The sequence below is a fragment of the Xenopus tropicalis genome, chromosome 3 (genome assembly GCF_000004195.4).
Source record: "Xenopus tropicalis strain Nigerian chromosome 3, UCB_Xtro_10.0, whole genome shotgun sequence".
NCBI lineage: Eukaryota > Metazoa > Chordata > Amphibia > Anura > Pipidae > Xenopus > Xenopus tropicalis.
In genome coordinates, this window is record NC_030679.2 from 91055419 (window position 1) to 91604131 (window position 548713).

General features: G+C 39.7%; 13 protein-coding genes and 2 long non-coding RNA genes across 42 annotated transcripts; 7 read left to right on the top strand and 8 right to left on the bottom strand.

Annotated features, from left to right (window-relative positions):
* Positions 1-12512: 12512 nt before the first annotated feature.
* On the bottom strand, positions 12513-35078 carry idh3a (isocitrate dehydrogenase (NAD(+)) 3 alpha). Its single transcript, NM_204021.1, is given in 11 exon segments — positions 12513-13460; positions 13693-13845; positions 15763-15847; positions 16168-16232; positions 18454-18556; positions 22389-22522; positions 23171-23358; positions 24444-24558; positions 31411-31494; positions 32598-32660; positions 35048-35078. Coding segments are annotated over 11 exon segments (1101 nt in total). The 5' UTR covers positions 35075-35078; the 3' UTR covers positions 12513-13376.
* On the bottom strand, positions 28973-31192 carry LOC116409757 (lamina-associated polypeptide 2-like). The gene has a single exon (XM_031899118.1). The coding sequence runs from the start codon at positions 30574-30576 to the stop codon at positions 29116-29118; it is 1461 nt and encodes a 486-aa protein (XP_031754978.1). The 5' UTR covers positions 30577-31192; the 3' UTR covers positions 28973-29115.
* Positions 35068-57095, top strand: cib2 (calcium and integrin binding family member 2). Of its 2 annotated transcripts, none has more exons than XM_012966762.2 (6): positions 35068-35160; positions 44751-44785; positions 49066-49177; positions 52417-52564; positions 52897-53092; positions 54355-57095. In XM_012966762.2, the coding sequence occupies exons 3-6, from the start codon at positions 49109-49111 to the stop codon at positions 54374-54376; spliced, it is 435 nt and encodes a 144-aa protein (XP_012822216.1). In that variant the 5' UTR covers positions 35068-35160; positions 44751-44785; positions 49066-49108; the 3' UTR covers positions 54377-57095.
* A 37374-nt stretch (positions 57096-94469) lies between these two features.
* On the top strand, positions 94470-131018 carry tbc1d2b (TBC1 domain family member 2B). Of its 2 annotated transcripts, none has more exons than XM_012966713.3 (13): positions 94470-95161; positions 97274-97427; positions 100983-101145; positions 104822-104991; positions 106865-107076; positions 110156-110536; positions 114566-114676; positions 115333-115526; positions 123003-123500; positions 123965-124082; positions 125913-126098; positions 129141-129262; positions 130581-131018. In XM_012966713.3, the coding sequence occupies exons 1-13, from the start codon at positions 94832-94834 to the stop codon at positions 130774-130776; spliced, it is 2835 nt and encodes a 944-aa protein (XP_012822167.2). In that variant the 5' UTR covers positions 94470-94831; the 3' UTR covers positions 130777-131018. The 2 variants fall into 2 exon arrangements, with proteins under 2 accessions (XP_012822167.2, NP_001039198.1); NM_001045733.1 differs by having other exon boundaries at positions 94673-95161; positions 106868-107076; positions 130581-130943.
* A 13879-nt stretch (positions 131019-144897) lies between these two features.
* dapk2 (death-associated protein kinase 2) lies at positions 144898-196091 on the top strand. 3 transcript variants are annotated; one of them, XM_012966054.3, is made up of 13 exons: positions 144903-145286; positions 159902-160002; positions 166750-166971; positions 169864-170002; positions 170850-170979; positions 172557-172605; positions 172754-172780; positions 173242-173394; positions 179020-179065; positions 188681-188770; positions 193076-193159; positions 193895-193931; positions 195462-196091. In XM_012966054.3, exons 2-13 carry the CDS (start codon positions 159926-159928, stop codon positions 195470-195472), a joined length of 1065 nt encoding a protein of 354 aa, XP_012821508.1. In that variant the 5' UTR covers positions 144903-145286; positions 159902-159925; the 3' UTR covers positions 195473-196091.
* A 2553-nt stretch (positions 196092-198644) lies between these two features.
* On the bottom strand, positions 198645-211382 carry LOC108646170. The gene is made up of 2 exons (XR_001924225.2): positions 211184-211382; positions 198645-198841 (listed from the first exon to the last, which is right to left on the bottom strand). It is a non-coding gene; the product is annotated as an uncharacterized LOC108646170 (long non-coding RNA).
* Positions 211383-211433: 51 nt separating this feature from the next.
* Positions 211434-350259, top strand: herc1 (HECT and RLD domain containing E3 ubiquitin protein ligase family member 1). Of its 7 annotated transcripts, none has more exons than XM_018092387.2 (79): positions 211434-211667; positions 231378-232332; positions 241058-241153; positions 247364-247558; positions 248649-248960; positions 249046-249142; positions 250085-250228; positions 252384-252511; positions 253942-254086; positions 255236-255407; positions 256085-256219; positions 256600-256765; positions 258565-258690; positions 260691-260900; positions 262153-262305; positions 265874-266006; positions 268973-269164; positions 270146-270367; positions 271010-271183; positions 271488-271602; positions 272448-272568; positions 273812-273983; positions 277484-277808; positions 277914-278034; positions 280391-280439; positions 282431-282693; positions 283056-283274; positions 283801-283921; positions 284233-284470; positions 284829-285007; positions 285136-285291; positions 286053-286159; positions 287723-287833; positions 287938-288114; positions 288320-288559; positions 289680-289763; positions 290545-291056; positions 292381-293138; positions 293705-293903; positions 294677-294837; positions 296246-296362; positions 297052-297262; positions 297501-297625; positions 297732-297785; positions 298432-298652; positions 299816-300084; positions 301910-301962; positions 302127-302327; positions 303250-303424; positions 303686-303959; positions 304071-304284; positions 306650-306855; positions 307792-307919; positions 308758-308870; positions 313698-313898; positions 314925-315055; positions 315601-315800; positions 317101-317212; positions 318122-318268; positions 318486-318587; positions 320092-320265; positions 321464-321757; positions 321993-322058; positions 324322-324447; positions 324729-324867; positions 333234-333415; positions 333544-333699; positions 335385-335507; positions 338437-338539; positions 339197-339366; positions 339611-339749; positions 339959-340128; positions 340505-340674; positions 341646-341811; positions 344183-344259; positions 344795-345047; positions 346065-346217; positions 348081-348386; positions 349679-350259. In XM_018092387.2, the coding sequence occupies exons 2-79, from the start codon at positions 231403-231405 to the stop codon at positions 349862-349864; spliced, it is 14565 nt and encodes a 4854-aa protein (XP_017947876.1). In that variant the 5' UTR covers positions 211434-211667; positions 231378-231402; the 3' UTR covers positions 349865-350259. The 7 variants fall into 7 exon arrangements, with proteins under 7 accessions (XP_017947876.1, XP_017947877.1, XP_017947878.1 ...); XM_018092388.2 differs by having other exon boundaries at positions 298432-298631; XM_018092389.2 differs by having other exon boundaries at positions 292405-293138.
* Positions 350260-350728: 469 nt separating this feature from the next.
* fbxl22 (F-box and leucine-rich repeat protein 22) lies at positions 350729-360201 on the bottom strand. 2 transcript variants are annotated; one of them, XM_002934552.5, is made up of 3 exons: positions 358834-360201; positions 356444-356836; positions 350729-352572 (listed from the first exon to the last, which is right to left on the bottom strand). In XM_002934552.5, the coding sequence occupies exons 2-3, from the start codon at positions 356776-356778 to the stop codon at positions 352227-352229; spliced, it is 681 nt and encodes a 226-aa protein (XP_002934598.1). In that variant the 5' UTR covers positions 356779-356836; positions 358834-360201; the 3' UTR covers positions 350729-352226. The 2 variants fall into 2 exon arrangements, with proteins under 2 accessions (XP_002934598.1, XP_004916025.1); XM_004915968.4 differs by having other exon boundaries at positions 356444-356841.
* Positions 360202-360436: 235 nt separating this feature from the next.
* Positions 360437-385345, bottom strand: usp3 (ubiquitin specific peptidase 3). 3 transcript variants are annotated; one of them, NM_001006782.1, is given in 16 exon segments: positions 362201-362557; positions 364462-364529; positions 366681-366794; positions 367112-367230; positions 368015-368095; positions 370446-370552; positions 371129-371275; positions 372561-372674; positions 375164-375277; positions 376768-376850; positions 377867-377948; positions 379469-379552; positions 379666-379779; positions 379782-379803; positions 380826-380886; positions 384380-384489. In NM_001006782.1, coding segments are annotated over 14 exon segments (1401 nt in total). In that variant the 5' UTR covers positions 379790-379803; positions 380826-380886; positions 384380-384489; the 3' UTR covers positions 362201-362391.
* A 22514-nt stretch (positions 385346-407859) lies between these two features.
* ca12 (carbonic anhydrase XII) lies at positions 407860-423705 on the top strand. Its single transcript, NM_001016431.2, is given in 10 exon segments — positions 407860-408042; positions 408359-408379; positions 414740-414919; positions 415006-415148; positions 417171-417266; positions 419710-419773; positions 420533-420690; positions 421438-421558; positions 421662-421749; positions 422979-423705. Coding segments are annotated over 10 exon segments (1008 nt in total). The 5' UTR covers positions 407860-407984; the 3' UTR covers positions 423058-423705.
* A 5138-nt stretch (positions 423706-428843) lies between these two features.
* Positions 428844-443002, bottom strand: rab8b (RAB8B, member RAS oncogene family; the record flags this gene model as incomplete). Its single annotated transcript, NM_001097208.1, is given in 9 exon segments — positions 428844-431322; positions 431323-433436; positions 433697-433747; positions 435209-435274; positions 435387-435476; positions 435958-436035; positions 436761-436821; positions 436950-437010; positions 442804-443002. Coding segments are annotated over 8 exon segments (624 nt in total).
* Positions 443003-454743: 11741 nt separating this feature from the next.
* rps27l (ribosomal protein S27-like) lies at positions 454744-463824 on the top strand. 3 transcript variants are annotated; one of them, NM_001171652.1, is made up of 4 exons: positions 454744-454766; positions 458369-458477; positions 461701-461811; positions 463573-463824. In NM_001171652.1, exons 1-4 carry the CDS (start codon positions 454761-454763, stop codon positions 463599-463601), a joined length of 255 nt encoding a protein of 84 aa, NP_001165123.1. In that variant the 5' UTR covers positions 454744-454760; the 3' UTR covers positions 463602-463824. The 3 variants fall into 3 exon arrangements, with proteins under 3 accessions (NP_001165123.1, XP_012821389.1, XP_031753439.1); XM_012965935.1 differs by lacking the exon at positions 454744-454766 and adding an exon at positions 454773-454863; XM_031897579.1 differs by lacking the exon at positions 454744-454766 and adding an exon at positions 455354-455372.
* Positions 463825-468014: 4190 nt separating this feature from the next.
* lactb (lactamase beta) lies at positions 468015-487029 on the bottom strand. The gene is made up of 6 exons (XM_002934551.5): positions 486743-487029; positions 485214-485280; positions 482000-482190; positions 480106-480433; positions 479710-479875; positions 468015-469441 (listed from the first exon to the last, which is right to left on the bottom strand). Exons 1-6 carry the CDS (start codon positions 486914-486916, stop codon positions 468919-468921), a joined length of 1449 nt encoding a protein of 482 aa, XP_002934597.1. The 5' UTR covers positions 486917-487029; the 3' UTR covers positions 468015-468918.
* A 7108-nt stretch (positions 487030-494137) lies between these two features.
* Positions 494138-524237, bottom strand: tpm1 (tropomyosin 1). Of its 13 annotated transcripts, none has more exons than XM_031897841.1 (10): positions 523906-524152; positions 522878-523003; positions 522558-522683; positions 511306-511439; positions 510893-511010; positions 510512-510582; positions 508920-508995; positions 507991-508053; positions 507825-507894; positions 494138-495455 (listed from the first exon to the last, which is right to left on the bottom strand). In XM_031897841.1, exons 1-10 carry the CDS (start codon positions 524017-524019, stop codon positions 495373-495375), a joined length of 981 nt encoding a protein of 326 aa, XP_031753701.1. In that variant the 5' UTR covers positions 524020-524152; the 3' UTR covers positions 494138-495372.
* On the top strand, positions 511379-517723 carry LOC116409758. The gene is made up of 3 exons (XR_004222019.1): positions 511379-511466; positions 514999-515111; positions 517077-517723. It is a non-coding gene; the product is annotated as an uncharacterized LOC116409758 (long non-coding RNA).
* Positions 524238-548713: the final 24476 nt, after the last annotated feature.

The window sequence follows — 548713 nt, forward strand, 5'->3', positions numbered from 1 at the left end:
AGAGTGGTGGTAAATGGAACATTTTCTAATTGGGCCAGTGTTAGTGGAGTACCGCAGTACTGATGTTGTAACCCTGCCTTTTTACCTCTCTTTCCCTTGTACCGTCGGCCCCCAACATTTCATGTCACCATGTGGCCCCCAAGCACTGGGCACTGACATACCAAGAATACTATATACAGTAAGAGACAGCGATTATTGGCCCCTCAAGCACACTGTACACAGTGAAGGGCAGTGCATACCCTGGGGTAGAAGTATGAATGCAGTGTCCACTTTGTGTTTAATGTCCCAAAACACATAGCAGTGTTATCAGGGAATCATTGTTGGGGGTGGGCTGGACAGCTTACTCCTCTGGTGCGGGGCCCTAAGGCCGGTCCTGCTGGTAAGGTCTCACCTTGAGTATGCGGTGCAGTTTTGGGCTCCAGTCCTTAAGAAGGATATTAATGAGCTGGAGAGAGTGCAGAGACGTGCAACTAAACTGGACGGGTGGAACTAAAGAGGATGGAATATTTAAACTATGAGGTTAGACTGTGACGGGTTGTTTTCTTTAGAAAAAAAGTCACTTGCGAGGGGACATGATTGCTCTGTACAAATACATTAGACGGGATTATAGACAGATAGGGAATGTTCTTTTTTCTTAAAAAATGATCAGCGCACCAGAGGGAACTCTTTAGATTAAAGCAATGGAAATTTCATTTAAAGGACAAGTCAACCCCCCAACCAAAAATTTTAGCAGTGAAAAGCCTCACAGCATTCTTTAAAACCTGCCACTCCGGTCCCTCAAAAGCAAACAGTGAAGCTGCAGCGATCCCTTGATGTTTCTTCCACTGTACAGCTCTGTAACTCCCTCTCCCCCCTCCCTTCAGAATTCTACTTGTCTCCTGGCGTGGTGCACGCGCACACTTCTTAGCAGTTTTTAATGAGCATGCGCACATGTGTCTATTTTGCGTATTTTAATAAACCTTGTTTTAAAAAAAGTGCTTCAAGAGGTCAGGCAGGAGGGGCTATGCGCGCATGTGCATATGGAACACACACAGGTGCTCAATGATGTCACCCTGGCAAAATGGCCACCTGGTGAAACGCCAGATGAAGAAAAAAAGAATGCGGTGGGACAGGCTGTAGGAGAAGAGTGAGGGAGCTGAACTTATGTGGTTGAGGTGGGGGTAAGGCGCCCTTTCCATTACACCTAAAATTAATTTTAGCCTTGACATCTCCTTTAAAGGAGAAGGATTCGCCACATTAGTGCCACATAGAACGCTATATTTATTCAGCAGAAAGCTTTGCTATAACTAAGTAAAGAGCCCTAGAATCTCCCTCCGATAGCAGCATTTACATAGACCTTTCTGATAAAGCTTCGGGCTTTTTTCAAACCAATTTAACTTTGTAAGAGTTTTTTAAAAAGGAAATTCTGCTCTGCTAGTGCAGGGAGCACTATTGCGCCCCTCCAAGGCGGGGGGGGGGGGCATCATCACAGGAGCTGGCTGAGGCGGCTCAGGGGCCTGAAATGCCGAGTTTCAGTATGTCTGTCAGAAACTGAATGGGGTTGGAGACTGGAGGGTAACAAAAATTAAACACCATGTTAGTGAAATCCTGCAATTATCATGTGATTCTTCTATTGTCACAAAATCCCATAGTTTAACATCAGGTTTAATGGCTGCATTGTGCAATACAGACAGCAAATGTGTTTTGCTTTTTGGAGAAGCATTCGGTTTCACAAATGCATAACTGGCTTCTGTGAACAGAATTGTTGTTTTTGTTCTTTCTTAACACAGAGAGAAATTGGAGCAAGAGTTGTGTTGTTTCAGTAAATGTATTAAAGCTACATATTTCTCTACTGTGAATTTCCCTTTTTGTAGTTGGGTATGATAATTGTTATCAGGAATGCTTAAAAAGCGGGGTTTTCCGGATCTTTCTGTAATTTGGATCACTATACAGGTACTAGTCTTTAAAAAAATAATTGAATTAAATAAACCCAACAGGATTGTATTTAGGCAGACTGCACAAACCACCGAGACTGAGGAGGAACTGCAGAAATATAGGGCATCAGTACGTAATATTTTCCAACATGCCCGATCTCAGAGACAAAGGATATACAGATATACATAGTACATAAATACCCTCTGGATCTGGCAAGCAACCAAACGTAGTACTGGTTTTTAGTTTAGAAACGTATTACATTACAACTATTTATTTACTAGTACAGGTATGTGATCCATCATCTGGAAACCTGTTATCCAGAAAGTTCTGAATTACAGAAAGTCCATCTCTCATAGACTCCATTGTACTTGATCCCAACTAAGATATAATGAATCTTTCCCAGAGGCAAAACAATCCTATTGGGTTTAGTTAATGTTTAAATTATTTTTTAATAGTAATTTGGTATGGAGATCCAAATTACAGAGAGATTGCTTATCCGGAAAACCCCAGGTCCTGAGCATTCTGGATAACAGGTTCTATACCTGTACTGCTATGCCCAAGTTATTTAAACACCAGGAGTGCAAATTCCTTTTAAGTCCCTTTAAGATATTGTGATTATTTCAATGTCTGTTGCTTCCAAAATTTTATTTTGAGCACCATCTAGTGGCATCTACTGTGTATTTATATACAAGAGCTGCATGGCAGATTTATATATTTCACAAACACTATTAAATCAAAAACCAGACTGAGATGCTTTGAATGTGAATTTAATTTGGCTACTGGATGCACATCTACTTGAATGTATGCTGAACACATCTAAATGCATGTATTCTATGTTTATAAGGATTTTTGTGAGTTCAAAATACATTTTTAAATTTACAAGTTTTTGTCAAATGCATAAAAATGTGGCATTTTGAAAAATACAGAACTAAATAAGCTTGGGTGCAACCAGGCAGATTAACATGGAATAAATGAGCTTGTGTGTCTTAAAGTCAAGTCAAACATATCAAAAAGCCCAGGCGTAAGGTGTTGGGAGGATTAGCTTGACACAGCCCTAGGCAAATTACAGGATTTATGTGCAGAAAACAGAGAGCGATACCAAAATGCTGCAGAACAGGACTTTACCATTGTTTTATTTAGCTGCAGTCTCAAAGGTCACAGTAACCGAATTGAAGTGAGCTGAACTGAATAAGGCTAGACATGCCACACCTTCTCTTTTTGCCATTTCTGTCAACCCAAGGCAGCTACAGCCCTGTATCAGGGAAGGTCTGTGCCTTGGATTACCTGAATTTAGGGACCGACTTAAATTATACTGAATATTTACAATACATTATAACATTTATGATACATAGTTGATCAGAAAAAGATTTACATTACGTGGCACAATAGGGAATCAACATTGATTTTTTTTCTTCTGTTTACCTGTTCATTTGCAATGACCACTTAGATATATAAGGAGATTATAAATCACTGAGGAGTTGCATAAGGCCGATGGCGGAGTGCTTTTATTCAGGTCATGGGACTCCCAGGTAACTTTTAATCTCCTCATATTTTACAACAAGGGGTGCAGTATTTATTTGAATACAAGTGCCAGTGAGTGAGTTTCATGTGACTAAAATGACATCACTAAGCACTGTTTATAAGCATCACCTTTTAGAGGATCATTAATGCATTTTAAAAATATAAACTGTTTTTACATATTCTGGAATATTGTTATGTTTGACTAAAAATTACAAAAGTTAACCATATCTGTTTTTATTTTGTGAGTGACAGGGTTCCTTGGTGGACACACTGAGGGAAGTGCAACCTACATCCCATATGGGTGTCCCAAGGGTGTGGGAAAAAATCATGGAGCATATCAAAGATGTGTCAGCACAATCAGGAACTGTCAGAAAGATGGTTCTGTCCTGGGCAATGTCCCTCAGCTTAGAGAAGAACCTAAGCCCTGCCAGGTAAAGTATAAATTGCCTCTCAAGTCACAACGTAAACCATGGATCTCATAGGTGAGGGACATTCATGATCTGCTGCACACAATGGCACCAAGTTAACATGGATAACAAATAAGGACATTACATGGGGTTCCTTGGTAAATAAAGGATTTTATCAGGGGCCACCATAGGCAGGATCCAAGCGGAATGTTTCATCATTGACTTTACAATATAAAATTTTAACATGCTACTGCTGTTTCTACTGTTGGGTCTTGCAAACTGAGAAACATTTGAGCACATATGTTGCAATATAAGTCCTGCTTATAAACAGGCCAGGAGTCAGACAGTTTACTCCTGACCTGGATCCCTGAGCAGACAGTTACAACAGAGAGACTGACTTGTGTCACAATTTGCAAAAGCAGAATAACATCACTAAATATTACTATTAGGGTTATGGCAGATGGGAATTTTTGCTGGGCTACAAAAACCATAAAACATTGACTATGAGAGCCTGTACAATAAGGGTTGTGCAGCCAGGTATTATTCCCACATATTGATTTACTGAGAGCAGCACCTCTTCTGCATACCAGCCTTAGTTCATCATATCTACCACTGATTGTTTTGGTATTGGTACATTTATAAATAGAAATCACATTTTTTAGTTAAAATCCAATTTATTCTTTTTTTCTTATAAACATGCCACATTCAAAGAATTATTTATTAAGGTCTTGGCAGGCAAGACGTTTTGTCACCCATGCTTGGGGGTATATTTATCATGCTGTGTAGAAAGTGGAGTAAAACATCACCGGTGATGTTGCTCATAGCACCCCAATCAGATGCTTTACTTTGATTTTCTAACAGCATGATAAATATACCCTAATCTCATAGTTACCTATACACCGACATTAGGGAAGGGAAGGAATTGTGCGCTGCCTAAACTAATCAATTTCTCTCTCTGCTCCTCTGGTTTAGCAGTGGGCTTAAGACATTTCTTCCATCACTGGTGGATTACTTGGTCCTGGCAAAGATACGTAAACTCCTAGGATTTTCTTGTTGTCAAAAACATTTCTCAGGAGCTGCACCAATTTCCCTGGAAACCCTAGAATTTTTCCTTGGCCTCAATATCACATTGTATGAAGCATATGGCATGAGTGAGACAACAGGACCCCACTGTATGTCTGGTCCACAAACACATCAATTGCAATGGTAAGACTGGTATTTGCTCACTATAATCATTACAGACATCGGTAACTAGAGTTGCCAACTTTGACCTTGGCAAAAACAGACAAGAGGGTGAGATGATGACACATGGGGACATGTTTGTTAGCTTTCGGGGCATTGACGTAAGATCAAAGGTTGTTACTGGCCATATATGTTCGGGTTTCATAAGGCTGAAAACTGAACAGGCAGCTGAGACCCAACAGCCATAAGAAAAACTGAACTGTTCATGTCAAAATTGAACATTTGGCCAGTGTCGGACTGGCCCACCAGAATACCCAGGAAACTCTCAGTGGGCCCAGGTGTCAATGGGCCCTTTTACTTCTAACTATTTGCTGGAGTTGGACTGGTCCATCGGGATACCAGGAAAACTCCCAGTGACCTGCTTCATGGTCATTCCTTATTTCTGTATGAGAACAAAGAGGAACTAAGAGACTAGGATAATAAAGAGATTAAATAAGCAAAGGAGGAATAATAGTTTATAGAGTGGGCCCATGGTCCAGGGTTTTCTGGTGGGCCCCTGGCATCAGACTCCGACACTGCAGGTGGTAACGCTGTCAGTAAAACTGATTTACTAGCCAGGGAAGCTGATTAAACTGTCTAAATCTATCCCTGTGATATCAAGCTGTTCATGGCAGTGATTTGGATTTGGTACCCAGTTTAACCAAGCACACTTATTGCAGCTGCGGTAAAGTCGTCCCTGGATGTCAAGTGAAACTGGTAAACAAAGATGCAGAGGGAAATGGAGAGATCTGTTTTTGGGGCAGGACTGTATTCATGGGCTATCTGAACATGGACAGCAAAACAAAGGAAGCATTCGATGAAGAGGGATGGCTGCACTCAGGAGATATTGGGAAGATGGATGCTGAAGGCTTCCTGCAAGTAACTGGGAGGATCAAAGGTTAAAACCTTTATAAATCCAAAGTAACTATTTTCTGTTTATTAGCATTACAAGATAAAGTGCAGCTTCCTTCAATTTATGATTAACTTTATTTTCCTTTTTAAACAATGACATTGGCCTTTATATTATATACAGGTCCTTTTCAAAAAATTAGCATATTGTGATAAAGTTCATTATTTTCTGTAATGTACTGATAAACATTAGACTTTCATATATTTTAGATTCATTACACACAACTGAAGTAGTTCAAGCCTTTTCTTGTTTTAATATTGATGATTGTGGCATACAGCTCATGAAAACCCAAAATTCCTATCTCAAAAAATTAGCATATTTCATCCGCCCAATAAAAGAAAAGTGTTTTTAATACAAAAAAAGTCAACCTTCAAATAATTATGTTCAGTTATGCACTCAATACTTGGTCGGGAATCCTTTTGCAGAAATGACTGCTTCAATGTGGCGTGGCATGGAGGCAATCAGCCTGTGGCACTGCTCAGGTGTTATGGAGGCCCAGGATGCTTCAATAGCGGCCTTAAGCTCATCCAGAGTGTTGGGTCTTGTGTCTCTCAACTTTCTCTTCACAATATCCCACAGATTCTCTATGGGGTTCAGGTCAGGAGAGTTGGCAGGCCAATTGAGCACAGTAATACCATGGTCAGTAAACCATTTACCAGTGGTTTTGGCACTGTGAGCAGGTGCCAGGTCATGCTGAAAAATGAAATCTTCATCTCCATAAAGCTTTTCAGCAGATGGAAGCATGAAGTGCTCCAAAATCTCCTGATAGCTAGCTGCATTGACCCTGCCCTTGATAAAACACAGTGGACCAACACCAGCAGCTGACATGGCACCCCAGACCATCACTGACTGTGGGTACTTGACACTGGACTTCAGGCATTTTGGCATTTCCCTCTCCCCAGTCTTCCTCCAGACTCTGGCACCTTGATTTCCGAATGACATACTTTGGACCACTGAGCAACAGTCCAGTGCTGCTTCTCTGTAGCCCAGGTCAGGCGCTTCTGTCGCTGTTTCTGGTTCAAAAGTGGCTTGACCTGGGGAATGCAGCACCTGTAGCCCATTTCCTGCACGCGCCTGTACATGGTGGCTCTGGATGTTTCTACTCCAGACTCAGTCCACTGCTTCCGCAGGTCCCCCAAGGTCAGGAATCGGTCCTTCTCCACAATCTTCCTCAGGGCCCAGTCACCTCTTCTCGTTGTGCAGCGTTTTCTGCCACACTTTTTCCTTCCCACAGACTTCCCACTGAGGTGCCTTGATACAGCACTCTGGGAACAGCCTATTTGTTCAGAAATTTCTTTTTGTGTCTTACCCTCTTGCTTGAGGGTGTCAATGATGGCCTTCTGGACAGCAGTCAGGTCGGCAGTCTTACCCATGATTGCGGTTTTGAGTAATGAACCAGGCTGGGAGTTTTTAAAAGCCTCAGGAATCTTTTGCAGGTTTTTAGAGTTAATTTGTTGATTCAGATGATTAGGTTAATAGCTCGTTTAGAGAACCTTTTCATGATATGCTAATTTTTTGAGATAGGAATTTTGGGTTTTCATGAGCTGTATGCCACAATCATCAATATTAAAACAAGAAAAGGCTTGAACTACTTCAGTTGTGTGTAATGAATCTAAAATATATGAAAGTCTAATGTTTATCAGTACATTACAGAAAATAATGAACTTTATCACAATATGCTAATTTTTTGAAAAGGACCTGTATATATATATATATACATACATAAATATATAACACAGACATCTGCATAAGGCTGCACTGTGGGGAGGATATGGAAACTAAAAACAAACTTAAACATTCATAACAAATTTCATCAATAATAAGAGTAAGGCTATGATGCCAGATACACAGAATAACCGTAGTTGCATGAGATATCTGTTAAAGGATTGCAGTGCTGGGGTCAGTACAAGTATGGGATTGGTTATCCACTAACCCATTATCCAGACAGCTCCAAATTATGGGATGGCCATCTCCCACAGACTCCATTTAAATAAATCATTTAATCTTTAAAAAATATTTTTCTTTCTGATAATAAAACAGTACCTTGTACTTGATCCCAACTGTGATATAATTAATCCTTATTGAGGCAAAACAATCCAAATTACGGAAAGACTCCTTATCTAGAAAATGCCAGGTCCAAAGCATTCTGGATAACAGGTCCCATGCCTGTATTACTATGACACAAGCTTTCGGGGGTGACCCCTTCTTCAGGTGCAATACACAAAAGTGAACAATTTACTCACTAAATACCTTAACAGACCATGTGACACTACCATGTGACCCATTAACCGCATCTCGGCTGCAATGCCAATTTACTCCCAGAACTCATTTATCCAGCCACTAACCAGAAAACAGCACTAGTTGCTGCAAAACCAGGCATTTACTCTGGTGCTACGTGTATCCCACCTTGAAAATGGACCTGTCACCCAGACATGAGACCCTGTATAATAAAAGTCCTTTTCAAATTAAACATGAAACCAAAATTCATTTTTATATTAACACATTCAAACCCATTATAAATGCATTTCAAAATCCTAGCTGTCAATTATATACTGCCTGCCCCACCTCTATGCCTTATAGAGGCGGGGCAAGCAATTACTTAAACTTTCCATTCAGCACTCACACTCCCCCTACCTTCTCACCATCTAATTGTGTAGCCAGTGCATGAGCAAGGGCATCAGGTCCCCCATTCTGGCACATACACAAGATTTTGGGATGATACAAAGCTTGCCTTAATAACAGTGCCCACAAAATGGCAGCCGCCTGCTAGCTGTGATTGTATATTCCCAAGGCTGAAGGAAACAAGATTTATATAGTATGTGAAGTTAATTTTGCTTAACAAACACAATGGAAAAGAAATTGGAATTATTTCTTTGGGTGACAGGTCCCTGGTGGAAAATACACCAAACAGTAATCTTATTTACTGTGTCTCTCACAATATTCATTTATAAATAGCCATTATTACCATGATTTTTGCTTTTTACTCTCCAGCAAGTTTGTATTTGCACTCACACTCACACTATTAATATTTTGTTTTTCTGAAAAGAGTTAATCATTACTGCTGGAGGGGAAAATGTTCCTCCCATACTTATTGAAGATGCAGTAAAGAGACATTTGCCAATCGTTAGTAATGCTGTACTCATCGGTGACAAAAGAAAATTCTTATCAATGCTTCTTACTCTTAAGGTACAGTACAATTCTGTAAAGACACTATGGAACTAAACAGCAAGTAATTACAGATAGTACGGTTTTATCTCCCAGAGCACTGTGAATTCAGATTCCTTAGAGGCAACGGACAATCTAACCCAGGAAGCAATACGGTTTTGCCAGGATGTTGGAAGTAAAGCTACAAAAGTGTCAGAAATTGTTGGAAGGAAAGACCAAGCTGTGTACAAAGCTATTGAAGAGGGAATAAACACAGCGAATAGGGAAGCAGTATCCAATGCCCAGCGCATACAGAAGTGGACAATTCTGCCCAAGGATTTTTCAATATCTGGTGGAGAAATGGGTGAGAAGACTATATTTATAAATAGTATACCAAATGCAACATGATAGTATATGATTGAGTAAAAGCACTATCACATGTCTACTTGATGATATTTGACTTAAACATGGGATTCCCATTGTGTTGGTGCTGCTGCTGAATTGTGTATATCACAGGGGTACTTCACCACAACAAACAACCATTTTCAGACAAGGCAAAATATAACAAAACATAGTTTTATTAGTATTCTCTGGTGCCTTTTACATTTTCATTCCCATTTTTCATGACTTGCTGCCTAAATTGCCATTTGAAGTTTCATTAAAGTTCAACCTTGTCTCCCTAGTCTTTGTAACTGAGGCTCAAGTTCTTTTATGGCTGTAATCTTTTTAACGTAGATTTTCTGTTGGGAGTTGTATGACTGGCACACTCATGTTTCAGTTTCTTCTTTCTAAGCCACACCAGTTTTCCTGCTTTCGTTACCCTGTTAAAAAGGGGGCATTTTCAGCCCAATTTTCAATGTTTAATTACAATATGCCTTCCTCCATTATTAGCTTTAAATTTGCAGTAGTGTATTCTTTATAAGGAGCGACAAAAAACAGCTCCTGGTAACTTCAAGAGCCGAAATTCTGATTTTTAAATTGGAATTTCAGTTCTAGTGCCGATAGCACTATTATGTGCTCTGCAATAGCGATGCTGCCCCCCAGGCATCCCATAGGCCACTTTAGTGTGGCACTGTGGGCCTAAGTGGGGTGAGCTGGTCCCAGCAAGCTTACAGACTATCATGGTTTCCTCCCAACCTGTGGGATCAGGCTAGGCTGACTTTTTTACTTTTTACTGCCATCTTGGTTTTACCTCCATTCTAAACTTTCTCACCCCTTTTCCGGATTCATCTTTATGGTCTTACTTACGGCATCCTTAACCCCAACAGAAATAACTAGGTCTTTACTGCTATTAAATACATTATATGCAAGAGTAAGTTCTAAATTCAGTGCTGGGACATGGGAAAGTGTATATCTTTGGCTTTTCTTTTATGTATGTCATTTTTTCAGGGCCAACAATGAAGCTGAAACGGCATACAATCCTTGAAAAGTACACAGAGCACGTGGAAGCTTTTTATAATGTTTAAAACATATCCCACAACTTGGTGAGTTATTTTAGTTCATGAAACACATAGGGGCACATTTACTTATCCACGAATGCTCCGAGCGTTTGTTCAATCGGTCCAATCGTATGTTCCGCGACTTTTTCGTACCTTGCTCGACTTCTTCATATTTTTAGCGCGAAAAAATCGGATCGGCTTTGCCGCTGTTTACAATCGTTCGGTATGAAAATATCTTGACTTTCGGATCACCAATACGATATTATCGTGACTATTTTCTTAAGCATTTTCGTGATATTTGCAATCTGAAGAAATTCGAACTCGTGTTTTGATAAATCTGCCCCATTGACTGATTTTCTTACATACTGTGGGTTCTAAATTGCAATTACTTTTACCAACCAATCAGCATTGGATTTGTTCAAACAAATATGTTAGAAAATTATAGCAAAATACTTATAGGTGGGTAGTTTTGTTCACCGCTGCAACTTAGAAAATAACATGTTAGGGGTAACTGCATTGGTGCAATGTAATTCAACTCCCCAGGGTATGGCAACACTCAGCCTATTACCCACACCTTCCTCATCTATTATTGACATGATGCTCCCTTAGTGGACCACTTAATCTCTTCCCTTTAGTGGCATGACAGGTTCTAAAGGCGAAGACACACAGGGCAATTAGCACAATTTTAAAACCTCTGTCACGGCGACTAATTGCGATTTAGCTGCCATAGGTTAATATACAAGTCACCGCAAACAACTGTGCACCGTTTATGGCGTGCCATAAAGTCATGGTGACTAATCCCCCAGTGTGTCTTCGCCCTAAGAATGGCTGCATTCTATTGCATGTCTCATTATAGTCCAAATTGCATGTAGCAACAAAAGGAAAAGTGGAGTTCAGGGGTCAGTCATTAAGTTGCAGGTTGACAAATTCTTCCCAGTGTTATTCACTGCACAAATCTTGGCCTTTGTGTCATTTAGGAGTCTTCTGTGAGCGCACAAGTTTGTTTGTTAGGTCTAGGGTAGTGACTTAAAATATTCATTTGCCCAACACCCTTAAGTGCCAATCATCATCACTTATTATGCCCACTGGCAATGTTCCCTCTAAGATGTGCGCTTGTACATGCTCACACAAGTTTTGAGGCAGAAACAAAGGATCAGTGCTGCTCAACTGCTCTGGACTGAAGGAAAGCAGGGGTTGTTCCACACTGAGGTTAGACTAAGGGGCTGATTTACTAAGACACGATTTCGAATCCGAATTGGAAAAATTCCGATTGGAAACGAACATTTTGCGACTTTTTCGTATTTTTTGCGATTTTTTCGGCGTCTTTACGATTTTTGCGTAAAACCGCGAGTTTTTCGGCGTCTTTACGAAAGTTGAGCAAAGTCGCGATTTTTTCGTAGCGTTAACACTTGCGCGCAAAGTCGCGCCTTTTTCGTAGCGTTAAAACTTAAAAGGCGCAACGTTTCGCGCAAGTTTTAACGCTACGAAAAAATCGCGACTTTGCGCAACTTTCGTAAAGACGCCGAAAAACTTGCGTTTTTACGCAAAAATCGTAAAGACGCCGAAAAACTCGCGTTTTTACGCAAAAATCGTAAAGACGCCGAAAAAATCGCAAAATTACCGATCATTACGAAAAAAATGCAATCGGACGCATTCGGCCCGTTCGTGGGTTAGTAAATGTGCCCCTTAGTGTAAAGGGTTGCTTTATGTATTTGTTTCTCCCTGCTTCCTTCAGTCAAGAACTGAAGAACTCTGGAAATATATTGTAGATAGCTTTGTTTTTGAGGGGCGAACCGGATATTAGCTTTTGTATTTTGAATTTACAACCACTTTAATGTTGTAAAGGGTTGGAAAAATAGACGTGTCCACCAAATTCATACATTTGTCTAAACGTCTATTAACTGCTAGCCTCCTCCCTTGGTTTTTTTTTTCCCCATCAGATTCAGTAGACACAGGTAACGGGTTTAAAAATAAAAGCTTTATGAGCTGTCACCAATTAACTATTTCTCCTATAACAAAACATACTTATCTGCATCAGGTTTTTGACATTCAAATGTCTCTTTGACTTTGCACATTTAATGAAAATGCAAAACACAAAGTGCATAATAGCAAGAAAAAAAAAAACACAGGAAAAATGGAGTGAAATTATAAATAAATATAAATTCTAAATTACAATGTTTAAGGCTTGAACATGACATTTATAACAGTTATTTCAGGATTCTGGCATGTTGTTTAGCTCCTTGACAACAAGCATCCTCTGCTGGGCACCAGTTAATGAGCAACCACTGAAAGACCTCATGTATAGCCAATATTTTTACTGCAGCAGTTCTAACTGCAGCAGTAATACAAACCATATCTTGTTACAGTAGTAATGTTATATAAGGATAGAACAAGTTTGGTTATGCAAATGAACATCCATGGATATATATTCCATGTTTAAATACAACAAATTCAGTGTGCGCTGAAAAAGGGAATGCTTGCCATAAGGATAAATCACAAAACTGGCCTTGGTAAAAGCTGCGTAATTGACAAAAATACGACTGTCAGTATATGTATAAACTTTGATTCTAATCAGCATTGCTGCATTGATTCTAATTGATGATCACTGCATTATGAATCTGAGATTCCACTCGTGTTTACCCACTGGAATCTTGCACTGCCAGAGAAGCCTATACACACTGGGTAGCATGCCATGCATAGCAGGGCTTTTGGTTTGCTGGGATGAAGATGAAGCACTGATGCATATCAAAGACAGCAGGAAATTATGTGCTTGTCAATTCAGCTGACCATTTGGACAGAAGTAAATCAATAGATGCAAAGCTAATCACTGTCCTGTATTCTGCGACAGATTTCATTGGTAAATTCAGAGCACTTGGAGTTACCACCCAAGTCTTTAGTCAGAGCCTAGAAAACAAAAGAAATATGTTAACAAAAGAACAGAAGAGGTAAGACAAAAACAAAACAAAGGTGCAAGGAACCAGAGTTCCACTTGAGGTGATGCTCAAAGATATAGGGTGCAAGCAGCTAATTCAAGACTTTGGTTCAGAACATGCAATCTCAAACCAAGATAAAAAATATATATATACAATTCTCTGCTACAACATAAAAACCAACACTTATCCTCTCTCTTTCTCACCTTCCCAGATTTGATTGTCTCAAAGCAAGCATTTTCTATTTTGCGTGCATGTTCGTGGAGACCCATGTGCCGCAACATCATGACTGCGCTTAGAAGAAGAGCAGTGGGATTAGCCAAGTCTTTTCCAGCAATATCTGGAGCTGTGCCATGAACCTGTATAGAAAATAACCAACACAGCATTGTAACTGCACAGAGTCAATATACTGGATACAGTGGAGGAAATAATTATTTGACCCCTCACTGATTTTGTAAGTTTGTCCAATGACAAAGAAATGAAAAGTCTCAGAACAGTATCATTTCAATGGTAGGTTTATTTTAACAGTGGCAGATAGCACATCAAAAGGAAAATCAAAAAAAATAACTTTAAATAAAAGATAGCAACTGATTTGCATTTCATTGAGTGAAATAAGTTTTTGAACCCCTACCAACCATTAAGAGTTCTGGCTCCCACAGAGTGGTTAGACACTTCTACTCAATTAGTCAACCTCATTAAGGACACCTGTCTTAACTAGTCACCTGTATAAAAGACACCTGTCCACAGAATCAATCAATCAAGCAGACTCCAAACTCTCCAACATGGGAAAGACCAAAGAGCTGTCCAAGGATGTCAGAGACAAAATTGTAGACCTGCACAAGGCTGGAATGGGCTACAAAACCATTAGCAAGAAGCTGGGAGAGAAGGTGACAACTGTTGGTGCGATTGTTCGAAAATGGAAGGAGCACAAAATGACCATCAATCGACCTCGCTCTGGGGCTCCACGCAAGATCTCACCTCGTGGGGTGTCAATGATTCTGAGAAAGGTGAAAAAGCATCCTAGAACTACACGGGAGGAGTTAGTTAATGACCTCAAATTAGCAGGGACCACAGTCACCAAGAAAACCATTGGAAACACATTACACCGCAATGGATTAAAATCCTGCAGGGCTCGCAAGGTCCCCCTGCTCAAGAAGGCACATGTGCAGGCCCGTCTGAAGTTTGCCAATGAACACCTGAATGATTCTGTGAGTGACTGGGAGAAGGTGCTGTGGTCTGATGAGACCAAAATAGAGCTCTTTGGCATTAACTCAACTCGCTGTGTTTGGAGGAAGAAAAATGCTGCCTATGACCGCCAAAACACCGTCCCCACCGTCAAGCATGGGGGTGGAAACATTTTGCTTTGGGGGTGTTTTTCTGCTAAGGGCACAGGACAACTTATTCGCATTAACGGGAAAATGGACGGAGCCATGTATCGTGAAATCCTGAACGACAACCTCCTTCCCTCTGCCAGGAAACTGAAAATGGGTCGTGGATGGGTGTTCCAGCACAACAATGACCCAAAACATACAGCAAAGGCAACAAAGGAGTGGCTCAAGAAGAAGCACATTAAGGTCATGGAGTGGCCTAGTCAGTCTCCGGACCTTAATCCAATTCCTCCTAAAACTTGGTCATCAATTACAAGAAACGTTTGACCTCTGTGCTTGCAAACAAGGGTTTTTCCACTAAGTATTAAGTCTTTTTTTGTTAGAGGGTTCAAAAACTTATTTCACTCAATGAAATGCAAATCAGTTGCTATCTTTTATTTAAAGTTATTTTTTCGATTTTCCTTTTGATGTGCTATCTGCCACTGTTAAAATAAATAAAATAAAGTTTGTCATTGGACAAACTTACAAAATCAGTGAGGGGTCAAATAATTATTTCCTCCACTGTATGTGTGTGTAGATACACACATTTATTAAAACATATATACATAGAAATACACAAAGAATGCTCAAGAAATGAGCTAAGCAATGCACTAAAAGTAACATTTTTTTGCAACAAGGTAAAAGTGCTGATCCCGAATTTATGTATGTATCAGTTTTCATGTAAACAGTATAGAATCTCATTCTCTCATTTAGGTATGCACACATACCTAAAATGAAACGTAAACCAAGTCACCATGGTTGGCTAAAAGTGATCACATAATTAAGTACAAAGTTAAACCTGGGTTATCTGAATAAAGACACTTGTGTACAAAAATTACGAGATGAAATTGCCAAAATGTTCTCCAACAGTTTGTGTAACATAAAACTACTCAAAGACAAAATATTTACCGATTCAAAGATTGCTACCCCATTAGCACCAATATTTCCACTTGGCGTCACTCCCAGGCCTCCAATTAAACCTGCACAAAGGTCACTAAAAAAAAAAAACAAAGGTACATTAGAAGTAAGACAACAGATAATGGGCCTGCATGCACATAAAATGACAACCTTAAGCTTTATTATTGCAGAGTACTCTAAACTAGTAATGAGAAACAACAAATAGTTCAGAAGAAATGTTACTCAACATATGCAAAATTACTGGAAAAACAGATCTTGTCAATTAATTGGTATTTACTGTGATTACATAACACTGTGATACTGCTTTGTCAGGATGCAAGGGTTTGCAATAAATGCATTTACCTGTTGCTGCTAATAATATTTCATTAAAGGCAATATGCATCTGCAAATGTTTACCTCAAGATGTCACCATAAAGGTTTGGCATGACTAACACATCAAACTGGGTAGGATCCTGGACCATCTGAAGAAGAAAACACAAAGGGGTGACTCCAAATTATGTTACATGGGTATGGTATTTGGTTTTCATTTTTACAAGCTCCTTAGTAGAGTTCTGGTAATTTTATCACCACATTGGAGGTCTAGATTCCATACTTATATTCACAGAATCTTCTATTACTTTGCCTCAGCATTGCCTCCTTATCTATTTTACTCTTTTTTGGATTAGCCACAAACAATCCAAGCAGCTGTATCATAAATATTAATAAGCCTAAAACTGTACTTTTGAACACTGATCCTACAAGTTTATACTGTGACTCACATCATGATACAGATAAATGATGCTGACACATTGCTGGAAAATACATTGCACTGATTGGGGTTAAAAAAACAAGACTGTGACGTTGGATTATACTTCTCCAAATATATAAGGAATGTATTTAGAAAAGATGTGATTAGTGCTATTTTTTTGAAAATGGTCCCACAAAACATACTAGCACTGTCCATCTGTTTCACTTCCTGCTGGCTGTTTCCCCAGGCTCAACAGGAGTCAGCAGTTTTCAGCACTTTTGACTGTATGATGGCAGGCAATCAGCAGCTAGGGAGACCAGACAGGGAACTACAGCGTTCCTTTGCCCGGGTAAATAGAGGACTGAAATTGGCTTCTCACCAGCTACTGTGCTTCCAGCAAGGAGCATTAGGACACGCCCACCACCACAGGCTCCACTAAAGGATACATTTTTAAAGATGATCATTTTTAGCCCAGTTTGAAATTGGCACCATATATTATTCATTATTGCCAACATAATTTGGGGGATATTTTTAGTTATGCTGCATGTCGCCTGTATAATATAGTACAGATTTGGGATCAGTTATCCAGAAACTTGTTATCCAGAAAGCTTTGAATAATAGAAAGGCCATCTTCTATAGAGTCCATTTATATCAAATAATTAAAATTCTCAAACATGACACTTTTCTCTAATAATAAAACAGTACCTTGTACTTGATCCAATTAAGATATAATGATCCTATTGGGTTTAATTAAAAGGGGTTGTTCACCTAGTTCAACTTTAGTATGATGTAGACATTGATATTCTGAGACAATTTGCAATTGGTTTTCATTTTTTATTTTTTTTGTAGTTTTTTCAGTTATTTAGCTTTTAGTTTAGCAGCTCTCCAGTTTGGAATTTCAGCAGCTATCTGGTTGCTAGGGTCTTTTTTTTTTACCTTAGCAACCAGGCAGTGGTGTAAATGAGAGACTGGAATATGAATAGAGGAGGGACTAAATAAAAAAAATAAGATAAAAGAATAAAAAGTAATAAAAATAAAATGATAACCCTAAAGAGAAAAAAGTTCTTTGGCTAGTGGGGTCGGTTATGCCCATGTGAAAGCTGGAGAGATGTAGACAAAGAAAGCAAATAATTCAAAAAATTAATATAAAAAAAATAAATGATGAAGACAAATTGCAAAGTTGCTAAGAATAGTACATTCTATAACATACTAAAGGTTATCATAAAAGTGAACCACCCCTTTAAATGTTTAAATGATTTTTAGTAGACTTAAGATATAGAGATCCAAATTACAAAAATACCTGTTATCCAGAAAACCCTAGGACTTGAGCATTCTGGATAACAGGTCCCACACCTTTATAGGCACATGGAGCAAACATGAAGAGTAAGGTGGCTGGCCATACACAGAAAGTGTGTCACCAGCTGTACGGTTTATTCTACGATACAGTGGATCACAAAAAATGTATAGATTTCACTGTTAGATTTCATATTTTCTATATAAAAGCCACACCCCTTTTTTCTGTACAAATCTGTGTGCTGGGTTTTACAATAAAGTGTTAGAAATGCATGAATTTCTAATCAGTTTTTTTTATAAGCAGGTCGATAGGTGCATTATGGTATTCTGTCACAATGCCCAGTAAGAGATTGCTAACAGATATAAATTCTAACAAGCCTTCAAAGTTCTACATGGCATTTCCAATTTACAAAGACCAATTGTAAAACCTACAGTCATTTGTCTACCATTACATTTAAGATAGAAGAAAACTTATATGGGTTCATCCTGAAATCTTATTTTGTATGGAATTCTTTAGTGGTATTTAAAAGAGGTAGCCCTCAGAGAATTATGTAGAATTCAGAAAAAAAAGAGATATTTGGAGGGGAAAAAGATTTAAAAGAATAGATCGATAAAAAAAAGAAGTTAACAGTGACAGACTATGGGAGGAGACTATTTCTTACATTAAGACACACGGTATCCAGATACATTTCATTAAATTTAATGTCTTTAAAGTTTTCTGCAACTTCTCGACATTTTTTTAGGAACAGCCCATCAGACATCCTCCTGGGAAAAAAAACAAAAAAAAACACATCACCTATCAAATAAAACCATCACGTAAAGACCCTCACATGTTATGTCAATATACAAGCTGCCTTATTTCATTGCACAGAATATGTATACACTTAAAAGTTGTACACAGTTATTCCTTGAACTTTCCCAATGCAGGTGGTGCTAAATCTAATTTCAGAATGCTGTCATACCCTACAGCACAGTTCTAAAGGTGGCCATACAAGGGCAGAATTAGGGCCTCCAGACCAAACTGGCAGCTTTTCTGCATGTATATGGGACCCTACGACAGGCCTACCCTACTGATATCTGGCTGAAAATCAGGCAGATCATGGCTCCGATTGCCTGAGAGCAGATACCACCACTATGGAGGTCCATTTGTTATGTAATCCACCTCATTTTATACAGTGCTCCCACAGAAACATGCAGTAAGTTTTATACTTTATAGAGCCAAATTACATTTTTAATTGCCAAACGCTTAACTCTTTTACTGCCAACGACGTATGGCATACGTTGTGGCAGTAAAAGGACTTAAATGCCAACGACGTGTCCCATACGTCGTTGGCATTTAAGGGCTGCTCTCTGCAGCGGCGGCATGTGCCGCCGCTGCAGAGAGCTTCTAACGATGACAGCCCCCCTGGGCAATGTGCGATCGTGTCGCAGGACCCTCCAGGAAGCAGCAGACGCGACCGCATCGCGTCTGCTGCTTCCTTCTTCCCCCCCCAGCGCCGGCCCACTGAGAAGGAGGCAATTGGGTCCTTCAGGACAGGTAAGGACTTTTTTTTGCATTTACACACTTACACACACATTTACATACATTTATACACACTTACAGCACACATTTTAGCAGTTTTTTTTTGTTTGTTTTTTTTCATTTTTCACAGTTTTATACACGTATTTACACTCATATACACACACACACACACACACACTATAACACAACTTTTACACATGTACACACATGTATACACAAACACTTTGGGTTTTTTTTTGTTTTGTTTTGGTTTTTTTTTTTTAATTTTACCACTTTGTTTTTAGTTTCTTTTACCTAAAAACTGTTTATTTTGACAGGGTGACTATTGGATCAGATATTCTGACCACTAATTACACTGTCATGTGACTTATTTTGTTGTTTCACTGATTTGCACAATTTTTGTGGTTTTATCGCATTTTATCCCTGTATAAGTGTTCCTAATCTGTTTTTAGCGTAGCTTTGCCAGGTGTAACTTTGGTGTAGAAAAATAACTTTGCCTATTTTGAATTCATCAGAATGTGTACTTTCCACAAATATATGGTTTTCTGGGGGTCTCTGTATAGTTAGGGGGGTTACTGCACATAATACGCTGTCAGGGGGCAAAAAGCTGAGTTGGCAGGCGAGAAATCCTTATGCGCTATTTTCATTTTGGGGTCAGTACATACCGCAGACTTTGGTATATCTATGCATATTGGGCATCAAACTATTCAGTAGACCTCTGGTGTTCCTATTTGGGGTGACTTGCCTTTGTATGCAAGAAATTGTGTGAGATAAATGCGGCAAATTGCAACATTTTTAGGCGATTTTCTGAAATGTCATAAAAACCAATAAATTTAGGAAAGCTTTGCAGATTGGTACTTTGGTGTAGAAAGGACTCTTTACCCTTGTTGGATTTGTCAGAATGTGTACTTTCCAAAAATATATGGTTTTGTGGGGGTCTCTGTATAGTTAGGGGAAGTTTCGGCACATAATACACTGACAGGGGGCTCTGTGTGCAAAAGCTGAGCTGGCAGGCGAGAAATCCATATGCGCTATTTTCATTTTGGGGTCAGTACATACCGCAGACTTTGGTATATCTATGCATATTGGGCATCAAACTGTTCAGTAAACCATAGGTGTTCCTATTTGGGGTGATTTACCTTTATCTGATCTTTATCAAGAAATTGTGAGAGATAAATGTGGCAAATTGCAACATTTTTATGCGATTTTCTAAATGTCATATAAATCTGCAAACTTAGGAAAGCTTTACAGCTTGGTACTTTGGAGCAAAAAGAAATGTTTACCCATTATAGATTCGGGGGGATGTGTACTTTCCAAAAATATATGGCTTTCTGGGGTGAGTGTACTTTTTTTGTAGCATTATCCCACATAAAGGATGTAAATGTGTTGATTTTGCAGGAGCTGAAATGATAGATCATATGGGGGTATGTTCCCATTGGGGCCCCTACATGCCACATACTTAGGTAAACCTATACATATTGGGCATCAAACTGTTCAGTGGACCCCTGGCGTTCAAATTCGGTGTTTTATCATGGTACCTAATGCTATGTGAGAGATAAAATGCTGCAAACTGGAAGCTTTGAGGGGATTTTTGGAAATGTCATCAAAATTGCTAACTTTAGAAAAGCTGTGCGGCTTGGTTCTTTGGAGTAGAAAGACATGGGTACCCATTTTAGATTCGGGGGAATGTGTAATTTCCAAAAATATATGACTTTCTGGGGTGAGCGTACTTTTTACTAGATTTATCCCACATATAATGATGTAAATGTGTTGATTTTGCAGGAGCTGAAATGACAGAAATGATAGATCATATGGGGGTATGTTCACATTGGGGCCCCTACATGCCACATACTTAGCTAAACCTATACATATTGGGCATCAAACTGTTCAGTGGACCCCTGGCGTTCATATTTAGGGTGTTTTATTTAGTTACTTTATGACCTGTAGGAGATAAGATACTATAGACTGGAAGCTTTGAAGCAATTTTTTTTAAAAAAATCACACATTTTGATAAAAACCAATAACTTTAGGAAAGCATTGCGACTTGATAGTTTGGAGTAGACAGACAGTTCTACCTATTCTGTATTCCCCAGAATCTGTTCTTTCCAAAAATGTACAATTTTCTGGGATAAACCTTCTGTTAGTGGAAATTTTGTTTCCACTAAAGTATGCAGCTTTCTGGAGCAGTGCTTTGGAAATTTGGTAGTGTATTGCTGGGAGTTTTTGACCTATACAAGTGACAAATCTCCATAAAACTATATATATTTGGTATTGGCACGTTCAGGAGACATGGGACTTTCCAAATCAGTTGTATATTCGTGCATAAAATAATTTTTGTTTCTAGTATGTGTGTTTATATTATGGAAAATTTGATTTTTTTTGCATTTTTAGACATTTAGAAGCCTATATCTTGTTACAGAATTGGAATTACACAAAAATTCTACCATATTTTGAAATCTTAGGTTGTTCTGAAAAAAACAATATATTGTTTTCCTGGGTAAACTAAAAGTCCCCCCGAGGAAAGGCCCCTAAAGTGAAACAGTGCAAAATGTTCAAAAACTGTCTGGCAATACAAGTTCCGCTTTGACCAAAACAGCTGGCAGTAAAAGGGTTAAACCACTTATTGAGGTTACACTATTATGAATCAGTCAAATCAAAACGCATTCCAACCAGCCTTTTGATTTGCCAGGAAAGCCCCCATAGCTGTCTTCCCTTTTAAAGGCTAAAGAATCATTCCCATGAATGGACTGTGGACCGCCTTTCTCAGTGTGGAAAGCAGGATCCATCAAAAGTACTTATAGCTATCTTCAAGAAAGTGCTGTGCCCTGGCAGATCCTGGTAACTTCTAAACCTCTTTTTATTAATAATAGAGGTCTAAATCCATTCCTTCAGGAATTGATGCTTGCCTACCCAGGGTCCCTTTGCTGCAGAAACTTAAAAAAAAAAATGTAATTTAATTTTGTTAATCTGGTCTTTAAAGCAGCTGCTGTAAAAGTAAAAGGTGCTAATTCTCAATCAAAAGCCCAGCAAATTAGGTGAAATCTTTAAATAAACACAGCATCCATTTACACTTACATAATATTAGCTTTGTGCACTGCAGTCACTGTGCTTCTCTGGTTGTTCCTTGCATACTCAAAGGCAAACTGTGCAATGCGATGGCTGGCTTCCTCCGTAATCAGCTTAATGCTTTGCACCACACCATCTACAATCTGCAAATAATAGTCATCAGCGCTCTGTAAGTAACTTAGCATGAGGATATAAACTATGGTTAACAAAACAGCAAAAGCAGTCAGTGTTCTGTATTTTAAAATAATTTTTTGCCTATTAAAAGATAACATAATTCTAAGCAACTCTCCCATATCAATTTATTAAAAATTATTAGTGCTTTAAATTTGTAAATGTAATTGCTAGAGAAAGCAGCATTTGCTGAACTCATTGTTGTTACTTTTTAAACAATGTTGCAAGTGCCAGGCTCCCCCAGCAAGTCAGGTCTGTAAAATCTGCTGCCCTGTGTTACATTGTTTCAAACACCAGAGCCCCCAGGGCAGAGAATAGACAGACACTGCTTTTAATAGAAGTAAGTTTTCTCTTATTAGGCAAAAAATTATTTTTGGGGTTGACATGTCCTTTAATGCGGGGGAAAAAAAACTGGTGTCTTTCTTGCTCATTTTACAATACTGCATATGGATGCATGCCTTTATCAGTAACACTGTACAACATAAGAAGAAACAGGGCCTGGTGAGATGGGCTAGATGCAGAGAATACCAGGATTCACATAAAAATTTAAAATATTTCAAAAAAGGTTTAAAAGGGAAAATAATCAAGTTGAAAAAAAACAAAACATCTGCTGCACATACCACATGCTCGATACCACTATATTCTCCCTCTGTGTTCTCACGAATTGTGACCAGGTCTACATCTGTGTATGGGGTCCTGTAGCCCTCAATAGAAACACAGGGTCGCACATTTGCATAGAGATCAAATGTCTTGCGGAGCAGCAAGTTCATGGACGGATGCCCAGCAGCAATGGGTGTCTTTAAAGGTCCTAGAAGAACATAGCAAATTACACATATAGAACATCAAGATTTTCCATTAAATACCACATTTATTTATAGGGTTTGCTATAACTATTTAGTAAAATATATGTGCACCCTGTGTCAACAGGCGCAGCACACCCACACCTAAAAACACAGAAGTCACTTGTATGTCAAATACCAGAGATGACAGCAGTGAACACCAGAAAGGATGGCAGACAGACTCAAAAAATATTTGATGCAACTTGGCTGGATTTCCATGCACACGATGCACATGCACAGATGAGTCCATTTTGGAGAATTGTACACAACTGCAGAAGGGAGAGTGCGACTGTCAAGAGATTCTCCCATCTGCATCTTCAATGATGCCAGAATTCTGGGTAAAAATAGTGCATTGTAGGGGAAAATCATGGTGATTGCACTCAAAGTTGCTCTTTGGGTCTAGGTAAATAAACGTACCCTCGTACTTGCACTTAGGGTTTATATGAGTGAGAGCAACCATGACTGGCCTGAAAAAGGTAAACAGAAACACTACTAGAGTTTATATAAACAAAGCTGCTGTGTAGCCAAGGGGGCAGCCATTCAAAAGGAGAAAAGCCACAAGTTATAGAGCAGTTAACAGATAAAGTCTGTAGAATACAATGGTGTCTTATCTGTTATCCGCTATGTAACCTGTGCCTGTTCTCCTTTTTCCCAGCTTGAATGGCTGCCCCCATGGCTACACAGCAACTTATTTATATAAACTATAGTATTGTTCCTGAAGCAAACTCACCTGTGCAGGGCAACAGTAAATTATATTTTAATTACTTTAAAACACTTCGTTTTTTTTGGTGTTACTGTTCTTTCAAGCCCTGATACTTTGGGAATCACAAATTAAGGGAATTGGAACATACAGTACTTTGTTGCACCCAAGAAATCATTAGTAACAGAACCACTTTATTTTCCAATTTTGGACAAATGTGGGATTCACATGTTTTACTATCTGCAATTTTGCAGTTCCCATTGGCAAAATATATATATAGGTACGTTTGAGGGAAAACTTGATTTTCTGCGGGAAAACGAAGCATCCTTTGTAACATCTGTGTATATGCTTTACCTTTTAAGCCCATCTTGTTCTTATCCATGGATTCTTTGGCTTCAGGAGGAATCATCCACTTTCCACCAGGGCCTTTAATTGCTGTGACATTTCTCTCTTCCCACTGTACAGGTGCCTATATTAACAGTGTTTAAACAGAGCTGGATTTCTTTTGTTTACTTATCATATCCTACACTTTTGAAATCCACTCAACCCTCACTGAACATGTATACAGCCCAGGACCGCAGCAAAGATCCCAAGGTAAAAAGACTTTGGAAATAGTAACCCAGGCTGTCTCAGGGTCTGAGGTAAGCGATTGTAATCAAAAGGAGGTGCCTAAAGGTGGCCATACATGGGCCTATTGTAGCTTCCGATATCGGTCCCTTGGACCGATTCGGCAGCTTATCGGCCCATGTAGGGGAAACAACAACTGGCCTGAATTCGGCCAGATATGGATCGGGCAGGTTAAAAAATTGTCGAATCGGGGACCGCATCGGCTCGTTGATGCGGTCCCCGAACCGACTGCATCTATTCCGGCCGTTATAATTCAATCATTTGGCCCCGATTAGCCTAAATTCCCCCGATATCACCTATGGTGGGTGGGGATATCGGGAGAAGATCCGCCCGCTTGGTGACCTCGCCAGGCGAGCGGATCTTTACGTGTATGGCCACCTTCAGGCTTATGGCACACTACTAGATTAGTTGCCAGCAATAAATCTTCTGAAAATGCTTTTGGCAATGACATAAATCGCAGATGGGAAAACATACACAATGTTTTGTTTTGAGTGTGCCAAATTGTTTGGCCGAAACAATTTGTAATCTCCCCCAAGGCACTTACATTTGCCCATTTGTGTCTGTTAGTTACCCCTCTCATATAGATTGTAAGCTCTACGGGGCAGGGACCTCCTTCATCTTGTGTTTCTGACTCTTATTACAACTGCACCTTGTATTTATTGTTGTACTTTGTATTTATCCATTATCTTTAACCCCCTGTCTGTATTAATGAATTCTACTGTACAGCGCTGCGTACATAAGTAGCGCTTTATAAATAAAGATATACATACATACAAGGCAATTACAAAAAAAGAAACCGCCTTTTCTTATCTGCAAATACATATTGAACATACAGTTAGTTGTATAGATATGTTTATCTGTAAATGCAAGCCAATACAAGTAGCCAGCATAGCAAAACTTTAGACATGCCTACAAAGCAAGATATTGTTTGCTTAGAAAAGCCGAGATTTGTCATTATGCTGTGAAATATAGCAGCTACTGTAAGCATTATGTGGTCACACCACTTTCACTGCAATCTTTAAACCTTTATTTCTAATAAAAATTTGTGTAACTCAACTGCTGCATTAAAATGAAGGCCTGTAAAAGGAAGATTTATGTACTTACCGTTAAATCCTTTTCTCTTTAGTCGTCAGGGGGACACAGGAACAGTGGGTAAAGGGTCCCTCCTACAAGGAGGCAGGACACTGCAGTGATGTCAGAACTGTTGCTCCTTCCTCTCTCCTTTTACCCCCCTGCTTAGCCAACAGAGCTCAGTTATTTCCAAAGATTCTCAAACAGGAACGTATAACTTGTCTCAAACTTAACTCATATAACTTACACGCATGGTTGAATGCAACTCAGACAAAGTTCCGGGAGGGAAGTCCTGTGTCCCCCTGACGACTAAAGAGAAAAGGATTTAACGGTAAGTACATAAATCTTCCTTTCTCTTACGTCTAAGGGGGACACAGGAACAGTGGGACATACCAAAGATGCCCAGCGAAATAAGGGAGGGAGGAACTTAGGTAGATACTGCCGCTTGGAGGATCTTTCGGCCAAGGGCCGCCTCCGCGGACAGGTAAGTGTTGAATTGGTAAAATTTGGTAAAGGTGTGTAAGGAGGCCCAAGTAGCTGCCTTGCAAACCTGATCGGCAGATGCCATGTGTCTGTGAGCCCAGGAGGCTCCTAATGCTCGGGTAGAGTGGGCCCGCAACCGCAAGGGAGGCGTCCTCCGTCTTGCCAGGTAAGATCGTCTGATTGCTTCCTTAATCCAGCGGGCTAGCGTGGTCTTGGTAGCGGGAAGACCCTTTCTGGGGCCCGAAGGGAGCACGAACAGGGTATCTGACTTTCTGAAGGATTTGGTGCGCGAGACGTAGGTCCTTAGTGCTCTGACTACGTCTAGGCGATGCAATTTGGCCTCCTTCTCGTTGCTTGGTTTATTGCAAAATGAGGGGAGGCTAATCTCCGTGTTAATGTGGAAGGGGGAGACTACCTTGGGGAGAAACCCCGGGGCGGTACGCAGTACCGCGCGGTCCTCCTGAAATATGAGGAATGGTGGAGAGCACGACAGGGCGCTCAGCTCCGAGACGCGTCGTATGGAGGATATGGCTATGAGAAAGACTGTCTTCCAGGTTAAGACACAGAGATCCGCAGAGTCGAGAGGTTCGAATGGAGGCTCGGTGAGGGCATTGAGAACAAGGTTCAGGTCCCACGGGGGAACCGGGTGTCGGAAGGGGGGCTTGATCCTGGACACCCCCTGTAAAAAGGTGCGTATATCGTTATGGAGGGCTATGCGCTCCTGGAACAGGATGGAGAGGGCGGAGATTTGAGATTTCAGGGAGCCAAGGCGGAGCCCCTTGTGAAGACCTGACTGGAGAAAGTCCAGTACTGTCGGAATGTTGCACTCTCGGAAGTTAAGATCGCGCTGGTCACACCAAGCCCAGTAGCAGTCCCATGTTCTATGGTAAATCCTGGAGGTTGAAGGTTTTCGAGCCCTGAGCATCGTCTGAATGACGGTTTCCGAAAGTCCTTTGTCCCTTAGGATAGAGGCCTCAAGAGCCAACCCATTAAGGTGAAGAGTTGTGGGTTGTGGTGCCGGATCGGGCCCTGGCTGAGAAGGTCGTCTCGCGGTGGTAATGGAACTGGAGGTTCCAGGGAGAGCGCTAGCAGATCTGAGTACCAAGATCTCCTGGGCCAGCACGGGGCGACTAGGATGACTGTGGCTGTTTCTCTGCTTATCTTCTTTAGTACCCGTGGGAGCATGGGGAGGGGAGGGAAGATGTAGGCTAGCCGGAAGTGCCACGGAATGGTCATTGCATCTATGCCGGCCGCAAGGGGGTCCTGGTACCTTGCGAGGAAGGTGGGGACCTTTCTGTTGTGCCTTGTGGCCATGAGGTCGATCTGTGGCATGCCCCACTGGTCCACTAGGAGACGGAATACGTCTGGGTGGAGTTCCCACTCCCCGGGGTCTACTCGGTGTCTGCTTAGGAAGTCTGCTTCCAGGTTTGACACTCCTGGGATGTGTATGGCGGACAAGTGAGGTATGTTGTGTTCTGCCCAGGTCAGAATGGGAGTTACTTCCCTGTTGGCCGCTGTGCTTCGCGTGCCCCCCTGCCGATTGATGTAGGCGACGGCGGTGGCGTTGTCCGTCTGGATGCGCACTGGCTTTAGCCTGAGAAGGTCCTGCCACGACTGGAGTGCCAGACGTATGGCCCTGATCTCCAGAAGGTTGATCGGCAGTTGGGATTCCTCCGGGGACCAGAGACCCTGAGCTGATCTCCCCTGAAAGGTCGCTCCCCATCCCTGGAGGCTGGCATCTGTCGTGACTACTTGCCAAGTCGGTTCTGTGAATGTCCGCCCCTGAGATAGCTGGTGGGGGAAGAGCCACCAGGAAAGAGATCTCCTTGTGTTTGGTGGTAAGGAGATCCGTTGGTGAAGGGATAGTCTGTGCCACTTCCTGAGAATTAGTGACTGGAGTGGGCGAAGGTGAAACTGGGCAAATGGGACTGCCTCGATGAGTCCCAGGACTCTCATGCAAGAGTGTACTGTCGGCCTTGTCGTTGCCCTGAGGCGGCGGATAGAAGCTTGAAGCTTGAGCTGTTTCTCCTCTGGTAAGTAGACCCGTTGTTGTAGAGTGTCGAAGTGGAGACCCAGGAAGGTCATCCGTTGGCTGGGTGATAGGGAGGACTTCTGAAAGTTTATGGTCCACCCGAATTCTTGAAGGGTCTGGATGGTGAGCCGAACGTGGTGTTCGGCTAGTTCCTTGGAACGACCCTTGATAAGGAGGTCGTCCAAGTACGGAATGATAGATACACCGCGGACACGGAGGAGAGCCGCTATCACAGACATGACCTTCGTGAAAACCCTCGGGGCCGATGAGAGGCCGAAGGGTAGGGCGACAAACTGGTAGTGTTGGTTCTGGAACGCAAACCTCAGGAACTGGTGGTGGTGAGGATGAATAGGAACATGCAGGTAGGCATCCCTGATGTCCAGGGATGCCAAGAATTCTGCCGGTTCCATGGCGCGAATGACTGAGCGAAGTGATTCCATTTTGAACCTGTGGTATGAAATCCACCTGTTTAGTTTCTTGAGGTCTAAGATTGGCCGGAAGGATCCGTCCTTCTTGGGTACAATAAAGAGGTTCGAATAGAACCCTTGAAAACGCTGTGTAGGAGGCACGGGGACTATCACGCCCGAATCGGCCAGGGAGTGAATGATTGACAGGAAGGCGTCCCTCTTGGGAGGTTGTACGGGGAGCCTTGACATATAGAAGTGTCTTGGGGGAGGACTCTTGAACTCGAGTCGATACCCGGACGCAATGATGTCGAGGATCCAAGGGTCGGTGGAGTGAGCGGCCCAGGTATCCGCGAAAAAACGAAGCCTGCCCCCTAGGTTTACTGACCCCTGTGTAATTGTAACATAGTCAGGAAGAGGCGGCCTTGTCCCCCGTAGGCTTGGCTTGGGGTTTTCGGGGCTGCCAGGTAGATCTGCCCTTGTTGGGAAACCGCTGTTTAAAGGCGGTAGATGAGCGTGATGGGGGACTCCCCTTGTAGTTGCGGGAGCTCTGGGAGCGAAAGGAGTTACCCTTTCGGGGGTTGAAAGCTGACTTGGGTCTGTTTTGTGGGAGAAGCGTGCTCTTACCCCCTGTGGCCTGGGATATGATTTTTTCTAACTCTTCCCCGAAGAGTCTGGATCCCTTAAAGGGAATGGAAATTAAGGACTTTTTGGAGCTGAGGTCGGCTGACCACATCTTTAGCCAGAGGGCTCTGCGAGCCGCGACCGAAAGAGCTGAGGAACGTGCCATGAGTCTGGCCGCGTCCAGTGCCGCTTCGCTGACAAAGGCATTAGCCTCTAAAATGTAGGAAATTAACTGCGAAGCCTGTGGATTGGAGGCGTCTTGTGTACATTCTAGTAGGGAACTAGCCCACGCCTCAATAGCCCGACTAACCCAGGCGGATGCGAGGATAGGCAGAAGGGCTGAGCCTGAGGCTGAAAAGGCGGCCTTCAGGAACCCCTCAAGTTTTTTGTCAGTAGGGTCCTTGAATGCCGAAGCATCAGGGACTGGAAGGGTAGTGGCCTTGGATAGCCTGGACACTGGGGCGTCGACTACGGGTGGTACGCTCCATTTGTCAATGAATTCCTTAGGGAAGGGGTACTGTCTGGTAAAGCGTCTAGTGACCTGAAACCTCTTTTCAGGTGACTGCCACTCCTCCTGAATCAATGCTTGTAGCTGATCATGGGCTGGAAAGAAGGCCGAGGCCTTGTGGTGCTTTTTGAAGAGACTCTTAGTCTTACCTGGGGTAGAGTCTGCGTCTTCAATTTGTAATACTTCCAGAACCGCCCGAATTAGGTGGTCGACATTAGAGGAAGTATCAGGGGTGCTCTCTGCCCCATCGGAGTCAGAGTGTGCTGAAGAGAACACCTCTCCCTCGCTAGCCTCATCCTCAGATAGAGGTGGGCTAGAAGTAAAGACCCTCAGAGTCGGGTCTGGTCTACCAGTATCACGCTTGCGCTTAGCTAAGGGTGCTGGAATGTCGGACAATCTTTCCAACATTTTGTCAATTGTGGAAGCCAATTGAGGTATACACTGTAGACCTGCTAGGGAATTGGATAATGAGACGGCCCATGCTGGCACATCAGAGGAGGCCTGTGCGATTGGGGCCCCTGCAGAGGAAGGGCCTGCTATGGGCTGCTCAATGGGGCCCTGTGAGACACTCTCATGGGAGGCTGAAGCCTGATTGAGGTGCGAGCTGCAGTCAGGGCAAAGTGGGCTAGATTGGCCCTCCTTAAACTTATTAAGGCACTTAGTGCAGGCAAAAAATGACACCATAGGTGAATTTTTCCTGCCTCCCTTAGAAAATAGGTCCCCCCTGCCTTCAGCCATGTGTGTAGGTATATAAGTATACTTGCCACCTGGTATGTTAATGCACACAGTGTAGGAGAGAAGGAGAATCAGCAGTGCTGTATCAGAGCAGAACTCGCCTCTGGTTATGTGGAGCGCGCCAAGGAGAGTGACCGCAACCCCAGTGACGCGCGATAGTAATGGCGCGAAGAGCAGTTACTCCCCCTCCGACGCGAGTGCGCACCGGTTAGGCGCGTGCTCGTGACGTCATCATTATGCACGTGCGCGATACTCGCGTCGCGCGTAGTGGCTGAAGGCAGGGAGCTAGGGAGAAGCCTGTTACCTGGTAGAGGAGAGCTAGGCAAGGCGCTTGTCTCCAGCTGTCCGGGGGGCCCAACTCTGTTCCAGGGAAGCGCCTGAATCAGCGTTCAGTCAAACACTTAGGTTAGTGTTGTGCAGAGTGGGAAGTCCCGCGGGGGGGGCTGACACTTAGAGCGCAGAAGTGTTACTGACTCTGGTCTCACCCCTGTTGTCAGCGCTAATCGCTGACCGATGTTGTCCTTGTGCAGGGCCTGTCTATAGGCCAGTCCTAACCTCCTGTGGCGAGGACACTTGAAAAACTGAGCTCTGTTGGCTAAGCAGGGGGGTAAAAGGAGAGAGGGAGGAGCAACAGTTCTGACATCACTGCAGTGTCCTGCCTCCTTGTAGGAGGGACCCTTTACCCACTGTTCCTGTGTCCCCCTTAGACGTAAGAGAAATAGAATAAGGAGAAGTTGAGCCAGTATATAAAAATAATTTATAAGAAACCTATATAAACTGCACTGGTCATCTATAAGTTTGACAAAAGTGATTGTTTTAAACCTACACAATACTCACTTTGGCAGTCTCAAAAATTTTCATGACAGCTGTTGAAATCTCTGGGCCAATTCCATCCCCTGGTATAAGAGTGACAGTCTGCACCTGTATAGATATATGCCAGCTTTAGTGTTTTTGTTCAAGGTCTTTCTGTTTATAATTATACAACCCACAGATGGAAGAACTTGTGCTACAAATTCTGGAAAACTGCTGGCTGAATATATGAGGACAAGTTAATAAGATCAGGAGACACAATAAGGTTACAAAATACATGAGATACATATGCAATATCAAAAGTGGTGTACTCAAGGTACTAATTTTATATGCCTATGTGCTGTCATAATAGTGATATAGTTGATATGGTCCAAATTAGTTATACACTTAGAAACTTAAAAAGAAAGAAATTTTAATAGAATTTTTTTTTAATTAAAGGAAAAGGACAGGTTAAATCACAGGGGGTGCCAAAAGTTCCCCCCAGTGATTGTAATTGCTTACCTGGCACCCCAGGCCAGTGCTTCTGTTAGCAGAAAACTGCCCTGGCCCAGGGTATTTCTGCAGAAGTTCTTCAGTGCGATCCATCTTCCTCTTGTTTTTGCCAGGGCACAGGTATGCCCATGCACATTAGAGTGAAAAGATCGGCTTTTTGTTTCTATGTTAGTTTTTTACTCTTCTGTGCATGCGTGGACCAAAATGAGAAGGAGACGGAAGAATTCAAAGAAGATGGTGCCAAAATTCTGCAGAAATACCCCGTGCCAGTGCAGATTTTAGTGAGCAGGACCACTGGGTCAGGGTATCAGGTAAGCAATTTTAATATTCCACTACATAACCACAATCTTGGACACTCAGAATTTAAAGCACTGACATTAAGTAACTACAGATTGGCAATTTCCTTCTTTCCATTAAGACATATGAGAGTTATGAAAAGTTTACCATGATAAAATAAAAACCTCAATAGAAAGAAAATAATGGAATGCACTGTGGTTATCATTGATACATTGCAGTGCTGGGGTCCTAGGATCTATAGCAGCCAGGGCACATTTGCAAGGAGTCTGCATATTCTCCCCATGCTTGCAGGGGTTTCCTTTGCATACTGTGATTTTTGCTCACATTCCAAAACCATACAGGCAAGTTAATTGCCTCCTGATAAAACTGACCCTAGTAAATGCGATAGGGCCTTAGATTGTAAAGTATAAAAACCAAATACTTACATGGTTAGAAAGCTGCCTGGCTCCATATTCTGGTGCAGTGAGTGCCCCCGCCACACGAGAGATCTAAAAAAAATATTCTTACATTACTACCAAAGAAATAGAACTTGCATATAAATAGTCACTTTCACTGCTGTTTCTGTTTGCAGGGCAGGAATGGTTTCTGATGGTTATATGGCTGATATCTATGCCATTCCAGCTAAGACAAAGCACTGTGGTACCACCTCTAGTCAGTAACAAAAACTGGCAGCTCAGTTTTTCCCCAGTTACAAACATGTGTCCCTGGTGACACTTGCTCATCAGGCAGATACAAAACATGGTGGTACTTCCGGTCATCAACTCTTGCAAGTACATGGCAGTTTAAACTGACATTACAAATATAAGTGAACTGGCTGTCCTAAAGTATAATATATTTGTATTTAATAGCTATTTATGTATAAACATCAGCAGGACTGCACAGTCTTACTATTGGAGGAAGGGTGATGGGCCCTCCTGTATGACCTTCCCAGTACATACCTGGCAGAAAATCAACTAGGTATCTATCAGAGAAGTTTGAAAATCCTGTTGGGTGGGGACCACATTGGCACTTGATGTGGTGCTCTCTTATTGGGCCAACATAGGTGCCAATTATGATCTGATAGTTGGCCAAGGGCTCAGAATGTAGCCAAATCGGGCAAAGGTTTTCCCCTTTGATGACCTCATTAAAGGGTATTTTAATGTACAAGGTCAGCTTTATAGTCTACTTTATAGTATTCCATAATCTGTTTAACAGACTACTTTCATTGCCTAATCCCACCCTCATATAATATTATATATATATATATATATTCAGCAAGGTTTTTTCCCTGAGGAAGAGCACAGTTAGTGCTCGAAACGTTGGATCTCTTTGCTTAAACTTATTATATTTTTGCCAAGTCCTGGTGAGTGCAGCTCTTTTTTCTTGCTTTATATATATATTCATACATTTCTCTGCCTCAGCTAAGGCTTTTTATCTCTTCTACTCTCAATACAAAAGGTATAATCTCTCAAGTCAAAATGTATGTCCAACATAAGCCCTATTCCTTGAACTCAGCCTGAACAAGGGGGTATGCTGCTTCTTTTAAATCAACCATTGCAGGCTGAGGAGTGTAGTACATAAACATGAGCCATTCAGAGAATGTGCATAGGCACATGGGGAGAATTTGAGAGTTTTGGGGCATGGGCATTTTGTAATGTATTTATAATAAACAAAATTTGCTCTTTCCTAAAAAGTGTCTCAGATTTGTATCTATGCTTGATAAAAATGCAACTAGATTAATAGTGCATGGTCTCACACTAGCTAGATTGTGCTGACCGCACTGTTGGCCAGATATATGAACCTGAAGCAGTTTGCTGGCACCCACTTGCTGGATATTAAAACCCATGGAATTTGGCCAAGTTGACCTTCCCATGATCAGACATAAGAGGAGAGCTTGTTGCTTAAAATGGCCACTAAAACGTCAAAAATTCTAAGATTCAAAGTCACAATCCCAGAAGACTGTATGAGCAACTGTGAACTATAAACAAAAAACAAATGTGTTGCCACTACATTGTTCACAGAACAGACACGTACATACTCTTGGCACCAAACCTAGAATTTCTTTAGGAATACCAAAGCGGAGTGATTCATTTATGACCATGTTTACATAAATGAACAATTAAATATAGTATAATCCATAAAAATGAAATGTAGAAACCCTATATGCCAATTGCAGCCTGCACCTAGAGCTAGGCCACTGTTGCATAGAAAATGTGTGACTGTTACAAGCCTGTGACATTCTAGAAAATAACCTGCATTTCCCAGGATACAAATGTCACACAGTAATTCATGACAGAACACTAAGCTTTATTTATGATATACAGATCATAGTATGTGTACATGCAATCCTACAAAGGACGACTGAACATGTATGGGGGTAACATGGCAAAGCTGGCTGTTCATGCTGTAACTCCCAATAGCCAGTGTGGCTGATGAATGGAATTTTACTAAGGAAGGGACTGGTAAATGTACAGAGGATTATAATGACTTTAATAACTAAGGCTCCATATTACTGTAGAGTAAATGATGGGAAACCCCGGCAGCGTTTTACCTACAGAGACAAGTAAATGACACGTGGGGGCGGGCACAAGAGAAGCCTTTTGGCAGGGGAACTACACGTGAGGGCGGGCAGCCTACATGCCTAAGGGAAAGCAATACATATGCCCCAGTTAGCCTCCCCGGTCTAGCTTGCACCAACAACATAAATACGAAGACGTTGAGAATTATAGTTCTCCAACAACACTACGCCAAAGCTTGCCTATCCCTATACTGAGAATAACAGCTACGCACTATCCATGGCAAAGCCGTATAGGCCATGGCATAATTCAGTAGCAATTGCAGAAACCCACAACTTCCCACCAGTGCCTTGTTTCCCCAGAGTGGTACAGCGTCTCACCAGTGACCTCCAGGCGCTGCCAGCCATGTTCATGAAGAATCTGAAGAGAGGCGGGGAATCTTGTTGACGTATATGCCCCTCCCACCGAACTCCCGGAAGTGCGGTCCTAGCTGGTAAGGGGAGCCTGTAAAGTCACAAAGTATTTAAAGGTTGCAACACCACAAAGTCATTTTTTACATTTAAAGCTTGCAGCTGCCTCATCAGCAACCGCATATAAACTATTTCTTGACAGCAAATAGAAGGGTTTCTTATATTGTGGGAATTCACAAATTCACTCCTGTTTATCTTTCTAGTAAAACCATTGAATTGTGAGCATGCTAGTTATCCGCTATGTAAGGGTGAAGACACATGGGGCTACTTAGCAGCTACTTGTCACAGCTACTATACACCAGAAAATAACCTGCCATAGACAATACTGGGAATTGCTAAAACAGAGACAGGTATCAGTAAATGATCAGCATTGTGTATTGCTGTAGCCATGGCAAGTAGCTGCTACGGTACTAGTAGTCCTATGTGTCTTCACCCTAAAGGTGGGCCCTAAATCCTTAGAGATGCCCCCCCCCCATGGTTACACGTTACCTTTATTATATAAACTATATTAAAGTAATCACACAATAGGGGACATTTGCAACCCCAGGAGAAGTATAAACAAGCTGCCCATTAGTGCTCATTTAGCAGCACTCGTGCCCCCCAGGGTTGTAGTTCTTTGCACGAAGATATATGTCATAGGTGGGCCTGTCAGAGCTGTCAACTGTCCTGAAATTTTCCGGAGTCTCATGAATTTTCAGCCCACCCCCTGGTCTCGGACGCTATTAATAATCCCCCAGTTGCCTCTCTGCGCATGCGCAGTAAACGATAGTGACATAATACAGAACAATTGTGCGCAGGCCTGGGCCTAGGGCGGCAGAAACCTGGGGGTGGCATGCCGCACCAAAATCTAAAAAGTTTTGTACCCATACGGGGACTTCTCCCCACTGCTCCGTATGCAAGTTTGGCCCACCCGCTGTTCGCGCGGAATCCCCTCTCCCCCGGTCGCGGTCTGGGGGGGGGGGGGGCGTGGGACTTGGGGCAGCCAATTTGGAAATCCGGCCCTGATTGTGCGTGCACATGACATCACTTCTGCCGATGCACCCATGTGCAAATGGCACCTCCACTCAACGGTGCAACAGTCCCCGGGAAACAATCTTCTGGGATTGACAGCTCTGGCCTGTTTTTTTAAGGGGAATCAGGCAGCGGAGAAGGAAAGAGGGGGATTTATAGGGTATTCCATATTTACAGGTACATTGCCAGTTAATTTGTAATACTGGTCCCAGTTCTAGCTTGTGTTTCACAGTTAGAGCGTTAAAAAGCAGTTCAGTGTGGAAGGGGAGGACTCCTACATACCTCCCCTCAGCCCTTTTTCAAATTAGAGCAGTCTAATGCAAGATTTTACCAGTCTGCAGATTTCCTACCAGATTGTAGGGTTGCCACCCTACCAGTGTGATGATTCAGTGAGGATCTCATACCACAGGGATGGAGCGACAAAAATGTCTCATGAAGAAATAATAATATTTGGGCTTTTAGTCATACTAATTAGCAGTTAGCCATTTATACATGTATATATTGATGTGTACTCTTTTATTGTACAGCACTTTTGCCACTTTAAAAATACTTAATAATAATGATAATAATACTAATAATGTGCCATGTGCGCATGGGTGCATCAGCAGAGCTGTCAACGTGACAAGTTTGCCACCTGGGGGAAATGCCGCGCAAAAATCTTCCCAGATACCTGGAAGAGACACATTAGCAAAATCGCCACTGAAGCTGAAAAATTCTACCCACGCATGTGCAATTCATCAAATTACGTTGCTGATTGCTTACTGCACATGCGTGCTCGAAATTCACCGCAGGACTTTGTGAGACTTCAGAAAAATTTGGAGAATCCTGCTGGGGGACGGGAGAACAGGGAAGAGCCCTCAAAATGGCCTAACTCCCAAAGAAATAGGGAGTTTGACAGCTCTGATATAACCAGTATGTCACTAGGACATGGGGCTACATAAATTGGGCTTAGCACAGATGTAACTAACACAGGAGGGTCACACATGTTGCTTTTAACCCTATAATAGCTTTGATAATAATATGCATCTTATTGTGCAACTACTGTCACCATTCAAAATGAAGAACAGTTCCCTTATAAAGCATACTGATGCCCACAGCCACTCAGCACTTGGGTTGAATTTTCACAAGTCGCAGAGCCCCTGACCTATTTCAGACAAATTAGCTGTTCTGTGTATCTAGCTTTTACAGTGACACATGCTCTTTAATTGTGTTTACATCTTTTGACCATTCTTTTCAGGAACTTTAACATAAGTGTCTAGGTTTTAAGCGCAGGAAGAAATACATCTGTGGGATCAGATCTGCAATTTCATTAAAGTGTATGAATTATTCAACTGCCCTGTTTCCATCCCCCAGAGTTCAAGTGATATAAGAGATTGTCTCACATATGATATAGTAGAATTGAGTTACAACGTCAGACCTAATGCCACTCTCCTGCTGTAATGGAAGTTCTAAAATTCAAGCACTTTAGAATCTTAGCTTCCCTATCCAAGGCCAGTGGTAATAAGCCAATCTAGTACCCTTTAGTACCATGGATTTTATTTGTCTCCAAAGAGGGGGCAAGAAGGAGTACACCAAATTTTCTTTCTAGTAACATTTTTGTTTTAAGGGAGGTCAATTACTTAATACGCCAACTAGAAGTAGTAGAAAGGAAACGTGAAACCTTATTAAATAAACATTATGTAGTGGTGGGTAGGTGAGTTTCACTCCCATTTATGGTAAACAAAAACGGACACAACCTGTAAATGACTGGTGTATAGGAACAAGGATTAGCTCCTAACTGAATTCCTGGCTTTACATAACCTACTAGACCAGGAGAATGTATGTTGGGGGGCAAAGTTGACATTTAAATCAACATGTCATGTTAGAAAAAAGGGCAATTGCAAATATTTTCCCTTATGAGTATTACACCTATAAATTCAACTGTCTCTACTAATGTAAACATTTACTCTGGCTATTGACAGGACTGTATTAATAAAGTTACTTGAATAGGCTGCAGCCCCTGGTGCCGTAACCATGCCGCTTAACAAGATAACCCCAATGAGGTTCAAGGGGGACCAATTGCTCTCTCTGCAGTATATTTTTCATTAAAAGAGACTGAAATTCAGCTATAAAACCTACCAGGAGTGGCTTTTTGCTGCCCATGGAAAACTGTCACATGTGGCATGGTTTTAAGCTTGCCTCATACAAAAAATGGCACTGGCAGTGTTCTATTAGCACAGCAAGTCAAACAGAATAGATTTTGTGTTTTTAGATTTGTCTTTCAGGTACTGCACCTAATCTGTCATAAAATGCCACATGGGTTGAATCAAATACTTGATTTATTGGATGTAACTTAGGTCATGGTGAATTCTGGTTGCCTGGACACATTAAACCCTTGGGATCTGGTGTGAGTTATTCTACTCCCACTCCATTACATCTGTTATAAGCCTGAAACTGTTCAATAATCAGATACTGTGAAGGTAAAGATGTATAATCCTGTATATCAGACTTATATAACAAGTGTAATAATAATTTACATTCTGCAAATTCTCTAAAATAATAAATAGTAAAGTACTGTGCAAATGTACTGGTGCTACATACTGTAAATAAAGATAACTGTAAATAAAGAATAAATTAAATATATTTTTGTTGTTGAAAGAGATTATAAAAAAAGAGTAAAAGTAAACATTGCTCTATATACCGGCTTGGATAGTGTATTAAATGGTATGTTTTAGCAATAGAATATCCTAATGGTAATGCAACATGGAGCAGTAACCCTTAAGATCACATTCATAGTTTAGGTATGTATGTTTTGCCACAGGCATGAACCTCCTCATTCAATTAATCAATTCCATCACCTGCCCAAATGAGCCTAAAACATAGGTTCTGCTCATTTGCAAATCATTATACTGTAATGCATTGTATGATATAATCAAATCTGTTGACAAGACAAAACATACCAAGATATGAGATGAGGAGCAGCTCATATGAACTGCTTCTCCTACTCTGTGCAGTGGCAGCACTGTGTGGGTCCAATAGCAATGTACATCCTTGACAGCATGTGATTGATGCAGGCCAGGAGAATCACATATTTATGGTGTAGCCTGTAATTTGTTTCCTTTGAGACTTTCTTCATATCTTAATACAATGTGCAAAGATAATTCCAGCAGAACTAAGTTCCTTGTCATTGCATTCATTCCAAAATATATTATACTGATTTTACTTGACAGAAACGCAGGGCATAAAATTATTGTGCTAAATAAATAAAAATACTGTAGGCACCAAATGGTCTACTTCATTAAATAGAAAAATGTATATGCCCTAGAGTAAATGAAATGCTGAATCTGACAGTTGTTAAAGGAAAATGAACATTTCTGGATTCCTTTTTCTGGAGCCTTTTACAGCTATTAGTAGATGTTTTGTTTCTGCTAATAGCTGTACAAGAATTCTATACATTTTCATTTTATTTTAACAGCTGCTAGAATAAATAGTCAGCATCTTTCAGTGGTAGTTGCTTATATGCCATAATTACCACATTTCTACAACCTAAAATATGAGAAATTAGGATGCTGTCACCACATGTTTCATTGCTCTTAATACTGAATACTGAAGTTTTCATTTACATTATCTTAATTTAGAAAATATAGTGAAAATGCTGTAGTCAAGCTGTGAATATCTTCAGTAGCAGTATGTGCTAGCTGTTTGGGCAGGTTATGCAACCATGTTGGCCTGTGCAGCATCTAGTGGCAATGTGTGGAACAGTTGGGATCTGACATTATAGAGGGAGTGTCTTGTCCCTACTGATGCATTGACAGGACAAGTAGAACATGAGCAGACATCCTGGAGACTGCAGGCTGCTCACACTGGAATTTGCATCAGTAAGGATTAGCCGCAGCCTTTACTGCTCCAGGCTGAGATCAGGGACCAGCTGTGGCCTTCTCCCTCGGAGATGCTTCATCATTCCTGACACTACTCTGCACTGCACTGTCCAACCCAGGACTGAATCAGTCAGATCCTAATGCAGCCTGGGTTCCTTCTTGCTTCTGCTGCCTGCGTGTAAATGCCAATGCATAAACTAGAAAGCGCTCCTGCCCCTCCCTGTGTGATGCATTTCAGGAGAACCAGGATCCCTCATCTATCATGGGCAATAAGCAAACAATATTTACTGATGAACAGCTAGATGCATACCAGGTAAGGAAGCCTGCAAATGTGTTCCAGATACATAGCTCTTCTTCCCTGTGGGTTTGGTAGTAAATGTCACTGCATGCCTATGAAAGTGTCTACATAAACAAACGTATATGGGAACAAATAAGTATTTACATAGAGGGGCTTCATGTGGTTGTTTGTGTGTGTCTGTGTGTACATGTAGATAGGGTCATTTAATATGTGTATATGTTATTATGCATGTATAAATATGTGTGTGTTCGTGATACGGTTACTTCTAAAGTGAACTGTTTCAACCTTAGCGTCTTTTAGCTTTATTTTGCATGATACACAAAAACTAGTGTATACTGTACTAATGGATATGGTCTTTGAGGCTGAGCTCAGGGCCTTGTGATTATTAACAAGAAAACAAGGTAGAAAGCGAATTATGCAGCACTAATGGCATTTCTGACAGCCTTGGCACATAACTACCTTTATAACAGAATGTATCTAATACTATAGTACATACCGTCATTCTTGTGCGGTAGTGAAGGACATAATAAGGTATTTGTTACACTGTACTAACAACCAGAACTTGGTTGGGCCTGCGCAGGACTCTCTGAGCCTTGGTACCCCTGGTTGGACCTGAGCAGGACTCTCTGCTCCTATGCCATATGTGCAACCCAAAACATCCCCAGTAATACCCATGCACCTGGCCTCTAATTCTCAAGGCTTGTGTTTAGGCAAAGAATGTTTCTGAGAAGCTGAGAAGGATATAAAAACCTTTATATGTACAAAACTGAAGAAAAAGAGATTTATCTTGTATATTATATACATATATATATATACACACACAAATATATATATATATATATATATATATATACAAGAATGGGACCTGTTTCCTGGATAATGGGTCCTTCTGTAATTTGGTTCACCATACTTTCAGTCAACTAAAAATAATTTAAGTATTACATAAACCCAACAGGATTGTTTTACTTCCAGTAAGGATTAGTTATGTCTTAGTTGGGATAATGTACAAGGTATTATTATAGAGAAAAAATTTGAATAATTTGATTAAAATAGAGTCTATGGGAGATGGACTTCTGGAAAATGAGTTTCTGTATAACTGATCTCATACCTGTATATATTTTTATATATATATATATATATATATATATATATATATATATATATATATATAAATGCAGTCACTGATAGCACTCACGGCATCAAATCTGTATATATCACTAGCCAGTTTATTCAGTACCCATATCAACGCGTTTCAGTCCCCACAGGATCGTCATCAGGATATTTAAATAAATATATACAGAATTGGCAGTTCACAGCATACATTTGTAAATGTGTTTTGCACTCTGGTAACTGCCTAGTAATTTACAAGAGAATTGCATTCTGTTTGGCCACATTGTTTGTTCTGCTTGTTTGACTTAGTGGGCTGAACTGTTAGATCTCAAAGAAAGTATAATGGATCAACTGATGAAATCCCAAATATGACTATTGCAAGCAGTGCATAACTTTCTTTTTTGTATGGACAGGCCAGCTTGAATCCAAATCTATCAAACTGCCTAAAGAATTGACTGACTGTAGGATGATTTCAGTATTATTGCCTGAATTACCACATTACCACATTACCACAGTATGCAGTACTTGTATAAATAATGTAAACATGAAGATAAACATACGCTTATACACATATACACTGTAAATGCTGAACTAGATTAAGTTCATAAATGTGCTAGGATGCACTGATATTGCATTGGCAGGAAATGAGAGCTTGCTGTATTGTGACTCACACTTATACTTGACGACCCATCTTTACTTACTTTCAATGGGAAAACATTTGGAATTCCCTCCCTGATGTCCTCCGGAGAGAATCCTCCCTCAGTCTTTTTAAAATTAAACTTAAAGACTACCTTATGGAGCACTCGCCCAGCACCTGATCTGGAAACTGGCACTTATACTGTAATGTCACACACTGTGACCTATAGCACTTATATTTGCCTATTTGTGTCTGTTAGTTACCCTCCCATATAGATTGTAAGCTCTACGGGGCAGGGACCTCCTTCATCTTGTGTTTCTGACTCTTATTGCAACTGTACCTTGTATTTGTATTTATTGTTGTACTTTGTATTTATCCATTATCTTTAACCCCCCTGTCTGTATTAATGAATTCTACTGTACAGCGCTGCGTACATAAGTAACCCTAAATCTATTTAATTCTGTGCTTATGCATTTAGCATCTAGACAAAGGTGACAAAACAATGAAATATATATATGTAATATATGTAATAGCACAGTGCCCAGGGTTTCCTAAATTTTGGCAGATAATATTTCATCAGCCATTAAATTATATGCATATAAGTTAGAACAGGGTGCTCTCTGAAGGTTGATGCCACTCTCTTGCTCTTCCTGGTTATGCTTTTGTAGTGAATTTATCTCTTATATAAGGACTGTCCAACTGGAGGTCCACACTGAATATCGTACGAAACCTTGTTTCGTACAATAATATCGGTGCATGTATTGGCATTTTTGGAAAGGCACACCCATGCATTATTGGTCTTAAGGTGGTCATACATGGTAAGATCCACTCGTTTGGCAATCTATTGGGCTAATTCACTCATTTAGCCCTGGGGCCAACAAGCCGATGCAGTCCCCGATCCAACAGAAAAATCAAACCTGCCTGAGCGGGATCTGGCCAATTTCAGGCCAGATATTTCAGTCAGCCAGGCCCATCGTTCATGCCCATACACAGGCAGATAAGCTGCCGAATCTGTCTAAAGGACTGATATCAGCACCTAGAATTGGGCCGTGTATGGTCACCTTTAGTGACTATATAGTGGTGACCTCAGAGGGCCTTCTACATACTATGGTCCCCTAGCAGCCCCTGGATCTGTTGCCCTTATTGTTATGCCTCTTTGTCCATCAAACAAAACATAGAGTACTATGTCTATATTTTAAATTGCTGAGGGAAAAATGAAGCACAAAATAATTTGGGACATTATCAGCTGCATGATTCTGATGAAAGTTGAATGCAGAGATTTTACCTCAACCAGTCTTGATTTAGAGAGATAACATTGGTGTATATAGCACCCAGCAAGGCATATTTTAGTCTTCTAGCTGTACCCTTGTGCTCATGTGAATACAGTTTTTACAGTGCCCCAGTCATTAGTGGTATTAAAGATTTACCCTCTTTGTTAGAGCTTGTTGACAGGCTTAACCTTCCTTGCTTGACATGTTTGCCTTTTTCAAACCCTTGAAGCAACATTGCCCTTCTAGGGTCACAGCTGTCTGTCTTTATTAATACTGTTAAATAGTTATAGCCCTCCTCACATAATGCTAGTTGCTTTAAGCTTGGAAACTACTATGTCTGATGAACAAACAGTGCTAGACTATGGGCAGACCTGTATATCAAATTTATAAATATTGGAAGCCCTGAAATGTTTTAAGTGCATACAGTTGCGTTGGGCCAGCTAATGTCAGCAATAGCATTGTGGGGGGTTTCTCTTGGTCAACCCCTAGCAAAGTGAACAAGCGGTGATAAATAAAACTCCTAACCAAAGTTTGCTATAAAGGGACACCATTCAGAGGTAGATCTGCCATCCTTAGCCTTGTGAGTGTCTGCCTCTTTAAATTCCCTGCATCAGGACTAATTCATGTCCCACTGCAATAGCTGGTTGTCTGCAAATACTGGGAATTTAGGCTATATGGGAGCGAGAGGAAGGAAAGATCTACTTAACAAAGAGGGAGGAGCTTTCAAAAAGCTGAGGGTTTGCTGAACTGTTTGCAGACAGCTGTGGTTAAGCAGTTCAGGAATGGGGGAACAAAGATGTGACAGAACTGTTTAAGAAGAAAGGGAGAAGGTTGGTTGTTCCTTCTTCTAGCACTTTTCAAAGAGCAGAGAAAAGCTCCTGCTTGATAACAAATCTCACCCTCAGTTTTCCAGTCTGTAAGCAGCCTATATTGCATTTTTCCTGAATAAATGTTAACCTACAACTACTATTGTCAATCATATCCAAAACCCTGTGTGAATAAATGCTGAGAGTACTAGTAAAACCAAAGCAAAGTAACACATAGATCAGGATGGATATTTGTAGTCACCCAGGGTTCCAGGGTCTTATCTACCATCCTCTGCCGTCCGTATGCCACCGCCATACTGCCTGCTGTCCCGTTACCTGTTTTTTTCTGCCTGCCAACCTGTGCTCTGTGTCTCAACTCCAATCTGTAGATTATGCATGTACCCTAATCATTGGTAAATGCACGATTTCATAAGGCATATTCCGGGATAATCCATTCTCCTTTCTGAAAGACCACATCACATATTTAAAATGCAGAGCTAGCAAAGCCATTCATGAGAGCTATTTCGACCCCCTTGTGAATAATTGCTACATTAAAGAGATTAATTGTTTGGTATTTAATGATCTGTGCTTTCCCATTCAATAAAATTTCTTCTTCTCTTTAGGACTGCACCTTCTTTACACGAAAAGAAATTCTCCGGTGAGTATTTTGTAGTATGCACTACATGGCTAAATAGTCTGTTAAGCAAAAATAATCAGGAGAACACTTTTAGTATATTAACTTTACTAATATCTCCAATTACAGTGTATGTGTGATGAGGCCATTATTTCGAGAATAATAATGACATACACAAAAAAATAGTGTCATAAATATGAATCATCAATGTAATGTTGAAAACATTGTTGTCAGCTCCATATTTATTAATGAGTAAAAAAAATGCCCTGCTATGCTGTGTTAAACTATGTATTTAACTATCTAGTTATTTTATGCAGATGTGAAGCCAAGTTTTACATTCTGGCAAAAGGTGTCAGTTTAAAAAAACAAACCATAAAAGTTACATAACTGGAGTAAAGTGTCATTTTACACAGCATTTTACATCACATATTAGGCATTAGTCTTGTACAGTGGTTATCAAACTTTTGTCAGTTCCAGTCCCACTTAAAAGTCTGACACTTGGCCAGGCTTCCCAGTGAAGTTTCAGCATTTAGTCAGGGACACCTTTATCTTATGAAATGGCTGCAAATGTATAGAAAAATATTGGCAGCACTCTTCAGGAAGACTGCTGACCTGGTGGCCCCAGGGCTAGGGTTGTCACCTGGCTAGTATTTCATTGGTCTAGCCAATAAAACACTAGGCAAGGATAGATATTAAAGTTGTAAATCACTATTATTCTGCACTGGCCACCCCAGCTACACCTCCAGAATTACACCAAACTCCACTCTCAGTTTACCCATAATCTTTTATATCTCAGCCCTACTCGTCCTATCTTTGTCCAATCTGCCTCCTTACGTTATCATCCATACTCTTTGCAGGCCTTTCACTTCTGTCAATACCCCCATTACGTTTTTTTCAGAAGGTGGAAACTAGCCAGAACGACCATAAGAATGTACTTTGAGCATTGCATTACAATAAGACCAAAACAACCTGCCACAGGCCCAGTTAAAAGGGTCTATGGCAGCTTGCTTGTAGCTTCTCTGGCATTTGTTAGAATATCCAGATTGTTAGTTTGGGTCTGCTGATTCATATAATTACCCATATATGCAAGTATAGACATGGATATTTAAAATATTTTTTGCTTTTTGGTCTATATGAATGCAGAACTAACCATTACTTTATTGAACCACCACGATACCAATCAGCGAACCTTACCACCCAACCTAAGGGATTCCCATCCCCTACTGCTTTAGGATCATTAAGCAGATAATTACTGACACAAAAATTTGGACATCATTAATCCATTTAAGAAGGCATTAGGAAGGGGACATTAAACAAATGGCTATAAATTAACTGTGTACCTTTGTAGGAGACAAAAAAAAAATAACAAGCCATGCACACTATAGATTAAAGCTTAACCTTTATGTACCACAGAGTGGGACAAACAAAATAATGTTTGAAGGTAAAGATCTCCCACTCATGAACTTGCTTCCATTTAAGTATGTGTATTGTGATTCTATAATTTTTGCTGACAAGAGTCATATTACCTAAATATGCAGTTAAAACCCCAGTTAAAGGGATACTGTCATGATTTTTATGGTGTACTTTATGTTGTATTTCTACATTACACTGTTTACATTGCAAATAATTCACTATACCATTTAAAATTTTATTCTTGAACCAACAAATGTATTTTTTTAATTGGAATATTGGTGTGTAGGCGCCATCTCAGTGCATTGTGCCTGAGTCTGAGCTTTCAGAAAGAGCCAACACAACACATTAGAACTGATAACCTATTGTTTCCCCTACTCCCATGTAACTGGAGGAGTCCCAAGCCAGACTTGGATTTCTTACTATTGAGTGTTATTCTGATAGTGGGAGCTGCTATCTTGCTACCTTCCCTTTGTTCTGCTGATCGGTTGCTGGGAGCAGTGCAACTTGCAGTGCAGTAGTAAAGTGTGACTGAAGTTTTTCAGAGCACAGGTCACATGGTTGTGGCACCCTGGGAAATAAAGAATATGGCTAGCCCCATGTGAAATTTCAAAATTAAATATTAAAAAATCTGTGTTTTTAAAAAACATATTTCAATGCAGGATTCTGCTAGAGACGCTCTATTAAATTATGCATTTTGAAAAAAACATATTTTCCCATGACAGTATTCCTTTAAAGTATTCAGTCAAAGCCCAGAAGAGTAAATCGCAGGTCACCCATAAACTTTCCCATCACAGGCTCCCTCGCCAGGTTCCCCCTGGCCCCCAAACACATAAATGCAGGTCTCTCCCTTCTATAATTACTCTAATTGTAAAGTCATTTGCTGTAGCCATATTATGCTGTATTTTACTATGATCTGACCAACATAGCATACATAGGATCCCCTTAATATGGACATTTATCAGCTTGGCAAGATAATGTATCACTCCAAAGTCCTATCACTTGCATGTGAAATAACAGATGAAAGCATTAAAAAAGAATAATGATGGCTGCTACAGATGGGGGCTGACTAAGCATTCCCCAGTCATTTTATTGTGCTTGACCGGTCATGTCCAACACTTCTAATTAATAAATGGTTTGTATGGTGTATTTGTAACCACAAATAAATGGCCATACAACAACAAGCCTGTTGCCTCACTATAAACTATAGTTATAAACTATAAAAATGCAGTTTGTTTTACAACACCCTTGTAGCATTTCTATCTATCTGGACAAAATGACCCATGTGTCATTAGCCTTATTATTAACCTATCTCCCATAGATGGCATTTTATGCAAATAATTCAGTTTTTTAAAATGTGTTTGCTTTTTTTTCTAATAATAAAACAGTATCTTGAACTTGATCCCAACTAAGATATTATTAATCCTTATTGGAGGCAAAACAACCTTATTGGGTTTAATCAGTGTTTAAATGATTTTTTAGTAGACATGACGTATGGATATCCAAATTACTGAAAGACCCCTTATCTGGAAAACCCCGAGCATTCTGCATAACAGGTCCCACGCCTGTACTGTTTTTATGTTAGATATAGCTGGGTATCTGGCAAGATTTTGTAGGTTAGAAAGGATTAATTGATATTGCCTTACAGATCCGGAGGGCTCATTAAGAACACAAGTGCAAAATTGCAAGTATTTAAATGCTATTCACAAAGGTACTTGCAACTTACATACTAATTATAATTTGCACCTACATCCAATTTTCTCACGTTTCTTTGATGAGTTGCATCAATGTTTACAGCACAAGGCATACAGACATGGGGAAATTTTCAAAATCTGCTATGAAGCTGGAATTCTGGGGAAAACCCCTGCATTTTGAGTAAAAAAAAAACCATTGCAATTCTCATGCATGTATGACCTTTTGCCTTTGTACTATTTTTGCAAATATAGATGGCATTATGTTTCTTGATTTATTTTAAATCAAAGTCACTATTGTTTTAATAATGCAGATAAAACCAAATGTGTCCTGAAGGCATTCCTTAAATTGAACGATGTTTAACGATTTATAGAATGCCTACAGCAAATTGTGCCCCTGATAATAACCAGCCCCATACCGGAAGTTCAGACCTATTCAATACAATTCCCTGCTAATGTATTTGCCCCATGCACAGTTCTGTCTGGCCCAACAAGACTCAATGAAGTTATTGTGTTGGTATTGTATATATATTTTATTAGTATTGTATGTATAAGGCAATGGTGTGACAATAACTTCATAATTACTGTATATACTCGAGTATAAGCCTAGTTTTTCAGCACCCAAAATGTGCTGAAAAAGTCACCCTCAGCTTATACTCGAGTCGGGTGCCATGGGTCCCTCTAGACTAGCACCCTCTCTCCTTTGTGTGCAAATTAGGCCACCTGCAACCAGACCCTCCAGTGCCCTGGCCTAGGCTCCCACTAGCAATACTTATTTCCCCTTACATCTCCTCCGGGACTGGGTCTGCTGCCAGTTTGCCAATGTGCAATGAGCGTGGGGTAGTACTCATATTGTTTTTGTTGACCCTCTTCTCCACTTACAGAGCTAGTTTACTGTTTTTCTTTGAAATAAATATTGAGAAACATATACCCCACTGATGCCTCAATTAATGTAATTTTATTGGTATTTATTTTGATTATTAAAACTTAGCAGTAGCTGCTGCATTTCCCACCCTAGGCTTATACTCGAGTCAATAAGTTTTTCCAGTTTTCTTAGGTAAAATTAGGTACCTCGGCTTATACTCAAGTATATACGGTAAATAGAAATGTAGAACCATATTAACCATTATATGTAATTTTAACATTCCTATATTTTCATTATAATCTGTTAAAGGTAGTCTTTACTTTTTGTGATATTTGTAGGTTACACGGGAGATTCTATGAGCTGGCACCTAACATTGTGCCAATGGATTATACAGATGACCCAGATGTCAAACTGCCAATGCAGCTAATAATTAACATGCCAGAGCTTGTGGTAAGCACAACATACCTTGGTACTGTAGTTATGCAGACAGGGCCGGATTTCTCTGTGAGGCGCCCCGAGGCCGCCCCTGTGGCTGTCCCCCTCTGCGCATGCACGAACGCGGCCCCCAGTGCGCATGCGCGAATGCCACCCCGTGCACATGCGCGAATGCCACCCCGTGTGCATGCGCAAACGCGCCCGCTCCCCCAGTGCGCATGCGCAAACCCTCCTTTAAACTCCCATACGGAGCAGTGGGGAGAGGTCCCAACTGCTCTGTATGGGAGCCAAATTTAAAAATTTTCTTGCGGCAGAGCGGCATGCCGCCCCTAAACTTCTGCCGCCCTAGGCCCGGGCCTTTGTGGCCTTTCCACAAATCCGGGCCTGTATGCAGACTTTGTAAATGGCAGACTTCCAAAGAACGAGTTACAATAATTCACTTGAAAGAGTGCAAAGGGTAATTCATTAACCTTCTCTGTAGGGTCAGATCATTGGTGTGGGTTTTGATGCCAATAAACTAATTGCACAAATTTGATGGCACAAAAAGGATGTCTTTTTGCTTCTACACTAATATGATTTTTAACATGGATCATGGTGTGACAGATTTAAACTAATATGTTTTAACATGAATCAAGGTGTTATGGATTTATGCTTTTCATTTTTTATATTTATTCGCAATAAAACAGGATTACAAACTAACATAGGTGCGTTAGAGACCTAAGCAAATTTGTTTTTTTAAATTGTCTATGGCTAATGTCACATAGTGGTCAGCAGTGTCACAATCAGTTATAATGGGGCTCATACTACTAAGTTATCAGGGCTCTCCCAAACAAACCGCACTCACAGGACTTGTATGAAACAAAAAAATGGTGTTTAATTCAATGTTTCGGCTTAAACTCAAGCCGTCTTCAGGACATACCTGAAGCCGTCCTGAAGACGGCTTGAGTCTAAGGAGGTGTGTCCTGAAGACGGCTTGAGTCTAAGCCAAAACGCTGAATTAAACACCATTCTTTTGCTTCATACAAGTCCTGTGAGTGCGGTTTGTTTGGGCTTACTAATTATGTTATGTTAACCATGCACCATTCCTGGGCTTTTAATATATATTTCTACTTAGGCCATGATCACATCAACATTTTGGACATATTACTGATTCAAGCTGGCAAACAAAAATGGGGCCCCAGCAGAGGAAAATTTCCATTGTGTGCAAAGTCAAACCCTAATCTACCCTGGCCATACCCAAATGATGACAAAACCCCTGCCACAAATTGTGGCTGCTCTCCATTCATTTCCCTTCTGCCATGGGTCACTTTAAGAAAGTGTTAGCTTCGGTAAAAAAAATTAACAGGAGTATGAAAAGGGGAGTAAACATGTCATAGTATCCTTTTGAGAAAGACTGGACTGTATTAGTTGCAGCTAGTCTAGTACAAGATTGTGAAGAGGAGGGTGGGCACTTATCAAAATTAAGTTACAGATGTTTATTTTCTATTCTTTATAGAATATAAAGTATAGTATTAAAATAAAGAGAGTGTATTTATGGTTTCTTTGTGTGACAATAATGAGCACCCTCCCTGCAGTGCACTGTGAAGGTAAGTAAGATAGCTATTAGCATCTGGTAGAATTAAGTCCAGCTGTTTTAGACTTAATTCTTCCAGATACTATATATCATGACCTGGATGAATGAGAATCTTCATAGACATAGCCAATGGCACTAACTGCAGTCCACTGTTTCCCTAGGGATGACAATTAGCATCGCTATGCAACATTTAGCTTTCTGACAGTTTACGTAATTATGGAGACCAGCTGGAAAATCTGCCTGTTTAATCAAGCGGAAAATTAACACTCAGGAGAGAAAACAAGGTTTCTGTGGATATATGTATTAACTAAGCTGCAGTTTACTTGTTGGCTATGTTTGCTGGTAAAAATGGTAAGAAAGGTGACAGAGATTAATGCCAGGAAAGCTTTTATTTTTCATTAAAAAAGATTGCAGCTCTTTTGTTGACCCAAATAAGAGTCAGGGAGATAATCTGGTTCCAGGCCCAAATTTGTGGGAAGACCACAAAGGCCCAGACCTAGGGTAGCAGGACTTTAGGGACAGAATGCTATCCAGACAAAGCAAAATTTGATCATGAGTGTTGAAGACATGCAAGAGATTTCATAGCTCTTTAAATCTCCCATGCGCCAAATTTCCTGTGCTCCATACCCAATGACTGGAGTGTGTGATTTGATATTCCATTATTTCCATCTAATTTCCTTAAATGCTTACAATTCCAAGAATGGATCATTATTTCCCTAATGCCATTGACTTCTCCAAGGGTTGTATGATGTGCATATAGGGTGCCACCTTTTCTGGAAAAAAAAATACCAGCCTTCCTATATTTTTAGATTTTTTTAACTATTATTAACATTGGCCCTAAATGCATTGTATGGGTCCGTCTGTGGAATAAGGTATGTCTGTGTAAAAACGTCAATTCATCCATCAAAGTGGACTTGTCACCCTACAAAATAATTCAAAATTAGTTTCTATTGTGTTTGTCAAGAAAAATAAACTTAATCTTGTTTCCTTCAGTCTTGGAATTACACAATCACAGCCAGCCGGCAGGTGCCATTTTGTGGGCACTGTTATTAAGGCCCACTATAAGAGGGAGGGGGAAAGAAAGTGCTTAATGGAAAAAGTAACTGTCTGCCCTGCCTGTAAGGCATAGAGGCAGGGAAGGCAATAGATGATTGACATCTGGGATTTTTAAATGCCTTTATAATGGGTATGGATGTATTAATAAAAAAAAAAAGAATATGGGTTTCATTTTAAATTTAAAAACAACTTTTATTATACAGTTTTTATGTCTGGGTGACAGGTTCTCTTTAATTTACGGAAGTTCAGAAAGTGTTTATGCAACTGCAACTTTCTATTGAACTGTATAAGCTCAGGTCAAACTGGGGGGGGGGGATAGTTTTGTGTGGAAGGAAACTTGAGTACATACCTGAAAGAAACTCATCCAGACACAGAGAGAACCTACAGACTTATTACATATGCCCTGGCTGGCATTTTAGGACCCCTAATGCTGCTAGTCAACAATGCTAACCACACTGTCACTGTGTTTGGCTATAATGTCCATAACAATAATCATATATAAGTAGGAAATCTGATTAGCTAGAGCAATAAATTAGAAGGTCTTGTATGAAAGGCCCCATTGGTACTAGAGTAGTAATATTGTTTCAGTGATGCTAAGTTTAAAAAAAACATTCTCTTTTTTCAGGAAAATCCTTTTAAGGAGAGAATTGTGCAGTCTTTCTCTGAAGATGGAGAAGGAAACCTCAGTTTCAATGACTTTGTGGATATGTTCTCTGTGATGAGTGAAATGGCTCCCCGGGAGCTTAAGGCTATCTACGCATTTAAAATTTATGGTAATGACACAGAGCTAAGTAATAATTAGGCACTTATCTGCACAGTCTGAAACATTATGTGCAGGTTTTATGATTGTTACTGATTCTGATATTAAATAACATCAATTAGATGTGCCACTTTTACATGCTTCAATATATATATTAATGTTCTATACTGCTATGTATAGGACACTGTATGCTTGTTCATATTATTATATCAATTTAGCTTTGTTAAGGAATGGCAGCATATTTGTATTCTCAATTTTCTTGTACCTGTATATCAATACATTATAAATGTCAGACAATATGTATAACTATTCAGTGTGGTGTTGTTGTTTTTTTTTTTCCTCCAGATTTCAACACTGACAACTTCATTTGTAAATCAGATCTGGAGAAAACCCTGAACAAACTGACAAGAGAAGAGCTCGAGGAAGAGGAGGTGAATCTGGTCTGTGAGAAGGTTATTGAAGAAGCTGATATGGATGGGGACGGCAAACTGGCATTTGCAGATTTTGAGAACATGATTTCCAAAGCTCCAGATTTTCTCAGGTAAATCCATATTTAAAAAAATGTGCAGACTATCTTTTGGAAAACCAACCCCAAACAAAAGAACAGCAAAAGGTAGCAGAGAAAGTTCTGACTTTTTGTTCCCTATTTGTTGCGTTGCGCTGTGCATATAAACAAGTTATGAAAGCAGTGAATACAAAATTGGGGATACACTGATCATTTTATGCAAATTTAGGGGCGGCATGACCCCCTGTCGCAACAAAATTGCGACATTTCGCTCCCATACAGAGCAATGGGAACTTCTCCCCACTGCTCTGTATGGGAGTTTAAATGCCCGCGCATGCGCGATTGCGTCGGCGCGGCACGGGGGGAGGTGGGTTTGTTTGCATATGCGCGGGGGGCGGGGCACGAATGGGGGGCGGCCTAGGGGCGCCCAAATTTGAAATCCAGCCCTGGTCGCATGCAGTTTGGGCTCAGCCTGCTTCAAGAACTAATGTGCTCCAGTGAATAAATATATATATGATCAAGGAGGCACAAGGCAGGTGCATCAGTGCTTGAAGCAGGCTGTGCCCAAACTCACTTAGGAGGACTGATCCCCTGCATCAGAAAGATCTTATTGGCTTATTGCGGTCCTTGTGAGTTAATTTCTTCTAAACTATTTATTTTTGGTAATGTATATATATTGAAAAAATGCTTGTTTAATGGAGAAAGATTACAGATACAGATTTTATTATGAAGGTTAACTGCTACTTTAAAATAGTTCATGCTTTTTCATCATATACATATATATATAGTTATAATTATACAATAACATAATTACGGTAGCTATGCCGAGTGTTGAATTGGCCCACCAGGATACCAGGGAAAACTCCCGGTGGGCCCAGGTGTCAGTGGGCCCTCCTACTTCTAACCATTTGGCCTATTTCATATTCAGTCTCTGTTTCTGTATGGGAACAAAGAGGCTGAATAGATAGAATAATAATTATATAGTATGTAAAGAAAGGACTAGGAGAATAAAGAGATTGAGTATGGTGAAAAAAGGTTTGGAGAGTGGGCCCATGGTCTAAGGTTTTCTGGTGGGCCCCTAGCATCCCAGTCCAATACTGGCTATGCCAGTTAGGTTCTGACTGGGGAATCTGCTGTCAAAGAAAAGATTTATGTCTTGAAAGATCGTGCTAGGAACTTATCTCAGTATAGCATAGGACAAGGTTGAGCAGTGTAAACTTATTATTATTAACTGCCCTAATGACCTGCAGTTCTGTTTAATGATATAACACTAAAAATGTTCTCTTCTTCTATTGCAGTACTTTTCATATACGAATATGAAGATTTAGCAATTGGAAGGTTTTGCTGGTTCATAACTGCTGAATCTCAGGCATCTCCAGGCCCTGGCCTCTCTTACTGTGCAAATACATAAACAAAAGAGCTCCATCTGCTGAGATGAAGCTGACCTTGCATCAGGAATCTTTTTCCGAAATTTGAGGATGCGTTTTCTTGCTGTCTTTTTTATTCCTTCAATTTTTATTAATTATATTGATGCAAAAAAAGAAGAACAGAAGATCTAGAATTTGAACAGAAGGGGATTATAGGCCTTATTTGCTGAATGGATAAAGAAGTGGAAAATAGGAAATGACAATATGAACACATCTAAGTGCAGTCTTGCTGCAGAAGAAAACATGCAGCCGTGTGACATCACATTTAATGCAATCTTCATTTAACAGGATTCCTTTTTTTCCTGGTAAGTATAATTAGCACCAGTGATTTGGAACAAGTATTTTTTCCAAAGGGCTTTTTCTTGACGAAGTATAGCATGTCCTGCAAGAATTCAGATTTAAAATCCATTTTAGGAAAGCACAGGAAGCCATATTTTGTCAATTGAGATTAATGTTCTCTCTCTATATATATATATGTACCTATACCACAAAAAACATGAGAATATGTGGTGCTTTGTGCTATCTTCTCTTTTCTATAATACTTCGGAGCCCTTGTCTTTCATCACTGACAATTTTACAGACAAGCTGGAACGTATGAAAACATTAAGAAATAGGTATGCAAATGACTTGATAGCTGTTATGAACTCCAACTCCACTCCAATATTTTAGTGGCTTTTGAGCACAGTGTGTGCATTTTTCAGCAAGGCAATACAAATCTGTTCACAGTTTAATGGAATTAAGTGGAAGTTTAATATGTACAAGAAAGGTTATAAGGGCTAGAATGGGCGACAGAAGCTCACTCCAAACTAGGGGCACAATGAGGATAAAAAGCACTGGAACGTGATACATAAGTGGACTTTTTAATGACTGTGCTTTTGTAGCTTTGTAGCTTCTCACATAAAAACTACTATGGTGCCTTTCATATCAAAGCTGCATTTATGTATATCTCCACTAGAACTTCCCTTTGATCCATTGGTCCATTTATGGAGCAATTAAAGAGGAAAAAAAATGCTGTTATCACACTTTTCTACAATGTTTCATTAAGTTCTTAAGTTCTAACCAATGTGACAGAAGGTAGAGGGTTTCCAGAGTATTTCTGTGGCAGCTGTCACAGTGTGTATTTTATTTGAAATGTTTTTCATTTGAAACAGGGGTGGGCCATGCCCTAGGCAACCTGGTCGGCCACCTCGCCCCTGCACCTCCCCTCCTTGTGCTTGTGCTGTGCCCCCACCTTGTAATGACAACCAGTGGGGGCAAGAGAAGGAAGAGCGTCTAGGGGTAGGCAGGAGAGGTTTCTGCCTGGCGCCCCCCAATCACAGCGCCCTAGGCAGGTGCCTCTTCTGCCTACCGCTAGTTCCAGCCCTGATTTGAAAATTATTCTGTGACTTGCTGCAGTCCCATGTAGCATCCACCTGTTCATTACCTGCTATCCTCTTTGCTTAGTATTGCATCCAGTAGTAAAACTTGTGCATTGGTTGGAAAGGAAAATTAAATACAACATCACTATTGGATATATAACTGCCTTAAAGTAATATTTACAAGGGGCTTCTGCAGAGGGAATACAGATGGTGTCAATCCAGGGAAGAAAGAACTGCTGCCTAGCAGTGACCTCCTTGTGTGGTATTATCTTTTGTCCCCTTGTGAAATGAGATTGATAAAAAAGCCTTGATTTTTTTTTGGAAAAAAAGCTTTGCTTCCCCCCAAAATTTTTTATTTTGATACAGTGCAATTAAATGATCATGGACAGAAATGTTCTGTCACCACACCACAATAATGTTGGATTTCTTCATTGAGTGGTCCTCAAGGCTGACAGTAGCATACATTGCTAAACGTACACAAAAGAAAATATGTTTTGATGCAACTTCTAATTTTAATTTAGGAAATGTAATTGAATATAAAAATCTCTTCCTACAAGGACACCAAAGACAAATTAAAAGCAAGAAAAATACATGTATATTCTGTGTGATTCCCCCCTTTCTTCTGTAGAAATGTCTTTAAAATGATGTATAGGTTAATAAAAAAAAATATTTTTAATATATTGCATAATGCTGTGCTGTACAGCTTTACATGTAGTGGGCTACTTATTTCCCATATCTTGTGCTCGAATATAATAAAAATATATAATATACAGAATTCTGTTAAACCCTTGAGAAGACTGGGGAGCCATAAAAATCACTTGGCCACTGGGCTGCCAGTAGGACAGCCTTTGCATGAGCATTTCTTAGCTGAGGTCCTCCCATTACAGCTACTTGGGCTGTAGGCAGTGTATTTCTCATAGTTAGGGTCGATTGTGGTGATTTGACCAATGCTGTTTTTTGACATATTCCACTGTTGCTAAGCACAGCATGTAACGTTTCTGCCAGCATTTGTATATATAAAGGGGCCCACCAGCTGTCACTTAAGAGAAGCAGGAGTTACCCACCAGTATTGGTGTTCAAAGGCTTTTTGGAGACCTGGGCTTTCTGCAGTGGCACCTCCACTTGACTTTGGGTATTCACACTAGAACCAGTAGTAGAACAAATCCAGGGCAACATTTTGGGCCCAATCTGGGCCCTTTATAAGGCTTGATATGTGTATATGGGCTAAATAAACACCCCTTTTTAACTTTGCAATTTTTTGGTGTGCTACTGGATGTGTTTTACTGTTTTATTGACCATTCTGCAGGAGAGTGATCTTCTGGAAAAGCACCCAACACTTCCACAAGTGCACAAGCTCAAGGGTTGAGCTCTCCCCCACTGTTTAAGTAGAACCAGTAGTAGGCTGACAACTGCAAGAAACCAAATGGTACAGACAGAGGTTGTCAGGAACTGCAAGCAACAAATTAAAGGGATCAGGTAGAGATGTACTGAAAGTCCAGAGCAAGAGGCAACCCCATATGCCATAGCCATATAGAGACATAGGGAAATAGCGTGCTATAAAGGGATGTTAGACTGAATAACAAAACAGAATGTTTCTGAGTAAATGTAAAGTAACCCTTGAAGAATACCTGTTCAGAGTTTATATTTTTAGTTGAAGAAATGCCTTAATTAATCTGTCAGGTGCTGCAGAAATACACATTTTACCCCTTCCAGCACAAGCAGTGTTATATTTTTCAAATGTTTTATGAGCATAGTCTTCCAGTCTTCGTAACTGAGCACAGTCTTACCCTGGTGAAAGCACCTCTCTATTGTAAGTATAATCCCACTGAAAAATGTTTTTTTTAGTACTGTATGACAGTGTGGATTAATTTTATATCAACTTATTCTTATGTATTTATTTGTATTCAAATTACCAACTAGAGAAGCAATTTTACATTCCCATTGCTTATACAAAAGTGGTAATGGAAAATCAAAAATGTGCTTTGAATGACAAATGACTGTTTGAGAGTTAACTTATTTGCCTTACAGAAAATGATTTACGCTTATATGCATGCCTGTTCATTCCTTCCGACACAGACAATTCACTATACATAGCTGCACTAAACTTTCTGCTGCCCCTACTCCATCATTTTTAGTTTATAGAAAAAACAAACACCTAATGAGAGGCCATAGAGATTTTGACAAAGCCTAAAAAGTACATGTCCCATGAGTGAGTTAATTTAAAGGGAGATGTTTGGAGGAAGAATTAATGTTTCTTTCTTAGTCGTTGTAATATTCGACAAATCTCTTTTTAAGGAATGTTTTAAACAAAATCATTATAACTGTGAATATGTGAGATAAAAATTAATGCTAAATGTAGTAGCTTATCTAGAAATGTATTTACATATAAAACCCATAATACAGATAGAGTTCTTATTTCTTTTGATATAACACAACTTGGAACAACATCTCAGCAATTATTTCAAGGCAAAAAATTATGATAAAATTAGGGATGTTTCTGGGGCAGCTGCTACCCTTCAGATATTGCCTACGCTCGCCTCATTTGGGACAAGGGGAGCCATGTAACTATTTTGCTTCTTTCACTTGGTTGAAGCAGAGGAGAGGAGTGGTCGGGTGCAGGGGGCATTTGCTTTGGGTTCCCCCAACCCTAGGCCCAGCACAGTTTGGAGCTTCATTTTTAGTGAAAACAAATGCAGTTTTGCCTTCTGCGCCAAAAGAGACAAATTTACAGTTATCATAAGGGGAAAGCAGCTCTTAAATTAGAGAGGCATCTAATTGCTGCCTCTGACAAATTACTACCAGAGGCAGCAATGTTACTAATTTAATTTGAAAGCCTAAATACAGTTTGCGCCATCTATATGTAAAATGGTCAATGCCAACATAGAAGTGGGGTGTCTCATATTTGAGTGTTGCTCCTTGTTAATAAAGTAAGCTGAACATAGACAACACCTTTCTTCTTCATATAAACACGCGGAGTCCTGACACCACACACATTAATCTCAGGTTCATTGTATGTTTTATTTCTTCTTGTCTGCAAAAAAGAATCTTTTCTGTTTTTCATTCTGCAAAATAAAGAGTAAGGAATGTATAAGAAATCTTGTTTTACCAATACATTGAATATGATATTATACTGTAAACTTTCTCATAGTTGATTTCAGCTTTATATATATATATATATATGCATATATATATGTATAAACCCTTCAATTTGGCTATTGTGATTGCTTAGAGGTTCCCAATATTTTTTACCTGAGAACCACATTCAAATGTATAGAGTTAGGGAGCAATACAAGCATAAAAAACATTTCTGGATTTCTGGGGGTACCAAATTTGATTGGAATTGTAATTTGGTAGCCCTTATGTTGACTGACAGCCTAAAGGAGGCAGTACACATGGTTTTTATGCAACCAAAACTTATGCAACCTCTAAGCCAAGGAATTAAAAAAAAAACACCTATACTGTACATAGCAACATATACAGTAGGTTGGGGATCACTGGCTTAGAAGATGGTGTTCATATATACAAAAACTAATTTGGGGGAAGTTGAAAGCATGGTCTATTACAAAGGGACTGTACTATAAATTTCTGGATATAATTATGTTTATGTTAATTTATATACCTCAGGTTTTCAGGTTTTTTGTGAATGGTTTACTATAAGGTAACAATAACCGAATAAACGCATCAACAGAAGAAATAAACCAAAAACTTAGTAGTAGAATATGTTTGACGTTACAGCATTTTTACAAATTTGACTTTTTAGAAAACTTTAGTAAATTTGTCCTCTAGGGTCAAAAAAATACCTGAGCCTGATACTGAGAAGGAAATCATGCATTTCAACTGCCATTGAGCTGACATTAAGTCCACTCTAGTGCCTATTTCTAGTACAACTACTGCTTGCCCACCCATAATGACTCATTTGGGGCTCATTTATAAACACGGTGCAGATTTGCACCTAGGCAGTAACCCAGGGCAACCAATCAGTGATTAGTTTTTTTTCAGCCACCTGAAAGCAATCATCTTATTGCTTTTCTGATGATACAGGCCAGCCAAATGCTTATAGATGATCCCTTTCCTTTCAGGATTAGGAGATAATGTGTACATGTAATGGCATAGACCCAACCCTGAGACACATAAAACATTGCTTAGCTCATCTTACAGTAAGTTTATCTTACAGTGCCTGGCAGTGAACTACAATGTACAGTAGGTAAGGATGGGAAGGCCTTAGGGCCTGTTACCTGGACTTACCTTCTGTGCTGCAGTCTGCTTTTTTACAGCCAGTTTTGAAACGCCTCTCTCAACCACCTCATACACATTACCCTGTGATGATGTGGGTATGCGTGCTTTCTCATAAGGATTTTCAGTGACCGTGTCTTTGAGTGTTCGACTTGACCCTTGATCACAGCTGGAAGTTTTGCAATTCTCTGAGAAACTGGAGATCTCGTCATGCCTCCTATTTTGGGTTTTGAGTCCAGTTAAAGGAAGCTGTTCATATGTGTTCTCAAGGTCAGGTTTATAACCTGTGCAATATGAATATATGCTTTCTACCCTTTCAGGTAGCATCGGGCCACCCATAATTTCCCTGTTAAGCATTTGAATCCTGTCACTGCACTGAATGGATGATGCAAAGTTCAGCTCCACCACTTCATATTCCCCATTTAAGGACTTGGTATCTAATGTCATTTTTACTGTTTCTTGACTGGTAGATGTTGAATGAGAGAAACTCTGAAGATGTCCCAGTGCAGTAGGAACATGCTTGCTTAATTTAACCTCAGAATATATAACTTCTGGTACCCCAGTTTTCCCCATTTTTTTTTGGTTAACATGTGTCTCTTTGACTAATGAACGAAAGGCAGCTCCTTTGGAAATCTGGGAATATATGTTTTCACTGGCTTCTTTGTGCTGTTGCACAGTTGCATCTGCAGTTCCACTAGACATGCAAAACCCAGCGTTGCTTAAGCGTCTAATGACTTCTTGATCCCCAACATCTTGCTGCAAATTATCAGCCAAAGAGATGTTTCTTTCTGGCAAAGGCGGCGCTGTGTCCTACAGAAGAATGTTAACCTTCAAATTACTTGTACTGTTATATATATTTATGTGCAATAATGCTTGGCTGCTTGTGAAAGAGGACTGTTTGTTGCCTTTAAAGTGATACTGATACAAAAAATGACTTTTTAAAATATGAATCTACATAAAAAGTTGCCTATAGGTCATGCTGATCATTTTTCACTGACAGGGCTGCTTTTGTATGTAATTGTTACTTGAAATTCCTAAACCTGACTGTTTTGCCAGCCTGACTGTCCCTTTTCAACGTATCAGTTACAGCTTCTAATTCTAATGAACCACTGCTGCACAAATATGGCAGCCCCCTCATAGAGGAACATGGGGGATCAGACAGGTGATGTCAAAGCATCGGACAAATACTTTTATGGCAAAATTATAAACAGCATGCAAAGACATTTTTATGATAGATATAAAAAAGGTTTCATTTTTGGTGTCAGTATCTCTTTAAAACTTTTATAGATGTATGAAATGAAATGTTTTAACTTTTTTAGCCGTTAATAAACATTTATCTAGGTAAGAGACATGAAAACTCATATAGGTTCTGGAAATATAAGGGGTGGCAAAACTGCAGAAGGAGCAGGGGCAAGGTGCCTGGAGAGCAATACACAATGTGCTTTTTATTGTACTTTGCACCTTGTGTCCAATTTATAAATTATCTCTCAGGTCTATAGTGTTAGAAGTCTTATTATCAGTGACGGCTACATGATACTCCACATCCAAACTGCCTTAGCCTTATCACTTGCCACTAGTGTGGCAGTTTGGCACTACACATTGATCTTGGCCTTGCTAAGGGGTCAACATCTTGGGGAAAGACATAATGACAGTAACATACCTCTATACAAGCCATAGTTATTTTTTCTTGATTGCTTCTTGTCCTACTCCTGGATTGCGACACTGAAGACAGGGCATCATCCTGATTTGAGTTAATCTGTCCCTTTTTATTCTGTCCCTTTTTATGCTGGGACCCTGGCTCAATTTCATCATACTTGTTAAAATCTGAAAACTGTAAAGGAAACAGTGTTAACTGCTAGACTTCTATTTTGCTTACTTTCTTAATAGACGTTGAGCTTTTTTTCTGCCTTTCTGAAGAAATTATTTGGTAGAAAATAATTATTTTTTTCTACTGATTCCCTGCACATATTGCGTTCACTCTATTCTCTGTTATGTCCAGCAATATAATTACTGGAGTAAGAAGGCACAACCAAAGAGAGTGGGGATATTTGAACATAAGAGTGAAAGCTGTCAATAAAGCAAATTATTTTATAAACTTATTTTTGTTACTTTCAGTATTTGCTACTTTCAGTGTTATATCTTCCATTTGTTAGTAGAGACATTGGGAGATATGGAAACTGGAGGACAACACACTATGAAAAAAATGAATAGGAGGGCATGGCATGCAACATATTAATCCTGTAAAAAAATAAGATGATCCAGAATTTACAATATATGAGATACATGTAAAATATTATACCTTGATGTAAGACTTTGTTAGTTTCTCTCCATATGGATAGATGGGTGAAGTTTGGTAATGATTTATAAGTGCAGACAGACTGTCATGTGACTTTGAGTCACCTGATACCACCAATTCTCCATTCAACAATTGATTAATGATAAAATGACGGCACCTTTCTTTACCTCTGCAATAATAATGTGGTAAAAAAGAAACTATGAAACAAGGACTGGAAAACAGAGCAAACATAAAATATCTCCTTAAAGGACAAGGAAAGTCAAAATCTATTAAGCACACTATTAAATAGTACTACTATTGCTGTGTAAAAACGCTATATTCCTGGCTTGCCTAATGAAAGATTTACAGAGATACACTAACTACAAACTACATACCGGTACTTGTTTTAGTGAACAGCGCCGCCATCTTTAACAATGGATGCCCACTCCCTTTCCCTCACCATCTCCACTGCGCATGCTCACAACTCCGGCTCACACACCATCTCCCAGCCCCCCCCCCCGCGCTCTGCTCACCACACCAAACCACCCCCCCGTGCGATCCCCGCTCCGCTCTGCACTCACCGCACAACTGCGCCCACAAGTGACAACCCCCCCCCCCTTTGGTTTTGCTCACAACTCCGGCACCCCCTGTGCGATCCCCGCTCCCCTCTGCACTCACCGCACAACTTCGCCCACAAGTGACAGCCCCCCCCTTTGGTTTTGCTCACAACTCCGGCACCCCCCCGCGATCCCCGCTCCCCTCTGCATGCACCGCACAACTTCGCCCACAAGTGACAGCCCCCCCTTTGGTTTTGCTCACAACTCCGGCACCCCCCCCCCGCGTGATCCCCGCTCCCCTCTGCATGCACCGCACAACTTCGCCCACAAGTGACAGCCCCCCCTTTGGTTTTGCTCACAACTCCGGCACCCCCCCTGTGATCCCCAATCCCCTCTGCATTCACCGCAGAACTGCGCCCAAGTGACAGCGCCCCCCACCCCCCACCGCTCCTGCCGGCTGTGTCCTATACTGCATCGCCATGGCAACTGGACGCTAGGGGGAGCGCTCCTCATGTGTGCGCATGTGCTAACTGAAGATCTGGTCACAAGGTCTATGCAGGAGCGTTGCATTATGGGAATCTTCTATACACAGCTCAGCGTTTTTTCTTTCTGTTTGGCTTCTGATCTTCTGAACAGGTGAAATATGGGGAGACTTAAGGGCACTATTGCGACAACTGAAGGTATGCCTGCATTTTAAGATTAACTCTTTACTAGCCTTTCCTTCTCCTTTAAGGATGATTAAGTCATATGTGACCAAAACAGGATGGGGAGCAGCCTATTTGTTAGGACCCCAATTAATGAATGCTGAAAGTAGAAAAATGTGTTAGGATTACAGTATTATCCTGTGATCTGTAAATAGTAATAGGATGGTACTGTACTTATGCTCTGATCCATTTGATTGCTAGTATATAACCAAAGTTTTCATGGACCAACACATTTTATTTTCACATAGTTATGTATAGAGCGCATATCATTCTTGGACAGCATCCCACTGCTGCTTATCTACAACAACCAGTAGAGGCCTGTTTGGGTCCAACCCTAGACCCATACCTGCCTGGTAGCCTACATGTTTTATTGCTTGTATGAACAACCCACACCTGCAGCTTATTTATTTTATCCAACTTTCCACCAGACAATGAAGAAGTGATGCCACTGGAGAACATGAACAAGGGATCAGCAGCTAGATGAAGGGTAATAAACCTACACTCTAGGCAGAAAATGTACAGATTTCGTATACCATGACCTACATTGAAACCCAGGGGGCGGCCCTTAGTACTTAAAATGTCAATTTTCTATTTAGGATTACCCAATGGCACATACTACTATTTTTTTTTTTAAATGGTTTATTTAAATGAAGCAGGGTTTTACACATGAACTGTTTTAAGAGATCTACATTATTTGGTAACATAGTTTTCCTTTAAGGAGCTCTCTGCCATCCTCATACAGTACACAGAATAAATCAACCTAAGGAATATTTTTTCTTTTATTTAATTCACTACCTATATTTAAAAAATTAAGAAATGCCTCTTAACTTTTTGCTTTATTGTACCTTTTCCAATCTACTCCAACTCCCAGCTCTTGCATTATTTCAGAGTTCCAGCTGGGTGTTGACATTCTAATTCTGTTAGGTTAATGTAAGTGTTCCCCATGTGACAGATAATGTAATTCTGTGGGCCATTAGAAAGGCATATTAAAATTGTGTTAACACCATATTGAAGAAAGGAGATATCTATAGAGGGGTCAGTGAGAACGTCTTAGTGCAAATATCATTAAACTGAAACATGAAATCTAATAGGTTTATATTGGGAGCACTTAGCACAATGCACACTACTGCAGTCCTAGTCCAAGTGACCTTGACAATGCACCAGTAAGAGTTACAAAGTTAACAGCTCAATTGTCTGAATTTAACTGAATCTATAGATACCCTGAATTTATAGAGATACACTATGGTATGGATTTATCCTAGCTCAGGAGAGGAGAAGGTACTGTATTACTGTTACAGAGAAAAAACAAATTAATCAAACATTTGTTTGTTTAAAAGGGGTTATATATTGAAGCTCTCTGGATAACAGGTTTCTGGTTTTAAAAAATATAATACCTTTGACTTTTTAGCTTTACCGTAAAACTTCTTACTTAGACTAATGCCACACAGGGCTGATTATTGGCCTGTGGAAAAACAAAGGCCAAGAATTAGCCCCTCCGCTGGCATCAGCTTCCTACATTGCCTGCATCTGGAACTGGCGCACCTGGGCCGACACAATGCAAACATAATACAAGAGACTGTCATCACAGGGAAAAGCAAGTTCCTTTGGGGTTCTACTGGGCAAAGAGAAAAACAGTTTCAAGGGGCAGCCAGGCAATGATGAAAATTATTTGGGATCTTCTTTTATTCTAGTAGTTCCCCTTAGCTGTCTGCAAGTTTCTCATAGTACCACAGAACACACAACACTGACTAAAATAAAAGCAGTTTATCTTTTACTGAAGAATTGTGTCCATAATAGCAATCCCTTCTATCCAGTATATACTTTCATTAAAAATGTCATATTGAATGCTTTGCTAAACTCTAAATTTATATAATAATGAAAATACATTATTACTGTAAACCTGTGTATTTTATTTGCCCCCTAAAGCCTACCAAAATTCTAGGGTGGGAGACAATTGGCCTATAGAAAGAGTTAACACTGTAATAATGAAAAGCAAAAAGGTATGATTTATTTGTTTTCATGATAAGCACACTGTTTGCAATCTGTAAGTACTGATAAAGGAACAATTCAATATAAATATGGAATATATTGTTTTTAGAGACTAATCAGCTTTATGTTTATTTTTTGCCTTTGAAAATCTCTCCATAGTGTTATCACTGAAAATTAAGACTTGCATGACCAGCATTGTTTCTACCAGGTATATCACAACAACCAACAATACAGTTGGAATAAACTTACTTGTAAGACAACACGTAGCCAAATGTTCTTTGACTTAATCTGATGAGGAAACGTCCTGTCTCCTGGCCTTTTAGAAGTTCTTCTGTTTCCCTTGTAAAATACAGAAGGAAAGTTTAACCCATAAACATTGCTACTCTAGGGAACATGAAGATATATGTGCAAGCAGGAATGGGGATTTTGACTGGAGGTTTACCCCCAGGTGCATTATGCACAAAGCATTTTTTCACATAAAATGAAAAAGAAATCCAAAGCGAAGTGAGCAACACAGTACTGTACTGCAAAATGATTGGCAAAGTTCCAGAATAGCAATGCTGTTGTAGACATTGCTATTCTCGCATCAATTCTGTGTTACATTACTTTTTTATGTTGGTTTTAAATGATTTAACTTGACTGGAAGTTAACTAAACTGCTATAGATTGTAAATTCTATGGTATCAGCTATCAGAGAAAGGGGTAAACTGTTGTCTGGTTACAAGAATTACTAACTAATGACAGACTGAACTATGAGTGGGAAAAGATCTGGACTAACAGATAACTAATGCAAAGATAATAATAGAAGGCAATCATTCTGCTTTCTGGTTGCTTAGGTAACTTTCACATGCAACCAGACAGGTTAAGGACAAAAAGAACAAAAATATAAAAAGTAAGGGCCAATTAAAAAATTGCTTACATTTCTACTGTCTATAAGATACAACATGTTAAATTTAACTCAAACTTTATTCCTTGCATAAAGTCAGTGAAAAAAACAATATTTGTGCACAAAGGTACCCATGCCTACCTATCTACATATCCTGCATCTCAGTTCAGTCCTTATGGGCCCTCTGTACCTTGGCATCACAGAAATATACAATATTTATTCTAGTACTGTGACAACTTTGAATCTCTCCTAGGATTGCTTTTCACGTACTAGAAATTCTGTAAGTACACACCAAAATACCCTTATTTTGGTGAAATGAACAAATTGCCAAATGGAATTACATCAAGAGAGGGCAATTCAGTCTGTTGTTTGCCACCATATAAAGGCCAATAACCTATCGAGTGGAGGTAATGAATCAGTTGGGTTTTTACCCAAAATCTATTTTTGCACAGTGAAAGAACATGTCATTTTATGCAACTTTCCAATATAATTTAGTTCTAAATTTGTATGTGTTTTTTATGTGTGTTTTTATGTGTATGTTATTTTTATGTGTAATTGCTGTTAAAAGCTGTATCTGGCTGGCTGTTTATACTCTCTGTACGCCTGGCTCTGGCAATGTTGCAAGTCAGCTGACTAAAGTTATATAAAATAGGGAGACCAGAGAACAAACTCATTAACGTATATTTGAAAGATGCACACAATTACATTCATTTTTTATTTTTTTCAAACTGTTTTTCGAATGAAAATGAAAACCCAGTTAAATTACAAAATTAAAACAAAGGTACTACTCACCTTCTTTCATGATCTTGTTTAACTAGTATTAGGGTCATGGGTAAGTACACCAGAATTACCAAGTCTCTTATTAACCACTCAAAAGGCTGAAAAGGAATATTTTGACCTACCTGCTTGAAATGAGACCATGAAACCACTCAGGTAGACAATCATCTTTACCTTGTTCTTCCAACATATACTTTGGTGTAGAAAGCATCATTCCTTTCCTTTCTATCTATAGACATGCCCTGGTATATATAACCCAGCTATCTATTACCTATATATTATCTACCTATGTAATATCTATATTTTGCCTAGCTATGTATTGCAATCATCTGTATCTTGCTCTTCCAACATACACTTTGGTGTAGAAGGCATCATCCTTTTCCTTTCACCTGTCCTGCTATATATCATCTAACTATGTATAACTTCTGCTCTGTCTGTCTGCTAGTTGTTTGCATTGATTATATAAAGGGAAGGTACATAATTTGTTTATTTTCCCATTGCTTCCTTAACAAAGAAACCACTGAATGCAGTCATTGTTAGAAAATGAATAAAGGGAGAACAAGCCTCACTTATTGCACTTAAACCTAAGTGTAATTATTTTTGGTCTATCATAGAATTATTATTTACAAAAAAAAAAAGAAACAGCAAAACCTAACATAACGTTGGATTCTTTCTTGTATTATAATAAAATATAACAGGGTTTGTTCGTCTGTTTCATTACTACTGCCAATAACATCTGTTACTAATTTTGCTAATTTCCCTTATGACAGCAAATGTGTGTACTAAAGAATCAATTGGCACTTGACAGATATCACACAGGCCTATATAATTAATATATAAATCACTAAATTATCCTGCATTGGTATGGGTTAGGACATGTTTTAGGAGGGTTAATATATACTGCCACAAGTTTCACGAAAGGAAGGGCCATGCAAATTGATTAAGGAAGAAATATATATATATATATATATATATATATAAAGCCCACTTTATTCATTTGCAGGAAGGAAAATAAGGAAGATGGGTCACATATAGACAGTGTTAAACTGGGCCCTAGTGGGCCCCAGCAGCCCAGACCTGGACCCACCAGGGCGCTCCTGCAATCCGCCAGTCTCCCTCCCCCGATGCGCCGCAGCTGAGTTTCATTTAGGCGCTCTCGGGGGAGGGGGTCGGAGGGTGTTGGAGGCTCCTGGGGGGGGGGGGTGAGTGTGACAGGGGCCATGGGGAGTGCAGGGGCCCCTTAGACAGAAGCCCCAGTGGGCCCTGCACCCCCCAAGGAACTTGCATCAAAATGCGCTCTTTGCACTTCTGTATATTTACACTTGGCACTGCGTAGTTGCACCTATTAACGCAGAGAAACCCTGGAACTACTGTCACCTCTGGACCAGGCGGTAGCTCTAGGGTTCCTTAAACATTGCAGAGTGTCACTCTTGCATCCTATATTTAAAAAGGGAGTAAGATCTCAGCCTGGCAATTATAGGCCTGTAAGATTGACATCCGTGGTGGGCAAGTTATTTGAAGGCTTGTTAAGGGATCACATACAAAATTATGTAGTGGAGAATGGCGTTATGAGCAGTAATCAGCATGGCTTTATGAAGGACAGGTCATATCAGACCAATTTAATAGCTTTTTATGATGAGGTAAGTAAGAAGCTGGACAGTGGGGATGCAGTAGATATAATCTATTTGAATTTTGCCAAAGCATTTCATACCATTCCCCACAAACGACTGCTTTCTAAACTAAGGTCTTGTCATGATACAGGCCTGTAAGGGTTAATCAAGCAGGCCAAGGTATCACAAAAATCTTCCCCCATGGGACAGATTCAGATGTATAACAGGCCTCTGGTCACTAGGGTCTGGAACCAGCCATGTGTAAAGGCCTCACATCCTGGAATGCCCAAACTCTAATCCCTGGCTGATAAGGGCCATGCCATGTGGGGGAGTGAAAGCCCACATGGGGTAAATTAGAGTTCACATCAAAACCCATCATAGGTGATGTGGAGGTCACACCATAACCCAACCTCACGAACATTTATTGTCCCAGAACCCATACTATTTATACTAGAGGTACCAAAACCTGAGTATATGTTTCATTTACGATTGCCTTTCTTACGGGTCCAAACATCGCTGGATTTGGGTTCTCGGTTTGGCAGATAGGAGTATCTGGGCAGGGGCAGGTCACACAGTAGTGGGGTTTAGTCTGTATGGGACCGGTGGGATCATTTAGAATTGATGAATCTAATTTCATCTTTCTATTATGTTCCCACAAGGAGTTATGGTCATCTTCATCATAGGTCCAGTCCCATACACTCAGGGGGTCATAAAACTCACACTGTGTCCTGCTAATGGTGACACCCCTTGCATTCCTGAGGGAGGGGGGAGTGTCCAGTTACCTGATCCCCTGCAAGCTGGGATAAATAGTCAGCTCTTCTGACTATACGCTGATATACTTGGAGGACCAATTTCTATTGGAAGTTTATCCTGTGGTTTCCCCTTGCCTCCAGGACTAGAAGGACTTTGCTTGGTACAGTATAGGACTTCTATGTTTTTCCCTTTTATTTTAAACTGTTTGTACTTATTTTATCGTATGTCCTTTTTTGTAACATCCTGTTTTAACTTGCACTGTTATACTTTTTATAATATTAAATATAAAATTTAATAAGTTTGTCCTTGATGCTCTAAAACGTACCTACCCTCCGAGTGTGTAACTGAGTTGTGTGCCTTAGCCCTCTGTATGCTGATTAACCCTGTGACTGCTGGTAAGGAGAGTGTGTGTCAGTCCCTTACATTAACCCTTTCCCTACCAGTGTGCTTGGCATCTCTCATCGCCAGTGTAAGAAGTATGAGAGTGGTGGCAGCAAGTTGTGTTTGAGTTTAAGAGCGTTGGTTGGTCTTTGGGGTGCTGTGCCGCTAGTCTGACCGGGGTGTCAGGTGTGTGAGACTGAGCAGGGGACCCTCTAGACAACCACGCCTAAAGTCACGTGCGTCTGAAGTGCCGTAATCGTGACAGGTCTATTGGTCTTAGTGAAGTCGTTTGCACATGGATAGAAAACTGGCTACAGGATCGGGTACAGAGGGTGGTTGTTAATGGTACATTCTCAATTCTAGTCAATTCTATCCAGGATGTGGCATCCTTGCAGCAGGATCTTGACTAACTGGCAGCTAATTGGCAGATGAGATTTAATGTGGATAAATGTATGGTCATGCACCTGGGATGTAAAAATATGCAAGCCCCGTATACCCTTAATGGGACTGCACTAGGCAAATCTATAATGGAGAAGGACCTTGGAGTCCTTGTAGATAATAAACTTGGCTGTAGCAAGCAATGCCAGGCAGCAGCTGCAAGGACAAACAAGGTTTTGAGCTGTATTAAAAGGGGTATAGATTCACGGGAGGAGGGGGTTATTCTTCCCCTTTACAGAGCGCTGGTAAGGCCCCATCTAGAATGTGCTGTTTAGTTTTGGTTTCCAGTGCTCAAACAGGACATTATTGAATTAGAGAGGGTCCAGAGAAGGGCAACTAAGCTGGTAAAGGGTATGGAAAGTCTCAGTTATGAAGAAAGACTGGCCAAGTCGGGTCTGTTTACACTGGAGAAGAGGCACTTAAGAGGTGACATGATAACTATGTACTGTATATATAAGGGGATCATATAATAACCTCTCTAATGCCTTATTTACCAGTAGGTCCTTCCAACGGACACGAGGGCACCCACACGTTTAGAAGAAGGGAGGTTCCTTTAAATATTCGAAAAGGATTTTTTACTGAGAGAGCTGTGAAGTTGTGGAATTCCCTCCCCGAATATGTTGTGCTGGCTGATATATTATATAGCTTTAAGGGCTCTGGCACACGGGGAGATTAGTCGCTCGCGACAAATCTCCCTTGTCATGGGCACCTAATCTCCCCGAACTACCATCCCACCGGCGAACATGTAAGTCGCCGGTGGGATGGCACACGCTGCGCAGGCGATTTCGGCAAATCGCCGAAGTTGCCTCGTGAGGCATTTTCGGCGATTTGCCGCAATCGCGCCACCGCGTGTGCCATCCCACCGGTGACTTACATGTTCGCCGGTGGGATGGCAATTGATGGCAACTCGGGGGGATTAGTCGTTCGCGAACAGGGAGATTTGTTGTGGGTGACTAATCTCCCCGTATGCCAGAGCCCTTAGAAGGGGCTGGATGGCTTCTTAGCAAGTGAGGGAATACAGAGTTATGGGAGATAGCTCTTAGATCCAGGGACTGGTCCGATTACCATCTTGGAGTCAGGAAGGAATTTTTTTCTCCTCTGCGGCAAATTTGAGAGGCTTCAGATGGGTTTTTTTTGCCTTCCTCTGGATCAACTAGAAGTTAGACATTATGGTTGAACGTGATGGACGTACGTCTTTTTTCAACCTAACTTACTATGTTACTATGTAAATGGTGCCAACCGGTCTTGGAGAATTTCAGTGCATTTGCGCCCAATTGTACAATTGTACATTTTGAGCTCTCTCTGCAGCAAATTGCTTCTGAAAAGGCTTATATCATTGCTCTGTTGAATGGGAAAGCTCTAGCATAGACCTCAACCTTGTTAGAGAGAGATGATCCCCAACCTTTTTTTCTTGTGAGCCACATTCAGATGAAAAAAGTGTTGGTGAGCCACACAAGCATGAAAAAAGTTCTTTGTGGGTGCCAAATAGGGACTGTGATTGGCTATCTGGTAGCTCCATGTGGACTGCAAGCCTGCAGGAGGCTCTGCTTAGACTAAAACTGTGTCTGTGTGCTTCCAAAACTTGCTTTCAAGCCAGAAATTTAAAAATGGGCACCTATTTGAGGCCACTGGGAGCAACATCAAAGAGGGTGGTGAGCAACATGATGGCCTGGTAGCAAGAGATGTTTAAATGCAGACCTGAAGGATGTGCTTACTCTAAGGTTTCTTTAAGTACATTATCTCTTCATCGAGCTTTGTGTCGGATCCTGCTATTGTCTCTGCTGTCCTGGACTGGCCTACCCCTGTAAGATTAAAGAATTTTACTCATGCTGTAGCTCCTACCCCAGCCCTCAACCTTAGGAAGGATGCCTTTCAGCATGCCAATTTACACCTTTGTGCCTGCTTTTCTTACAAACGTTCGCCTGCTGAAAAGAATTTTGATTTTAGTAACTGAGAATTGTTGGGTGTAAAACTGGCTCTGCAGGAATGATGTCATGTTCTAGAGGAGTCTGTCAAACCTGGGCCCATACAGTACATATATATGCAAAGCTTATTGGTGCTACTATCATTTAGATTACATCATAGTTTCCATGTTTAAGACACATCTATGTTTTATAAAAAATGTTTCCTTTTACATCACTTGCAAAGTTTATGGAAATAAGGATATTTGCAAGTCAAATACGGTCACAGATATAGAACATTACGGTTTAATTGGCTAACATTATTTTAGTGCTTCTGGGAACAGCTTAAGCTAAAGGTAACTAAAGATAACTAATATTCTGCCTTACATACTTGACCTGGCTATGTGCTCATTTAGGAGCCAAAGACCACTGTGACTGGCCAGATTTATAGGCCCAAGTGTACTGTGATCACTGACCTTAAGTAAATTATAAATTATAATAATAATTGTGTCACAATCAGTCTGCATTCTAAATGTTGAAGGCAATTGGCAGTTGTGCTCCTGTCAAGAGAAAGGCACTGTATATGTCCATGATTTTCCTATATTTTTTAGCTTGTGTTTTTAAATTTCAAATTGAATCAGCCTCCTGGTATTAGCTCCAAAAATAAAAATTAAATTAAAGGTTTAAATGACAGAAGCTTTACAAAACACAGTCACAAACAAATAGAAAACACAGACATTCCCTAACTCTTTCACTTATAGAACCAATTAATTGTTACTTTGGCACCAATACCCTTATTCATAGGAACTAGCAATTGTAAATCAACACTCAGAAATATTTCAAGAATAACTTTTACAACCATATATTGGCTGGAGTCTATTGGTATTTTTACTGCCGAGTAAAATAATCAGTAAACATTGTTTAACCATGAGAAACCTCTACTGCACATTATACTAGATCTGGCACTGTATCTGTGAATTCCAACAGCTGATGCAGGTCAACTGTATTCACTGTCCAATCAGAGGAGCTCAAGAGAAAAAGCAGGTGACTGGGGACTTGCCAGTGGGAGTCTTCAGTTAGGGAGTGTTTCTGAGATAAGATAAAGGAGTTATTTCTCTTTCAATCCAAGTGGCTGGTGAGCAGTCTTTAATTAGATCACAGTACCTCCCGTGACAGAAAGTTATGGCCAAGCGGTGGGATCATTTTCCATGCAGAGACTGTTTCCAGAACGGCATACAATGGAACATGAATTGTCTGAACTTCATCTCCCCATTCTCAAGGGTCTGTATAAGAATCAGGGAATCAAAACTACTGGACTAACTAAAGCACAGATGGCAGCTTATTGCCCAACACACAAAGGCTACTTAGCCAGGGCTGACAGATATGGCAAGTTCTCAGCCTGAAAACTATAGGCCTGTTAGTCTGACATCTGTAGTAGCAAAGCTTTTGCAAGGGTAATAAGGGATAGGGTACTTAAATACATTGCAAATCACAATACTATAAGTTTATGCCAGCATGGTTTTAATGCGTAAGAGATCTTGCCAGAATAATTTAGTCGACTTTTATGAGGAGGTGAGCAAGAACCTCAATGCTGGAATGGCAATGGATGTCATCTACTTAGACTTTGCTAAAGCGTTTGATACAGTACCTCACAGGTTAATGATAAAATTGGCCTAGAACATAATATTTGTAATTGGATTTAGAACTGGCTGGGGTCAGTCCTTGGTCCTTTGCTTTTTTTTTTTTAACAAATATCTTTATTGAACAACAAGATAATCAAGTACAACATTGGCATAGGGTGTGCATTGGTAACAATGGAAAAGATCCAAGAGAAGTCCAAGACCTAGGAGTCCTACAACAAGTATGGGCTATGGAGGGTTTGGGGGGGGGGTTATTATCTATGGAGGTTCCCGTAGGGGAAAGGGGACTGGGGTACCGAGGCAGTCTGTCCAGTGACGCCAAATTTGCATATAGGTGAGCAGTTTCCCTCTTTTGTCCAGTATAGTCCGCTCTAAAGCAGCAGTATCATCCATGGCTTTTTTCCACTCTTGCGATTTAGGGGGTGTCTGGTCCTTCCAGTGCAAGGTGAGTATTCTCCTGGCATGGAACATGGCTTTTAATATAAACAATTTTGTATGATTGTCCAGAGTATCGTTTAGGTCTACTGTTAATAAGCAGTTTCTAGCAGTACCCTCTGCCCAGCCCGGGATTGCAGCGGTAAGCCACCCAGTTATCTCACCCCAATACTTTTTTAGGCTTGGGCAACTCCATAGGGTGTGTACTAGTGTAGCGGTCTCGGAGCCACATCTTGGGCACAGAGGTGAGGACAGAACTTTCATAGCATACAATCTTTGTACTGTATAGTATGCTCTATGGATAAGATACAGTTGTAGCAGGCTGTGTCTATTAGCAAATGAGACCAGTTTTGGGGTGGAGAGTATCCATTCCCACTGAACATCAAAGATTGCCCCCAACTCTCCCTCCCAAGCATCGCGTGCTCGCACTTCGGGGTCTACATGCTGTGGTTTATACAGTTGTTTGTACAAGCTCGAGATTTTGCCCTTGTGGGCTGGTAGTAATAAAGTGTCTATTATTGAAGACTTGGCTACCGAAATATTGGAGCGGGCAGATTGGGAGGTAAGGGCCCTTGCCAGTTTGTGGTACGTTAACCATTGCGTGGAGGGGAGATGCCTGGTATCGCATAGCTGTTGCAGGGATATGACTTGGTTGTCAACCCAGACATCCCCAATTGTGGTGAGACCAAGGGTGTACCAGACTTTGGGAGGATTATGCGGTACCAGTTGTGGGAAGTCAGGGTTGTGCCAGAGGGGAGTCTGAGGTGGATATTGGGTTAGTTTAGTTAACTTGTGGCCAGCCTGGAGAATTTTATTCTGGAGTACCAGTATGGATGAGGCGTGTCTAGGTAATTTTTTGGACAGTAACAAGGGCCAGGGTATTCCTTGGGCACCGGTGACCTGAGCCCACAGCTGATATAGTGGGGGGGATATGTCCGAGTGGACCATTGGGGAAATATGTGTTAATTGGGCTGCAACATAGTAGATATAGATATCTGGAAGTGCGAGTCCCCCCCCGTCCCTTGGCCTCATAAGAGTAGTTAAGCGTAGCCGGGGTCTGGATGTGCCCCAGATGAATTTGCTGAGTAATGAGTTCAGTTGGGCAAATACCTTTTTGGGGATGTAAATTGGGGAGTGCCATAGCGCATACAGGACTTTTGGTAGCAGAAACATTTTGATCAGTTGGATTCTCCCAGCTGGTCCCACTGGCAAGGTCGCCCAGGCTTTAAATTTATTTTGTGCCCACTGAAAGAGACTCTCTATATTAAGGTTATGATATTGTGATATCGGTAGCGCAATCTGTATACCCAGGTAGGTGAATTTATTAGAAACTTGCAGTGGGCATGTATCAAGGGGTTCATTAGGTTGTTGTTTATCCACCAGAAAGAGTACTGATTTGGCCATGCTGGTTTGTAGCCCTGAGATCCTGCCAAACTTCTGCGTGAGGTCAGTCAGTGCAGTCAGGGAGGGGCCTCTATCCCCGAGATAGACTAAAGTGTCGTCCGCGTATAGCTGCACTTTTTCATTAAAGCCAGGGTATTCGAATCCTGTGATCTGGGGGTGCGCCCGCACTGCCTGGGCAAAGGGTTCTATGGCTATGGCAAAAAGGAGGGGAGATAGCGGGCACCCCTGTCTTGTGCCCCTGGATAGTGCAAAAGCTGGGGTGGTAAGGGAATTGATGCGGATACTGGCCACGGGGTATTTATAGAGAAGCTGTACCATTTGTATGTATTTTTTACCAAATCCAAATTGGGTAAGTACTTGCCAGAGATAAGGCCACTCTACTGTATCGAATGCCTTTGTAATGTCAAGGGCTGCTATAGCTTTAGCCCCCTGGCCAGCAGAGGCATGTGCTAGGTTTAGATACAGCCGTCTGGTATTTAGGGCCGCAGTTTTTGCGGGAATAAATCCTATCTGATCTGGGTGTATTATTTTAGTGATTACCCTGCTCAGCCTACGGGCCAGTACTTTGGCAAAAATTTTCACATCTGCTGTGAGGAGGGAGATTGGCCTAAACGACTCGCACAGATGTGGATCTTTGCCCTGTTTAGGGAGGAGAACGATTGCTGCTTCGTAAAGAGATTCAGGGAATTGGCCAAGTTGTACAGCTTCTTTAAAGAGCTTAAGCAGCATTGGGGTTAGTAATTTAGAGTGCCTCTTGTATATTTCTATAGGGAGACCGTCAGCCCCTGCAGCTTTACCTAAGGGGAAGGCATTCACCGCTTCTTGTATTTCCACTGCTGTGAGCTCAGAGTCTAAGTGATTACTATATTCTCGGGGCAGCGTAGGGAGAGCTAGTGAAGCTAGAAAATAATTAATTTCTGGTTCAGTGGCTGTAAGTTTGGTCTTGTACAGGTCCGTATAGAATGTGACCAACATTTCTTGGACCACTTGAGGATCGGTGTGTAGTCTACCTAGGGAGTCTCTCAATGCGGGGACTGGAGGAGGAGTAGTGTGGGCTTTGGCCAGGTGTGCTAGCATTCTGCCCGCCCTCTCACCCTGCTCATATATATTTGTTTTGGTAAAGTAAAGCTTATTTAGTGCTTTTAATTTAGTGGCTTGGGCATAGTTATTTTGTGCTTCGTTAAGTAGTTTTAAGTTATCTGGAGAGGGGGAGGCAGCTGCGGCTGCATCTAAGTGAGAAACTTGTGACTCAAGTGCCTGTATCGCTTTTTGAGCCTGTTTCTTGTATACCGTTATTTCGGCGGATATTGAATTTCTTATATAGATTTTCAGAGAGTCCCAAAAGGGAAGTATATTGTCAACTGATTGGTTTAAAACTGTAAAGTCGTTTATAGCGTCATCTATTGCTTTGGAGTTGTCCAGGATGTTTAACCATACTGGATTTATGGAGGGACGTGGGCTCTTAATTTTGTGTGGGAGCTCTAATTTAAGCTGAAGTGGGGCATGGTCCGATATGCCTCGCGGGAGGTAAGCGGTGTCTGTTACATATGGGATCGCGGCTGTATTGATAAAGGCCATGTCTATTCTGGATAAGGCTGAGCGGGCAGCGGTAAAGCATGAATACTGGGGCACTCCAGGGTGCGTTTCTCTCCATGGGTCTATTAGTGCCAGGGAGGTCATTAGCCTAGAGAGCTGGGTGCTCTTAGGGGGGGCTCTAAGGGGATGTTTGCCCAACCTATCTAGTTCTGGGAGTAGTACTTCGTTGAAGTCGCCTGCTACCAGCACCAGTGCTCTCGGGTATATAGCTAGGTAATCGGCTAGAGTGTACAAAACCTCTCCCTCGAATGGAGGGGGGATGTAAATATTGACTAAAAGCATTTCACATGAATAGAAATAGCAATGGAGAAAAATAAATCTGCCCTTTGGGTCAGTCTTCAGATTGCTAAACCTAAAGGGAACAGATTTTCCTATAAGGATCGATACCCCTGAGGAGTGCGTGGAATAGGTGGAATGATAGGCCCATCCTATCCACGGGTGTTTAAGCGCTAGGATTTTAGAGCCTGTCAGGTGTGTTTCTTGGAGAAAGGCAATAGAGGTAGAGTGTCTTTTGAGGAAGTCTAACACTAGTCTGCGCTTGATTGGGCAATTGAGGCCCCTCACATTCCAACTTGTTAACTTAATCGCCATGATTTGGGGTTGGGTGAGTATTTAAAGGTATACCGGTGCAAAACTCCCTCCCAATGCATACATACATAATACCATACACTTTGTTGTACATAGAAATTATACCAACATTTGTGCTGAGAAGAAGCAATTAAAAGGGGTTTCCCCGAACTTTTCCCCCCCTCCCCTTCCACCCGATTCCCAACTTTGGGTAGAACTTGTCCCATAACATAAACCATAACTCTGATCAGTGCTGGGGTGGGTCACTCCACTCCGTTAAGCTTCAGTTGTAAATTACTGGGGTAAGGTACAAAACTGTAACACGAGTAAATACAATCACCATTGCGTTGAGCCCGCAATGATCCAGGGCTATAGCAGGGTAGATAACCCGCACCTCGTGGAGGCCTGGTCCGGCCAAAGGATAAGTGGTGATCTGTGGCGGGTATTAATTACCCAGGGCAGGCCGATCTGGAGCCTTTAGGGGCGAACTCCTCTGTTATCCAACCACAAGTTGAGCTCCTGTGGTGCTGTGAAGAAAATAAAACGGCCATCCGCTTGCACCCGGAGCCTCGCTGGGTAGAGCATCGCATAAGGAAGACCAGCTTCGCGCAGCCTGGCCTTACAGCTTTGGAAGCCCGCGCGCTGTCTCTGTACCTCCATGGAGTAGTCGGCAAAGATGGATATGGCAGACGCTTGGAAGCGCAGGGTTCTGGCTTGTGTTCTGGCCAGTGTAAGTATCTTGTCTCGGTCCCGGGCATTTAGTAGTTTGGCGATTAGAGGTCTAGGGGGTGCCCCTGGAGGAGATTGCCTAGTTGGAACTCTGTGTGCCCGCTCAATTGCGAACATGGTAGAGAGCTGTGCGGCCCCGAAAATTTCTTTGAGCCAGGATTCTAGAAATGATTCTGGGGTGTTGCCTTCTGCCCGCTCAGGGAATCCTACAAATCGCAGGTTACTGCGCCGCAGTCGGTTCTCTAGGTCGTCGTTTTTGCTCAGACAGTCTACAAGTTGCTTTTGTAGATTACGGTATTGATTGGGCAGATCTCTGCACGAGTCTTCCAAGTTGCTGACTCGGGCTTCGACTGCTGTAGTGCGGTCACGCAGCTTTTGCAGGTCTGCCTTTATAATGGAGAGGTCAATCTTGATCTCCTCAGTTTTGGTATTTATAAGTGATGTGCAAGAGCTATTGGCTGCTCTAAGCTCTGCCATAACATCATGTAGAGTTGGTTCTATACAGCGTGGGGTTGTCCCCGGTGTGGTGCTTGATTGTGCCTGCGCAGCATTATCAGCGGTACTCACTGTTTGGTCGGGGCTGCTTGCGGTTTGTTCTGAGTCGGCGCCATTTTGGTTCGTTTCCCGGGCATATTTTTCAAGCCGGGCGGCTGCCTCTGAAGCTCGCTTATGTGCCTTATGTTGCCCCATCTGCTCTCTCTGGGGTAGGGGCCTCCTCGTGTGAGGTTCTGGCTCCGTTGCGAAAGGTTTATAGCGGGTTATTCAGGATAATTGCAGGATCAGTTGCGGAGCTCTACCAGGTACGTGCGCTCACATCGGTGGTCAGGCCACGCCCGGTCCTTTGCTTTTTAACTTGTTTATTAATGACCTGGAGGTGGGCATAGGAAGTACTGTTTCTATTTTTGCTGACGATTCTAAATTGTGCAAAACTATAAGTTCAATGCTGGATGCTGCCACTTTGCAGAGCAATTTGACAAATTTGGGAAACTGGGCAGTAAACAGGAAAATGAGGTTCATTGTGGACGAGTGCAAAGTTATGCACTTTGGTAGAAATAATATAAACACGAGTTACCTACTAAATGGTAGTGTGTTGGGGGGATCCTTAATGGAGAAGGAATTGGGTTTTTTTGTAGATAATAAGTTGTCTAATTCCAGGCAGTGTCATTCTGTGGTTACTAAAGCAAATAAAGTGCTGTCTTGTATAAAAAAGGACATTTACTCAAGGTATGATAACATAATTTTGCCTCTTTATATGTCCCTGGTAAGGCCTCACCTTGAGTATGCGGTGCAGTTTTGGGCGCCAGTCCTTAAGAAGGATATTAATGAGCTGGAGAGAGATGTGCAACTAAACTGGTAAAGGGGATGGAAGATTTAAACTATGAGGTTGGACTGCCAATGTTGGGGTTGTTTTCTCTGGAAAAAAGGCGCTTGCGAGGGGACATGATTACTTTGTACAAGTACATTAGAGGGGATTATAGGCAGATAGGGGATATACCTTTTTCCTGTACAAACGATCAGCAAACCAGAGGTCACCCCTTTAGATTAGAGGAACAGAACTTTCATTTGAAGCAGCGTAGGTGGTTTTTCACGGTGAGGGCGGTGAGGTTGGGGAATGCCCTTCCTAGTGATGTTGTAATGGCAGATTCTGTTAATGCCTTTAAGAGGGGCCTGGATGAGTTCTTGAACAAGCATAGTATCCAAGGCTATTTTCATTCTAAAATCTACAGTTAGTATTGATGTTGGTATATATAGTTTATGTATGTGAGTGTATAGATAGAGCAGTATACTTGGAAGGGTTGAACTTGGACTCATGACTCAGATGACACATGCAAGTGAAATAGATACTGAGACTAAGCTGCCAACACACGGGGCAGCAGTGTGTCTGTTGGAGGATGACTCCACTACGGTGAAGTATCAGTCAAGGCTTACAGCTCTGGGATCAGACCTCACTGGTTTAGAACGTCTTAAAGGAGAAGGAAAGTTAAAACTAATCAAGCTTTATCAGAAAGGTCTATGTAAATACAGCCATAAGCACTTACAGAATTGCTTCTCTGAGTCCTCAGGATTTCTTGTCTCTTTTTTTGTAAACATGATGTTCCAGTGTCTGACTTCCTCTTTCAGAAACAGCCTTAATTCCCGGGGCTAGAGTCTGTGCAGTTGTCTTCTCTCTTCACTCTCTTGCTCCCTCCTCCCCTCTCCTGCTCCCCACTCCCACCAGAATGCTAAGAACTCCCTCCCCCTCCCTTAGGAATGTGTGATCTCAGTTATAATGGCTAGAGACTGCAGGAAGGAAGCTGCTTAAAATGGCAGCTACTATCTTAAGCAAATGGAGAAAACTTCTAAAGCTGTTTACTCAGGTATGTTAATGGTTTCTGCAGAATAAATATATTTTTCTGAGTGGCACTAATGGGGCAAATCTATTGGCAGTAAAATGCCAAAATGACTTTCCTTCTCCTTTAAACTGCTGGAACTGACTATTTAGAAGGAAGAGATGAGGAGAGTTCCACTTTCCACTATGAGCACAGAACAACTGCAGCACCCCAATACCGAGCATTCCAAACCCGTAGTCAAGCTGACCCATGCAGCCTTTCCCTCTTTTGATAACTACCGGGAAGGAATCGTCACATACCTGCACATCTTTGAGATTATGTGTAAGGATTACACTTTATCTAAGGCAGAATGGACCAAGATACTTACTGGGATACTGGGGGGAAAAGCAAGTGATATCTATAGAGAGATCCATATCCCCAGCGTGCTGATTATGAGGAAGTAAAACGCGTACTGCTGAATCATTATGCTATCTCTCCAGAAACATATCGGCAGTCTTTCTGCACTCTAAGGGGCACATTTACAAAAGCACGAACGCTCGAGCGTTCATGCGAACGCTCCGAGCGTATTTTTGCTGATTTTTTCGAGCGTCCGCACGACTTTTTCGTACGGCGCACGACTTTTTCGGACGTTTGCACAATTGTTCGGTACGAAAATTTCGGGACTTTCGGGATCCCCAATACGATATTATCGTGACTAATACGATTTTTTCGTAAGCATTTTCGTGATAGATGCGATCTTCCGAAATTTTAGTTTCCAATGCGATTTTTTCCCATTCGTGATTCGGATTCGTGGATTAGTAAATGTGCCCCTAAGTAAACTAGCTTCTGATACGTACTGGGATTTTGGGAATTGATTGCAGAGAGCCTTTCACCAATGACACAATAACACTTGGGTGGAACATATTCACCACTTAGAGGGGATTATAGGCAGTTGGGGGATGTTCTTTTTTCCCATAAAAACAATCAACGCACCAGAGGTCACCCCTTTAGATTAGAGGAAAGGAGCTTCCATTTGAAGCAGCGTAGGTGGTTTTTCACGGTGAGGGCAGTGAGGTTATGGAATGCCCTTCCTAGTGATGTGGTAATGGCAGATTCTGTTAATGCCTTTAAGAGGGGCCTGGATGAGTTCTTGATCAATCAGAATATCCAAGGCTATTGTGATACTAATATCTACAGTTAGTACTAGTGGTTGTATTTATAGTTTATGTATGTGAGTGTATAGATTGGTAGATGTGGGTTAGGTGTGCTGGGTTTACTTGGATGGGTTGAACTTGATGGACACTGGTCTTTTTTCAACCCTATGTAACTATGTAACTATGTAACTATGTAACTTACAGCAAGTTTTAGAAAGGATTCAAAAGGCTAGTCTTACGCTAAGCCCAGGCAAGTTCCAGTTTGCCATGGCAAAGGTGCCTTATCTAGGACATTGTGTGGAAGAAGGGCAACTACACCCAGATCTTGCTAAGGTATCCCAGAAGCATTCTTTGAGACTGCAAACTACTATAGGAAATTCATACCTAACTATAGCTCCATTGTTAAACCCGTCATAGATCTAACCAGTCAGGAAAGAGGGACGCCAGTACAATGGACTCCCCAATGTGAGGAAAAGATGAACACCCTGAAGTCTGCCTTATCAAACACCCCAGTCCTGGCCACTCCTGATTTTACAAAACGTTTTATCGTTCAGACCAAAGCGTCCACTTATGGCATAGGAGCTGTGTTACAAGTGGATAACAAAGGAGAGGAACACAATTTTATCTACTTGAGCTGGAAGTTATTGCCGCGGGAAATAGCCTGCGCTATGGTGAAGAAGGAATGCATTGCTGTAGTCTGGGCCCTGTATCTGTATGGCAGTGACCTTACAGTGATGATCAATCATAATCCCCTCAGCTGGATGCAGTGAGTCTTGGGGGATAATGGGAAGCTACTTTGCTGAGTTTGATACTACAGCAGTATTTCTTCTCCATCCAGCACAGAGAAGAACAAAAGATCCTACCCGCACACCCTAGCTCTCCAAAAATTTTTTTGCTCGGTGCACACTGCTTGGAGGGATCGGCACCCTCCCAATTCCAATAGCCACAAAAAAGCACTGGCACTCAAAGCTGCAAAAAAGGGACAAGCCCTATAAAAATCTTTAATGCGGAGGTGCAACGTTTCGGGGCACAACAACCCCTTTATCACCAGCACCACAGTGGCAAACAACACGGTAATGCTGATGGCTTGTCTAAACAGGAAGATTGAGTTATACCCAATTCTGGGGTTCCAGGGTTTCACCCAATAATGGAGAAGCCTGGTAACAGCAATTCCGAAGGAGGGGGAGTGATGTGGCGGGTGCTCCTGTGCCAGTAGCCAGGGACTGAATATTTATGTATATAGTTTTACTTTGGTTGCAGTCGGCACAAGGTATTTATAAATAAATGTAACATTGAATCACAGTGCCTATCCTTACAATGAAGGAGTCTGTGAAGTCCAACAGCCGACTGTATAAAGTGGCCAATCAGAGACGCTCAAGAGAAGAAGCCGGTGACTGGGGACTTGCCAGTTGGATATTTAGTTAGAAGTTTTTCTGAGATAAAATAAAGGATTTTTTTTTTGCTGGTGAGCAGTCATTAATTAGATCAGCACCTGCAGTTAGTCATCACTTGTAATTTCAGCTTAGAGGTTACTATTCACCCACATGTGGTCCCCAGGGGCAAAAGGATGGTTGTACCTGGCAATATCATCTTCTCTGGTTTCTTAATGTTTCATCCTAAGTATTGAAGGGATTAACCAGGACAGGGCCTATATAAAACTTTAGTACAATGGCACGTGGGGCTATTTTAGGTGCTTTCAACACTGCATTCTTAGTAGCCCAAAATCAGTCTGGGGATCCAAGTTTTCACTAACAATAACACTAAAAATGAAAATATTTTAAAGTTTTTAAAATAAAATGAACTGTTGCCTGCACTGGTAAAAGTTTTATTTTTTCTTTAAAAATACTATAGTTAATATATATAAGCTGCTGAGTAGCCATGGGGCAGCCAATCAAGCTGGAAAAAATGAGATAAGGCACAGGTTGCAAAAGCTGATAGAATACAAGGGGAATCTATGCAGCTGACATGTTATCTGCTATGTAAACTGTGCCTTTCCTCCTTGTGATGGTCTGTGTGCTCCCTCAGAGACCACCTAATATAAGTTAATAACGCAGCTCTAACTGTAACAGGAAGTAGTGTGGGACTAAGTGTGAACTTTGATCATTAACTGGCTCGTGTGACATCTAACATGTATGTGTGCCCTTGATTTGTTCGTGTGCACTGTGAATCATATGATCCCAGGAGGCAGCCCTTAGTACTTAAAATGGCAGTTTTCTGTTTAGGATTGCCCAATGGCACATACTAATAAAAAAACTATTATTTTCTGAAAATGGTTTATTTGGATGAAGCAAGGTTTTACAAATGAGCTGTTTTATGCAATATATTTTTATAAAGACCTACATTTTTGGGAGGTATAAGACTCACTTCAGTTTCATTCAACTCACAACTGCCCAGGCGTACCTCAGCTAACTCAAAAACACACTCAAAAAGTTGTTTACATTGTCAGTCAAATGGTGTACAAGTGTAAACAGTTCTCCAGCCCATAAGAGGACCGTACCACCCCCATTTAGCATGACTGACAGATTGGTTTCTTGATGTATCCCACTCACTGAGATAATACTAGTTGGGGGGGGTATAAAAAAACCTTACATTATGTGGGTTTTTTGGTCCATGAGGCTGGTTGTCCTGTATCCTGATTTTAGGGTAAAATGAGCATTTTGTATTTGTATATTTGTTATATGGTAAAATACTTTAGTAATGCAAGCTATTCTATAGCTTGCAATATGTTTCAACTTACAATATAGTTACCTCTTTGCAGGATATAAGATGAAAACATATCCAATACCATTTTGTTAGGAATAACAGTTGCATACAACTTTGGCCTTATATAAAGTGATTAACCCAAAAAAGGAGGTCAAACCAGGAACACTATCAATTCCAGAATAAATTCAGCACTGGGTACAAATAAGCAGAAACAATGTCTCAGAGTCACATAGGCTATGATAACTGTGAGGCTTCAGTCACACCTGAGTCAGTCATGACCTAGAGCCTATAGTTAAGTGCCGGGTAAGCATGAAACGCGTGAGGCTTTGTATATGGGGTTTGAGTTGTTTTTAATGGACTGAAATAAATTTAAATTTTTTTAACTTTACTATCTTTGCAAAAATATATATTTAATGATTATGTTTTACTTTTTTGGTCACTAGATGATATACTTGCACAGCTCTAAACAAAATACAGTGGATATAAAAAGTCTACAATCTAAAAAGTCTGATAAAATGTCAGGTTCCTGTGCTGTACAAAAATGAGACAAAGATAAATCATTTCAGAACTTTTTCCACCTTTCCAATGTGACTTATAAACTGTACCACTCAATTGAAAAACAAACTGAAATCTTTTAGGTGGAGGGAAGAAAACCAAAAAAACTAAAATAATGTGGTTGCATAAGTGTGCACACCCTTAAACTAATACTTTGTTGAAGCACCTTTTGATTTTATTGCAGCACTCAGTCTTTTTGAGTCTATCAGCATGGCACATTTTGACTTTGCAAGATTTGCCTACTCTTCTTTCCAGAAACACTTCAAATCTGTCAGATTGCAAGAGCATCTCCTGTGCACAGCCCTCTTCAGATCACCCCACAGGTTTTCAATCGGATTCAGGTCTGGGCTCTGGCTAGGCCATTCCAAAACTTTAATCTTCTTCCGGTGAAGCCATTCCTTCGTTGATTTGGATGTATGCTTTGGGTCGTTGTCATGCTGAAAGATGAAGTTCCTCCTCATGTTCAGCTTTCTAGCAGAAGAGTGAAGGTTTTGTGCCAATATTGACTGGTATTTGGAACTGTTCATAATTCCCTCTATCTTAACTAAGGCCCCAGTTCCAGCTGAAGAAAAACAGCCCCAAAGCATGATGCTGCAGGTGGAAAAAGTTCTGAAAGATTTATCTTTGTCTCATTTTTGTACAGCACAGGAACCTGACATTTTACCACGGGTGTGTAGACTTTTTATATCCACTGTATATGCTTCATGATCTCCTTGCTATTGGCTTTATTTGTTATTCCAGTTAATAGATCCCATACACCTATGGGATCTTTTAACCGGAATAACAAATAAAGCTAATAGCAAGGAGATCATGAAGCATATACAGTGGATATAAAAAGTCTACACACCCGTAGACATTTAGAATCACACCCGTAGACATTTAGAATCATAATATTTATGCTATTTTGAAACATTTTGTGACAAGTTACAGTTTGGATTCTGATAAAATACATTTAACCCTTTAAGTGCCACCGGACGTAGAATCTACGTCCTGTGTATCAAAGTACCTATGTGCCACAGGAAGTAGATTCTACGTCCTGCTGCACTTCCGGGTTTGGGAGCAGAGGAGCGGCTTTTCAAGCCGCTCCTTTGCTCCCCATTCGTTCCCCAGCCCCTAGGCAACGAGCACAGGCGGGGAACGAGTGGCCCCTGGGGCGCAATCGCCCAGGGGCCCCATAGCACATACCTGCCATCCACGTGGCTTTCCCTGCAGTGCCTCTGCCTTCTCCAGCTTCCCCCTCTGGCCCCCCCTCCTTTCTGCACCGCCCCCTCACATGGACTGCAGCTGCTGTGCCTGCTCATGTCTCTTCTGCAGATCCTCAGCTTCTAGACCCCAGGTAAGTGCCAAATACACACACACACACACTTATTACACTAATACACACTTATACTTACACTTACACACACACATACATTTTTGGGGGGGTGGGGGGTTTCACACATTCACAGCACTTACAGCACTCACACATACTTGCGCACACACACACATGCACACAAAACACATTTTACCTAGTGTACACACTCACTTACACACTTATGTAATTTTGTAATTTTTTTTTTTCGCATCGTTTTTATTCTTGCCAGAAAATTTTTTTTTATTGCCATTGCCGATAGCAATACCTTGTGTATTATTTTGGAGTTTCTACTACATTTTCTGTGATTTTTAGGTATTTTATTGCATTTTTAGCCATTTTATTGCATTTTCATTTATGCAAAGTTGTTGTTCGCTTGACTTTGTCTGTAAAACTTATTTGCCCAAGCCAAAATACTCAAACTGTTATTCTGACTGCAGATAATATTAGGCAAAAAAAAAATAAAAATTTTAGTGATTTTTATTTTTATCAATTTTATTGCATTTCACATTGTTCTTTATTACTTGTCTTTGCACATGGACATTTTGTCTGCTGTATTTCAATTTGGCATCCTCTGTACCCCACATAGTTTGGTAAATCTATGCATATTGGGCATCAAACTGTTCAGTAGACCCCTGGCGTTCATATTTAGAATGTTTTATGTTGATACGGTACAAAATGTGGGGGTACATAATGTGGTAAAATGCAAGCTTTGTGACAATTTTCAGAAATGCCATAAAAACCGTTCTCTTTAGCATAGCTTTGTAGTTTGGTTGTTTGCAGTAGAAAGTTGTATTTACCCATTTTTGTTTTGTCAGAATGTGTACTTTTGGAAAATGTATAGTTTTCTTATGGCACATAATGCACATGCCGGTAGCTTATATTTCAGCGTATACACTTTGTATGCACTAACTTCCTTTTGGGGTCTCTAAATGCCAGATACATTGGTGATCCTATGCACAATGGGCATCAAACTGTTCAGTGGACCCTCGGCTTTCATATTTAGGATGTGTTTTCTTGGTACCTAATGTTATGTGGGAGATAAGGTGCTTGAAAGTGGAAGATTTGATGTGATTTTCAGGTATTTCATCAAAACCGACAATTTTTGGAAAGCATTGTGACTCTAGTTTGGAGTAGAAAGACATGGGTACCAATTTTGAATTTGCCTGAATGTGTACTTTCCAAAAATATATGGTTTTGGGGGGTCAATGTATTTTTTTGTGTTTTTACCCCACAGAAAATGCAGTAAACGTGTTGAATTTTCAGTAGCTAAAGAGACCTCTGGGGCAATTTCTATGCACTAACTTGCTTATGGGGTCTCTAAATGCCAGATACATTGGTGATCCTATGCACAATGGGTATCAAACTGTTCAGTGGACCCTTGGCTTTCATATTGAGGATGTATTTTCTTGGTTTAATATTATGTGGGAGATATGATGCTTGAAAGTGGAAGATTTGAGGCGATTTTTTAGAATTTTCTTAATTTTTCATAGAAAATGCTAAATTCAGTAAAGCATTGCCGTTTGGTACTTAGGAGTTGGAAGACAAACTTACCCATTTCGGATTTCTCAGAATGTGTACTTTTCAAAAAAATATGGTTTCCTGGGGTAAACCTAATGTTCCAGGATTTTTGGCTTTGGAATCTAAAGTATGCCGTATTCTGCTGTAATGCTTCGAAAATGTAGTAATTTACTGCTGGGAGTTTTTGATCTATAGAAGTCAGAAATCTCAAAAAAACTATACATATCAGGTATTGGCACGTTCGGGAGACATGAGGCTTTCCAAATCAGTTGAATTTTTGTCCATAAAATAAAATATCTTTCTGGTATAAATCCCTACATCATGAAAAATAGCATTTTTTCTTTTTTTTTTGTATTTCAAGCTCTAAATCTTGTTCCAGAAGTGGAAATACACAAAAACTCAGGATTTGGAAAGCTCAGGTTCTCCTGAAAAAATCAATATATAATTTGCCTACCTAAACCTAACCCTTCCCCCAGTAAAAACCCCTAAATTGAGAGAGCACAGAATGTTTACAAAACGTCTGGCACTGAGGGGAACCAAAATGTCAAATTCTGCTGGCACTTAAAGGGTTAAAAGATAAAAGTTATGTTGAAGCTATTTGCTTAGAAGATAGCGCAACCATTATTTTATGATTATTATTTTTTTTATTTATTTATTTATTTTTTATTAGTTTTATTTTCTGTGAATAAAATTATCTTGTGTAGGCAACATGCACACTGCACATGCATACTGCTGTTGTTGGACCTTGTAACCCATACCAGGGTATATCTGTTAAAGTATTTATATGGCTCAAGCTGTCTCCATTTTAGGGAGCACAGAGGTGCAAAGACCAATTGAGCTTCTTGGGGTACATTTTGGCCTTACATTGCAGATTGCAGGATGTAATCATGTGCACAGTACAAAGTTGTGTACACATAAAATTCAATATCTTGTTGACACAAGTAGACTCTAGATGAAAATCAGCATAAAAACATCTTCACTTATTAACTAGAATACACGGTCTGTGTTCCCTCATCAGTATATCCCTTGGCAAACAGTCAGAAATAAAGAGTTGGTTTTTTAAACCTGGTTGGCCCTTTTACTTGGAGTACTATGAGTTTTAATTCCGTCATTTTTTCCAGGATTTAAATTCTGAGTACATACATCAGTGCGTAAAACAATTGTACCTGTCAGCTAGTGCTAGGAAAATGTTGCACCTTTATTTGGTATGTGTAACATATATGTTTGGCTACGCATTGTTATAAATAGCACTGTAAATGTCAGCAGTGTAATTATTTATACATCTTAATTTCCCCACATCCAGCAGTCATGCACATGTATAAAATTTTAATTATTTATTTTTTGTCCTAAATTATTTGCAATAAGCACAGAGGTTCTATCCCAACATCTCTTAGCCAAACTGAAACAATAAAGCACCTTGTATCACTTTGCTTACAACTTAAACCCTCTGGGGATCTTAAATGCAGATTTTAAATTAAATTTAAGATATTTGAGTGATTGTGAGAATGCATCAGCTACACTCATACACAAAATGACAACATATTTATCTTTTTGGGTGCTCATATGGGATATATATATAAGAGGTCAATGAATGAAACTAGCAGATGAAGAAAAAAAGATCTTGTAAATGTAACTGTAATACCTTGGAATGCTCTATAAAAATAAAAAAAATGATCATCCTCCAATACTACTCTGCTTTCAATAAACAATAAAAACAATGATAACATTATAACTGCCATGCAAATTAAAGAAATATTTCTTGACCTTTAGCATTATATAAGCTTTTGAGATCAAAATTGCTAGGCACAAATGCTAGGCACCAAAATTGGTGAACGTAAAGTATCTAAGTTTGCAGTGTACAGAAAACTTGTACCTAACATCTGCCTCAACAATGCAGTATGTACTAGTACTGTAAATTTTGTATTTGCAGATAAGGGGCACAGAAATATTTAAAATAAAGTGAAGCATGGGTCTATTAAAAAATAGTTACTGGGAGCTAAAAAAGAAAATGTGCTTAATGAACAGAACTAGGGGGTTAAAGTGGACCTGTCACCCAGGCATAAAAAGCTGTATAATAAAAGTCCTTTTCAAATTTAACATGAAACCCTAACTCATTTTTTATTAAAACAACCATACCCATTATAAAAGCATTTAAAAATCCCAGCTATCAGTCATATATTGCCTAAGGCATAGAGGCGGGGCATACAGTTACTTTCACTTTGAATTCAGAACTTCTTAGATGTTGCTGCACTCCTCGCATTCCCCCTCCCTCCTCACCATCTAATTTTGTAACCAGTGCATAGGCATGAGCATCAGGTCCCCCCGTATGGCACATAAACAAGATTTTGGCAAGATATAAATCTTGCCTTAATAACAGTGTCCACAAAATGGCAACTGTCTTCTTGCTGCAATTGTGAATTCCAAGGCTAAAGAAAAGAAGATTCAAATAATTTTTATAGTGTATGTGAAGTTTATTTTACTTGACAAACACAATAGAAAACAATTTGGAATCATTTCTTAGGGTGACAGGTCCTCTTTAAGGTTTTTGTTGCCTATCATTTTCCCTTAATATACACAAAAGAGTAACTTGTGTGACAGGACTCACACTAAAGAAGAACCAGGGCCAGATTTAACTTTTCGGCGCCCCAAGGCCGCCCCCGCCCCCCCCCCCCCACGAGTGCGCATGCGCAATCGCACATTCAAACTCCCATACGGAGCAGTGGGGAGAGGTCCCGACTGCACCGTATGGGAGCCAAATTTAAAAAATCTGTTGCGGCGGGGCGGCATGCCGCCCCTAAACTTGTGCCGCCCTAGGCCCGGGCCTTTGTGGCCTTTCCACAAATCCGGGCCTGAGAAGAACAGAACAAATTTGCCTTCCTGCCAGTCATGTCTGATGCATATGAATTAGTGCAAGCATAATGGTGTAGCTTGTGTACATGATGAGTCTTAAAATGCCCACCTATTGATGTCTATGCAAGCTTCTTGGTAGCCGTACTCTTTAATAACACCAGAAACAACCACTTGACATACAGTTGACTGTATTCTCCGTAACTACCTGACCTTTTAGATCCCCAAACCTGTGCTTCCTGCCTTAACTTTGCCCAACCCTGTTTAAGAGAGGCTATTATTTTTAATTTTTCTAATTTACTTCATCTTATCATGGACTGGATGAAAAGCCAATCTTTCATCTTCAAATTAAGCTAAAGGCCTATTTAAAAGGATTATATTTTTAAGAAAACACTGTAGAATGGCCGTGTTCTGGCACCAAATTTAGAATATATTGCCCTGTCTTGCTGCCAGCAAGGGAGGTAAGCCCTTGAAGTAATTTCTGTTCCGGTGGGCCCCAAGTACCTTAAGTCTGACATTATGTACAGGACTGCCATATGCCCACAGAAACTTTATGCACTAGCGATGCTGCCCCCCTTGCCCCCTGCCTCGATTTAGCAGATTTAATAGGTGGCAAAACTATCTATAACAGTGGCGTGTTCCCTAAAGGATTCATTTGGCAATTTACTACAAAAGATATTATGTTACAGGCCAAGCTGCCACTTGGTATCGATATTTTTGTATTTATTTGTCTTCTCACCCCATAATTGTTTACTCTCACTGGCCCTTATGCTATGTATACTGTCCCCTTGTGTATTTTGTTCTCGTTTTTTGTCTCTTTACTTCCTAATCCTCCTGCTGTATTTAGTTTCTTTGTCTTTCTCAAGCCAACATTTCATCTGTACTTCTTAGTCTCACTTTACCCTGTCTGCATAGCTTCCTCAGCAGCAGCACAGCCATGAGGGATTTACAAGAGGTCCTGCTCTGTAAAGTTCTGTCTGAGGATCCACTATACACATACGTTCAAAATGTTTTTAGGCCCGAATTTAATGAAAAGACACATAGGTTTAAGCCTAGGACAACAGACTGAACCAGCTCATTAAACAATTAGCCCGGTTAAACTTCTATAACTATTTAAGAATTAGGGGCAGATTTATCAAAATGTGAGTTTAGAGCTTAATATATAAAGAATCACCCACATTCTATTCATTGCTATGGGGTTGTTAGAAGCATATTTATCAGTAGGTAAAAGTTAGAACTCACCATTTGATAAACAAGCTTCTAAAAAAACCATAGGAATAAATAGAATGTGGGTGAATTTTTATGTAGTAAGCTCTAAATCTGCCCCTTAGTCTGAGAAAACTGCAGTCTGTGGAAGTTAAACATTTGTAACTATTTATTTCATACATATCATAGCTAGAGTTTGTGGCACTATTAATGGGTGTTACACAACACACTGGCCAAGGCCAGCTCAAATCTATCCCTAAATATATTTTGCCTGTTGTTTTCATTTGCTAAAAATCAATAACCTTCTTTAAAAATTCTACAAAGAACTAAAAGGTCATTATTTTGTTCTTACTTATTAAATCCCTCTGGCTGAAATCAGAAAAATAGGGGCAAGGTGCTCTAAACAAGCTCTTCCCTTTCTCTGAATCACTGCCTGTATTTCAGGCTTTTAAATAAGACATAGTTGAACAGGGGTCTGATCTTGACAACAGCAGCTACAGACATTTCAACTCATGGATTTTTCAGGCATCACTTGCGGCAACAACCCAGTCACCTGCTGCATGTAATTTGCACTTGAGCTACAGTAACCATCACCCACCACCACTGAAAATGCATTCAAACTACCCCAGAAAAAATACAGCAAAAGTGGAAGCAAATATGAGCACAAAAAGTTGTGTTTTTCATGCAACAGCTTCTGTCCACCAGCAGAGAAAACACAGGTGGAGAGTTGAGGCACAGCTTAACATGCCTTTAGCTTTATGCTATACCCGCTGCTAACTAGATCTTTCACCTGCCCTTGAGTTTTGTCTCATTTTAGCTTTTCCCCCCCACAATTTTTTTTCAAGTTCTTTTGATTTTCATCCTGCATCCACCTTTTGATTGTTTTGTAATTTCACCCCACCCTTTACAGTAACTTTGCCTGGCAGACAGGAACAGTTGTGAAGAAGAGGCAGCCGCTTTGAGGATTCATACCACTTCAACATCACTTGCTGGATATGATGTATCTCCAGAGACATGAGCTGCATGGCGAACTAATCAAAGGGATCCAATCAAATTGCAGTGCACTTCTTTAAAAAGAAAAGCACATCCAGCAGAATTCCAATTCTGTAACAAGATAAAGGCTTCTACAAATCTTGTTACCATCATTCCTATAAGGAAGATGTTTTACTTTCATGGCCAGAGTATATGGATATGTTTTATTTAAGTTATAACCACTAGCAGGGACGGACTGGGCCGCCGGGACACCGGGAAAAATCATGGTGGGCCCCGGCTGTGGTGGCCCTTGCCCGCGCCCCCCCTGCCCGACCGCTACTGCCCCGATGAGTTAAATTTACGCGCTCGGGGGAGGACGTTGGGTGGGGGGCCCTGCGAGGGGGGTTGGGGTGCCCTCCGGGGGGGGCACGGGCACCTGCAGTGCCCCTGGGGTCACCCCCCAGTCCGACCCTGACCACTAGCACCTAAATCCAGGGCCAACTCTCCATTTTTATGCCCAAATGGGCCTTTCTACCTCAGATTCTTTCATTTCCCCTGGCCCTAGTTTGCACAAGAAAGTTTTCCTTTTTGGTCAAGTTGGTGAAGAGGCTCTGATAGTGCCAGGTACTGTCAACCACAAAATGTCTGAAAACCTCCCATGTCATCATAAAAAAAAAAAGAAAAACCCAAAAACTAAAGATTAATTATGGTATCAATAGATTTTCCTTAATTAGCCCATACATATTCCCTAAATTGTGAAAAATTGTGTTCACATAAAACACTGGCCTGGAACTCGAAGTAATCTTAAGTCTGTTTATGGGTAATTGACAGCTGGTGTGGTGTAATGCTTCTGTGAAATAGAAAGACCCCTGCCAACACCAGTTCTTTTTGGTTAAATTTGAAAAAAAGGCTCTAATGCTGGAAGGGTATTGTTGGCAACCAGGAAAAGTGTTTTTAGTCCGCCAGCACATTGCAAGCTGAGGTGGCGGAGTGCATGGCGTGCAAGCAACATAAAAAAAATCATTTTCCTCATTTTTTTTGTAGGCAACTACAGCAATTGGCGAGAACCAGATTATTACTGGCGGTACTGCTTCACATTAGCGCTTAGATTTAGTCGTGACTCCAGTCTCGCGTGATGAGACTTGTGGCGTCGGGGTTTTCTGTAAAACTGGGGTAGGAGGAGGAACTTGCTTTGTGGGCGGTGTAAGTAGCGATCCGGGGCTGCGGGCAGTTTTAGGAGAAGTTGGACTGTTGGGGTATGCATTTGCTTGGATTAGGGAGTAAACCTTCAACTCCACCCCCAGCCTACCAATCCTTATATACTCTACTGGGACGAAAACGGTGGTGAAACACAGAAAGGCGTGTAGCGGAAAGAAGATGCAGGCACCTGAGCTCCCGCCCTCCCTTCCTAAATCTGCAGCTCACTGACAGCAGGGGGGCGGTAAGTTGCCATGCAAATATACAGGCAGCAGGATAGTGGCAAGGCCTGAGCAAAGAGATGCCTGGGGTGGAGGATCCGTGTGACAGTCAAGGCACACCCCCTGAAGAGCCCAGTACCAGTGTGGCCCCTGGAGAAGCTGCCAAGGAGCAGTCTCCTAGACTCTGTGGCTACCTAGCCAAACTGTCAGGCAAGGGTCCTCTGAGAAGCTTCAAGAATCGCTGGTTTGTGCTAGACCCTCGCAAGTGCCAATTTTATTACTTCAAACACCACCAGGATGCCCAGCCACTTGGGCAAATTGATATTGGAGATGCCTCTTTCAGTTACGACTTAGAAGCAGAAGAGGGGCAGTTTGAAATCCACAGCGCTGGAAGGGTGTCCATTCTCCGGGTATGTGTGTTTGAAAATCCACTGGCTAGGAACAAACGTCAGAAAAATAGAATTCTGTATCAAAGTGAATGCTGAGTTAAAGCTTCTGAAAACATTTGTACTAATGCATGCATAAATGCGAGATATGTTATATGTGCTTTACATTCTAACTCAGAATATGACATTTAATGAAAACAGCATTATAGAATAAGATAATGCTCCTATTGTGCCTCCCAATGCAAAATATGTTTACAGGAGGATCCTCATTACCTATGTGTATTGATCATTAAGACATGTACATGCTTGCACAAACTATATTCATATGCTGCTGTATATACATAGAGATACTGTAGTGTGGGTCAACAATAGCTGGAGAATCAAATCCATGATTCCCGACACCCCTGTGCCCTTCCTTTGCTTGGCAGGCCTGCATGCCTATAACTGTCTTTATTGATGAATGGATTCTTCTGGTTTGTGTATGTGCACTGTGATCCCACACCAACCCACAATGTAATGAGCATGCACAGAGCCTCAGATACTGGAGAAAGGGCTTCACTATTAGCCATTACATTTGCAATAACTTTGGAAAAAAATATTCTGAGGGCTGCCCATGAGCCTACAGCACCTGCAGGCCAGGTAAATTGGGGGTCTATTAATAATAATATATATAATATTAATAATAACAATAGCAACAAGAGTACAGATTCTGGAAGAATGTAAAGGAGGTAATGGAATATTTAGCAAACAGTCCTATTATATAGAATTTTTGGGGGGCTGCAGTGGTTCTTGCTGGGGCCCACCTATGGGATCTTTACCCTGGGTTAGCTAGTGCTTTCAAGTGGTCCAGCTTCTCATAGGGATTCTGTACCTTCAGTATGTACAGATCAGCTGTAAATTGGGTCAGGGAAGTGACCCAAAATTTTGAGCTTTAAGGTACTTACAGATGAGTATTTCTTCATACAGTACCTTGCGGTTGATTTTTCATATGTTACACGCAAGAAATGCAGAAATTAACATAGGCTGTTCTTTTCAATGAGTACTTACTCTACCGCAAGAAAGCGCTGAACGCAGGCAGAACACAACTTTATGCGTTCTCCTTTTGTTTGGGGCTTCCCTGTGGCAGAGTGAGTGCAAACTCATTGAAAAGAAAAGGCTGCGTTCCCCTGCGTTTGGTGGAATGCATAAAAAATCCATTACAAGAAAACGCAAGAAAAACGCTTGACTGTAAGCGCCCTTAAATTCTTCTACTTTTTTCTGTCAGGGTTTGTTTTTACACTGTTAATATTGAACCAGTTAGTAACTTAACCTCCAACTAGTGACTCACTTTGGCATTCTTCCACCTTTGTCCATATGTAGATGCAAATAAGTATTCCTAGTGTGGACTGTGTATGCAGGAAAAATATATTTCAGTGAATCATTTCTTCTTAATAATTCTGTAGAGAATCTGTTTGTTAGATAAATGGCAGCATTGTGTAAAACTGTCAGAACATAGTCCTTGCACCCTGGAATTCAGCATGTGGTATAACACAGCTCTTAAAAGAGAAGGAAAGGCAAAGTCACTTGGGGGTGCCAACATTTTAGGCATCCCCAAGTGACTTAAATCATCTACCTTTTACCCCGGGCTGGTGCCCCTTTTCAGAGAGAACAGCACCAGCCCGGGGTAGCTGCATCGCTTCCTGCTTTGCGTGCGCATATGCGCAGTAGAGTGAAAAAGCCGAACTTTAACAGAGAAGTTGGCTTTTCACTCTACTGCGCATGCGCCGGTCGTGGGGTCCCGGCAAAACAAAGCAGGAAGGAGGAAGCGCTCACTACAGGTACCCCAGGCTGGTGCTGTTTTCTCCTAACAGGGGCACCAGCCCAGGCTAAAAGGTAAGCGATTAAATTCACTTGGGGGTGCCTAACATTTTGGCTCCCCAAGTGACTTAGCCTTTCCTTGTCCTTTAACAACAAGATATGTGTTTTTCATTCAGTTTTCAGTAATATATTGAGAGGATATTAGGCAAGAAGTTCTTGGATAGGAGTACATCATCATAGGAGGGTGGTAGTCATATGATTCATAGACTGATTTATAGTAAGGCTTAATTTTCATACATGTTCCCTACAGTCTTTCACTTTCTTTGTGCTTTTTCTAAGGCTCCCAGCCGACATGCCATGACTTATTGGCTTCAGGAGTTACAGCAGAAACGCTGGGAATACTGCAACAGTTTTGGAGCATTAAAGAGAGAAAGCGTAATAAACCCTGCATCTACGAAGGTTCCCATTGGGCTTGTGGCCAGAGAAAGTCCAGGTAAGATTTCTGACATTTATTTTTTTACTTAAAACCTGAGTGCAGCTTTCATTTAATAAGGTTAAAAGGTTTTTGAAGTGATATTTTTTTTTAGGGAAAAGTTAACCTAAAATTAAAATTGAGCATTTTCCAGTGCAGAACTAAGAAAAAGCTCTGCAGTCCCTTTCTTTTAAAGGGTTTGTGACATGTAGAATAATCCTTATAAAGATAGCTGAACAATTCATAATTAATGACTGTGCATTATATAAAATTAAGCAGTGGGCATCCTTGCCAAAGGCTAAACGTGCAAGTGGGGCTTGAATTGAGAAAGTTTAACAACCAACAGTGATACTGACATATTCCTCTATTGTAAGAAACGTGCTAGTGCAGGTATATCATCTGTTATCTGGAATGCTTGCGATCTGGGGTCCCAGATAAGGGATCTTCCTGTGATTTGGATCACCATACTTTAATGGGCTAATTTAGCAATTTTCGAGATTGTGAATTTGCATTTGTTTTTATAAATCAAATAAACTCTCATATCAAATCCTCGCTTATTTATTAATAAGGAAAAGTCATTTGAATTGAAAACTTGAATACTTCGAATTTTTTGAGAGTAAAAACTTTGAAAATATGGCTTGACTTTGTCAAGGACAATTCCCATTGACTTCTGTAGAAACTCGCAAGCTTTTAGATGGCAAATTTTTACACTCAAGTTTTCTGCACTTAATAAATTTATTAAAATTACCTTCAGTTAGTTACCTTCAGGTACAAGGTACTATTTTATTATTGCAGAGAAAAATGAAATCATTAAAAAAATACAATGATTTGCCTAAAATGGAGCTTTCTGGGTAATGGGTTTTATAGCATCTCCTCACTTAGCTTCTCCTGACACTCTGACCAGGTTTTAGTTGACTAAGTGCTGCTGGGTTGGAGGCAACAGGGGCCATTTTGGTACAAAGGAACTGTGCAGTGCTGCATGATTTATAATACTGACACGCTGTTTGAAGTTATAGGAACGTGCCAGAATTGGTTCAGTGAAGTATTAAACTGCCTTTTTTCTGTGAGCTTAGGTTAATAAATTAATAAATAGTTGCTGTATAATTTTCTATACCTGCTTCAGTTTGGGACAATCAAGCATTGGTTATTCAGTTAAAATCTCATTAGGCTTTCTGCTCTCTGGTTTGACACCTAGTTCGTTAGAGGCTGCACAACAAGCTTTTCATGCATTTATAAGTGTTGCAAATAAAAGTGTTAAGAAGGCATTTAAAAAAAGAGGTGGTATACAGCAGTAAGTGACTGGTTTCAGAATGAGTGTTAGTAGGTTTTTTGATGCCACAGAAGGTGAAAATAAGTTACATTTCAGGGAACTAGCCTCCCTTCATCAGAATGCTGCCAGACCTACACCCATCAAAAACCCACAGCTGGCTTAAAAGACGTCCTCCACTCAAAAACAAATTTTTTGATAGTTAAAGAAAATGTTACTCAAAGCAGCACAGCGGTGCAGTGGTTAGCCTTGCTCCTTGGATAGGTGTGTTCCACTGTTCCTTTCCAGCCAGGGCACTATCTGCAAGGAATTTGTTTGTTCTCCCTGTGTCTGCTCCCACAATCCAAAAGCATACAGACAGGCGAATTAGCTCCTGATAAAACTCACCATATTATGTGTGTCAATGTAATAGGATTGGGGTAGGGACTGATGCATAATCTCTGTAAAGTGCTTCAGAATAAGTTGGATATACATCACTTAAGGGCTGTGACACATGGGGAGATTAGTCGCTGCACGACAAATCTTCCTTGTCACGGGCGACTAAACTGCTAGAATTTAAATCGCCGGTGGTATAGCATATGTGGCGGCGCGATTTGCCCAAATTGCCTTGATAGGAAACTTTGGCGACTTTGGCAAATCGCGCCGCCCCATATGCCATCCCACTGATGACTTACATTCTAGCCGGTGGGATGGCATTTCGGAGAGATTAGTCGTCCGCAACAAGGAAGATTTGTTGTACGGCAACTAATTTCCCCGTGTGTCACAGCCCCAAGAATGGTTTCAACATTATTTGTAATGTAATTGCTGTTAAAAGCAGTATCTACCCATCTGTCAACTGCACACTTGGGTTTGACACCTGAAACTATTTTACAAGAGGCCTAGTCCTGAGGAGTTAGCCCTAGTCCTAAGGAGTTCAGCCATTGTTTCTCCTGAACAGAGGAGGGAGCCTGCAACATTGCTTGTCAGCAACTTACAATGCCGCTTCGACATCCTTTCCCTGGCAGTTTCGCAATAATTCACACTTCCAGTTATGTACATTGAAAGGTTAACACCTGCCTCAAGGAATCATGTGCTACCTGCACCTGTATTTAACTACTCACTATCTGCATTTTATTGCCTTTGCTTTGAAAAATAGATGTTATCTTAAATAAACCAGTAATAAGAAGTGTCCCCTCTTGCATGTCAGATGCACTGCTCCTTGACATATAAGCAGTTGTTCACTGCCCTATATGCCTTCCACTTTCCTTTGTTTCCATTTTTTGCATTATGTATTACTCTGATATCTGTTTCATAGTAGGATACCATGATGTATTTGTATTTATAATGTAATGTAGGGACCCATAGGGTTAAGTTCCCTATGGCTTTACCCCTACCTCTTCACAAGCTTTACTGTTATTGGGCAGAGCCCTTATACTCAGGTTTCAGTTATGTAACTGTATCCCTTATAGGTTTATACAGGTTGACCACTCCCCTTTCAGACTGATATAGTGTCTTGCAAGAAGGAGTGTCTCCCTTTTTGGCTGCAGGCTGCTCTCCAAGTAACAGCTCCATTGAGCCTGGAGGCAGACCCTAGCATTGTATCAGACCCAAAGCATTGTATCATAGGGGATACTATATCTCTAGTGAAAGCCGGGGACAGGGCCCCCGAGAATGAGAACAAGCAAGCACAGTAGATCTATTTAATAGCACTCTCTAGGAGAGGTGAGCACAGTCAGTCTATCTAGAAAGGGCAACCATTAGCCCCAACAAAGGAGATACTAAGAGTTTAGCCTACCCCAGGCTCTGTATGCCTTGCTGTAGGGAACACAGTTAAGACAAAGGATTCAGACTAGTACTTACCCCTGAACCAACGTTGACTGTAGGTATCCGTTCCAGTAAAGGGCATCCATCTTGGGCTATCAGCTAATACCATCTTCATATCTCCATCGTGGGCCATACCACTTACCACTGTGACATTCTATATCAACTGCTTATGAGTATATGACAACCCTGCATAACATCTGTGTCTTGGACAATAAATCTGTATTATAGTTTACCATAAGAATCCTCTGGCATCCATTTATACCAATTGCACCACACAATATCAGCTAGTTGTAGTTTTTGACTGACGCACTTTCTGTGTATAAGCGAATAAAACTGTTACATAGTATTTTTTTCTGTCACTTTTTGAATTTTATGGCAAACCCAAACTATCCCAAGAACATTTATATCTTTTTATATTACAGATACATGTAATATCTTTCCCAATAGATAAATAAGATTATGTTCGTATTGCTAGTTTTCATTCTGTGTATTTTCTTCTGTTTCAGATTATATGGGTATCCCTAACATAAATGATGCAGAACGGGCTCGCAACCAGTTTGCAGTTGAGACATGCCCAAGCGTTTTGGGTGATCAAACCTCTGCTGAGCAAGCTTCTAATAACCCAGCAGCAGTGCAAGTTTTGTTAAGGCAATGGAGTAATGATATAAGGTATGTACTAAAACAAAATCGTTAGCAAGTACAGTGCCAGATACAAAGTGCAACCATGTTTATAAAGCAACACAGCCAGGAAAGAGGAAATGCAACTATGTTATTGCAAGGCCACACTATTCTGCAATCTCATCAGAAGTTAGTCAAACACAAGCAGAAGCTGATTGTGTCACATTGGGTGCAACAGGCTGTACAGTTTACTAACTGTATTAACACATCTTGAATCTCTAGCCTTCTGTTTATACAGGAAGGAAGTCCAGCTATATGATGGTAAAGGGCCATTTATTTATTTTACAGCACGTCTGTACTCATCATTTAAATTCTTAGATGCAAAGGAACAAAAAAAAGTAGCTTTTGCCACCTCTTTTAGGGCAATGGACCCCAAGGAGATTAGTTGCCCATGGTTAATCTTTGCTACCGTGGGCACATGGGGTGTGCTCCCCTGTGGTCAGCAAAATGCCCTGTGATCCATTGCCCTGAAACCAGTAGTTTGTGTGTGGTTTCTTATATTATTTCCTTTGTAGTTGCAATATTTCTTTATATATGCATATTAGGGATGCACCGAATCCACATTTTAGGATTAAGCCGAACCCCTGAATCCTTCTAAAAGCTGCCAACTTGGCCCTTTCAGAACAGATTGCAGTTAATTGGCCCATGTATAGGGCCCTCTGAAGTCCAGTCCACTAATACCTAGAAAATCACTAGATATCCATTGGGTATGTTTGAAAACCCAAGGGGTCTCCATAGCCCTGTTGTATGATTTGGTTGTTAGTTCAGCATGTGGACAATTATTTGCAGACTTCACCAGACAAGTGGATCTCTTTTGTGTATGACTACCTTTAGAAAACATTATTTTCATGTCCATGGGGTATATGTTGTATATCATTTTGAATTATGGGAGCCTGGGTTTTTTCTTTTTTCAGCCAACCTTGGTATGCATTGCCAAAATTATTTTATTTCCTATTGCCAGTGCACCAAATATCTGACTGTTGGCTGGATTGAGTCTGGTTTGTGAGCTGTTTTAGAGCAGAGGTACCTGTGGTAACCCCATGAATACAGCACTGCCTGTGTTTGGCAGCATGTGTTTTTAAGGGACGATGTGGGGGCAGATAGGTGTCCTCCTGTGCCCTGTCTTGCATGTCATCCAGATATGTAAGTTAGGAAGTTGAAGAAGCTTCACTCTGCAACTCGCCCTTGGCTCTCTGCACTAAGGGTTTGCTCTTGCACTTCCTGCTTAAGATTATGGTAAATGACCACTAGTGAGTTTTTCCATGTGCCATTTCCAAAGAATTAGTCAAAAAGTCAACACAGTTGCAGAATTTCTGTTGTATGTTTGGAAAAGATTTTGTTTGTTAACAGTTGTGAAAATTCTAAGGTTTGGTATTTCTAATGCTTTTTCATGTCCTTCTATATTTCTGTTTTTAGATGTGGGTGGATGTGGTTTTGTAGGTTTGTGAAAGTTATAGTGTTAGATTAATTGCTTTCCTTTTTTCCCCATCAATTTTAGTCTTGTTAAAAATGTTTATAGCTTTTTGCCAGAGAGACTTTTCACAGCAACCTATTCATTTGTATAGGATTTTAGGGGAATATTTATGAATATATATAAATATGTCCCTCTATGGCCACTTTAAAGTCAAACTGCTCACACACCCTAAGAAGGAGGGATAAAAAGTAAATTAACATTAAAGTATTTTTCAATATTTTCCCACCTAATATTTAGTCTCATACTGAATCCTTTTTTAGCACAATAACAAGAAAGAGAAGATTTTAAAAAAAAAAGTGTATGCACATCTCCTAAAACAAACCCCCTTTATTTTGCACCACCTAGGCACAACAGAGTTAAAAAGTATCTCTGATACAAGCTGCTGCTTTGTCTTGAAGGGGACCAGGCACATGCCAAGGTCAATTTGTGATAAACTCAGCATGTGACTAAGTTTATACAAACTCCTAGTATCCCTTCCACTCTCAAGAACTTATAAGGCAGAGGAACTTCAGAACATATTATAGGTTTAATAAAGTTTGTGGAGAATAGGTAGCATCAGTCTAAGCAAGAACTTGGGTGGGGTGGGGGAAGGTCAAGTGTGAAGTGGAGAAATGCAGGTAGTCATAGGTAAAGGGAAAGATCTCTACACCAATAGTAAACTGCATGGCACAAGCCTGTTTGTATCATTCCTTTTGGTGCATGGAGGAGTAAGTAATTTCACTGAAAAAAAAACAAACAAAACCAATAACAGGGTCATCATGAAATATATGTTATATATTGTAAACTCAAATCATATAACTGTGCAGGAATATCCTTTTACTGACCAAAAAAAAAAGAAAATAACCATTCAATATATATTCTTGCACAAATAAAATTTTAAAACAATTGTTTATTATTATCAAGCTAAAACACAAAACTTAAATTTGTATCACCTGCTTTAAATTGGTAACAAGATACTTTTTACATATAAAAATTGTAAAAAAAAAAAAAGGCCATTTTTAAACCTAAAAGAAAAAAAAAAAAAAATTCAGTAATATATTTTAAACTTAAGCCACCATTAATGAATATACTCCATAATCTTTATCCATCTAACTAAAAGGCATTGTGGTTTAAGTGCTGGAATCTGAAATAATCTAAACACAGGTAAGCCATTTTGTTGATATTAACATGTGTTTTCTAGTTATATTGTTTCTGTTTTTCCATAATACCATTTGAAAATGTTTTGTTTTGGTTTTTTTTATACTAAACTGAGGTTGTGTATTTCCCTTCTGTTCAGTTGTTTTGTTAGCATAAACCTCAGAGTAAATGGTGTGTATTGGAAATCTGAATGTGTAATACTGATCCATTTAAAGGAGAAGGAAAGTCATTTTGGCAATTTACTGCCAATAGATTTGCCACATTAGTGCCACCTAGAATGCTATATTTATTCTGCAGAAAGCATTACCATACCTTAGTAAAGAGCCATAGAAGCTTTCTCTGTTTAAGATTTCAGCTGCCATTTTAGCTTGGTCTTTGTAGCTTCCTGCTATAGCTCTAGCCGTTATAGCTCAGATTACACATTCCTAAGGGTGGGGGGAGTGAATTATGAATTCTGATGGTAGGGGGGAGCAGGAGAGAGGAGAGAGCTGTGCTGACTCTGGCCCCAGGAATTATGGATTTTTCTGAGAGAGGAAGTCTGATACCTGAACATGTTTACAAAAAAGGAGACAAGATATTGTGTGTTTCTATTGAAACTCACTCTGTGATGCTTATGGCTGTATTCACATTCACCTTTAAAGCTTACTTAGTTTTTACCTTTCCTTCTCTTTAAGTATCACTGTGTAGACAAGTAGCTAGTACTCACTTGACTGCGGTTTGTTTGCCTCTATGTGCATAGTACCCACATACCACTTTCTTTGTGTCTGAATGAAGGCAGACACGCTGCAAATTAGATGGTCGTTTAACAAATTACTGCTTAAAGGACAGTATACTCCTATATTCTTCCTATATTAATGAGCCATTACTGATAGGTGTTGCTGCCTGTTTAACTAGTCTAAACTATAATTAATGCTTGGTTTTTCATAGGTCTGTTACACAATTTTCTTCTGTAGAAGTAGAGCTGAAACATTTAAATGTTCCCATTCGTTATATTTATTTCCCAATTGGCTTTTGCACAACCTTTTGTTTTTGAAATCCTTGTCCTTCTTATTTTAGAAGCTCTATGCAACACCTTCGCCCAGGCAAAAGCAGTGACTGCAGGAAGAGTACATTCTACACAAATGAGGAGTGGGAACTGCTGAACCCAACTCCCAAGGAGCTAGAAGAATCCCTTCTACATGTGGAAAAAAGGAAACCTCCCACAGAAGGCATTAAAGGAAGCACAGGTAAGAACCAGGAATGTACATTTCTTTAGATTCCACCAAGAAATGGTACTAGAACCTAAAGCAGGATGTTGCAATTCATTTCAAATCAAATCAGAATCAAATTTAGTGTATTAACCTCTATGAAATTACAAATAAATGTAAAAAGTAAATTATTAGTATGATGTTGTTGCTTATTAAACTGTTTCAATATATATCACACAATAGAAAACAGGATGGTTATTCCTTCCCATTAGAATTTTTAGAGATTGTATGACTAATAATTATTCATGTTGAATTGTGTGCTGTTAGGTCAAGAAAAATCACCTGGGACAATATGATATAAAATGAACAGTAGCATGGGTATTATTTATGTTTAGCAAAAAAGACTGCTGGCCGCATGATACGGCAGGCATCCTCAAATTATTATATTCATCTTTTTGTAACAAGGAATTTCACTTTATGAAAGGTGTTATGAAATTCCACCCAAAACAGCTTGTACAGATAGGTACAGAATCAGTGCACTAGTAGTTAACACTTGCTCATCCAGGCACTGCAGTGGCAAGTTTTTAGGTGTTTGATGGACATTGAAGGCTTCTTGCTACAGCTACTTAGAGGTGTTTTCTGCCATGGACTTCCTGCAGGAGGAGAAACTATTAGAGCTCTCGGTTTGGTGGCCATGTCTAGTGGTGCCCATGCGCATAATGAGAGCTTCTCCTGGTGTGACTGTTATGTGCAGTTGTATGACATCACACACATGCACATAATAGGTGAAAGCTCTGGCACTTTTCTCAGTGCCACACCATGGCCGCCCCATACCAGGCTCTTCCTCCTGGTGCGGGTGGCTTGGTGCTTGGGGAAGGGGGTTGTTATTTATTTATTTATTTATTTTTTTTAAACTGCTATTTCCCCTAACCAAGCTGTATGCCCTATTAGCCCTCACCTCTGGTGGGGAAATCAATTTTGGGGTAAAATGTGCCCTATAAAAGCCCTAACCAGTATGGTATTAACCAGTATAAAAAAAATTGTTATTTCTGACATTTTATGTATTTTACTATGTAACGTGTGGTCACAACCTTATTACACTTCCACTTTTTCTATAAAAATGTTTGTAGTAAGATGTCAAGGATTTAAAGGGGAAGTTCACGTTTTTTTTTAAAAGAAGAAAAGCTACTCAGGCATAGTAGCCCTAGAAGCTCCCTCTGTTTCAGATAGCAGCAGCCATTTAAGCTTCACTTACAGTCAGCAGCATTCAGGCAGGGAACAGCTCTGGGCTCAGATTACAGCAGAGGAAGGGGGGGAGCAGAAAGAAGGAGGATAGAGGACTAAACTAAGCAGGCTCTTGCTGTGCCCTGGGGGATTTTTCGGAGAGCCAGAAGTCTGACACACAAGCTCATGTATACAGAATAGAAGGAAAGAAATGTGGTGTTTCTTTTCATTGAGGACTCAGAGCAGCAGTTCTGTAAGTGCTTATGGCTGTATTAACATAGATCTATAGATAGACCTATATTAAAGGACACCTATTCACTCTAAAATTGCTTCTCCCACAAGAGGTGTAGGCTAGTAGAGCCGGCGGAGTGCGGGCTCTATTAGCCCACACCACAGGTGGGGGAAGCAAATTTAAGGTGCCCTTTAAACAATTTTCCAACTGGTCTTTATTTTTTTTTATGGTTTTTCAAATTAGCCTTCCCATTTTACCACTTCCTCTCTCCACTTTATTTATACATTGTAGGTTGTGTAGCATTTTTCTATAACAATTGCTGTTACCTTGTACCATTTCTTTATTGTGACTGTGTAAATGATTAAGAAATATTTGCAGTATAGAGCACAACTTCCTGTTTTTTTGTTTCAACAAATAATGTGTGAGTGCTGACATGTCACTTCTGATGTGTTTAAGCAGGAATGAGTTTCCCATTTGATTTTGGACGCATTCCCCAGAGGGCAAGGAGGCCATTGCGAGAGATAATGGGTGTCAACAAGAACCGTACAGAGTGCTTAGCAGATTCCCTGCCTGTGTCTGACTCCAGGATGGAAAGTGATGTTCTACTGAAGCTTCAGAGCCAAGAGGAAGAGTTAGAGAGATTGAAGAAGGATTTATTAAGTCAGAAGGTCAGCATCCTTATCCTGGTGTGGGCATGAAATCATTGCAGCACTGCATCTTGGAGAAACCATGAATCAGCTGTAATTACTTACCAAGCTAGTCTGGCACACAATTCTTGCTTTTTTTATATTTTCAGATGCCACCTCTAAAGGGGAAGTAAAGCACTTACTGAATATTTAAATTTTGTAGGTTGTACAAACTTTAAAGGACAAGGAAAGGCAAAGTCACTTGGGGGTGCCAAAATATTAGGCACCCCCAAGTGACTTCAATCACCTACCTTTTACCCCAGGCTGGTGCCCCTGTTAGGAGAAAACAGCACCAGCCTGGGGTACCTGTAGCGCAGCGCTTCCTCCTTCCTGCTTCGTTTTCTAAGGACTAAACGACACGCACATGCGCAGTAGAGTGAAAAGCCGTCTTCTCTGTTAAAGTTCGGCTTTTTCACTCTACTGCGCATGCATGTACACCCGAACCAGGAAGAAGGAAGCGCTGCAGCTACCCTGGGCTGGTGCTGTTCTCTCCGTACAGGGGCACCAGCCTGGGGTAAAAGGTAGGTGATTGAAGTAACTTGGGGGTGCCTAATATTTTGGCACCTCCAAGTGACTTTGCCTTTCCTTCTCCTTTAAAGGTACCCTATGCCCTTGGCCTGTAATAATATTATTCTGTCCTTAAGAGTTCAGTTTCCATGTATTTGCTGCTTTTGCAGTAGCCTGCACATGGCATTAGGTCTGTGTTCTTTGTATCAGTACCCTCTGTCACCAGTCTTCTTTTTCCCAGACTCCACCTGTGCAGTGCTTTTGTTTATATGGCATTGATAAACAAATAAAATGGGGTGCCATACCACATTAAAGAGAAAATTATTAGCAAGGTCGGAATTCTTGTTTGATGGCAAGAATTTACTTTTTTTTAACTATTTACTCAAACATAAAATAGAGAATTTTGACTAAGGGATTTAGTAGCCAGACATATAATTACCCCTACAATTACAATAGTGTTTAGGTTTTTTGAAAGTGTAAATTGCAAAAATGCTGTTAAAAAACCACTGCCTAGGGATACATACATTTTTGGGGGGTGTAAATCCCCTTTAGCTGCTGCTAGGCATGTGCCAAGCCAAAAGGTTAGTAGTGTAGGTGGTAGGTGGTACCAGACTGAAAAGACAGCAGTTCTGATAGGAGGTCAGCTGGTGGCTGCTGTGTCTTTATTAAAAATACAATCTGAATCTTATTCCATACTCCTAAATGAAATCCTGCTGTGACATGCAATATCCAGAGTTCACAAGAGGTAGAAATTTCACAGTTCAGCTCTACAACCCCCCTATGTAACATCAGCAGAGAAATCTTGGCAGGACAGATGTGCTTGCTTTTGTAATATAGGAAATATGAGCTGGAGCTATGTCTTGTGATCTCGGTCAGATCCAGTGGAAATATCTGGTGGTTAATCACACAGTTTTTTGGGATTTGCCAGAGATGTATCTCTGTTCTCAGCTGGATTTAACAGCTTCCTTCTGGATTCTATAAATAGTTAGGGACATCATGTGAGCATTGTCTCCTGTTTTTTTAGGAGTAGCATAAAGTTTAGAATCATCTACAGTACCCAGTATTGTCAGCCAGTTGAGGGTGTTTCTCACAGGAGCTTAAAGGCCAACATTTTGACTTACTTAACATAAATATATTAAAGGGGCTGACCCCGTTAGCCTGATTGCAGCAATGAGTTGTTCCATGTAAAACAATTTTGTATGCAGAACAGATAATAGTGTGAAAATGTTATTTTGTATACTATGGAAACGATTTGCTAAAAACAAACGAGGGGGTACAACAAAGTACCAATACTAGCCAAAAAACATGAAGTATAAATGTTTTGTTACATGTCTTTATAAGAGACAAACCTTTTTATAGAAAGGAAAGCTATACCCCCAAACAATGGAAGTCTCTATAAAAATATATCACATAAACAAGCTCATATGTAAAACTGTACTTTATCTAAATAAACCATTTTCATATAAATATACTTTTTTTTAGTAGTATGTGCCATTGGGTAATTGTAAATAGAAAATTGCAATTTAAAGAATTAGGGGCTGCCTCACGGGATCATAGGATTCACAGGATTCACAATTAATTTTGAGGGTATAGTTTTCCTTTAACAAATCCTACAGTGGGCAGCTTTGGTTCAGTTTTGTATGGAGTTTGAATGTTCTTACAATGTTTGTGTGAGTTTACTGCCATAAAGCAAAAAACAGTGAGTTAGAAAACTGATTTAAAGGAGAAGGAAAGGGTAATAAAGAGTTAATCTCAAGCTGCAGGCATAGCTTTAGTTGTCTCATCAGTGCCCTTAAGTCTCCCCATATTTCTCCCGTTCAGAAGCCAAACAGGAAGAAAAAATGCTGAGCTGTGTAAAGAAAGTTCCCATAATGCCTTGCTCCTGCACCAAGAGCAGGACTGGTGTACATGCTCAGTTAGACTATGGAAGCTTCCTGCTTATTGGCTCAGATCCACACTCCTAAGGGGGGTAGTGAGTTCTTAGCATTCTTGAGGGAGGGGGGAGCAGGAGAGAGCAGAGAGCTGCATGTCTCTGGCTGAGGAAAACCGACACAACAAATCTTTTGACAGAGAACTCAGTGCAGCATTTCTGTGAGTGCTTATGGCTGTATTTACATAGACCTTTCTGATAAGGCTTACTTAGTTTTTACCTTTCTTTCTCCTTTAACTGATAAGGCCAGTGGCTGGGAAGTTAGCTGGGGTAAAGATAAAATTGACCAAAAAGCATCACCAGTATAATAATACCTAGAATGCTTTACTATAAACCAATGGTATTGGCTCATAATTAGGATTACAGGCAACATGCCTATATTGGTTATTTAGCATAGTTATCTTGGACTGCACAGGTTTTCAACTCAGATGTTCACGTTTAACTAGGAGAGCAAAATAGGGTTCTTTACACATCCCATCCTAACTAGCCTTCAGGCTGAGCCACCCCACCCCCAACCATTTTCCCAGTCCTTAATAGGGTGGTTGTTGCAAATTTTGGGAGATATCAATGTGTTTTCATAAATTGTTTCAGCATAGTATTTCTATTTTTATTTACTTTCTTCAGGAACTTGTCAGGCTGTTACAGCAGTCCTTAAGGTCATCCCAATATGATAAATATTTTGCCAGCCCGTTCTGTGATGGACTGTCTAAAGAACACCTGCATTTACTACAGCAGAAAGACACTCAGATCCAGGAGCTGAATCATTTGCTGGAGAGGCAGACCTTGGAAAAAGACCACCTGCACCAGGAGGTGGAAGAACTCAAGTGCAGTGTTAAAGAATTAAAGGACCAACTTAATATGATGATGGAGACAATTCAGGCTAAAGATGAGGTTATCATGAGATTATCAAGGCAACTAAGTAAATATGAGCAACACACCCCTTCATCCACTGTAGCCGCAGAGATTCCTGTAGCACCTCAGCTGGAAGAACTAAACCGCCTCCAAGTGAGTTTTACAAAACACTGAGATTTTTCTTGAAGGGAATATTTATAGTAACCAATTTATGTTATTTACAGTAAATATTAACATTAATAAGCCAGTGCTCCTTTAAGGGAAAAATGCATCAACCTGGGGAAAAATATATTAATAAACACTGCTATCCTGCATACCTTTTTCAGGCATCCCTCTTGTCCACCACTAAACAGCTAAACTTAAATCTTTAGGAGGAGGTGAAATGAGACTGGGGCCTAAAATTCATGCAGACAAAAAGACAAGTGATCCTCTACAATCATTTATTATCCATATATTAAAGACATTTTGTGCCTTAAGCTACCAAAAAAATGCCCTCCCCTTTGAAGAAAACAGGGATAGTTTATTCATATATTGCAAAATGGCTGACAAACCACGTCAAAGTCATCCCTTTGTAAAAGGGAAGGACATTTTTAGTAATATTTTCATTCACTATATTGTGTACATTATTTTTTAGGCTGGCATAAAATGTTTTATTTTGTTGATGGCATTTTTTTGGTACACTTCACTTGTGCAGGTGTGAGTACATTTAGACCTGAATGGGAATACCTCTGATGGGAATTCTGGGTTGAAAAAAACACTTTTGTCTCCTCTTCTTGGAGTAAGTGACTAGGAGCTGAATAGAAGATGATCATGGGCATATTCAAGCCAGCTAATTGTTTGTGGGCTTTTTTGTGCAAAATAATTTTCTGTATGATTTTTAAAAATTCTGTTTGGATCGTTGCATCTGTTTTGCTTCTGTTTGGATAGACCTGCAAAATCACATAATCAGGATTATCTACAACTGTCTTTTGTTAATATGTTAGGACAGCTGTTTTGCGTAAATATAAATGGGAAATGTATTGGTGCTGTCCGTTTGTAATTTATTGAAAATGCTAAGTGAGCAAAATTAGTACACACTAATATTTTGCTCTGGTTCAAGCAACCTGATACTCCATTATTAAATAATGCTTTGGCTGTGTTGCAATGTCGGATTTGTTCAATAGGCGCTCAGAGGCTGCCCCCCTGTCAGCCATCCCCTCCCCAGGATCACACAGAAGCACATCCATTTGTCTCACACACAGCACTCTGGGGATAGGACATGCAGGAATCCCCCTGTGGCGGACTGGCTGCAGACACACATAACGGATTTTAGAGCTGAAATCCATACTCTCATAACTAGCTGTGAATTCCGCTCCATGTGCCTGCACCCGGGTAAGCTGATTGAAGTGCAGAGGTTGAATCCCATCTTGCGTTTACCCATAGGCCGAAATGGAGCCATGTGTGGCTGTAGCCTTCCTGTTTGAAAAGTTAGTTTAGTTAGTGACTTGATTGGATCCTGTTTTTCTAGCTTCTCCTTTCCTAAACATTGTTTCTCTGCACAGGTTCAGTTTGTATGAAATCAATATGTCCTAATGGAGAAGATCATGCAGTTCTCTCCCCCTTTTCTTTTAATCCAGTACTGTTTTCTTTGTGACAAGATGACATGAACACGTTACAGTTCCTTTATAGGATAAAGTTATTTGGCAGTAATTAAAATGTATTTAGTATGTAGTGTATTATAATCCAATTTCCCTTTTGTTACATTAAAGGAAAACTACACCTTCAGAATGAATACTTAACCAACAGATAATATATATTATAATAAGTGATCCACGCTCAGACTGAATCATGATGCGGGTGCACAGTCAATTTGCTTGTAGTATAGATGAAGTATGGACAGGTGCTACTATATAATCTAAATAACATCTTATATTTCACTGTGATTCCAACGTTTCGGTTCCACCTGGGGACCTTTATTAAGGACAACACACAAGTGAGTACGAAGTGCTTATATAATTGCATATGTATGTCACAAAGTATTCAATTACTATAACTGTGATGTAAAAGATACATAATCAACATTATAATAAGTATAATAAAAACAGCATAATTACACCTCATGTGCTTTTAAAATCTTGACCTTCAGGTGTCAGTAATATTGCTTCTAAATTCCAAAATAGTGCTCCATTGTGAATAAGTTACAAAGTGACAAAGTAAGGGATCTTGTAGATAAAATTCACCCTTTAGGATACAAAATATAAATATTCATTATGTAACTTGTAATTACAATAAAACAATCTCTCTATTCTAAAAAAAACTATAGCTTCAGTAATACAACTAACAGTACATGATATTTTTGTGTTAGAAAGTTATTATTTGGATTTTATAGGAGTGCCAGTCCATACTTCGTATATAGAGTAGAACCCCCATTTTAAATTTTTCAGGGGACCAGGAAAAATTATGTAAAATCCAGGAGAATGTAAAATCAGGAAAATGTGTTAAAGCAACTTTTCCTTCAAGTACTCAAAGGATCTAAGCACAGGAGTCTGTTTTTACAACATAAAGGGTTTGATTTAAGAATGCTTTAGCCTTGGGGCTCAAGAATTCAGATACTAAAACCATGCAAGAGTTCCCAAACTCATGTGGTTTGGGAACTCCTGCATGGTTTTAATATCTGAATGCTTGAGCCTTCGGGCCAATTCTTTGCGTTTCTTATGACAGTAGGTTTGAAATTGTGAATTTGCACAGTGTATGTAATAAAACTTCTTAACTTTTCTCCTGTTAAGAGTTACGCCATCCTCAAGCAGGTCTTAAAACATTAATATAATAAATGTTTAGGGAACAGTATTACAGTGCTAAACATTTGCAAAAACACCATTTTTACACACCTCGGGATTGTCCATATATTGCAATTTGTTCAAGCTGACCACCTAAGTCATCCCCAGTCTGGCCAGTCCTACACTCACTTTCTGATTCATTAAGAATCCTACTGCTTCATTATACATTTTACACAGGGACACAGATTTTTACCTGCAACTTTCTTGCTTTCAAGGTTAAAACTCCCAAATGGTTGCCTTTTTATTGGCCACCACTGGGATCACCTGACTGTAGTTGATGGTCTGTTTGCCCCCTCTGAGATCACCTGACCAGGAAATGCAGGATGCAGCTCTAACTCTAACAGGAAGAAATGTAGGACAGAGCTCTGTCTACTCATTGGCTGATATAAGCAAACATATATGTGTGTCCTTGGTTTGTTTGTACACAAAGGGGTATATTTATCATGCTGTGTAAAAAGTGAAGTGAAGCATTACTGGTGATGTTGCCCAGGGCAACTAGATTTCAACAGTTAGAAAACCAAAGCAAAGCATCTGATTAGCTGCTATGAGCAACATCACAGGTAATGTTTTACTCCACTTTTTACACAGCATGATAAATATACCCCAAAGTAAATCGTACGAGCCAGGAAGCAGCTCTTAGTACTTAAAATGTCAGTACATAATTTTTTTATTTTTTTTTTTTAAAATATGGGCTGGTTTATGGAATATTTTTATAGAAACCTGCAATGTTCAGGGGTATAGTTTCCCTTCATTTCAGTTGCAGTAATAAAGTTATGATGTAGCCAACCAAAAATCACATTTGTTGTTTTTTTCTTTAGGCCTTGTTATTAAAATTCGTTTATAGGGTTCATGGATGAGTAAGAAAAAGGTGAGTTTTAAGAGATAAAAGCTGATTAATGTTGATACAGTTTCACCAGTTTACTGAAGCATGTGGTGTAGTGTTGTGTGAGTGGCCACTAATCATCTGTGGATTTTAGGGTTACACCGAATAAAAACTTTGGTATGCCGAATTGCAGCACATACTGCCGGATAAATCCAAATACTTAATGTTCAGCCAACTGAATCTAAATCCTTAAAGTCACTGAAGTGTAAGGCACTGGGCATCTGAAAGCAACATATTTTTATTCAGATGATAGAATTTTTTTTCAATTTTACACAGATTTCATTATGCAAACAAAGGTTGGGATTCAGGCCTTTGGCTGAATATAAAAATAATGGGTTCGGTGCATCCCTAGTGGTGGTAATATATTAAGGCATGCAGTAAACTTTAATGAGATTCCTAGAGAAGATTTTCCTATGATTAATTGCAAAACAAATAGCAGGCTAAATTAATGGCAGCATATGAATCTCCTTTATTTCACCACAGGACAGTCTGCAAGGTTACAAAGCACAAAATACTTTTCTCAACAAGGAAATTCTGGAACTTTCTGCTTTGCGAAGAAACGCTGAAAGACGTGAAAGGGAAATGGAAGCAAGGGTGAGCTTTTGTGCCCAAAACACCAACTGTCATGTTTTAGTAAGATGGAATAATTATAGTGATAGCATACCATAGGGCAGTGCTGCCTGACATTTTCCACATAGTGTGCCAGTATTCTAACATACTGTTTTTTGTTTTTTTTTTTTTACTTAAAATTATGACATAGCACCAAAAAATATACTAATCTAAGTAATACACACTTTAGAACTGTATAAAGACTTTAAAAACTTTATGCTTACTTTGCTGCACCCAAATTGATCAGCATAAACCAATAGAAATAAGGATTCCAGCAGAATAACTGCAGTCAATTTGATTCTGAGTAGGGTGTAACCACTACCCAGATAAATTCATTGCAGTTAATCTGCTGGAGTCCTTCTTCTTTCTATTAGATTATGCTAATTCCTTAGGCGTCAAGGTGCATGAAAATCCTTTAGTGTGCGATATCAAGAGTGGCATAGCTTGATTATAATAATATACTTTTTAAAATAAAAAGTGCATTGAATCTACATTGTAAAGCCGAGCTGGTCTTATACCACAATTGCTTAAACACTTGTATCGTAGCTAGTCGTAAAGACAGAACACTGTATTATTCAGGTTAACCAGTATTATTCACCATTAACCAGGTTCGATGCAAAATCAATGCCTTTTCCCCTCAGTATTCCAACCTAGAGGCTAAAATGTGCCAGATTGAGAGCAAGTATCTTGTCCTCCTTCAAGAAATGAAGACACCAGTGTGTTCAGATGACCAAGGAACAGCTCGAGAATTTGTGAATCAGTTACTAGAGGATGCACTCAAGGTGGAGAATGCTGAGCAACCTGAGCATACATTTGTGAAACCTCACACAGTTAGGTATGGAATTTACACACTTGTAAATTAACACATAAACTCTTGTTTGCAATTATGACCATCATATAGATTGAACCACCATATGGGGTTTACTTTGATGTTATGTTATGTTTCACTACTTTATGGTCTTAAACTTGGGATGTAAAAGAACACATAACTAGTGATGAGCGAATCTGTCCTGTTTTGCTGCACTAGAAAATTTGTGTAATAACAGGAAAACTCGCGAAACAGCGAAAAATCCATGAAATGCGTTAGGCATGTGACTTTTTTTTGTCACGCACAGTTTTTTATATGACCGTAACCAATTTGACAAAATTGCAACTTTTTTTGACATGGCCGCAACTTTTTGACATGCAAATGTTCGCTGAAGATTTACAAAACAATTTGCCAATGGTGAAATGCGGAAGTTCGCTGCAAACCAATGCCTGGTGAAAAATAGAAAAGATGGAAAGTACAAAGGAAGGTATTTTTCCCTGCCTACCAAAGAACATTGTAATCACTTACACATTAATATTTTGTGGAATTTATACATACATATAGCTACAACAGACTACAATTTTTAGCTTTAGAGCCTCCTAATGGTTTTTTTTTTTTTTTTTTTTTTTTATATCTGGAAGGAACACAGTTTTCATGTAAAGTTGCATGCAAGTTAAAACAGTGTTAGAAAAGAGAAGCAAAATTCCTCTGCTGAGAAGCAAAATGTTATGAAATGCTTGCAAGTTGAGACATTATCTCATTCCTCAAAAGGAAGAGGAGGTTTAACAAACACCTAAAAAGAATAACTTAAAGCTGAGTAGGAAAGAGTTTTCAGTTCACAGCACAGAGATATGGCATTGTACTATACACCAGTTCTGTTTGTCACGGAATCCTTGCTTAAAGGGGATGTTCACTTTTAGACAGTAGTCTAAAATTGAAGAGCCCCTGTCAGAAAAAAAAATGTATCTAAATGATCTTTATTGGGGGGGCATGGTCTGACACTGATGTGAGCAGACGCATCATCTGGAGCTCCGCTGAGAAACCCGGCAAAAATCCTGATTTACCTGCTCACACCCCAAAAGTAGGAGCCTGTCGAAACCCGTTGGGATCCCCTACCACAGAGGGAACTAATGGGGCAACATAAAGCGCAAAAAAGAGCATCAGACGCCGCGGCAAGATTGGAAAAGTTTGCCCGCGAAACCAACCAAAATGGTGGCGCGGGAGAGAGGCCCACATCTTTCGGATCCCCTGCCAAAACTAACGGGAAACAGACAACCGGACCGGCAAACCAGCAGCAAGACGAAGCCCAAAACACCAGCAAACTCACTCTACGTGACGTGCTTGCAGAGATACGCTCGTCAAACGATTCCTGCACAACGCTGATAAACAACAAAAAAGAGGAAATCAAAATTGACTTATCAATTATTAAGTCTGACCCACTGTACAAAAACTAAGGGAAAGAACAACAGCGGTCAAATCCAGAGTGAGTAACCTTGAGGACTCCTGCAGAAATCTCCCTGAGCAGTACCAAACAGTACAAAAGCTAGTAATGGAATGCCAATGAAAATCTGACGACCTGGAGAATCGTCCTCGCCGAAGCAACTTAAGATTTGTGGTCTTTCCGGAGCAGACAGAGGGGAATGCCCCTGAGGCCTTCCTTGAAGCGTGGCTGAGGGAAACCTTTGGAGCAGAGCAACTATCCAGCATAACTCCCCCGGGGGCGCCACCAAGGCCGCTGATCACCAAGTTACTCAACGCAAGGGCCAGGGACAGAATCCTAGCACTCGCCAGGACACAAGGCCCGCTGAAACATCAAACCGCAAATATATCGATATACGCAGACTATTCGGCAAAGGTACTAAGACAACGGCAGGCTTCCAGAATGGGAAAAGTCGCCTATGCACTGCTGGCTTAACCTACACCATAGTAACATTGTAGGTTGAAAAAAGACATACGTCCATCACGTTCAACCATAATGCCTATATAACCTGCCTAACTTCTAGTTGATCCAGAGGAAGGCAAAAAAACCCATCTGAAGCCTCTCTAATTTGCCGCAGAGGAGAAAAAATTCCTTCCTGACTCCAGAATGGCAATCAGACCAGTCCCTGGATCAACTTGTACTAAGAGCTATCTCCCATAACCCTTTTTTCCCTCACTTGCTAAGAATCCATCCAGCCCCTTCTTAAAGTTATATAATGTATCAGCCAGCATGACTGGGAAGGGGATTCCACAACTTCACAGCTCTCACAGTAAAAAATCCTTTCCGAATATTTAAATGGAACCTCCCTTCTTCTTAATGGAGTGGGTACCCTCGTGTCCGTTGGAAGGACCTACTGGTAAAATAAACACTAGAAAGGTTATTATATGATCCCCTTATATATTTATACATAGTTATCATGTCACCTCTTAAGCGCCTCTTCTCCAGTGTAAACAGACCCAACTTGGCCAGTCTTTCTTCATAACTGAGACTTTCCATACCCTTTACCAGCTTAGTTGCCCTTCTCTGGGCCCTCTCTAACTCAGTCATGTCCCGTTTGAGCATTGGAGACCAAAACTGAACAACATATTCCCAGCCCGCCTAAGAGTACAAGCAGATGGCAAATCTTATTTTTTCACCCTGCCTCAGGACTTACAAGCCTGGATGGTTGCTAGAGGCATACCCGCATAACCCATGCCGAACTACCACCAAAGGGCTGGACGCAGTTGTACAGCAGTTGTACAAGTCCGTAAGTACAGGCTACCCATGGCCCACACACTTCACTTCAGCGACACTCTGATATTCTACCATTTCAAGCCATAGTGGAGCCCGAGGGGGCACAACCACAACACTCTGCAGTCCCTTAACTTACCGACACCCAAAGTGCCTCTGGGTTAGCCCCAGCCCGGGTGTAATCTCAGCGGCTCCAGATCTCCCCCCAGAGAGCTTTAAAGCAATCTACTTCCCAACACATTGGGAATATAACGTGCCTAACAGAGCGACACGACTCACCCCCAAAGAAGTTACTAAAAGTTCTAATTATGGGTCAAATTTTTCCCCAAGTTATGGAGCAGGTGGAAGGGGAGGGACATAAAGGTTGGGGTCTTTTGTATACTTGCACTCTGTTAACGTGCAATTTTGCTGTTTTGATGATCATGTTAAAGTTTTATGCTCAATGGTACTTTAAATCATTGCAAGGGAAACGGTCAGTAACAGGCATGGGACACTACCCAACCCAGCGGAAAAATGGCTATTCAATTAACTAGCTGGAATGTCAGGGGACTTAACTGCCCCATTAAAAGCAGGCTGGTCCTGGATTTTCTGAAAAAGCAAAATACCTCTATTGCATTCCTGCAAGAAACGCACTTAACCGGCTCCAAAATACTAGCCCTCAAAAGGCACTGGGTTGGGTGGTCATACCATGCTACCTACTCCACGAACTCATCTGGCGTTGCTATTCTCATAGGGAAAAAAGTCCCATTTAGGTTCGGGTCTCTGAAATCAGACCCAAAGGGCAGATACCTATTTCTACACTCTCCCCTGTATGCATGTGAACTCCTTCTGGCAAACATTTATATCCCACCACCCTATGACCCAGAGATCCTATTGGTACTTTCAGATGAATATATAATGTCCCAGCTTCCGCATGCTTTAGTTATAATTGCAGGGGACTTCAACGAAGTCCTTATCCCCAGCATAGATAGAACTTGGAAGCAAGACACCCCCCAAAACTACCCAACTGGCACGGATGGTAACCTCACTCCTAGACCCCTGGAGAATTGCCAATCCTAATACACGCCAATACTCCTGCTTCTCAACATCCTACCTATCCCTCTCCAGAATTGACCTAGTATTAGTTAATGCAGCAATGATCCCCTACATAAGTAAAGTTCACTACCTACCAAGAGGGATATCAGACCATGCTCTGGTACAAATACAGTGGCAACTCGCCTATAGACTCAAGAGCTCTAGACCAGCTATAAACCCAACTTGGCTAAACATATTAGACAACTACACAACTGTAGAAGCCAGCATTAAAGAATTCACAACACTAAATCAAAGCTCTAGCCTCATACTCCCCTTTTGGGATGCATTGAAATCCTACCTCCACAACACTTCATCAGCAGAAATAACAGCCTACAAGCAGCAAGCCAAGGCTGCACATAAACAGTTAGAAGATCAGATATCCCACCTAGATAAACAATCAGCTGACCTCCAAACCCCTGAAATCTTAACCGCACTACGGGAGGCATGGGAGAAAAAGCCCTCCACAAAAACTACTTCTCCAAAATTAATATATACGAGCACGGGGAACGTTCACGCCTCACTAAGGCACACTCCACTCCCCCCCCACCCCCCCATCCCAGCACTAAAGGACAGTAAAGGCACACTACACACAAACCCTGATGAGATCCAAAGCCTACTAGTATCATTCTACAGAGATCTCTACTCGACTAAACTGCAGGCCCCTATCGAAGACAGTTTTTGGAACTGTTAAACCTATCAGCCCTACCCCAAGAGTACATGGAATACCTTGAATCTAATATCACTGATATAGAAACTCAAGACAGCTGATGTCAAAATATATGCCAAAATATCAGCACGCAGACTGGCTAGAGTTATCTCAAAAATAATCAACCCAGACCAAATAGGCTTTATACCCACCAAAACCACTGTACTCAACACCAGAAGGGTCTACCTAAATCTAACACTCGCACCTAACAATATAGGAACCAGGGCAATTGCAGCCTTGGACATAGCTAAGGCTTTTGACACAGTGGAGTGGACATACCTGTGGTGTGTGATGAAGCAGTTTGCCTTTGGCCCCAAATTCACGCATATGGTCCAATTACTGAATAAATCCCCAAAGGCTTCCCTCCGCATTAACTCACTCTGTACTGATAGCTTTTCTCTCTCTCGGGGTACAAGACAAGGGTGCCCACTATCCCCCTTACTCCTTGCCCTGGCCATTGAGCCATTTGCCCAAGCAGTACGCAAGCACCCACTAATTCAAGGCTATGAGCAAAGAGCAACAAATGAAAAAATACAGCTGTGCGCTGATGATACTCTGGTATATCTAGGGGGCAGTCAGTCCTTAACAACCCTAATAGAACTCACAAATGTATTTGGTTTAATTTCAGACTTAAAAACCAATACATCCAAATCCACATTATTTCTAGTGGACGGGCAAAATAAAAACGATTCCCGAGGGACTTGCCCTCTCCAGGTCACTAACAAGTTTACCTACCTTGGCATCCAGGTGGCCTTTTCCCATCACAAAATACACTAAGCATAACCTAATCCCACTACTTACCTGGCTCCAGGAAAAATTTAAGAACCGGGAAACGCTACAGTTAGGGCCAGCAGGGAAAATACATGTGATAAAAATGTTCATCCTACCCAAACTACTATACATACTATGACACTCGCCAACCCCAATCCCCCAAAAAATATTTACTAAAATACATTCCCAATTTACTAAGTTTATTTGGGGAACCTCAAGAGCAAGGCTTCGCCTCAATACTTTAATGAGACCAAGAGACAAGGGGGGAATGGCCCTGCCAGACATCTATATGTACTACCTGGCATCACAACTTACCCATATCTCTCCCATGATACATCAAGAGCTCTCCCCACCACTCTTTCAGCTATGGGTACAATCAACCGGCTTCCTGGAAGCACCCTGGCACCTCTCCTGGTTAAGCAGAAATTAAGTGAGCGCTCCCCACTTATTGCGCTACAGTGCGTGGTCCTGACTGGCCACACGTGCTACCCCCCACAAACTCCAATATGGCACAATGCCCTCTTCCCACAACTGGGACAGGGTAACCCCCCAATCATATGGCGATCCCTGGAACTCAATACCCTTGGAGATGTGTGGGAAAATGGCCAGATTATCCCACTCCTAAGCCTGCATAAGGCTAGACACCTGCCACTGTACCAATGGCTTACCTACCACAAAATCAAAAAAGCCTTGACTATGAATCTGTCCTCCAGCAATCCCATGGTAAACAACTATCTTGTAATAGAATGCCTCCTAAACCCTAAGCAAAAAAGCAAGCTCTCTATATAAACTCCTGTGCAAACCAACCTACTGTGATACCGAGGTACGCTCAAGGGCACGATGGGAAGAGAAGCTAGGTACAATCACAGACGATCAATGGGAGTGGGTACTAAATACCCCACTGATGGTATCATTCTCCCAAAGACATAAACTACTACAGTTACACTATGGGGCTGCTCACACTTGAAAGCTTATTGGGAAGGGGTATGTGGGTGGATAGGGAATAAGATTCCTGATTGGGGCCCCAGTGACACCAGGAAATGTCTTTTGATGTTGGACCTCAACACATCTCTGGACGTACACAATAAAATCTTCATCACCAAGGTTCTGTTCCAGGCCAAAAGAATTTTGACCCTCCATTGGAAAGACCTTGAACCCCCAATCACGCATGAATGGAAAAAAGCAATGGATGACCTTGCATCACTCGAAAGAACTATTCTGGATAAAAAGGGACAGATGCTTAAATTCCTACAAATCTGGCGTCACTGGGTAGACACCTTATAACAATTGACTTTAGCCCCCTACACAACCCACCATGAGTAACCAAGCCCAAAATAGTTCAATATCATTATAGAAAGGTAAGCCCTGCCCAGTGGGCAAGAACCTCCCCTATGGGGAAAATGTATGTATGTAAACCCTACGACTCCGCATGCCTATATACCTCTGATGTACAATTTCTTTTACTGTATGTACCTTGCAAAATGTTCAATAAAAACAACACATTGAGCAAAATGATCTTTATTATTTAAAATGTTTAGTTTTGAAGCTACAGACCAGGATCAGCACTGCTAAAACACTTTTCCTCTGCTTTCTCTTTGGAAGGGATCACCATGACCAAGTTGTATTCTGCCCAAACAGGAAGTTGACACTAAACTGGTTACTGTGCATGCTCTCCTGCTTAAATTGCATTTCATTGATCCGATTGGCTGAATTTTGCCAGCCAATGGTATCAAAGATATGCAAATAAATATGCACTTTAATGATGATGGTACAGCTGCTTTAGGGGAGAGAATGGCTAGAGGGTTTGAGGATATTTTTAACTGGGGGGGGAGGTGCAGTGGGTAATTATGTGGAAGATAGGTTTAATGGGGTAGGGGGCATAGTAAGGGAAAATGGGGGTAGAGACTTGGTTAGGGGTATTGATAATGGGGGGGCACAAGTTGTATATACAAAGCTGGTATGTACAAGCTGGTATCACTAATAAATGTATGTGTGAGAAGCCTGACTGGTAAAATAGGAGAGGTTTAACTTAATTCACTTGTCTTTTTTCAACCTAACTTACTATGTTACTATGTATTAAGCATAGGGTAAATATTTGCCGTTATTGTGAGAATCACATTGTGCTACTTGTAGCTCTTGTGTAGGAGATTCAAATGGCATTTCAGTGTAAATAATTACCTTGCCATTTGGGAAAAACAGTTGAAAACTGCCAAGTACAATGTATATTATTTAATTTCCACAGTAAATATGACATCCATGGGTTCCTGATTGTTCCAGAGGATGATGAAGAGGAGGAGAAACTAGTTGCCAAAGTAAGAGCTCTGGACCTGAAGACATTATCACTCACTGAAAATCAGGAGATTTCTAATGTGGTCAAGTGGGACAATTATTTTGCTAGCACAGTGAACCGTGAGATGGCATGCTCGCCAGAACTGAAAGCCCTTGTCCGTAATGGAATTCCACATGAACATCGCTCAAGAATGTGGAAGTGGTTTACTAACCTGCACATAAAGAAACTGAAGGATGAGGCAGCTCCTGGATATTTCCAGAGTCTCCTCCAGAATGCACTAGAGAAGCAGAACCCAGCATCCAAACAAATTGAACTTGATCTCATGAGGACGCTACCCAACAATAAGCACTACACCTCACCAACTTCAGAAGGCATCCAGAAGCTTCGTAATGTTCTGCTGGCCTATTCCTGGAGAAATCCAGATATTGGCTATTGCCAGGGAATCAATCGGTAAGTTTTGTTTCTCTTCCTGTCCTTTTAACTGATTTATGGTAATATGCCTTTTCTTTTGTGATTCTAATGTAACTTGATATGATTATATTTCATCTGTATGCTCTGTGGCTGTACATTTGTTTTAGTTTTTTTTTTTTTTTTTTCAATATAAGTGGAAACTATGCTGATTGCAAACCTAATTCAGAGACCCTGACTGTGTCAAATGCTAGCAAATCATCATGAACAAAGTGTAGAATGCCAGCTTGTCTTTACTAAGCATTATGATTTACATTAAAGCATATCTCTCCTTATATGCATAAAGACTTTACACTGTTAGAAGTATAGCCCTCATATACAGTTGTGCAAATGTGCCATAATTGTTATTTACTGTGCTTGTAGCCTGTACTATATCTGTGTTTAATCTGACTCTTGCCTAGAATATGTGTTCAGTCTTTGTAACCTGATCATCTCTGTACCTTAAGGCTGGCAGCTATCGCTCTTCTGTACCTTGACCAGGAAGATGCCTTTTGGTGTCTGGTTACAATTGTAGAGGCGTTCATGCCACGGGATTATTATACTAAAACCCTTCTAGGCTCACAGGTAACTATCTCTTCTTTTGCCACTTCTATACATTTGTTCATATTTAATGCCCTATAAAGAATGAAATATGTACACCCCTTCTCTAAATTAACATTTCATCTACATTATATATTTAATTGTTTATGTTGGGAAAACAAAAAAAGGAAATTGCAATCCTGGAAATTTTTCAAGTTACTTTAACACTGTCTGTCTAGTATGTTTATTACAGCGTGTGAATTCACTTTGTCGATATTTTGAATAGACACTGGATTAGATAAATAAAAGTCATAGTAAGCGAAATATCTTGGTCAACAAATGGTCAGTTTTGCTAGTTAGATAGATATTACTATTTGCTACTATACACCAAAAGGATAAGTGGACACCAGACCATGGGTGATTGTCAAAATGGTAGGAAGCATAGGGGAGGTTAATATTTATTAAAGAGGAACAGTAATTGAAATTAATCCAAATTGTCAAGGGAGGTTTTACATATTGTCTTAATTTTTCCATGAATTTTTATTTATCATTCTTCAGCCTTAAGCTGGCCATACACGTGGTGATTTCCGATCTTTCGTGCGACCATCGGTCGCACGAAAGATCGTACAATCAACCACTAAACGTTCAGGGCTGAAACGGCAGATAAGGAGGTAGAAACAATAGGATTTCTACCTCCTTCTGCTGATTCAGCCCTAAAGGCAGATTTTGATCAAGTGCCTTCTATGGCGCCCGATTAAAATCTTTTAACCTGGCCGATCGGCGAGCCTCCTGCGATATCAGTCGACTCGCCTACTTGCCATACACGCACCGAATATCGTACAAAACGGGGTTTCGTACGATATTATCGGTGCATGTATGGCCAGCTTTACATGCATTGCTGGTGCAAATAAAGCACACATGCTGTAGGCAAATACTGATAACAAGAGCAGACGGTTGTACAAGGTGGGTGTGAGGGAAAGGAGCATTACATGGTGCTATAGGAACAGTACCCTCTTCTTCAGAAAGTGCACCAACCTGGGATACTGATCACTTAGCCCAGGGTAACAGGTAAGCAGCTAGAATCACTGAGGTGTACCTAATGACTTGGCACCCTCCAGTGATTTTACCTTTCCTTTAACATTCACTATAGTGGGGGAGTTGGCCTAGAGGTTAAGTGATCAGGCTTTGATGTGGGATTTTATGCTAGAGACTGGTTTGATTCACCTTGGCAACACATTGTGTCCCTAGACAGGTCACTTAATCTCCTTGTGTCCCATCATATTTAGTGTGCCTAAAATGGCTCCCTTGCTTGCTGTAAAGTGCAAGTCCCACGGGAGACTCAAAGCACTATAATATATTAATAATGCCCTTACCTTAGTTTAAGAGGTTTTTTTTTTTTTTACAGTTGTGGTAGTTCTAGTTTCAGTACAGTTTCAGAAACAGGAAGTGAAATTTACTAATTTGGATCAATTTGTAAAAATAGCATCATTGTCTTAGAATTATGGAAGATGAGGAGATTTGTTGCTCGTGGTAAATCAGCAATACTGTGGCAACTCCTGAAAGTACCATCCCCTTGTCTAACAGTTGAATCAATGCAAATCACATTACTCGGGTGATTCAGCTTAATCATAGGGAAATGCCTTCTTTCCATTTTCCCATGCTGAAGCTGCTGAGTTATGTGATTTACTTGCTGCAATTCAAATGTTATAGAAGGGGATGGTATTCTGGAGGTTTGTCATCTGTGGTAGCGCAGATTTACCATGAGGTGACAAATCTCCTTGTCTGCCATCACCCTTACATGTGATTTTCTGGTTGTGCAGACATAAAAAATTTGGCAGTAGTTAAGGTACCAATGTTTTTTCCTCTTGCATATAGGTTGATCAGCGTGTGTTCAAGGACTTGATGAATGAGAAGTTGCCTCGTCTCTGTGCTCACTTTGAGCAGTATAAAGTGGATTACACTTTGATTACATTTAATTGGTTCCTTGTGGTGTTTGTGGACAGTGTGGTCAGTGACATCTTGTTCAGGATATGGGACTCCTTACTGTATGAGGGTTCAAAGGTAAGGATTAAATCTGGTCTAAACTGTCCCCTAAATTCTTGCTCAAAAATGTTATAATGTTCTCTGCCTACGTGGCGTTTTGATTACTGGGGTGTTATTTCTGAGAATAGTGGTGATGAAAATGCTGTATACTGTTGGCAGCTGCCGTCACTTTTGCCAAATGGGAAGCTGTTTAATGACAAACCATAGTCTAATTAAAAGTTAATGCTGACTTCTGTATTTTTAAGTGATTCTTGGTTAAAGGATAAAGTAAGCCTTATATTTAAAATCCCCTAAAATTATTCTAAACAGCCCCCATAATAACATACCTTTCTCCCTGCATGCAGATTTATTTTGTTTCTCTATTGTAGTTTTTAGTTACTTCTTTGTGTAGTATGAAGCTCCAACCCTTTTGCAATCAGTCAGGCATGCCCAGTAGGCACCTCTTTGAGGTCATCATAGTTGGAGAGTGAAGGGAGTGCTCAGAAGGTGAAAGGGGTCAAAAAGGCAGTAATAAAAAGCAAAAAAAATAAGGCTGGAGAAAGGTATTTTGTTCTAGGGGCTGTACAGAGTAACTTTAGAGATTAAAAAAAGGTTTGCTTCTTTAATACAGTGTTTATATAGGGTGTTATATATAGTGGATAACATACAGGCACAAATAGAAGGGTAGGGGCATTGGCCCTTAAAGGGGACATATGTAAAAAACAAGAATGTGCCATTGCATTATACAGATATAGAAGGGATGTTATACAAAGAAAAGAGGGGTGTGCTTTGTGCTGCTATACTATATATAATGGTACTAAATACTAGTACTATAACTACTGCTATACTAATTTCCCCCAAAACTGTACTAGCACCACCCATCTGTTCCTCTTCCCACTGGCTGCTTTCCCAGAGTGTGCAGAAGAGCCAGCAGCGCTTTGCACTTTAGGATGCCAGCCAATCAGCAGCTAGGCAGACCTGATGGTTTACTTGCAGTCTGCTTGTGTGAATACAGATCTAACCTTGCACCATATAGTATTCATTATTGCCTTTGAGATTAGGGGTATTTTAATTTAAACTATGGGGCCCATTTACTATCGTTCATATTTTTATGAATTATGGATTTTTAAAATGCTTTTGAAAAATTTTACGTTTATGTGTTCTTTTCATTTTCGTTCTGCATTTTAATTCTTTTGTGTTTTTTATATTTGGATCTTTTAATAAATGACTAAACATTCATGGTTTTGATAAATGGGCTAAGGGCTCTGGCACACGGGGAGATTAGTCGTCCGCGACAAATCTCCCTGTTCGCGGGCGACTAATCTCCCCAAAATACCATCCCACTGACGAAAATGTAAATCGCCGGTGGGATGGCATACGCGGCGGCGCGGTTTCAGTGAAAGTTGCCTTGAGAGGACGACTAATCTCCCCATGTGCCAGAGCCCTAAGACTGAACCAGATAATGTTGTAGTGCTCCAAAAGGTAGGATCTGAGTTTGAGATTAAAATTTAGAGATGGCATTCCATAGGTTAGGAGCAGTGAGATAGAACCGTTAAAGACAAAGGATGGCAGTTGGTGTGAGTGGTGTAAAAGAACTGTGGTTCAGAGAGTAACAGGTGAAGAAATGCAGGGAGAAGCAAAAGGCTTTGAATGTCAGCAGAAAGATTTTGTATGCTGTATTTTGCTCAACAGGCAGCCCCTCAGGGGCTGTAAGGAGAGAGCAGAAGGATTCTAGCAGCAAAGTTTTAGATCGATTGCATTGTGGTGGGAGACCAGGTAGTACAGGAATGAAATCCATTATCCGGTAAGCTCAGAATTACAGGAAGGGTATTTCCCACAGACCCAATTTTAATCAAATAATTAAATTATTTAAAAATTATTTTCTTTTTTTTAATTTTGTAAAACAACCTTGTACTGATTCTGAGATATAAGTAATTTAGAGGCAAAAGAATCCTGTTCCATTTATTTAATGTTAAAGTGATTTTTTTTTTTTTAGTAGACTTAAGGTATGCAGATCCAGAATATATAAATATCCCTTATCTGTAAAGCCCCAGGCATTCTCAAGCATTCTGGATAACATGTTCCATACATGTAGTACAGGTATGGGATCCCTTATCTGGAAACCTGTTATCCAGAAAGTTCCGAAAAGTCTGTCTCCCATAGACTCCATTATAAGCAAATCATTCAAATTTTTAAAAATGATTTCCCTGTAATAATAAAACAGTACCTTGTACTTGATCACAACTAAGATATAATTAATCCTTATTGGAGGCAAAACAATCCTATTGGGTTTATTCAATATTTAAATGATTTTTAGCAGACTTAAGTTATGGAGATCCTTATCTGGAAGAACCCAGGTCCTGAGCATTCTGGATAATAGGTCCCATACCTGTACTTTGCAATAGTATACTAAATAAATCAGTCATTATTGTACCACTGCAATAGACTAATTAAACTTCTGATGTTGTTCATGGCACGATTGTGACTTAATAAGTAAATAAGCTAAGCAGTGTTCAGTGGAGTAATGTATGCAAGTGGCTGCCTATGAGAGTAACATGGTTTTTTTATGTAGTTTGCCACCGAGACCTACATTGTATTTGACTGTGTAAGATGCCCTTTTGTTTATGGATGTCACTGTTTCTTTAACATTGCTAGACCGCATTATACATTTCAAACTACATTTTTTGTCTTCTAAGGCTATAATGACCTTGATGATACCTCAGATTTCCCATGTATCCTGTGTAAAAGTAACCACACATTGACTTTCTGTTCTGCTTTCTGAAATGAGTCCAGTTGTATTTTCAGCTTTGTATTGAGCAGAGGTGGCTATTAGCCTGTGTTAACTCTGCCATAAAGCAAGATAGGGCTTATGCTGTTTGCCATAAAGGAAATAGAAATAGTGACGAGTAACAAAATTGATTCCTCCATACAAACATAAAAAGTAAAATGAATCTGTTCAGAAATAATCAAAAACATTTTCTTTAAATCTACATTATTTGACACAATATTTCACATTTTTTCAAAAGTAAACACTTTTAATTGTCTCAACAGTATTCCTTTTTACCTCTCCTCTAAACCTAGGTGATTTTCCGCTTTGCTTTGGGATTATTTAAGTACAAAGAAGAGGAGATACTAAAGCTACAAGATTCAATGTCCATTTTTAAGTACTTGCGCTATTTTAGCCGGACAATCCTTGATGCACGGTAAGTATCTAAACTAGTTACTGCCATCTCTAGTGAAACTTGTCCTGTTATTTAAAGTCAACCAAGTAGTAGAGGTGCACACCCGCTCAGCCCCATCTTCTTGGTCCCCCCACCTTGGTCCGCATTGCTATTACTGCAGTGGAATGCAATGATTAAAGTGTACCTTTTTTGCCAATGTCTGTTTATAAGGGGTTCTTCTCTGGATAAAATGGTTATTTACAAACGTGTTTTTGCATCTGTTGGCAATATAAACTGTTCCTAGTGCAAAACAGTGTAATGTAATGTCAGACTTCCATGGAGTACCTAGGTGGCACTCCTGGCATATACTGTTGAAAACTGATTCTGCTGTACCATTCTACAGTGCAAGACATGAATCTGATCATAGAGTAACGAATTCTACACAGTGTGATGTTTCTAAATGACCCCAGTGAGTTTTCAGATACAACTTGATTTATCTGCGCACCTAGATTTTCCATGCCTTTTATAACAGACATATATTTATTATTGGTATAATTGGTAGCATTTATTTTCATATACAACATACAGTACTGCTGTCTCAATAATGATAGGTCATAAACATTCATATTGTACATATAGTTCACATGGAGTGTGATTTGCCTTTGATGACATGCTGCACTAGGTGCAGAGCAGAGGGAAGGTGGCTCTGCCTGAACATCATTGAGATTAACATTTAGAGTGAATAAATTGCCTTTTGTTTGTATTCAGGGTAACTGCATAGTCTGTATTTTGTATACCTATAACCTTGTAATATGCTAAGGTAGACTAAAGAAATGTTGGGCTGCAAGTGAAGACTTACCCATCAGCTGTAGACCCCAAATTACAACAGAGCTTTGAAAATGATGCCTGAAAATGTTATTGCATTCTGTATCCAAATGAATGATGGCTAGAATCTTCGCATAACTGTGCCACAAAAAATGGATTATTCCCAGGATTTTAATATGAGAAAAATAAAGGCTTACTGCATAGCAAGCGAGAGCTGATTAATATAAATGGATCTACAAACACAGCCAGTATGGTCAGCGCTATTTTTAAGATGACTTATTTAAATCATATTGGACTATGCTAATTCAATAAAATCAATGGTAGTTAGTAGAGTTGCATACATTGCCTACATTCCTTGTGCAATTGTACTAGTTTAGAATTTCACTGGATTTCACACAGCATACAAATGAGTAAAAACACAACACAGGACATAGTATTTCTGTACTTGAATACATCCGTAGGACTTTTACGTTGGTCATCTTACTTAATCTACTCTGTATAGCTGAGATACTTGAATTGTTTGCTTATATTTCAGAAAGCTCTGTAATATTGCATTTGTCGACATGAATCCATTCCCTCTGCGCCAGATCCGCAACAGACGCACTTACCATTTGGAAAAAGTTCGCCTAGAGCTGTCAGAGCTGGAAGCAATTCGTGCAGACTTTATACGCGAGCGGGAGACCAACCCTGAGAGGCGCGACCTTATAAGCGACGATGAAGAGGACAGTTAAGCAATTAGTGCATGAATGAGATTTCTCTCCCTATCTGTGTATTCCTGACAAGGATTTGGTAATAACTGAGCATATTTCCAAGAGACATGCTACTGCTCCCAGAGGGCTTCTTGACAAGTAAATCTGATGCTTCACACAAGTGTTAAAAACACATTTAAAAAAAAAAACTGGAAAATGCTACGTGATTTTTTTTCTCTTCAAAATCAGTATTCAACATGTCATTAGAAAGCAGCCTAAATTGACTCTGGACTCAATTCTTTGTTTTGAATGTACTCTTAATTATGGGATATCCAGAACACAGCACATATACAGGTATCGGACCCCTTATCCGGAAACCCGTTATCCAGAAAGCTCCGAATTACGGAATGTCCGTCTCCCATAGACTCCATTTTAATCAAATAATTCAGAATTTTAAAACTGATTTCCTTTTTCTATGTAGAAATAAAACAGAACCTTGTAATTGATTCCAACTAAGATATAATTAATCCTTATTGGATGCAAAACAATCCTATTGGGTTTAATTAATGTTTTATTGATTTTTTAGTAGACTTAAGGTATGGAGATCCAAATTACGGAAAGACCCCTTATCCGGAATACCCTTGGTCCCGAGCATTCTGGATAATGGGTCCTATACCTGTACCATGAAAATAATGTTTATGTTTCCAGTCTGAGCAAGTTCAAAATATTCTGTTAGCACCTTTGTCACCTGCATATACACACATAGGGGCACATTTACTAATCCTCGAATCCAAATCCCGAATGGGAAAAAAACGGATTGGAAACGAAAATTTTGCGATTTTTTTTTTTCCGTCGCCGCCGCGATTGTTTTGTATTTGTCGCGACTTTTTTGGCGCTGTTGCGACTTTATCGTATTTTGCGCGATTATTTCGTCACCGTCGCAATTTTTTCGTATTGTGCTATAGTAAATGGCGGAAAAACCAATCCGAATTTTTTGCGACGGCGACGAAAAAGTCGTAACGGCGACGAAAAAGTCGCAAAAATACTAGTCATTATGAAAAAACCGCATTCGGACGCTTTCGGACGGTCGTGGATTAGTAAATGTGCCCCATAGTCTTCAGAAACACAGCGCTTTTAAATAATAATACATTTTAATCACTTGTGCAATCAAGGAATTTAGTAAGTAATGGGATTTTTGTTACTGTCATATATTAACCCTCTTTTCTTTTAAAACGTTCAAAATGTTACCTTTATATACATCATTCTTTTTGCATGCCCTGGTTAAACAGTATGTATATGAACTTTTTTTCTTAAATTCTTATAAGTCCAGGTCAGTTAAGCAGTGAGTATTTAAGCAGTATTATATAAACATATTTTTTATGTGCCCAAGCTGAAGATTTTACATGAAATCCCGTCATTAAAACCTGATTATTCTGACCGCCTGAACAACAGTAAGCTGGCACAAGGGAGTATTTAGTTATTTTATTACGACAGTGCATGTGAAAGGGAGAATTATTGTATATTGGTACTTAAAATGACATGAAACCATGTCAGTCACTTTTGCTCCACTTTGAAATCTGTGAAATGCAGAAGGAGAACACAGAGAAAAGGGAGCATGTTTTTTTGTTTTTCACATGGTTAGGTGTTGCATTCACATTGGACCAAAAGGCTAGTGAGAATAAAGATATTAATGGCTTACAGTATTGATAAGAATGTTTGCACCTATGGATGACATTGTTTGTTAAAATGAAAGAGTCCAGTAATCGCCTCTTTTTATTGACTCTCTACATAAACTTTATGTAAATTAACCACTGTTCCAAGTGCCTTTGAACACTTTGAAGATTGATCCATTGTGGGTCATATGTTCTGACACCACTGAAGATTAATTCATATATTTTTCACAAAATGCTGGATAATTATCCCTTTTTATATTACTTTTTGGCTTTAATTTTTCCACTTCTTAAGTATTGTGGTATGAATGATCTTTTTGTTTGTGAAAGAGTTGCTATGAACATTTTTGCTGCCAGAATAGCTGAGAGTGTGAATTTGGACGACAGCTACACATGGAGTGTGTACATGGGTTAACTGTTTTGAATATAAACATATCAGTACATATAAACACAGATATGGTCACTGTACTCATGTGTTTTTTATGCATTTCCCAGCTCAATTATTAACTAGAATGTAATGTCTAATGCTGGAAAATTGTGCCTTCTTCATTTAGGAAAATGCTTAAATAATACATTGGATTAACAAGTTTGAATAAATGCTTGTGAGTATTTCTCAACTTATTTTACTTCATATTGCACAATTTTTTATACATATAGAGTGAGTTGAAGTGCATGATCCTTGCATCTATGTGTAAAGGTGGACATACAAGGGCCGATAAAAGCTGCAGTTGTTTCCATTTTTTTTTAAGTTTGCCTCACACTTAATTGTTTTTGCTGCTGGGGTTGGGGTTAATCTTATGTCTTGGCTCCTACACAGGGATAGTGCTTGCATTTTATCAGCTAGGGGCCTTACAGTTTATACAGGCATTGGGCGATGAAGGTAAACTGCACTACCTGTGGGTGACAAATCTCCTAAACATTTGCTTAGATTTGAATTGCCAAAAGTAAAACTGTACTTTTTTGTACTTTACTTTCAGAAGAAGGCATTTTTCATCAATAACATGTTTGCATCAAGTAAAGTGTTTTATTCAGTAGATCAGCAAGGAGTCACCCACAGTAGTGCAGATTTACCACACAGGACAAATCTCCTTGTCTGCCAGGGCCCTAAGAAGTTTTTACTGTCAGGGCCATTAATTTATAGTGTTCCTCTCATTGCCACCCACAAGCAACATATCAAATAGCCTTTTGCTCTACTTCGCCTCACAGAATAGAGAGTAGACAGAACTGCAGGCAGGTCTGAAAACCTCTAAACTGTCTGGGTTTTTTTTTTTTCAACAGCCCCAAATCATGATGAGTGGCTAAGAATTTGGAATGGCACTCTGTATAACCAGGCAACCAGGGGCTGCTGTAAGATGCCATAAAACTATGCATAAAACTAGGCATGGCTGGGACAACTTACAAGGTTTTAGGACCTGGAGTTGATAGTGGGTGTGGTGTATTGTAATGAGATGTCGATTGGTGCTGTAAACGGAAAAGCCCCAGTTTTATCCGGTATGTTGCGATACCATTGTTGTCATTGGTTATGAGCTTTTACAGTAATGTAGCCTCATTTGTGCTGAAGTTAAAAATAATTGGGATCAGGCTAATATTTTGTCTGTTTTCTTGTTACTTGGCTTTATAATAAACAATTTAATAAAAAATGTGCGGATATTCCATTATTGCCTCATTAAATTTGACAGTGTTGCTGGGCTGTGAATGTAATAATATGGGTATTTGGTTTGCATTTTCTTATATATTGGTTTAATGAAAAAAGCTAAACCCCACTCAATTTCCCAACCCCTTGGTGCCATGGCATAATAAGCATTACAAATAGAACACATACAGCTTTTTATTGAAAGACATGGGAAGTATCCTCATTTTGCACACAGGTTCTTCTGTGTCACACTTTCTGCTCTCAGAAAAAGCCTTCAGGGCACAGCATGAGTCTGCTCAGTTTACTCCCTTTTCCTCCTCCCCCCTCCCACAAGAATTCATTCCCCCTCCCAACTGTGTAATCTGAGCTACCAGCAGCCAGATCTGCAGCACAGAAGCTACCAGAGACCAAGCTAAAATGGCAGCTATTATCTTAAACAAACAGATGGAGCTTCAATGGCCGTTTACTCAGGTATGGTAAAGCTTTCTACAGAATAAATATAGTGTTCTTTATCTCTTATTTTACGTACGTTCCAGTGGAAAAAAAAATGCATTAAAAATTTAGGCTACTTTTACACCATTTTTTACACAGTGAAGCCAGGTGATGTGTGGCAAATTTTATCACCATTTTTTACACAGCATAATAAATCTGCCTCTTTGTGTAGAGTCTTTTTTCACTGCTTGGGTATTGTAGGGATGAGTCTGAGCACAGCCTTTTTTGGTGATCCCTGGGCGTCTTGGAGTGGCCTGGCAGTCCAGTCTGTTTCTTGCTGGAGCGCTGCCTATTCAGCTCTTCCCTCAACGTGTAGACGAGTCCTGTAAGATAGTCCTGTGAGTTCCGTCTGAACAAATTCTGCTTCCGCTTGACTATCTCCGCTTCCAACTCGCGCAAAATTTGCGCATGATCTTTCAGGATCATCCGCTTCTGACTTCTGTAGTTTAAATGTATGTTTCTATTTCTTCAGACAGTTTGGTTGGTAATGTTGTGATCATAAATTTAAACTGCTGGCACTGATAAAAAGCCAAAGGTCCTCCAATGCAAAGCAAAACTTCTGGTTTAGTGCATACAGGAATTTAAGCACCCGTCACCCTGCAGTTTGTAACAAAAGACAAGGGGGAAAAAGCTAGGCCTATTATTAGAGATGTTTTGCAGTAAATAAGGTATTAAAATAATTTTGTGTTACAGTTCCTTTAACACTACATATTACTGTCCAGATACTTAGCATTAACCTTTAAATATCATTAAATGCAGAACACATTACTGTCTGTCTGTCACTTCTGTTACCATAAAATTGTATTTCCCTTTTTCTTTTCCGCTCCTAGAATAGCTGTAACAGTGTAAGAAGATTATTTAAATTAGTTTTGGTGACAGTTGTTTCTGTATTTAGAGCCTCTAAATTTGCAGTTATAAACTTTTTCACAGGATCCCAAATTCATTTGCTTAATCAGTTTGCATTCCCCCTCCCGCACACACACATAGCCTACCCCAACATTGTTACTGTAAACAACACTCTTATTCATTCTACTACACAGATTTGCTATCTTGGAGTCATATTTGTTTCTGCACTTTCCATCATTCCTCACATCGTATACTTTGTAAAATCTTGCATTCTACAACTTAAAAATTTTGCAAAAATATATAACTTTCTCGGTCAGGAAACAACAAAATACTAGTCCAATACAATATTCATCTGCCATTTTGACTATTGCAACCTGCTCCTTTTTGGCCTATCACTTGCTTATTCACTCTACAAACCATCGAGAATACAGCTGCAAGACTCCTCCACCTGTAAAACTACCCCTGCTGTACCTCATTGCAAATTCCTGTACTGGCTAACAATACATTCTTACATCAAAATTAAACTCCTCACACTTAAGCTGGCCATACACGCACCGATAATATCTTACGAAACCTCATTTCGTACGATATTCGGTGCGTGTATGGCGAGTCGACCAGTATCGCAGGAGGCTGCTGATATTGGTCGACTCGCCGATCGGCCAGGTCAAAAGATTTTGATGGGGCGCCATAGAAGGCGCCTGAGCAAAATCTGCTGTCAGGGCTGAATCGGCAGAAGGAGGTAGAAATCCTATTGTTTCTACCTCCTTATCTGCTGTTTCAGCCCTGAAGGTTAGTGGCGGGTATGACGATTTTTCGTGCGACCATCGTGTGTGGCCACCTTTACATACAAAGCTCTCAGTAATTATGCCCCATCAAACCAATAATTCCCCTTCTCTAATTATTGTATACACTTATGTACAGTGATGCAAATATGCTGGTGCTTTATACATACATAAAATCAATTTAACTTTGGATATTCTGCTTGTCCAATAAGTCATCCAAGCCCCTCTTAAAGGCATTAACAGAATCTGTCTTTTCTCATAGCAGTTTAGTTCCACATCTCTGCATTCTCACCAGCTCATTAAAGGAGAACTATACGCCCGGGCGCAAAAACCACCCATAACTATCATTGCCTAGCCCCCCCTCATGTCTCCCTTATCGCATAGTTTTTAAGTATACACTCTGTCCCTATCCCTAACCGCTACCTAAAAATGCAGAGAAGCACAGCCACGTACTTCGCCGACATCTTCTTACCGACTGAAGACACTTCTGGTCTCACCACTGACCCATAATCTGCTTGCGAATGCACAGTTGAAACGGATTTCCTGCTGCCACCAACTGTGCATGCGCAAGCAGGTCGGCGGAGAGACCCGAAGTGTCTTCAGTTGGTAAGAAGATGTCTGCAAGGTACGAGGCTGCGCTTCTCTGCACACTACAATTTTGTGTATAACTCACATTTATGGTATTTTTGATCAAATGCATAAACTTGCATTTATCAACAGTGAAACTCATTTACCAATTTGCTGCTTAGTATTACAAAATGTTTCTACAATGTGACTTACTGTTTTGCATGATTTAAAGACTGGTCTTATTGGATGTGTGTAAATATATAATATTTCAGTCTGGCACTGGGCGGTGATCATTCAGTGTGAAGCAGAACTACAATCTTATTTTGAGGAGGATTACGCACGCACGCACGCACGCACGTACGTACGTACGTACGTACGTACGTGTTGCTGGAAAGCTGCACACCATAAGAACAAGATAATACCTGGGTGCTCGTGCAGGAGGTATAGATACTCAGGGTAGGGTTGACAGCACACGCAGGGTTTTCATATGAAAAATCCCAAAGGTGTAGATGAATAAATGTGAGGCTTTATTCAGTCCGACGTTTCAGTTCCTATCTGGAACTTTCATCAGGGACAGCAACATCTCAGTGTAGTACAAACGTTTTTAAGCACAAAAGGGCGCCAAGCTTGTTGCTAGGCAACCACTAACACATACATAAAGTGACAAAATCAAATGGAAAACACAAAAAGACATAAAAAAAAACATAAAAAACGATTACAAAAAGTGTTTATAGGTATAGACATATAAGGACAATGTGTCCAGGGCCAAAGGGTACATAAATGAAAGGATCTCAGTATATGGCAATAGCTGGTCGTTTTGTAGCAATATAAGGTTGCAAAACATGAAAAGCCCCAACCACTCTCTGCTCCCATAGCGCTGGGCAGGAACCGCTAGTACAATAGACCAACACCAAGGTACGGAACTTAAAGCACATTAGCATACTGCTAGCGTCGCCGTTGCTAGGCAACCAACCCCACAGAAGTGAATGGGCATCGTGGGCCACATTGTATTCAGCTGTCTAGAGAGGGGGATCATATATAAGGAGCCAACGGCAGACGCACAGGTCACCATAATAATGAACCCGGTGTCGCCGCATACGCTCACTGGTTAGTCAGGAGTGTGCCAGATTCATACAACTCCCAGGAGGCACATATAAGCAACAGACATCTGGGTCACCGTAAAGGTGAACCCAGTGTCTCTGCAATAGCCCCCAAATTAGTGAGAAGCATGCCAAAATCGGGGTGCGCAAAATATTGGGTCCGAGGACCATGTAGAGCCAACATTAGGGCTCACACTTGGAGGTATAGATAGCAGTGTAATTGGTGCCCTCCGCAGGGCATATATTCATACCGGGTGCCAAAGCCCTCCGCAGGGCTTATACTCGTACCTGGGGTAAGGGGGAAACGCCTACCCCCCGGGTGTACAGCGGACCTACCCAGACTTAAGGAGGAAGAGAAGCCCCCGCGGGGCGATACACACTAATGCAGAGAAGGGGCATGGGTACGCCAGCTACCCACATGTAGCACCTATACAGAAGGAATCGCAATAACCAGAGTAGCCACCAGAGGTCATGTGCATAGTATACGTAGTACCTAAACCCAGCAGAAAGAATTGCAACAATGTTGCTAACGAAAGAATACATAGTAACAAAATGTATCTAGATAAATTGAAGCCATGAATAAAATGGTAGCAAGTAATCATAGTGTGGAAAAGAATGCCAAAGGGCTAGCAAACGGATGCAGATCAGAGTTCATTCACAGAAAGAGGAAAAATATAAAACTTTAGATAAAGCAGCCTAAGGGCAAAGTATCATTCTGACCACATGGAGCGACACAGTCCAATTTGTGTATCCAACGAGATTCTTTTCTGAGTAAAGCCAGCTCCCTATTGCCACCTCTTGCTAGGGGAGGCTGGTGGTCGATGGCCATACATTTAAATGTAGGCAAGGGGTGTCGCATATTTGCAAAGTGTCTCGCGACCGGCTGGATGGACTCACCCTCTTTCAGTGCTCTGCTGATGGCGGAGCGGTGGTTTCCGATACGTTCTCTCAAAGTGGTAATTGTTTTGCCCACGTAGTACAAGCCACACGGACAGGTAATAATGTACACTACATAGGTAGAAAGACAGCCAAGTCTATAAGGAATTTTATGCCTTTTGCCCGTATGTGGATGTGGGAAATCTGGGCCGCACAGTAGGCACCTGCAGGTAGCACAATCCGGGCATTTATAGCACCCGAGTTTTTTGGTATGTGGAAAGCCAGTTTTTTTGTTTACCTTCATAATTTTTAAAGTCAGTTTTGACTAGCAAGTCTCTTAAACTGCTGCCTCTTTTATAACCTATGACAGGCTTGTTGGCATGATAAAGAGATAATGATTCGTCCTCATTAACCATCTGCCAATTTCTAGTGATACTCTCTGAGAGTGCATGGGAGGTGGATGAGAAGGTGGTGGTAAAGATAAGTGGTGTCGGTTGTTCATCCCGTATGCAGTCTTTATTAAGCAAAGAATCTTGAGTGTGAGTGAGAGCCCTTTCAAGTTGTGTAAGTAGAAGATGTTCCTTATAGCCTCTTTCCAGAAACCTATCAAACATCTCTTGGAGTTGCATTTTAGCCGTTTCAGGTGAGCTATTGTTCCTGATGACCCTAAGAAATTGGGAATACGGGATGCCCTTGATAGTAGCAGGAGGGTGGTGACTAGAGGCATGTAGGATCGAGTTACGGTCCGTTGGTTTGCGAAAAAGTCTGGTCCCCACTTTACCATCTGTTTTGAAGATATTAAGGTCCAAAAAGTCGATGTTATCTTTATGGTGATTTAGAGTCAATTTGATGGGACAATCGAGATCATTGAGGTGCTGGTGGAAAGACAGCAGGGATTCTTCGCTTTCGGTCCAGATCAGGAACAGGTCATCGATATACCGGAAATATACTGAGATGGATTTATGCAGTAAAGGTAGCAAATGTGTTAGTTCAAAATCGGCCATAAATAGGTTGGCATACAATGGTGCCAGGGCACTGCCCATTGCGGTGCCAGACAGTTGCAGGAAAAAATCTTTCTCGAAACGAAAAAAGTTCCTAGTCAGTGTAAGTTCCAATAAATGTAGAAGGAACTCGGTGGGTGCACTCTTGTCTTTGCTCATAGTTAATGCCCTCCTTACTGAGGAGATGCCCTGATCATGTGGAATTATTGTGTACAAACTAGTTACATCCATAGTGACTAAAATATGACTGTCCGGGATGTCGCCAAGTGCCTTTAACTTTCTTATTACATGAGTAGAATCTTGGGTATATGAAGCCATAGTTTTGACTAAAGGTTGAAGGTAAGAGTCAATATATGTAGAGATAGGCTGGTAGAGAGAACCAACCGCAGAAATAATCGGCCTGCCAGGAGGTGTTGATAAGGATTTGTGGATTTTTGCTAAGGTATATATGATGGGTGTGCGGGGATATTCAGTTAGTAAAAAGTTGTATGTGTCCTGGGTAATCCAACCCGCATTGAGAGCTTGGATAAGATAGTGATCCAGCTCATTTTTAAATTTAAAAGTTGGATCGCCAGATAGTGCTTTGTATGTATTAGAGTCGGAAAGTTGTTTCAGAAGTTCCTCCCTGTAGTATGTATAATCTAATAGTACTATGGATCCCCCCTTATCAGCAGGTCTGATGACCAAATTCTGGTCATTCTGGAGAGAACGAATTGCTTGTCGTTCAGCGGGGGATAGGTTAGGGTGCATTTTACTAATTTTACCCAGCTGTTTCGCTTCCAGAGAAAGTACTTTGCCAAAAGTCTGTACTGTGGGTGGTGTATTGGGGGGTTCAAAGTGGCTCTTACCCTTGAATGGGGGTTGCACTGTCTGGGCGGAGTTTCTGAAATGTTCTTTGAGTTTCAGTTTCCTCTGAAATTTGTATATGTCAACTAATGTGTTGAAAGTGTCGGGATGGGAACTGGGTACAAAGGAAAGCCCTCTAGACAGCAAGGAAAGCTCACCCTCAGTCATAATGTGTTGACTTAGGTTGAAGATAATATTTTCTTTGCTTTTGGGGGTTTGCTTTTTATGTTTGCACCCCCCTCGTCTGGTGTGGCGTCGCTTTCTTTGTCCCTTCTGGACCGGGTCGTCACCCCTAAAAAAGGTTTGGTAGCAGGGTTGCTGTCAGAATCAGTGGACTGGTCTGAGCTGTCCAGAGTCAAAAGAGATTTAGGTAGCCTTTTCTTTCTCAGGGGTTTGAAACTACGGTTATCAGACTTAATACCAAGTAACCACCCGTAGACCCGTTTATTTTTATAATCGTCAGACACCTTCCTGAGCTTGTTTTGTTTGAAATTAGTCAAGTCACGTTTGTACTTGTCGATACTGGTTTGTAGTTTACTAAGCCAATCCGAAGTACTGTCAGTTTTAAGTGTGTCAAAATATTGTGTTTCAAGTGATCTCAGGTCAGCCCTGACTGTAATGAGTTCCTTCCCCACCTGTTCCACTACAAGTAAAAGTAAGTCAAACGAGCAATGATTTAGAATGCCGCACCACTTGGTGTTGGTCTATTGTACTTGCGGTTCCTGCCCAGCGCTATGGGAGCAGAGAGTGGTTGGGGCTTTTCATGTTTTGCAACCTTATATTGCTACAAAACGACCAGCTATTGCCATATACTGAGATCCTTTCATTTATGTACCCTTTGGCCCTGGACACATTGTCCTTATATGTCTATACCTATAAACACTTTTTGTAATCGTTTTTTATGTTTTTTTATGTCTTTTTGTGTTTTCCATTTGATTTTGTCACTTTATGTATGTGTTAGTGGTTGCCTAGCAACAAGCTTGGCGCCCTTTTGTGCTTAAAAACGTTTGTACTACACTGAGATGTTGCTGTCCCTGATGAAAGTTCCAGATAGGAACTGAAACGTCGGACTGAATAAAGCCTCACATTTATTCATCTACACCTTTGTGATTTTTCATATGAAAACCCTGCGTGTGCTGTCAACCCTACCCTGAGCATATATATATATATATAATATAATATATAAAGCTGTGTGTCCGCACTCTAAACCAGTTTAACAGACGGGTGCTGAAGTCAAAATATGTAAATACCCCACTGTAGCGAAATGGCCAATAAAGGAAGCACCTGCGTAACAGTGAGAGAAACCTCCATCAAAATCTTCCACAGACAGTGTCGGACTGGCCCACCAGGATACCAGGAAAACTCCCGGTGGGCCCAGGGGTCAGTGGGCCCTCCTGCTTCTAACCATTTGGCCTAATTCATGGTAATTCCCTATTTCTGAATGGGAACAAAAGGGAGAAATACAGTAGGTGGAAGAATACATGCTAGCATGTAAATAAAAGAGACTAGGAGAATAAAGTGGTTGAGTGAGGAAAGGAGGAAAATATTTTGGAGAGTGGGTCCATGGCCTTAGATTTTCTGGTGGGCCCCTGAGGTCCCAGTCCAACACTGTCCACAGAACCTATCTGGTCCCATACAGACTGGATAAACTCTACCCAACCAGCAACCCACATTGTCTCGACTTTTTGGGACTCAGTTACCTACTTACTATCAAGGATCTTACACTCAGAGTTCCCTAAAGACCCCCTCACACTACTACTGGGAAAGAAACCGCCCAGGTATACAAATTCAGCTCACAGGCTGAGCCAACACATATTTATGGCTGCCAGAATGATTATTGCCAGCAACTGGAAAAAAATAGAATTACCATTAAACTCTATAATAATAAATAATATGCATAGCCACTAATGAAAAGCTCTCATATATGCTACGAAACGATATGGAAGCCCATAAAAAAATCTGGCTACCCTGGCTACTCCATGAAAACGACTCCCAACTATTCATGGCAATACAAGCTTAACCACAGAATTACACCCCTAACCACAGAAATTGGCAAATAACAAAAGAGAAATATACCCCCATTCTACCAAAATAACAGGTCCCAGCCGCTACAATACTGTTTTTCACTGTTTCAAGTTACTGTATTTTACTATCCTTATTTACCCATCCCCTTTTTTTTTTCTTTTCTCCCTACAATTTTCTTTCATTTTCATAACTGTACTGCTATTCATGATGCCACCTAATGACAATCCCCATAACGCAGACTACTGCAATGAGCATTCTACCATTGTTGTAATTCACCATGACTAACAAAACCAATAAAAATTGGCAGTTAAATAAAAAAAAAAAATATGTAAATACCTATAAATAGGACCAGCACACCATTTCACAGCAATTCTTCTATTTATTCGTTCACTGTGCGTTCCAACGTTTCGGTCCCTCCTGGGACCTTTATCAAGGACATTGTGCAAGTGAAAAATACAAACTTAAAGGACATGTCAACCCCCCAACCAAAAAAAAATTCCAGTGACATCATAATTGATTGTCCAATGCTTTTCCATATTTATTTTATTTCTTCTCTGTTAATTATATTGGCTTTAACATTGGATGGATGGAAATATACCAGCCATATGGCAAGCCTAGATGGAAAGGACTAGCCATGATAGCAACACTGCTAGATAGTCAGTGCCAGAATAAGGTGTCAGGTGCCCCAAGTTTTGTGGCTTAGGGTAGATATGACGATCATATCCCATGTGTAAGGTGGAAAATTATTTTAGACCTATTGTAATAGGGGACTAGGGAAAAAATAGTGTGAAATACAGAAAATGTAAAATCAGGGAAATGTATTAAAGGAACTTATTCTTCAAATCCAGAAAGGATATAAGCTTAGTAGACAGTTGTACATTGAAATACAAGATTTACTGTATTAATAATAAGGGTTAAGCAGTGCAGCATTAATGTTACATTATGGGGGGCATGTGCAAGGCCTCTCTGACAGTCAGATGCACAACCTAAAGCAGTAAGTGATTTATGCATGACTGGATGAGGTGCAGACTAGGCTAGAGAGAATGGGCAGAGTGTTCTGCCTGTATCAATAAACAAGTTCATCTGGTTCACCATTTTAACCGGTGTCTTGGCTGTTCATATACTGAGGATCCTCAACTGCCTGGTAAGCAGGGAGTCCAGGTTCAAGGAGGACCCCACTGAGATTTCCAAGGGAGGAGAAATATAGTTCTACCTATACCTGCCCTGGGTGGAGGCACGCCATTCATTTATATCATACCTGTCCCCCCTTAATAAGCGGGGGCTCAGGGCTCCTGTAGCGCCACACGCAGGGAGTTGCGTGTTAAAAGTACAACCAGTAGCCAAAATAAGCATGTCCCTGCATTTTCAAGTGATTGTTTCACCCTACAATAATAACATTCCCAGAGGACAAACAGCAATTTTTGGGAACATTAGGACAAACCTTTTATGCAAAATTCAGGATAACATGTATGTATGTATATGTATGTATATCTTTATTTATAAAGCGCTACTTATGTACGCAGCACTGTACAGTAGAATTCATTAATACAGACAGGGGGTTAAAGATAATGGATAAATACAAAATGGATAAATACAAAGTACAGGGTCGGACTGGGGGGTGCAGGGCCCACCGGGGCTCCCGCCCCAGGGGCCCTGCAGGTGCCCCAGCCGCGTCCCCTAACCCCCCCAAGGGCCCCCCTAACCCCCCCGAAGGGCCCCCGCCTGACGTCCTCCCCGAGCGCGTATAAATTGAACGCGTCGGGGAGGAACAGTCAGTAGCGGGGTCGCGGCAAAGGTAGGACTGGGCCGCTGGGGCCCACCGGGATTTTTCCCGGTGTCCCGGCGGCCCAGTCCGACCCTGACAAAGTACAACAATAAATACAATAAATACAAGGTGCAGTTGTAATAAGAGTCAGAAACACAAGATGAAGGAGGTCCCTGCCCGGTAGAGCTTACAATCTAAAATAAGGGAAAAGAGCCCATTGAAATTCTTAACAAATGGGTGGGACTGCAAAGAAAATCCGGGTATATAAAACTGAGGTTTCAACAAGGAAACCTTAGCGCTACCTTGTGCAGCAGGGAAACAATTCAAGGTATTAGCGCCTGGGAAGCAGACTTTACATTACATTACATTAACATTTATTTATAAAGTGCCAACATATTCCGCAGCGCTGTACAATAAGTGGGTTACATACAATGGACATACAGAGTAACATATAAAGCAATCAATAACCGATACAAGAGGTGAAGAGGGCCCTGCCCAAAAGAGCTTACAATCTACAAGAATTCATTTTCACGGTCTGACTTAGCTACATGCTCCCTTTTCCTACACAGTGATTTCAGTAAAAGCACAAAGTTCCATAGTTTACGCAACAATACTACTTATCCTGCGTATGTTTGGAGCTGCCAAGCGCCAGTACTTGTCGGGGACTGGGGAATGCGATTCCAAGCTGCATTGGCACTGGCGCAACAGTCCTGCCTTTCGTCTCTTCACTAACGCCGGTGCGTCCCAGCTGCAGTTCGCGTGTGTGCCTCAAGGTGGCGCCAGCCCTCCGCTTATATCCCTTGTACGCGCTTATAAAGGTTTTTACGGTGAGCGAACTCTGCTACGGAACTTAAGTTGCTGTTCTGACAGAAGATTTGTGGCGACAGCAGAATGGGGACAGACTGAGAACTCTACAAACTCGTACCGAACGCAAAGACTGCACCGGCAGGTGAGAGAGACTCCCGGGTTTAGGGTACCTTTTGCTAAATGAGCCGGGGCTCACCCTGGGTAGAGGCTGGGCTCAGTTTAAAGGTTACAGAAAGTTACAGGCAGCAGCAGCCTATGGCCAGGAGTGGGGACAGTATGGCACCGAGGCACCGTATCTCTCTGGTATTGCTGCTTATATATGTGCTTGCCTTATGGGGGTTAATACACCAGCTGCGACCTGATCCCCAGGCACTATAGTGAGTGTGGCTTGTCACGGCAAGCTCGGCTAAGAACCAATACAGAGTCAGACTGCGCCAGCCATAGTGGAGCCATGGGGGACTAATCTTCCTTCTTCTCTTCTGCTGGGCATTGCCAATGGGCACCCAAAACATCTACAGACTTTGCTCTGGGGATTAGATTGTACCAGCCTGCACTCTCAGGTAGTGCTTGGCATTTAGACCATTTTTTTTTGGGGGGGGGGGTACATGGGAACAATGGGTTAATGGTATCTGGGAATGGCACATGGACAAGACAACTTTAATTTAATTAATAGAATTGTTTATGTGTGATGTTTGTAGCAAGTAGCAAGTCTACTTACTGTATTGTGTCATAGGCATGTAAAGGCATAATTGCAGAATGTACCACAGTAAACATAGGAACAGATCCAAGATGTTTGCACAGATTCATACACCTTTGTAAGGTAATTGATATGCCACTTTAGAATGTAAAAGCAAAATGATAAACCATGGTATAGTCGCACCATAACTATTAAAAAGTTTAAATTTTTGGGTGGCATGGTGGCTTAGCGGTTAGCAATTCTGAACTAAAGAACTCAGAGCCTGTACTTCATTCTGGCCTGGGGACTAACTACATAGAGTTTGTGTTCCCTACATTGATGGGCAGGGGAAGTTTGGATTCCTGCACCCTCATATCCAATACCCAATGTGATTTAGTGCTGCTGGGTAGGAAGTGCAATGTAAAAGCTACACAAGGATCGATGCATAAGCTGCATGCAGAGGTAATGTAGCATTTACGTGCCTGTCCCCATGTCACACAGTGCTTCAGCACTCACTTAATATTTGAACCCTCCATTAACAGAATTCTGAGGAAGGAAGTGAGACTGAAAAATAAACAGAAGAGGAAATTAATCGGGCAGAGCATTGGGGAGACATGGGAAGGATAGAGGATTGAAGAGTAATAGATAGTAAACAATAGTAGGCTGGAGAGTTCGGAGAGCAGAAGAGGAAAGGGAAGGTGGAATATATATAATTTTTAAACAATGATCATACAACAAATTGAAATTAGAAACAATAGGGGAAGTGTCACAAAGATAGAAATGTAAAACACACAGAAAGGTGGGAGAAAAAGAGGGCTGTAGACAGTAGAAGTTCCAAAGGGAAAAGAAGTGGCAGAGATGGGGAAAGCAAAAACTCTTAGCAGTACAATAGAGAATAGCTTAAATCGGCAGTATCCCCCCCCATAACATGAGTTCAGTGAATATGGCTTGTGCTATACATTAATTTTGCCTATTGTTTTTAAAAACAAATACTTTTTTGTAATTTTTTCAGCTAAATTGGGGTAACTGAAACCACCTCATGATTCCAGCTTCTTGTTTTTGCTAGATGGTTAATCAGATTTTCTCTTTCCACTTTTTGCTTGTCTGTAAGCCAAACCACAACAAATGGGTGAAAGGAGGGGGGTTATTAATACAGAGCTCATTATCTCTAATTAAACTAATTAAGCTAATTACAAGGGTGGTAATAAGTGTGAGAAAGCAATGCAATCCTCCTTTTATTCTTAATAAAAAATAAAGTATTTTTTTAATAATAGAATAGGCCGAATGTTAAACAAGTTGTACATAAAAGCACAGAGCAGAATGTAAAGGAGTATGTATGTCTTATATGTTTAGGAAAATCCTGTGTGACTTCTTTTAAACTACAGCAGGGGGGAATTTTCCCTTATATTAATAATATATCTTTTAGTATCTGTGTTTCATGTTCAAGTTCTTTATTGTAAATGCACTTTGTGATTCAGCTGCACATTGTAAAACTCTTCTCTGAGGTCCGCTTAGTAAATGTGCAGTTTCCTCCCTATAGGATCACTGACCTATGTACTGACCTACTAATTCAAGTTACTATAATAGATTGTGTATCAAAAAGGTGCAGCCTTTACCAGACCATAGTTCAGGGACTCTACTATTACACACACTCATGGTGTAGAAGGTTTATTTTTGTCTTAATGTGTATTTTAGCAGAGGCAAACCTCAGTATTGTCTATGGCAGGGTATTTTCCGGTATTTTAGCAGCTGTGACATATAGCTGTTACTAAGTAGCTCTGTGTTTCTTCATCCTTAACTGTAAGGCTAATACCACACATGTACGCTCCATACTCTCAAAAATGCCCCTACCTGCGCTTGCACATGTAGCCAATATCCGCCGAAAATATGAAGTCTTGTGTTTTTTGGCGGATATCAGTTACATGTGCCTGCACCCGAGCGTATTCCATTCATTCGGGTGCAGGCACAGGTAGGAGTGTACAGCGCATATTTTCGGCAAGGGTTTTTCGGCTTGCCGAAAATATACGCCATATGGATAGTGTGGCATTAGCCTAAAAAGAACTAATGCCATCGCTTAACAAAGAACAAAAACATTCCCAAGTGTATAGCCTACATCACTGACTCTTACAAGTAGCATCAATCTAGACCCTTATGAAAAGGCTTGGCTAGTGATGAGCGAATTTTTTCGGCAGGCATGGATTTGGCGAATTTCCGCATTTCGCCATTGGCAAAACATTTTGCGAAACTTCAGTGAAAATTTGCCGTGGAAAAATTTGTTGCGCGGAATTTTTTTTTTGGCGCGCGTCAAATTGGGCAAGATCACAGCAAAATAGTCACGGGACAGATTCGCTCATCACTAGGCTTGGCTGCTTCATTCGTTGCAGGCACAGGTAGGAGCGTACAGTGCATATTTTCGGCAAGGGTTTTTCAGCTTGCTAAAAATATATGCCATACGGATGGTGTGGCATTAGCCTAAAAAGAACTAATGCCATCACTAAACAAAGCAACAAAAACATCCCCAAGTGTATAGCCAACAGCCAACACTCAGTTACACCACTGACTCTTACAAGTAGCATCAATCTAGACTCTTATGAAAAGGCTTGGCTGCTTCCCACTGACTTGTTGTAATGGGAAGTAACTTAAGCATCCCTGGACCTGCTCTTATCTCCATGTGCTCCATCATCTTTCTGAGGGATATTTGCAGACACTGGGCTTAAATAATGCTAAAGCAACTCATGCTAAGTAACCAGAGTTCTCATTGCTGCTATTTCTCAAGTCCCTTTGGCCAATTGCCTAATTTTTACTACAGTGATGCTGGCAGCAGCAGAAATTGCATAGACGTTTGACTCATTAGGTACACGTCACTTGTGTTTGCAGGGACAACCCTGCAAAAGGAGCCACTAAAGTGAAACCTGTTAAATACGGGAGTTACTTCCAGAGCTCCCTACCATCTGCGTGCCATTTATTTTTACATTTTATTTTATTCTGCACAGTGGATGTAACCAGTATTTGAAGGACATGTAAACCTTTTTTTGCTTTAGGAAAATGTGATGGTGCTAGCAAACGGAGGGGATATATGCAGTACAAATGATGCCATTTGGGTGGGGGAGACGTGCCAAACTGATATACATTGTAGGCAAATGTAGGCTTTACATGTCCTTTAAGGTACAGAGGGGTGGAGTGCGGTACACCTTGTTTTCCTAAGTGTACCCATGTTACATTCATACAGTTATTAAGAAGCAAAAAGTACAGCTTTACTGAGATCTAAAAGATTCTATACCTTGTTCTATGTTTCTACATGAATCAAATGGCAATAACTGAAAAGCAGAAGTGAGCATCTTTGGTTAGTATGGGGACTTTATTTTTGTCTGCTTGCACATTATTAGTGCTCACTAAGCTGTGTTGTATTGCTGCTGAAACATTCTGTGAAAGCTTATGGTGACTTCATACTTGGTACTTATTTTTTTCCATCTCATATAAAGTGCCTGCTGGAGAATGACCTTTGTATCATGCTAGGTGTGGTACATGTAAAACTGTGTTCTCTTTCACCTGACAAATATTAACAACTGAACATAAATTGCAACATATCAGATGTGATACAGATAAACTATAAATTTGGTTGCCACTTGGCTGGTATTATACTGGCCTAGCCAGTAAATATGATGCTTGCTGCCAATGTTATTAATAGGGAAGAATGGTAAAAATATAGGAAGGCCAGTCCTTTTTTTCAAGGATAGGTGGCAACCCTAATCATAAACACTGTTTGGAAATGCAAAATGTGTGTAATAAAACAAACTGGGCATTTACTAAATATATCCAGTTTATAAAGACGTTCAAAACTTTGTCATGTGTTGCAGTCATATTCTCGCTCTTTTGTTCATTAAAGGACAAAGAAAATCAAATTAGTATTATTTTTTATTGATATAGCTCTGACATATTTTACTAAGTTTTTTACAGAGATTATACATTCACATCAGTCTCTTCCCCGGATGAGTTTACAAGCCACAGTCCCTATTACATTTCTACACACTAGGGTCAGATTTATTAGGAGCCAGGAAACCTGTCTGTATGTTTGATGAGTGAGGGAAGAAAGAGGAGTACCTGGAAGAACCCATTATAAGGCACTATAAGGGTTTATGCACTGCAACCAAACCATAGAGCCAATTATAATGAACAGGGATGGGGGCGAGAACTAATGAGTGGCCCTAAATTGATACTCCTCTTTACATACTACAGAGAGCCCGCCAAACCTTTTTATGCATTATCCAAAGCATGATGGAATGTTAATTGTTTAACTGTTTAATTAACTTGGGCGCCACACCTGAATTTGCTTTTTGTTGGCAGTTGCTTGTTTAATAAATGCTATTAGTACCAGGCTGGAGTAATTGTTGGAACAGGCATTGTATGTTGATACACCGAAACAATCACAATGTAAAAACAGTAGTACATTAAATAAAACCCCATTTTTCTACTGCTCTGCTCCTGAATTTCACAGGTTACAACAGATGTCATAACTTTATAAAAACAAAGTTACAAAAAGAAACCATTGACAGTGATTTACAAAATTGCTGGTGGAAAAACATACAGTGGATATTAATAGTCTACAGACCCCTGGTAAAATGTCAGGTTCCTGTGCTGTACAAAAATGAGACAAAGATAACTAATTTCAGAACTTTTTCCACCTTTAATGTGACCTGTAAACTGTACCACTCATAGTTACATAGTTACATAGTTACATAGGGTTGAAAAAAGACCAGTGTCCATCAAGTTCAACCCATCCAAGTAAACCCAGCACACCTAACCCACACCTACCAATCTATACACACATACATACACTATATATACAACCACTAGTACTAACTGTAGATATTAGTATCACAATAGCCTTGGATATTCTGATTGATCAAGAACTCATCCAGGCCCCTCTTAAAGGCATTAACAGAATCTGCCATTACCACATCACTAGGAAGGGCATTCCATAACCTCACTGCCCTCACCGTGAAAAACCACCTACGCTGCTTCAAATGGAAGCTCCTTTCCTCTAATCTAAAGGGGTGACCTCTGGTGCGCTGATTGTTTTTATGGGAAAAAAGAACATCCCCCAACTGCCTATAATCCCCTCTAATGTACTTGTACAGAGTAATCATGTCCCCTCGCAAGCGCCTCTTTTCCAGAGAAAACAACCCCAACCTTGACAGTCTCACCTCATAGTTAAAATCTTCCATCCCCTTAACCAGTTTAGTTGCACGTCTCTGCACTCTCTCCAGCTCATTAATATCCTTCTTAAGGACTGGAGCCCAAAACTGCACTGCATACTCAAGGTGAGGCCTTACCAGGGACCTATAAAGGGCAAAATTATGTTCTCATCCCTTGAGTCAATGCCCTTTTTTATACAAGACAGCACTTTATTTGCTTTAGTAGCCACAGAATGACACTGCCTGGCATTAGACAACTTGTTATCAACAAAAACCCCTAGATCCTTCTCCATTAAGGAAACCCCCAACACACTACCATTCAGTAGATAGTTTGCGTTTATATTATTTCTACCAAAGTGCATAACTTTGCACTTATCAACATTGAACCTCATTTTCCAGTTTGCTGCCCAGTTATCTAATTTTGTCAAATCGCTCTGCAAAGCGGCAGCATCCTGCATGGAACTTATAGTTTTGCACAATTTAGTGTCATCAGCAAAAATAGAAACAGTACTGTCTATGCCCACCTCCAGGTCATTAATAAACAAGTTAAAAAGCAAAGGCCCAAGGACTGACCCCTGCGGTACTCCACTAACCACACTGGTCCAATTAGAAAATGTTCCATTTACAACCACTCTTTGTAATCTATCCTTCAGCCAGTTCTCTATCCAATTACAAATATTATGTTCTAGGCCAATATTCCTTAATTTGATCATTAACCTTCTGTGAGGTACTGTATCAAACGCTTTAGCAAAGTCCAAGTAGATGACATCAACTGCCATTCCAGCATCGAGGTTCCTGCTCACCTCCTCATAAAAGGCGACTAAATTAGTCTGGCAAGATCTGTTACGCATAAAACCATGCTGGCACAAACTAATAGTATTGTGAACTGCAATATATTCAAGTACCCTATCCCTTATTACCCCTTCCAAAAGTTTTCCTACTACTGATGTCAGACTAACAGGCCTATAGTTTTCAGGCTGAGAACGGGATCCCTTTTTAAATAACGGCACCACATTAGCAATCCGCCAGTCTCTTGGCACCATGCCAGACCTCAATGAATCCTGAAAAATTAAGTGAAGAGGTTTGGCAATCACAGCGCTCAGCTCATTTAATACCCTGGGATGAATCCCATCCGGCCCTGGACCTTTGTTTACCTTTACATGTTCAAGTCTCTTTTGAATTTCCTCCCGAGTGACCCATGCGCCAGTAGCTAAATTACTAGAACTGGGTATATTACAAGGGAAGCCTTCATTATCTGGCTCCTCAGATGTATAGACAGATGAAAAATAAGAGTTCAAAATTTCAGCTTTTTCCCCGTTCTCATCAACCAACTTACCCCCCCCGTGATAATAAAGTTCCCACCCCTTCTTGCTTCATTTTTTTACTATTCACATAATTAAAAAATAATTTAGGATTCTTTTTACTCCTAGCTGCAATATCCCTTTCCATTTCTATTTTAGCTTGCTTGATAGCTTTTTTGCATGCTTTATTTGCTTCCTTGTACCTGATGAAAGTTTCTGCTGTCCCAGCTAACTTGAATGCCCTAAAAGCACATTTTTTCTTACCAACCTCGACAATAACACTTTTATTCAGCCATAAAGGTTTTGCTTTGCGATGCCTCTCCTTGCTTACAAGGGGGATATACTGTTGTGTATACCTACAAAGCAATGTTTTAAAGATGTTCCATTTTCCTTCTGTGTCTAACCCCATGAAAAGCCTTTCCCAGTTGAACTCAATTGAAAAACAAACTGAAATCTTTTAGGTGGAGGGAAGAAAACCAAAAAAATGAAAATAATGTGGTTGCATAAGTGTGCACACCCTCTTCTAACTGGGGATGTAGCTTTGTTCAGAATTAAGCAATCACATTCACAATCATGTTAAATAGGAGTCAGCATACACCTGTCATCATTTTAAAGTGCCTCTGATTAACCCCAAATAAAGTTCAGCTGCTCTAGTTGGTCTTTCCTGACATTTTTTTAGTCGTATCCCACAGCAAAAGCCATGGTCCACATAGAGCTTCCAAAGCATCAGAGGGATCTCATTGTTAAAAGATATCAGTCAGGAGAAGGGTACAAAAGAATTTCCAAGACATTAGATATACCATGGAACACAGTGAAGACAGTCATCATCAAGTGGAGAAAATATGGCACAACAGGGACATTACCGTCCCTCCAAAATTGATGAAAAGATGAGAAGAAAACTGGTCAGGGAGGCTACCAAGAGGCCTACAGCAACATTAAAGGAGCAGCAGGAATATCTGGCAAGTACTGGCTGTGTGGTACATGTGACAACAATCTCCCGTATTCTTCATATGTCTGGGCTATGGGGTAGAGTGGCAACACGAAAGCCTTTTCTTACAAAGAAAAACATCCAAGCCAGGCTGCATTTTGCAAAAACACATCTGAAGTCTCCCAAAAGCATGTGGGAAAAGGTGTTTTGTTCTGATGAAACCAAGGTTGAACTTTTTGGCCATAATTCCAAAAAATATGTTTGGCGCAAAAACAATACTGCACATCACCAAAAGAACACCATACCCACAGTGAAGCATGGTGGTGGCAGCATCATGCTTTGGGGCTGTTTTTCTTCAGCTGGAACTGGGGCCTTAGTTAAGATAGAGGGAATTATGAACAGTTCCAAATACCAGTCAATATTGGCACAAAACCTTCAGGCTTCTGCTAGAAAGCTGAACACGAGGAGGAACTTCATCTTTCAGCATGACAACGACCCAAAGCATACATCCAAATCAACAAAGGAATGGCTTCACCGGAAGAAGATTAAAGTTTTGGAATGGCCCAGCCAGAGCCCAGACCTGAATCCGATTGAAAATCTGTGGGGTGATCTGAAGAGGGCTGTGCCCAGGAGATGCCCTCGCAATCTGACAGATTTGGAGTGTTTCTGCAAAGAAGAGTAGGCAAATCTTGCAAAGTCAAAATGTGCCATGCTGATAGACTCATACCCAAAAAGACTGAGTGCTGTAATAAAATCAAAAGGTGCTTCAACAAAGTATTAGTTTAAGGGTGTGCACACTTATGCAACCACATTATTTTAATTTTTTTGATTTTCTTCCCCCCACCTAAAAGATTTCAGTTTGTTTTTCAATTGAGTGGTACAGTTTATAGGTCACATTAAAGGTGGAAAAAGTTCTGAAATTATTTATCTTTGTCTCATTTTTGTACAGCACAGGAACCTGACATTTTACCAGGGGTGTGTAGACTTTTTATATCCACTGTATGTATTGCCTACGCTTCCTGTAGCAGGCTGAAGTGAGGCAACTTCCGGCCTGCGTTAATACAGGTGGAGTGAAAAAGTGAAAAGTTTTGGGAAAAAAAAAAATGCAACCATTGGTAAATATGCCCCTTAGTGTGGCTGACAAAAATCTTTGTGCCTGTGCCTAAAACTTTGTTTCTGCAGAGTTGTCAACCTAGAGGGAACTGTGACATGCACAGCATGCCTCTGAAACTTTTTTGTGAAGCCGGTGAGGACACAAGAAGTGGCGTCATTGTGTCTGCCCACTGTCATAAGTGACAATGTTATTCACACACTCTCCTGAAGCTGCTGATTGGTTGCCCGTGCATGTGCAGACGCGCCAATGATGTCACTGAATGCTACACATGCTCACACTGAAATTTGCTGAAAAACTGGAAAATCCTGGGAGAGTGACTTAAAGTGACTGGAGGCTGGGAGGAGGTGGTCCAATTTGATGAAGTAGGGGGAGTGGACAGTTATGTTCCTGTATTCATAGGGCAGGGGTCTGCAACCTTTAAGACATAAAGAAAAAAAAACTTGGAGCCGCAAAACCATTATAAAACAAATCTAACACTGCATATATTGTTTCTTACCTTAATGCTATATACAGGATAATGTGCCAGAGTCCAGGCCCCCGTATAATGTGCCAGAGTCCAGGCCCCCCTATAATGTGCCAGAGTCCAGGCCCCCGTATAATGTGCCAGAGTCCAATAGCCCCCCTATAATGTGCCAGAGTCCAGGCCCCCCTATAATGTGCCAGAGTCCAATAGCCCCCCTATAATGTGCCAGAGTCCAGGCCCCCCTAAAAGTGTGACTTACCTCCTGAGAGCGAATCACGCGCCTTCCTTCAGCCCGGTCCTCCTTACTGCAGTCTGGCTTCAGCTCGGTCCTCCTCTTCAGCGCAGCGGCGGCGCGATGACGTCATCGCCGGCCAGCGGCAGCACACACATCATCCTCCGCGGACAGCAGCGCCTGAAAAGCCACTGAAAGACTAGTCACTAGTCTTTCAGTGGCTTTTCAGGCGCTGCTCGCCGCGGAGTATGATAGTCACCAGTCGAGCCGCACCTAAGGCCAAAACGAGCCGCATGCGGCTCTGGAGCCGCGGGTTGCCGACCCAACATAGGGGATCACAGTCAAGGAAGAGAACAGAAAGCTGCAGAAAGGATTGCATGTATCTCAAAGCAGGTACACTAACTTTTTAGCAGACATTACAAAGTTGCTATATTTAGGGCAAGGAACATCTATATGCATGTTTAAAAATTGGTTTTAGATCCCCTTTAATAAACTGTCTTGATACAACCAGGACAATTTATTAAAGGGATTTCTCCATGCAACCAAAAACAGGCAACATTGTTGGGAATGCTAGTATTGCAGGCAGCTGATAAAAATACTGATTGAAAAGAGATTGTTTGATAAAATTTCAGCAAGCAATTGAAAATGTATTTCGATTAAATTCTTCAACAAGAATCAAAGCCTAAACTTGTGGGTGGTGAGCATACTCATAAGAACATCTTCACATGCCTAGCATATCTTTCTCCTATGTACAATTCTGCTACAACTTGCCATGAATACATTGATGGAGGAATTGTGGGGAATATCCAGAAGATTGCACACTTTCTACTGTGCCCAGGCATGCCTTTTTTTGCCTGTTGTTTCAAACAGGATCATTATACAGTATAAGGGGAAACCGTGGGAAAAAGCATAGCCTGGTGAGGGGCTAGATCATCTATGTCCATGAGAGACTGCAAGGGCACCCTATTGTTCCCCCCCCTATTGTTTTTAGGGCCTCTGTGAATGACAAGTGTGCTTGCTACTGATGGGCAGCATTGTCAGTAGTCCTCAGTGAAAAAGGAATTGTCCTAAACAATTGTGACTAGTCTTTTCCTGAGCAGTACAGGGTGCCGAGAGGCTTTCATTTAACATTGCATTTCAGACAAAGGGCTAGATTCAAGTCAATAAGCAATGTGTATCACTTAAAAGATGAAACACTAAAAACAAACATGGGCATAAATTACATATTTTGTATCCTGAACTCACTGCAACACCCTAAAGTTTAAGAATCTCAGTAACTGTAATGATCCATGCCTTTAAATTGAGCACAGTAGGTCATCATCTTGGATTTTGTTAGCAGTGTCATTGACACTTACATGCTCTAGTGTGCTCTGGGCAGCTGCTGAGAAGCTACATTTTGTTGCAAATGAAATTTGGTTGTGGTAGAAGCTGATGCTACAGGGCTGATTATTACATTCTGGTGTTAATTGCACTGGTTACTGAGCTGACACATTTTTTTTGTATTTGATTAATGATAATTATTCTAATAATAATAAAATAAAGTTGAGCTGATCAACTAAAAAGTTATTCAAACTAGGTTACATTACCTATAATGTCTTCTTGCTGGAGTATAATTTTGTTTACTTGCCCAAGCACCTTGCAAATCCAATAGCTTTAAAGCATCCTGCTGAAATAGCATATCCCTAATATTAATCAGCTGTACGAGCTTGGGGAAACTGTCATAAGTTGTGATACAACTCCTTTAAGATTGGCAGATGTCCAGGTGCTTTTGACCATATAGTAAATATAATATGCTGACTTTCAGCAAGAGTTCAGTCAGTAGGGCTTGTGCTTAACATTCTTTTTGCCTGTTGTTTTAATGAACAAAATTTATGTTTTTTTGGTAATTGTTGAGTTAGACAAGGCAAACATGAAAACTGAAACAACTTCATGTTTTCCATATGTTTTTCTATCAATGTTCTTTGTTATTTATTGTTATTTGTTAAACAGTGAGATTAAAGTTACTCCATGTTTGATCCTTGTAAGATAGGAATTCCTGCTAACACAACAGTCAGAACAGAGGGGAAAGAAGGGTTTTGTTTCTTGGTAATGTAATTATTTTGCTTAAAAATAGAGAACATTATAGAGTGGCATACATTTTCTTGTCAACTCAAGAAATAAAAAAAAAACATAGAATTTTTTTGCGATAAAAAAGTAGGCAAAAAGTATGTTCAGCACAAGCCCTATTAACTGAACTTATACCTCCCAGATGTTCCGATTTTTTGCAGGACAGTTCTGATTTCAACAGCCCACAGTCTGGGATTCTTATTGAAAATTCCCTCATTTCACTTTGATATCCTGCACTGAATGCAAAAAAAGAAACAAAATTTCCCAACCTTAATTAGATAAGTAGGCCTTTGGCAGAGAGCCCAGAATACTCAACACCTGCCCTTAAGGTCCCCATACACTGGCAGATCCGCAGATTTTCTAACCTGCCAGATCGAGATCTGGCCGAGATCTGGCCGATTTCAGGCCCGATATCGGTTGGGCAGGCCCGTCAGAAGTGCCCATACACGAGTCAATTAACTGCCGAATCGATCCAAGGGACCGATATCGGCAGCTACTATCGGCCTGTTTATGGGGACCTTTAGATACAACTGTAACTAAGATGAACAGGTCTCTTGGGGGAACTGAGACTTTCATCTTTCACCATTAGCAAAATTGTTAAAAGAAGACCCCAAAACTCCCAGAAATGTGTTCAAACTTTACATAACCTGCCAAATTTTGTAAAATGTAAGTGGTATTTATGGGGTGTGGTCACAAAAGTAAGCATAGTCAAAAAAAAGGATTTTTGTCCCTTTTTGAATTTTTCAAATGTTGGGAGGTATGTGAACTGGTTTTTAGTGTTCATGTTCCATCCATGCTGTAGATGATTGTACATAATATTATACATAAAGTACTGCATGCCAAAACATGACTGTTCATAAAATATCTCAAATATGTGTGCAGAGGCTGGTATGTACTGTAGTGTACTACTACAGTGAGATCCAGGTCTGGGCTGTAAAACCATTTATAGATTATAAGAGCTTTATATATAGATATTTATATCATTTTTTCATTTTGGAAATCAATTTTGTTACAAATGTATAAAGACTTTAGTAAAAGTTATTTATTGGCCTAGTGAAAATTAACAGAATGTGTAGCCCATATTGAATCTCACTCCAAGGCCAGAAAGTCCTTCCCAATACTCCATGGATTTTATAACCGGCAATATACAGTCTTTCTCATTAATATTCATCTGTACAGGTTATAGAACCAAATTTTTTTACTCTATGGTTTTTTTGGGTCTGATGACCCCATCCTAATGTCTTATCTCTGGTGAGCTAGATAAAAGGAGAACTGTAAATTGTGAATATATTATGAAATATGTTTGACATATTCTGTGTTTAAATTCTTGTAAGTGACCACTTGTTATTATAACACTTATTTATAAAGTGGCAACATATTCTGCAGCACTGCACTATAAATGAGGTATACAGCTATACAAATTACATTAAAAAGTGACCAATACAGAAAGTAATGAGAGCCCTGCTCAATACAATCTAAGACACCTTTCAAAGAATCTTATCAAAATGGCATGCTATATCAATAATTATTGCCATTTTTACATATTATACCTTGAACCACCATTTTGCATACCTCCCAGAGGTGTTGTTTTCTGCTGAACAGTCCCATATTTCTGGGTTTCACTTTTAGAAATTGGGAGCGTTAAAGGGGTTGTCACTTATAAATTAACTTTTAGTATAATGTAGAAAGTGATATTTTGTGACAGCTTGCAACTGGTCTTTTTAATTATTTGTAGTTTATTAATTATTTAGCTTTCTGGTCAGCAGATATTCAGTTTGGAGTTTCAGTAGCTATCTGGTTACTAAGGCCTAATATACCCTAGCAACTAGCCAGTGGTTTGAATAAGAGACTGGGCGATGAATAGGAGAGGGCCTGTATATAAAAAAAGGCATAAAAAAAAAACAATAACAATTCAATTGTAGCATCACAGAACAATAGTGTTTTTTGGCTGCTGGAGTCAATAACCCCCATTTGAAATCTGTAAAGAGTCAGAAGAAGGCGGCAAATAATTAAAAAACTATAAAAATTAAGGGGATTGACTAGAAAAGTTGCTAGGAATAGCCACTTTATAACAAACTAAAAGTGAATTTAAAAGTGAATTGTAGGCATGTCCTAAATTGCCCTTTATGGTGACCAAAAGTTGGGATGTCACCCCCCACCCTTGACCCCCAGCGCTTACCTTTACAGTGCCAGAGGGGGCGCATTGATAGTGCAGAAAGCGCAATCGCTCTTTCTACACTACCAAAGCCAAACTGGCAGTTTAAATGCTTCGGCTTATAAAGTTACCAGGGACGGCTTTTTGCCTCCCCTGGTTACTTTGGGGGCACACTGCCTGAGTTTCTCAACTCCCCTTATGGCAGCAGCACCCCTGGTTGGGCAATATGATTTTGTAATGTTCTGTATTATCAGTCACTGAACACCTAACAGGAAATAAAGCAGGTTTTATTTGCAACTAGAAATAGTGTGGGGCTGAAAGATGCAGTACTGTCTGTTTATTGGCTACTGTAACCTAGCAAGTATTTATACTTTTGGTTTGTACTTACAAAGTAAAATGGCACTAATTCAGCATGGGACTATCCAATGGCACATACTAGTAGAAAAATAGATGTTTCTTGAAAGGGTTTTATTTTTATATATGAACAGTAATGTAAATTTGGACTGTGTTATGTAATATATTTTTATAGAAACCTACAGGGGTAGTTTTCATTTAAAGCTCATGGTTTGACCTCCTTTTTCTTCCAGCATTTTGGTTTGTAGTGCCCTTTAATGTGGAAACCCAAAATGGTCGAATTTAAGCAGCAGAAGGTAGAAGATTTTTACGACATTGCAGACGAACTGGGGAGGTAATTTTTTTTTACTTTTTAATTATTTGTAATCAGTAGCCAGTGAAACAAAATCAAGATCAAAACAATTGAAAATAAGCATAACCAATTAGAAATAAACCCCTATTTTTGATTGCAGGTGTCATTATGCATACTGAAAGCCATCATTATCTTATATATATTGCAATGCAGAGCCACCCCAGCTCTACTCCCTCCCTTTGCCACAAATAGAAGGAGGTGCGACATAAGCACATACGTGTATGCTTGTGCTGGGGGGGGGGGGTGTTGCGATGTACTTGCGCACATGCTTGCGTAAGTGTTGGCCGCAAGTGTAGGAACAATTATGAGCAACTGGGTGCACGACTGGGGTGGTGGCCCTTGGGGTGGCAGCCCCGGTGGGCCCTAGACACCCCAATCTGACCCTATTGCAATGCAATGTCTGTAGCAATGAGCAAAGTGCATGTCATTTGCTCCTAGTACAGAGCATCTCTGTTCTGCACCTATCTAGGTATTAAGTTAGTGCTCTGGAGTTCATTGCACCCCCGTCACTCTTTCTTTGAGCTTCATGAATGGATGCATCAAGGGACAATCACATCTTCCCCATGTTCCACCCCTCTTGTATGCAGCACTGCATACACTGACCTCTTCATGCAGCCCTAGGATAGGGGGACCTTGTGTGTTCCCTGAGAATAATTAAAATTAGTGAGGACATATCAGCCCTGAATTCCTTTTTGAGCCAAATATCCAAGCAAGCGACCTTTACACTGCCTGTGTTACTGTTCACTAGCAGTTAACGACAGAAAACCAAAGATCTTTGGAAAAGAAACTTTCCTTTTAAGAAAAGCCCACCTGCATAATTTTTCACCTGCTTTAAGCATTGAGGCCTCTAAGCTCTGAGACAGTCAGACTCTGCTGTTCACCAGTTGTTATGCTACCCTGCTAGTCTTCCATTTTGGAAGTTGTGCTAGACCCTGCAAATAGATACCACTGAGTTTGCAGTGTGCTGCTTCCAGTTCTCCATATAAATCTCAGCCAGGGTTGGAAGCAATGAAATTAAGAATATTGTTGAGAATTGTTGCTGGAGGAAGACAGACCTAGAAAATTAAGTTACTCGTGTTGCCTTTTGTAGCCATGTTTTTTATAAATCAAAAATATGGCTACAAAAGTCATTTTAACATTTTTTTAAAAAAAAATTGATTGTGTATACTAAATACTAAAATACTTAAAATGTTGTTTCCTGTACTCCTGTAATGTCAGAAATATCCATAAAATATATAAAATTAATATTTCCATTGTTAATGAGCCTCAAAATACAAAACCATTTTTTGAACGTTATATAAGTAGTATAATTAAAGGGGCTTTCCACCAGCAACTCCTAGGGGCACATTTACTAATCCACGAACGTCCGAAAAGCGTCCGAATGCGGTTTTTTCGTAATGATCGGTACTTTGCGACTTTTTCGCGAATTGTCGCGACTTTTTCGAGCTCTCAATACGAAAGTTGCGATAATTCGCGAAAGTCGTAATGGCTACGAAAAAGTCGCGACAATTCTCCAAAGGCATAATGGCAATGAAAAAGTTGCGACAATTCACGAAATTTGTTATGGCTATGAAAAAGTTGCGACAATTCGCGCAAGTCGTACCGGTTACGAAAAAGTTGCGACAATTTACGGGAAAGTCGTAACGGCGACGAAAAAAACGCAAAAAATACGAAAAAGTCGCAAAATGTTCGTTTTCCAATCCGAATTTTTCTCATTCGGATTCGTGGATTAGTAAATCAGCCCCCTAGTATTGGAGTATATATCGCTGGTTGTCACCTGCGATAGCAGAGATCTATAATGGGCAACTCAACTGCTCCGTGGGTTCTTACCCTTAAACACTCAAACTACTTTGTCATACATAAAATAATAGTTGTCTTAGGTCATTTAAAACTTGTCTCTAGGCAATGCCCCTTAGTGATTGAAAGTAAAATAATTATAATTTAGTTGAGAAGAAAGGTGTATGATACAGAAAGGTTTTGTTTTTGATATATGAGAATTGATTTGCACAATGCAATGTAAGAAAACAGCTTTATAATATGTAGATCATAATTGTTTATGATCTGCTGCTCACTGGCAGAGGTTTGTAGTCAGACTTTTTAGGTTTGAGCACCCACTTCTGCCTAACATTTGGTCAGGGTCTTTCTTAACTTATCTATAGATCTGCAGATCTGTAAAACTTGCTAGAACAACAATGCTGATATAGTTTCAGAAGTATCCTGGGAAGCACAGTAATCACTTGCCCAGGCACTCACTTTGGGAATCGTTGACTTAGCATCACCCACCAGCTTTAGATGATGCTCTGGTAGTTGTTGTTCAATGTTGTTCCATGTTATGCATTTAATAATAATAAAACCATTAACAGTGTGACTTCAAACTTTTAGTCTTAAAGAAACTTTTTTAATGCATATTTTCAGTTAATATATATGGGATCACATATAAGTATGTTATGCTATGTTATGCTATGATATGGAATGCTTTTCTACAGCATTAAGAAAAGGACCCATGTGGCCTTTGTAGTAAATCATGCTGTGTGCAGGGGATGAGAAACAAGAAAAACAAATGCCCTGGTTACTGACAGAAGATGGGCAGGAATGTACCAGAGGAATGCTAATTATAGCCTGGGAAAGTGTATATGTGTGTGTATGTGTCTGTGTATCCCACACCACAAGGAAAAACTGCCACAAATTAAATTAATATATTATGTGATAACATGTATTGAAGGGTCTAATGCAAGTGTGCATAGCAAGCAGTGGCCAGACACTTCTAAAGTGATACATAAAGTGCTAAAGAACTGATTTCATGATGTAACATTTATTTTCAGAAGGATAAGCTTGTTCTCAGGAATCAGTTTTCATTAGCACAGAGTGTTAGGCCAGATGGGATGGTATTGGCTTTTATAGCCAGTCCTGTGCTTGTATGAGGGGAATTACTGCAGACACATGATAGCCCTGCTAGAATCAGGATCAAATGCCTCTCATAACATAGCATCTATATTGAGAAACTAACTCAGTCATTCCTGGGTTTAGGAAGTTATTACTAGGAAAAGTGGTACAAAAATCAGAGTCAATATTTTTCCTTTATGCTTGGCAGAATCCTTATAGCTCTTGTTTTTTGCTTTTCTGCCCTGCTGCAGCTGCTTCCCATTCATTTAAATCGGCTGCAGGATGGCAAAAGCATTTCCACTGCCATGGTTCTTCCTGAGATGACCTCAGCAGTATTTGTGCCATGCACAGTCATTTTTAATTTGAACCCAGAAATTTGGCACAGGATAAGACAGGCAGCTGTATATTTACAGACAAAGGAACACATTCTGAAGCAGAAGGGGTGGGGGATTAAAGAGGAAGCTTCCATTATTTAAGAACTGAAATTCATTCTATATTTGGGCTCATACACATGGGTGCAAGTTTCACTTATTAAACATGCCTTTTAACAGCTTTATGAATGCATTCTAAACACATACAAAATTTGCAATGCAAAATATGTATTTCATTTCCAGAATATTAATTATGATAACTTCTATTTAAAGTAATAATAACTTAATAAGGTTCTCTAACCAGTGTTTATATGTTTTTACTGAACTTTACAGGGGTTGTTCATCTTAAAATTAAATTTTAGTATGATGTAGAGCTTGATATTTTAAGACAACTTGCAATTGTTATACCTTTTTGTTCAGTTGTTCTCCAGTTTGAAAGGTCAGCAGTTATCTGCATGCTAGGGTTTAAATTATCCTAGCAACCAGTCAGTGGTTCGAGTGAGAAACTGGAATATGAATAGAAGTGGGTCTGAATAGAAACATAAGTAATAAAAAGTAGCAATAACAATAAAATTGTAGAATCACAGAGCAAGTGATTTTGGCTTCTGGGGTCAGTGTCCCTCTTTTGAAAGTTGGAAAGAGTCAGTAGAAAAGGAAAATATTTAAAAAGTAATAAAACAATTAAGACCATTTGAAAAGTTGCTAAGAATTGGCCATTTTATAACATACTAAGAGTAAACTTAAAGGTGAACCACCCCTTTAAAATGTTGTTGGTCTAACAGGCAAAAGAAGACACAAATGTGTTACATATATACTAGGCAACAATATCACAGTGGAAACTCAGTGGAGGTCTGACTTTTTCCTTTGTCAATTCCTTGAAGTTTTAGCCCAATATCATGTTTTGGATTTGCTTAGGAGTTTTCCAAATACAGAAGCCATATGCACTTGTGACATAGCACTTGTATTACAAACCCTTTAAGAACAATTTGTGAATACAGTGCACATTCTAAAGCCTTACTTGCACGTTCAAACTGGGTGATATGTGTCAAAATTACAGTCTATCTGAGCAGTCACTTTTTGCCTTCAGTTGTCCATTCCATTAAACCCATATGACAGGAACAATCTGGATTCAGTTTGCAGAATAATTTGTCTTTGCTGTAAATTTGATAGCAAGGATAGTAAATTATGGATGCATTTGATTCCAGATTCTTTGTGGAATACAGATATAAAAACAAAATGTTATCTGTGGTAGAGCTAAGCAGATTGAAAAAACAAGACCCCAACCGTAACCCACTTTTTTGCAATTACTAGCAGTATGGATCTATTTTTTTTACACTTACACAAAAAGGGTAACAATAAAGGGCAAAAGTTTTGTTTCAGGGGTGCTTCTGTCATAAGTTTAGTTGAGAAACTCCCCTCAGGTGGTAGTTCCCCTGAAGTTACAGGGGAGGCAAAAATCCGCTACTGGTAACTTTAAAAGCTGAAATTCTGATTTTTTAAATCAGAATTTTGGCTCCTCTAGTACAGAGAGCGCAATAGGGTGGCCGCTGTTCCTTGTTTGTATTCTAATGTCAGCCTTTGGATTCTTTACAGGAACATAACCATTTTAAACCATATAGCATGTCCTTATATTCTTTTTGCACATAGTGAGCTAATAAATGATTGTGCTAAAGTAACAATAACAAGCTGAATGAAAATACTCACAAGTAAGCATGTCATTGAATCTATAAGCCACTGTAGTCTATACAAACCTGTTAAAACCCAGACACAGCTGAATGAAACCCAAGAACCAGGCAACTTAAAGGCACACATATCATTTTGATTATAGTTACTTGACTTCATATACTTAAATGAAATGAAAATGAAATGAGGTAAATAGATAGGCTGTGAAAAAAAAGTATTTCTAATATACTTAGTTAGACAAACATGTAATCTATAATGGCTGTAGTGAGTGGATGTGTAACATAATAGCCAGAACACTACTTCCTCCTTTCAGCTCTCTAACCTCTCTAACATGTAATCTTTAAAAGCTGGAGTGAACCGACGTCTAAGATAATAGCCAGAACACTACTTCCTCCTTTGCAGCTATTTATACTGGGACAAAACTGTTCACTTAGTTTGCTCTTGTTCCTTAGCATGCTGGTCAGATTCAAAAGGTAACAGTTATGTCCCATATGGCTCATTGGTTCACTCCAGCTTTTAAAGATTACATGTTTAGCTAACTATCTATATTGAAAACATTTTTTAATTTTGCACTCTGTCTATTTTACCAAGTTTCATTTTTACACTGAACTGTTCCTTTAAGATGGAGTTTCTTGTGGGGATGCCTGTTAGGCCTCTGTCTTAGCTCTGTGAAATCTTATTTTTCTCTCAAACAGTTTTTGGTAACTCAGGGATTATACTGACTATGATCATTTCACACAACTTGGTACTAGGCTTTGCAATTAGGCCTGGATTGAAGTTCCTGGCTTAAAAAACAGTTGTTGAAACAGAAAACCTACCTATAGTAACCTACTGTTAGAATGAAAATTGTGAAGTTCCAGCAACTTAGAACACCTTTAAGACTGTTGCTATTTGCCAAAGAAGCCTTCTCAAAGGGCAAGAGTCCAAAGCAATAAGTTCAATAGTGAGGTGCAAGGTGAACTTACTGATTACCTTATGATCTACACTCTAATAGAACCAGACTAGTGAATCATCAAGCCTTTCAAATTTACTGCAGGAGCATGTAAAAGTTTTTGTAAAGGCTTGTGGTGTCTGTGGACACTGATGAAGCATTTCATTCAAGAGAGTTGCCCTTCTTGTGGGGAAACAACCTTAGAATGGTAAACAGTGAACCTTCCAGGATGCCCCGTCTATAATTTTGTGGAGATACATATTTCATCTTGTTAACTAATGGTTAACTAGCAGTTATGATTTTATTTAATTTGTTTCCCCTAGGGCAAAAAAAGAAAGAATCTCAAAGCTAGAGTCTGTCAAGTCACAGTAGACTTATCTGAATGACAGAAACGTGCATCTATGGCACTATGGAATGCAGTGGTGGACTGCTTGTGGCAGCCAAATACAGTGTTCCTTTGGGCCATCTGTAACTAATACACCCAGTTGTTACTAAAGCAAACCTGAGATAAAAACAGTGGATATCAGGAGCTTCTTAGGGTAATGTACAATAAACAGTCTAAAGTTTGTCCACATCTAGTAACTCAAAGCAACCAATCAGAGGTGTTCTTTCAAACACCTAACCAGTAAATGCCACAGGTTTATTAGTTACTGTGAGCTACTAGGCAAATAGCAAACGCTAGACTATTTATTACATTACCTCAATACAGCTTTCATAAACACATGCCACCACTGTATATTGTCTTGCCAAAAGCTTTCGCTTACATATACAATTGATAATTACCACACAGATATCCTCTGTATACCAGTATTACTTACTTTTTAATTAATTACTTACTCTTGCCTACAACTTCTTATTCAGTGGACAGTTTGCCATAGTTAAAAGATGCAGAGAGAGGAAAACAGGAGTAGAATATGCAGCCAAGTTCATCAAGAAACGCCAAAGCCCTGCCAGCCGCAGAGGAGTGATTCGGGGGGAGATTGAACGCGAAGTAGACATCCTGAAGGATATCCAGCACCAAAACATTATCACTCTGCAGGATGTCTATGAGAACAAGACTGATGTGGTCCTCATCCTGGAGCTGTGAGTTTAAAATCTTGACTCATGAGCTTAGATTTTTGAGTGTATTGTGATAAAGTGCTTGGTTCAGCAATGGATTCTGCATTAAATGTTAAGAAATACTATCATCTTAGACTGTGCTCCTTTAAATATCTCGATCTATGCATAGAATATCTTATTGTCTCACACATTCATATATGCACTGGGCCAGTAATAGAGACAGAGGTTCTTCAAACTTTCTGAAATTATCAAGATATTCTTAAAACTATTATTATGGACCTTAAAGTGGACCTTGGTCAAAGATAGTACTATTAAAAAAAAAAAAAAAAAAAAATGATTTCAGCCATTCATAGGGTCACAATCAGGGATACCAGATTAGAGACTGGGGTTGGAAGAGGCAAGTTACAAATAGAAGTTGGCATCTCTTTTTAAGACCCATAATGAGGTTATATTTTCTAGTTAAGGAAAATATTTTGAACCATACCACACATAAGTAATGATATTTCTTTATACTATAACATATCTTCATATATAGTACATGTTAATGAAAAAATAAAAATAAAAATGTAAATAAAAACAGAGATTATTCAATATGGCATTTTCACAGATATGCTAAATAGTACATCAATAAAACAAGTTATTTATGAGTATCATTATTTCATTATTATCATTATTTCTATTATTATAATAGTTGTATTATTTCCTGTCAACATATAGTGCTATATTTTTTTGATGAGTAAAGCATAACATTCTTTCTCAGCTGCATAAGTGAAAAAGACATGAGCTTGTCTGTGTTGAAGACCAGAATTAGAGTGGTAATCTTGTATGTGGTTTACAAGAAGGATATTGCATGTCACTTACTTCCTCTAGATTTTAGTATACTGTTTAGTGGAAAAAAGAACAATTTATTTTACACTGGTTATATGAAAATATATTCAATAATTAATGGGTCAGCTCCCTGTTTTTCAAATTGAAATATAATAGATTGGCTAAGTGTTCAGGTTTGCAAAAATACTTACAATGATACCATCAGTATCACTTTAAAGGAGAACAAAACTGTAAAAATAATAACTAAAAATACCATATTTTATATACTGAACTTACCACTCCAGCCTAAATAAGTATCTCTACAGTAGTAATGATCCAGGCTTCACAGTTGTCACGGGAGCTTCTCATTTTGGATTTTATTAGAATTTGGACTGGATTCCTAACAGGGCACGTGAGTAAGCGGAATACACTCACATAGGTGACCAACTGGATTTCCTCCTAATATTATGGGCAGGGCCATTGGATGCATTGGTTGTAAACTTCAATCAGCAGAACCAGCCTGCTTAGAAACTGTTAGTGTATGTATTTGCTGAAGCACCGATTTTTTTGGGTCGGGGTTTTGTCTCCGAAAACCCCATTTTTTGTCAGAAAAAAACATAGCTTTTCCAATATTTATTATGCAACAAAACCACAACCTTTGCTAATCCGAAAATACGCCGGCTAATAATTTAAACCAATGTGTATGACTAGTTAATGAAAGTGTGTCACCACTGTCTAAGATGTGCGCTTGTACGCATACACACAAATTATGAGACCAGCTCACACAAGAAATTGTGGTGCGCACAAGAAATTTTGCATAAAAATACATATCATTTTGTACTGTGCTCACCAGTTTTTCAAATGTGTGCACATGGTTTTCAAGATCGTGCACAAAACAAATGTTTGGCACACAGAGCCAAGAAGAAATTAGAGAGAACATTGACTCACTGAAATATATCTTACTGAAATCATAATCATTGTGAATATGCCCAAACCATAATGGTTGTATCAAATAACCCACTCAAGTGACATATTCTTCTTGTATCCATTTGACCAATGCTGTAACATATGATGATTAACCAATGCAGTGAGAGGCTTTTGTTTAAACCAGAAAGCACACAAATGTTGCAATTATAGTTTTCTTTCTAACAGGAGCCTATAAAAATCTCCCCCCAATTCCTAGTTTCAACTAGGGTTGCCACCTCACTGGTATTTCATTTCGGTGGGGGGGGGGGGGCACAAGGCATGTACCTCTTTTACCTACCCCTAGTAAGCCTGCAAGCTTGGGGGGATGGTCAGGCTGACCAGTCAGCCAAGTTGCCTAGGGCACCAGGTCAGTTTAGCTTGGAGCTGGGGCCTATATATATGGTGGCAGCCTTGGGTTGTACAGTCCTATATATAGGATTGCTGAATTTACCCCCCCCCTAGCCTTTCTTGATTGGCTCATGAACCAACTCTACTGCTTACCCTATAAATTGCTAAGGCTGCTTCAATGTTAGAATGTGCCTTAAAGAGCAAGGAAAGGCTACTACTGTAGCCCTTAACATAGTGTAGAGCCCCCCTTGCTTAGCTGTATCTGCAGCCTCTCACGGCCGCCATCTTGGATTCCCCCGCTCGATCAGACAGACCCCCCCCCGCTCGCTCCCCGTCGCTTGCTTGCCTGCTTGCTTCGGCTGTCTGCACGTCTCATCTCATGAACCAGGGGAGCCAGCAGGAGCCAGGCGCCTGCTTGTCACACTGAAAATGAGCAGGGCGCATGCGCCGCCTTCAGTGTCCCGGTCACACAGTCAATGTAGGAGTGAGGCATTATGGGAATCCTCTTTACCCAGCTCAGCGTTTTTTCTTCTTGTTTGGCTTCAGATCTTCTGAACAGGTGAAATATGGGGAGACTTAAGGGCACTATTGAGACAACTGAAGGTATGCCTGCAGCTTGAGATTAACTCTTTATTAGACTTTCCTTCTCCTTTAACCAACTTCAGTCAGTCCTGTGTTAATAATATAATGTATAAAGGGAAAAGCCATAAGCAAGGTTATAGAATTTCTGTTTAGAAATTGTATAGATGATAACTAAGATTTACATTAAAAAAGTTCTGGCTCCTCTCTTTTTAGTGTTTCTGGTGGAGAGCTCTTTGATTTTCTGGCTCAAAAGGAATCACTTAGCGAGGAAGAAGCTACAAGATTCATCAAGCAGATACTAGAAGGAGTTAATTACCTGCATACCCGCAAAATTGCACATTTTGACTTAAAGGTGAGATTAAAGGGCAGAGGTACAATGTATTAAGAAAAAGTAGTGAAAATAAGGCTAAAAGTAAAGCCAGGCCAACATTTGTGAGTGAGTATTTAGCAACTGGGAGTTTAAGGGACACGTGCCAGAAAACAAGCGCCTTTGAGGTGACTGCCAATGTTAGCTATGGATGAAAGTGATCAGATGAGTATTGCTGATACTGTGTTGTTGCCAAAATATTAAATATATCCATAAGTTTAATCACCATATTTTTTTTTTTTAAGGCACTATTCTTTCTCAGAATTTCCGCCAAATTTTGCATGATGCATATCTTTGTACTCCATGATGGAAACAAAGATTTGTACCTGATCGTAAACAGCACATATCAGAGTGTAAATTGTATGTGCCACATACTGGAAGGGGGCTGGAACAGTGGCATAGACTTGTACACCCCTAAGCTGGAGTTTTGCACTTAACATCTCCTCAAGACAGGTGTTAAATACAGGACTGTTTTGTACCAGAGTCCACCACTCTACATCTGATGCACCAAAATAGTTGCAACCAGTGCAGCATGCACATACCGGGTAGTCGAGGAATACACTGTTAAATGTCATATCTATATTAAGAGAACACTCCAACACCTGTTGTGTTTAAAGGTTTTCTTTCTTCACATGAATATTTTTGATCTGCACACCCACTTTAACAATTAAATACTACAATTTTACGTACACCTTATAGTGGAACTCCAATATACTGTGATCCACACATCTCTAACCTGGTGAAAAGGTCACTTGGTTCTCATGGTGGCATGTTCTTTTTAAAAGCAATGCAATAGATACTTAGTTAAAAATGTTTATTTCTCTATTTTCAGCCAGAAAACATTATGCTTTTAGATAAAACAATCCCAATGCCACATATCAAACTGATAGATTTTGGCCTGGCACATACAATAGAGGATGGGGTGGAATTCAAGAATATTTTTGGGACTCCTGAGTTTGTAGGTGAGTATTAGCTTTCATTTAAGCTCTATAATTATTATCTTTGGTACAAGTAATAGTATGTATTGCTGTAACGCAGTACTTTTCAGGGACAATGACTTTCTGCACTGTAGGGCATTCAATTTGAGTCTAGTGCAATAACGAGATGTAAAGGGTTTATCACTAGGGGTGGTGCCAGATTTTGGCCCGCACTGGCCCTGCATGCTTTTCAGTGAGCACCATGGAGCAATCCTCTTCTTCCTTCTTCTTTTTTATTTCTTTAGTGCCCCCAGCCAGACACATGAGGAAGATGAAAAGCTGTTTTTTGGGGGGGCAGGGTTTTTGTTAAAGGTTGGCTTTTCACATACTGCGTATGTAAACCCACACCAAGAAAAAAGAAGCAGGAAGAGGATTGCTCTGTGATGCTCACTAAAAAGTACCCCAGGTTGGTGCAGTTTCCTGCTAACCAAAGCACCGGACGGGGTATTAGGTAAATGATTACAATATATTCCGTAAGTAACAGCCTAGCTGAGTCTGAGTCCTGTGATTTACCCACTGCCTTAACTTCTCCCATATGACAGAAGTCTGTGTTGTTTTAAGCTTTAAATATTATGGTCTTGAAGTACATATTTTTTACTGTATGTATGCAGTGTAAAATGTTTTCTATAATGTAAAAATACATGGTGAAATAGTGCTAAATGAGCTTTTTTTAATTATTGCTTAAAATAAATTCTATGGGAGATTGTCTTCCCATAATTTTGAGCTTTCTGGGTAACAAGTTTCTAGATAAGGGATCCTATACATGGACTAGTTATTAAAAAATGTAAAACATATACTGTAACATTCTTGAATTGAGATAATATAAAAGCAAAACTTAGATATTCAACTGCTCAGCCTTACTGCTTCCAGGTTTGATGCATTAATCCCCAACGGCTCCCGCTTGCCTCTTAATACATTGTAAATGAAGAGGAGAGCACTGTCCTGCAGTGCAGTGGTCTAAATAATAGTTTTTCAAAGCAGTGAATCTGCAGGATAGTGCTCTCCTCTTAATTTACAATAATATAAAAGCAACGTGGTACAAAAAATAGGTTTACAGTAAAATCCAGTTTACATTATTTTAAGGGAAAAAATGGTCACTTTCTATAGATAAGCACAGGAAACACTCTGCCTGTGGCAGACACTGATAGGCAGATGTCCATCAGAAATGAGTAGTGATTACCAATCATTAGCCATAGGCTGTATTACATTTATACAAACACTATACTTTACTATAATTTACATGAAATACGCCATGTTTTTGTACCTGCTATGTAGCTTTATCCAGCATAATTTAATAAATCACACACAAGTTGAATTCACATTTTGTAAACTGCAACTCCGAGCATCCCTCAATGACATCTTAATGACTTCTTGGTCATTTCTTTTTTTTCTGTACATATTACATTTTCAGTCTCTATACTATAGTCAGTGCAGCATTTGAAGTAGTGATTTGCAAGTTACTAATTTTGTCTCTGTGTGGAACAGTTAAACAATGAAAACATGTAGAAAGAGTAAATGAACTACATATTACTGATATTGTCTATTTCCTTTCCTGACTGCAGCTCCTGAAATAGTCAATTATGAGCCGCTTGGCCTGGCTGCAGATATGTGGTAAGTTTATTCTCTTTTCATGTGTCTGTGGTGGGCCTATTGGGAGTGGAGGAGGGGTTTTGGCTATCTCTCAAAATTGCCCTCTGTTGGTGTGTCTGTCAGGGAAGGCAGTTTACATACAAAGCACTTACTGATCTCTCTGTTACAGGAGCATTGGAGTAATTACCTACATACTGTAAGTATTATAGTATAATAGTAGTGTATATGTTTTTGTGTATTTTCATTTGAGTTTCCAGCATAATATTTTATTCAATATTCATACCAAAAGATTAATATTTTATAGTTCAAAAAGCACAGATTTCCAAACATGTGGAGCTTGCCCCATAGCAGCTCACAAAGTGATAGTTGGGAGGTCCAGCTTGAATTGCCAGTTAAGGGAAGATGTGGTTACAGGATTACTACAATTATTTTGAAAAGATTGTGCTGAAGGGGAAATTAAAAAAATAAAACAAAATCCTCAACGTTTGAAAAATTACCTAAGGTAAAATAAAGATGCTAAAAATATAGATGTTCACCATGGGATTTGTTATGGTTTGTTATTATGCATCATGTTTATGCTAATTGCTCATTCATACATATGTACTACTGTTGAAGAATTATGTAATTACATGTCAATGCTTTTTTAACTATTTTCAGGCTCAGTGGGGCATCTCCGTTTCTGGGAGAAAACAAACAAGAGACGCTGTCCAACATTACTGCTGTAAACTATGAGTTTGATGAGGAATTTTTCAGCCACACAAGTGAACTTGCTAAAGACTTCATCAGGAAGCTTCTAGTAAAGGACACAAGGTTAGAGGTCACACCAACAGCTCTGCAGCTCTATCTTTAGCAGCACTGCTACTTTGTCCATGTGTAGAAAAGGTGGATTTACTGGGGGTTGCCAGTATTTTAAGCATCCCTCTGTGAATACAATCTAGTCAAAGTTTTTTCTGGGGCAAGTGCTTCTTTCAGGAAAAATGGAATACAGAGAACACTGTTTCACAGTATTACCTTATGCCCAGGCACCCTGGCCTAGGAATGCACCATAGAGTAACAGTTCCAATTCTAATCTACAGCACATGCACAAATGTCATTCAGTGCTATGGACACCTGGTAAAGGTAAGTTAAATGGCTTAGCACTCACTGGGCCAGTGCAGTTTTTCCCTTGAAGGACCAGGTAAAAACTTAGCAGTTTGATTCACTGGTGGGTCCCTAACATATTTGCCCCCAACAGTTAACTCACTTTTTCTGTAAGACCTTGGCTGTCATACATCAGATAAGCCCAAAATATGCCCTATTTATGAACAGTGGTGATTTTTTTGTTAGATGCATAGTAAAGCAAGGGCTATAACTTCTTTTCTGCATTGTTCCTTTTATAGTAGTAGCCTCCACATACTTGCTTTTCAGTGAACTATTTACTATTGCAAATTCTTAACCCCAAAGCAAGGAATGCGATGGCCCCTACTCATATAGAGGTATATTTATCAAAGAGTGACGTTAGAGCTCTTCAAGGCCCAATAGAGTGAAATTCCTCCACTCTCCATTTATTAATTTGAAACTTTTAAATGTTAAATGAAAGTTTATCAACAGGTGAAATTGAAAATTTGCTTTCAAATTTGATAAATATGGTTTACAAAATGCCTTATAAATGAACAGAAAGTGGCAGAATTTCACTCTGATGGATTGTGGTGAGCTCTGACTGACACTCTTTGATAAATATAACCCATAATTAGAAAGAAGAGCTGCAGTATCAAAAAACTTGTTAATTTATTTAGGGGTACTGAAGATTTGACAGAAGAGATAACTATACAGCAGCAATAAACACATAAATGCACATATTCAGTGTCAAAGATGTAAAAAAAAAACAAAAAACTTTGGAATACATTTTACATATTTATGAAGCCATGTTGTGATTTTATGCCCATTTTAGCTGTATGAGAGTATGACATTCTGGTAAAAGAGTAGGGTGAAACCTGTTGACATATAACACTTGTGCAAAGTGCCACCAAAAATGTTTTGCCCCTAATTTGTCCTATTAACTTCGTTAAGCCAGTGTATTAAGCCAGGTCTAAAATGTTTTAAAATTAGTGAAATTTTAGGCATTAATCTTCCATATAAATTACACAGCTTTATAACCATCCTTTATTTATAGAACGCTGACAGATTCTGCAGCACTGTACAGAGATTGTACATCATTCACAGCATTCCTTGCCCAAGTGGAGCATAGAATCCCTATCTTATTTACACACAGTAGTCAGTTTTATCCGGAGCCAGTTATCCTTTCTGTATGTTTTCAAGTGTGGGAGGAAACCAGAGTACTTGCAGGAAATCCAAGCATGCATGGGCAGAACAAGCAGAGCTTTGTAGATAGAACCCATGGCTGGAATCATGCCTAGGCAACAATGCTAACTACTGTGCCATCATGTCTTTTTTAATTATTATGTTGGGTTGAAAACCCCAACATACTGTTCTTCGACTTTAGCTTATTCTTCCGCTTCTTCTTCTTCTTAGCGCCCCCCATTTTCTAAATGCTACTCCTCCTACAGTTTTAGGGGTACAATAACCAAACTCCCCACACATCTTCGTCCTATAGCGGAGCAGGTTGCTGGTGCTTTTCTAAGCGATCCGGCCACCCGTCTTTTTGTGGCGCCGCTCCAAACCCTCCAATTTTCCCATTGACTTTGACAGGGAAGATTTTCAAACTGCTGCCACACTTACAGCTTTGAAGCTGTACTCAAGGTTAGAAAAAGTGGGCAGGGCCGCCAATCACAACATTCTCACATGTTTAATGTCAGGGTCCCCAAACTTTGCACAGTTTGTCACTAGGTGACTATGTTCCAAGTTTAGAAAAGTGGGTGGGGCCAACAACAACCAATTAGATTTCACCTATAGACTTCATATGTTTAAATTTAAACTGCGGCCATTCTTTAAATATTAATACTAAGGTCTCCAAACTTTGCAGAGGTAGTCACCTGGTAACTGCAGTTCAGAGTTAGAAAAAGTGGGTGGAGCCAACAACAGCCAATCCGATTTTACCTATTGATTTTCAATGGGAAATTCAACCTGCTGCCATTCTCATAGTATTAACACCAGGGTCACTAGGGAACTGCATTTTTAGGTTTTAAAAAGTGGGTGGAGCCACCAACAGCCAATCAGACTTCACCTATTGAATTTTTTTGGTTTATATTTAAAATGTTGCTTTGTGAATAAACAGCAAAAATTTCAATGGAATAAAAACCACAACATTTATTGGCTCAAATAAATACAACAGAAACTGTTGCTTTGCTCACACTATTTATGTCAGGGTTCCCAAACAAGTGGGAGGAGCAACCAACAGCCAATCAATTTCCACCCATTAGATTTCATTGGTTTATATTTAAACTGATGCCATTATTTAACTATTAATTCCAGGGTTGTTAAAGTTTCCAGAGTTAGTCAATGGGTATTTGCCATTCAAAGTTAGAAAAAAGTGGGCGGAGCCACCAACAGCCAATAACATTTCACCTATTTACTTTCAATGGTGAAGTGTAAAATGCTGTCAGCCTCACAATGAATGCCTGAGTCCCCAAAATTTGCAAAGCTGGTCACTGGGGGACTGCAGTTCAAAAATAGGAAAAGTAGGTTGGGCCACTAAGAGCCAATCAGATTTCATCCATTGAATTTTATTAGTTTAAATTTAAAATGCTGCCATTCCCAAACTATTTATGCCAGGGTGCCCACTGTTTGTCACTGGGTGACTTCGACTCAAGGTTAGAAAAAGTGGGCGGAACCACCAATCACAATTCACCTATTGACTTTTATTGGTTTAAATTTTAATTGCTGCCGTTCTTTAACTATTAATCCTAGGGTCCCTAAACTTTGCAGAGTTAGTCACTGGGTAACTGCAGTTCCAGGTTAGAAAAAGGTGGTGGAGCCACCAACCGCCAATCAGATGTCGTTGACTTTCAGTGGGGAAATTTAAGTTGCTGCCATGCAGACACTATTAAAACCAGGGTCCCCAAACTTTGCACAGTGGTTTTTACTGTATAACCGTGGTTCAAGGTTAGAGAAAGTGGGCGGAGCCCATTCAGTGACTTCATGTTTTTCAACCCAACATGAAGTTTGTTCTCAAACTTCCCTTTCTAGTTATAAAGTGTTATTCTTTTTAACATGTTAAACATGATAAGCAATTTTACTCTGTAACAAATTCATACTCACTATCACATTGTAGCACATATCATTGACTTAGTGGATATAATTACAGTCCATAAATAAGTTGACAGAGAAATATTGACAACACAGAAAATAAATAAAAAAAGAAGAAAGAAACTTAAAGATTATGGTTACATGCTGACTATTGGTTGGCTGGTATTTGATTCTAATTGCCATGTTAAAAACGTAAGGTCTACAACCATGCTTCTTTATATCTCTCTTCATCATTGCAATGCATTTAATTCACACATGCAGACAACAACAAAACATCATAAATACCTCAAAGTTTTAAGAACTTTGTTCTGTTTTTTTTGTAGTACAGGTATCGGAACCCTTATCCGGAAACCCATTATCCAGAAATTTCCAGAATTACGGAAAGGTCATGTCCCATAGACTCTATTTTAATCAAATAATTCACATTTTTCAAAATTATTTCCTTTTTCTCTGTAATAATAAAACAGTACCTTGTACTTGATCCAACTAAGATATAATTAATCCTTATTGGAGTCAAAACAATCCTATTGGGTCTAATTACTGTTTAAATATTTTTTTCAGTAGACTTAAGGTAGGAGATCTGAATTACAGAAAGACCCCTTATCCGGAAAACCCCAGGTCCCGAGTATTCTGGATAACAGGTCCCATACCTGCACATTCATATTTGCTTTTATTTTTTTGGCTGCATTAATTGACAAGCAATGCATTTTAGTTAAGAAAAATGCAGTTAGACTGAACTGCCACAATGCAGTGAGCGGCCAGAGTATTTGGAAAATTTGGTGAACTATTCTGGCTTCTTTGCTAAAAGTGATGGGTGGGGGGGGCATTCTCATGTTTTTATAACATGTAAATTGACAAACACAAAAGAAAAAAAGGCCCCCAGAATATTACAAAGGGTGTTTGGGACTCCGAAGCTATTTAATATCACAAAGGGTGTTTGGGACTCCGATGCCATCAGGTGAAAAACAGTAGTAGTCATACACACCCTTTCCTCCTGTAACAGCTGCCTATAGTGATTTGTGAGATACACAGCCTTTAGCACAGGTAGTGATGACAGGAATATATCTTCTCTGAAATGTTCAAGCCAGCATTTTTAAGTGGAGTTCTAGCTGTCAACTCTACATGTGCTTCAGGAACCACATTTCCTACGGATGCCTTACACACATAGATTTAAGATGCTTATTCAGCCCTTCCCGAGTCAGCAGCTTATCTTCCCATTTATGGGCCCTGCCCAACTTCCTTCCTGGCAGCTATCTGGTCGACCTATTGGGCACAATTGGAAATCCTGACACAACAGGCCTGCATTAGCCCTAGTTATAATCAGATTATTAGCCTGGGGCCCAAATGATCGGATCAGCTCAATTTGGACACCTATATGTTAGGCCAATTCTGGCTGACCCTGAGGGTGGAGGTAATACCAGGGTTTCAATTGTAGGCTGCATCAATAGGAGCAGCAGACTTGTACCAAAAGGATTGCTCCATAAATATGGGTCATTTATGTGCAGTGGGCAACTTGTACTTTTTCCTGCTATTCAGAATACCTTATAGTTGCCTTCCTGCCTTCCGTTCTAAATCTGGTGCTGCTGTGCTAATTGATGCAGGGAAACCCTGGAGCTACTGCCATGTCCTGACCAGGCAGTTGGTCCAGGGTTTCTTTTGATGCCCTGCATCAATAGGTGCAGCAGACTTGCGCCTCAAGAATCTGGTGCAGATGTAATTTGCACATGGAACTCTGGAAAAAATGACAGCAGAAATGACACCAGGCAGACTTCAAGAATATTTGCCATAACTGAGCCCAGCTGTGGTAATCACACCAGCAATTCATGAAAACAAAAGTTGCATTATGGGAAAAAACGTGGTGATTGTGCTTCGAATTAGGTAAGGGAAAGTGCCCTATTTTAACACTAGCTGCAAAATAACACAATCTCCAATTCTAAATGCAGTTGTTTATTGTTCATTGGCTGTGGTTACGCCAAACTCAAATCCACGCATGGACAGAATTATGTTGAAATGGAGCAAAGCTGGCAAAATGCACTTTTCACACTGCTTCTGTGTTTGTGTTTCTAGTGGGTCCTGCTGAAAGTTCTTAAAAGCAGTTGCATATTAGAGGAGCTACAGTGTTATATCTTTCCCCTTATGCCTTTAAAAATCAACATTTCTGATTGAGTGAGCATTGTACCTTCTAATGCTACACATACTGTGGTCTTTACACTATCTGCATTAATTTCCACTGTCCTTGTTTTTATTTAGGAAACGTCTTTCTATTCAGGAAGCACTGCGCCACCCTTGGATCACAGTAAGTTTAACAAATGCCTTGCTTGCATGTGAGTGACAGATAACATTCATAGGCATATTTTTACCTCTAATTTAAAAAGAACCGATTTAAGATGTTTTGTTTCTTGTCACACCATCTAAAAAAACAGTTTGGAACACTAAAAGTCTTACAAAGCTTGTGAGAAAAATGTGTAAAGGGCCAATATACCTCCAGAATAAACAGTGAATTTTTTACAGTATAGTTTTGGGGCGCAATTTGCAGCACAGCAAAACCTTTCACAAATGCATCCAATGCATCCTGTTTTCCTGGGAGAAGTTATGGTCTGTTGCTTTGGAAAAATATTTTCACATGGCAAATCCACTGCAAAAATAAACAAATTAAGCTATAGCGTTCTGAGGGACTTATTATTATTATTATTAACAACACATATTTATAAAGCTCCAACATATTCCACTGTGCTGTAAAATAGATGGGTATATACATCAAATATCAGAGTAACTGTATATTCAAAATACTATTTTTAGTCAATGTGTACAGGATAGACTAGATCATGTAGCATTTAATGGCATGCACCACCACACTACCAAAATGAGTTTAAATGCTTTTGTATTAACCAATGAAGAAATAATTATATTAGCAGAGAGCTGATGGTGAACCAAAGTTTTAATATGGGGCTTTGCAATCTTTTCTCACAGAAACCTGTGTGATATTTGAATTATGCATATTAATATTATGAGTCTTTACCTGCAGAATCAATAAACTGGTTTGTAATAGTGGAAAATTGCTTCCAGTGCCAGTTTAGAATTAGAGTCAGGGGCAGGCCCAGACTGGCAATCTGTGGATTCTGTGAAATGCCAGAGGGGCTATTCTAAAATGCCATAGACACTCACTACTTGTTGGGCTGGTGGGGGGCTGTTTTGCTGTTTTGGCCTCTTTCTGCTTAAAATGCCAGGGCCTATATAAAATCCCAGCTCTGGTTGGTGGACAACTATGAGAAATTAGCCACGCAGAAACTGACAGACTTTGTTTACTAAAAACTCATTTGCATTCATAGGTAACACTGTGTTTGCTAAACACTGTGATGTAAGCATGTACCCAATTTATAATGTTTGCAACAATGTGTGATCTTTTTCCTCTTGATGATGCACAGCATGTTGTTGTACAATGCATATTATTACTATGGCAAATATTACATAATGGTTGGTGTGTTCTTGGCATGAGATGATGCACTTTAATTTTAAGTCATCATTGGTGTTGTTTTTGGACTCTAATATCCTACTTTCCTGCCCGAAGACACTCCAGTCGAAAGAGGAAACGAAAATACATGGCACAAAAAGAACAGCTGTTCGCCAGCTAAAGACTAAGAGGCTAAAGGAATACACTATGAAATCCCACTCCAGTATGCCACCTAACAACACCTATGTCAACTTTGAGAGGTTTGCACAGGTTGTACAAGATCTATCCAGTGCAGAGAATGAATTCAGCACATTAGCCATGAACTATGACTCTTTACAAGAAGATGTAGAGGCTCTTATTTCAATTTACAATGAGAAGGAGACTTGGTATAAGGAGGAGAATGAGAATGTTAGACATGAACTCTCTCAATTACGTTACGAATACCGAAAGGTGGAATCCATGAAAAGGAGTCTTCATTATGACATATCCTCAGTGCAATCTGGTCTTGGTAGCCTTTCTGGAAGATACGCAGACCTGCAGTCACGGTATGACAGTATGAGACAGGAACTGTCTGAAGATCTACAGCTGATCCAGGATTTAGTGGATGGATTCCATGGGGAAGATGCTGGATACTGTGGTGGAAATTTTGCATCTGTGTTCACCAGGGACTTGAATGAATCTTTCATGGACCTGCTTAATGGCTCTTGCAGTCAGGATCTTTTAGAGGGTCTAAAGATTCAAATAACTGACTCTCAGATGTAACTAAAATTTGTAAGATCACCTAAAGCACTAACACAAGTATACAACCAACAAAATCCTCTAAAATACCACTGCTTGGATGTTTTTCTGTACGGCTGCAAACTACTATGTTATTTGATCACTTAGTATCCAGTAGCTGGTGGGAAGCTATAGGGGGTATTAGAATTAATAAAAAGTGCAGTTGCAGTATAAGCTTGGATACTGCTGCTAGACATAGAAATGTTTTTATCTGCATCCTTCTCCATATGGTACAGCTTTTATTATAATGTTTTGCCCCATTCTACCACACCAACCTGCAAAAGCCTTAAAAACTGTATGCTGATTTTACAAATATTAGCACATCGAGAAGTACCATTGTGGAAAGATCCTAAAGACTATTCTGCCTCAGGATTCTGAAGAAGGAAATATTAATACAGCATTGTATATAATGACTTGTTGGTAAAGGCAGCATAAACAGGAAATAGACTATGTTTCTATATTATTAGCAAGTAATGTAAAAAAGGTTCTGATTGTTTTATATCCTGCTAAATAGTCTTTGCTTCTAAAACACAATGAACATGCTAGAATAATGGAAGTACATTTTAATTCATGGGACGTATTTTGTTCCATACGTTTTTGGCCAATAAAGAAGAGCCTAAATTTGAAGAAGCACCTGTAATAGAAATCACCTGTCACTAGAGGTTACGGGTAGATTTTGATGTACAAAACAATAGGCAAACAATAGGTTCAGCAAAGGCACTATTCACTGAGCTTGTGTTGAAAAAGGGGTAGACTTTAATGGGGTTATGTAATATAAGGCACCTAGTTTGCCCAGGCGCATTAACCTATATCAATCAATCAGATGATAGCATTTACTGGTCACATGTTCAAAAGGTTGCTATGGTTTACTGCTCCTGGGCAAATGTAGTGCCTTTTATTACATATGTGGATAAGTGTTTAAACACAGGACATTATCACAGGTTCACACACATTTAACATACTGTTGCCAGCACTGACTCAGCACTTCACCTCCTTCTGGGATACAATGATGCTCATTATCCATTATCCATTAGCTCACAAATGCCACACCCATTGTGATAATATACACACTTGCATGGCAGAGTATTTTCATACCTTTTATATGCTTAAAAAGATAGAAAAATAGATCTGTTCACACTATGTTATAAAACTTGATCTTAAGGGTAGGATGTTGTAGGGGTTTTGCAAACTGGATTTCTCCCTACTCCTAAATATTACGTGTATTATGAGCGTCTGTTCAAACAAGGATTCGCCTAGCATAGTCCTATTTATGGGTTGGGGAGCCTGCCTATGTGTAACCTAATATATAATTTTGTATTTATTTGCATTTGGTCTCTTATGCCCCCAAAATTAAAATTTTAGACCTCATTTATTATTGTGGTACATAGTTCAAGGTGCAAAAAAACAGGCATGAAGTACAGAACACAGCCTGCACAGACTACTGGTCCAGCACAAGTGCTCTATGCATGGGGCAGTGGTTAATGAGGCCCTTCACCTGCAGGTCTGTAACTGCATAGGTTGGGACCACATCCAGGCCCTGGATCATAAGGGGGCCCTATGGACACTAGTAATTTGACATTTCATCAAAGGACAAACTCATATTCCTATATTGTAGGGATGTAGGTGGATAGAACGGTAGGATTAAGAAAATAGTTGTAATTAATGATAATGAGGGGATCTACCATCAAATTTTGCAAAGTTTATGGGTCTCTGAATGGGCACCTGCCTGCTTTAATCTTTTTCTCTGTGGTTTAGTTTTTTTTGGTGGCCAGGGTTAGGTGTCAAATAAATATCCAATATTGAAAAATTTAACTTAACTTTAAGTTTTCCTCTCATGCCCCTTTTTGCTGTAATGGTCAGGGCAAGTGATTTTCTGACAGCTTAGTGCAGCCCAGTGGATCAATGGAGTTGCAACATGCTGCAGCTGCACTGTGCATCCATTCTCTGGGCTAACTCATTGTACAGCGCTGGGGAATATGTTGGCGCTTTATAAATAAATGTTAATAATAATAATAATAACTCTGGTTTGCCAGTTATATTTTACCAACATAAACAAATATATATTTGTAAATGTTAAAAATGGTAGGGTTTCCATCAGTTCATGTTTTAGGACTCTGGTCTCTTTGGAGAAGTGTCCCTGTACATGGTCCCTGTCTGCAGCTATTGACTCAAGAATGTTTCTATTTTGGCTCACCGTCCTACTCATATGCTGTAGATATCATACTAAGATATTTATTTCCAGATTTTTTTCATTAAAAGGAACTTTGTGGCTGTGACTTTGAGTAGAGAGTTACTGGATCTATATAGGTGTCCATGGATTGCACTTTGAAAATCTGGTAACCTTACTCTATGACCTTTACTTGCTACCTTCAACTGCCCTGTGAGTTATAGAACCCAAAAGCTTTATCCAAGAAGTTAGCAAACACAAATGGGGGAATGTAGTATAGGTGATGAGAATTAATATTCACATTGCAAAAATTTAGCTTTTCAACGAATGTAATATACCTTTTAAAATTACTTTGTCTTTCATGCGACATGAAAATAAGGCTTCTTAATGAAAAGTTATTTTTGTGCTAACAATTACACTGTCTTCAAGCATGTCTTAAACATTCGAAATGCACAATTAAAATTTTCCAATGCAATAACAGTCTTTTAATTCTTATAAATGTTTTCCATTAGTAAATTTTATTATATTCCCTAAAAGAATTTTATTATATTCCCTAAAAACACGCTTTACAATACATAACGTTAGCCCATAACAGCAAATATATATTTGACTGTCATAACAGTTATAGCTGTAATAGTTCTAGAGTTCGAGGAATATGTTAAACAGCAAATCTTTAAGCAACATAAACCTTACCCTAAAGCTAGACCTGCCTTTACAGCTGTGAGCTGCATTAGTTGCTACAAATCTATATACAAACCTGTAACTTTTTACTAGAGCTGAACATTTACCTAGTCAAAGTTGTATTATTTAGATACATTGCAGACAAAGGGGTTGTTATGGGATGATTTTCTTGAATCTAAATGGTTGTTAAAAAAAAGTTTGTTAGGCTACGAATTTTATACCTTCTATTTTGATCTTCTTTGCTGTTACAGTAAGTTCATTACATAACATGCAAATTTGTGACCATATTTTTTTCAATTCCTTTTTCTCTTTTATGCGAAAAGCAAAAGTGTTTTTCCACAGATATAGGTTAAGAATTGTTGGAGGCTTTGTGTAAGCTACGTGTTTTTATTTTCTTAAAGAAGAAGGAAAGGTAAAAACTAAGTAAGCTTTATCAAAAAGGTCTATTTAAATACAGCCATAATTAGAAGCACTGAGTCCTCTATCAAAAGAAACATGGGATTTCTTGTCTCCTTTTTCCTTCGGTATCAGACTTCCTCTCTTTTAGGGCTCGTTCTGGTTTGGGGCTTGAGTCTGCTCAGTTCTCTTTTCTCTTCCTTTTCCCCTCCCTTCTCCTGCACCCCCTTCCCATAAGAACTCACTTCATCCACCATTAGGAATGTGTGATCTGAGCTTCCAGCGGCTAAAACTGCAGCAGGAAGCTACCAAGACCAAAGCTAAAATGGCAGCTGCTATCAGAAGGAGCTACTAGGGCTCTTTACTCAGGTATAGTACATTTTTTTGCTGAATAAATATAGTCTTCTAGGTGGCACTAATGTTGCAAATCTATTGGCAGTAAAATGTCAAAATGACTTGCCTTCTCCTTTAAGATATCCAGGTTGAACAGCTGAAATAGTAAACAGGACATAAAGGACAAAATTGCATAGGTGTAAATTGTCTAGGTAAAACCTGGCGTTTGGGGTTATGGGTCATTTTAGGGGTTGGGGGTTTAAGCTTCCCACTAAACCAATATTAGAATCCTCTGGATTCAGTAACATATTGATGCACTAAGCATACTAAGGGGCAAATTTATTAAAAGTTGTTTTTTTCAGATTTGAGACTATATTCAAGTTCAGATCGGGGGCGTTGCTACCATGAGACAACTTGAGTCAGCACCCCCAAAGTTACCAGGGGCAACAAATTGCCAAACTGCCAAAAAGAGCCAAATTTCCATTTTTTAAACCGGAAATTTGGCTCTGCTAGTGCAGAGAGTGCAATTGCTCTCTCTACACTAGCGATGCGGCCCTCGGGACAGAAGAGCCGCCTTGGGCAGCTCAGGGGCTAAAAATGCCCCTGGTTTAGGTATAAAAAGAAAATAAACTTTTGAATGAAAAACCTTGCCACTGGTAAGCTGGTGAGTGGCTTTACAAGTCATGACTTTAGAAGACAAATTTATTTCTTTTTTTATTTCTTTTTTTAAAGTTTGTTCAAATATTTTACAGCTAGACTGAAAATTAATGGAAAAATGTGATTTAATTTCATTGCGATTGACGTTTTTCTGACTAAATGCAATTATTTCATTTGAGTCTTATCTTAAATATCAAGAATAAAAAAAAAAGTATTTGCACAACAGTTGTTTACAAAAAATGAGGTATTAGTACCAAACCAAACATCAAGGCCCCTTATTGTACATGAGTCCTACACTGCTTATTAACATTATAAGTCTGTGATGCAATTAAAAAAAAGTCCCCCAGCAAACAATGTGACTGAGTAGTAAGACCCTGTTGCACCTACCCTTAGCTCAGAAGCTCTAGTGAGAAAGCAGGGAGCTTTTAAGCCCCAGCTCATTAACATACACCTAAAAGTAGTTCTTTATTTTAAAGGCTACATAGAGGCTAGAAGCAATATTTGGCTACAATTTGTAAACGAGACCCAGAAAAAAATTGGCAGCACTCGGTCTAAACCACATTCTGGAGTTCACAGTGTGGGTTAGACCAAGTGGTGGCGATTTTTTATTGTGTTTCGTGTACAAATTGTAGCCAATTATTACTTCTAGCTGCTATGTAGCCTTTAAAATAAGGAACTACTTTCAGGTTATGTTAATGCTGGGCGTTGGCAATCTTTCTCTTTCTTTTTGTGTACAAATAATGGCTTTTTATTGTTTGTAGCAGCGTCAAAATAAAGAAAACCTGTTAATAACCTGTTATATAAACCTGTTAACAAACTATAAGAAAAGCATGTGCTTTAATTACATTCTGGGGTGGCACAGTTGCACAATAGTATCACAAATATTGTTACCACTGCTAAAAGATAAAGAGAATTACTGGCTTATCAGATTTTGGCACAGATATGCCATCACCTAGGAGAAAATGCAAATGGAAGCACTCTTCAAGGACCTCTCCTATACTATGGTTAGGTTGTAGTGTACTGCATTCAATCCTGCTGTGGTCTTACTGTACACAGGATATGAATGACTACTATTTAATGTTAATTATATCCGTTAAAACTGAATGTCTGAACTCCTAGAGAATCAATTGAGACTATTTTATCTTCAATATCAATTTAACAAAATAATTTCTTCTGAAAGAATGGTGTTTCCAAATACTAAAATTGTGCCAAGGCTTTCTGAAACAGTTTTGGTGGCTTGTGTTGTTCCAGATATGTTGGTATTTCATTTATTTTAGCAGTTAAGTGTATGAGCAGCCAGTAATGCTCATCTATTAGTTAAAGACAAGAGAATAGATAGGTCACCATTAGTGAAACTGTTGCCCCTCCATTTATAAACTGTATGCCAAATACAGGTAGAAGTTTTTCTTGTGTGCAAGTATTTATGTAGGTGATTATGTATGTAGCACCACAATTACCACACAATAATTTATAGACCTTAAGAATAGAGAACTCATTTTTGGTAGTTAGAAAATCAACATTAATAAAAATGATAATGTTCTGCAGTGATTGTTCATATTTATATCTTTCCTCTTGCCATTTCTGCTTCTTTTACTTAATTATATTAGGAAATGCACAATGATTTTAAATTGAAGAAACCTATGGCTACATAGACTATAAGGTCTGTGGGCCAGGGACTCCTACTGGAATTTTTTTGTGTACAGTACTGCATAAATTTAGCAGTGCTATATACAAATAAATATAACAAAATAACTGTGCTACATTGGATTTGTAAATGTAAGGTAAAGTGTTATAAATGAGAAACCATTAATATATGTTATCATTTCATTATTGGCACTTCTGCAGCTTATTATAAGAGCAATGTACCATCACTGAAGTCTGTGTAACAAATGTATGTCCTAGGCAGTTATATACATCACCAATATATATATCACCAAAGCCCTATGTTTTCGTTTTCCTCGTTATAGGGGAATGTTGCTACATAATCCTTGTGAAATGCCTCTGAAAAGCCCCTTTAATTTACACATGTATGCATTACAAGCGGAATACTCTGGTCCATATACACAGTACTCTGTGATTAGGGGTGTCCTGTGGATATTGTTGAAAGAATTGGGTTGCCTGCATGGGAATGTAATTTCTCTGCAGATGTCAGAGCATTCAGAATTCATTAGTTATGGAACAAATCCAACTGCTATTCTCAAGGCCAGGCTATGAGAACAGGAAGCCAAGAATAGATTGTAGAATGTTAGTATATCCGTTACAGGACTACATATAAGCTTTTAAAGCAATGGTGCTTATATTTATTCAGATACTGAACAGACTAACAACCTAAACTTTTATTGTCAAAGGGACATTGATATTATTTTAAACACAATATTCCTTTTCAAGCCACATGCTTTTAAATAATAGCCACCACAAAATGGCCCCCTCTCCAACCACATCCGTGTCTGAATCGTAACATTCACTGGCTACTAGTTCTGGTACTGTGCTACTTTAAAGTTCTATAGCTGGTGTGAGGGGGTCAAGGTTGTGATGTGTGGTTTGACTTTTTGTCTACCCCGATCTCACCCTAATTCCCCACCTCTGGGTTGGGGCAGGCATAAGAAGAGCACTGGCTTCGGGCAGATTTAGCAGGTTTCAACTGGCCCTCACATCACTAGAACAGGAAACCTTAAAGGAGAAGGAAAGGCAAAGTCACTTGGGGGGTGACTTTAATCGCTTACCTTGTACCCCGGGCTGGTGCCCCTGTTAGGAGAAAACAGCACCAGCCCGGGGTACCTGTAGTAAGCGCTTCCTCCTTCCTACTCGCGCTGCTGCTGTTTGTCTGGGACAGGCGCATGCGCAGTAGAGTGAAAAGCTGACTTCTCTGTTAAAGTTCGGCTTTTCACTCTACTGCGCATGCGCGCGCAGCGCTACAGGAAGGAGGAAGCGAACGCTGCTACCCCGGGCTGGTGCTGTTCTCTTCCAACAGGGGCACCAGCCCGGGGTAAAAGGTAGGCTATTGAAGTCACTTGGGGGTGCCTAACATTTTGCCGCTGGCAGCCTACAGGAAGGGGAGAGAGATTTCAGTGTCACTGTAGTCTTCACACTGCTGTAGGCTGCCAGCACCATATCTCAGAGAAGCAAGCAGGGATCTGGGAATTTAGATATGCAGTAAGTACTTTAAAAGAATGCCTTTAGACTTACTTTTAATTTACTTTTAAAATAAAAAGAATTCCATTATTAAAGGTGTTATGGTGTGCCGCCCTCCACAAATAAGGGAAATTAAATTTACAATATTTGTATGTGCTTAGCTATTTTCTATTGAAGGAATACACCAAACAAGCTCTTTTTTTTACTTTAGATCCAGCTATTATGCATACAGGTATCTCTAGCAGATATTTCTACTTCCTTTTCCTTGCACTTTCAAGAAGTGTTAATTTATTAATATGGTACTCTCTTACTTGCAGCCAAGAGACAAGAATCAGATTATGGTGAGAAAGAGGTCTCTGATAAATTTGGAGAACTTCAGGAAGCAGTATGCCCGGAGGCGCTGGAAGGTAATGTCATCTGGAATTAAGTCCTTTAGATAACAGAAAAAATGCAAACAAGGGATCACTTACAGTAGCAAGTGTTGTTTGATCATCAGTTCATGTAATTGTATAATGTCAGTAACAGAAACCATGTAATTAGGTACACACCTTTTTATTTCTGTGGTACAGCATGTTGCTCTGAAATCATTTATATTGCAGAATTTTATTTAAATGTTAGGTTCCTCTGCCACTGACAATAAGTGGGCAATTTATTTTTTATGTGGTTATTGGCTGGGGAGATTGCAAGCTCTACAGGGCAGTGACCTCCTTCCTGTTTCCTATCATTTTGGGACAGTGGAGACTGTCTGGTGAAATGCCAGGGCATTTGACTTATTGTTGCTTTGTTTTTTTTTAGCTTTAGCTTTGTTTTTGACAGATTCATCTATGTATCAAGCCATATTTGCCCTGAGGTCTCCAACCACTTTATATTCTACTCTCCAGCTCTGTTTGAAGACACTCTTGACCATACATGTTCAATTTCAGCACAATCAGAGCAGGAATAGTTGGATGATCCTGACTAATATTCATGTACTTGGGATGTTGGTCGGTTTGTTGATTGAGCATGTTTGAAAATCTTATCTGCCAATGCTAATGCCCATATATGCCAATCTATACTACATGAGCAAATAAGGAAGTACAGTGCCACTTCTCTTCCTGCTGTTCTGGTCATTTGGGCTGTCAGCCCAAATTAGCATAGTAGTAGAAAAGGCAGCCATGCCATGTATGACCTCTCTAAAGGGGCATTGATTTGCAGGAGGAGGGGGTTATTCTTCAAATTTACAGAGCACTGGTAAGGCCCCATCTAGAATATGACATGCGGTTTTGGTCTTCAGTGCTTAACCAGGATATTATTAAGTTAGAGAGGTTCCAGAGAAGGGCAACTAAGCTAGTAAAGGGTATGGAAAGTCCCAGTCATAGGGAAAGACAAACCAAGTTGGGTCTGTTTACACTGGAGAAGAGGCGTTTAAGGGGTGATATGATAACTATATATAAATATATAAGGGGATTATAATAATCTCTCTAATTTTTTTGCAGACATGAGGGCACCCATTCTGAAAGGAGGTTTTATCTAAATATATGGAAAGGTTTTTTTTACTGTGTGAAATTTTGGAATTCTCTTACTGAATCAGTCGTATTGTCTGATACATTAGTTAGCTTCAAAAAGGGTTTGAATGGCTTTTTAGCAAGTGAGGGAATACAGGGTTATGGGAGATAGCTCTCAGTACAAGTGAGGGAATACAGGGTTATGGGAGATAGCTCTTAGTACAAGTTGATCCAGGGACTGCTCCGATTGCCATGTTGGAGTCAGGAAGGAATTTTGTCCCTCTCTGTGCCAAATTAGAGAGGCTCCAGAAGGGTTTTTTTGCCCTCCTCTAGATCAACTAGCAGTTAGGCAGGTTATATATAGGCATTATGGCTGAACTTGATGCACATGTGTCTCCTGACAAGTCACATCTGCCTGCTAGTTTAGTATTATCTTTAAATGTCTCCTTTTCCCTTCTCGTAACCTCACTAGGCAGGGCAGGATTTGTCCATTCTTTTTAAACTAAATAGATACCAGCTCCCATCTGGTGCTTTATTTTCAGTCAAATAACTTTAAAGACATAAGGTCTTTACTTCTTTTTCTACTCATTTAATTGATTAGATGTTTTTCTGTACAGTCAGTAGGGAAGTCATAATGTTCTTGCATTTAGACAAAGCAGTCTTTCTGTCCAAATCTTATGCTTGAATCTGGCCCGGATTTGTGGCGAAGCCACAAATGCCCGGGCCTAGGGTGGCTTAAATTTATGGGCGGCATGCTCTTCAGCCACATGTAAATTTTGCTCCCATACAGAGTACAAGGAATGGGATGTGCAGAAAACTTCAACTCTTGAGTTATATTGTTCGTCAGCATGACAGTGACCCCAAAGGAGTTTATGTCAATTTTAATTTAATTTCCAGCTATAAGAGAATGAGGAGCTAGCATAGAGGTTTAGGTTCTTAATAGCTACTTCATGAAACTAAAGATGGACATTCATATCCAGATTTGGGTATATATGGCAAGTTAGGGAGCCATTTTTAACAGCAAATCTTGTGATCCTGTTTCATAGAGGATTTTATGTATTAAGTAAAAGTTTCATCAGTCGGCCAAAAGAAAGTGAGGATGAGCAACAGCTCTCTAAATAGAACAACAGAAAATCTTACATCACTCATATTATATATCTATACATTTGCCCCACAGGTCAACCATATTGTACAGGTCTGTGTATGGCCACATTAACTCTGCTTACAAGTTGTGTAAATAAAATTTCACTTTATGTACTTGTACAAATAACACACCTGTCGGTATGTTTATTTTTGTTTTAGTTACCAGGTTCAGCTGGGCTCATTTATCAAAACTGGGCAGATTTGTATATAGGTAGTACCCCATAGCAAACCAATTTTTCAGGCAGCTGCATCTAGAACAGTGAAAGCAAAAATGCGATTACTTGCCATGGGTTACTCCCCAGTTGCAAAGTTGCCCAGTGTTAATAAAATGTCCCAGCAACCAGGCAGCATCTTCAGCTGCAGGCCAGATAGTCCCCAGAATAGAAAAGCAAACTAGAAAGGGAAGTTTGAGAACAAACTTCATGTTGGGTTGAAAAATGTAAAGTCACTAAATGAAATCTGATCTGTTGATGGCTCTGCCCACATTTTCTAACCTTGAACGACAGTTATATAGTAAAAACCACTCAGAGTTTGAGGACCCTGGTTTTAATAGTGTCTGAATGGCAGCAATTTAAATTTCCCCACTGAAAGTCAACAAGTAACATCTGATTGGCGGTTGGTGGCTCCACTCACTTTTCTAACCTGGAACTGCAGTTACCCAGTAACTAACTCTGCAAAATTTAGAGACCCTAGAATTAATAGTTAAAGACTGGCAGCAGTTGATTTTAGAAACCAATAAAAGTCAATAGGTAAATTGTGATTGGTGGGTGTTGGTGGGTGACAAACAGTGGGCAACCTAGCATAAATATTGTGAAAATGACAGCACTTAAAATTTAAACCAATAAAATTCAATGGATGAAATCTGATTGGCTGTTGGTGGCTCCGCCCACTTTTTCTAACCTTGAACTGCAGTTACCTGGTGCCTAACTCTGCAAACTTTGGGGACCCTGGTGTTATTACTGTGAGAATGGCAGCAGGTTAAATTTCAACCAAGTCAATAGGTAAAATCTGATTGACTGCTCACAGCTCTGTCCACTTTTGGGCATCCAACCAGTGTGGGACTGGGATGCCAGGGGCCCACCAGAAAACCATAGGCCATGGGCCCACTCTCCAAACTATTTTTCATCCACTTTTCACTCAACCTCAACATATTTTCCTAGTTTTTTTACCTTTACATACTATGATCTATTCTTCTTTATATTGAATTGATTTGTTCCCATAGAGAAATAGAAATGACCATGAATTAGGCCAAATAGTTAGAAGCAGGAGGGCCCACTGACACCTGGGCCCACCGGGAGTTTTCCTGGTATCCCTGTAGGCCAGTCCGACACTGCATCCAACAATCATATTTTCATTCAGGCTGACCCCATGACTATGTGATTCAAGTTTGGGGAGTGTGGCCTCAAAGCTGTAGGCAGCAGTTTCAATTTCCCCATAAAAGTCAATGGGTGAAATTTGATTGGCTGGTGTTGGCCCCTCCCACTTTGGGGTCATCCAGTAAATGTTGCTGTTTCATTTGGGGTGACCCCATTATTATTTTATACAAGTTTGGGGGGTGTAACTTTAAAGCTGTGTGTAAAGAGTGGGAGCAGTTTGTAAATCTTCCCTGTCAAAAATTAATGGAAAACTCGGAGTGTTCGGAGCAGCGCCACAAAACGACGGGGGGGTGGGATTGCTTAGAAAAGCACAAGCAACCTGCTCCATTATAGGGCGAAGAAGTGTGGAGAGTTTGGGTGTTGTACCCCTTAAACTGTAGGAGGAGTAGCATTTAGAAAATGGGGGGTTGCTAAGAAGAAGAAGAAGAAAAAGCTGAAGAATAAGCTGAAGTCGAAGAACAGTATGTTGGGTTTTTCAATTCTTAAATTATGAACAATAAGAAACTGAAGACCACTCAAAAAATTGCTTACCATTGCGCCATATATAACATACTCTGTGGTAAAAGATGGCAACTGAAATTAATTTTTCTCATTGCATCAATTTGGCGCCATTATTTATGGATCTATATTTCTAATTAACATTGTACCACCCATTGCCTGCTGCTGATGTCATGTATTTTAAGTAAATGTTTCATTTTTTTTATAACAGCTTACATATAGTGTTGTGTCTCTCTGCAATCATCTGAGTCGTTCTTTGAAAAAGAAAATCTACAGTACCCAAGATGATTTTAAGGTAATACTTAATTATAAGCCTTTAGATGATGTAAAGATGATCATGTAGGATATGTGTGATTTACCAGATGTGCTTATCATTCTAGTAGGGTAATGGAAAAAATGTTTCTTTGCCCACATCTACTTACCCATAGCAACCAATGATTGGTTGCTGTTGGTTATTAGACCTGTGCCAAAGCAATTGACCAATGTGTGACTATATTTAGGACAATAATGCAGGCTGTACAGATATTTTTGTTTTGAATTAGGTTTACTATGTGGCATTGCAATTCAGATCTTGGGCAGACTTGGTGATCCAGTTCATACTTGAATAATTTGCGTTCAGAGTATAAAAGCAGTGTGCTTGTTATTTTAATAACCTAATTGAAAGCCTTTGCAGAAGAAATAACAAGCACAAATTCTGTACTAATTAACTTATATGGAGTTACAACACCCACAAAGCATCTGTTCTCTCACTGTTTGGTTTTGTCCAATTAGACATGAAACTTATTTCTTAATTATTGTGGCACAACAGTTTTGAATACGAACAAAATTCTAAGTTAAGAAGGTAAATTATATATATAAGATGTTCTGACTGTGAAGGGGGGTTTGGGATTTTATCCTTACCATACTGCTGTTAAATGGCAGTAAACCCTCTTGTTCAACATGATGTCAATAAACAGAGCTTGTGCTGAACATAATTTTTATATATTGTATTGCTATCTCAAAAATATTTTTTGTTATTTCTAAATAACAGGGCAAATATGGAAGCTGCTCTGTTTGGTCCATACGAGGTAAGTAATTAAATTACCAAAGCACAGATAAACAGAAGTCTATTATGCAGGGAGAGTGTTTATGTACTGGTAATTTAATTATCTACTTTGCAAGAACCAAACATGAAGTAGCTTGCATTTTGCAGTTTGAAATATTTAGACAACAAACAAAAAATATGTTCAGAATTCACAGGGCTGGACAGCCCTTCTCTAGTGTAGGGTAAAGCCACATTTAGGCCTCTTGGGACTCTATCAATGGAAACATGTAAATAATTCTATGAGTGTGAGGCAAAGAACATCTCTTTAATGAAGAAGAGAGAGGACCCTAAGTTGAAAGGTACACATCAGTAATCGTACAGATAGGACCCACTGGATGAGGACTGGCTGCTACAGAATGCTCATTCTAGAGTTCAGAGATAGGTTTAGGGTAAATATTAAAGCAAAGTTGATGTAGTGATAACTTTGGGTCACTCTAGGGTTAACAGCCACTAATCCCCTCAGGTCCCTTGGGGGACAAATCACTAAATAAACATGCAGCTGAAAAAAAACCCACACTAAATTTCTGATCTAAATAAATTACAATTTCTAAAAAAAAAAACTAGCCGGCCAGATCTAAAATACAGAGCACATAAAATTCATTAGGATCAAACAGCAATTCCTTTAGACCATTACATCAATTCTTAAACTTCATCTCAAAAATTTCAGATGATTCCCCTATAGATTAAATTCATATATATATACTGTATATACACTCAAAGGGATTGTAAAACGCAATAATGCTTTCTCATTTCTACTCTCTCTGTCAACTTAAATATCCCAAAAATATTGTTGTTGAAAAGTGATAAAATTGAGGAATGCTTTAGACGAAACAGATATCTGTGTCACATAAGTAAAATGTATGGCAAATAGTTATTTGATAGTGCCAATACTTTCACATAGTGCAAATACTAGAGATGTAATCAACAGTCACTTAAGAGAGCTAAAACACTCTAGTCATGCAGAGTGTCTGTGGACCATACTTTATTAGGTGGGCATACAATATGGGGCACCCGCCTAGTAATGATGCTTATAAATTAGAAAAACTTCACCAAGATGTCCTTATTGAGTGCTGTGCCCCAAATTTTAAATAGGTTCACACTGCCTCTGGTTATCTCTCTGGTTATCTCTCACAACTAGAGCCCGTGTGAGCTTATTGAAGCTAAATTTGGGACACAGCACTCAAAAAGGACATCTTGGTGATATCTTTATTTATAATAAGTAATAGGCATCGTTACTAGGATAGTTGAGGGATGTCCCATACTGTATACCCACCTAATAAAGTACGGGCCCAGGAGGCTCTGCCTGAATAACTAAAGCAAATCTTTTCCAACAGGCAGATTAAATATAAAATATATCTGTATTTGTTAATTGTTAATATAGCAATATTTATATGTCTACAAATCTGATCTGAGGTTATTTCTGGTTAGATTAAATATTTTAGGAAAATGATTTATCAAATAAAGATAAGAGTGTTTGTTGCTGGTCTATGAATGTATGTCTGTTATGTTTTAGAGAAATTGTGAAAGTGATGTAGAAGAGGATCCAATAAGAAGGAAAGTGATTCGCCCCAGGAAAAGGAGCAGCACCTCCTGAATGATTGGAGGAACAACTTATCTCAAGGTCATGGCATCTTTTATGAAGGTCACAGTGTATCCTCTAAAGACTGAAGAGTATATTTCAGGCAACTGGCAACCCAGATGTTGCTGAACTACAGTTACCCCACATCTCTTTATCTGCTAAGCTAGTTGAGAAATTCTGGAAGCTTTAATTTTTGCAAGTTGTGTTTTTTCAACTTAGAAGACAACTGAATTATTTAAAATGATCACTGGCATTGTTTTGACAGGAGCCACATCCTATTTGTCTTCTGTAAAATCAGCATGGCTTCATAATATCCACCGCCAAATCTTAATATTGTTTGTTTCATTGTGACCATACACAGACAAATATTCTTATCTCTTGTTATTTATGTTTACATTTAAATATGTTGTTGCTCACTTTTGGAATTAATTTTATGTTGCTGTTTTATTTTTTGCTGTTCTTGCAGTCTGGGTGTGCACTGAAGCACTGACCCACAGTCAGGCAAAAAAAACCATTTTAATTTTATTGTAATATAAATAAATAACACACTGATGGTGTTGGCCAGGAAATTTGATGCTGCATCTTTAAAATAATATAGTCATTTTTTTGAAGAGTGCTCTGCAATGCAAAACCATTGCCGCAGCTGCTGAGAAGTTCTCCAGTGTTATTTAATAACGTAATATAATTGGCCAGTAGCTAGCATTGGCTGCCAAACTTAGAAGATTTGTAGGATAAGAGATTTCATTATTTTATGACTGCATCACACCACTATATCAACTAACTATAGTTGGTCTAACACCTGTAAATAAAGGTGGTGTAATGATAAAACTCTTTACAACTAAATACCTTGACACAGAGACACAATTTAGCAAAATTAATGATTTATCAAAATTTAATTCATGATCTTCTGCATATACAGTTCAACACGATTAGCCTGATCCTGTGCTGATATTTTAAAAGGACAACCAAAAACAAGTAACTCCTCTGCTGTTAGATCTCCTCCATAGGCGGAGGGTGACTTTCTTGTTTGGGGAGGCTAAAGATGGACCATAGATAGACTGGTTTAAAGCTAATGTGAGACTTAATAATAATAATAATAATAATATAGGATTGGAGCAAGGGTGATAGGGATATTATAGAGGCCAGCCTTTAGAACATATATATTATAGTACCTGTGGGAAGAATTCTGCAGCAAAAGTTGGTGAGTTGGTGAGGTTCTTAGGTAAAGTTTACAGCCTGCACATCCTTCTTCATTTCTGCACTGTCTACATCTGTGCCTTGATTGGTCAGCTTTACTATATTTATTATCTAAGATTACATAGGTGTAAATTCTCACAAAAAAAGAGATCAGTCAGTATCCTAGATTTCATTAGAGTGAGAGAAGAGAAAGATTATAGAGCAGTAAATGACACCCCCACAAATTTCAAGTGAGTTAGAGGAGGCAAAAGAATCCTAAGTGATTTAGGGGATGCTGCAGCCTTACTGTTAAGCTTTTAACAATCGGAATGGCAGGTAGTTAAATATTTCAAAAAGGGCTTTTTAGCATGTGAGGAAATACAGGGTTATGGGAGATATAGCTCTTAGTACAGGTTGATTCAGGGACTGGTCCAATTGCCATCTGTTGCAAATTAGAGAGGCTTCAGAAGGGGTTTTTACCTTCCTCTGGATCAACTAGCAGTTAGGCAGGTTATATATAGGCATTATAGAACCGTGCACAGTAAAGTGCTCTCTTTCTAAATATCCAGTTCAAAGCAGAAGTTCATTTATGTGTCCATGACCCTATATTGAGCAGCTTCAGTGTGTCAAAAATTAAAGGGACTGTATTACCTTTTTTAAACACTTTATGTTTTGAACCCTGGTGGAAAATACAGATGGACAAAATGCAAATACCTGTTACTGTGCTCACAGATTTTGGCCTGAATATATAGCCATGAGCATTTTCTGGTCAACATTAACGTCAAAGGCTTCCTGCATGTGCGGTTCAGAGCACACAAGGTTTTCTCTTTAAAGTGATTTTATGCACACAAAGGAAATTTCATAGAAAATGTCCATTATAGGCATTAGCGCTGAATTTATTTGTCAGTGGGCACGTTCCACTATGTTTGAATGCACCACAGCCAAACTCCAGTCTGTGCATGCACTTATGAGAAATCAGTAGGCAAAACAAACAGGGTTGTACATTGTCTCATAACCTGTGTTAGTAGAGCATTTGTTGTGCAGAGGGAATTTCTAGCTGTTAACACGTCAGCACGTTTCTACAAAGATATCATGCTTATCGCATATTAAAATGCTTTATCATTAATATCCATGCCATGCTTGTAAACTTAAATGATTACTTTTATATAATTATACTGTATCAGTAAGGATTAAGTAGAAAACCTAATTGTGTAGTTAGGGCTTAATAGGTTAGCTGGTCGCAGGAAGGGGGCAGAAAAGCATTATTTTCTATGTGCCCAGTTTGTAACTATTCTACAAGGATGTGGGAGATCAGTAGTCTGCCGAGCATGACCCAGCTGCTGCGGTACATATTGTCCTAATGACAAAATTAATGGTAGATGGAGGACTTTAAAAAGTGTGTTCAGGGATCTAGGATCTAAAATTAAGGAAAGGTCTTCCAATGTAATTTTTTCTGAAATGTTACCTGAGCCACTTGGAACTTTAGGTTGGTAGGAGCCAATGTGTGGCTAACAATTTGGTGTAAAAAAGAAGGTTTCGGTTACTAGAAAGAATTTTTAAGAGGCTAGAGGGGTGTTTAAACTAGGCAGGGAAGGGGGAGCATTATGGGAAAGATAGCATAGTTAGGGATATGTAAGTATACAGATAGGTCATAAGTACTGTATATACAGTATGTGAACTGGGGGTCATTTGGAGGGGTTTGAAACTGATGGTCTTTTGTCTTTTTTTCTACCCAAATACTATGTAACTATGCCACTGAATAGACAATCACAAACATTTTTGATAATAGTCCTCTTTAATATTTCAGGGTTCTTGATAGGTATCAGCACACGTGACTGAAGTCTGAATAGAAGAAATCTATTATATTTAAAGGAGGAAAAAACGGATACCATGCAGAGGCTAGGATACCTAAGAGCTAAAATATAAACAAAGCATACAATGTAAAAATAAAATGTTTATTATTTATTGATAAACAAATACTCAGAAGAGTTAGGTTCCACACAACTAAGGTATATAAGAAGTAGAAGAATCTGCCTTCCACTGGGGTCTCCTGGGTTCCACAGGCCTCTGTATCTGCAGTCTCTAGCATCCCCAAACTTGCAGTGTTTAGGCACATATGCTGATGCCATGCTATATGCCTGTCCGGAAAGAAGGAGTGTCTGATTTTAGTGAGTTCCTGGTTCCAACAAAGTTATTCTAGCTTGAGAATTTTTTTTGGAATGCATACTGTATATACCAGACAGCATAAATGGTTTATTTGCAGTAAAAAGAAATGTTAGGAAGAAGTAGCATGCCAATAAACCTTATTACCAATTATTGCATGTCCTGCATTGTAAAGGGTTCTTTGGCTTCTTTTAGCCCTCCCCACCATAACCATGATTGTTATTTTGCTACAAAAACATAATAACGCCTATTTAGCTCTTAGAGGTGGGAATCTATTTTGAACAGAGGCTGTTTTGTATTTAAAGAGTTCAGGTAAGTCCCAAGGAGAGTCAGCCTGCGTACAAAAAGCACAAGAAATAGGGGACACCAGGGAAAAAACCTAGTGGGTCCCATCCACTCCGACCCAATCCCTGCCGTCCTCTCTCCACCAGTTGCAACAAAAGTAAGTATAAGGTGCACATGGTTGGTGTGGGGCTGGCGTTGGGTGAGCAGGTGGGCCGCAGGAGCCCCAGAGAGGGTGCTGGGGCCCCTGAGGTAGCAGCCCTGGTGGGCCTCGCACACCCTTGTCCAACCCTGTTTGGGAATTCAGTAAGGATGAGAATTTTAGCAAAACTGAGCTGGGGTATTTGCTGAAGGCAAATAAGTGGACACCAGCAGATAGAGTGAAGTTATTGCTGATCCAGAGAATCTTTTTCATTTACACTTCTACTTTCCAGCTAGACTTTATAGAGTCATTGTGAGAGGAGCTCAAATTATTATTCCAAAGCCAAGCACAATAATGAGTTTTGTTTAATTAATTTATTGACTGCTCCCTGACACTGTGCCGCCTATGTTCCCAGAGTAAATAAATAAGGATGTTTTGTCATATATAGACAATTATCCTTCTCTTTTCCCAGAGTTCATTTAGTTCTACAGAGTCCAAAGGTGGGCAGTTAGTGTAAATTAGTGTTTACAGGGCTCATTCACGACCCACAACTACAGTTGTGCTAATATTGTCACAGTCAACTGATGATATTTATTAAAAGGTACTGGTCCAAAGCCCCTCCTTGCGCTTGCACATTGTGGAGGCAATGGCCACCTCTGCAGTCTATCTATCCATATGAATCATGTGCAGTGTGTGACTCCAGGAACACTGGAGTTCAAGGCAAAGATGATGAAATTATAGGAAATTGCACTTTGCACACTGTGTCGGGTGCACTATAAAATATAACAAATAGGAAGTTTAATTTTAAACTGAAACAATAAGGACATTTCCAGTACAAAACCCTGTTTATTGGTCAGATTTCTTCATTTTAGAGTAAAGTATAGTGTTATTGCCCTCTTACTTTTTATCTATAATTAAGGCGTAAGAAAGAATTGTGAGGGAAATTTGGTCCCTCTGGCACATTACAGTTTGCTCTATGTAGCAATGTATTCATGTACTGGAAGCGCCCCCTTCTGTTACTTTTTTGTTATTTCTGGAATGCATCATTAAAACAGCTACTAAGTAAAAGATTTAAATTTAATTTTATTTAGACTAATGATTTAATTTTTAAACAAATAAAACTCAATTTTTACCTGTATTCAACTGCATTTTGCCACAACACAATGAATGGGTACTGTCATAGTTCTCTCATTAATGTAGGCAAACAAAATTTGATTCTATAACGCTGAAGCTAAGGACTTGAACACACCAAAAACAAACAAAAGTATATAATATAAAGTATAGTATTAGTGTATTAGGTAAAATTATACCATCCAAAGTGAAAAGTGCATTCACAGGAGAGGAGAACTTGTGATTGGTCACTTTCAACATGCAAATCCTATAAAACCATAACACTGCTCTGTATGTGTTAGAAAACCTGTTTTTCTTTACAAAAAGCAAAAGGTGCATTGTAAAGAGTTTTATACCTTATAAGTCAATTCTTCACCTGTCTCTGATCAGCTTTCTGAAAGGATGGGAGTGGCCTATTTTTAATCTGACACACCGAGAACTTCCTATATGCTTACATCATCACATCCAGGTTTTGCCCTTACTTGTTTCCTATTGGACATTGATACATTCCTACCTTGGTAATCCATTGGCTGCTTGTGCACTTAAACTGCATAAATTCAATGGTCATTGCTTGATTTCTACCTTTCATTGGATGCTGTGTCCACTCCTCAGTGAGCAAGAGATATTTTTACAGCCCCAAAACTTGGTTCTGGTGCTTGTAAAAGTCTCACAGCCTGCTTACTTTGATCCCTGATTGCTTAACTGATTAATTAGTCAATTAGTTTTTGGCCTTCCCCAATCAGCTGCATATAAATTCAGATGCAGCCTTGGGGATGGCACTAGTGTCAGGGGCAGGCACTGGTGCTACCATTTCCTAAGTGCCAACATTTCACAAGTGCTAGGAAGAAGGGAATGGCAGTTAAACAAGGCATTGACAAGGCTACAAACTATCTCCTATCAATACTGAACAACGTGGAATCGCAAGAAAACAACTTTGCTTATTCATGGTAGTTTGTTATTTCCTATCCCAAAATGTTTTATCCTGCCCTCCTCCTCTTTGCACTTTCATGTTTCCTAAAACAGTGTTTTTCAACCTTTTTTGGGCCAAGGCACACTTGTTTCATGAAAAAAATCACGAGGCACACCACCATTAGAAAATGTTAAAAAATTTTAACAGAGTTAAAAAACTCTGTGCCCAGCAGCAGTGCCCCCCTAGTACATTGGTGCCCAGCAGCAGTGCCCCCCTAGTACATTGGTGCCAAGAGCAGTGCCCCCCTAGTACATTGGTGCCCAGCAGCAGTGCCCCCCTAGTACATTGGTGCCAAGAGCAGTGCCCCCCTAGTACATTGGTGCCCAGCAGCAGTGCCCCCCAGTACATTGGTGCCAAGAGCCAGCCCCCCTAGTACATTGGTGCCCAGCAGCAGTGCCCCCATAAGTCAGTGTGCCCCGTGGCCCCCCCTAATACATTGGTGCCCAGCAGCATTTTACTTCTGCTCTTCGGCGGCTTCTCCGGTGGCTTCAGCAGCATCTTCGTATCCCTCAGGCGCGCCGCCTCTTCACTTCTGCCTACACGCGACCGCACACAGGCCCTTTTATAACGTTGCGCCCCGTGCGTACTGACGTCACCCGTACACACGGGGCGCAACCAATGACAGGGCCCGGATTTTATTAAAGGGGGCCCGAGCTACTAAGAAAAACTGTAGCATCGCCGGGCCCCCTTTGAAAGTAAAAATTGCGGCCCTGCCTACGGCACACCAGTCAGCATCTCGCGGCACACTACAGTGGTTGAAAAACGCTGTCCTAAAACATCTCCAGCCACACCCTCCATCCAGTCAGAAAGGTATAGCAATCACTGCCTCTCTCCTCTCCTTCCCTCTCAGCACATGAAGTTTTTAAATTGCTCTGCTCCGTAACCCCAGTTAACTCTTTCTCCTCATATAAAACAAAAATGTACAAATCCCGCTCTCACCTGGCATTCCTCTCCTTCCTGTTACTCGCTGCCGGTGACATTTCCCCCAACCCTGGCCCTTACCCCATCCCTGTTCTGTTAGGGACACGTTCCCCAAACCCACCCTGTACCCCTCTGAAGTACAGGACCATTACCCCTATACCCAAAGCCTCTATTAAAATTTCCTGTGCCCTCTGGAATTCCCGCTCTGTCTGCAACAAACTCACCTCCATCCATGACCTTTTCATCGCTAAATCGCTTAACTTGTTTGCAATAACTGAGACCTGGCTTTCCCCTACTGACACTGCCTCACCTGCTGCTCTGTCCTTTGGGGGGGCTACACCTTATTCACACTCCCAGGCCTGGAAACATTTTCCTCATTTGAGGTTCACTCTATTAAGCTCTTCGCCCCTGTTTCGCTTCGCATTGCGGTCATATACCGACCTCCTGGACCGACCTCACAATTCTTTGACAACTTTTCTGCCTGGCTTCCTTACTTCCTTTCCTCTGACTCCCCATTCATTGTACTAGGTGACTTTAACATACCTGTTAACAATCCTAATGACCCTGCTACCTCTAAACTCCTTTCACTAACATCCTCCTTTGGGTTATCTCTGTGTTCTGACTCCCCCGCTCACTCTAATGGAAACTCCCTGGATCTTATATTTACAAAATGTTGTTCTACCTCCAACTTCACTAACTCCCCTTTCCCCCTCTCTGATCACAATCTGCTCACATTTCACCTCTCGCTAACTCCCTCTACACCCTCTGCTGCCCCCCAAACATACACATACCGAGACCTGCAATCCCTAAACACGTCACATCTCTCTTCTACCTTTGACTCTCTTCATTCTAACATCCAAATGGTCTCTGGTCCTAATCAGGCTACCTCTGTCTACTATAGCACACTCACCACTGCCCTCAATGTGCTTGCTCCTGCCAAGACTAAACGCATGAGGCCCAAACCGCTCCAACCCTGGCACACTGCTCATACCAAATCCCTCCAAAAACATCACGTACACTTGAGCGCCGCTGGCGCAAATCAAGGTCAGATTTCTGCAGCTACAAATCTGCTCTGCTCTCCTACAACACCACCCTCTGCCTAGCTAAACAAACCTACTTCACTGCACTTATTAACTCCCTCTCTAAAAAACCTGCACAACTCTTCTCTACCTTTAACTCTCTGCTGTCCCCTCCTCCGCCCCCTCCGTGTGCTTCAGTCACTGCTCAAGCTATTGCTGAGCACTTTAAAAATAAAATTGACACCATCCGAAGTGACATTGCACAACTAAATCCCCATAACCATTCCCCTCCCTCCCTACATGCTCCCCAGTCTCTTCTTGGCTCCTTCTCCCCTGTGACTGAAGAGGAAGTCTCAAAACTGCTGTCTTCCTCCCACCTTACTACCTGCCCGCTTGATCCCATTCCTACCAAACTTCTACGTAATGCCAACCCCTGTCTTATCAAAGCCTTAACTCATCTATTCAATCTCTCGCTCTATACTGGAATCTTTCCCTCCCAACTGAAACATGCACTGGTAACCCCTATTCTGAAAAAACCCTCCCTAGATCCTTCCAATCCTACTAACCTCCGACCTATCTCTCTGCTCCCATTTATTTCCAAACTGGTTGAGCGCCTAGTATACAACCGACTGGCGCTATTCCTCTCTGACAATAACCTCCTGGATCCCCTACAATCTGGTTTTAGACAACAATATTCCACCGAAACTGCTCTAACCCGACTAACAAATGACCTCCTTTCGGCTAAAGCCAAAAAACACTACTCGCTACTAATACTTCTCGATCTCTCTGCTGCTTTTGACACTGTGGATCACCCTCTTCTCCTCCAGACTCTCCGCTCTCTTGGCCTTTGTGACACTGCCCGGTGCCTTGGGGTTATCCTTGATTCTGCCCTGTCCTTCACCCCTCATATCCAATCACTTATCAAATCATGTCACTTTCACCTAAGAAATATCTCCAAAATCCGATCATTTATCACCCAAGATGCTGCCAAAATTCTTATTCACTCTCTTATAATATCTCGCCTGGACTACTGTAACTCCCTATTAATTGGCCTTCCCCTCCAAAGACTGTCCCCTCTCCAGTCCATAATGAATACTGCTGCCAGGCTCATACAACTCTCCAACCGCTCCTCCTCTGCCATGCCGCTCTGCCAATCCCTGCACTGGCTTCCCCTACCATCCAGGATAAAATTCAAGCTATTGACCCTCACATTTAAAGCAGTCGATAACTCTGCCCCACCCTACATCTCTGAACTCATCTCTAGGTACCATCCAACCCACTTGTTACGCTCCTCTACTGACCTGCTCCTCAACTCCTCTCTCATTCCCTCCTCACACGCTCGCATTCAAGACTTTGCAAGGGCTGCCCCCCTTCTCTGGAATTCGCTCCCACAAACTGTCAGACTTTCTCCCAATCTCTCTGCCTTCAAGAAATCTCTAAAAACACACTTATTTAGAGAGGCTTACCCTAATCTAGTTTAGCAATACCCTGTGCCCCACCTCTCACAACTCTGGTCATGCCCATTCCCACACCTTGTGTCTCAACCCTTTCTCCTTGTAGATTGTAAGCTCTTTTGGGCAGGGCCCTCTTCACCTCTTGTATCGGTTATTGATTGCTTTATATGTTACTCTGTATGTCCAATGTATGTAACCCACTTATTGTACAGCGCTGCGGAATATGTTGGCGCTTTATAAATAAATGTTAATGTTAAATGCTGTCTTGTGTGCATTACTGTTTAACACATAGATTTGTGATATTCTAAATCTATTTACCTATCTTTTTACTTTGCCTTTCCTTTTGAAACTTTCTTTATGTATACAAACATGCAGCTCTTTATGCATACATGACCCCATGACAAGCCAGGAACCCCCACCCCCCTCACACCCTGCCCAATAGTGACTGGCTTTTCCTTCTGAATAACACCATATACCTTCACCCCACATGCCAAATAATTACAGTTCTCTTCTCACAAACCCCCCATTACACAGCCATCCTCCCAGACAAAAGATAGACTTCTCCCCACAAATAACAGACCTCCTTCAACTCAGCTCTAACCTCATCCTCCTCACATACAGGCACTCCGCATGCCGCCCTGCCACAATAAAATTGTGACATTTTGCTCCCATACGGAGCAAAGGGGACTTCTCCCCACTGCTCCGTATGGGAGTTTAAATGCCAGCGCATGCGCAATTGCGTCGGCGCGGCACAGGGGGAGGTGGGTTTGTTTGCGCATGCGGCGGGGCACGAATGGGGGGGGCGGCCTAGGGGCGCCCGGGTTTGAAATCCGGCGCTGGGCACAAGCCCCTCCACCCACACCCTTGCCCACGTGAAAATGACAGGGTGCTCTCTCTTCATAAACCATCCCATATACACAGCAGTGCTCTCTCTTCATAAACCATCCCATATACACAGCAACACACACACAAAAAAGTAATAAACTTTTCTTTCCACCTCCAAGTCACATAAACCTTTACAGATAACAGACTTCTTTAAAGCATACTGGCACACCGGGTCCCGAAATGCGACAGATCTTTCTCTCCTCACATGCTGGCCCATATACCCCCTCCTGAAAGCTGAAAGAGTATGAAAATTAACCACCTCACAGAACACACTGAAGCAGATGATGGATCAGAGGCAGATGACAGGAGATTATTATTATTAACATTTATTTATGAAGCGTTTTAACATATTCCGCAGCGCTGTACAAGAAGTGGGTTTCATACAGTGGACCTACAGAGTAACATATAAAGCAATCAATAACCGATACAAGAGGTGAAGAGAGCCCTGCCCAAAAGAGCTTACAATCTACAATGTAAACTATGGAAATAACTGCACATGTGCACATGATCTTAAAGCCATTTCTGCCAACACTGTGTGTGACATCATACAAGGAAGTAGAGTGGTGACTATAGGGTTCTTGGGGGTCTGCATCCCCCCCACCATGATGAAGGGAAGGTTCAGCAAAGGGATCCAATCTGAGGTGAATATCACATAAACTGTATATCTTCTGTTAACCATTTATATGAAAAAGAAGTTTTTTTATGACCTGTTACATATCTCCACAGTTTTACAAAGGCGAACAACCACTTTAATAACTCCAAAAAGGTTAAATTCACAGCAAAGAAGTGTGCAGGGCAGCCCTAAAATGATTCCTCTATAAGATCCACCAAAATTAGTGTGACTGGGTACTCACAAACACTTACATACAATGCTTGCATACAATGCAACACATATCAATCAACCAGTAGTCTCAATACAGAGTGTCAGCCTTGCATGTAGAATCTAAACTGGAGCAGGAACAGTATGCTATACAATCTACAATAGTGTAGAATCATTTTTTAATAAGAAAATTAAAAATATTGCACTTACAAATAGCTAAATGCCCTCCCTGAATTCCTTTGGAGAGAATCCTCCCTCAGTCTCTTTAAAACTAAACTCAAAGACTACCTCTTGGAGCACTCACACCACACCTGATCTGGGAACTGGCACTTACATCGTAGTGTCACCTAATGTAACCTGCAGTACTATTATCCATTTGTGTCTGTAATTTACCCTCCCATTTAGATTGTAAGCTGTATGGGGCAGGGGCCTCTATCCTCTTGAATCTGATTCTCAACTTATTGCACCATACCTTGTATTTATTATCATGCTTTGTATTTCTATTGTTTTAATAACCCTGTTTGTTGTATTCATTTATTGTTCTACTGTACAGCACTGCGTATATAAGTAGCATTTTATCTTTGTAAATAAAGATATACATACATACAAGGTCCTCTATTATGATTAGAAGAAATTTTAATATTCAGAATATTCTAGTGTCCAAATATTATGAGAATATCCACTGGACTGTAGATATAATTTGATGTTGGTCCTAGTGTTCTGCTTCTGACCCATTCAGGATAGCCTATATCATATAAATTCTAAAAACTAAACAAAGTCTTTGATAAACTATTTGAACTGTGTTGAGTTACTGCATATTCAGGATCTTTGCTCTGAACTTGTAAGCTCTTTTAACTGCCTTTTAACAGGTGCTAGGGACTTAAATATAAAGTCTTTAGACTTTGGGTGTGGCCTGGGGGATTATAGGGCGAGAGGGGGTTTCTGGGTGACCCACAACATACCTGGAATGGTGGGTATATTGTGAATTGGCATGTGATGGGTCAACAACTAATATATGGGGGAGGGACCTTACGCTCCTGGCAGTTAGTTGCTGATCTTCTCTGAGACAATGTAACATTGGACATATACAGTCAGCTTCCCAAACCAAGCAGATGTTGGCCCAAGTTGCTGATTTACATGCTAGGTCAAATTGAGCTTATACCAGAGGCCAAGGATCTCATCATACAGCAGGGCCGATTAAGACCCACTGGATGAGTACTGCATCAACCCAACAAGGTACTTAACTGATGTAATTTTCTAACTTGGCCAATTGATATCAGGCTGATTGTTGACAGATATGCGTCGAACAGGTCAGACGGCAGGCCCTATACATAGACCAATAAGCTACCAGCTTAGTCCGGACTCACTTATTGATATAAAGTAAAACCTCCTGTCACAGCAAGTACAAACAGATGTTGTCCTTAAAGGAGAAGGAAAGGTAAAAATCACTGGGGGGTGCCAAATGTTAGGCACCTCACAGTGGTTGTAGGAAGATGAAGGAAGAGGATCACTGGCTCTCCTTTAAAACATGCATTAGAATATCTGAATAACCACCAATCTGAATAATTAGCAGTGTTAGGCAGTTTTCACTAGGGCTGTGAGACAGCATTTTGTCCCCAGTGGTCAGCAGCAGCTTAAATGCCCTGATACTGCTTTTGATAATATTAAATAAAAAGCACATTTAAATAGAATATTTGATACTCTAACTGGGAAAACTGAAATTATGTCTACAGAAATGTCTTTCTTTTACGCATTCACTGCTTTCTGGGAAAAATTCCTAGTTCAATAGATTTGAATATTTTAAGAAATGAGAAACTGGTTAAAGATATCCAGAGACCTATGGTGTTCCCAATAAAACCAGCATACAGTCACAAAGAAGGCAATAAGATTCTTCTTCTGTAAAAACAAATTTAACAGCGGGGCAGTGGCCTTAGTGTAATTTGCTTTTATAACCAATACAATTATAAAAAGCACTGCACTTACATACACAGATGTCAGAGCACTTTTAAAAGTTACTTCTAGTGACGTGGTTAAATGAGTAGTGCAGAGGAAAGTAATGGCGTTGGCTGGGGTTTCCTTCTCTGCTGTGTTCAACCTTGTCTTCCACCTGCTCGTGACCAGTCGGGACACATCTGATTGTGAGCACAGGGAACATTCCACTGCACCACACATTAAACTGTGTCGGTAGAAGCATTGAGACATCTGTGTATGTAAGTGCAATACTTTTTTTATAATTTTATTGGCAACAAAAGCAAATTACACTATGGGTGCTGCCCCTGCTGTCTAAATTGTTTTTATAGAAGTAAAATCTTATTGCCCTGTATCTGGATTTAATAGTTCCTTGTCAATTGCTTTCTATTTTTTTTTTTAACTTTAATTTTACTCTTTCTCTCTGTTTAAGTCTGGCAGCTCAGTAATCTCGATGCAGACTCTTAACAGTTACAATCTGCTAAATCAGTTGATACAATAGTTGCTAATATTTCACTGCTAAGAAATGTATCGCATATAGCAGCTGCCTTTAATGAAACCCAGGGATTCTGCTCAGCAGGCCCAAACATAAGAAATATACTGTATTAACTAATCTACCAACAGAGAGCTACTTCAGGGCGAAGTGAGAGAAAGTGAAAAGGAAACTTGAAGCTTCACTATTAGAAAAGCAGTCCAAAATAAAAAGGCAATTGAAAAAAACTGTTATTTTTAGGTTAACTATTGAAAAAAATGTAGCACAGCACTCTAATGAAATCCCTGGTCTAAATCACTATAGACTTTGTGACTGATCAGTGATTAACCACCTTACAACCCACACCTGTAAGGGGTCAACACAAACCCCAGCCATGGGGGTCAGGAATGAGGGGTCACAGGCTGTGCACTGGGTGAGGGTGTCACGGTTTTCTACCAGGCCCCCTTGTGCCTGTAGTGTCTGCTGCCCCTATAGACCTTCCCTTTCTTAATATATCTATTACGAAAATGTTTTGTCTTGACAGCTTACTTACAGACATTGTTACAAAACAGTAGAGTTTGGTGAGAAAGGTGTAACCTTTGCCAGGTAAAGTCTTACTTTTAAAAAAAGTTTGATGTCACCCCCTGGCTGGCCAATTTTGAGGGCCCAGGGCTCAAATTCTACAACCAGTGCCAATATATGTGACGGCCAATAGTCCAGAATACAGAGACATTTATCAAAGATAGAGGACACTTTCTAATTAAGCTAAGAGAATAATTATAAGAGAAAAAAGCTTCCCTTTACCTCCAAAAACACTACTGGCCCCAATAGATGTAACCCCACTTTATACAGTTATTCCAACTAACCACACACCACTTTATCCTTACTATACAAGGTCTGACACTTTAGTTCTTCTTGAACTTTAGAAATTATATCTAACCTTGAACTACTTCAAATCTAAACTCTCTTGTTATCTGGGATCCAATAATGCTCCAGCTTTTGCAAACATATGTTAAAAAAAACTGTCCCTTTTCATTAGTACCAAAATATCTCTCCACAAACCTGGCTACCTTCTGCTAAAATAGCCTCTCATCACTGTACAAGTATAAAATAAATCTGCTAGTACAGTCACTTCAGGGATAAATTTCCATACATAGGCAGGTTTAAGCTGTCAATTCAAGTTCTTTAGACTGATTTGGCAGCTTATCTGCCTATGTATGGGGACCCCCGATGGGCCTACTCGGACGATATCTGCCTGAAAATTGGCCAGGTGTTGATCGGGCAGGTTTTCCCATTGGATTGGGGATGTCATTGGTTCATTGATGTGGTCCTTGGTCCAACAGCTCCTATACCCATTGTTGTAATTCGATTGTTTGCCCCCCTAGGGCCAAACTATCTAATCAGCCTGATATTGCCCACCTAAAGCTGGCCATACACGTGGCGATCTGACGATGTTTCGTGCGACCATCGGTCGCACGAAACATCGTCAGATCCGCCACACACCATTCAGGGCTGAATCGGCAGGTAAGGAGGTAGAAACAATAGGATTTCTACCTCCTTCTGCCGATTCAGCGCTGAAGGGAGATTTTGGTCAGGCGCCTTCTATGGTGCCCGATCAAAATTTTCAAACTGGTCCGATCGGCGAGTCGGCCGATATCAGCAGCTTCCTGCGATATCGGTCGACTCGCCGACATACCATACACGCACCGAATATCGTACGATATTATCGGTGCGTGTATGGCCACCTTAAGAATGTACACTCATTTGGAGACCTCACCAAACAAGTGGATCCGTAATGTGTTAGGATACAAATAACATAGCCAGGCAATGGTTTATATGACACAGGTGAGTCTCTAAATACAGGTATCGAATATCTTATCTGTAACGCTTATGGCCTGGGGTGTTAACACTACTAAATGTATTGAAATACCATTTTAAGTAGCATAAAGCAAGAGAAGCATCCCATCATAACAGGGAAAATGAAAGTCTAAAAATAATTGAGGAATTGATCGGTTAAATAGGACTGTACTGGACTTTCCCAAGCAATGTTGTAATTTAGAGCTTTCAGATCACAGATCCTAAACCTGTAACCGGAACAGCCAGGTACCAAATCCAAATACTTCTGGTTACCTAGCCAAGTAACTCTGATAGAGGTTCCAAACTAATGGGCTGATCTCTAGAGGCCCACGTCAGTGCATTATGGACCCAATACGGACGCCAACTGGGGGCGAAATTTGAGACAAGAGCAAATGCGCAACCTGAGACATTACTAACACTATCCAGACGGATTACTGGCAGAACGATTTACATCCATGTAACCTCGGTATGAGTTGTAGTAGCAGCCTGGCCAGTTCGCGGCCCCCAAAGGCGTCCATCCATCTGAGAGCGTCTCATTCCCCACTCCCTATTACCGCTAGTTACAGCAGAGAGCGCTTCTGCGGGTTTGTTGTTATAGAACGCACCTCCCCTTCCTGGGTGCGGCCTTCTGTTCCCTCCCTTTCCTTTCTTCTGACAACTGAAGTCGTTTGTGGCTCAGACTGTCGGAGGCCTGACGCAGCTCGTATGTAGAGCGACATATTAGTGCTTTACCTGCACCGTCACTGTGTGTTATTAAGATGTACAGTGCGGGGTTCAGTGCTACACAAACAAGGTAACGCGTCCCAGACAGCCACGCCCACCGATTGGCTCTCACTGGCAGGCCTGACATTGCTGCTTCCAGCCCGGTAGCGGTCCCAGCGGGAAGGAGCCAGCGCCTCAGGTACCACACGGTGCATTTCCATGTATTGCTATCTGTCCCTGCTTCGTCTGTGACACGGACGTGTCTTGTAAAGGGGAAGAAAAACAACGCTGGAGAACTGTCACCAGCTGTGCTGCGACACTGATCCTTGTGTTACACTGTTGTGATACTTCGTGTGTGAGGCAGCGTAGATTGTGCAGCTGGCAGTTATTGTGCATGACATGTGGACGCTGGGTTTACAGCTGCAGGGTTGCCCTCTGAACCTTTTAGTGCTTGACAAATATGCAGGGGTAATCACCAGTTATTGTTAGCCTGTATTTGTATAGGGACAGCAAGTCATTTAGGCACTGGTGAGAATGTTTATTAGCCACACGACTTTCTCAAATGGAAATTACAATCTAATTTATCCTACTACACACTAGCATCAGCTGCATCAAAAATAATAACCTACTTGTGTGTATGAGAAACCAAAGCACCTGATGGAAGGCCCACACAAATATAGGCTTGGTCACTATTATATATGGGTTAAGTGTTTATCGCTCTCATCAAGCATGGGCAAATAGCCTTCCTCCAGATGATGTCAAACTCCTTTATTGAGTTTCCCACCAGTAACAGAAGATTGTCAGGGGCATGGGTCCTGAAAATTATAGTGCAACAACAATTGAAATGCTGAAAATTGAACAACAGGGAATTACAGCGCTGTCATATAAAATGTTGCTCTTTGCTGTGGCCTGTTACAGGCTTGTCTGTATTAGCCGCTTTGTCACCACTGACGTTGCCAGCAATGGTTTGGGCAACCCAGATCTCATTGGGGGATCATTTTCCCATAGAAAAGATAAATGAACCAGAGGCCACCCCTTTAGATTACTGGAATGGAACTTACATTTGAAGCAGCGTGTTTTTTCACGGTGAGGGCAGTGAGGTTGGGGAATGCCCTTCCTAGTGACGTTGTGATAGATTCTGTTAACACTTTTGAGAGTGTCTTTGATGAACAAGCATAATATCCAATACTATAGTTATCTCAACATCTTCAGTTAGTTTAGTATAGATATTGGTATATTTAGTTTTATATACATGAGTGTATAGATGTGCACTGGGGTTTGATTGTAGTGGTTGAACTTGATCGACTTGATCGACCTATCATCATATATGTCAATTTCAATTGGCTGGATGTGCTTACACTATGAAATCCAAGTCTGTTTTTGCATCTTGCATGCTGCAGGTTTAGTTGTGTAAAGTGGGCCATACACGTTAAGATCCGCTCGCTTTGCGGGGTCACCAAGTGAGCAGATCTTCTCCCCATATACCCACCTATGGGCGGGCAAATTTAGGCTAATTCGAATGACGGTAATAGGCACAGTCATTTCGGGGACCGCATCCCCGATCCGACTTAATTATTTAACCTGTCCGATCGATATCTGCCCGATTCCAGGCCAGATGTTGGTCGGCCAGCTGCCGAATCGGTCTAAGGGACCGTTATCGGGAGCTAGAATTGGCCACCATTAGTCAGGCCAGTTAATCACATTCCCTTACATCAGTGTGGAGCTGTACATAAGTTCCCATGCTGTGCATCAGGGATCCCCAACCAGTGGCTCATGAGCAAAAGATTGCTCCCAGTGGCCTCAAAGCAGGCCCTTATTTGGCATACTCATGAACATTTTTCATGCTTGTGTTGCTCCCCAACTCTTTTTGTCATTTGAGTGTGGCTCACAGGTAAAAAATGTTGGGGATTCCTGCATTATTTTCCATGTTTACCTTTATTGTTTTGGTTTTTTTTTTGTAAATATATATAACATGAATCTCCTTGTTTTTCAGTGGTTTAAAAACAATTTGATTTATATAAATTCATGCAAAACTACTGACAACACTATGAGGTGCACTCTTTTTCTTTTTACAGTTAAGTTAACTTTTTGTACACTAACATTTTCTGCCATTGCTATCTAATTTTTTCCAGGGGTCTGATTTGCTTGTATCGCATTCATAGCTTCCTTTTGGAATTTTAATTACTGGATGAAAGTTGCATATGCTGCAATTAGTTTTGGCTCTGTGTTAGTGCTTAAGGGCTAAAGTACACTGAAGATTTTATCTGACGCACAAAATCTTGTCATTCAACAGTACGCAACAACACAAAGTTTCATAAGATCCTACAAAATCTGATCCCCGCAGCTGTAATGCAAGTTGCTATAGATAAAGTTGGATGGTGTCTTTTGTTTATGCGTCTACATCCAACAGTCAGTGTGTTTCAATGATAGAAAAATGTCTGTTGGGCACCATCAATTTTTGTCTTGTAGGATGCAGATGCAGCATTCCCTCCTGTCAGGTGTGTCGGATTGCAAATCTATCAATTCTATATTTTTTTTAACTATATCCTACTTGTAGGGTGCGTTCTTTTGATCCAACATCATTGTACAAAATGGCCTTTGTAGTTTAGCCCTTAATGTGATCATGTAGTGTACATTTAGTAATACAGTTCCTATTGATACAATACTGTGTTCTGATTAGTGTGAGTGGCACGTGATTAGCTATGCAGATTTGACTCTCATCTGGCTCACGTGTGGTAAAGTCTGCATGAATATGGTTTTACTATGTGACTTGTTCTGTGTCACACCTTATAAGGGCTGCAAGCTGAATAGAGCACTGCCATAGTTTATAATTACATTTACAGCAGAATTGTTCTCGGTGTTATATGCTTGGAATTACTAAAAATCTCCTTAGGGCATTCTTAGATTTAAAAATAGTGGCAGACAGTATAACAGATCCTCTGCACTTATCTGCAGTATATTAGATAGGGACATTAACACATTTTGCATAAAAGCCATTAAGAAAATGCCTACCGTTTAACCAAAAGAGGCATTTGTAGTCCATAAGACATCCCTGGTCTGGCCATTTGAAGCCTCACAAAGCTGGGCTCACATGGTGTGATACTTTTTTCCTCTGCCACCCTTGACTTGGCCAAATCCTGTTGAACTGATTGTTGGCCTTATAGCAGGCTTATGGAGACCTGTTGCCCAAGGACTGATTTTAACACGCTAGTGTAACCCTGTGCAACAAGGTTTTCAAACCTACTGATAGATATTTCCCTGATATTTGACCAGACATTGGACACAGGCCAACAAGTTTATCTTTTTTAATGGACACCACAGGAATCACCTGAACTAAGGTTCATATTAATATGAATACATTTGTGGAACATCCCTGATGGTACAAAGTAATGACAAAAGTAAAAGACTGGAGTGTGGTTTGTGTGAGCATTACTTTATACAGTAATTGTTAATTATTGAGGCGAGCCTCGCTTGTGAGGCATTCTTGCAGGGCTAGTAAGGCCCATATGTACTCCTTGCTGATTCTACATGGTGATTGCAAATAGAACTCTAATATTAGATCAATCCTAAATTCCACAACAAATGCCAACCTCTGTAGACTGATTAGGAGTGTGACCATGTAAATTGAAAGACTCGGCACATGTTCGGTCCTAATTAACCTTTTAATTGTTTGTGCATATCAGAGTGTATAAGTAGCCATTGGTGTATAAGTGTAGGAGGTGGCAAAAGACGCTCATTGGGAAAGGCAGAGGTAAAAGAAAACACTATATATATATATATATATATACAAACCGGATTCCAAAAAAGTTGGGACACTAAACAAATTGTGAATAAAAACTGAACACAATGATGTGGAGGTGCCAACTTCTAATATTTTATTCAGAATAGAACATAAATCACGGAACAAAAGTTTAAACTGAGAAAATGTACCATTTTAAGGGAAAAATATGTTGATTCAGAATTTCATGGTGTCAACAAATCCCAAAAAAGTTGGGACAAGTAGCAATAAGAGGCTGGAAAAAGTAAATTTGAGCATAACGAAGAGCTGGAAGACCAAATAACACTAATTAGGTCAATTGGCAACATGATTGGGTATAAAAAGAGCTTCTCAGAGTGGCAGTGTCTCTCAGAAGCCAAGATGGGTAGAGGATCACCAATTCCCACAATGTTGCGCAGAAAGATAGTGGAGCAATATCAGAAAGGTGTTACCCAGCGAAAAATTGCAAAGATTTTGCATCTATCATCATCAACTGTGCATAACATCATCCGAAGATTCAGAGAATCTGGAACAATCTCTGTGCGTAAGGGTCAAGGCCGTAAAACCATACTGGATGCCCGTGATCTCCGGGCCCTTAAACGACACTGCACCACAAACAGGAATGCTACTGTAAAGGAAATCACAGAATGGGCTCAGGAATACTTCCAGAAACCATTGTCAGTGAACACAATCCACCGTGCCATCCGCCGTTGCCAGCTGAAACTCTACAGTGCAAAGAAGAAGCCATTTCTAATCAAGTTCCACAAGCTCAGGCGTTTTCACTGGGCCAGGGATCATTTAAAATGGAGTGTGGCAAAATGAAAGACTGTTCTGTGGTCAGGATTCGAAGTTCTTTTTGGAAATCTGGGACGCCATGTCATCCGGACCAAAGAGGACAAGGACAACCCAAGTTGTTATCAACGCTCAGTTCAGAAGCCTGCATCTCTAATGGTATGGGGTTGCATGAGTGCATGTGGCATGGGCAGCTTGCATGCCTGGAAAGGCAGCATCAATGCAGAAAAATATATTCAGGTTCTAGAACAACATATGCTCCCATCCAGACGTCATCTCTTTCAGGGAAGACCCTGCATTTTTCAAGATAATGCCAGACCACATTCTGCATCAATCACAACATCATGGCTGCATAGGAGAAGGATCCGGGTACTGAAATGGCCAGTCTGCAGTCCAGATCTTTCACCTATAGAGAACATTTGGCGCATCATAAAGAGGAAGGTGCGACAAAGAAGGCCCAAGACGATTGAACAGTTAGAGGTCTGTATTAGACAAGAATGGGAGAGCATTCCTATTCCTAAACTTGAGAAACTGGTCTCCTCGGTCCCCAGATGTCTGTTGAGTGTTGTAAGAAGAAGGGGAGATGCCACACAGTGGTGAAAATGGCCTTGTCCCAACTTTTTTGGGATTTGTTGACACCATGAAATTCTGAATCAACATATTTTTACCTTTAAAATGGTACATTTTCTCAGTTTAAACTTTTGTTCCGTGATTTATGTTCTATTCTGAATAAAATATTTAGTTGGCACCTCCACATCATTGCATTCAGTTTTTATTCACAATTTGTTTAGTGTCCCAACTTTTTTGGAATCCGGGTTGTATATAAATATATCGACTATACATACAGTGGCGTGCAAAAGTATTCGGCCCCCTTGAACTTTTCCACATTTTGTCACATTACAGCCACAAACATGAATCAGTTTTATTGGAATTCCACGTGAAAGACCAATACAAAGTGGTGTACACGTGAGAAGTGGTACGAAAATCATACATGATTCCAAACATTTTTTACAAATAAATAACTGCAAAGTGGGGTGTGCGTAATTATTCAGCCCCCTGAGTCAATACTTTGTAGAACCACCTTATGCTGCAATTACAGCTGCCATTCTTCTTTGCAAAACAGCTCCAGCTCAGTCAGATTAGATGGACAGCGTTTGTGAACAGCAGTTTTCAGATCTTGCCACAGATTCTCGATTGGATTTAGATCTGGACTTTGACTGGGCCATTCTAACACATGGATATGTTTTGTTTTAAACCATTCCATTGTTGCCCTGGCTTTATGTTTAGGGTTGTTGTCCTGCTGGAAGGTGAACCTCCGCCCCAGTCTCAAGTCTTTTGCAGACTCCAAGAGGTTTTCTTCCAAGATTGCCCTGTATTGGTTCCATCCATCTTCCCATCAACTCTGACCAGCTTCCCTGTCCCTGCTGAAGAGAAGCACCCCCAGAGCATGATGCTGCCACCACCATATTTGACAGTGGGAATGGTGTGTTCAGAGTGATGTGCAGGGTTAGTTTTCTGCCACACATTGCATTTTGGCCAATGTTTAGGGGGACGGCCTTGTCTTGGTAGGTTTACAGTTGTGCCATACTCCTTCCATTTCTGAATGATCGCTTGAACAGTGCTCCGTGGGATGTTCAAGGCTTTGGAAATCTTTTTGTAGCCTAAGCCTGCTTTAAATTTCTCAATAACTTTATCCCTGACCTGTCTGGTGTGTTCTTTGGACTTCATGGTGTTGTTGCTCCCAATATTCTCATAGACAACCTCTGAGGCCGTCACAGTGCAGCTGTATTTGTACTGACATTAGATTACACACAGGTGCACTCTGTTTAGTCATTAGCACTCATCAGGCAATGTCTATGGGCAACTGACTGCACTCAGACCAAAGGGGGCTGAATAATTATGCACACCCCACTTTGCAGTTATTTATTTGTAAAAAATGTTTGGCATCATGTATGATTTTCGTTCCACTTCTCACGTGTACATCACTTTGTATTGGTCTTTCACGTGGAATTCCAATAAAATTGATTCATGTATGTGGCTGTAATGTGACAAAATATGGAAAAGTTCAAGGGGGCCCGAATACTTTTGCAAGCCACTGTATATCCACTACGTATATCCACTACACTATACACATCCAAAGCACTGTACAAATTGATTCGATTGAAGTCAATCAAACCACTAGCAGGTTGGTCGCAGTTCATCCTCCTGCGCTGTGCATCTGGATGGACAGAATATCTTCATGAACCTAAAATATTATCTTAAGCTGCCCTCCAGACATATTCAACAGTTTATTGGGAGGTCCTCCCTGACTGAAAGCTGGGCAAAAATTGGGCAGATATTCAGACAGGTTTTAAAATCCAGTTGGGTGAGTACCACATAGCGTGTTGATGTGGTCCTTTTCCAAGGCGTCTCTGTAGGCCCCATTATGATCCAATCAAATAATCCAAATGATCAGATCATCCTAATTTGGCGCACTGTGTTGGTGGGTATATTTGGTAAAGATCTTTTTACTGGTGACCTTTGCAAACAATCTTACCATGTATGGCCAGCTTTACTCCATTGATCAATAGCTATTGAATATAAAGGTGCACTGCATGTGCTGCTGGTTATATCTCCTTTTCTGCATTAGATGTATTTTTATTTTGACATTGTCTATGTATAGATGTACATTTGATCATATCCCCCGTATAAGAAGCCTATTTTTTTTTTTTGGTCCACTTCTTCTAGGGGGAGATTTATTAAGACACGAATGCTCGGAGCGTTCATTCGCCGATTTTTTGCGTGCTTGCGTGAATTCTTCGTACGCCCGCGCAACTTTTTTGTATGCTTGTGCAGAAAATTCGGAAAGGTTCTGCCGCTATTTAAAATTGTTCAGTATGAAAATTTTGTGACTTTCGGAGCGCCAATACGATATTATCGTGACTAATACGATTTTTTCGTAAGCATTTTCGTGATATTTGCGATCTTTAGAAATTATCGTATCCAATCCGAATTTTTCCCATTCGGCATTCGAACTTGTGTTTTAATGAATTGGCCCCTATGACTTTGGTTGCCTATCTACAAAAACTGAACCCCATATTCCGGATGCTGCCATTGAAAAAACTAGTACGTGTTAACTTGCATGAATGTTTTATCAATGCATGGCAACCTGGAGATGTGTACTTGTACTCTACAGCAATAGACAGTTTAGTAATCTGAGTGCTTGAAGACTTTATAAAACGTGAAAACCCCAAGAAGTATCTACTTTTTGCCTATTATTTTAATGACAAAATGTTTTTTGTTATTTTTTTAAGCTTAAAAGGGCAGACAGGAGTAATGAAGCTACTGCATGGCCCGCAAATACCTTTTTGTCAGTGAGGAGTAGCTTAGAGCTGATGCCAGAGGAAAGGGTTTCTTGGCCTGCAAATAAACACAGGCTGAGAATCCACCACTGCACTTGAAAAGCTGATTTGATGTACCTGCTCCTGGAGCCATTTCATTGGCCCTGGTGAAGGCACACTGAGCCGAACTCTTTGCGCAACTGCATATGGAAACAGTATCAAGCTAAATTCCGCTTTGGGTGTCTACACACAGGCCAACGTAGTAGCTCTGGGTGAAGCCACATTAGTAAGATTCTGCAGGCCGAGAATCCTCCCCATGGGGCATTGGCCTAAGGCTGTATTGTTTTGCCTATTTCCTGCACAAAGGATCATCCAAATTGCTTTGCAGTTTACGTTGGGGCACCAATGTCCCTCCAGAGGACCTGATACTAGGAAGCCACAAAGCAGAGGCAAGCCTTTAAAGGGACAGTAGCACCAAAAATGAAAGTGTATAAAAGTAATTACTATGTAATGTAATGCTGCCCTGCACTGGTACAACTGGTGTGTTTTCCTTAGAAAGACTACTATAGTTCATATAATAAAGCTTCTGTGTAGCCACGGGGGCAGCCATTTACAGGAGAAAAGGCCCAGGTTACTTAGCAGATAACAGATAAAACCCCATTATATTCTACAAAGCATATCTGTTATCTGCTATGTGCCTGTGCCTTTTCTCCTTTTTCTCAGCTTCAATGGCTGCCCCCGTGTTGACATAGCAGCTCATTTATATAAACTATAGTTGCGTTTCTGTTGCAAACTTACCAGTTTTACCAGCGCAGGGCAACTGTACATTTTATTTTAATTACTTTTAAACACTTTCATTTTTTGGTGTTACTGTTCCTTTAAACATCCTCTGTGAAGTGTTGAGAAAAACAGTGGTATCTCCATGTTTGAGAGATTCATTGTTCAAACTTTACTGATTAATATACAGTGGTGTGAAAAACTATTTGCCCCCTTCCTGATTTCTTATTCTTTTGCATGTTTGTCACACTTAAATGTTTCTGCTCATCAAAAACCGTTAACTATTAGTCAAAGATAACATAATTGAACACAAAATGCAGTTTTTAAATGAAGGTTTACGTTATTAAGGGAGAAAAAAAACTCCAAATCTACATGGCCCTGTGTGAAAAAGTGATTGCCCCCCTTGTTAAAAAATAACTTAACTGTGGTTTATCACACCTGAGTTCAATTTCTGTAGTCACCCCCAATTTCTGTAGTCACCCCCACCCCCACTGATTACTGCCACACCTGTTTCAATCAAGAAATCACTTAAATAGGAGCTACCTGACACAGAGAAGTAGACCAAAAGCACCTCAAAAGCTAGACATCATGCCAAGATCCAAAGAAATTCAGGAACAAATGAGAACAAAAGTAATTGAGATCTATCAGTCTGGTAAAGGTTATAAAGCCATTTCTAAAGCTTTGGGACTCCAGCGAACCACAGTGAGAGCCATTATCCACAAATGGCAAAAACATGGAACAGTGGTGAACCTTCCCAGGAGTGGCCGGCTGACCAAAATTACCCCAAGAGCGCAGAGACAACTCATCCGAGAGGCCACAAAAGACCCCAGGACAACATCTAAAGAACTGCAGGCCTCACTTGCCTCAGTTAAGGTCAGTGTTCACGACTCCACCATAAGAAAGAGACTGGGCAAAAATGGCCTGCATGGCAGATTTCCAAGACGCAAACCACTTTTAAGCAAAAAGAACATTAAGGCTCGTCTCAATTTTGCTAAAAAACATCTCAATGATTGCCAAGACTTTTGGGAAAATACCTTGTGGACCGACGAGACAAAAGTTGAACTTTTTGAAGGTGCATGTCCCGTTACATCTGGCGTAAAAGTAACACAGCATTTCAGAAAAAGAACATCATACCAACAGTAAAATATGGTGGTGGTAGTGTGATGGTCTGGGGTTGTTTTGCTGCTTCAGGACCTGGAAGGCTTGCTGTGATGGAACCATGAATTCTACTGTCTACCAAAAAATCCTGAAGGAGAATGTCCGGCCATCTGTTTGTCAACTCAAGCTGAAGCGATCTTTGGTGCTGCGGCAGGACAATGACCCAAAACACACCAGCAAATCCACCTCTGAATGGCTGAAGAAAAACAAAATGAAGACTTTGGAGTGGCCTAGTCAAAATCCTGACCTGAGTCCTATTGAGATGTTGTGGCATGACCTTAAAAAGGCGGTTCATGCTAGAAAACCCTCAAATAAAGCTGAATTACAACAATTCTGCAAAGATGAGTGGGCCAAAATTCCTCCAGAGCGCTGTAAAAGACTCATTGCAAGTTATCGCAAACGCTTGATTGCAGTTATTGCTGCTAAGGGTGGCCCAACCAGTTATTAGGTTCAGGGGGCAATTACTTTTTCACACAGGGTCATGTAGGTTTGGATTTTTTGTTCTCCCTAAATAATAAAAACCCTCATTTAAAAACTGCATTTTGTGTTTACTTGTGTTATCTTTGACTAATAGTTAAATGTGTTTGATGATCAGAAACATTTTGTGTGACAAACATGCAAAAGAATAAGAAATCAGAAAGGGGGCAAATTGTTTTTCACACCACTGTAGCTATGTAAGCAAAACGATTTGGCAGCTAGAGGATACCAGTTCAGAGAAGTTTATGGGAAATTTCCTATCTTCCACATATGGTTCACCCACATTGTATTGAACATTTTTTTTTGTTTAAAGAAACAGTGTAAGATTCAAAGAGGTTATAGTACTCACTGAGAATTTCTTTCATTTTGGGGAAAAAACTAGTCTCACCGTAATGTTAGGCACATTTTAATTAATAGGCCACCACATAAAAAAAAAACTGCATACCTGCAACATCTTTAATTTCTTGTCCCCCATTGTTATATTTGTTTGTTTAACTTAATATTCCACTAAAAGGCGTATTAAAAGAAAACTATATCCCTAGACAATATATGTATGGGATCAGTTATCCAGAAAGTTCTGAATTAGGAGAAGGCCATCCCCCATAGACTCCAGTTTAAGCAAATCATTCTAATTTTAATGATAAAACAGTACCTTGTACTTGATCCCAACCAAGATATAATTAATCCTTATTGGAGGCAAAACAATCCTGTTGAGTTAAATGGTTAAATGATTTTTTAGTAGACTTTTTTAGGTATGGAGATCCAAAACACAGAAATATCCCTTTTCTGGAAAACCAAGTTCCCAACGTTCTGATAACGGGTCCCATACCTGTATAAACATATACTTTATAGTAGCATGTGCTGTTGGGTACTATGGGCCACCCCCTGGGACCATATGATTCATAGTGCACATAAACAAACCAAAAGCAAACATACATCTTTACTTCCACGCATCTTCCTGTTTATAGTTAGAGCTGCATTATTTCTTGTCAGGTGTTCTCTGAGGGAGCTCATATACCATTACAAAATGGCAGCGCAAGGTAAAATAGATGTAAAAGGGCAATATTTACAGATATATGTATCAGTTTGGTAAAATTCTTTTTTTAATAGGCCAATTAATATGATATAAACTATCTACTGGTTAAGTACCAGCACCAAACATAACCACTTTAACACCATGTTAAAATGTGTAAAATCAATGCAATTAATTTATAGCTATGTGTAAAATTCTGGTTCAGAAAGATGTGTTTACTAGAAAAAAATGGTGGCAAAATACTTTGTATCGGTCTTTACACAACTTTTAATTGAAGAACTTCTTCCTGAACTTGTCCCTTTGTCTTTAAGGGCAGGGACACCTGGACCAAATCATCTGCTTTCTTTTTCCTCTTTGCCCTTTTGTGTAGCCCTATTAACAGGCCTGGCACCGGCCTAAGTGAAGCTACACTGAGCGAATTTCGACTCAAAAATGCAAACTTTCTCATTTCTGTGATATCCACTTAGGGGCACATTTACAAAAGCACGAACGGGCGAGCGTTCATGCGAATGCTCCGAGCGTATTTTCGCCGATTTTTTTGGGCGTCCGCACAACTTTTTCATACAGCGCACAACTTTTTCGTACGGCGCACGACTTTTTCGGACGTTTGCACGAAAAAAACGGAAAGGTTTTACCGCTGTTTACAATTGTTCGGTACGAAAATTTTGTGACTTTCGGATCGCCAATACGATATTATCGTGACTAATATGATTTTTTCGTAAGCATTTTCGTGATATTTGCGAACTTACGAAATTTTCGTTTCCAATACGATTTTTTCCCATTCGTGATTCGGATTCGTGGATTAGTAAATGTGCCCCTTAGTGTAACTCCACACAGGCCAATGCCATGGCTGTCAATGGGGCAGATCTGCTTCGGTTTCCTCCAGCTGCGTACATAACGCCGGAGTCCATATAATTTGACTGTTTCCACAGTTATTCTTTGGGGATACTCCTTACCTTTTGTTTTCCATGTGGCCTTTTGTAATTCTCTCCATTTCTTCAATAAGCCAAATTTTGTTTGCCCTTCAGGACTGTAGATAACAATTTTATGTTTATACAACTGGCATTAATATATCTGGCTTATAATACAGATGCTTCATTTCTCTTATGCTAATGGCACATGGGTAGATTTGTCACCCTTTGTTAAATCTTGGCTACCACGGACAACATTTCCCCCCCCAAAATGCTTTCCCATTGGCAATAAAGTAAATCACCGGTGGGGAAAGTCTATGTGGTGCTTTGTTTTCAGGAGGAAACTTCAGGCGACAGGAAAAAGAAGCACTGCTTGTGCTTTCCGATCGGTGATTTACCTTTTCCACCATGGCAAAGCATTTTGGGGAGATTTGTTGCAGCTGTAGCTTAGATTTAGGGCAGTGGCAAACAGGGAAATTAATCGCCCCGCAACAAATCTTCTTTGTTGCGGGCGTCTAATCTCCCTGCATATGCCATCCCACCAGCGATTTACATTCTAGCCGGTGGGATGGCATACGCTAGTGATGTCACAAAGTCGCCTGAAGTTTCAAGGCAACTTTGGGACATCGCAGCGATGCAAATGCCCTCCCACCGGCGATTTACATTCTTTCCAGTGGGATGGCGTTGCGGGGAGATTAGTCGCCCGCAACAACGAAGATTTGTCGCAGGGATTTTAAACACCTGATTTTAACACTAAGCCTATGGCAGAAAAGCTTCCCAGGAAAACTAGCAGTCTTTGGGCTCATACTCATGAGTGGTTGGCTCTGCGTTACGTTCCTCTGTGTTTCACAACAGGGAAGCGCAGAAATAGACGCATCCTGTTCTTCCTAATGTGCTTCTCCTCATACAAGCACTGAACACAGGTGGAACGCAGCAGGTTATTTTTTTTTGTTTTTTTTTTTGGACAGTGCTGGCTAATTTAGGGATGGCTCTTTTAAGGCAACTAAATGCAGCAGATACTATTATCCACATGTCATACAAACCCTATTTGGAAGCAGTCAAGCCAAAACAAAGCTTGAAGTACCACCAACTTGCAACTCCTCAGCGTTTATTGAACTTTAACATTATTATCAACATTATGAATAGCTGAGAAGTGCGATGATCTCTAGGCTATCGCAGTGCAGGGCCAAAATCAGAAATCATGGAGACATAGTTTCCTGGTGCAGTGTTTTCTCCGCAGTCAACAACCAGCTTATTGACAGGGGAGCGCAGGTTCTAAACCTTGTGCCAAACTGTTCCCTGCCCTGCATTCTCTTGCAGTGGAGTTCTCATGCATTACACCCAGGGGAGTTTCTGACTCCTCCGATGCCTCCACCCTGCACTTACCTTTACAGGGCCAGAGGGAGTCCAGGGGGGGAAGGGGGGGGGCGCATCTCTAGTGTAGAGAGCTCAATTGCACTCTCTGCACTAGCAGAGCCACATTTCCATTTTAAAAATCGGAAATTCTGCCTTATGGCAGCAGCGTCCCTGATTACACCACAAGTGGAACGCAGGATGAAATGCAGCCCATTCGTTCTTACCAGCCTGTACTGACACAGGCTGTGTAAGAACTGAACGCAAGTTGAACGCATCCAGTTTGTTCCACCTTTATTTGGTGTTTCATGCACTTGTGTCGGTACAGACCAGTAAAAAAGAATGCAGTTGAATGCATCAAAAGAATTCCACCGCGGGGGAATGCACCAACATGTGCGAGCCCTTAGGTACTGCAGACAATCTTTTAGTGCTATTTAAAAGATAATATATAAGCTCTGTTATAACAGTTGCAATGCTGTTTACCAAGGACCTTATTTCATGAAATCCGATTGGATACATTTTGCAAAATAAAATGATTTTTTTTTTTTTGTCTATTCAAGGTTTTATTTAGGTAAAATAGTCATAGAAAAGCACCTTTTGTACAGCGATTGTTCATCCTATACATATATTTCTTATTAATACCTGTAAACCATATTTTACATCATTATAAATAAACCTTGCAGTTTTTATACATATCAACAGTAACTTATAGATTCTGTAGTTGTGTATTAGCTCTTTAGTTTGATCTTCTTTGTGCAAAATAAATTTTTATATTGGTTATTGGGACATGAATGTAAACTTTTTTTAATATTGGATCCTTAGATCTCACAGAACTACAACTCCGGGAATGCATTACATAGATTTAATGTTAAGGAATGCTGTTGTAAACTAGCAACATATATATATCCAGGCCTTATCGACGTGTCCATAACCGCAGCTGATTTGTGCCAGGTGACTTAGAGTATAAATCTGTTATGAAAGTGACACCAATTTGCACACAAATTTAGTAAGAAAAAAAAAACAGGTGCTCTGTACAGTTTGACAGAACATAGCTGGTACCTCTATTATACTGGAATTCTGGGAAAAATGCATCTGAATTTTGTGCGTTGCATTGAGTGCATTTGTCCATCCTTTGTTGCTGATGTATGCTTTGTACTTAGTTTAGCAAGCAGTTCAGGCCTTTCTCATGCAATTTAGACTGGAAAGTTCATTTTGGTTTTAAAACAAATTTGAGCAGATCAGCAGTATTCTCTAGCAAGGCTCTATTTAGTCCACATTTATAAATAATCAAGGAAGTTAAAATAACTGTTGAGCCCAGAAAAAATAATGTATTATTCAGCCCATACCAACTGCAACACTACTTGTTTGACCTAAGCCTTTTGTAATAAAAAAAAAAAAGCCTCTGTATTTATTATCAAACGCTTTTTTTTTCGGTTTCCCATTATCTTACCATTAGATTAGTAACTTAATTAACATAATTGTATGTGTTATATATAATGCTTTTAAGAATTTTCCTGATTTTCAAAAAAAGGTGGATAAGCAAGAATAAAAATACTTGGATCGCAAACCAGTAGTATTGTTTAAGACTTGGTACATGTATTGGACTTAAGGCTCATAAAAGGAGGACAAAGGTTGGGGTGCTCCTAAATCTGGCAAAATACTGTATTTGTGGTTTCTGTAGTAAAAAGTCAAATCAGCTGTACTTGCTGTATTTTTCTTAAAGACATTTTGCCAGTCATCCAACTGGCTTTCTCAATTCAGAATTGCATTCTACCTAATTTGCATATTTATATTTGAACAAATTAAAAATAGAAATACTGAATAAATCTGTTTTTGGTTGTCATTAGCTTAAAGGAATACATAGTAACATAGTAAGTTGGGTTGAAAAAAGACATACGTCCATCACGCAAAAAACCCCATCTGAAGCCTCTCTAATTTGCCGCAGAGGGGAAAAAATTCCTTCCTCACTCCAAGATGGCAATCGGACCAGTCCCTGAATCAACTTGTACTAAGAGCTATCTCCCATAACCCTGTATTCCCTCACTTGTACTGAGAGCTATCTCCCATAACCCTGTATTCCCTCACTTGTACTGAGAGCTATCTCCCATACCCCTGTATTCCCTCACTTGTACTAAGCTATCTCCCATAACCCTGTATTCCCTCACTTGTACTGAGAGCTATCTCCCATAACCCTGTATTCCCTCACTTGTACTGAGAGCTATCTCCCATAACCCTGTAATCCATCCAGCCCCTTCTTAAAGCTATATAATGTATCAGCCAGCACAACTGATTCGGGGAGGGAATTCCAGAACTTCACAGCTCTCACTGTAAAAAATCCTTTCCGAATATTTAAATGGAACCTCCCTTCTTCTAAACGGAGTGGGTGCCCTCATGTCCGTTGGAAGGACCTAGTGGTAAATAAAACATTAGAAAGGTTATTATATGATCCCTTTATATATTTATACATAGTTATCATGTCACCTCTTAAGCGCCTCTTCTCCAGTGTAAACAGACCCAACTTGGCCAGTCTTTCTTCATAACTAAGACTTTCCATACCCTTTACCAGCTTAGTTGCCCTTCTCTGGACCCTCTTTAACTCAATAATGTCCCGTTTGAGCACTGGAGACCAAAACTGAACAGCATATTTTAGATGGGGCCTTACCAGCGCTCTGTAAAGGGGAAGAATAACCCCCTCCTCCCGTGAATCTATACCCCTTTTAATACAGCTCAAAACCTTGTTTGCCCTTGCAGCTGCTGCCTGGCATTGCTTGCTACAGCCAAGTTTATTATCTACAAGGACTCCAAGGTCCTTCTCCATTATGGATTTCCTAGTGCAGTCCCATTAAGGGTATACGGGGCTTGCATATTTTTACATCCCAGGTGCATGACCTTACATTTATCCACATTAAATCTCATCTGCCACTTAGCTGCCCAGATTGCCAGTTGGTCAAGATCCTGCTGCAGGGATGTCACATCCTGGATAGAATTGACTGGTCTGCAGAGTTTTTTGTCATCTGCAAACACTGATACATTACTCATAATACCCTCCCCCAAGTCATTTATGAACAAGTTAAACAAAATGGACCCAGTACAGAACCCTGAGGGACCCCACTGAGAACCTTATTCCAAGTAGAGAATGTACCATTAACAACCACCCTCTGTACCCGATCCTGAAGCCAGTTTTCAATCCATGTGTAAACGACTTCACTAAGACCAATAGACCTTAGCTTAGAAAGCAGTCGTTTGTGGGGAACGGTATCAAATGCTTTGGCAAAATCCAAATAGATTATATCTACTGCATCCCCACTGTCCAGCTTCTTACTTACCTCATCATAAAAAGCAATTAAATTGGTCTGACATGACCTGTCCTTCATATAGCCATGCTGATTACTGCTCATAATGCCATTCTCCAGTACATAATTTTGTATGTGATCCCTTAACAAGCTTTCAAATAACTTGCCCACCACGGATGTCAAACTTACAGGCCTATAATTGCCAGGCTGAGATCTTACTCCCTTTTTAAATATAGGAATGACATTTGCCTTCTTCCAATCCCTAGGTACCATACCTGATGAAAGAGAGTCTGAGAATATCAGAAACAAGGGCCACTGTAATTCTGCCCCTAGCTCTCTCAGTACCCGAGGGTGTATTCCATCTGGCCCAGGTGCCTTGTTTACATTTATCGTGTGTAACCCTTTAAGCACCATATCCTGTGCCAACCACTGTGTAGTTGGAGCTGAGGCAACAGTGCAGCTCTTAGGTGGGACTTAAAAACTTTTTGAGGGTTAGTCTTGGCCTCGGCCGCGATGCGCTCCTCATTTTCTATCTTTGCCTTCCGGATTGCTGTTTTACAAAACTTGTTACAGTGTTTATATTCATTAAACGCAGCTACTGTCCCCTCTGACTTATATTTCTTAAAAGCTTTCCTTTTTCTCCCTATTAACTTCTTTAGCTCAGAGTTAAGCCACATAGGGTGATTCCTGTTCCTGTTACAGGAAAACATGTTTTCTTAAAAATGCATCAGTTAATAGTGTTGCTCCAGCAGAATTCTGTACTGAAATACCTTGGTTAAAGGAGAAGGAAAAGCCAATAGAGTTAATCTCAAGATGCAGGCATACCTTCAGTTGTCTCACTAGTGCCCTTAAGTCTCCCTATATTTCTGAAGGTGAGATGATCAGAAGCCAGACAGGAAGAAAAAACGCTGAGCTGTGTTAAGAAAGTTCCCATAGTGCCTCACTCCTGCACAGACACCCAGACCAAGTGAACATGCTCAGTTAGTTAGTCAGCTTCCTGCTGATTGGCTCAGATCCACATTCATAAGGGGGGGGGAGTGAGTTCTTAGCATTCTTGAGGGAGGGGGAAGCGGGAAAGAGCAGAGAACAGAAAGCTACGTGTCTCTGGCACAGGAATTACAGACACAATAAATCTTTTTTCAGAGAAGTCAGTGCAGCGTTTCTGTGAGTGCTTATGGCTGTATTTACAAAGACCTTTCTGATAAAGCTTAGTTTTTACCTTTCTTTCTCCTTTAAACGACCAAACAGATTTTTTTATATATTTTATGTTGAAATGTGTCTTGGGTTGCCTTACTTTACCAGGTGCCCACAGCTATGTGACTTTAAACTGTGAAAAACTTCAGTCACTCTTTACTGCTGTGCTGCAAGTTGTAGTGATGCCGCCCCCTCCCTTTCCCTGCTGCCTTACTATTAGGCTCTTAGCACCAAGAGTGGCAGGTATTTAAATGTTTTAAAGAGGCTGTATACTAATTCAGTTTTTTGTGGGGGGTTTGCATGTCTTTTAATTACGGATGCACTGAATTTGGCCAAGAATTGGCCTTTTTCAGTAGGATTCGAGTCCAGCCAGAAGTCGAAATTTTTTTGTCAATTCTCTTTAACCCTTCCTTGCATTTGCAGATTTGGTTCGGTATTTAAAAATAGTGGATTTGTTGCATCCCTAGCTTTAATAGACAGAAAAACAGCAGGATAACAAAATTCTTTCTAAATTTTTGTTTATAAAACAGATAAAAATAATTTCCTTTTTATCTGTTATCTGTAACTTTGGTATAGATATAGTATCTGTTACCCAGAATGTTTGGGAAATGAGGTTTTCCAGATAAGAGAACTATCTGTGATTTAGATCACCATACCTAAAGTCTGCTAAAAATCATTTAAACATTAAATAAATTCAGTAGTATTGCTTTGCCACCAACAAGGATTCATGCAGCAAGTACAAGTTACTGTTTTATTATTACAGAGAAAAAGGAAATGATTTTTAAAAATTAGAATTATTTGCTTATAATGGACTCGCTGGGAGATGGCCTTCCTATAATTCAAAGATTTTTGGAAAACAGATCCCATACCTGTACCTAAATTACTTCTTAACAAATGTACCTGAACTGTGCCATATACTGTAGGGTTTGGAGCTGTCTATTCAGCACACTGTATGTCAAAGCACAGTTAAGAATTTACTAAATGTATCGTCTATACCCTTTGTATGATCCTAAAGCCGCAGTACAGGTATGGGATCTCTTAACTTGGAACCTGATGCCCAGAAAGGTCTGCATTTTTTTTTTCATTAAGGTGGGCATACATGTTCAGATTTAAGTCTTCTTCTGGCAAATGTTTGGATATCAAATTTATGTTTAAATGCAACAATCTAAAATGAAACTATGCTCCACTCTGCTGTGTGTGCCTGTGCTGAGGCAGACGGCGAAAAATCAGCAAAATGCGTTTGTCGCGCAGCTTTTTTATCACGTCTTTTTTTTTTTTTTTTTAGTCATGTGCGACTTTTTTGTTGTGTGCATCTTTTTTCCCATGTCAAAGTTTTGCAAAACAATTCGCCAATGGCAAAATATGAAAATTCGCTGCGAATCCATGCCTGGCGAAAATATTTGCTACTCGCTATTGGTCAGCCTCACTGACTCATGTAAAATGCTAGTGCAAATGCATATCAGTTGATTGTCACCAACCATGCTACCCCGCTTCAGTAAGACTATTGCTTGAAAGTGTTTTCATGTGTACTTCTAAGCAATTGTCATAGCAAGTAATTAACCGTAGCATATGGCTACTGAGCTGTGCTGAAGTACAGTGTATAACAAAAGTCACTGTATTGTGGAAGATATTATCCAAATTACTTTGTATCATAAATAATTGTATTGGCTTAAAGTTTTTATTAAAACACCTTCCAAGCATGAGAATTCAAGCCAAATAGCGATTGCAGACTTTTTTTTTTAGCTTTATAGAGGTCCTTAAAGTAGCTTTTGTAGAGTACTAGAAACACAAGCACATATTAGTTTTGTCAGTTTCTGAATTTGATCTTATTTGTTATTTTGCAGTGAAACACATGGAAATACAGTAGAGATGGCTGGTATGATGCCCCCTGTGAAGCTAAAGTGGCTGGAGCATTTGAACAGCTCCTGGATTACAGAGGACAGCGAATCCATTGCCACCCGGGAAGGAGTGTCACTTCTGTATGCCAAGTTGATAAGCAACAAAGAAGTTGTCCCATTGCCTCAGCAGGTCCTGTGCCTAAAGGGACCACAGTTGCCAGACTTTGAAAGGGAATCTCTATCATGTGATGAACAAGATCACTACCTGGATGCTCTACTCAGCAGCCAGCTGGCCCTGGCTAAAGTGGTGTGTTCAGACTCGCCTTTTGCTGGTGCTCTAAGAAAGAGACTCCTGGTTCTCCAAAGGGTCTTTTATGCACTTTCCAACAAATATCATGACAAGGGTAAAGTTAAGCAGCAACAGCATTCACCAGAGAACAGCTCAGGCTCAGCGGATACTTTATTGATTAGTGAGCGTCCCCGTTCAAGTACTGATGCCCTCATAGAGATGGGTGTGAGGACTGGCTTAAGCTTGCTCTTTGCATTATTAAGGCAAAGCTGGATGATGCCAGCTGCTGGACCTGGTTTGAGCCTTTGCAATGATGTTATCCAAACAGCTATAGATGTAGTAAACTCGCTCCCCCCTCTCTCCCTTGCCAATGAAAGCAAAATACCCCCAATGGGGCTCGATTGCCTTTCACAGGTTACCTCCTTTCTTAAAGGGGTGACTGTTCTGAATTCTGGAGCTGACATTCTGGGTCGCCGACTGGCCTCTGAACTTCTTTTGGGCTTGGCCTCTCAGCGTGGCTCCCTCCGCTACCTCCTAGAATGGATTGAGATGGCACTAGCAGCCTCAGCCCTTGTTGGTGAAACTGATAAGAACAAGATGTTGACAGCTCAAGAGGGTATGATAAGCTGCGACTGCTTCATGAGCATTCTCCAGCAGATGAGGAGGTCTCTGGTAAGATCAGCTGTACCTGTCTTACATTTTTAGCACCTTTGAAGGGGACCTATATCCTCTAAATAACAATGTAAAAGTAATTTTTCTGATCACTTTTGAAATTTATGTAATTTTTTTTCTTTTACCTGTCATAATGTTTCATAAAATTCTTTGCTAACATTGGGTGCCCTTTGTAGTGTAAAACTGATAATATCATGAAAACTAAAAGGGAAAAAGTGCACTGTGACGTCGAGGGGCAGATTTGTCAAAATGTGAATTTGAGTTTTTGCTGCAATTTAAAATTTTGCCGCAAAAAATACTCATTCGAGTTACAAAAACTCAAATTTTCAAGATTTATTAAGTGCAAAAACCTTAAACTTGAATAAAAATGTGTCATCTAAAAGCTGGTGAGTTTGTGTGGAAGTTAATGGGAGCTGTATTTTCAAGTTTTTAAGAATAGTTTACATTTTTACAGCCTCTTTGAAAATGAAGGGTAGAATGTGATTTCACTGTGTTCAAAGGTAAATCGGTGGTGGGATGGCATACGCGGCACCGCGATTTGCCGAAGTTTCCTCTCAAGGCAACTTTGGCGACTTCAGCAAATCGCGACTGATCTCCCCGTGTGTCATGGCCCTAAGCCTACCCCTGTATTCTGCTCATCTGGCTGGCACATGTGATGTCAATAAGGAAGGGAACATCACAGTGCAATGCATTGGGTTTATGTAGTTCCTACATGCTGTTGGGAAGTTTTTACAATTTGTAACATGAATGTATCAGTCCCTTCTCCACTGCCAGGATTTCAAATTATGCAGAAAGAGCTAAATTTTAGATAAAAATGATCTTTATTCATACTTCTTGACCTGAAGAGATTGCAGTGATCGGTATTAGATGTTTTTGTGTTGCGTGGGACTCTTTAATGGTAAATGGAGGACCCTAAAGAGTGAGTTCAGGGATTTAGGCTTTAAGATTAAAGGACATGTAAAGGACATGCAAAGTTCTTTGCCTAGGTTGGTGCTTCTTTTAGGAGAAAACTGCCCTGGCCTGTGGAAAAAACTGTCTCAGTGCTGCACCAGCATTTTGCTTATTTTCCTACCAGTGTCCCTGGTAAAAATACCTGTTTGTGCATGCATAGTGAAGTAAAACTGTCGAGATCTACTCTACTGCACATGTGTTTAAATGACAGAGGAACAAAGATCTAAGGCAAGGAGATGCCTGCGCAGAACTTAGGTAGTTCTACCTTGGGACAGTGCAGTTTTCTCCTAACAGGGGCAACAGCCAAAGGAAAAACTTAGCAATATGCTAAATGACAACTTTTTATTTTAGGTAGTTCAGGAACCTACTAGGAAAAACTCTTTACTCATTTAGGGAATAGTGATCATAACCTTTTAGTACTCCCCCCCACCCCAGTGAAACAAACTTTGTATGTCCTTTAAGGAATGGTCTTCCGGTGTAATTTTTTGGGAAATTAACCTGAGCTACATGCAACTGTAGGAAGACTAAAGTATTGGCGTAGGCAAGAAGGGTTTGGATTCCTAGAGCACTGGGCTCATTTTTCCTTGGGGTACAATCTAAATAGCCATGATGGATTGCAATGTAAGGGGGTGTGTTGTGCTAGGGGAAAGAATAGAATAGCTAAAAAGCTAAAGTAGTTTTTGGGCATTGGGGAGGAGGGTGAGCTAGAGTATTATGGACAAGCTAGTGTAGAGGAGTGGGATTAGTAAGGGGTTATGGGGGTGTTTAAGTAGATCCCACCATTACAAAGAAAACTGTTTAACCCTATAGTCTCCCGTAATGTAAATATCAGAGGGAAAAATAACTCCTATTGTCTGCTGGCAAATGTGTTGAGCTTAAGTTGACGTTGATTGCATGTACTGTAAAATTATCACTAGGCTTGGTGGAATGAAACAAGTTACTGGGCTTTGAATTTAGATGATTATACTCTTTTTAGGAGGGACATTGGTATTTATGTAAAGCCAGAATTAAAGTCATGCACTAAATAAATTAACAGGTATAGCACTGGGGTTTTGTGGATTGCCTTTGGAAGAGATATTGGCTGGTCAAAAGATTATAAAGAAAATGATTATTGGTGTATGCTACAGACTGCCCAGTATAAAGGGGCCATACATGTTGAGATCTGCTCGTTTAGAGAAGCCTTCTCCCATTATGCTCACCTTAGGTGGATGATATTCGGCTAATACAATTGTTTGGCCCTTCTGTAATCGACTTACAATGACATGTATAGGAGCCGTCAGACCAAGGACCACATCAGTTAGAATACAATGGCAGGCATAGGCGCTGTCGGACCAAGGACCACAGGGCCAAACAATCAAATTACAATTGCAGGCATAGACGCCATTGGACCAAGGACCAATGAGGTGGTCCCCGCTCTGATGGGAAAATGAAACCTGTCTGATCGACACCTGGCTGATTTTCGGCTAGATATCGATCATGGAGGCCTGGATAAGCTGCCAAATTTGTCTAAAGGACTTTTATTGGCCTGCCTGTGAATGGCCACCTTTAGGGAGGAGACTGAAGACCAGTTACTATAACAAAAAAAAAAAAGAAGCTTTGCAACTAGGTCAGGTTGTCCTAAGTGACTTCAGTTATCTAAACATTTACTGGAGTAATGTGGTTACCCATTGCAGGTTTGAAATATGCAAAATGACAACTTTTTATTTTAGGTAGTTTAGGAACCTTCTAGAAAAGACTTAACTCATTTAGGGAATAGTGATTATAACATGGTCTCCTTTGAGTTTATTTTGCAAAGACAACTCTATAATGTAGTAACTACAGTAAAACACTACATTTTAGATGCGTAAACTTTGGCAGTATAAGGACATTTCTACAATAAATTACCTGGGAAAGAATTTTCTCAGGGTTAAAGGAAAACGAAAGGCAAAATCACTTGGGGGTGCCAAAATGTTAGGCACCCCCAAGTGACTTTAACCGCTTACCTCGTACCCCGGGCTGGTACCCCTGTTAGGAGAAAACAGCACCAGCCCGGGGTACCTGGAGCGGATCGCTTCCTTCTTCCTGCTTCAGTTGCTGAAATGCCAGCGGTGGGCGCATGCGCAGTAGAGTGAAAAGCCGACTTTAATGTTTAAGTTCGGCTCTTCACTCTACTGCGCATGCGCGCGCAGCGAATCAGGAAGAAGGAAGCGCCGGTAGCTACCTCGGGCTGGTGCTGTTCCCTCCTCACAGGGGCACCAGCCCGGAGTAAAAGGTAGGTGGTCAAAGTCACTTGGGGGTGCCTAACGTTTTGGCACCCCCAAGTGACTTTGACTTTCTTTTTCCTTTAGAAACAGAATATCTATAACAGAATATCTATAAATGCTGCTTAATAAATATACATGTCAGTATATTCGCACTGTAAAAAAAAAAATGAATGTCAAAAAGTAAAACCATAATTCGATAGTTAGTGTTAGAAAAAAACATGCTTTTAAGGCATACAAGTTAGCTGGAACAGCTAAAACTTTAATCAGATAGGAGGTGGACAATAAAGGTAGACAATGAAGTATGCATAAAAGCTATTGGACAAACTTAAATAGAATTTTTTTTCAACTATGTAAGTAGTAAAAAAATATTTCGGCAAGAAGAGGTGTGACCCTTAGTATCAGAGGAAGGTCAGTTGGTTGATGAGAGTGCAGAAGAAGCAGGGATTCTATAATGTTATTTTTCATCTGTCTACACAACTGAGGAACCAGCTAAGGGTTTCTGGGTTACTAAGGTGGAAATTCAGGAGAGAATAGAACATGTAAAGATAACCAAAGTTCCAGGACTAGATAGCTAGTTAGATAGATCTGTGGTTGCCAAACCTCCTTATTTAATTTTTCAGGATTCCTTGAAGTCTGGCATTATGCCGAGAGATTGGCGAATTGCTATTGTTATGCAACTATTTAAATAAAGAGATTCCATTCTCAGCTTGAAAACTATAGGCCAGTTTGTTTGACATCAGTGGTAGGAAATCTTTTTAAGGCATATGCTAATTGAAAACATTGAAAATCACAATACCGTGAGTTTTTGCTAGCATGGTTTTATGCGTAATAGATCTTGCTAGATTAATTTAATTACCTTCTATATGGAGGTGAGCAGGAACTTAGACTCTGGGATGGCAGAGGATGTGATTTACTTAGACTTTGCTAAAGCTTTTGATACAGTACCATGCAGAAGGTTACTAGTTAAACTAGTTAATAATGACCTGGAACATAATATTTATAGTTTTTGTAGAGAACTGTCTGAAGCATTACATGTGGTGGTAAATGGAGCATTTTCTAATTGGACCAGCATTAGTAGAGTGATGCAGGGGTCTGTCCTGGCCCTTTGCTTTTTAACTTACTTATGAATGACCTTGAGGTGAGCATTGAAGGTGCTGTCTTTGTTGATAATACTAAATTGTGAAATCACCCAGGTTGATTGGAATACTGGGCAGCAAACTGGCAGCAAACTGGCAAACTGGCAAATAAGGTTCAGTGTTTATAAGTGCAAGGTGATGCACCTTAGTAGAAATAACAGAAATGTGATATACACTAAATGGTAGTGTGTTGAGGGTATCTTTTAATTGAGAAGGATCAGGTGATTTTTGTGGATAACAAAAGTGCTATTCAGTGGTTACTAAAGCAAATGAAATGTTATCTACAAAATTTTGTCATAAATAGATATTACAGAAGCAGACAAATGGAATTTAAAAAATCCCAAAGGGGGAATTCACAAAAGTGGTGATATTAAGCCAAAATAAATCTGAAGGTAGATTTGTTGGATTTTCAAACATATTCACAAGTTATCTGTACTTTTGTCTTTTGAAAAAAACAGATTTTTTTTTTCATACAACATTTTAAATGGCCTTTTTCTGAGTTTGTCTTTGGCTGTTCCTAAACATGTCAGTTCGTCTTCAAGTTATTCTCAAATATACATGTAACTTGTAATGTGCCTTTTGAGAGATTCCCTGTCTCTTAAAGGACGATATGGCTTTACGCATGCTTTATTAACAAAAATTTGATTTCGATCTCTTAGGGCCGTGGCAGACGGGGAGATTAGTCGGCCGCGACAAATCTCCATTGTTGCGGCGACTAATCTCCCCGATATGCCATCCCACCGGCTTGAATGTAAATCGCCAGTGGGATGGCATATGTGGCACCGTGATTTCCCGAAATCACGGAAGTTGCCTTGAGGAAACTTCCGCAATTTTGGGAAATCGCAGTGCCGCGTATGCCATCCCACCGGCGATTTACATTCAAGCCGATGGGATGGCATATCCGGGAGATTTGTCGCGGGCGAGTAATCTCCCCGTCTGCCACGGCCCTAAAATCATCATTGCAGTTTCACACTAGTTGTTGCCGTTAGGAATTTACTACTGTTAAAAAGGAAGAAAAAACTCCTGGCAAAGTTTTAGTTGTAGCAGCAGGAAGGTGGCATGGGAACTGGTGCGAAACCTAAAATTTGTTGTGAAAGGTTTACTTACCCTTATCATGTAAGATATTTTTTACTTGAAACCTGTTTATTATTACACTGTGAGCCTAAGGGGAATGGGGGAGTGGCTCCTACAAGCAAACAGACTGTCATTTCCTTTCAACCTGTGAAATCAGGTATGAAAATATGTATTTATATTTGGAAGTTTAGAAACCTTTTATGCACAAAAATATGTTCAAATGAATGAAGTCAAAAAGGTATGGTATATTTTCCTCTTTAATCAGATACTATTAAACTACTGAAATGTGAGCTATAAACATCACCTATTTTAAGTTGACAATCAGCTACTTATTATATATACCTATTTTTATTCTGGACTTTAGACTTAGAGTTTTGACTGAAACTGAGGCTTACACTGTGAGTGTGAGATTTGCAAGGGTCTAAACAAGCAGATCTTGGCCTAATTTGACAACCACCACAATGGGCCCCAAGCCAATTATAAGACCATACACCAGGGCCTAGTAAGACCTGTTGGACCAGGACCATATCAATGCGCTTATGCTGTTCTCATCTGACTGGATCTGACTGATATATGTGGCAGATTTTCTGCCAGATATCAGTCAGAAGTTTAGCAGAACACAAGTGACATGTATGTATGTATGTATGTATAACTTTATTTATAAAGCGCCACAAGGGTACGCAGCGCTGTACAATCTTACAGAATACAAAATTACACACAGGGAGGACAAGTGATATAATAAATAAATACAATAAATATATATATATATATATATATATATATATATATATATATATATATATATATATGTGTATATATATATATATGTATATGTATATATAAGTGCCATGTGGTATGAGACAAAGTAGGAAGGAGGTCCCTGCCCCATATAGCTTACAATCTAAGTGGTTGGGTAACATACAGGCACAAACTGGAAGGTAAGAGTGCATCAGGTATGGGCATTTGCCCTTAAGCGCAGGACTGGGCAAAATATTTTTTTAGTGCTCCAGAAGGTAACAGCTGAGCTTTTTCTTAAAGAGAGTGGGTGAGTGTTCCCTACGGAGGGATTCAGGGATAGAGTTCCAGAGGTAAGGAGCAACGAGATAGAAAGGTTTAAGATGAGAGAGCGCAGTGGGTGTGGATGGTGTAAAAAGACGGAGGCTCAGAGAGGAGCGGAGGAGACGACCAGGAACGTGCAGGGAGACCAGGGAAGAAATGTAGTGAGGAGCAGAGGAGTGAAGGGCTTTGAATGTTAGCAGAAGGATTTTGTAAGCTATCCGTTGCTTAACAGGTAACCATGCAAGTGAGCTTAAAGTGATACTGACACGAAAAAACAACTTTTTAAAATATGAATCTACATAAAAAGTTGCCTATAGGTCGTGTTGATCATTTTTTGCTGATAGGTTTGCTTTTGTAAGTAATTGTTACTTGAAATCCCAAAACCTGACTGTTTTGCCAGCCTGACTGTCCCTTCTCAGCCTGACAGTTACAGCTCCTAATGCTAACGGCCCCCTGCTGGACAAATATGGCAGCCCCCTCATAGAGGAACATGGGGGATCAGATAGGGAATGTAAAAGCTTGGACAAATACTTTTATGGCAAAACTATAAATAGCATGCAAAGGCAATGTTATGACAATGTTATAAAAAAGGTTTGATTTCTGGTGTCAGGGCTGAACAGGTTCCCTCTTTGGAGAGAGCAGGAGGATCCTGGCAGCAGAGTTTAAAATTGATTGCAGGGGAGAGAGGTGGGAGTCCAGGAGGCCGGTTAGTAGGAGATTGCAGTAATCTAAGCGGGAAAGGATAAGGGCATGGATTAGTGTTTTAGCTGTTACTTGTGAAAGAAAGGGCGTATCTTGGCAATATTGCGGAGGAACAAAACGGCAGGGTTTGGCAGTTTTATTAATATGGTTAGTGAAGGAGAGTGACTGGTCAAAGATAACCCCAAGGCAGCGTGCTGAATTTACAGGGTTGATGGTCATGCCATCAATAGTAATGGCATGACCATCAACATGCGACATGGCTGTGGCACCCTGGGAAATGAAAAACATGTCTAGCCCCATGTGAAATTTCAAAATTAAATATTAAAAAATATGTTTGCACTTTTAAAAAAAGGCTTACAATGCAGGATTCTGCTGTAGAAGCTCTATTAACTGATGCATTTTGAAAAAAACATCTTTTCCCATGTCAGTATTCCTTTAACATCCAACAATAGGCAGCTAATAACTGTTGAAAGCTAAAAATGTACACCATTTTGAAATAATCTGCAAGCTTAGAAAAATTTATTCTTTGTCTCTTAGAAGACATATTCACAAAAGTATCAGCAAACTGTCTTGTGGTATTTGTTTGTGAATAAGGAGAATTAATTTACATCTGTTTTGATGACTTTATTACTCAGAAAAATGTTTTCTCCACTTTTGTGAATCCCTGTGTTTGCACTGACTCTGAAATGTATGTTCATAAAGGAAGTGAGAACGGAGACGTTAATCTAAAAATAAAGTACTATATGCTGTTTATGCATAGCATAACTCTGCAATATGCAAAGTATCAATGTCCTGATCATGTAATAAATACATAGTCACCACCAGCCTAGAGAAACCTGATGTTAGTAGATGTTTATAGTGTAACATAAAGTATAATGGATCATGATAAAAATCAATTATACAGGGGTACTGTATAGAATTCAGCCTGGAATTAAATAAATCAAACATACATGAAAATACAACTGAAAGCAAAAGTTTGTGCACTCATGGCCACAATTGTTATGGAGAAATTGTGGAACAAAACTGAGGAATTTCTATAATACAGCTAACTCTTTTTCAAAATATATCATATAAGCCTTGTTTTCCGGTTCTGTGGTGGTTTGTTGTTTCTTATCACAGCAGCCATCAGTTGTGATGTGGGGGTCTCTTTCTTTTTGGCTACATCCTGCCCCCTCCCCCCCAAACATGCAGCAGTGACATTAGAAAATGTACAGGCCACTGGTTTGTGACCAAAATGTTGGACCACTGACTTTTGCACTATAAATCTTTTTTGAACTTGACCTGTTGACTGCATATTTGTTTATTAGTTGAAACATAGACATATATGCAAAAGGTGTTTTTGATTTTAATCTCTTTAATCACTTTTTGCAATTTATGAAGTTGGAAACCAGGTGTCATAAACCTTTCGCTGTTAACATTTATACATTTTTGTAAGTTATTTAATGTTATATTTTAAGCTTTGTTTACTTATTTAATATAGGAGTTTATGGAAATGTATTTTGTGCTGTATTTCTTGGTATATATTTAAAATTCTGCCCCCTTCCCCCCTTTTTTGTGTAGGGGTCTTCAGCTGATCGTAGTCAGTGGAGGGAACCAACCAGGACATCCGATGGCTTGTGTTCACTCTATGAAGCTGCTTTGTGCCTGTTTGAAGAGGTAAAATCCTAATCACATCATATATAGATCTCTTATTTTAAATCTTTTTATTTTTTTGCTTTTCTAGTATATTTGATCATTCAAAGAGTGGTTTAGTTGGTGTTAAAAGCCAAGTAAAGCTTCTTAATTTATACATGAAACATCTGATGTTCTTGCTGAGGTATCGCAGCATTAAACTGTTCACCGCTTATTCATTATCACTGTGGCTAGGGCTTCTTAAAAGTGTTGGTGCCCCTGGTCATGCTAACTGATCAACTCTCATCACATAACTGAAGTGTTGGACTAATTATTCTTAGAAAGTTCTACAGAATTAATTGAATTATGCATGTCTGATGATTCCAATAAGTTCAAAACTCCCTGTTATATAATCTCTGCAGTATTTACAATATAGAAGTCAGAAGAGTCTCTTAGGAAGTGCAGAATAGATCACTTACCAAAGGCTCTGTTTTGTCCCTTTTAAGTTGGGGCATCTTTTGTTCTAAGTAACAAGTACCTACATTTTCTTCACTGGTTATTGATGCTCTACAATATGCACTGGGATTTTAGCACAACATGAATTTTATTTAGAGAGTTATAGTAAGTGTAATAAACTATAGTACAGGTATGGGGTCCCTGATCCGCAAACCCATTATCCAGAAAGTTCCAAATTACGGAAATGCCATCTCCCTTAGACTCCATTATATGAAAATTATTCAAATTTTTAAAAGTGATTTCCTTTTTCTCTGTAATAATAATCACTTGTACCTTGTACTGGATCTCAACTAAGATATAATTATTGGAGGCAAAACAAGCCTATTGGGTTTATTAAATATTTAAATGATTTATTAGCAGACTTAAGTTATGGAGATCCAAATTACGGAAAGATCCCTTATCCGGAAAACCCCAGGTCCTGAGTATTCTGGATAACAGGCCCAATACCTGTATTGTATTCTATGCCTCCCTGCAGATATGTCTGGTTATTTTATAGTGATTCTGAAGGTTATAATTAACTTTATAGTGTTTGGTAAGTGGCTTTATGACCTTTCATGCCACTACTATTTTGAGTCATACTTTACACAGCAGCTGTGTCCTTGTAAATTTTGTAATTTTAACTGTGTTCTGAGATTGTGCTTTTATAAAGACAATCTCTTCAAATACCAATATTTACTTTAAATCTGGCAGGTATATGCTCCAAAGCAAATATTTTTTTCCAAAAGTGAAGGCCCAGTCATTTCGTTTAAGCATTGATTTGCACTTCTAAGCCACTTTTCTTTATTTCTGCTTTTAAATTATAATGTTAATGGCTACTCATAAAACCATAGAATTTTTAATTGAACACATACCAGTTTCATAGCAGAGGGGGTCCTTTTGCAACGCTGCTTAACCCTTTTTACAGGAATAAGGTTGTGGGTGGGCACAAAGATTGGCACCCTTGTACTTATTTAAATAAATCACCAGTTCTGCCAGAAAAGAGTTGACTGCAACAATTCTGTGTTTTCGCATGTATTTTTTATTTGCAGTGAAATAACACAAAAAAGCTGATTTACTAAATTGGACTAGACTAAATTAGTGGCACTTTAAGCAGGTGATTCTTTTTTAATATGTAAGTTAACTCACCTCTGATGAGTTGCAGGTGAATTAAGAAAACTTATTTCTTTATTCTGCTGTATTGTGTGAAAATGTAGAAAATACATAAAAGGAAAGAAAAGTCTGAGGAGATGACAGAGAAATTTGGAAAAAAAAAAGCATGGGGAATCTCAGGGTTGCAAAACCATCACAAGACCTCAAGAGATTGTGGACTTAAGTGAAAAAATGTATCAAAGATTGCAGAGAAGCTTTATCAGCTGCAAGACATATTCAAGCTTCAAGCACAAGTTGCAAGAGTTGCTCTATCTGCCTCTAATTGAATGAAAATTGGCTCTTTGTTGGGAGACCAGAAAGACTCCACTGCTGACACTGAGTTTGCAAAAATGCACCTTAAGAAGCTGAAATCCTTGGCTTTAGGTGCATTTTAGGAGAATGTCCTGTGGACAAATGAAACACAATTATTGCTGTTGTAACAAAGCATAACATCTCTATCTACCAGGAAATAAATTAAGCCTTCAAAGAAAAGAATACAATTCCTACAGTCAAACAAGGAGGTGGTCTGTTAAAGTACTTTGCTGCTTCTGTAAATGGGAGCATCACGAAATGGACATAACCAAGAAATCTTGAAACCCAGTTTTGAATCAAAGTATAAAAAAAGATGGGTTTGCATAGCAAACTATGCGTTTTCCAGCTGGACAGTAACCTGAAGCACAGAATTTTCTTTACCCATTCCTGGTGCTATTTGAAGGTCAAATGTAAGGAATATGTTGTCTCACATGTTGCTATGGTTTAAGTGTTCATAGAAGATTTATTGAATGATAACAGACAGAAGCAGAGCATGTTTGGCACTCAAATTGATCATTACACCGATTTGTAAATTAATCGGTGTGCTTCCGTGATTCCAGAATTTTATATGCTTTTTGAAATGGCCAGCGTCAAGTTCAGTCCTTCATTCTATTGAACAATTATGGAAAGATTTGAAATCTGCAGTTGGAAGAAGGCATCCTTTAAATCTGGAAGAACTGAAACAGAGAGTAATCTAAACTGTCAGTGGAGAGAGACAGAAAGTACTTGTTTTCCAAAGGGTATGCTAATATTGCCAAATATTGATGGGGCGGTTCACCTTTACCACTAACTTTGCATAATCATTAAGCAATTTGGCTAACAAGCAGTATAAATTCTTTTTTCCTCTCAATAAACCTTTAATTTTGCTGAATTTTTCTGAAATAGCTTTGTATTTTTTGTGTACAAATGGGGATACATTTCCCCTACAAAACTGGTCACCTGCAATCATCATCGCATCATTGCCTGGTCTCTTGCCCTTACTTGCTGCCAATTGGCTGTTAGTTTGCTTTAAAATGTTATAATTTTCTTTAAAATGTATGATTCATTGCACATACTGCTGTGCTACAAAAAATAAATAATAAACGAGATTGGATAATACAGCAGTCCAGTGAATGAGGACTTGCGGAGACATGCACAAAGCAGCCGTATGAAGCACTGAGCTGCAGTCGGAGGAGTAGCTAAAGGTGTTGGAGATCCCCTCTAGCTGGATGAATGCGAATAGCTCTCACTGTGGTTCACTAAGATTTTGCATCAATTAATTTTTGCTAATGCATATAGATAAAAAATTGGTATGTGCCCATAAACCATTGTACAGATATGGGATCCCTTATCTGGAAACCCGTTATCCAGAAAGTTCCGGATTACGGAAAAGCGATCTCCCATAGACTCCATTATAAGCAAGTAATTCTAATTTTTTTTTAAATGATTTCCTTTTCCTCTGTAATTATAAAACAGAACCTTGTACTTGATCCCAACTAAGATGTAATTAATCCTTATTGGAGGCAAAACAAGCCTATTGGGTTTATTTAATATTTAAATTATTTTTAGCAGAGTTAAGTTATGGAGATCCAAATTACAGAAAGGACCCTTATCCGGAATACCCCGGGTCCCGAGCATTGTGGATAACAGGTCCCATACCTGTACTGTTGTTCGTACATTATTTGAGATAAATGCAAAGCCTATATTTGTGCGCTCAGCGGTAGATGTTAATGCTAGTTCTGAGTTCTGTAACATTTGCTTTAAATTGGCACACCGTTGGAAGAAAGCCAACGTCCTCTGTTGCTGCCAGGGGGCACTTTTTTTGGAACTGAAAAGAACAGGTTGACCTGGTTTGTGTAAAAATGTCATTTGACAGAAATTTTGTTAGGTGTCTTTTCATGTAAAATGATTTTGCCTTATAGTGAACGTACAAGATCCAGATAAATTAAGTATTGCACTTAAAGTAGGCTTATGCTGAAATTTTTTTTTAACTTTTTTTTAACTTAGAGCATTCTTGGGAATATTTAGAATTGAACTGTAATTAAACTTTAAACCACCAAAAATGAAGACCAACTTCAAATTGCTTGAGTATTACTGTTCACTGCATACTAAGGGGGAGATTTATCAGTCCACGAATGCTCCGAATGCGTTTTTTTTCGTAATGATCGTTATTTTTGTGTTAATTTAGTCGAATTTTTCATATCTTGCGCAAATTTTTCAACGCCATTGCGACATTCGTATTGTCGTGCAGAGTGCCATTGAGTCCTATGGGAGGCTTCCAAAGTCATGCACAGAAGGATCAAAGTCGGAAAGGTTTTCCTGACGTTTACAATCGTTCAATACGAAAGTCGCGATCTTCAGAAATGATCGTATCCAATCCGAATTTTTCCCATTCGGGATTCAAATTCTTGTTTTAATAAATCGGCCCCTAAGAGTTCTTTTAAAGCTCTTTTTCAGTTGCTTTTTTTCTGCTTCGTTGACTTGTGTTTTATAATAATAAGCTTAATGCAGACTAAGATGCAACTGAGTTTGAGTGATGTGTGCAACATAAGAATTGCATATTTTCGATTTATAAACAAAATGGAGCAATCATTGAACAGTTGTGGAACCTGTTATCCATAATGCACAGGATAAGAGGTCTTTATGTCATTTGGATCTCTATAGCTGCTAAAAATAATCATTTAAACATTAAATAAACCCAATAGGATTGTTTTGCCTCTAAGAAGGATTAATTATATCCAAACTATACAAGGTTCTGTTTTATTATTACAGAGGAAAAAGGAACACATTTTGTAACATTTGAATTTATTGATTAAAATTGAGTTAATGGAAAATTGCCTTTCCTTTAATTTAGAGCTTTCTGGATAAAGGATCCCATACCTGTACTGCTCTTATCTATCTAGTTGTATGTATGTTATTGCATGAGGATACAGTATTTGAACCAACTTTGAGAGGTCTAGCTATTAGCTATGCTTCACATGTTCATCAATCAATAATGTGACATACCTCCTGACATTTTAAAAATTGACACAAGTTTGGCCTGTGCCCCGTGCAACCAGACTTTTCCATGATCAACCCTGTTGAGTTTTTAACAAACCCAATCCCATTTTGGTTTTACAGTTCAGGACTGCCCTACCTAAGTAGGAACAGTTAGGGGGTGCACGGTCAGTACTATAACCAGAGATGAGTACTACTTGTTTGGCCCAGCAGTCAGATCAGAATTACATTAATGTTTCCAGTGCACAACTGTCCAATAAAGTTAGCAGCAGCATTTGTTTAAATATTTGTCTATATATACTTTATAAATAAAGTATAAAATTACAGTTTTATGAACAGTAATCTCCACTTTTCTTATGTGGGGGAGTACCAGTAGATACATGAGTCATACTACAAGGAACCACTATCTATAAATAAGCAGTCATGATATCCGCCAGTCACTGGGCACACAGGATAGATTTGTTTTGATAGATGTATTTCTAAACTACTTAGAGATACCAGATAGTCAAGTGCTATATTGGAGTTTTTTTTTCGGACTGCCTTTTACATTGATGGATTTTTTTATATCTCATTGCAGTAGAAAAAGCAGTATGTTATTGACTCCGTTATCCCCAATCAGTGGCTTGTGAGCATGTTGCTCACCAACCCATTGGATGTTGCCCTCAGTGGCACTAAAGCAGGTGCTTATTTTTAAATTCCTAGCTTAGAAGCAAGATTTAGTTGAGTAAAAAAAAGGTGTACTGCCAGACAGTGCCTTTTGTAGGCTGCCAGTCCACATAACCTACCTAGGGGCTACCAAATAACCAATCAGCGCCCTTATTTGACACACCCAGGCACATTTTTGTGCTTGTGTTGCTCCCCAACTCTTTTTTTACATTTGAATTTAGCTCATGGGTAAAAATAATTGTGCATATAGTCTGTTATAGTCAGAGAAATGTAATACAGAGGCTGCCAATACACTTTAAGATCTGCTTGTTTAGTGAGGTCAAACCTATATGCTGGGCCACATTAGAGTGATCCGCTTATTTGGCCCCAGGCCAAAGATCTGATCATAATAGGAATATGTGTCTGCCTTATCGATTTGCCAATGCAGTCCTTGCCTGATGGGATTTTCCAACCTGATATATCTGGCCTGTATTTAGATATATGTTAGGGAGGGCCCATAAACAACAGATAAGCTGCCGACTTGGGCTGATTTTTTTGCTTAAATCTGCTAATGTATGGACAGGCTAAATCTGCTTTTTTTATGGATCTGCTGTGGATTAGGGTCCATTTATTCCCTATCAAAGTGCTTTGTCTTATTTAATCCAAAATTACTTTCAGGTCTGCCAGATGGCCTCTGACTATTCAAGAACATGTGCCAGTCCGGACAGCATCCAGAGTGGGGAAAACCCAGTAGTATCAGAGACTTGTGAAGTATATGTGTGGGGGAGTAACAGCAGCCACCAACTAGTGGAAGGAACTCAAGAAAAAATCTTACAGCCAAAACTGGCCCCTTGCTTCTCTGATGCACAGACAGTGAGTATCCTCCAGTGCTATTATTTTACAGTGGAACTGTGCCTTCAAAAACTGTGTTTTAACTAGGACCCTTGACTTTTTGGGTCGCTAACATTAGATCATTGAAATCTGGTAAGTACTGAACACTTTTACTTTAATTAATGCATTGTAGCCTCATCAAAAAAATTATATCTTTTCTTTAGAAATACATTTATTATTTAAGATGTTCAAAAGCTTTAGGTCCACTAAATGCACAAACTTTTCCCACTTTTTTAAACAAATAAAAAATTATTGTAAGCCCTGTCTTTTTATTAATTAAAAATGAATGTGAAACTTTCTTACTGAGGTAAGGTGATGAAATCCACACCCCCACAAAAATAAAAATTTCACAACACAACCCTTAGCATGGCATTTCCATTCACTGTGTCCAGATCATGGTCAAGCAAGACACAGGGAAAAATTCTGGGGGGATTAATTTATCAGCAACAGAGTGGTAGCAGCAACAGGAGTAACATGGTGGGGAGATTGCAACGAGGGAGGGGGCCTCCAAGGCTGGTGTGCTGTTCCCTTGATACCCCAGATTAATACTAGTATAGGTCAAGTTAATGAAACTTGCAGGTGGTTGTTCACTGGTGTTGCTCAATGTTGCTCCCAGTGTTGCATGGCAGTGGGCATGTCCACATACACTATATACAAGGTTATTGTCATCCAACATATCGTAGTCAAATGTATCTGTGATGTTTAACCAGCTTCTCATTCAGTTCCTGCAACTCGGTTTTCAAGAACTTCTTACCATTGTCTGTATTTGAGAACAACCCATGTTGTATAGTAGCATGTAGTAGCATGGGTTTATTCCATTTCAAGTGTGCTAATCCACTGTGCATATATTCTATATCTATTTCGAACAGGTATTAGCCTCTAGGGTAGAGTGTAGCTGATATTGTGATGTGAATTTTAGCCCATAGCATACAATTTTATTGAATTTCTGCATTGTTACTTTTTATTGGGCTGCATTCCCATGTGGATGCTTACTAAATTATCAATTCTTGTTTTGCTCTAGATGATGATTGTTTAGTACATTTGTAGTAAGTTTTAGTTCTTTCACTTTCAGATCGAAGCTGGACAGTACTGCACTTTTGTTATATCGACTGATGGCTCAGTTAGAGCCTGTGGTAAAGGGAGCTATGGAAGATTGGGCCTCGGAGATTCCAACAACCAGTCTACTCTGAAAAAGCTAACCTTTGAGCCTCATCGTTCAATCAAGAAAGTTTCCTCTTCAAAGGGTTCAGATGGACACACACTAGCCTTTACCACAGAAGGAGAAGTCTTTAGTTGGGGGGATGGTGACTATGGCAAGCTGGGTCATGGAAACAGTTCCACACAAAAATATCCAAAGCTTATCCAAGGGACTTTACAAGGAAAAGTAAGTGACCAAAAGAGAAAAAAAAAACTTTCTTTTTATAACTTTTTCACTTCCCTGCTATGCAACCGTCCTTTTACTTTTGCAGGTTGTGGTGTGTGTTTCAGCTGGCTACAGGCACAGTGCTGCAGTTACAGAAGATGGAGAGCTTTATACATGGGGAGAAGGAGATTTTGGTAGACTAGGTAAGTATTTCCTAAATATATTTTTTGTTAATGTGATATATAGTAATTTTCCTAAAGTTTAAAATTATTTTATTTACACCAAATGTGAACAGAGAGATGTTGGTATAAAATAAAAATAATGCTTTTCTGCCAATTGTGTTACTGTTCTTTTTCTTTTTGTTCCTAGTATGTATTTTTTGCATTATATACATTGGAGCTGGTTAATCTGTTTAAAGGAGAAGGAAAGGCTAGTAAAGAGTTAATCTCAAACTGCAGGCATACCTTCAGTTGTCTCAATAGTGCCCTTAAGTCTCCCCATATTTAACCTGTTCAGAAGATCTGAAACCAAACAGGAAGAAAAACATGCTGAGCTGTGTAAAGAAAGTTCCCATAATGCCACAGACCTGCAGACCAAACTGAACATGCTCAGTTAGTTAGACTATGAATCAGCTTCCTGCTGATTGGCTCAGATCCACATTCCTAAGGGGGGGGAGTGAGTTCTTAGCATTCTTGAGGGAGGGGGGTGCAGGAGAGAGCAGAGACCAGAAAGCTGCGTGTCTGTGGCACAGGAATTACAGACATAACTAATCTTTTTTTCAGAGAAGTCAGTGCAGCATTTCTGTGAGTGCTTATGGCCTTTAGACCTTTCTGATAAAGCTTACTTAGTTTTTACCTTTCTTTCTCCTTTAAAGCTTGTTTAAAGGGAATCTACTCACTCTCCAAGTCTTGTGCTTTTATCAAGCAGAAAAGCAAGGGTAAAGAAACTTGGTTTGTTACAATGTCAGAAAATTATTGGCATTTCTGGTCATATGGGCTAGGAACTGCACCTTTAAAACTAAAGCTAAACCGTTAAATATGCAATTTTGTTTCCTTTAGTTTATACATTTAGAATATTTTAAGAGTGTCTGTACCTAATTGGATTGTAGCCCTTTTTTAATTTGCATAATCACTTTTTCTTTCTAGGTCATGGAGATAGTAACAGCCGGAACATCCCAACTCTAGTAAAAGATATTAGTAATGTGGGTGAGGTGTCCTGTGGTAGCTCACATACAATTGCCTTGTCTAAAGATGGGAGAACTGTTTGGTCATTTGGAGGAGGAGATAATGGTATGTATAACCCAAAACTATTGTACACCTACATGTGGAGCAAAATTGGGCTAATCCAATTGTTAGGCCAACGATCATATCAGAGGCATGTGCAGGTCCATCAGGAAAGACTATATTGATGTGCTGATGTAGTTCTCACCCAACAGAGAGAAGCTGCCAACTTAGTCTTGGGATTTTAAATCTGGCCATGTATAGCCAACATAAGCCTCATAACACATATTTTCCCTGCCAGCAGCTTTTTCGCTTGAGTTAAGATTTCTGAGGAAACACTGGAGGGAAATCTTCCTGAAACTTATGATTCAGGCAGATTTTGGCCTGAAAACGATCAAATACACATTTTTAGTCTGATAAAATCACTTTCTAGAGGGAGCACTTTGATAGTCTTTCTCTACAGCAACACAGCCATGACCTTTGTACTGTTTCCCCTTCCCATTTTGTTTCTGGGACAGGGACCTCATCCGAACTGTGTATTGAAACTTCTAGAATTGAAGTATTTATTTTCACTGCTTAATTTATAACAACCTCATTTGTGTAAATCACTGTGTAAATTTCTGGTGCAATATAAATAAATAAAATACAATTATATTTGCCTGTACCAGCCTGTCATTATAATTAATGCATGGCGGTTAAAGTAGGGAAAAAAGAAACCTGTGTTTGTCATGAGCCTAGATATGTTTCTCAGAGTATATAAAAACCACAGATGACGTTGACTAGGATGTCCTAATTTATTTTATCACAATTATGTTCCTGCTGAAAGGGTCTGTCTGGACAATGTATGCATGTCATTACCATATTAAAAATAATATTGTAGACCCTAGTGTACCTTTTAGGATTATTACATGCAATTCTAGGTATTATGATAATGATAGTTTGCATGAAGCAGTGTCATAAGATTCTAGGTATTAAATCATGACACAAATTAGTATCTAAAAATTGTATGATCATCACTTTGGACTAGTCAGTGTTAAAGTTTGCTATACATGCACAGATAAAATTGTGCAAAAGATAGCCTTTGTGTGTGCATGTATACTGGCCTGGCAATATATGCTTATATGCATGTACAGGTATTGAACCTATTATCCAGAATGCTCGGGACCTGAGGTTTTCCAGATTTGGATCTCTGTATTTTGGATCTCCATACCTTAAGGCTACTAAAATATGATTTATACATTAAATAAACCCAGTAGGATTGTTTTCCCTCCAATAAGGATTAATTATATCAGTGCTGTCCAACTGGTGGCCTGCGACCCCCCCCCTCTATGTGGCCCCCGACCTGTCTGGCTGTTTTGATGGCTTATCTTTATGTAAGCTTTAAATGGTATCAGAACTATGATTAACTGGCCCCCTGCATGGTATGACACCTCAGATTCAGGCTGTAAACCCCCTGTATTGTTTAAAAATGTAATCCCCTGTGTTGTTCACACCTTTTAATCTCTAAATTGTTCACCCACTGCATTGTTCACACCTCAGGATCAGACTGTAAGCCCCACATTGTTCATCTGTTCACACCTCAGACTGTAGGAGCAGTAGAAGCCCACAAATATATAATTTAATATATAGTATTGTAGGAGCAATGCCAGCATTGTGTCACTGTATGCTGTCTGTGTGTGCCATACTCTGCCTGCCCTATGCTGCCTGTGTGTGCCATACACACAGGCAGCATAGGGCAGGCAGAATATGGCACACACAAGTAGGGTAGGGCAGGCAGAGTATGACACACACAGGCAGCATAGCACTGGTAAAGTATGGCACACACAGGCAGGGTAGGGCAGGCAGAGTATGGAAGGTTATTGCTGTACTACCACCATTAATATGGGTATGGTCATGTGATAATACAGGTGTAGTTTAAAAAGGGGTGTGGGCAAAACTGACTTACATCCATCATGTAGGCCTGAAAAATTCCAGCCCTCGGTACCACAGAAGTTGGACAGCACTAAAATATATACTAGGTGGGATCAATTACAAACTTCTCTTTTATTACAGATTAATTAATTTTAATGCTTATAATGGAGTCTGTGGGAGATGGCCTTTCTGTAATTCAGAGCTTTTGGATAACCGGTTTCCAGATAACGGATCCAATACCTGTACTATATAAAAAAAAAAAAACAAAATCCTTTCTGTTCCAGCTGGCCCCTACTAGCAATTTATTTTGCAGGTAAGCTGGGACATGGAGACACTAACAGAGTATACAAGCCCAAAGTGGTGGAAGCTTTGCAAGGAATGTTCACTCGGAAAGTATGTGCAGGGAGTCAGTCCTCACTAGCCTTAACCTCTACTGGACAGGTAAGCTAAAAAATGTAAAATACCTTAAAAACAATTGTATAAGTGTAACAATGTATAGCCTTGCCATACATTTCCTTTCTAACATCCCCGCCCTGTCTTCTGTGCTTCTTCTTCACTGTGACTTCTCTGTGATCCCAACTTCTGTCTAAGCAAAGCCTTTAACCCATATATATAATCTTTCCCTCCCAACCAAAACTTGCACTTTTGGCCCTTTTCTGAAAAAAACTCCTTTCTACCATACCTGAAACAGGGACCTAAGCCAGGGGTGATATTATTTCATCTTGCAGCACACTAATAAAGTGTTATCAGAGCACAAGTCAGATAACTGTGGCACCCTGAGAAGTAATGAATTTGTCTAGCTCCATGCAAAATTTTAAAATTACATATAAAAAATGTCTGCCTGAGCTTTAAAAAAAACAAACCCCCCCCCCCCAAAAAAAACAAACCCCCCCCCAAAAAAAACTATTTCAATGCAGGGTTCTGCTGGAGAAGCTTTATTAACGGATGCGTTTTGAAAACATTCAGTCCCTCATTCAAGCAGCTGCCTGGTTGTTAGCATAAATCAAATCCTAGCAGCTAGATTGCTGCTGAAATTCTGAACTTTATTATTTTTTTCAAAAGTTGCTTAAGGAATATATTTCTTTTAAGCTTCCCTCCAGATACAGGATCCAGGATAAAGACAAATTGCATGTAAACAGTGGTTCTTATTTAATCTAATAAAAGTTGGTGGGCAGATTAGAAAAATGTAAGGCTGATGGCGACGGAGCAAGTTAATTGCCCCTGGTAGCAGAGATCTGTTGTGGGCAACTTACTCACTCCATGGGCCATCAGCCTAAAGGGGTACTACATAGATTTGTGTTTGTGGTTTTTTTTTTTTATTGTTTTAGCTCCTTCCTTTATAATAGAAAATAATTTTGATTATTTATGAATAATTGTTAAACCTGTCACCTAGAAATAATTCCAAATTCTTTTCTATTGTGTTTGTCAAGCAAGATAAACTTGTGCTATGTAAATGATATATATCATATATAGGAGACCTGATACTCATACCCATGCACTGGCGTTGCAGGCAATAAATCATTGACAGCTGAGATTGGTTTTCATGTTTAATTTGAAAAAGGCTTTTATTATACAACTTTTATGTCTGGGTGACATGTCCCCTTTAATTCTTTTTGGTAGCACCGGGTAGTGGCTTTTTTGAGAAGTGCACTTGCTACAAGTATTATCTATCTATCTATCTATCTATCTATCTATCTATCTATCTATCTATCTATCTATCTATCTATCTATCTATCTAATCTATCATCTATCTATCATCTATCCTGGTTTTATTTTAGAGTTTCAAGGAGTGAATACTGTTTCATTTTAACTACCTGTGTTAACCTTAAATGACAGTCTGCTCTTCTAACACCTGCGATTGTTGTGTTTAGGTGTACGCATGGGGCTGCGGAGCCTGCTTAGGCTGTGGATCTTCAGAAGCTACTGCCCTGAGGCCCAAACTTATTGAAGAGCTAGCTGCCACCAGGATAGTGGATATTTCAATTGGAGACAGCCATTGTCTAGCTTTATCTCATGGTATAATACTTATTTACAATGTTTGCTTTAAAGGAACAGTAACACCAAAAAATGAAAGTGTTTTAAAGTAATTGAAATATAATATACTGTGGCCCTGCACTGGTAAAACTGGGGTGTTTGCTTCAGGAACACTACTATAGTTTATATAAATAAGCTGCTGTGTAGCCATGGGGGCAGCCATTCAAGCTGGAAAAAAGGAGAAAAGGCACAGGTTACATAGCAGATAACAGATAAGACACCATTGTATTCTACAGGGTTTATCTGTTAGCTGCTATATAACCTGTGCCTTTTCTTCTTTAGAATGGCTGCCCCCATGGCTAAACACCAGGGTTTATATAAACTCTAATCTTTCTGAAGCAAACACAAAACTTTTACCAGTGCAGGGCAGCAGTACGTTATAGTTAGATTTGTTTGAAATATATACATTTTTTGGTGTTACGGTTCCTTTAAATTGAATTTAAACTAGCACCAGCACAAGCTGTACTTGACTAGGCATTGTACCTGCTAATATCATGTATTTACATAACCGCTTTAAACAGCTATGCTGGCTGGCTGTGGGCCTGGCCGCCACTGCTAAATGACTGAAGCAGTCATTGTTTCTTAAAGTTGCTCTGCACCGATCTGTCTCTCTCTCTTGTTTGAAGGAACTTTCAGATGCTTCTCTGCACAGTTTCCTCTCTTTTTCTTGTTACCTTTGTAAAACTGACTAACATGAAAAGGTGACAACAGAGCATCGTAGCCATCACACATGATAAATATTAAGATAAGGAGTCTCATTTTAATTTGAGCTAAGATAAGTGTTACCTGATTACACCTCTCTGTGTTATAAATGAGTGATTTTATTATATCCTTTCCAGAAGCACAGTAGAATGTGAGTAGCCAACTTTGCCAGCTCTGCCAAGCTGCTATCTCCACATACAATAATTGTCCTGATGTTAGCATGGAATTTGAGGACGTCTTTGAAGCATTACAAAAGACTTCTGTATTTTGAGGTGTATAATGCAGTGGGAAATAATTGTTCTTAGCTCTATATGTCCTCTTTTAATTTTGTAGGGGATTTAAATCCTCTTGAAATTAATCTTAAATACATTTTAGAGAATCAAATCACAGTGGCTTGGAAAATGGTTAATGTATTTTTTTCTCCCTTAGATAATGAAGTGTATGCTTGGGGCAACAATTCAATGGGTCAGTGTGGCCAGGGCAATTCAACTGGCCCTATTACAAAACCCAAGAAGGTGAGCGGATTAGATGGAGTAGCCATTCAGCAGATCTCAGCAGGCACGTCACACAGCCTGGCATGGACTGCCTTGCCAAGAGACAGGTAAAATATGACCAGATAATTTTCCATTGTATTGATAATTTTATATACCTTGCTTGGGCAAAAAAATGCTATTCCTATAAACCTTACTGTGCAGAGTTTTGATGGATTACAGGCCTAGTGAAAGGTATTAAAGGGGAGCTATATCTAAATAAAAATTCATGCAATGCAATTTTTAACTCTTCGTTAGCTATTTTTTGTTTTTTTCAAAGATATTAGCTGTTGGAAATAGCTGTTGAATAATAACAAATGGAAATAAGAATCTAAAAACAAACTAGAAAATGAATGTATATTTTTAGACTCTTATTTACATTTGTTCATAATGTTCATAGATATAGTCTTCACAAGGCAAAGTTGCGGCGACTTCGGCAAACCAAAACGACATACTTTTTTTTTTTTTTTTCCACCGGAGGTTTATATTATTGCTGGTGGGAAAACATTTGCAGGAAATTACTCACCCCTGGTAGAGGAGATTTATCATGAGCATCTCCTAGTGTGCCACCAGCTTAAGAGTTCAAATTTTGGTTGACTGAAGGCTAAAGATTAAGACAAATCCTGAACCAAAATCTGTATTTAGTGCTCTCCACATTCCTCACAATAAATAATTCTCCTTGACTGGTATTATGAATGTAGCCCTTTCTGTGCTATTCTGGTTTATGTTGTTTTGTGTCCTATTTTAGACAAGTGGTGGCCTGGCACCGTCCATACTGTGTTGATCTGGAAGAAAGTACCTTCTTTCACTTGCGTTCCTTTCTGGAAAGATACTGTGAAAAAATAAATAGTGAAATTCCACCTCCTCCTTTCCCTTCTTCCAGGTATGGCTTTGGTTTTATAAATGTGATATTTACCTTGTAATTTGTATGCTACCAGTATTGACTTTTAAAAAAATTGAAAGTGTTTGCAATTCATAAGAGATGTAGAGAGGTGTTCTTGCTTGCAAGTGTATGATCTCTTCAGACAAAGAGAGATAATCAGAACTGTAATTACATTTTTTTTCTTATAGCAGAAAGCAAATGACAACGTTTAATATCATTAGAGTTTATGTTTAGTATTGTTTTTGAATCACATGACAAAATCATACAAAATAATTACAGGTCATCATGGTCCTATCATAAGTCCTATGGTATTAGTAATCCAACTTTTTAACAACTTATCTTTAATCGAATAGTCTCTTACTGGAACTTGTTTCTTTCAGAGATCACCATGGATTTTTAAAACTTTGCTTGAAAATGCTGTCCAACCATCTGGCCCTGGCATTAGCTGGCGGTGTTGCTACTAGCATCCTAGGACGACAGGCTGGACCACTTCGAAATCTTCTTTTTCGTCTTATGGATGCCAGCGTCCCAGATGAGATCCAAGAGGTGAAATTTCTCTTCTGAGTCAGTATAACATATATATCTATATACATAACATAAAATAACACAGTTATTGCCACAGCTCTTCATTAAAAACATACTGTGTAGTCAGAAAAATATTGAGCTACTGCATACCATTTGAAGGTTTGCACTGCACTCCTCACTTTGTGGTTGACTTGTATTATATGTTATTCAGAAAGTACACATGCATTTGTGTAAACCATAAATGTATAGGAACATCGGATCTAATATCATAGTGACAGTAATTTAGATTGAAAAAGGCACATGTCCATAGACTTCAACCTTTTTCCTTTTTTTTTTTGTCTAAATGAAACCTGCCTAACAGCAGTTGATGTGGAACCCCCATCTGAAGCCCCTCCAATTGGCCTCAGAGGGCCAAAATAATCCTTCCTGACTTAAACTGACAAATAGTCCAGTCCCTGGATCAACTTTGTACTAAGAGCTAATTTCAGTAGCAAAAAATGGCAAAAAAAAAAAAAAAAAGATTAAAAAGATTGTTACTTTGACTGAATGTCCTTGCAAATGTTAGGCACCCCCACGACTTTATTTGCTTACTTGAAACCCCGGCTAGTGCCCCTTTTAGGAGAAAACTGCACCGACCCTGTGTATATGTGGGCAAGCGTTCCTTCTTTGATGTTTGCACATGCGCAGTAGAGTGAGAAGCCAGCTTGAACAAAAAAGACGATGCAGGAGCATCGGCCAGGGGTTTCAGGTAGGCGATTACAATCACAGGGGGGTGCCTAACATCTAGTGATTAAGCCTTTGACTTAAAAATTAGTAAATAAGCCTCTAGATCAACTTGATTTTCCATTTTATACAGTACAGGTATGGGATCCCTTATCCGGAAACCCATTATCCAGAAAGCTCCGAATTACGGAAAGCCTGTCTCCCATGCCTGACTCTTATTTTGATCAAATAATTCAGAATTTTAAAACGGATTTCCTTTTTCTCTGTAGAAATAAAACAGTACCTTGTAATTGATCCCAACTAAGATATAAATAATCCTTATTGGATGCAAAACAATCCTATTGGGTTAAATTAATGGTTTATTGATTTTTTTAGTAGACTTAAGGTATGGAGATCCAAATTACACAAAGACCCCTTATCTGTAATACCCTTGGTCCCGAGCATTCTGCATAACGGGCCCTATACCTGTACCATACAAACAGTAACTGATTATATTAAGCACTATTGGCATTGAATATTAATATTTGTACTTTGCTTGATAATAGTCTGTAAGATACATTACAAAAAGTGATGATCAATGGAACATTTGCTTGGATCAGTGTTATTAGTGGAGTAGATCAGGGATCTGTCCTAGGTGCTTTGCTTTTCGATTTGTTCATAAATGGCATGGTTGACATTGTATGTGTTATGTGCTGTCTTTATGTTTGCTTATGATAATAGATTATGCATAACTAATAAATATGAATATATACTATATATCGATATATGTAATATTGAAATATGTGCATGTCTATTTGTGCATGCTGAGAATCATTTGGAGTGGTTGAATTTCATGGACATTTGTCTTTTTTTCAAAATTTGTAATTATGCAAAGAAATATGGGTTTATGTATTCTGCATAAGTGGGATGACCCAATTACATACCTCACTGCTCTAAACAAGAAAGGCAATGCAGCAAGTACTTTTAAAAGAAGAGTGTCAAATATTTTGAACACTTGCCTGTATACTATACATAGTTTTACATTTTAAATGTATTAATTGTTTTCCTGCTTGTGATAGTGGTAATGTTATTACTTGTGGCCATATTTTTTGTCTCAGGTTGTCATTGAAACTCTTTCTGTTGGAGCCACTATGTTACTGCCCCCTCTTCGAGAGAGGATGGAGTTATTGCATTCTCTGTTACCACAGGGACCTGATCGATGGGAAAGCCTTTCAAAAGGCCAGGTAAACCTGACATACAGTCTTGTTTGGGTCAGCATTTGTTTGTCCTTAGTGGTAGCTATATGTTTTTTTTTTAACATACTGCTCGGTAAATACAGTTCTCTATGATATCGGTTAGAAATAGAGGTAGAAATGGCATGACTGCTATTGTAGCCAGAATGCAAAAACCTCATATTTCCGACTCGGCTATTTCCTTATCTTGCAGTGATTTGGCATTGTATAAAAACAAAACACGTTGGGTGCCAAAATAATTGTCACTAGAAATGCACATGTAAGCAGTCAGGCATTTGCCTTTTATCACTTAATTCCCTTAAAAAGTAATGGGAGGGGATTTCTCTCTGCTGGAATGTTAGATAGCTAATTTTGACATGATAAAAAAAAGTAATCATTTTTTTAATTACTAAATTTCAATATTAGTTTTTATGTTTAAAAAAAGCAAATCATTTTATATATTTTGTTTTATTGGCGTTTAATCCCTGCACTTAAAGGAGAAGGAAAAGCTAATAAAGAGTTAAGCTGCAGGCATACCTTCAGTTGTCTCAATAGGGCCCTTAAGTCTCCCCATATTTCTCCTGTTCAGAAGATCTGAAGCCAAACAGGGAGAAAAAACGCTAAGCTGTTTAAAAAAAAAAGTTCCCATAATGCCTCACTCCTGCACCAAGACCCAGACCAAGTGTACATGCTCAGTTAGTAAGACTATGGGGCACATTTACTAATCCACGAACGTTTTTTTTCGTCGCCGTCGCAATGTTTTCGTATTTTGCGCAACTTTTTCGTCGCCATCGCGAAAAATTCGGATTGGTTTTTCCGCCGTTTACAATTGCTCAATACGAAAAAATCGCGACGGCGATGGAAAAGTCGCGCAAAATACGAAACAATCGCGACGGCAACGAAAAAGATTTTTTTCCATTCGGGATTCGGATTCGAGGATTAGTAAATGTGCCCCTTGGAGTCAGCTTCCTGCTGATTCGCTCAGATACACATTCCTAAGGGGTGTGTGTGAGTTCTTAACATTCTTGAAGAAGGTGGGAGCAGGAGAGGGGAGAAAGCAGAGAGCTGCGTGTCTCTGGCACATGAATGACAGACACAACAAATCTTTTGACAGAGAAGTCAGTGCAGCATTTCTGTGAGTGCTTATGGCTGTTTTTACATAGACCTTTCAGATAAAACTTACTTAGTTTTTACCTTTCTTGCTCCTTTAAAAGTCTTTTGTAAAGCCTCTTTTTGCAGCTAGAGCAATATCTAATGTGTGCACATGTAGACCTGTAAAGATTTGAGAGAATTGTAAGAGTTTTACTGCTTCTTTATGCTTTTTGTTTTTATTAAATGAAGAGCTTTAAGGGTAATCAGACACATATAAATCATAACATTCAAAATTGTAAGAACAATTACCCAGTTTCCCTTTAACTATTTATTGTGAGTAACAAGCTTGTTTTTTTTTTTTTTTAAAGAGCCATAAATACTAAAACCATTTTTAATAGTATATTTGTTATCTGTTCATCTCTGGAACATGAATGGTACCATATGATATATTATTTTTTTTTTTTTTTATATCTTAAACACAGTTTTACACAAATTGCTGAAAGCAGTTTAATATTATTACTGAAGTTTATATGAAACCCTATGACTTTTGGTTTTACTGGCTCTTTTAATTTATTGGTACAGGTTTCATTTAATGAAGATTTTGTATAGCTAGCCTTTAGGGCAATGCCCTAATTCCCCTCCATAGCTTTTAACTGTAATTGCCCTGACCTTCCAATTGCAGTTGAGAGTCGAGCAATTAGTTTCCAAAAATGCAGTAGTATGTATTACTAAGTGATAAACTCTTGACTCACAATTGCACTTGAGGGGGCAGGGTGATTAAAATTAAAGTCTATGGAGGGATAATTTTAGTTTTGCTGTCCACCAGACTGGAAGTAGCATGGCCAGCAAAATTCTCACCGTAATCAGTGTGACCTTAGGCACTAATAAATTCTTGTTTTCATTTCTGGCGTTTGCTACAGAGGATGCAGCTAGATATCATCCTGACCAGTTTGCAGGATCACACACATGTGGCATCTTTACTGGGTTACAGTACACCATCTGATTCTTCTGATGTCACCTCCTTACCTATGACTTCTGATCCCAGTTACAGTTCACAGGGAAGTCACCCAGATACTCACCTAGCTGAAATTTTAATGAAGACCCTCCTGAGGAACTTGGGTTTCTATACGGTAAGAATACAACTAACGTAAACTAGAAACAAATGGACCTTAATACTGATGTTCATACTTTAAATACTTTACCTAATGCATATGTGTGCACATGCATTTATGATTAGTAAAATATGCCAGTTCTTTTGCTGGTTTTTCTGTTTTAGTTTTAATTGAGGCTGATGCTAGAATAATAGTAAATATGAATTGGGAATTGAAATAATAGTAAATATGTGATATTATTAGCCATATTTATTTGCATGTGTGTGTGCGCGCGCACACACATGCCTCTCAGCTATTTCTAGGAGATGATAACTCATCTAGGTCAGAGCTATTCAGCGTTTTTTTGTTCAAGCTTTCAAGTTTGGTCTGGGCCCCTTTATGTCATTACAAGGTTACAGATACTGTATATGATAATACTGAATTAAGAAATATTTTTTCTGTACAGTATTTTAATAAATGTGCGAAATTATATCTGGCTTTTTCTGTATAAGCATTCATTGTGTTGTTTTAATGTAATTTATAGTCACGTGACCGCTATTTTGTAATCTATATCTCTGAAAAAGACAAACTTGAGAAAACCTGACTGTACAAAAACTTGTCCCATATCAGAGTAAGTCCATCGCTTTCAATGGACTGTTTGCTGGGACCTGTTATCCAGAATTCGTGGGACCTGAGGTTTTCTGGATAAGGGATCTTTCGATAATTTGGATCTCCATAACATGTCTACTAAAAATCTTTTCAGTATCGAATAAACCTAATAGGATTGTTTTGCCTTCAATAAGGATTAATTATATCTTAGTTGGAATCAAGTACAAGTTACTGTTTTATTATTATTACAGAGAAAAAGGAAGTTATTTTTAAAAAATTTGAATTATTTACTTATAATGGAGTCTATAGGAGATGGCCTTTCCGTAATTCGGAACTTTCTGGATAATGGGTTTCCGGATAAGGGATCCCATACCTGTACACAGTTGCTATTGTGTTCGTGACTCCAGCTTGGCTTTTGCATTCTCAACAGGCTTTTGTCCATGATGTAACTTGGCCTTTCTTCTTCAGAACAAGTCAAATATGCAATTCCAACACCGCCTTTTGACTTCAGTTTCATCTGAAGGATAATTTTTGGATTTTTGTTCTTTGTTAAATTTTTAGGTAAAACCTAAAGGAACCATACCCTAATGTAAAGATAAGAATTTTAGCATTTCTAGCGTTCCTGTTTTTTGTTGCGTATATATAAGATTCCTTTATAAAAAATTAAACATTCTTATCACAGGATCAGGCTTTTGGCGAGCTGGAAAAAAATAGTGACAAGTTCATTGTTGGTGCTTCCTCATCTGAAAACAGCCAGCCAGCTCACCTTCATGAATTACTCTGCTCTCTACAGAAGCAATTGCTGGCTTACTGTCATACTAATCATATAAGTGAGGTAAGTACCTACCAAGTTATTATTTGGGCCACTTTAATGCACTGCATTTACAAATAACTTTACATCAGAATGAATGTATTATAACCTAGATTTTTAATATGTTTTTTTTATTTTTAAAGCATCAATACTTCAGGCACCCATCAGAGACACAGAAATTTACCCCGTTACCAGTTTTAAAAAAAATAATAGATAATTAACCCTTTAAGTGTAAGCAGAATTTGACATTTTGGTTCCCAGACGTTTTGTAAACATTCTGTGCTCTCTCAATTTAGGGGCTTTTACTGGGTGAAGGGTTAAGTTTGGGTAGGCAAAATATATATTGTTTTTTTTTCAGGAGAACCTGAGCTTTCCAAATCTGACATTTCTGAAAATCTGAGTTTTTGTGTATTTCCACTTCTGGAACAAGATTTAGAGCTTGAAATACAAAAATAAATAAATAAATAAATGCTATTTTTCATTATATCAGAAACATATTTTATTTTATAGACAAAAATACAACTGATTTGGAAAGCCTCATGTCTTCCGAACGTGCCAATACCTGATATTTATAGTTTTATGGATATTTCTGACTTCTATAGATCAAATACTGAATCCGAAATGAGTAACCATGCCTTTCAACTCCCAAGTACCCAACGGCAATGCTTTACTGAATTTTTTTCTATAAAAAAAATTATGAAAATTCTAAAAAATCGCTTCAAATCTTCCACTTTCAAGGATCATATCTCCCACATAACATTAGGTACCAAGAAAATACATCCTAAATCTGAAAGCCAAAGGTCCACTGAACAGTTTGATGCCCATTGTGCATAGGATCCCCAGTGTATCTGGCATTTAGAGACCCCAAAAGGATGTTAGTACATACAAATTGCCCTGGAGATCTTTTTAGCTACTGAAAATTCAACATGTTTACTGCATTTTCTGTGGGGTAAAAACACAAAAAAATACACTGACCCCCCCCCAAAACCATATATTTTTGGAAAGTACACATTTGGGCGAATTCAAAATTGGTCTTTCTACTCCAAACTACAGAGTCGCAATGCTTTCCCAAAATTGCCGGTTTTGATGAAATACCTGAAAATCACATCAACTCTTCCATTTTCAAGCACCCTATCTCCCACATAACATTAGGTACCAAGAAAACACACCCTAAATCAGAAAGCCAAGGGTCCACTGAACAGTTTGATGCCCATTGTGCATAGGATCACCAATGTATCTGGCATTTAGAGACCCCAAAAGGACGTTAGAGCATACAAAGTGTATACACTGCAATATAAGCTAATGGCATGTGCATTATGTGCCATAAGATTCCCTAACAGTATGGAGACCCTAGAAAACTATACATTTTTCAAAAGTACGCATTCTGACAAAACAAAAATGGGTAAATACAACTTTCTACTGCAAACTACCAAACTACAAAGTTATGCTAAACAGAACGGTTTTTATGACATTTCTGAAAATCGTCACAAAGCTTGCATTTTACCTCATTATGTATCCCCACATTTTGTAACTTATCAACATAAAACTTTCTAAATATGAATGCCAGGGCTCTACTGAATAGTTTAGCATATATTGGCCAAACTACGTGCCGTACAGGGGCACACAAATAAAAATAGTGCATATGAATTTTCACATAAGATACTCCGGCTCATGCAAATTTGGCACCCATTATGTGCATTATGTGCCATAAGACCCCCTAACGGCACAGAGACCCTAGAAAACCATATATTTTCCGAAAGTACACATTCTGACAAAACAAAAATGGGTAAATACATCTTTCTACTGCAAACCAGGCACCCAAATAAAAATAGTGCACATGAATTTTCTAATAAGAGGCTTCGGCTTGTGCAGTTTTTGCACCCGGTATGTGTATTATGTGTCATAAAACTCACTAACAGTACGGAGACCCTAGAAAACCATATATTTTCCGAAGGTACACATTCTGACAGAACAAAAATGGGTAAATACAACTTTCTACTGCCAAACTACCAAACTATGAAGCTATGCTAAACAGAACGGTTTTTGTGACATTTCTGAAAATTGTCACAAAGCTTGCATGTTGCCCCATTATGTACCCCACATTTAGTAACGTACCAACATAAAACACTCTAAGTATGAACGCCAGGGGTCTACTGAACAGTTTGATGCCCGATATGAATAGATTTATCAAACTATGTGGGGTGCAGAGGATGCCAAATTGAAATACAGCAGACAAAATATCCATGTGCAAAGTAACAAAGTAACAAAGAACAATGTGAAATGCAATAAAATTGCTAAAAAAAAATAAAAATCAGTAAGATCAATGTTTTTTTTTTTTTGCCTAGTAATATCTGCAGTCAGAATAACAGTTGAGTATTTTGGCATGGACAAATAAGTTTTACAGACAAAGTCAAGCGAACAGCAACTATGAATAACTGAAAATGCAATAAAATACCTAAAAATGCAATAAAATCACAGAAAATGTAGTAAAAACACCAAAATAATACACAATAGGTATTGCGCAGAGCGGTTTGCGAATACGCTATCCGAAATGGCAATAAAACATTTTTTCAGGCAAGAATAAAAATGATGCGAAAAGTGTGTGTGTACACTGGGTAAAATGTGTTTTTTGTGCATGTGTGTGTGTGCAAGTAAGTGTGAGTGCTGTGAATGTGTGAAACCCCCAACCCCCCCAAAAATATATGTGTGTGTGTGTAAGTATAAGTGTGTATTAGTGTAATAATTGTGTGATGGTGTGTTTGTATGTTTATTTGGCACTAACCTGCAGGAAGGGGGGGAGCAGAGGGGGGAGCTGGGGAAGGGAGATCTCGCCCCAGGAGCCACTTGTTCCCCCCCCTTGTGCTTGTTGCCTAGGGGCTGGGGAGCAGAGGAGCGGCTTGAAAAGCCGCTTCTCCGCTCCCAAACCCAGTAGTGCAGCAGGACGTAGAATCTACCTCCTGTGGCACTTAGGTACTTTTATACACAGGACATAGATTCTACGTCCTGTGGCACTTAAAGGGTTAATAAGGGTTAATAATAAAAATAATTATAAAAATAGACTAGAAAAAGCGGAAAAAATCCCCAATTCGAACAGCTTTGTATTGACATCTTTATTTGAGTCAAACTGGAGTGGCTTCAGTTTTTTTTTGTTTTGATTTTGTTGCTTATCTCTGGAAAATTTTATATTAGTGATGCACCGAACCCACTTTTTTGGGTTCGGTCAAACCCACCCAGAAGGATTCGGCTGAATCCCGAACCGAATTCGAATCCTAATTAACATATGCTGATTAGGATTGGAAGGGGTTAAAAATTGGCGCGTGCGGCTAAATTTTTTTTCCACTGACCATTTAACCCTTTCCAAATTATAATTAGCATATGCCAATTTATGCTAATTTGAATTCAGTTTGACTGAAGCCGAATCCTTCAAAAAAAAAAAAAACAGCCTGGATTTGGGCTTACACTCCTACAGGCAATTATATACTATTATTTTGTTCTATTTACTGAATGTTTGTCTCTGGATCAGCTGAAAAATTAAAACTGCATTTAAAAGAAATTAGTGGAGAATGGGTAACTAAACATTTCTTTTCCTCAGAATTCCAGTAGTGTTGCCCTGCTCCACAAACACCTTCAGCTACTACTGCCACATGCCACAGATATTTATTCTCGATCTGCTACACTTCTTGAAGAAAGCCCTTGGAATGGAAGCGTAGGAGAGAAATTGCGTGGTAAGTTTAAGGAAGGCCACCATATGCAATTAGCTGCTGTATAATCAACCAGAACTACCTATGTTGTCCCTGTAACTGTGAGTATAACACTGGATTCAGTGTTTATTCTTAATTTTGTATATGTTATATATGTCAATAGCCATGTAGTAATTAATGCATTGCTTATCTGTGCATTCCATTTTTATAATGTGTTAAAATGATGCTGACACATTCTTGGATTGGATTTTTGACAAAATCCTTTGGCTTTACATTGGTTCTTAGCTGACCTGACTGTTTTCCCTGCAGAAGTAGGTTGTGTCTTTTATCCCTAAAGATGGCCATTCGCTGGTCAACCCTCCACAGCCTCTGACCAGCCATAAGAATGGCTGGCTGCATTCTGTGTTTCCTTAACTGCAGGAAGTTAAGAGGAGCTGCAGCACTGTAGGCATAGTGCATTGACAGACAAAGTTTTCAGTTTGGTCAGTTAATCTATAATCTAACATATAATCAGGATATTGTTTAGAAGCTGAACCCTTAGCCAATACATTTGCCCAGATGGTTGTACAGTATGGCCAAAATTGGCCAAGGTGCCTTTAAAATAATAGTTTAGGACCATTTTTAGTCAGTTGCCAGTTTGAAATGAGCCCTGATTGCGGATCTTCGGGTTTCGGGCCACCCTATGCAACAGTATTATAGAGTAAATACCTTTGACCAGTCTTTGGTGGAATCATACAAATATGCTAAGTTGCATCCCCTTTACCAGTTTAGTTGCACGTCTCTGCACTCTCTCCAGCTCATTAATATCCTTTTTAAGGACTGGAGCCCAAAGCTGCACTGTATACCCAAGGTGAGGCCATACCAGAATCCTATAAAGAGGCAAAATTATGTTTTCATCCCTTGAGTCAATGCCCTTTTTTATACAAGGCAGCACTATATTTGCTTTAGTAGCTGCCGAATGACATTGCCAGTAATTAGACAACTTATTATCTACAAAAAACCCATAACTTCACTTGTACACATTGAATAACTTCACTTGTACACATTGAACCTCATTTTCCAGTTTGCTGCCCAGTTTTCCAGTTTTGTCAAATCGCTCTGTAAAGCGGCAGCATCCTGCATGGAACTTATAGTTTAGCACAATTTAGTGTCGTTGGCAAAAATAGAAACAGTACTTTCTATGCCCTCCTCCAGGTCATTAATAAATAAGTTAAAAAGCAAAAGACCAAGGACTGACCCCTGCGGTACTCCACTAACCACACTGGTTCAATTAGAAAATGTTCCATTTACCACCACACTTTGTGATCTATCCATCAGCCAGTTTTCTATCCAATTACAAATATTATGTTCTAGGCCAATATTACTCAATTTGATCAGACTAATTTAGTCGCCTTTTATGAGGAAGTGAGCAGGAACCTCGATGCTGGAATGGCAGTTAATGTTATCTACTTGGACTTTGCTAAAGCATTTGATACTGTACCTCACAGAAGGTTAATACCAAGATCTGTTATGCATAAAACCATGCTGGCACAAACTTATAGTATTGTGAACTGCAATGTATTCAAGTACCCTATTGTTAAATATTGGGTATTGGAAAATAAGTTGTATCCAGGCCTGAATGGGTTAACATATTTCAAATGTGCAAACTGACTTGCCACTCTATACCTCTATACATACACTATCCCTCACATATACCATTGTTCCCTAAGTCTGGAATATGATTGATTGGAAACATATGGTCTTAGGGGTAATACAGTGGGGGATGGTTTTCCAACAGGATATACACTCACCTAAAGGTTTATTAGGAACACCTGTTCAATTTCTCATTAATGCAATTATCTAATCAACCAATCACATGGCAGTTGCTTCAATGCATTTAGGGGTGTGGTCCTGGTCAAGACAATCTCCTGAACTCCAAACTGAATGTCAGAATGGGAAAGAAAGGGGATTTAAGCAATTGTGACCGTGGCATGGTTGTTGGTGCCAGACGGGCCGGTCTGAGTATTTCACAATCTGCTCAGTTACTCGGATTTTCACGCACAACCATTTCTAGGGTTTACAAAGAATGGTGTGAAAAGGGAAAAACATCCAGTATGCAGCAGTCCTGTGGGCGAAAATGCCTTGTTGATGCTAGAGGTCAGAGAAGGGTATTAGTATGGTGTTCCTAATAATCCTTTAGGTGAGTGTATATCAGCAACAAAATATTGTTTTTGCCTGGCTTAATCATTGGTAATTTGTATGTAACTTTTGTAACTCTTTTCCACACATTAAATATACTTTAAATATCACCTTGGTGAGTGGTGTTTGTTGATCATAGTACTTACACAAATATATTAGAGAAAGGATAATTATAACACCTATCCCTTATTACCCATTCCAAAAGCTTTCCTACTACTGATGTCAGACTAACAGGCCTATAGTTTTCAGACAGAGAACGGGATCCCTTTTTAAATATTTTTAAATTCCATATTTAAATCTAGACTGAAGTGGTGGTGAAATACCTTAAATGCAAGCAAATGCCGTTCCATTTTAAGTAGTGATGCCTAGCCTGGCATTTAGGGAGTGGAAGCACCACTAAAAATGCTGAAATGCAAAGTACAGATGATTTCCAAAGTCTTTTTTTTTTTTTTTTTGCCTGCTCCTTTTTTTAAAATTCTGCTCCTTGCCACAAAGTGCACTACTCTCACAACTAACATACTATATAAGCTAGGGTACTACAGACAAAATGGTCTGTGGTAAATATTTTGTTTTATATACTAAGAATACAACTTCAGGGAAATTTTATATCAGAACTTTGAAGGTGTTGATATGACAGTAAAATAAATATTTTGAAATAAATTCCAAAATGTTCTTTTAGTTAGCATGCAGTAGACTTAAAATGTGATTTCATTGACCACTAAAATCTCACCCAAAACTACTTTCAGTCTAAAAGTCGAAATTTCCTGTATAATGCAAATGGTTATCTCCATATTTTTGTCTCCTTTCTGTAGATGTCATCTATGTGTCGGCAGCTGGCAGTATGCTGTGTCAGCTTGTAAATGCATTGCTACTGTTGCCTGCATCAGTGGCCAGGCCTCTTCTTAGTTACTTGCTGGATCTACTGCCCCCTCTAGATCGCCTGAACAGACTGTTACCTGCTGCTGCTTTGTTAGAAGACCAAGAATTACAGTGGCCACTTCATGGTGAGCAATTTCTTAGTGTATGCTTCTTTATTAATATTGTATTCAGTGATAGGTAACATCCCGTTCTGCAGATTTTGCACGTTCACCTTCTGCTGAGCTATGTGCAGATTTTCTGAATTCTTACCTCTGTGGTAATATTTATGTTTTCATGCTTAAAGCTACTATATACATCTGCTGTACTAGCAGAAAAAATAATTAGGCCTAGATTTACATTTCTGGTATCTTCCTCCGTTAAAAATATGCCTGCTACCAGGTCCCCATTGTCATCTTCCTGGTATTTTCTCCTGTGTCACTTCTTGGTTTTGGTTGTTGTGCAGAGAGGTAGCCAGCTGTAACTGTATCCAGTTAACCCTAGTAGGCCTATAATAACAGTACCATGGATCAGGGAATGTATCTTTAAATGTGCATGTGTATGTAATCACTATGCAGTGCGCAACGATTTATGCATGCTCATTACCTTTTTGTTTATGTGCTTCAGGAATAATTACTCTTAAATGCCAAGATTATCCCAGGGTAAATATGGATTCTTATTAGACTTAGTAGATGGGACTGCCATGCCAATTTCCATGGTCTAGCCCATGCCACTTTAATTAGACCTCCCTATGCAAACATAACTCCCTGTTCTGCTGTCACAGTTGTACTTCTGCTAGTTACAACTTTATACCACTTTATAACTTTGAATTGTTGATATGATTCAAACTTGTCTATGTACACAAGCAAAAGTACTGACCAACCAATGTTTTTTTTTTTTTTAACTTAAGAAAGTCTATTCTCGATATTTATTTATCCCTAAATGGAGAATAGTATTTGTGTCAAAGTATACAACTGTGGTAAATGCAATTTTCATCTGTACCCGCAAGAAAAAGTGTAGTGTCTAAAGCTGTGGTACTACATAGATGAAAATACATTTTCTGTAAAACTGATACATGTATGTGAAAATGTTAAAATTTTGGTATTATTTTTGTTTATTTGTACTTTTAGGTGGACCAGAACACATTGATCCTGGTGGAGTATCATTGCCTGCACCTGCTCAGTCATGGGTCTGGCTTGTGGATTTGGAAAGGACAGTTGCACTGCTTATTGGAAGATGCTTAGGTGGAATGTTACAAGGTTCTCCAGCATCTCCCGAGGAGCAAGATACAAACTATTGGTTAAAAACTCCTTTGTTTGGAAATGGAATAGACATGGAAGTGCCTCAGTTAGGTTAGTGAACTTGCTAACTTTAGCTTTGCTGCCCAATGCAAACAACACCACATCTGCTTTAAAGGAGAAGTAAAGCTATCAGGCATTTTATTCCCAATAGATTAGTCACGATAGTGCAAGATATAATGCTATATTTTGCAGAATGCTTTACCAAACCTAAGTTAACAGCCCTAGAAGCTGGCAAGGAACAGCTCAGCTCAGATTAAAGCTGGGATGGGGGGAGGAGCAAACTAAGCTTGTGCCGCGCCCTGAAGGATTTTTCTGAGAGCAGGAAGTCTGACACAGAAGCTCATGTATACAGAATAGAAGGAAAGAAATGTGGTGTTTCTTTTCACTGGGGACTGAGAGCATCAGTTTACGTGTTTGTGGATGTATTTACATAGACTATTCTGATAAAGCTTACATAGTTTTTCCTTCTCCTTCAAGTACTCTATATCGCACAATAAATGAGATATAGCAATGGGCAAGTATGGTAGTGTTTTGAGCACAGCTGTTTCTCTCCTTCTTACAGTGGCATTTAAAATTCTCTGTGCCAATAGGCCTCAAATGATAAATCAGAAACTTGAAAAAATCATAGTAAAGGTAATGCATTTATTTTGTGTATTTCTGTATGAAGCCTAATTCAACTAATGTTCTTTTCAGACAAATGTATGAGTGCTCTGCTTGAAGTGTCACTTTCTGGTAATGAGGAACAGAAAACATTCGATTACAAGTTGAGACCTGAGGTTTCTCTTCTGGTGGATTTGGCAGTTGGGTCCACCAAGGAGCCAGCACAAAATTTGTGGATCAGTATGCAGGATTATGCCATTAGCAAAGGTATGTGGACGAAGAGAACATTTTAACCCTTTGCTTGACTAAGGGGACTTCCGAGTCTGATCGCGTCAGTCCCCTAAGGGAGAAGTGCAGTATTCAAAATGGCAGCTACTTTTCATTTACATACTGCCATAAGTCATCAAGTGAATGAAAAGCAGCAGCTTGTAGGAAGGGCATTCCGATTGTTGCTTGGTGTGTTGTACTTTTAAAGTTGAAAGGTGAGGTTTGCATATATATATATATATATATAATATTGGCCAGTATAACTGCTAAATGTGTTCTTTAACCATATCATGTCCTTTTACAGATTGGGACAGCGCCACTGTTAGTAATGAATCTCTTTTGGACACAGTGTCTCGCTTTGTCCTTGCAGCACTGTTGAAGCACACTGGGTTACTTTCCCAGGCCACTGTTGACAGCCGGTAAGAAGTCTTGAACAATTCTACTTTTACTTTCATTGTGAGTGGCTAGTAAGTATCAAAACTGTACTAGGCACTGAAGATGTCAGTGGTTTAATACAGGAAAAATTCACTTTTTGATACCTAATGCCTGCTAATGATAGCGATTTACATTACAAAATTTCACCTCCTCTGCCTTCCCTCTCACCCTTTTGTGCAGATTGGGCCATGTTGGTAATGCAAATTAAATCAGCTGCAGCTTATAAGTACCTGTGTTTGCACATTGCTTTAGTCACATGTACCACAAAGTTTCACTGGTTTTATTGTAAAACACCCTAAAACTTTCTGCACACGAGTGCCAGTGTCCCTTCTTTGTTCTGCTGATGCATTGCATAAATGTTTTGAAGCAGCCTCTTAAAAAGGAATTAATTGCTAAAAGGACTGAACTTTCACGTCAGCCTTGGTTTCATGTTTGAAGGTGTTCATTTTTAGGCCTGCTTCTAGTTTAAGGAGAAGGAAAGGCACAATTACTGGGGGATGCCAAAATGTTAGGCACTCCCCAATGTTGTAATAGCTTACCTGGTACCCTGGGACGGTGCTCCTGTTTGCAGAAAACTGCACCGGCCAAGGGTACCTGCGAGTGAGCAATCCTCTTCCTTCTGTCTTCTTTCTTAGTGATCCTAGGGCCAACACACACGCAGTAGAGTGAAAAAGACCCCCCCCTTTTCCCCCAGTGATTGTACCTTTCCTTCTCTTTTAAGCTGGCCCTACTCCAGACCAAGTTGGCAGTTTGTTGGTCCATATATAGGGCCTTTCTGATAGGTTACACAACTGATATTTGGCTGAAAATGTCATTAATTGTTTCCTAGATATCAGCCTGAGAAGTCCCTGGCTGAGGTTTACCGCAATGTATACAAGGTACGGAGTCGTCTTCTGGCCTGCAAAAACATGGAGCTGATACAGACGTGTTCCTCATCTAGAGAAAGATGGGTATGTTCTTTAATATATGGCCAATAGTGTTTTTTTTTGGAGGGCAGTTGGGAGGGGGGTTATTTCTCGTTTAAGTTCTGTAATTCCTTACATTTTTTTTTTTACTAAGTTAAACCAATAACATAAATTGATAGAATATAACCTTTTTCTGTGAAGTTGATGGCGTACAATAATATAGCATCATGTTTTAAACAACTCAAAATTGTTCTGGGTACAAACTTTTAATATTGAAGCCAGTTTGAGTTATGCACCATGCCACTTGTATGTCTGGATATTCTGCTGTTTCTGCTGTGGCATATTTCCTTTAGCGGTTGCTTTGGTTTTACCAAGAGAAGCTTCCTCTAAACTGGATTGCTTTAGCCTAATACCACAAGGTTGTTTCTCTGCAGGCATAAAAAAGTAGGAGGAAAAACAACTCATCCCATTCTCTCTAGGGGTGATGGGATAATGCAAATAAAACCCAAGACTGCATGTTAAAATCATCACTTAAAAAGACAAATAGCCCCTCTGACTTAGACCTGATCCGAGGCATTGTTGCTCCCGAGGCATGCATACCCCAGTCCAACACTGTAAATAGATGCAACTAAATTTAAAATTTCACCTTTAAAAGGGTGTGGTTTGTTTAACTGTTTTTGTGCTTAACAAATTTTCATCTCCTGGGTGATTTTAAAGGAGAAGGAAAGGCTAATAAAGAGTTAATCTCAAGCTGCAGGCATACCTTCAGTTCTCTCAATAGTGCCCTTAAGTCTCCCCATATTTCTCCCGGTCAGATGATCAGAAGCCTCATAGGAAAAAAGACGCTGAGCTGTGTAAAGAAAGTTCCCATAATGCCTCACTCCTGCACCAAGAGCAAGACCGGTGTACATGATAAAGCTTACTTAGTTTTTACCTTTCCTTTTCCTTTAACTCCTTATTTAATTTTTGACTGATGTATTTTTTCTTCTGTGATGATAATTAATCAAGCATAAATCCACATTGATGGCTAAACAATCCTATTATTTATGTTTAATTGTTTTAGTAGCCTTTGTGTTTCAAATTACTGAAACATTACTTATGTGCAAAGCATGAGGTCCTAAGCATTCCAGATAATAGATCCCTGAAGGCCATGTCAAACCAGGTGTTTTCTCCTCTAGTGTATCTACGCCAAGAAAGAAAACACTGATCCTTTTCCTTCTGCCTTGACATAAGTGTGCACATGACCCATAAATGTACAGAATATATACAGTTAGCACTTACCTAACAGGTATCGGAGAATCAGGAGTCTGGAGATCTTGGCTCTCAAGAAAACTCATTCACCAGAACTATTGATGAGGAAGCTGAGATGGAAGAGCAGGCAGATCGGGATAGAGAAGAGGGCCACACTGAGCAGGAAGAAGAAGATGAAGAAAGAGAGCATGAAATCCTTACTGCAGGCAGTAAGTATAGGGTTTAATGTAAGCTATTCTCTACTACACAGTAATATGGATTTGAGAATTTCATCACTTCTGCTTCTGCTTCTTTCTATTGCATTGATTATTAATGCTTTGGTCAAGCCCTCATGGCCCTATTCTGCTCCCATGCCCATTGGTCAGGCCATGTCCTTTTCTCACACCGTAGGAGCCATTGGGAAGATTGTGGCCAGCTTTCTGTCAGACAATAGCTGGTTACATAGAGTATAGATATATAGATATAGATATATATAGATATATGGATATATATATATATATATATATATATATATATATATATATATAGATCAAACTCAACAGTAGAAAGCACTCACAGCTACAGCATCAATCAGGTCAGTGATTTATTTCAGCATACCATCTACGCGTTTCGATCACCACAGGATCGTCATCAGGATCCTGTGGTGATCGAAACGCGTAGATGGTATGCTGAAATAAATCACTGACCTGATTGATGCTGTAGCTGTGAGTGCTTTCTACTGTTGAGTTTGATGTATTATTTTTGTCAGCACCCAGCCTGTGCCCGATACTGGTGAGTGCCGATTCTTTGCAAGACTATATATAGATATAGATATAGATATAGATATATAGATATATATATGGGATTAATAAAGATTTTTTGTTCTTTTTTTAAAGTCCAGGGTGCAGTTGATTGTTTGTAGAGAGTGCTCCTTTTGTTTCTTTTTTTTTTTTTTTTTAAGATATATATATATATATATATATATATATATATATATATATATATATATATATATATAAATAATTTTATAAATTAAGTGCAGTGAAAATTTTCATTTACAGTGAGGACAGAGAGGTTTTGATGTTAATTTGAATTTGATGTGACTTGAATGACTTTTTAGACTCTCATAATACCTAAAACTACAGTAATATTAAGACCTGCAGTTAGTTTAGTATAGTTTTGTGTATTTACACCCCCCTTTTAAAATAAATAAATAAATAAATAAAAATTGGCACAGTGCGTGAAATATAAATAAAAACAGATTGCAATGATTTGCTTATCATTAAAAATAGTACAAAGACAACTTATAATAATGAAACTGAGAAATGTTATGTTTCTCTGAAAAATATATGCTCATTTTATATATCATTAAGCATTAATGGTTCCTCCCAAGATGTGCAAGGTACCCATGCCGTTTTCACTAATGCACCCTATACGATCACGAGAGCAGTGTCAGAAGATGTAGCCAAGCCCTCCCTGATGTTGGGCTGCCTGTTTGCGGATTTTCCTTTCAGTTTATGTGCTTCCTTCATCCTTGCAAATGAGGCCTGTTGGCTTTTCATCTGTGCACTGATAACAAGCTGCTTGTCCTTCTCCTTTTTTGCCCAGAGGAAGTGGCATCCATGATTTACAAAAAAGAATTTCAAATTTTGTTTTGTCAGACCAAAGCACACAATTCCATTTTCACTTCAGTCCAATTGGCTTTTTCTTTGCATGGTATAGCTTTGAATTGTATTTGTGGATGCAGCAACAAACTGTGTTCCCAGACAATGGTTTTCTGAAGTATTCTGCTCATGCAGGGATATCCGCTACAGAATTGTCTGTTGTTAAAGTGGTTCCTTCACCTTTAAGTTAACTGTTAGTATGTTATAGAATGTCCAAGTTCTACCAACTATGCAACTTTATTTATTTGAATAGTTTTTGAATTATTTGCCTTCCTCTTCTTTCTAGCTTTCAAATAGGGATCACTGACCCTGGCAGAGAATAATGATTGCTCTGTGAGGCTATAATTTTATTGTTATTGTTACCTTTTATTCCTTATCTCTCTATTCTGTCCCCCTCCTATTTCTATTCCAGTCTCTCATTCAAACCACTGGCTGGTTGTTAGCTTAAATAGGAACCTAGATACAGCTAAAATTTCAAACTTGAAGGCTGCTGAACAAAAAGCAAAATAACTGAAATACAATAAAGAATTAAGGGCAATGGCAAGATGTCTCAGAATATCAATGCCTATGTCATACTAAATGTTAAATTAAAGGTGAACTGCTCCTTTAATGCAGTGCTGCCAAGGACCTAAAGCTCATGGCTGTCCAATATTTTCTTTCTTTACACAACTTTTCCAGTCTTTTGTTGTCATCATTATGAAAATGAGAATGTATTTTTCAGAAAACCATACAGTTTCTCATTATATCTGCAATTCAATGTAGGTTTTAAATGGTTTGCAAATCATACCAGTCTTTATTTACATTTTACAGACTGTCCCATCTTTTTTGAAAACAGGGTTCTGTATTTTAAGTATACTGCTAGGTGTGTATAGTTTGGTATGTGTATGTATATTTACCTGTACAGACCTATCCGTACACTTGCATTTATAAGGGCCGTGACACACAGGGAGATTAGTCGCACCACAACAAATCTCCATTGTCGCGGCTGGCTAGAATGTAAATCGCCGGTGGGATGGCATATGCGGCGCTGCGATTTGCCGAGATTTCCTCTCAAGGCAACTTCTGCGACTTCTGCAAATCGCATCGCCGCATATGCCATCCCACCGGCGATTTACAGTTTAGCCAGTGGGATGGCATTCAGGGAGATTAGTCGCATGCAACAACAGAGATTTGTTGGAGCGCAACTAATCTCCCATGTGTCACGGCCCTAAAATGTGACTTATTGGTGACTTCATTTCTTTCATGTATTCAAAGAGTTAGTAGTCAGTGATTTTCTAAGTTAGTTTTATTCTTTACTCTTTCTTTACACTATATAAAATGTTCACACTGCATTATTTTCCATAAAGGCATCTACAGTTTGTGCTTATCTGCCTGCTGGGTAGGCCATGCCATCTGCTCTCAGCCTGGCTTTTGTAGGTTGTGTTCTGCTGCCACGGAAATATGAACAATTGCCCCCTTTTCTTCCCTTAAAGAAAACAGTGCTATTACTTTTACACTTGCACCCACAACTAACTTATTAGGGTAAACAAAAGGCAGTGACTAGCTGAACAGCACATTTGAAAGAGAAACACCTCTGCAGAATACTGTTTTTTTTCTTAATCTAAGAAGCTAACAAACTATTTTATAAGCAGTTTATGCCCACTTAATAAACTCTTTATTACCCATGTGAGAGGCTAATTAATAACACTTTATCACAAGATTGATTGATTTAAAATGACTAGCAATAAGCAAATCTGTTTCGAGATAATTAGCAAAATGTGGTAAAGTCAATGGGTGCAAAATACATTGCTGTCTATGGCAGTTTTTTTGCAGCAAAAATTTTTGTGCCAAAATGTTTATATTCGCCAATTGTGAAATGCATAATTTCACCATAAATCCAAAAAAAGCCCAAAATTTTGCTCATCACTAAAATTGACAGTATACTATTTAGTTCATATCATGGTAAACCAATGATATAGATATTATATTCCACTTAAGAAAATGATCTGTCCTTGTCTCACACTCTTGGATGCTTCTGCGCTGCAGGCCTAAGCTCCTCTCCTGTTCTCTTGTGTTGCACGTTACAGAAATATTTCAATGTTTCCTATCAGCCCGTGATGTGGCACGCAACCGAGAGAGAGACAGAATGAGCACGAGTTCAGCTGCTGATTCTGGGCCTGGGTTGCGGGCAGATGAACAACCCCAGCAACTGATCCAAGGAAGGAGGGACAGCAGACACCTGGCAGAAGGGCAGGACTTGTATACTGGAGCCTGTAACTCGGTGATCCACCGCTGTGCCCTCCTCCTTTTGGGGGTCAGTCCTGTTATTTATCATCTAGAAAATACAAGCGAGGATAGTCATGAACAGACAGTACCAGGATGTTCACAAGAAGGCACTGCAGCAATGACAAGGTATAACATTAAGTGTTTATAATTGCTGTGATGGGGGGGGAATCTAATGCCTTAAGCATTTTTAGAAATGAATGTAATTTTCTTTTAATAATGTTCTATTTTAAGGAGCGAGAGTCTTACAGCAGAGAGAAGATCAGTTCATGTGCACCCTAGCTACAGACTTATTAAATCCAGAAGTGAGTCTGATCTGTCCCAGCCTGAATCTGATGAGGAAGGATATTTACTAGTGAGTTACTCAAATTTTTTTTTTTTTTTTTTTTTTTTAATAGATATAATTGCTAAAGTTTATAATAGATTGCTAGAGTTAGACTGTTGCAGGTAGCCTAAACTGCTTCAAAAAGCTTCAGGTAAATAAACATGCAGGTTACTGTAAAATCAACTCTTTCTATGAAGAGAGCAGTGATGTTCTGAAAGAATTAGGAATTACTTTTCATTTTTGGGGGGTGGGGTTTAGGTTTTTAGTTTCGACAGAAAGTAAAATTATACTGTATTAAATTCAGGCTATCCTCTATTAATCCTTGTTTCTTTCATTGTTTGGGTATAGTGGAACACTAGAAACAAAGTTACAGTTTAACTTCCAAACTAGCATGCTGCCCAGGAAAAAGTTGATAATTCTAAAGAATTCAAGATTAAATTGCTAACTGCCTTACAGTACCACTATCTGCATAATACCAAAAGTTTATTTCTAGGTGAACTATGCATTTTAAGCAGAGATGTGGAAGGAAAACAGCATTCCACAAGTTTAACACAACCCTAACAGTGCATATAGACAGGAAATATAGTAATATATGGAGAGAAATACACATTTGGTGTATTTTTCAGTGTACAAAACCTACCATTTCTGTGAAAAGTTATTTGGTTTCTCAGTTGTTTTGTCCATAAATGTATATAATTCTTGCTTTAGTCTGTATAGTGAAGAATGCAGGTTCTGTCCATTCTCCTTAGACCCTTACACCTTAAAGATACAACATTGTACTGCATATTGGCATAAGCAAGTTTTAAGGCAATATATAGATTATTTAAGTCAGTGCTGTCCAACTTCTGTTGTACCGAGGGCCGGAATTTTTCCGACCTACGTGGTGGAGGGCCGATAATGGAAGCCAGTTTTGACCACTCCCCTTTTTGAAACCGCACCCAATTGAAACCACACCCATGTTATCACATGACCATACCCATATTAATGGTTGTAGTACAGCAAAAACCTGCCATACTCTGCCTGCCCTACCCTGCCTTTGTGTGTGCCATACTCTGCCTTCCCTACCCTGCCTGTGTGTGCCCTACTCTGCCTTCCCTACCCTGCCTGTGTGTGTCATACTCTGCCTGCCCTACCCTGCCTGCGTGCCATACTTTCACTGTGTGTGCCATTCTTGGCTGGTTTGTGCCATACTTGGCCTGTGTGTGCCATACTCTGCCTGCCCTACCCTGCCTGTGTGTGCCATACTCTGCCTTCCCTACCCTGCCTGTGTGTGCCATACTCTGCCTGCCCTACCCTGCCTGTGTGTGCCATACTCTGCCTTCCCTACCCTGCCTGTGTGTGCCATACTCTGTCTGCCCTACCCTGCCTGTGTGTGCCATACTCTGCCTTCCCTACCCTGCCTGTGTGTGCCATACTCTGCCTTCCCTACCCTGCCTGCGTGTGCCATACTTTCACTGTGTATGCCATTCTTGGCTGATTTGTGCCAAACTTGGCCTGTGTTTGCCATACTCTGCCTGCCGTACTCTGCCTGTGTGTGCCATACTCTGCCTTCCCTACCCTGCCTGTGTGTGCCATACTCTGCTTGCCCTATGCTGTATGGCACACACAGGCAGCCTACAGTGACACAATGCTGGCACTGCTCCTACAATCTGCACAATAACTATATGTTAAAAAAAACTTTTTAATTGCAGTATCACCTCAGTATATGTTCTTTTTGTAGTGTGCAGGGATTATTTGTGGGTTTCTACTGCTCCTGAGGTGTGAACAGGGGAACAATGTGAATGATTACAGCCTGAGCCTGAGGTGTGAACACTGCAGGGGGTGAACAATGCAGGGATTAAAAGGTGTGAACAACACAGGGGATTACATATTTAAACAATACAGAGGGATTACAGCCTGAATCTGAGGTGAGAACCATGCAGGGGGGGCAGTTAATCTCAGTACTGATACCATTTAAAGCTTACTCAAGAGTAAGCCATCAAAGCAGCCAGACAGGTGGGGGGCCACACAGAGGGGGGTCGAGGGCCGCATGCGGCCCGCGGGCCGCCAGTTGGACAGCACTGATTTAAGTAAAAGATACTTATGCACTGGATGGGGAACAGACCAGGGTTATCATGGAATAGTAAATGGAACCATCACCACCAAATCTGTTGCATGTGGTAAGAGGTGAAATTGGGTGGCAAATATGATTTTGACATTGTGATATATTTTCTCTATTTATCTTTGTTGTAAAAAAAAAAAAAAATGTTATGATGTTCTGTACTAATTACTGTAAACATAACCAACTTCTACTGGCTGATAAAAGACTAAAGCGTATATATAATGTCATTTTTTCTATATTTCACCCCCCTCCCCCCCATGGCACCCTATTTGTTTATCCGTTCAGAGCGCGAGGCAGAATACAGATTTTGATCTGACATCTCACAGAAAAAGAGGTAAAAACTATATATATTGTGTCTGTATTGTCTGAATAATGTAACTAAACCAGTCTTTTTGTCCAATGCTATGATTACCTATGTTGATTTCTTTGCTTTCACTGGGGCAATATTAGCATATTTTTATAAATCACAAAATAATGCAAGATGGAATCTTATATTTGATAATTGTATGCTTTTACAGGGATGTAGAAGAAACATACATTTCTCAGAGTGCCCTAGAGGTAGAGAATGTAACTTGGCTAGTTTAGACTTGAGCAGACAACGAAAGAGATGTATCTCTTTGTTCTGTAACAAGGATACCTCTTGCTGAATGGTGCACCCGTATGAATAGTAGGGATTAGGGAAAGGGGCAAAGGCAAAATACCGAATTCTAACATTAAAAAGAAGCAAAAAGAAGACAATTAAATATAAAACTACTTGGCAGAAGTACTTAAAATAGAATTTTCCATAAAATGAAAATTCCGGGTGTTGCACCCCCTTCTACAGCATCTTTATCTTACAAGATAAACCATAAATTTAAAGTAATAGTTTACCTTTAAGATTAGGTTTAGTACATTATAGAACCTTCTGTTTTAAGCAAATTTTCTATTGGTCTTCATTTTTTTATTTGTGTGAATCATTTGCCTTCCTCTAAACTGGTAGTCTACTGAACATAAAGGGAAATAGTTCAAAACACGAAATATGAACATATTTTGCTCAAAATATTTCCATATACTAAGGGGCCCATTTATCAAAGTCTGAATTTTGGACATTTAAAAGTAAAAAAAGAAAAAAAAAATTGGATTAAATCTGATAATTTCTGATGTGCATTAAAAACACGAAAATTTGGCATCGTGGTTGTACGAAAATATCATGGTACGATCCGAAAGTTCCGAAATTTTCTTATCTGAACGATCGTAGATGGTGCAACAAACTTTCGGACTCTGATCTTTCAGTGCATGATTTTGGAAGCCTCCCATAGGACTCAATGGCACTCTGCAGCTCTGACTTGGCCAAAGGAAAGTCACAATGCGGAAGGTTGAATGAATTCCTAAACTTTCATACTCGTTGCGGCAAATACAAATTTTTTGCAGAAATTGTTGCAAATTACAAAAAGACGCAGAAATTAACGCATAGTTCTAAAACTTTGACAAAATATGAATTTTTAGCATTCGGACTCAATCGTACTTTAATGAATAGGCCCCTTAAAGTAAATGCTGGTGCTGTTATTGGGTTAAAAAAAAAAACTTATCTTACTATACTTATCCTGGTTTAACATTTACTTACCAAATGCCATAATGATATTGTGTCGTAATGATAGAGCCTTAAGAGAGCACATTGCATAAAATATCCTTCCCTTCCCTGTCCTACTTTGCTTCTGTCAAATCTTTTGTTTTTCTCTTCTGGATTCTGGCATATAGTCTATTTGCCCCCAAAGGGCCTGCTGAGCCCCAGGAAAAAGAAGATCACCAAGCAAGTACTTAATGGCATGTTCCCCTTTTCTCATTGTCTCTATGCAGCTTCCTACCAGCTAGCTCTTGATTTCATCTTCATTCATTGTATGAGCTAACTGTGCTTTGGACTGCAAAAATGGGCATATTTTTCCATTCCCTCCATATGCACTTGAAACCTTTTGGTGCTTAACTGTTAAGCTTTCATTTTGATTTAGGAGAACATGAATGATTTCCTTCTGGAAAATAAATGGGGAGAACTATATATAATCATTAAAATTTTGCTGTGTTCTTTGCTTTTGCTAGCATGCATACAGCTTCTGACCATTTTCTTTCCAGAGGGATTTTTCTTTTTTGCCTGACATGCTGTACTGGCATTTTGCTCAGGTGAAATGGGCAGATCTGGCAAGAATTGCTGTAATTTTAAAATGTATTTTATCAAATGTAGTTTTGTCTTATATAGAGTGGGTTATAATTAAAAAAGAAAAAAATACCTGGATACATTCAACAGTTGTGAATCATAAAAGTTTGTTTCATTTGCATGCCATTTTCTTACAGGCTCACCAACAGATCCGCCTACTAGTGACTCATGGAGCCGTCTGAAGCATGCCAGGGAATGGCCCTCCAGTTCAGCATCTGTCTTTGATTCAGATGTGGAGTATGGCAAGAGCCTGAGTGTTCATACATTAGTTGATAATGTACTTAGCTTTGTAAGTGGAGATATAGGCAGCTCACCTGGCTTTAAAGAACCAGAAGAAGGAATGTCCAGTTCTCCTCAGGCCTGCATTGTTGCCATGGAACAACAGCAGCTCCGTGCAGAGGTATCCATAAGTAAAATAATACAATTAGAAAATTACTAGAGAAGCCTTCAGGTTATTTACATACTGTAGTTTTGTTGTAGAAGAAAAGTACTTATGAAATATAAAAAATTTGTGTTTGTCATAAAGGATGGAGAAAGCAGAATATTATTGAGCTTGGGTTTATAAAAAAGGAAGAACAACTTTAAATACAGGGCAATCCTAAATTTTAGAAGTCTACTGAAGAGTTAAAGACCAGTATAATACAGAATGAAGGAAATTTAAATGTGCCAGAGTGTCTAAGACTAGCTGTTCCAATGTGTTTGCTTACTGTATATGTGCTTTTTATCTGTAATAGAACTGAAATATCCGTTGTGTTCTGATAGTTACGACTTGAAGCTCTGCACCAGATTTTGGTGCTGTTGTCTGGGATGGAGGAGAAGGAGAACATGCAGTCTCTGGGCAATCGTCAGGCTCCTGCTCCTTTCCAGTCTTCGTCTCTGCTCACTTCTGTCAGGCTGCAGTTTTTAGCTGGCTGCTTTGGACTTGGTACTGTGGGTCACGTAGGTACCAAAGGAGACAGTGTTCACTTACATCACTATCAGGTAACTGATAGACAGTTCTGTTAGCACACTCTTTCTTTCTCTATTCTCTCTTTGAAAACTTTTTTTGTATTATATATTATCTGATGTTTGCCAGATTTCTCTCAAACTCTCAAGGTATAAATATCATTGTAAGGCATATATTCTTCAGCTTTTGGGAGATTTTTCTTGCTTGTTGTGTTTAAACAATAGAGGACCTAAGTCAAAAACAACTATTAACGAAGATGTTCATGCTTAAGGCTTGCTTTTCTTCAGCTGTGAGGTTGGGTTAAGGCTGTCTTTGAAAGTTCTTAGTAGTTTATTGCTGTTATATGGGCCATATATCTCTATCTTCTACTTAATTATAAATCAACTACTAAAATATGAAAATATTTGCTAAGGAGTAAAAAGACATTACACACCATTACATACCATTACATTTGTAAATGAAAATTGTTCTCTCTAATAATAACTTGAAATAAAAATAAATGTGGTTTTCGTCCTTATTGGGGCTTATTTGTAAAGATACTTCATCCTGGTTTTCTGGCAGGATGGAATCCGTGCATCAAAAAACAGTATCCAGAAGGAGATCCAGAAGGCAGTGCATAAAATCTATCAGCAACTTTCTGCCACTTTAGACAGAGCATTGCAGGCTAACAAACACCATGTGGGTAAGTAGCAGACCTGCCTTCCTGTGACTTTCTCCTCAAAGCATAGCTCAATTTCCATCTAAAATCAGTTTTGCACAATGTTTTTGTTTTTGTCTGTGTTTTGCTTCTTAAAATTAAGTATAGGACTCTAGCTTTTTTAATAGCAGTAAATGTGTCTGTAACCTTGTCATGTGCTAAGGGAATGCCTAACCAAAGTTTTGGCTTCCAAGGGGGGCTTCCATTGAAAATGTTCAACAACCACTACTGTAGACAAATAACTGTTCAATATGTACATGTATACTTTAACTAATACTGGTTCTAATCTTTTTCAGAAGCCCAACAACGCCTGCTGTTGGTTACAGTGTTTGCTCTCAGTGTCCGGTACCAGCCAGTGGATGTTTCACTTGCTATTTCTACTGGCCTTTTGAGTGTTCTATCCCAGCTTTGTGGCACAGATACTATGCTAGGGCAACCTCTACAACTGCTTCCCAAATCTGGAGTTTCTCAGCTTAGCACTGCACTTAAAGTAGCTAGTACCAGATTGCTCCAAATTCTCGCAATAACGACCGGGTGAGTGTTTGTAAATAAAGTCTTAACACAGTAAGGTGGAACTGCCGGACTACATAGTTACATAATTACATAGGGTTAAAAAATGACTAGGGTCCATCAAGTTCAACCCAGCACACACAAACCTATACTGACCTATCCCTACATTCATATACATAAACCTTATATACCAACATCAATACTAAAAATTGCAAAACTACATTTACTAGATGCCAAAAGCCATTGTAATAGTATGTGTAAAATGTTGTCCTTTTTTATTGTTCTCCACAACTCCACACTTTTAAAATATGTTAATGGCCAGCCTAATGAACTTATGAATACCCAGTTAATTAAATAATATCAATGTTTTTTTTTTGTGTAGGACATATGCAGATAAGCTGAGCCCAAAGGTGGTGCAGTCGCTACTGGATCTTCTTTGTAGCCAATTGAAGAACCTGCTTGCTCAAGCTGGGGTCACACTCATGTCCTCATGTAATGCTGAAGAGGAGGGAGACAGGAAAGCAGATTTAACAGGGGAAATTGATAGAAAAGATTTCAGAGGTATGTTTCATTCATTCATTTGCATTTGTAAATGCTAAGTAGGGTTCATGTATGGCCCAATTTTCTCTGGAGAATTCAGACAAATCCAGAAAGTACTCTTGAAGTTTTATTCCTTAATTTTTTTCCAGCTTCACTTAGAAAACAGCGCACTGCTGAACTTCATCTAGGAGACTTCTTAGTCTTTCTGCGCAGAGTCGTGTCATCTAAAGCCATCCAGTCAAAAATGGCATCTCCCAAGTGGACAGAGGTGCTACTGAACATCGCATCTCAGAAATGCAGTTCAGGTAATGGCTGTATTTTTTGACATCTGAATAGGATTAATGGTTATATTTACACAAATATAAGTGGTTCCACAGATTGCAGGTGAACTATGATTGGATTGTCTGCACTCACAAGACAATCCCCCCTCCCTCTCCTTGTTTCATTGTGAAATAATAGATGCTGGAACTTGAAGTTCTTCTGGTTTCCATAGTGAGTGGTGCATAGATTCCCTGGAAAGGAAATTTACAAGTCCCAGACTTCATCTCACAAGGTGAAGGGAGGGTTGCATTACACTGAACTCAAAGGGGATGTGGAACTGGTGTATGCAAGTGCAGACAAGACTATAAAATGTTTGTAAAACTGTGGAAGCAGGTTAAACAAACATTTATATTTTTTCTAGAAGTTCAGACAGTGTTTATGTATCAACATTAGCCCAACTGAATTACCTCATGTCAAAAACAGGGTGATATTGTCTCTTTAACCTTATTATATGTTTTTAGCTGCAATTACATGTACAAATAACTCTAAAACAATTACAGTATTTGATTACAGTATTAACTTTTGCTATCCAAACTTTCAACAACATTCCTAATCAGGGGATAATGCATGCTGATAGCTGTAGTTCTGGGCGCCCAAATTTAAGAAACAATGAATTTGTTTAAATGATTGGATCTTCATGTTGCAGGCTACACACCAGCAGATATTATTAGTCTTTAGGTTTCTGCATTTAAAATACTCTTATGAACCAAGTCTTAGGGTTGATATAGATTTTGCTTTGTTACAGGACTTCCTTTAGTGGGCAACTTGAGAACTAGACTCCTGGCACTGCATGTATTGGAGGCTGTGCTGCCTGCCTGTGAAGCTAATGTGGAGGATGATCAAATGGCCCAGGTACAGTGCAGTGTTGTTAATGCCAATGTCTCTGTACAGTGTCATTATTTCAATATCTAATGTATCAGAATATCAGATTTTTCTTTCTTTCCAAATTGTATGCAGTTGTTATCCCTTGTTTGTACTTTTTTATATTGTAAAATTGTACAGCACTGCATTTTCTAGTATGTCTTAATAAATAAATATATACATACATTTAGTCAGTGTTCGCACATTTACCAACAAACTGTCTGGCTAGGAAAAATGAATTCACTGGGGGTGCAAATATGTTTGACACCCCCCCTCTAAATCAGTGCTATGTTTATTCTCTGTGGAAAAATGCACCATGGGATTTTCCAAAGCACCGTGTCACCATCTTACCTTAACAGTTTCCAGATTTATGGGGTGGCCTATTCCTAGCAATTTTGCAACTGGTATTCATTATTTATACTCTATAGTTTTTGGGTTATTTGCCTTATCCTTCTTCTTCTACCCCTTTCCAGCAAGTTTTAAAAGAGGGGTCACTGACCCCAGCAGGCAAAAACTTTTGCTCTACAAGGCTACAATTTTATTGTTATTTTTACTTATTATTACTATTCAGTCCCTCTGTAATACTTATTCCAGTCCCCTATTCAAACTACTGCCTGGTTGCTATGGGAAATTAGACCCTAGCAACCAGATTGCTGGAAAAACCATTCTCAAAAGCTGCTGAACAAAAAGCTAAATAACTGAAAATCAATTAAAAATAAAAAAAAATAAGACCAATTGCAAATTGTCTCAATATCTACATCATACTAAAAGTTAATGTAAAGGTAAACTACCCCTTTAATCATACTGTGCATGTGCAAGACTAGTGCTTGTGCTGCTGCTGCTGCTCTAGAAATTCCCTGGACCAGTGCATTTTTTTTCTATATAAGGGGGCCAGCCTGGGAAATAAACTTAGCAACTGAATTTACTAGGGGTTTTACAACATTTTAGAAAAATCAATAAGATTTGGTAGTCAGCCAAATACAGATTGTTTGGAGCCCTAAATTATTATAATTGCAAATGGCCTGTCCAATAAAAATTTTTACCTCATAATTTATTTAATTAGATTCTATTTTGCATACACACTAATCGCCTCAGTAGACATTTTAAGGTTCCTCCTGCCACACTAGGCAGATATTTAGCCTGCAGATAAACGCAACCCCTACCTGCTTCAAAAATATCACTTATGTGCCTGCACCTGGAGCCATTGCCTCAGCCCAGTACAGACTCACACAGTGGATTTCAGGCCAAAACTGCTTGACTATGCAGTTATGCACTGAAATTTGCTCCATGTGCATGCTCTGGGCTTATGCTATGGCTCCGGGTGCATATACAGTAATATGTGTTTGAGCATAAGGGCAGATTCCCGGCCTGCATTTATCCACTGCCCGAGAATCCACCCCGTGTGACAGTAGCCTTAAGGCAAAGAGTACTATACATTACAGTATCTTGTTTTTCTATTGGCAAATTATATCTTACGGAAGAGTATAGTGAAAATACCTATTTTTCTTTGGTTTAATCCTAACACAAAACCATTATTTATTAATGTTTTTTCAGGTGGTGGAACGTTTATTTTCTCTTCTGTCAGACTGCATGTGGGATGCTCCCATTGCTCAAGCTAAGCACAGCATTCAGATAAGGGAGAAGGAGCAAGAGACCAAGCTAAATGTAAACCGCTCTTTTTCTTTTTTGCATGTGCAGGGAATTATCTAAAAGGAGCTCTGTCTGTTATTGTAGAAAATATGTATTACAATTTATTGTTATATTTGCAGAAAACTGGGGAAGTGGAAGAAGAGGAAGAGGATCTACCTATACAGGAAGTTTCCTTTGATCCTGAAAAAGTCCAGTGCTGTGTTGTGGAGAATGGACAGATCCTGACCCATGGGAGTGGTGGTAAAGGGTATGGATTGGCATCTACAGGGGTGACCTCAGGATGCTATCAGTGGAAGGTATTTTGAAACATACAATCGCATTGGGTTTTCAAAAGCTTTTTTTTAATAAATTGTTGTGTTATTATGTTTTCTTTATTAACAGTTCACCTGGATTTATATTAGCTGAAAATATGTTGTTTTAAACGTCTCACTAATTAGATACCTTTTATTTAAATTAGCTTTGTTGGAAAATGAGTTTTTTTTTTCTTTTGTAAATTTGCAGTTTTATATTGTGAAAGAAAATCGTGGTAATGAGGGAACATGTGTGGGTGTCTCTCGCTGGCCAGTACATGATTTTAACCATCGTACTACATCAGACATGTGGCTTTATAGAGCTTACAGTGGGAACCTTTATCACAATGGAGAACAGACACTGACACTTCCCAGCTTTACACAGGGAGATTTTATTACTTGTGTCTTAGACATGGAGGCACGGACAGTGTCCTTTGGCAAGAATGGAGAGGTAAGGCAAAATAATCACCACTCTGAAGATACCAGACAACCATTGGGTTTTAACCTACAGATAGTTTATATTATGTTAAGTGACCTATTAAAGAATCTCACCAAACTGGAATATATATCAGTAAATATTGCACATCCTTTCCCTCAAGCCACCATTTTATAATGGTCTGTGTACTCCCTTAGAGATCACACAACCAGAAATAATGCAGCTCTAACTGTAACAGGAAGAAGTGTGGGAGCAAAAGGCAGACCTCTGTACATTAATTGGCTGATGTGGCCTAGCATGTATGTGTGCCTTGGCTTGTTTGTGTGCACTGGGAATCCTATGATCCCAGGAGGCTGCCCTTAATTCTTAAAATGGCAATTTTCTATTGAGTACCCAATAGCACATACTATTAAAGTATATTTCTATGAAAGTGGTTTATTTGGATGAAGCAGGGTTTTACATATGAGCTTGTTTATACAATATATTTTTATACAGACCTACATTGTTTGGGGGGGTATAATTTTCCTTTAATATCTGAGCTACAGTGCCTTTTTGGGTACTCCTGAAATTGGAGGGGGTGTGTTTTTCTGTGGACAGTAGAAGAAAGTTGAATGTGTCTCTCAGCCAGCGCCAAAGAAACTTATCTGGATCTTCTGACTTTTGGGCAGCTACTAAAAAAAACACGTATAAACAAAACAACAACATGGTTTGCCATGAACATGAATAAGGGTACTGTATAATTATTACAAATGAAAAGCGAATCAGTAATAATTAAGAATTTTTCATTCATATAGAATTATTATTATTATTAACATTTATTTATAAAGCGCCAACATATTCCACAGTGCTGTGCACATGGCAGTTATGTAATTCAGGGCTTTATTGGATAATAGATGCCATACCTGTACTTGTTTTTGCTACATATTTTGGTCTCAGAGTCATTTTACTACCAGTAAAACTGAAGAGCTGCAAAAACACAGTAATGTGTAAAAATATACACACTTATGTGGAGTGTGAATGGAGGATTGGAGTGTGATTGTCATCTTTCAGCAATTTTGAGAATAAAAGGAGTTAAAGAGCCACATGGCAATGCATCTATGTCTTCTAAATGCATTATTTTACATCTCTGTTGCAGGAACCCAAACTGGCTTTTGAAGATGTGGATGCAGGTGAATTGTACCCATGTGTTATGTTTTACAGCAGCAATCCTGGAGAGAAGGTATTGTTGCAAGAGGCATAGGAATCCATAAACCGTTTAATCTCTGTTTACAGATGTCATTGAGGAATAAATATATAGTATGCTAAAATATGTCCTAAGAATATTTGCACATATACCAGGTTAGGCAGGCATAGGGGGGCGCATTGTGCATTATGGCAACCCTGTGTGCAGTTGCAGTAGGCAGAGTTTGTTATAATTTATCCATCTAAATTACATGTGGCCACCTTCCGAATGAGTTGACAACTTATCGGCCTGTGGATGGAGGCCGGCAGGACCTTCTGTCTGACTGTCCAATATGTGGCTGAAAATTGGTAGCAGATATCTATCAGGCAGGTTTGAAAATTCCATCGACCACATAAGCACATTGGCCTATTTAAAATACCTGCTCGATACTGGCAACCCATGTGTGAATTGCATTTAAGTCTGATCTTTTGCCTAGCAGTTTTTGAGCCTTTATTTGCTGCCCTGACCACTGGTCTTTCCTAGAAATGGTTTCTCTCTGATTGCACTTATTGTAAGTCAAGCTTTTTTTTTTTATTTGTTGCAGTGACTTTTTTTTTCTCCACCTTATTATAGATTATAGAAAGCAATTTCTACCCAAATTCCAGCCTCCGATAAGGCTATCTGGTGTTTTCTATATCATTGCATCCTAAATAGCATTAGGAAATTTAAATCATGCATTTCTGTGTTTTACTGATTGTTTGACAGTCTGCAAGTGCATTGTGTCTGCATGTTTGTTCAGCAATAAACAAAATATATTTTTTTTAATATTCTCTTCTAGGTAAAAATCTGTGACATGCAGATGAGAGGAACTCCCAGAGATTTGCTCCCTGGTGACCCTATCTGTAGCCCTGTTGCCACCGTCCTTGCAGAGTCAAGTGTGCAGCTACTGCGGATCCTTCACCGCACTGAGCGATGGACTTACTGCATTAACAAAAAAATGATAGAACGGCTTCAGAAGATCAAAGGTTGCTTGCGGGAAGCAGGGAGCAAACTAAAAAAGAGTCGTTCTGTACAGAGCCGTGAAGAGAATGAAACACGAGATGACAGAGAAGAGGATAAAGGGAAGCATGGAAGGCATGGACTTGCTGATCTGGGAGAACCACAGCTAAGGACTTTATGCGTGGAGGTGTGGCCAGTTCTGGCTGTTATTGGAGGGGTGGATACAGGGTTAAGGGTGGGTGGACGATGTGTACACAAACAAACTGGTCGACATGCTACATTACTTGGTGTAGTGAAGGAAGGCAGCACATCTGCTAAAGTGCAATGGGATGAAGCAGAGATCACCATCAGGTAAGAACTTTTACAATTTAAAATAATTATTTCAAATAATCTTAATTTAGGTTTATTAATGGGTAATATTACAGTCTAAACATGGTAACTGTAGGTTATTAAAAACAAAAATTGCCATTACTCAAACTTATATTGTATACCAGCATCACTTGACTGAGTTGGCAGGCTACTGGCCTGTGTAACATAAGTAACATTTGAAAGTAATACCAACAGCTTCCTGTAAAAATCTGAAACATGTCCGTTAATGTTCCCTCTAAGCAATGCTTTTGCACACACCAATTGGGAAGCCAGCACACAACAAAATTGGTATGTTGAGAGAATGTTGTGCATAAACTCATAATTAAACTTATCCAGAACCAGGCATCCCTCTGTGCACACAGCTCTCTTAAAAAGAGGCGTGCTCTTTGCTGTTGCAGTGCATTTCCTTGTTCATTTTGTCTTGTCTACAAATGAAATTATACCCTTCTGTATAAAAAGTGTGCAGTTGCTCTTTTTGCTTTTCTGTTGTAATAACCCAGGGGTATAAGTATTTTTAACGTTTGGGTATGTAGTGGTTTTTATAACCTGTACAGTTAGCATAGAAATAATACTTATTAAAAAAAATGTTGTCTTATATTAATCTTATCCTGATTGGTGTCCCAAACATTCTTTCACTCCTTTACACCTAGGATTGTAGTGGAGGAAATACACCGGGGTGCTTTAGGTCATCATTACTGCAAGAGAAAAGAAATCCAGTTATTGGTACACTTAATTTCTGCTGTCCAGTTCCGCTTACACAAACATGATGATGGCTACCCCTCCAAATTCAAACTTAACTTTTACATCATTATTTAAAATTTCTATACTGAAATTCTTGCGGGAAAATTTATAGTTCATTAGTGATCCATCTATTTCCAACAGGTGAAATGGTATTGATGTGTTTTAAGGTCTCATGCTCCGTCTTTATTGATATCTGTGGACACAATAAGTGCCTAGTTTGATTCTTTTCTAATGCGTTCCTTTGTACATTGTGGTTTGCCTCAGTTTACATTTTCCATCTATTGCCTTATATTTACTGCCTATGTATCTTCCAAACCATCATTTTCTATACTGCTTCTGCTTTTCTGCATTTTTGCTCACTTCCATTCTTCTGTGTGTCTTCTTTATTGCACTTTACGGCTATGCAGTTTTTTGATTATTTATTTTCATCAATATTTGCATGTAATCTCCTTGCTTTTTGGTTATTGGTACCTATACATTTATCTTCATTACTTCCTGTACTCTCCTCTTGTCTGTCCCTCACTTTCCTCTCCCTGTGTTGTTCTGATTTTTCTCTCAACCAAAGCTTCCCAACTTTTTGGTCGCCTAGTGACACACCTCTCTACAACCTGGAGCCCTGTGACCCACCACCATTTGATGTGACTCGTTTCCGTGGACTTACAGCATCTGCATTACTTGACCTCACATATCTTACTGGCATCCATGAAGAACCTGGGAAGGTGGGTGCCAAGAGACATGAGAAGAAACATCGTCATGAGTCAGAGGAGAAAGGTGACATAGAACCGAGAGGAGATGCTGACATTGCCACAGAGGTACAAATAACAGAAGACGCCAAATCCAACAATATAGTTCCTAAATTAGAAAATGAGTCCGGGCCACCTTTGGGAGAAACGGCACAGGTTGATATTCAGCATCATTCTACTGATGGAAAAAGGAAGAGTCATGATCACATCCCACGAAGCCATGATGTTGCCCAGTCTGAGATTAGGGCAGTTCAGCTGTCCTATATTAACCTGGGAGCCATGAAGTCTTTGGGAACTCTACTGAGTTGCAGCAAGTATGCAGAACTTCTGCTTATCCCAAAAGTGCTGGCTGATAATGGGCATAATTCAGATTGTGCCAGTTCTCCTGTGGTGCATGAGGATGTGGAAATGAGGGCTGCACTGCAGTTCCTTATGCGCCATATGGTGAAGAGAGCTGTCATGCGCTCACCAATAAAGAGGGCTCTTGGACTTGCTGATTTGGAGAGGGCACAAGCTATGATTTACAAGCTAGTTGTCCATGGGCTACTTGAGGAGCAGTTTGGCAGCCGACTCAGACAAGGTATGTTGCTTTAAAAAAACGTATTTCTATATTTAGAGAAGCATGAATTAAATATGGGTTGTATGACTAAGTAATACATTTAAGAATATCTTTCATAACAAAGAAACTGCTTGGAGTTCTTAATATTTTGAGCTAGTTTTAGTCATACAAAATGATATGTTGTTTAAGTAGAAGGAAAGATAAATCACTGGGGGATGCCTCCTAGTGATTAAGATCACTTACCTGATACAGTTGAAAGCGTTATTTTATGTACCTTTCTGCACTGCTGATTCTGTCCTTACAACAGTATAGCAAAAATCATCCTTGCACGATTCTTACTTTTATGTTACTGAACCACCAGAGCAGAAACTAGAAAGGGACAGACAGGTACTGCTTACAGCAGCAATATCTGTGTCAATTTCAGCACATAATATCAACTAAGTTCCATGCAAATTACTTTTCTACACCCAAATGTTTTAGATGTAGCATGTATTTGTATTATTTGAATGCATCGTTTTCTGCCTGTTAATTCAGCCTCTCAAATTAGACTTTTTTTTATTTTCTTTTTTTATAATTAAATTTCATAGAATTAGAGCAGCAGGCAGAAGAAACTGATCAGGCTCAGCAGGCTCAGACCCCAGTTACCACCAGCCCCTCAGCCTCTAGCACTACTTCATTTATGAGCAGTTCCCTGGAGGACACCACTACAGCTACAACTCCAGTCACAGATACTGAAACGGTCCCAGCCTCTGAGTCTCCTGGAGTAATGCCTTTAAGCTTGCTGAGGTACAGGCATGGATGTGAGATGCTAAATAATTGAAGCATTTTATATGAATAACCCTTTTTTTTGGTGTCGGTAAAAAGTTCAATAGAACCTGTATATTTTATAGATGGCTGTTATTTTCTACAGTTTTACATGGGGCTGCCACCTGTCCAGTTTTGAAAGTCAACAATCGCCATGTCATATTCCTGCCCCCTTTGAAGTCACTGCCTTGCACTGTGACATCACCTTCTTCCCCCCTGCCTGGATATCTGAACAGGGAATGGTGGCAACCCTAGTTTTATACAAGTAGAAAGTCTTTCCATTTTATTTCTAACTCTTCTTGTCTAGTGTGTCTCTTTCTGTGTATACTGGTAGGTCTTTCTAAAGTAAACACGCACCTTTTACCAGTGTTGAGCAAGGGTACTTAATATTTGAATTATTTTGATATGGTTTTATTTTCAAGTGTTACTTTTCCTTTAACATTATCAATATTATGAATTCTAATATTGGTCAAAAGATTTAAGAGCCCTGTTCTTTATTCATTCATTTGGGGCATCAGGCATTCCTCTAAAAGACATAATTTTGTTTTCTTCTGTGTTTCCATGTCCTTTAAATTCTTTTTCTATACAGTGTTCATTTGTCATGAGTTTCCTTTATTTATTTTGTGACTGTTTTGTTTGTATATTGCATTGAAAGTGGAGATACCACAGGTTTAGTAGTCTTGTTTTTACTCTTTGTATTTACAGACTGATGAGGATTTTTTTTAAGGTATTCTTAATATTCTTTATTTCTTCAGGCAAATGTTCTCAAGTTACCCTACAACCACTATATTACCAACTCGTCGAGCCCAGACCCCTCCCATAACATCACTTCCAACATCCCCCACTGATGAGGTCGGTAGAAGACAGAGTCTGACATCACCTGACTCCCAACCAACAAGACACACAAACCGTGCAGGTAAAGTGCCAAAGATAAATGTATATATTTGGGATTGGGGAAAAAGTTGATTGGATATATTATTAAATGCAAAAAGATAATTATGAATAAAATCATCCTTCAAAATCATGAATAGAGGCCTCATTGCATAGGTCACACATTTTAACATTTAAGGGTTGATTATGATTAAGGGTTCAAAACAGCAAAAAAAATTCAACACACTAACTGTACATACTAAACAGTTTATGTATTTACAAATTCACATATGCAATAGGTGACAGAACCCAAGCTAGCAAAAGTCTTCCAGATTAGTAACATTAACCCCTTGATTAAGAGGCTTATGAAGTAAATCTGTCTTCCTGCAACATGTCTGCATTAATTGCAGATTCTGCACCCTACTTGTTTCTTGTTAGTCAGCCAGCCAGTTACTGACTCATAATTTGGCTGACTCATAATTTATTAAGTTCTTCCCAGAGCAAACAACGGATTAGAATGTCACACTAGATTGTAGAAAGTGCCTTTGTGACTTTCTAAATTGGACTTTCTAGATTGGTAAGTATAGGTTGTGTGTGTTGGTTTTACTTGGAAGGGTTTAACTTGATGGACTCTGGTCCTTTTTTAACCCTATGTAACTATGTAACTTCTCTAGTTTGTAAAATACCCTGCTGTGTAGCCATGGGAGCAGCCGTTCAAGCTGGAAAAAAGGAGAAAAGGCACAGGTTACATAGCAGATAACAGATAAAGTACAATTGTGGTCTGCAGAGCTTATCTGCTATGTATCCTGTGCCTTTTCTCCTTTTTTCCAGCTTGGATGGCTGCCCCATGTGGCTTATACAGCAGGGTATTTATATAAATTATACTAGTCTTTCTGAAGAAAATACCTGTGCCAGGCAACAGTACATTATATTTTAATTACTTTTGATACATTTTCATTTTTTGGTGTTACTGTTCCTTTAAGCGTTTAGTGTCATTTTTCCACCAGGTCCTGGCAAAGTAAAAGAGACTAACAGCAGAGGTCAGGATGTATTGGGATAGCAGAAATTTCATGAATTAGATTTGCCAGATTTACATTGATCCTGGGCAACTATTGCATGGGGATAATAACCCATGGCTATTGGAACCAATCAATTTTTTTTCTTATTGTTCTACCTGCAGGTGACTGCATTAGTTTCTTAAGCAGCACAAATAATTTATAAGTGCTCTTAAACCATTGTTTTGAAACGTATTCATAGAATGTAAAATGTTTCAGAATGTACATTTTTATTCAAACCCTTTATTTAACCAAGACATCTAATGCCTTATATAGAAGTATATATATTTGTCATCTCTGCCTTGCAAAAGTTGGTTGCCATTTCTAATTATCCTTTTACTGCCTCTTATATTTCCAAATTACTGTCAAAAGTCCAAACATATTTTGTTGTTCCATCAGCTCTCTCCGATCCCAGTAGTCGTCTTTCTACCTCTCCTCCTCCTCCAGCTGTGGTGGTACCGCTTCTAGAAATGGGTTTCTCCATCAGACAGATCAAAAAGGCCATGGAAGCCACAGGTAACCATGCATCTATTAAACATATTTACACTTATCTGTACATGTTAAAGTGAAACCATATCCTTTAGTGGTAAGGTAGTGGTGAAAGCTAAAAATGGTTTACATTGTACTTTTCTGTAATTTCCCACTTGCACTTTTTTCCCCCCACAAAATTATTTTCACATGTTTTTTGAACATTTCTGTTAGGAAATGTTAAAGGTCTCTTGCACACCACTACATCTGGTATCTGAACTTCCTGGTTGTCCCTCACCAACATCACAACATATCTCAACGATTGAGATAAGCACACACAATTTGTGGACAAAAGCCATACAGAATTTACTTTATTTATTACTGCCCTGGGCTAGTGACGATTGGGGTAGATCTATAAAATCTATTCAATATCATTCTTTTGTGTAAACAACCTTTACAAGGTTGTCATGATTTATAATTGTGAAATCAGCAAACTATGAAGCACTTTAAATTGCACAATTCTTGTAACTTTGGCAGAATAAACCAGTTTACATATTAATGGTCTGCAAAACAACAGAATCATAACTTTTTTTTTGGAGAGAATATCTTTATTTCTATATTGGTCTAACTGAATATTTTCCAACATAGCCATTATCTTATATGTATTGAAATAGTAAATTACCATAGCACCTTGCATGCACAGAATTTGTAATCTTGTGTCTGTGTACTATTTATAGGTGCTAGAGAGGCTGACCCTCAGAACATTACTGTATTGGCTATGTGGATGATAGAGCATCCTGATGATGAAGAGAGATTCTCTGGTCGGACAACTGAGCAATGCCAGGGAGCTGTCAGCACAGCGCATGGTGGCAAATCTAGTGATACAGCTTACACTGGAGATATTTCCTCTTCAGATCCCGCCGAGATGGAAGAATGCTTTTGTGGGAGGTACAGTATTGGTTACTTTGCTAGCAATGCATTTTGCAACGAACAGATGTTTTTCCCATCACAAATTTCCTAAAACTTAAACCTGAAATACTGCTTAAACCTAATTCCTTTCTTCAGGCCCCGATGGCTCTGTCTTTAAATATTGCTTATTTGAAGTTTCAAGTTTGCAGTTTCTTTGATTTCCATAAGCAGGATAACAGTACATGAAACTGATGTTTTACACTTTTGTGTACTGTAGCCCAGACAGCCTTGAGCACACAGAAAATGCAGGAGCAAGTAGTGGGCAACAAAGCAGAGGCAGGTCTACTGTCACCAGAAGGCAGAAGTTTGATCTGGCAGCAAGAACACTGCTTGCAAGAGCTGGTATGAGCTTGTTATATAATAATGTGAGATTCTTACATTGCCAACACCACTTTGTGATTCTTTGTCAATGTTTTGTTTTCTTTTCTGATGAAACTCCTCCTACAAGAAATTGTACTCAAGTGGATGTCCCAGTTGGGACCTAACAATTTAACTGTAAATGGTCAGTAATGATTTTAGTTAATTTATTTAGTTAAATAAGTACATGTTTAAATACAGAAGTTGTTTATAGGTTTTCTTATTTTTGTTTGTTTGGTAAAGCCAGACTTTTTTTTTTTATATATTGGTCATTATATGCATCATATTACTCTATTACTTCCTCACTAACAACCAACATATGCTTCCTAGAGAGCCACAAAATGTTGTTAACTATCCCCACCCCATAGGTTGTAAGCCCTTGTGGACAAAGCCCTAATTACTTATTATGTGTCAATTTGTTAGTAAATTATAGACCCTTGTGTACACCGCTGTAGCAGTAATAAAACCTTATTAGAGTTTAGAGGTGATAAATGATTTTTGCGTTAGCAGAGTCAGCCATCACCCATTAGAACAATTATGTGTTTTAACTAGTTAACTAGTTAACTAATTGAGCACTAAAAATGTGCAGTCCATAACACTAGTAATTGGTCAAAACAGGCAGTCAGTACTATGTAGTGCAGTCAGTCCATTTAGTTTTTTTATTACTTGATAGACTTTTTAATAGAATGACAAGAAGGTCTATTTACAGTTCTTTCTTTCTCTTTTGCTTTCCATTCAGTAGCAATTTACTTTTTTTGATTCTAGCTATTAATTTTCTTTTCTTTGAATAGCTGGTTTGTACCGTACAGTCCAAGCACACCGAAATCAAGGCAGGAGAGAAGGTGTATCCCTGCAGCAGGATCCTGGAGCCTTATATGATCTTAATCTAGATGAGGAGTTGGAGATCGACCTTGATGAAGAGGCTATGGAAGCGATGTTTGGACAGGACTTGGCCAGTGATAATGATATTCTGGGAATTTGGATCCCAGAGGTACTGGACTGGCCAACTTGGGTGTGTGTGACAGCAGTTGAGGCTGCTCTCATGTTCTAATCCCTGTGCCAAGTATTGCATGAAATGAGCTGCATCATTGCATGCAAACTGTTTTTAGCATTTGTAATCATCTGCTAAACATCTCATCAAGCATTTGTCTTGTCTGGGTCTTGTCCTAATGTTCAATTAGAGTCTCCCGTTGTCTAATGTAGTACTGACTGGCATATGTCTAATTTTTGCTTTATAAAATATTTTTAAGTAGTTAGTTTCCATGCATATTGTATTCTGTAAACTGTCACAGCTTTAATACAATTCTAGAATAACAAATTATTGTAGGTAAAGAAAGGTAAATATCATCCCATTTCCTTTAGAAATACTGTATCTTTCTTAAGGCAAACAAATTCTAGAGTGGCCTAGTTTTTTGTTCTTGTTTCATTAGGTTCTGTTCGACCATCCAAGGTCCAATTTTCTAAAAGAGCGACGCTGATTTTCTAAAAGAGTGACGCTGGTTTCTGTCACACAGGTGGCATACTGTCTGCTTATCTCCACCTGCATTTTGTAGGCAGAAGCAGATCTGCTCTCCTTCACAACTCCATGCAGCTGCACTGACAGGCACAGCATCAGCCTGAGCACAGCTACAAGGAGCAAAGATCTGTCCAAAAATGCATGTTTTCATGTTTTTAGGGGCATTCCCCCTGTGCCTGTCTGCAGTTCCACGGAGCAATGAATGAGAGCGCATCCGCTTCTCTCTGTCAGCATCTTCATGGCATCTTAATGTTGATGGAGCTTCCAATGTAGATATTATTAACCTAATGCCATGTAAGTGATGGCACATAATTACCGCTGATTACTCACACTTCAAGTAATAGATTACGTTAATTCATTTAAAGTACCAGGGACCTTCCAAAAATATCATCATATTTTGGCAGGATAGGGGGTTTTGTTCAGGTATTATTATATGCCCTTTTCTGTTCTTAGAAGTTTACCCTGTGTATTTTCCCACTACCTTCTGTTGCCTATGCTACTATATCATAAAACTGCTTAGTGTGTACCAAAAAGTGCAATATCTTTTTGCTTTTCATAAAAATAGTGCACTATTAGTTATGCATGCTGAATTGGTTAATTTGCTTGATGTGAAAGAAATACCAGCTTCTCAACCTAAAACTAAACTTGTTCTTCCTTAGCATGTATGTGAGACAGATGATCGGGAGGAGGTTGTTATCTGTGAACTATGTGAAGCCAGTGTTCTCAGCTTTAACCAACACATGAAGAGATATCATCCAGGATGCGGGCACAGTGCCAACCGTCAGGGATATCGTAGCAATGGCTCGTATGTGGATGGCTGGTTTGGAGGGGAATGTGGAAGTGGAAATCCATACTACCTGCTTTGTAGCAGCTGCAGGGAGAAATATCTGAGTCTAAGGAGCAAACGTAAAGCAACTGCTTCAGAAAAGTGAGCCCACTGAAAATATTAGTCTTCACATAATCAACATATCCTTTGTTTTCATTATTTGCCCCTTTTTTATCTAATATATTTTACACAGTCTTGTTTATATTACATCAGCATTACCTCAAGTTATTTAAACAGTACGTCTTTTTTGCAAGATGATAAAAAATCTTAAAATCTAGTTACAATATTTTAATTGGATTAAGGTCAGACCTGGCCATTCCAGAACATTCACTTTTGTCTTCCTATCTTGTGTGTTTAGGATTGTTGTCTTTCTGCATGATCTGCTGTCTCTTGAGATTCAGTTCAGACAGATGTCTTGACATTTTCCCGGTATAGTTCAGAATTCGTTGTTCCATCAATGATGGCAAGCCATCCAATCTAAGATGCAGCAAAACAGGCCCAAACCAGAACACTCTCACCACTATGTTTTGCAGATGGGATAAGGTTCTTATGCTGGAATGCAGTATTTTTCTTTCTCCAAATGCAACGCTCCTTATTTAGGTCAGAAAGTTCTGTTTTGGCTTCATGCGCCCAGAAAACTTTTTTCCAGTATCCTTCTGGTTTGTCCACATGATCTTTAACAAACTGTAGACAGTCGGCAATATTTTTTGGGGAGAGCAGTGGCTTTCTCCTTGCTATGCTGCCACACACACCATTGTTGCTCAGTGTTCACCTGATGGTGGACTCATGAACATCAACATTCGCCAATGTGAGACAGGCCTTCAGTTGTTTAGAAGTTACCCTGGGTTCCTTTATAACCTCTCGAACTATTAGATGCCTTGCAGTTAAAGTTATCTTTGATGGTCGACCAATTCTGGGTAGAGTAACAACAGTCTTACGTTTCCTCCATTTGTACACAATCTGTCTGTTGATTAGTTGAGTCCAAACTCTAACCTTTTCCAGCTTGATGGGCATCAACAAATCTTTTTCTGAGGTCCTCAGACTCCTCCCTTGTTTGGGACATCTACAAATGGTGTGATCAGGCTTTGCTGGATCCCTGTTCTTTAAATAAAACAGGGTCTCACTCAAACCTTATCAGTCCCATTGACTAAAACCACAGACTCTGATTTCACATTAAAATTATATGATATGCCTAAGGATTTACTTTCTTTTGCCACACACATGTCATTTTTTTATTTTTTTTTTCTTCAATGAATACTTGGCAAATATAATAATTGTTGTTTCTTTTGTTTAACTAGGTTTTCTTTTTTCTTTCTACTTTTAGGACTTATTTGAAAATCAGATGATGTTTTAGTTCATATTTATATAAAAATATAGAAGATTTTTAAGGGCTCACAAACTTTCGAGAACCACTGTAAATAAAAAATCAGAATTGCAGCACCTAAATCCTTCTGCAATACCATAGAATGCTGTGGGCATTCAAGCAAGTCAATAGGAAGTTATTTCTTGGCTTGCTTGAATAATAATGGAAAAATGAAATTTTCGTGCTGCAACATATTGTAATTGTGATTAACCTACTTGTGACTTTTCATAAATATGCACTGTTATACACAACCTTTCCCCACAATTGACCAAATTTTGATAAATCAGCTCCTAAACATTGTAATTTTAAAGCTATAGACAACAGTTTTTTGTTTGCAATTGATACATTTTTTCTCAAATTTGAATATGAAAAGTAGCTTTGAGTTTGGTATTTGGACAAATATTTTGTGAAGGATTCAGATGTATAGATCCATACCTAATCAAAAATCAGAAAGCTGTTTATTGAAATGTTAGTTAGAATTACATGTTCTTCCATTTTAAAAATTCATTATTTGAGTGGATATCCCAATTAAAGTGCTAAACAGAATACATTCCTGTATTTTAGGTACAAAGGACACGCTCCAGATCTCATTGGCAAACAAGACAGTGTATATGAAGGTAACAGGTTTTGGTGTGGAATTACATTCTTACGAGGGATGTGGGGGAATACATGCAGTTAGATGCTTTTTGATAAGAAAAAAAAGACTGTTTTGATAAAGTAAAAGTAAAAGTCTTAACTATGACTGTAAATATCATGCATATAATGTTTGGTCGTTATGCAGAAGACTGGGATATGATGGATGTTGATGAGGATGAAAAGCTTACTGGGGAGGAAGAGTTTGAGCTGCTGGCTGGGCCACTTGGGCTTAATGAGCGAAGGATGGTGCCTGAGCCAGTCCAGTTTCCTGACAGTGATCCTCTTGGTGCTTCTGTTGCCATGGTGACAGCTACCAATAGCATGGAGGAAACCCTCATGCAAATCGGTAATTTTAAGTGATTTTCTTCCTCTATTCACTGGTCAGTAAACCTAATTTTCTAGTATTAAAGTCATTAAATAGAGAAAATTGTGGTTTGACACAGTGTTTTCATAAATAAAGTTTGAAACGTAAATGTCTACTTTTTACAGTTTTATTGGCTCTAAATTAAGTAACAATTGTATCACTCCTCCAAAAGATCACTATGATTTAATTAAACAGACCTGTCATCAAAATTGAGTGCATTTGTGTTTGCATGAAAACAATGTACATAATTGAATGAATTAATGAAAATTTACATTCTAAAAAACTATAGCTACTGCTTGGATATATTTATGCAGCAACTTAACTATAGAGGAAGCTTTTGGGATTTTCTGCTTTCTCCAGTCATATGACAACCTCATTCTCACCCAAGGAAAGAGTTTTTAGTCTTAAATCCTTTTATTTATCTTAGACCAATACAATCCACAAGTGCCAGCTATAGTTAAAAAAAAATGCATTGAGCAATAATAAGCCCTGATCATTACTTGTCATGATGCTGGACTTCCAGCAATATTTAGGCAAATATGCGCCCCCCCCCAAGCTAATTTGTGAGTCATGTTTTATGTAAAAATAAAGTATTAAATGTTTGTCTATTTATCATTTTAGACACTAATATAAACTAGCCAACTGAATTGTTATGATAAATAGTTTTGGTTCAGAAAAACACAAAATACTTTGACAGAAAACTAAAAGTAAAACAATATGGAGTCCGTAAAGCTAAACCATACCTGCTTACTCAAAATTATACCTACATATTTATCGGCCTTTCCTCGTTCCTTATGTTTCTTCTGCTTCCTGTTATGATATGGGAGTGTTATGAGTTATTTATTATTTGCCATAGTTTTTTGGTCATTTTTATGATTATATTCCCATGTGGTTTTCTTACTAGGTTGCCAAGGGACTTTGGAAAAGAGTTCATCGGGAAGGATAACATTGGGGGAGCAGGCTGCTGCTTTAGTAAATCCACACGATCGGGTTATGGCTTTGCGTAGGGTAATTGCAGCTGCCCAGGTTCTTCTGGCACGCACAATGGTGATGCGTGCACTTTCTCTGCTGTCTGTCAGGTAGGTGTTTTTCCCCCTAAAATTTCTGTTTTATTGTATGGCTTTTGTCTGTGGTTAAAGTTACAATGTTCACCAATTGCTCAAGGACTAAGAGTCTCTGACAAAATATAGTTCATAAAAAAAACCAATATCATACAACCATTCCTTTTATTATAATATTTAGCTTACCCTTCAGATGTATATTGAGGTGGCAAAAAAAACGCCCTGCATTGTTTTATAGGTATTTGCCAATGTTTTACTTCTGTGTATGTTTGTCTTCAGCGGGTCCAGCTGCAGCCTTGCTGCAGGCCTCGAGTCTCTAGGTCTGACAGACATCCGTACTTTAGTTCGTCTCATGTGCTTGGCTGCTGCAGGCAGAGCTGGCCTTTCCACAAGCCCCTCAACCACCCTTCCAAGTTCATCTGAGCGCTCTCGGGGTCTGCACAGCAAAACCAGCAAACCCATCTCCTGCCTTGCATACCTGAGCACAGCTGTAGGATGTCTAGCGTCCAGCACCCCAAGTGCTGCCAGGCTTCTTGTTCAACTCTGTACCCAGGTAGGAGGTATTTACAAATACTGTCCCTTCAAGGACTTGATTTTTAAATGTTCATTTGTACAGACTCTACAGATGTTAATTGCTTGCATAATATTTCCTTATTTTCTGCAGAATTTGATTTCAGCAGCTACAGGTGTCAATTTGACCACTGTTGATGACCCGGTGCAGAGGAAATTTCTACCTAGTTTTCTACGTGGAATTGCTGAAGAAAACAAACTTGTTACATCCCCTAACTTTGTGGTAACTCAAGCTCTGGTGGCTTTGCTTGCAGACAAGGGTGCAAAGCTTCGCCCCAACTATGACAAAGCGGAAATGGAGAAAAGAGGTACATTGCTAAAAAGAATAATGTTCTGTTCTTTGTCGTTGTTTTAATATGAGAACTCTAGCAAACCAATCAAATTCAAACTATATCCCTAGATGTAGTGGAATAGTATAGCTCCTTAGGCAGTGGATTGGTATCTGTGTGCATCTAGTGTGTGAGTGTAATTGTGCCATAGAATTATGCTGTTTCATTAGGCATGTTGTATCCTACTAACACAATAAAGCTGCTGTGCAGTCTCTGGTAGTACCCCTAAATACAATGGACCACAACACTTTTTTAATAATATTATAGTAATATTATGCATGAGACTGCATAAAACTTGCTAGAAGTGGAATTGATGCAATTGTGCATTCCAGTGAGCAAGAACAGGCACTGGCAATCTCTAAGGCTGAGGGCACATGGAGAATATGATTCGCTTCTCTCAGCCCTGCATTTTTCCTTCAGGCTGAGAAAAGCAGATCTGCTCCTCTATGCTCATTTGTGTGCCTGCACTGAAAACTACAGTATCCTTAGGCGCACAGAGTGTGGAGTGGAGCTCAGGTCGGCCTGAAAAATGCAAAAGCAGGCGTTTTTTTAAGACTGACCACACTGCTACGTGTGACTGCAATCAGGCAGATACTGTAGTTTTCAGTAGAGGCACACCGCACCGTAAGGAAGTGAATCCGCTTCTCTCAGCCTGAAGAAAAAAGGCAGGCTGAGAGAAGCCTGGATTTTGCATTGCTCTAGCAAATCCTCAATGAAATTTGATATTCTGGGGGTACATTATTGTCAGGGAAACGCCACTCACAGACGCGCCTGACACCGGGACAGGGAACAAGGGGTTACACGCAGTCACCTTTCACACAGGTTAGACTAACATCAAGTACCCCCAAACAAACCACCGCCCCAAATACAACTATTCGCTGCCACCATCTATCATTAACAGGCGATAGAAACCTAGTTACCCAAATATATCAAACACAAACGTTCCTACTGCAGTGAGGGATAGTTCTACTACTTCCACACACCAGCAGCCACGGTTAATTTATATACACACTGTCCTGCTGACAGTCCACTAGCTAATTAGTATACACACAGCCAAGCAGTTAATACACCTCTAGGCCTGAGCAGTCATACAAGGTACGTGGGAATCGATATAGAGCCAAAGGACAGAACTTATTACATTTTATATTTAATATTACAAGGGTAAACAGTGCATTAAAAATATGTTACAAAAGAGACATGTACAAACAGTAAATAAAATAAAAGGGAATAAAAACACAGAGAAAATCCTAAGTACATTACCGAGTGATCTGTTGTGTCCTCTGAGGCAAGAGTTTGAAGTCCTGAGCCCATCCCCCAACATAAGTTGCGGCCTCCAGAATGAGCTATCAGTACCTGGGTGTGTACCCTTTTTATCCTTCCTGCTGGGCCCCTCCCTCATTACCTTATTCATGAGGAGGGAGTGCCCAGGGGCTTGTCACATGACCTCCCCCTGTAGAGAGCTGCACGTTTCATGCCAGTTTCTTTTCATATGATATTGGTACTTGCCAGTACCCAATATTAATATGAAAGTACGGGATTGTTTTAACCCATATGGGGGCGATCAAAATGCCAAACATGGGGGGGTGTCTCCATGTCCCAGTCCCCCAGAACCCATCCCTCCTCACTGACGGGTATAGGCAGTCCCTGTTTGGTATCATTGGGAAGCCTGGGGCCTCCTCATAAATCCTATGTGATTTATGAGGATGTGGACCTTAAAGCAGCGGAGATATGGATCCATTTCTATAATCCATATTTTCTGATAGCTGCACCCCCCTGCAGTTCTAGGTCCACACTTTGTCTCTCTTTGATCAACAGATCTAAGAAACCAACTTCCTGCCTCCACGGGCTGGCCCTGCATTGTCTGATGAAGTCGTTGAAGTTGTCACCTTCCCGCAGCCCTGGGTGTGTCTTTAGGGGATATTTGTGAATTACCCCCTACTGGGAAGGGTTTCCCTCAAATGTGGATTTCAACAAGACTTTTCTAAATTGAACATTTCAAATCTATGTGGAGCCTTACTGCTCCAACATGACAACATTATTATTGTTGTTCTTGAATAAAACAATTTTTTGTGAATTCTTTCTGAATTAACATAAGGCTAAAGTCACACGGACATGGTGTCCGTGTCTGCTTTTTACATAAATAATAGGGCTCTGTGTGTCTTAAGTGTCATGATTTTAACAGGATTTGCAGTATTTAAGACAAGCTCTGATTTTTGTTGTTGCTATGACAAAATGCTGGGAACATAATATTTTAGATAAAATTCTACATGGATTTTGGCTGACCCTTTTCCATGGCTTCCCTAGTTCTCACACCTTTATTTTTCTCACTAATGTTTTATCTTAGGTCCCTTGGAGCTAGCTAATGCCTTGGCTGCCTGTTGTCTGTCTTCACGCCTCTCCTCTCAACACCGACAGTGGGCTGCCCAGCAGCTTGTCCGAACTTTGGCAGCTCATGACCGTGACAACCAGACAGCTCCACAGACTCTTGCAGACATGGCAGGAGACCTTAGAAAGTGCTCTTTCACCAAACTGGAAGCACACCAGAATAGGGTGAGATTTTTGCATTTTAATCAACTGTGCCGTTATACATTGTTGCAGATTGCCAAATAGCAGGCTACATGTTAAGCTGGCCATAAATTGGCCTATAAAAGCTGCTGATTATGTCAACAGTTAACTGGCCTGTGATATCTATTACAGTGGTTCTCAACCTTCCTAATGTCGCAACCCTTTAATACAGTTCTTCATGTTGTGGTGACCCCCAACCATAAAATTATTTCTAAGACCATTGGAAATATGTGTTTTCCAATGGTCTTAGGCGACCCCCCAGGTTGAGAACCGCTGATATATTAGCAGTTTTAATATTTGAGTAAGGAACGATTTGGCATGTTGAAGCAGGCTTGTTTACACACAGCTAGCTTTCTTGATTTTAGGGGATAGGAGTGGACAGTATTAGTTGTAAGCATAATGAAAAAGATAAAATATGTATTATTGTTACTACATAAACAGCAAAACACATTTACAACAAAAGGATATTCTATTTCTAGGGAAACATGGGCTAAAGGGAATATTCACCTTTAAACTTTAGTCCAAATTTGAACAGTCCCTGTCAGAAAAAAAATGGAAATCACCTTTATTTAAATGTTTTGTTTTGAAGCTACAGATCATATAAGCTGTGGATCAGCTCTTCAACTCTCTGTGCTCTGCTCTCTCTTTGGAATGGATTGTCAACACTAACTTGCAAGCTTCCCTATAGGAAGTTAATCAGAACTAATCCACAGCATATATGATTTGTAGCTTCAAAACAATTAAAATAATAAAGATGATTTACAAAAATGTTTTTCTTCTGACTATTGTGTGAAGGTGAAAATCCCCTTTAATATTCAAATTGTAACATATAATCCAGAAGTGAAAAATTATCTTCAGTATTTACATATGCACAAATATACTTTGCATTTTTTATTGTTGTTTCGATTTTGTTTGTTTCAGGTAACGGCATCTGTGTGGTGTTCTAAGAAGGACCTTTTAGCCACAAGTGGGAGTGATGGGACTGTTAGAGTTTGGAATGTATCCAGAACCCAATACTCACTACAGCAGACATGTGTCTTCCACAAAATGTGCGTACATCCAATTACTTTTTGATACTGCCTGCTTTCAATTTTATACGGTTAATTGTATATTATAATAAAAGTCCTTGTGTTCATATTCCTCTTACAGGTCAGTCCCTATTTCTCAAAACATAGCATAACAGTAAGAAAATATCAGAGAAGTTGTCAATTATAGCATATTCAATGATTGCTTAACAAGTCCACTTGCTTTAGATTTATTTATACTAGATATACTATGACCTGGATGAATGAAAATCTTCATAGTCATATTGTCTTTCAGATTATTGTTCATTTTCCCATAAAATTATTTGCGTGATGCTTTTACATTTGTGCAGTGGTAGTCCATTAGCATTAGAAGCTATAACTTCTTAATAATTACTAAGAATGAACGATCATCATAACCTATAGGTAACTTTCCATTTACAGTAATATTTTAAAGAGTAGTTTTTTAGTGTCAGTATCACTTTAAAAGAACAATCCATTTTAGGAGGAAAGTATGTCATTATGTGTCTCTTCATACAGAGTATTATCAAGGCTCTACCTTGGGATCACAGAATGGGACCACAGGAAAACAAAATATATATTTTGAATTTTGCAATCATGCATCAGGCAGTGGCTCATTTTTCTGGAAAAACAGAATTAATTATATTAAGGATAATTATATTAAGGATTGCTTATTCATTACATTTAGAAACACTGTTGGAGAGCACAGAAAGCTCTGCATGTCTACACAAAATAAAATAATTAAGCATACATGGGGGTTTTGCATTTTTTTTCTTTTTCGTGTAAAATAAAATGTAATTAGTTCTTTTATAGTTCTGCAGTCATGCTAACCATTGTGTTTCAGGGAGGGATCAACTGAAGAGACTGACCCTAGCTTATCGCTCATTTGCTGGAGTGTCAGTGGAAGGTATCTGGCTGGTGCCCTGGAGAAGACCATAAACATCTGGCAGGTCAATGGTATGAATGTCTTCATGTGCTAAAATTGTTTGCATTTGATTTTTTTTTTTTTTTGTATATTCTTTATTTTCAGTTTTGTATTTATACAGTACATATCAGAACTAAACCGCTTTTTACTATAGGCGTAATAGACACTTCATATATTGAGATGAGACAAATATACTTAAATTATTTGCAATCATGCGTGATATTATACCAGTTTTCATAATATTCTGCTTTAACAAGATTATTTACAATAGCTTTTTAGTATTTATTATACTTAGTTAAGCTGTGACAGTGTTGTCTCCTGTTGCTGTCAATATTACCCTGTTGTTGTCTGATATGGTACTGAAGGAAAAAAGAATGGTAAAGAGGGGGAGGGAAATAACTTTTTCCAAAAACCAGAGAATGAAAGGGGAGAGAGAATATCCATAATAAGGGGAACAGAACTTGGAAGTGCTCAGTCGCTCAGCCGCTCCGTTATTAACCTCATATCGTTTCCAGCAGTTAACGTTTGACCTTTTCATATAAATCTGCTTTTTAGTAGTGCTCCTAGTCCGGTATCATTCATTTATCTTTATAAGATTCTAGGAACATAACCCATGGGGACCATGTCAAGACAAATTTGTCTGGTGTCCCCTGGACATTACTAAGTAGTTCTTCCATCCGCATTACATTTCCCATCTCTTTAACCCATTCAATTATAGTTGGGGGGATAGTGGCGTGGTATCACTGTCCTGGCAGCCCCCAAGCAGAAGCCTAAGAGGGACCTTTTATATTTGGTAACTGAACCTGGGAGGATTGAGAGGATGCCTATCAAAGGGTCGGGTTTCAGGTCTAGGCCTGTGCAGGAGTTAATAACCTTGAATATTTGTTCCCAGAATGGGATCAGTACTAAACATTTCCACCATATGTGCAAAGGGGTCCCTATGTCTATTCCGCATCTCCAGCACTGATTCGTAACCGTGGGGTAAATCTTATGTAAAATTTCGGGGCATTTGTACCACCTTGAGATTATTTTATAATTTGTCTCTTGAGCTTTGCAAGCTATAGAGAATTTATGCGTAAGATAAAAGCAATTTCCCCATTGGTCTCCTGTGAGATGGTTTGCATTTGATTTTAATAAAAATAGACACACTACTGGGAAGCTCCTGTTCCTTTAGCCCAGTACACCTCTGATATATTATATAACTTCAATCAACAGTATGTTTGTGTATATATTTGTAACATATTACATATTTATTTATTTTATGTCCAAGCCATCAGGAGTCATGTTTAGCACTTAAGTAAAAGAATGGCATTGTATGCCAAGTATTACAGCCAGTTTGACAGACACAGTAACACTAGTTAAGTGCTAGTTAAGTGATTTTTCCCTGGTGTTGAACCACTGGTAGAAGAACAGAACCGTAGAAATATTTTCATCAGGTCTACTATGCGTAAAATATGAACAGAAGTAAAAGGACTGCCTGCAGAAATGGTTAATTGTTTCTTGAGCAGGAACTAGACATAAAAGGCTTACTGCACCGCAGGAAACAATGAAGCAATTTCTAGCCAGATACATTTAGTCCAGTCACACACTTGTCTTGGCACTCCCTTACTCTTGCTCTGTTCTGGTTTGTCCTGAAAGTATAAAAATGTACTGGTGTATTTACCCCGCAGTTACAAAGACTGCATGTATAGCTTTGGGCTTTACATATACTACATAACAAATACTCCAGCTAAAGTGGGCCTACTAGAATCTGCTAATATTTAATGTGTCAAACGTGTCAAAACTTTAAAGTTAATGAGACAAAAAGATACTACCTGTTTCCCCAAAAATAGGACATCCTCCGAAAGTAAGGCACCCCCCTGATTTTCCACCCCCCTCGGAAAATAAGGCACCCCCTGAAAATAAGACACCCACCTAGGGCTGGGCGATAAATCTGTACTGTATTCTTCTTCATGTAAAAATAAGACATCCCCTGAAAATAAGACCTAGTGCATATTTTGGAGCTTAAAAAAATATAAGACAGTGTCTTATTTTCGGGGAAACAGGGTAATAACTGGGAAATCACAATATAAAGGGAATGTTATTTAGCAAAATACATGAACAAGTCAGCCTGAGAAAGATGGAAAAGATGTAGTATCTAGAAATGCCAGTCACCACAATTAAATTTTCCTGTCAGTATAACCAGTAAAGGGCCAACCATGGTCATCTTACTTCAGCCAATTTCAGTTATTCAGTGCTTTTCTTAAGGTTTCTAATTATCGATTTATCCTGTTTGCTTTTTTGTAGAAATAGGGCCATTGACATTTGTTTTTATGATTTGTGTCTGGTCAATCTCTAGTAAGTGATGTTGACGCATATCAAGTGATGTTGACACATATCAAGTGATGTTGATGCAACAGAGATTCTCTGTTGTACCAAGATGTGTTCTGAAAATTTTAAAATGTCATTCATTTGGTGTATGGGGAAAGAGTGTATATCTATATTTAAGGCTGATGCCACACAGGGCCGATTCTCTGTCTGCGGAAATACGGAGGCCAAGAATCCACCTTCTACCGTGCCTGTGCCTAGAACCATTATGTTAGCCTGGGTGCAGGAACATGCTGCACATATCGGTTCTGAAATGCAAACTCTTTTATTTCAGCCACGATGGCCATCGCCTGCACCTGGGCCATAACAATGGTTCCAGGTACAGGCAAGATAGGAGGCTGATTCTTGGCCTTTCCTGCAGGCTACAAATCAGCCCTGTGTGGCATCACCCTAATATATATATATTTCTGTGTTAGTTGTAGTTTTTCGGCAATCTGTGTGAAAACATAGTTTTTGTTAAACTGATTGTTATGATTTTTTTCTAGTAAGGGTAGTTACATAGTTACATAGGGTTGAAAAAAGACCATTGTCCATCAAGTTCAACCCATCCGAGTAAACCCAGCACACAACCTATACTAACCAATCTATACACTCACATACATAAACTATATATATACAACCAGTAATACTAACTGTAGATATTAGTATCACAATAGCCTTGGATATTCTGCTTGTTCAAAAACTCATCCAGGCCCCTCTTAAAGGCATTAACAGAGTCTGCCATTACCACATCACTAGGAAGGGCATTCCACAGCCTCACTGCCCTCACCGTGAAAAAGCACCTACACTGCTTCAAATGGAAGCTCTGTTCCTCTAATCTATAGGGGTGACCTCTGGTGCGCTGATTGTTTTTATGGGAAAAAAGAGCATCCCCCAACTGCCTATAATCCCCTCTAATGTACTTGTACAGAGTAATCATGTCCCCTCGCAAGCGCCTCTTTTCCAGAGAAAACAACCCCAACCTCGACAGTCTAACCTCATAGCTTAAATCTTCCATCCCCTTTACCAGTTTAGTTGCACGTCTCTGCACTCTCTCCAGCTCATTAATATCCTTCTTAAGGACTGGAGCCCAAAACTGCACCGCATACTCAAGGTGAGGCCTTACCAGGGACCTATAAAGCGGCAAAAATATGTCCTCATCCCTTGAGTCAATGCCCTTTTTTATACAAGACAGCACTTTATTTGCTGTAGTAGCCACAGAATGACACTGCCTGGAATTAGACAACTTGTGATCTACAAAAACCCCTAGATCCTTCTCCATTAAGGATGCCCCAACACACTACCATTCAGTAGATAGTTCGCGTTTATATTATTCCTACCAAAGTGCATAACTTTGCACTTGTCAACATTGAACCTCATTTTCCAGTTTGCTGCCCAGTTTTCCAATTTTGTCAAATCGCTCTGCAAAGTGGCAGCATCCTGCATGGAACTTATAGTTTTGCACAATTTAGTGTCATCAGCAAAAATAGGTAGGAAGGATAGGCAGCTGCCTTTGGTGCAACTGGAGGGGGGCATGATTCCTGGGGGGGTGAATTACTGTTTTGTTAGCAGGAGTCTGTCATGCAGGGGGTTTTGTGCCAGCTAATCAAACTATTTAAGTTGCATGGAGTTTCTTAAAATTTCCCTGTCTTGCCCTGTTTAGCTTAAAAATAAATACATTAAAAAACTAGATTTAAGGCAATAGGCAAGATGTATACTTGAATTTATGTTAAACAAGGGGGTATACTACTTCTTTAAACATTTGTTGGAGGGAATGAGACCAATTTTATCTCTCCAGTCTGGGCTTGAGAAAGATCTATGAAGTAGTTGAAAGGTTATTTCATGGTATTGACTAGAGCAGTGATCCCCAACCAGTGGCTCAGGAGCAACATGTTGCTCCCAGTGGCCCCAAAGTAGGTGCTTTTTAAATTTTTGGCTTGGAGGCAAGTTTTGGTTGCATGAAAACCATGTGTACTGCCTGCCAGTCAACAAAGGAGCTACCTAATACCAAAGCACTAATCATGGCTCTTATTTGGCACCCTTAGAACTTTTTCCATGCTTGTATTGCTCCTAACATTTTTTCTATTTGAATGTAGCTCATATGTATACAAGGTTGGGGACCCCTGGGCTAAAGGGTAGATTGCTCCGTTATGTCAGTCTTTTGTTTTGAAAATCTCAGTTTTAGTAGAATTGAGATTGTCCTGTGTCAGTATTTCCTGTGCCAAAGGGGATGGTATCATTTTATATATGTTGGTGGTTGTTGGTAGATTTTTTTTTTATTGGTATATATGGTAGCATGTAACCAAATGTATGTCCATCTGCCAGATTTTTGCCCATGTTAAGAAGAGTGTTTGTTGCATACAGACCATCTCCTACAAAGTAAAGTAGACTGGGTTAATATTATTCTTTAACCTTGTTACTGAGAGTAATGAATGCTTGTGGGTTAGAGTACAGATTCCCAAATAGGTTCAACGTCTAACCTTGTCCTTAATATGCATAATTCTGTATCGTAGGAGGAAAAGGTCTAGTGGATGCACAGCCTCACTGGGTTTCAGCCCTCACATGGCCAGAGGAAAATTCTGGGGCTGCATGGACCAGTGATGCTCCTGAATCATTGTTGGTGGGACGAATGGATGGCTCTCTGGGGCTCATTGAGGTTACAGATGCATCAAGTATGCAACGAATGGAACTGGAGCACTGCTACAGAAAAGAAGGTATGTGGGAAGTTAATATGCACAACAGTGACTGATCAGTCACTGTTGTAGTCATTTTAATATTAGCATTTCTTCTCTTGATACTGTGGTAGAATTACTCTTTTGGTAGTAGTGGCAGCAATTTTTGCACAGATAAGAGACAGGTACACAGGGTTACAAACAGAACCTTGTTTGTGTTTTTATTGCACACACAAGTTTAGACAGAAGAAATGAAAGTTCATAAATCTGATTCCTCAGTAAAGCAATTGGCAGCCTTTCTGACAAAGAATCTGGCCCTTTTAGAGGATCAGCAGCCACAATTAGATAACACAATCCAATTAAAAATTACACTTACAGTTCCCTATGCAGCTTTCCCCTCACTCCCGAATCTTTAGGGTAGGGTAGCAGATAGTAGCCAGTCCTTGCTACCAGGGAATCCTGTTTGATTATGGCCAAATTCACCAATAAATAAGAAACAATTGCTTGTCCAACAAAACAGAACTTTTTTCCCCAAACAACTCGGTTCCACAGAGCAACTATAGTTTCTTACCATTCTCTCAGAGCTGAGAACCTACTCATACAGACTGTACAAAAAATTCTGGCCACTGTGACCATAGAGTCTCTTCTTTTTGCAGATGCAATCTTTAACTGGCCTCTTCTGTGATGCATTCAGCCATTTAACATATTTTTGAACATGGGCATTTGTATATTATTTTGGTTTTAGGATACTCGTTTGCAGTCGAACATTTATTCAGGACCCCTAATAAAGATGTTCATGTTAACATTAAGGTGGCAATACATGTTCAGATTTTAATCTTCTTCCGATGAACGTTCAGATATTTATCGTATATTTAGCTGCAACCATCTAAAACTAACATTTGGACTGAAGTTGTAGGATAAAGGATTTTTTTTTTTAGTGTTTGAATGTGTTAACTGCTTGTGATGAAGGTATCCTAATGCAATGAAGGTCATTTAGGTGAATAATCTGATTCTTTCTTTCTTCTGTAGTGTTTGTGATTGTTTTATCTATTTAATTTTGCTTTACAGTTGCAGTTACCTGCATCGCTTGGTATAGTGAGGATCGTTCATTTGCAGTTGGGTATTCTGATGGGAAGTTACTAATTGGAAATCGAGACATAGCTGAAAAAGCAGGAATTGTTATTATTGATGCACACAAGGTAAGAACTTCTGTGGAGGTATTGCTCTCTGCACAACGTGAAACACCTTATTAAATTATCTGTCATGGTCAGATATTTTACCAGAAATATAGTACTAGGCTTTTAGTGTCTGGAGGGTATGTATTTTTAAAAATAAAATTTTAATAACAAAAATCCAAGCTCCCTGCACTGTCTCTAGAGGATAAGCCTTTCCCAGAGGAATGGAGGCTGTAAAAGTGGCAAAAGGAGGAGAAGTATCATTTCAAAACCTTTAGTTTTGAAATGATGCATTGGACTGGCCAGCATCATTTTAGTTTTGAAATGATGCATTGGACTGGCCAGTACCTGGATACTTTAGGACGTGCAGTATACGGTTTTTAAATTTGACAGCTCCATCTATAGTTTGCTTTTAGGTAAAAGTAAAATAAAGTATACTTAATACAACATGCTGACATAACTCAATAAAAATATTAGTAAATATGGAGCACCATGTTAAAGCACAGGGTGTTAAATTAGAAGTAATATTCTTAATATTACATATCCTTAGATTTTTCTTTTTCATTTAGGACATGATTGTAAGCATGAAATGGGATCCAACAGGCCAGATGCTTTTGACCTGTGCAAAAGAGGAAACTGTGAAACTTTGGGGGAAATCTGGACTTAGCTGGAAAACCCTCTACTGCCTCTCTCACCCATCCCTTGTTAACACTGCTGCCTGGTGTAGTCTAGTCGGAAATGGGGAAAGGCCACAACTCATGCTGGGAACGTAAGGATTTTATGTACTTTGGAAACCATTATACAGGATATATGTTCTTTTTTTTTTTTTTTTTTTTTTAGATATAGTTTAGTATAAAAAAAACTACTACCTAATAGGTAAGTCAAACATTAATGCCAGATGAATGATTGATAGAGTTGTATCTGATTACTTTTTTTTTTTCTTCTTACTATTTGCTTTGAACTTCTTTGATGCTGCCTGAGGCCATTTCTGGGTCACTAAAGGAAAACTATACTCCAAAAATGAATACTTAACCAACAGATAGTTTATATTATGTTAAGAATCTTGCCAAACTGGAATATATATCAGAAAATATTGCCCTTTTACATCTTTTCCCTTAAGCCTCTATTTAGTGATGGGCTGTGTGCTCCCTTAGAGATCACATGACCAGAAATAATGCAGCTCTAACTGTTACAGGAAGTAGTGTGGAAGCAAAAGGCAGAACTGTCCATTAATTGGCTGATGTGGCCTAGCATGTATGTGTGCCTCGGCTTGTTTGTGTGCACTGTGAATCCTATGATCCCAGGGGGCGGCCCTAAATACTTAAAATGGAAATTTTCTATTTAGGAGTACCCAGTAGCACATACTACTAAAAAAGTACATTTTTATGAAAATGGTTTATTTAAATGAAGCAGGGTTTTACATATGAGCTTGTTTATACAATATGTTTTTTTAGAGACCTACATTGTTTGGGGGTATAGTTTTCCTTTAATACCAGGAAATTAACATTTCAAAGGCTGATGGCACATGAAACTATTTAAGGCCAAAAACCACTAGAACCAGCACTTCCTCATGTTTCTCTTTTAAATGAACGGGAGGCAATGGTATTTTTTTTGGGTACTTCCATGGGTGTGAAGGCTGGCCGACCCTGATGATACTTTTCTACAAAAAAAGTAAAAATAAAATTGCCTTGCATGTTCTCAGCTGTGCGTGGTGGGAGACTTTTCTAGTCATTGGGTAGCGATGCCTTCTTCCTATCAGAGCTACAAGCCTCCCACTGACAGCGTGCAGACAGGGACAAGATTTCGATTGCTTATCGATATGCTCATCGGAGCATTTTGGCAGAGAATATTTATAAACAAAAATATGTAGAAAGTAAATTTAGGTTTTAAATGTTGTAAATTTTACAGACCACAGTGGTCAAAATTAAGGCTGTTGTTGTTTGTTAGAGAGTATAGTAATTAATTTGATTCTGTGTAATACAATTTAATGACACAAAAGCATACATTTATTGTGTGGATCCAACTGTTCTTATTCTGTCCTAATCTTATAGTTATACATGCCATTTCAGGGGTTGTCAAAGTGGCTTAGTGTGTGTGTGGATAATTCCCCAAATTCCACAGGAAGGAGTTCAGCCCAAATCATCTGCATCTGATGACTGGAAAGAGCAGGCCATCAGTAAGGTCCGTGAGTAAAACATTGTTATAAATGATCTTTACTAACATATGAGGAACGTCCTTGGATCAGTAACAGATGATTTTTGTGCAATGCATTCTATTTTATTTTTCTATTGATTTATTGTGGGAAATGTAGTTTCAATGGGATTTGCATTTGTGTCACTCCTGTGGCTTCAGGGATTCCTATTTATTCAAGTTAAGTCACTCTGTTAAAGTAAGGTGATGGTCACTGACCATTAAAGTTTGAGTAATTTAAAGTTACTAGAAATAATAGCAAACCTAGCATTGTTCCTTGTGTGTCTTGCAAATATGCAGTGGCTGTAGGGATAGCTGGCTATACACAATCTGATTTAACTGCTAACTTGGTCAATCTAGATGGTTCCTTATATAACCATGTATGGGAAGAGGGGGCACCATTGACAGAAATTTGGTCTCTGGGTGTGAGATTTTGTGGCAGGTTTAGAAACCTCCCAGCAAGGCTGTATTGGCCCCTATAATGATGCATTATTTGGCCCAGGGGCAAAATGACCACTTGGGTGACCAAATTGAGAGAGGATCTGTTGATATGGTGACCTCGCCCAACAACCATATCTTTTTGTGTTTAACTTCCTTTACTATGTTTGCCCAGACAGCGATTTAATTTATAGCTTTCTAGCACGCAGAGCTGACTGTTCCACGAGACAACATATGACAGGCATGTTGAAATACTTTGGAGTCCATGTGATTTTTCAGTTCTTGCTTGTCTTTAGGACTGAAATATTTATGAATTTGAGAAATAATAATATAGATGAAACTACAGTAGATTCCTCAGGGTGACTAACTTCTTACTCTTAAACCAGTTAGCTGTGTATATTACTTTAGGTTCCATTTCTGTTTGTGTCTGTTATAGTTTTTAATAGCCAGATTCCTTTTCAGGAGATGTTCAGAAAAGTCGAATATGTGCGATGCGTTTTTAAGTTGAGAGGTCACATCACACCTGTGCGTACAGTGGCATTCAGTCATGATGGTCTTGCTCTGGTCTCTGGAGGGCTTGGAGGACTTATGAACATTTGGTCCTTAAAGGTGAGCTCCTCTATACATTTGTTTGTAAGCCATACTATTGGAATCATTTGAGCATTTGGAAGTATAAATCCACCTTTAATAACTGGTGAGAGGCAGTTCGATATCGCTTATGATAAAAGCTGATACATTACATTAAGCTCTCCAGTACTTGTGGGCACAACCAGAATACCATAGGCTTATAATGGCACGCCATCTAACCACCCTTTTCTTTTTCTAGGATGGTTCAGTCTTACAATCAGTTGTTACTGGTTCAGGAGCTGTAACAACTACAGTTTGGATACCTGATGTTGGTGTTGCTGCCTGTTCCAACCGATCTAAGGTATGTCATTTGTTTTAACAGGAGTTTTAAAAATGAACCGTCTTTCAAACTAAATAATACTGAGGAATTACACTATTTTGAAAGTAAGTTATTAGCTTATTATTTCAAAGGACTTGAAAACCCTACATTTTCCTACCATGTTTAAAGGTTAGGAACATCTCCCCCACCCAAACTGCATCATTTGTGCTGCATATATCTCCATTGTTTGCCAGCCCCATCACATTTTTATAAACCAAATAGCAGCTATTCAAGCTGGAAAAAAGGAGAAAAGGCAAATGTTACTTAGCAGATAATGGACCTTTGTATTCTACAGAGTTCATCTGTTCTCTTCCATGTAACCTGTGCCTTTTCTCCTTTTTTCAGTTTGAATGGCTTCACCCATGGCTACATGTCAGGGTTTATATATAAACTATAGAAGTCTTTGTGAAGCAAACACACAGCTTTTACTAGTGCAGGGCAGCAGAATATTATAGTTTAATAACTTTGATACATTTTTGTTTTTTGGTGTTACTGTTCCTTTAAGGGCATGCTGCGACCTTACTATTAACCTTTAAACACCTAGGGGCCCATTTACTTACTCACGAACGGGCCGAATGTGTCAGATTGCGGTTTTTTCGTAATGATCGGTATTTTGCGATTTTTTCGGAAAATTATCGCGACTTTTTCGTTACCAATACGATTTTTGCGGAAAAACGCGAGTTTTTCGTAGCCATTCCGAAAGTTGCGATTTTTCGTAGCGTTAAAACTTGCGCAAAAAGTTGCGATTTTTTCGTAGTGTTAAAACTTGCGCAAAACGTTGCGCCTTTTAAGTTTTAACGCTACGAAAAAAGCGCAACTTTTCGCGCAAGTTTTAACGCTACGAAAAAATCGCAACTTTCGGAATGGCTACGAAAAACTCACGTTTTTTCGCGCAAATCGTATTGGTAACGAAAAAGTCGCGATAATTTCCGAAAAGTCGTAAAGGCGCCGAAAAAAATCGCAAAAAATACGAAAAAGTCGCAAAATGTTCGTTTTCCAATCGGAATTTTTCCAATTCGGATTCGAATTCGTGGGTTAGTAAATCAGCCCCCTAGAGTGGCAGGTATTTAAAGATTTCAAAGAGGATGTTCACTGATGACATTTTTTGTGTGGGGTTTACATGTCCTTTAAAACGACAGTTTATACAGCAGAATGGGTTTCATCTTTGCCATATAAATAGTTAACAAAAATGTGCAGCTAAAGAGATATTCACCTCTTTAGCGCTGCACATTTGTTGGGGGGGGGGGGGGGGGGGTTGTGGAGGCAGGGTTGAAACTAGGGGTAGGCAGCTGCTGAGGATGCAACATGCTATTGGAATCTGGGGATTTCACATGTCTGAGTATGTTTTTAGGTGAATGGATCTCATCTGTATAAACAATATAATAAGCAAGGTTTTAATGTCACAAACATGGGCCACATGTCATACTATTCATAAAAAGGTATATTTAATGATGCCTGTTTAGTTACCCTTTCTTTTAATTTCCAGGATGTTTTGGTGGTGAATTTCACACCAGAGTGGTTGTCCTCTAATCATGTTTTAGCAACATGCAGAACAGCACTGAAACAGCAAGGAATAGTGGGACTGAATATGGCCCCCTGCATGCAAACATTCCTGGAGCGCCTACCTGTCATGCTTCAGGAGCAGTATGCATACGAGAAGGTAACTCTCTCAAATCTTTTCACCCACCACACAGTTTGCCTGGCTCCCATTATTTTTTTTTCTTTTTACCTCAAAATTTGCTGCCTGTATCTACATGACAATTAAGATGGAATAGAAATTCCACTTTTTCACCTATGAAATCTGTGTGTATGCACAAAGAATTTAATTTTAACTATTGTTTGTGATCTTATGGCAGTCAGACTGAACGTCACTAATGTTCATGTTCTGTGTACCATGGCAACATACTGCATCAAAAATATGAGCTTTGTACCAATCCTCACAATCTGATTTGGATTATAGTAGTCATAGGGAGCACAACTGCAGTTGGATCATAAATACTTTAGAGCTTATAACAAATACGAGGGTCAGTGATATCATTGATTCATCTAACCAACAATATATTTGGCAAATTTTAATTCTGTGTATTCTTTATCTTTTGTACGAGTAATATTGTATTGGCGATCTGAAAGTCACAACATTTTCGTATCTGAACGATCGTAAATGGCGGGAAAACCTTTCCGACTTTGATCCTTCTGTACATGATTTTAGAAGAATCAATGGCACTCTGCAGCTCCAACCTGGCCCAAGGAAAGTCACGATACCGAAGCTTGAATGAATCCGAAACTTTCGTACTCTGCACGACAATATGATTTTGTCGCAAAGTACGAAAAAGTCGCAAACAATATGCACAGTATGAACAAATACAATTTTTTTGTATTTCGAACCTGTCGTGCTTAATAAATCAGCCCCTAAATGTCTCTTTTACCTGTTCCTGACAAATAAGCACACACATCATATTTATTTCTATGTGATTATGTTTTCATTGCTGTACAATAATTGTATATATTGTAACTATATATGTGTAGTAGGACATGAGTCAGATTGTTTACTCAAATTGGAATTTCATCTGTGCTTTGGTTGCTAAGGCATAATTACCTTAGCAACCAGGCAGTTGGATGTAAATCGGAATGGAAGACAGAAGGGTTTGAATAGAAAGCAGTAGGGATAACAATTAAATGACTGCCATGTAGTCAGACTTTTCAAGTGCTGATTGAAAATAAGCAAAATAAAAAGCTAAAAAAAATATGTAATGATGACCAGTTGAAGCAATAATTAGGATTGGTTGCTCTATCTATAACATACCAAATGACTATAAATGTAAGCTTCTTTCTCTTACCTTGTTTTTTTTCTGTTACAGCCCCATGTAGTGTGTGGGGATCAGCTGGTTCACAGCCCTTACATGCAGTGCCTAGCATCTCTAGCTGTAGGGCTAAACCTCGACCGGCTCCTCTGCAACCCACCTGTACCTCCTCACCATTACCCATCACCCCCAGACCCTGCCTCCTGGAATCCCACAGAGTGGGTCTGGCTAGAGTGCTTCTCTACAACCATTAAGGCTGCTGAGGCACTTGCTAGAGGATCCCAGTTTCCAGAATGCTTTACTGTTCCTGACCTAGAGCCAGTACCTGAAGAAGAACTAAAACTTGTAATGGTATGTAATGAGCTAACCTAATTTTAACCTTTCATGGCTGCAGTCTCACATTAGTACTGACCTATAAGAAGGTACCCTTCTCGTTTGAATTATTTGGTGACCTTTTAAGATCTGTTTTATTGTTACTCAGTGGGCAGTTTGGACAAATTTGATGGCCTATTTTTAATAACACATTACATTGGAAAACAGGTTTTAAAAAAGTATTTAAATTAATTACTTTACTCTCTCTTTGCAGGATAATAGCAAATGGAACAATGGGACAGATGAACAGATAATGTCCTGGGCTACTTCAAAACCAGAGGTGGGTGTTCCTTTTCATTGTATTATTTTGCAGTCTTTCGTACCTCCCAACTGTCCCGTTTTTCGCCAGACAGTCCCTCTTTTAACAGCTCAACCTGCAGTCCTGTATTCTTACTGAAAAGTCCCTCATTTCCCTTTGATCTCCTGCACTGAACCCTAAAAAAGATACAAACTTAATTAAAAAGTAGCTTTTGGCGGAGAGTCCAGAAATCTTAACAAGCTTCACCTGCACTTAGATACATTGTTTCTCAGACTTAATTAAATAAGTGGGCTTTTGACAGAGCACCCAGAAAGTTAACAAGTCACACTTACACTGAGATACAATTGTAACTAATAAGCTAAACAGGTCTCTTGGGGGAACTGAGACTTGCAGCTTAAAGGCCAATTTCACCTTTTTTGACAAAACTGTAATAACACATAAAAAATCTCAGAAATGTGTTCAAAGTTCTATAATAATATTATATTATTTAATAACCTGTCAAATCTTGTAAAATGGGAGTGGGGGTTGTGGTTGCAAAAATGGCAGCATTTCTTTTTGTCCCTATTTCCATTTTCCAGATGTTGGGAGGTATGGTCTTTGATATGTCATATATAACAATGTGGTGCTTGGTTATTTCTAAAGTGGGCAAAATGCAAATCCAGTTAGTCATACTGGGATGCACAATTAGTAATGCACACAGGATGTTTTTGTTACCTGCGGTAGGTGCTGCTGTGGGCGATGAAAATTGCTGGTGGGTAGACTTACACATTGCTTCCTGTTTCTGTAAAAGCTTGAAGTGCCTTGTGTGGAATCTTTGGGCTGCTTTGCTCTAGGGATACACCAAATCCAGGATTAGGTTCGGGATTCGGCCTTTTTCGGCAGGATTCAGACAAATCCATGCCTCTGGCCGGACCGAACCCAGATCCTTAAAATCATGTGACTTTTTGTCATGAATTTGAAAGTTTTTCGCTGCATGCTATGCACACGGTTCTTTTTACCCCGTCCTTACCCTAATTTGTATATGCAGATTCTCGGTTCGGTATTCGCCCAAATCTTTCACAAAGGATTCAGTTTTGGCTGATCCTAAAATAGTGGATTCGGTGCATCCCTACTTTGCTCAACATAAGTCTTCCCATTAGCGATTTACATTACTGCGAGTAAGACAGAAACTGGGCACATTTTCTCACCCACGGTAATGCATGTCCCATGTGCCAGGGCCCTTAGAAGTGCACCTGTGTGCGAGTCCTAAAATCAAGTGGGTCAGCTTATGAGGGTTATTTTTGTTCTGTGAACCATATAAGTAGCACTATATATCTATTTTTCCAAAACCCATTATCCAGAAAGCTCTAAAATGTGGAAATGGCATTTCATAGAGTCTATTTTATAAAAATTATAAAACAATACTTGATGGTAATTGAACTAGGATAAAACCATGTAGGTGGCAAAACTCCATCTATGCATCTACAGTGTTACTATGTGTTGAATATCTATGATTGCAACTTTTTAGAATACAAATTGTGGTACAGTTTAATTGCAGCCAAAATATATTTTATATATTTAATGATCCACCAGACCTATCCAAAGATAAGAAAGGTCTCCATATCGCTCCTAATTATTTATAAGGATGCGGCTGAACCCCAATTCCTTTGCAAAAGGTTTGGCCAAATACAGAACCAAATCTGAATCCTAATTTGTATATGCGAAAAAATGTCAACTTCCGTGTTTATGTGACAAAAGGTCAAGTGATTTTAAGGATTCGTATTTGGTGTGACCAGGCATGTGGATTTGCCTGGATATGTATCCTGCCGGAAAAGGCCAAATCTTGGTTGAATCCCAATCCGAATGTTGGCTTTGGTGCAGCTCTAATTATTTAAGGGGAACTAACCCTAGTATGAATTTGTAACAGTTACCCACTGTGCACAGTTCCCTACTTCCATCACTTTGCCCCCACTGAAGCATTTGCACTGAAAGCTGACCTATTGTTTAGGCCCAGTGTGTTAACTACTGTCCTCAATCATCACCATAAAGGAAGAGAAGTGAAGTGGCCAACAAACCCACTCCATAACACCTTGTGACCAGTGCAGATATTAAAGTGGAGGACAGGGCAGGGGGAGGGGGGTGTCAGCCAGGAGTGACAATAAAAAATGTAATGAGGGTAAATAGTTCATAGTAAAGAGTCCATGTTATTGCTCACAAGTTCTATCCACAGCAGTGAATCAGTTTACTTTGATCTTGTCAGTGTACATTATTTGTAAATGTATTTTTTCAATCTATTTCAATGTAGGATTGGCACCTTGGAGGTAAATGTGATGTATTCTTGTGGGGTGCAGGAAGACATGGACAACTGGCAGAAGCTGGCAGAAATGTAATGATTCCATCAGGCGCAGGCTCATTTTCCCAGGCTCAGCAGGTAAGTTTTTAATCTTAATATTATTTTTTAGATTTTTTAATGTTTTATAGAAATCTGCTGGCACTCTTGTTCTTGCATCAAACTGCTACAGTGGATGTAGTGTAGAGCAAGTGTGCTTTATTTGTAAAGCCATGGATATAAGCACTCTGGCAGCACATCAATATGGGCATAGATTTCTGTACTCCAAGTTATGTCTGTAACTTTTGATTAATGTTTGGGATGTAGATAGTGGATATTTTTCATCTTTTGAGTTTCCGCACCATAACATTTGTTTGTTTTAGGTTATTTGTGGACAGAATTGCACTTTTGTGATTCAGGCCAATGGCACTGTTTTGGCATGTGGAGAAGGTAGTTATGGCCGGCTTGGACAGGGCAACTCTGATGATCTCCATGTATTGACTGTTATCTCAGCCTTGCAAGGTAAATGAGTGCAACTGCCATTTTTATATAGTGGGCTTGTACAAATTACATAATTGTATTCTATTTGTGAAGAAGTACAGCAACCTTTAGACTCACAAGGTATTGACCTCCATTCTCCATATGTCAGCAAGTCTAAGCATTATCTGGCCCATTCTAAAATTACAGGAATTAAATTTGAAATGCTAAGTAGCACAAAGTGGTTACATTTGAGGTTTATATGGTGGGTATTTCAGGTGTGCCTTTAGACACATACATGTATCATATGCCATGATATTCATGAAGCTGCATTCTATACTTGCACCAAATCCTTGTTAACCTTATTTGCAAAGAGCAAATGGGAAATAAATTATTAAGTTAACATTAGAATACCCTGCAAGACTAGCTCCACTTCATCCCCTTTGTAAACAGTCATTTTTAAAATAAATGGTTATAAAGTTTTTTGGGGGGGTTTTCTCGTATCTTGGCACCATATCTTTGTTAACCCTATTTGCAACTGAAGATCAAATGGGAGGAAAAGGAGCTCTGATTCACATCCACTTAATAAACATTCATTTTTAAAATACATAGATTTGGTTTTTTGTATCTTGGCGCCAAATCCTGTGCTGTAGCTTACAATATACAGAATATAAGGTTGACATATTTATGTCTAAATGCTATTAAAGATCAAGGAAAGCCCGCAAACATGCACTTTGTCTAATAATAGTCCACCCCTGCCTCATGCTAATCGCTCCCTTATTACTCCTGAAATCTTCTTACTTTTAAAATGTAAGAGCCCAAGAAAATCCTCCTTGCTCTCAGATTGCAGGCGACATCTTGATTCTGTTCACATTACCCTCCAGACCTTAAATTCCTTTGGTGCATGCGCCACCTAGTGATGAACCTGCAGATCTTGTTGGTTGTAGTGTGTTCTTGTGTGCTGAAAGACCGAAACTGGATGTTCTGCGCAGGCACCACAGTCTTGGTCTTAGTCCCAATTGCACTACTCCCTGTATGCAACACCCTTCTGTGCTGTGCCCAGTTCCTTTGAGAGCTTCAGGGAATATTGTGCAGAATTTAGATGCTGGGTAAGTGTATGCTTTTCTCTTGCAGGAGTCTGTGGGACACAGGGACCATGGGGTATAGTAGGTACCAGCAGGAGGCAGGACACTAGAATAGGAAGAAGAGTAAGAGGCCCCTCCTTCCTGCTATACCCCCCGTCACTTCCTGAGTGAGCCAGTTTTTTTCTAGTGTCCTCAGGAGACAGGTTCTCTCTATCATCCTCCATTGAATTTATTCGTCCAGATTGAATCTGGCACCAGGGGTTGACCTACAGGGGCCTCACCAAGGGCTTCCTACACAGGCTCCCCCCTACGCGGGACTAAGCACACTGGGGCCAGTAAGCCTCCCTTGGAGCGGGCCAGTCAGGAATACCTGCCTCCACAGGTGAGCGCAGAAGCTGTCCAGTGCTGCGTGTGCCAGACCTCAGGACATCCAGGTCAGCCTATGCCTAGCCTGCCAAATCTGCCCAGCCTACCTCGCCTGCCAGCCTGCCTCGCTCCCCGTGTTCCACTCTCCCTCTTCGCCTCCCATGCATTCCATTTGCGTTCCACAGGGCTTTTCTTCGTGCCCATGACATCAGCGCGCGACCTGAACATGCTTCTCCTTCGCGCCATTTGGAACCGCTTGCCATCCTAAATGGGCCGCATGGCGCAGCTCTGCCCTGCTCGGGACCGAGATCCTACCCTGGGGAAGACTCTGCATTCCTGTCTAGCGCAGCCACTGCCCGCACCATCCAAGGACCACCGGTGCACACGCAGGCCATACCAGGAGGGACAGTACCTGAGCGCGCGGCGTGGGGGGGTTGGGGTGCGAGCAGAGGCAGAGCAGGCCCAGACCTTAGGCAGTCCTTGGGCATTATTCCCTAGGAATTAGCAGCATCCCGACCATCTGCTCATATAGAGCTGTGGTAAAGAGACTGCACAGCAGCCTGCAGGTTACAGGTTCCTACCTGCACATTGGCACCGTATATGCTGCTGCACATTGGCACCGTATATGCTACTGCACGTTGACACTGTCTATGCTACTGCACGCTGGCACTGTATATCTTACTGCACATTTGAACTGTATATGCTACTGCACATTGGCACTGTATATGGTTTGGCATGGTACTCTACGCTGATACAGCCTCAGTAGCCCGGAGAGTACGGTCTCTGTACTTGGCACTGTACTTGGCACTCGCATAATGCCATGCTCTGCACTGTACTGGCACTGTACTTACACAGCTTTGCCACGCGGCACGGTATGGGTACGGTACTTGGCACTGTAATTAACAGAAATTCCATGTTTGACCCTGCACCTAACGCTGCAATGGGCACTGCGACACACAGCTTCGCTGTGCCTTGCACTTATTGGCACTGTACCTTCACAGCCCTGCCATGCCCGGCACTGTACTGGTACTATTCTTGACGCTGTGATACATAGCCTTGCCAAGCTTGGCATCTTACTTGCCACTGTACTTACACAGCCTAGCCATGTTTGGCACTGTACTGGTACTGTACTTGGCTCCGTAATCCCACAGCCCTGCCAGGCCTGACACCCTACCTGACACCGCAATGACACTGACACACAGTCTTGCCATGCTTGGCACCGTACTTGGCACAGTAACACACAACCTGGTCATGCTTGACACCGTACTTGGCACTGTACCTACACAGCCTTCCTTGGGCACTGTCCTGGGCACTGTCCTGGGCATTGTACTGGATCTGTACTGACTCTGTACCAGGCACCGCAATTACACAACCTTGCCAGGCTTGACTCTGTTCTCACAAAGCCTGGACTTCTTGTCACTGTACTTGACACCATACCGGCACTGTACCTTCACAGTACTGGCATACTGGCACGGTACTTGGCACTGTACTTGACACTCCCCTGCCACAGTACAACACAGTACTTAATACGGTACTTTACACGGTACTCACTGCCCTGGCACTGTCTCGGCTCTACACTCGGCTCCAGAATCGCTTTGCGCTGCCACTGCCCTTGCACCGGACCGGCACTACGCTGGCTCCGCACCAAATCCAATTGCAGCATCACCTTCCAGGCTCCTTACTACTCCTGTACCAGGCATTATACCGCATTGTGCCCACAATTTCAAGGGAACCCCTACCTCCTCAGAGACAAGGGCGGCTCCTGATCCGGTAGTGATGTAAGATTCTCTTACACAGGTTCACCCTCGGTACTAACCCCTCCCATGGGCTGTCCAGCTTCCACTGGCATTCCAAGTTTGGCCGCCCGCCTGGAGAAAAGAACGGACAGGCGGGACCGATCAGGTTCTGATTCGGGTTCTTCTCAGCATCAAGTGTCACATCCCCAGGAGGAGATTAGGGACACAAGTCCCTACATGCTCCGGCCTCCATGGGGATCATTCATCTCCTTATGGCCACGGAATCTTGGGGGGGCGAGACAAAGCCCAAGATCCTTCCCATCTTCTCTTCAAGCACTAGAAGAAGATACTTCGACATTCCATCCCATGAACAACTGGTCTAGTTGTCGATCCTGGTCAGTCTGACCGGGATCAGCAGATCATGGCTTCAGGCCAGCCGACGTTCCAACGCTGTTACTCCTTCCCAAAGCTTGGTCGAGAAGGGACGTCCTGGTACTCCCAGCTCCTGACTCCTGGTCCTCCAAGGATTCCATGAACATGAGAACGGAGGGATTCCTTAGATCCTATTTCTGGGTTCCCAATTTTATCATGCAAGTATCCCTTGAGTACGCACAAGTGCTTAGCCGCCCACGGCTCTCTTGGTAGCGGCCTGCCATTACGCAGCTCCAACCATGGTCATTCTTCATCCCCAGGGCTCACAGGTTCCCTCACAGATTTCCCTGGCTAGGCTCCGGTTCCAACTGCTCCTAGTTCTACCGGCAGGAAAACTACCAACCACACCAACAGGCCCTCCCCAGCATGACCATCCACCTGGAATGCACGCTCCTTAGGAGTCAGCCTCTATTCTTCCAAGATGCGCAAGATAGTATCCCTGCAACATGGTCTCGAACCCTTGTCCAGTCTGCCATCTAGGTCCTTCATGTTCCAAACATCTTGAGATTACCACTAACGACAGCACTCCTCGCCATCACCATGACTCATTGGACCGAGGGTGATAGCACCAGGGCCCCCGGAACCAGGGGTCCTACAGTCAAGAATCTCCGGACTACTGCCTTCCCCTTGGACTCAATCGACGCTCTGCATGAATCTCCCACATGCCGTTTTTTTTGCACCTCACCCATGCGACCACTGGGTTCAGAGGCAGCACTACTCCCACAGTTCCATCCACTCAGTCTCTTCTACGTCACCGGCAGTGGAACATCCCAGATCTGCAGAATTACTAAAGTCTGTTGCAAGGATCACCATCCTACACCAGATGTGAGTTCCCTCTGTGCAGGCCTCAACACACCTCATTAGCCAAGGGTCGGGCCCTTCTGGAGCCACAATTACGGCTCCTGCCTCGGACTCCACCCCGAGGGGTGGAGCGTAGCCCCGGACCAGACCTGGCTCAGGGACCCGGTCGGCCTTGGAAACACAGCACCCGATCCACATTCAGGAGATCTGAACACTCCGCCTGGCTACACATCACCCCCAAGGAGACTAGGCCTCCGAGCTGGTTCAGACAATGTCTTACGACAACCAGCGCATTCGACAAGTCCTCCAAGAAGTCCACCAAACTCTCAGTTGGTCATATCCACAGACCAAGAGCCATGCAGCCGATTCCTAAGTCAGCACCAACTGGATCCAGGAGATGGCCCCAAGTTTCAAAGCGTCAAAACATGGTGGACCCATGGGGTCTACCAGAAGTGGACTGCATGGCCCCTCATCGGAACCTTAAGTTCGACAATCCTGATCTGGTATCGTGACCCCCTAGTCCTAAGGGCAGCTGCCCGAATGTCCAAGGGGGCCTCAAAACGCATGCCTGCTCCTCCCTTCCTCTTCTGCCAGAGTCACCGGGAAAAGCAGGCGGAGACACACAGTCATCCTAGTGGCCGCCTCATGGCCTGGAGGGCCGGGCTCACCGACGATGCCTCCCAGCAATCAGATCCTGGCACCTTCTCCAGAATCCCCACTCTTCCTCCATGTACGAATCATCGCCCTGATCCAGCTTCCCAAGCTTGACAGCTAGGCTGTTACATTCTTACCACCAAAGTCTAGAGAAATTTCACCACACGTCATCCATACGAAGGGAGCGGCCCGCAAGCTGGTACCCTGGAAACCTACCACCACGTTTGGAAATTCTTAAGGAATGGCGCAACTCTGGTCATCAGTCTGGGGTTTCTCCCGTTCTCCTGGGGTACGTCCTTCCCACTGCCCAGACTTGGATCCTCCCAGGGTTCCTCTAAGTCCCAAACCTCTCCTCTGTTGCCCTCTTCCACCACAACCGGCTACTGCACGACACAGCCACCCTTCGACAGGGGGGTCCCGTGGCTATTCCTCCCTTCCGCGATTCCGTACCCCCCTGGGACCTGCCACACAGAATGAGCGGCACCAAGAATTCTTCCCAACTTGTCCCCATGGTGGTTCCTCCTTCATTCCGACCAAGGATATCCCCATTCCTCCTTGTCCCCTACTATCTCATGCCACCGAAGCGACCCTGCATTCCCTTGACCGGCTCGGCCACAAAACCTCTAGTTATTCCGAACCTAGCTCATACATCAATCGGCAGCCCTCTCACTCGCCGTCTGGGCTCCAGAAGGGTTCTCAAGCCATCAATATCTCGCCGGATTAGGGATGTCGTCCGCAGAGCATGCATCACCAGAGGGAAGTCACTGCCTCTCAGCATAAAACTCATTCCACTTTTGGCAACCTGTGGATCTTCAGGAACAGGACTTAAGCCGTACAAGCCCACACGGCCGCCACACGGTCCTCTATCCATTACTTACCCAAACTCGCGGATATGAGTTAGGCAGCATATCCCACTCTTTCGGGAGTATGACACGGCACGTCTCAGTTGCCTAACACCGCTTCTCCCACCCTTCTCTAAACGGGACAGCTTTGGTATGTCCCCATGGTCCCTGTGTCCCACAGACTCCTGCAAGAGAAAAGGGGATTTTGTGATACTCACCGTTAAATCCTTTTCTCTTAGGACGTCTGTGGGACACAGGGCCTCCCCCCGGAAGCGGTTCCCTTTTGGAAAGTTCTCTGCCTATCTGTATAGCTTGGTTCTACTGTCTCTTATCTTGTTGACAAAACTGGCTCACTCAGGAAGTGACGGGGGGTATAGTAGCAGGAAGGAGGGGCCTCTTACTCTTCTTCCTATTCTAGTGTCCTGCCTCCTGCTGGTACCTACTATACCCCATGGTCCCTGTGTCCCACAGACGTCGTAAGAGAAAAGGATTTAACGGTGAGTATCACAAAATCCCCTTTTTATGCATTCTGTCAGATGGGCAACATTTATGGTGAGGCTTTCCTTGTCCTGTGCTAAAAGCAACTCATAAGGGTTTATTTATCAGTTTGTGAATTTGAGTTTGTTTTTCTAAACTGAATAAACTTGCATATCAAATGGTTGCTTATTTATTAATAAGGAAAACTCATTTGAATAAAAAACTCTAATATCTCGATTTTTTTGAGTTTACAAGCTTGAACTCGAAAAATTTGAGATTGAGAATATGGCCTATGACAACTCCCATTGACTTTTATAGACACCCGTACATGGTGAATTTGGACATTCGAGTTTTTAGGTTTTTTTGCACTTAATACCAGACATTCAAGTTTTCAAACCATAACTCAAGTTTGCAAACACAAAAATACTCAAATTGAAGAAAAAAATCAAACTCATCCATTGATAAATTACCCCTATAATCACTATTTGCAGAAAATATTGATGCGCAGCAATGGAATGTGTAGGGGCATTTAGGGTGAAGACACACAGAACTACTAGTAGCAGCTACTGGTTGTGGCTACTAAAATAGACAATGCTAATCATTTACTGATCCACTAACGTGTGTTTTAGCAGAGGGAATTCTCAGTATTGTCTATGACAGGGTATTTTCTGGAGTTTAGTAGCCGTGACATGTAGCTGCTACTAAGTAACTCCCATGTGTCTTCACCCTTAGTTGTATAGATTTGACCTAGAAACTAAAGCTTCTTGATATAGATAGGAGGTTTTTAAATTGGCTGAAGTGGTGGCTTTTCAAAAAGCTTTTAAAAGTTTACATCATGTTATGTGGAGAATTACACCAGAGGGAGCCATTTGTTCATTGTTTTTGTATAGTTAATACAATGGCATTCCTCTTATTCATGCAGTCATCCACTCCTGGCATTATAAGTTAGGAACTGTAAACTGAATGGAAATTTGGCTTGCGGTAGAACCAGTTTAATAGTTGGCGTATTGAAAATGATGTTGTACCTTTACATTTGCACATGTCACATACCCTCCACGTGTAGATGAAAGTTTTGTTAGAAGAAATTACAGTAGTCAAGGTGGGAAATTATGAGAAATGTGCATGAGATTGTTAACTTTTTCTGTGGTATGAAGTAAGCTGATACAGACTTTGCAAACATTTTCTTCATATGTAGAGAGCCTTATGGTGAAGACACCATAAAGCAGGAGTAGGGTTATCTTTGCATCGCTTCACTAAAGGCTGCAGATTCTGTGTAGTTCTTTTAACAAACAAGACAGATGTATATGCATGGTCTACCCAATAATGAGCCATCCTTGGTTGTTTTATTACCTTTATACAATGTGCACACACTGACTAAAGGAGTAAGGGCTGTTTTTGACAACCTTTACAAATGCTAGTACAGGTATGGGATCCGTTATCCAGAAAGCTCCGAATTACGGAAAGCCTGTCTCCCATAGACTCCATTTTAATCAAATAATTCAGATTTTTTATATCAATTTCCTTTTTCTCTGTAATAATAAAACAGTACCTTGTACTTGATCCCAACTAAGATATAATTAATCCTGATTGGATGCAAAACAATCCTATTGGGTTTATTAATGTTTTACTGATTTTATAGCAGACTTAAGGTACGGAGATCCAAAATGAACATTCTGGATAATGGGTCCCATACCTGTACTTTTTTCCAAAGCCAAAAATATTGTCACATATGTTTGTATGTATAACTTTATAAAAAGCTACAGGGATATGCAACACTATGCAGTCTTACAATGTAGAAAAGTACACACAGGGATACATTAGTATAAACATACCGTAATTATGTTTATTTAATATGCCCCGCACAGCTTACAACCCAAATGACTGCTGACAGGACTACTGCTATGTTCTGCACTGCTCCACATATTGTGCAATACTGTGTATATCCCCTCAGTAGTACTATGTTTTGCAGTGTCTTGTTTAAATTTAGCTTTATTTAAAAAAAAAAATTTTTAATACAGGATTTGTGGTGACACAACTAGTGACATCTTGTGGCTCAGATGGACACTCCATGGCACTAACCGAGAGTGGAGAAGTGTTCAGCTGGGGAGATGGAGATTATGGCAAACTGGGACATGGAAACAGTGACCGTCAAAGAAGGCCAAGGCAGATTGAAGCTTTACAGGGGGAAGAGGTGGTTCAGGTACAGAAATCTATATCAACATCTAAGCAAGGATGGCAGTGTCATAAGCTGCCTTAACAAACCAAAATGTATACTCTACACAATTATTGTGCAACTGGTCAATTACTGCTGTTTTATGGCATCTTTAGATGTCCTGTGGCTTCAAGCATTCAGCTGTCGTGACTGCCGATGGAAAGTTGTTTACATTTGGCAATGGAGACTATGGCAGGCTGGGTTTGGGAAATACATCAAATAAAAAGTTGCCAGAACGCGTAACAGCTTTGGAAGGACTTCATATCGGACAGGTAATTTTAGATTTTACACTAATTCTTGTGTCACTGTGTAAAGACTGTAATTCTTCCCATGGTTAAGGCCTGTCTCTTGTGACTGCTCCCTCATTGTGTCCCTCCATTAATAATTTTAAGGAATATGCTAACAAGATACAGAAAAATGTATGTAAAAAGGCATAAAATTATTTTACAGTTAAAATAAAGTAAGTCTGTCATTGTCTGGTTTTTTTTTTTGTTTTTTTTTATGTTTTAACTTTTTTTTATTGAGAATGACATGTTACATAACAATTTTACCAATGGTACATAAAGTTATATATAATTACATCCCCATTATTTGGGGATGGGAAGAATAGGTAAGGGAGGGTGGCAAAGGGTAATTCTCAGTGTACCGACTTACCGGGAAGTAAGAGACAAAAAAGGGAAATAATGGTATTGTAACTAATCAAACCAAACAAAGCAGGGCGGGGTGCCTCTGTCAACTTTTTCTCCGGGATCCGGGTTCTACCTGCAAGGTTACTTTTTGGTTTCAGTTCTGCCACCATCCAAGTGCCCCTTTGGACTTTCGGTAAAATTTTTCCCCAGTTTCCCTTTCCCCTTTTCTTTTAGTTTTTCATTAACAAAGATTCAATTGATCTTGTTTTTTAATTGCAGTATGGGTAAGAATGGATTTCCACGATCTGGCAATTGTTAGTTTAGCTGAGGTAAAGATTTGGTTTATTAAATTGGGGATTTTTTTCCCCAGTAATGCATAATCTGGAGATTTAGACAGGTTTCTACCTGTGACTGAGAATATCATTTCATAAACCCTAGTCCAGAATCTTTGTACCCTGGGACATTGCCACCAAATGTGATAGACCGTGCCTTCCCCTCCACAATTTCTAAAGCATAGTGGGTTGTACTGATTATTTATTTTGTGAAGTCTACCTGGGACCAAGTACCAACGTAGTAAAACTTTGTATCCTGCTTCAAGCAGGGAGTTGTTAATTGAACTAAGTGCTGCTTGGTCCTATATTTTAAACCATTCATTTTCCTCTAATGATTGATCAAGGTCTTTTTCCCAGGCTTTTACGTAAGGTAAGGTTGGTGGGAGGCTAGTCTCGGATAGGATATGATATAGTCTTCATAGCACTTCTTTTGAAATATGGATTCTAAATACGTGGAAGGTGGTACGTTTGTATCTTTAAATCTAGATCTCAAGTATTGTTGCACCTGAATAGTTTCCAGAGGGAGGAGAGTAAAGTTGTTGAAATCTTTCCCACTTTAAGGCTGATGCCAGACGAGGTGTAGGGCTGATATTTTCGGCAAGCGAAAAAACGCTTGGTGAAAATACAGCCCTACTCTTGCTACTTGTGCCTGCACCCGAATGAATGAAATACGCTTGGGTGCAGGCACATGTAGCTGATATACGCAAAAAAACGTGAGAGAATGCAAAGTCTTGCGTTTTCATGCCAAAGTTTAGAGCTTCTAATTGTCTGTTTTACAAAGAACCTGAAAGCCCAAAAATATCCAGTCCAGAACTGAGTACTGGACTAGATATTTTTTGGCTTTCACTATCAGAACTCCTGAGTATAAAACATTTACCTGCAAATGTGTTTCATAATATGTAGGACAGAATGTGTTTTACAGACATTAATAGGGCAATTGAATAAGTCTATTCTGTGTTGGTTACCTTTGTAATGAATCTTATTGCCTGCTTATAGGTCGCTTGTGGACTGAACCACACATTAGCTGTGTCTGCCGATGGTTCCCTTGTCTGGGCTTTTGGAGATGGAGATTATGGAAAGCTGGGTTTAGGGAACTCCACAGCTAAATCTTCACCACAGGTGAGTAATAAGTGGGTGGGGATCTTGCTGTTCCCATACTTTACTTTCAGTTACTACTTTTGTTACCTCCATGTCTTTAATAGCTTTGAAGTCCACACAATAAGTCTATATTCTCCCTTTTCCTAGATAACTTTGCAGCTTGGCTTTCATACTTTCCATCCTCAGATCCACCCTCTATTATTGTAGGAGCCCTTTATATCCCTATTGAAAACCCCAGCTATTCAGCAGCATTTCATATGGGGCCTGGTATTCACTCGGCACTGCAATATTTCTGATTTCTCAATCCCTCACAACTTATCTACTTGCTACCATTTACCCACTCCCTTCCCACCACCTTCTGTCTACTTACTCAATACTTGACCCTCTTCAATCTTGATTTCCACCTACTAAATTCTGCTGAGATATTGCAAGCATATGCCCCTTTCTCAGTTACGGAACCCCAAATACTAGTTTGCTCATTAATTATCTTCTGTTAAGAATATTGCAACCCCCCTATTAGTGGCCTATCCTCTCTACATCTCATACATCCCTTAGATAGCACTAAGCAAGGTCTTCTGTCTACTAAATCCAAAGAACAATATTCTATTCCCCAACTGCTCTGTTGCTTTTGATACAGGGGATCACCAACTCCTCTGACATTCTCTCACTTAGCAAACTGGGTACAGTACTCTCCCCCTGGATCTGCTTATACCTCTTTAATGACTCCTTCTCTGTTTCTTCCTTGTATTAAACTTCCATAATACTTCAACTCTGATTCAGAGTCCCGCAGGGCTCTGTTCTTTGACCACTACTCTTCTCACTATACGGTGTATCTCACACACATGCCTACAGCAAAATTGTCTGTTACAATAAACAGTGGTATCATTCACTCAAGTATGAAGATTAGCTGTCTTGGAGTCATACTTAATTCTGCACTCACATTTATTCCTTATATCCAATCCCTTGCATAATCTTGCCAATAACATCCTAAAAATATTGCAAGCATATGCCCCTTTCTCAGTTACGGAACCACGGAAATACTAGTTTGCTCATTAATTATCTTCTGTTAAGAATATTGCAACCCCCCTATTAGTGGCATATCCTCTCTACATCCCATCCAAAATACAGCTGCAAGTGGTACAGTGGTATGTCTTTCATTTCCCAAGAACATCTGGGAGTGTTTTCTGAACAAAGATTTTTAGTAAAGCAGTATTTAGTTGTATGCAATTGAATCAAATGTGAAAAACTGGCTGTGCAAAAATTTGGGTACCCTTGTAATTTTGCTAATTTGAATGCATGTAACTGCTCAATACTGATTACTGGCAACACCAAATTGGTAGAAATAGCTTGTTAAGCCTTGAACTTCATAGGCAGGTGTGTCCAATCATGAGAAGAGTTATTTAAGGTGGCCAATTTCAAGTTGTGCAACTGTAAAGTTGGCCATACACGCATGATAATATAGTACAAAACATCGTTACGTGCGATATTCGGTGCGTGTATGGCAAGTCGGCGAGTAGACCGATATCGCAGGAGGCTGCTGATATCGGTTGACTCGCTGATCGGCCAGGTTTAAAGATTTTGATCGGGCGCCATAGGAGGAGCCTGAGTAAAATCTGCCGTCAGGGCTGAATCGGCAGAAGGAGGTAGAAATCCTATTGTTTCTACCTCCTTATCTGCCGTTTCAGCCCTGAACGGTTAGTGGCTGATTGAACGATCTTTCGTGCGACCATCGGAAAGATCCCAAATCACCACGTGTGTGTCCACCTTAAGGAATGTAATCAGGAAGTGGAAGGCCAATGGCACAGTTGCTGTAAAACCTAGGTCTGGCAGGCCAAGAAAGCTACAGGAGCGGCATATGTGGAGGATTATGAGAATGGTTACAGACGACCCAAAGATCACCTTCAAAGACCTGCAAGAACATCTTGCTGCAGATGGTGTTTCTGTACATCGTTCTACAATTCAGCGCAATTTGCACATCTATATGGCAGGGTGATGAGAAAGAAACCCTTTCTGCACTCACGCCACAAACAGAGTCGCTTGTTGTATGCAAAAGCTCATTTAGACAAGCAAAATCATTTTGGAACAAAGTGCTTTGGACTGAGGAGACAAAAATTGAGTTATTTGGTCATAACAAAAAGCGCTTTGCATGGCGGAAGAACGACACCGCATTCCAAAGAAAACACCTTCTGCCAAATTTGGTGGAAGGTCCATCATGCTGTGGGGCTGTGTAGCTAGTTCAGGGACTGGGGCCCTTGTTAAATTTGATGGTTGGATGAATTCAACCCAATATCAACAAATTCTTCAGGATAATGTTCAAGCATCAGTCACAAAGTTGAAGTTTCGCAGGGGTTGGATATTCCAACAAGACAATGACCCTAAACATAGTTGGAAATCTACAAAGGCATTTATGCAGAGAGAGAAGTACAATATTCTGGAATTGCCGTCACAGTCCCCCGACTTGAATATCATGGAAAATCTATGGGATGATTTGAAGCAGGCTGTTCGTGCTCGGCAGCCATCAAATTTAGTTGAACTGGAGAGATTTTGTATGGACAAATGGTAAAAATACCGCCATCCAGACACTCATCAAAGGCTATAGGAAGCGTCTAGAGGCCGTTACATTTGCAAAAAGGAGGATCAACAAAGTATTGATGTAATCTCTCTGTTGGTGTGCCCAAATTTATGCACCTTGTTATGATGCATATTGCATATTTTCTGTTAGTCCAATAAACTTTATCACTGCTGAAATACTACTGTTTCCATAAGGCATGTTATATACTAAAAGGAAGTTGCTCCAAAGAATTAAGAGGGGTTCCAAAACTTTTTCATATGACTATGTGTGTAGATATATATAATATGGTACATGAATAATACAATAATACAGGAATAAAATATATTAAATGTAAAATTTACAACCAACTAATTGTTAGATCTCATTATCTTACTTTAGAAAGTGGATGTTCTTTGTGGTATTGGGATTAAGAAGGTAGCCTGTGGGACACAGTTTTCAGTGGCACTCACTAAAGATGGTCATGTCTACACCTTTGGACAAGGTGAGTACCTTACTAGTAAGAATCTTATGATGCATCTTGCTGTTTTAAAGGCCTTTTGAATTTGCAAACAAAGTTTGAGTGCACCAGCCACATATGCCGTGATTTGCAGTTCAATGCTAGCTGTGTGCCAGGTAGTTAAATAAGTAATATACAAACAAAATCAAAGAAAAACCCCTACTGGCACCGCCCCACTTAGTACTCACTAAATAATTATTGAGGAAGCAGAGTTTAATACTATAAAACTTAACTTTTAATTAAGTTTTTAAAAGGATTAAATTTTTTTTTAAAATTAAGACTTAGTCACATGATTTTAAGGGTTCATTTTCAGTTTGTATGGGCACTTAAATTTGGCCAAATCCTGCTTGGATTCATTCAAATCCCAAACTGGATCCAGGATTCTGTGCATCTATAATATATTTCTAACCTTGGCCAGGGCCCTCTTCACCTCTTGTATCAGTTATTGGTTGCTTTGTATGTAATTCTGTATATCTAGTGTATAAATCCATTTATTGTCCAGCGCTGCAGAATATGTTGGTGCTATATAGACACGTCATAATAATAATATTAACACATCTGATTTACATTTATGCAAATTCCAGATTATATCAACCTTAATCTTTTCATCCTACTACAATCCCAAACCAATAACTTTTTCAGATCGTTTGATTGGATTGCCTGAAGGCCGAGCTCGGAATCACAACCGTCCTCAGCTAGTGCCAGTTCTCCTTGGCATATTTATAGATGACATTGCAGTGGGTGCGGAACATACTCTGGCTTTGTCAGCAAGTGGAGAAGTGTATGCTTGGGGAAGCAATTCAGAGGGACAGGTTAGTAGCCTGATATCAGTAATCTATAGGCATTTCTTATTAAGAAGTCATCTGTAGGGTGATGGCTAGAGTGGGCCTGTGGCTGTAACGTAACTTGTATTGTACTATATATTTATGTATGTCTTTTTTTTTAAAATATGTTAAGGGAGTTGCTACCAAAACAAATGGAATAATTACACAAACCTTAGTGGGACACAATAATTATGGGTCTCACTATTCTTTACTCTGAATTACCCCTCATCAGCTTGGCCTGGGTCACACCAACCATGTTCGTGAGCCAACTCTGGTTACAGCACTACAAGGGAAGAATATTCGTCAGATCTCTGCAGGAAGATGTCACAGTGCAGCTTGGACTGCTGCTCCTGTACCACCCAGAGCTCCAGGTAGATAAACTGTATACATTTGGCAAGGTACCCTATATAAACTGTATACATTTGGCAAGGTACCCTATATAAACTGTATACATTTGGCCAGGTGCCCCTGGAAGTAACACATGCACAGGACATGATTATATTCTGTAAAATCGCACTGTGATGCAGTTCATATAAATGAGTAAGTATCCAAATGTCATCTGGTGATTTTGTTTTTCTAGGGGTGGCAGTGCCATTACAGTTGGGTTTACCAGATGTGATCCCACCCCAGTACAGTTGTCTGAAAGATATCTGTCTACACACTGTCAGAGCAAGATTACGACTCCTTTACCACTTTTCAGATCTCATGTATTCATCTTGGAGGCTGCTGAACCTCAGTCCAAATAATCAGGTACTTGTCGGTTTACACCAAAAAGCCCCAGCTGCCAAGTTCTAAGCCTGAGCATATGTATTGGTAGAAAGGCTCAGCATTATATATTGGGCTATCATAAATGATAACAGATCTAGGGATTTTATGCCTAGAAACCATTATTTGAGTAGAGATTCAACAAATCTCTTCAGTCATGTTTTAGACGATTTCTTCAGGATAGTTTGTTATTTGAGAAGTCTTTTTACTCTCGAAACCCATATAGAATGCCCTTCTCTAAAAGATAAGGTCTTGCAGATCAGGTTTTGCTAAAATTCTACTGTTAAATGTCGGCTTTTTTTTAAATGTTACTCAGCAATATCAATGTGTAACAAATCTGGGTTTTGTTTGGTTTTTGCAGAGCAGTGCTTCCCATTATAATGCTGGAACTTGGGGTATTGTACAGGGCCAGCTTAGGCCCTTGCTGGCTCCAAGAGTTTACACACTTCCTATGGTCCGATCTATTGGCAAAACCATGGTACAGGGCAAGAATTATGGACCTCAGATTACAGTCAAGAGGATTTCAACCAGGTATATAATACTTCACATTTTATATTCTTATTCTGCTAGGTACTGTAACAGTAGAAGAACCTTAAACCAGTGAACAAAGATAACAGCTAAAAGGCTGAAGGGGGAAAAAAATGACAAAGCCCATGTAAAAATGTTTTCTATTAATTTGTGGGGGGTTTTCCTCATTCGCTACCTTAAGGAAATAAAAATGCTACAGATATTTGTGCACATATTCCTTCATAGAAAAAAAACTTGCACACAAGTAAGAATCAAATTGTTAAATTCGAAGGATTTGTATGACCCCCAGTCTGCTCAAATGCTCCATAGACTTAATCCGACCCTCAAATATGCTATTAAAGATACACTTGGCCTGTTACATGGGATAAGTTGGAGAGCACTATGTTGAATCAACTTATTCTGCAAGTACTCAAAGTCTGTTTTACTTTGAAATACAAGATTTACTGTATTAATAATAAGGGTTAAGCAGTGCAGCATTAATGTTACACTATGGGGGCATGTGCAAGGCCTCTCAGATGCACAGTCAGATGCACAACCTAAAGCAGTAAGTGATTTATGCATGACTGGATGAGGTGCAGACTAATTGGACAGACAAAACCACGGCCAAGTTTTCATCTGGTTTGTATTTAAACCTCTTTATTTCCCTAATAATAACATAGGAGGGCAGAGACATTTTGGGGAACATTAGGTTAAGATTTATATGTAAATATATTTTACAACATTTTTTTTCGTCAATTGAGAAAAACACATAGCTCTGCCAATTCATTATGTTTTTGTTGCTTTTAGTTAGAAAAGGCAGTCACAGCATAATGTGTTTGTATATAATTATGAGTTAATTCATAGTACTACATGGCATACAGCCAAATAGGCTTTTTGGTAACACTCCATTATAGGCACCTTCCTTCTGTTATTAATCTCATTATTACTACCGTTTTTTCAGCCATGATTCACTCCCTTTCTGTATATTTTCATAGGGGAAGGAAGTGTAAACCAATATTTGTGCAAATCGCAAGGCAGGTGGTGAAGCTCAATGCCTCTGATCTGCGTCTTCCATCCCGTGCCTGGAAAGTGAAACTGGTTGGAGAGGGTGCAGATGATGCCGGAGGGGTATTTGATGACACAATTACAGAAATGTGTCAGGTAGGATACAGTCATTCTGCTTTCTACATGTCACCTCTTACCATTGATTTATTTTGTGGGATTTATGTAGCGCCAATATATCCTACAGACCCCAGAGCTGCAAAGCAACTGGGCTACCAATGTAATGCTGCATCAGTTCCAGCATTTGGTTTGGGATTTAGCATTAGAATTATTCATTTCTTTTAATTTTTGGAATTTTAGGAACTGAAAGCAGAAAAGCTTTGTTCAAATTAATACAATTTTTACAATTTTCCTCAAATGTAAATGTGCAAATGAGGGTTCAGATTTGCTATTCAGCTAAGTATTGTCATGCAAGTCTGTAATTACATGTAATACCATTTGAAGAATTAATACACCTCATTAACATCTATCAAATTCTTTGGTCAGTGTAGGTAGATTACTACTTCAAATAGGAATGGAATGTGCTAGCATTTTTTTAAATGCTAAACATTTATAGGTCAATTTGCTTAGTTTCTGTTAAGAGGAAATGTACTTAAAGGAGAAGGAAAGGTAAAAACTAAGTAAGCTTTATTAGAAAGGTCTATGTAAATACAGCCATAAGCACTCACAGAAACGCTGCACTGAGTTCTCTGTCAACTCACTCCCCCCCCCCTTGCAAATGTGGATCTGAGCCAATCAGCAGGAAGCTTCCTCATAGTCTTACTAACTGAGCATGTTCACTGGTCTGGGTCTCAGTGCAGGAGTGAGGCATTATGGGAACTTTCTTTACACAGCTCATCGTTTTTTCTCCCTGTTTGGCTTCTGATCATCTGAACAGGTGAAATATGGGGAAACTTAAGGGCACTATTGAGAGAACTGAAGGTATGCCTGCAGCTTGAGATTAACTCTTTATTAGCCTTTCCTTCTCCTTTAAACAGATAAAGCAGATTTTCGGGAGAAGGAGCGTTGGAGGAACTAAATTAAAGGCAGCTACAGGGACATTCATTCAATAAATAACTCCAAAGTGCCCTCTTCTGCTTTAGACTTAGCGATGAGGTCTTATGAGGAAAAGAAGAAAAATAAAAAATATATAGTGTAATACTGTTATTACTTCACAATGTGCACTCTCATGTGCTTTTTAACACCAGTGATGACTTTTACTTATATCACCCTTTTGTGCCCAGTTGTGATATCCCTTTCCGATTGCCAATCTACTTACAGACCCCCTTGGGTTTATATGGCATCCAATTGGTTCGCTTGTAGCTCACGACTCTCTGCTTTCCCACCTCTCAATTTCAGGCAGTATTAGGAACCACTTCACATAGGTAAATTTCCAACTTTAGCAACTTTAGGTTAATTCCACGACCTTTCTGTTTCCCTTCGCCTTCTGTGCACTTACTGTGGGATAAATGCATACGCCATATGTGTAAAAACTTAAATACTTTAATATAAATAAAACTTCCCAATACACTCACAAAAGGATGCGCATGTCAGGAGTCACTGGTATGGATCAGGTGGCTGCTCCTTTTTCTTTCCCTGTTCCCGACCTGCAGTGTCGTTTCTGGGTTCAGCAGTCCTGCCCTGTATAGTGCTCCTCCTCTGCGTCCTCTCTCACCGCTGACGCGTTTCGCATCGCTCAGGAGGAAGCCGGAAGTGGCAAAACGCGTCAGCGGTGAGAGAGGACGCAGAGGAGGAGCACTATACAGGGCAGGACTGCTGAACCCAGAAAGGGAAACAGAAAGGTCGTGGAATTAACCTAAAGTTGCTAAAGTTGGAAATTTACCTATGTGAAGTGGTTCCTAATACTGCCTGAAATTAAGAGGTGGGAAAGCAGAGAGTCGTGAGCTACAAGCGAACCAATTGGATGCCATATAAACCCAAGGGGGTCTGTAAGTAGATTGGCAATCGGAAAGGGATATCACAACTGGGCACAAAAGGGTTATATAAGTAAAAGTCATCACTGGTGTTAAAAAGCACATGAGAGTGCACATTGTGAAGTAATAACAGTATTACACAATTTTTTTTTTTTTTTTTTTTCCCTCTTCTTCTTTTCCTCATAAGACCTCATCGCTAAGTCTAAAGCAGAAGAGGGCACTTTGGAGTTATTTATTGAATTTTATTTGACCTGGGACACGAGGTATCTGAAGTGAGGAGCATACACTGAGAATTGCACTTATTTATATTTGTAAAGGGACATTCATTGTAACTGAAGGAGCCTGGCTCCAACACTAAACACATCATATCACTTGATGTTAACTTCAAAATGTCACATGGCAGTAATTGTTTTCCCTCACACTATGATGTCGTTATTGCTACTAACAAACTTACTTGGCTTCATGCTTCTCTGCCGTTTTTTTTTTACCATGTAGCTGGAGGAGCAGGGCACCTTGAATGATATGATTTGCAACAAATATGTGTACTTTTTCAACAGGAACTGGAAACTGGAGTAGTTGATCTTCTTATTCCATCACCCAATGCAACTGCTGAAGTGGGATATAACCGAGACAGGTATGTAGAACAGAGAATTGCATACTAGTAAGGGGGTGCTCTCTACTAATGATGAGTTCACAGGTGCATATAAAGGATAGGGTAACCCTACTGAAGGTTATACTGTAAGTATAACAGAGGCTACCAAGGAGTTTTCTGCCCATTTTTCAATTTATGATGGAAAAAGTGCCTTTTTATGGGTTATAGATCACCAAAACATTTACTGGTACTCAATGGGCGCGGCTTTAAATATCTATGGATCTACTCCATGTTTGGCCCTTGCGCGATAGATAATTGTATTACCAGTTAAGAAATAATCGCCCTGCATAATGGATTCTGCTAACAATATTGTAAGATATCTATCTCTGTTTTGCTCAGGAAGTAAAAACTAAAGATTTTTTTTTTTTTTTGATACAAACAATAGGCAAAAAGTATGTTCAGCACAAGCGCTATTTATTGAATGCATGTTGAACAAGGGGGTTATAGTACCTTTAAATGAAAAGGGTCATTCTGATGTAAATAATTATCAGTACTTTTTTAAAAAAATCTCTTGTAGGTTCTTACTTAATCCCTCATCTGGGCTGGATGAGCACCTTATGCAGTTCAAATTTCTGGGAATTCTAATGGGAGTGGCAATCCGCACCAAAAAACCCCTGGACCTACACTTAGCCCCACTAGTCTGGAAACAGCTGTGCTGTATACCCCTTACTCTGGAGGATTTGGAGGAGGTGGATCTGCTGTATGTGCAGACACTTAATAGCATTCTTCACATTGAAGACAGTGGTATAACTGAGGAGAATTTCCATGAGGTAAGTGCCTGCACAATGTAGCTGCCATGAAGCAAGAGCTTTTAGTGTTATGTCTAAAAGAATTTAGTAGTGAAGCAGGAGTGACACCCAAAAAGTTACTATTCTGCACCAGGCCCTTTCAAGGATTGTTTTTGCAGGGGGGCCCAGCTCAGAGTAGCAAACCCACCCCCTTCCCACCTCACTCCTCTCCCTGCCCTGACACGTTCCCTAGACCTGTTCTCATTTAAATCTCCACTCCCGCTCACTCTCCTACCTGAGAGCTTCCTCTGTTGTTACACCACTGAGATAAGGTGTGTGCTTTTTCCTTAGTTGTGAAGAAGGGGCCACACAAACAGGCTGTTTTGATGCCATATAAAGAAGCAACCCACCCTGGAACATAAAGTAGCCTATTGTCCTATCTTGTCACTTTTTGTGAATAATCCCTGTGACAAAGAATAATGTTCCACTGGTGTGTCGGTCTGGCAGCTCAGTAATCCAATTGATATATTTAGTTATCACCAAAAAAAACAAAGAAAATGTTTTCAAGTAATTAAAATATAATGTCCTGTTGCCCTGCACTGATCAAACTGGTGTGTTTGCTACAGTAACACTACTATAGTTATATAAACAAGTCATTGTGCAGCCATTCACGATGAAATAAGACTAAACGGCACAGGTTACAGTGCAGATAAACATTGTAGAATACAATGGGTTTAGGTTCCTGTGTAGGGACTAAACCTCTTATATTGAACAGTGTATATCTGCTGTGTAACCTGTGCCATTTGTCCTTTTTTCAGTTTCAATGCTGTCCCTATTTAATATCACAGAATTTGAAACTACACTAAATACTATTCCTGGCTTTTCCCCAGCACCCATGTGGCTTTTACATGGACCCTATTTAGTCATTTTTGAGGATGGCATTATGTTTAAAAAATAAAAAGTGCAATTATTAATCAACCTGATCAAGATTTTTCAGGCATTAAACACCAACAATATTTCCTAAAGGCAAAAGAATGTGTTTTATTTCTTGCTTTATAGATGATTCCCCTTGATTCCTTTGTGGGTCAGAGTGCTGATGGAAAGATGGTGCCAATAATCCCCGGTGGGAATAGCATCCCACTGACGTTCTCCAACCGCAAGGAGTACGTGGATCGAGCAATAGATTACAGGTTGCATGAGATGGACCGACAGGTGAGGGACAATCTGTAATGTTTTCATTACTGACAGAGTTATTGGGGGGAAGCTAGCTGTTTGTACAAGATGGCCAGGCATACTTGAGCAGTTTTGGGCTGAGATACGCTGTGTGTGCCTGCACTCGAGCCAAAGCTTGAAGCTCAGATTTTTAAAGCATATACAGTGGTGTGAAAAACTATTTGCCCCCTTCCCGATTTCTTATTCTTTTTCATGTTTGTCACACTTAAATGTTTCTGCTCATCAAAAACCGTTAACTATTAGTCAAAGATAACATAATTGAACACAAAATGCAGTTTTTAAATGAAGGTTTACGTTATTAAGGGAGAAAAAAAACTCCAAATCTACATGGCCCTGTGTGAAAAAGTGATTGCCCCCCCTTGTTAAAAAATAACTTAACTGTGGTTTATCACACCTGAGTTCAATTTCTGTAGTCACCCCCAGGCCTGATTACTGCCACACCTGTTGCAATCAAGAAATCACTTAAATAGGAGCTACCTGACACAGAGAAGTAGACCAAAAGCACCTCAAAAGCTAGACATCATGCCAAGATCCAAAGAAATTCAGGAACAAATGAGAACAAAAGTAATTGAGATCTATCAGTCTGGTAAAGGTTATAAAGCCATTTCTAAAGCTTTGGGACTCCAGCGAACCACAGTGAGAGCCATTATCCACAAATGGCAAAAACATGGAACAGTGGTGAACCTTCCCAGGAGTGGCCGGCCGACCAAAATTACCCCAAGAGCGCAGAGACAACTCATCCGAGAGGCCACAAAAGACCCCAGGACAACATCTAAAGAACCGCAGGCCTCACTTGCCTCAATTAAGGTCAGTGTTCACGACTCCACCATAAGAAAGAGACTGGGCAAAAACGGCCTGCATGGCAGATTTCCAAGGCGCAAACCACTTTTAAGCAAAAAGAACATTATGGCTCGTCTCAATTTTGCTAAAAAACATCTCAATGATTGCCAAGACTTTTGGGAAAATACCTTGTGGACTGACGAGACAAAAGTTGAACTTTTTGGAAGGTGCGTGTCCCGTTACATCTGGCGTAAAAGTACCACAGCATTTCAGAAAAAGAACATCATACCAACAGTAAAATATGGTGGCGGTAGTGTGATGGTCTGGGGTTGTTTTGCTGCTTCAGGACCTGGAAGGCTTGCTGTGATAGGTGGAACCATGAATTCTACTGTCTACCAAAAAAATCCTGAAGGAGAATGTCCAGCCATCTGTTTGTCAACTCAAGCTCAAGCGATCTTGGGTGCTGCAGCAGGACAATGACCCAAAACACACCAGCAAATCCACCTCTGAATGGCTGAAGAAAAACAAAATGAAGACTTTGGAGTGGCCTAGTCAAAGTCCTGACCTGAATCCTATTGAGATGTTGTGGCATGACCTTAAAAAGGCGGTTCATGCTAGAAAACCCTCAAATAAAGCTGAATTACAACAATTCTGCAAAGATGAGTGGGCCAAAATTCCTCCAGAGCACTGTAAAAGACTCGTTGCAAGTTATCGCAAACGCTTGATTGCAGTTATTGCTGCTAAGGGTGGCCCAACCAGTTATTAGGTTCAGGGGGCAATTACCTTTTCACACAGGGCCATGTAGGTTTGGATTTTTTTTCTCCCTAAATAATAAAAACCCTCATTTAAAAACTGCATTTTGTGTTTACTTGTGTTATCTTTGACTAATAGTTTAAATGTGTTTGATGATCAGAAACATTTTGTGTGACAAACATGCAAAAGAATAAGAAATCAGGAAGGGGGCAAATAGTTTTTCACACCACTGTATAGGAATAGGTGCCAGTATTGCTACACCATATGCACAGATCCTCGCCATGATCAATCGGTTTTTGTGCTTTTTAGGTTGCAGCAGTGCGAGAGGGTATGTCATGGATCATTCCAGTCCCGCTTCTCTCCCTTCTTACTGCCCGGCAACTGGAGCAAATGGTCTGCGGAATGCCTGAAATATCTGTGGATGTATTGAAAAAGGTAGTGCGGTACCGTGAGGTGGATGAACAACACCAGCTGGTACAGTGGTTCTGGCAGACACTCGAGGAGTTCTCCAATGAGGAGAGGGTTCTGTTTATGAGATTTGTCTCTGGCAGGTCTCGTCTCCCAGCCAACACTGCAGACATCTCGCAACGCTTTCAGATTATGAAGGTTGATAGGGTAAGAAGCTATTGTATCTGGTTGTCATCATCTCCCAAATGCAGTAATCCCCAACCAGTGGCTCGTGAGCAACATCTTGCCCCCCAACCCCTTGGATGTTGCTCTCAGTGACCCCAAACCAGGTAATTATTTTTGAATTCCTGACTTGGAGGCAAGTTTTGGTTGAATAAAAACCAAGATTTACTACCAAATAAAGCTGATAGTGTGCATAGAGGCTGCCTAATAGCCAATCTTAGCCCTTATTTGGCACCTCCATTAACTTTTGTTTCTTTTTTTTTTTTTTTTTTTACATTTAACTGTGGCTCACAAGTAAAAAAGGTTGGGGATCCCTGACCAAATGGAACAATCTGCTGCTATACAGGAACCATTCAGTGTTTTTTGTTTAGTCCAATAGGAATATAGGCAAGTCTGTTGACACTGGTAGCAGAAAGCGAGATGCTCTCTATAGTTTGTGAGAGATACAGACTTTATAATGTAAGTGCATCCCATGGCAATTCTTAATGTTTCACCGGATAGATAATGTTTGCATGTGGAAGTAAGTACAACCCTACATTTGTTACTAACGCAAATACCTAAAATAAGAATCTGGTATAGCTGATCAGAAGCAAAACATTAGAGGGAGGATTTGGTTTCGTTGAAATGTGTGGTATGTCCACACCTTTACATGGGGTGCACTTCCTTTTGTACAATTATATCTGTATCAGGTCTCTTGTACAACATGCTCCCCCCCCAGCAGTGTAAATGTATATACCATTCTTTTCTGTAAATCTTGTGGGACTGAGCCTCGACTATCCCCTTGCTGCCCTCCTGTTTATGCATTCACATTACAGTATAACAGGCAGCCAGGGCTAATGTGCATGCACTGCCTATTAGGCTTTAGCACTGTCATACTTGGCTTAATTATGCTGTGTAAAAACACCAGTATACATTTTGGTGTGAAAACACATTCATTCTAATGTTGGGGGCAGAAGGGAGTGAATTGGTGTGAATTTACCAGCAGAAAAACACCACCTACGTGACATGGCCCTGTAGGCAGTCAGAACACTAGCGGGGCTGCCATGGTGCCGTGGCACTGCTTGGAGAGAGGATGCTCCCCATCCATGCAGATTTATACAGAAGTAAAGAACCAGTGTGCAGAGAAAGGTTAGAACCTGGGTTCACTGGGGGCACCTCACAAATTGTTGTAGTACAAATAGAGCTTTTGTTGTTTAATTGGTTGATGCAAATCTCTTGCTATTCTTTAAGGAGCCGACTTGTTCTCCAACTTACTCTTTTTCTGCATTGTTCCCCAGCCTCACGATAGTCTGCCTACCTCACAGACCTGTTTTTTCCAACTGCGCCTCCCTCCATATTCCAGCCAGCCAGTGATGGCTGAACGTCTGCGCTATGCAATCAACAACTGCCGTTCCATCGATATGGACAATTACATGTTGTCCCGCAATGTGGACAATGCTGAAGGATCTGACACAGACTACTGAATCAATTTCTTTAAGCTACACGCCAGCTTTCTGGCTTTAATCGGGTTTGGACAATTTCAGGCATTTTACAACCATGAAAAATTAGTTCCTTTTATCAACTCAAGAAATGTTTTATTTTGTTTTCACCTGTGAATGTAAAATAAAAGGCTGTGTGCTCATCTCACCCGCGCCCAAGCTGTTTATCAGGAGGTGCTTGGGCAGGGTCAGGGGAGGCTTGGTGGGTTCATACACACCCAGCATTGCTGCATACTTGAAACATTGTACATTGGTGCACTTATTGTTAATCCCAAGAGGAACGTTTTACATAAATATTCCTATTTATTTTCTTTTAATTTGGAAATTGCCTGTGCAGGATAAGCAATGCAGAAGATGAATAAATTGAAGCTGAAAGAGAATGTGATTTATGTTTAAAGTTTTTCGCCATTTATTTATTTCACCATGAATGCTATAACCAGTGCCAGTTACCCTGAGAAATAACTTGGACATTCAGTCACCTGTAAAGGCACCAGGCCCAGAACCTTGACAGTCAAGTTACCCTTTTAAAAGTCAGGAGAACCTTGAGCCACATTGACCCCTTAGTGTCCACTGACTACCAGTTCCTTAATCATTTGCAATTGGCTACCCATACTCTCCTGCATGTTTCACTGTGCTTTGTGCCCTTACGCTGAACAATTTTTTAGGGTGAATAAATCCACTTGCGCTGCTCAAGAATCTCCTCTGGTTTGAGGCCCGGAGCAGTCAGTACTTCTGACTTCTCTTAAAAAATGAGAAAATCTTGAATATAAACCTGTGGCTATCACCCTACAGTTAGCAATGGCCCAGAAGGCTCTCTCATCTAAAATATCCATTGCCACATAAAAAATGTTAAATATTATATTAGCTTCAGCATTTAATTCTCAGCATGGAAGTGTCAGGCCAGTGATAACATGTGGGTTACAGTTCCTTCCTACAAAACTGCGGCACATCAGGTCTCCTAATGGCAGGAGGTTGGTGCATGAGAAACACACAATCACAGATTTAAAAAATTTTATAAGTAGAAAATCTCATACAAAATTTGGACAAATATAATAAAATAAGCACAGCTGGAAGCCTGTAGTTGGGGTTGCTATTTTGGGAAATATACCGGCTTTCCTATACTTAACGTTCCTCCCTAATAATAACATTTGCATCAAACATCATTTGTAGTAGTCAGGCCAGGAGAATACCAGCCAGGTGGCAACCCTAGTTGCAGTATGGGAATTGCTTGGATAAACATAGGATTCCATTCCACTGGAAGAACGATTGGCCACATAGCATGTATTACATTGTGGCTGTATTTGGAGTTTATTATGCACAGCAGCAGCATACCAGTGGGACATATACACACTGTACAGAAATAACTTCATACATCTGGCACATCGGTGCCTTGCCCATCAATGGCTCAGAGCAACCCTGGGAGAAACATTTAGCCAGCCACAAAAATAATTGTGGAATCTCATGCTGGAGAAGGCTAAAGTATTGGTGCTCTGATGTTGCTGAACTACAAGTTCCATTATACAACCCAGTGGCTGCAGCACAGCAGTGTGGAAATAATTTTTATTTTTCCACTACGGTTTAGCTGCAAAGCAGACAGTTTGTGCAAAATAATGGGTTGGGTAGGAGTTAACTAGTATGAATAATCAATATCATACTACAGTGTAGTGCTGCAGTGGTATGGCTGCCCAAGCACTTGCAACAAAAAAAACTGCTGAAGACTTGGATTTTAGATGTACAGAAGGATATAAACAAAATGAAATATTTGGTGTGTAGTGGCCAGATTGTATTGCTCTAAATCCAGGACTGACAGATCAGCACTTGTCAGGACCTGACACATAGCAGCACTGCACTTGTAATGGGAAGGGATATCTGGATTCTTGTCCTCCCACAGAGGAAAAATGCTAGAAATCACTCAGTGCAATTACCCTTAAAATAAACAGTGCAAGAGAGGACATTAACTTCCCTTCCATTGATTTAGCCCTTCTTCTTTACCCAAGAAATCATTGAGGACAGTAATATAATCTGATAGGCTGGAGTCCCTTGTGTAAACAATATCTTAAGTCCGTCAGTGTCTTAGTTCAACGCCCCCATAGATGGCATGGCATAGATGGTGTGGAACTACACTGGTACCGTTCCTAGAACAATGCCAATGTTCTAGTAATTAAGTAACAGCCTTGATAAATGCACAATTGTTGACCTCCCGTTTCCTAGGTCTCCAGCAAAAAGTCTGGTTGCTTATCACACTTCTATAAGTAAGGTTATTACAAGGTTACTGTGCCACACTTACTAGCAGGCTCCCACTATGCACTGTTTGCCAACCTGTTCCCAAGAGGGACATTACGCTGTCTCAACTGAGTACCAGCTTCCTGACTGTCTTCTGAAACAAAATCCTGTCCTCAGGAATCCTGTCGGCGACCATACCTGCACTTCTGTCTGCCTGCAGCATCAGCCCCGGGCAAAACTGCTGCAAAAAATAAAGGCCCTTGTGGGTTATATTCCGGCAGAAATTGACATGGAGAGTCTTCAGATTGCATGCAACCACAGGTATCACCATCAGCATCTTGTCTGTCACCCCAGAGCAATTCTCTAACTTCAGACTGCGAAGGTTGGAACAGCAGGTTAGTATCTCAATGATAATGTCGTCATGTACATGGGCACAGCCATACAGTGTCAGGGATTGCAGATTTAGGCACCTAAAATAGAGAGAAGCCAAAATGTGTGGTTAGTGCTCAAATGGACCCTGTAAATGTGCTAAATGAAAGGAATGTGTAACATTCACAAAACACAGAGTATGTTTCTCCCAAAGATCACATCCAAAGACCTGCAAGAACATATTGCTGCAGATGGTGTTTCTGTACATCGTTCTACAATTCAGCACAATTTGCACAAAGAACATCTATATGGCAGGGTGATGAGAAAGAAGCCCTTTCTGCACTCACGCCACAAACAGAGTCACTTGTTGTATGCAAAAGCTCATTTAGACAAGCCAAAGTCATTTTGGAACAAAGTGCTTTGGACTGAGGAGACAAAAATTGAGTTATTTGGTCATAACAAAAAGTGCTTTTCATGGCGGAAGAAGAACACCACATTCCAAGGAAAACACCTGCTACCTACTGTCAAATTTGGTGGAGGTTCCATCATGCTGTGGGGCTGAGTAGCTAGTTCAGGGACTGGGGCCCTTGTTTAAGTCGAGGGTTGAATGAATTCTACCCAATATCAACAAATTCTTCAGGATAATGTTCAAGCATCAGTCACAAAGTTGAAGTTTCGCAGGGGTTGGATATTCCAACAAGACAATGACCCTAAACATAGTTGGAAATCTACAAAGGCATTTATGCAGAGAGAGAAGTACAATATTCTGGAATGGCCGTCACAGTCCCCCGACTTGAATATCATGGAAAATCTATGGGATGATTTGAAGCTGACTGTGGGGTTCCCAGATTTTTTTCATATGACTGTATATGTTCTACTATACTGTGTATTTATCAATTTATTAAGCTTTCATTTCTATATGAATTAGTGCTGATTTCGCAAAACAGTAGAAATAACCTGCAACTGCAATGTACATTGTTTAAAGGGGTGGTTCACCTTCAAGTCAATTTTAGTATGTTATAGAATGGCAGATTCTTAGTAACTTTTCTGTTGGTCTTTATTTTCTATTTCTTTGCCTTTTTCTTCTGACTACTTCTCTGTGAGGCTACATTTTTACTATTATTATTACTTTTTATTCCTTATCTTTATATCCAGCCACTCTTTATTTATATTCCAGTTTCCCATTCAAACCACTGCCTGGTGCTAGGGTTCAAAAGCTGAAATTCCAAACTGGAGAGCTGCTAAACAAAAAAGATAAATAATTCGGAAACCACAGAAAGTGAAGAACAATTGCAAATTGTTTTTAGAATATCAAGCTCTACATTGCACTGTTAATTTTAAGGTAAACACCCCCTTTAAAGATGTATATGTCCATGGAATGTGAGGCACGACGCTGCCACTGATACACCTGGGATGGATCTACTGGAAGGTACATTAAAGCTAAAACTCTGCATCATGAATCAATATGGGAAGTCACCTTGTATCCTATACACCGTAAGGCAGGCCTGGCACCCTAGCAGCACCTCCTTGGACATGACATAAGTTACCTATACCTGCTAAGCCAGTTCTAAGATTCCCTCAAAACAAATTTATATTAAATAAATACTGTCATGAGAAAACATGTTTTTTTTTCAACACACATCAGTTAATTCTCCAGCAGAATCCTGCATTGAAAGCTGTTTTTCAAAAACACAAACTTTTTTTTTTTATATTTGGTTTTGAAATGTCACACAAGGCTAGCCATTTTAATTTCCCAGGGTGCTACAACCATGTGACTTGTGCTCTAATAAACTTCAGTCAACTGCTATTGTTCAGCAGAACAATGGGAAGGGAGCAAGATAGCAGCTCCTCGTAGATAACAGAATAGCACTCAATAGTAAGAAATCCAAGTCCGGCTTGGGACTCCTCCAGTTACATGGGAGTAGGAGAAACAATAGGTTACCTGAAAGCAGTTCTAATGTGTAGCGCTGGCTCCTTCTGAAAGCTCAGACTCAGGCACAATGCACTGAGATGGCGCCTACACACCAATATTATAGCTACAAAAAATACATTTGTTGGTTCAAGAACGCAGTGTTAAATGGTAGAGTGAATTATTTGCTATGAAAATAATGTGCACAGTGTAATTTAGAAGTATATAGAAGTATACAATGCAAATCATGACAGAATCCCTTTCAAATTGCTCAGTGTGCTCCTCTTACCAATTTACAGTTTTTTAATGCAAATATAATAAATTTGTTACAACAGCACCACCTGCTGGTCACTGTGGCTGGCTGCAGTCACTAAAAATAAATATGAGGGGAAAAAAGGTCAAAATCTCTGGAAAATCATTCCAAAAAAGCCAGTTGGTAGCAACGTTTCAGAATAATTATATTATATGTTGAAAACATCCATTATCTTATCCCTATCCCTGCACCTCTGTATGTGTTTTTGCCAGAACAGTTCTTCTTCTGCATTTTATAGATAGACTTACTTAGCAAAACCCTGGGTGTCTTTTTTGCCAACTACAGGTACCTGGTTGTTATGAATTTTTGTCCTGCACCTATCAGCAATTACTTAGAGCAGTGCTGTCCAACTGGCAGCCCATGCCCCCCCCCCCCCCCACCCTCTGTGTGGCCCCCCACCTTCTGTGTGGCCCCCCACCTGTTTGGCTGTTTTAATGGCTTACCTTTGTGCAAGCTTTGGTAAATGGTATCAGTACTGAGATTAACTGGACCCCTGCATGGTTCACACCTCAGATTCAGGCTTTAATGCTCAGTATTTTTTACAATTTAGCACCAGCATTGTGTCAGACAGCATTGTGTCATCTTGGAATGGTCATGACCAGTTACATGTGTAATCTTGATAGGCTTCCCTGTCTCCTTCCCTACTCTTCTTCCCCTGCCCTATGCTGCCTGTGTGTGCCATACTCTGCTTGCCCTGTGCTGCATGTGTGTGTGCCATACTCTGGTTGCCCTGTGCTGCATGTGTGTGTGCCATACTCTACCTGCCCTATCCTGCCTGTGTGTGCCATACTCTACCTGCCCTATCCTGCCTGTGTGTGCCAGACTCTGCCTGCCCTATACTGCCTGTGTGTTCCATACTCTGCCTGCCCTATGCTGCCTGTGTGTACCATACTCTACCTGCCCTACCCTGCCTGTGTGTGCCATACTCTGCCTGTGTGTGCCATACTCTGCTTGCCCTGTGCTGCATGTGTGTGTGCCATACTCTGGTTGCCCTGTGCTGCATGTGTGTGTGCCATACTCTACCTGCCCTATCCTGCCTGTGTGTGCCAGACTCTACCTGCCCTATCCTGCCTGTGTGTGCCAGACTCTGCCTGCCCTATACTGCCTGTGTGTTCCATACTCTGCCTGCCCTATGCTGCCTGTGTGTACCATACTCTACCTGCCCTACCCTGCCTGTGTGTGCCATACTCTGCCTGTGTGTGCCATACTCTGCCTGCCCTATGCTGCCTGTGTGTGCCATACTCTGCCTGACCTATGCTGCCTGCCATACTCTCCCTGCCATATGCTGCCTTTATGTGCTATACTCTGCCTGCCCTACGCTGTCTGTGTGTGCCATACTCTCCCTGTGTGTGTCATACTCTCCCTGCCCTATGCTGCCTGTGTGTGCCATACTCTGCCTGCCCTATGCTGCCTGTGTGTGCCATACCTTGCCTGCCCTATGCTGCCTGTGTGCCATACTCTCCCTATGTTGCCTGTGTGTCCCATGCTCTGTCTGCCCTATGCTGCCTGTGTGCCATACTCTCCCTATGCTGCCTTTTGGAGTTGAACCTGACGGGTTTGTTAATTTGAAATAGTTGTTAGGGGTCCCTAAGGTGTGTAATTATTATGTACTGGGGGGGGGGGGGTCGCAGTGTTTCCCACAGGGGAGGAGAAGCCATATGGATAAGGATGTGACTAATATGACTTAAAAAACTCCTTTCACATATGAGTGATATTCCCCTGGCTGTACCCTGTAAAGACTGGCACTCACCTTTCACTGACTGTCAGCAGGAAGTCACTCACAATGTTCTGATGCTGGCTGCACATTGATTTCTGCAGCGGAGTTTTCCACCAGTCCTCAATGTTACAGATTTTCACCCGACTGGAATACCAGCAAATAGACAAGGATCTCAAAGCTGTCCCCAGGATAAAATTCTTCTTGTTTAGCTCCCCAGGGCAACTGAAATTCAAAATTGGCCACAAAACTGGATCCTGGTAGACGTCCATAAGGCTATGGCAGGTCTGGGACAGACATCTCCGGCTGGTTTTGTCCAGGAAGGAGAAGAGGTGCAGGAGGCACTCGCGGTTCAGCTCGGTGATGTGCATGGCTCCACTCTGCTCACACCAGGATACCCATAGGCTCCCCTGTGGCCTCTCTGCAGTTCTACACTGGAAAGAACACAAAGCGCAGTCTTCTTAATAAAAAGCTCAAATACTCGCATGTTGGATAATGGGGGGTCAGGAAAAACAACTTTGCATTAAAAAAAAAATTCTGCAAGTTACCCATAGACCTAGAAACTGGTTTGTGAAACAATATGTGTTCATTATATGTCTGTGCTTTATTCCCTATACGGAGCATTTAAGGATTGCCAGATACAGCCCAGTGCTTTATGGTCTATGTGGAATGTAAACAGGTTCTGCTGACACACTGAGCAGGACCATGGAGTCCAATACAGGGCATTACTGGGCCACTCTGTGCAACACAACCATGGCTGGGCAGAATCCTGAACACTGGGATGGGGAGAAGCAACTAATAAATTATTAGAATTAAAATATTTTCTTTTTGCTTTTAAAAAAAAAAGGGGCTGGTATGGGGGAGGGGGGGGGATCAATTGTAACAAGAAACTTAACCAGTGACTACAAAATATTTTCTCCTGAAACCAAAATGGCAGAAATATATACAATCTGGATAGACAAATGGGGTTCAGAGACTACGAGAAGTTTGCTTAGTGTCCTGGGCTCCATAACCAACCAAAGTGCTGCAGAAATATTTACCACATTGCTGTAGGGCAAGATCCTCAGTGCTGCAAAGCCAATTCCCAAGGGCTACAAGATATTTATGACATTCTTACAATATTCTGGTATTCTGTCGCTTTCCAGCTATGACCAGAAGCCCCAGTTCAAGCAAGTGCACTGGATTAAAGGGCAAATATACCCACCCCCTTTTTTTTTTACATAAACATGTAACACAGACATTCCTTTCAAACTGCAATCAGGCAATCACAACAATCTGTGCTGCAGGGTCAGTTCCCCAACCCCATAGGCTCACAGTGTGACCCAACACCTCCAAGATTTCTGCCATTGTGAAGCAATGGATTGTGGGATTTGAACGCCATCTTCTTTGCAGATTTCCACCCTTTAAATAATCCATGAGCCAGACAAGCAGTGACAGCCACTTGCTCCCACTGGGCTCTTGCAGTCATTGAGGAGGTCTCTGGGCAGGGTGGGTTGGTACATGATTGGTATCAGTAGCAGATACATGGTGGCATGAATGGGACAAGTTTTTGCGCCCAAGGGTAAAATTCCCCCTTACTCTCACTCCCCAGGGCAATTCTCTCTGATAGAAAGACAAAGGCAGAAAGTAGAAATCAAGCAGCCAATGCATTATGTGCCCGTAACAGGAGCCAATCTAGGATTCTCACAGTAAGTGATACTATAATACATGGAATAAAACAGTTCAGAGTGAATCTGCTGACAGGCACGGCTTGTGACATATTTTGCTAAACGCTGATTTCATATTACTAAACATTCAGTCTCACAATCCTTTCTGACCTGCATCCATGCCACCATGCCAGGGCTGGCATTAAAGGGAGAGGCAGAGGTGGGGGTAAGTAGAAGGAAATGATATTAAGCAATATGTTAGATATTGTGTATAGATACAGGGTTTCTGAGCTGTAGCCCTCCAGCTGACCATAGGGACACGGTGGTAGCATATTGGCTGTAGGGTCACAGACAAAACGGTCATTGGTTTTGCGCTCATAAAGGGGCCCCAGATTTTCTGCATTGCCAGGGAACCTGCTATTCTGACTGATGGGGTACAATAAATATTTGGCAAGTTTTCACTATAACAGAAAAGTTGACTACAACCCAAACCTTACAGAACAGTCACCATAGGATCATTTCTGATTTACAGCAGGGAACAGTATTCCCCATTAGCAATCTATGCATTAAGCAATGGTTTCCACAGCATAGCTCTCTAACCAGCCTAATACTAATCCCAGCCAGTGCTCTGCAAAGCTTACATACAAATCTACTAACCAGTGTATACTTGCCACTCACTCAATGCTGCTCATTAGAAATCATGCCTAGCAGCCTGTGCCCCAAGCCCTGCCCCGAGCAATCAGTTTGCCCATGTGCCTATGGAAGGAAGAGCAGACCTACCAGTTGGAAGGGAATGCACAGCGCCTGTGGCCGGGGAGAGTGCAAGTGTGGCTAGTGAAGCTCCTGTAGGAAGCTCATGGACATATAAGGCAGGCAGGGTGCTGGGCTCAGACAGCAGCTGCTGGGCTAGTTATTTATAGACACAATTATCAGATGCTCAGAACCACAACACTTGGCATTAAGAAAGCCACTTGTTTAATGCTATTAAGCACTGTTGTCATTTACTGGGAAGTTGGGCAACTGCATTTGGCCTAACAGCTTTTAATTCCTTCAGCCTTAACAAAGGAAGATCCTTATATATTTTGCTGTACAGTGCTGCGTACATAAGTAGCACTATATAAATACAAAGATACATACAGCTCAGTTTGCAGCATCAGTGGGCTGTCTGAGTGGCCCGTGGTTCTGTAGCTAAACAGTGACAGCTGCAGGAACAAATGGCGGTCAGGCACCTGTCACACAGCCAGCACAACTGGCATCACTGGGGGGGGGAATCAACTAATTCACTGGTTCTTTCTGCATCTTATGCTATTGCAGCTCAGGCAACTACAACTCCCATCAAGCATAGTCAGCTTGTTTGTGGCAAAGCAAGCAGCAAAGAATGGAGGCTTCTATGTGACAACTGCAGAGTAACACATGGAGTGGTTGTTAAATATACATTCATAATAGGCAAATACAAATAGTATTAAACTAAATAAAATAATAGTATAGTGTTTTAAAGGAGCTTTGCCCAGTTCATTTGTATCACTACCCAGGACAGCAGTTCTATCCAAGAGATGTGGGGCACCAGCCTTCTGGGTACCAAACTATATGGTGGCTTTGTAGTATTAGGAGTGGCCCCAGAAGTGAAAGTGTACCCCAGGATCCAGCAGCACATCCCCCAGTACAAAAGGGAAAGGACAGATATAATGGAAGATACCACTGTGGAGCTTTAATTGCAATGGACTTTTGAGCATAAGGAAAGGTACAGGAGCCCTGACTCAGTACTGGACCTTTAGTGCCACTTACCAGCAACTCCAAATGGATTTTAATTTCTTATTTTTTACTTATTTAGGAACGGCTGCCCAACTGGAGATACAATGCCTGCCTCTGCCACAACATTTTCCATAGAAATCAATTCGTTCATGGCATAACAATAAGCCCGTTTAGAGCTATATATCAGGCAGGTATGCTGCATCCTCTTACATAGCAGTATCAGGCCACCAGGTTAAACAGTCTTGTCTGAATGTAACCTGCCAGCTGAAAGCCTAACTGCCTCACGGAGGGACACCAATTCCTTTGTGGGGCCAACCAGGCAGTTCCTTACTTTGCAGTTTCATTACATGTAACATTTCTCAATTTCTATAGGATTTTTGAGGGAAATATGTCAAAGGAAAACTCTCACATTCCCCTATAGATACATAGGAACCTAAAAATCCCATATTTACTAAATATGCCTGCGTGCCAGTCAGAAGCCATAATGCTGATAACCAGGCATCACATGATATATTTGCTACTTTATCACAACCATCAGATTATAAAATGTACAGAATTGAGATTTATGCCAAGTGAATAATCAGATTTTCAGTACAATGATATACAAATGCAATGCTTTAGAAATCGAAGGTACACCAAATTGGAAATGAATTTATACAACTCACGTGGAACAATAAAACCCAAACCACGCATCAAAGTCTCTTAACAACTGCACAAATTATTAGGCAATAGCGAGCAGAATTTTTTTTTTTCTTTTTCTTTTGGCAGAGGGTGGAGGCGTAATGATCCTAGAATTAACATTTATGTTTATTTGTAGCTTCTTTTATTCCCGCAGACTTCCCCCTTATCAAGATGTGGTAACCTGCAGTCCTTTGGAGCTTGTGGGGTAACAATCTCAGCAACACTCACTGTCAGTGGGATACTGGTGGTTCATTATTTGGTTAAAAATTGCCAGGCAGGCATTCAACAGGCTGTCAAACCATGTAAGTGGCAGCAGCCATGAACACGTGTTTATCTGCCTAAAATAAGGTGCCTACCTATTGGTCAGTTTTCTGAATGCCATAATCTGATGGCTTGTATCTCATACATTTGATTGGCAGCATAAGCTAAGTTCTGTTAAATTCTTGTTATCAGACACATTTGCTTGAGTAACTGAAAGGTTAATAGGATATACAAGCAGCACAGCAACAAGAACATCTAAGACAAAAGGGCAAGTGAATGAAGCCGGTGCTAAAAGAATGAGGATTTCCAGCATGACAAGCTTTGCATCTGCTGAGGTTTGTCTGACTGAGTAGGTCCAACCTGTTGAGCACGGCATGTACAGCTGAACATTGGGACTGCAAGTGGAAAGCTTAGAATAAACTGAAGAGTTTAGGCACAGAACAGGTACCTTCAGTGCACTATACCTATCACTTCCTGAGTCTGTCATTCACACACAAAGAAGGTTGCAGATTTTTAGATAAAGCATTGGAAAGTCTGTTGTGCAATACACTGCTTCTTTAAATACCCAGCAGAAAAAAATGCCTGTAAAAACAAATGGCAGAACCCTTGATGCCTGGAATGAACATGTCGGATGTGCTGCCCTCAAGCGAGAGCAAGTCTCTCCAAGTCTGTTTAGGATCCGCAGTCCATGATCTGCATTTTCAGGTTTACTATATGGCTATACTGACAATGGGGAAGAAATAGCCCTGTTGGTTTATTTATTGACCAGTAGTGAAATGGAATGTCAGGCAATATTCCCGATGGTCCATATGTCTTGAAATGCGTGATTCTTTACAAACTGAATAAAAGTCTGTATGTGATTCTCCATTTATAGCAGCAATGTAGATAGAGTCCCGATGATGACACTCCATTTCTAAACCACACTGGGGGAGACCCCAAAACTCAAATTACAGCATTAAAAAAGTCATATTCCTTTTGAAGAGGTAATGATGTTTAAAAATACTTCCAATGCAAGAATGACAGAATTTACAACACAGAATATATTTGAGAGCAGCTGTGATGTACTTATGTTATTATGTGGGAATGCAATCACTAGGGAGACAGATATATATGTACCCTTATCATACACCTTTAGGTTAAGGTCACAGCCGGCAGAATTATCACTGGTGCAGTAATGAGTGTAATTGCAACGTACTATCACAGGTGGCTAAAAATTCAGCTGTACCAGGGGTGATTGGCAGTTAGCATTAAACTCAAAGACAGGAATAGCAGGTGGCTTTAAAAACTTCTCACCAGTGAAAATGCTCCTGTGGAGAAAGTGACATGTGACATTAGCCTTAGGCGGTCGTTGGATCCCGAGGGCCACAAGTTCCACACCTGTTATATTTCATTTGCGTGCTCACTTGAGTATATGTAGGAAAGCTACATGTACACAAACTGTACTATACTTCACTTGGTGAGGAAAATGACTCCCTTTATTCACTGTCAGGCAGTAGGTTACTTTACTATCATTCAGAATAGGATTATATCTGATGGGATGTGAAAAAGTGCACAAAAACAAATTCTAATCAAGTATTAGCCAAGAGGTTGGAGAGCACCCTGGGGGGCAGAGAGGAAGAAGTCTACTATCATGGCAAGAGGTATTTATAGTTTCTCAGTTGTGGCAGGAACCTGGCGCTCCACATAAAAAAGAATATAGGCTTTTGCTTTTGCCACAGTCTCCTCTTCTGTGAGTGTCACTGTGCTGTCATTGAAATGGAACCAGCGCCCTTTATGGGTAGCATAGGCAGTGTAGTGACCAGATCCAACGCTAAAAGGAAACAGAATGAAACACTGAATGAGAAAATGCATTGAGCAAAATAGCCAGAGACAAGAATAGAATTAAAAAGCAACAAAACCAGCCTGGGGTACCTGGAGCAATGCGCTTCCTCCTTCCGCCTGCGTTTCGCTAAGACTAACACAATAGGCGCATGCGCATTAGAGTGAAAAGCCGACTTCTCTGTTAAAGTTCAGCTTTTCACTCTACTGCGCATGCGCGTGCAGCGATACAGGAAGGAGGAAGCGCTGCAGCTACCCCGGGCTGGTGCTGTTCTCTCCTAACAGGGGCACCAGCCCGGGGTAAAAGGTAGGCGATTCAAGTCACTTGGGGGTGCCTAACATTTTGGCATCCCCAAGTGACGTTGCCTTTCCTTCTCCTTTAATGAATGTGTACTAGAAAGTTGGTTTGAATTTCATTTTCTTTCATTATACAAAGAAATGGTTTTGGGTGGCAATCACCCCTTAAAAATATCTAGAACAAGGAACAAAAACAGAATTGTTACTATAATGTAAGCAAACAACCGATTTCTCCTGGGCCTAGGTGCCACACAGCACAGCTTTTTTATTTATAATCAGTTTGTCTTTAAAGGAGAAAGAAAAGTAAAAACTAAGTAAGCTTTATCAGAAAGGTCTATGCCATAAGCACTCACAGAAACGCTGCACTGACTTCTCTGTCAAAAGATTTCTTGTGTCTGTTTTCCTCTGCTAGAGACATGCAGCTCTCTCCCCTCTCCTGCTTCCCTAAAGAATGCTAAGAACTCACTCCCCCCCCCCTCTTAGGAATGTGGATCTGAGCCAAGTAGCAGGAAGCTGACTCATAGGGGCTGATTTACTAAGACACGAATTCGAATTGGAAAAATTCCGATTGGAAAACGAACATTTTGCGACTTTTTCGTATTTTTTGCGTTTTTTTCGGCGCCTTTACGACTTTTCGGAAATTGTCGCAACTTTTTCGTTACCAATACGATTTTCGCGAAAAAACATGAGTTTTTCGTAGCCATTACGATTCGCTCGTATCTTGTCGCGACTTTTTCGTATTGAGCGCTTGTAAGTGGCGGGCGAAACTTTCAGACTTAGCATGATTTTGGAAGCCTCATATAGGACTCAATTGCACTCTGCAGCTCCAACCTGGCCCAAGAAAAGTCACCATACTGAAGCTTGAATGAATCCGAACGCTACGAAAAAAATCGCAACATTTTGCGCAACTTTCGGAACGGCTACAAAAAAGTCGTGACAATTTTCCGAAAAATCGCAAAATACCGATCATTACAAAAAAACGCAATCGGACGCATTCGGCCCGTTCGTGAGTAAGTAAATGTGCCCCATAGTCTTACACACTGAGCATGTATACGGGTCTTGCTCTCGGTGCAGGAGCGAGGCATTATGGGAACTTTCTTTACACAGCTCAGCGTTTTTTCTTCCTGTTTGGCATCTGATCATCTGAACGGGAGAAATATGGGGAGACTTAAGGGCACTATTGAGACAACTGAAGGTATGCCTGCAGCTTGAGATTAACTCTTTATTAGCCTTTCCTTCTCCTTTAATTGCAGTCTACCTTAAAAATTGTCCACCAAAGTACAGAAGAGAGCAGGGGGAATATTTACACTAAAAGGGCCATACTTGCCAATGTTATTATAAGACCCTTCCACACCTACTTTATGAGCTTTTGGATCAATTTTCAGAGACTTTTTATAAAGAAGTGTACCCTTTTGCTAAACATGTCCATATATGCAAGATTATGGCATGAGGTTTATTTGTGAAGAACGAAACATTAAAGCTACAGTAGTTCAGCAAATTTCTACAAGGAATCAAAATCGCAGTGTACAATTTTCATCTCAGTCAAACAGCCACACAAATTTATTCAAAGCATCAGTATCCCAGGCTGCACTGACTTACCCCGAGCCATGATGAACGACTACAGCTGCAAGATCATACAGACAGCTTTCTGGCCCAATATTTTCTGGCTGTGTTTGGGAGGGTGGAGCAAATATGTTATTTTATTAGTATAAACACATTTATATTTTGCTGCACTGTGATAGAATATAGATATATTACACACACATAAAACACAAAAATGATTACACTTAAGATTTATAACTTGTAAACTGGAGCATATGAATATTAAAAAGACATACAGCATTTGCGCTAATGTTACTATGCATATTCATTTAAACCCTAATAATTGATTATGTCTCAATCCCGGGTATTGTGAACCATGAGTGAAATGGTTTAGTTTACAGCTCAACAGAACTTACTGGCTCTTGTGCGGGGGGGCCCTAGAGTCACTTCTAACTATGTCACTAACTGCAAGAATCTTGTATATTCTTCCTGATACATATATTGTTATCATCATCACTGTTGTTTTTATTTATTAATTTTACTTTATAATTTTTTTAGAATTGTTTTAATAATTGTGTTTTAATAATTTATAATTGTATTTTTTATAATTATATTTTATAATTATTATTTACAATGTAGTCATTTATTGCTATTTTTTTTTTTTACTATTAGTATTATTTTTCAGAAAGCTCTATGTAAATACAGCAATAAACACTAACAGTAATGCCGAGTCCTCTATCAAAAGAAACACAGGATCCCTTGTCTCTTTTTGTAAACATGATGTCTGACTTCCTCTCTCAGAAACAGCCTTAATTCCCGGGGCCAGAGTCTGCGCAGTTCTCTACTCTCTCTCCTCTCCTGCTCCCCCCTCCCACCAGAATGCCAAGAACTCCCTCCCCCTTCCCTTAGGAATGTGTGATCTCAGCTTTAACAGCCAGTGACTGCAGGAAGGAAGCTGCTTAAAATGGCAGCTGCTATCATAAGCAAACACAGAAAGCTTCTAAAGCGGTTTACTCAGGTATGTTAATGGTTTTCGCAGAATAAATATATTGTTCTAGGGGGCACTAATGTGGCAAATCAATTGGCAGTAAAATGCCAAAATGACTTTCCTTCTCCTTTAAGCTAGCAAAGGAAGGAAAATCAAAAGAAGATAACATTTTAGAGTATATAAGCTAAATGGGTATGCAGTTATGTATATTGCAAAGCACAGCATAGGGACCTTGGGGTTGCAGCAAGGGGCTTTACACTTTGGCTTCTACTAATGAGTTCGCTGGCACCTCATGCTTCCTATGTCTGTGCAACTCGTTGCCTCTCTCCTTAGCTTAGGGATTGCCAACTTTTTTTTACTAGTGAGCCACTTTCAGATGAGAAGTGTTGGTGAGCCGGTAGTCCAACGTGGACTGCTAGTCTGAAGGAGGCTCTGCTTGGAGTAAAACTGCATCTCTGTGGTACATTTTACACACAGCGACTTGTGTATCATTGCTGCAATTAGTCCCCGCTATTGCAGGTTAAAAAAAAAAAAGGCAAAGGGTTCAGCACAAGCCCTTTTCATTAAACTCATAATGCCCACACTGCCCCTTTAGTAACTGATTCAAATGTTAGTTAAATTCATGTAAGAGAAACAAATACAATACACAAGGGGCACATTCATTAAAGTTAGAATCTGAATCACGAAATCCAATAATTTCTGATGATTGCAAAAGTCACGAAAATTCCATTCGTTTGAATACAAAGATTCTTTACTTTTGATCCAAAATTTTCGTACTGAAACGATCGTTTACGATTGGCAATCCAAAAGTCACAAAATTATCGTATGCAAAAGATTGTAAACGGCAGGAAAACCTTTCTGACTTTGATCCTTCTGTGCATGATTTTGGAAGCCTCCCATAGGACTCAATGGCACTCTGCAGCTCCAACCTGGCCCAAGGAAAGTCACCATACTGAAGCTTGAATGAATCCGAAACTTTTGTACACATTGCGACAAATATGATTTTGTTGCACAAAATTGTCGCAAAGTACGAAAAAGTTGCACAAACTAACGAAAATATTGTAGAAAATACGCAAATGTTGTAAGTTTTAGAAAAAATAAGATTTTTTTGTAATCGGGCCTGTCGTACTTTAATGACTGTGCCCCTAAGACTGCAGAAAGACTGAAAAAATTATTAACAATGCGTTGAAAAAAAAAAATTCAGTGTGAAAGAGAAGACATAACATGAATAATATGAATAATGTAGACAAGCACAAGGGCACAGAAAAACATATGTAAGGCATTTTACCTCTAACAAAAAGGACTTCATATCCAATCCTCGTAGAGGAAAATCTACATATGTGTCCACCTTGTTCCTCAAGTAAGCTGTCCAATGGAACCTCTTCAAGTGTAGGCATAGCACCTGATTGTTGGGAATATCAAAAACATAATAGGTAATCGCAATAAAAAAAAAAAAAAGTTATATGTAGGTAGGAGCAAAATGCATTCCACATGCTAAAATAATTCCCAGCTGTGGGTCCAAAGTATGCCCCCCTGCTTTTAGCCTTGCTAAAAAGCCAAATTATAAAGGCACCCATGGGCCTAGGCCTAGGGTGGCAGTAGGGCTATAGCTAATTTTAAGTGTACTGTCTTCTAAAAGCCCTAAATATTTGCTACTTGCCTCTCACTCTCCTGCAATTAAAGAATAAAAGATAAAATACCAAGAGACTACATACTAACCTTTGGTAGTTTCTGGATCCAGAACTTTTTGGTGGACTTCTGTTTCTTTTTGCATTTTAGACATGTGTAGAGTTCTGTCTCATCTAGTTCCTCCAAGTCTGTAAAGCTGCGAAGACAGTCTTAAAGAGAGACAAAATAGCAAAACAATTTGCTCGTTTTATAAATATATAGAAAAACTATACATGATTAACATTATTACACTAGGGATGCACTGAACCCAGATTTTCGGATTCGGCCGAACCCCTGAATCGGCGGAATACTGAACCAAATCTGAATCCTAATTAGCATACGCTAATTAGGGCTTGGAAGGGTTAAATGTTAAATTTTACACTTCCGTGTTTATGCGGCAACATTAACCCTTCCAAATCCTAATTAGCATATGCTAATCAGGATTCTGTTTCTGTTCAGCCAGAACCGGCCGAATCCGAACCCTGCCGAAAAAGGCAAAATCCTTTCTTTTCTTATAAATATAAACAGAGACAGGCCAAACAATTATCTATTTACGCATCTAATATTATAAATTGTCCCATGTGCGTGTGCTTCAGAAAGTGCCACTAGATGTGTTCATGTGAGATAGGCTAAACTGCCACGACACAGCTCTCCTTTCAACTGCAGACTGTGCCTGTAGCCCTGCTAGACAGCTAAGCATTAGAGAAATTGCAAGTTCTTTTATATGTTTATATAAGAAATGTAAACTAAAGAATGGTGGGTATAATAATATTGCTTGCTAATGCGCTGAGTAGATAATATAAAGTTGTCATATATATTACTTTTAAATCTTTGTCGGTGTGCCTTATTTACTTAGTACCTGTTATTGGATTATGTATCTTTCAAAAAATCTTTGCACCAGGCGCCACCAAATCATAAATGTGATTAGGACAGGTATATTATATTTGTTCATACCTCGCAGGGTACAGGTTGGTCCATTTTCTTGGTTCTTACAACGTTTGTTTCGGAATTGGCTTGGAATATCTAAAGAGAGGTCTAAAAAGAAAGCAGTGTTCAGGTGAAGGTCTGTAATTATGCCCATTTAGCTTCCATTATTACTAGTGAATACAATTTTTTTTTTTACAGATATTTGCTAATAAAAATTGGATTTAAAATAATACAGTTTAACACAAATACTGCTGTCCGGCTTCAAATACCAAATTGGTTAATACCTTAATCTGAAAATCCAGGCCAATAAAATGGTGATATAAACCCAAAATACATCTTTGCCTAACAAAAGAAATACCAAATTGGTTAATACCTTAATCTGAAAATCCAGGCCAATAAAATGGTGATATAAACCCAAAATACATCTTTGCCTAACAAAAGAAATTGTAATTCTAAGCATTCCCAATAAACAGGCTTTTTAATGGTTTTAAAGCTATTTGTAAATGTAAAAAGTTGTGGTTAAAAAAAAAAAAGTATTTGTCTCTCTTGAAACTATGTTGCAAAAGCCAGTTTTGTCTGCTTCTTCCCAGGTCTGTTAATCAGTTGGCTTTTGCTACACTGTTTAAAAGTCAGAACCATCGGGGCAGAGAATAGAAAGGAACAAACACTGCATCTAGAAGTAGAAATATTTACAAAAGATGCCAAAACAAATGAAAATGCTTAGAACTGCTATTTATTTAATTAAGCAAAACTTTATTTTGGGGTTTCCATTAATAACTTTGTTCTATATGCATATTCTATACGCATTAAAAGAGATTATAGAGCACCACTTAATTTTTTTTCCTAAATGGCTGCTGGCCGCTGTGGCAATTCTGGAGCTACTGCCATCTTTAAAGGATAAGTAAACCTTTTTTTTTTCTATGAGTAAAATTACTCTAAACAGCCCCCAGAATTACCTACCTTTGTCCCAGCATTCGCTCTGACCTGGTTCCTCAGTCAGAAGGTATTCTTTATCGTTGCTTCCTTGTGCAGAGTGAAGCCCTGCCCCCACTTCCTGTTCAGGTCTCTCATCAAAAAAAAAAAAAAAAAAAAAACGGCTAATGCACAGACTGGCTCCTGCTGCCTCCAGGCATGCGCAGAAGGCTCTCTACTCCGACAACCTTGTCGAATTGAAGCGAGAACTGAACAGGAAGTTGGGGTGGGGCTTCACTCTGCACAAGGAAGCAACCAAAAAGAATACCTTCTGACTGAGGAAACAGGTAAGAGAGAATGCTGGGACAAAGGTAAGTAATTCTGGAGGCTGTTTAGAGTAATTTTACTCAGAAAAAAAAAAAAAGGTTTACTTATTCTTTAAGGCACTTGCGTGTTATGGAACAAACTAGCAGGCAGTAAAGGAGCAAAAACAAGTGCATAGAAAAGCTTCGGACAAAAGTACCTTTAAGTCACACTACAACTGTGTCAATTTTTTTGTGGTCATAAATAAGTCCTACAGTCTATTTATATGAAAGATACATCTATACATCTCCTTTAAATGGACAGAAAAGTATGATGGGTAGAAAACAGCTTCAGCAATAAATTCCTTTTATCGGTTTCACAATTGAATGAAATACTAGGACAGAAGAATACTGCCCTGCTAACAGCATGCATTACCCGCAGGGTTGCCATCTGTCATGGGCCCGGTCTAATTTTGACCCTAGGTGGTCAGGAAGCACAAACTTACGTTACCTATTTATCTGAAACTTCTGTGACTTCGGAAACTTACGCATCAAGTACTTAAAAGGCTCTAGAGCAGTGCGACGGTGCAGGCAGGTGTTAAGGGTATAAACTCAGGGAAAACTTATCCACTGAAAACCAATGAACTGACTGACTTATCAGCACATCAACAGAACTATTTATGTGAATTATTATTATTTATTCTATTTACACTGTAACCAAATTTACCGAATTATGAGTTACCGTCTATATAAACTTTCCAGCAGTGGAATGACTGGTTACTGGGCCCCTAAACTTTGGGAACAGGACATTTTTCCATAAACATATATTGCAGCTGCTTATCAGTCAGTTCCACTAGGCCCTCAGCAGTTGCAATGTCTGTTTTCTTTGCTTTTCACCTAAATGATTTGTAAGTCTATACTATAGTATTTGTCCTAGCAAAACCACAAACTTGTATAAAAAATTTCTGGCGATGATCCAAAGCAAAAAGGGAGCAGCTAAAAACATGAAAAGATGATGGATAGACAACAGTATTGCACAGAGTTGTCAGCTAACCATTATACTCCACAACTACTAACGGTCATAAAAAAGCCTATGAACATGGTGTTAAAACCAAAGTAGTTAGTTCTGTAACAGCTCTGTTAGGAGGCCATTGTACAAAGTAGGAAAAGCAATATATTTAAATCACTTAACTATATATACAGTTCTGTAGAAAATACAAATAAGAGAGCATTTTATCTTATACCTAGGAATGGATCAAATTTTCTTGATTCTGTCCCACAAATTAGGCAGTTAACTTCATTCTGCAGAACTCCCCCAAAAACCGAGGTTACCACTGTGGATGCACCATTTCTACATAAAAGGATAAAGAGGGAAGATTTATGATAACAATTTGTCACTAAAGGAACTGAACAAGGAAACTTTCAGATATAGCAACGCCGATAATGCACATGCCAACACTTAGGGCATATTTATTATAGTGTATAAGCGAACACATCACCAGTGATGTTGCACAGAGCAACCAAACACCAGTTAGATTTGAACGGTCACTTACAAATTAAAAAACAAAACGCAAAGATCTGATTGATTTCTATGGGCAACATCACCGTTGATGTTGGCTTACACACAATAAATATGCCCCTGAATATTGATAGCGACCATAAAACAATAAAAGCCACATGTGAAAAGTAAACATTACCCTGTACGTTATCCCTCATTGTTTTAACTTGTAATACAAGTCTGTGGGATAAAACACTTGCTTCATTTCTTAATCACACAGATTTCATTGCCGTTTCTTTATCCATAGCAGACCAACAGTTGATCCCCTTGTTTTCTTGGGTTGTTAAGTACTAACTAAGCGGACCAAGCATCAGATGAAAAACCATTCAAATGAGCCTTTACTATAAATATGGTGCTGCAGGTACTCACATACAACATTTGTTACTGGCAGACCGGCTGCAGTTAGCCTGTGATAAGACAGAATGAGAAGAGCCATCAAATTCGCCTTGTAGTTCCAGATGGAGGTGATCTAAGAGATAACGCATAAACTCATGGGCATCTTGCTGCTGATATCCCCTGAAAAAGTAGGAGTATTTGAGTGAGGCTACATGTTTAAGAATAATGGAACATTTTAAAAAATGTATAACTAAAAAACACATACCATAGGAAAGCTGTAAAAGTGTCTTCAATTAAAATAGAGAGTAATATCCTATTAATCATACATGATCTATTTATAAATATGCAACCCATTATCCAGAAACCAGTTATAAAGAAAGTTTCAAATTACGGAAAGGCCATGTCCCATAGACTCCATTTTAATTAAATAATTCACATTTTTTTTAAATTAATACCCTTTTCTCTATTATAAGACAGTAGCTTGTACTTGATCCCAATAAAGATATAATTAATCCTTAACTGGAGTCAAAACAATCCTATTGGGTTTAATTACTGTTCAAATAAATTTCTTAGTAGAAGGTTTAGAAGGTAAAGAGATCCAAATTATAGAAATATCCCCTTATCCAGAAAACCCCAGATCCCGAGAATTCTGGATAACAGGTCCCATACCTGTACAATAAAGACAGCTGAACAGTCTATTACAAAATTACAGCACAGCTAATTTATGGGGGCAGAATGCCTACACGAGTCAAAAAAAACTACTTTTGTAACATTCACATAAATGCAGTAGATATAGATCTAAGCATTTCAGACAGGCTTTTTCAGGGGCTGTAAAACCCAATTGTCGCATTTCAATAACATAAGCTAATTAAACAATTTTATAATATATAAAAAAGTGACTTTTAAAGTTATTTTTAAATTGTAAGCGCTTTTAGACAGGGCCCTTTCTACCTCTTGCATCAGCTACTGGTTGTTATGTGAATATCAATTTAGTATACAGCACTGCAGAATATGCTGGCACTTTCTAAATATGTATATATTATACTAATAATAACTAATAAAATTGCTACTAAAAACTGTATCGGTTTGTCAATTTCTATTTTCAATTTGCTGGTTCTTACTACTGTATCAAAATGATGTTGCAACAGCCATCTCTCCTGTAGCCAAGAAAAAATTCCCACAATGCCTTATATGTATTAACAGACATGTACAAAAGGAGTATCAAAGAAGTGTACAACAGAATCTTTGCCAGAGTAGAGCTGACAGTTCTTTCAACAGCCATTAAGGGGAAAAAAACAAACTTTAAATTTATTGAGCATTTCTACATATCTTGGAAAGTTGCTTAGAGTGTTTTATTTGGTTTACAGCCAGTTTAACTTTAGGTTTAGTATTGTTCAGTAAGTGACATCATGCTGCAGTTATATTGATCCTGTATCACTTACACATGACCAAAGAAGTAAATTACCTGAAATTTGGCATTATTTTCCACACCACATAGAACAACGACTCAGGACTAAAGGCAGTCTGGTTACCCTGCCATAACGCACACAAGGTCTTTCTAAATTCCTCAACGAGTGACCTGCAATAAATACAAACTATATTCAGTTATTTAACCCATTTTTTTGTAGAATATTTTGCTGTTGTCGAAAAGGTGCTCCTAAATGTCTGAACTTGCATATATTAGCAATGCACCAAATCCACTATTTTGGAATTTAGCTGAATCCCAAATTTTTCACGAAGCATTCAGAATCCCAAACTGAATTTGAACCCTAATTAACATATGCAAATAAGAGCAAGGAAGGGTTAAAATTATCGATCTCCTTGTTAGTGGGACTGAAAGTCACATGGATTTAAGGGTTCAGATTTGGTTCGGTTAGGCACTTGGATCCACCCAAATCAATGGTTGCTACATGGTCTAATTGGAATAGCCTTTGAGAGCAAACCCACACACAAGGCAATTAGTCGGTGCAACTTTTTAAAAAGTTGCAGCGACTAATTGGCGCACCGCAAATGATGCATGCTTAGTTGTGGCAATTTGAAAAAAGGCGAACCTAAATACAGCAAAGTAAATTTGGAACAAACTGCTTTCATTTGGGCCACCCACCAGCTAAAACATATCACCTCTTCCTAAAGAACAAGAACATTTTGGTTCCTCTGAATGGAGTCATTTAATGCCCACTCTGTTAGGGCGAAGACACACATGGTGATTAGAAGCTTTTAAAAGTCGCAGTGATTAGTCTTCGCCCTTAGGGTGAAGACACACTGAGCTACTTAGTAGCAGCTATTTGTCACAGCTACTAAATTCAAAAATATACGCAGCCATAGACAATACTAAGAATCTTCTAAAACACATGTAGAGACAATTATCAGTTACTGATCAGCATTGTCTATTTCTATAGCTGTAACAAGTAGCTGCTACTAGTGTGTCTTTGCCCTGTAATAGAAGCTGATGAATTCAGATGCTATTTGTACTGGTTTGGGAGCTGCCATGTGATGAGAATTTAAAATAATTACTAATCAGCCTTATACCATGACATTTATATTCTATATATACACACAATATATTGTGAGTGGGTCCCTAAGCTCACTAAGTGACAGCAGCACAGAACACGTGCAGTGAATCAGCAGAAAAGAAGATTGGGAGCTACTGGGGGCACAGATCTTCCCTCCTTAAGGGCTGTGGTTGCCTTGGGCTGGTACAGATCCCCCAAAAAACATAATGTACAACATTTCTACCCTATGCCCTTGTTAAGCTTTAATTCTCCTTTAACTTGATAGCCTGTAAAGGCAATGACAAAACATTAGGCCAAAGTCACATATATAAATATACCGGCACAGAAAACTGATCCGCTGGCTTCTGTCCCAACTTCAGTATTGGCTGACAGGCATGGCATCCACCTGGCCAGCTTTAGTCTGTGTCAGCTTTGTAACCCAAGAATTGTTGTGTACCACAGGACATTTCACTGCATGAAAAGGTCTCTGCAGGTAATATGGGTAGCAAAAATTTATTCGATTAATAACTGGAAAGGGGGTGCTGTGAGTCATGTAAAAGTATTACACGCAAGTTTGCTCAGTTGCAAAAGTTTGACGGTAGAGGATACTTCTTACCCTACATAACAGCTAGCTCCTCTATGCAATATATCCATCTATCTATCTATCTTATGGACAACCCCCCCCCCCACCCCATCCCATCCACTTAATTGTGCCCACTCTAACTAGTATACTCTGACTGTTCTGAAAGTACAAAACAAGTTCACTCCTAGTTTAGGGTGTGGGTAAGCAAAACCAGAGCAGCACAAAGGAAAGAAATTCATACTTGGGTGCTGCTGCATCTCAAGAAACTCTGAGCAGGTATAACGAAAAAATACATGACATTTATAATAACCTTTAGCTTCAGTTACACAATAGTGTTCATATTTTTATAATCTAAGTCACATGTGTCAAACACAAGGCCCGTGTTCCAAATCAGGCCCGCCTGGCTGCTTTATGTGGCCCCTGGAGACTGTGCCTGACTGTGCAGGGTGACTGCGTTGCTCCAGACGGCTGCTCATACGTTCTGCCCTGTAGGGTGTGTGGTGTTGAACGACGTAACACTGGCGAGAATGTAAATCGCCGGTGGGATGGTATACGCGTCACTATGATTTCCATAAGTTGCCTTGAGAGGCAACTTCGGGCGACTTCCAGAAATTGTATGCCATCCCACCAACATTTACATTCTTGCCAGTGGTGACTAATCTCCCTGTCTTTCACTGCCCTAAGGTTAAGTATCTTAATAAAAAAATTTGGCCCGCAACTTAGCCTGTTTTAGATTTCGGCCCCCTTATGTGATTGAGATAGAGGTAATAGAATTCTACAACAGAAAGATACACTTTTTTCAATTCAAGCCATATATGCCACACATAAAAATAGAAAATATATGTGTTCAGGACCCCAGCAATGCTTCTGAATGACAGCATAACAAAGAAACATGTTTATTATACAGATGGGCAATACATTAAAAAAAAAAAAACCAATGCAAAATACAGAAAGCTTCCTCTAAAAGTGAGGTTTCTCTTTTCCATTACTTACACATTAACATCCCCCTGGCTTCGTGTATGGTAGGTCCGTCGACCAGCCGTTTTACCATTCCGAAGTTCCACGGCAGGCAGTTCCTTGAAGTAACAGCAAAACTGCTGAATGTTGCTGTAGATGAACAAGTTGACAAAATAAAGTAAAACATTTTAAACGGATACATGAACTACATAAGATATACATTTATAAAAAGAACTTAATATATGATGAATTAAAATAAAAGGGCTAAAAAACAAATGACAATGTAAATTACTGCTAAAATCACATAGAATTGACGCTTTATTTATCTTTCCATTTTACTTTATGTACTTTATCAGTGACAGTGAGAAGATATCAGATTGATCAGTACTTATAATATAAATATAATATATGTGCCATTCCTATCTGCTTGCCCCTTAAAGGACATGTAAAGCCTACATTTGCCTACAATGTATATCAGTTTGGCACATCTCCCCCACCCAAATGGCATCATTTGTACTGCATATATCCCCTCCGCTTGCCAGCACCATCACATTTTCCTAAAGCAAATAGCAGCTTTCACCCGGTGGCCATTTTTCCTCTGATACATAATCGGTTACATTTAAATCTGAAAACAGCATACACACACACAGACCCTTATTCAGCATACATTTCATCAAGAATACAGGCTCACACAGGCACAACTGTCTCTGATAAAAGTTCTGCTTTGTTTGAGCACTGTAATGGTAAAGCTGAGCTCAGGAGAAACAATTTGAAGCAGACAGCTAGAGCTGAGTTTCTATGGCAACCAGCAATGCCATCTCTCCACTGGCTGCTAGACTGGGGCCCGATTAGTAATCTGAGCTTAGAACAACTGAGCATGCCCACAAGCCAACAGCCAAAGCAAATTCCTGAGGGAGGGGGCTGAGTGGGTAACAGGAGAAGGAAATCTAAGTGATTAAGGGGATGCTGCAGCCTTACTATTAACCTCTGGACAACCAGTGTGACAGGTATTGAAAGATTTCAAAGATGCTGTTCACTGATTACATTTGTGTGTGTGGGGTTTACATGTCCTTTAAAAGGAACAGTAACACCAAAAAATGAAAGTGTATAAAAGTAACTAAAATATAATGTGCTGCTGCCCTGCACTGGTAAAAGTTGTGTGTTTACTTCAGAAAGTCTACTATAATTTATATAAATAAGCTGCTATGTAGCCATGGAGGCAGCCATTCAAAGGAGAAAAGGCACAGGCACATAGCAGATAACAGATAAAACACTATTGTATTCTACAGAGCTTATCTGTTATCTGCTGTGTAACCTGTGCCTTTTCTCCTTTTTTCCAGCTTGAATGGCTGCCCCCGGGGCTACACAGCAGCTTATCATATAAATTATAGTAATTTTACTGTAGCAAACACACCGGTTTTACCAGTGCAGGGCAACAGTGCATTATATTTTTATTACTTTCATTTTTTTGGTGTTACTGTTCCTTTAAGAACCAAGTAGGTCCCAAGCTATCTTGAAGCAGGTTGCAGGGTGGATACAGTCATTTCACACCACCGGAACATGGGGCAACACAGACTATTATTTGTTTTTAAATATATGCCAGCAATTCCAAGACATCAGACAAGATATTCCCTGCCTACCTGAGCGATTGAAGAATTGCATTCATAAAGCAGGTATTTCCAAGATTCCGAAGGCCAGTAGCACATAGAGCAGTTGTGCTTCCCTGGAAAATTAAAAAAAAAAAATAATAATTTACTGTTATTTATATATCGCTGACATTTCCATGGGGCTTTACAAAGATTATTCATCATACACATCATTCCCTGCCCCAGAGAAGCTTACAATCTAAGGACCCCATCACATTCACACAAACTATGGCCAATTTACCTGCCTGTATGTTTTTGGAGTGTGGGAGGAAACCGGAGTACCAGCAGGAAACCCATGCAGACATGGGAAGAAAATACAAATCCCTTGCAGACAGCACGCTGGCCGGGATTGAACTCAGGACCCCAGTGCTGCAAGGCAGAAGTGAATCTGCTTTTTCTTGTCCTTTAAAAGGGACACTGTTATAGGGGAATCTATATTTACACTAGCAGTCATTTTTGCCTGTGCCAAACTCATAATCCAGTACAGCTGGAACGTCAGCATCACAATTAAATACACATTGCAGACTCAGTTCTCCTCTTTCCAGTCTTCTCCATGCAGAAAGCCGACTAGCCTCACTGATGGCTGCCCAGGCAAACTAGTTTCAAACTAATCTGCACGCAAATAAGAATACACAAGAACGATGTATATCCTGTAAATTATATGCTTATAAACAGTGCTTGGTGATGTAATTTCTCATGACTCACTGAAACTTATAATAAGGTACCCCCTGTATGAGTTTATATGAAGTCACCTCCATGTTCCATGACCTGTATACAGTCCTTACATTATATAACAGGGGGCACATTATTGGCTACATATTTACAATACGGAGTGCATTATTCACTACAGTTTCCTTTTCACATTCTGGCTTCTAATATATTATCTCTGCTTTAACAATTACACAGGCCAATGGCAAACTATCTAGCCCAAATACCAACAGCTCTTGTGCAGTTGGAGGAAAATAGAATGTTTCCTTCCTTCAAGCCCTACACAGGCTCAGTGTGTTTGCAGGGATCCAAACCCTTGCCTTTACATGGCATATTGTGGTACAGTAATGGTGCCCCAGATTCTTAAAAAAAAACTAATACTTACATTTACTTTCAACAATTTCTTGCTTAGCGAGGCACTCTCCAGGAATTTTCTTTTCCTATGTCGTTCAGCAGTAAAAGCAGAGCTGCAAAGGAAAATCGAGCATTTCTACATTACATTACATCTATTTATTTTAGGGATGCGCCAAATCCAGGATTCCTTTTTTTTGTGCAGGATTCATCCAAATCCACGGTTTTGGAGTGAATTACAGTGGCTGATATCACTTTTAATTATTTCCCTTTTAAGTTTCTGTGACGGATAATTTATTGTTCATGCTGCTCTCATCCTGCAACTCCCACATCAGGTTTTGGGGAAAAGGCTAACAGAAATATTAAAGGAGTTGTCCACATTAAAATTTACCTTTAGCAGGTACACTGGAGATATTCTGCAACAAACTGCTTTTTGAACACCTTAGTTGTAAATCTCTGTAACTAAAAAAAATTCTGCTTGCATGCAGAGGGCAGCACTTTATCACTCAATACCCTAGCAAAAAAATTGTTTGTAAAATAACTAGATATTTCTGGGCCCAACATCAAAATTAGAACATATCCCCACAAACATGTATTGAAATAAACACCAACGTTCTAGGCATGCCCTCAGATCTTTTGTTTGCAGCTCCAACTATTAGGACAATGGCACAAGTAAAGATTTGTCCCCTGCAGTAAATCACTGGTCCCAAAGGACACAAATAGCCATTTGGATCCATTAAAGGACATGTAAAGCCTACATTTGCCTACAATGTGTATCAGTTGGGCACATCCCCCCCCACCCAAATGGCATCATTTGTACTGCATATATCCCCTCCGTTTGCTAGCACCATTTTCCTAAAGCAAATAGTAGCTTTCACCTGGTGGCCATTTTCCCTCTGATACATAATCAGTTACATTTAAATCTGCAAACAGCATACACACACACAGACCCTTATTCAACATACATTTCATCAAGAATGCAGGCTCACACAGGCACAACTGTCTCTGATAAAAGTTCTGCTTTGTTTGAGCACTGTAATGGTAAAGCTGAGCTCAGGAGAGAAAGGAGAAAAAAACTGAAGCAAACAGCAGAGTTTCTATGGGAACCAGCAATGCCATCTCTCCACTGGCTGCTAGACTGGGGGGCGTGTTTAGTAATCTGAGCTTAGAACAACTGAGCATGCCCCCAAGCCAACAGCCAAAGCTAATTCCCGAGGGACGGGGCCGAGTGGGTAACAGGAGGAGAAGCAAATCTAAGTGATTACGGGGATGTTGCAGCCTTACTATTAACCTCTGTACAACCAGAGTGGCAGGTATTGAAAAATTTCAAAGAGGCTATTCACTGATTACATTTTTGCTTGTGGGGTTTACATGTCCTTTAAAACTACCATATGTAAAACACTTTAGCTAATCACAAGAAAATGTGCAAGAAGGCATTTACAGTGTTTTACAGTGATGATCTCGAGATTTGTAACTACCAGATAGTGAAGATTTCCTCTGGGTGACAAATTTCCTTACGTGCCATCACCCTTACTCCATTTCTCCTTTTTATAGCCCATGAGTCAAATGGTGACAGGAAACACCAAAAAAATATCTCCGAAAGAGAAATGGATGTACATAATTTTATAATACTCACTTTTCCAAATTCTGCAAATGCTCCCGGACCTTCTGTACTAAACACAATTTTGTATCGTTTACCACAAAATCATCACATCGGTAACTGTAGGGAAAAATAATTAAAAAAAAAAAAAAAAGTGAACAAAGAGCAAAAGTTTTTAAACCACATGAAATTTCAGCAACCACTGGGTGCACAAGTATTCTGTAATGACTTACCAATATGTACTGTAACTGCTGCAGTCCATGCACACTGTATGCTGCATTCGGTCTTTGTCTGTCTTTTCCTGCCGTTTGTGGCAATTAAGCGGAGCCTGGGCATCCTCATAATGCTTTTTTGCATGACCATTTACATATCTTTCAATGACAAGACGGGACAGAGATTCTAACTCAGACAGGTTAAACTATTCATTAGTTAAGCATTTCATTTTTTTTTTTTTATTGTTGTACAACTCAACTAAGAAACCACATTTAGCCTGTTGCCTACCTAGTGTGTAGCATCTTTAGGCTGTCCTTTGGATTTGTGCTTCCATCTTTTTCAACTAAACCCCCCGGTAAAGCAGAAATTAAGGGGTCCCTCCTGTCCTGCATCAAAACTGGTGGAGAGGGGGGCCGCCTGTTCCTATATTGTATGGGGGCAACCCACAACTACAAGGCCTTGTTTTTTGATGGTTTTTAAACCCTCTTTTGTTTGCCTGCATGTTTGTAAGGGTCCCTTAATAAGAGTGTGAAAAGAAAGCTATAAAAACGGATTTGCCACCTCAAAATCTCTAAAGCTGTTTTTAAAATAACCATAAAAAAAAGGCTAATAATTCAAGTCGGGCATTTCAACAAATAAAGTTCCTGGCTGCCCCCTACATTTGGAATGCCCTCCCTGATTTCCTCCGGAGAGAATCCTCCCCCAGTCTTTTTAAAACTAAGGTTAAAGACTACCTTTTGGAGCACTCGCCCAGCACCTGATCTGGGAACTGGCACTTATATTGTAGTGTCACCCACTGTGACCTACAGCACTTATATTTGCCTATTTGTGTCTGTTAGTTACCCTCCCATATAGATTGTAAGCTCTACGGGGCAGGGACCTCCTTCCTCTTGTGTCCTCGACTCTTAACTTATTGCTGCTGTATTTATCTGTATTTATTATTATACTTTGTATTTATCCATTATCTTAACCCCCTGTTTGTATTAATGTATTCTACTGTACAGCGCTGCGTACATAAGTGGTGCTTTATAAATAAAGATATACATACATACATACATACAGATATACATACATACATTAAGAAATGTCACCTTCTAGTCAAAAAAATGTTAGTCACAAGGTCCCATGTAACATTAGCCTTGAAAGCTTAAATGCATAATCAACTGTAGTAGTCACTCACCTTCCACAGTGGACACTGGAACAAGTCAAGCAGACCCAGGGGCTCTTGTTTGAGCGACAAACTGTAGAAAACAAAAAAAAAAACATTTAACCACATTAATGGTTTAAATGCTGGTCTGTAATGTTGGGATTTAAAGCAGGAAATCCTAATTTGATTCCCACGTGAAACTTGTGTAGCTCTGGATGCTTAATTTAGTGCCCTATACCTGAAAGTTGCCACATATTATGCAGACACTGCTGGATTTATTTGTATAACTAGGGGCTAAACAGTTAGTCCTTGTGTAATCTGGTAATGAGAATGGCAGAAGTGCATACATCTGATCACAAAATGGGTGGGTTCACCTTCCATGTTAAAGAAACAGTGTACTGTCCTTTTTCAACAATATTACTGTGTATTTAGGTCTTGTGCTGACATACATTTTACTTATAGTTTTAATTATGAAATTATGGTTATTTCTTGTACTAAAGAGGGCAAAATTTAAAATTGAATCTTAAGTAACATTCTACTTCCTGATCCCTGAATTGTTTTGATGTGCTTGTACAGACAGGAAGTAGAATGACTTGCACAACAGACACATATCCAAGTTCTAACAACTGGGAGAAAATATGTCTAGCACAAGCCCTATACTATGGCATCATATACTGTCCCTTTAACTACTAAACTCACAAGTGAATAATTCTGTTTAATTGTATTTGAGTTCAGTTCAAAACAAATTAAACAGCCATTTTAGTGCACCTCCTTCCTCCAACAACCAGACAGCATCTTAAAGTGCATTTTGAAAAGAGAACTGGTACGGATTTTGAATTATTTGCATTCCTAACGACGACTAATTTACAAGTGTCTACGACTTAATCTTTAACATAATTGTACTACACTATAATGGCGAATTTTCCCTTTAAGAACAGACACAAGACCCTTGCAACATCTGAGCACATATGGGTATCTTTTATCATTTCAGACCATCCTCAGAGATTTGGCACAGTTGCAATACTAACATAAGACAGTGCTGCTGAGTAATAAAAATTTCACTCTGCTTTAAAATTTAAAAAAAAAATAATTCATATTTTTAAGTGTTTTGTGTGATAAATTATGATGTGATGGTTTATTTAGTAAATAAAGCCTGCATTCCATCCACCGAAGCAATGGTATTTTGTAAAGAAACACCCCCTCTACTTGCGAGTGCTATGCTGTCTGCACTGGGCGAGAGCTCCTGCATTCCTCCTAACTCCCATCTGTGTAGATGTCAAATATCCAGACATAGGGAAAACATTCAGTAGTACTGACGTCCAACTACTTATGATCTAGGCCCAACAGTTTCACTACTAGAAAATATGGACCAAAATTCTTTCACCAAAGTTATTGGCCATATACGTACTGCTACTTGGAAATATAATCCAACACCATGGACTTTGCCTTTAAAACATACAATAGGGATCCAGTATCAATAGGTGTTTAGCTGATCTGCAAGTATGAATAAACCTTAACTGGCTGAAAATAACAAGATGTAGGGGAGCACAGCTAGGAGATTTGAAACACGGGGGCTTAAGCCAGACCAAGTGCACAACCAAGGTGTAATTCTAGATAGTAATTTCCCCTTTAAGCATTAGGTGTCAGCTACCACGATTCTTCCATTTCAGAAACATTGCAAGGATAAAACTAGTGAGCAGAGGATAAAACTACCCAGCAAAGGAGATGCCAAAATTAATCCATGTTTTTGTTTGCTCAAGACTGGATTACCCAGAGTAGCATTAAACCCTGCAGATCTTGCACTATAATGCAACATCCACAATATAAAAAGCTTAGTGATCCACAGTCTGAAAGGCATCTTATTTGGATGTATTTAGCAGACGCATTTTAATGTTATTCTTCACATCAGTCTCAAATCTCAAATAAAAGGTCTCTATCACATTCACACAGCAGAGTACTCAGAGGAAACACGAGCATACGTAGGGGGAACACACAAATGCTTTGCAGATAGTACTCAATGCAGAATTAACTTAGGGCCCCTGCACTGCAAGACAGATGTAGTACCACCCACTGAGTCACAGTGATTTGCTTTATCTTTGTTACAAGACAGTACCTTCTACTTCATCATGCTAAGCTACCATAAATCCATACTGATGGTATGATGGGGAGGATATGATGCACCAAATTACACAAAGACCACTTTCCACATACAGAACCCCACCACCATAACCATTGCAAGCACTGCAGATAGCATATGCAATAGCTGTATCACTTAAAAAATCCTACAAAATGACCACACATTTAATAAAAAAAAAAAATCACAGCTTTTATACAACAAGTCGACTCCTTCCCTGTCAGAGAGGTTAGAAGACACCTACACTCAGTCTATAAAAGCATAAAGGCACTGAAGTTTAATTAAGAAGCCAGCATGAAGCAGCCTCACCCAAGGAAATCAGGATTCAAGAACAGTAATCACTGCAGCAAGAGTCACTCTACTCAACAATATGAGCCTCCTTCCTAAACTTCACAGCCTTCCACCCAGGGATTTCCTCTCTCTCGTCTTTACCAAACAAACACATTGAAGTGACAATACAAAGCTAAGAGCTAACTACGCTAAAATAATGGACTGTATCACTGCTGCTCAGTACAAAGGTTTACAAGTGTGGGACAAAAGAATGGCAACATGTGCTCAATGGATTAATAAAGCCAAGCTTTCAAAATATAATTCGAACAAAAGTGACAACTAACGTGATTCTTAAATGTTCATACCCAGAAACCAACAACATATACAAACATATATAAATAACTGAATAAAACGACAGATTGTACATATAAATACACTGACAGACATGGCATTTATAGTTTATTTTACACATCTGTAACACATGAATGTAGATATATAAAAGGTCCCCTTATAGCTAGATTGTGTTTATGCAACCTGTTAACTGGAAACTGATATGCTCAGAAACAAAGAGTTTTTTTAGATGCTGCCAATGTAATCCTTTGTGTCTAGCTACCCCTATATCTGCATAAATACTTTAGCAACATTAGAATAATCATCATTATGATTATAGGGATATCAGATGAGTATATCTTTGTACTGTCACATTCACTATTTGAAGGCTATATGACCTGTATATTGTATATGTGGAATCAAGCAAACATGCCTGGCAGATAAATAATCGCATACAATTAGCCTGGCTAGGTTAGATCAATCAATGACAGTGCTGCTCTGCCACATAAAGTACAATTGCTGGGCACAACACAAGCACACAAAGCTGAAACAGGATATCACAGTTCCATATTCTGCTTAAAAGATTTAGAACAGTCCTAGATGTATATGAATCTGCTTCCATTGTATCAGAAGTTAACACATCTATGCTAAAACTTAGCTTTTCATACATAGTATGCACTACACAATACATCCCATCATCCCCGGCGAGTTACCCGGCTATCCCTGCTCTCTGCACAATAACAAACCCTCACTAGGCCGCGCCAAGAGCCAGGGACTTTCCTGGGAACCGCAACCAGGCGGTGCTGCGCCTCCCCCCACCAGGCAAAGTTCGGGGAGGAGGAGCCAGACTCACCGCTGCAACACCATGAGGAAGGACAGCCGTTGGGAAAAACGGCGGCGTCCGGGACAATACAAACACTGGTGGTCAGGTGCGGGCACTCCATAGCGAGGTGGAGGGACACAACGGCGCAGGACTTAGAACAGAGAACCGGGACTACTTCCAGCTATAGAAAAGGATGGTGGGACTGACTAACGCCCACGATTTGCCGGTATCACTCCACCCACTGCGTCTCCTGAGTGCTCTCCATGGTAACTGCTTATAAGCCGTCACACAGCAAGTAAACTGCGTCACTGGCAGCGCAATGAGTATGTAAAAAGCCTTCGCTCCTAACAAAATGTTCTTGATGTCAGTACATGGTGTATAGGAGTTGAAACGTATTTCAGTACAGATTATATGCCTTTAGTACTTTTGAGTTAATTACAGTAGTAACCCTTCCCTCATCAAATGAAAACTCCAGTTGCCTATGGCGCCTTCTATGCTAGAGATCAGGTAAACATGAAAAGCATCGGCAGAAGAGACAACAAAAACTTGAATTAAAAACGGTAGCAACAAAAATAACGTGTCTGTAGAAATAAATTGGAAGTGTTTCTTAAGCTTTTAAGCACGATTTTACTTTTAAAAGCATCACTGAAAATTAATAGAACAATTCAATTTTTGTTTGCAGTCAACTTTTATTTCATACACTCTTAAATCATTTGTGTTTTTTTCTAAATAAGTCTTAAATAAGCTAGTAACTAAGGAGAAAAGTGACGTTAAAGGACAAGGAAAGCTAGAATGACATGGGTAGGGGGTGCCAGGTAGGATTGGCACATTTACTGGAAACAAATACTGCCCTTCCTATATTTTTAACTTTCTTCCCTATTAATAACTGTAGCCCTTCCTTGGCACACTCCTGCCCAATAGGATCAAAATCACTTTCCCACCTTGTTACTTTTTTACAATTCTGTAGACCAGTGCTGTCCAACTTCTGTGGTACCGAGGGCCAGAATTTTTCCAACCTACGTGGTGGAGGGCCGATAATGGAAGCCAGTTTTGACTACTCCCCTTTTTGAAACCGCACCCACTTGAAACCACACCCATGTTATCACATGACCATACCCATATTAATGGTTGTAGTACAACCTGCCATACTCTGCCTGCCCTACCCTGCCTGTGTGTTATACTCTGCCTTCCCTACCCTGCCTGTGTGCCATACTTGGCTGGTTTGTGCCATACTTGGCCTGTGTGTGCCATACTCTGCCTGCCCTACCCTGCCTGTGTGTGCCATACTCTGCCTTCCCTACCCTGCCTGCGTGTGCCATACTTTCACTGTGTTTGCCATTCTTGGCTGGTTTGTGCCATATTTGGCCTGTGTGTGCCATACTCTGCCTTCCCTACCCTGCCTGTGTGTGCCATACTCTGCTTGCCCTATGATGCCTGTGTGTATGGCACACACAGGCAGCATACAGTGACACAATGCTGGCACTGCTCCTACAGTCTGCACAATAACTATATATTAAAAAACTTTTTAATTGCAGTACCACCTCAGTATATGTTCTTTTTGTAGTGTGCAGGGATTATTTGTGGGTTTCTACTGCTCCTGAGGTGTGAACAGGGGAACAATATGGGTGATTACAGCCTGAGCCTGAGGTGTGAACACTGCAGGGGGTGAACAATGCAGAGATTAAAAGGTGTGAAAAACACAGGGGATTACATATTTAAACAATGCAGCCTGATTACAGCCTGAATCTGAGGTGAGAACCATGCAGGGGGGCAGTTAATCACAGTACTGATAGCATTTAAAGCTTACACAAGAGTAAGCCATCAAAGCAGCCAGACAGGTGGGGGGCCACACAGAGGGGGGTCGCGGGCCGCATGCGGCCCGCGGGCCGCCAGTTGGACAGCACTGCTGTAGACTATGAACCTCTTTTCGTGTCATGTTGAAAGATACTGGGAACAGGGATTTACAGCGCGGTGCCTCCACCTAGTGGGAAATGAGTACACCATAGGGAATTCCACTAGGAAAAAGAAATCACACATCAATTTGTAGTGACAAGGGTGAATTTTATGTAAAGAGGAACAATGCATAAAACAACATTTATTATAAACAGTAATCCTGCCCTGCGGAACCTGTGTGGTCTATCAACCCCTAGCACATTCTCTCAAGATGCCACAGTCCCACACTTCACTCAGGATGCACAAATTGGTGAGTGCAGTCCCTTCCCCAAGAGCTCTTTAGATTCCCAGGTAGCACTAACTGCCCCAAAGTACCTCTCCCTATGGATAGGAAGTTGTACCCACATATTAGGCTCATGGGAATTACCTGTCCCTGCAGCAGGGAGGCCTTTATAACCTCTACTGGCCAGCCCTGTAATTTTGGCTCTAAATTATTTCTGTCTCTGGGTCCTTCTCTTTTCCCAGAGGTGCACTGGGGTTCCCAGCCAATCAGATTCTTCTCAAGCTTGTTACTGTGCTGGATGATGCCACAGACAGATAAACAGAGGAAAGGGTTCTCTGATTCCATACATAACATTGCCATAAAGCAATATTTTTACTGGCTAGGCAGGTAAAATACCAGCTAGGTGGCATCAGGGTCGGACTGCTCTCGCCCCAGGGGCCCTGCAGGTGGCCCTGCGGACCGTGTCCCATAACCCCCCCTCAGGGGCCACCCTAACCCCCCCCAGGGTCCCCTCCCCGAGCGCGCATAAATTTAACACTTCAGGGGAGGAACAGTTGGGCGGGGGGAGTGCTGTCAAGGGTCAGGTCTTGGCTGCTGGGGCCCACAGGGATTTTTCCCCAGTCCAACTCTGGGTGGCATTGTCATTTGGCTAAGTCATTGGACACTCCTAGTGATGCTATTTGCTTTCTTCAGACTTCAGTACTTTTCTTCTCACTTGTAGACATGCTGGCATACTCTGCAGGTGCCCCACCTATATATATAAGTATATATATATATATATATATATATATATATATATATAAAGTATAATACCTTTAAAAAGGCATTTACCAATAAAGATTTTTTTCACAGCATAAAAATACCTTTTCTTCTATAGTAAATACTGTAGAACCTCCATTTGACATTTTTAGAAGATTATGGGACACAGCCAAACCAGTTATTAGAGCCCATATCTTTTTAATACTTTATTATCAGAACAAGCACAATTCAAATGAAGGCATATAACCAATAGATACTAAAGCTGGGGAAACAAATCCAGGATACAGTTGGCAAACATATCAAAATATCAACGTAAACTTACATACAAAAAATACAAAATCTGAATGGTTGGGCCTGAGGTGCATCTTATATAACAAAAGTTCTTACAGATTATTTTAAAGACTTCTGAAAGGGCTCTAAAGATTCTCCATCAGAAGGCCATAAATTCATCCAGGAAGCTGAGCTCAGCAAATTTAAGGTGGCCATACACCTTACAATTATGATCTTTCCTGCGACCATTGCTCATTATTATTATGGCAGACTACAACATATCCTCCCATCCATGCATTGCGGAAATACAGGGCTTTTCCTCCACGGTAGACACCCAAACTATTGTAGCAATATACCATTGTAACCTAGAAAAAAGAAACCACGGAATGTTGATTAATTTAGATGTGGACAAACAGTGCCCACATATGTAGACTGCTAAAGTACCAAGATTTTGGATACACATGTTAAACTTGTATAAAGCCTTATATACAGCACTTCACCACATACATACCTGACCATCAGTGGCTATAACTGCCCCTATCCCCTCTTCAGTTTAGCTTGGCTGTAGACCCCCTGATACGACATCTTATTTAAAGGAAATCCAAATTGGTTATACACAACTGAAAGTAAATGCATTTGCGGATGACAATTTACTATTCATAAATGACCCATGCTAAGAATTCCTACATTTATTACAGATCATTAAACGTTAAGCTTAGCAACAGACTTTCAAATTAACATAGGAAAATCTAAATCTTTAGGAATGTATGACAAAATCACAAGGAATTGGCCATCTTTTTTCACATTGAAAAAATCTGAAGCTTATATTATAGTATGCCTAGCTCAAACCAGCCCAAAACACACCCCAGAACATTACCCTTCCTCCACTAAACTTTACACTTGGCATTAAGTATTTAGGAAGATAATATTCTCCTGTCCATCAGGCTGCCACATTATAAAGCACAATACATCAATCCAGAAAGTTCCTTTTCAGTGTAAGTGACTTTATGCCACTTCAGCTGATGCTTGACACTTTGCATGGTGATGTTGTCCTTGCATGATGTTGCTTCCTGAGTCTTGGAAGTGAGTGTTCCAACTAAGACCATGGATTTGTAAGTAAGGGTAAGTCTGAATACTTATTACCATATGCAGCTCATAGGCAATAAAGTGCCATAATGTTACCATCAGTCCCTGTTTTTGAAGGACTGACCCTGTTTTAGATTTGGAGCTTTTCTGGGGAAATATATTGAAATTAAAATGTGTGGTTGTGATTCATCTTTAACCCTTCAGCAAGATTGTCTGTACATTGGGTTGTTGGGTAAGGCACCAGTGTTTGTTAATTAACAAGCCAAGGAATTAAGCCTGAGAGCAGGGAGCACAAAGCAATAAATGAAGAGAAGTAAATCAATACAGAGCCAAATAGAATAACACAACACATAGTGGAATGAGTCATGAGGTAGTACAGGTAAAGGACCCGTTATCCAGAATGCTCGGGACCAAGGGTATTCCAGATAAGGGGTCTTTCCGTAATTTGGATCTCCATACCTTAAGTCTACTAAAGAATCTATAAAACATTAATTAAACCCTATGGGATTGTTTTGCATCCAATAAGGATTACTTATATCCTAGTTGGGATCAATTACATGGTACTGTTTTATTACTACAGAGAAAAAGGATATCAGTTTTAAAATTTTGAATTATTTGATTAAAATGGAGTCTATGGGAGATGGACATTCCGTAATGCGGAGCTTTCTGGATAACGGGTTTCCGGATAAGGGATCCCATACCTGTATTACAAAATTTTAATTGTAATTTAGGTCATGGCAGAGGGACATGTACTGTAAGGTCGCATATGTATTACTTGGTATAAAAATCCCCACCTCCATTCCCTCACCAAATAGGTTTTGGGGTGTTCCGTCTCAAAGCAACCCCAATACCACGGGGGTACTCAATACACTGTCCATAAGGGGAGTTAGTCCTTATGGAGCTGTTTAGGTGGAATTAGTAAGGAAGTTACAGGAAAAGGTGATGTACCGTGTTAGCCAGTCAAAAAATGTTTACAGGGTAACCCTTTTGAAATAAAAAATAACAAAAGTGGTATAAAGGTGATACCTTTATTGGCTAACTAAGATAACCATAGCAAGCTTTCAGAACATTCTAGTTCCTTTTTCAAGATGATTACATTATTAGTAGGGAAGTTATAAACCCAGTTTGCCTATACATCATATTCTTTCCACTTTAAGCTTATAAGCCTCCGAGACACTGTTAGTGAAGTGCAGAAAGGTTTTAAACATAGACCCAGGGATCCAAAGGTATGTCATAAAAAAAAAACTTTTTTTGTTTCTTATACATGTAGATAATCTTTTTGCATTATCCCCTTTTCCTTTGTTATCTTTTGAATATAGTTCGATATTTGAGCATATTGATAGTCATCCCTAGTTTCGGCCTTTCTGCCAGTTTTGTGTGCAGGCGAGTGGAATGAGATAAACGAGTCGTTTGGTGATGGGTCTAATACCATATTAAACAACTGCCCAATAGGATGAAATTTGCCCAAACTGCAATATTTTTTTGCAACACTATATTTAAGACTTGCACATCTGCTGAAAAAGATAAGTTGACATTTATAAATAGATAGGTAATACTGTCCACTTGGCTTTTTAAACTTATGTACAGTACAGATATGGGACCTGTTATCCAGAATGCTCGTTGGGATCAAGTACAAGGTACTGTTTTATTATTACAAAGAAAAAGGAAATCATTTTTAAAAATTTGAATTACTTTCTTGATAACAGGTTTCCAGATAAGGGATACCATACCTGTACCATTCAGCTTGATTGGAGAGTTGTTTTTCTAGCAGGAAGTAGAAGCTGTTGTTTGAAGTCTAGGATGGTCATGGGGTCAGCAATAAAATAAATAGTGAAGCCACAATGAGGACTGCTACAAAAATACTCTTTATATGGGATCCCATTAAGTGGAGCAAACCACAGAGTTCCACAGTCACTGTCCTGGAGAATTCCTTTTCAAAACTGCATTCATTAACACGGTTTCTAATTTCATCTAGTATGCAATGAGGATCTCAAGTGAAGGAGGGAATAATTGTGAAGCTAATTCATCGTCAAGGTAGTTTTAAGCTACATTTTCAGTCATGGGCACAGATGCACAGCCAGGGAGGCTGCTTGAATGCATGTATATTTAAATATATATTTTGGAAAGTTTCTTACAATTACATTTTCTTTTATTAAGCAAAAAAACTTTTGGGTAGAGGATCCATTTAAGAGGGAACCTCCTGCCTGCAGCAATGGGGTAGAGGAATAGGGATTTGCTGAATCGTTTTGGCAAACTATAAAAATAACTAAACATGGGTGGGACAGTGGCTTAGGGGCTGATTTACTAATCCACGAATCCGAATCCCAAATGGGAAAAAAATCGGATTGGAAACGAACATTTTGCAATTTTTCGTAAATTGTCGCGACTTTTTCGTAGCCATTACGACTTGCTCGTAAATTGTCGCAACTTTTTCGTAGCCATTATGACTTGCTCGTAAATTGTCGCGACTTTTCATAGCCATTACGACTTGCTCGTATATTGTCGCAACTTTTTCGTATTGAGCGCTCGTAAACGGCAGGCAAACCTTTGCGACTTTGCATGATTTTGGAAGCCTCCCATAGGACTCAATGGCACTCTGCAGCTCCAACCTGGCCCAAGGAAAGTCACGATACTGAAGTTTGAATGAATCCGATACTTTCGTACTCGGCACGATGGCTACGAAAAATTCGCTACAATTTACGAGCAAGTAGTAATGGCAACGAAAAAGTCGCGACAATTTACGAGCAAGTCGTAATGGCTACGAAAAAGTAGCGACAATTTACGAAAAATCGCAAAATACCGATCATTACGAAAAAAACGCATTCGGACGCTTTTCGGACGTTCGTGGATTAGTAAATGTGCCCCTTAGTGTTTGGCATTACTGCTTTACATGTTTAGGGTCTTGAGTTCAATTATCTTTTGGGACTACACGTTGGTGTATCCTCCCCAAATCTTTGTGGGCTTCCTCTAGGTACTCCAGTTTTCCCAAAACTCACTCCCTCCTGTTGCAAATTCTGCATTTAATTGGTATCCATAGTCAGGCTCATCTTTAGTTCCATTTAATATAGGGGTACTGCAAGGCTCTGTTCTTGGCCCATTTTTGTTCTCCCGCATTAAACGTTCTGCTTTGCTGCTCCTCACATTTACAATGCCATCCCCAAATATGCCATCCCTGCTCCATGCACTAGCAGAGCCAAATTTCCATTTTAAAAACTAGAAATTCTTAAACTTAAAGTTACCAGAAGCAGATTTTTGCTGCCCCTGGTAATTTTGGTGGCGCTGCCCTCCAAAATGTTGAGTTTTTAAACTTGCCTCATGATAGCAGTGAAAACATCAAAAAAAGGAATTTAGTAAGGAAACAGTACTCTGGAAAGTAAATGTTATGAATATGGCATATAGAGAACACCCTCTAGTGATTACTGAGTGATATAACAACTGAGAAAAAAGTCTCCAAAAAGCTATAACAATTTAATTTCAATCCATTAAAAACATACATAACCCCTTACAAGTATTGCCTACATGCCTCATGGTAGCAGCACCCCTGATTGCAGGGGCCTCTATCCTCTTGTCTTTTTGATTCTTAACTTATTGCAACTGTACCTTGTATTTATTTGTATTCATTATCATACTTTGTATCTATTATTGTAATAATCCCCTGTTTGTTGTATTAATTTATTGTTTTACTGTACAGTGCTGCATGCATAAGTACCACTTTATAAATAAAGATATACATACAAATAAAACTCCAAAAAAGGCAGCTTGGTTCCGATATAATTGACCTTAATAATGTGTAAATGTAATAGGGACCTTAAACTGTAAGCTTCACTGAGACAGGGTCTGACATAAATGATAAACAAACTCCCTGTAAATCACTGCATAAATATGCTGGTACTTTATGAACAATAATAACAACTGTAATCAATTTTCTATACAAATGCACAAATTTACAATGGCATAGACAAATACAAGGAATATGTGAGATATTGAGATTTGGTTGTACATCTTTTATCTTTATATCTTTTTTCTGGTTTAGTCAGGATAGAAACTTTTTGTTTCTCACTATTACAGGATAGTACAGGTATTTAGCAGTGATACACTTCCCCGTTATATCTCTCTTATCTGCAAACTTGTGTATGTTTTTTGAACCACAAACACATCTAGTTTGGGGGAAAAACAATGGAGTTTGTAGTCAAAATAACTCATTCTTCTTTAAACATTACAAGGTGATACATGTGTCTGTTTATCAGCTACAGAGATGTGTAACACGTGCCATGTAATTAAATCTGTTTATTGTTACAGGCATTTTACCACAAATTAGCATGAAGCCTAAATAATGAACAACAACAAACTTAGTTTAAGCTCACTTTGTGTGTGTTTTTCTGATGAGATAAACAGCTACAAGCACAAATACACACTCTCTTTATCAAAGCAATACATTGAAAAATAAACGTGTTCATACACTATTCATGCAGGCAAATCAGGGGGCTGTTTTGGCAGATAGTTCGTCTATCAATGATTCACATTGGAATCTGAGCATTATTTTGTTCTGGTCAGCAACTTGCAATCTTTTGGACTTAGCTTGGACTAAAGGCATTGCAGGGACACCCCTGATTATAGGACGGTACATGTTGGCAATTAGTGCAGAAAGGGTGCTTTGGTTTAAAGGGACAGTAACACAAAAAAATGAAAGCGTATAAAAGTAATTACTATATAACGTAATGCTGCCCTGTACTGGTACAACTGGTGTGTTTTCCTTAGAAATAGCCACGGGGGCAGCCATTTACAGGAGAAAAGGCACAGGTTACTTAGCAGAAAACAGATAAAACCCCATTATATTCTACAAAGCTTATCTGTTATCTGCTATGTGCCTGTGCCTTTTCTCCTTTTTCCCAGCTTCAATGGCTGCCCCCGTGTTGACATAGCAGCTCATTTATATAAACTATAGTAGCGTTTCTGTTGCAAACTTACCAGCTTTACGAGCACAGGGCAACTGTACATTATATTTTAATTACTTTAAAACACTTTCATTTTTTGGTGTTACTGTTCCTTTAAGGAAAAGGTAGAACACATTCTTGAAGGCTGGCTTTGAGTAGTCACATACAGGAACTAGCTAGTGTTGTGCAGGGGTGTGTTAACCTCCTACTGAGTGTTTGCTAATGTCACGCATGGAGGTTTGTCTGCCTTTACATAGTGAAAAACTAAGAATACCCAAAAAGCAAAATCTATTGGAAAGCCACAATTTAAGATACAACTTTAATATTTTGTTGGTAACAAGGACTGGATTATGTCCAGTGCTGACCTGGGAATCTGACAACAGCCAGCCCTCTCTGCCCTCATTCAGCACTTGTGCAGGCAGTCCTGCTGTTCTTTATATGCATCGGTCATACAGTAGCTTGTAGGGAATAATTTAAGCCAGGGGCATTATTTACTATTAGAGTGAGCAGCACTAGGCAAAATCTGACAGATGAGTTTGTATGCACCAAATGATTGTACCCTTCTACTTAGTGCTCCTATTACTGTAAGTAAGGCACTATGTGCAAAGGCATAGGGTAGTACTGTATTTTTAACTGCCATGTACACTATTATTTTGTGCCAGTGGAATCAAGGTACATGTAAATTTATAACTTTGTTCTGATGCCTAGACTGACATTAGTGCATCATTTTATTTTACTATATATCTAGATTCTGCTCTTTAATCGCTGTCCTCATTCTGCTCTTTAATCGCTGTCCTGATTTTAACCAGTGGAGGTTAAAATCTATGGTCCCTATCACATTCATACACAGTAGGTTTAGTTTTATAATCTGTATATTTTTGTAGTGTGATTGGAAAGTGTGGAGCAAATTGTACATTATTTAACTTTGTGTCTTGTTCAACAAATCAAAACTAAATTGTAATAAATCATTAGGCTTCACCCAGCGCCGGATTTGTGTTCCGTGTGCCCCTAGGCCGCCCCCCCTACTTCCCTGAGTTTGCATGCGCGAAGAACCCGCCCCCCTCCCGTGCGGCAGTGAGTGCGCATGCGCAAACAGTTCAACTCCCATACGGAGCAGTGGGGAAAGGTCCCCGTTGCTCCGTATGGGGGCAAAATTAAAAAATTTTGTTGCGGCGGGGCGGCATGGCCCCCCTAAATTTCTGCTGCCCTAGGCCCGGGCCTTTGTGGCCTCTCCACAAATCCGGGCCTGGCTTCACCTGACAAAGAGGCATGCCCCCAAAACATTTTGGCATTTTGTTTAAATACCAACCACAAGGGCTACTAACTACCATCAGAGTGCCACTACCTTTCTTTACTCAGAATTCAAACCAGGGAGTGGTGTCTCCTACAATCACCGAGCACAATGTATTAGCTATGTGAGAGGCCTTGATATGTATGTGGGAAGTTTTCTGTTTGTTACTTTCTTCAATCAGCATTTTTGAGCTACTTTTCTTTTGTTATTCTGAATTCGCTCACAAAAAGTACCTTTTCACTGCAAATTATATACATTTGTTTGCTCCCTGTTTAACCTGTCTCTGGGCTCTTTGTTACCAATGACATGCTCATTACATGAAAAATGCTTCCATATGAATAAGCACCTGTTACACACAATTACCTGCTGCTTATGCTTCTCTCCAACCTGCAACTTGATCCTGTACAAATATAGTGCTGCCTCTCTTCTTTCTTAAGTCTATATTTTCCCCTCTTCCTTCACAGATTTCTTTCTTTTCATACAATACACCTTTTTTCATTTAATGTGATAAGCACATTAAGGTTGTACATTGAACCACCCACCCTGCTATGCCCACATACTCCAGAGAGGAGAGGTACAAAAGCTGCACACACAAAAAGTGGATTGGCCACAGCAATAAAAAGTCCGTCGGGAATTATTAGACATTTATTAATATACGAACGCTCCAAGCGTATTTTCTGCGACAATTTCGTACCTTGCACGATAATTTTGTAACTTGCATGACTTTTTCATACTTTGCTACAAAATTTGTGCCACAAAATCGTATTTTCGCGCCGAGTATGAAAGTTTCGGATTCATTCAAGCTTCGTGACTTTCCTTGGGCCAGGTTGGAGCTGCAGAGTGCCATTGATTCCTATGGGAGGCTTCCAAAATCATGCACAGAAGAATCAAAGTCGGAAAGGTTTTCCCGCTGTTTACGATTGTTCAGTATGAAAATTTTGTGACATTCAGAGCGCCAATACGATATTATTGTGACTATTCCGATTTTTTCGTAAGCATTTTCATTATATTGGCGATCATCAGAAATTATCGTGTCCAATCCGAATTTTACCCATTTCGGGATTCAAACTCGTTATTTGATGAATTTGCCCCTTAGTATTTGGTTTAACAGTTTTATTAGAGAGATGGGGTCTGTTACCTGGAAAGTATTAGCTATACTGTGCAGGCTACATTTCTGTTTCAAGCAGATTGTATAAACAGACACAACTGGATAAAGCACTGCACTTAAAAGCTTGTAAGGGATAGAGTTCTTGCTTAGGATCAGCTAGAAACTTGTTTCCAGTTCCATAGTGGTAAAGTTGGGTTTATGCTTGGGGTGCAACCCTGCACCACCTAAACTGTAAAGGCCCTCATACACGGGCCGATAGAAGCTGCCGATATGGGTCTCTTGGACCGACTCGGCAGCTTATCGGCCCGTGTAGGGGCAGAAACGAGCGGCCTGGCCGACCGATATCTGGCCTGAAATTGGCCAGATATCGATTGGCCAGGTTAGAAAATCCAGTCGGATCGGGGACTGCATCGACTTGTTGATGCGGTCCCTGAACCGACTGCCCCATGGGCGCAAATGTAATCCGATCGTTTGGCCCCAGGGCCAAACGATCAGATTTTTTTTTTAAGCTACTTGCTACCCGATATCGCCCACCTGTAGGTGGGGATATCGGGTGAAGATCCGCTCGCTTGGCAACATCGCCAAGCGAGCGGATCTTATAGTGTATGGCAGTGATCCCCAACCAGTGGCTCGTCAGCAGCATGTTGCTCGCCAACCCTTTGGATGTTGCTCCCAGTGGCCTCAAACCAGGTGCTTATTTTCGGATTTCTGGTTAGAAGGCAAGCTTTGGTTGAATAAAAACCCAGTGTAATTGCCAAACAGAGCCTTCTGTAGGCTTCCAGTCAACATAGGGACTACTAAATAGCCAATTATAGCTCTCATTGGCATCTCCAGGTATTTTTTTCATGCTTGTGTTGCTCTCCAAAAACTTTTCCATTTGAATGTGGCTCACATGTATAAAAGGTTGGGGATCCCTGGTGTATGGGGACCTTAACTCACAAAAGACAAAAAATTTGCATCTGACACAATTGTGTCCAGTGCATTCAAATCAGCACAATTGTGCTTGCACTTCACTAATTAGATGTTATTGCATTGAAAAATACCAGAGGAGTTTATTCGGTAGCAGGCGGTTAAGGTGGAAAAGCAGAATAACAGTGTGTTGTATCCTTTTATAATACAATTAAAATTAAAGGGGTTGTAAACCCAACCGCAACGCTGTCCCACTGCACCCACTTGTTATCTATATAAGATGCCAAAAATTATAGCTGCAATAAAATTCAGAGAATTCTATTGACCAAAAACTTTATTTTAAATTCAAAAAATTTACCATTGAGAATGCTGATTCCCAGAACCATGTCAGCCATATGCTGTTATCTTACATATAGAGATAATTATGTATTTTTCTTTGTTTTATGACACTGTAATCAAACATGGGAATAAAGGGCAAACTTTTTCAGTGCTGGGAAACATGGAGCCAGATTTACACAGATCAGCTGGGATTCTCATTGGAGGATTTTTTGCCCTTGAATGCAGTCGCTGGCCTTGGAGATTTGGGGAAAAGTTTTTAATAAGTTTTAATGCAATATTGCTTTAAGAATACAACCCTGATGTTGCTGGACTACGGGTCCATGCCTCAACCCTTATTATATATTGCATTATTCTGAGATGCGATGTCCAGCAACAACTAAATGAAGTTTGGTTGAGCATTGCAGTGCAGCAGGGTTTACAACCCCTTTAATGGAGAAGGAAAGGCAAAGTCGATTGCGGAGTGCCAAAAGGTTAGGTACCCCCAAGTGACTTAAATTGCTGGTGCCCCTGTTAGGAGAGAACAGCACCAGCCCGGGGTAGCTGCAGTGCTTCCTCCTTCCTTCTTCGCTTGCGTGCATGCCCAGTAGAGTGAAAAGCCGAACTGTAACAGAGAAGTCGGCTTTTCACTCTAATGCGCATGCGCCGGTCCCGGGAATTTGCCGGCAAAACAAAGCAGGAAGGAGGAAGCGCTACAGGTACCCCGGGCTGGTGCTGTTTCCTCCTAACAGGGGCACCAGCCCGGGGTACAAGGTAAGCAATTAAAGTCACTTGGGGGTGGCTAACATTTTGGCACCCCCAAGTGACTTAGCCTTTCCTTGTCCTTTAAGTAATGCACTTACATTAAAATCATGAAGAAATCATCACCCATCAGTCAACTAATATGCCAGTCCTAACTGTCAACTGTAAAAGTCCATATGTTTTTTAGTGCATGTTGCATGTTGTTGGTTTTGAGCTCTCTGATGTCAGTACTGATCAGTTTCGCCAAAATGCCTCCTTTGGTAGATAATAAGAACATAGGGGAAACTAAAGAGCACAGTTCCAAATATTTTGAAGGCATGCTTAACACTTATGTCTGGTAAGTAGCTAGGCATAAGCGTGACACAGGGGAACATTTGCTTTTTTCAGGCAATATTTTACGTGTAATCAGCACTGACACTAATAATCTTGATTTAAGTTTTAAATTATGTTAATTAGTAATACATTTTGTGTTTTATATTGAAAGTAATTTACTATTGTGATCAGATAGAATCAGTTAACATGTGCTTACACAGTGAAAATAGCTTTTTGCAGCCCCAGGTGCACGCTGTACCCACTGCCCAGGCAAATAAATACAAAAATGAAATAAACAGCAGCACTCCGGATATTTTGAAAAATGTGAATCTTTACTCAAGTGCCAAAGGCACTTGTTACTATTGTGATCAGTTACTTGCACTTACACTTAGGGGCACATTTACAAAAGCACGAATGCTCGAGCGTTCATGCGAACGCTCCGAGCGTATTTTCGCCGATTTTTTCGGGCGTCCGCACGACTTTTTCGTACGGCGCACGACTTTTTCATACGCCGCACGACTTTTTCGGACGTTTGCACGAAAAAATTGGAAAGGTTTTACCGCTGTTTACAATTGTTCAATACGAAAATTTCGTGACTTTCGGATCGCCAATACGATATTATCGTGACTAATACGATTTTTTCGTAAGCATATTCGTGATATTTGCGATCTTACGAAATTTTCGTTTCCAATACGATTTTTTCCCATTCGGGATTCGGATTTGTGGATTAGTAAATGTGCCCCTTAGATTTGCTCAAATCTAAATCCTGCTGATAAAGGCAGAATCTTGGCCAAATCCCAAACTGAAGCCTTATATTGAACATACTACTTCATATTCTCCTTTTTTTTTTTCTCTCCTGTGTTATTTTTTTTCTTTTTGTTAATTTATTATACTCTGGATCACCTGGCATTGGACCAATGAATATTCAGTTCTGGAGCCTACAATCACCCCCATAAAATTTTATTCCAAAGCCCTATACCAAATATCTAGCCTCTGAGTTTGGGCTCTGCATTTCTGAACATGACAATTATATGTCTGCAATTTTTGGTTGCTCCTTTTGCACATAAAATAAAATAAATCTCTTTCTTCTTGTGAAGAGATTTCTAACTTTAATGAAAGTCCTAGGTTTGAAATGACAGGTTTTATAAAAATTCACAGCTCAATAATTAAGTCCATTAGGGGTAATTAAGGAAGCAGTGAATGGAACATTACATTACCTTGTATAACTTTAGCCCTGCATGACATTCTGTTCTATACTGGGAGCTTTGTGTTTCACTTAAGAAGCCATCATTATGATAACTGCTCAACAAAATTAGAGAGAACTGGACAACACAAATTAGGTGATTTTTCCCAAAGCTTGTAAAGTATAGAGGTCTTTGTTGAAATTAAGCCACATTGTTTGCTTGTAGGCCACTAAAAAGAACTAATAATTGCACCACATTCACACACATATTTTAATATGTACAGATCTGGTAACAGAAACATTGGGGGGGATTTTTACCTTATAGAATCTACCATTGCGCCCCTTTGATCTATGCCGTGCCCGTGTTGGGAAACTACAAAGAGATATGGCAGAGCAAAGGTTAAAGTGAAGCTTGTGCAGCCAGCAGATCAAATTAGAACTTTGCAGAAACCAGAGACCAGGGCTGGCTCCTATTTATTGTCAGACCAAGTGACTTTACAACAGATTCCTTTATGTAATTCCTTGAAACAGATCATCGGGCTGTAGTTGTGTGATGGACTGTGTGTGTTTTATATAAATTCTACATTTGATGGCACTTTTAGTTTAATGCTTTACTTCACAGTATGCAAATATGTACACAGACACTTTACCACTGCACTAATTTACTGCTTACTTTGAAAAAGGTCAAATTCACATGCCTTCTCCAAGGAAAAACTGTATGTAAAAATGGCTTTCAGACGCCTGTGTATTATAATGGATTCCCACAAGGTTAAGTAAGCTTTGGAAGTGGGCCCAGCCACCCACACTGCAGAATGTTTAAAGGAATATCTGATGCAGTTACTAATTTAATCTGATACGTCATGAATTTGATCATTCAGAGTCAAACCTGAAAATTATATCTAACCGGGAGTTTGTGCTCCAGACTGCTCTGCTATAAATTCATTTGGATTCTACACAGGATTTTATTTTGGTACCATTATTTTATGTTTTCTGTCTCACTTACAACAGTCAGTATGGCAGCTTCCATAAAGACACATTCTGTATCCAGAGAAGGTATATTGGGCACCCCCGACTAATTTATGGATTTATAATGAAATGCTTTTTTAAATAAAATAGTTACATACAATGACATGACCACTTCTGATAAATAGGCTATATTTTGCCAGTAACAGACTATCATGTGATTCCTTCAGGCACATGAAATCCTTAGTTCACTCACCTTGAATGATGTTTAGCATTCTTTCAGCATGGGTGAGTTTTAGGTTAAGTAAATACACACTTTGTATAAAATCCAGATTTTAACTGAAGGCAGACAACTGTATTTTTTTATTATATTCCCAAAGAAATATACTTTTCTGTATCATAGGAGGCTTGATTTCAAGTTTCTTCTGATAGTCCTAGGATTTATTATTTGCTAATAGCTAGAGACCCACTGTGTGTGACTATACCCATATACATGTTTTGAATCAGCTCTAAGACCTGTTGTACATCCATAATCTTGTGTGTGCCATAGACTGAAGTGATAAACAGTCCCCTTTTTATTTGTATATTTCCCATATATCTGTCTCACCTATTTTGCAATTCTGCAAGTACACATGGTAACTTGTTTGTTTTTCTCAAACTGAAGGAAAAGCATCCCCCCTTTATTAAAAAAACCTCCCCATTTCTTGTAGTGTGGGGATCATGAAATTTTTAGCAGCTCGACTTTTTTTTGACGGTTTTATTCAACTTATTAAATAGCAGACATTCACAGAGACAGCTCTATAAGGGAGTAACTAAAACGCTCAATTTTAGACGTGCAGACTTTGCCAGTTTAAGGGCATCTCTGCAATGTGTCAACTGGGAAAGGCTTTTCATGGGGTTAGACACAGAAGGAAAATGGAACATCTTTAAAACATTGCTTTGCAGGTATACACAACAGTATATTCCCCTTGTAAGCAAGGAGAGGCATCGCAAAGCAAAACCCTTATGGCTGAATAAAAGAGTTAAGGTCGAGGTTGGTAATAAAAAACGTGCTTTTAAAGCATTCAAGTTAGCTGGGACAGCGGAAACTTTCATCAGGTACAAGGAAGCAAATAAAGCATGCAAAAAAGCTATCAGGCAAGCTAAAATAGAGATGGAAAGGGATATTGCAGCTAGGAGTAAAAAGAATCCAAAATTATTTTTTAATTATGTGAATAGTAAAAAAATGAAGCAAGAAGGGGTGGGAACTTTATTATCACGGGGAGGTACGTTGGTTGATGAGAACGGGGAAAAAGCTGAAATTTTGAACTCTTATTTTTCATCTGTCTATACATCTGAGGAGCCAGATAATGAAGGCTTCCCTTTTAATATACCCAGTGCTAGTAATTTAGCTACTGGCGCATGGGTCACTCAGGAGGAAATTCAAAAGAGACTTGAACATGTAAAGGTAAACAAAGGTCCAGGACCGGATGGGATTCATCCCAGGGTATTAAATGAGCTGAGCGCTGTGATTGCCAAGCCTCTTCACATAATTTTTCAGGATTCGTTGAGGTTTGGCATGGTGCCGAGAGACTGGCGGATTGCTAATGTGGTGCCGTTATTTAAAAAGGGATCTCGTTCTCAGCCTGAAAACTATAGGCCTGTTAGTCTGACATCAGTAGTAGGAAAGCTTCTGGAAGGGGTAATAAGGGATAGGATAGTTGAATACATTGCAGTTCACAATACTATTAGTTTGTGCCAGCATGGTTTTATGCGTAACAGATCTTGCCAGACTAATTTAGTTGCCTTTTATGAGGAGGTGAGCAGGAACCTTGATGCTGGAATGGCAGTTGATGTCATCTACTTAGATTTTGCTAAAGCGTTTGATACAGTACCGCACAGAAGGTTAATGATCAAATTGAGGAATATTGGCCTAGAACATAATATTTGTAATTGGATAGAAAACTGGCTGAAGGATAGAGTACAAAGAGTGGTGGTAAATGGAACATTTTCTAATTGGGCCAGTGTGGTTAGTGGAGTACCGCAGGGGTCAGTCCTTGGTCCTTTGCTTTTTAACTTGTTTATTAATGACCTGGAGGTGGGCATAGAGAGTACTGTTTCTATTTTTGCTGATGACACTAAATTGTGCAAAACTATAAGTTCCATGCAGGATGCTGCCACTTTGCAGAGCGATTTGACAAAATTGGAAAACTGGGCAGCAAACTGGAAAATGAGGTTCAATGTTGACAAGTGCAAAGTTATGCACTTTGGTAGGAATAATATAAACGCAAACTATCTACTGAATGGTAGTGTGTTGGGGGCATCCTTAATGGAGAAGGATCTAGGGGTTTTTGTAGATCACAAGTTGTCTAATTCCAGGCAGTGTCATTCTGTGGCTACTACAGCAAATAAAGTGCTGTCTTGTATAAAAAAGGGCATTGACTCAAGGGATGAGAACATATTTTTGCCGCTTTATAGGTCCCTGGTAAGGCCTCACCTTGAGTATGCAGTGCAGTTTTGGGCTCCAGTCCTTAAGAAGGATATTAATGAGCTGGAGAGAGTGCAGAGACGTGCAACTAAACTGGTAAAGGGGATGGAAGATTTAAGCTATGAGGTTAGACTGTCGAGGTTGGGGTTGTTTTCTCTGGAAAAGAGGCGCTTGCGAGGGGACATGATTACTCTGTACAAGTACATTAGAGGGGATTATAGGCAGTTGGGGGATGTTCTTTTTTCCCATAAAAACAATCAGCGCACCAGAGGTCACCCCTATAGATTAGAGGAACAGAGCTTCCATTTGAAGCAGCGTAGGTGGTTTTTCACGGTGAGGGCAGTGAGGCTGTGGAATGCCCTTCCTAGTGATGTGGTAATGGCAGACTCTGTTAATGCCTTTAAGAGGGGCCTGGATGAGTTTTTGAACAAGCAGAATATCCAAGGCTATTGTGATACTAATATCTACAGTTAGTATTACTGGTTGTATATATATAGTTTATGTATGTGAGTGTACAGATTGGTTAGTATAGGTTGTGTGCTGGGTTTACTCGGATGGGTTGAACTTGATGGACAATGGTCTTTTTTCAACCCTATGTAACTATGTAACTATGTAACATTTTCATAACTCAAATTTCACTTTTTAAAGCAAAATAATACTCAAATCAAAAAAAAAAAAAGAGCCCCAGTATTGAGGTTTGTGTCCCAGGCTACTGTGAGACCTACACCCTTGCTTGGTCCCTTTATGGCCTTGTATTCCATTAGCCCTCCCCATTAAGCACTGATAAAATCACTTGTTATTTTGGTTTCATGTTAGCCCAAAATAAGCCATTCCCTGCCCCCATTCACACAATGAAATAGTATCTGTTTTGGTCTCATGTGAAATTAATTGTAAAAGACCCTAAAGAGATCCACAAGAAATACCATTGGTTGAGTGAAAACAAATTAACAAGTGCCCTTTAATAAATGTGATTGGAGCACAACTGTACAGTAACTGAAATACAGAATTATGATTATTATGTAGCTGCCAACAAAAATCACAAGACTTTGTGAAATACATCTTAATTGTTAAATTATAGGTGCCCTGGAGGATGTGTAATACAAACTTAATAATAGGCTTTAAGAGGAATGACTTATTACAGAATACCTTATTTCAAGGTGTTTGTAATGCAAAGTGAGATATCATATCTTCTAGCATCTCTGTTTTTCTTCAGAGGGCAGCTTAAATAGGTTTCAGTGCTACATTATACAATGCCATATAGTACAGCTTACTAGAAGGAAGAGACATTTGGACTCAGACCCCCTATTACATAACAAGATTAGAACTGTAGAAAATAACTCTGCTGTTATCAAAGGTTGCAAATAAGAATCACTCACCCTACTTCAGTCTGGCCCCTGTGCACAGCTTTGGGTCCCCCTAGACCCACATTAAAATGCAGATCTGAATACTCTTAGGTAAAACCAAACAGAATGAAATACAATCAAATGTGTGCTCAAACCAGCATCTCACATGAACATTAAATGCGTGCAATGAATACATGGAAAAACATGGAGAGGGAGGATGGGGTTTCACAAGAGTGAATATGGAGTAAAAATGTCATTACAGAACTGTACTTTAGTGTATTTGGAGTGCCAGATTTTTTTATACCAAGCTGGAGTGCAACTTACACCAAGTTAAAGTTGGTTTAAGTTTTTTGGAGTTATTAACACATAGTTACATATTCAGAAAGAAGGAGTTAAACTGGCAAAATTGTTTCCATCCAGTTTTTTAATTTAAAAAATCTCTGCATAGGGTGGTGTAAAATGAAAAATGTTGTCATCTGATAATTTTCTGGCATAAATATAATATAAATAATATTTAATTCCACTTTTGTTTTTACCCCACTTTTGTGAATCCCCCCCCCCCCTTGGTGTTGCTGAAATACAACGTCTAGCACTCATTGAATGAATCATCCTTATTGAAAGTCATGTGGTCGGTCTATGTGTGGATAATTAGTAGCCAATAGGATTTCCCCTGGCCCACTCAATATCTGGCCAAGCTCCAATCAGATACTGGTTATAGCAAATGTTTTTATGGCCCACACACAGACCAATATGCTGGCAGCTAGATTAAGAGTGGCAGACTGTTCAGCATTTCCCAGTGTATGGGACCTTCATAAAATCAAGGGGCACAAAACTAAAAAAGAATAATAATAATACTTGGTCTCACTGGAAAAAGAAAGGAGCAGGCAAGAGGGAGCAGTACTTGTAACAATGTGTGACAATTTAATTTTTTGTACGAAGGAGCAGTGCTTGTAACCAATAACAGGACAGAATGTTATAAATCAGAAATATTTGTACATTATACTCTACTTTTGTTCTCGTCACATACTGACCCCTAGTAATGATATTTTAGCAACAGAAGATGTGGATCTCTTTTTAGATAACTAAAGAGGAAACCAGGGCACAATTCATTTACTGTAAACCCACCCAGAACAAGCTGCCACATAACAGCTCCAACCATCTCAGTACTGTTTGTGTATAGGTAAATGCAGCAATAATAGCAGCAAAGGAGGAGTGGCAGCTACTTTATTGGGTACAGCAATAAGAGAAATGACTAACTTATGTATCTTAACTTGTTTTATAGACACTTGTTATATGAGTGTTGCATGAAAAAATCGAGCAAGGTCAAATTATTTGTTTAAAAAAAGTGAACATTATGCAGAATGTGGCTCCTATTTTTTCTTATATATAGAGAGCTTTTATCCCTTGTTTCATTTTGTTGCATGCCACTCTAACAGATTAACATATTTATTTTTAATGACACATAAGCTTTGGGGAGACTCCATGCAACTGTATTCTGTATGGCACGCTTTATTGAAGGCAGTAAAATATGGTTGTGTGCCTTAGGGGTCTCAAGGCCAGCCAGGGTTTAAATGCTTATTTAGTCTTTTCTATTGCTTGCCCTATAACAGGGACACTGTTACATTTATGCTATATGTATCTGTAACCCTGACATGAACTAGGTGGGGACAGCCTAAACCTAGGACTAAGAAAGTTTTGCCTTACCACCACTTTCACCTGAAGAAACATTTCTGAATTTCCTTAGTTAGTAATAAAAACAAATAATAAAAAAAAATAATGACATTTACATAAGAGGTTGGGATATGTTCTGCTCTGAAACCTACAGATGCTAAATATCAAGCAGACATTATCAGGGTGGCCATATCTCTTAGTGTTTTATACCTCCAGTATTCCCCTCTAAATAGACAACCTTCTGTACAGTGTGCCCCATAGGAGGCATTCTTTCCAACATTCCCCTTTAAGCAGCCGTGTACTCTCTGTAAAACAACAGTGCAGGGAAGCTCTAAAATCCCTTTATTGTCACAATGGACATTCATTCACAAAGTTGTAAACAACACACCTACCCATCATCCCTTTAATAGCATGTTTACATTTTGCCCTCTTCTGGCTCTATTTGCACTCCAGTGTGTCTGAATTCATTTCATCCATTTAATGAACTGAAATCAAGAACTGAAAATCTGTACTTGCCATGGTAACAATAGTGTGGCAAAACCTGCCTATTCAGCGCTGAAATATATAATGCAAATAGCACCTCCCTTGGTTCCTTAAGTACCATCCGATAAAATTATGGCCTCACAGAGCCAACATTTCCGTTCCAAAACTACATCATATTAATAATACAATGCAGGACCTAGGATCACCCTAGTTTTAGTACATTTCTGAGGGCTCCAATTCCTAGGTGTAATGTTCTGGGCAATAAACTAAGGGAAACCAAACCTCCCCTTTGGAGAACAATTCACTGAAGATTTGAACTCATTCCTGTGCAGCCATGCAGAATCACTTATTCATAGAGGTACGCCATTATAGGCAAGCTCTGCTCTTCTTACAGAACGCTGCCTGCAAACAAATATAAAACTGAATTAAATAACAAAATAAGTGATAATTATCATAGCAAGAAAAAGGTCTTTCTGTGAATTTTCTAAACTACCTTAATACAGGACTCCAAGCAAAATAATAATGTTGTGCCTACCGTACACAAACATGCAAGAATTGGAAAGGAAGACATTCTTCACCCCTAAATAACTGCACTTTTGCACAAAAATGTTAGTTTCTTACTCATGGCAGGGTCAACATAGAGATTGTAAGACCTTTTTTTGTTAAAATATTGTAAGGCCCCTGTTTGTGATAAATAAATGTAAAGTGCTGCGTAATTTGCTGGTGCTATAAAAATAAATGATGATTTCATGAGTTGGCATGAGGACTGTCTGCCCGGGGTTGTCATGTGAGCAGATAACGCAGGTGGAACGCATCATGTTGCATTCCACCTGTATTCAGCGCATATATGTGTCTGTGTCAGTACTTAAAATCAATGAGAATTGTATCTTTGGCTTTCAATTACACTTCTTATTGCAATTTTACAGCAATTGCAGTGTCTCAGGCAGTGAAAGGAAAAATGTGATTCTTGATTTTTTGCTGCCTCTTAATGCAATTGTGATCCATTTGCGAGTTTTCATAAATATGTTCACAATTACAGAAAATATAGAAATTCCGCCCCCCCGATTGTGCAGCTTTTAATAAATGTGCCCCTGAGCCCTCTACAAGTTGTCAACTACAGCTCAGTTGTCAGCACAGGCCATAATGGAAAGCAAATATTTATTTGGCATATTTTCCATTTTGAATGTTGCATCATAGAAAATTTGCAGTTATGTTATAAAGCAGTAGGTATAGGTTTTTAAAACTAAATTTGCCTAGAAACACTTTTTGCCTACAGTTAGTTCCTGATGATAAATATACTTATGGGATATGTATTCTGTATGTAACAATGCTGTAAAATAAACAACGAATAAAAATAATAAATATTCCCCTTCCTAAATTCTCAGTAGTTCAGCTCCCAGGTGCAATCAGTCACCTGTGCTACTGTGTGTGTGTGTGGGGAGGGGTCCCAAGTAACAGGTTGGCCTGTGTTATTGGTGCTGGGAGGATCTGGGCTGTCTCACTGACTACTTGCTTCTTTGTAACTGAGCAGCTCACTGTGTTGCCTCTGTGTGTGTGAGGGGAAAACAAGAGGAGAACATTGTGATACAGTTTCACTCAAGCTATGTATGTACTCTTACTTGTTCTCTTAGCTCTACCGTCTTGCCAGGCAGCCTCTGAAGGTAAGATTCCATTTATATTACAATTACATGTTAGAGCAATAGACTATGTGCTAATGTTCCTATGGTATCCAGTTGTAAAGGGCTTCAAAAAACACCCTATGTTTACTGTGCTAGTTATTTAGTTGCAAATACTAATGCGGCCAACTGACAAACAGCCAGAAAGCAAACAACAAAAGTGTTGAACTGATTGCTCCAGTGTAAATTGTTGGATATTGCATTTATAATTGTTTCTCCATATCCCCACTCAGGATAAGGCTATCTGCTGCTTGTGACACTTTTTATCGGGAATAATAATAAGATTTTTTTTCCCTTACAGGTCATGGCTGGGCGTACATTGGTAAGTGTCCGACACCAGAGCTTGGCAAGAAGTGTCCTTACATTTTGTTGGGGAAGTGAAAGAATGAAATAAGTAAACTGTAATTGTGCCTATAGTTTAACTATACATCAGAAAGCTATGAATGAATTAAGGAATGAAAGTCATTAACATGTAGTTTTAACAGAGTGTAAATGCATAAATATACTCATAAGTATTATTTTAAAGTTTCCTCTAATTTTGTCTTATACATTATTATTTTTTTGCATTATAAATCCATCTGCAAGTCTATCAGAGATGTTAATGCAAAAACTCATTTCCCCAGGTTCACTAAACAGTGGTAAGGCTGATTCCACATGTGGCGTTTTTACACTGCGTATTTTCTCAGCATAAAAACGCCGCACAAGCCACACAGCCCCTGACTATGGTGTTTTTCAGCCTAGTACTGGTGATGTAGCAAATCCCGTTTCCATGGTGCTAATAGTGCGAAATAGTAAAAAACGCCGCGTATTTCCGCTAGGTCTGGCAGCTGCCTTTGTGTATACATAGGAATAGCTTGCTGTGCAAATACTGGTGTATTTCAGCCAACGCTTGAAAAATCCGTGCTAAGGTGTTTTCTAGCGTATTTACGCATTGTGTGGTTTGCTTCGAGTCTTTTCAAGTTAATTCTATGGATGATGATATTGGGTGTTTTTCAGCCGCTGAGAGAATTAGAAAATACGCAGCGTAAAAATGCCACTTGTGGCATCAGCCTAAAAGTCACTACTTGTTAGCAAATTGTGAGATATTAACTCCCCAGGGCCTGGACCACCGGGTCTGCTTCCTCTAAAGTTGCATTTAAATCTCTCCTCACTGCTGGCTCTCAGGAGAGCAGGCAGGAGCAGGGATTTAAATGATAATGTGTCTGGGGGATGTCAGGGCAGGAAGGTGCATCAGCGCAGGGAGAGAACGGTGGCCCTTCCAAAGATTTTTTTTTTGCAGGGGGGCCAGGTGCAGAGTAGTTCTTTCTTATGGAACCATTACATGGGAATGGATATAAAATCACTTGTTTGTAGCAACCCTAAGGGGCTGATTTACTAAGACACGAATTCGAATCCGAATTGGAAAAATTCCGATTGGAAAACGAACATTTTGCGTCTTTTTCGTATTTTTTGCAATTTTTTCAGCGCCTTTACGACTTTTCTGAAATTGTCGCGACTTTTTCGTTACCAATACGATTTTCGCGAAAAAACGTGAGTTTTTCATAGCCATTACGATTCGCTCATATCTTGTCGCAACTTTTTCGTATTGAGCGCTCATAAGCGGCGGGCGAAACTTTCAGACTTAGCATGATTTTGGAAGCCTCCCATAGGACTCAATGGCACCCTGCAGCTCCAACCTGGCCCAAGAAAAGTCACCATACTGAAGCTTGAATGAATCAGAACGCTACGAAAAAATCGCAACATTTTGCGCAACTTTGGAATGGCTATGATAAAGGCGCGACTTTTCGCGCAAGTTTTAACGCTACGAAAAAATCGCCAGATTTTGCGCAACATTTGGATGGCAACAAAAAAGTTGCGATAATTTTCCGAAAAAATCGCCAAATACCGATCATTACGAAAAAAACGCAATCGGACGCATTCGGCTGGTTCGTGAGTAAGTAAATGGGCCCCTAAGGCTGATATCCCATAGAGAGATTTGGTGGTAGCGGCAACAATACAAATCACTGGTGGAAAGGCCTACACATCGCTTCGCTTTTCTGAAGTTCGCAACTTTAGCAAACGAGAGCAGAGATCTTTCATGGGCGCCTAAATCTCTCCATGGGACGTCAGCATGGTGGCTTTGTGTTCAGCAGTGTTGCCTTGCAGCACAAGGGTCCTGACCACTATCTGCAAGGAGTTTGTTTGACCTGTCTCAGTGTTTCTTTTCACAAGCTCTATAAATGCACAGGTAGATTAAAGAGAAAATATATCCCCCCTTTTGGCATGAGCTCATTCAGTTATAGAAATAATTATAAATGTTTTTTTTTTGTTTTTTTTTTATTTACAAAACATACCTGATTCTACAGATTGAAAGGAATCATGATCATTGTCATTATCTGTGCTCACTGGGACCATTTCCTCATCTACCTTAAGCTCACTTTATAATCCAACCCCTCATTTACAGGTACCTGCATCAGTGGAGCTTACAACCTATATTTCTTAAAGGGTTGTTCACTTTTAGTAACATTTAGTATGATGAAGAGGGTCATATTCTGAGACAATATGCAATTGGTTCCTAAATTATTTGTAGTTTTTGAATTATTTAGCTTTTTGTTCAGCACCTCTGCAGTTTGGATTATCAGCAGCTATGTGGTTGCTAGGGTACAAATTACCCTAGCAGGCAATGGTTGGTTTACAAGACTGGAATATGAACAGGAGAGCACCTGAATAGAAAGACAAGTAATAAAAAGTAACAATAAAATTGTAGTTATATTTTATGGACTACTGGGGTCAGTGACATCCATTTGGAAGCACAAAGGGATACTGTCATGATTTTTATTATGTACTTTTGATTTCTAAATGACACTGTTTACATAGCAAATAATTCACTCTACCATGTAAAATTTTATTCTTGAACCAACAAATGTATTTTTTTAGCTGTAATATCGGTGTGTAGGCGCCATCTCAGTTCATTGTGTCTGAGTCTGAGCTTTCAGAAGGAGCCAGCTCTACACATTAGAATTGCTTTCAGATAACCTATTGTTTCTCCTACACCCATGCAACTGGAGGAGTCCCAAGCTGGACTTGAATTTCTTACTATTGAGTGCTATTCTGATATCTACTGGGAGCTGCTATCTTGCTACCTTCCCATTGTTCTGCTGATTGGCTGCTGGAGGGGGGGTAGATATCACTCCAACTTGCAGCTTAGCAGTAAAGTGTGACTGAAGTTTATCAGAGCACAGGTCACATGGCTGTGGCACCCTGGGAAATGAAAAATATGGCTAGTCCTAATTTTAAAACTAATTATCAAAAAAATCTGTTTGCTTTTTAAAAAGCCGGGTTTCAATGCAGGATTCTGCTGGAGAAGCTCTATTAACTGATGCATTTTAAAAGAGTCTGGAAAAAAAAAGCAAATATATACTTCAAACACAATTTAAAAAAAAAAATAAATAAATAATAATGAAGACAAGTTGAGAAGTTGCTAAGAACTGGGCATTCTATAACTAAATGGTAACTTTAACGTGAACAAAGCCTTTAAATTTTGTGAGACATTGAAGCTGCATGTTGGGTTGCTGTGAACTACTGGTAGATCTTAGTGCGCCTTTTGGGCACCCCTGGTTTATAGTCTTAACAGGATGAATGGGACAAAAACAGGTTAGTGCAGGATTTGTCTGGTTAATCATTATGCTTACCGTTTTTATTACTGTTTAAACATAGGCATATAAAAGTATCAGAACATATTCCTATTCACGGTGAATGCATTTGGCATTTTAAATTGGAACTCTGGCTTGCGAACTGGCATCGAGTCGATGCGGTCCCCGATCCAACTAATTTTTTTTAACCTGCCCGATTGATATCTGGCCGATTTCAGGCCAGATGTCGGTCAGGCAGGCCCTATGTTGCTGCCCCTACACGGGACTATAAGCTGCTGAATCAATCTAAGGGACCGATATCGGCAGCTACAATCGGCCCGTGTATGGGGACCTTTAATGTAGTCAGCCAGATCAGCAGGGGATCAGGGGCCAGGCTTAGGTAACTGTTCCAACCATATTATTACATAAAAATCGTGAAAAAGCTGCATATTTTTTAGTTTATTTATATTGCAAAGTTGCTTGAAATTATGTTTACTTTTCAAAAAGATTTAGTTATATTTGGGTGGACTTCACCTTAAAGTATTCCTTGGAAACGACTTGACAACTATACACAGAACCACATATCTGATACTCCTATTCTAACGAATGGTTCAGTCCTAATGTTTAGATTTTCCATATATCCATAAAATTAGCTGACAAGGAACTGTCCAAATGTCTTGCCACAAATGCATAAACTGCTGGAGGTCTCAGAGGATTTAAGATGAGAAAATGTAACTGACACATCCTTATACAGAACCCTAGTGTGTGCCACTAGTCTTCACTTCTTGCTAAACAAGTCCCAATAATGTATCAAGTATCTGCACCACAAGGGAAGTTTGTAATTAATGATAGGCTAGTTAAAAAATAAACAATACATAATCACTGCTTGCTTCATCAAAAGCCTCCCGTTCTAAAACTGTTTGTTTTCTCTAGGGTTATAAAGAAAGGAAATTCCAACATTTAGGGCTCTGGTACACGGGGAGATTAGTCGCCCGCGGCAAAAGACTCGCAAGGCTTTTTCGGCGATTTCCCGAAATCGCCCCGCCGCGTCTGCCATCCCGCCGGCGACTTACATGTTCGCCGGTGGGATGGCAGGGGGAAGGCAACTCGGGGAGATTAGTCGCCCGCGAGCAGGGAGTTTTGCCGCGGGCGACTAATCTCCCCGTGTACCAGAGCCCTTATGGTTTTCATCATTGCTAGATATATATTAAATGCCTTTTAAATGAAGCATAAATTTGGTGTTTTCAGCATGAGGCAAATATACTTGTTTTGTTCTGGAAAGAACTGACCACTGTCGGCTCTAGGTAGTTCTACAGTGCAGACCCGCATCACTGACATTCTTAAGTACTAATGCAGATTCAGATATATATATTATACCTGAAAATCTTCATTTTTCCTCTCTTGCTTGTCCTTTTTGTCATGGGGAAAGTTTTTGTGCTATATTTGAACTGTTTTTTGTAAAATGAACCTTTGATTGTAGGTAGATGCACCAGCTTGTTATAAATTACAGGCAACCAAGATGTTAGAGGTGTGTAGGTTCTCTTGGATTTGAAAGACATTCTTGACATTGTTATTCAGGCTTGTAAAACAAATAAGCCTAACTAAAGAGGATATATGACAGGTCAGCCTTCAGAAGATGTATGAATTCAGAGGGTTCATGTTAATCTCTGCCTGCAGGCAGTATACACTTATGAATGGCTTTCTTTCCATATTGTCTCTTTGGGAAGGTTTTCACTGAATAGTTGTCATATTTTATTGTTGGATATAAGAATTGTTAAATTAATGGTTGTCTAGATTTTTGAACTAAATACATAGCAGACAAGTAGCAGGTCTTTAGCAGATTATAATACTGTTAGCACCTCTGGGGGTTTGATAGCCTCATAAACACCAACAGATATGTACAATATGCTTTATAGCAAATACTCCGTGGTAACATTAGAAATTACTGGATCCAATATTTTAAAGAGTTTCCAAAAATATGGAAAGATGATCTGCTTCACTCATTAACATTTAAAGTGTCAGGGCTTCACTGGGAAACTGCTTTCCCTTTTAATATGTCCTGCAGCTATTTTAAAAAGATGCATATATTCACACTAAGATCCTATGCATCTTGGTGTGGGTGTCAGTCTGCCATTATTAATTGGGGGGAAACTCTTCTCCTTAATTTGAACAATGTTGTGGATGTATGTTATATGTCGAATAAGATACCCTAGTTTGTCAGAAAAATAAATCCTACAAAGTTAGTGACTTCTTGTTACCTAATACTAAACCTAGATGACTAGCCATAGCTGCTATATAGATTGTAATTATGCCACAATAGTAATGGGCATGTAATATAGACAGATAGTGTATATACAGGATGATATGAGACCACTGCATATCCGCTTTGTGCTACTAGAGAAGTGGACTCCAATGTTTAAGAGTGTGAGAGTTTTAAATATTGTGAAACCAGCAGTCAAAAGACACCTCAGCAAATTGTTAGTCTCTGTAAAACAATCACTTGTTTTCCAGTACAGTCGTTCCTAAACCAGGGTATTGGGAACATTGTATACAGTAACTTACAATAATGTCCCATAAACACCTACAGTTATAATGTTTCTGTATTTCTGACAGGGATACATATAGACATAGATGTGCTTATGTGAAATTTACCAGAGAGATGTTTTCATTAAAAGATTTGTTTTCCAAAGAGGAATAGCTTTAGCTTTGTGTCTTGAGAATGCCAGTGCTAGGACAGGGGAGCCTTTGTCACAGACTGCTTGTTCTCTATGATCTGTGACAGATACTCATTTTGTTATTAGACAGATGCAATTTCCTAGCTAAACAAAAGACTATGTAAACTATGTACGATTAATGAGTACAAATATTCATTGTACATCAGCCATCACTCAAAAGGCAAACCACATTAAAATCAGAATCCCTGATTATTCTGTCAGTTTTTTGTCTAAAAAAACCCATACAATTGATCCCCTTCCTAAATTTGACTTAATGCTATTGGTGGAGTGGGTGGTAGCCATAGGGATAATATTACATTTCTGGTATACTGTGCATCACTCTGTTCTTTCTAATAGGAACCAAAGGGGAGAAAAGTTGGCCAAAAAACTATGAATTCTGCGGTGGAGTCTATCAATCACCCATTGATATCCACCAAGATATCCTACAATATGATTCCTCGCTGCAGCCTGTTAAACTGAATGGATATAATGTGTCTCCTGCAGAGTCTTTCACACTGTCAAACAATGGACACACAGGTAGGCGGTTATTTGTAGCATCACTACAATGCTGTAATGTCTCTATTCCAACTTAAACTTGTTTGTATTGTACTTTTTTGTTGTAGTACAAATGTCCTTGGTTCCCACCATGCAAATTAAAATCGCGCCTTTTCACTATACTGCCTCCCAGCTTCATTTGCACTGGGGCCAAAGAGGCACTCAAAAAGGATCTGAACACTGCATTGAGGGCAAGAGGTTTGCAGGAGAGGTAATTTAAAACCCGAATATTTGAGACCTTTTCTTTTCTTTGGGGAAGTGGGTGTATGTGTGAGACTTTCTATTTTCTTATTGTGTAAAACTGAGAGGATACCAATACATTTATGTGAAATCTTTGACTTTTTCAGTGTATAGATATTTGCTTTTCATTTCAACAATATTGATAGATAAAGGTAATATAATATAACAGATATGCACCATTTACATTTTGCAGTTCATTGTTTAATTTAAATAAGGATACATGAAACCCTACATTTATTACTAGTGCAAATAACTAAAATTAGAATCAGGTGCAGCAGATCAGGTTCAATTGAGTAGACTATAATTAGAGAGGATCATGGAGTAACCTGTCTTTTAAACCTCAGAGATTTAGCTTAGTTTGCTCTTTGTTGTTTAACTGTGTGGTATCACTATGGCTAGACTGAAAGAGCTTTGTAAAGTCTTTAGAAAGAAGGTTATAGGTGCCTGTGACTCTAGAAATTGCAAATTTGCCCAGGCCAGGCTGTCCCACTGAGTTCAGCCCAAGAGCAGAACACAATATGCTGAAAGATGTCTCTGAGAACCCTAGAATTTCATCAGATAGCATCCACCATTATTTATGTCAAAGTGCATGCATTTATCATTAGAGGCTGCGCAAATTAAATCTACATGGGAGATGTTCCAGGAGGGAACCTTTTCTGTCCAAACAGAACATCAGGACCAGGTTAAGGTTTCCCCTTACATAACAAGGCAAAGACCAGAACTTCTAAAACATTGTGCTCTGGATAAAGGAGGAAAATACATGTTTGCTCAAAATGTTTCACTAGAAGAACCTGATACCAACTGTAAAGCACGATGGTGGGAATGTTTTGGGCTGCTTTGCTGTTTCAGACCTTTGGAAGGGTACTTGAGGATAAATGAAACCAACCAAACGTAGACCTTGCAGCATAACACTTATATTTGCAGTGTTGTACAATACATAAATACTCATGCACTAAATATATAATGCAATAAATAATTATATATATATATATACACCCACTGTTTTTAGTTACAAGCTAAAAGTCTAAAAGTTAACACAAACCTGTAATTATCTAGGATTTCCATCTGGATTTACCCCTTAAAGGAACAGTAACATCAAAAAATGAAAGTGTATAAAAGTAACTAAAATATAATGTGCTGCTGCCCTGCACTGGTTAAAGTTGTGTGTTTACTTCAGAAAGTCTACTATAATTTATATAAAAAAGCTGCTATGTAGCCATGGAGGCAGCCATTCAAAGGAGAAAAGGCACAGGCACATAGCAGATAACAGATAAAACACTATTGTATTCTACAGAACTTATCTGCTATCTGCTATGTAACCTGTGCCTTTTCTCCTTTTTTCCAGCTTGAATGGCTGCCCCCGTGGCTACACAGCAGCTTATTATATAAATTATAGTAGTGTTACTAGCAAACACACCAGTTTTACCAGTGTAGGGCAACAATGCATTATATTTTTAATACTTTAAAGCTCTTTCATTTTTTGGTGTTACTGTTCCTTTAACTGCTATGCAAAGAATAAGGCATTTTTAGAATAACTAAAGGGTAAAGGCAATTTACGGGAGGGGAAGATAAAGGTCTTAGGTGGAGACCAAAATGTTGGCCTGTTTTTATCAGTATGATTAAATAAAAGTAATGTTTTATTTTTAAAAGATCCTGGTGTGCACCTTATATTCTTGGATTTATGGATAATTGGATACATAGAGGTAGCAATTTGTTTTGTAAGTTTGGTGTGCTGAAAGAGTTCTGGACTATAATATATATATATATATTATTTGCATTTACCAAGATCACTCCATATCCATTTTACCATAGACCTTGTCTATTTTGGTTCTTATGGGTTTGAGGAATCTAGCTACATTAATGTATTGTGATCTGTCAGTAACAATCCAGCGGCACATGGCACAGACTGGTCTTTTCTGCATTCCTAGCAGAGAAGCTAATTTGACTGTAAGTGTCCATTTTTTTATGCTGAGTGAAATAATTTCTTTTCCAGGTACATTTGGTCAACTATAATTCAGATAAATACTCGGATATCACCACCGCCATGAAGGAATCAGATGGACTGGCAGTACTGGGAATCTTATTAGAGGTAAAGTGTGTAATGGAAAACAAAACTAGGAAGATTCTGTATGCTGGTTGTTAATTTAAAGGGGAACTAAAAATGAATAATGCTACAAATGCCATATTTTATATACTTACTGCACCAGCCTGAAGTTTCAGCATCTCTATAGCCACAATGATCCAGGTCTTCACACCTGTCATAGGATCTCCCCATCTAGGATTTTGTCAGTGACACTCACATGCTTAGTGACCTCTGGGCAGCTGTTGGGAAGATAATCTTAGGGATTATCACAATTTATCAAGTAGAAGATGAGGTATAGTAGTTATCTTCAACCTGCTTCCATTGAAGTATCTCTCTTTCACCACTAGGTGTCAAAATCCCTTGAATGAAAGTGATAGATTGCTTGCATTCTTAAAGGAACAGTAACACCAAAAAAATGAAAGTGTATAAAAGTAACTAAAATATAATGTGCTGCTGCCCTGCACTGGTAAAAGTTGTGTGTTTACTTCAGAAAGTCTACTATAATTTATATAAATGAGCTGCTATGTAGCCATGGAGGCAGCCATTCAAAGGAGAAAAGGCACAGGCACATAGCAGATAACAGATAAAACACTATTGTATTCTACAGAGCTTATCTGTTATCTGCTGTGTAACCTGTGCCTTTTCTCCTTTTTCCTGCTTGAATGGCTGCCCCCATGGCTACAAAGCATCTGATTATATAAATTATAGTAGTGTTACTGTAGCAAACACACCAGTTTTACCAGTGCAGGGCAATAGTGCATTATATTTTTATTACTTTAAAGCTCTTTCATTTTTTAGTGTTACTGTTCCTTTAAAATCTGTTACGTTTCTTTCAGACAGATAGTAATTGTGATTTCCTATAAAGCAAAAACATGCATAATATATCCCACTAATCAGCCCTCTTCCTTGTGTGCTCATGGGCGTGCACCCAATGAATTGTGATGTGCACAAAGAATTGTGTGTGAAAACACACAATTTTGTACTGCGCATACCAGTTTTTCAAAGTGCACACGTGATTTTAAAAAGTGTGCACAAGACATTTTTTTTTGTGCACACAGCCAAGAAGTAATTAAAAGAAACACTGGGTTCAACCCATGTTGCTCTTGGCCATTTAAGGTGAATTTCTAGGGATTCTCCGCAGCCTGGGGTCTATACACATCAGTCATGCTAAGCTAGCATAAATAGCCCTAACTGTCTTTTTGTCAAACAGCAACGACATGTAAAATCTAGCCTGCTTCTGTCTTGTTCCTCCCTTTAGGGCTCTGGTACACGGGGAGATTAGTCGCCCGCGAGCAGGGAGTTTTGCCGCGGGCGACTAATCTCCCCGTGTACCAGAGCCCTTATTCCCAACTTCCACTGAGGTCTGCTCTTACCCAAGTGATTTTTTTTGTGGGACAATATCAGGCTACCAGCAACATAAACTCTATTTCCTGGTCACTCCATATCAGCATTACAATTGGGGTGGGAGGGGCTGATATGGAGAGTGACCAGGAAAGGAGAATTACGGTAAGTACGATAACAATTCTCCCTTTTCAAGTGGGGCAGCCAAGAGAACTGTTTGTTGTTTCATAGTCCTACTAGTCCTACCCTAACAGTCATGTGTAGCAGTACATATTGTTAATGGCATCATATCTACCCGCTAGTGATCAAAAATACTGTTGAGTATCTATGCCGACCATAGATCTGAATAAGAAAGATATTAAGGGCATATAGTATCTACAGCAGGGGTGGGCAAACTACGGCCCGCGGGCCACATCCGGCCCGTCAGCCCTTTCAATCCGGCCCGCTGTCTCTGGCCCCCTTAAAAGAATGACGGGCCCTGATTGGTTGCGCCCCTTGCGTGCGCACAGCGTCAGCACGCACGGGGCGCAACTATATAAAAGAATGCACTGGGGAGCCGGGGAACAGAAGGAAGGGACGGAGGAAGCAGCGGGTCGCTGGAGGAGGGAGCCGCAGGTCATGGAGGATGCTGGGGGGGAGCTGAGAGGCCCCATAATTTTTGATGGCAGCCCCGGGCGTAACGCTGTCCCGGCCCGGTCCGGCCCGTCTGTTAGTTAATGTGGCCCCTGAGCCAAAAAGTTTGCCCACCCCTGATCTACAGCATATTCTTTAATGCAGTGATCCCCAACCAGTGGCTTGGGGCAACATGTTGCTCCCCAACCCCTTTGTTGTTGCTCACAGTGGCCTCAAAGTTGGTGCCCATTTTTTAATTTCTGACTTGGAGGCACAAATACCTGCTAAACAGAGCCTCCAGTAGCCTGCCGCCCACATTGGGCTACTAATTAACCAATCTAAGTTCTTATTGGTCACCTACTCGGAAAGTTTTTGTGCTTGTGTTGCTCCCCAGCTTTTATTGCTCACGGGTAAAAAAGGTTGGGGATCCCTGCTTTAATACAATGTGCAGTTGCTCACATTCCCATTTAGTAATAAATGTTACATTTCTCCCTAGGTTGGCCCTTTCAATCCAACTTTTGAAAAAATTATCTCTCAGCTTCACAGTATCGGATATAAAGGTGAGTTTCTGTTTCTAGAGACCATGGGACTGTTTTGTCTATAACAATCCCTTTTTCTTAAAAGAGGCTTATCGTGCATTGCAGAACTTGGTTTATAGCAGGGGCTCTTAAACTATGGCCCATGGACCAGATACGGCCCCCCAAGGTCATTAACCCAGCCCCTGCTGCGTCCTTACCCCTGGCTACTACCTGTCTGCCTCGGCGTGGTCTCAGCCCCAGCGAGTCACGTCATCACATTCGTCATTAGCGTCAGCCGGTGTGACAGGACTTGTGACACGGTGACAGGACTTGCGACACGGTGACAGGACTTGCAGGGGCTGAGAACCATGCTGAGGCAGACCGATAGTAGCCAGGGGTGAGGACACAGCGGGTGCAGGGGCCAGGGGAGGGGGCATAGTTTGAGGACTATAGTCCGGCCCCCAACAGTCTGAGGGACAGTGAACTGGCCCCCTGTTCAAAAAGTTTTAGAACACCTGGTTTATAGGATTATATGGCACAACTGTTATTGGTCTAATTAACAAGTGGAAAGCTATTAGGATCTTCCTGCAGAAAAGTAAACTGCCCTTTGGCATTCTGGCAGACAGACTGCAGCAAATTAATTCCGGGTCTAATGCCTTCTGTTGGATGTAAATATCCAGATTAATATCTAATGTATCTTACCTGCGGTTCAGCTATACATATTTTGGCTGATCCAGAGAATGATTATTGTCTTTATAACTAACTAAAACATCATTTGCACTGTTGTCTGATCCCATGTAGACCAGTCAGTTCAGATTGCAGGATTCAATGTACAGGAACTTCTCCCTAAAAGGCTTGATGAGTATTACCGTTACGAGGGCTCTCTAACAACCCCACCTTGTTACCCAAGTGTGTTGTGGACTGTCTTCCGGAACCCTGTGACCATATCTGAGGAGCAGGTGAGTAAAGGAATTTCTAACTGCACTTTGTGCATTGCATAGATATAGGCCTATTAGTATCCTCATAAGTGAGATATGACTATATAATTCTTATGTGTGGCCTGGTTTAGGCTTACATAATCCTGTTCTCCCATACATGATGCATGGTCAATTCCCCTGCTTCAATTACAAACTGATATATATATATATATATTTTCTGCCTGCCAAACTTGTCAGTTGACTAAATGCTACTTTACTATTCATTAGGCTGTATGAGTGATCTCTGTAACACTACATTCTATATATTTCCATGTTTCAGTACATCATTAGTAAACAAGTGATTCACCTTTTAGGCTTTTCCTGCTACATCATTAATCCTTTAGCCTCAGTGTGTCAAGTTTTTCATAGGGAATAACAGGGAAGATGCAGGAAGTCTATTGGGCTAACCATGGAGGCAGTATGTGAATTTTCAGAAGTCTCTAGTCATAAAGGACAAGTTTGCATTTGAAGGATTATAAATGATGTTGGGGTAATTCTTGTGTATTCTAGGAAATAATGTAAACTTTTCTTGAGTATCAAAGCAAATTTTAGCTGCTTTCTTCCATAAACTGGAAAAAGCTTGCTATAATATATTTTTTTAATTATTTATGTCAAAATCATCCAGTATTTTTAAACAATGTGTAACTATTTCTTAATTTCTGCTATGAAAGAGTTGTGCAAATAATGTTTCCTGCATTAAGGAATGTATCTCAATACTGTGTTTTGCAGTTGATCACCCTGGAGACAGCTTTATACTCCACTGATCGTAATGAATCAGTGCAGATGACCAATAACTACAGACAACTGCAGCCACATGGAGACAGGCTGGTATCAGTCTCTTTTCGCGAAGGTGGGTGAAGTGGGATTGAGTTTCTGGTACTGGGACTTGTAAGGCAACGTAGATCCCTTGTCTGCAAAGAGTCTGACTTACAATACTTACTTCTGCCCTGTAGGTGTGGTTCTCACAATTGCATTAGCCTGTTTGCTTGGTGTACTGGTGATTATAGCAGTTACGTGTTTGCTGATTCGTAGAAAGAGAAGGTAAGAGACATTCTACTTACTAATGCAGCATATGTATCATTCAAATGTTCCTATAGGGTTGTTTTTGGAATGGGGGAATACATATACTAGAATAGTTATGGTATAAACCCACACAAAAAGTATTACTAGTAGCCCTTTTGTACTTAGTAAGCCATGGAATGGTCCATCAAAATTCCCCTTCTTTCTGTCCCTTTCAAAATGTTTCATTGTGACTTGGAGATCCCAAGATAATGAAACACAGCACTTTAACTACTAGACCAAGGTACCAGTAAGCCTCCTTGTAATCAGATTATACATTAGGAGGCCTTTGGGATCCCATACAGAATTTTATGATGATCACTGTTTAGAAAAGTTTATCTGTAAGGCAGGTGAGTTGATGCTTTCTATGTAGGGTTGGGTAAGAGTTGATAATAAGTTAATATAATATGTTAGTTTTTCTGAATGGCCATTAGGTGGCAGTAGTGTTAATGAATGCAGTCCCTGCAATACAGACCCTGACCACGAGAGCGTGTAATGGGTATAGAAGAGGTTGCCACAACCAAGTCAGCGTTCATTCCGGTGACTGCATGCTATATAGATAGGGTCTCCCATCCAACACTAAAAAAACTCAAATTTGAATTACGGTTCGAAAACCTCAAATGTCTGTTATTTATTAAATGCAAAAAAACGCAAAACTTGAATGTAAAAATTTGCCATATAAAAGCTTGCAAATTTCTATAGAATTTTTACAAATATAAATAAATAAGTGCAATTTTCAGTGTATGCTCCTCACTTCAGATACCTCGTGTCCCAGGCCAAATACAGTTCAATAAAATACTCCAAAGTGCCCTCTTCTGCATTAGACTTAGCGATGAGGTCTTATGAGGAAAAAAAGAAAAGAAAAAAAAGAAATAGTGTAATACTGTTATTGCTTCACAATGTGCACTCTCATGTGCTTTTTAACACCAGTGATGACTTTTACTTATATCACCCTTTTGTGCCCAGTTGTGATATCCCAACTGGATTCCATATAAACCCAAGGGGGTCTGTAAGTAGATTGGCAATCGGAAAGGGATATCACAACTGGGCACAAAAGGGTGATATACAATAAATAGTTGTTTAAATGTGCGAACCTGCCTTGGTGTGAACTTAATGGTGTACATGTTACTTGTTTATTAACCTTTATTCTGAATAAAAATGGTGGTGCGCAGTAGGAATAGCTTTTACAACATACATTCATGTTTTTACAGGAGCAAAAAGTCCAGTGATAGTAGGAATATTGCATACACGGCAGCTGCAGGGGTGGAAGAAAACACCTCCAAAGTATGACAAGTTCCAGACACCAGATAAGCCTGCGGTGAAAGGATTGTAACCATCTTTTCTAATGTGCACCAAGATACATGAACCCTGAGTACTTCTGGGGCAAAGTTCAAAGGGTGATGGAAAAAGTTGGCAAACCATGGTCTGGTGGTTGGGCTAATGCATTCCACTGTTGACTTGGGAAATGGATCACTAAACCAATGACAGGGATTTTATTTCCACTTACTGCAAAATATTGCATCTATAACACTTGCATACAGCAGGATGAGCTGATGCACAGCAAGATTATGTTGCCAATATGTTTATTTGAATCTTTAACCTCTTTGCTGCTAATCGGCAACTGCTGAACATGGATGTATGTCCCAGGGATCAAATGAAACATGGACATATTTCCCAAGTAAATGCCCAATACATGGAACTGGAACTTTAAACCAAGGAGGGCAGTGGTGTAATATAGTCCAAAACAAATGGAGGGTCATTAGCTTAATTTAGCTAATTGTGTATTTTTTAAAAAATCATTTAGAGTGTAGTTTCTTTTCATTCGGATACTGTTTTAAGAAAGGCTTCAAATTGTTTTTCTCTTAAAAAGTTTGTTTTATTTGGGGAAATCCTAGTTATTCTATATATCATAAATAAAGTAATTTTTTATTATTCTGACCTGAAGAATCAAAGCCATAAAATCATTTGTATGGGTGATAAATGGTGGTTCATGAATTGGCTGCACACACATTCGTTGGAACTTTGGCCCCTAAACCTTAAAGGAGAAGGAAAGGCTAATAAAGGGTTAATCTCAAGCTGCAGGCATACCTTCAGTTCTCTCAATACTGCCCTTAAGTCTCCCCATATAACACTCTGTAAAGAAGATTCCCATAATGCCTCACTCCTGCACCCAGACTAAGACCAGCTACTCAATCTCACAAGCAGGAGCGCTTGCGTCTAGGGGGAGGGACAAGATTCGCGCATGCACATTTAGTTAAGTGGCGCCATGTTTGACTAATTTAAATATCGAATGTGGCGGCCACAATAGAGGATAATAAACGCTCAGGACAAATGGGGGCTGACTTGTTTCTTAGATAAACTGAAATGGTACATACATCATGGCCCTCTATTCCATTTATTTGTTGGGATATGTTCCTCAGGCTATGGCTGTCATCATAACTGCCTACAGCAGTATCGGTTATAAATCAGGCTTAGGAATGTAACCTTGTTTTGGAGAGACAAATAAAATAATCAGTGCCCAGGAAGCCATTTTCTGCTAGAGTTTGAGATTTAGCATCTTTTTAAAAAAGTTATCCTAAAATAATTAAATGTAACAAACCAGCTCAATCACATGTAGGTTGCCACACGGCCATATTTCATATTCCTAGCTGGTATGGCACTGGCTGTAATTTCCTATTAGTCTGCCCACACTTATAAAAGAAGGAAAGCTACTGAGGCATTTTATTGCCAATAGATTAGTCACAAAAGTACAAGCTAGAACGCTATATTTATTCTGCAGAAAGCTTTAACAAAAAAGTAAACCGCCCTAGGAGCTCCCTCTGTGTGAGATAGCAGCTACCATTTTAACTTGCATACCTACATCTCTGTGTTCTGGGCTCAGATTACAGCAGGGATGGGAGAGGAGAAAACTGAGCAGGCATGTGCCACTCCCTAAATGATTTTGCCAAGAAAAGGAAGTCTGACACAGAAGATCATGTATACAGAATAGAAGGAAAGAAATGTGGTGATTCACGAAGGACTCAGAGCAGCAGTTCTGTAAGTGTTTATGGCTCTTTTTACATAGACCTTTCTCATAAAGCTTACTTAGTTTAAACCTTTTCTTCTCCTTTAAGTCCTGCTACCAAGGTATCTTACCCCTTGTTCCCCGGACACTGTTGGTTTCTTTCAATCTCATCCCAACACCCCTTTAATCTCAATTTAATGCATCCTACATCTGGGGTTAACTTCAGAATGCAGCCAATTCAGACTTGGCCAAATCATAACTGTTCACCTAACCTGAATACTGACCCATAAAGTCATGAAATTAAAGCTATGTTCAGAATTGATGCATTTATTTTATTTTTCTTAAATCTGAATAAGAATGTAGAGTTCAGTATGCAGTCAAATCTTTGGTTTGACACATATTATTTATATATGTAATACACAAATCATGAATATCCAGTAAATTATATCATAAATGGTGCTTATTATTATGGTGCTTATTATAAGGTGATGTTATTTGTTATAATTGGTGCTTAGTGATATTTGTTACATGATTTGAATTGTGCATTATAATAAATAACTATGATGTGAGACTGTCGAGGTTGGGGTTGTTTTCTCTGGAAAAGAGGCGCTTGCGAGGGGACATGATTACTCTGTACAAGTACATTAGAGGGGAATATAGGCAGATGGGGGGTGTTCTTTTTTCCTATAAAAACAATCAGCGCACCAGAGGTCACCCCTTTAGATTAGAGGAACGGAGCTTCCATTTGAAGCAGCGTAGGTGGTTTTTCACGGTGAGGGCAGTGAGGTTATGGAATGCCCTTCCTAGTGATGTGGTAATGGCAGATTCTGTTAATGCCTTTAAGAGGGGCCTGGATGAGTTCTTGATCAATCAGAATATCCAAGGCTATTGTGATACTAATATCTACAGTTAGTACTAGTGGTTGTATATATAGTGTATGTTTGTGAGTGTATTGATTGGTAGGTGTGGGTTAAGTGTGCTGGGTTTACTTGGATGGGTTGAACTTGATGGACACTGGTCTTTTTTCAACCCTATGTAACTATGTAACTATGCCCCCCCCCCGTTAAATATAAGGAAATTAAATGACCTGGGGGTAAGCCTTACAGACGCACAATGGTCTCTATTATGGGAAAATTTCAAACATAGCTCACCAAATACAATCATATCTGAAGCTGGATATAAGGTACTATTTAGGTGGTATCTAACCCCAGCTAGGCTAGCGAGAATATATCACAACACAAGTGATCACTGTTTCAGAGGCTGTTCTGCCCCAGGCACGATGGGCCATATATGGTGGCACTGCCCCAAAGTGGTCAGATATTGGGTGAGAGTGTATAATTTAATCTTCTCGGTTCTACATCTGAACTTACGAAAGAACCCATACGAAGCATTAATGGGACTACCCTCGGGCAAAATCCCTAAAAATAAACAAAAGCTTCTGAATCACATGTTCTTAGCCGCAAGACAGACAATTGCGAAATCTTGGAAGTCCCCATCCATAAATTTCACTTTATTTAAAAATAAGGTTGACTGGATTTTTATTAATGAGAAACTCTCAACCATAGACATGGATAGACTCAAAATTTTCCAGACAGTCTGGGAACCCTGGATAAAATACAGGTATCATGATACATTACCCATGCACCTCCTTACAATATGAGTAAGGCAATAGCGACTAAGGTTGAAAGAGAGATCAAACTTTTCCAGAATATTGTACCCCCATACCTAAGTTTATAGTTACTGTTGTTATTAGTGTTAAATCAAACTGTAAACGATAAGGAATCTTATTACAGTCTAGAATGTTTAACAAAAGTGATAATAACGTGGGAACTGTGGAAAATAAGTTAAAGGGGCGAGGCCCCCGTCAAACTATTAGTTTGTATAAAAATGGGAAATACAAGATAGACATCGCAATTGTTTTTTTTTTTTTCTTTATATAATTATTGATGCAACTATATATGTAACAAACAATGCTTTTATATGCTTTGAAAATTTGAAAAAATAAAAATATTAAAAAAAAAATAGAACTGTAACCTCTAAGAAATGTTACATTTACAAATGAAGGACAGATTCTTTGTTTTGTCCATGTATTTTCTCTACTTATTTAGATCCCGATACATATTGCATATATTCGTGACCTTTTTTGTTAAGTCCTATGTTCTGATGTTACTTTTTAAATTTCCTGGTTTCAAAAAAAAAAATATAAGGAAATTAGAAGTCACCCCAGCATTCTATGACCTGTATAAAATGGTCATAAAACTTCTTAGTGACTTATTTCCTTATTTTTTACAATAGGGGGTAGATTATTCACGGAAGAGGATATGGTACCATTTTACCTTTTCATACCAACAGGATGGCTGACAAAAACCCAAGACCTGCTTGTGATTGGCTGCAAGCTGGTTTGCATTTCAATCAATTACAAAATCACCATCCCCTGCAATTGGGTATGAATTTTAGGCAGTTCCATTAGGGTACTCACCTTATGGAACTGTTTTAAATAGGGAGAAAGATTGTTACAGAACCTCCAAGAAGATGATAGTAATGGTGCTGCTGGTAAACTCTCAAAGAAAAAAAGAAAAAAAAGATTCTAGGCTTTAGTTTTCAGTTTCATCTCATACACCACCTGCGACCAGAGCTTTACTAGAAACAGTTACCCAGATTAACATCTCAAAATTGTAATAAATCAGAGTTCAGCTGAATTTCAAGTGACTTCACATGCCTTCAAGGGAAGCTAACATGTCTTTTAATGCAGGAATAGGATTGTATTTTGCACAGAACACTGGTACTGCCATTTTGCATATATTTTTAAAGGGGTTGTAAACCCACATATGTGCAGCAAACAGGCCATACATGGGAAGAGTGCTTGTTTGATGAGGTGGCCCAATCAGGCTGATCTCCTACAAAGACTTTAGATAAGGACCACATTAAATTTGCTCTTTAGGCTATGCAACTTTCCATTATACATTAATCATGATTAATTTATATGTAAATGTAATTTCTATTGAAATGCCTCACAGAAAGAAATCATACAAATATGCATGACACTGGAGTCTTTGTTGAAGGGGAGACCAATGCTGTTTTCAATAGAAAATACTTTTACAAATAACTCAATCATTGAACATTGGTTAAAATGGAATGTTGCTTAGATTCAAATGGTTTCCTTATTCAAAGCTTAATATTTGGGATTACAACCACTTTAAATACTACTTATTATTGTATGATTTGATGTTCATTTCTAATAATGCTAATTTACTAAGGACAAATGACTGGGGGGAAATAGAAAGCACACCTGTAACATAATAGTATGAAAATTCTGTCTTTATTAAACAACATATCATAGTGCTCATTCTTGCTCCATCTTCTGCTCATTTAAAATAACTATCCATTATCCTATTCTATGGTAATTAAAACATCCTAGGATACTCAATTTGCTTGTAGCATAGTGTAAACAGTAGTAATCTACATAAATAAGCATGAACCATAAATTTACTTTTTTTTTTACTAATTTACAAGTTTAAAAGAATTCCAAAACCACATATGTGCAATAAACATACCAATTGGGCAAGTTCTTTCATTTGGGTAATCTGCAATAAGTTTGTCAATGTTAAAGGGCATCAAACCCCACAAAAATGAATCAATGGAAACTTAGAGCACTTTAGCATTTTACATTCATTTTATATTTTTAATGGTTGATAAAAGATTTGTGTTTTGTTTTTTTAGACATTTTAAATTGCTAGACAGGTTTGGGTCGACAGCTCTTTTTGAAGTCCCAGAGTGTCAGTGACTCTGTCAATGCACTTTCTATGTGCTTCTTGTACTCGGTTAACATCTGCTCAATTTAAAGGAGTAATGTATTCTCTTAATACCGAAAACCTCATGTAGTTACAATATATTGGATGTATATCCAAATTCTGTGTGTTTGGCTTGCTTAACATCTCTCCAGAGCCTCTCTCCCAACCACTGTTTCCCTGACAAGTAAGCCAACTAAAATTTCCTCTCCATCTGGGCTTGCCTCTTTGTACTACTGACAGGCTTATAAAGTCCACAGGCCTCTTCAGGCACACACAGTGTATGTATGTATATCTTTATTTAGAAAGCGCTACTTATGTACACAGTGCTGTACAGTAGAATAGATTAATACAAACAGGGGGTTATTAAGATAATAGATAAATACAAAGTATAACAATAAACACAAATAAATACAAGGTACAGTGTAGACTTCTCCGACAAACTTGTCAGGCAGAGAAGAAAAAGAGCACACTAAACTTAGAAGGAACACAGCCTTGTTCTGGAACAGAAGTGGATGATCTGTGCTATACACTTGTGCTTCTTTGCTGGGAAACAGGTCAGCTGGAAGGTGGAGAGAGCGATATGTGATTTTTCAGTTTTGGGTCATTAAATGTTTCTAGCTATACTGCAGCTTTGAAATATTGTGAACAAAATTAGGTTTTATTGTAACCTGAAAAATCTGTTGTTACAGGTAAAGGTTTGAATAGACAGGAAAAATCCAATATAACTTTGGCATTTGACAAGTATCATTTATTTACCAATAATACACTGCTGAGTAGATGAGATTGAGGTGTTACTTATATAACAGCAGAGCCAGACAAAATGGTGATTTTCTATTCTCATATTTACTATTTTATCAACTAGACAGGAACTATATGAAGAAATAATCTGGGCCACAGGTCGCAGAAAATGTATTTAATAAAAAGACACTGATTTACATGATTAATTGACATCACCACCATTGGTTGTGGAATATGGGAATACCAAACAAAACCAGAAAGTGCAATATTGACATTTTAAAAGCAAATAAAAACAAAACCATATACTTTTTTTAAAAAAATAACCTGTCAGCTTTGGAGCCACAAAAGCAAGTTTGAAAGCCATTTGAATTTTCCCTCTATAAGACATCTTGGTTTAAGTAAAAATAAAAATCCCAATTAGTAAAGTCTGCAATCAAAATTTTTCATTCTACGGACAGGATTAGGAATTAAGTCCATTATAAACTCAAAGCTTTTAAACTTTAGGTTGCCACACACGATTTTCGATCTTTCGTGCAACCATCAGTCGCAGAAATATCGTTTCCACCCTTCACAGACGTTCAGGGCTGATTCGTCAAATATGGAGGTACAAACAATAGGATTTATACCTCCTTCTGCTGATTCAGCCCTGAAGGTAGATTTTGCTGAGGCGCCTTCAATGGAGCCTGATGAAAATCTTTTAACCCGCCGATCGGCGAGTCAACTGATATTCCACAGTCTTCTGCGTTATTGGTTGCCTCGCCGACTTGCCATACACGCACCGAATATTGTACGAAATGAGGTTTCATACGATATCATCAGTGCGTGTATGGCCAGTTTTAAATTAGGCATGCAGCAGTTTTGCCTCTTTGGAATTGAAACGTCTATACATTTAAGAGAAAAGCATGTTTACAGCTAATTTTCAAGGCACCAGGCCAGTCATTGGTAGAAAGTACACCTGTGGCTCTTACAAATGGCATTTTATGCTTCATTCAGGTGTGTTCTGCTGCATGGCAACACAGGAGTTAACTGCTCAACTGACTGATGGGAGCACATGTAAATGCTTAGGCTTATGGCTCACGTGGAGGATTCTCAGCCTGTGGATAATCACAAGCCGAGAATCTGCCCCTACACTTGAATCAGCTTCTGTGTCTGCAACCAGAGCCACTGTGTTGGCCCAGGTGCAGGCACAAGGAGTGGCTGTCAGCTCTGAAATGCATGACTATGCATCTTGAGCTGAAATTTGCTCTAAACTACTTCAAACTAGACATTCATTAACTGCATTTGGTGTTTACACGTGCTCCTATCGGTACAGTTCCATAAATCCATAGATCAATGAAGTCCTGCACTCACATGGGCTGGAATGCACAAATAGCCACTGCATGCCTACACTGGTTTAACTGCTCATCTGCAAGAACCTTAAAATGAAAGATGGCTCAAAATTCAAGTCCATTTCCCTTTAAAACTGCTCCACTGCTATTGTAAAAAGAAAAATAAGCAGGCAGTGGTAAAAAGTTCATTCCAATGACGAAACTTAAATTTGGAATTTTCGCAAACAAGAAAAAAAAGCAAACCGAACAAACAATTTTAGCTTACAGTTATAAAATAAAACAATACACTATATAAACAATATTAAAATAATAAAGTTAAATACTTTGTTATCATGCATGAATGGGAGACTTCTATACAGTGCAAGCTCTGTTGCATCAAGAAGCACTTACCACAATATGTAAATCTGCTGGCTGAATCACCACATATGGACTAAACATGAATGCATTTCATTCCATTACAGAATGGTGCTGGGAATTTACATTCATTCTTAACCCCCTACACCGTTTCCTAATCTTGATCCAGTGGTAAAAACAAACTCTGCTTATTCTGTAGAAAGTGCCAAGATTTAACATTTATTCCCATTATTGAATCTTTTACAACAAAGTTCTCAGACTACAGTGCATTAGCTGCTGCTCTCCCCAAAAAAATATTTTTAATGGCTTTATGTTGGGGAAAGGGATACAGTAGAACTAAAAATTCTGCCTCAGTCCCATAATCTATGCCACATGTGAGTGCAACATGCAGTCATTTCTGATACCAACCATGTATTAATACATACAGTGGCAGAATTATCTCCAGTCTATACTCATTAATTACTTTAAGACAATGCAAAAGGTGGGATTACTGTATTCAGCAAAAAAGCTATCAAAGCATGCTGGCAATGGCATTATACATTTCAGCTGCATTCAATTTAGTCACCTCTTTTAAGGCTTTATATAATGTGCAATTCTGATACACTAAGGACATAGACAATTTCCAAATACAATGTTCAAGAGCAAATATGTATGCTGCAGGTAATGTAATGTCTAACGCAGGGCAGAGGGGAGAGCTCCTACATTAGGACATTCACATTTCATGACAACCAGTGTTGGACTGATCCTCCTATGGCCCACCAGAGAAACTGACATTAAAAGCTCACTCTCACAGAAATTAGATCCATACAGTATTATATCTAATAGGTGTCTTGGGCTTATAGTGGAAATAATAAAAGCTGACTGGCCCTGAAGACAACTACAAGTGGTAGAACATAACATAAAAAATACATTAAAACAAATATAGAAAACACCTAAACCATATGTTTAAAGGGAAAACCTTCAGAGCCAAATGGTAACAAACTGTTCACTTAACCCTATAACCATCTGCAGGTGAATTCTGAACATTAGAAAAGTGTAGTTCAAGCAACTGAGTAAATTACTTCCCTATACTTTCCAATTAATGAATATACTTTAATGTACTTCTCTGTGGGTGGTAGTGAATAACTTCTCTACATGAAGTTAAGTGGCAAACTAAAAAAGAAGCACTATTTTCACAGCTTTAAAGGGCTACATCCATACAACTGCCTCATTACTACATAAAATTCACTAAAAAATATAAATATAAAACCAAGGGATTAAAGTCCAACATGTTTTATGATAACCCTTTCTTTCTATATTTCCTAAAATATGTATATGCTAGAGTTGAAGAGAGAGCAACAGGGTAGCCGCCTGGTATGGGTAATATATTGTACAGGCAATGGAAGATTTAGTCAGCAGTGGTGCAAATGTATGGCATGAGGCCATCAGGTCAACTTACAAAAGCAGAGAAACACAATTTCCTAACATTAGTTCAGAAAAAAACAAAGCTATGTGTTAAAGCAAGATTTCCCTAGCAAATGCACAGTTCAACAACACTGCAAAATACTTAGTATGTAAACACAATATAAATTGAACTGCTCATTCTAGTTTTTGGGTGAATTGCACTGCAGCTATATTTATAAATCAGATTGTTCTTGTATCATATTAAGCCAAGCATAGAGATGGATCCAGTTCAGAGTTTCGCATACCAGTGTAACTCAATTTATAATATGGTACTTCTCCAAGAAAAGACTGATATTACCTAATAAAATGCATCTTCCTGATACATTATTGTGCAGAAGAATAAAAAACCTGTTACAAGCTACACTCCCTACTAAGTGGACCCTGATTTTACTTTCTCCATATTTTCAACAATAAGTTAATACCAATGTCTGTTATGCACTGTCTAACTTTCAGCAGATTATCACATTAAATTTACAGATACTCTCAAATTGAAATACATCCTCTGCTGGTCACCAAATTAAAATAATCCAAAGGTTTACCCCCAAAAGTGACACCCATGGCTTATGACTCAACTTATAGGCATAATACTTATTTGCACTAACAATGCTTAGTCTGTAACGAGGTATAGTGTAAACAAAAAAAAAAAAAGCAAAAAAAGTTATTGAAGGGAAACATCCTTTAAGGACATACAAAAAAGTATTTTTTCACTTTTTCTGGTTGAGTTTCAGATGGACGGAATATGAAGTGCACCCTTCTCTAATAAACTTCCACTCCAGAAACCAATGTGGACAACGCTCTCATATTTAGCACTTCCAGCAAACAGGAGTTCCCCAAAGAGGCCTTTGCAACACCTGTGCTAAGCATGGAGCCGATAGATCAGGTGTGCCACAGTCTGTCTCTCTCTTGTGCTTAAGTTCATCAAAGCAACACACAACGGAAAAAGCTGCTTTTCTTAGAAGACTTCTCAGTTATTTTTACAGGACCTCCTCCACCCGGAGAGATGCTTTCATTCTGGAACATTAGAAAGAGAAGAGTGGGAAGATTATAACTTACAGGAGCATTTTTATTCATAGCTTTCCACAGTTCATAAAGCACTTTTATCTCTGATTTCAACACTATAAATCCACATGGTACAGCATACGTTGTACCCTATACATCAAAGTTAACCTTAGCCTTATAATAAGAAAAAAGTTTTTCCTGGTGTATTGCAAAAGATAAATAACTCCCTATGGTTGCTACACAAACACTGCTTTTGCGAATGTCATACAAACCATTTTTCTGTTGAGTTTTGTCATGATGTCTCTTGCCAGTGTGAAAAAAGCCTGAATAAAAACAAATTATGTTAGGTTTGCATGTTTCAGTACATACACATTAAAAACAGAAAGGGACAGCAAGAGTATGAGTGAGTGTTTGTAATAAAACTCTTCGGGCCCAGGCAAGCAGGATGTTTTGTTGCCCACCTGCATGGGTAACAAAAAGTTAACCTAAAGTTACCTTCCTACCCAAAGAACATAGGCATCACATAGCAGTCTGAACCTGCCTAGCATGGCTCCTTCGGGTCATTATGTGATACATATGTTTTCACAATAGGGGAAGACCCTGCTCACAAAAGCTTACATTCTAAGAGGGAGAGTGATTGAGACAAAAGGTGAGGGTAACCAGTGAGGCAGTAAAGTTCCTGTTGGTTTGTAAAGTGATGGTAAGAGATGAATACCCTTGGGGGTTAAGTGGGTAATCAAGTTGCTGAGGGCTTACATTATTGGCTTTTGGTTTTTATGAAATATTCCGTTTGCTTTGGTTTTCTGTACTCATCCAGTTCTCTAGCAATGAACTGTTTGGCTTGACAGGTAACCTAGTGGTAAGTTTGCCTTGCTTTATTATGTTTAAATACTAATGTATTTCAATAAAGGAGTCTATTTATTTTTTTTGCATATATATATATATTTTATGACTTTATTTGATTAATTTTCCATGTTTTATTATCTAATAAGCAATAATTAGAAAGGTATGATGGGGACAAGCCCAACAGAAGGTTTTCAGTTAGGCTCGCTGTGGCGGTAGGACCTTGCCAGAGCACTGCACAGGTGATTTTAGCAGAGGGAGAAAGGAGGTTCTGTCTCCACGGTGCATTGATAGATACAGATGCTACTACTGTTTGTGCTAGGTGACTTTTTCACAAAAAAAGCCTTTTATTGTAGTGGTTTAAGTTGTCCAAGGGTGGGGTTAAGATAAAATATCACTTTGCATTTTGTGGATAGCATAAGTTTAGACCAAAGCTATCACACTGCAAATTCACTAAAAACATAATTAGATGTGATGTGGGAGGAATTTACGCTGCATTTTTAGTCACCTCCAGCATTTACTAACAGGGAGCATCGGCTAACGCAAAGCTCAATACAGTGGTTTTGGAAAGACAATGCTGCTGGACAGCCAAGACCCACATGCAAATCATGGAGGAGTACATTCATTTTAAAATGGTAGAATTATAAAACCAACTAGCTCTGTTTTATTATCTCTTATATTTTTTAATCAGGTCCAAAAATATGGAGGATATTGGCTCACACAATGGAGCATGTTTACAACTGTTTGGGAAAAAGTATGTATACCAGCAAAATATTGGCACATTACATTCACAATGGTATAATTTTGATTTAAATATGCAATGTCACTGTAAAAAGAGATGTATTTATGCAAACTTTGGCGAGATAGACGAGTAGAAAATTCTCATTTTAGTAAATATGCACCTATGTGCAAAATACACTATTAATCTTGCCTTTACCTACCTCCTCCACATTGATACTGGACTTTGCACTGGTCTCAAGGAACTTGATCCCATAATCAATAGCAAGCTATAATGACAGAGAGAAAAATGAAAAACTTGAAAGTGACGGTCACCCCATTTACAAAGAAGAGCAGCATTGTACCCTGAGTTAGCAGCTTCTACAACACATTTACAATTACCTTTTCTCCTTTTTCTCTTGATACTTGTCTCTTGTCATTCATGTCACATTTATTTCCCAGAATCATCCTTTCTACATCAGAGGAGGCGTGCTGGGGAGATTGTTGAGAACGATGTTAGGAACTAACACTAAGGGGCACATTCACGAAAATGCGAGTTCGAATGGGACAAATTCGGATTGGACACGAAAATTTCTGAAGATCGCAAATATCACGAAAATGCTTACGACAAAAACGTATTAGTCACGAAAATGTCATATTGGCGATCCAAAAGTCATAAAATTTTCGTACCAAACGATTGTAAACAGCGGGAAAACCTTTCCGATTTTCTTGCGCAAGCGTATGAAAAAGTTGCGCAAGACACGGAAAATTCGGCGAATGAACGCTTCGAGCGTTCGTGTCTTAGGAAATGACCCCCTAAGTAAAAATTGGATGGTGAAAGGATTTGTGGCCCCATTGATTTACAACAGAATTTATACTACAGGCATTTGAGATCCCAAAAATACAGGCAAAGGATAAAAACAAAAGTGGAAAAGACTGCAACCACACACACACTTATCCAGCTTACACTTACTTCTTCAATGTTTCTTATCCAATTTTTTATGTTGTCAAATGATTTTTCATTGGTGATATCATAAACCAGCATAATGCCCTGAGGAAGAAAGCAGGAATGTTACTTATATCAATGGTTCGTATTTTACGCTCTAAACAAGGCAAAATTTACTGGAACCTTTATTTGGTAGTAAATCTTGTTTATTCACCCAAAACTTGCCATCAAGTCAGGAATTCAAAACTACCTACCTGGTTTTGGGGCACTGAGAGCAACATCCAAAGGGTTGGTGAGCAACATGTTGCCCCCAAGCCACTGGGGATCACTGCTTTCAACCAAGCTCAACTGTTTTTTTCCATCCTGTTCCTAATGATTTTTCTGGTGTAATAACTGAATGTGTGTTTGACAGGTCAGCTTCATTGGCTAATGCGAAGGATTACTGCATGCTTAATATTACAATTGTTTCATTGTTTGGTTAGTTCTTGAGAAAGCCTTTGCAATTTCATTTTCTCACAGAAGCAGGGCCACCATTACAATGCAACACTGAAAGAGAAACTGCCACATGCAGAGGTATGTTATCTCTATCAGTTACAGCACTGAATAAATCTGCTGGCTCAGACAACTGATAGCATAAAATAAACTGCAAGATAAGTATATACTGTAAGCAAGATACTACTTTTTATACCGGTTTATATTTAATATTATAAGTTAGGAGTGAATAAAGAGGAGGGCATATGTGGTCTGTGGAACATACTAGGCAAATATACTTTTCATGGTATTGAAAATTAATATTGTAATATTAACTAAACAGACTGTTGCATATTTACCATTGCCCCTCTGTAATATGCTGTAGTGATTGTACGGAATCTTTCCTGTCCTGCTGTATCCCTGAAAACAACCATAAAAATAATGTTTAGTGGCCTGAGAGGATTAGGCTCAACAGGAATGTGTGTAGTAAATGTCAATATTTTACTATGTCACCTAAATCAACTCCTTGATCTTACAATTCAACATACCAAATCTGAAGCTTTATCTTCTTGCCATCTAATTCTATAGTTCGGATCTTGAAGTCAATGCCTAAAAATATAGATACGTATAAAATAAAACATTAATTGTACGTGCACTGACCTACGTTATTCTTTTGCTGAGGCAGGAAATGGCTGCGTGCGTCACAGCCTGCAAAGAGACAAGAGACCACTTCCTGCAGTCCCAAACACATTAACCTGCTAGTATAATCTTCTCTACAAAAAAAAAAACACCCATTTAATAGGATAATTTGTATCACAGATCCATGGCATACTTTATGGCTCCTTCCATTATAATTATGCAAATATGTACGCATATTTAATAATTTCAAACAAGCCAAAAGTTTGCTTTTGGCCTAATAACTAGTAGTTATTTATAGGTCAGTTGTTTGAAAGAAAAAAAAAAGCAGTGGGGTAAAAATGTTGTCATATTATGTTTTGGGCTTCTCTACCAGTCCGAGGCAACCAATGTCCTTTAGCTGGGAAGATCTGTGCCTCTAAAGATGCCCCCAGTAGCTCCCCATGGGTGTGTGGGGGGTAGAATCGAGTCCAGGGCATGACATAGAAATAATTGTGTATGTATCACTTTGGAGAAGTAGATTTATTCTTAAATATATTGCATGTTCTATTTAATTCCCCTCCCTCTTTCATATAAATGCAACTTCCCCAGAAAGTAATGACATGTTATTTATAAACTATGTGCAAAGTAATTGAATCATTTTTATTTGTATAAATGAAGGTGCCATATGCCACATTTTGAAAGGTGATTCAATTAAAAGGAGAGATTACCAGAACTCTGTTATATTTATGTTCCTACTGTGATTTTATTATATGGGAGAGGGGTTCATTTACCTTGACGGCTAAGTATAAGTCGATGCAAAGGGGAAAATTTATCCAGAAGCTCTAATGGAAGAGTGAACCATTTTTTGGCCAATTCTTCATTAGAATTGTGGATTTATGATTGAATACCATGTTCTACTCACCAGGAAAAGCCTGTATAGCTTTATATAATTTGTGAGTATAAAAAATGACAAACCTTATCTCATCTCCTATCTTTCACTAAATGGTGAAAAATTTGTGAAACATGGAGAATAGTTTTTGACATGGCAAAATTTTGCGTCCATTTCATGAAAAAATCCTCCAATGGTGAAATGCATAAATTTGCAGGGAATCCATGCTTGCCAGAAAATTTCATTTATCACTACCTATTAACATAAACACTTATTGGCCAGGTAGCAACCCTACCAGGGAGACTTCTCTGAGGTGCCTTTGCAGGGAGCCCTTGGGAGAAACATGTAATGTATTAATATATTTTGCAAAGAAGAAAACTTGGCATGGCATTATTTCCCAATAATGAACCCATGAATCAGTTTAATCTATATTAATTGCATGGTTAATAGACTGGGTGCAGTTACAAGAAACAATAACATTTTTTGTCAAGCAACAAGGCACATATTTGACAAAATATACAATGAATCCTCAGCTCAAGGCAACAGCAGCAATATTTTGGTATATGGGGTCACATGGCTACTAGGATTTGGCCTGTTTTAGAAAAAAAACTGCAACCAGAGGGTCTATTATGCTGTTGGCATACAGATTATTAATAGGCAGGAAGGGAAAACCGGTCAGCAGAAAATACACAAGGGAAGTACATTTCAAACCCTTAGCTTTAAGGAAACAGGAAGGTGGGTGTTACCAAAGAGGAACAGGTCTGTTCTGAATGTACCAGTTCACACATCAGTCTCTGTGGGGAGAACATAAAATACAGGCAAACAATCCTATGTTTACAGATGCATTAAAATTAGGCATATGTATCCTTACTGCAGCAATAATAAATATGTTGGTGCTTCATAAAGAATATAAGGGCCTTCTTTACTAATACTTGTATTGGTTATTGGCTGCTTTGCGTGTAAATATGCATGTTTCATGTATATACCCATGTACTTACAGCCCTGAGGAATATGTTGGTGCTTTAAAATCATGTTTTTGCTTACATATTCCAAACTGTAAAATTGCCAAATAATTCCTATTGTATTCTGCAATTTAGCACCTATGTGTATGTGTGTGTATATACTATATATATATATATATATATATATATATATATATATATATATATATATATATATATATATATATATATACACACGTACACATAACTGCTTTTTCGGCTTGTATAGAACACACAATGATGTGGTGGCACTGCAGTGTTGTAAAAATGCTGTTTTGGAAAGCCTCTTTCGTAAGGAAATACACTGCAGAATGACAAAAAGACCAATTTGCTTATGGCAAAAAGATATGTATATATGGCAGCACAGTGGCTCAGCGGGTAGCACTTCTGCCTGGCAGCGCTGGAATTCAGAGCTCAATCTCAGCCAGGATACTATCTGAAAAGAGTTTTATACCCTGTCGGTGTCTGTTTGGGTTTCTTCAAAGGACTCTGGTTTCCTCGCACACTTCAGAAACACACAGGCAGATTAATGGCCCTTTGACTAAATTGACCATAGTGTGAGGGAATGTTATAGGGATCATAGATTGTAAACTCTGGGGCAGGAATTGATCTGAATGATGTGTAATCTCTGTAAAGAGCTGCAGAAATGTGTTGGTGCAACATAAAATAACAGGAAATAAATAGTGTGGTGCAAATATGTTTGAAACATGCTTTTTTTTTCTCTGACATTTTTCTAGTAGTTTGGTGGGAAGAGAATAGTTATTTGCAAACGCAATACTCCTTTCATGATATAGCTATAGTGCATTTAATATGCATAAACTACTTTCATGCCACTGAAATGTTGGATAACAAAACATATTTTATTAATTAATAACAATTTAAAGAAGGATTAAATAGCAAGTATGATGAAGCAAGTTTAAATATATACGTGTTTATTATTTGTTACATATTTTTAACTTTGTAATCATTATAAGTTCCCATGAAATGATTTTTCGGTTTTATTTTGATTTCTCACCTGTGCATGGCTGAGGCTATTTTTTCGTTTTAAACAGGTTAATGAGTGTAAAAGTGAAGCCTACAATAAGGCCTGGTATACACAAATGCTTCCTTTGCTTAACCTCAAGTCCTGACTAACCTCAAAAGGGAACTTTAGGCTGGTGTGCAGGGTGGGCTCCCCTTAATACTTTTTCAAACAATACATTTTTAAGGAATCAAAGCTTACAATACCTCTTTTTCTTTGTGGTGATCAAGTAAAATCACTGTAAGGATGTTGCATTATAAACACCCTCTGGGCACCCTATTCTGACTGGCTTTTAAGGCCTCTTTTACTCAGAAAAAGTCCATTAAATAATTACAGGGATAAAGGAAACACTTTATGAACATTTAGATTTCTTTCCATCCTTTGGTCCCTCTTCAACAGACAATGAGGGTGATAAATTACTTATTTATTTTAAAAAAATGTGTGCGGATATATTTTATAATTAACAGGAAGGAAATATTACATGCATTTAATTTAACAAACATCAAGACACTTAAGATTGAACACTGAAACGCTTCTGTGGACAACAGAACACAACAGTAAAATTAAGAATTTCTATTCATTGTAATTTTATGGCTTTAGTCCTAATTTCAGAATGTTATATAGGGTTATACTTATTTTATTATTAATTATCTTTCCAATTCTTTCCTTTCATATTCTGTTTTGATTTGCAAAATTCTGCCATGAAGCCAAAGCAATTAAAGGAGAAGGAAAGGCTAAGTCACTTGGGGGTGCCAAAATGTTAGGCACCCCCAAGTGACTTAAATCGCTTACCTTGTACCCCAGGCTGGTGTTCCTGTTAGGAGAAAACCGCACCAGCCCGGGGTACCTGTAGCGAGTGCTTCCTCCTTCCGTGGCGAATTCCCTGGGCCGGCTCATGCACATTAGAGTGAAAAGCCGACTTTCTTGTTAAAGTTCGTCTTTTCACTCTAATGCGAATGCGCAGCGCGCCAACGCAGAAGAGGGAAGCGCTCGCAGCTACCCCGGGCTGGTGCTGTTCTCTCCTAACAGGGGCACCAGCCCGGGGTACAAGGTAAATGATTTAAGTCACTTGGGGGTGCCTAACATTTTGGCACCCCCAAGTTTCCTTCTCCTTTAAGCCCTAATAAATCACATAGTAGGTAACAGTCGAGACTGAGTGGCACCAAAAGGCAATGGCCCATGGGCCATTGTTAATCTCAGCTACTTCGGGAGACTAATCTCCCCGTTATACCTTTCCACCAGCAATAAAGTAAATCGCTGGTGGAAAGAAGCAGCAGAGATTTAACCATGAATGACTAATCTCCCCGTGGGACATAAGCCTAAAGGTTAGTTTTACATAAACTGATGCCTGGTTGTTAGGGTAATTCAGAATCAAATAACAGATACCAGTTAAGAATCCAACAAAGCTGTCTAGAACATATCAAACTACCACTCAACAAAGTTATTGGAAAGGAAGAGGCTTCATTGACAATAACGGAAACTAAAGGTTATTCAAGTGGCTTGTCAATTACATGCCAAGATGGGTTAGATGGATATGCGTGCAAAGTGAGGTGGGTGTGTAGGCAGAACAGGTAGAAATGTAGAGCCGCATGTTATAAGTTAAGTATGGCAGACAAGGATGGTTGGCTGATGTATCACGTTTTCTACCTTTGCCTTTGTCCTAGATAACCAGTAAATGGCGGTGGAAATGGCAGTCAATGAGCAACTTAATCACAGTTTTAGCAACAGCAATTTGTATAGCTGCAGATGACATTGGCATCCCTGATAACTAATGTCTGAGGCCAAACACAGAGCTGCTAATGCTGCCCAATAATAATGGCAACCTTTACTTCACACTAAAACAGAGTGGTAACTTATAAATGAAACTGCAAAATGCACCTTAAACAGGCCATTATTTAAAGAGGTGCTATGTCTAAAACTTTATCTTTAATTTGTACCTAACTAAATGTGAAACTAGTAAATATGAAACACACTAAATAGAAGCCATTGAGAAGTTTTACAAATAAGTTTTAGATTTTTTTCTTATATTTTTTGAGATACAAATGGATTATGAGTGTGACATCTCAACCTAACCACTCTACCAACTACAAACCACTCAACTATTTGTCAGTAGTGCTTTGCAATTTACAGACTCATGCAGGAATCAGCCAGTTAGAGGAGAAATCTGTCAGTCACTTACAGCACAAGTGTGTAGGTTGCAGCCAGAACAACATTGTTAGGTTGAGGAACTGACAAATGTATTATTAAATAAACAGGTAAAAAAAAATATATTACGTATTAACTACAGTATGGAAAATTATAATAGCAAGGGTTCCTTTTAGATATAAAGAATAATACTAATAGGATTTTGCAGATGATCACATCCATTTAAAATGGAAAGATTAAACAGTGCCAGGTATTGTAGGTATTAAAGCAGAGGCAGCTATATTCTGCCAGCATCCTGTAGTGTTAGGAACAAAGCAGCAAGGTGCTCACGAGTAGTTGTGGAGGTTAACACAGCAAGGACAGGTACAAAGAGCATTTAATAGACATTTAGCAATGGGGGCAGGTTACTTAGCACAGGTAGAGACACAAGCATGGTACCATGGACAGCTACAGGGCTATGATGGTGGGGACAGGAGCAGCATTGGAAGTTCCACCAAGAACTAAATATCACTGCCAGATACAAAGGGTAAAACAGACAACTTGACGCCGGCTGTGCAACAACTCATACATTAACATACCAGTTATATAAAGAAACAGAACTAAGGAAATTCCCGCAGGAGAGTTGCAGGCTGCAAAGCTATGGGGAAGCTGAGAGTACATACTTTCCATTGACACATACGACAGCAGGGAAGCTAGGAGGCTGAAGCTCAGGCAAAGAGCGTGCTTACCTATGGTGGAAATAAATGTGGTGTTAAAGGCGTCTTCGCTGAACCTGAAGAGCAAACAGGTCTTCCCCACCCCGCTATCCCCTATCAGCAGCAATTTGAACAGGTAGTCGTAAGTCTTCGCCATCTTTAGTCCTCCTCCCTGGGCACTAAATCCTTCACCGGCCCGCGGGGTACGTACTGACAAATAGGAACATACGGGACGTCCCCCTGTATACTGCGCCACATTCCCTTCTCAGCCTGTCCAATAGCATATTGAAAGCAGGGCCAGCGTCACTTCAGGGACGGATGACCCACCCACTCTAACCAACGCCCGCTCCATGCTGCCGGCCCAGCCCGCGGTGCATGTAGGGAAATGTAGTTTTTTTTTTACTCCGTTTTTTACTCTTGGTTTGGGTGAGGCGGAGACTCATTCTGTTAACGGAATCTGTAGCAAAACTTGCTAGGGTCATGGTACTTTAGCCTCTGTATTCTCTTCCTGTATGTATGGAACAGTTGCAATAGAGTAATTGAAACATTGTAACAAGTTGGTTAAGGCTTGGAATAAATCAGCGCTCAGAGACAGGCTGTTCAGTTCCTCTGTAATCATTTGTCTTTCACTGTGACATTTTGTTACCTTCTGGGCAGTGGTAGCCCCTGCCAGGAGGAACTGAAACTTCATTTATTGGCTACAACTATATGACTGCAGGCAGAGTGTGTGCTGCTACTGTCCAATGTACCCTAGCAAATATGGGTAAAAGTAACAGTGGCAATAAGAGTATAGTCTTCCAGAGCAATGGGGGTTTTTTTTTGGCTGCCAGAGTCAGGGCCCCCTTTTTGAAAGCTGGAAAGAAGCAGAAGAGAACCCTAATGTAAATCTGCTCTATTAGCACCATCATATCTCTTGTTTAAGTTAAGCTGGCCACACACACGTGGCGATTTTCGATCTTTCGTGCGACCATCGGTGCAGACCCATTGGTGAGGCAATGTGTACGCCAGACTGCAGGGTGCGGCACCAGCGAGAGGCAAAAAACCACCCTAGTAACTAACATCTGAAATTTGTTTGTTTATCAATTATTTAGCTCTTCTAATGCAAAGAGTGCAATTAGTAGGGTTATCACCTTTACCAGAAAAAAATACTGTGTAAGTTTTACTAGCAGACTGCAAGGAAAACCACACAAGCATTGCAGAAGGATCTTTTTGTAGGGTTTACACCTTGCATTCAGTTAATAAAACATGTGTATTGCCTTGTTTGGCCCAGAAATCTGTGTACCTTTGTCGATTTTCATACTTTTTTGTACACACACTATTTAAGCTAACTCTCCTGATTTAAGAGGAAGGGGGCTTACTAATGCTCTTAATGCTCTCACTCAATTTCCTCTTTTACATTAAAGGAAAAGGTAAGGTAAAAACTAAGTAAGCTTTATCAGAAAGGCCTATGTAAATACAGCCATAAGCACTCACAGAAATGCTGCACTGACTTCTCTGTCAAGAGATTAGTTGTGTCTGTTTTTCTGTGCCCGAGACATGCAGCTCTCTCCCCTCTCCTGCTACCCCCTCCCTCAAGAATGCTAAGAACGCACTCCCCCCCCTTAGGAATGTGGATCTGAGTCAATCAGCAGGAATCTGACTCATAGGGGCAGATTTACTAATCCACGAACAGTCCGAAGGTGTCCGAATGCGTTTTTTCGTAATGATCGCTATTTTTGCGACTTTTCCATATGTTCCGCGACTTTTTCATCGCTGTCGCGACTTTTTCGTATAATTTACCCGCCGTCACGAAAAAATCGGATTGGTTTTTCCAGTGTTTACAATCGCTCCATATGGAAAAATCACGACGGCAACGAAATAGTCACGCAAAAAAAGGATTCGTGGATTAGTAAATCTCCCCCATAGTCTTACTAACTGAGCATGTACACTTGGTCTGGGTGTCTGTGCAGGAGCGAGGCATTATGGAAACTTTCTTTACACAGCTCTGTGTTTTTTCTTCCTGTTTGGCTTCTGATCATCTGAACAGGTGAAATATGGGGAGACTTAAGGGCACTATTGCGACAACTGAAGGTATGCCTGCAGCTTGAGATTAACTCTTTATTAGTCTTTCCTTCTCCTTTAATTGCAGTCTCCCTTAAAAATTGTCCACCAAAGTACAGAAGAGAGCTGGGGGAATATTTACACTAAAAGGGCCATACTTGCCAATGTGATTATTAGACCCTTCCACACCTACTTTATGAGCTTTTGGATCAATTTTCAGAGACTTTTATAAAAAAAAAAAGTGTACCCTTTTGCTCTTTATTAGCCTTTCCGTTTCATTTAAACAAATACAGCATCTTAATAGTATTTGCAATCACATTCTAAAATAAATATAACATTCTGATAAATTCACTCAATACCTAGTAACCTAGCAAACCTTGGTACAATGTATTTATCAACTGCTAATTAAATGGTACACCATTGATGTGCTCTTTCTTTCCTGAGTTTTTTTCTTTTTACAATTATTACATACCTCCCAACATTTGAAAAATGAAAAGAGGGACAAAAAGACTTTTGGCCACGCCCACTTTGAGGCCACGCCCCAATTGCCACACCCCATTTTTAAAATAGTTAAAATAGTGCCCACGATGGCCCAATAGACAGCACCCCATAGAAAGTACCCTCCATACACAATGCCCCCATAGAAAGTGCCCCCATACACAGTGCCCCCCCATACACAGTGCCCCCCATACACAGTGCCCCCATACAGTGCCCCCATACAGTGCCCCCATACACAGTGCCCCCATACACAGTAGCCCTCCTTACACAGTGCCCCCAATACACAGTAGCCCTCCTTACACAGTGCCCCCCCATACAGTGCCCCCAATACACAGTAGCCCTCCTTACACAGTGTCCCCCATACAGTGCCCCCCCCATACACAGTGCCCCCCCATACACAGTAGCCCTCCTTACACAGTGTCCCCCCATACACAGTTCCCCCCCCATACACAGTAGCCCTCCTTACACAGTGTCCCCCCATACACAGTTCCCCCCCATACACAGAGCCCCCCCCATACACAGTAGCCCTCCTTACACAGTGTCCCCCCATACACAGTTCCCCCCCATACACAGTAGCCATCCTTACAGTGTCCCCCCATACACAGTTCTCCCCATACACAGTAGCCCTCCTTACACAGAGCCCCCCATACACAGAGCCCCCCCATACACAGTGTCCCCCCATACACAGTAGCCCTCCTTACACAGAGCCCCCCCATACACAGAGCCCCCCCATACACAGTAGCCCTCCTTACACAGAGCCCCCCCATACACAGAGCCCCCCATACACAGTAGCCCTCCTTACACAGAGCCCCCCATACACAGAGCCCCCCCATACACAGTGCCCCCCCAATTGCCCCCATAGTGAGTACCTCATACGTAGCGGCCCCCATAGACTTCTTGGGCTCCTGCTCCTTACTCGGCTCCTCGTATAAGGCGGCGACAGGTCCTTTTATAAGGTTGCGCCCGTGCGTACGTGTGACGTCACACGTACGCACGGGCGCAACCTTATAAAAGGACCTGTCGCCGCCGTACGAGGAGCCAAATAAGGAGCGGAAGCCCAAGAAGAAGGAGTCGGAGCGCTCCGCTGTAGCCAGCGTGTCCCGCTGGCCTGGATAGTTTAATAAATGTTCTGCATTCTGAATGCGGGACATTCATTGAACAATCCGAGACAGCGGGACGCGCTGTAAAAACCGGGACTGTCCCGCGAAAAGCGGGACAGTTGGGGGGTATGTTATTAAGTGACATGTGCTGTATGATAATCCTGAAAAACTGAATCTGAGCATGTACACTTGGTCTGGGTGTCGGTGCAGGAGTGAGGCATTATGGAAACTTTCTTTACACAGCTCTGTGTTTTTTCTTCCTGTTTGGCTTCTGATCATCTGAACAGGTGAAATATGGGGAGACTTAAGGGCACTATTGCGACAACTGAAGGTATGCCTGCAGTTTAAGATTAACTCTTTATTAGCCTTTCCGTCTCGTTTAAACAAATACAGCATCTTAATAGTATTTGCAATCACATTCTAAAATAAATATAACATTCTGATAAATTCACTCAATACCTAGTAACCTAGCAAACCTTGGTACAATGTATTTATCAACTGCTAATTAAATGGTACACCATTGATGTGCTCTTTCCTGAGTTTTTTTCTTTTTATAATTATTAAGTGACATGTGCTGTATGATAATCCTGAAAAACTGAATCTCTAGGCAGCCCTGCCCAGAGAAATCTAGGAATATTTACCAAGTCTAAGTGGCAAGCTAAGGAAATACAATATCTAGGCAAGAAGGATCCTGGCAAGCTAGGCAAGGCATGTAAAATTATTTATAAAACAAAATATCAGGAGGCACCCCACTCAGTGTAAAATGTAAGTTGTATTCACAGCTCTATGAGGGTTATCAAAGACTGAGTTTCTGTTTAGTCTCAATTTAAGAAAAGACAAGGCAAAACAATGCAAACTAGAATATGGGTGCGAGTACTTTCTGAAACCTCAAATAGCTGGGATTTATTAAAATTAAGCTGGCAAGTTTTTATAGAAATGGGAAATGGATTTTTTTTTATACTTTACCAAAATAAATGGAACAATGTGATCTTTTTTTCAGAAAAAATTAAAAAAAAATATAAAATCCTTAGATTTAAAAATGTATACATTGTTCTCACTTGAGCCACTGAACATCATGCAGGAGCAAATGTAACTACTTTTGGCTATTCACATGGAAGATATTGCTGCTTCCATACATAATTCTTAATATGGGAACTTTTCACGGGAGGTGATGAGCCTTTTCTAGAGTTAAAAAATATATATATATTGTCAATAACACAGAAAGAACAAGAAAAGTGAAAATGTGAGGCTCATTGATGAAGTTGCTATTCTTTCTTTGACCTGTGCGCCAAACCTAAAGGAGCCCTAAAGAAGAGGAAAGCTGGCTATACACGCACTGATAATATTGTACGATATTCGGTGCGTGTATGGCAAGTTGGCGAGTCGACCGTTATCACAGGATGCTACTGATATCGGTTGACTCGCGGATCGGGCGGGTTAAAAGATTTTGATTGGGCGCCATAGAAGGCGCCTGAGCAAAATCTGCCTTCAGGGCTGAATCGAAGGAGGTAGAAATCCTTTTGTTTCTACCTCCACATCTGACAATTCAGCCCTGAACGTCTGTAGTGGATTGGAACAATTATTCTGATAAAATTTGCAATTTCTTATTATTTGTGTTTTTTAAAATGTATTTAACTTTTTGTTCAGCAGCTCTCAATTTTGAGCAGTAATCTGGTTGCTAGGGTACAATTTACTCTAGCAACATGGCAGGGGTTTGAGTTAGAGACTGGAATAGGAGAGGGCTGGATGTAAATAAAAGTAACAATTACAATAAAATTGTAGCCTCACAGAGCAAGGTTTTGGGCTGGCGGCGTCAGTGACCCCATTTGAAAGCTGTCAGAATAAGAAGGCAAAACATATAAAAACTATGAGAAAAGAAGACCAATTGAAATTTGCTAAGAACTGGCTATTCTAAAACTTACTAAACTGTGAACTACTACAGGTGTCGGACCTCTTATCCAGAAACCCATTATCCAGAAAGTTCCAAATTACGGAAACGCCATCACTCATAGACTGCATTTTAATCAAATAATTCACATTTTTAAAAATGATTTCCTTTTTCTCTTTAATAATAAAACAGGACCTTGTATTTGATCCCAACTAAGATATAATTAATCCTTATTGGGTCCAAAACAATCCTATTGGGTTTAATTACTGTTTAAATAATTTTATTAGTAGACTTAAGGTAGGAGATCCAAATTACAGAAAGATCCCTTATCCGGAAAACCCCAGGTCCCAAGCATTCCGGATAACGGGTCCCATACCTGTACTTTAATCCTACAAAAATGTTGTAGAAGGACCTGAAGCACACAGTGAGGAAGTCCATCAACATCCCTTAGTTAAGGCTGTTCTGCTAGGAGAAATGGGCTAAAACACCTCTAAGCTGTTGTGCAGGATTAATCAATGGTTACCAGCATTTAATTATTAATTAATTATTGCTGCCACACCAGTTACTGAAAGCTTTACATGGTTTGGCACACATGAATATGTAACTTTGGATCATTTTTCTCAATACATAAATGAACAACCATTAGATTTTTGACTAATTTGGTTCTCATTATCTAGTTTTATGATGTGTGAAAAACAGATTATGTTTTAGGTTATATTAGTGTAGAAATAATTTTTTTAAAAGGTTTCACAAGTTTTAAAAAACACTTTAAGTAATATCATCCATTAAGTATGAGCTGTAATTAAAATAAATCTTACAAAATAATAGCATTCTTAAACTATGTTTCTTTATTCGAACTAGATATCTTTATTAATATTACAAGTATTAAGGAAAAGGAATTGCTCAGTAATATGAACTTGATTTCCAAGATCACGTGAGCACTAATGGTCTAGTTCAGGGCTGTCCAAGGCCTGTGGGCCAGATGTAGCCCTCCAAAGGATATTTATGGACCCCAGTCTGTTCAGAGACTCCATTGACTTCACTACATGATATCATTGTTTTCATTTAATTTACCCCTTGAACATATAATAGAACATCCTTCCATCCATGCTTTTCAGGGGACCAGAAAAAAATGGTGTGAAAGCCAGTTAAATATAAAATCATGGAAATGCATTATGCATTATATATTTGTGGGACAAAAAAAACAAGTAAAATGAGGCAAATACCTAAAATCAAGGGATGTAAAATTTAGGTTTCACTGTATATGAGAAATACATTGCCCACTACATGTAAAAAGCTGGACATTGCTGGTGTGGTAAAAAAAGCTTCCTATACTGGTCCCATTATACTATAATCATTAAAGTGCAAGTGCTCTATATATGCAGTTCATTAGTAAATCTGACTTGTGCTACTTAACATGCCAAAAAGTATCATTTGAATACAAGTAACTTAATAGGTAAAAACCCTTGTTTAAAAATGTGTGTTGGGAGTTGCAAAAGAAAAATTGATAGCAAGATACCCCAAAGAGGACTATTGACTCAACTGATTACTGTGTGATCCCTAGGGATATCACCAAAAGGGGGATGGCAGATACCCAAAGGCAGCAGTCTAAACGGTTACTTTTCCCTATCACTACATAGTAAAAAGGCTACATGTCCTATAAAATTGGTAATGGCCCTTAGAAATAACGTAAAGGCAAGCTTGAATGGAAAATATACCCCCTCCCCATATTGACATGAGCTCATTCAGTTGGGCTTATGTACAAAAGGTGCATAAACACCTCAACTTCCAAACTTAAATATACATTTTTTACACAGACATACCTGATTTGACAGATTTAAAGAAAACCAAATTACTCATAAGCACCAACAACACTTCTAGGTTAGCAGTATCTAAAGCTTTAAAGGAGAAGGAAAGGCTAATAAAGAGTTAATCTCAAGCTGCAGGCATACCTTTGGTTCTCTCAATAGTGCCCTTAAGTCTCCCCATATTTCCCCTGTTCAGATGATCAGAAGCCTCATAGGAAAAAAAAGGCTGAGCTCTGTAAAGAAAATTCCCATAATGCCACGCTCCTGCACCAAGACCAAGATCCCTGTACATGTGCAGTGTGTAACTATGAGGAAGCTTCCTGCTGATTGGCTCAGATCACACATTCCTAAGGGGGGGGGGGAGTTCTTAGCATTCTTACAGCGTTTCTGTGAGTGCTTATGGCTGTATTTACATGGACCTTTCTGATAAAGCTGACTTAGTTTTTATCTTTCCTTCTCCTTTAAACAATTTTAAAGATGACAAATCATTGCTATAGGCAGCATAAATGTAAGAAAAAATTAAACCATTTTGCTTGAGCTGCTGCTTGCATTATAAACACAGATTCCTGAAAAAAGCAGAGAATATTGGGAAGCAGATGAGTTTATGTGGGAGGCTGAGGATAAAATCAGATGTCTCACTTGCACAAAGCTAAAAGAGAAAAGCAAAACCACATAATTGTAATGAAAGAATACCCTTGCACTTTATGTAATTTATAAACCTCCCAGCGGTCCTGTTTTTTGCAGGACAGTCCCACATTGTGGATCTAAAGAGGGGCAGGTACTGTGGGACAATGGGTGTATTTGGGGCAGATTGGGGGAGTGCTCAGATGCAGTAACAAGATGTGGTCTAATTTGTCCATCAATTAATAATTCAAATGTTGGGAGGTATGAGTCACAAAAATACTTATATAATTAATTTCTAACACCAGCTGCAGGGCATTTTGGCCGACTGTGTACAGTATAAGTAAAAAAATGTTTTTTAGGCCACTGCTTTGAATTGATCAGACAAACATCGCTCTTTTAACTTGATTTTCTAAGCAAAGCAACATCACAACACATTTCTTTGCTTAGGCTTATATTTTTTCCAACTATAGACAGATATTATGACCAGAAGGTGGCACTGTTGTTAGGAATTAATTACATTAGCAGTTTAAAAATGACTAATATCTTGAAAATGAAAAAAATGTAAAGTAAAGTGCACTGAATCCCGGATTCGGGCCAAATCCAGCCTTTTTAATGGATTCAGTTTTGGCTGAATCCATGGTCTTAGCCGAACCGAATTAGCATAAATTTGAATATGCTAATTAGCATTTGGAAACGGTTACATTTTAGGGGGAACTATTTGCACGTATCGACTTTTAACCCTTCCCCTAATTAGCACATGCTAATTAGGATTCTGATTTGGTTCGAGATTCGGCAGAATTCTAGTCTTAAGGTGGCCACAAACGTGGTGATTTGCGATCTTTCGTGCGACCGAAGATCGTACAATCAGTTCAGGGCTGAAACGGCAGATAAGGAGGTAGAAACAATAGGATTTCTACCTCCTTCTGCTGATTCAGCCCTGAAGGCAGATTTTGGTCAGACGCCTTCTATGGTGCCCAATCAAAACCTTTTAACTGGCCCGATCGCCGACTCGACCGATATCAGCAGGTTCCTGCGATAACGGTCGACTCGCCGACTTGCCATACACGCACCGAATATCGTACGAAACAAGGTTCCTACGATATTATCGGTGCGTGTATGGCCAGCTTTAGAATTTTCCTCAAGTTTTTTAATTCACTGCATTGTAAGTACATTTCTAGGCATTTTGTAAACTGTGTAAGTTCTGACGTAACCATATACACAATTTGTGTAGTCAAGCCCCCCTACTGATAAGGATTTCACCAAGCCCGGCATAACTGTACCCCCTCTCCCTCCCAATGGTGGCCCTGCACATTACATGAGGCTTTTTTAAGCGATTACCCAGGATTGCAGCATGTTATGTGTTTTACAGACAGCAATACCAAACCAAATGTGGCGATCCCGGGTTTTGCTCAAAAATGCTAAACGAGCCATTTTTAAACAATTACCCAGGATTGCAGCATGTCATGTGTTTTACAGACAGCATTACCAACAGGGACAGATTTTCCACCGGTCGATGAAGCATCCAGTGTGTCAGCGCCCTAGGAGGGATGCAAAGGAGGAGGTTGTGTTATGGCTATTACAAAAGACATCTGTTTACATGAGCCTTACATAGTCACATAGGGTTGAAAAAAGCCAGTCCATCAAGTTCAACCCTTTTAAGTGAACCGAGCACACACAAACCTATACTGACCTATCTATACATTCACATACATAAACTATGTTTACCAACATTAATACTAACTGTAGAATTTAGTACCACAATAGCCTTGGATAAGGACTGGAGCACATACTCAAGGTGAGGCCTTACCAGGGACCTGTAAAGAGGCAAAATTAGGTTTTCATCCCTTGAGTCAATGCCCTTTTTATGCAAGACAGCACTTGATCCTTTTAAAAAAAGGTTCCCCTCAAAACACTACCCACATGTAAGTCGCCGGCGGGATGGCAGATGCGGCGGCGCGATTTCACGCAAATTGCCGAAAAAAACTTGCGAGTCTTTTTCGGCGATTTCCCGAAATCGCCCCACCGCGTCTGCCATCCCAACGGTGACTTACATTGTCGCCGATGGGATGGCAGGGGAAGGCAACTCGGGGAGATTAGTCCCCGTGTGCCAGAGCCCTAAAGGCCTTAATGTGGGCTGAAATGTTGCATCCACAGTGAAAAAAGGATTTATTTAGTCAAAAAAAGATCCAGTGATTTTAGCCACATAATGTGACCTTCCTCAGAGAAAAAACAAAACAAACAAGAGTGAACGCAGCAAAAATCCAAATACCTTCCCCTGTGAAAAAGGTGCCAAACAGTGCACATAACCGTGGTGACTTATGAAAATGGAAACAAACTCCACAAGTGACAAGTGCCCATGGTTTTTTTTCTACAGTAATGGGGATTCATGATAATACCATTGAGACTGCAGCCCTAGGGTACCTGCCTTCTCTCACTTGGTACCCCTAGGGATTACACAGTAATCAGTAGTCCTCTTTGGGATACCTTTGTCTTGCTATCAATTTTTCTTTTTCCAATCACACATTCTTTTATCATAGTTTTTTTAATGTATTAATGTGATTTAATCTAATGATGTTTTTTCACACTTTCCCTGGCACTGTTTGTGTTTGTTAATAATCATACCTCCCAGCATTTGAAAAATGAAAAGAGGGACAAAAAGATTTGGCGTGCGCAGCGCGGCAAATTTTTGACCACGCCCACTTTTGTGGCCACGCCCCCAATTACCACACCCCATTTTTAAAAAACATACTCCTTTTATATAGATGAAATGGCGGGATCAGACGCAAATGTGCTATACCCTCATACTGCACTACCTAAGGAAAACAATATAGCAACTCCTACATATAAAATACAAATATAGAGAGAAGGCAGTCAGTTATAAGTGAGTTATAACTATGTATCAGCTTTGCCCCCCATACACAGTAGCCCCCCATACACAGGTGCCCCCCCATACACAGGTGCCCCCCCATACACAGTAACCCCCCATACACAGTAACCCCCATGCACAGTATCCCCCAATACACAGAGCCTCCATACATGCTGCTGCTGCTTCTTCTGCGGTGGCTCCTCTCTATATGCGGCTCCTTGTTCGGCTGAGCCAGGCCCTTTTATAAGGTTGCGCCCGCGCATGCGTACGTGTGACGTCAATACGCACAGGTGCAACCTTATAAAAGGGCCTGGCTCCGCCGAACAAGGAGTCGCATATAGAGAGGAGCCACTGAAGAAGATGAACGCCTGACTACAGCCAGCGCATCCCGCTGTCAGGGATAGTTCCATGAATGTCCCGCATTACGGAAATGCGGGACATTCATGGAACTATCTGGGACAGAGGGATGCGCTACCAAAACCGGGACTGTCCCGCGGCAAGCGGGACAGTTGGGCGGTATGATTTCTTGCCATATTAACAAAGCCTAAGGTTTCCAGACTTATAAGGGCCCCTTTAAAATGTCTGCTATATTTTATGAATGAGTGATACCTCTTCCCCAACATGCTGTGCTCTGCCAGAGATTCCCAGGAGTGAGAGATATATGTTAGGGGTGGAAAGGTGAAACAGCCCAGCACACAAATAAAAGCAGCAGCCTCTTCTGCCTGATAAAAGACAGAGGCACCCTCAGCCCCTGACCCACTGAGCAGGAGAGGAATGCAGACAATGCCAATAGTTAACCCTTGCCTGTCACAAATTCTCCTCCCAGGACAATTAAACATCAAGGTAAAGTTGTGAGCTTGAGTGTAGCAGGGGAGATTGAAGAGTTAAGGGGGCGGGCTTTATTCCCCAGAGCAGAGCAGGCACAGCAATCAATTAAATGGCAAAGCTGACATCTAACAGTGAATCCGGGACAGCGGGAAGTGCCATAAATATCGGGACTGTCCCGCTGAAAGCGGGATGGTTGGGAGGTATGCGTAGTACTTCTCCCTGATCTGTATTTGCCCACAATAGATATGGCCACAGGCGTACTCTGCGCTTAAATAACCAGCACAGGTCTCCGGAAGCGGAAGTGTTTGTTGTGTTGTTGATGGCCACGCGGGACAGCCATGCCTGTGAGTGACAGCGCGACACAAGTTAGGCGAATAGATTGTGTAGGGAGAAGGAAGGCTAATGTGGTGCAGACATGTTTCGCTCCTGAGGACAGGAAGGGTAATCATGTGGCTGGGATTGGCGATTGGAAGAAGGCGCTGTCTTAGTTATTATGGACTGCATGGCAGCAGGCGGAGTCGTGCTTGGCATAGCAAGCGTTAGGTGTTGCATACCTCCCAACCATCCTGCTTTCAGCGGGACAGTCCCGATATTTATGGCACTTCCCGCTGTCCCGGATTCACTGTTAGATGTCCTGCTTTTCAGCTTTGCCATTTAATTGCTTGCTGTGCCTGCTCTGCTCTGGGGAATAAAGCCCGCCCCCTTAACTCTTCAATCTCCCCTGCTACACTCAAGCTCACAGCCTTACCTTGATGTTTAATTGTCCTGGGAGGAGCATTTGTGACAGGCAAGGGTTAACTATTGGCATTTTCTGCATTCCTCTCCTGCTCAGTGGGTCAGGGGCTGAGGGTGCCTTTTATTTGTGTGCTGGGCTGTTTCACCTTTCCACCCCTAACATATATCTCTCACTCCTGGGAATCTCTGGCAGAGCACAGCATGTTGGGGAAGAGGTATCACTCATTCATAAAATATAGCAGACATTTTAAAGGGGCCCTTATAAGTCTGGAAACCTTAGGCTTTGTTAATATGGCAAGAAATCATACCGCCCAACTGTCCCACTTGCCACGGGACAGTCCCGGTTTTGGTAGCGCATCCCGCTGTCCCGGATAGTTCCATGAATGTCCCGCATTTCCGTAATGCGGGACATTCATGGAACTGTCCCTGACAGCGGGATGCGCTGGCTGTAGTCAGGCGTTCATCTTCTTCAGTGGCTCCTCTCTATATGCGACTCCTTGTTCGGCGGAGCCAGGCCCTTTTATAAGGTTGCACCTGTGCGTATTGACGTCACACGTACGCATGCGCGGGCGCAACCTTATAAAAGGGCCTGGCTCAGCCGAACAAGGAGCCGCATATAGAGAGGAGCCACCGCAGAAGAAGCAGCAGCAGCATGTATGGAGGCTCTGTGTATTGGGGGATACTGTGCATGGGGGTTACTGTGTATGGGGGGGTTACTGTGTATGGGGGGGCACCTGTGTATGGGGGGGCACCTGTGTATGGGGGGGGCACCTGTGTATGGGGGGGCACCTGTGTATGGGGGGCTACTGTGTATGGGGGGCAAAGCTGATACATAGTTATAACTCACTTATAACTGACTGCCTTCTCTCTATATTTGTATTTTATATGTAGGAGTTGCTGTATTGTTTTCCTTAGGTAGTGCAGTATGAGGGTATAGCACATTTGCGTCTGATCCCGCCATTTCATCTATATAAAAGGAGTATGTTTTTTTTTAATGGGGTGCGGTAATTGGGGGCGTGGCCACAAAAGCGGGCGTGGTCAAAAAATTTGCTGCGCTGCGCACGCCAAATCTTTTTGTCCCTCTTTTCATTTTTCAAATGTTGGTTGGTATGGTGTTGTCATGAAGTGGCATGGAACTTGTAGTATATATCTGTGTAAATGTGTTTATTTAAAGTGTAATGAGCAGTTGTCAAATTGCTGTTCAGAGCTGAGTCAGCTTTTCCTTTGCTCACGGTATGCTTTTGTTTAATTACCATTAAAAAGGCAAGTAAAGGTGACGACAAATATTTTCTTATATAAATTTTATAAGTAATAACAGATACAAAATGTGTATTGTTATACCTAACTGCTTCCTTAGGTTGGAACCATGGTCACAGAGTCAGTGAAGTAATGGGCGATCTTTTATCAGTTCTTCGTTCGCAGGTTGGAAAATTAAAGTTGAACTAAACCCTAAAAACAAATATGGGTAGAATTACTACATTTTATATAGTCATCCTACTGCACCAACCTAAAGTTTCAGAATCTCTGTAATAGTAACGATCCAGGCCTTAAAGTTGTCACAGGGGCTCACCATCTTGGATTAGGAGTTAAGAGTGTCCGTGACAATTACATCCTCCGTGTGCCCTGAGCAACTGTTAGGAAGCAAAGCTTAGGGGTAGTCTCAAATGAAGCTGGAAATGAGGTTTGCCTATCATAGAGGTTGATGCTGATGCAAAATGTGCCAGTTTCTGAACTGCCATATAATGAAAATCTGGATTAATCACTAATTAGTCTTGTATTGTGACATTTATATTCTATATATACAATATATCGGACCCTAAGATCAGATAACTGAACATGTGATATGAATTCATAAAGAAGATGGGAAGCAACAGGGTGCACAGATCTTAACTGCTAAAGGGCTGTGGTTGCCACGGGCTAGTACAGAAGCCCAAAACATAACTTGAAGCATTTCTGCCCTAATTCACTGTTAAAGGGGTGGTTCACCTTTGAGTTTAAGGGATTTGGTTGTGATTTTTATGGTGTAGATTTTATTACTAAATTACACTGTCTACATTACAAGTAATTCATTCTACCATTTAAAATTTTATTATTTTTATGGCTTTCATATTCTCAAGATCCCACAGTGTGGCAATTTACTTTCATTATTATCTAGTCTAGAGACATGGTAATACAATATAAATCAGCCTGCAGGAAAAGATTTGGGCACTGAATATTAAAAGAACAAATTGCTAGTTGTTTCCTAACAAATTTCAAATCATGCTCAGTCATGACATGAAATTCTTATAGATAGCTTGTGGATTCTATGAGATGTTTTTTTTTTAGAAAAAGGGAAATGAGTATTTTTTAGTTGTTTTGGTGTTTGTTCCTGTGCCTGCGGGGAAGACGTGTGTCAGAGCTGATCAGTATGCATAGCCACGTGTAAGATGACCTGTGTACATTTCTATACCAGAGACCACACCCTGATTTTTCCCCACAGCAGTACAGAAACATAACATGAAGTAGACATAGGCCTACAATTCCTACAAAGGCAATTTTTTATTGTTTGATTGTAACAAGGGTAACACTGGCATTAAAGCTTTGTGTTCTGTTGGACAGAAAAGAACATGGAAGGTTTGTCCTCCATGTACATAGCACCACACTAAAGAGTAGCATTCACTGTTAAGCAAAACTAGGCCTCTCTCTGTTAAAGGAGAGATATGCTATAAAAATGATTTATGTACCAGAGTTATACACCTAGATATAGAAGAATTATACGTAAAAAAAAAGTTTCGGACTGATGTATTGAGAAATTCCACCAAAACCCCACTAGTCCCACCCATCGGCTTCACTTCCTGCTGGCTGAATTCTCTGGATGTGCAGGGGGGCCGATGGCTCTCCGTACACTGCACTGTAGGATAGGAACCAATCAGCAGCTAGGCTGACCTGGTAGGGAACTGAAGCCTGTCTTTGCTTGTGTGAGTGCAAGGCTGTGATTGGCTATCCCTCTCCTGCTGTGCTTCTGGCAGGGACCGTTAGGACACGCTAACCCTTCATTTCAAACTCAGAGAACTGATAGGATCTATAGGGAGATCCAATAAAGGGGCCATTTTTTCAGATAGGATTAATTTTTAGCCCAAAGTGAAACCAGATTTGGCTGTGTTCACTGTGTGTACTACTAATTTATGATTCCACATAGATAATAATTTATAAATGTATTTCTTGTTCTCAGTTGGCTAAAGATTTACTGTTGCCATCCTCTGAGGAGGAGAAAAGGAGACACAAGAAAAAAAGGCTTGTCCAGAGCCCAAATTCTTACTTCATGGATGTTAAATGCCCAGGTATGGAAGCTTTGTTGCACTCATATCAGAGTATGTGCTAGCCCTTATTCAGAGTGGGGTTTTCCATGTTGATGTTTTCCATGTTGATGTTTGTGTTAGCCTTTATTGCATGTGCTGGAACTGAGAATCAAACATCTGCTGCCCTCTCAGTAAGTTCTCCTGTCATGTATGCTGAGCTTCCCACCTGAGTACTTCAGGGTATGGCCTCTGGTTCTCTTTATTTTTACTTTAGAAACAATATGCTCTTCTGAATCTTGCACTTCTCTAGCTGTGGTTTGCCATCCATATAGTAAAACCGGAACTACTCTGCAAACACCTTTTTCCTATTCATCTCTTTATTATTCTTTTGCAATACAACTTGTTCGGATCCCTCTCTGATGTAAACAAGCTCTATGTACATAGTTACATAGTTACATAGGGTTGAAAAAAGACCTGTGTCCATCAAGTTCAACCCATCCAAGTAAACCCAGCACACCTAACCCACACCTACCAATATATACTCACATACATAAACTATAAATACAACCACTAGTACTAACTGTAGATATTAGTATCACAATAGCCTTGGATATTCTGATTGATCAAGAACTCATCCAGGCCCCTCTTAAAGGCATTAACAGAATCTGCCATTACCACATCACTAGGAAGGGCATTCCATAACCTCACTGCCCTCACCGTGAAAAACCACCTACGCTGCTTCAAATGGAAGCTCCGTTCCTCTAATCTAAAGGGGTGACCTCTGGTGCGCTGATTGTTTTTATGGGAAAAAAGAACATCCCCCAACTGCCTATAATCCCCTCTAATGTACTTGTACAGAGTAATCATGTCCCCTCGCAAGCGCCTCTTTTCCAGAGAAAACAACCCCAACCTCGACAGTCTAACCTCATAGTTTAAATCTTCCATCCCCTTAACCAGTTTAGTTGCACGTCTCTGCACTCTCTCCAGCTCATTAATATCCTTCTTAAGGACTGGAGCCCAAAACTGCACTGCATACTCAAGGTGAGGCCTTACCAGGGACCTATAAAGGGGCAAAATTATGTTCTCATCCCTTGAGTCAATGCCCTTTTTTATACAAGACAGCACTTTATTTGCTTTAGTAGCCACAGAATGACACTGCCTGGAATTAGACAACTTGTTATCAACAAAAACCCCTAGATCCTTCTCCATTAAGGATACCCCCAACACACTACCATTCAGTAGATAGTTTGCGTTTATATTATTTCTACCAAAGTGCATAACTTTGCACTTATCAACATTGAACCTCATTTTCCAGTTTGCTGCCCAGTTATCTAATTTTGTCAAATCGCTCTGCAAAGCGGCAGCATCCTGCATGGAACTTATAGTTTTGCACAATTTAGTGTCATCAGCAAAAATAGAAACAATACTGTCTATGCCCACCTCCAGGTCATTAATAAACAAGTTAAACAGCAAAGGCCCAAGGACTGACCCCTGCGGTACTCCACTAACCACACTGGTCCAATTAGAAAATGTTCCATTTACAACCACTCTTTGTACTCTATCCTTCAGCCAGTTCTCTATCCAATTACAAATATTATGTTCTAGGCCAATATTCCTTAATTTGATCATTAACCTTCTGTGAGGTACTGTATCAAACGCTTTAGCAAAGTCCAAGTAGATGACATCAACTGCCATTCCAGCATCAAGGTTCCTACTCACCTCCTCATAAAAGGCAACTAAATTAGTCTGGCAAGATCTGTTACGCATAAAACCATGCTGGCACAAACTAATAGTATTGTGAACTGCAATGTATTCAAGTACCCTATCCCTTATTACCCCTTCCAAAAGTTTTCCTACTACTGATGTCAGACTAACAGGCCTATAGTTTTCAGGCTGAGAACGGGATCCCTTTTTAAATAACGGCACCACATTAGCAATCCGCCAGTCTCTTGGCACCATGCCAGACCTCAATGAATCCTGAAAAATTAAGTGAAGAGGTTTGGCAATCACAGCGCTCAGCTCATTTAATACCCTGGGATGAATCCCATCCGGCCCTGGACCTTTGTTTACCTTTACATGTTCAAGTCTCTTTTGAATTTCCTCCCGAGTGACCCATGCGTCAGTAGCTAAATTACTAGAACTGGGCATATTACAAGGGAAGCCTTCATTATCTGGCTCCTCAGATGTATAGACAGATGAAAAATAAGAGTTCAAAATTTCAGCTTTTTCCCCGTTTTCATCAACCAACGTACCCCCCCGTGATAATAAAGTTCCCACCCCTTCTTGCTTCATTTTTTTACTATTCACATAATTAAAAAATAATTTTGGATTCTTTTTACTCCTAGCAGCAATATCCCTTTCCATCTCTATTTTAGCTTGCCTGATAGCTTTTTTGCATGCTTTATTTGCTTCCTTGTACCTGATGAAAGTTTCTGCTGTCCCAGCTAACTTGAATGCCCTAAAAGCACGTTTTTTCTTACCAACCTCGACAATAACACTTTTATTCAGCCATAAAGGTTTTGCTTTGCGATGCCTCTCCTTGCTTACTAGGGGGATATACTGTTGCGTATACCTACAAAGCAATGTTTTAAAGATGTTCCATTTTCCTTCTGTGTCTAACCCCATGAAAAGCCTTTCCCAGCTGACACATTGCAGAGATGCCCTTATACTGGCAAAGTCTGCACGTCTAAAATTGAGTGTTTTAGTTACTCCCTTATAGCGCTGTCTCTGCAGCATTATCTCAAAGGAGACCATGTTGTGATCACTGTTCCCCAAATGCTCACCCACACAAATGTTAGAGATAAGTTCATTATTATTAGAAATCACCAGGTCCAAAATAGCGTCATTCCTAGTGGGTTCTTGAACTGCCTGAAATAAAAAGTTGTCATTTAGCATATTTACAAACCTACTAGCTTTTTCTGACTTAGCCACCCCATTACTCCAGTCAATGTCCGGATAATTAAAGTCCCCCATAACAACAACTTGACCCAGTTTTGAAGCCTCCTCCATTTGCAACAATAGCTGGGCCTCATCCCCCTCATCTATACGGGGTGGTTTATAACATACACCAATGATCATTTTCTTTGTGACCTTCAGCCCTACTGAAATTTCTACCCAAAGAGATTCGACGTAAAGATATGTCATTTTAAAAAAATTACTTATGCTGTATCTAAGTGTTTTTGCTGTGACACTTAAAAACCTGTTTCTTATTTTCTATGCTTTTGAGCCCAGGGACTTCATCAGTATATCCTGTTGTCCATTGCAGGCTGCTACAAGATCACCACGGTTTTTAGTCATGCTCAGACTGTTGTTCTCTGTGTAGGCTGCTCTACAGTTCTTTGCCAGCCCACAGGTGGCAAAGCCAGGCTCACAGAAGGTATTTCTCTATTTTGAAACATGCTTGCTGATTGTTACACTTTAAATTGTGTTAATACAGTTTACATACAATGTGTAAAAGCATTGTTCATCTTCACAAACTGTTTTTTTAAACAGTACACCACAAACCGACTTTTATTCAGTTGTTTCCTATGTTTATCCTTTTAAAATGTACTTTGGTACATTTTAAAAAGGTAGTTTTGTTTTGCCCTCTTATTAGTTTTAGAAAAGCAAAAGTGATTATTTGTTGTATACTATTCGAAATTAACCAAGATATGTTCGAAAACGTGTTTTTTCTTTTTAAATTGAACTAGTAGTTAACGTATAAGAGCACACTGTGAAACTATTCCAGATCAACCCCTTGAGAAACTATATTTGTAATATGTGTACCTAGTATAAAGCCTCCAGAACAAACTGTAGCTTATTGGCTTGTGTAAGAAGGCACCACTGTGGTATAGGCAAAAATGAACCAAATATATATTGAGCTGGTCTTTTCTGTTGGGGAAGGGTACATATACTTTACCAGCCCAAGGCCTTCACAGCCTTTTAGAAGTAAAGATCTGTGCCCCCAAAGATGCCCCAGTAGCTCCCTATCTTCATTTCTACTAATCCTCTGCACATGCTCTGTGCTGCTGTCAGTTACTGAGCTTAAATAGATACTGACACCAAAAATAAATCTTTTTTTGCAACTGTCATAACATTGTCTTTATGTGCATTTAGAATTTTGCCATAGAAGTGTTCGCCCAATACTTTTACATTACCTATCTGATCCCCATAATCCTCTATGAGGGGGCTGCTATATCTGTGCAGCAGGAGTCTGTTAGCATTAGAAACTATGACTGCCAGGCTGAGAAGGGACAGTTAGGTTGGCAAAACAGTCAGGTCTAGGAACTTCAAGTAACAATTAATTACAAAAAAAACCTGTCGGCGAAAAACGATTAACATGACCTATAAGAAACTTTTTATGCGCATTAATATCTTAAAGAGTAGTTTTTTAGTGTCAGTATCACTTTAAGGACAGATGAACATTTTTGCTCATCACTGGTAGTATACTGTGCAGCAAACTTTTGCGCTTAAAAAATACAGCGAGAAAACTTCCATAGGCCCCAAGTATTTTGTGTGGAAAATGTTACCACAAAAAAAATGACCATTGACTCCAGTGTGCTTTTCACAATACAAGGCTGAATAGTAATTAATTCAGGTTCTCATTACATGGCAGCTCAGAAACCAGTGCAGTTTGTTACAAAATGTAATAATCAGCCCTGTAGCATCTCCTTATATTACAGGCCAGGCTTATCTTCTGTTTGATTTGCAGTTCCCCCTAAGCTTAGCTTCACAACAGCTGCCCAGAACACACTGAGCATGTGCAGTGTCACTGACAATCCTAACAAAATGTAACCCCCCCCATGCATAAATATTAAGGTCTGAAACATTCCCAGTGTTTGGCTTGGGGTGAGGTCAAAAGAATGAAACTCCTATCAGCTCTACATAACACCAAGCCTATATATGATGCCAACTGGGCATACTATTATACTACTAGGGACCTAGGATTGAATTGCTGATTGCAAAGTTAGTAAACTCAGATTTGAGGTATTCGAGTTTTGTACCCAAACAAACTGCTAACATTAGATATGCAAGTTTATTTGATTTAGAAAAAGAAAGTAGGAAAAAAGATCATTGAATAATTTGTGCAAACCCGTATCTTTTTATTTTAGTAACTGTATGCTTAAGTTTTATTGTGTATCTATATATCTATATACAGGATGTTCCTTCAGACGAAAGCAGCATTAGACCATGCTATTTCCATGCTCAACATGATGATGCTGATTACAGAATATAATCAGAATATAATCTTCGCTTCTCAGGATGATTTGCCTTATACCAGATTTCACGCTGCCGTACTTACAATGGTAGAGTACTTGCATACAGTTGGCTCTAATTCAGGGAACAGTTCTGCTGCTGGAGTTTAATTATGTGGAAGCGTTTTCCTAAATAAAATGAATTATGCAACTGAGCTATTTGTCTGAATAGTCATTTTGTTAACCTTTTTAATTGCCTTGACTCAGTTACCAAAAGCATTTAATAGTGTATGTGTGTCAAGGAAATTGATTTGGCATTTTTTGTGGGGGGTGGTGGGGTTATATTCTTGGTAACGTGACGCCTGGTATGAAAATTGTATCCTAGTGATGTGCAAAAACTTACCCGCCCCACTCCATCTCTTATGTCACAAAGGGGACAGGATGGGGCAGGGGGCAGAGGAGGCAGAGGGAAGAGCTCAGCCCAAACCCATCTACAATCCAGAAATTTAGTGTGACTGTCAGCCCGAGCATAACTTCTTACCTGATACAACACTGATCAGATCATTTTAGACCAGAAGTTTTGAGACATTTTTTTGGTGGAGAATTTAAATAACAATCCCCTGTACACCTTTTTTATATGGTATAGTATGACCAACTCTAAGGACCTTTTCATTTGTTATTCATTTTTTATTTTTAATAGTTTTTTCATTATTTGCCTTCTCTCAGCTCTTTCCAACTTTTAAATGGGGGCACTGACCCCAGCTGTAAAAAAAAAATCTGTTGCTCTCTGTGCTCTATTGCTTTATTGATAGTTTATTTTTATAACTTATTTTTCTATTCAGGCACTCTTTTATTTATATATTCTCTCATTCAAACCACTTCCTTGTTGATAAGGTAATTTGGACCCCAGCACCCAGGTGGCTGAAATTCTAAACTGGAGAGCTGCTGAACAGAGAGTGAAATAATTCAAAAACCACAAATGATATTTTGTGATAATTTGCAATTGGTCTTAATTTTTTATTCTTTACATCATACTAAAAGTTAACTCCCCCTTTAATATGAACCTTTTGGCTTTATGCTATAACGACTGCTTAGGCTAGCCTTAAAATGCAAACATTGGCAGTAAAGATTTCATGAAATTTAGGGGAGAAAAAAATAAAAGGCAGGTGATAACCTCTTAATATTTCTATTAAGGGAAAAATGTACTTGAATGGCATTTGGGGCTTATTACAACCCTTGATGAAGCAAAGTATTTTACATTATTTTTCATTAAACAAAATTTGATGTGGGTTTGTAACATTTTTAATATTCTGCAGCAATATGCAATTCTGTGAGTCCTGCGGAGCATCGGACAGCTTAGGAGGTGGCAGGTGGGCAGCAGTGATGAGCGGAAAGGTGGTGCTGAGGTGTGAGGCAGGGCCAAAGCTTCACCATTGTATTGTTTCTGCTCATTGACAGAATGAATTAAAGGAAAAGTAACACTAACATTTTTTAAGTAAAAAATCTATTCTACCCTGCCCCAATAATTGCCTATCCTGCAAACCATTTATTATTTTGAATGCTTTATTAGAAAATACCTGTTAAAACCTGGCCTTTGAAAAAAGGCGATATGGCGATGTGGCGATGCAGGGGGAAGCATCCACTATGCGGCGTTCGAATCAAGCCTAGTCTGACTCCTTCCTATACAGAAGGAAGGCTAGGATCAATAGATCGTCGCATAGTGGATTCTTCCCTGTATCGCCTTTTCTCAAATGACCAGAACCCAAGTTTTAACAGGTATTTTCTAATAAAGTATTCAAATTAATAAATGGTGTGCAGCATAGGGCAATTATTGGGGCAGGGTAGAATAGATTTTTTACTTAATTTTTAGTGTTACTTTTCACTTTAAGTGCGTGGCTGTCATTCCCACTGTTTGGTAATGGCCATAAAGGTGTATAGCTACTGAACGACTACTTCTGTTCTAATATAGCAATACAGTATGTGCATTAAGTTTATCGGGGAGAAGCTCAAGTAGAGCAGATAGCTTTACCAGATAGTATCCCTGGGTGCTACTGTTGTCTACTTGGCTAGGTATCTTTAAGAAGATATGCAGACGTGACTGCTACAATGGCATCAGGTCTTAACCATCTGTATCCCAAACATTGTTAATGAGTCCTGCACTGATATAAGCAATGAGGTCACTAAATTAAGAACCTGCAGCTACAGGAAATCATCTTTTGCTGACTTGGAGAATATCCCAGCCTTGTACACAATTTGCAAGGAATTAAAATCCCAGCAGAAAGTGTGTAATTGTAGCTAACATAATGACAACTGAGGAAAACAAAATGACAATTTGTATAAGTGTACAGCACCCCCATCTGCCAACAGTCCTAGGCTATTGGAGGGTACACTTAGACATCATTGGCTCAATATACAATAAATGAGCAATACATGAGTTGTGATATCTCTTATCTGGCATATAGGTTTACCCCTTCAGCAGAGAATGTTGTTTTTTGCTGCTGCAACTGCTTCTTATTGAGCATTACTCTTGATGAAGAGGAACCTTGGAGCAACTGCTAACTCCAGACCAGGTGGTAGCTCCTGGGCTCCCTAAACACCCTTGTTAAGGGTGCAGTGTATTTCTAAATATTCTGCACAATTGCATACAATATGCAACAAAGTGAAAGCACAATTGTGGTAATTTTGACACATCAGCAGCAATTGCATCAGACACAACTCTTCCTTGTGACCGCAGCACCACTGGAATTCTGGGAAAAAGCACTGCATTGTGGGGAAAAATAGGACTTTTGCACTTTATTCATTGCACTTGCAAGCATACATAATGCTCGCAAGAGCTAATGGGGTTGGTGATAGCCGGTTTCAGAATACCCCGCTCTGATGCACAAGCTGAATATCGCATCCCCTTTTCTTCTAAGGAGGATAAACAGCATATTTCCATTCATTTCTGTTAAACTCTTTCCAAAAAAAGAAGCTTTGACCAGAATTTTTAAAATTGGATGTAGCAATAAAGGCTACTGACAGTTAATTACTTAGGGCTCTTACACATGGAAATTCTTTTGTGTGTTTATAAATGCATGATGAGTGTCTAAAAATGCATATACCGCAATTTTTAAAAAAATGCAACTAAGTGTATTTTTGTGATTTCCAAACACAACCTTCTATTCTTGTGTGTAACAACCCTTATGGTGATACTGATATATTTATAATCAATATGGATAGTCAGTTTTCCATAGTTATCACTTGCTAACCACCATAGCACTATAAAATAAAATACAATTTTCCTATGCAATAAACCTATGCTGAAATTTATCAAGCCTGCAATGCATAAAATTGGACAGAATTTTTGCATTTTAAGATTCCATACAGAGAAGACATTTTGTATTGCTATGAGCACCTAGCATCCTTTTGTCTAATATATATATATATACTCACGGCATGTATATCCAAAAAGAGTAACGTTTATTTAAACAAAAACCTACGCGTTTCAACCCATATAGGATCGTCATCAGGATGACATCCTATATGGATATATGCATTACTCTGTTTGGATATACCGTGAGTGCTTTCTATGGACTATGTGGATTTTGTGGGTCAGCACCCGGCCGCTGCTTGTGGGACTGGTGAGTGCCGATTTTCGCATAGTTATATATAAAAAATTTTTTTTTTTTCTGGCCACAAATATATTTCAAGCACTAACATTTGTTGAGAAGAACGTGTTGCTTTTTTAATAACAGCTAGCCTAATGAATGAGATGCAATGTATAATGCTATACATGTAAAGCAAAACTGCAAGGCAGCCCTGTACTTAACACAGTAAGGCCCAAAAGTACACCCACACCAGTCATGTGCCCAGCAGGTGGCGCTTTTGTGCTTAGCTGCAGGCCACATGCTAGATGCACAAACAAAAAGCTAGGTATTTTAATATAAGAAATTCAATTGTGCTATTATCAACATGAACTCAAAGATGAGGCCCATTTGAGTAGTCAGGAGCCACACATAAGGCACATTTCAAATTTTGATCATCTCTCGCTCACAGGTCTGTATTGGGATTGCAAACAGGCCCTGGCAATTCAAGTACACAGAGGCCCAAACAGCCCCCCCTTACAAGCCCACTAAATAGTTACTGTCTATCTTACAGCAGCCCTTCTGCCATTTACCTAATCCACAGATTGCCAGTCTGGGCCTGCTGGCTCACACAGACTCCTTTGTGCTCTACATAAGAGAACAAACTAGCACTTTACTCATTTAATAATAATTGAATGAAGACTAAAAGGGGAACAAAAGCTAAAGTAGAAGCATGTTCTCCTGTGTAAAAAAAATAGTTTGCAACATAAACATAGATATGCAGCTTTTTCATAATGCAATATCATTTGGATTATCTGAAAATAACCAATGTGCTTAGAGAATTCACAATTAATTTCCTTTTTTATGCAAACCAGAAAGCTGAGACAATTATACAATAGTAAGGCAACCATAAAATATAGACAGATGTTAGAGATAAGCAAGTTCAAATTAAGCCAGTTCATATTATTAAATCTGTGAAGTTCTGCAAAGTATGAAAACAGCATCATATTTTTTTTTTAAACACAATAAAATTCTATTTCATCTGATATAAAAAATGTTGGCTATGATGTTGGCCTTACCTTCATTTCCAGGTACAGGATTTTAAAAGATTAGCAATGTATTAAAATAAATGGAGTGGCTTCATTTTTGCTGGTTTCAATGTCCGCCACTGTACTATTAGAGCATAGTGGAGGTACGTTAAAGGGCATGTAACTCCCCAATAAAAAATGTAATCAGTGAACAGCTAGGGCCAAACGATTTAATTAAAACAGCAAGTATATGGGCAGTTGGACTGCATCAACAAGCCGATGTGGTCTCTGATCCAACGGGAAAATCAAACCTGTCCAATCAAGATCTGATAAATTTTAGGCCAGATATGTCAGGTAGGCCCATCAGTGGTGACCATACACGGGCAGATAAATTGCCAAATTGGTCTGAAGGACCCGAATTGGCAACTGAAATCTGCCTATGTATGGCCAAAGTAAGTTCTGCCTAAACTTTACAGCACACGTGCTGTTTGCAGATGAAAATGTCACTGAATATGCGTGAGAGGGAAAATGGCCACTGAGTGAAAGCTGTTATTTGTTTTAGGAAAATGTGATGGTGCTGGCAAATGGAGGGGATATATGCAGTACAAATGGTGTGGTTTGAGTGGGGGAGATAACAAACTTATATAAATGGTAGAAAAATGAAGGGTCCTTTAATAAGCACATTAACTAAGAAAAGGGCTGGCAAAAAAACTGATTTTTATGAACATATTGACTTGTCTTTCTCAAACTCCAGTGCAATTTTCAGTGCTGTGCTGTTGAGCCCAACCCCCTGCATGTTGCATATTATTGCTACCACAATCCCTTTTGGTGGTGATGTCCTCTTTTTAGTCAAATGAAAGGTATTTTCCTCTTCAGGCAGGATGAGTATAACACTACTGGCTCCTACTGCCCCTCCTGTGTGTGACACATAATGCTTCTGATGCTTGCAGTAACCACATTCTTGGTTCTCTTCTACTGTTCCCCAGCCCATGGCATATTTGCCATCCTTGTCCCAGGACATCTCAGTATTGTGGACTTGTTTCCACACCATAGACATTGTGTCTTTTTTAAGGAACCCTGGCAGAGGAGAAGTGGTAGAAGCTTGATAGCTGTACAGCAGGACATTGCCAAAAGTCAGAAGATCATTAACTGTTGAAAGGAATCCTCCTCCTGCCCATTTGCATGAATTGTCCACATATGGTGCATTTATCAGCCGCTTCTTATCATTAAATGTGTAAAACCTGCAAAAGTCCAAAAAAATAAAGATTTATTTAAAAAAAAAAGTTTACTATTTACATTACGCTATACAAAGATAAAAAGAGAACAAACTTAAGGTGGCCATACACGCACCGATATTATCGTACGAAACCTCGTTTCGTACGATAATCGGTGCGTGTATGGCATGTCAGCGAGCCGACCGATATCGCAGGAAGCTGCTGAAATCGGTCGGCTCGCCGATCGGCCAAGTTGGAAAATTTTGATCGGGCGCCATAGAAGGCGCCTGACCAAAATTCTCCCTTCAGAGCTGAATCGGCAGAAGGAGGTAGAAATCCTATTGTTTCTACCTCCTTACCTGCCGATTCAGCCCTGAATGGTGTGTGGCGGATCTGACGATGTTTCGTGCGACCGACGGTCGTACGAAACATCGTGAGATCGCCACGTGTATGGCCAGCTTTAGCTTAGAAAGCTCAATGCAATACTCAGTTCCACATCTCTCAACTCGACCATCCCTATACCCTTGTTTTAACCCCTTTTCGTTTTAGCCTAATGCCCCCCCTGCTACCGCAGGCGGTTAATCTCGGCAACAAAGTGAATGACTGGTGGAAAGGCCTACACATCGCTTCCTTTTCCAGAGTCACACGAAGCTGCATGAGAAAACATAGTGCGACTTTAGGAGAAAGGAAGCAATGCTTATGCCTTTCCACCAGCAATTTTCTTTGTTGCCTGTGGAAAGGCATTTCAGGAAGATTAGACACCCATGGTAGCAAAGGTTTATCACAGGCGACTTACCTCTCCCTGAGGCAGTAGCCTTAGATTGTAAGCTGTTTTGGGCAGGACCTTCTTTACTTCTTGCATTGGTTGTTTTGTATTTTTTTTTGTATGTTTAATGTATATACTTATTGTACAAAGCTGTGGATAGGGGGCATACAATGTGTGATTTCAACTCTATCAAGTTTAACCTTTTCTACATACAGAAGAACATATTACTTTTGGCTAACAATCATACAGGGCAGACTGAGATCATCTGACATTTGATTTGCCATGGGATGAATTGCATGAATGTATAAAGTTGATTATCAACTTCCCATAACAGTAGCCCTGTTCCAGAACCTCTGTGGAACTCCTATTTACCTGTTGGGATCCTTTTGATTGGCCCTTTTTTAGGTCTGGGTCATAGGTAATGTAGAGTGTACTGCCCCAGGGTGTAGAGTACTTGATGCACATTGGTATCCCTCATTACCTTATTAGAGAGTGCACTGTACATGGAGTAGACAAAAGGCTGTGCCAGAGGAGCCTTGTGGCTAAGTAGGAGTTGACTACATGGCCTTAATCAGATGAAGTAGACCCTGTGGTTGCACGGGGGCCCAGGAGGAATAGAGGGCCCCATGAGGCCCTAATGACTGAACAATTTCAATATATATTGGTAAAACAAGTCAACCTGTGGACATTATGGGAGCCCTAAAATTAATTTGCTTTGGGACCCACATTTAGTTATGCCACTGGCCATAAGACGTTGCACTAGCAATAAACAAATGTATGAAATCCTGGGATTTGTATTAAAGAAAGAAATGTTTATAGAAAATTTTACTCTGGCTTGCAATTTCTTTGGAGGGGTCACTCGAGGACACATAGCTGCTCTACACAGTCATTCTGGTTTGTGTCAGTTTTTGCTGAGTATCTTGAGTTGAGTATCTTATTACTACTGAATGTTGAAAAGGAAGCTGAATTTTCAATTAGCATAACAAATCTGGCACATTCAGTGACTGATACATCCATTTCATCATGGGGGTATGGTTTCTTCTTTCCTTCCTTCCTTTAAGGCTGATGCCACACATAGGGGCAGATTTACTAAACTACGAATCCGAATGGGAAAAAATCGCATTGGAAACGAAAATTTTGCGACTTTTTCGTCACCGCCGAGATTTTTCGTATTTGTTGCGACTTTTTTCGTATTGATCGATAGTAAACGCTGGAAAAACCAATCCGATTTTTTCGCAACGGCGATGAAAAAGTTGCGGAAAAATGCGGGACATACGAAAAAGTTGCGACGGCGACGAAAAAGTCGCAAAAATACCGATCATTACGAAAAAACGCATTCGGACGCCTTCAGACCGTCCGTGGATTAGTAAATCTCCCCACACTTAAACCCCCGCATACTTGTGCCTGCACCTTAATGAATTGAATACGCTCAGGTGCAGGCACATGTAGCCGAGATCCGCATCAAAATGCGAGAAAATGCAGCCTTGCGTTTTTATGCGGATATCGGTTCTTAATATATCTTTGTCATATTTTTTTGCAGATAGACATCCAAATAGTTCACTTTCTCACATCTGGAAAGTGTAATATAGTTATCTTAGTCTCTGTATATGTGGCACATAAGGACAGGGCATTGACATATCCTTATTTATTGACCAACAGCTAAATCAACTCAGTCAATATATTTATATTAGTGGAAAACATTTAAAAAAAACAGATGAACATCTGTCTATGAAGGGAAACAACCTTGTTTCCAAAATCCTCTGCCTCAAGGGACTACCCCATGTTTCAGAAAGCAAACTTCCAGTGTTCACGTTGAATTTGGCATTTAGCAAAATACAACCTGAAAAAATTTGACAAGATGACTAGGACATTACAGCAAGTGGCTGGTAAAACAGTGGCAAATGGGGTGTTTTGACTGGTGTGACACTAGAGGAAAAGTGGCACTGTGGTGTTTATTGAAAAATAAGCAGCCAATAAGAAATAAGCAGGCAATTCCGACTAGAGCAGCACACCTGAGTGTGCCCAAATAAACATAGGCAAACGGCTTTTACCTTTCTTAGCGAAATAGACTTTTTAGTGCAGTTTTTAAAAGTGAAGTTGCTGTTTATAGTGAACCTGGACACTGGTCCCATGGCATGAGAGAGCATCTGCATTAACCCTTTAAGTGCCAGCCGAATTCGTCATTTCAGTTCCCCCCAGTGCCAGACGTTTTGTAAACATTCTGTGCTCTCTCAATGTAGGGGCTTTTACTGGGGGCAGGGTTAAGTTTAGGTAGGCAAACTATATATTGTTTTTTTCAGGAGAACCTGAGCTTTCCAAATCTACCTGAGTTTTTGTGTATTTCCACTTCTGGAACAAGATTTAGAGCTTGAAATACAAAAAAAAAAAGAAAAAATGCTATTTTTCATGATATAAGGATTTATACCAGAAACACATTTTATTTTATGGACAAAAATTCAACTGATTTGGAAAGCCTCATGTCTCCCGAACGTGCCAATACCTGATATGTATAGTTTTATTGAGATTTCTGACTTCTATAGATCAAAAACTCCCAGCAGTAAATTACTAAATTTTCAAAGCATTACAGCAGAATACGGCATACTTTACATTCCAAAGCCAAAAATCCTGGAATATTAGGTTTACCCCAGGAAACCATACATTTTTGAAAACTACACATTCTGACGAATCCGAAATGGGTAACTATGTCTTCCAACTCCTAAGTGCCAAACGGCAATGCTTTACTGAATTTAGCATTTTCTATAAAAAATTATGAAAATTCTAAAAAATCACCTCAAATCTTCCATTTTCAAGCACCTTATCTCCCACATAACATTAGGTATGAAGAAAACACACCCTAAATATGAAAGCCAGGGGTCCACTGAACAGTTTGATGCCCATTGTGCATAGGATCACCAATGTATCTGGAATTTAGAGACCCCAAAAGGAAGTTAGTACATACAAATTGCCCAGGAGATCTCTTTAGCTACTGAAAATTCAACACATTTACTGCATTTTCTGTGGGGTAAAAACACAAAAAAATACATTGACCCCCCAAAATCATATATTTTTGGAAAGTACACATTCGGACGAATTCAAAATTGGTACCCATGTCTTTCTACTCCAAACTACTGAGCCGCAATTCTTTCCCAAAATTGCCAGTTTTGATGAAATACCTAAAAATCACATCAAATCTTCCACTTTCAAGCACCTTATCTCCCACATAACATTAGGTACCAAGAAAACACACCCGAAATATGAAAGCCAAGGGTCCGCTGAACAGTTTGATGCCCATTGTGCATAGGATCACCAATGTATCTGGCATTTAGAGACCCCATAAGGAAGTTAGTGCATACAAATTGCCCAGGAGATCTCTTTAGCTACTGAAAATTCAACACATTTACTGCATTTTCTGTGGGGTAAAAACACAAAAAAATACATTGACCCCCCAAAACCATATATTCTTGGAAAGTACACATTCGGGCGAATTCAAAATTGGTACCCATGTCTTTCTACTCCAAACTACAGAGTCGCAGTGCTTTCCCAAAATTGCTAGTTTTGGTGAAATACCTGAAAAACACATCAAATCTTACACTTTCAAGCACCTTATCTCCCACATAACATTAGGTACAAAGAAAACACACCAGAAATATGAAAGCCAAGGGTCCGCTGAACAGTTTGATGCCCATTGTGCATAGGATCAGCACTGTATCTGGCATTTAGAGACCCCATAAGGACGTCAGTGCATAGAGATTGCCCCAGAGGTCTCTTTAGCTACTGAAAATTCAACACGTTTACTGCATTTTCTGTGGGGTAAAAACCCAAAAAAATACATTGACCCCCCAAAACCATATATTTTTGGAAAGTACACATTCGGGCGAATTCAAAATTGGTACCCATGTCTTTCTACTCCAAACTACTGAGCCGCAATTCTTTCCCAAAATTGCCAGTTTTGATGAAATACCTAAAAATCACATCAAATCTTCCACTTTCAAGCACCTTATCTCCCACATAACATTAGGTACCAAGAAAACACACCCGAAATATGAAAGCCAAGGGTCCGCTGAACAGTTTGATGCCCATTGTGCATAGGATCACCAATGTATCTGGCATTTAGAGACCCCATAAGGAAGTTAGTGCATACAAATTGCCCAGGAGATCTCTTTAGCTACTGAAAATTCAACACGTTTACTGCATTTTCTGTGGGGTAAAAACACAAAAAAATACATTGACCCCCCAAAACCATATATTCTTGGAAAGTACACATTCGGGCGAATTCAAAATTGGTACCCATGTCTTTCTACTCCAAACTACAGAGTCGCAGTGCTTTCCCAAAATTGCTAGTTTTGGTGAAATACCTGAAAAACACATCAAATCTTACACTTTCAAGCACCTTATCTCCCACATAACATTAGGTACAAAGAAAACACACCAGAAATATGAAAGCCAAGGGTCCGCTGAACAGTTTGATGCCCATTGTGCATAGGATCAGCACTGTATCTGGCATTTAGAGACCCCATAAGGAAGTTAGTGCATAGAGATTGCCCCAGAGGTCTCTATAGCTACTGAAAATTCAACACGTTTACTGCATTTTCTGTGGGGTAAAAACCCAAAAAATACATTGACCCCCCAAAACCATATATTTTTGGAAAGTACACATTCGGGCGAATTCAAAATTGGTACCCATGTCTTTCTACTCCAAACTACAGTGTCGCAGTGCTTTCCCAAAATTGCTAGTTTTGGTGAAATACCTGAAAATCACATCAAATCTTCCACTTTCAAGCACCATATCTCCCACATAACATTAGGTACCAAGAAAACACACCCAAAATATGAAAGCCAAGGGTCCGCTGAACAGTTTGATGCCCATTGTGCATAGGATCAGCACTGTATCTGGCATTTAGAGACCCCATAAGGACGTCAGTGCATAGAGATTGCCCCAGAGGTCTCTTTAGCTACTGAAAATTCAACACGTTTACTGCATTTTCTGTGGGGTAAAAACACAAAAAAATACATTGACCCCCCAAAACCATATATTTTTGGAAAGTACACATTCGGGCGAATTCAAAATTGGTACCCATGTCTTTCTACTCCAAACTACAGAGTCGCAGTGCTTTCCCAAAATTGCTAGTTTTGGTGAAATACCTGAAAAACACATCAAATCTTCCACTTTCAAGCACCTTATCTCCCACATAACATTAGGTACCAAAAGAACAGACCCTAAATATGAAAGCCAAGGGTCCACTGAACAGTTTGATGCCCATTGTGCATAGGATCACCAATGTATCTGGCATTTAGAGACCCCAAAAGGAAGTTAATGCATACAAAGTGTATACACTGCAATATAAGCTACCGGCATGTGCATTATGCGGCATAAGACCCCCTAACAGTAAGGAGACCCTAGAAAACCATATATTTTCCGAAAGTACACATTCTGACAAAACAAAAATGGGTACATACATCTTTCTACTACAAACTACCAAACTACAAAGCTATGCTAAACAGAACGGTTTTTATGACATTTCTGAAAATTGTCACAAAGCTTGCATTTTACCCCATTATGTACCCCCGCATTTTGTACCGTATCAACATAAAACATTCTAAATATAAACGCCAGGGGTCTACTGAACAGTTTGATGCCCTATATGCATAGATTTACCAAACTATGTGGGGTACAGGGGCACCCAAGTAAAAATAGTGCATATGAATTTTCACATAAGATGCTTCGGCTCATGCAGTTTTTGCACCCGGTATGTGTATTATGTGCCATACGACCACCTAACAGTAAGGAGACCCTAGAAAACCATATATTTTCCGAAAGTACACATTCTGACAAAACAAAAATGGGTACATACATCTTTCTACTACAAACTACCAAACTACAAAGCTATGCTAAACAGAACAGTTTTTATGACATTTCTGAAAATTGTCACAAAGCTTGCATTTTACCCCATTATGTACCCCCACATTTTGTACCGTATCAACATAAAACATTCTAAATATAAACGCCAGGGGTCTACTGAACAGTTTGATGCCCTATATGCATAGATTTACCAAACTATGTGGGGTACAGGGGCACCCAAGTAAAAATAGTGCATATGAATTTTCACATAAGATGCTTCGGCTCATGCAATTTTTGCACCCGGTATGTGTATTATGTGCCATACGACCACCTAACAGTAAGGAGACCCTAGAAAACCATATATTTTCCGAAAGTACACATTCTGACAAAACAAAAATGGGTACATACATCTTTCTACTACAAACTACCAAACTACAAAGCTATGCTAAACAGAACGGTTTTTATGACATTTCTGAAAATTGTCACAAAGCTTGCATTTTACCCCATTATTTACCCCCACATTTTGTACCGTATCAACATAAAACATTCTAAATATGAACGCCAGGGGTCTACTGAACAGTTTGATGCCCTATATGCATAGATTTGCCAAACTATGTGGGGTACAGGGGCACCCAAGTAAAAATAGTGCATATGAATTTTCACATAAGATGCTTCGGCTCATGCAGTTTTTGCACCCGGTATGTGTATTATGTGCCATACGACCACCTAACAGTAAGGAGACCCTAGAAAACCATATATTTTCCGAAAGTACACAATCTGACAAAACAAAAATGGGTACATACATCTTTCTACTACAAACTACCAAACTACAAAGCTATGCTAAACAGAACGGTTTTTATGACATTTCTGAAAATTGTCACAAAGCTTGCATTTTACCCCATTATGTACCCCCACATTTTGTACCGTATCAACATAAAACATTCTAAATATGAACGCCAGGGGTCTACTGAACAGTTTGATGCCCTATATGCATAGATTTACCAAACTATGTGGGGTACAGGGGCACCCAAGTAAAAATAGTGCATATGAATTTTCACATAAGATGCTTCGGCTCATGCAGTTTTTGCACCCGGTATGTGTATTATGTGCCATACGACCACCTAACAGTAAGGAGACCCTAGAAAACCATATATTTTCCGAAAGTACACATTCTGACAAAACAGAAATGGGTAAATACATCTTTCTACTACAAACTAACAAACTACAAAGCTATGCTAAACAGAACGGTTTTTATGACATTTCTGAAAATTGTCACAAAGCTTGCATTTTACCCCATTATGTACCCCCACATTATGTACCGTATCAACATAAAACATTCTAAATATGAACGCCAGGGGTCTACTGAACAGTTTGATGCCCTATATGCATAGATTTGCCAAACTATGTGGGGTACAGGGGCACCCAAGTAAAAATAGTGCATATGAATTTTCACATAAGATGCTTCGGCTCATGCAGTTTTTGCACCCGGTATGTGTATTATGTGCCATACGACCACCTAACAGTAAGGAGACCCTAGAAAACCATATATTTTCCGAAAGTACACATTCTGACAAAACAAAAATGGGTACATACATCTTTCTACTACAAACTACCAAACTACAAAGCTATGCTAAACAGAACGGTTTTTATGACATTTCTGAAAATTGTCACAAAGCTTGCATTTTACCCCATTATGTACCCCCACATTTTGTACCGTATCAACATAAAACATTCTAAATATGAACGCCAGGGGTCTACTGAACAGTTTGATGCCCTATATGCATAGATTTACCAAACTATATGGGGTACAGGGGCACCCAAGTAAAAATAGTGCATATGAATTTTCACATAAGATGCTTCGGCTCATGCAGTTTTTGCACCCGGTATGTGTATTATGTGCCATACGACCACCTAAAAGTAAGGAGACCCTAGAAAACCATATATTTTCCGAAAGCACACATTCTGACAAAACAAAAATGGGTAAATACATCTTTCTACTACAAACTACCAAACTACAAAGCTATGCTAAACAGAACGGTTTTTATGACATTTCTGAAAATTGTCACAAAGCTTGCATTTTACCCCATTATGTACCTCCACATTTTGTACCGTATCAACATAAAACATTCTAAATATGAACGCCAGGGGTCTACTGAACAGTTTGATGCCCTATATGCATAGATTTGCCAAACTATGTGGGGTACAGGGGCACCCAAGTAAAAATAGTGCATATGAATTTTCACATAAGATGCTTCGGCTCATGCAGTTTTTGCACCCGGTATGTGTATTATGTGCCATACGACCACCTAACAGTAAGGAGACCCTAGAAAACCATATATTTTCCGAAAGTACACATCCTGACAAAACAAAAATGGGTAAATAAAACTTTCTACTACAAACTACAAAGCTATGCTAAACAGAACGGTTTTTGTGACATTTCTGAAAATCAAGCGAACAAGAACTATGCATAACTGAAAATGCTATAAAATGGCTAAACATGCAGTAAAATACCCCAAAATCCACCAAAATCACAGAAAATGTAGTAGAAACACCAAAATAATACACAAAAGATATTGCGCAGTGCGGTTAGCGAATACACTATCCGCAATGGCAATAAAACATTTTTTTCAGGCAGGAATAAAAACGATGCGATTAGAAAAAAAAAAAAAATTACAAAATTACATAAGTGTGTAAGTGTGTGTGTACATTAGGTAAAATGTGTTTTGTGTGCATGTATGCAAGTAAGTGTGTGTAAGTGTAAGTGTTGTGAATGTTTGAAATCTCCCAACTCCCCTAAAATGTATGTGTTTGTGTGTAAATGTGAGTATAAGTGTGTATTAGTGTATTATTAGTGTATTATGTGTGTGTATGTGTGTTTTTGTGTGTTTTTGCCACTTACCTGTGTAGGAGATCGTGGATCTGCAGGGAGACACACACGCAGCCGTTCCGGAGTAAGTATCAGCAGCAGGAAGGAGGGGGGCCAGCAGGGGGGGGAGCAGAGAAAGGCAGAAGGCGATCGTGAAATCCAGGAATGGATTTCACGTGCCTGCCTTTTCTTATGTGGCCCCTGGGCGATCGCGCCCCAGGGGCCACTCGTTCCCCACCTCTGACTGTTGTCTGGAGGCTGGGGAACGAGCAGGGAGCGAAGGAGCGGCTTGAAAAGCCGCTTCTCCGCTCCCAAACCCGGAAGTGCCCCAGGACGTAGAATCTACGTTCTGTGGCACTTAGGTCCTTTAGTACCCAGGACGTAGATTCTACGTCCTGTGGCACTAAAAAGGTTAAGTGAAAGGAGATTTGTGAAGATCTGAGTGCACATTTGTTATTGTGCTCAGCTCTCTTTTTATCCCACCTACAAATAATGCACCTGTGACCTTAAAAATTGGTGCAGAAAAAATGTTATTGGTAAATGGCCTATTAGCTCTAAGTCATCTTACTTACATTAATACTATCCACACAACCAGTTTAAAATGTAATCTCTAATTTTTCTGATGAGAGAAAACAAAGAGGGCAAAAGATTAATAGTAATTGTGGCTAGAGCTACTGAACTAAGGAGAAGATAAACTATCTGTGAATCTGTTTGAAAGAGTGGGAAGCTCAAGTAAACCCTTTGGTGTGCCTTGCAAAGTAAGATTTCTCATAATTACACACTGTCACAGCATGTACATTTTTTCTCATATGTTGTGTTTGTACCTTGCTCGGTTATAAATAATAGGTTCGTGTTCTTCTGCCACTGTGTCCTTCATCCCCATGTCCTTGAACATCTGCTTCATATACTCCAAGAACTTTTGCCCAGATGCCCGCTCTACTACAGCACTTAGCAAGGTCCAGGCATGTGTGGAATAAAGGAACTGTGTCCCTGAAAAGACAAAAGGATATACAACATGTAGTAAGCAGAAGATGACAAATTACAAAGAGCAAGGAGTAAAGGTTGGCATTAGATGCACTGGAGTGTAAAATAAAGCAATCACTGATAACGATAATGCTAAAGTTGAGGTATGTTGGAATGGAATTGTGTAAATCTGTAACATACTCTCACTAGAGCCTTTTAAATGACTGCTGTATCTTTTTAGTGTCCTCTGTACCCACCTGGTTTAAAGACCAAAGGATCATTTTTGAAGAGCTCCAGTGCATCTATCACAGTTTCAAACTTCTCCTTGATGTAAAATTCCTCCACATCATCCTTCTGATCTTTTTGTGTCCCAGAAATATCTTGCTCCTTGGTTCCACACTTTGCTTCAGGTTTGGAAAATTCAGCTTTAAAGGCTCCCCCTGACTTTTCTTTAGTCCCTTCTGTGGCAGTGGATTCAGGCTGTGAAGATTTCTTGGCTATTTTCTTTCTGACTTTTTGGATGTCCTTCTCATAATGCCTAATCCCACTCAGGTGGGAGATCAATAACCTTGGAGATATGGTCACCTTTAATGCAAGAGTACAAAATAATACAGTTTGGAGTGATATTAATGTGGTACCCGGACCGACTTTGCCTATACCCATTGTTATAATTTGATCGTTTGTCCCCAGGGCCAAATGATCGAATTAGCCTGGATTCTCCCAATATCGCCCACCTGTAGGTGGGGGATATTGGAAGAAGATACGCTCGCTTGGCGACATCGCCAAGTGAGCGAATCTGAGGGTGTATGGGTACCTTAAGGCAGGCAACCTAATTCACTCATGCTGAAGCCATGTGCCAATCTTGTTTAAAATATGCAAAAAGCTATTGCTAAGTAAAAAGTGAAGGTTGGCCCATCAGTACTAGAATAGGAAGACCTGATTTGCAAAGCCATATCACAATATAAGCTGCCGTAAATAATGTAGAGAGAACCAAATTAAAACCATTTAACCAAATTTGACAGCCCATGTGCACTAAAAGCACATCAGTTACTTGTTTCCTTTGAGAATATAGTGACTAAACCATTTATTTGTTCACTTAACCACTAGTGGAACATGCACTGCTCCAATACAACACTGGTACTAATATAAGGCAATGTAACTCACTTTGTTGTAATCTATGCATGGCCTGAAAAAGTAAATAATAAACTGCGATGTAATGTGACTGTGCGTGCATTGCTTTCAATAAAAAAAAACTGTTATGAAAAGGATTCCTGCTGTGTCCCTTGTGTTCTTCTATTGTCTAGGCAACAATATAAAAAAAATATGTAAACTACATGTCAACAATATACTTGCTCAAACAAGTCTAGTATATCTGGTAATTGTGACCCAAACTGTAGACAAGAAGGAAGAATCCAGAATGTAAACTTGACAAGTATTGTCGCGATATGCATTAATGAAAAACATCACAATTCATTTAGTAACATGAGAAGACATATAAAGCAGTATTTTATGTAATTGTACAAGAATAAACTAATATAGTAAGGGGCCTATTTATCATATTGTGTAAAACAAGTAACATTGGGAAAACAATGTAAAAACCTGGATACAATAATAGGTACATTTATCAAGTTGTGAGTTTTATTTTATGCTGCATGAATGCAGGAGTGATGCTATTATCAGATCTCACGTAATCCTTTAGGGGTGAAGACACATGGAGCTACTAGTAGCAGCTACTTGTCATGGCTACTAACCACCAGAAAATATCCTGCCATAGACAATACTGATTATTGCCTCTGCTAAAACACAGATAGGGACAATTATCAGTAAATGATCAGCATTGTCTATTTTTGTAGCTGCTACTAGTAGCTCAGGGTGTCTTCACCCTTAAAGTCAAGGGAATAACTCAAGCGTCAAGTAAGTTCTGGCACTCAGGAAAAAAAAAAGTAACAAATCATGATGAATGCCATATTTTCATATAGAATTTTGTATCAGCTGCTTGATTTCATGCTGAATTTTTACACAGAGGTATGCAGTTGCTAAAAATACACACCTTGATAAATGTGCTGGTGATGCCTGGTGATGTATGGTAAACAATGAGAGGTATTCTGTCTTTATATATCATTCCGCTGCCGTACAATTAAAGTTTTGTACCTTTTCTCCTTCAAACTCCTTTACTGGAAACTCTGGAACATACTGCTGCACTGGTGCATCAAGGTCCAACTTGCCCTCCTCCCAAAGCTTTGCCAAAGCTGCCATTGTAAAGGATTTGCTGATGCTGGCAACACGCATGACACTCTCTGCTGCACACGGCATGCTATTTTCAATGTCTGCAAACCCTAGCCCTGTGAAAGAGGAGCACAAAAATCAACATCCTTGTCCTAACATTTTCATTCCTAAACCATTGACAATAATTATAGAGAGGTGAACCAATCAGAATAAGGGTAGCTATAGTATGAAGCAGTAACAACTTGTACTGAACAATTGTCCAAAAATATATAAACAGTGAAAGTTCTCTATTGGTACCGTGCCACTCCACCAATTAGTTGTCCTTGCTGCTCCCTTTGGAACAGTCCTCACTCTGGACCGAAATATTTTCTATTCAAATCTAACTTCCAGGCACTGAACATCTGCGTTTACCCAAAGTTACCAGAAGTTACAGTGTACGTTAGAATAAAAAACACCTGTAGTGTGCAAGGCAAGTGTATTGTGGTAACTCACAAAATGCTCCAGGGATATGCATATCTCTCAAATCCACTTGTCAGCGTCTTCCATTTCATAGAAAATATATAAAAACAAAAATAGTATAATACCATTTATTCAGTTAAAATACACATAAAATAGTCAACTCACAAATTGCTCCAGGGAGGGAACCCTTTGGGAGTAACCACCCAAAAGGGGGACTACACTTGCCTTGCACACGTTGGGCGTTTTAAATATTTATTTTAATTACACTGTAACTTCTAGTAACTTTGTGTGAAAGCAGATATTCAGTGCCTGAAAGTTACTACCCCATGTGCACTCCCTTCTCTTCCTTTTTAGATTTGTCTTGAACAATTATCTTTATTTATTGGTATCAATATGTTAGACATTTCTCAGGCCACCGTAGCACAGACTTAACATTGCTCATGCACAGCAGTATAAAATCGGAAATTTGTACTCTGCCCCCCCCCCCCACACACAAAAAAAATTTGCACCTAGTAGCAAACCTTACCCACCACCCTTCCCCCCCTCCCGTATAAATCCTTGCTCCCTTCCCACTCTCCTACCTGAGAGTGGGGATTTATATGCATAAAATAGAGGAAGCAGACCCCACAGTCCGGGCCTCCCTGTTCCCCGGGACCCATGTGCATGTGGCACTCTAGAGGAAAGTATACCTGTAGAAGCAAGTAAACCTGGAGTGATTTAGCTACTAGGAGTTGCCTCTTGTTTTTGTGTTTCTTTTAATGTTTCCTTTAGAGTTACTTTTTCAGATTATTCAAAGAATGTTATCAAGGCACACTTCATAGAAACTCTTTTCAAAAACATACAAATCCTATAAGTATCATTTTTTATAATTTTACTGTAGCTCATTAAACAAGCTTTCTGGGGAGTGGATGTAAATATGGTGGGCTTAGAGTTAAAAACAAAACAATGATACGTTAGTGCTTTATGACATACAATGAGGATATAGATTGCAAAGGTGTACAGTATATAGGTCTTACATAATGCTCCAGAGTATCAGGGGAAAACAATGTAGGCATTGGGAGAACATACAAACTCTTTGCAGATGGCACCCAAGCCAGAACGGAACTTAGGACCCAGTGTTGGCTATATAAATAGATATATACACACAATCCAATACAAATTAATGTGAATATTACAAACAGTGATGTACATAGCTTTCAGAATATCAAACCATACAAAAATATAAACATGGAATGAAATGTGCATGCCCTGTAGTTATAGCATGTCACTGCCCTGTAATTATAAGGCAGGTAGCTTCAAAGACACCTTTAGAGCATCCAAAGAATCTACCTCTACCTTACCTGTGGCAGGTGTGACCAGGTGACAGATTTTGGTTCAAAAGGCTGAAATGTGCATTACAGATTGTGACATTAGCCTAAACCTAGTACACATGGGCAGATCTTTCACCCCTTTGGATACACATAAGGTGGGCCACATTGGCTAATGCAGGACCGCATCCAGGCAAATGTAAACAACCATAAGCACACTTATCTATAGAAGACCTAACACATTTAGCAACTTAACCAAATAGAATCTGCTTCATTTTGAGCACATTTTAATTGGAAGTCTGCTCATTTAGCAAGAGACAGTTTGGTTGAAATCTATCCAGAGTGACAATATTTGCCAGCCTGTGTGAACCCCACTTCAGATGTCTGATCAGCCTTTAGAGAGATGCCTGTTGCTTGCCTTATTTTCTTATTAGATTGAATTGTATCCCCAAGTGGCACTGGAATCACGGGAACAAGTGGCACTGGAAATGGCCCGACATGTTTCTTTGAAAAAGCATGGCGCTGTGGCTAGGCCAAAGAGAAGTTCTACAGAATGGGAATTAGGGTCAGAAAAGGAGAAAAGTAGCAATTGTATAAGTGAACATATATCAACTGGTACCACAACGCTTGCCTTGAGCAGCACTGCAACAAGTTGTCTAAATGCAACCGAGTCACAATTCATGAAAACCAGGAAACAGTATCTAAAACCCAAAGTCCTTCCAGAATCTCTCCCTTTCATGTTTGAAAAATTTTTAGTTATCCTTATGGGGCAGACACTCTTGGGAGGGGCTCCTCAGAACAAGACCAGGACTGCTTCTTAAGGTGGCCAAACATGTTGGTCGCAGGAAAGATCGCTCGTTCCCTCCACTAACATTCAGGGCTGAATTGTCAGATATGGAGGTAGAAACAATAGGAATTCCACCCCTATCTAACGATAGGGGAAGGCTTGGGTGCCTTCAACGGTGACCAATGAAAATTTTCTGTCCTGACTGATCGACGAGACAACCGATATCCAAGGCTATAAGGCTATAATGATATTGGTCATCTTGTCAATTATTATTATGGAGAAGAAGTAGGCTATTTTTCCTTTTGTAATTCCACTATGGGCTGGAATGAGTTTTATAGAGGTGTCAAAATCCAGAGTGAAGGAATGAATTTCCTCACCACTATAATCATGTGAATAAGAAAGCTACTTATATTTTTTCCCCATGTTTATATTTGCTTACACACCTCTTTAAAATTCTCTCTCATCTGGCTGGCATGAAATGTTGATAACATAACTGACAGCATATGTGTATACATATTTCATTTTACTTTCCAAAGCTCCTTATGTCTATATTGGGCATGTCCTGACAACTCATATACCTTCTCACCTTCTGTCCACACTGCTTCTCCATCCACTGAAACACCCACCACCATTCCAGGAGATCCCACCTCATCCTGCAGGGTAAGAAAGTACTATTATAAACCAATAAGATCATTTAATGTGCAAAGCTCCCTTCTTCCAACTAACACACAGAGCTTTGGGTTTCACTGGGTATTGGCTAAATAAAAATTTCCAAATCAGCCTAATAACTAAATATTAGATGTACCAAATGCAATTTTTCCCCTGAATCCAGATCCTGATTAGCATATGCCGTGTTAACATGACAAAAAATCATAACAATTAAAGGTTAAAGCGTATATTTTGTTGTGTATACATAGAAAATCAAGGGAGGTTAGTCCTCCACCTGCATTCCTTACCCAGTTATTAGTGAAGAAACAGACCTTTTTGATACAAGGAAAAGAAAAGAAGAAAAATAAAAGAAAAAAGGCACAATAAAGGGACAAAAGGTATATGGGATGAACCTTTCTTATAACTTCCTTCTCTTTCTAAGCAGAGTACAGCAAGAAGTTGTTTTGGGGTATAGAGCACTCAAGGATATCTACAGAATATCTTTCTACCAATGCCCTATTGTGGCCTACATAAACATTATATTTTACCTTAAGAAAAAGACTACTTGAGAGCCATATAAGCTAAACTAAAGGTAGGGATAACGACACTGTGCAGTTTAACAACAGAAATACTGGGATGCACATTGCAGAATGTTCTATGTGAATAAAACAACCTGCTTGTCAAATATTCCAAAACTCATATTTATTGCAATGGGGTCTGATATTCCCTATAACTAGTGCACTTCTCCTCAGTGTCCTATAATTTAAATTAAAACTGCAGTGTTTGCCTTTCATCTTCCTACAGGTATGTTATGATTTTATCAGTAGCGTAACTGCACCCCTGGGCCCAGAGACAATCACACTGCCTGCCCCCAGGGTTACACTACTCTATGGTATAATGCAGCTCCTAAATGACAGATGAGCAACACGCAGACCAGATGTAGTAATAATCTTTTAAGACATTATGTGACATTTACAGTGTATTACTTAACACGTCAAATTAGTTATTTTGGGAAAAAGAGGCAGCAGGAAGTAGAAAAGAAGGGAGTAGAATTTTGGGAGAAAATCTGAACTAATTAACCCAAACACTACTTTTTTCAGCACATTCCCTCTGAATTTATAAAGAGTATAATGCACTGGCACTTTCTCCTTTAACAATATGTCTGATTGTACCGAAATGGAGCTCCCGGCTCCTCCTAGCGTCTCACACACATAGTGGCGATGGAGCAGACACCTGCTGACAAGTCCAGCCAGTATATAAATAAATAAGCCTAAGCCATTTCACAGCCAGTTTCAGGTACAAGCAACTTGCGATTCCCTTGAAAGTGGAAAAGAACATTTTTCGTGTACCATATATAAAAACAAGCACATAATATGGGAAAATGGACAGACAACACACTGTAATAGAATTATCCCCAGAGTAAGTTATTATTGAGCCGCAGTCTGCCACACGCTTCCCCTTATTCACCTTTATTCGCCTCAGAAATTCCTGGCTTCTCTCGATGGCCCTACTGTAGGCTCCAGGGCCTTTCCTTTTTCTCTCAGCCTCGTCCTCTGCTATTCGAGCTGCAGCCATCGCTAAGCCTAAGCCCATAACCATGGCAGGCAGGGCCCGGCCTGGTCGCAACAGACGTGACAACATCTTGCAGCAACAACAATCCAGCAGCAGCAGTACATTCAGCAAGTACTCAGTGCAAGGGAAGGTTAGGAGGTTGGGCCTAGTACCCTCCTCTTTAAAGGCACAGTAACAGCAACATTACAGTCCTCTAAATTCCTGCAATAATAGGTAAGTCATACCGCCCCTTCAGCATTTCTACAGAAACATGGAGGTCGGTTAACAGAGGGATGGGGCACTGTACAGGATCAACAGCATTGCCTGCTTGGTTTTATTACTGCATTGAAATTGGTTTCTTATCTGTTCATTGAAGTTGGTTTCTTATTCAGTCAGTGAATAAGTAACTGGTGTTTTAAAAAAAATAAATGATCTTGGACCTCAGATTCAAAAGTTTACATTCATTGTCAGAGATGCCCTACATAAAATACAGCTTGTTCCAGTCTGACCCGAAACGGTTCTGGGCAGAAAAACTGCTACCAAAGGGGCAATAATTTCTTATTCGGTCTGATAAATAAGTAACTAATGACTTAAAGGGTTAAATGGCCTTGGGCCACTGATAATATATGGATATTTGCCCCGCATTGTATGCACCCCTATTCCAGTCTGGCTCGAAAAGGTTCTGGGCAGGAAAAGGGGCATCAAAGTGGGCATCCTTGCATTGTGCCTATTTGGATAGGTAACAGGGGTGCTGATGAAGGGTTAAATGATCTTGGGCCACCAATTTCAACGTATATATTTGTCGGCAGGGGAGCCCCACATTGTATGAACCCCATTCTGGCCTGACCTGAGCCACTGATTTCAACCCATATATTTGTAGCCAGGGGTTCTCTGCATTGTATGCAAACCATTCCAGCCTGGCCAGAATAAGTTGGGTATCCTTGCAAATCTGCCTATTTGAATAAGTAACAAAGTTGCTGAAGGGGTTAAATGACCTTGGGCCAATGATTTCACTGATGCCCACTTGAAGCCACTTTTGCTGCCCAGAACCCCTTTGGGCAAGGCCACAAAGGGGTGCATACAATGTGGGACACCCCTACCTTCAAACATATGAGTTAAAATCTGTGGCCTAATGCCATTTAACCCCTTCAGTACCAGTTACAGGCAGAATTGCAAGGATGCCCACTTTGATGCCACTTTTCCTGCCCATAACCTTTTCAGGCCAGGCCGGAGCAGGGCACATACAATGTTGGGCAACCCTGACTGCAAATATATGGGTTGAAATCAGTGACCCAAGGTAATTCAACCCTTTAAATCATGAGTTACTTATTCATCGGACCAAATAGGAAACTATTGCCCCCTTGGTGGTAGTTTTCCTGCCCAGAACCGTTTTGGGCCAGGCTGGAACAAGCTGTAGTTTATGTAGTGCATCTCTGGGAATGAATGTGAACATTTAAATCTGTGACCCAAGATCATTTATTTTTTTAAAACACCAGTTACTTATTCACTGACTGAATAAGAAAGCAAGTTCAATGAATGAATAAGAAACCAACTTCAATGCTGTGAAAAACATGTACGAGAGAATGCTGTGTGTGACCTCTGGTTGTCTGTCTTAGGGCTCTGGCACACGGGGAGATTAGTCGCCCGCAACAAAACTCCCTGTTCGCGGGCGACTAATCTCCCCGAGTTGCCGCCAGTTGCCATCCCACGGCGACTTACATTGTCGCCGGTGGGATGGCAACTGGTGGCAACTCGGGGAGATTAGTCGCCCGCGTACAGGGAGTTTTGTCGCGGGCGACTAATCTCCCCGTGTGCCAGAGCCCTTAAAGAGGGCTTATTTTGCAAGGTTGCCAAACAAATAGATCTTTCCCAGATATGCCCACTTTGAGGACCAAAGGATCAAGGATACAGGCCATTGGAGCAAGGACTGCATCAATGAGCCAATGTGGTCAATGCTCCATCGAGATTTTAAAGAGTTGTCAACCCCCCCTATTTTTTTAGGAGTTACGCAATTTTGGTGGCTCTTCCCCAGTCTCTTGTACCCCAGTAGCACTCTCCTGATTTTTATGAAATCTCCTGAAGTCCCGCGGTGAATTCCGGGTGTGCATGCACAGAAAGCATTTGGCTACAACATCTAAGGCATTTGTTTGAGTGAAAAATGTTCATCTTTTTGCATGGGTGTGGTGTCATCACCGTCTTGTTTCCCTAATTTCAAAAACCGGACAGGCAGTTTTGACCCGGACAGCCAGCCCTCCTGAAAATAGGGCTGTCCAGGTCAAAACCAGGCAGATGGTAACCCTGCTCGTACAGATGAGCATTTTGCCCTGCATTCTCCTGCGGTCGTGTTCTGCATTCTACTGCAGGGGAACAAAAGGCGGAAGCCAGCCCACCCTTACCTATCATGCTGTATTTGCTCAGGCACATGTAAGTACAGAATGCACGTGGAACACAGCATATTACATTAATTGCTTACATGCGCCTGTGTGAGTATAGCAGGATAGGGAAAATTGGGCTATGTCTGTTCCTGCATTTCCCTGTGGTGGAAAGCAGAAAGGATGCACCGCAGGGGAATGCAGCAACCAATGCTCATAATTATGAGCCCTAAAACTAATATATTTGCTAACAAGCTTTTAAATAAATGGCCAGCAAGTTTTGATTAAATACAACTGTGGCTGACCTTCAACCACTAACTGATCTCTGGCTTTGTTATCTTTGCCATGGGAAGGTGGGTGTTTGTGTAGGTTGGGGGAGGGATTTATGTCTCCACAGTCACACTGTACTTACAGGTGTTTCACCCTGGGGCCACTGTCATCACATACTGGGGGACAACTGTGTCTGTTATGAAATGCAGGTGCCACAATATTTCTAAAAATATGTGGGCCACAGAATGCCACTTATAAAGCACTGCTGTACTAGCATAAGCCATCTATACACTGCCCAAGCCTTAAGCTAATGACACACAGGGCTAAGGCTCGTTTTCTCTCTACCTGTATTTTTTGTACTGTGCGCTGGCGATTTCTTTCTGTGTTTTGTGTACAAATTGTAGCCAAATATTGCTTCTAGCTGCTATGTAGCCTTTAAACTAATGAACTACTTTCATGTGTATGTTAATGAGCTGGGGCTTTCTTAATAGAGCCTTTGAGCTACAGGTAGGTGCAACAGGGTCTTACTACTCAGTCACATTGTTTGCTGGGGGACTTTATTTTAATTGCATCACAGACTCAATGTTAATAGGCAGTGTAGGACTCACGTACAATGAGGGGCCTTGACGTGGCACGTGAGCTTACGTATTTTGGCCAAAGTGTGGTACTAACACCTCATTTATTGTAAAAATTAATTTTAAAGGCAAAATAAGCGATGGCAATCTTTCCTTTTATGTCACTTATAAAGAACTGCTGTACTAGCATAAGCCATCTATACACTGCCCAACCCTTAAGCTAATGACACACAGGGCTAATGCTCAGTTTCTCTCCACCTGTATTTTTTGTACTGTGAAAAACAGCCAATGCAGACAGACTGCTGATATTGTTACAAAGAATGTATTTTGGCAGAAAAATATACAAATAAAAAGAAAGAAAAAAAAAGATATTAGTTGGAACTGTCCAAGCTGATACTTTGTTCAAGGGTTGTTTAATAGAACAGTGACATCATCATTAGCGCTAACGCCTTGCAGCACCTAGGTTCAATTCTAGCAAGGGCAGTACCCAAGGAAAACCTCATGCTGATGTGTGTTTCCTCTTATACTACAAAAGGATGCAGGAAGGTTAATCAGTTCCAAATAAAATCCATAGTGAATAAGATAGTGTAGTGGAATATGTGCTATATAAACCTCAGTCTTTGGCACTTTACTGGGTCAGGTTTATGAAAAAAAAAAAAAAAAGTGTGGTGGGACAGTCTGTTGACAATTGGAAATGTAACTGTAAATCCCTCCATGTTATGGGCTCATACCCTGATCAAAGACACATTTGAAAGTCAAATTATATAAAAGGATTCATACAGACACTCTGGAGACCATGGGCAGAATGAGGGACAGAAAAAAATGCTTTGGTAGGCTGCATCCAGTCTACAAGCCTCCACTTGGATAGCCTTGTCCCAAATACAGTGACTTGCAAAAGTATTCAGCCCCCTTGAACTTTTCCACATTTTGTCACATTACAGCAACAAACATGAATCAATTTTATTGGAATTCCACGTGAAAGACCAATACAAAGTGGTGTACACGTGAGAAGTGTTACGAAAATCATACATGATTCCAAACATTTTTTACAAATAAATAACTGTAAAGTGGGGTGTGCGTAATTATTCAGCCCCCTGAGTCAATACTTTGTAGAACCACCTTTTGCTGCAATTACAGCTGCCAGTCTTTTAGGGTATGTCTCTACCAGCTTTGCACATCTACAGACTGAAATCCTGCCCATTCTTCTTTGCAAAACAGCTCCAGCTCAGTCAGATTAGATGGACAGCGTTTGGGAACAGCAGTTTTCAGATCTTGCCACAGATTCTCGATTGGATTTAGATCTGGACTTTGACTGGGCCATTCTAACACATGGATATGTTTTGTTTTAAACCATTCCATTGTTGCCCTGGCTTTATGTTTAGGGTCGTTGTCCTGCTGGAAGGTGAACCTCCGCCCCAGTCTCAAGTCTTTTGCAGACTCCAAGAGGTTTTCTTCCAAGATTGCCCTGTATTGGTTCCATCCATCTTCCCATCAACTCTGACCAGCTTCCCTGTCCCTGCTGAAGAGAAGCACCCCCAGAGCATGATGCTGCCACCACCATATTTGACATTGGGGATGGTGTGTTCAGAGTGATGTGCAGTGTTAGTTTTCCGCCACACATAGCGTTTTGCATTTTGGCCAAAAAGTTCCATTTTGGTCTCATCTGACCAGAGCACCTTCTTCCACATGTTTGCTGTGTCCCCCACATGGCTTGTGGCAAACTGCAAACGGGACTTCTTATGCTTTTCTGTTAACAATGGCTTTCTTCTTGCCACTCTTCCATAAAGGCCAACTTTGTGCAGTGCACGACTAATAGTTGTCCTATGGACAGATTCCCCCACCTGAGCTGTAGATCTCTGCAGCTCGTCCAGAGTCACCATGGGCCTCTTGGCTGCATTTCTGATCAGCGCTCTCCTTGTTCGGCCTGTGAGTTTAGGTGGACGGCCTTGTCTTGGTAGGTTTACAGTTGTGCCATACTCCTTCCATTTCTGAATGATCGCTTGAACAGTGCTCCGTGGGATGTTCAAGGCTTTGGAAATCCTTCTGTAGCCTAAGCCTGCTTTAAATTTCTCAATAACTTTATCCCTGACCTGTCTGGTGTGTTCTTTGGACTTCATGGTGTTGTTGCTCCCAATATTCTCTTAGACAACTTCTGAGGCCGTCACAGAGCAGCTGTATTTGTACTGACATTAGATTACACACAGGTGCACTCTATTTAGTCATTAGCACTCATCAGGCAATGTCTATGGGCAACTGACTGCACTCAGACCAAAGGGGGCTGAATAATTACGCACACCCCACTTTGCAGTTATTTATTTGTAAAAAATGTTTGGAATCATGTATGATTTTCGTTCCACTTCTCACGTGTACACCACTTTGAATTGGTCTTTCACGTGGAATTCCAATAAAATTAATTCATGTTTGTGGCTGTAATGTGACAAAATGTGGAAAAGTTCAAGGGGGCCGAATACTTTTGCAAGCCACTGTACACTCATTACATGTTTGTAATGGTTTTTGAGTCACTTGTATATATAATTGCTATTAGAAGCAGTGTTTGCCTGCCCTTTTCTATTCTCTGCCCTGGTGGCTGTCTGTTGAAACAATGTAACCCAAGCCAGCAGACAGACCGGACTTGCTGGAGAAGACTGATCTTCAACAACCAGGAGTTCAGCAAATGCTGCTTTCAATAGCAATTACATTTATAAATAAAGTTTAAATCTCTACAAATTTTTAATTATTTCATATTGGAAAGCTGCTTAGAATTATTTTTTCTTTCATTATACAAAAAAATATTTTTGGGGTTGACATGCCCTTTAAGATCTGGGGTTTTCTGGGCATAAGGCATTTTTTTATCCATAATTTTGATCATTGTACCTTAAACATATTTATATTTTAAATAAACCCACTAGCTTTGTTTTTACATTAATATGGATGTATGCAGCTTAGTTTCCATCAAGTACAAGGTAATGTTTTATTCTTACAGAGGAAATCAAGGGTAAATATTTGCTTAAAATGGACTATGTATGGGGACTGGCCTCCCCTTTAATTCAGAGTTTTCTGGATATCGGCAAACGTTTCCCCTTTTTTATATTTCCTATACATATGGAAACCTAACACGTCAGTTCCGTGCAGTGCCAGGCCATATTTGCACCCAACCCAGACACAAACACTTAATCTGCAGCTCTACAGAAGGAAAATCTAGCTAAGATTTGGGCTGTGATTGACAAAAATTGGTAATGATTTAGAAAGGCCAGCATGCCATTAATGTAATGTTTTTTTTTTGGGGGGGGGTATAATTAGGAGTAGTTCAGTAAAATGCTATAAGACCAACTATTAGGTATTTAATAGTTTACTAGCCTTTCCTTCTCCTTTAAGGGAGAATGAAAGGTAGACAAAGAGTTAATCTCAAGCTGCAGGCATACCTTCAGTTGTCTCAATAGTGCCCTTAAGTCTCCCCATATTTCACCTGTTCAGATGATCAGAAGCCTCAGGAAAAATAACAAAAACGCTGAGCTCTGTAAACAAAATTCCCATAATGCCTTGCTCCTGCACCAAGACCAAGACTCCTGTACATGTGCAGTTTGTAAGACTATGAGGAAGCTTCCTGCTGTATGGATCAGAACATTCCTAAAGGGGGGGGGGGGGGGAGTTCTTAGCATTCTTGATGGTGGAAGGGGGAGCTGGAGAGAGGAGAAAGCTGGCAGACTCTAGCACAGGAATTACAGAGACAAAGTAGGTAACAAGAAATCCTGTTTCTTTTGATAGAGGACTCAGTGCAGCATTTGTGTGAGTGCTTATGGCTGTATTTACACAGACCTTTCTGATAAAGCTTACTTAGTTTTTACCTTTCCTTCTCCTTTAAATCCACTGTGTTGTAATGTTCTATGACAAGAGTAAATACCTGTTATAGGTACTGTAACTTTAGATTAGGTGTTTATTTATGGGAGATAAACTATCACTTCATTTTCCAATTTTTAAATAAATGCTGAATTATAGCAGGGTCCCAATGTACATCAAGGTAGCACAAATGTGAGTAGTCAGACAACACAACACCACAATGTACACAAACTGCTCTGTATATAATCACACAAGAGTATAGAAAAATTTCAAGTGTGCATTTTATTTCATGTTACAATGTTGTACATTTTTGGTTGTAATCTTAAAAACTAGTGTAAAAATAAAAAAGTGAGGCTTCGCAAAAAATTTATATCCAAAACAGATAGCTAATTTCTCCCAAGTTTAAATTATTCTGGGTTTATCTGATTTTTTTTATTTTAACCACTGGATCAGAAACAAAACAAAATAGTACAGGGAAATGCTAGACCATACAAGAAAACATGCTGTAAACTTTGCCGATAAAGGATCTGAATTTTTTTGTCTTGAACCATCAAAATATAAATTTACACCACTTTTTAACCAGCTCCAATTCCTAAAAAGCACTGCATATTTTAAATAAGACAAATCTTTAAAAAGAATTGTTTTTGAAAACAACTGTTTGAGCTTTGTCAAGTACTTTAGGATTTTCTGTGGTCTCTAGGTTGAGCCTCCAACACCATACTGTACATGATTTCCCTTGGTATGTAAATTTACCATTTGCCTTTATGAAAAAGAGTTATATCAAAAATTGTCTTTCCAAAAAAATCCATGTTTGCATCTACTTTAAACAACCACAGAAAGACTATCAAAACACAAAGTAGGGTTGATCTGTCCACCACCACTTTATCCTCTGCCACCCCACATATATTATGTTGCTACAGAAAACATGACATTTGAATGAAATACTTTCAATTTTACATTGTAATAGAAAGCTACAGAAAAAGCTTATGTTGCATAGATTTGTCTAAGAAATGGAAAACAATTTTCAACAAAACCCTATTGTGACAGAGGTGAGGAGATCCTGTTTTATCAGAATTTATGGCAAATATTTAAAAAAAAAAAAAAATACAAAAAAAAACCCCATGCTGTTTTATAGACATAAAATAAATGGTTTATACCTGTGCAATTGTTTTGGTCATTAACAAGAGGCTCTGTATAATTGGCACCATGTCTGATTGTATTCAGATCACCCATTGTCCCAGTCCCCACTTTAATTCCATGGGTAGAATGAAACCCATTCTATAGGCTGCATAAATTAAAAAAAAAATACAAATAAACCTAACCCTCCCATTCGTTCTCCCCCAAAGATTTTTTTTATATAAGCCTTTGAGTGCTAGAATGGTTCAGCAATAACAAAAACAAGGGGCTGATTCCACTTGCACTCAAAAGAGCAAAAATATTGACAAGCAGGGACTTCAGAAAACCAAGCTGAGGAACACGCGACTGATGTATTTTACATGTTATTTAATTCCAGCAGTGTCTGGTCCAACATCTGATGCATATTTAAGTTTTCTTCCTTAGCATGTGTCACTTTTTCTGTAAAGGGATAGAAGGAAAAAGTATTGAACAAATGTAGAGTAAGAACAAACTTTACATCAATAACCATCAACCCCCGTGGAGTAACTTGCCCACAGCACTTCAGTGCACAAAAGGGTTGAATTTATTAGAAGACAAAAAAGTCTCTGCACTTTCCTTGAAATACACCAGGTATCTGGAACCTGTGGTGCCCCAGCTATTGCTGAACTAAACTCCAGCAGCTCAAGAGCCAAAAGTTTCAGATACCTAATATGAATGTTAAGCGACAAGGGAGGGTCAACCTTTTGCATTCCCTTAACAGACTTCAAGATGAATACAACAAAACACAATAGATATATACTGTACATTTAGGAAAAGAACTAGGGATGCCCCAAATTCAGGAGTCGGTACAGGATTCAGATTTTTTTTGTCTCATAAACACAGAAGTTAAAAATGTTTCGCTACAAGCGTGGTTCTCTTGATCCCTTTCTTATGCAAATTATGTTCCAGATTCAGCGAATCTTTTACAAAGGATTCGGAATTCGGCTGAATCCAAAAATAGTGGATTTGTTGCATCCCTAAAGAAAAGTGCTGATGCTCAAGAGAAACTTTTCAGCAACCCTCTAGTAGCTCAGTCAAAGAAGGGGATTTCTAAAAGATTTAGTTCCATAGCAGGTAGAAAGCAAAAGGTTACTCTCCCTGGTCTTCATTAAGGAAACTGCAGGAAGCACTCAGAGGTTATATCAACTCCAATATTAGTAGCAGATTAAGTTTTACACATAACATTTTAATAGGTGAAATTCATCTGACAGAACACTCATTTCAAAGTAATCAGCAATTGCTTTATTTATGTAATGTTGGGTAGTAACAATGGTTATTGTATAACTTCATGCATCCTATCATTTAAGCAATTCATTTCACTCAGGTTCTGTTTAAATGCACAAGCATGCCAACAATTAAGGTTGGATTTCATGGATTTCAACTCCATAGAATTACAGTTATGTTGCAACACAAAATGCTGGTTATGACATATTAAAACATTTGTTAGATAAAAATGAATGAATAACTGTAAATGTTATACAATACCTTATGTATGAAGAGATCAAAAAACCATCTATATCATTGGGTACCAAAACGCAGAAATGCCATGATGTTTTGGTGCAAAAAAAAAAGGGGGGGGGGGGGTGGGGGGAGCTAAAATATGTTCCTCCAAAATAACACATTCAAACAGAAAATACTGCTGTTGGAAGCCCATTTTTTCATGCCACAGCTGTTGAATTATGACCAGGTCTATCAATTTGTGATTCCAACCAGGAATTCCAAGTCCATGTTGTCCAACTGAAGACTTGCAGACTCAATGTGGCCCTACAGATCTCTTTGTAGGATATAATTACTATTTAATAGCATAGCCCAAAAGCCAGTGAAATAGTGGCTAACTGGGCCATGGCATAGAAGATGTAGGGACAGCACTAGATAGACAGACAGACAGACTGAAATAACCAAGCAGTGGCTATATGGTTGTTGATTAGCACAAGCCATATCACTGGGTGCAGCAAGGATGGACTGCAAATCATAGGCTCAACCACTTTTAAACTCTAAACAGTGGCTTTTAGGGTGAAGAAACACAGAGCAACTACTAAGCAGCTACTTTTTTCATGACTAAACACCACAAAATACCCTGCCATAAACAATACTGAGAATTGCCTCTGCTAAAACACAGACAATTATCAGTAAATGATCAGCATTGTTTATTTTAGTAGCCACAAGTAGCTGCTACTAGTAGCTCGGTGTGTCTTTACAAAACTAGTTTTCAAATGTATTTTGCCATGGGGCACAATAGGCTATTGGCCCAACAGATAACAATGAGATACATTTCTAACCAGTGAATAGTCACAGCTACATTTTAGAAATGTCACTGTGTGACATGGGCCCAATATAAAATAAAACATGGCACCCAAAAAAACGCAACCAGAATGTAAGCTTACTGTAGTTATAGCTTTACTATTGTTTCATTTAAAAAAAACAACAAGTCAGTAAATAACCCTCACTGCTGTAACCCTTACTCTGCATGAGGGCAGCAGGTAAGAAATTGTATAAAGGGTGGACTATATTAAATATACCTTGCAATGAGTCAACATCTAGTTGCTAAAAAGAAGTCAATCATACATTCAAAGATTTTTCATTCAGCTTTATCAGTCTTTAACAAACTGCATAATTACCTTAGCCTATGCCAAAATACCCCCTCCTTTATACACTGACCAGCTTTATAATGCCCAGCTATACTCCAGTATTTAAATGAATGTATTTTATCTGTACATCACACTTTATCATGGCCCTTCCTTAATAATGCCAAATTTTACCTGTGTCTAAAACAAGCAACCATTCAAACTTTATTTTTTTGCATTATAATAATAAAGTCCATTAAGGCTTAGCATATCGTTGCCCATACAACCGCCCTGTTCTTCTGCATCCCAAACAAGTGCACATGATAAAAACATACACTGAGCTGCATACAGTCAGTGCCTAAACATGTGACCCACCCATACATATAGTATTCATATTTTAACAGCTCCTGAAAATAAAGATTTCCTTTACTTTCAAGGTAAATACACATCAGTTTTTATGGCAAGAATGAATTTCATGACAATGATTGTTTAAGTAACTGCTTCTTTCAGCATGGCATGTGCAGGTTTGCTGTAACAGAAACTGGCACAAGTGGTCACAAACAGACCTATGCCTGTCTTACATTTCATACACATTTTGCTTGATACTTTACTACATGTATTCCAGCACCTTTGATGTAGAGAACAAAATGCTGCCTACATTGTTTACTAGCAATCTTGCTTCTCTGCCCCTATCATTTAGCATTAAAACACTAGAACATAGCTCCAAATCCTAGGAGACATTACTTGTTCTTCACAGTTACACAACTGCAATAGCACAACAGCTGGGTTTTTCTACACTACTGTACTATCCATATTTTCTCAGGTCTGTCAATGACAACAAAAAAAAAATTCTTACCCTGGCAGGAAACATGTTAAAGTTGACATGTTTATGGCAGGGGGTCTATTTATGTATCAGTTTACCAACTACAGATGTGGGATCTGTTGTTCTGCAACCTGCTATCCAGAAGGATTTGGAAACAGGCAGCACATTTACACATGACGTATTTGTTTTTAATAAAAAAAAAATAAATAAAAAATAATTCCACTTGACTATATTGAAATGCTCTGTAACGGATACTGACTCAACCAGTATAAATTCTTGATAATGTAAAGTACTTGTATTTGCATGTAATGCTTATAGGTGTTCTATTAAACAGAAAAAGCACATCCCACACAGTCATGTACATTCGCATATACAAATACACTGCATGTTTTAAATTCTATAAGGACAATTTTGAATCTTATGCCCCTTAAAAAGGAAAAGGTTATTGAGGCAAACAAGTGTAACTCAGTAAGAGCACAAGTGCCAAGTTTGGGATATAACTGGTATAAATGTTATATCATAAACCTTCTAGTTGCTAAATTAAAATGATTGACATTCCTGTATATAACTATATAATTACAGAGCTACATATTACAAAGCTGGCTGGCCTTTACCGGAAAAATATTTTGAACAAACATAGGTTCTTCTGTCCACATATTAGTTTCTATTGGAGTATCATTACTGAATCAATACAACCCATTTATTAGGACAGAACTGTCCACTATTTGGAGCAACAACGTCTTAAATTAATCTCCTCCTAAAAATCCAGCATAGTGCAAGCATGACAAACAGCGCTATGACCACAACCATCAGTAAGAAAACAGGGCTGTCAGGTTACCCCTGCTTATATGTCACTACTGCTATAAAATCCGCTTGAATGTTACTCAGCGGAGGTATCTGCCACCATTCCTTGTGCTTCATACAAGGCACTTCTGATTCAATAACGTTGGTGGTGGTGGCGACAAACAGAAAGGGGAGTTTGATTTGCTACTGTTGTCCACCAGAGGGCAGCTGTAGTATGCCACAGGCCTCTCTGACTGGTCATAGATCAGTCAGGAAAGCTGGAAAATCCTGTTCAGCAAGGGTCACATTGAGCCATGGATGCAGTCCTCAGGTCAGTACAGGTTTCTATGTGTTCAGATCATAATCCTGTGTACTACACAATCATGTTAGCCCACTTAGGGGTGGCCTAATCAGGCAAAGATGTACTTGTCAGGAGATCTCCTAGTACCCTCTAATAAATGGCCACCGTTAAACTTTAAAATGGTCAGATTACATACAGTACCTATGCAAACCCACTAGGAGAGTAATGCATCTCTGGCCCAACATGGTGCTCATTTAAAAGGGATTTTAGAAAATCAGTTCAAGCACCAGTCAAGGTATTGATTAGGATTATGATCTGAACACATAGAAACCTGTACTGACCTGAGGACTGCATCCATGGCTCAATGTGACCCTTGCTGAACAGGATACTTTGGCTTTCCAAAGTCTCCTGAGGTTGCCTCAAGAATAAACTTCAGGAAACTTTGTAAAGCCAAAGAGACTCATATGTTTTCCCACTGGTGATAATGAAAAGGCATTTGCAGGAGATTAGTTGTCCGCAGTAGAAGTGATTTATCGCAGGCAACTAATCTCCTGGTCATAGCCCTTAAGGGCTCTGGCACACGGGGAGATTAGTCGCCTGCGACAAAACTCCCTGTTCGCGGGCGACTAATCTCCCCGAATTGCCTTCCCCTGCCATCCCACCGGCGAAAATGTAAGTCGCCGGTGGGATGGCGCACGTGGCGGCGCGATTTCGCACAAATCGCCGAAAAAGCCTCGTGAGGCAACTTCGGTGATTTCCCGAAATTGCGCCGCCGTGTGTGCCAACCCTCCGGCGACTTACATTGTCGCCGGTGGGATGCCAGGGGAAGGCAACTCGGGGAGATTAGTCGCCCGCGAACAGGGAGTTTTGTCGCGGGCGACTAATCTCCCCATGTGCCAGAGCCCTAATGCCACTGTTCCATTAAGGTGTTTTTTTTGTTTTGTTTATATTTTTAGGGGAGGAGCATCTTTACTAAACAATTCCTTTAAGAGCTTTATTTCTGTGTCCCAAAAGAACTGGAGTGTATAGACTGTAAAGACCAAGTTACTTTCAGGGGACCATCTTAATGCCAATTCTGCCAGGTCCAAACACAAAACATCTCCATGCAGAGAGGAAAAGGGAAAAAAAAAAAAAAAAAAAAAAAGGATTCCCTGAAGATCTGGTCTGGAAAGTCTGGTGGCCATTGAAGTACAGTAACTGATCTGACTTGGTTAAATTACTTATATGGAACAATACTCATGCTGTAAATAAAGTTAAACACAAAGAGAAATGTCCTACAAAACATTAAAAGTATAGATCTGCAGTTTTATTAAATGTTCCTTTAAAAGATAAGCAATAAATAATGCAGGAAGGAGAGAGAAAATACACAGTGGGTCCTTTATTTTACAGAGTGTCTGTACAACAGAAAAGTGATTCTTGTTTAATGCAGCAGGACAGTTTGAAAGGTTCCCAAGAAGAGACTGGGATAAAAAGGACAGCTCAGAGAGGATTATCCAACCCATGTGGGAGAGAGGTGACCATTGGAGGCAAAGCATTTTATCTGTGAGAAGGAAGACATGGGGAAAGTAAGAAAAACAAAAAATATCAAACGAATGGCAATGTGAACGGAACATGCAGGCAGCACATGCTATAACATTCGCTATGTATGAGAATTTACGCAGTTCATGTTTAGTTTGTTCGACTGAATGGGTGACACTGCATTTAGCTGAACTCTGCCTTTTAGGTAAAACTGGGCCCGCAAAGTAGAAAGTAAATATGTACTCCATCCCAATAAGTATGCTACGGCGGTCTCTAGTTATTTCTTAAAGAGATACTGAAACTAGAAATGAAACCATTTTTACATCTGTAATAACAATGTCTTTGCATGCTATTTATAATTTTGCCATAAAAGTATTTGTCCAAGCTTTTACATTCCCTATCTGATCCCCCATGTTCCTCTATGAGGAGGCGGCCATATTTGTCCAGCAGGAGGCCGTTAGCATTAGAAGCTATAACTGACAGGCTGAGAAGGGACAGTCAGGCTGGCAAAACAGTCAGGTTTTGGGATTTCAAGTAACAATTACTTACAAAAGCAGCCCTATCAGTAAAAAATGATCAACACGACCTATAGGCAACTTTTTATGTCGATTTATATTTTAAAAAGTTGTTTTTTCGTGTCAGTATCACTTTAAAAGGGATCTAAACCTAACCTGCGTTAGTACAGCCCCATAAGGAAGAACAAAGTGAGTTTCTTCCTGCGCTCCCCTGTGGTGGAACGCAGGAGAGCGCAACCGCAGGGAATGCAGGAAAAAATGCTAGTGAATACGAGCCCCAAGTGAGATGTTGAACTGAAAGCCTGCTCTCGGCAATGAAAAAACAACTAAAACTGCTAATATATTAAGCCACTAAAATAGAAAATACATTTAAATTGCAAAAGTGATCAGGACCACTCTTATTATCAACACTGGAGATGAACATCACCAGTGATGTTGCCCATAACAATCAATGAGCAAATAGATTTGAACAGTAAAGTTAGAAAACAAAAAGCAAAGATCAGATTGGTTGCTATGGGCAACATCACCGGTAATGTTTATGTCTATATTAATCTGTGTAAAAAGTGGAGTAAAACATTACCGCAATGTTGCTCATAACAGCCAATCAGATGCTTTGATTTGGTTTTTTAACTGTTGAAATCTAATGGCTCATTGGTTGCCCTGGGCAACATCACTGGAATGAGGGAAAGCCTTATCCTACTTACCGTGCAGTGCAGTACTGCCTGCCTTTCTGTTTTGCTTAGGGAATCTCACCTGCACACCACTCTGCTTTACAGTAGTATCATGTTTTGCTCTTTCAAGTAGAGTTAGCTGGCTTTATGGAAAACCTAACTTTACAGTTGCAACAACATTACCAGTTGGTGCTTTTGCCTCTAGGCCTGAAAACAGGTTTTATTAACACCATAAGACAATGTATGCTTCTTACAGATGTTTAATACAGTATGGAAGCATTAGGCCTATGTCACTGTCTATTAAACTATGCTAACAAAACACCACAACCCCCCCTTTTTTTTTTTTCAGATAAATTAATTTATTATTTAATACACTAAGGGGCACATTTACTAATCCACGAACATCCGAAAAGTGTCCGAATGTGTTTTTTCCGTAATGATCGGTATTTTTGCGATTTTTTTCGTCGCCGTCGCGACTTTTTCGCGAATTGTAGCGAACTTTTGGTCGCTGCTGCGAAAAAATTGTACTGACGCGCCGAGTATGAAAGTTTTGGATTCATTCAAGCTTCAGTATCGTGACTTTACTTGGGCCGGGTTGGAGCTGCAGAGTGCCATTGAGTCCTATGGGAGGCTTCCAAAATCATGCAAAGTTGGAAAGGTTTGCCCGCCGTTTACGAGCGCTCAATACGAAAAAGTCGCGGCAATTCGCGAAAAAGTCGTACCGGCGCCGAAAAAGTTGCGACAATTCGCGACAACAATGAAAAAAAAAAAAAAAATCGCAAAAAATATGAAAAAGTCGCAAAAGGTTAGTTTCCAATCCGATTTTTTTCCCATTCAGGATTTGGATTTGTGGATTAGTAAATGTGCCCCTAAAACTGCTTTTTTGCATTGCAAAGGCAGTGTAGCGGTCTATGGAAGATCCCTTCATATAGACTACCTGAGCAAACAGACAGCCTCTTGGGACATTGATAATGATATCCAGACAGACGCATTTGCTTGCAGAGTCCACTGGGGCATTTCACAACTGCTACAAAGAACACGCTTTCCCTTGAGTATTGTAGCTTATGATTCTTTCCCTCTATGAGAAAGAAACTATGTAGGCATCTACCCCAAATATTTAATGTCCCTTGCAGTTCCTACTTTCTTTTAGGTCACTGACAATGTTGAAATCAGTGGTCAAAAATCATCTATAAAAACAGGTCCTCTGAGCTCACCTATATCTATATAGTAAAAGGACAATAATGCATTTTGTGCAACAAACTATTACTAAAATGCTCATCCATGTATTGTCCTCTGTTTAAACTGGCCAACATCATTTTTGTACTCGCCCGTCCTACACTCACTTTCATCTGATTGATTTAGAATTCCTTTATGCATTATATGCTTTCTACTTTTGTTGGGCACTGCAAGGATTACCTAACAGAAGCTGGGGATGATGGGAACTACAACATAGAGGTATTATAGCCATTGCTCCCGTATAAACTAATAGCAAAAGTAAAAGTTGTGTTTGCCACTAAATATTTTTAAAATATAAAAGCAAATTGCAATGCGGGTGTGACCACACAATACATACAAGCAAATATATTGTGGTGGACACCCCTTTCACTCACCAACTGGTCAGTCATCTTTCTTTACACTGCCTAGGTCTAGCTTAGGGGAAAGGGCACATGGTGCATATATCTGCTTTTCTCAGCCCTAAGTTTTTCTGTCAAGCTGAGAGAAGTGGATCTGCTTGCCTACACTTCTCCATGTGCCTGCACTAAAAACTACAGTAACCCCCCCTTTTTTATGTACAGTTATGGGACCGGTTATCCAGAATGCTCTGGACCTGGTGTTTTCCAGATAAGGGACCTTTCCATAACTTAGGTTTGCTAAAAATCATTTAAATATTGAACAAACCCAATAGGCTTGTTTTGCCTCCAATATGGATTAATTATATCTTAGTTGGGATCAAGTAAAAAGGTACTGTTTTATAATTAGAGAGAAAAAGGAAATTATTTTTAAAAATTAGAATTATTTGCTTATAATGGAGTCCATGGGAGATGGCCTTTCTGTAATTCTGAACTTTCTGGATAATGGGTTTCTGGATAAGGGATCCCATACCTGTACTACCTCCAAAAATATGGCATAAAGTTTGCTTCATAACTGAACTCTGTAGACCTCTTGGTAACCGTTGTGTATTTAATTAGGCCTTACTAGAAGTTGGTATTATTTTGGTACTGGGCAATTATTAAGCGTTAAGTCTAAATTAGGAAGAAGCTGCTGCTACGCTACACTTAGTTTTGCTGTATCTGCTGGGAAAACTGCAAAACAAAAAGTAATTGTTGGTAAGATATTGCTGGACGTCTTGATTTTCCTGTTGAGGTCAGGAATTGTCCCTCCTCTTCTTAAGAACAGATGCAGGCCCCCGGCAGAGAAGCATCAGCAGAATACATTGCCTAACAGCAGCTAGTTTTTTGCACTGCAGCCCAATGCGGCAGAACTATCAATCGTAGCCGTGATCAAACAACCCATATAGTGGTGTTCATTATTTTCAAAATAAACATGAACCCTCTAGCTTAACTAAAAAAAACCAACAGATTTCAAACATAAGATTAAAAAAACAAAACAAATAGTACCACATGCATTAATGGCTCCATCCAAACTTTTAGTAGACTGACTTGACACTTTAGGACTACTTATTTTTAAAATTTGGCTCTCTCAATAGCAAAAACGCAGATTTTCCCACCGAGGCAAACTTGCTATGAAACTCAAGACACGATTTGTTACAAATATATTGGCCATTCTGGAAATGGCTAAAGCCTACTTGTTAGACTGAAGCAAAATGGGTGTTACTTGGGTCAGTTGCTAGTACATTATGCAGATGGCAGTCTCTCAGTGGCATTGTATTGTTATTGGTTAAGCAATGAGCTGCTTTGCTGGCCATAAGTATTGGATCTCAGCCTATCACAAGTGTACACATCTAACGTGTAGCTGTGACGTTCCAGGGTCTCTACTCCTAAGCTCCATCATGTCCGCTGACTTTTTTTGCAATATTAATCTGTCCATAATTAGCCCAGTAGTAGTGAGTATTCAGCTTGCTTTTTAAAATAAACAGACAGGAAAATATTTCTGCAATATAGCCTGATATGTTTCAGTGTTTTGGCCAATCTCTCCTAGAAGCTGGTAACATTTTGTTTATCAAAGCAACCCATGAAACAGAACTTTAGAAAGGTTTAAAATAATGGAAGTTGCATGTTCACTAGAATGCAAGTCACATATTATAATATAAAGTATATATATGCTATGTTTTGAGGTACTACTCTAGATGGAAACTAATAAAAAGCAATGATACAAAATTTCTTTTGTTCTGTTGGGATATATTTTACATATATGTGAGGAAAAGAACATGGGTTTGATATTTTACAATTACTACCACGTAAATGCTTTTAACGAGACAGCTGGAGAAACCACGTCACAGCAGGTATGTCTGTATTAAAGGAACAGTAACTCCAAAAAATGAAATAGCTTTAAAGTAATAAAAATATAATGCACTGTTGCCCTGCACTGGTAAAACTGGTGTGTTTGCTACAGTAACACTACTATAATTTATATAATAAGCTGCTGTGTAGCCACGGGGGCAGCCATTCAAGCTGGAAAAAAGGAGAAAAGGCACAGGTTACATAGCAGATAACAGATAAGTTCTGTAGAATACAATAGTGTTTTATCTGTTCTGCTATGCGCCCGTGCCTTTTCTCCTTTGAATGGCTGCCTCCATGGCTACATAGCAGCTTATTTATATAAAATATAGTAGACTTTCTCAAGTAAACACACAACTTTTACCAGTGCAGGGCAGCAGCACATTTTATTTTAGTTACTTTTATACACTTTCATTTTTTGGTGTTACTGTTCCTTTAATGATAACTAAAGCTGCAAAGAAAGGCTTATGTGTATGGTAAATTTAGAAGTGGCATGCAAAGCGGACTAGCTGACCTATAACCTCACAAATCCAGAAGAGAAGTACAAGCGGTCATGTTAAGTTTAAAAGCAGTGTCTTGTTTTTTTGTATTAAAAACACCAGCAACAGTGCATATTTCTGTTTTACATTTAACAAAAAAAAAATGTATGTGACTATGCATCTTACAGACAAAAAAAAAAAAAAAAAAAAAAAAAAATGAATTTTGGAAGGAGCCATTAGTGTCCAATTACTGCATTAGTTATACAGCATTGCTTTGGTTTTTTTATGTAATTAGTGCGCAGTGAGAAACAAGTTTTTATACACAGGAAAAGCAAAATTAAAAAGAATGTAAGAAAACAAAGAAAGCAGATTTTACGACTGTTTAAGACTCTGGCATTTTTGTTGAAAGTTTTAATTGCAATTTAGGATAATTCAAGTGTCACCAGCTTAGATAATTAGCTTTGATACTTAAGAAGATTGCCCCAGCTATTCTAAGCTTGAAGCTGCCTTTGGGCAGCTTTGATATAACAGCAGCTTAGACCAAAAATTGATTTGCCATCATTGATATGTGGATATGTATCATAAATTATCATATTGCCAGATGTCTAAACAGGGGTAAAACACACCCAAAGGTGAGCAAAGAAAAAAAAACTGAAGGTGTGAGGGTAGGACGTGAGTTTTATTAAGCAGTGGAAAGGGTACGGACGTAAGCGAACACACAGAAAAGTGAATTTACATTGAAGTCATGTCATTGAGAGCGTGATCCAGTTCTTCACTGATGGCTTTGTACTTCAGTTTCTGAGCATACAGCTCATCTGCTCATAGTGAAGGTGGCACAGAAAATGAGGGTGGTAGAGATGAAGAAAAAAAAAAAAAAGGGGGTGGGTGGGGAAAAGAAATGTAAAGCAAATAAACAGAGTAGGGAAGGCAAAAGGTTGTCAGGAGATGTATGGCAAAAGGAGGGAAGGAAAATTCAGAGTAGAGGGATGGAGAAAATATTGGTAAGAAACCATCATCCATGAAAAAAAGATGAGGAGGCAGACAGCGTGGAAGAGAAACGGTGAAGAGCCCAGGCCAGACAATTAATGGTGTTTAAAAAGAGAGAGAAAACAAAAATTAGAAGGAGAAAGGTAGAAGTATAAAGCCTGCAGAACAGATAACTGACTGATACAGGTATGGGTCTGATACAGGTAAGGGGTCTATTATGTACTGTTATTACAGAGAAAAAGTAAATCAGCTTTAAAATGTTTCATTATTTGCTTCTAATGGGGGTCTATGGGAGATGTCATTTCTGTAATTTTTAACTTAAAGTTTAAAGCACAAGACACTTTCCACATAAAAGATATCCATGATCCAGCTCATATTTTCTTTTTACGAGATGGTTTATGAGACTATATCCTCATTCATACTAATATAATTTGTGATTCTAGATCTCTGCATAGAGCATTAGGAATCTCAACAGCCCTTAAATTCCTCCAAATATAAGCTGGTCAGGTTCAGTATAAATGTACACACACACACACACACAAACACCACATCCTTCTGAGAATATCAAGATAAAATTAAAAAAAAAAAAAATGCAATTTGCACATCTGAAATATACAATCTCCAGATTTTTCCACTGCGCAATACAGAATCTCCACAGATGTTCCACATATGTAGACAGAAAGTTCATACCTTCTAAATCATCAATGGTCTTTTCCAACTTGGCTACTGTCCTCTCTGCAAACTCGGCACGTGTTTCAGCCTGAAAGATAAGAAAAAATATGGATTATATCAACTCAAGCTACTTCTCCAGTGCCTACCTAAACAATTTCAAATAAGCAGGAAATTATTTACTCACCTCCTTCAGTTTATCTGTGAGAACCTTAATTTCCTCTTCATATTTGTCCTCCTTCTGGGAGTACTGTAAACAAAACAAGAATAATGTAAATAATTTATGGATTCCAAATGACAAAAACAAAATGCCAGATGTATATTTAACATGTTCTTGTGCAATTTGTCTTAAATTTAGTTATACTGCTTTGTATCATATCATGTCCACAAGATTGCCAATATAAAACAAGGCCCGGCAATTTGAATAGGTATGCTCATTACCCACTATAATTATCAATACTAAAAGGTGATAACAAATTGAGTAAACCAAAAGCCAAATTAGATTCAACTTAAAAAAAAGACACACCCACCCCCAAAAAACATGGAGACAAAGAATAAAAGGAGAGGGAATCTACCACCAGATAACAAGAGCAATAATTGTAGTACAAGATCAGGGATCAAGCTTCCATTCACACTTTGGAGTCTATATCTCACCATGAAACAGAAAATAAAGAAATGGGTGGAAGCATGTAAATGACTTTCAAGATTTGCTTTCCAGTCACTGCCTAACTTAGGATGTTGGTTACACTAGAACAAGTGAAACCACTTGTAGGTCATGCCTTTTCTACCATAAATATACATAATATAATGCCTTTTAGCTGCAGTACTGGGTCTATAAATACTGGGTATTAATAAGGTTAAACCACTCTTTAGTGAAAAGTTTAAGAGACTAGTAACATCACCAAGTGCCATTATGTCTTGCACTCTAAGGTAAAGTGCATATTGTTACATCTGCAAACATGCAACTTTCAAATATACCCTTCCTTCTTAGGCATGAAGTAATTTTATTTGCACTCTGAATATGGATTAGAATTGCAGAGAAATTTAATTTTCTGAATTGTCACAGTGTGACTAATATTTCTGTTGTGCATCTTTGAGCTAATTTCCCCATCCTACCTTCTCTGCCTGGGCCTCCAGAGATTTCAGGTTGTTGGTAACAGTTTTCAATTCCTCCTCAAGCTCGGCACATTTGCTATTCAAATAGGGCAAGGGAAAAAGGCAGAGGAAAAAGGGAAAATATGGAAAAAGAAAAAAGAAATTGAAGGAGAAAAATGAAAATTGAATTGAAACAGGGGAAATCCATCAATGAGCTACAATAAAAAAACTGCTGAAATATAAAATGTAAGGCAGGACTGCATTTACCAGACATCAAGAATTATTCAACGAAACAGCTTTGCCAATTTGTTTCATTTTAAAAGGAAGGCATTCTGAGCCATTCAGACAATATTACCTGCATTTTGGTTACAAATATTTACTATAAATGTATTCACATTTTAATCTATTAATGCCATTGATGCATCATAAACTAGCTTTGCAGGTCCATTACAATGTAGCACAAACATCACACATGGTAAATGCCCCAACAATATTTTATATTCTCAGCTTTTCACATACAGCTCAAAAGATCAGTAAAGAAGAAAAGAAAAACAAATAAAAGTCTACAAGAAGACACAATAGCCAAATGAAAGTGTTGTCAGAATAATACGGCAAAGCAAATTAGGATTCTGATACCCAGCAGCCAGGAGAAGGAAAGGGCACAGGCTAGTGGCAATACCTTCTCCTCTGCAGCCATTAATGTTTTCAGGGTTTGGTCCATTATTCTCAGCTGATCGTCCAGCTGCCGGTAACGGCTGTTAATATGTGCATGAAATAAAAGGGGAACGAGCAAGCCATTTGCAACACGTGGAGCATGCAAAGAAAAATATATTGTTATAAAGTATAAGGGTGGTTATACATACTACAAAGCAAACTGAATATCTGGCAAGATGCTGGCTCTATAGCAACAAGCTGTAGAGCAGTTATCAGTTTTAATGAATTTAGGGTTTAGTAGGCTGGATATTGTCATAAGGATGTAGGGAATGTATGGGAGACTGCAAACTGGTATCTTTGATATTTGTATTTCCACAGAACTATTAATTTTAAGTTAACATGTACAATATACATTATTGCCAAGGGTGGGGCAGGATATTTCAGTGGTCAGTGTAAATGTACTCATCATGTTGAGTTATTACCACAACATAATTGCTACTAATGTTTTGCCAATTTAAATTTCTATATAATATATGATGGTTATGATTTATTTCTGCCCAATATTTCTAGGTAGGACCAGATCCAAATTTGGAGCCCTTAATACACAAAAAGGTGAAGTTATTAGAGGAGTAAGTGTAGAATAATGTATAGTGAAAAAGGTTTTGTGACCAATAAAATAAAATGTGTTCCACCATATAAAAAAAATCTAAATCAGCCATTTCTTTTTGTTATCACTTAGTGATATAATGAATATTACATAATAACAAACCAAATTTTGTCTGTTATAGTTTTAGTTATACCAATTCTGTGCACAACAGCTTGCAGAAGCCAAGAGAACTGTGGCAATAAAAATATTTCAGAGGTGCTCTTTAACCATCAAGTGTTAATGTTCAGCAAATGGATGTAATCTGCCACAACATGCTGTGTTAATTTCTGAAAAGGAAGAAAAACACACTTACCTTTCTGAAAGTTCAGCACGTTCCTCTGCACGTTCCAGGTCACCCTCAATGATCACCAGCTTACGAGCAACCTATTGAGAAAGCCAAAAGAATACAATCTCACTTGAAAGTAACTTAAAGTGCCAAGCACAGAATCAATCAATCAGATAGGTTCCTGCTATTAAATTAGAAACAAGTAAATTCTGGCCTAAATAATGCTCTTGACCTGAACCGATTTAACACAAGTAATATAAAAGTAAAAGAATGCTAAAGTTTTTAGCATATCAAAAAAAAAAAAATGTTGAATTGTAATTAAAAAAAACAATGCTTAGCACATAAAGACTTGGGCTTAATTGGGTCACTAGATGGCTATGATATTCTTATATATATTAGGCAGGTCACCTCTTCATATTTGCGGTCAGCCTCCTCAGCAATGTGCTTGGCCTCTTTCAGCTGGATTTCTTGCAGTTCCATTTTCTCTTCATCCTTCAGGGCTCTGTTTTCAATGACCTTCATACCTCTAAGATAGGAAACAAGAAAGGTTTAATGATCTCTTATCACCAGTTAGCTTCCATACAGTAATTACTGACCAGTTGACACCTAAAATAAATGCTGATATAAACTAGTATACCACCTACCAGAATAATTTTTCTTACTTGAAAAACACTGGGGTTTCTAACCACAATTAGTTGAAAACTGAGCTGCATTAGGCCGAAACATAATTTTATATAGAGAAAATGGATACAATATAGCTTGATAATTGTTATAAGTTAGAGCTAGGCATTTAAGTGCATACTCTTGATAAAGTCACCCACCTCTCACTCTCATCTGCAGCCTTCTCAGCCTCCTCCAGTTTCTGAAGAGCTGTGGCCAGACGCTCCTGAGCACGATCCAACTCCTCCTCTACCAGCTGGATGCGCCTGTTCAATGAGGCTACATCTCCTTCAGCCTATGGGAATACAATTGGTCACAACAGGTAAATTATCAGATAACCACCACTTTCACCTGAACAGTAATGAAAACCAGTCCTTTTACTTTAATTTTTTAGATCCAAAGTTCATGGGATGCCTCTAGGAAGAGCAACTTTACTTCCAAGGCTCAGTATCTACAGTATAGCAAAATAGCTCCACATTTCTACAGTAGATCCATTGCCTATGACAAAGAGTTTTTCTGATTTCTAGCATTAATAGGTCATTAGTTCATGCAATGTGTACTCAACCGAAAGAACAAATATGACAAATGGGAGACTCGGCAACAGTCCATCCAAAAATATATTAGAAAGTAGTTGCTGTCTTTAAGAGTAGATTCTGGATTAAAGGCTGGATATAACTGGACAACAACTCCCATAATCATTCTGCAAACTACCTGGTGGAAGTATGTTAAGGTGGGACATCCCTACCTTAATGCCATTATCGGACGTTTTGTAGAAAGCAGAAAAACTGGAAGAATACAGAGTTCTAGTATATATATTATACATATATACATACATACAGGTTTCACTATGTACTTTTATGCCTACGAGAATTAACTTTGGCAGAGAAACGGTACAAGGGAGTGTCTGTAGAAGTGTGTATAGCATATAGGATGTGGTTAAACAATTTTTACACTCGCTTAAAAAAATGCTTCTACTTCCTCTTTCTGTGATGAAGAAAAACTTGTACCTTAAATTAAAAAGACACAATTCATACCACTGAAATACTTTGAAGTTGGATTGCAATGTAAAAGCACAACAGCTAAATAGTTAATCAGCCGCTAACATGCCAAAACTTGTGGGCATTTGTGAGGTCATTTACAGTACTTGGCTGTATCACTAACCCAAGCTAGAAGTACAGTACAAACAAAGTAACCAGAGAGAAAGCTAATGGACTACTAGCCTGACTTCCCACAGTCACCAGTCACACAGAAGCAGAGAGTTCTGGATTGCACAGTACAATCAATCACACCCAGTACAATCATATAAAACATATCCTCAATGAATGGCCAAAGGGGATGTAAAGAAGTGTTTGCAGAGCAGTAAGGAACCCGCCCTGTATAGTTATGTGTGTGCAGTTACCCATTAACCCTTAATTACCTGCTGCTATTTTCTGCTACAAAACAATACCTTTCATAGAATCCTATCCCTACAATCTCTGCAGCACTATCAACTGAAACACAAGTGACATGATTAAATCACATTGTACACATATGTAATAAACCCAGCAGGACCAGTAAACTGCCAGCCTTGTTTATTCATGCAAGGCTGCTCTAAAGATCAATGCCATTTGTCATTCAAGGTACAAGTGTTCTGTCAATACCCCAACACCTGTTCCATTATGGATCTTTGAAGACAGAAACAGTAAATGGAACTCTATTTGCAATGTATAGGACACCTAACCTGAAATGACGAAGGGGTTATGTGGGTTATACTGTACAACAACTCTTATGCCAAACATATATTTTACTCCTACTTCTTTGGTTTCTGGTGACAGTTTTGCAGATACATTACTATTGTAACAGATACTCGTGCTACATTTACATTTATATGTAACCCTTGGCTTGGCCCTACTATCTACTGATTTGAGACCCTCTATGAGAACCACCCCAATATTTTCTGTGCAATAAGCGTTTTTATTTTGCCAGTTGCCTAAAATAATTACCTAAGGAGAATTACAAGATGTAAAGAACTGTAATTGAGCTTGTTAGGCAGACTTTGCAAAGCTCTGTGGATCAAAACATGCAAACTACAAGAGCCAAACAGGCTCCTCAGGTGACAGTAGTTCATCCCAGGCCTTCACTCACAGAGATTTGCTTTTGCACTAGAACACATTTGCATGCCGCTTGTACTGTTTAGGCTACACTGTATTATATTAACCATTCTTATACTGACTGGTATTATATGTTTAAGTGGACATGTAAGAAAAGAAGAGATATAGATCATGAGTGTTATAAGTTCTATAGCACTGCGTTTGCACTGTGACATTAGGAAATGTGGCTGCAAGAGTCCAAGCTATCACAGTATTAACATGAGGGAGCATTTCCTCATCTGTCACTGGAGTATTTGTGGCCTGTGCAGGGAATTACACTTTCATACAGAAGTTGCATGACTGGGCCAGCCTTGTGGCCTTATAAGGCAAGGAAAGTTCATAAGATACTATAAGGCAACTCCCAGCTGTGCAGAGCAGTTTAACTGCATCTTCACATACAGACAGCCAGCTCCCACTGCTGCAAAACATTAGCCAGCATCTCTGTTTTATTTAATGTACAAGGACAATGTAATAAGGGTGGTTCATCTCAAATGTTTAGAACCAATGGCTAAAATAAAGAAAGGAAAGGGGAAAAATGTGTTAGCAAAATGAGTTTCAGTTCTACAGGCACAAAGCATGTTACCAACAGCTATTCCCAAATGGGAGATTAGTAGCTGGTACTTGTAGCAGGCTAAAAGGAGGGATACTGAAACTTGTAATTTCATTTGAAGTGTGTCAGTCTGAATTAGTTTCTGTTTCTCATGGTATATAGTGTTTGACTAAGTGGCCCTGGCCTGCTTCCATATGAATGTGGACTTTGGTTTCAGAAAGAAGCAAGAGCACTGCAAGGCTGATCACATGCACAGAAAAGAAGTCAATGTGCATATTGTGTAGCACCCTTCCTACCTGCTTCAGTACTGCTCTTTGCCTGCTGAATCTGTGGAAATATTTCATGCACTTGCTTTAAAAACAAACTTTATACACTCTTGTGGAATCCCATTTTCACATAATTAAGGCTAAACTAGTTTAATTCAGGTGAGCAACACCCTACACAGAAACAGGCCAGTCCTGTAGCTTGAATACACCTAAAGAGTCGCTTTCACTGGCAACCTTCTGTTACAACTCTAAGCACAGGGCTGAAAGTGTTAATACCGCTTAGACCAAATGAGCCCGGTTACATGCTTGGAATTCCCTACCACATTCACAGCCCCCTGTCCCCTCCCTGCATGCCTAGATACAACCTGCCCTGGGGGTGGCTGGGTAAACACCTAACAATTCCACAGTAAGCAAAGCAACACAGTAAAATGGGGCACAAAAGCACAAGGCAAGACTTGCTAAATAATGTCCAGGCAACCAGATCCATGTACACAAATGTTTCTTTGGGGCATTTATACTTTTTAATCCTTAAATGCCATGTTAAAAGTCTTTCATTTAATTGTAAAATGACAGCCTGTTGCCAAATATTCAGATACCAGGTGAAAGTTCCCTGTGCAACAGTAGGCCTCAACACAATCCACCATTGGATCAGACTGCTGTGTAGCAGGCCTCAATTGTTCCTTTACAGGATGAATACCAGTATATTTAGAGACAATTACTGCTGCCATTATTAACCAATATAAGGCTGTGCTTTCTTTATCAGTACAAAGAAGTAGATGGGGACAGACTAGTGATGTGTGTGTTCAGGAAAAACTCAACCGGCAAAACCTTAACCTGCACCCAACCCTAACCTGCAAAATATTGCTATTGTTGGACCTGCACCCAACCCGCATCTTTCCACCTACTTAGGTTCCAAGACAGGGAAACTCTGAAAACAGAGGGCAAATGTACTTCTCCAGTCTGAGCCACACTCAACCTGAACCTGCAATGGCTGGCCAATAATGTGGCACAGAGATGCAAGTGTAAGTAAATTGGGTGAGGCCACAGAGTCAATGTAATCCTTAGATAAGGACACGCACTACAAGTTTGGCACATGGGAATCTGGCATTGTATTATGAGTCAGTCAAGGAGAGAGGTGCACCCAGATAATTATATTGGGGGGGGGGGGGGGGGGAAGGGTTGTGATGTATAAAGTAGTTTAACATATGATTATTTAGGAGGGGTCACTAAGAGAGAGAGGCTTGTGGGAGGAGGGGCAGTGAGGCAGTTAGTATGTAAGAAGGGTGGCATTTGCCCATATCGGACACCACTTCCCTCACTGGGGCAGCCTGTGTTATACTACACAGAAAAAAGCATTGGTTTTTTTATGGGCAGTAGTGATAATAGAGGGCACAGAGTAGTATAAGTCAGTAATGTGGGGTGGGAGGTTATGTAGGACAAGGAGTAGCAGGAAGGTGTGACAAGGTGGGAATTCAAGGAGGGCGGTTATGGCAGGAGAGGGGCACAGTAAGACCCACACACAGAAGACCCCACAGTATGAGGAAGGCGTGGGCACAGCGGGCCATTGTACTAGAAATCAGAAAGGTTTGTGGATTCTGCCGCAATTTAGCACATTAATTACTACTAGGAGGCGTTTGCAATAAATCTTACTGCTTCTCTCTGTTTCCTTTCCATATCCCGCTCCCTCTGAAGCTTCTCTGCTCTCTCCTCCGCCGCATCTGCCTGATCTTGCAGGCATTTGATCTTTCTCTTGACGGCCTCCAAAGAAGTTATTCCGGCCATTTCTCTCACACAGTAGCGTCCCTTCCGCCTACTTTCCCTTCAGCCCGGCTGTACAAAGCCTGTACTCTCAGTGCTTCCCCTGTCTCTCGCTGTGACTTGCTCAGTAGGCACACAGGAAGTCTCCTCCTTACATAGGCTCCAGCCCCTTAAATTAACCCTATCATTAAATGACTGCGCGCATATCACACCTAGAAATACCTGCAGCCCCACATCACTGCCCTAAGACTGTACAACAGGGAGCGGAAGGTGGGCTACGTGTAATAAAAATACCTTTCAAACGTGACCACACCTCACAGGGGAAGACTACATAGGGCTCTTAGTTAGCCAAGTAAAGCGACGGGCCTGCTAGCCACCTGGTGGCCACTTTGAGCACTCGTTAAACATTCCAGCTCAAAGCAATCATTTATTTTATCACGATTATCCGTTAGCGTCTAGTACTCACTTTACCTTGGGTAACTTTACTTTTGAGCATGTAGATGATACAAAGCACTGATAACTGAATGGCAGTAGCAGCAGCATGTGAAGCTGCTGCACCTATTAGAGCACCACAGATGTGCCATGCTATATTTCCTGGCAGAAATACTCTAGTCTACTTAATGATAGAAAAATATTGGTACCCATAGGTATTCAACTGTAAATCCTCAAAATTAATAAATAGAAAAAAATAAAATCAAAGATGAGAGCACCGCTAGGAAACAATGTCTACCTAAAATGCATAAGCAAGGCAATGCTTTCCATCCAGGCCTGGGACAACAATTCCTAAACCAGCTTGGATTTTACCCTGATTCTGGCACAAGCATTTCTCACACTTCATCACAATGCTAATTGTTTAATTTGTTTACCTAATTTGTTTACCTAATATTGGAATTCATTTAAAAAACATATAAGATATCTCTCACATTCCAGCACTAGCTTAATGAAAGATCATTCAATAGGTTGTTGGGGATCACCAGGACATCTCAGCCCAGTAGCTTACTTTCCAAAGTATTTTATCCACACACCTCTCTCTCCTGTCTATTGTTTTTCCATTCCACCCCTTCTGCCATCTATCCTTCATCTGTTCTGCCATACTTTCTTTTTCCTTTTCCCCCTTGCCTCTACCCATATGCCACATTCTAATTCTCCTCCGCCTTCTGTTTTTAAGTCCTTCTACCCTTCTTCTCATTATTTTATTCTAAGATGCCTTTGTCTCCTTTATTTTGCAGATAGAGATAGCCAATCAACTGTGTGAATCTAAAATCCCACCAGTTCTAGAACCCACTTCAGGGTGTTATGATATCCTAATGGCCTTAACATGAAATAAATTATGTATTTCACTGAGACATTAGAGACATTATATATGACCTATTTCAAGAACTGGTCTTTTGGGTTGCATCTGCCTGACCATTGGTGCTCATATGTGTACTTCAAGAGGCAGAAAAACTGTTCCTGTGATAATCACATCATGGGAGGGCAAAAACCTTGGCTGGGGTGTCTGCCTGAATACCAGTTAGGGTGAGATATTGGGTGAATGCCTATTTGCTCTACTAGACATTTGTAGATGCCCAGTTTAAAGGTCAATTAGATTAAAATTATGGATGAACACATATGCTGTTCTAGATATTATTAGAACTACAGCTGATGCAGCAATATTTTCATAGGTCTGTAACTGTGATATGAGCTATAATGATGTCTTTGCCAAATTTTGGAACTGAACATCTTTAAAACTGGCCATCAACAAGTATGGCCAAATTAGACAAAATCTGACAATTTTACTAGTGTACTTGGAAGTAAGCCAGCCATACATGCCCCGATAATATCGTACAAAACCTTGTTTTGTACGATATTTGGTGCACATGTGGCAGCTCGGCGAGGCAACCGATATCGCAAAAGGCTGCGGACTCGACTGTCGACTCGTCGATCAGCCAGGTTAAAAGATTCTGATCGGGCGCCCGAGTAAAATCTAAGTTTAGGGCTGAATTGACAGAAGGAGGTAGAATTTCTATTGTTTCTACCTCCATATCTGACGATTTAGGCCTGAACGTCAGTTGGAGGGTAGGAACAATCTTTAGTGCGACCAATGGTTGCACAACAGATCGGAATTGCTATGTGCATGGCCAGCTTTAGGCTTCATTTAATCATTTAATAATACAGCAGTAAATGTGCTAAAGTAGGACTAAGCATGTTGCTGTACTTATATAAATGTTCTATACCAGCTTGCACATTTTCCTTCTTTGTCCTTACAGATGTCCATATGTAACAGCACAGTTCTTAACATGTGGCCCTTAAGATATTACTGACTTCAACTCACAGTGTACAAATGGCAATGAAAGCCACATGTTTAAGATCCCTGTTCTGCAGTAATATATGAAGTACAATAAGTGAAATCAAGCAATCTTTCCTGTCAGTAGACGAAAAACAACAATATAAAAGAAAAATGGAATAAACAGGCAGTCTTTGTTTGTTAATAGCTGTGACCAATATCAAAACAAAAGTAAAAAAAAGTTGGCAAGAAAAAAAGTTCAGATCCTTATTTCATAAATATGTCTATGTATGCATTTTATTGCGTGTCACTTAATTGCTCTATATTTATACTTATTTACTATTATTTTTATAATGTTATCTTCCTTGTGTGTACTTTTCTATATTTTAAAATTGTACAGCACTGCGTATCTTAGTAGTACTTTATAAATTAAGTTATACATACATACATGTGTGATACCAGTTGTTAGGTGCAGTACTCATCATCACCTATGGAGGGGGCTGTTTAACACTCAATGAACTATACACTAGATTTTCATCTTTAGCAATAGACAGAAATATTGTTGTTACCTTGTTATTCCTTATTTGCACACATATATACTCTAGGTTTAAAAATATCTATTTTCCTTGCCTATGTGTTTTAGTCAAATAGATCACTAAGCATTATTGGAAATGATTACTGCTAAATACTTTAATCTCACTACAAAGATGTGATATAGAAAGTTTAGAAAAGGGCGTACATTTCTCTTGAAACCAGCTGAGCATGCCAGCTTCAGTTAGCAGCTGAAGTTAGACCTAGGGATTCTTCATTCTCTCTTTCTGTTCTCACCAACAGCGCCATCTACTGTTTTAACTACATTGCCTGTTGGTTGGCAGACTAGATTCTATCTGCTAACTCAATTCTTTGCTTCAGGGGCTATTGTGTTTTATTTCTGCTACACCCACTATGTTCTGACTCCTCTACACAAAGCAGATAATGTTTTATTAAAGGAACAGTAACACGAAAAAATGAAAGAACTTTAAAGTAATAAAAATATAATGTACTGTTGCCCTGCACTGGTAAAACTGGTGTGTTTGCTACAGTAACACTACTATAATTTATATAAATAAGCTGCTGTGTAGCCCCGGGGGCAGCCATTCAAGCTGGAAAAAAGGAGAAAAGGCACAGGTTACATAGCAGATAACAGAAGTTCTGTAGAATACAATAGTGTTTTATCTGTTATCTGCTATGTGCCTGTGCCTTTTCTCCTTTGAATGGCTGCCTCCATGGCTACATAGCAGCTTATTTATATAAATTATAGTTTTACCAGTGCAGGGCAGCAGCACATTATATTTTAGTTACTTTTATACACTTTCATTTTTTGGTGTTACTGTTCCTTTAAGGCTAAGAATTCCTTATATTCTTAATAAAATTCTAGCATGACAAGGAATCAGTCACTGTTTGCTGGACATAGCTAATCACCAGAAACTAAGAAGCATTTTACATTTTTACCTAAAGGTAGATAATTAAAAAAATGAAATATAGAAAAGAAGGCCAACTGCAAAGTGTCTTAATATTAATGTGAAATTGAAAGTTGTCTTTTACATGAACTTCCCCATTAATGGACAAACTTTACTGAAAAGTCTATTGAATGCATGCTTATTTAAGCCAGAGAAACAAAGACCAGTAACTACAGAGCCGGGTTAGAAAAATACAAGTAAAATGTGAGTAATCATTTAAAATAAGTACTAAAGGGTTTTAGCAGTGTTAAAGAGGCTCTCTAAGTAACTAACATGAGTTTACTATTTTTAATTATTTTAACTTATTTGTAAATGTAATTGCTACTGAAAGCAGCATCTGTCAAAATTTAGCAGAAATCAGCTGTCCTCAAGCCCGGACTACTAAAACTAAATTGCTAGAATTAAGTTTATTTTCATGAAAGAAAAACATTGGGTGGACAGGCAGTAAGCATTTCTAGCAAATTCTGATTAGCAAACACATATCTCATCTATCCTTTATTTTTTTATGAGCAGGCCCTATTGAGTATAGGGTGCTTTGAAAAAAAAGAAATAATTTCCATACTAATTTGTGGGGTTACATTTTATAAATGTTGATTAAGGATCTGGCACCTGTCCTGTCCTGTACCTGTCCTGTTATACACACCACCTGGTTTGTGTTCCAAGTGAGATGTATAATAATTTTAATAGTGATAATAATTAGTAACAGCCCTACATGGTCTTTGGAGATGTAAAATAAATATTAATGGTGATAATATATTTCTATATATATATATATATATATGTATATATATATATATTAGTAATGGCAATACATCTTTTAGATCTGAAGTGTAAAAAATGAAATTATTTTTTTTTCTATTTTTTGTATAAAATACATTGTGTGCAGATGAAAAATTAGAATAAAAATCCCACTGATCATTGTTTAATTACCCAAAACCTGTGAACTAATTATTAAATTCCCTTGCAGGTAATATCCTTTTTTCCAGTGTTACTGGCAGAAAATATGATTAATGTGTGGAAGATTCAGACTGTTACATATCCTAGCTCTTGGCTATCCTGCATAATTATTCAATTCATTAAGGCAAGCCTCTGCATGATTTCCACATTAAACAGACACCGATACGAGCTCTCAGTCTCAAACTTCCGAATAAAATCGCCTCTCCCTTCTGGATTCAGCAAGGGGAGCGATTTCTAAATAGTCAACATACTTTTCCTTATAAGGAATATCTGTCTGGAATCCATATGCAGCCCCTGTCAGCCCACAATACAGAATGTTTCCATTGTATCACACAGTACAAATCCTGCATCTATACCCTGCTCACATTACATGCATTGCTGCATGGCTGAACAGTTTTTGTAGAGACACTGATGTTATTATAGTCGCAACTGTTAATTTATATTTTTACTGAACTATTTAAAGGGACAATGCAGTTTTAAAGCACTTTGCTCTCACATGGAAGATTGTAAGTGTTAGACATATATAGGATATTTTGGTTTACTTTGAATTTAAATTATATGACATCTTGTGAACAAAATTTGTCAGCATGCTGGTAGGGAAAGCTTTCTTCCTAATCTGTCACTGGGAGAGCGCTACAATATACAAGCAGCCCTTTGAAGTTAGAGCAACTCCTTTCAAATGTAGCAAAGTGTAATAGTATGAACTATCTGTTAGAAACATACAAATCACAAAGAATATGAATAGACTGGCAAAATATATACATATAATATCATGTATTTGGGCAATCAAACTCATGTCCCCTGTCTGTCTAAAAATGGCACAATTTAATCTTTAGAATTTCAAGCAAAATACATACCAATATGCGCAGTACACAATTATAATTTTTAAGAAGAACACATTTATAACCCTTATTTATTTATGTTACTGTACTTCAGCTTTTTTTGTAAAATATAATAAATACTGACTGCATGAAAATATTTGAAATGTTAATTAGAGTGCAGGTTTCCTAAAAAATCTAAAAAATGTTTTTGAAAAATTTGAATTGTCGCTGACTGTTCTTTGATTTAGCCTATATCACATCAGTTGTGTGAGGTTGGGCTGAAGCAACACAGGCAGCATACAAAGAACCTTGTAAATGTATAGGATCCACCCTAGAATGAAGTTATTTAATGTGTGACAGGGGGCAGACAGCTGGGGCCAAGAGCCTTGAGTGTATACCATATAAAGCTTGAAGTTATATATAAACCAAGAGTGTTCCTATCTCTGTACTCTGCAGGGCCAGCAAGTATCATTTTCCTCCTTCCTCCACTGTAAGTACTAGATTTCTCCTTGGCAGGAGTATGACGCCATGGGAGAAAGAGGTCACTGCAAAATTTAAACTGTTACAATCACAATGACCTCACTGACTGGCAGTAGCTAAAGCTCATCATTCTTTTTCCCCCTAAAATCTGTCTGGGGGTTCCTTATCCTGGCCTACACATGCAACATAGTAATCTTAATCCTCTGACTGCTAGGCTCTAATTAACAGTACATTTAGGTTTCTATGAACTTGTATAATAACCTCTAAAATGTGCAAAAAGTACATTTTTTAATGATTTGTTTTTCTATCATCTACAGCCAGTTATTTACAGGTTGTAGGAGATACAGAAAATCCACTTCTATGCCCGTTACCCTTTCTACCTCTTATTATCCCCCCCACTGGTATACATAAAGTGAAAAAACAAAATGATATCTAGTCATATTGGATAGAGTGCTGAAGTTCTAACTATGAGAATAGAAATATTTGACACATTTATTGAAGGAGTAAAAGGTCCGGAATGCAAACCCGCATTTCTCCTTTGCAAGGCTAAGTGTATTTGCCAATGCCTCTGTGGGTTCATGCAGTGATAATAAAGTAGAATACATGAATGGATTGAGTAAGTGCAGAGCTACAGTGGATTTGCTTAAAGAACAATGTGTTGAGGGAATGGGCAGGGACAAAACTTACATCAGTGGCTTTCTTCTCTGCAAGTTCCAGCTTCTCCTGGGCATCTTTCAGGGCTTCAGAGTATTTGTCCAGCTCATCCTCAGTACCTTTTAGTTTCTTCTGCAATGCTACAAGTTCATCCTCCAGCTGAGGCAGGTAGACCCGGTACCAAGGTTGGGTAGCAGGTGTATGGACAAGGGAAGTGACGGGGGGGGGGTGCAGTAACGTATGGCAGCAGGCAACAGAGGTGCAGAGAGACAGGACAGGTACCACAGAGAGGGAGAGAGAGAGAAAAAAAAGAGAGAATAGAGTTAGATAGCTTCATTGGAGCAACCCAGTACCTTAGTGGCCTTCTCCTCGGCAGCCAAGAGGCTTTCTTCAGCGTGATGAAAATCATCCATAATCTTATCTCTGGTATCCTCAGTCACCCGCAACTGCTTTTCCAGTTGGGCGATTTCCTCCTCTAACTAATAAGTTTGTAAAGGTTAAAAAAAAAAAACAGATAGACAATATATATCTGTCAGTGGGTACATATAATCTATCATTTGCTGAGGATTAGACATATGTACAGTGCACCAGACCACCCTCTTTAAGGAGGATGCTATAGAGAATGTCTATGGTAGCACTGATGCACTGATTTCAGCTCAAAAACCACAGAGGTGGGGGGCATTCCCTTAATATATGAAAAATGGGGCTGATATTATCAGTACATAACTAAATAAGCTGATGAGTGAGTAGAAGGGATATATCTGAGGACAAACAGTAACTTCTACATATTAACCCCTTCAAAGCAGCAGCTCCATTTGTTGCACATTTGATGAATGATGCTGCAGAGGGCACAGAACTTGCCAAGCTGTAATACAGTGTTGGAGCACAGGTTTTCCCATGCACTACATATGCCCCATTTGTTTCATTCATTCATTAAATACAACTATTAAACTGCTGGTATGCAGGCATGATTAACAGACCATCATCCTTAGCAGAGATCCCTAAAAAGAAAATATTTGTAGCAAGGTATACCTGGTAAGAACTCAGCCCACATGTACAACATTTGTGGATCTCTAGATGTGGCTAAACTACAATTCCCAGCATCCCCTGACAGACGAAGCTAGGCATAGTATTTTAACAACAGCAAGAGAGGCACTGGTTTGGGCACAAGTCAGTCGCTCAGGGCTGCCTGCAGGGTGGTCGGAATATGCTGTCTACATAATTATAATTCCAATTATCGATGATTAGGGGCAGGTCAGACCACCAGATAAAAGTTGAGACAGGTCCTTGGGGGGTATTAAGGTGGGACAAGTTCCAGGAATTGCTGCTAGAACTACACGGGAAGGTACTCTTGGAATAAAGGGATTCCCAAGATGCAGACCTGTTTGCTCTTCTCCTCTGCTCCCTTCTTGTCTGCTTCAGCCTGTTCTGCTCTGTCCAAGGCATTTTCCTTGTCCAGTTTAAGCATCTGCATCTTCTTCTTGATGGCGTCCATGGCTGCTGCTTGTGTGGGGGGTTAGGGTGACAGAGAGAACTTGACAGAAGATGCAGGGAGAGGGATCCTTCCTAGTCTGAGCCCTGGGCTGGAGTGCAAACTCTCAGCTGTTCCAGCCTCACAAATATGTAGCAGGGAAGGCAGCGAGGGGGGGCACACACATTCCTACGGACACCCAATACTTTTTTGGGAGCCTTGCCTTTCTGTCCCGCTGTTGGCTTTTTTTAAGGATGGCTTCTTCTATTCGCTGCTGCCGACCATTTGACTGCATTTGACTATATAAGGGGTGTGATGGGCAGAGGCATGGCTGGAGCTGGGGTGGGGGTGCTGTGGGGGGAGCAGTGTGTTCCTATTTCTAAACCTCCAGGCATGTGTCTGGGAAGGGAGCTCTAGAGCCGGCAAAGTGGGACGTCTCGGGATAACTTCTCGGAGAAGCCACTTTTGTTCCTGCCTGGGATATTGAGAATAGTATAAATCCCAGCCAGTGGAACAGGGAATTAAAATCACACACCGCCAAAAGGAACTGCTGTGACACTGTGTCTCACTGTATTGTGATGCCTCTATGGCACCCAAAGTACCACTCCTTTGTTATTTCCACATTAAAGAATATGCCAGCAGTAGCAGTGCTTTAGCTTGTTAGTCTATGCTTGAAAAACCTGTGTTAGCCATTCAAATCACAGCCCAATTTACTACAGTGGATGAAACCAGTAAAAACTAAAATACATCAAAGTCAATACATGTAAAAATTCTAAATGTACCTATACACTTTGTGATTGGCGAGGTCGCCAAATGAGTAGATCAGCTTCCTATATGCTCACCTATGCTTGGGCGATATTGGGCAAATTCGATTGTTCTGCCCAATTTTAGGGCAGATATCAGTTGGGTAGGCCTATCTGAAGGACCCAAATCGGCAGCTGAAATCTGCCTGTGTATGGCCACCATTAGTATTTGCGTACTAACTGTATTGTGCCTAGCTCTAGTGTGCCCCTTAGGGTTGTGGCACACAGGGAGATTAGTCACCCGCAACAAATCTCCCTTGTCGTAGGCGACTAATCTCCCCGAAATGCCATCCCACCACTAGAATGTAAATTGCCACTGAAGTTGCCTTAACAGGAAACTTTGTTGATTTCAGCACTGCGTATGCGATCCCACCGGCGATTTACATTCTCGCTGGTGGGATGGCATTTCCCCATGTACCACAGCCCTTATCCTTATTGGTCACAAATGTATGGATATCATTTTCAGTACCTGTATTGAGGCTCACAGATCTCAACAAATATGCAGGTACAATAGCTATTTATCAGTTTAGGGATCAAGTCTACCGCTGTTTGTGACATTAGTTGTCTGCCCAAATAATCAGAACAATGAAAAGGGGGCTGTAACGTATATAACTCCTCATGAGCGATCCATCTATCCCACCTGTGGGTCAATTATTTAGTGTACAGGGTTGGCCTTAGGTCTGGACTGGGATTCAAAACAGGCATCTATGGCATCCTACAGCAGCCCCTCTGGCATTTGCCAGAACCCACATATTGCAAGTCCTGGCCTGGTTGGCATTTGTATACAGCAGGGCCAGAACTAGGGGTAGGCAGAAGAGGCACTTGCCTAGGGTGCAATGGTAGGGGGTGCAGGTAGGTTCCTCTACCTCTACCTCTAGTTCTGGACCCTTTCCCCTCACTGCAGCGGCCCCAGCAAGCCCACCACCCAGTGCCCTCGTTTGTGCATGCGCACACAAAACTACTCTTCAAAATATGAATGTACATTAAAAGTTACCTATAGGTCATGTTGATTTGTTACTTGAAGTTCCTAAACCTGACTGTTGTGCCAACCTGACTGTCCCTTGTTATTTATAGGTTCTAATGCTAACGGACTCCTGCTGCACAAATATGGCAGCCCCCTCATGGAGGAACATGGGGGACCAGATTGGTAATGTAAAAGCATTACCCTACTCTGTCGGCGTGCATGCGCTCACTCGTTCCTAGGTGCGTGCATGCGTGCTGGCAGCGCAGGGGGGGACAAGGGCATGGAATAGGGGAGTAGAAGAGGCACGTGACTAGTGCTCCCCCCACATTGCGCCCTAGGCACTTGCCACTTGCCTCTAATTCCAGCCTTGGCCTAACTGAACCAACACCACCCCAGAATTATGCCCTAGGCATGCGTCTCTTCTGCTTGCCCCTAGTTCTTGCGCAATTGCATTCCCTGTATTCACATTATTGGCCACTACAATGTTTTTTTCTTTGCTGCTTCTTTAGGAAAACATCACATCTTTCTATAAAGAAGCACTTGATGCATTTTATATTTATTCTGACCTTTGCAAACAGTTTTTAAAAATGCGCACGCAAATTTAAAATGTACACAAAGAAATTTTGGTGCACATAGCCAAAAAGGAGAGAATATTGCATTGAGGATAGTTCTTTTAGAGGGTGAATTTAAAGGGATACTGTCATGATTTTTATGGTATACTTTTTATTTCTAAATGACACTGTTTACATAGCAAATAATTCACTCTAACATATAAAATGTTATTTTTGAACCAACAAATGCATTTTTTTAGTTTTAATATTGGTGTGTAGGCAGCCATGTCAGTGCATTGTGCCCGAGTCTGAGCTTTCAGGAGAACCAGTGCTACACTGAACTGCTTTCAGGTAACCTATTGTTTCTCCTACTCCCATGTAACTGGAGGAGTCCCAAGGGGACTTGGATTTTTTACTATTGAGTGCTATTCTGATATCTACTGGGAGCTGCTATCTTGCTTCCTTCCTATTGTTCTGCTGATCGTCTGCTGGGAGGGGGGTAATATCACTCCAACTTGCAGCTCAGCAGTAAAGTGTAACTGAAGTTTATCAGTGCACAGGTCACATGGTTGTGGCACCCTGGGAAATGAAGAATATGGCTAGCCCCACGTGAAAATTCAAAATTGAATATAAAAGAATCTATTTGCTTTTTTGAAAAAACAGATTTCATTGCAGGATTCTGCTGGAGAAGCTCTATTAACTGATGGGTTCTGAAAAATCATGTTTTCCCATAACAGTATTCCTTTAAAGCTTCTGAATCTAGGTTAGTGACATTCATGTACATGAAGAATCCCCCACTGATATTGTAATATGCATTAAATCAAAAAGGGCCTGCTATAGGCACAATAGATCTGGCATGTAATATGCAGGATATAAATTGCCAATTTAGTCCTTCCAGATTAAATTATTGGCCTGTGTATGTACCAAACTGATGATCTGCCCAACAAATATATGTCTGAAAATTTCTAATGTTTGAAAATACCACTTGGCAAGGCCTGCATTAGCAAATTTACCTGAAAACAAAAAGATAAAATCAACCTGATTTAGGGAGCTAAATTCATTATGTCTTTTGGTGAACTGTCAGTTTTAGTAAGTGGTAATTGCAGTTGCCAAATGGCATATTGCATTGACTATTAATATGCATTAGCTTGTCTGAATGTAAACATTAAGCAAACAGAAATATGATCAGACAGTTGGTCAGCCTTAAAGGAGAATGCAAGTCAAAATGTAAAAAGCATACTGCCCAATAGTCCTTCTATTGTTTAGTAAAAACGCCACACTTTTGGCTCACCTAATCAAATATTTACTCAGTCACACTTACTTCACATTTACACATGTGAACAGGAGACAGGATCAAGTTACACACATGCTCAGAGAATAGGAAGGCTGCCGCTGGCACCTACAGGAAGGGGAGAGAGATTTCAGTGTCACTGTAGTCTTCACACTGCTGTAGGCTGCCAGCACCATATCTCAGAGAAGCAAGCAGGGATCTGGGAATTTAGATATGCAGTAAGTACTTAAAAAAATGCCTTTAGACTTACTTTTAATTTATATTAACCTTTCCTTGTCATTTAATGGCCAATCTTTATTGAATGTAATTGCTCTTCAGAATGATTGGTTGAGTGTCTCAGATTAAAATCTAGTCCATTAATGCATCCTGTCATGGAATATGTATGCCATTGGCAGACCTGTGGAAGTGATAATGGCTACACTTTCTCCTAGTTTAGTTGAGAACTTCTGATTCAGACCACTGCTCAAAACTGAAAACTATATGCCATTTGACTTGAGTAATGATGCTAACATTATATGTGCCATACATGTATGCTGGGCAGGACCAAAAGGTTCTATTGCCCAAAGCAAGTACCTCTTGCTCCTTCCTTACCACAACATTCCTCAGTCTGAACACTCTCTGTTGACATCCAAACTGTTTATGGAATCAACATCAGAACAAAATGGGTAAGCAGCTCCATACAAGTGTAAAATGACAGCGCCATTTGTTAGCTGGAGTTGTTGTTAAAGGGATTCTGTCATGATTTTTATTGTATACTTTTCATTTTTAAATTACACTGTTTACATAGCAAATAACTCTACCATGTAAGATTTTATTCTTAAAGGAGAAGGAAAGTCTAAATCACTTGGGGGTGCCAAAATGTTAGGCCCCCATGTGACTTTAATCGCTTACCTTTTACCCCAGGCTGGTGCCCCTGTTAGGAAAAAACCTCACCAGCCTGGGGTACCTGCAGCGAGCTTCCTTCTTCCGTCTGTGTCAAAATCCTGGGGCCGGCACATGCGCAGTAGAGTGAAAAGCTGACTTATTTGTTAAAGTTCGGCTTTTCACTCTACTGCACATGTGCAAGCGAGCGAACAAGGAAGAGGAAATGCTCCCAATGCTGGTGTGGTTGTTTCTCCTACTCCCATGTAACTGGAGGAGTCACAAGTCAGGTTTGAATTTCTACTTACTATTGAGTGCTATTCTGATATCTACTGGGAGCTGCTATCTTGCTCCCTTCCCATTGTTCTGCTGATCGGCTGCTGGGAGAGGGGTGATATCACTCCAACTTGCAGCTCAGCAGTAAAGTGTAACTGAAGTTTATCAGTGCACAGGTCACATGGCTGTGGCACCCTGGGAAAGGAAGACTATGGCTAGTCCCATGTGAAATCTCAATATTAAATATAAAAAAAGCTGTTTGCACTTTTGCTATAGAACCTCTATTAACTAGGGATGCACCAAATCCACTATTTTGGGATTCGGACAAACCCTGAAAAAACCTGTGAAAGATTTGGCCAACTTTTTGATGACCTCCAATGTCCTTTCATATTTACACACAGTATGCAGTATATGAATATTTAAGTTTAATGTGAGTATGCTTGAAAATTGAAAGGCTGCACATTAGTAAACATGAAAAAAAAATTTTGTTAAATAACACCATAATATAGAATATGCTCTAAAAAAGGTACAATACTTGATTTTTGTTTGTGAACATGTAATGAAATTAAGATATCATCCCAGGAATGGTTTTAAAAATAAAAAAGTATCTGCAAATGACTAATAACAGTAATATATACCTGGGTCCTAACACTACAGCCAGCAATTGGAAAGAGTGAATCACCTGCACTGGCTACTCCTGAGAGGGAGGCACTTCACCATAGTTATCTGTAGGCTAGAAGGCCCAGTGAATTGTTTCTACCATACAGGCCAAAAAGGTTCAGCCTAGGGCACCAGAAAGTTAACTATATAATTACAGCAAATTTTTCTATTTAATTATTTTGCAAGGTTCATGATACAGGGTAGAAATAGAGTATAAATTCACCCCTGCTTATTGATTACAAGCATGTATCATGACCCATTATGTGACTTTTCATTGGTACATACAGACCAAACAGTTAGTCTTGGTGGACATACATGGGAAGATTTAAGCTGCCAATTTGGGTCCTTCAAAATAATTCAGCAGTTTATCTGGCTGTGTATGGGACGACAGTCTTCCCCAACTGATATATAGCCAAAAAACATCCAGATATTGGGCAGGCTTGATACCAGACATTGAATGGAGGACTGCATTGTCTCATTGATGTGGTCCTTGCCCTGACTTTCCGCATCTCCTTTATTTTAATGCAATCGTCTGGCCCTAGTGCTGTGCTGCAAACACTAGAAACTGTTTCCATATATCTGTAATCCTGCTGTAAATTAAAGGGGTCTAGCCAGAGCAGGGGCATTGCCACATTACCCCTCTGGGCACCACATTGCTAGGGTGAAGAGTACATCTGAGCTCTCAGTGCTAAAAGAGTCAAATGACTGTTGAAAAATTGAGACCCCCACTGATTGGTGGCCAGAGCTAAAGTGGGAAATGTCCAATGTAGTCATTCATATTTAATCTGTGACCCTTCAGCTGTTGTTAATTACAACTTCCATCACACTCTAGGGGCAATGGCAGGGTTAAGCCTAACATCAACATTGTTAAACAATTTAATAATATGTAGTCTGAAAATTCCCTACTGATGATTTCAGGTTCAAGGGGAACCCTAAAGCTGGGGTTACATGGCAATGCCAGGGGCACTGGTAGATCTAAAATACCAGAGAACATGCTACTTTTTATGTGACCCCCAAGCTTTGTAAGATTTACAACTCTATCATAATGAAGTTGTTGACATTACTTTCTTAAGGTCCCCATACATGGACCGATTCGGCAGCTAATCGGCCCGTGTATGGGCACTCCCGACGGGCCTGCCAGACCGATATCTGGCCTGAAATCGGCAAGATCTCGATCGGGCAGGTTAGAAAATCTAGTCGGATCAGGGAACACATCGGCTTGTTGATGTGGTCCCCGGACCGACTTTGCCTATGCGAAAGTCGGTCTGGCCAAACGATCGAATAACCCCGGATTCTCCCAATATTGCCCACCCGTAGGTGGGGGAGATTGGGAGAAGATCCGCTCGCTTGGTGACATCGCATCTGCCCGTGTATGGGGACCTTTAGTCTATTAGACAGTAAAAAAAAGTATAGTTAGCACGGAATGTGGATTCAAATGGTGTTTACATATATTGGGAAGAAATAAATGTATTCCTGAACTTTTGTTTTGAAATTTACACCTGCTACAACAAAGTGATAATAAAATAATAAATCTGCCCCATAGTTAGTGATTTGTTTGTCTTATTATTGCTTGTATGCAAGTCCTGCCTTGCTATTAACAACAAAATAATTTGCTCCATCACTTGTTATTAGTCAAAACTATATTTCCTATTTAGTCCCAGCAAATATACTTTGCTTAGCCAAGCAATAAAATGGGGTCAGACTGCTAAATGAATGCCTGCAGGTTCAAGTAAGTATACTTTAAAATAACTGAAATATATAGATATGCCAAAATAGAATGTCCTTCCTCTACCACATTATTTATCCAACTTTTTTTATCAGGCCATTAACAACAAGAGTTATTTATTTTGAAATAATGGTTAGCAGTAGGGAAAATATCTGCACTGCTTCATGCAACAAAAATATATCATGAGTACATAAGTTTAAAATAGCATTATGAGAAAGCTGACATTCAGCTTCGTACCCACTAAAATTCAGTCATGGTTCTTTCACTGTTTCTCTCCAAACATCAGTCAACTCAAGGAGAACACCTACAAGCTATAAACGTGGTTTTGCCAGATTTCAGATAATACTGCTATGTTTTAGTTACTGCATTAGCCTCCTGGCTATTAGGCTGTTTGGGCTGAATACACATAAAGGCTTGGCCTCCAAGCAGAGAAATGCAAGCAGATATCATCTAACTAGACTGGCACTGACAAGTAGAAGGGGTCAGGATGTGGGTTAATTGGATGATGAAGAGAGGAGTATAGAAAAGATCAAGTTAGGGTTTTCTAATGATAGGAGTAGCTTTATTCTACTGTTTTATTTTAGAACATGTTTGTTTCTGCTACATTCTAATTATTATACTTTCCTACTGCATTAGAGAGTCTCATCACTCTTATTTAAGCTTCCATTTAACCTGCATCCATGGCTATATGACTACATATGGCATATAATAGTCTGGTTGGTAGATGTAGGTGATTTTATTACATTAATGGGCTGCATGGGAGTCCACATATCCTAGATTTTAAAACATGGGCAAACTATTCACTTCCATTTAAAGAATGATTGAAGGTGACAAAAACACTGGATACCAATTTACAGTCCATAGGCCATTCTTCCTGTTATTATCATTATCACATATTTAAGTGCCAATATATTCTGCAGTGCTTTACAATAAATGGGTATATGCATTGAACATACAGAATTACATACAAAGCAACCAATAACTGATACAAGAGGGCCCTGCCCAAAAGAGGATAACATGTAAAATGACTAATTATCTATTTTATGAATAAGCCGTCTGTAAATATTTTTACTTGTTAAAGTATGAAAAGCATGATTACATATATTTTCTCTTGATGGGACCATTCACAACCAGAAATGACAATTATTTTTATTTATTTTTATTCCACTACATATTCTAATTCTTCAGTAAAAGGGTAAAAATATAAACAGCCTACTGTAATAGCTACAGAGCATCTGTTCCTTTCCCATTGCTGTAGGCCTACTCAGTCACTGTGAGGGGCAGCTGCCACACAGACTCAAAACTTGATGGCCACAAGTGTGAAACAGCAAATACAGAGATAAATAGTAAACTACATTAGCAGGCATGTTAAATTGAGACAAACTGTGCACTAGAGGAAATCATGTTGGTAGTGAAAAAATGTTATTTACTTTATATGGGCCATTAAATTAGACCACAGGCAGAAGTGCAAGAGCCCTTAGGGGTGCAACAACACATCCCTTAATGCTCACACAAAGTGCACTTCTGCCTGTGGTCTGGCTGCTATCTGTGCAGTTTGTGCCAGAAGCTAAAGTCATAAAACTAAGAAGAGGTTGCGAAGGTTTGAGAATAGCATAGTTTCATTGGAACTGTCATAGTTAGTAACACTGAGTAAGACACACCTGGATTGGCCATCTGTTGATTCTGGCAAATTCCAGAGGGGCTGCTATAAGATGCCATAGACAGTTAGTTTTTATTGGGCTGTTTGGGCCCCTGTGTACTTAAAATGCTAATGCCTATTTTGAATCCCAGTCTGGACCTGGAGTAAGTTACATATGTTCTTCTTACACAGGTTTACTAGCTCTTATGGTTACTACAGAGTTTACCATATATGCTTGACTTAATCCCCCTTAAACATCAATGGACTTTGACAACTACACTTAAGTGTGACATTTGTGTACACTGAAGTGTGACATTGGTGTATATTCTCCATGCAAGATTTACACCCAGTGAAGCCTATGAACAGCCCCTACCCCACCCCTCACCTATATGAACACATGTGCAGGACAGTCCATTTGCTTGCATTAATCACTCTGAAGTGGGGGTACCCCATCCACTTTCCCCACTGCTCCCCTGAAGCTGCCACCCAAGGCATGCCTTCGGGGGCTTTTATAGAAAATGTAGCCCTGTACATTCTGCTATAACATACATACTTTTATGAATAAGAAACCCACAGCATTAGATTCAATATTGATGCAACAAGGGATATTAAATGCCAATACCCTCATTCTATGCATGACAAACAAGTTCACCACCCATCTCAGCACTGTGGAGAAAGCGAGGCACAACTGTTTGTGCTCCATTCTAAAAGTCTAAATAAAGGTGGCCATACACATTTAGAATTTAATCTTCTTCTGATGAACACTCGGATGTCAATTGTATGTTTAAAGGCAATGATCTAAAACTAAAATTCAGACTGAAATTGTAGGATAAAACCTTAAAAATAACAAATTATGGATGTTCTGAACATGAAATAGTTGACAAAAGTGATATTCTGGAAATGCATTGTGGGTCCCCCAAGGATATCATCAGATACATAATACATGCATAGATTTTATTGTTATCTGACCTAAATATTCTAACCTGTCCGATCGACTAAACGACCGATGGTGCGAAAATTATCTGGACAATAATTCAGAGCTAACACATGATATGAAAATCATACGAAACTACATTTCATATGATTATATTGGTGCGTGTATGGCCAGCTTTAATTGCACTTCAGGGTGCAACTACCAATTTTGGGACAAGGTCCAACAGCAAAAGACAAGATACTTTGTGCACATAATTTTCACTTTGCCCCATTAGTTGCAAATGGGCTCATTGGGGTGTCATTTTACTAGATTAACTGCTGATACAAAGGAGCCCCATAGAATCTTCCTGGACTCTATATTTGGGTAGGTGATCTCAAGAAAACATTTTACCAAAGTGCAAATTTAGGAAATATATGTCAGCTGTCACTTTAGAAACTGCATCAGCAATCCATGCAATCCATGCAATCCATTTCCTTAGTAAACTGACCCTTCAAACCAGTAAGGCCATAAATGTCTGACTGTGGCCCTCCAGCACAGTCAATTCATAATCTTCTTCAGTTATCTAGGAGCTAGTTCAGTTATTATGCTTGGAGTTGTAGTTTTAAGAAGCTTAAGTTTTACATGCTTCATTTAGTCTCATTTAGGCCTTGCCTAAATTTCTATAATATCTAGATTATGTATTACTGATGCCGTTAGTTAGGCCCAAAAGCCAAAAAAGTACTAAGAAATCAGCACATAGAGGACAAAATTTTTGGTCAAATTCATACTGGAGATGGGTGCTTTTACCCATTCTTATCCTTTGCAACCCAGACTGTTAATAACCCAGCTAATTTAAGGTATAAGAGTTAATTTGCTTTGCTGAAGTGCCTCTTGTGCAGTGTTTATTTATAGAGACTGGTTGCACCTGCTTCCAACTGTTACCCCCCACTACATGCTGTGACACATGTTTCACTACAGTACAGAGAAGTTTAAAATAGTCTGAGAGTGACTGGCTTGAGGAATATTAATTCATGATTTATCTACAAATTTAAATTATGGCTTAACCTACTGTCAGTCTGTCATGGGCTGCTTATATATGTGTGGCTGTTTGCCATTGCGATGCGCAGTCATGTATTTGCATATATTTCAGAAAGGAGACATAGATTTTAGTGGTGTATTGCCATGTAATGAGGTGCAACAGGCAACCTGCCAATAATTATGTAATCATACACTATAAGTTACTATTAGATGTTTCATTTGGCAGATTAGTCATGCAAACTGCTGCTTGGAAGACATGGTTGGGTAAAAAGATAACATAGTCAGTACACAAATAGTATTTAATAGTACCTGAATTATTATTATCCTTTATTTATTGAGTGCTGTCAGAGTACATAGCATTTTACAGAGTGTATTACACCAGTTTCCTATCTGTCCCTGTCAGTCTTAAAATCAAATCCTGCTCTGGGTTTCAACCTGCAGCAACTCATCCCCCATATGCATGTACCCTGCAAACCACCCACTGCTCCATTTCCTCCTGGACTCCACCAAAAGGTCTCTCTTTCCCTAGTTGGTACACCGGTACAATATAATATCCTTACTTAAGTCATATAAGCACACTTTCAGTCAGTTTCCCCAAGAGCCAGGAAATCCATTTCGTATGTTTTAAATTATATTCATAGGATTACCACCATTTGGCGACAATAATAACAGCTGGGATGTGGGTGGGATTGTGAGGGGCATGTCTGTGGTGTGGGGATGGGGTTACGATGCAATTTTTTTACCACACTGCATTTTTGCCACCACACCTCCAAAATACCACTCCCATTTTACTAAACACATTTCTTGGGGTTTTATGTGTTATTACAGTTTTGCCAATGCAGGTGAAATTGCCCTTTAAGCTGCAAGTCTGAGTTCCCCCAAGAGACCTGTTTAGCTTATTAGATACAATTGTATCTCAGTGCAGGTGACACTTTCTGGGCACTCTGCCAAAAGCTACTTTTTAATTAAATTAATTAAGAAACATTGTACCTAAGTGCATGTGAAGCTTGTTAAGATTTCTGGATTCTCTGCCAAAAGCTACTTTTTAATTAAGTTTGTGTCTTTTTTAGCATTCAGTGCAGGAGATAAAGGGAAATGAGGGACTTTTCAAAAAGAATCTGGGACTGCGGGCCGAGCTGTTAAAAGAGGGACTTGGACCTCAAAAATCGGGACAGTTGGGAGGCCTGGTTAAAGGCACAGTATTTCCTATGTGGACTGGCAACCTACAGGAGATTATGTTTGGCAGTACACTTGGTTTTTATGAAACCAAAACCTGCCTCCAAGGCAGGAACTTAAAAATAAGCACCTGCTTTGAGGCCTCTAGGAGCAACGTTCAAGGGGTTAGTGAGCAACATGTTACTCCTGAGCCACTGGTTGGGGATCACTGCTTTTGGCCATACAGTATATATCTCAAGGGTACTGCTGTTGAGGGTGAACTGGGTATGGTCTAAAAATATGCACATAAGACTGAAGAAAAATGTGGCAACTAGCTGTTTCTCCAAATGGGGACCAAATAGGGCCAAGAATTGCTCTTGATATTATTTCAGGAAAAATAGTAATCACCGTACATATGCATGTGGTAATATTTGTGGAAGAAAAATTAAGGCTTTTTAGTCTTAATGGCAGTAATTGCCACAGGCTTAGTGACCTAGGCACCTGATTTTTAGAGTCTGGCCTGGATCACCACCAGGGTGCAGAGACAAACTGGTTTGCCTACAAATGTAGTTTGAAAGTAACATACCACCTCTTGTCAAAACTGACTGAACTTCTGGTTCCATTTAGTTTTCAGAAAGATCTCTCCACTCATGCCAGAGCCATACACTCTGGGTTATATATGTTTGCATGCATGCATATTTGTATTTATATAGCACTAATTATGTACACAGCGCTGTTATGTCACTAACAGAGAGCTAAACCCCAGGTCTTGACATTTAATTATGATTTTTGGTATAGCATTAGTAAATATTTCAATTTAGACAAATTAAATGTAAAGAAACATAAGTGATATATTTTTTTCAATCATTACTTTGACCCTAGAGGTGAATATCTTAATGGTGGCAGTGAGCCAGACTGTGATTATCATTATGTGATTGGTGGTACTGGGAGGGAATGTTCTGCATGGAGCTTTATATGCAGTAGTTGCATAGCATGTCAGCTGGTGACATTATCATTATAGAAGGGATCTTTGATAGTACAATAATGTTTTTGTGTGTGGTTTTTTGTTTTATTTTGTTTGGAGTCTGACTGCCATTCAGAAAAATATAAGCTCTTCTGTTACCTTGCACTTTTTTAGCAGAAGCACCAGGTATTCCCATTTCAGATATACTTCTCGAATGCACATGTTAGAGGTGAATGCATAATTATTTGTGGCAATCATGGATAATTTTGGGAAAATGCAAAAGAAGGCAATTTCCATTAAGCCTGATTGCTGCAAGTTATCTGTTTTGTTAGCAGCAATCCAAAAGTAAGTGAAGGGGATGGTATTTTATGGAGATTTGTCGCTTGCAGTAGCGCAGATTTACCGTGGGCAACAAATCTGCCTGCATGCCTTTTTTCTTTAAAGGTTTATTTTTTATTGTTTTTTAACATTAGAATAGGTAAAATGTAGGGAGAGAAAAAGAAAGAAGGAAGAAAGGATGGCTGGAGAGTAAAAAGTCATTATATAGACAAAGCTGGTGATTCTAACCAAGGAGACCAGATGTTTTCAAATTTCTTCGGGCATCCTCTAGCCAAATACAGTGGTGTGAAAAACTATTTGCCCCCTTCCTGATTTCTTATTCTTTTGCATGTTTGTCACACAAAATGTTTCTGATCATCAAACACATTTAACTATTAGTCAAAGATAACACAAGTAAACACAAAATGCAGTTTTTAAATGAGGGTTTTTATTATTTAGGGAGTAAAAAAAATCCAAACCTACATGGCCCTGTGTGAAAAAGTAATTGCCCCCTGAACCTAATAACTGGTTGGGCCACCCTTAGCAGCAATAACTGCAATCAAGCGTTTGCGATAACTTGCAACGAGTCTTTTACAGCGCTCTGGAGGAATTTTGGCCCACTCATCTTTGCAGAATTGTTGTAATTCAGCTTTATTTGAGGGTTTTCTAGCATGAACCGCCTTTTTAAGGTCATGCCACAACATCTCAATAGGATTCAGGTCAGGACTTTGACTAGGCCACTCCAAAGTCTTAATTTTGTTTTTCTTCAGCCATTCAGAGGTGGATTTGCTGGTGTGTTTTGGGTCATTGTCCTGCTGCAGCACCCAAGATCGCTTCAGCTTGAGTTGACGAACAGATGGCCGGACATTCTCCTTCAGGATTTTTTGGTAGACAGTAGAATTCATGGTTCCATCTATCACAGCAAGCCTTCCAGGTCCTGAAGCAGCAAAACAACCCCAGACCATCATCACACTACCACCACCATATTTTACTGTTGGTATGATGTTCTTTTTCTGAAATGCTGTGTTACTTTTACGCCAGATGTAACGGGACACGCACCTTCCAAAAAGTTCAACTTTTGTCTCGTCGGTCCACAAGGTATTTTCCCAAAAGTCTTGGCAATCATTGAGATGTTTTTTAGCAAAATTGAGACGCGCCATAATGTTCTTTTTGCTTAAAAGTGGTTTGCGCCTTGGAAATCTGCCATGCAGGCCGTTTTTGCCCAGTCTTTTTCTTATGGTGGAGTCGTGAACACTGACCTTAATTAAGGCAAGTGAGGCCTGCAGTTCTTTAGATGTTGTCCTGGGGTCTTTTGTGGCCTCTCGGATGAGTTGTCTCTGCGCTCTTGGGGTAATTTTGGTTGGCCGGCCACTCCTGGGAAGGTTCACCACTGTTCCATGTTTTTGCCATTTGTGGATAATGGCTCTCACTGTGGTTCGCTGGAGTCCCAAAGCTTTAGAAATGGCTTTATAACCTTTACCAGACGGATAGATCTCAATTACTTTTGTTCTCATTTGTTCCTGAATTTCTTTGGATCTTGGCATGATGTCTAGCTTTTGAGGTGCTTTTGGTCTACTTCTCTGTGTCAGGTAGCTCCTATTTAAGTGATTTCTTGATTGAAACAGGTGTGGCAGTAATCAGGCCTGGGGGTGACTACAGAAATTGAACTCAGGTGTGATAAACTACAGTTAAGTTATTTTTTAACAAGGGGGGCAATCACTTTTTCACACATGGCCATGTAGATTTGGAGTTTTTTTTCTCCCTTAATAACGTAAACTTTTTAAAAAAACTGCATTTTGTGTTCAATTATGTTATCTTTGACTAATAGTTAATGGTTTTTGATGAGCAGAAACATTTAAGTGTGACAAACATGCAAAAGAATAAGAAATCAGGGCAAATAGTTTTTCACACCACTGTAAGTATGTTTATATATTTCCAACTGTGAGCTAATTAGGATAAGCCATTTGCAAAGTGATGGAAGTGATGGGCCCATCCAATGTAAAGCAATGCTTTTCTTGCATAGAAGAGGAGCAGTCTCATTAGTTGTCTTGTGTTCATTCTGGGCACCGGGGAGACAAGGAGACCCAGCACGCATGTAGCACACAAGTATTTGTGGTAAGGACAGTTCTGTTTCCATAAATTCCATGACATGGTGCCAACATTTCTGAACTTCTGGGCAATCCCATATTAAATGCATAAAATTAGCCATATGGGCTTTACATTAGGTAAGGAGAGTCGATTTTCTTCTTGATAAAAATTTTTGCGGGGTAAGGTAGGTCTGATGCATGATTTTAAATTGTATACGTTTGTCTCTTGTGCTTACTAGAGGTTGATATAGATTGTCTATAATTTCTTCCCAATCATCGGGATCTAATTGTATCCCGTTGGATTGCCATTTAAGTTTCACCCTAGGCCGTGGGTCATACCTTTTGGTAATTAAAAGTTTATATGTGTTTGAGAGTAGTTTTGATTTGCTTCAGTAGGCTATAAGGCATTCTATGTCTGAGTGCTGTATTTGTGGTAGCTGCTAAAAATGTGCAGCACTAAGGGTGAAGACACATGGAGCTACTAGTACAGGTATGGAATCCATTATCCAGAAACCTGATATCCAGAAAGCTCCAAATTATGGAAAGCCTGTTTCCCATTGACTCCATTTTAATCAAATAATTAAGATTTTTAAAACTGATTTCCCTTTTCTCTGTAAATATAAAACACTGCTTTGTATTTGATCCCAACTAAGATATAATTAATCCTTACTGGATGTAAAATAATCCTGTTGGGTTTAATTAATGTTTTATTGATTTCTTAGTAGACTTAAGGTATGAAGATCCAAATTAAGGAAAGACCCCTTATCTGGTCACGAGCATTCTGGATAACGGGCCCTATACCTGTAGCAGCTAATTGTCGTGGCTACTAAAGTAGACAATGCTGATCATTTACTGATAATTGTCTCTGTGTGTGTTTTAGCAGATGCAATTCTCAGTATTCTCTAAGGGCTCTGGCACACGGGGAGATTAGTCGCCCGCGGCAAAACTCCCTGTTCGCGGGCGACTAATCTCCCCGAGTTGCCTACCCCTGCCATCCCACTGGTGAACATGTAAGTCGCCGGCGGGATGGCAGGGGTATCACTACATAAATGATAATCACTTTTATAGTAGTGTATAATAGTGTCAGGGTCTCTTGCAATAAGAATCCATCTGTTTCATGAAGTATCTACTGGAATTTCCCCTTTCGGCAAATCCTTTTTCCAGGTCTGCAGGAAGATAACTATTATTTCCAGCAGTATGTCCAGCTGCTGAGGTGAGCTATGCAGCAGTATAATGAAATAAAAGTTTAGCAATCACTAAACCACTCGATTTTTCTGGCTTTTGTAAGATTTGCGAGGCCAACCTTAATATCTTCACCCCCATGGAGTCATTTAAACTCATTAACTGTGTGCTGTATACACTCCATTGCTCTTATATCCCTCTGATACATGATTTTATTAGTTGTAATATGTGGTTTTTTTCTTGTTTTTTTTTGTTATCAAGGCAAGCAAAAACACTCAACATTAAGCACCAAGATTCCAGTTTTGAAACAGGAAAGGTATCTATTCTAGTGCAATTGCGCTGAGATGCAGACCCCTCGTGCCCATAAAGGAGCTAAAAAATGGTAGGATGAGGGGGCAGTATTATAAGCTTCAAGATACTTAGAGGATGTAAGCACAGCAGTCCGTTTTCTCTAAAATCAGTACAGGTACGGGATCCCTAATCTGAAACCCCAGATCCTGAAAGCTATTAAATAAGGGAAGGCCATCTGTCTGAAAAAAAAAACGTATGGGCTCCTGTCAAAATCATGAGTCACCCAAGATTTTAAGGTGGATATTGGCATGAAAATGCATACTTTCACACTTCTGTGCCAATATTCGCTCCATGTAGCTCCACACAAGCCAAAGCTGGTCCAGTCAATGGAGTTACAGGAGTCAATGAATGAAAGTGGATCCACTTTTCTCCGCCCGTTTACAAAATGCTAGGTGTGCCCTTGCCCTAAGGCTTATGGCATGTAAGGTTTTTTGACTGCCACAGTACTCTTAGACAAAAGGGAAACATCCAACACCACAAATAATTGCTTCCCATAACAATATTGAAACACTTTGCCTATGGTAGGCATCAGTGCTGGGCCAAGCTGACTGGGTGCCCTAGGCAATTCAGGAGGTTTTCACCAAAAATGTTTTCCACTTTAGCACCAAGAAAGTCAAAATACCTCAAATACAAGAAGTTGTTCCTATTCACTTGTATGGTAATAGCCAGTAGGCTCACTCATCTTTTAGCTGTCTCTTGGAAACAGCAGTCAGCTGTGAACAAGAATTGCCTGGGAAGTGAGTGCACCTGAGCTACTAACTGCTGTGGGGACAAAATGCTCTGAATGGTTCTATTGCCCTTACTGAATCATTGACTGGAATGCATTCAATCTTTATATTCAAACATTTACTAGGAAATTAGAAAGAAGCTATATAATTTATCACATAAAGAGTATTTATAAATATTCTTCATATTATAATTATTACTCTACAGGCAGCCTGGCACAGTATGAATATGCTACTGTATTGTTGTGTTGCAGTGTCACTCAGACTGTTCTTGTACTGACTGGCATCTATCAGTGACTCTCTGGCAGTAAAGGACTTCCACTATATGTTCAAATATTTGCAATTTATTCCAGTCATAACAAGAGTCCCATTCATATGTTGATGAAATCGGCACTGGCCTTGGAAGTACATTGCTGGATGTTAGGCCATTTGCCAGAAATAGCATTGCATTTCATGCCCCTGTTTTAACCCTGCAAATCAGAATACAATAAGAAACGGTGTCATCTTGTATTAAATGTAAAGAAAAATATATGCCCTAAAATAAAAACTCTCTCTCTATATATACAGTATAAATAGAAAGATTTTTAGGTCTACTTATGTACAGTAATTAACACCAGTTGCTGAGGAACCCAAACCTTATCCAGACTTTGCAAGGAAAAGATAAGAAAACATAATGGAAGTTGTAAGGAATTAAAGTTACATGGTTTGGTGCGTGTGTGCGTATGTTGGTTCATGGTAATGGCAAAGGAGAAAAAGAGGAGGGAGAAAGACAACTGGGACAGAGAATAAGGAGGGATACAGAGGGGGAGGAGAACAATTCAAATTAAACCAGGAACAGATTGTAAGGTTAAAAGTTGGACTAGTTCTGTAGGTAGACTGAGGGGGTAGAGGGAAAAAGAATTAAGAGATGCACATTGGACACAAAGAAAATGATTCCATACCAATTATTTAATGAGGACGTCATATTGTTCTGCACTTGAATTACCAGTTGTATTGTATATTTAAATTAAAAACAAAGAATTTGAAGGACAAACTCACTCTGCAATAAAAGTACTTATTATTTATTAAATAATAATAAATGTATTAAAACTTCTAAAAGGTTTGCTTAACCTTTAAATATCTGCAGGATTTCTTTCCCAGAATGTGTGTGGCCCCCAATAGATGATAACATGTCATGTCTAGTCTAGTGCGGCACTAATGTGCTACTGTCACTAGGAAGCTCATTTAAATGTCAGGGGAATTGGGTGATTATGTCGCCTTGCACTGACACATGCCTGTACTGGATGACACTGGACATGTAAAAAATAGTTATACGTCCATTAGAAGTCCAGAAGCTTCTTCCTAACCCCAGAGACCCTATTAACACCATAGACACTAGAGACACATGGCAGAGGAATATATTCACTCAGGGCCTCGTTCTGCCAAAGAGTTAAAAAGGAATCCTTGCTGACACAGCCCAAATCGATATGTGTCCCAATACAAAGCCCCCGGGGTATGAATTTCACCCCTCCCTAATAAGTCCGGTGGGAGCTGCCTCAGGGGCCAAAATTAGACTTTGCCTGACTGCTGACAAGAGGGATAACTTTTCTGTCCCCACCTCCTGCAGCAATACTACATAGCTAACATCACTTTCTAGTAAGGAGGGTAAAAAATAAAAATGGCAGAATAGCAGCTTTCTAATAAATCAGCAGCCTGTGAAAATGAATTCTATTTCTAACTTTGTTCTCATTGTATAGTTGCAATGTATGTAACTCTGTATACACGACTTTGCTCTCGGAAATTCTGTCTTCAGCACCATTGGGAAGCAGAAGCTTAGAAGCTGCTGGGGTAGGGAAGTGGTAGGGCAGGGGGCAAAATTGTAAGTGCCCTAAAATAATTTTGCCTCACTGCATGGAATCCATTACTCTAGGATAGGAAATAGAGGAATTACCTGAATTACCTTAAGCCCCAGCTCAATAACACTGACTTAGTAAAGATCTGCAGTTTCTGCCAAAAGAGCCTCTAGTTTCCCTTTGCTTAGTCCTGTGACATGAGTAGGCTAGGCTGTGGCCTCTGTCTCAGGGCCTCTCAAGCTACTTTTATTGACTCCAAAGTGATTTATTGCTCTCTAGAAATGATATCACACCAACCCCTTTTAGCAGTGATGCTTTTAATAACCTAAGCAAAGGCTTTCCTATTTATCTTACACATCCTGTTTGGGTCCATTATTTAGGACTGTCCTGCAAAAATAAAGGCAATTTGGATAGTGTATTTAGAAACACCAGCTACTGTTGTGTCTGGGCTTTTCAACTGCCTACCTCTGGTTGTTTGGCTGCTATAATGGCCTCTAGAAGTAAAGGTATTTGTAAATTGTAAATTGTATCCAGCACTTTACTAAAATGCCAAATCTTGCATGTCTTTGTTAATGTTTCTTGACCTTATTGGGTCCTTCATAGAAATTGAGGCTAATAACATACATATGTAGGGTTTCGCTGCTGGCTGCCAACACCGGTGACCAGAGCAGTTTCGGGGTCTGCTGTCTTCTGAAGCACCTAATGCCCCCACTCACATCCATGCCTACCTTCAGTGCATGGACCAAGGCATCAAGGCGTGGGGTGTCTGTGACATTAGAAACTGCATTTTATTATGATTTTTTTATTATATGTTTACAGTGTTAGTATTTCGTAATTACATAGTTAATCTGGACAGAAAAAAAGACAACTGCCCATCAAGTTCAACTCTTATGTCCTTATCACTGATCCACTGGGGGATAGGAGCATTCCTCTTTAATGGTTAATGATTGTTTATGACTCTCATTAATGGAAGAGGAATAGCCCATGCTCATGTGCATTAAAGAAGGGGTCGAGGTTAATATGCACAGTGTTCCAAAACAGTAAGCAGGCGTCAAATGGAAGGAGGATAAGGGTAAAACAAGGGCTGTTTGTGGATGTGACACTTTAGAGATAGAAGAACAGTTGCATGGACAAGGCGCAGAACGACAGAGAACTGGTGATGGCTTGGTACACATTTAGAGGTGAGGTGGAGCAACAGTATAAAACAACAGTCGGGATGACAAGGAACAGCTGAGATAATAAATGTCAGTGACATGCGTTTATAATCTGTTACATGGCATTCTGCCACTGACACTATCAGCCCTCTACATGTCCAGGGCCAGAGCTATTGTTAGAGTATGGGGTGCAGGCAGAAATGGCATTCCTTGGGGCTCAGCCTCTGTAGGACAAAGCATTAGAAGGTGATGCTTCCCAGCACTTTTTAACTGGCCAATTAAAGAATCACCTTTAGGCCACATTTGTTATGTGCATTTTTGGAACCCGCAGAGCAGAAGTTTTTTTGCAGAGGGAGGGCAAAGAAACTCCATCGCTGCCACAAATTTATCTCTTCTCAGGGAAGGGAGCGCAGCTGTGGAATGCACGATGGTGCCATCAACAGGGACAATTTTAGGGTGGGACAGAGAGGGCCATTGTCCATAGCCAACCAGTACCATTAATGTACCACATAAGGAAAAAGTTATAAAGAAAATTATCACTATTATCACATAGTTATCACTCACTAGTGTGAAATAGAATGGTGTAAATAAGAAATAAAAAATAACAAACAAGTATTGGCCAATGCAGGAGGGCCCTGCTTGCTAGAAATTACAATCTTAAAGGAGAATGGGGTATATAATTGTTTTCATCAGGAATGCACAGCAAGTGGCCTTCTTGCTGTTTTTGACCTATACTCGCAGCACACATAGATCACCAGATTCTGTCTGGAGAGCAGAGAGTAGTAGTTTGACACCAGCTGGAGAGTTGTAGGATGGACATCCCTGAAAACATATATATTGCCCCTCAGATTGGCACTCCAGCTTTCTTGCATTACTTGGGACAACTGGGATCCTACAAACACTGGTCACAAACATTTTATATCAGGGATTTCTAGCTGTTGCTCAACTACAGCCTTAATAGACTAGGCAGCTGGGAGTTGTATTCAACTGAAAGATTGAAAACTGCAGCTTCCACTACAGGCCTCAGCACTGTTTATAGCCCAGCACAGGAGCTGTATGAATCAAGTGTGTGCTTGGCAGCCCCCAGTGCGGGTAGAAAAGCACAAAAATCCCCACCTGTCATCCTGCAGGGGACACCAAGAGGGACAGAGGGCAGTCTGACTGTATATGTTCAGCTGTTCAAACACACATAGCGCTTGGAACACACTGTGCATTTATCCTAGAAAATCCCAAAGCAGCAATAAGTATCACAATCAAGAGATTTTATTTGTGCATAGCTACTGTTTCATTCACTTCCCTTGTTAGTGTCAGGGCTCTGTCAGTTGTATGGGCGAGGAGAGTCGAATGGGCACATTCTGCAGAAAGTAAACATTGAACCCAGTTTACCATTTATAGAGAGAGCCACCCCCACCCAAGCTCAGCTCCAGACCCCTTCCCCAGAGCAGCATTTCCCATTACAATACATGGGGCACTGACTGGAACAGTAGGAGCAGTAGCTTCACAGAAAAGTGATCCAATTGAATCCAGTAGTGGAAGTATGGAGTCATTCTGCAGGGAAAACCAGTGATAGGAAATGATAGACTCAGCAATATGGAGCCTGTTTATCTATGACACTGCCCTTCCATATAGACAACGCTTACATTTGCATCAGCTGGAGGGGAGACATCCCTGAAGGATTAGGCCTTGGCCACACAAGTTGTTACAAAACTACAGCTCCCAGCCAGGGCTGCCGACAGGCCAGGAATAATGCTGCTTGATGCAAATGTTTTGCATAGGACAGGAAGAGACAAATATAGGAAGGCCGGTATTTTTCTCCAGAAAAGGTGGCAACCTTACTCCCACAATTCTCTTTAATTATTTTACTGGTATACCAGGAAATACTCTTCTTAAGCTGATTGGGTGTTGTAGTTCTGCATTGCTTAGACTGCTGCAGGTTCCCTAACCATGCTTGCATGTGATAAAGGAAGTGTTTTTTTTTTTTTACAGGCGTGATGGGCTTTGCAGGTTCTCTTTTATTTGTGTCCCCCACTTCAACAGTCTTCTTATACTTAATCCATTCCCTTAGGTCCCACACACTCATCCCATGCATTCAACTGACACTTATCTCTATGATTCAGTCTACTGGCACTCCTTTAAGTTGGCATCCAATTAAGCTGGCCAATACTGGCACTCTGCCAGCCATGGGTTTGATCCTTTACACAAAATGCAGGTAGGTAGATATTTTATTGCAGTATTGAGAGCATTTAAAAAATGGAATATTACCATCAACCATTACTTATAAAGCACAAAATATTATGGAGAGGCGTCAAAAAGTCACTCACATCAACCCCTGTCCTTTAAGGGAGACATATTGGATAAATGGAAAAACCCTAATTTTGTAGGCAGTTATGAATAATATAAGGTGCTGGTTTCACTTTGGGCTAAAAAGAAATCTTATCTGTATAAATGGCCCCTTTATTGGAGCTCCCTATAGATCCCATCAGTTCTCTGTCCCTGTTTCAAATAAAGGGTGGGCGTGTCCTAACAGTCCCTGCCAGAAGCACAGTAGGAGGGGGATAGCCAATCACAGCCCTGCACTCACACAAGCACAGAGAGGCTTCAGTTCCCTATCAGGTCTGCCTAGCTGCTGATTGGTTCCTATCCTACAGTGCAGTGTACAGAGGGCCGCTGGCTCCCCTGCGCATCCAGAGAATTCAGCCAGCAGGAAGTGGAACAGGTGGGCGGGACTACTGGGTTTTGGTGGAATTTCCCAATAAATCAGTCCGAAACGGAATTTTTTTTAAGCACAATCCTTCTATATTTAGGGGAGTATAATTCACTGGTACATTCTTAATTTTTATATGATATGTCTCCTTTAATGCTTTCATAATATAATTTTTATAATATTATAATTTCTCTATGAACGTGGTGCGCTTTTTGCCACAAGATGAGAACCATGCCTCCAGGTGCACTTTACCCAGGGCAACATTCACTTGCACAGTCTTGGGAGATCAACAACTGCCCATGTTCCCCACCCTGGGTGACTGTATGCAGAACAATACAAGGAGATGGAAATCCAAGGTGTGACCAGTGTTTTTATTACTTGTGTGAGCTCAGTTGGTACTGCTATTGTATTTCCATAAATCATGTGACAATGTATGGGGCTGATATGATGAATTATAAGGGGGTAATAGTAGTAATGACAACAATGTAGGTAGACACAACAAAAGACCTTATACGCACACCCTTAACTCTCCTCAAAAATTTGCGCTCGGTGCTCACTGCAGGGGGATCGGCACCCTCCCAAAGAATCCAAATAGAAGAAAGCAACGGCACTCAGGAGTCCCAGTTGTAGCTCCTGAGTGCCGTTGCTTTCTTCTCTAACAATGTAGGTAGAGACACAGACCTTTAAATAATATGGGCAGAGGAAGAATGTGATTACTGGCACAGAAATGGATGAAGCTGAACCTATACATTTGCAAAGGAGTGGCAGAGATTTCTTTACAGAGAGGGTGAATGTAAAGTGCAGCTGTCCTGTACAATCCAGTTGAGATGGCGGCAAAGCATTTACGAGGGCCACAGTTGTAAGTGTATGGGAAATAGTATATCCCCTGCATGCAGCTCCAGGTGGTATCCAGGTCGCATTTTAAATTTCAGGTTAGGAAAAGAAGGAATAGAAAGCCTGATTATTAATTTGAAAAACACTGCATGAAAATTCAATTAGGCAACTTCTGTTGTGAATTTTCTCAGTGTTAAACTAAAAGTTGCCTGAATGTTTATCTGAATGAATATCCTTTCACTAATTCCACTCTCCCAGAAATGTATTCTTACCTTATTAAGGACTACATGAAACATAATAAGATACTTAGTGAGTGCATGGGGAAATCTGAGAGCAGAGATTTTTAAAGGAATCAATGGAACATATTAAGGGGGGAGGGGGGTGCAGTGATGCAGTGAGGTAAATAAATTAGAATCTCTTGCTCTGTGTGCCTCCCACACTCATCATTTAGCTATGCACAAGCTGGAATGCTCAGGTAATAGCTTCTCACAGCAGACACCTCCTTCTCTAGGGGGCTGATTTACTTACCCACGAACGGGTCGAATGGAGTCCGAGTGCGTTTTTTTCGTAATGATCGGTACTTTGCGATTTTTTCGTATGTTTTGCGATTTTTTTCGGATTCTTTACGAATTTTTCGGATCCAATACGATTTTTGCGTAAAAACGCGAGTTTTCCTATCCATTACGAAAG

Bases quoted from the DNA above. Each gene is read 5' to 3' on its own strand.
- dapk2 (XM_012966053.3), top strand. From the start codon at position 159,926: ATGTGGAAACCCAAAATGGTCGAATTTAAGCAGCAGAAGGTAGAAGAT. The intron at 173,395-179,019 runs GTTAGAGGTCAC...GTTTTTATTTAG, and splicing joins CTTCTAGTAAAGGACACAAG to GAAACGTCTTTCTATTCAGG. The intron at 179,066-180,337 runs GTAAGTTTAACA...TCCTGCCCGAAG, and splicing joins TGCGCCACCCTTGGATCACA to ACACTCCAGTCGAAAGAGGA.
- lactb (XM_002934551.5), bottom strand. From the start codon at position 486,916: ATGTTGTCACGTCTGTTGCGACCAGGCCGGGCCCTGCCTGCCATGGTT. The intron at 485,281-486,742 runs GTGAATAAGGGG...CTTACCCTGCAG, and splicing joins AATTTCTGAGGCGAATAAAG to GATGAGGTGGGATCTCCTGG. The intron at 469,442-479,709 runs GTACAAACACAA...GGACTTTTGCAG, and splicing joins ATTATTTATAACCGAGCAAG to GTTTTACACATTTAATGATA.
- herc1 (XM_018092387.2), top strand. From the start codon at position 231,403: ATGGCTGGTATGATGCCCCCTGTGAAGCTAAAGTGGCTGGAGCATTTG. The intron at 271,184-271,487 runs GTATGTGGACGA...GTCCTTTTACAG, and splicing joins GGATTATGCCATTAGCAAAG to ATTGGGACAGCGCCACTGTT. The intron at 348,387-349,678 runs GTAAGAAGCTAT...ATTGTTCCCCAG, and splicing joins AGATTATGAAGGTTGATAGG to CCTCACGATAGTCTGCCTAC.
- LOC116409757 (XM_031899118.1), bottom strand. From the start codon at position 30,576: ATGGCTGAAGGCAGGGGGGACCTATTTTCTAAGGGAGGCAGGAAAAAT.
- cib2 (XM_012966762.2), top strand. From the start codon at position 49,109: ATGGATTATACAGATGACCCAGATGTCAAACTGCCAATGCAGCTAATA. The intron at 49,178-52,416 runs GTAAGCACAACA...CTCTTTTTTCAG, and splicing joins TTAACATGCCAGAGCTTGTG to GAAAATCCTTTTAAGGAGAG. The intron at 52,565-52,896 runs GTAATGACACAG...TTTTTCCTCCAG, and splicing joins CTACGCATTTAAAATTTATG to ATTTCAACACTGACAACTTC.
- rps27l (XM_012965935.1), top strand. From the start codon at position 454,825: ATGTGGTGCAGACATGTTTCGCTCCTGAGGACAGGAAGG. The intron at 454,864-458,368 runs GTAATCATGTGG...TCTTGTTCTCAG, and splicing joins CGCTCCTGAGGACAGGAAGG to TTGGCTAAAGATTTACTGTT. The intron at 458,478-461,700 runs GTATGGAAGCTT...TGTCCATTGCAG, and splicing joins CATGGATGTTAAATGCCCAG to GCTGCTACAAGATCACCACG.
- tpm1 (XM_031897841.1), bottom strand. From the start codon at position 524,019: ATGGACGCCATCAAGAAGAAGATGCAGATGCTTAAACTGGACAAGGAA. The intron at 522,684-522,877 runs GTACTGGGTTGC...TACCTGCCTCAG, and splicing joins CCGAGGAGAAGGCCACTAAG to CTGGAGGATGAACTTGTAGC. The intron at 508,054-508,919 runs GTAGGATGGGGA...TTTTGTTTACAG, and splicing joins TGGAGGCCCAGGCAGAGAAG to TACTCCCAGAAGGAGGACAA.
- fbxl22 (XM_002934552.5), bottom strand. From the start codon at position 356,778: ATGCACATCACCGAGCTGAACCGCGAGTGCCTCCTGCACCTCTTCTCC. The intron at 352,573-356,443 runs GTGAGTGCCAGT...TCTCTATTTTAG, and splicing joins CTGCTGACAGTCAGTGAAAG to GTGCCTAAATCTGCAATCCC.
- usp3 (XM_012966409.3), bottom strand. From the start codon at position 384,470: ATGGAGTGCCCGCACCTGACCACCAGTGTTTGTATTGTCCCGGACGCC. The intron at 376,851-377,866 runs GTAAGTATTAGT...TTAATTTTCCAG, and splicing joins AGAAATTGTTGAAAGTAAAT to GGAAGCACAACTGCTCTATG. The intron at 364,530-366,680 runs GTAAAATGCCTT...TCCCAAACACAG, and splicing joins TGAAGTCCTTTTTGTTAGAG to CCAGAAAATATTGGGCCAGA.
- tbc1d2b (XM_012966713.3), top strand. From the start codon at position 94,832: ATGCCTGGGGTGGAGGATCCGTGTGACAGTCAAGGCACACCCCCTGAA. The intron at 110,537-114,565 runs GTGAGTTTTACA...ATTTCACCACAG, and splicing joins AAGAACTAAACCGCCTCCAA to GACAGTCTGCAAGGTTACAA. The intron at 123,501-123,964 runs GTAAGTTTTGTT...CTGTACCTTAAG, and splicing joins TATTGCCAGGGAATCAATCG to GCTGGCAGCTATCGCTCTTC.